The sequence below is a fragment of the Phasianus colchicus genome, chromosome 28, assembly GCF_987193195.1.
Source record: "Phasianus colchicus chromosome 28, bPhaCol1.hap1.1, whole genome shotgun sequence".
Lineage (NCBI taxonomy): Eukaryota > Metazoa > Chordata > Aves > Galliformes > Phasianidae > Phasianus > Phasianus colchicus.
The window spans coordinates 1,247,258-1,664,314 of record NC_143463.1 but is presented as its reverse complement, the minus strand read 5'-3'; the positions used below and the strand labels follow the sequence as shown (position 1 = coordinate 1,664,314).

The following is a 417,057-nucleotide window of genomic DNA, read 5'->3' as shown; positions in this document are numbered from 1 at the left end:
CCAGTGGTACCCTATGGCACCCAGTGGCTCTCAGTGGCACCCTATGGCACTCAATTGCACCCAATGGCACCCAGTGACACCCTATGGCACCCAATTAAACCCAATGGCACCCTGTATCACCCAATGGCACCCAGTGGCACCCTATGGCACCCAAGGGCACCCAATGGCACCCAAGGGCACCCAATGGCACTCAATGGCACCCAATGGCACCCAATGGCTCCATGCCCCCATCCATGGCACAGGGACGTTCCCACCATGGGCTCGGGGTCGTTACTTGTTTTGGGATCCAGCTGGGACACGATCCGGGGGCAGCAGTGGGGTCGTTGCTTTGGGACAGCGGTGCGCAGTGACAGCACGAGGCACGACGCGAGGAAACGCTCCCTGCTTACGTTTGGGTTTATTATTATTATTCTAACAAGTGGAATTTTGGCGTTTGCTGCACGAGGGGGTCCCAAAAATCCTAAAAAAAAAAATCCTAAAAAAAAAAATCTTTAAAAAAAATCCTAAAAAAAGTCCTAAAAAAATCCTAACAAAAAAAATATGTTAAAAAAATTTAAAAATCCTAAACAATTCCTAGAAGAAAAATAATTTTAAAAATCCTTTAAAAAATAAAAAATCCTTTAAAAATCCCATAAGAAAAAAAATCCTTCAAAAAATCCTAAAAAAATCCTTAAAAATTCCTTTGAAAATCCTAAAAAAAAAAAACCCTAAAAAAATCCTAAAACAAAATCCTAAAAAAAATCCTAAAAAATCTCCCCCAGAATCCTACAAAACATGAAGCCCAACATAAACACCAACAGAACCCCAACATAAATCCCCATATGAACCCCATTATAGGTCCCAGCATAAATCCAACTCAACGTAAATCCCAATAGGGATCCCAGTCTGCACACCCATAGAAATCCCAATGTGAACTCCCACGTAAATCCCAATATAACCCCAATATCAATCTCAGCATAAACCCAACATAAACCTCAACACGGATCCCAACTGAAATCCCAATAGGAACTCAAACATAAACCCCAGAATAAATCCCAATATGAACCCCATTGTAAGTCCCAGCATAAACCCAACCCGATGTAAATCCCAGTAGAAATCCCAATATGAACACCCAAATAAATCCCAGGATGAACCCAACATAAATTGAAGCCCAATATGAACGCCCATATAAATCCCAATTCGGATCCCAATAGGAACCCCGTGTATAACTCCATCAGGAATCCCAATATGAGCCCCAACGCAAACCCCAATGGAAACACCCAACACAAATCCCAACACAAATCCCATTATGAACTCCAACATAAATCCCAGTATGAACCCCAATAGAAACCCAACAGAAATCCCAACAGGAACTCCAAGATACATAAAGACCCAACAGAAATCCCAATACGAACCCTAATGCAAATCCAATATGAACCCCAATAGAAACCCCAGTAGGAACACCCATATAAAACCCAAATGAACCCAACGTAAATCCCAGAAGAAACTCCAGTTGAAATCCCAGTAGGAACCCAGCATAAGCACCAACAAAAATCCCAGTATGAACCCCAATATGGACCCAACATAAATCCCAGTATGAAACCCAACGTAAATCCCAGTATAAACCCCAATATGAACCCCAATATAAATCCCAACATAAGCTCAACATAAATCCCATTAGGAACCTCGATATGAACTCCAATAGAATCCCAAAACTCAACAGAAAGATGAACAGAAATCCCAACACAAATCCCAACACAAATCCCAACCTAAATCCCAAAATGAGCCCCAATAGAAGCCCAACACAAATCCCAATAGAAACCCCAATAGAAACTCCCATATAAATCCCAATACAAATCCCAGCATAAATCCCAAATGGAAACCCCAATGGAAATCCCAATACAACCCCATGATGACCGATCCTGAATTTAGGGTCGGGATATTTCACCCCAAATCCCCATTTTTATGCAGGAAAAGGAAAATAAATGTATAAAAATAGGGATTTTTGTAATGGAGTGTCAGAATTTTTTGGGATTGGGGTCGGGGTGGCAGTGGGGTCGGGTGCTGCCTGCCCCTATGGGCTCCCACCACCCCATTGAAAAAGGGGGATTCTCCTATGGGGTACTGGGGTGGATTTGGGGTCCTGGGGGGAAGGGGGGAAGAAGGGGGATTTAGGGAGGTGGGAGGATATGGGGTGATGGGGAGGGATTTGGGATCCTGGGGGAGATTTGGTGTCCTGGAGGGGGGATTTGAGAGTGCTGGGGGGGATTTGGGGTCTTGGGTGGGGATTCTGGGGTGCCAGAGGGGGATTTGGGATGATGGGAAGGATTTGGGGGTGCTGGCTGGGGGTATTTGGTGCCCCGTGGGAATTCTGGGGTGCTGGGGAGGAATTTGGGGTGACGGTGGGGGTTGGACTCCTGGGGGGGTATTTGGGGGTGTTAGGGGGGGATTTGGGGTCCTGGGGTGGCTATGGGGTGATGAGGAGGGATTTGGGGGTGCTGGCTGGGGATTTGAGGTGATGGAGAGGGATTTGGGGGTGCCAGAGGGGGATGTGGGTTTCTGGGGGGCATTTAGGGTCTTGGGGTGAAATGGGGTGGTGAGGAGGGAATGTGGGGTGTTGGAGGAGGGCGGTTGGGGGCCTGGGTGGAGATTTGGGGTGCTGGGGGGAATTTAGGATCTTGGGGGCATTTAGGGGTGCCAGAGGGATGATGGGGAGGATTTGGGGGTGCTGAGGGGTTATTTGGTGTCCTGTGGGAGTTCTGGGGTGCTGGGGAGGAATTTTGGGGTGGGGGAAGGGGGGGTTGGGAACCTGAGGTGGTATCTGGGGGCGTTGTGGGGGAATTTGGGGTGCTGGAGAGGGATTTGGGGTGATGTTGGGGGGGTGGGGTAACAGTGAGGGATTTGGGGGGGATGAAGAGGGAATATGGGGTGCTGGAGGAGGGCAGTTGGGGTCCTGGGGGTGATGGGGAGCAGGGGATGGATTTGGGGAGATGGGGAGGGGGATTTGGTGTCCAGTGGGAGATTTGGGGTGCTGGAAGGGGTTTGGGGCCCTGGGGGGGGGCGCTATTTGGGGTCCTGGGGTGGATATGGGGTGTTGGGGAAGTATTTGGTGATGCTGGGGGGATTTGGGGTGAAGGGGAGGGATTGGGGGGCATGGGGAGGGCACATGGGGTACAGGGTGTGGGGTGTTTGGGGGGGGGGTCCTGGGGGTAGGAATGGGGATTGGGGGGGGCGTATGGGGATGGGGGGCAGGGAGTGGAGGGGTGGGGTGGGGGGATCTGTATGATGTGGTGAGTGGGGATTGGGGATGGGAAGGAATTGGGGTGTCTGTGGGATGGGGTACTGGGGGCACGGGATGGGGGTGGGACTGGGGGTAATTGGGGACTGGGGGGTTCCGTGGAATTGGGGGGGTTGGGAATGGGGGAGGGGTATGGGGTGGAGGTGTGTGTGGGATGGGGGGGCGGTGTGTGGGATTGGGGGGGTCAGGGGATGGGGCTGACTATGGGATGGGGGGGTGGGATTGGGGATGGATGTGGGGTTGGGGGGTGGGAGGGGGAGTGAGCATGGGATGGGGGGTCTGTGGGATGGGGGTGGGATGGGGGCGGGTTTGGGGGGGGAGGCGCAGGGTTCTGTGGGATTTGGGGGTGGGAGTGTGGGGGGGGAGCAGGGGATGGGGTCCATGGGATGGGGGTGGGATTGGGGGGCAAAGGGGTCAGAGGGTGGGGATGACTGTGGGATGGGGGGGTGGGATTGGGGCTGGAGGTGGGATTGGGGGGCAGCAGGGCTCTGTGGGATTGGGGGTGGGGGGGAGCATGGGATGGGGGACGTCTGTGGGATGGGGGGGTTTGTGGGTTGGGGGATCTGTGGGATGGGGGCGGGCTTGCGGGGGGTGGGGCAGCGTTCTGCGGGGTTTGGGGGTGGGAGTGTTGGGGGGGGCATGGGATGGGATGGGGGGTCCGCGGGGTGGGGGTGGGGGGGGGGCAGAGGATGGGGGGCGTCTGTGGGATTGGGGGGTGGGGGTGTAACGGTGGGGAGCGGGGACTGAAGGGGGTCCGAAGGATTGGGGTGGGGGGTTATTATGGGATGGGGGGTTATTATGGGGTGGGGGGTTATTATGGGATGGGGGTCCTCGGGGCGGGGTGGGGGATGGGGGCGGTGCGGGGTTACGCCGCAGCTCCTCCCGCAGCGCCGCAGGGCGGGGCGGACAGCCGCGCTCCTCCCGCTCTGCGGTAACTCCGCACGGGGCCGCGCCCCCCCCCCCCTCAACCCCCCCCCCGCACCGCGGCGGGCAGCAACGGGGGCGGAGGAGGAGGAGGAGGAGGAGGAGGAGGAGGAGGAGGAAGGCCGGGGGCGGCCCCGCAGCGCCGCAGCCCGGGGCGAGGGGAGGAGGAAGAGGCGGCGGTGCCATGGGGCTGCGGGGAGGAGCGGAGCGGGGCGCGGGGCTGCGCGGGGGGCGGGGGGGGGCGGCGGCCGCCAGGGGGGGGGTTTGATAGGAGCCCATCCCTCTGCTCGGGCTTTTTTTTTTTTTTTTTTTTTTTTTTTAAGAGAGAGATTAATTTTTAAATTATTTTTTATTATTATTTTTAATTTTTTTTTTTTTTCCCCCCGGTTTCCCCCCCCTTTTTTTTTTTAATTTTTTCTTGAATTATTTTTCATTTTTCTCTCCTTCCCTTGAATTATTATTTTTTCCTTCCATTATCACCGTTTCCCCCCTTTTTAATCATCGCTTTTCAATTTTTTTTTTCTTTATTCTTCTAATTTTTTCACCTTTTTTTCCCCCCCCTTCCACCTCCTTCATTTTCCCTTCATTTCCCAATTTCATCCCCGTTATTTCATTCTTCCCCCCGCTTTATTATTTTACCTTATTTCACCTTATTATCCCCCGATACCATTTTACCGTATCATTCCCCCCCCTCCTCCAATTTCCACCCGTTTTTCACTTTATTTTTTTTATCATTCCTCACTTTTTCCCTCCCGCTCCGCTTTACCCCCTCCGTTCCATTCCACCCCTTTTATTATTCGATTTCACCCTTTTTCCTTTCCCCGTTTTCCCTCATTTCCATCATTTCTTCATCACCCCATTTATCAACACAGAACCCCTCACCCCATCTCCCCCCTTCCCCCCCCCGCTGACCGCTCACCGAGGACGCCGCCCCCCCTTCCCCCCCCCCTTAAATTGAGGCGGAGCCTTTTACGACCAACGTGATTTTTTAATTTTTTTTTTTTTTTTTTCCTGCCAACATTTTTCTACATTTTTTTTTTTTTTTTCCCGGTGGCCAAAACACGTTTTAGCCCAAAATACCCCCAAAATACGCCAAAAAAAAAAAAAAAAAAAATTACCAACCCCCAAAGCAACAAACCAACAGCCGCCCCCCCCCCCCCCTTCCCCCCCCCGCCCAGCAGCGCTCGGGACCCGTTCATTGCAGTGGCCATGGTAGGTCCCGGTCCCGGGGCACTTTCATTTTCTCTTTACTCCCCCCCCCCCCGCAACGCGTGTGCGTGCGTTACGCGGAACCCCGCGCGCAAAAGTTGGGGGGGCTTCGGGTGGGAGGGGGGGGGGTTGGGGAGGGGGATGCGATTTGGGGGGGGTGGGGGATGGAGGAGGGGGGGGGGTGTTTTGTCCCGCAGCGCGGAGCAGCCCGAGTGGTTTTTAATTTTGGGGGGGGGACGCGGTGCGCGGGGGGGGGCGCGGCTGCGGAGGGTGAAAATGGCCGCGGGGAGGGGGCGGGGAGGGCGGCGGCGCTTTGAACTTGGAGGGGTCGGGAATGGGGAGGGGGGGGGTAGGGAGAGCGCACCCCCCCACACACGTCTGTGCACCCCCCCCCCCCCCCACCCCGCCTCGCCCGGTTAAAGAAAACACGCGTGGATGCGGACGCGCTGGGGGTGGTTGGGGGGGGAGGGGTGGAATGGAAGCGGGGGGGGGAAGTGGGGGAGGAAAAGGGGGAAATAAGGGGGAAATAAAGGGGGGGGGTGAGGGGGGAATAAAGGAGTGAAGGGAAAAATGAAGGAGGAAATAAGGGGAGAAATGAAGGAGGAAATGAGGGGAGAAACGGCGGAGGGAACGGAGGGGAAAGTTGAGGAAGGAGGGGAGAGGAAAAACGCGGAGAAGAAATCGGGAGAAAAGTTGAAGGGCCTTCGGGGGGAACGAGAGCGAAAAGTTAAAAACGAAAGGAGGGAAAGAAAAAAAAAAAAAAAAAAGGCGAAAATAAAAAATAACAAACAGCGAAGCGGGGAGGAGGAGCCGCGCGGAAAGCGAAAGTTGCGGCGGTGCGCGGAGCTGCGCTCAGCCCCGCGATGTCCGGGGGCACCGGGACCCCCCCGACCCCCCCCCACCCAAAGCGTAGGGCTGCGCGCTGCGGAGCGGGGGATTCCCTTCGTGGTGGTGGTGTTGTTGTTGTTGTTGTAACGAAGCTCGCTAATTAGGGTTCATTAGCGCCGTGCGGAATTGGGGTTGGAGTGAGAAGTTCGCGGTTTTGGAGTTCGCCGCTTTTTTTTTTTTTTTTTTTTTATTGGGGGGGGGGGGGCAGAATAAAAGAAATGAATGGGGAGGGGGTAGTGCGGGTGTCCCCCCCCCCCACCCCTCCGTACAGCCATGAATCTGCAGTTTTAATTATTATTGTATTATTATTCCTTCAATCTGCGCTGTTGATATTTTCCGCCATCTGCGAGTTGCGGGGGGGGGGGGGAAATATCTCCAAAAATAAAGGGAAAGTGACCCAAATCCGCGCCCAGCGGGGCACGGGGGGACGCGGTACCCCCCCCTCCCCCCCCCCCAGCCTCCCCATCGCATCCCCGAAGGGGGTTCCTACATCTTTAAATGGGATGTCATATTTTGGGATGGGCTTTTTTTTTTTTTTTTTTTTTTTCATCACGTCACTTCATTCCTCGCTCCTTTTTTTTTTTTTTTTCCTTCTTCTTCTTTTTCTTCCCCCCCCCCCCCTTTTTTTTTTTTTTTTTTTTTTTTTGGCGTTTTCTCATTCTTTCTTTCCTCCCTTCTCTCATCTCGGATGGAGCCGCTTCCCATCTAAGTTCCCCGTGAGCCCCTTTGCATGGATCGTGTGCCCCCCCCTCCCCCCCCCGGTATAAAATGAGCCTTTTGCCTCTTTAAAAAAAAAAAAAAAAAAAAAAGGAAAAGAGAAACAGCAAAAAACCTCCTTAAAAAAAAAAAAAAAAAGAAAAAAAAGAAAAAGCGAGCGCTTTTTTATTTTTCAATTTTTTTTTTTTTTTTTGCTTTTTGTTTTTTTAATCTTTGGCTTTTTTCAACTTTCGGCTTTTCGTTATCCCGCTTTCTGCTTTTTATTGTCACGTTTTTTCACTTTTCCATTCCCCCCCTTTTTTTTTTTTTTACTCTCCCATTTTCCCCTTTTCACTTTCCCATTTCCCCGTTTTACTTTCCCATTTTCCTTCCCTCCTTTCCCATTTTCCCTTTCTCCTTTCCCATTTTTCCCCCTCATTCACTTTTCCGTTTTTCCCTTCCCCCCTTTCCCCCCCCCCCCTCACTTTTCCATTTCTCCCTATTTCCATCTTCAAATCCCTTCTTTTTTGTTGTTGTTGCATCTTTATTATTATTATTTTGCAAGCCGGACCCTTTTTATTTCCTCCTCGCCCCCCCCCTTTTGCTCGGGGCCGCCCCCCCTTGCTCCCTTGCCCCCCCCCGGGCCCCGCAGAGCTTCGCCGGAGAGAAAGAACGCGCGGACTGCTCCAGCCTCCGAAATGACTCAGTAACTTTTACGCCTCGAGTCTCAGCTCTGCAATTAGCCACTTTCCCAGCGCCGCTCGGGATGTATTCGTCTCCTCTCTGCCTGACCCAGGTAACCCCCCCCCCCCACCACTTTATTCCTACCCCCCCCCTACACCCCACAATCCGAAAGCACTTTTATCCCTCGCTTGCCGATGCAAAAAAAAAAAATAATAATAATATATATATACGTATATCGGATAATATTAAAATAATCATTTCTCTCTTCCCCCCACCCTCCCCCCCCCCCCCGTGATAAAAATAATAACAGCCGTAGGGCGGGTTGTGCCGAGCGGTGCACGGAGAACCGCGTTTTGCTGTCGCTTTCTGACACTCTCCCCCACCCCATAACCCCCCCCCACCACCACCGCTTGTTTTTGGGGTTTTTTGGTGTGTTTTGGGGGTTTTGCTGCCTGTGCTCCGGGGGGGGGGGGGGGGTGATGGTTGTGCTGCGGTTTTGTTGTGCCGTGCGTGGAGGTGTTGGGGACGCCGTCGGGGTTTGGGGTTTTTTTTTTGGGGGGGGGACACAATGTGAGGTGGAGCAGGGAGGGTGGGGGGCTGCGGGATCGCCGTGCTGGGAAAGTTTTTTTCCTTCCCCCCCCCCCCCCCCCCCTTTTTGCTGTGTGCAGCGTGGCCGCACATGTTCACGGGGCAGGAGGAAGGGGGGGCGCAGGGAAGAGCAGGGGGTACGGGGAGCTGGGGGGGGGCAGAGGGAAACAGGGGGGGGGACGGGGATGCGTGGGGTGCAGGAGGAAATTGGGGGGGGGACACACGACGACACGCACAAGGCGACGTGGGGCGTCGCAGCGCTTGGCTCCGAGTGCTCCGAGTTTCGGGATGGCTGCGCCGTGCTGTCGGGGTGGATCTGGGGGGGTCCCTGCTGCGTCCCACCCCCCACCCCTGCTTTTGGGGTCACCCCGTGTGCCTGCTGCTGGCTGTGTCCATACGTGGGACTCGGTGGGGGGCAGCCATGGCGGGGCCTGCAAGGCGGGGGGGGGGTGGGTGGGCTCCCCAAAAAAATGAACCCCAAATTCCAACCCTCATATCGGAGCTTGGGGGGGGGGGAGGTGGAGGGGGGGGGTGGAGCGGCCGCCATGCTGCCTTTGCTCCGTCCTTATTTATTTAATGCTATTTATTTAATTGCGGAGCTGCTGTAACCTCTTCCCTGCTGGCGGCCGCCCGCGGGCTCCGGCCTTGTGCCCGGCTCCCAGCCATGGGCCTTCGGGCTTCGCTCAGGCCTTTGGGTTCCTTTTATTTCTGGGGGGAGGGGGGGCTTTGTGTTTGTTTTTGTTTTTTTTTTGGGGGGGGGAGGGGGGGGGTGCCTTTTGGGGTTCTTTGTCAGCCCGGTGTTTTTTAGAGGGGTGTTTTTACAGGGTGGTTTTTATATGGCCGCGCTTTGGGGTCGCGCCCCCACTTCGGGCCTGGCGGGCCCAGCTGGGCGCCGTGGGGTCAAACAGGAGCGGGGCTCAGCGCCAGGCCTCACGGGGGGCAGGGGGGGCCCTATGGGTTGTGAAGGACGGACCCCCCGAGGCCTGCAGTCCTGATAGATTTGGGGTGGGAAGGAGCTGGGCATCACTGCAGGCCGTGCCGTGGTGGGGGGCAGCTGTGGGGCCGGCATGGTGCGGGCATGGCATGGGAACGGCACGGCGTGGGCATGGCACGGTGTGGGCATGGCATGGCACAGCCTGGACGTGGTATGGCACAGTATGGACGTGGCATGGCACAGTATGGACACGGCATGGCACGGCTGGGCTGTGCGGGTGACCCCGCTGCCGGCGCTCCGTGCTTGGCACAGCTCACACCTCAAAGCCTTCTTTTCTCTTTTTCTCCCTTCCTATTCTTATTGTTTTCTTTTCTTCTGGCCTTTCGAAAAATATATATATATATATATATTATTTTTTTTAATACTTTGTTATTTTCTTTTTCCTTTCTTTTCCGTTCTTTCTCCTGTTCTGCATTCTCTTCTCTTCATTTTCCTTTCCCTCTTATTCTTATCCCTCCCTTTTATTTATTTTCTTTTATCTTTTCCTTTTTTCTTTTGCTTCTCTCTTTTTCCTCTATTTTCCTTTATTTTTTTCTCTCTTTTCCCTTTTTTCTTTATTTTCTTTTCTCACTTTTTCCTCTTTATTTTCTTTTCCCTCTTTTCCCTCCTTTTTTTTTTTTTTAATTTTCTCTTTTATCGTCTCCCTTTTTTTAGTTTTCTTTTCCCTTTATTTTCTTTTCCCTTTATTTTCTTTTCCCTTTATTTTCTTTTCCCTTTATTTTCTTTTCCCTTTATTTTCTTTTCCCTTTATTTTCTTTTCTCTCTCTTTTGTCTTTCCTTTTTTCCTCTCCCTTTTTCCCTCCCTTTTCTTAGTTATCTTCTCTCTTTTCTACATCTTCTCTTTTTTCTTCTTCCCCCCCTCTTTTTTTCTTTTCCCCTCTTTTCCTTTTCTCTTTTTTATTTTTTCACATTTTCTTTTCCCTTTTACTTTTTTTCTCCTTTTTTCCCCTCCTTTTCTTTTTTCCTCTCACTTTTTCCTTTTTTCCCCCCGCTTCTCTTTTCTATATCTTCTCTCCTCTCTGTTCTCTCTCTTTTCTACTACCTTCCCTTTTCTCTCTTCTTTTTCCTTTACTCTCTCCTCTCTTTCCATTTCTCACCCTCTCTTTTCTCATTCTCCTTCTCCCCCTGCCCCGTGCCATCCCCACTCCTGGTTAGATCCTGTCCTGCTGTGGCAGCGCTCAGCAATGTGGGCAGCACATGGCCGTTCAGCTCCCCGAACCGTTGCCATTCCCATCGCATGGGAGGAGGGGGCAAATCCCCAACTGCTCGCTTCAGGCAGGCTGCAGCTCCCCTTTTTCCTAACAGATCCTCTGCCTGAACCCGGCCCAGACGGGATCTGCGCCCACCAGACCCCTTTTCTGCAGCCACGCCAACCCCATCCCACTCGCGTGGCGGGAGCTGCGGATGGTGATGTGGATACATTGGAACGTGCGCGGGACCCGCCCTGCCCTTGGCTTCGTGCATCTTCCCCGGACGCTGCCGCCATCCTCCCGTGTCCCCGCGTCCCTCCGGCCCGCGGTGGCCGCTCTCAGCCCTGCTTGGGCAGCTCCGTCCCATGCAGAGCCATCCTGAGCCCCACGGCACCAAAATAACCCTGGCATAGGCGGCGGCCGTGACGCGCTGCTGGCCGTGGCAGGAGGGTGACTTTGTGCCCCGCTCAGCTGTCTGTCCCTGCTTAGGGACTTCCTCCCCTTCCCCCTGCTCACCTCTGTCCCCTCTCGGGGACCGGGCAGGAAATCAAGACGGAGCTGCCCAGATTAGCAGGGAAGTGGCACCGGCATCACAGCCAAGGGCTGTGTGCGAGGGGGGGGTCCGGCTGTTGGCACCCTGAAGTAGCCCCAGTGCTGCACACCCGTCGCCATCCCCACGATCCCCACCACAGGGGGGTGATTTTCCCAAATTCTCAGGAGATTTGCAGGTTGGACACGTGGCTGCAAGGTTTTCTCGTCTCGCCATGCAATCCCAGAGCCCAGTTGCGTCCCCTCATTGGGATCCTGACCCCCAGCACCGTGCAGTGTGGGGCAGGAGCTGGTGGGGAGCAGCAGGGTGTGACATGGAGAGCTCACCCTGCTGCCCTGTCCCCTCAGCCGTGCCCCAGTGGCACGTTTTGCACTGATGTGTCCTTGCAGGGCTGTGATTTTGGGGCTGGGGCCGTGCGCCTGGCTCAGATTTGGGATCATCAGTACTGTGGGGACGTTGGTGGTCCCCACACCAGGTGCCACCCTCAGGACTGGGGGACACATTGCTCCACCACGGTGCAGTGCCACGATAAGCATCGTGGCCACGTGGCCTTTCCTTGTGGCTTTGTGTGCCCATGAGGCCGTCCCCACGGCGCAGTGGGACCACGAACCACTGCCTGCATGGGCATGTGGCCGCCCTGAGCACCTCGAGGTCCCATGGAAACCAATTTGGAGCAGGGGTGACTCCGTTCCTGGGATTTTGGGGATGGGAGCGCGGTGCAGCCGGCGCCTCGCCCCTCCACCAGTAGCTGCGGCAAACTGGTTTACTGGTTTCCAGCCGGGAGCTCAGATCAGCTGCCAAAGCATCAGAGCCGCTCGCCGGGAATGGCGGGGGGGGGCGGGGGGGGAGAGAGAGGGAAGGTTGCAACACACTTTCAATTCTCCCATCTGCTGAGCATTGTTTGGGAAAAACAATGGGGCCGTTCTTTAAGTGCAACCTTCGGGAGCGCCTGGCTTTCCCCGCGCTGTGCCCGCCGTGCCGTGCCCGGGACCTCGCTGCTTTTGCCCGCTCTAATTTTAAATAGATAAAAATAGATCCTTTTTTTTTTTTTTTTTTTTTTTTCCCCCCCCCCCACGTGCGATTTATGGACGGGAGTGCTCGTTAGGGCAGGATGAGGCCCTCAGCTCTGCGGCATCACCTTGAACTTGGGCTGCGCACCATAAATTTGCTGCCGCGCTGCCCGGCCATAATTCTCCCTCCTTTCTCCCCCTCCAGGAGCCCAAAGTGTGCAGAGAGCTGCGAGGAACAAAGCCTGATGTGAGCAGGGAATTGCTCTGTGCCTTGCCTTTTCCCTCCCCATGCTGGGCTGCCCAGAAAGGATGCTCTCATCCTCCACCCCAGGAGTTTTTCTCCCTGCACCATGGCCACATTCCCTTGGTTCCCTTTGGTGCAGCTCTGGTGTGATTGTGCAGTGGCAAAGGAGCACCCCTGGGTGATTTAAATGGGCACCCACCCCTCTGCGCCACAAACATTTAGCATTGATGTGTGGCTTGTGCACATGGGCACAAAGTGGAGCACAATATCCCCTGCCTGGATGGCGATGGTGGCACTGAGCACAGTGTGCCCAGCTTGCTCACTGTGCCCAGTGCCAGGACCCCAGTGCTTGGTGCAGAGCCGTGGGGAGGGTGATGGTGTCGGTGCTGTGGCTCTCCCTGCATGGGAAGAACAGATGTGCTGTTGGGTATCGCCATGAATCTGAATGCTTGGGGGACAGAGGGACACGTGTGCCCCATCCCTGCTGCCAGGCTGAGGACCACGGGCACGACCCCGGGTCTGTGAGCAGCACGTTGGTGCAGTTTAAATACTGGAGAACTATGAGTTTGGGGTTTCTCCCGGGGGGTGCAGCAGGCACGTTGGTGCCTCGGTTTTGCTGGGTAGGGCCAGCACTGCATGGCATCACCAGTGCTGGGTGACATCCCAGAGGAGAACCCGAGACTGAGCGCTTGCACACAGCATTGCAGTTGGGTGGAGGTGCCCCGCTGGGGTCCGGTTTGCACGCTTCGAATTAGCAGCAGGAAAAAGCTGAGCCCCTTTGGGGGAGGGGGGAGGGACAGAATGGAGGATGGAGCCATGGGGGTCCCCGCAGGCATCCCTCTGCTGGGTCCCAGCTTGCAGCAGGCACACGGCCACCTCGCCATCCGTCACGTCGGCCCCGGGCAGGCATCCCCCGCGGCCGCGCCGCGCCGTGCCAGCTTGGCCGGCACCCAGCGCCCTGCACCGCCGCCAAGCCCCTGTGCTTCCCAAGTCCTGGCGAGGAGCTGGGAAAGGATCCCGCTGCCCAGGTGCGGGGAGCACGGGGCGGGCTGTGCCAAGGATTGATTTCTCAGTTAACTCGCCGCTGCTTTCAAAGCGCATTAATCCGCCCGTCACCTGCCAGCAGCCATCCGTAATCGGCGTTTTGGGCAAAATCCCCAGCTCTGAGCTGGGCATTCCCCTCCTGGCTGAGGAGCCGGCACCCAGCCCTGCCGTTGACCCCTCAACTTTGTGGGGTTTTATTATTTTTTTGTAGAAAAAAGGGGCTCGCGTTGTGTTTTTTAAGACGTTTTCTGCTCTCCTTGCGAAGGGCCCCTCTGTGCCGAGAAAACGCTATTCGAGCGGCCGCCGTCCAAAAAAAACCCCCAACATGTTTCTGATCACCAAAACCCAAGAAATATTTTTACTTTCAAAGGAAAAAAAAAAGAGAGAGAGAGAGAGAGAGAAAGAAAGAAAGAAAGGAGAGGGAGAGAAATGTTGATTTTCCACCCAGACGTTTCCTTTCTTCCCCAAACCGAGAGGCGCCGCTCCCTGCGCCGGGGGCTCCAGTTTGGGGTCCCCCAAATCCCCACGGCTCTGTCCCTGGGTTGGCACTGTGTCCCTGCAGTCCCCTGTGCTTTGGGGAAAGTGAGACAGCGAGCAGTGTAAGGCGAGCCGCGAAATCTCCTTTGGTAACCTGTGCGCCAGGACGGGCGGGCGCGCGGTGTGAATACCAATGAGGGGAAAAAGTGCAGAGTAAAGGGTTTTGGATGGAAATGGCATCGCAGGAGGAGGAGAAGCCGGGAGCCAGCGAGGATGCTGGAAGTGTGTGGGTGCGTGTGGGTGTGCACGTGCACCGTGGCATCATTGTGACCATCCCTGCGTCGGTGCTGCGTCCCCGCGGTGCCCCGTGGGGTCACCCCAAAGCGGTGCGGTTGAAGGGGAACCACTCCTCTTCCTCTCCTGATTTTTTGGATCAAAGTCTCCGGGGGCAGAGAGCGGGGCCTGTGTGAGCAGAGCTGCTGGCAGCAAGCCACCCCGCCGCCTTCCCGGAGAGTTTGTTAAACAAATTTCTCTTAATTGCACGAGGCAAGGAGCAAGTCGTCGTCGGATGGAAAAAAAAAAAAGGGGGGGAAAAAAGATGGGGAAATTCCCCTCTGCTCAGCTACCCCGAGCAGCACGTTTTGGCTGCGGGGTGTCTTGGGGTCACCCAGTGCCTTGCATCCCATTCTGCTGCTGGGAAGGGTCCTCTGTGTGTGTGCAGCCTTTGAAATTGAAACCCGACGGTGCAGTGAGCACAGAGAGGGATAAAAGCTCAGCGCTGCGGCGGCGTAATCTCTTTACCAGGTCTGGGCTGTGCCGGACCCATAAGGGAAGGAGCAGGGCTCCCGCTGAGGTCATGGCTATAGATAGATAGCCCTCAGCCCTAGATGTGTGCAGCGCTGCTGCATCGCTTTGGCTCTGCCAGCAGCTCCCCTAAATGGGGAGAGCTGTGGGGTACGCAGTGTTTCCGGGGGTCCTGCACCCATGGGTGTGCACGGACCTGTGTCCCCAGCCCCAGTGCAGAGCACCCTTCTCCATCTGTTTCCCCTCAGGTTTAGCTGTGCAGATGCTCCTGAGCAAAAGGCACGTGAGGGGATGCAGGGCTGCACCCGTGGGTGCTGTGCAAAGCCCCGTGCACCAGAAATGGCAGCAGCCAGGTTGGTTTGCAGGATGGGGCTGTGCTCTACACTCGGCTCTTTTGGGAGCACCCAGGTTGGTTTGTCAGATGGGGCCGTGCTCCCCCTTGCACCCAGCTTCTTTGGGAACACAGAGAAGTGGCTGCATCCCCACAACCCCATACATGGCCCCATACACAGCCCCACTCCCTGCAGTGGGTGCTGGCACTGAGGGCGCCCCGTGGTGCCGGAGCGCCGGGGTGGCTCGGAAAGGCGTTGTCGATGCGGGGCACTAAAAATAGAGAGCCATACTGGGATCTTAATGGGACTTTGTGGGAAACCTGGAAACATTTTCTCATCCCCATAAATGAGTCCAGATGCATTAGCGATGACTGCATCGCATCCTGAGGTGCCGCCGGAGGAAAGCGGGACGCGCTCGCGAGCTCCTCGCCCTGCGGTGGTGGAGTGGGAATGCTGGGGGTGGGGGGCGTGCAGTGCTGCAGTGCCATCACCGTGGGGTTCCCAAAGCCCCGCACTGGGGCAGTGCTGCCTCACCCCATCGCAGGGCTGTGATGCTTGGGGACACCCAGCCCACGTGGGTTTCCTTCCCTTGGGCACCGCAGCGGGTGACGGGGACGTTGGCCCCGCTCGGGGACCTTGGACTCCTGCGGGTGATGGAATGGGGCCAGGCTGGGCAAGTGGCCCAGCGCTGGTGGCCCGTGGATGCCCCGTCACGAGGCAAGCTGGCACTGCGGTGTGGCAGTGTCACTTAGTGGTGACAGCAGAGTGCTGGGAGGTGAGGACCCGTCGGTGCGTTCTGCCCCTTTGGGAACGATTTTACGGGGTGCGGTGCCTCAGTTTCCCCATCTCCACGCACCCTTGTGCCCCTCCCAGCCCTGTCTCCAAGCAAGACCGTGTCCCCAACCCCTGGCGTGACACGCAGGAGCTGGAGCTGAGCGTGGCCAGATGGGACACAGGCACTGGGAGGGGGGGCTGGGGGGGCCGTGAACTCTTCACCACGGCCAATCCTCCTGCGAGGTCGCCGGCCGCGCCGCGAAAGGCCGGGGTTATTTTTAAGCAGTGACATGCTGCCAGCACGAGGCTGGGTTTGCTGGGGGGGGGCACACTGTGGGCACCCCAGGGAGGGGCAGGTGTTGAGCTTGATGTGATGGAGCTGGGGGGGTGCACTCTTTGGGTGTGCGGTGTTGGATCTGTGTGCTGGGGGGCATAGAGCCCTCACAATGTGGGCATCCACAGAAGGGGGCTGGGGACCCCCTTGGCACCTCCATACCTTTATTGGGGTGCGAGAGGGGGAATTAATCCCCCTTGGAAAGGCCAGGAGGGAGCAAGCAGGGCTAAAAATACAGCGGGAGGGAAATAAAACCTCCTGCGTCAGGGGCTAAAGCTGGGCTGAGAGCCCCACGCTGCCCGGGGGGGCACAGGGGATGCTGGGGGGGCACTGCTGCCAGCGCTCCCAGTGCCAGCCTTCAGTCCCTCCTGCCTCAGTTTCTCTGTGTCAGGCAGCAGTGCTGGCCTCTCTGCACACAGCCGCCGTGTGCAGATCCCCGTGTCACATCCTGGGGGGTCTGGGGGGGGTCCAGCGCTGCCCCAGCTGACGCAGGGCCGGGTGGAGGAGCTGGCAGGCTCGTTGGCAATCCTTTTTTTTTTTCTTCTTCTTCTTTTTATTTTTCCAGTTCCATAAAACATTTCCCTTCGTCTCAGCTCCAGGGACGGGGAGGGGGGGGGGGGGGTTGGCTGGGAAGCCACGTGGCTGCAGAGCTGGCGTCCACGGGACACTTCTCAGGATGGGGGGGGTGGGAGGGAATGCATTTCCTTGGTGTGTCCCCACTGCCTGTCCCTTGCGGGTGCCATGCCTCAGTTTCCCCATCCTCATCCTTAGGGACAGGGATGTGGCTGAGCTGTTTGCTCCCTCGCCCCTCGGGGACGGCACCTGGGGGCACCTGGGGGTGCGGGGACACCTGGGGCTGCTCTGCTTGGCGCACATCCGTGCAGCGCTGGCACCTGAGCCTGGGGCTGCGAAGAGAGCTGCTTTTCTTCCTGCTGTTTTCCAAAGCAACTGGCAAGTTTGCTGCTGCCGTGGCCTCCCGTGACCCAGGGAAGCTCCCGGCCCCACAGCACCTGCGCCGGCATCGCCGCCCGCCCCAGCACGTAGGCGCGAGCACCGGCATCGCTTGGGGGCTGCTGCGGCCCTGGGGGGGGTATGGGCTTCAAAGGAGGCAGCGGGGCGTTTGGGGTTAGGGGATGGTGTGCTGGGGTGCCATGGGGTTAGCATGTGTTGGGGTTAGCATATACCAGGTTGGGGTTTGGGGATGCTGGTATCCCATCCGTGGCATCCCTGCCTGCGCTGGTGTCTGCGCGGTGCTGCTGAGTTTTGGGGTGGTTGATGGAACGTTTTGAGCCTTTCATTGTCTGTCTGTTCCATCCTGGCTGACCCTCTGGCTGAATCCATCCTCCCCTTGGGATGCTGGGCTGCATCCCCGACCCCGCAGTGTGCACACTCCCACCTTTGTACCGTGCCTATGTGGTGCCACCAGAGCAGGGATGGGGGCAGTGGGCTCTGCACGGGCACAGGGTGCTGCAGGGAGGTGGCCCTGCGTCCTCCTCCGTGGGGTGTGAGCATTTTGCAAGCATGGGGCCGGGTCGTCCCCACCCCAAAGCAGGGAGAGACGGGGACAGAGCGGCTGTCACAGCGTGTTCTGCCCCCGGGCACCTCCAGCTGCGGTGGCACGGCGCGTTCCGTCCCCTCCGAGCTCTGTGTCCCAGCTTGGGGTGGCAGTGAGGGGCTCGCTTTGTCCTCAAGCTCAGGGTGGCACTGCTTGTGTCCACCGCTGTCCCATGTCCCTGCTTGCACCACACGCCCATCCTTCATCCTCTTTGGGGCTGATTTTGGGGTGCACTCCGTAGGGATCCCTCCCTGTCTGCGCCATCTCAGAGCGTCCAGCTCTTCCCCACCCGCTGGCCCCGCTTGGCGAATGCGTGCAGCCTTTGTCTCTGCTCTGGTTTGGTTCTGAAGGTGCTCTGGGCGTTGGTTTGTGCAGCACACAGCATCCTGTGTGCCTCAATTTCCCTCCCGGCCGCTCACCTGCACCAGGACCTGCAGAGCCGGCCGGGAAGCTCGGCTGCACCATGCCGGAGAGCAGCAAAAATTATGAATAAGCTCTCATTAATAAATACTTGATGATGAATCCAAATAGATTTCCTCCTCTGGAGCAATTATTGTAAAATGGGCTCTAATATGTTGCAGGGACGGCCCCGAGAAAGGTTGGGTGCATTTCAGGGACTAAGTGCCTTCCTTCAATACGCTCTAATGAGCACTTTCAAATCATTTGCATCTGTCTCAGCAACAGGTCTCATTACCAGGTTAACTTATTACCGAGCGCCGTTGCTGCGAACAGTTAATAAGCTGCTACCGGAGGCCTCGCCGTGCGTTCGTGGGGAAACCAACAGCAGGGCGAGCGCAGGGAGCATCTCCCCATCCGCACCGTGGGTTTGCATGGCAGCCACGATTGGGATTTTGGGGAACGGGGGAGCGTGGTGCATCCCCCTGCTCGCAGCGGGTTCCTGCAGGGCACGGCGCAGGGCGCAGCGTGCCAGCCCCTGCCTGGGCTCGTCCGGCCGCGGGGATGGGGAGCTGGCAGCCGCAGAGCCGGCAGCGTTTTTGAGGTGTGTGGTTGGCTGGCGGAGAGGCTGAGCATCCTTTAATAACACCAACCCTGTGTGGTCTGCGCGGGGCCGAGGTGCTGCCAGCGCGTCCCGCACCGCGCTGGGATCTGCGATGCTGGTGGGGAGTGTGACCCGCCGTCACCGTCAGTCCCATCCCCTCCTCCTCCTCCTCCTCCTCCTCTCCTCCCCCCCATGAAAACTGCTCGGGAATTTCCTGAGGAAACGTGGGGTTTTGGTGCTTTTTTTTTTTTTTCTCATTGGAAAATTCAGAGCTCACAGAGCTCAACCTGTTTGGACGAGGTGCTCGTGGTGCAAGGGATCCTCAGATCGCCGTGCTGTGATGCCGTCGTGCCATGGAATCTGTGCCACAGTGCCTGTGCCGTGGCTACCCATGCCGTGATACCCATGCTGTAGTGCACGTGCCATGGTGCCCGTGCCATCAGTGCACATGCCATGGCACACATCCTGTGCCATGGTGCCAGTGCTGTGCTGCTGGTGCCATAGTGCTTGTGCTGGTGCCGCAGTGCCTGTGATCCCCACACTGTGATGCCCGGTGCTTGGCATGCAGCATGGAATTGCCCACCCTTTCCGTGTGCAGGAAGGGCTGCCCCCCCCCGGTGACACATCCCTGGGTGGCACAGTGCTTTCCCCTCTGTCTCCAGGGTGGAAGGCACCTCGCTGTGCTGCTAATCCCAACATGGCGTGCTCAGCACCACACAGGGCATCCATCCATCCATCCATCCATCCATCCATCCATCCATCCATCCATCCATCCATCCCAGATGGGCACTGGGAGCTGAGGTTTGCCTTGCCTCGGTTTCCCCTCCCTGCAAACACTCCCCTGCCTGGAAGGGCAGTGTGGGGGGGGGGCCTGGTGCCGGCAGCACCCCGGTGCCAGCAGCACCCCGACGCAGACGGCTCCTCCTCGGGTTGCGGGGCTTTACAAGCCCGGGCTGGAAGGGCCCCAAGAACAGACTCTGCTGCCAGATTCCCGGCCGGAAATGCCCTGAGAACAGCCTTGTCTGTGGTATTGCAGCATGTCTCTGCTTCCCAGCCCAGCAAATGAAAAACAACAGGGGAAAAAGTTAACCAGCCCCGTGCCGGCGCTGCGTCGTGCCGCTGTGAGGCGGTTGGCTTCGGGGTGACCCTGGGGGTCCCCAACCTCAAGCAGCGGGGACCTGGGAACCACAACCACGGTGTCCCCAAATTGTCCTGGGTGCCACGGGGACGCAGCTCCCTGCTGGGATGGCAGTGAGCCTTGGCTGTCCGCAGGCGCAGCGTCCCCCCGGCTGTCCCTGTGCCCCCGCCTGGCCCCGCTAAAGCAGCTTAGCTCGATGCAGCATCCCCGAGTGGGATAAGCTGGGCGGGAGGGAAAGTTGGCGCGGGGCTGATCGGCTTTGGGTCCGGCTCTTGGCTCGCCCTAATCCTGCTGTGGTGCCTGTGGGGTGAGGGGGACCCGCCGGCGATCGTCACCCTGCAGTGGGACCATCTGGAGGGCACCGAGTGTCCCCTGTCCCCGTTCACAGCGCTCCCTCCCTGCTGTCCCTGCAGTGGGACAACGCCGGTGCCCTCCGGCTGCCCCTGCCCGGGGTGTTGGCAGGGCTGGGGTATGGCAGCAATTTGTAGGGCTTGCCTGGATAACCGGCCACCAAGGAAGATCGGCCGCCCACCGCCCCGGCCAAGTATTGTTTTTGGAACTTGCTGCTTCTTTTTTCGGCTCCTGTCTTACTTTTCTTTGACCTTCTTCCCTGATTTAAGACACATGCCCAGCCCTTGCCCAGCTGCAGTGAATTAGCGGCGGCTGCTGGGGAGGGAACCAGAGCCTGCGGCCATGCGGGGCTGCGGACATCCCGGGAGCAGCCGGCAGGGGCGAGTCCATGGGCAGGATGAGTCCTGTGGGCAGGATGGGGTCCTGTGGGGAGAATGGGATCCTGGGGACTGGATGAGTCCTGTGGGGAGAAATGGGGTCCTGGGGACTGGATGAGTCCTATGGGCAGGATGGGATCCTAGGAACAGTATGAGTACTCTGGGCAGGATGGGGTTCCTATGGGTGGATGAGATTCTGTGAGCAGGATGAATCCTGTAAGCAGGATGGGAATCCTGTGGTCAGGATGTATCCTATAGACAGGATGGATCCTACAAGCAGGAGGATTCCAGTGGGCAGGATGGGATCCTATGAGTGGGATGTGATCCCATGGGCAGGATGGGATCCTAGGGGTGGGATGTGATCCGTGAGTGGATGGGATCTTGTGGGAGGGATGGGATCCCATGGGCAGGATGTGATCCTATGGGTGGGATGTGATCCCATGAGTGAGATCCTATGGACAGGATGTGATCCCATGGGCAGGATTGGATCCTATGGGTGGGATGGGATCCCATGGGCAGGATGTGATCCCAAGGGCAGGATGGATCCTACCCACAGGATGGATCCCTTATGAAGGGCCAGAGCTGTGGTAATGCTGTTGGGGTTGGTAGGGGGAAAAAATGGGTCTGGAGTAGGGGCCATCAGCTTCCAGGGTGGGATTGTGCTGGAAAATAATTGGGTTCATGCATGGGGAGACTTTTGGGGTTGGTGGGGCTGTGCTGGCGGGCTGTGCTGGGTCAGGGGGCAGTGGGGGCAGTGTTGGGGCAGTGGGGCCGGTGTGGGGCTGCTGTGGAGCTGCTGTGGGGCTGCTATGGGGCTGAGGCTCTGTGCTGGAGCAGGGTGCAGTGAGGTCGCTTGGGGACAGGGCTGCGGTGGCCGAGGCGCAGCTCCTCCCGGCTGCACTGAGACCCTGCACTCTGCTTCGCCCTGTCCCCGCTGTGATTGCAGTCAGGAGGGAAGCAAGAAAATAAGGGGAGGAGATGATTTTTGAAGGGTTTGGTGGCCGCGCTTCGCCACCTCCCAGCTGGGATTTGGGGCGCAGGGGCTGTTCCCAGTGCAAACCCAAGCACGGATTTTTCCGAAGTGGGAAAATCGGATGCGGGAAGGAGGGGCCGTGGAGATGGATGCACTTTCCTTGTTTTCTTTCGGGGACGGACTCGTCCAGCAGCCAAATGGAAAAAGACAGTCAGAGCACGCATTGCTCACTGGGCCTCGCGCCAGCAGCTGGGCTGCCCAGAACTGGGGCAAACTGGGGGGAGTTCCCTCATACCGGGGGGAGCCCCGCCGTGCCCGCCCCATGCCCACACCACATGGCAGCCGGTGTGCTGGGAGATGCTTGGCATCTGGGTGAGGTGTGGGGTGGCCCCCACGGCTCCATTGCACCCTGATGGGATTTATGGGGATGGGGAGTGATGTCTGTGCCCCCCTTGGCATCGCAGTGGCATTGGGGTCCCTGTTCCTGTGGTGGGCATGTGCCATGTCCCTGCCCTCTGGGTGCTGGCTGGATGGGGACGTGGCACAGCGTGACCCCACAAGTGGCCGTGGGGGGGTTTGGGGACGCCTGGTCTGTCCCCAGGCATGGCCCCACAAGTGGCTGAGGGTTGGATTGGAGACACCAGGCCTGTCCTTGTCATAGCCCCACAGCTGGCTGAAGATGGGTTTAAGAACACTGGGTCTGTCCTCAAAAATGGCCATGGGAGGGTTTGGAGACATTATGTTTGTCCCCACAAGTGGCTGGGGTTGGGTTTGGGACACCAGATCTGTCCTTGGTGGGGCTCTGCAGGTGGCCAAGAGCGGGTCTGGGGACCCCAGGTCTGCCCCACTGGTGCTCTACAGGTGGCTGGGGTTAAGTGAGGGACACCAGGTCTGCCCCAGGGGGGCCCTACAGTTGAGTTTGGAGACACTACGTCTGACCCCAGTGCGGCCCTACAAGTGGATAAGGTTGGGTTTGGGAACGCTGGGCCTGGCCCCATAAGTGGCCAGGGGTGGGTTTGGGGTCGCGCTGCGGGGCCCTGGGGGTGACGCGCTGTCTCTGTGCCCCGCAGGATGAGTTCCACCCCTTCATCGAGGCGCTGCTCCCCCACGTGCGGGCCTTCGCCTACACCTGGTTCAACCTGCAGGCCCGCAAGCGCAAGTACTTCAAGAAGCACGAGAAGAGGATGACGAAGGACGAGGAGCGGGCGGTGAAGGACGAGCTGCTGAGCGAGAAGCCCGAGGTGAAGCAGAAATGGGCCTCGCGCCTCCTGGCCAAGCTGCGCAAAGACATCCGGCCCGAGTGCCGCGAGGACTTCGTGCTCTCCATCACCGGCAAGAAGCCGTCCTGCTGCGTCCTCTCCAACCCCGACCAGAAGGGCAAAATGCGCCGCATCGACTGCCTGCGGCAGGCTGACAAGGTGTGGAGGCTCGACCTGGTCATGGTCATCCTGTTCAAAGGGATCCCCCTGGAGAGCACCGACGGCGAGCGGCTGGTCAAGGCGGGCCAGTGCACCAACCCCATCCTCTGCATCCAGCCCCACCACATCAGCGTCTCCGTCAAAGAGCTCGACCTCTACTTGGCCTATTTCGTCCGTGAGAGAGGTACGGGGCTCCCTTCCCTCTTTCCTTCCCTTTCGGACCTCGCAGAGAGGATCCCGGTGCTCCAGATCGCTCCCACCCCAAGTGGGTGTCCCCCACTGTCCCTTTTTCTCCACCTGACGCCGATCCCGGTCCCAGGGGTGCTGCTGTTCTGGTGGTTGGGTGGCACGGTGTGTCCCCAGGGCTGTGCTTCGACATGGGTCACAGCCGCTCCCAAAGCCTTTGGGGTCCAAATGGGGTAACTGAGGCACGGTGCAGCATCCAGGCTTGGTAGCCAAGAGTGGTCCCCAAGCCATGGTCCTTGTGTGCCAGGAGAATGGAGCCTGAGCCTCAGGCCAGCTCCTGTGTTATCCAGGCACGTCCCCAGCCAGAGCCCTGCTGGCACATGTGGCCCCAATTGGGCAGATGGGGGACAAACGGGTGGAGTCCTTTTGGCAGGGACCTTAGGCCCTGAGCACATCATCTGTGGGGCTGAGGAGGGGTCGCACCCATACTGCTGGGACACTGTGCTCCCTGATGTCACCCGTGCTTCTCAACATCCCCTATGCGTCCCGATGTCACCCATGTCCCTCTGCACCCCAGGGTGGGCACAGAGCAGCAAGGAAGATCAGGGCTTGCCAATGAATCTCTGCAGAGCATCCTACAGGCAGGGGACCCATAGCACCATGCGTTGCTCCCAGGACCCGTCCCCACCCCAGGACCCGTCCCCACCCCAGGACCCGTCCCCACCCCAAGACCCGTCCCCATCCCTGGACGTGTCCCATTACCCCTCTGCAGCGTATGACCGCTCCTCACCCAGCGCTGGCTGCAGCCCAAGGACAGATAATGACACCGAGGGGGGCACCCGGTGGCTGTAATCCCAACAAAGGGGATTGACGGAGCCATAAATCACGGCGGGCGCGGGCGGATGTGCCGGGTGTCACCTCGGTCCCCCGGGAGCCACGGCGGTCTGACTGGCATCACGTGCACCCCACAGCCCCCACCAAATGGGGGTCACCAAACGGGGCTGGCTTTGGGCAGCTCACAGCCGACCAGGGTGCGGACAAAACCCCGATGGGTGCCCCCATGTAGGGTGCTGGGTGCTCCCGGCGGCCACGCGATCCCGTTGTCCCCAACGGAAGCAGCCGCCCCTCTGCCACCCCCAACCCGTGACCTTGACCCCAACGTCTGGGTCCCCAGCAGCCGCAGTCACCTGATGTCTAATTGGGAACACGGCGGCTGTAAATACTCCCTGATAAGGCCCTGGCAGCAGCTCACTTTCCCTGTTAAGGTCGCTCTGCGCCGTGGTTAAGGGGGACTGGGGACAGTGGGGGGGACCTTTGGGTGCTGCCCCATCGTGCGCCCTCTGCTCTGTGTTGGAGAGGTTAGCAGGGTGCTGCAGGGAAATGGGGCGTGGGGGGGTGTGGGGGGCACACGCTGGGCACAGGCTTGTAGACTTGCTGCTGCACACTCAACCCTGCACACGGCTGCTTTTCCCTGCACGCTGCTGCACCCTCAGTCCTGCACGTGTCTGCACAGTCCTGCACAGCTGTGCGTGTGGGGTTGTGCACCATCCTTTCCTGCGCTTTTACACACTCGGTCCTGCGTGCATCTGCATACGGCTGCACTCTCTTGCACACCCCTGCACGATCCTTTGCAGTCAATCCTGCACGCTCCCGCATTTTGCTGCGTGCTTCCACTCCTTCCCCGCTTTGCACACTCCTCCCCACCTTTGCGCATCCCAATCTGCGACCCCCCCCCACCCCCTTGCTGCAGGCAGGAGGAGGTTGGGGGCCTTCATCCACCCGCTGCCCGCAGCCCCCCGCTATGGGGCCGGAGCACGTGGGCTCAGCCGCCCGCCCGCGCCCGCTCCTTTTGCTGCTGTCAGCAGAATTTCCCAACTGCTGCTCTGGCAACGCGAGGGAGGGGGGCTGCGGAGGAACCCCCACGGTCAGCCCTCCCTGTCTGGGGAGGGGGAGTGAGCTGCCCCTGCAAAACAGTGCCAAGAGGATGGCACCGAGCCCTGCGGGATGCCCAAAGGAACCCTGCGTGTGCACGTGGGGAAACCAAGGCATGGGTGGGGGTCGTGGGGGGGAGACGGGGGTCTGTGCACCACCCCTCGTGGGCTGTGTGCAGCCCCACGGTGTGCTGGGTGCTGGCTGCAGGGCTGGGTGCAGGATGGGTGCAGTGCTGGATGTGGGGTGGGTGCAGGGTGGGTGCAGGGCGGTTAAAGGGTTGTTGCAGTGCTGGGTGCACGCTGGGTGCAGGTTGATTGCAAGCTGGGTGCAGGGTGATTCCAAGCTGGGTGCAGGGTGATTGCAAGCTGGGTGCAGGGTGATTGCAAACTGGGTGCAGGGTGTTTGCAGTGCTGGGTGCACACTGGGTGCACGGTGAGTGCACACTGGGTGCAGAGTGATTCCAGGTTGGGTGCAGGGTGATTGCAATGCTGGGTGCACACTGGGTGCAGGGTGATTGCAAGGTGGGTGTAGGGTGATTGCAGTGCTGGGATCACACTGGATGCAGAGTCATTGCAATGCTGGGTGCAAGCTGGGTGCAGGGTGGTTGCAGCATGGGGGCAGGGTGGTTGCAGGATGGGGGCAGGGTGGTTGCAGGATGGCTGCAATGCTAAGTGCAGGCTGGGTGCTGGATAAGTGCAGAGTGGTTCCGCTGCAGGGCGCAGTGCAGATGCAGTGCTGGGTGCAGGCTGGGTGCAGGGTCATTGCAAGGTTGGGTGCACGTTGGGTGCAGGCGATTGCAGGCTGGGTGCAGGGTTGCTGCTGGCTGGGTGCAGTGTAGCTGCAGTGCCGGGTGCAGGATGGTTGCAGGGTGGTTGCAGGGTGGCTGTGGGGTTGTTGCAAAGTCGGGTGCACGCTGAGTGCTCGTCGGGTGCAGGGTGATTGCATGCTGGGTGCAGGCTGAGTGCAGGGCTGGGTGCAGGGCTGGGTGCAGGGCTGGGCTCTGCACACCGCAGTGGGGGAGGGGTTGGCGCTGCAGCCCAGGGCTGGGTGTGCAGCAGAGGGGGGGGGGGGGGGCTGGTGGGGGGGTGGGAGGGGGGGGGGAAGCTCGGAGGTCGCCGGTGAAAGTCAAAAGCATTGCAGTAAAATGGTAATCAATCTCCCCAGTCGATTGTGCCAGGACCTTCGAAGCATTACAGAGAGATTCCTCCCTACAGCAGCAGCCTGGGCTGGGGGGGAGGGGGGGAGAAGCAGGGGGGTGCTCCCAGCCCCGCATCTCCATCACCCTCATCCCTGCATCTCCGTTATCACTGTCCCTGCATCCCCATCCCAGTGTCCCATTGCTGCATCCCCACCCCTACATCTCCAGTGCCTCCATCTGGGCGCCCACCTGCCGGTGTCCCTGTCCCTGCACCCCCCACCCCTTCACCCCCACCCCTACTCCCCCATTGGCACATCCCAGTGCCCCCCTCCCTACATCCCCACCCCCACATCCCCCCACCCTCACTCCCTGACCGCTGGGGGGTCAGCACAACCCCCCCTCCCTCCACCTCTGGGGTGCTCTGTGTGTGTGTGGGGGGAGACCCCGCATCCACATCCCCATCTCTGCCCCGCTGCGATCTTCCCCCAGCAGTGTCCTTTGGCTGAGCCCAGCGGGGCGAACAGATGGGTACGGGGGGGTGGTGTGCAGGCATCGAGCCCTGCAGTGGCACCGTGCTCCCCTTGGCACATCGCCGTGCCCCCCCTACCCCCCCCCAGGCCTGGCAGCCCCTTATCTCCCATCCCCAGCCCGGTGTGAGGCAGATGGCACCAATCTGCTGGGGACGCCGTGCCAGGGCGCCCGGCCGAGCGCGCCCGCTGCCCGTGCCAGGGGGGGCCGTGCCAGATGGATGGGGCATCACCGCCAGCACGCCTGCAAATATTTATGGGGGGGTGGGAGGGGGGTTGGAGAGATGGATGGGGCACGCAGCATTCAGGCCCTGCGTCTCACTGGGCGCTGGTGGGCAGAGGGGTGGATGAACCCCCACCCCACCCAGCACTGTCCTGGCAGCCACGGATTTGTGGCTTTGGGGGGCCTGGAGATGGGCAGAGCCACGAGGGCAATAGGGCAGGACCCCCCCGCTCCTCCCCACTGCCCCCCAGCACTGCACAGTGATATCAGCCATCAGAGAATCTCTGCGGGGTGGGTTCCCGGTGTGCAGAGCCGCGTGTTGGACACAGGGGTGTGTAGGGTGTGTGGGGGGGTGTGTTTGTAGGGGGGGCTCTGTCCCCTGCGGTGCCACCACCCCGAGGTGTCCCTATGGGGGGGGCCACGCTCTGCCCCCCCTCCCCGGTGCCGTTGGCACACGGAGCTCTGCAGGTCGATGCTGACCTTGGGAGGTCAGGGCTTCCCCCGCGATCCCGCAGCGCCCGCATCTCCTCACATCCCCTCGTCCCCGTGGACTCGGGAGCGTCCCCAGCTCAGCATCACTCCTGCAACGAGCTGCCCCGTGCTCAGCACCCAGCACCCATCGGGACATCCCCGAGGCACGGGGTGGGCGCAGGGCTTCTCCCCGCCGCCCCGATGAATAAAAGATGAGCGCTGCGTCTCGCCGGCACCTGCCACCCCCCCGCCACCCGCCGTCCCCCCACAACGCCAAGTGCTCTGCCCTCCCCAGGGCTGCCGTTGCCATCCTGGCTGCGTTCCCGGCTCCGTGCCGCGTTGGCGGGGACAGCTGGGGTGGCAGATGCCAATGGCTGCAGGCACGGGGAGGGGGCAGGCACCGCTGAGCCCCCCGTGCCCGGCTGGCACCGACAGCTGGGGCCGCGTCCCCGACAGCCCCATAGGGATGTTCCCACTGTGCCCATGGGGAGTAGTGCCTGGGGGGGGAGGTGTGAATGGTGGGGTGTCGTGGGGGCACTGGGGTGGCAAGGGGCTGTGTTGTGCTATGGGGCCGTGCTGTGGGGCTGTGCTATAGGGCTGTTTTGTGCTATGGGGCCATGCTGTAGGGCTGTGCTGTGCTATGGGGCCATGCTGAGGGGTTGTGTCACACTATGGGGCCATGCTGTGGGGTTGTGCCATGCTGTGGAGCCATGCTGTAGGGCTGTGCCGTGCTATGGGGCCGTGCTGTGGGGCTGTGCCGTGCAATAGGGCCATGCTGTAGGGCTGTGCCATGCTATGGGGCCATGCTACAGGGCTGTTCCGTGCTATGGGGCCGTGCTGTGGGGCTGTGCCGTGCTATGGGGCCATGCTATGGGATTGTGCCGTGCTATGGGGCCATGCTGTAGGGCTGTGCCGTGCTATGGGGCCATGCTGTAGGGCTGTGCCGTGCTATGGGGCCGTGCTGTAGGGCTGTGCTGTGCTATGGGGCCGTGCTGTAGGGTTGTGCCCTGCTGTGGGGCTGTGCTATAGGGCTGTGCTGTGCAGTGGGGCCATGTTGTAGGGTTGTGCCATGTTCTGGGGTCCTGCCTTAGGGTTCAGGCATGCTTGGGGCTGTGCTGTAGGGTTGTGCCACCCTGTGGGGCCGTGCTATAGGGTTGTGCTGTTCTGTGGGGCCCTGCCTTAGGGTCCTGCCATGCTGTGGGGCAGTGCTATGGGGCTGTGCCATGCTGTGGGGCCACGCTATAGGGTTGTGCCATAGGGTTGTGTTATAGGGTTGTGCTGTGCCATAGGGCTGTGTGCACCATCACTGCCGTCCTCCTTCCTTCCCTCCTTCCATTTCATTCTTTCTTCTCCTTTTTGCTTTTCTTTCTTCTCTTATTCTTTCCCTGCTTCTCTTTCCTTCGTTCCTTTTCTTTACAATTTTTTCTCTTTTATTCCTTTTTTTTCCTTTCTCTATTTTTCTCTTTTCACTTTTTTCTTTTTTTTCTTTATCTTTTCCTCTTTTTCTTTTTTCTTTTCCTTTTCCTTTTTCTTTTCCATTCCTTTTTCTTTTACTTTTCTTTCTCTTTTTCTTTCTCTTTTTTTCTTTTTCTTTTTTCTCTTTTTCTCTTTCTTTTTCTTTTTCTCCTTTTTCTTTTTCTTTTTATTTTCCTTTTTCTTCTTTTTCTTTTTCTTCTTCTTCTTCTTCTTCTTTTTCTTTTTTTGTTTTCTTTTTTTCTTTTTCTTTTTCTTCCCCTTCTTCTTCTTTTTCTTCTTCTTCTTCTTTTTCTTTTTTTTGTTTTCTTTTTCTTTTTCTTTTTCTTTTTCCTTTCTCTTTTATTTTCATGCTTTTCTTTCTCTTTTTTCCCCCTTTTCTCTTTTCCTTTATGTTCATGTTTTTCTTTCCCTTTCCCCCTTTTATTTCCATACTTCCCTCTCTTTCCTTATCCCCCCCTCACCCCCCTTCCCTCCTTTCTCCTTTCACCCCCCTTTCTCCCTCTCCTTCCCCCATCTTCCCTCCACCTCCCCCCATCCCACCTCCTCCTGCCAGCACCTCGGCGCTCACAGACCCCCTTCCATCCCCTACCAACCCCACGGGGCCCCATCGCTCCCTCAAGATGGGGGGGTGGGGGGGGGTCACCCACCCCATCCCAACAAGCAGCGCCCAACGCCACCAACCTCCCCCCTCCCGTCCCTTTGTCCCCCACCATCTGGCCGCGCTCTGGCACCAGCCCAGCCCTACGTTGTGGGGGGGGGGGGGGGGGGGGCTCCGTTCCCCCCTCGCCGCCGCCGTCTCCGCTCTCTCGGGGTCGGCCGAGGACACAGCAGCAGCTCGGAGCTCACGGCCCGCCCGGGCCAGCTGGCTGCAAGCGGCAGACGTGGCAGCCGAGCGGAGAGCAGCCGCTGCTCTGCTGGGTGCGGGTGGGGGGGGGGGGGGCTGAGGGCTGGCAAACTCAGCGCATGTGAATGGGGCTGGGGGGAGGGGGGGTCGCGCTGAGCCGGGCTTTGGTGGGCTGGGGGTTGGGGGGGGGTACAGAAATGGGGCAGGGCTGGGTCTGCAAAGGGGGGTTGTGCAGGGGGTTGTGTATGGGGTTATGTAGGGGGTAATAAATGGGGTTATATATGGGGTTTGTGTAGGGGGGTATGGAGGGGTTTATGTATGGGGTTTATATATGGGGTTTGTGTATGGGGGGTTATGTAGGGGTTTATATATGGGGTTTATATATGGGGGTTATGTAGGGGTTTATATATGGGGTTTATGTAGGGGTTTATGTAGGGGGTTATGTAGGGGGATCCATGTGTGGGGATCTATGTAGGGGGGTTTACGTATGGGGGTTTATGTAGGGGGTTTATGTAGGGGGTTTACGTATAGGGTTCATTTATGGGGTTTATATAGGGAGGTTTATGTATGAGGTTTTTGTAGGGGGTTTGTGTATGGGGTTTATATAGGGGGGTTTATGTATGGGGGTTTACATACGGGGTTTATGTATGGGGGTTTATGTAGGGAGGTTTATGTATGGGGTTCTATGTAGGGGTTCTATGTAGGGGGGTTTAGATAGGGGGGTTTATGTAGGGGGTTTATATATGGGGGTTTATGTTTGGGGCAGTGGGGAGGGCTGTGCTAATAGGGTGGTGCTGGAGGTCCCAAATGACACTGCACAGCCCCACAGCTCAGCTTCCCATGGCTGGTCACTCTGATGGCCCTATGATGTTGGGGTGGGGGGGTGCGGGGGCTGCACGGCCATAGAGGGAGGGATTGGGGGGAGGAGGGTTGGTTAACCCTGGGGAAACTGAGGCACAGAGACCCCTCTGCCCCCCCCCACGCCGAGCGTCTCCCCCCGCCCCGCTGCCAGGAACGCCGTGCCCTGTTACCGTCAGCATCGGGCACGCAGCCAGGGCTCTCCCTCAGCCCCGGGGGGAACCCAGCCAGCAGGGACCCCCCCACCCCCCCCAGGGACAGCCCCGGTCGGGGTGGTGAGGCCCCAGCGGGGACTGCTGTGGGGGGGGCTGTTCCCAAGCGGCGGTGCCATAGGGTGGGGGGCACCCTGCCAACCCGGCGAGGCCATAATTCAATGGGTGGCACAGTGCCAGGCTGCCAGCGCGCCCAGGCAGCCCCTATCAGCCCCCCCCCCCCCTCCACGGGCAAACACTTTGCTATTTTTAAGAGCTATCGACCTGTTTGGGCACCCAGCACAGTGCTGTTGGGGGGAACGCTGGCACTTCACCCCATGCCCTACGCGTTCCCCCCCCCTTCTCCCCCCAAATTCCTGCTTGCAGACCCCCCCCAGCAAAAGGAAAGACGTGTTTGGGGGGGGGGATTCCCAACAGCAATACTGCTTACGGGGTGCAGCTCTTTGGGGTGCCCACACCTCCCCATTGCACCTGAGCTCAATGGTGGCTGCGGGGACCCCCCTGAGCCCCTCTAGGGTGGTGTGGGGGGGCCGGGGGGGGGGAGGCACGCCATTTTAGTGAGGTTGGCCGGCCGCAGGCAGCCGTCACATGGCGGTGAGCACAGAGCTTGGCCGGCCGCTGCGGCGCGGCGAGGCAGCCAGAAATGTGCTGGCACACACAGCCCCAGGCTGCCGGGGGGGCCCAGCCCCATAACGGGGCTCCTGATGGGGTTTGGAGGACCTGAGAGATGGGGGAAGTGGAGATATGAGGGCCTTTGTGGGGGTTCGGTGGGTTGGGGTTACCCCAATGGGGGATAAAGGGGTGGGTGAGGGAAGGAGCTGTGGGGGTTCGGAGGGTGAGGGGGGTGGTTTGGGTGCCCATGGGGACCTGGGTGGTGCTTTTGGGGGGTGCAGGAGCCACGTGGGGCGTCTTGGGGTGACCTCGGGAAGGTTTTTTGTGAGAGAAGAACCATTGGGGGCGTCTTGGGGTCACCAGTGGGGGTTTTTAGGGGGGCATCGTGGGGGCGACCAAAGGGCTACGGTGTTATTGTGGGAGGTGGAAGAGCCATTTGGGACCTGTTGGGGTGAGCAAAGGGCCATGGATGATATTTGGGGGATGGAAGAGCCATCTGGGGCATCTTGAGGCTACCAAAGAGTTAGAGGAGATATTTGGAGCGATGGAAGGGCTGTGTTGGTCATTTTGGTTTGACCAAAGATGTATTTGGGGGGGCAGAAGAATCATTTGATGCACCTTGGGGTGACTGAAGGGCTGTGAGAGGTGCGTTGGAGGTTGGCACAGACATTTGGGGCACCTTGAGTTGGCCAAAGAGCCACAGAGGTATCTGGAGTGTGGAAGAACCATTCAAATCATGGAGTGGCTTGGGTTGAACAGGACTGTGATGATCGTGTAGGTTCATTTTGGGGTGACCACAGGGCTGTGGGTGGTGTTTTGGGGGTGTAAGAGCCATTTGGGGCCATCTTGAGGTGACCAAAGAGCTGGAGGAGATACGTGGGGCAATGAAAGTGCTGCGTTGTCCATCTTGGGTTGACCAGCGAGGTATTTTGGGAGGGAGAAGAACCGTTTGGGACATCAGTCTGGGATGTGGAAGTGTTATTTGGGACATCATGGGATGACCAAAGGGCCATTGGGTCATCCTTATGTCATGGTGCAACCAAGAGGCTGTGAGGAGCATCCCGGTGTCACGGTGGGATGAAAGGAGACACCTTGGGGTGACCACAGGGCCTTGGGGTCATCGTTTGGGGGGGGAGCAAAGGTCCGTTTGTGGTGTGATGGTGCAACAAAGGGGAGCACGAGGGGCACCTTGCGGTGGTGCGAGCAAAGGGTGACAGAGGTGGGAAGAGCCACGCTGGGACCTTGGGGTGACCCAGGAACCCACGGGCTGTGGGGTGAGGCGCTGGGGGGAGCGGTGCTGCAGCACTGAGCCCAAAGCTGCTCACCAGCATCCCGCACTTGGCCCCGCTCCATCTCCAACCACATCCAGAGCCACAAAGAGGGGCTGCAGCCAGGGTGCACGTGGGGGTGGGGGTCCCACGTTCCGGGTCCTTCCGTGATGATGGGGCACGCTTTGGTTTTCCAAATGAAGGGGAGCTGGGGGGGGGGGGGAAATGGGGAAAAAGCCAACGGTGCCGCGTTGAACGGAAGGGGGAATTTCTGCTCCCTAAAATGGCCGCTGCGGAGGAAGCGGAGTGGGGTGTTGGGTGGGATGGGGCACAAAATGGCTGTTGGGGGAGAAAAGGGGGAGGGGGGGTGGGGGTGGGGGAGAAAAGAAAGGAAAGAATGAAACGTTGAAGGAAAAAAAATAATAATAATAAAAGAAATGGAGAAAAGAAAGCGGCGGGCGGGCGGCGGTGTTGTGGCTGCGCTGTTTGGATTGTCTCAGCCTTTTCCTGGCATCAGGCAGCACTGCTGACGGCCAAAGGGGTGGGAGAAGGAGGAGGGAGGGGGGTGGGGGGGGGGAAATGAAAAAAAGAATAAAAATAATAAAGATGGGTGAATGCTTGGAGGGCTCCGCGGGGATGCGCCGTGTGCCGGGGTCGGGAGGAAGGATGCTCCCGTGGCTGCTGAGCTCAGCGTCTGTGTGTATTTTTAGCTGAGGGCCAAGCGGGGATGGCAGCAGGGTGGTGGCCGTGTCACAGCCCTGTAGGGATGGGGAGCATCTGCACAAGGCCATCTCCAGCCCCGCCACCGTGTGAGGGAACCCCGGGGTCCCCGTGAGCAGGGATGTGCCGCTTTGGTTGTGGGTTGCAGCATCCGGCGGTGGCCGTGCCTCAGTTTCCCCGTGTCTCAATCCCTTTTTCCCTCTTCCAGATTCCGAGCAGAGCAGCAGTCCCCGGACGGGCATCGCCTCGGACCAGGAGGACACCAAGCCCAACACGCTGGGTAAGAGGGGACGCAGTGGGGACACCACGTGGGGTGCCAGCACCCTGACCTGTGGGGCATTTGGGGACACGGTGGGGACGCATCACCCTGCCCTACGGGGCGTGCATCCCACAGGAGCTTAGCAGCTGACAGGGGGTCTTGGGTGCAGCACGGGCACACGTGGAAGGGGTGGGGGATGGGGCTCTGCCTCCTTATGGGTGCACAGGAGGAGATGTGGGTGCAGAGGGCACGGTGGGACCCCCACTCATGCTCTCCCCTCCCAAACGCAGACTCCACAGACTTCCAGGAAAGCTTCGTCACCTCGGGGGTGTTCAGTGTCACCGAGCTCATCCAGGTGTCCCGAAGTGAGTGCCATCCCAGAGCCCCTCCTCCGGCACCCACCCTACCGGTGCCGCCCTGGGGCATCACTGTGCCCTTACCGATGCCATCCTCTCCCCACAGCGCCGGTGGTGACGGGCACGGGCCCAAATTTCTCCCTGGGGGAGCTGCAGGGCCACCTGGCCTACGACCTGAACCCCTCCAGCACAGGCATGAGGAGGACATTGCCCAGCACCTCCTCCAGCGGGTGGGTGCCGCCGGGCGACGCGGGGGCGATGCCGGGACCGGTCCAGGCACGGCTGTGTGGGATGGCATGGGCACGTCGGGTCCTGCCGTGTGCTGCCAGGCTGCCTGCGCTGCGGGGCGGGTGGGGGGAAGCTGGGGGAGTGGGCTGCTGCACTGCTGCTTTGGTGCCGTGCAACCATTTGGGTACCCCGGCACAGTTTGGGTAACCCCAACACGGTTCAGGTACCCCGGCGCATGTTGGGTGCCCCAATATCTTGGTTCTGAAACCCGACACAGCTTTGGCATCCCAGAATACTTTCAGCACTCTGCTGTGGGTTTGGCAGCCCGCTGTTGGGTTTTGCACCCCACGACAATTTCTTGCACCCCATCAGCACCCCGCTGTGGTTTCTTCACCCCGGTGCTGTGTCAGCATCCAGCCGTGGGTTTGCACCCCAACGCAGTTTTGCACCTCAGCGTGGTTTTGCCCCCCCCCCGCTGTTGGGGTTAGCGCCCCACGATGGGTTTTGCTCTGCAGTCTGTGTTCACACCCTCCCAGATTTTAACACCCCAGCTGCAGGGCTCCGGGTGCATCTCCATGGGCACAGCATCCCCAGTGTCACCCCGGCGTTGGGGACAGGATGGGGTCCGTGTGGCTGCCTCCCTTGGGGTCACCCCACTGATAGCACAGCAGCCCCATAGCGTGGCAGGGGATGCTGAGTTTTGGCTGTTCTCAGGAGCAAACGGCACAAGTCTGGCTCCATGGAGGATGACATCGACACGAGCCCCGGCGGCGAGTATTACACCTCGTCCAACTCACCCACGAGTAGCAGCCGCAACTGGACGGAGGACATGGAAGGGGGTGAGTGTGGGGCTGCCCCCTGTGGGGCTGCCGTGTGGCACAGCGGGTCGGGGGTTCCCTGCAGGGGCTGTGGTGTTCCTACAGGGCAGCAAAGGAGCTCTGTGTTGGTGCAGTGCTATGGGGCCCTTGGGTCAGAGGGGCTGCCAGCCCCACGTTGGGACACAAGACCCTCTGTAGGTGCCATGGGGTTGCTATTGGACCCCCCCCAGTTAGGCATAGACCCTCTATAGGTGCCACAGGGCTGCTATAGGATGTCCCAGTTACACACAGACCCTCTATAGGTGCCGTGGGGCTGCTGTAGGACCCCCACAATTAGGCATAGACCCTCTATAGGTGCCATGGGGCTGCTATAAGATCCTCCCAGTTACACACAGACCCTCTATAGGTGCCAGGGGGCTGCTATAGGACCCCCCCAATTAGACAAATGCCCTCTATAGCTGCCATGGGGTTGCTGCAGGACCCCCCTAATTAGGCATAGACCCTCTATAGGTGCCACAGGGCTGCTATAGGATCCTCCCAGTTACACACAGACCCTCTATAGGTGCCACAGGGCTGCTATAGGACCCCCCCAATTAGACAAATACCCTCTATAGCTGCCATGGGGTTGCTGCAGGACCCCCCCATTGAGACATAGGCCCCTAATAGTTGCTATGGAGTTTGTTATAGGACCCCCCATTTCCTATAGGATCCTTCCCATTTAGACACAGACCCCCAGTAGGTGCTATGGGGTTGCATTGGGACCCCCTCATTTAGGCACAGGCTCCCTATAGGGCCAGCCCCACACCAGCCTCTCCCATCCCAGCCCCACAGCTGCCGTTTGCACTGCGGACAGATTTCTTTTTTGCTTTGCTTTTTTTTTTTCCTTTTTTTTTTTTTTTTTCCCTTTCCTGTCTAGACAGCCCCAATTAGCTGTTCATTAAGAAAAAGGGGGGGGGCTGGGGTGGGTTGGGCTAATTAAAGCGATGCTGCGGGGCTGGCACGGCGGCTCCCACGCCCTGGGGCACCTTATGGGCAGCTGAGCCCCCCCTGCTTTCATCTCCCCCCCATCCCATCCCACACCCCAACGGTAGGATGGGATCCACACCCCATGGACCCCATCCCACAGCTGTGGGGTGCCCGGGGAGCAGTGCAGGGGGCACAGAGCCCATCGGAGAGATGAATGGGATTTTGTGTGCCGTGGGAGAAAAACCCTTCCCAATAGGGTTTTCATTCCAGAGAGGTATTGTCCTCTTGGTGATGTTCCCAAGTTCTTGGGGTCTGTTCCCCAATGCCTGCTGTAAGTCACCGTGCTGCCCCACCATGAGCTTGACTGCCCTAAATGTGGGGCCAGACCCCATATGGTCAGGGCACCGTGTGCTCTGTGTCCAGACAACTGTGCCCCGTATGGATTGTGCCCTATGAGGAGCAGGGACTGTGCCCAACATGTGCCAGGCTTTGTGCCCCATATGGGCTGGAGATTGTGCCCTATATAGGCCAGGGCCTGCGACCCAGAGAGGGCTGGCACTGTGCCCCATACAGAAGATGGTCTGTGCCCTATACGGCCCTTTAACTGTTCCCCATATATGCCAGACACTGAGCCCCATATATATACCAGGGAGTGTGCCAAATATTGGTCAGGGATTGTGCCCCAAATAAGCCACCGTCTGTGCCCCATATGGGCTGAGGACTGCGCCCTATATGGACCAGGGACTGTGCCCCATATGGGCTGGAAATTATGCCCTATGTAAACCAGGAACTGTGCTCCATATGAGCCGGGGTCTGTGCCCCATATGGGCCGAGGACTTTGCCCTCTATGGACCAGAGACACTGGTTGGGAATGGTGCCCTATATGAACCAGGAACTGTGCCCCATATGAGCCAGGGTCTGCGCCCTATACAGACCAGACTCTGTGCCCCGCATGGGCCACACCGTGCCCCCAGGCCGAGGCCAAGTCGTGAGGCCACGGAGGGGGCAGGAGGAGGTTGGCAGTGGGCTGATCCCGTTGGGGAAGGGGGGGCAGCGGGACGTGCTCGGCGTGGTGGGCTTTACAGCAATCCTGTACTGGATGTTCCGGGAAATCCTCCTAACGCAGCGACTCAGACAGCACTAAACCCATTAGCAGCACCAGGGCCAAATGGCCACGGCTAAAGCTGGGGGGGATTAACCCACCCACCCCCACAGTTCAGAAAGCCAGCAGCGAGCCCCCACGTCCTGCCCCACATTGGGGCTCTGTGGGTGCCCACGGCGCCATGGGGAGGGTGTGAGCACACGCAGTGCACGGACACACTCGCGCACACTCACACATGCTGGTGCACAGATGTGGTATGCTCAGACACACGCAGGTCTCCAGCACACAGCCGTGCACACGCACACTCGTGCTGCTGCACATCCACGCACAGCTGCCCAAACGCACACCCGCAGTTGCACACACACAAAGGTGCAAAACACAGCTGCGTGCAGCTGCTGCAAACAAACGCGCAGCCCAAGGCTGCACACGCAGCCCCCCCATAGCACCCCGTCGCCGTGGGGCGCCCGCCCCCTAACACCACCACCCCCCCCGGCCCCACAGGCATCTCCCCCAACGTGAAGACAGAGATGGACAAATCGCCCTTCAACAGCCCCTCGCCGCAGGACTCCTCACCCCGCCTGAGCAGCTTCACGCAGCACCACCGTCCCGTCATCGCGGTGCACAGCGGTGAGCCGGGGGTGTGGGGTGACACGGGACCCCTGTGGGGTGACACGGGACCCCCGTGGGCTCTCGGTGACGCCGTCCCCTCCCTTCACCCCTCGTCCCTGTTCCACCCGCAGGTATCGCTCGCAGCCCGCACCCTTCATCCACGCTGCATTTCCCCACCACCTCCATTCTCCCCCAGACGGCCTCCACCTACTTCCCACACACGGCCATCCGGTACCCGCCTCATCTCAACCCGCAGGACCCACTGAAAGATCTCGTCTCGCTGGCCTGCGACCCGTCCAACCAGCAGCCTGGACCGGTAAGGCTCCCACATCCCAGAGCCGGTCCCACCGCAGGGACACGGCCACCCCAGGGGGACACAGCCATCCCATGGAGACACAGCCATCCCAGGGGGACACAGCCACCCCAGAGGGACATGGCCACCCCAGGGGGACACGGCCACCGCAGGGGGACATGGCCATCCCATGGGGACACAGCCATCCCATGGGGACGCAGCCATCCCGTGGGGATGGGGTACCCAAGAACCATCATCATCGCATGGCCGTGGGGATCTGTGGTGTCGCCGCATGGGGTGTGATGCAGTGGGGTGTGAGGCAGCGGGGTGTGATGTGGTGGGGACGTGGGGTGTGACGTGGTGAGGTGCTCTGCTCTGTGGGGTGCCGGCGTCCGGCACCTGGGGTTTCGTGGCCCCAAATGAGCGTTGGCATTGGTTTGGTGCAGAAATGGAGTCGGCACTGTGGTGGTTGATGATGGGGTTGTGGGGCTGAGCCGTCACGTGGAGAGGGGGTGGGTTGTTGGGGGGTGGGCTGTGGGTGTGAGCGTCTGCAGAGAGGCACCGTCCTGGAGCTCACCGTGCCCCGTCGGTCCGTGCGCCCACGCAGCAGTTGGGGACCCGTCGGCCCGCGCCGCATCCTGCTGGGGGGGCCCTGGGGGTGGGGGCGTTCTGGGGGTGGGAGGGTCCTGCTGTGCGCCCGTCCCTGCCCCCTGCACATCCAGCATGCCGTGCACCGAGCACCCTCTGCACAAACCAGCTCCCCGTGCACCCAGCACGCCTCAAACCCAGTGTCCCCTGTGCTCCCAGAGCACCCACCAGCCGGCGCGCCCCACGCATCACCCAGCACACCACTCAGCCCGTGCACTCAGTGACCCTTGAAGTGGTACTCAGGTGTAGCCAAGCACCCTGAGCTGTGGGGCACGTGCATCTGTGTGCCATGCATCCAGCATCCTGTGCACCCCATGCACCGTGCACACAGCATGCCATTCACCCAGCATTGTGAGCATCCCCTGCACCCCTCACCCCGTGCACCCAGTGCTCCGTGCACCCGTGCGCCCAGCACCCCATGCACCCCAGTCTCCCATCACCCTACATACCCAGCACTCTGTGCATCCTATGCACTGTGCACCATGCACCCCATGCACCCCATGCATTCCTCATTCTGTGCACTCTGTGCATGCAGCAGCCCATGCATCCCATTCTCCCATCACCCCATGCACGCTGTGCACCCAGCACTCTGTGCACCAGGCAGCCTGCACCCCATGCACCCCATGCACCCAGCACCCCGTGCACCATGCACCCAGCACTCCATGCACCCTGTGCACCATGCAGACAGCACCCCGTGCATGCCATGCACCACACACCCTGTGCATCCTGTGCACCATGCACCCAGCAGCTCAGGCTGCCCAGCACCAGCCCAGCCCAGCTCAGGCACCATGCACCCAGCACCATGTGCACCATGCACCAGGCACCCCATGCACCCAGTGCTCCATGCACCCAGCACCGTGTGCACCAGGCACCAGGCACCCCATGCACCAGGCACCCCATGCACCCAGCACTCCATGCACCCAGCACCGTGTGCACCATGCACCAGGCACCCCATGCACCCAGCACCATGTGCACCAGGCACCAGGCACCAGGCACCCCATGCACCCAGCACCCCATGCACCCAGCACTCCATGCACCCAGCACTGTGTGCACCATGCACCAGGCACCCCATGCACCCAGCACCCCATGCACCCAGCTCCCTGCACCCCAGGTACTCCTTGCACCCCATGTACCCAGCACCATGTGCACCATGCACGCAGCACCCCGTGCACCCCACGCACCCAGCTCTCTGCATCAGGCTCCCTTTGCACTGGCTCCAGCGGTGACCTCCATCCCTGCATCACCCTGCAAGACCTGCAGCTCCGTCACCAAACACGGAGGGTCCTGGGGACCCCCTGCTCAGCCCCCCCAGGGTCTGACACCACGGTGGGGGACACAGCCGCCCTTCCCATGCAGGGTCGGGCCGGATTGAGGCCGGCACTGTGATCCCCCTACCCTGTGACCCCCGGGTGGGGTCTCATCGGCGCCGTCAGCTCTGAGACCCAGCAAACTCGTGCCACCGAGGGCCGCGCCGCCCTCCCTAATGCCTTTGTGCTGTTTTTTGTGTTCTGTGTCTGTGTTGTGTCCCCAGTTAAATGGAAGTGGTCAAGTGAAAGTGCCCAGCCACTACCTGCCCACGCAGATGCTGGCACCGCCACCTCCCCCCGGCATGCCCCGCTTGGCCGTCTCTCCTGACACCAAATCAGCCACGACAACTTCGGAGGGAGGGACGACCTCACCGACGTCACCCAGTAAGCACCCCCGCGGCGCCCGCCCACCCGCCGGCCCCCCCAACCTCCTCCGGGATGCGTGCCACGAGTTTGCCAGGTCTCGGGCAGGGCGACCAAGGGCGCACGGCGCCCCGTTCTTCCCACCCCCTGGGGGGGTGTGAGGCTCCACGTTGGTCCCTTGGACCAGCAGGAGCCTCGTGGCCCCCCCTGGGAGGCCGGCGGAGCAGGAAAGGCGGCGGAGCCACGAGCCCAGGCTGGGCCTCTCCGTGCCTCGGTTTCCCCAGCGGTGCTGCGGGGACGGTGCGGCGCTGGGCTCGGGGGGGGGCCCATATAGCAGGGTCCCCACCGGCTGCGGGGTGATGCTGGAGCGGGAGGGCTGGCCAAGCCCCCCCCCGGATGTCAACGCTGTGCTTCGTTAGCGGTGGCGGCTAACGAGCTCAGTCCCCTGTGCTCTGTTCCTGGGGATTTCAGTGCGTGGGGCTGCGGGGTTTTGGGAGTGCTGTGGCGGTGGGGAACGTCCCCGTGTCACCGCACCAAGGGGACACAACCAGCAGCCCGTGGGCCGCTGTCCCCAGTTGCCAACAGCCAGAGTGTGGGTGCTGAGTGTTGGTGGCATTCACGTTTCGTGGTGGGATGTGACGAGGGGACAGCTCGTGGCCTGAGATCGATCATGGCCTCAGGGAGGGGGCTGGGCAGTGCCAGTCCCCCCCAGGCACAGGCTGGCTGTCCCAGGGGGGCACAGAGCCCGCTGTCACCACCTCCATGGGGTCCCACTGCCGGACCCCATCCCTCGGTGGGCGCTGCGTGGCACCGCGCCGAACGGCTGTGCCGTGGGGCTGGGCACATCACCAGCTCCGGGTGCCTGGGTGCCCATCCCTGCAGCGGGGGGTTGATGGCAGTGCCACCCACAGCGCCGTTAATCAGCTCTCGTTTGTTCCCCAGCCTACTCTGCACCAGGCACGCCCCCTGCGAACCGTTCCTTCGTGGGATTAGGACCAAGGGATCCTGGGAGTATCTATCAGGCACAGGTGAGATGGGGTGGGTGCTGGGGGGACCCTCCTGCCCTCGCCCTGTGTGGCGTCAGCGTGAGCCTCACCATCGTGGGCACCGTGCTGTGGCAGTGCTGCAGTGGGCATTGCTGCCTGGTGGTGTGACCTGGACACTGCAACAGGGGGCATTGCTGTAGTGGGCATCACTGCCGTGGTGCTGCAGCTGTGGGCATTGCAGCTGTGGGCATTGCAGTAGTTGGACATCACTGCCGTGGTGTTGCGGCTGTGAGCATTACTGCTGTGGTGCTGCAGCCATGGGCAATGCAGCTGTGGGCATTGCAATAGTGAGCATTGCTGCAGTGGTGCTGTTGCTACAGGCGTTGCAGCTGTGGCATCACTGCCATGGTGCTGCAACCGTGGGCATTGCAACCGTGGTACTGCAACAGTGGACAATGCAGCTGTGAGCATTGCAGTCGTGGGCATCACTGCCATGGTGCTGCAACTGTGGGCACTGCAGCTGTGGCTTTTGCAACAGTGGGCATTGCAATCATGGTATTGCAACTGTGGGCGTTGCAGCTGTAGGCATTGCAGTAGTGGACATTACTGCTGTGGTGCTGCAACTGTGGGCATTGCAACCATGGTACTGCAACTGTGGGCAACTGCAGCTGTGGGCACTGCAATAGTGGGCATCGTTGCTGTAGTGCTGCAATTGTAAGCATTGCACCAGTGGGCATTGCTGCTGAGAGCACTGCAACTGTAGCACTGATGCCATGGCATTGCAACCATGGTGTTGCTGCCGTGGGCATCGCCACTGTGCTCTTGCAAGCGTGGCATCACCACCTGGGCATTGGCACCACGGGCATCATGGTGTCACCGTGGCACCACTGCCTTGGGCACCGCAGCTGTGGCACTGCCACCGAGGGCATTGCTGCTGTGGCACTGCCACCACGTTGTTACTGCTTTGGGCATTGCCGTCGTGGGCAGCAGCACTGCAGGCACTGCTGCTGCGGGCACTGCAGCCGTGGGGATTTGTGCTGTGGGCATCGCCGCCGTCCGACCGCCGCCGTGGGCACCGCCAGCACCGTGAGCATCGTCACCATTGTCACTGCAGTGTCCCCAGTGTGGGCACAGCGATAGCAGGGGGTCTGCAGGTGACCCCCCCCGTGGCCACGTCTCCCGTGCCACTGCAGTACAGCCACGGCCCCGTGGCATCACCGGGCACAGGGGCACCCCCACACCATGTCCTGAGCAACGTGCCACCCCCAGCGGGTCCTCTGCAGTGACTCTGGGTGTCCCCATAGCTGGGTGTGAGTTTGAGGGGGGGGGACACGTTGGGGAGCGGGGAGCGGCTGAGACCCGGCGCGTTCGGTTCATGTGTGGAGGGGCCAGGAAGGGTTAAGGGAAACGGAGGCCCCCGAGCTGTCTCGTTGCCAACGGAAACCAGACATGAGGTCATCGGGGATGAACTTGGACTTGGGGAGGCTGGAGACAATGGGAGAGCGGTGGGGGGCCCCCCCGCCCCACCACCCCTGAGCTGGGGACAGCGCTGTCCCCAAGGGGAGAACCCTGGGGGTGTCACTGCAGCGCCTTGGTGGGGTGAAGCCATCCCCAAAATCGCTGTGGAGAGGGGAGGGGGGGGTGGTGTGGGGCACAGTGGCCCCAAAATGGGGATTTGCTCGGTGGGGTGGCACTGGTGGGGACAGTGTGGGTGGTGGGGACCCGTCTTGCTGCTGGCAGAAGGGAAAACTGGGCAGGGGATGTGGGGACATGGAGGGGCACAGGGACATGGGGACATGGGGACATGGATGGGTACAGAGATATGGGGACATGGAGGAGCACAGAAATATGGGGACATGGAGGGGCGCAGTGATGCGGGGACATGGAAGGACACAGTGACATGGGGGCATGGTGACATGGATGGGTACAGAGATATGGGGACATGGAGGGGTTCTTGGGTATGTGGGGGAGTTGGGGGTGTGGGGACATTGAGGAGCACAGTGGCATGGGGACGTGGGGACATGGAGGGGCACAGTGATGTGGGTGCATGGAGGGACTTGGAGGGAGCACAGTGACATGGGGATGTGGTGACATGGAGGGGCACAGAGATATGGGGACGTGGAGGGTCAGAGTGATGTGGGAATTTGGGGACGTGGGGACATTGAGGAGCACAGCGACATAAGGGCATGGAGACATGGAGGGGCACAGTCACACGGGGACACTGACATGGAGGGGCACATGATTATGGGGACTTGGGGACGTGGGGATGTTGAGGAGCGCAGTGACACGGTGACATGAAGGGTCACAGTGATGTGAGGCCTTGGGGACACGGGGGTGTGGATGAGCACAGTGACATGAGGACATGAAGGGGCACAGTGATGCAGGGACATGGAGGGACTTGCAGGGGATGTGGGGACTCGGGGTCATGCGGGTGTGGATGAGCACAATGACGTGGGGACATGGAGACGTGGAGGGCTTCAGTGACTTGAAGACATGGAGGGGTGGAGTGGCGTGGTGACATGGTGGGGGGGCACACAGTGGCAGGGGGACGTGAAGGTGGCACGGTGACACGGAGCTCCTGGATGTGCAGCACCCCCAGCGCAGCTGGATGCAGGCTGCCAGCACAGCGGGGCCAGCAGCACGGGGGACACGAGATGTGGCCCAGTGACACCGGGTGAGGGTGTCCATCCCCCCCCCCTCCACCTCCACACGGGGAAAGCAAGGCTGGGGCTGCAGGCTCAGCACTAACGCCGCCTCTCCTTCTCTCTGCAGTCCTGGTACCTGGGATAGCGCGGCCGTGCCACCCTTCGCTCCCTTCTCCTCTGCTTTAGGCACCCTGAGAGGACCCCCCCCCGGCGCAGAGCCCCCGGCGGACAGCGTGCATTTATCACCACCACCACCATCATGACAACGACGACGACGATGACGACAAAGCCAAAAAAAAAAAAAAAAAAAAAACAAACCCAAAACCAAAACCCATCCCATCCCCGGACGGAAACGAGAAGAGGGAAAGGAAAGAAGGTTGGAATTTTTTTTTTTTTTTTTTTTTTTTTTTTTTTTGGAAAAGGATAAAAACAAAAACAAAAAAACACAACAGCAGCAAAAAAAAAAAAACAAAAAAAAAACAAAAAAAGAAAAAAAAAAAACAAAAAACCGACAGCAGCAACCCAAACCGACAGACAGACAGAGACAGACAGACAGACGAGGAAAAAAACAAACAAACAAAAAAACACACACAAAAAAAAACAAAACCCACACACAAAAAAGTGAAAAATGGACAAAAAAAAAATAACCCTGCAAGGACCTTTAGGCCCCCCCCCCCAACTCCCCTCACCCCCCCACCCCCAGCCCGGCAACGAGGCTGAGACCCGACGCAGCTCGTGACGGCGGTGGCCCCGCAGGGCTGCGTGTGTGCGGTGCTGGGACTCATTCATTCATGCCTCTACGTGAGTAGAAATGAACAAACCCCCCCCCTCAAATCCCCCAACACCCCCCCCCCCCGGTCCCTACCCACCCCTGCACCCCCCAGGTGCCGTGGGGCGGTGATTTGGGGGACGTGGCTGCGCTCTTCCATTGCGCCGTGGGGACGCCGTGGTGTGGGGACGTGGGGACGCGGTGACACCGTGACGTGGGGACGGGGGGGACGTGGGGACACGTTGGCAGTGTGATGTGGGGCCGTGCTGGCACACCAAGGCGGTGCTGTGGTCTTGCAGAGAGGGGACATGAGGGGGGGGGGGGGACGCAGATGGGGACGCGCATGGGGACACGCAGTGGCACCGCGCTGCCCATGGGGACGTGGGGTGGGGACCCTCCTGGTGCTGTCCCCACGGGGGGGGGGGGGGGTGACACGGCTGAGTTGTTGCTCTGTGTTGTCCCCACGTGTCCCCATGTGCCCGAGCTATGCATTCCTGTGGACGGGTACCGTGTGGACTCGCAATGAGAAAGGGAGGGTTCAGATTGTGTTGCACATTTTGTAGGAAATGCACTTTTAAAAGAGGGAAAGCTGAAAAAAGAAAAAAGAAAAAAAAAAAATCACAAAAGAGGAGGAGGAGGAGGAGGAGGAGGAAGAGCAGACAGAGCCCAGCACTGGTTTTGCTGGGGTGGATGGTTTGGGATTTTTTGGGTGTTTTTGTTTTTTGTTTTTTTGTTTTCTAATTGCAAATACGATGGAGGAAAGGAGGAGAGTGAAGGCACTGCAGAGCCCCCCCGGACCCCCCCACCCTCCCCCCACCCCCATTGCTTCAAGTGCCTCAATCCCCCATGGTGGGGCTGGGAGATGACAAAGCCCCTGCACCGGGCACTGCTGCACCCGCACCGAGCATTGCACAGCTGCACCAAGCATTGCACAGCTGCAACCAGCATTGCAGAGTGTCACCAAGCATTGCACAGCTGCACCCAGCATTGCAGAGTGTCACCAAGCATTGCACAGCTGCACCGAGCATTGTGCAGCTGCACCAAGCGTTGCAGAATGTCACTGAGCATTGCACAGCTGCACCAAGCATTGCACAGCTGCACTGAACATTGCGCAGCTGCACCAAGCGTTGCAGTGTCACCAAGCACTGCACAGCAGCACTGAGCATTGCACACTGGTGCTGGTGCAGTCGCACACCAACTTTGGAGCATTGCACATCGCTGCACGTCGGCGCTGAGCATTGCCTACGTGAGCGGAGCATCGGTTTTCCAGCACTGCAGCGTTGCACATCTGTACCAGAGAGCTGCACATCTGCCGCCCGAGCAAACAGAGCATTACACAGCTGAGCACCAGAGCGTTGCACACCAGTGATGTGCGTTGCACACCGGCACCGGAGCGTTGCTGTGCTTGCAGTTGGCTGCAGCAATGCACACCAGCACCGGAGCATCTCTTGCTGGTACTGGAGCATCGCAAACCAAGATGCAGGCATCGTTTGCTGGCACCAAAGCATCACATATTGACCCGAGAGCGTTGCAAACTGACAGCAGAGCATTGCAGGCTGGCAGCAGTGCATTGCACGCTGACACTGGAGCACTGCGCTCCAGCACCAGAGCATTGCACGCTGACATCAGAGCATTGAAACACTGGCACCAGAGCATTGCAAACTGACCCCAGAGCATTGCACCGGCACACGTGAAGACCCAGAGGTGTCCCTGACCCGTGGAGGATATCTCTGTGCCCACGTGGAGGTCGTGGGGGCCGTGCCACCCCATGGGCAGTGCCTTAGAGCAGAGGGACCCGACATGTGGCCCCCATGGACGAGGAGGAGGAGGACAGCAAAGGCCCCAGAGGGCAGCGTTGTGTCCCTAAGCCACCGCCACCTGGGTGTCATTGTCACAATGGGGCGCTGCGCTCCTGGAGCCAACCTGCGGGACCCATGGACTCCAGAGACCCCACAGACCCATATGGACCCCATATGGACCCCATGGACACTATGGACCCCATGAACTCCAGAGATCCTACGGACCCTACAGACCCCATGGACTCCAGAGACCCCCATTGATCCCGGAGACCCCATGGACTCCAAAGACCCCACAGATGCCATGGAACCCATGGACCCCACAGACCACATGGACCCAATATATGACATGGAACCCATGGACTCCAGAGAGCCCATTGATTCCACAGACCCAATGGACCCCACAGACCCCTTGGACCCCATAGACTCCACAGCCTCCAGAAACCCCCATTGATCCTGTGGATCTCAGAGACTCCACAGATCCCACGGACCCCAAAGACCCCATGGACTCCATGGACCTAATGGATCCCATCGATCCCATTGACCCCAAGGAGCCTACAGACCCCAAGGACCTACAGACTCCATGGACTTCACAGACGCCACAGACCCCATGGACCCCAAAGACCCCTTGGACTCTATGGACCCCAAAGACGCCACAGACTCGTTGAACCCCATGGACTCCAGAGATCCCATTGACCTCATGGACCCCACAGACTCTATGGATCACGTAGCCTCCATGGACCCCAAAGACCCCACAGACTCCATGAACCCCACGGATCCCATTGACCCCAAAGACCTCATGGACCCCACAGGCCCCTTTGACCCCATGGAACCCACAGATTCCATGGACCCCACAGATCCCATGGATGCTATGGACTCCAGAGACCCCAGGGACTCTACAGACCCCAACACATCCCATGGACCTAATGGACCCCACAGATCCCATTGACCCCATGGACCTCACAGACTCCACAGCCTCCATGGACCCCAAAGACTCCACGGACTCCATGGACCTCAGATCCCATTGACCCCAAGGACCCTACAGACCCTACGGACCCTACAGACTCCATGGACCCTACAGATCCCACAGATCCCATTGGCCCCCAAGGACCCCACAGACTCCATAGCCTCCATGGACCCCAAAGACTCCACGGACTCCATGGACATCATGGACCCCACGGATCCCATTGACCCCAAGGACCCTACAGATCCCATGGACCCTACAGACCCCACAGATCCCATTGACTCCAAGGACTTCACAGACTCCACAGACTCCATGGACCCCAAAGACCCCATTGACCCCATGGACCCCACAGATCCCATGGATGCTATGGATCCCAAGGACCCCAGGGTCTTTGGACCCCACAGATCCCATTGGTTCCCATGGACCCTACAGACCCTAAGGACCCTACAGACTCCATGGACCCCACAGATCCCATTGACCCCCAAGGACCCCACAGACTCCATAGCCTCCATGGACCCCAAAGACTCCACGGACTCCATGGACCTCAGATCCCATTGGACCCCAAGGACCCCACGGATGCCATTGACCCCAAGGACCCTACAGACTCCATGGACCCTACAGATCCCACAGATCCCATTGACCCCAAGGACCCCACGGATGCCATTGACCCCAAGGACCCTACAGACTCCATGGATGCTATGGACCCCAAGGACCCCAGGGTCTTTGGACCCCACAGATCCCATTGGACCCATGGACCCCACAGATCCCATTGACCCCAAGGACCCCATGGATCCCATTGACCCCAAGGACCCCATGGATCCCATTGACCCCAAGGACCCTACAGACCCTAAGGACCCCGCAGACTGCCCACATCCCACTCCATCCCACTGCAGACGGTGACGCCGTGGGGATCAGAGGGGGGGAAGAAAACAACCAAAAACTCAACACCCCCCCCCCCCAAAAAAAAAAAAAAAAAAAGGAACAACAAACCAAACCAAACCGAGAAGTAAACAAAAAAAAAACGGCAAAAAGAAGAAATTACACAAAAAAAAAAAAAAAAAAAAACGCTTTGGTGCAGAGGGAAACTTTGGGTTTTTTTTTTTTTAGGAGAAAAAAAAAAAAAAGGCAAAAAAAAAAAAGCAGAATACGGCGACATAATAGCGGTAATGAGGCAGAGGAGTGCATGGTGCTTCAGGGGCTGCGCTGTGCATGGCAAAGTCCGCGTAACCGGCTGCCCCCCCCCTTCCCGACGGAGGAAAAAAAACAAAAAAAAAAAACAGAAAAAAAAAAAAAAAAAAAAAGACTGATAATAACAAAAAAAAAAAAAAAAAAATCCGAAAGGAGAGGGAAAAAAAAAAAAAAAAAGAAATCCGCGGTTTTTTTTTTTTTTTAATTTTTTTTTTTTTTTTTTTTTTTTGTTGGTGTGTCCCGATTTGCACGACTTTTTTCTATCACGCGATGTGCCTTTTTCTCGCCTCCGGAGAGCCCCGCCGCGGCCTCAACGCACAGGAGGAGCTGCATGCTGATAGCGATGGGGGGGGCTGGGTGTTTTTTTTGGGGGGGGGCGGTTAAATGGAGTGGGGGGGTGATTTTTATTAAGGGGGGGGGTCCGTCCGCCCGCTCGTCTCTGCATGTTGTGCGCGCTGCGGCCGCTCCGTTCTTCCCGTTCTTTTTGCGCCCCCCCCCCCCACCACAATCCTTTACCCCCCCCCCAAAAAAATGCTCCTCCTCCTCCTCCTCGTTCACGTCTTCCAGACTGAGTGCGTCCTGTCCGAACACACCGAATATGCAATACCCCCTCCCCGCTTTTGTAAATGGGGGAGGGAGGGGAGGGGGGGGGGGAGGCGGGGGGGGGGGGGGGGGTGGTGTGCAGCCCCCCTTTGCTTCGCCTCTTTTTTTCCCTTCCTGATTTTATCGGGGTTGGGGGGGAGGGGGGGGGGGGTTGTTTGTTTCTTTTATAATTTTTTTTTTTTTTAATTATTATTATTATTATTAATTTTTTTTTTTTTTTTCGCTTTTAAGCAACCAAAGGCGGCGGGGGGGGGAACCAAGAAAACCCGCCCCCCCACCCCCCCCCACCCCCACCCTCCTTCCCACCCACCCCCTCCTCAGTATCGCCCAACGTTTGGGTGCAGAGGGGTCGTGGGGAGCCCCCCCCCCCCCCCCCCCCACACACACACACTATGAGCGGGGGGGGCTCTCGGTGCAGGATTTAAACCGTGTGAATGTATTGTGCCCCCCCCGCAGCCCCGCAATGGGACGCAGCCCGGCTCTTCTGACCGGGAATTACCCCCCCCCTCCCTCCCCCCCCCCCAAAAAAAAAAAAAAAAAACATAAAATCCGGATTTTGCCTTAAAACCACGCGGCTGAGGACCGACGCGGGTTGTGACACCGATGGGGCGCTGCGGGGGGGTCATTGAGTTTTGGGGGGGGGGGAACCGGAGAGCGGATCGGGATAAGAGGAGAAAAAAAAAAAAAAAGAATCGGAATTTTTTTTTTTTTGGGGGGGGGGAAATAAATAAATCGCGAAAAAAAAAAAAATTTAAAAAAAAAAGACGGAAAAAAGGCCAAAAATCAGGAATGGTTTTAAAACTGGGGGGGGGGGGGAAGGAAAAAATCTATTAAAAAAGAATTCCTGACACGTGAGCGCCCCCCCCCCCCCCCCCCCAAACCCCCCCCGGCCGGACCCCCCCCCCTCCGCCCCCATTTGGGGTTTTGGGGCTGGGGGGAGCGCAGGCGCCCCTCGGGCCGGGCTGAACCCCCCCCCCCTCCATCCCCGCCACCCCCCCCGCATCGCCCCCCCCCCGCCGCCCCACCGCTGCCTTCGCCTCCTGGGGGGCGGGAATGGGTGGGGGGGGGCACAACGCCCTCCCCCCCCCCCCCCCCAACCCCCATCATCATCAACCAGAACCCGCCCTCGGCAAGAAAAGCACCTTAAAAACGTTTAAAAAAGGCAAAAAAATGTAAAAAGACATAAAATGATGGCACCCCCCCCCCCCTCCTCGTCCCCCCCCCCTCCTCCGTCGTATCCCACGCCCCCCCCCGAAATTTTGGGGCTTCCGGCATTGTGGGGGGGGGGGTGGTGGTTGCGGGAGAACCGTTTGCACTGCTCTGCTCTGTGCCCCCCCCCCAGTAAGGGAATATGCAAAAAAAATCCCTTCCAAAAAGGGTCTGCGGGGGGGGGGGGATGGGGGGGCTGCCCGATGCGGGGGGGGGGCGTTGCTGCAAAAACCCCCCGGAGTCACTGGCAGTGATTTGGTGGAGTGGTTTCTTTGGGGGGGCCTCAATCAGCTCTTTGTGGGGGGGGGGATTTTTTTTTTTTGGGGGGGGGGCACACACATAACGGGCTGCTCCCCCCCCCCAGCATTGCTCTCATGCACTACAGACCCAGGAGGGGTCCGCGATTGGGGGGGGGGGGAACAGAGAATTAAAAAAAAAAAAAAAGACACCCCCCCCCCCCAATGGCATTAAAATAAAGGAGAAAAAAAAAAAAAAAAGGAAAAAAAAAAAAAGGAAAAAAAGAAAAAAAAACCCACAAAACGATTTAAAAAAAAAAAAATTTAAAAAAAAAACCACCACCAACCCTCCAGATGTACAGATCTCCATATGTATCTCTGCTATGTATCTCTATGGGGCTGGGGGGGGGCCGGGGGGGTCCCACGGTCGGTACGTGCTGCAGGTGGGCCCTTCCTCTGCCCTCATCCTTTGGGTTTTTTGGTTTTGTTTTGTTTTTTTCTTGTTTCCATCCCCCCCCCCCCCCTTTTGGGGTAATGGAGGGGGGGGGCAGGATATATTTGGGGGGGGGGTGGATAAGGGGACACGAAGCCCCGAGCGCGGGTGGCTGGCAGCCAATGACAGCGATACCAAAAATGCCACGCAGTGCCTCGCTGCCCCCCGCCGCGCTCGGGGCCGGCCCCCCAAAACCAACACCCCCCCCACGACCCCCATTGCAACTGGAGGGGGGGGGGGGGGCTTTGGGGGGGGGTTGCAGCTCCGCCTTGCAGCTCCCATTGCTGCCCGTGCAGCGGTTCGTCCTGCAGTGCAGCTCCCATTGCAGCTGACATTGCAGCTCCCATTGCAGCTGATATTGCAGCTCCCATTGCAGCTGACATTGCAGCTGATATTGCAGCTCCCATTGCAGCTGACATTGCAGCTCCCATTGCAGCTCGCCTTGCGGCTGCGTTGCAGCTCGTTTTGGAGCTCGTTTTGCAGCCCGCGTTGCAGCTGATATTGCAGCACGCCCAGCAGTTTGTAGTGCAACTCGTTGCAGCTCATCTTGCAGCTCAAGTTGCAGCTTATATTGCAGCGCACATCGGGATTCGGGCTGCAGCCCGTATTGCAGCTCATATTGCAGCTCGCGTTGCAATTTACATTGCAAGCCGTGCTGCAGTTCATATTGCAGCTCACATTGTGATTTATATTGCAGCTCACATTGCAGTTCATATTGCTGCTCATATTGCAATTCATATTGCTGCTCACATTGCAGTTCATATTGCTGCTCATATTGCAACTTCTATTGCAGCTCATATTGCAATTCATATTGCAGCTCACATTGCAACTCAAATTGCAGCCCGTATTGGCATGCACATTGGGATTCATACTGCCATTCATATTGCAACCCCTGTTGCAGTTTCTATTGCACCTCAATTGCCGTTCATATTGCAGCCTATTTGCAATTCAGATTGCAGCTCATCTTGCAGCTCAGACCACAGCTTGTATTGCAGCTCGTACTGCAGCTCACATTGGGATTCATGTTGCCAATCACGTTGCAACCCGTATTGCAATTTATATTGCAGCTCACATTGCAGTTTATATTGCATCTCATATTGGAGCTCGTGTTGCAATTTATACTGCCACTCACATTGCAGCCCACATGGCAATTTATATTGCAGCTCATCTTGCAACTCAAATTGTAGCTTATATTGCAGCTCACGCTGGGGCTCGTGTTGCAGTTTATATTGCATCCCACACTGCAGTTTATATCGCAGCCCATATTGCAATTCATATTGCAGCTCTCATGGGGGCTCACATTGCAGCCTTTATTGCAGTTTATATTGCAGCTCCGCTTGCAACTCAGAACACAGTTTATATTACAGCTCATATTGCAACTCAAATCGCAGCTTATATTGCATCTCATATTGGAGCTCGCATTGGGATTCATATTGCAGCCCATATAGCAATTTATACTGCAGCTTTCACTGCAATTTATACTGCAACTCGTATTGCAATTTATATTGCAAGCCACGCTGCAGTTTATATCGCAGCTCAGATTGCAGCTCAGATTGGAGTGCACTGTGGGATTCACATTGCCACTTGTATTGCAGCCCCTACAGCGATTTGTACTGCAGCTTACACTGCAATTTATCCTGCCTCTCATATTGCAGCTCGTATTGCAATTTGCATTGCAGCTCATATTGCAATCTATACTGCAGCTCACCTTGCAGCCCAGACCACAGTTTATGTTGGAGCTGACATTGGGATTCATATTGCAGCCCACAATGCAATTTATATTGCAGCTCTCATTGGAGCTCACACTGCAGCCCACATTGCACTTTATATTGCAGCCCACCTTGCAACTCAGGCCACAGTTTCTCTTGCAGCTCAGGATGCAATTTATACTGCGACCCCTGGTGCAATCTATGTCACCATCCATCCTGCAGCTCGTACTGCAGTTCCTGTTGCCACTCCTATTGCAACCCACCTCACAATTCCTGTTGCAGCCCAACACTGCAGTTTGCAGCACGGCTTCATGCTGCACTGCTGCTCTTTGTGTTGCAGCTGCAGTTTGCACGGCTGCATCACAGCTCCCCACGCACTTCACACAGCAATGCACACTGCAACACTGCCAGCCACGGCACGACTCGCATTGTGATCCATGCAGCTTACATTGCAATTCATACAGCAATCCCAGCCCCCCCCGTAACAAATTCCCCCCCCCCCCCGCGTTGCAATTTGGGCTGCAATTCACGCTGCAACTCCACGTTAGGATTTATATTGCAGCTGTGCATCGCCCCCATAGTGCCACTGCAGGCTGTGCTGCAACCTGTGCTGCAACCCCCATTGCAATGCATATTGCCCCCCCCCCTGCATGCCCCCCCTCCGGAGCTTCAGCCATGCAAACCCCCACTGTATGCAACCCCCCCCCCCCAACGTGACAATGGGTTTTGATTTATATTTCTTTCTCGCTGATTTGAGGATTGTTATTATGGGGCTTTTTTTTTTTTGCCCCCCCCTCCCTCCTTTCTCTTCCTCCCCCTCCCCCCCCAAGCGATCCTCCCCTATGCAAAAAAAAAAAAAAAAAAAAAGGGAGAAAAAAAAAAAAAAGGAGAGAAAAAATATTAATAATAATAATTAAAAAAAAAAAAAGTTAAAAAAAAAAAAAAAAAGCCGGAAGGAAAAAAAAAAAAAAAAACAGAAAAGAAAAAAAAAAAAAAAGACGAAAAAAAAAAATGTATAAAAATTAAACAAAGCTCTGCTTCAACTCCACGCAGCGTCCGTGTCTGCTTCTGGGGGGGGGCGGGGAGGGGGACACCAGTGGGCGATGTGCGGCCTGGCTGCCCCCCACGCGTGGTGTGGGCAGAGGGATGCGGGGGGGTCAGGGTGCAGAGGGGGTCGGGGTGGGGGTTGGGATTTAGGATTAGGGCTGGGGTCGGGGTGGGCAGTGGGATGCGGGGGGGCTGTCCTGCGTGGGTACCCACACGTGAGGATGGGACACAGGTGGGGGGCACGTGGGGGTGTGGACACGCGTGGGTGCCGTGAGGATACGGGGGGGAGAGGGGGGGTTATGGGATGGATCGGGGGCCGGCGGTGTGGCTGCCCGCATTCGGACATTGATGGGGCACAAACACGGACACGCGTGGCTGCAGCTCTGAGCCCACGTGCGGCGCTGCCGCCCCCCCACCCCCCCACCATCACCCCTCAGCCACGTGACATCCGACCCCCTCCCGGTGCCCCCCCCGTTCTGTCGCCCTCCCCCAGCTCTCTGTTCCCACTCGTGACACCACACCTCACACTGCGGGCCGGCAGCTTTATGGGGTACCCCCACAGCCCCCCCCCCGCCCCGCTCCATCCCGCTGCGATCCGCTCCGGGTTTTGCCGCCGGCCGAACGGAGCTCCGCAAAACGCGGCGCGGAACGGAGCGGCCCGGGAAGCCCACGCGTGTCACAGCGACGTGGCTTTGCTCTTCTCCCGTTCGTCGTCGCTGTCTCTCTCGGCCGCGGCGTTGATGTAGGCTGCACGCTCCATGCTGCGGGGACAGCGGGGTCAGAGCGGCGATCCCACGGGGGACACGCGTGGGTGACCCTTTAGGGCGCTCCGTAGGGGAAAATGGGGCGGCGGTGCGGTTGGGGCTGCGCTACCTGTGGGTCGATCGCTTCTCCGAGTCGTCCTCGTGTTCTCTGCGTGGGGACATCGCGTGTGAGCGGCGCTCGGGGGCGGACCCCAACCCAACCCCCCCCCACGGACCCACCTGCGCGTCCGCAGTCGCCAAAGCCGCCCCGCCAACAGCAGCACGAAAACCACGAATAGGAAAACCACCACCGCCGTGAGACCGATCAGCCACGGCTGCAGCTGCTGGGAGCCCGCGGCTGGGGGCAGCGGGGACACGAGTGGGGATGTGGACGTGGATGGCGAGGGGAGGGAATGGGGACAGACGTGGGGACGGGCAGCGGTGGCGGTGGGGACAGCGATGAGTTGAGGGACGGGGATGGGGACAGCGATGGGGGTGGGGACGGGAGAAGGGGACGGGGACACGGATGGGGTCAGGGAACTGGGATGGGGTCAGGGACGGGGATGGGACAGGAACGGGGTGTGGGCAGCAATAGGGATTGGGACAGGAGAAGGGATGGGGACAGGGATGGGGACAGGTGTAGGAACAGGGAATGGGAACGGGGGTAGGGAAGGAGTCGGGACAGCAATGGGGAAAGGGAGAGCAGTAGGGATGGAGGCAGGTGGTTGGGATAGGGATATCAGTGGGGTCAGCAGTGGGGTCAGGGATGGTGATGGCAATAGGGACAGGGACAGGAGTGAGGTCGGGGGCAGCAGTGGGGACATGGATGGGGATGAGGACAATGGTGACAGCCTCAGGGGACCCCTATCCCACAGGGGACAGCACTCTCCATCCTGGGTGCAGGGAGCTTGGGGTGCTGGGGGCACTGTGGGCAGTGGGGACAGCGAGGTGCCGACCCCCCCAGCACCCCTGACCCATTCCCATGGGAGAACACAACCCCCCCCCAACCCCAAATCCTGTCACCCTGAGCCCAGGATGTGGCACTGGGGTGGGGTGGCAGCAGTGGCACTCACTCTGTCCCTGGGTGGTGGCAGTGAGGGCCGCCAGCAGCAGCAGCACCGGGACGCGCAGCATCGTGGCACCGATCCCTGCACGGCACTGCTCTGCACCAGGCCAAGGGGTGGCTTTTATTGGGCTCAGGAGGGCGAGTGCCACCAAGTGCCACCAACGCCGTGGCAACGCCGATCCCTTAACCCTTGGGTGGTGGAACTGCTGCTCTGCTACGGCACTGACACCAAAGGGAGACCAGGAATGGAGGGAGGGAGGGAGGAGTGGGTGGGTGGGGGTGTGGATGTATGGAAGGGTGGGGAGATGGATGGACAGGTGGACAGGAAGATTGTGGATGTGTGGATTTGTGGGTGGGTGGGTGGATGGATGGATGGGTGGGTGGGTGGAAGGAAGGAAGGAAGGAAGAAAGGAAGGAAGGACAGGTGGATGGGAGGAAGAGAGGAAAGGAAGGGAGGAAGGGAGAGAAGGAAGGAGTGAAGGAGTGAAGGCAGGAAGGAGGGAGGGAGGGAGGGAGGAAGGAAGGAGGGAAGGACAGGTGGAAGGAAGGAAGGAAGGGAGGGAGGGAGGGAGGGAAGGAAGGAAGGAAGGAAGGAAGGAAGGAAGGAAGGAAGGAAGGAAGGAAGGAAGGAAGGAAGGAAGGAAGGAAGGAAGGAAGGAAGGAAGGAAGGAAGGAAGGAAGGAAGGAGACACGGATGGATGGATGGAGAGATGAAGGTGGGGATGGATGGATGAATAGGTGAAAACATGGAAGAGTGGTGGATAGACAGATGGATGGATAGGAAGATGGGTGGATGGATGGACAGATGGATGGATGGATGTAGGGCCCACCCAGCCCAGTGCCACCTCTCTCCCTCAGCCCATCACATGTCCAAGCGGTGCCCATGCCACACCCATGTGCTATCACTGCTCTTATCACCAAGGCCTTATCACTGCTCTTATCACACAGGCAGCTCCGCTTTGCCCCCCTCCTTCCCTTGGAGGCTATTGAGGTACAGGGGGGTCGGTGGCACCCATGGGTGATGCATGGGCTGTGCAGGGGCTCCTCGTTTAAGAAGTGCCCATGGGGTGCAGGTGGAGCCTGGGGATGGGCACCTGTCCTGGTGTAAGGGGGGTCTGTGCCCCCTCCTGCAGCTCAGTGGGGCTCATGGGCGCTTTGTCCCCACCAAACCCATCTTGGGGGCATCCATGGAGCACTGCCCCCATCGGCACCCACACCTGGGGGTACATCAGGGTCCAAGTATCTGAGCCCCCATCCGAGTCCACGTGTCTGTCTCATGTCCTTGTGTCTGTCCCATTCCCATGTGCATTCCCGTGCGAAGGTCGGGGTCCCCAAGGGCACAGTGTGGATTTATTGGGGTGCGGCGCGATAGCAGCCCTGAGATACACACACACACAGATGGTGGGGATGGGGACGGGGTGCCAGCAGTGGGTGCAGCCCCTGTGCCCCTAGAAAAACCACTTCTTGTGGGGATCCACGAAGGAGATGGAGCTGCGTGGGGCGGTGGAGAGCAGCGGCGATGGGGCCTCCATGCCCGGCAGCACCCCAACACCTTCACCCTGAGCCCCATCCTCCGCCTCGGGCGAGCTCCCCTCACCCATCACTGCCTTCTCCTCCTCTGCTTTGGGTCCGAATGCCCAATCTGTGGGGATAGAGCTTTGTCAGCAGTGTGTGTGTCCCCATCATCACCCCATGCCATGCAGGTGGGTCCCCAATACAAAGTGCTGCACCCAAACTGTGCGCAGAGAGCCTCACCCTGCACCCATCTGGGGGCAGAAAGCAGCCCCTTTGGCCACCCTATTCCCACTGCCCCACTTCCCATATGGGCTCGGGGACCCCCACCCGCATCCCCCTCCCATTGCTCACCGGCAAAGTCGTGCACCAGGTCCTTGATGAGGTGCCCCACGATGGCATATGCCACCACCAGCACCAGGGAGATGGCCATCAGCAGGTAGAGCACGTAGCGGGGCAGGCGGATGCTGTCCAGGGCCGGGGGTTTGTACTCCACATACAGAACCCCATCCTCCTCAGGGGGGGACTGCAGCAGGTGTCGTGGCACCGGGACCCCCGGGAGGGCCATTGTTGGCTGTCACTGCGTGGGGGGACGCAGGGGACAAGCGGCATCAGGGTCCTCGTGTCCCCACTGTCCCTGCGCTGGGAGATGGATGGCACTGAGGGCAGAGCGCCCGCGGGAAGGAGCTTAGCGTGGTAATCCGGGCACAGTGAGGGGGTAGGGGGGGGGGCTGAGAATGGATGGGCAGACAGAGATGCCCCAGGATGCCCAAAATCCACACCTGGGGCGGTGCTGCAGGGGATGGGCATCTCTGTGTGAGGGGGAATGGGCTGCAGAGAATCCCCATAAAGGAGGAGCAAGGCAGGGTGGGCTCGCTCCCCCCGCAGCTGCCTAAATCCCCACATTCTGGCCCCGAATGCTTGGAGCAGATGGTGTGAAACACACTGCATGCTCAGAGCCACTCAAAACAGTGCAGGGCTGCGGGTTGGGGGGGGGGGGCAAGAAGCAGCCCCAGAACCTCTGGAACAACCTAAAACCTTCCCCCCCCCGCAGGGCCGGAGGTGCAAGGCTCAGTGCCTCCTCAACATCCCGGCTCTGCTGCGCCCACGCCAGATCCCAGCCACAAAAATGCCAGATTGGTTCCAACTCGGACTTAAAAAGCGTTTGAAGAAGTTGAGGGTTGTTTTTTTGTTTTTTTTTTTTGCAGGAGGAATGAGGAGGAGAGGCAAAAAATTTGGCACCTCTCCTGCTCGCTCAGCACGATGCAAAAATGGGAGGGTTGGTGCATGGAGGCAGAGAGCAAGGGTTGGAGCTGTGCGATAACCAGGGGCAAACACGGCAGTAATCACTGCTCAGCACTCCCATCTGTGTGCTGATAAGGAGCCTCGCAACGGGGAGGCAGCACATCTGTGTCCCACATCCTGTGTCCACGTCCCACATCTCTGCCCCATCCCCTGCATCTGTGGGGTGCAGTGGTACCCAAAGCCCAGCAGTGCCGCGGTCTGCGTGGGGTGAAGGAGGCGAAGTGGGAAGCTCTGTGATGGCACACATTGGGTGACCTGAAGTTATGTCCCCACGAAGACCCTCCCACAGGGTTCTGGGTTGGAGCAGAGTGGGACAACACTGGGCCCCCCCCCCAGGGGGACAACACAGCATGGAACAGCAGCTTTATGGGCTAAGAGGATCGAGCAGAGTGACTCACAGAGACTTTGGTCAAGGGGAAAGCACCGTCAGCAGGATGCACTGCAGCACTGTGGGGACGGCTCACCCACGGGGCTGTGGGGCTGTTCTTTGCCCACGCTGTGTCCCCCTCCCTGTGGATGCAGACCAAGGGAACCCCAGCCACGGCCAGATCCCTCCAGCCATGCAGCTGCTGAACGATGGCTCAGCTCGCACCCAACGCTGCCACTTTATTTCCTCCCAGCCCCACACGTGCCCCATGGATCTGGGTGCCGGGAGCTGGCAGCAGCTGGCAGGGGCAGCCATCCAGCTCTGGTTAAACACAGGGGAAGTCCAGGCAGGCTCTGCCTCACCCTGCGAGCCTTCATCACAGCGCCATTCCCCGCAGAAAGAAAAACCGCAGCCAAATCTCCCGAGCTGTGCCATGAAACAAACCCCATCCCAGGGCAAAGGCTGCTGTGAGCACAGAGCCAGCCTGCCCCGACAGGAGAAGCCAAACCCACAGAGATCCTCCAGCAGCTGCAGAGATGAAGAGGAAGCGGGCTCTGCACCAGCACTGTGGGCGATTTCGGGGCATCGCACAGCTCCAACCCACCAGAGCCGCTGGCTGGAGCCGGCCCCGGCCCCTCCAGCAGAGTTCAGGTGGGAGAAGCTCGCTCGCTCCGAGGTGCCACGATGGGCTCCGACACGCAGCACCAGCCCACCCACTCCAAGCCCTGAGCCAGGCTGCGGGCGGGGAACGGCGCAGATCCAGGAAACAGGGAGCAAGTAGCAGCTCAGCCTGGATTTGGATGCAGGAGGCGGCTGTAATTGTGCCAGAGAGCAAAACCCAGTTCCGCCTCCACCACGGATCCGTGCCGATGGAGGCGAACAGGGAAAGCATGCCTGGGGGAAGGAGGCAGCAGGTCCAGCTGGGCTCAGGCCTGCAGCCTGCAGAGCCCATCAGCATACTGGAACTGGGGGCCGTTCTCATACTCGTACATGTCCAGAGCCACCTCGCAGCTCTCCCGCACCACCCGCTCCTCGTCCTGGGCGAAGGCACGCAGGGTCTCCAGGCAGGAGGGCCGTGCGATGGAACCCAGTGCCTCAGCGCACTCGTGCCTCACCATGGGGTTCTCAGCACGGCTGCACAGTGCAGCAGTCAGCTGTGGGACGCAGGCTTCGTCCTGCATCTGGCCCAGCACGTAGCCGATCTCGTGGCGGAAGAGAGCGCTGCCAGCGCGGAGCCCTGAGGGAGGAGGTGAGAGTGAGTCCCCCAGACGTGAGCTGAGCCCCAGATCCAAACTCTGTGGGGCAGAGGAAGCCACAAGGCTGACTTTCCCCAGACACGTGGGGCTCTAGGGGAAGGGGATGCAGCCTCATGCCACCTCCTGCCCCTACACTGCCCCAGTGCTGACTGCCTCACAGCGTAACAGCCCTGCTGTGCTGCTGGGGATAGGGAAGCCACGGCACAGGATTTCCAAACCCTTGGCTCACACTGATGCTGGAGTGCACCGTCAGCTTCCCTGGGGCTGCAGAAGGTAACTAGCAGGGTCATGGACTGTGCTCTGCCCCTTTTCCTTTCAGGATACATGCACGCCCTTCTCCAGAATAACTTCCAAAGCTCAGAGTGAGGCTGAATTATTCTCCAGAATAACTTCCAAAGCTCAGAGTCAGCCCCTCCAGGATGGGGAAGCAGTTCCCCAGTACCAGGAAACATCAGTACAACCCGGCAAACCCCACAGAGACAGTGAGGGGAGGGGGGCTGTGAGACACCACAGAGCACCAAGCGCTCTGCAAGTAGAGGGACAGGCAGCTCTAGAAGCAGCAGTGCAAGCAGCCATGTAGCTCTGGATTTGGGAAATCCAATCATGGATTAACCTGTGCAGAACCACAGCGAGCAGACAGCCCCAGGCCAGCCCTTACCATCAGCCAGTGCCAGCACAGCATCACGGCCCCCCAGGTTCCGCAGGGCAAACATGGCCCTGTAGCGGTCGAACAGCGGGCGCGACTCATCCAGGAGCACTGCATGCAGTGTGGCCACATCTGTCTCCTCGGCGGGGGGAGCAGGATCCACCGAGCGGTAGGGGCTGCTGCCTGGCTCCTCCCCGTGCTCCTGCAGCCACTCCAGCCTCTTGACGGCCAGCTGACACGTCTCTGCCACCTGTGGGGATGGGGACAGGGTGTGGAGGCACTGCACAGGGCTGGGAGCAGGCACAGAGCTCCTCTGAGCAGCAGAGCTGCGTGGCTGTGACAGCAACTGTGGCTCCAGTCCCTTGTGCCACACTGTAGTCCCCAGTGTCACCCTCCCATGCCAACAGTGCTGACCACATGGCACTGCCACCCTGACAGCCTCACCTCCACCACGGGATCCTCCGAGTAGTGCCTCAGGATGTCCAGCACCTCAGGATCCCCAATGGCACCCAGGGCCTCACCTGAGGAAAGGAGATGTCAGCAGGTAGTCTCAGGGCATCCACCTTCCCCCACACTGACCGGTGTGAGAAACCTCAGGGATGCAGCTGTGCCCCAACACCCCAAAATCACAGAATCACAGAATGGCCTGGCTTGAAAAGGACCACACTGCTCATCCAGTTCCAACCCCCTGCTATGTGCAGGGTCACCAACCACCAGACCAGTGTCCCAGAGCCACATCCAGCCTGGCCTTGAATGCCTCCAGGGATGAGGCATCCACAACCTCCCTGAGCAAAATCACAAGGTTGGAAAAGACCTCTAAGGTCATGAACTCCACCTGACATCCCACCCCCACCATGCCCACTAACCACATCCCCTGGTCAAGCCCTCTTATCACTGGGATAAGATTACCCAAAAGCAGAGGCTGACCCTCCCTCACCACAACCTCCTTTCACAGAGTTGGAGAGAGCCACGAGGCCCCTTGAGCCTCCCCTTCTCCAGACTGACCCATCCCATTCCCTCAGCATTGTACTCCAGACCCCTCACAGCCCCACTGCCCTTCTCTGGACACACTCCAGTGTCTTGTAGTGAGGAACACAACACTGAGCACAACACTGAGCCTCACAGAGCTGAGTACAGCGGGACGATCACCCCCTGCCCCCACTGGCCGCATTACTGCTGACACAACCAGGATGCCATTGGCCTTCTTGGCCTCTCAGGCACACTGCCACGTCCTCCTCCCCAAAAACCACTGCCATGGCAACGGCCAGTGGGGAGACGAGGCCTGGCCAACCGGTTGGGCCAGGGGATGTGGTGACGCGCTCTGTGTGTGTGGCACACCAACAGGGGTGTCCTGCAGGGCCATACCTGCCTCATGCCGGACCATGGGCTCCTGCCGGCTGTCCTGCAGCACGCCGAGCAGCGCGGGGATGGCGGCACGGTCACGCATCTGGCCCAGGCAAAAGGCCAGCTCGTGTTTCAGCAGCGCCGAGCTGTCGGCAAAGCCCCGCACGATACAGTCGATGGCCGCGGGGCCGCCCAGGTTGCGGAGGGTGAAGAGGGCGCGGAAGCGGGCGGGAAGCGGCTGGGCAGCATCCAGCAGCGTGCGGCCGATGGCGGCCACCTCCTCCTCGGTCACCATGCTGGGGGCTCGGGGTCACGGCTCTCTGCTCACGTTCCTGTGTAAAGAAAGGATCCGAGGCGTCCGCGTGAGCCCCGCGCGGTGACGGACCCGAGAGTCGGCCCGGCGTGTGCGGTGCTGGGGCTCGGCCCCACGGGACGGCGGTGGGGGTGGAAGCGGAGCCGGCCGGATGAGATCCCGGAGAGGGACCGGGCCTGGGCCCTTAACCGGGCCGGAACCGCGGCGAAGCGGCCCGCAACGAGCCGGGCCCTAAACCGCGCCGGACCCGGAACCGCCGGACCCGCACTCACCACGCGCCGCCATGATGATTCCCCACGTGACCGCACCGGAAGTTCCTATAACCGCTCTTCCGGTTGAGGGCGATGGGGCCGCCGCCAGCGGAAGTAGGAGCGGACGGGGAACGAGGCCAGCAGCGGGGCATGCGCAGTGGCGGCAGGGGAGGCGCAGGGCGGTGCGAGGCCCGGTGCTCTGCAGCGCTGCTCCGTGGGCTCTGTGCTGCCCCGCTACCCCCCGTAGATGCTATGGATCCCCATGGCTGCCCCATGATGGCACCCCATGGCTGCCCCACGTCCCCTCTTGCAATGATTCCTTATGACCCCCCGCTGCTCCCCTTGGCAGTCCCCTCACCCCAGTTGTGCCCCACAGCCCAAACACAGAATTAGAGGTCACCATTTTCCCTACCCTCCCCGGACTGTGCACTCAGCCAAGGGCATTTCTGAGCCCACTGCAATCCAGGCCCCAGTCCCAGAGGCACCCAGCAGTACGTGCATTCCTGCTCCAAGCTCTGCACACGCGGGTATTTCCCAACCTGCTGCTGCTAATGGATGTAAAAGTACTCTTGGTTGTGCCTTCCCACCCACCCCTCTCCTGGGCAGACCGATCTTCCATCCCTGGTGTGAGATGGCCCGAGGCTGGCGGTGCTGAGCCCCTTGCAGGGAGCTTTGCAGCTCTTCTCCCACGCTCCCAGCTTGAAGGTCCCACCTCCTGGCTAGGCATCATCACATTTTGGCTGCAAAATGCACCAACGTGTGAAAATGGGACAGGCTGCAAACAGACCCCATCCAATGCTGACAGCTGGCAAACAGATCTCAGCATAGCGGGTGCCAGGAGGGAAAAGATTTGGGGCTGCAGCCAACTCAGGGACGTGGCAGCCACCCCACTGCCCCCCGAGCCCGGATCCATCCCCGTGGGAAGGCTGGCGCAGCCAGGCATGCCTGAGCTGCTCCCCCGCCCACCGCCTGGAACAAAGTGCTGAGGAAGGTGTCTGTGCCCAGCCCTGCCTTGGCACAGTGGCTCAGCCACCACTTTGTGATTTCTCAGCTGATAGCAGAGAGCTGCGTGCTTCCCTGCACGGCAGCATAGTGGGATAGGGCTCAGACCCCCAGCACACAATTTTAGTCCTGCAGAGCTGGGTTTGGAGGTGCAGTTCCATTCCCAGCTGGTGCTAGCCCACAGCAAGTCACTGCTCTGCTTCCTCCTCCCCTTCCCTGTCTGCACGCATTTGCGCAATGGGTTTTGTGCTTTGGAGCTCTGCCTCCTCACTTCCAGCCCTGCTGAGTCCTGCCAACACCAGGGCTACAGCCATACCCTTGTAATGGGATGACCTGACAACCCTCTCCCCGGCCAAACCATGACCCTGCTTTATTCACACAGTACAGAGCACATCACTACATCGGTCAGATCCCAGCAGAGAGAGCCCAGGTGTGAGATACATCCCTCTGCCTGCAACCGAGAGGCAAAAACCAACATGAACCGAAGGGCTGGCACCGACCCACAGAGCCCAAGGAGGAGCACAGTGCGTTCCCCCTGCAGCCATCAGCCCTCCCCACAGTTCTCAAAGTACTGGCACATCAGTTCACGCACTTGCTCAGCCCGGCCATCCTCCATGGCAGCGGGTGCAGGCTGGCAAGGCTTGGGCAGCTCGGTGGGCTCGGTGCCCTCCAGCCACTCCTCGTTGAATGGGTTGTCGTGCGCCTCGCAGACGTTGTGCAGAATGCAGCAGGCCAGGACGAGGGTGGGCAGCAGCTCCAGGCTGCAGTCATCACACTTGAGGAGGATCTGCCAGCGGGCCTTCAGGCGCAGGAAGGCGTTCTCGATCACGCTGTGCGCCCGCTTGAGGCGATAATTGAACTGCAGCTGGCGCTGGGTGAGGCTCTCATCCTCCTGGTAGGGCTTGAGGATCCAGTCCTGCAAGGGGTAGGTGGCGTCACCCAGCAGCACGTACTTCTGTGCCTTGCCCATGAAGTCCTTGGGCGGGTTGGGACACAGCCGGCCCTCCTTGGCCAGCATCCAGAGGCTGGAGCTCTCCAGCACCGCGCTGTTCTCCATGCTGCCGGGAAAAGCGGTGGAGACGTCCCAGAACTGGCCCAGCCCATCCACGGTGGCCTGGGTGAGGATGGAGTGCCAGCCCTGCCCGTTGCAGTAATCGGCGCTCAGGCGCAGCGGGGGGTTGATGGGGATGTGCAGACTGTCCAGGGCTCCGATGCAATGCGGGAAGCCCCAGCGGGTGCGGAAGATGCGCACCATGTTCTCCAGCTCCTTCTCATCGGGCAGACGGAGGTAGAGGGGTTTCAGCAGCAGGACCACGGCGTAGCTCACCTCCCGCACGCACGTCTGCACAGTGGAAGGCCCGACGCCGAAGAGCGGGCTGAGAGTCTGGTACTCCACGTTGGTGGCCAAGTGCCACAGGGCCACAGCCACCCGCTTCTCCATGGGCAGCGTGGGGTGGAAGTGGGAGCTGTGCGGGGCCAGCCCCGGCCGCAGGCGGTTGCAGATGTAGAAGAAGGTCTCCCGGGACATGCGGAACTTCTCCAACCAGTCCTGGGGGCCAAATTCCTTCAGGACCACCCGTTCCCACCAGTCTGCACTCTGCAGGCTGGGCCAGGCGCGGGGATAGAAGTAGCAGCTGGTTCTCCTCCGGCGAGCGATCAGGAGCTGCAGGGAGACCACGGGGCTGTGAGACAGCTGCTCCCCAATCCTAATTCCCCTTCAGCTCACATTATTTTGCCCTCTGAGGACAAAGCAAGCTCAAGCAGCACAGGATGAAGGGATGCCCAATGGCCCTGGGCTCCAGGACCTGATGCAGGGGAATCAAACCTTCGCATTCCTGGGAAGCCCCAGGAACCTGTCCTTTGTGTTCTTCCTGTCCTCCTCCTTTGAGTTCCTATAACCTCTCTGTCCCGTATCTTTCCTGTTCTCCACCCTTTTTGTTCCCAGTCTTTCACCCTTTATCCCACTGTGTCCCTGTCCGCCACATTTCTGTGACCTCTGCATCTTTCACGTCCCCTCTCCCTCACATTCCTACATCCTCTGCTTCCTCCGTACTTTGTGCACTGCCTCTTGTATCCAGGCTCTTATTTTCACGTTCTTCAGGTCCCCAGTCCTTTTTCATCCCCCTGGTCCCTACCCTTGGTGTCCCTGTGACCTGTGTCCCCTCTGTGACTTTCCTGTTCCTTGTCCTTTGTGTCCATTATTTGTGTCCCCACACCCCATCTTATATCTCCCTATGTCCTCCATCAGTCACACCCCAATTTTTGTGACCCCTTTGTATCCCCTCTGCAACCCCTGCCCTTCATGTTCAAATCCCCCCTCTTCCCTGTCCTCCCTATCATTTGTGTCCCCATCCCCGCTATTTGTGTCCCTGTGACCCATTTACCTCCTGTCCCTTATCCTTCTGATCCCCCATCCTTTATATCACTGTACCCCCCATTCCCCATTGATTTTATCCCATTCTTTTTTTTGTGTCTTGTGCACCCTTCATGCCCAGTCTCACATTCCCCATTTCACCATCTGTCCTTTGTGTCCCTGTGACCTCTGCATCCTTCCCATCTCCACGCTTCACCTGTGCCCCCCATCCCCCCCGTCTCTCCCCGCCCCCAAAACCACATCCCATTTTCCATCACCTCCGGGTCCCCACACCCCTACATCCCCAGCCCTTCGTGCTCACCCTTACAGCCCCATTCTGCCCCCCGTCCTTTGTGTCCCTGTGACCTCCGCCCCTCCCCACCTCCCCGTCCCCATTTCCGCCCCTCACCGTCATCAGCCGTTTCTGCCTCTGGCTGTAATAATGCCGGATCCACGCCCGCCGCTGCGGCCCGTCCCAACGCCCTGCCATGGCCCTCCTCCTCCCTCCCGCCCGCCTCGCCAAAGCGCACAGCAGCACCAGCAGCCGCTCCCGCATTTTCAAATCGGGAGCCTGGGCCGCCCTGGAAGTGATTCGGCCGCGGGGTCACGGCGGGGCGGCGCCGCCTCGGCCCGGCCTGGAGCAGAGCGGGGACGGCGCAGGTCGGGCTGCGGGCCGGCAGAGGGGGGCACAGCGGGGCTTCCCTCACTCGCTCCGTGTCGTTTGGTTTTATTTTAAGGGAACGATCGAAGCTGTCTTTAGCTTCCGTTTATTAGTGCTTGTTGTTGTAAACGCAGCCCGGCGGAGGAGCAATGAGCACCGGGACGGAGCGGGCCCGCTCCCCGCCGAGGCCCCGCGGGTCGGAGCAGGCCGCGCCGTTGCCATGGCAACGCCCGCTGGTACTTCCTGTATTCATTCGAATAGGCGGACGGGTTCTCCCGTCGTGCACCGCGCGGATGGGCGGGACTTCCGGCCGGCAGCGGCCGCCATATTGCGGGAGAGCTGGGGCCGGCGCTGGTGACAGGCGGAGGCGGAGCGGGACCGGGACCGGGCCCGGCGGGCAGGTAGGCGGGTGGAGCTGCCGGCCGGGCCTGGGGCTGCCCCACGGCTCTGGGGAGCCGGGTCCGAGCGAGGTGGGCCCCCAAGGCTGACCGGCCGCCCGTTTCCCCGGAGATGTGGGCCCTGGAGGGGCGGGCTGTGGGGGGGCCGGGCCTGGTGGGGCGGAGCCGGGCGCTCCTGCCCCGTGTCGTGCCCCGCTCCTGCCCCTTTCCGGCCCCGCTCCTGTCCTGTATCGTGCCCCGCTCCGGCCTCGCTCCTGCTCTGTGTCGCGGCCTCCGTCCCCCCCGTGTTCTGAGGGCCCTCGGGCCTGGCAGCAGCGCTGTGCCCTTCCTCTGTGGCCCAAACGTGGCGGGGTGAGGCTGAGTTTCAGTGGGAGAGCTGAGAAATCATCTTACAGTTCTTCGGGCTGCTGTCACAGAGCTGCGTGGGGCTGCGGACCGTTGGCGGTTTGAGCTTCCGCCTGCAGAACTCTGTGCTCTCCTCGTCGGGCTCATTGGGAACGGGCAGCACGTCTGTCCCCTGGGTGTGCTGTGCAGCATTTGTCTGAGCTGCCCAAAGTGTGTCCCTCATGTAGCTGCCTTCAGCTGCCTTGCTGGGAGGGCTTGGCCAGTCCTGGAAAGCAGCTCTGCTGCTGTGAGGCAGCTCCCTCGATTGTATCATGGTGGTGAATGGCAGCTGAGGTTGTGGTGTGTGCTCTGGTGTGAGAGGTAGGAAGCAGGAACAGAAACTGTGGTCGGGAGCTGCTTGTGTACGTGCAGCAAAAGCTGGGGCTGTGCTGCTGGTCCTCTGACAGCTTTTAGTGGTCTGAAGGAATGGAGTAATGCTTTGTGCCCTTTGTTGTTATTTTTTAATGAGTCGATGCTTTCCAAAAGGGAAATCGTTCATATGTTGGGTGAATTACAGGGTTGAGGTCTTAAAAGCATCTCCTGTGTGTGGGAAGAGGGGGAGGCAGCTGTCAGAGCAGAGTCATCCATCAGAGATGCCATGGGCTTTATTGCTCAGATGGATTTCCTGTGATTTATAGCTCTCCTGAAGGCATAGTGCTCATTTTCTTGTGAAGTGCTCAGTCTTATTGAGTTAGGGTGTTTAATGATGCTAGCCTGGTGTTCTGTGCCCAAGGTTCCTTGCAGAGCTGTTCCCCCGCTGGCAACCACACTTCATAATAAAGACTGATCTTTTTTATTACTGTTATTTTATGCAGAAGCAGAATATTCTGGGGCTGTCGACTGAAGTAGCTGCATTTTCTGAACCTTTGGTCCCATTTTAGTGAATTAACCAGGGGGCACTGCTGCATTTCCAGTAGCTTAGAAGCACTTTGAATTGCCTGTCTTCATTGGGGCTCATGGACAGAGTTGCTGGTAAATTTTTAATCTTGGCTTTTAGAGCACTGACTCACAATAAGGCTTTCGGTAAAGCAGAGCTTTTATCTGGAGCTGGGTGCTCTTAACAGCTGCTTATAACTTTGTTATGAGGCATAAAGGGAGATAAGCAGGTGAATGTGTTTTGCAAGGTTTTGTTTTCATTTAGAAATGAAACTGAATGACCAGAGTCAGGAGCTGTGGTAGAAAACAATCTGCAGGCTGCCTGTGGGTTATAAGTGCTGCACATCAGAGGTTACAGGGCCTTGAGGAGGCAACGTGCTTTCCCTCTGCTGCCCCACACAGCAGGGAAGAGCATGTAAACTGCTTTAAAAGAAGCCCCGAAGGGTCTGTGAAATGCTATGAGATGTACATGGTGAGCTTTCTTGCTTCCTCAAGTTCTGTTTGTCTCGGACACTTGGTGTGGGTGAGCTCTGCCCTCAGTACAACTCCTGATCCCAAAATCCTAAGAGGCACTGCCAGCAGCTGAGCTCGGCTCGGAGGTGAGATGCAGGGTTGTGGTGGCACAGAGGAGGCTGTATGAGTTTTGATCATGGAGAGGAGCAGGTGATGACCTCCAGGCTGTTGGCATTTTGGGAGAGGGGACATCTGAAAGCAGAACCCTGCAGTGTTGATGTGTGTCCCTTGTGCAACATGCAATAGGAAGAGATCACCAGAGCCAGCTCCTGTACAGCACACAGCACCACAGAGGGGATGTTTCCTTCCCATTCTGCCTGTGCACAGAGCAGGAGCCTGCTTCCTTCCATGTGCAGGAGCAGAGGGAGGTGACAGAACTTGATGGGTGCTGGGCCAAACCTGATCCATACTGCAGCTCTCAGCGCCTTCATCGAGCCAGAAAAGGAAGAGCTGCACAAACACTCTCAACATACCTTTGTTAATTATTGCATCTCTAAAACCAGAGAGCGTTTTGTTGCTGTTGTGTGTTTTTTTTTCCCTGTAGCCTCTGTTGTTTGTTTTGCCTTCGTAATAGGTGAACCTGTTAGGAGCCTTCCTGCTAATGAGGTGCAGAGCTTGCCTGTTGACCCACAGGCGAGGGATGACACAGCGCTGACCCCACAGCTCATTGCATCCTGACGCCCTCTGTGTTTCCCAGCCCGTGACTTCCTGTGCTGCTGCAGACTTTGTACTGTTTTTGGCTTCCCTGGGAGCAGGCGTGGCTCTCATCTTTATGAAGCGTTGCGGTGAAAAGGTGAAAGGAAGACAGAACTGCTGCCTGCAGGCGATAAAAAGGGGTTTAATGGTGATGCTGTGGTTTTTTTGAGAGGTTCCCTGCTGTGTGCGTGATTGTCGTGTCTGCTCGGATCAACCCCGCTGCTGTCATCTGCAGTGAGATGTGTGTGGAATGAAAAACGTGATCTGGGAAGGGAGAGGAGCAAACCTGCAATTCTCCTAAGTGAATAAAAGCTGGGAAGGAAACCTGGGAACCCCTTGGCTGGGGATCTGGCTCTGTGTGCAGCAGTGAGGAGGGTTTGCTCTTCTGTCAGGCTGAGCTCTGCAATTCTGCTTTGGTGAGCTGCACAATTCAGGAGGTGAGCAGCTGATAGTGCTCATCTCAGGAGCACAACGTGGCAGTCTGTTGGCTTGCCTCCTTTCCTTCCAGGTGTGGAAGGAAGGTTTAGGAGAACACCTGTCCTACAAGGGGTGGTGATATCTGAGCAATGCTCACGTGAAAGGGGCAGTGAGAACAACACTTCTCAGAGGAAGTCATGCATCTCAGAGAATTTTGTGGGGTGAAAGTCCTCTGGGCTTGTAAAAGCATGCCAAGAAGTTTATTGGTTTGTGGGCTTGTTTATTTTTCACAAAGGCTCCTTCAAAGGTGCCGTTGTCCCCTGGTTTCCTGCAGGCGTTACCTGGCACATGCAAGTGCATGCTGTTGTGTGAGGCTCCTCATGCTTCATCCAGGGCTCTGCCTCAGGTGTTTCAGGTGAGCACAGCAGTGCCCCTCTGCCATCTGTTTAGGGCCAAAGCAGACACAAAGCCTTCAGGTCAGTGCAGGGAGCTGATGTGGGGCTCTGTGAAGTCTCAGAGCTCATCTCAGAGCACTGATGGATGTGCAGTGTGTTGCAGAGCATCAAATATTTGTCACGTCAGCACTGAACTGCAGGCTGGACTCTGGCCTGCGAGGAGGGGATGGTGTTTTGTAGCACCAGAGGTGGAAAAAAGGCACAAATAGCACACAATGCTTTTCTTCTAACTTGGTGTGGATCTGCAGCATCTCCAGCTTTGGTTCTGCTGTGAACCTGAAGGCTGAATGCAGGCAGGTGGCAAAGATATTGCAGCTAGACCTTGCAGCACTTTGCTTTTCAAATCCAGCTTGAATTCAGCCAGCTAGAAGTGGGCATTTCTGGAACGTGGATGCCCTGGAGCTGGTGGCAGTGAGCACACAGCAGACATGGAGCTGTCTGCAGGATGCACTGACTTACACAGGCTCTGGGAAAGCAGAAATTGCATGGATTTCTCATAGGACAGACCTTGTTTTTATTGGTGTGCTGCTGAATTTCTTCGCAGCTTTTGAGGGTGAGGTTTGGGTTTAGAATCTGTGTTTGTACAGTCTGGAACTGCAGTGTGTGAAGCTCCCTGAGCCCATGCCTTGGGTTTCCAGAACTCAAAGCAGCACACTGCTGTGTAATGGGATCCATGTCTGTATCTGCATCACAGTGCTGAGCCATTTGGGGAAGGAACTTCCCATGTGTGGCATCCCCTAACAGATCATGCACCTCGTGTGGGTTCTGCACGCTGCTTTTCTCTTATTCATGGTGTAAAAAAGAGTTTGGTTGGAATCCCCTGGTTTGAGAGGTCTTGCTGGCTTGAAAGATGGATGTGGAAGATCACGGGTAGGTATATGTAGTGAGAAATAAGCTAAAAACGAGGAGTGACGTGGGATGTGGTAAGGGTTTTTAATACTGTATATTTCTAACTCCATCATTGAAAAATGCCAAAGGCTTATGAGGTGTTTTTGGCTGTAATGCCATCCCTGGTGGAAGCTGATCACTGCTCAGTCTGGTGGCTGCGTCTGAAAAGAACATATGGGAGAAATGTGGGAAGTGCCAAAGGAGAGGCTGGGTGCTCAGTCCTCAGTTTCTGAGTGAGGAGACATAATATTTGGGGGGGGATTTTCTTCCCCTGTCTGTTGCAGCAGACTAATTACTGATTGGACTTCATGAGCATAAAGCCCTGAGACTGCTGAACTCCCCAACCCTGATCCTTCCAGCATGGACCAGGATTATGAGAGACGTCTCCTGCGCCAGATCAACATACAGAATGAGAACACGATGCCTTGTGTAAGTACAAATGTCTGTGCCCACTGATCTTAGCCTGGCTGTTAAGCTCTGCTCTGCGTTTCCTTTCTCTTGAGCTTTGGAAGACGTGGGGACCTGTCTGTTGTTGGGCTGTAAGCAGGTGTGAGTTCCTGAGCTGTTCGAGGGGGAACCAAATAACAGTGTTTTGACACAAACAAGCTCCGTTTGGGTTGCAAAAATGAATTAAGATGTATTTCTGTAGCATGATGATGCCTTCTACAAATAATCTTGGTTCCATGCAGACTGTGAATGTTGGGGGCTAACAAACAAAAAACAGCCTTAGGACTGGAGGCCAAAGTAGCCCAAGAGGGCACTAGAGAGCAGGGGAAGGCAGCATCGGTGTTTCTCAGTCCCTGAGCAAATCCTTCTGGAGATGTTTCCAGATGTGAGGGGAACAGCACTAATTTAACAAGAGCAAATGATACCTGACCTTTCAAGGACCCTCCTGTGAGAGCACAGTTTCACTTGCTGGAGGAGAAGAGGGAGTAAATGTCATTTATGCTGAGTTTAGCAAGGCTTTTGGAAGTCTCCCTTAATGCTGCTGTAGCAGAAATGAAGGGTGGGTGGTCTGGGAGGGAGGTGGTGCACCCTCCCCAGGTTTGTGGGGAGGGTGCTGACGTACCTGGGACAGAGCTGCAGTCAGAGGGAGCTTGGCAGGCTGGAGGAGTGAGCTGGGGGACCTCTCCAACATCAGTTATTCTATCAAAACAAGTGTGCCCACAGATGAGGTACCTGCAGCTCACACACCAGGCACCCTGCCCTGCTCTAGCCTCTCTAGCAGCTTTGTTATGGGGATAGGCAAGTGCCTTACCCTTCTAGTTAGGCATATTTAGCTTGGATTACCTCTTTGATGTTTTTCAGACCCCCTACTGAGACCAATGCTTGTGTTCCTTCATATCTCTCATTCTTTAATTCAGGTAGCAGAGATGAGAAGAACCCTGACACCTTCCAATTCTCCAATGTCATCTCCCAGTAAGCATGGAGACAGATTCATTCCCTCGAGAGCTGGGGCCAACTGGAGCATCAACTTCCACAGAATAAATGTAAGCTCTGCTCCCCTCTCAAAACCTTTGAATAAGGAAGAAGTGTGCCTCGTTTTGTCCAGAACTGCTGTGTGTATCATTTGCAGCACGACCTCATACCTTCTTTTGAAGAGTTGTTCTGAATGTGCATTTTCTGCCCCACAGTGGCAGCCTGCTGTCTGCTGGATATTCTACATACAGGGGTTTCTGTATGGTGGTTGCATGTTTTTCCCCTTTCAGGAAAATGAAAAATCACCAAGTCAGAACAGAAAAGCAAAGGATGCTACGTCAGACAATGGCAAAGGTGAGACCTTCTTTCTATTGCCAGCAGCCAGAGCTGCACCTTTTATTTCCATTTGGTGTCAAGTTCAGGAGCCGGGTGAATGCTGGCACTTGGATGCACATGCCAAAAGCCATGCTGGTGTCCTTAAAAATGCATCTTGAAATGCACGTGTTGTGGGAGTGAATGGCAGGTCACCTCAGGAGGCTACTGATGGGCATCTGGGAAGCAAGGGCACGTTTGTGTTCTGTGATTTATTGTCACAAAGCACTTTTGTGATGGAGAGGGAGGAGGAGGAGGAGTTCACCACTAGTTGTAATTCCTTGGAATTAATAACTGGGAATCCCAGGCTTATTAAGGGGCCCCTTGAGTGTACAAGTTGAGCAGTTGTGGTCCTGTCTCTGCAGAGCTGTCTGTGGCTTCAGAACGCTCTGCCTGAGCTCTTGTTTGGGTTCACAGATGGCCTTGCTTATTCTGCCCTGCTGAAGAATGAGCTCCTGGGAGCAGGGATTGAGAAAGTGCAGGACCCACAGACAGAGGACAGGAGGCTGCAACCTTCCACTCCAGAGAAGAAGTCTCTCTTCACTGTAAGTTGGTTGCATTCAGACAAAGGGAGGGTTGTAAGTCTGTGTGAGGGGAGCAAGGCATGCAGTTCTGTGAAGCTGCTGATGAAAGCAAGTCATGTCTTATGTAAGTTGTTGAGAACCAAAATTTGTTGGTTTGTAAAGGCAGTATGAGCACCTGTAGTGAGCATGTACTTCCTATTTCTGTACTGCCAAGGAAACTGAGTGGGACTGAAGCTTTTTTACCCACTCCAAAACTGTAAGTGACCAAATCAAGGTCTCAGACTTCTGTGGAGATTAATTGTTTGTGTGTACATCTGGAACACTGAGAATAGAGAGGAACTGAGAAGACTGAAAAACTGACAGTGGGTGTTGGAGATAGCCAGGCACTCGTGCCTGTTTTGTGAGGGATCCTCTCACTCTTGGATGTGCTGAGATGTGGTTTTTTTTTTCATGCAGTATTCCCTCAGCACAAAACGTTCCAGTCCAGATGATGGCAATGAGGTCTCACCGTATTCCTTGTCTCCTGTCAGCAACAAAAGGTATTACTGATTCTGCACCAAGAAGGGAAGGGTTGGATTCTCTGGGTTTTTTTCCTAAGGCAATTGAAATTGCCACTTGGATTGGTTTTGGAAGTCTGAAAAAGGTAATAAATATGGACAGGCAAGTTCTCTAGGGATCTGTGCAGGTGTCCAGCCTGCTTAGATCTGCAGGATGTGTTGTCTGAGCATCCACAGCCAGCTCACCTTTTGCTACGGAGCTCCTTTGCAGAGGCAGAACCCAATTCCTTCTATTCTTATTTGCTGGAAGGAGTTTTACTGCCTCTTTCTGTTTCTGTAGAAATGTAGATCTGCTTTCAAGAGCAGCTGCATCCATCTGTGCAATCTGCTGTGATGTGCAGTATCCTGTAGTTGTTTTTGTGTCTGTAAATAGTCAGAAGCTGCTAAGGTCGCCTCGAAAACCAACTCGGAAGATCTCCAAGATTCCTTTCAAAGTGCTGGATGCCCCAGAACTGCAGGATGATTTCTACCTGAACCTGGTGGACTGGTCCTCTCTGAACGTGCTCAGCGTTGGCCTCGGGACGTGTGTTTACCTGTGGAGTGCTTGCACCAGCCAGGTAAATGCAGAGCAGGAAACCCATTGCTGCAGGTGTTATTCAGGCACAGAGCCTGTCAGAGCTGTGGAAATGCACTGTGAGGAGCTCAGTGTCTGTAATGCTCTGTCCCAAGCCACTCCCTCATTGGAGCAGCACCTAATGGTATATTTTCAAACTAATGGTGTCTTATTTTTCCAGGTGACCCGGCTGTGTGATCTCTCTGTGGAAGGAGACTCTGTGACATCCGTGGGCTGGTCAGAACGGGTCAGTATAACATTAAATTTCAGTTGATATCACAGATAAATGCTATCACTGTAGCTGGATAGCTCTTCCTCACCAGTTTTAGCTGCTTTGGTTTATTTTTCTGTATTGCCCTGAGTTCCCTGTGTGCTGTCAGTTAAATCTGTCTCTGCTAAATGAGGGGGTAAAGAGAGAAACCTCTTGTTTTTTGTGGCTTTTGAGGTATTCAATAAGAGAGATGGGAGCAAGAAAGAGCCAGGTCACTTTTCTAGCTCTCCACAATAAAGTGCTACAACAAATATGTTCCATCCTGGCTACGTGGCCCTCTCCAGCAGGGAAGAGATGGAAGATGGAAGAACTCTGGATGCTTTCCATCTCATGGGATTTATCTTGAGGCTTTTCCTGAGCATATAGCTTTTTGTTTTACATCTGTCTATGCTTACTAGCATTACTGATGGTGGTTTTCCATTTGTCTAGGGGACCCTGGTAGCTGTTGGCACTCACAAGGGCTTTGTACAGATCTGGGATGCAGCTGCAGGAAAAAAGCTCTCCATGCTGGAGGGACACACAGCCAGAGTTGGTAAGGAGGTGGGAGGTGGAAGATCCTGCATGTTTAGCTTCTGGATTTTTTTTATTTTTTTTTTTTTTTACTTTTCTCCTACCAGGGATCTGCTAGAAATAGCAGAGCTCAAACAGCACCAGAACTGATATTTATATCCCGCTGTGTCCTGAGCTGCCTTGAAAATGTTGCCACCTAGTAATTGTGGTGTTCTGATCTTGGGTGTGGTGGTGTTTGAGTGCTTCTTGCAGCAGGTGTTTCCTCCATGTCTGAGGCATTTTAGTTTGGTTACAACACTGCTTTTCACTGCCACCTGCTTCCGCTTTCAGCCCTGCAGGCAGCAGCTTCACACTGAGATTTCCAGTTCTGTGTATTTCAGGGACTGTTTTGTTGTGTGGTTTTTGTTTTTTTATCAGAGGCGTTGAATCTGAATGCTGAGGTGAGATTTGGGGCGGTGAGATACCTTCTGAGTTCTGCCTCTGTGCTTTACTGCCTCGTGAGATGGGATTGGTCTCTCATAGCTCTGGCAGCTGTGCTCTGCCTGCTCCTGCAGGGCCCACAAAACAAGCTCTTACACCTTTTCTCTCCCTCTCTCACAGGTGCCTTGGCATGGAACGCAGACCAGCTGTCTTCTGGGAGCAGAGACCGAATGATCCTCCAGAGGGACATCCGGACCCCCCCCCTGCAGTCAGAGCGGCGGCTCCAGGGCCACAGGCAGGAGGTCTGTGGGCTCAAGTGGTCCACAGACCACCAGCTCCTGGCGTCTGGGGGGAATGACAACAAGGTACAGTGCTCAGTGCTGCTCACATGAGGCTCAGCATCTCTACATCCTCACCAAGAACTGTCAACCCCCCCCTTTCTTTAAGCTGCAATGTGGAGGGGCTCTTATTTCAGTTGCTGGGCTGTGTCCAACTGTAATTCACGCTAAGCTTCTCCTCAGTCCTCTCTCTCTAATGAAATTAAAGGGGCAAATTTAATTTTGCTCCTGTGTTTGGCTAATTAAATCCATAGCTTGACTCGGTTTTGAGTTCAGTAAGGCTAAGCTGTACTTCCTGACTTGGTTTAGGTAGAGTACAGTGAATAATGTTCATGCATGCAGAAGGAAACGGAGTTTAGGAGCTATGTAAGTTCTAATACCTATAGCACAGAGTTGTATCTCACTGAGTGCCATATGGAGGAAGCATCTGTTCCAAAGAAGCAGCATTGAGAGCCCTTTGGAGCGGGTTGCTAGGTAGTGAATGTACCCAGTGTACGTGTGACAGCATGGTTGTACCGAGTTCCTTGTCAGGGTGTCTGCAGATGAATTTGAGTGTGTTTTTTAGCTGTGTTGGAACAATACAACCCCACAGATAAAAGGTTTTGAGTTGATGTTCAGAGATGCCAGATCTTTGGCTTTATGAGCTTAATCTGAGGACTCTTGTGGTCTGGTGGCTCCTCAGCTGAGCTCAGTGTCTGAGTGAGATGGGGATCAGGACTGAGAGAGCTGAGCTGGCTGTGCTTGGGCAGAGCTGTGGGAAGCCATCACGTTTCCCAACCACCCTCATCAATCCCAGTGCAGCATCGTGCTCCGTGGGCGTTGCGGACGCACGACTGCAGCGCGGGTTTGCTCACATCTCTCCTCTCCTCCAGCTCCTCGTCTGGAACCACTCCAGCCTGAGCCCCGTGCAGCAATACACGGAGCACCTGGCTGCAGTGAAAGCCATCGCCTGGTCTCCACACCAGCACGGCCTCCTCGCCTCCGGCGGCGGCACCGCTGACCGCTGCATCCGCTTCTGGAACACCCTGACAGGGCAGCCCCTGCAGTGCATCGACACCGGCTCCCAGGTCTGCAACCTGGCCTGGTCGAAGCACGCCAACGAGTTGGTGAGTCCCTCTGTGTGGCCCTCACTGCTGAGCTGCCTCGTGGTAGGAGACACAACGTCTGTTTCCCTCCCTCCTTCCAGGTGAGCACCCACGGCTACTCACAGAACCAGATCCTCGTCTGGAAATATCCCTCACTCACTCAAGTAGCGAAGCTCACAGGGCACTCATACAGAGTCCTATACCTGGTAAGCAGTGGCCATGTTTCCACAGCAGCTGCTGAACATGTGCTGAGATGAGAGCACTGTCAGCTGCCTCTGGTCGTGGTAGAGATGTGAGTGTTGCCCTGCAAGCAATGAAAAAAGCTCTGTCTGCTTTCCTTGCCTGCAAGGAATACTTTGATTTACTGGTATGGAAATGTGAGGCTTTATTAATGAACAGCAAAGCTTGCCAAAACTCTTCAAAGGGAAGCACAGGATCTCTTCTCATTCCCATAAGGCTCGGTCACTGTTTGTTGGTAACTGCAAGCAGGGAATGACATGATGCCTTCAGCCTTCCTAATTCCATATCAAAGCACCTGGTGCAGGTAGGAGATCCGGGTGGATTAGCTGCCTGCTTACGTTACGTTGGGCTTTTGGCAGAGTCCTGGCAGGTGATAAATATTGCTGATACTGTGCTGTGAGGTGGATTCCAACTCAGGTGACTAATGAGTGGCATTTGCCAGCTCTATCACGCTTCCTGCCTTAACACACATTTATAATCTGGGGAGGAATAGCCCCAGTTATAATTGGCAGGGGGAAGGCGAGTCGAATCTCTCTCATGCATTCCGATCAAGGTTTGTTTTCAACCTCAAGAATGTGATAGAGGCTCAGGGTTGCTCTCTTGGCTGCAGGCGATGTCCCCTGATGGGGAGGCCATTGTGACAGGAGCTGGAGATGAAACCTTGCGATTCTGGAACGTCTTCAGTAAAACTCGCTCCACAAAGGTAAGGGTGCGTGCAGCTGCAGCAGGAATCCAGGCTGTTTGCTCTCTTCTTCAGCCTCACCTCTGGGTCCATTAACCTTACCCTGCGGATTGAGGGATGGTTGCAATTAAGAGTTAAACTTGGCTGCAATATAAAAGGCTTTGCAGTCATGAGACACAATAAAAGGCTGGCTGTGTGCACGCAGGGTGGCGTGTCAAGGCGTCATTGTCCCAGCTGTCCCGGAACCTCCGTGCTCACCTTGAGCCCACCACCATCCGTCACTGCTGCGTGATGCTGTCAGCTGATGGTGTCCTCATATTTTATTATCCTTCAGCTCCTTGCTTAATTGCTGGAGGTGATGACACTGGGGTACCAGCAGCATGCTGTGCCCGGTGCTCCGGTGTGTGGTGTAGATGGCAGCACTGGGACCCTAAGGAGGGCTCTGTGGGGGCAGCTCTGCTGCTCTGGGCATGGGGCTGTGGTGCAGTGTTGCACACAGACGTGGGAATGGCACGCTTGCCTGCCACGCTCCTCGTTATCAGTTGGAGGGGAGGGGGGAGGAAAAAAAACACATGGGAATATTTATGGTGTTGGACTTTGAATGTTGTGCCCTGAGATACCTCAGCAGCGTGGTGATGGTGGTGGTTAAAGCCCTGCAGTGCTTAGTGCTGCTTTACCTTTTGTTCTAGGAGTCCGTATCCGTTCTGAACCTCTTCACCAGGATACGGTAAACCCCCCCCATACTGCAGCCCAGGAGAGTCCAGCCTCACGTAGCAGGATGGAACCACTGCTTTGGTGTGCATGGGACCCCAGAGAGCAGCCGGGAGGGGAGGGAGCCCCGCTGGGCCTGGAGGATGGACCCACAGGCACTGATTAAACAGTGCTTGTGAACGGCGCTGGGGCAGCATTTCGCTGGGGCTGTGGGGGGTGGGGGGTGGGAGGGAACTGCCAAAGGTTTATGGATTCATCCTTTGTTGAAGGGGTACGTGTAGAAGAGGTCAAACCAGCGCCCTCCAACCCTTGTTTTTTCTTTTGTACTGGAGAAAACATGTTTACATGGACCACTGAGACCGGACCAAGGCCATCCCAACTGCTGTGTTGTATGCTCTTAGGAGAGATGAGAGTATCCTTGCCCCTGTGGGGCAATGCCCCGGCTGAGCGTTGGCCTCTCTGCTATCTAAAGGCACTCTTTAGAGCCTGGATCCCCACTGCACCAGAGAACCACTTATTTCTTCCAAATGAAGCAGGTACCACAGTGCTGGCTCCATAGGGCTGCTGGGTTCTGGCCCGCTGACCAGCCACCTCCAAACATAACATCTTTGGGCTTTGAAGAGGCTCCACCTCGGAGGGAATGCGCTCAAAGCAGCTTAAAATTGCTGTGGTGTGTTTTAGGCCAATCCTTTATTTAACAGAGAGGGGAAAGAAAAAAAAAAAAAAAAAAAAAAAAAACAACAAAACACAACAATGGCTTTAAAAAGCAAAGCAAAGCGGTGTGCATGCGGAGCTCTCCAGCTGTGTGCTGGGTTGGTTCCTGAGGACAGCCTTCCTGAGGACAAAAGCAGTTGTGATGTGCTTGAGAAACAAAACCACTCCTGTAGGATCTGGTTTATTTCAGAGGGAGCCTGGCCTCTTCTGGCTGGAAGGAAGGGGGGCACGCCACGCCGGGGCGAGAGGGGGGGGTTCTCTTTGTGAAGCCAGGCAGAATTTGTTGCCCTTTGTGTTTTCCTTTCTGTTTTTTAAACTCCACGTTGATGCCAGGGGACCTGTTGATTTTCTTTGTTGTTGGAGCTGTATGGGAAGAGAGTTTGTGTTTGTGTGCCTGGGGCGGCGTGCTGAGTGCCGTGAGCTGTGCTGCAAAGCACTCACGTGTGCGTGTGTTGCTTTTAATTTAAGGAGAAGCTGTTCTGCTTGCAGCAGCCTGTTCTGTCTTCCCGTGTCTGTGTGCCAATGCTGTGCCCTCCCTCCCGCACTGGGCTGTGTGCGCCGTTCCCTCTTCTCCTTGGGATTTCCCTGGCTGTGTATATAGACCTTGACCTGTTCTCTGTAGGGTGTAGAGGCAGTACTTCTTTTCCTGAAAGCAGGCTGTAGGGGTAGCAGTGCCACCAGCCCCGTGGGTGCACGGCTGTGAGCTGTCACATCCAGCAGCCCCCACTGCCCCTCCAGTATCACTGGGGTGTAATTCTAAAAACCCAACGTTAGCACAACCACTCTGTTCTTGCAGCAGGAGCACAGCACTCAGTTTGGGGTTGGTCTGAAGGCCTCCTGATGTATTTTTCTTTTATTTTTTTTTTGGCACTGTTAAATGTGGGGGTAGAGCACTGAGTGGATTTGATGGTCATGAATCCCACCCAGCACAGGTTGGGGGCTGCGGGTGGCAGTTTGGGTGTGGGGTGGGGGATCAGCTGTTGTGTGGGAGCTGAGGGTGGTAGCGGGTGAGTGTGGGGCTGCGTGCCCCCCTGCTGCCCTCATTAACCAGGGAAAAGAGGAAAGCCTTCGTCAGCTGCGTTGTCTGTGAGCAGGGGGCAGCCTGGAGTCTCTGTGACAGTCTGTGACCGTGTGGCGTTGTTACATATACAGCATCGTGTGGTGGGGAGGGGGGAAAGGAAAACAAAACAAATAAAAACAAGTACTGAGTTGTAACTTTTCCATGTAAAGCGTTCTAACTGGCATTAAACAAGTTGTGAATTTACACCGCTCGGCTGTTCTCACTTTGGTGTTCTGAGCTCTGTGTGCCCATAGCTGTTTAGTGCTGGCTGCTAATGGGGCGGTGGTCCCTGCTCTGAGTGGCACAGAGGTGCCCCCACCCCCTTACCCCCACCCTGTTGCCACTGTTACTGTTGCTCGGGTGCTGATTCCAGCACCGCTGTGGGCTCCCAGGGCTGGGTATGAAGCCGGGGGTGCACAGAGCCTGGGTGCCACAGAGCACCCTCGAAGCAGACTTCCCTCTGCCCCTGTGCAGGTGAGGCAGTGGTGGGAGCTCGGGGCTGAGCCCTGGGGTGCTGCAGGCCCTGATGTCCCCTCCTGCCTGCAGTGAGCAGTACGTGACGCTGCGGGGGCCGCGCTGCGCACCAGTGCTGAGGCAGGCGGTGCGCTGGAAGATGACCCCCCTGGGCCGGGATGCAGCAGGGCAGAGCTGGTGGACGGAGCCGAGCTGCCATGGGGCAGAGGACACCAGGGACAGCCGCAGCCGTAGCACTGCCTGGCAGCGCTCACACGGCTCTCTTGAACTGGACCTGCTGCCCCCCGGTATGGAGCTGGGTGGGGGGGTATTGGGAGGGGAAAGCACAGCGCTAACTCAGGAGCTGGGGGGGGAAGCTGTGGGGCTCTTCAGTGGGAGGAGGATGGGGGTGTAGGGGGAGCTGGGGGTGTCCTGCTGCCTGCCTCCAGCTCTGCAACCTGTTCCCGCCCCCCCCCCCCAAGTCTATGACCAGCACCTGCGGGAGGTTGCCTGCTGGGACCCCACTGTTCCTGCTGCCTACCCGGGGCCTGGCACACGTTGGGGAGCCTTTCTGTGGCAGGAGTGCCCCATCCTGGGCAAGGAGTACGGTAAGAGCTGAGGGAAGGGTGGCAGTGTGTCCTGCAGTGCCCATCTGAGCCCCCCCTCACCGTTCTCCTTCTGTTCTGCAGTGGCCACCCGCAGCCAGAGCACTGCGGCGCTGGGGGGCAGCTCAGGGTACGTCCCTTTGCTGTCCTTCTGCAGCCCCCAAACCACCACCCGGGATGTCTGCAGCTGGAGCCTCCTGCAGCACCAGCCCTCAGCCCCCCACAAATAACAGTGCTGCAACTCTGCTGCTGCTTTGGGGGAGTAAGGGGGGGGAGGGCAAAACCTCTGGTACAGCCCAAGGAACAGTCAGCCTTGTGGTGGGGGACCCTCTAACACAGACGTCCCGTGCAGCACAGGTAGCACCACATCAGCTCTTTATTAATAAAAATAGTTCAGTCTCCCTGTGCCCACCGGGCCCCGCTGTGCCTGCACCCCCGGGGGTGGCTGCCTCCCAGGGTGGGGGCCTGGCTCTGCCTGCCCCCACAGGTCTGCTTTGCCCTCAGATCAGTGCACACGCAATGGGCTCAGAGGGTGAAGCATAGGTGGGGGGTGGGATGGAGCCCACGGCCCGCGGGGGCTCCATGGGGGGTGCTGGAAGGTGGGTGGGGGGTGGGATGGAGCCCACGGCCCGCGGGGGCTCCATGGGGGGTGCTGGAAGGTACGTGGGGACCCCCCCCAGCCTTCTGGGGAGTCCCAGAGCCGATCCCATGGCCTGGTGGCAGGTCCCTGCTGGGCTTCACGTCTTCTTGTGCCTGGGAGGGAGGGCAGGGTGAGGGGTTCCCCCTGAGCTGGGGATGAAGGGGCCACTGACCCCCCACTCACCGCTGCACCAGGCTGAGCTCTGGCCAAGCCCCCATGGCCGCCAGCTGCTGCTCCAGCTCCAGGATACGCAGCCCGATGTACCCCGAGGTCAGCAGCAAGGCCACCATCCTGGGGACAACACAGTCAGGGACAGGGACACAGGGCTGGTGGGGAGGGGGGAGCCCTGCCCAGGGACTCACAGCAGCAGGTAGAGCACGATGATGGTGTTGAAAGCACGCAGCTGGGCGGCGTTTTGGGCTGGCAGTGCTGTGCGGGGTCCCCCTGCCAGGAGGAGGTGGTGTTGGGGACAGCAGCGTGGCCAAGAGAGGTGTTGTCCCGGCCCTGTGCTGGGCACATGGACACTGCGTGGCTCTGCCAAGGGCACTGCTCACCTCTGCCCAGAACTGGAGTGTCCTCTGCCATCTCCTCCTCTTCTTCCTCATCCTCCTCTGCTCTGTTCAGCGTTGCGTTCGGCTCATCTGCACATAACCGGGATCCATTCATTGAGTGCCTCAGGGACCCAGAGGGGCTCACAGGGTGGCCCCAAGAAGGGAGGCCTATAGGGTGCCTATAGGGGTTCTGGGGTGTTGTGGGGAGCACATAGGGGCTGTGGGGGGCACACTGGGGTGGCCACTCACCCTGCAGCTTCAGGAGACCATCACGCTCCGCTGTGCACTGCTCCAAGTCTGAGTGGCTCAAGTTCTGCAGGAGAACAGGGATTGTTGGAGGATGGGTGGGGGGCTGGCAGGGAGCTGGGGCTTCTCAGCACCACATTTCCCCCAAAAAGCCCTCCCTGGGGTCATGCAGTGCCATTGGTGCCATTCCCTTACCAAGGATTTCTTAGGGCTTTGCTCAGTGCTGTGGTTGAGGGGAGAGGCTGGGGGGCTCCAGGCATCGTCCTGCACAAGGAAAGCTGCAGCGGGGTGCAGGGGGTACAGAGCCCAGCCCCGACCCAGCACACTGCCTACCTGCAGGTGTCTGCAGAGCGACCTCAGCAGCTGGTAGGTGGCATCACGCCGGCGCAGCGACACAAAGAGGAACTGTGGGCAGAGGGAGGGGCAGTCAGTTCCCCCCCAAGGCCCCAACCCTACTGCCCCCTCCCCAAGCTCACCTTCTCCCCCTGCTCCGTGCGGATGCTGAGTGCGTTAGGCACCAGCAGCGCCGTGTTGGTCTTCTTGAGGGCACAGACAGAAGCCACTGGGACAACAGCCTGAGGGGAGCAAGCATGGTCAGACCCTGTGCCTCCACACCACCCCACACCCTCCCCATGTCCCCACCTTGATCTCCTTGAGCAGCAGGCTGGCGTGGAAGCAGAGGTGCCCAGAGGAGACATAGAGGCGGCCGTGGTAGGGCACCTCGCGCTGCCAGGCGCAGGAGAAGCAGGCCAGCAGAGCCTCGTGCTCTGCGATCTCCTCAAAGGCTTTGTGGAAGGCAGCACGGCGCTTGCTGAGCTGTGGGGAAGCCGAGGAGTGGGGTTGAGCCCTGGCATCTTCAGTACTGACCACAAAATGGGGTTGGGGTCCCTCCTCCTCTCCCCCAGGACTCACTAGGTTTGGGGATGCTGGCTGACCCGACGCCTCCGGGGTCTCGGTGCAGGTGGAGGGGTCGTAGGTTCTGGATCTGCCGGGAGCAGCAGCCACTGAGCCGTGGCCATGAGGGCCTGAGGGCTGTGGCTCAGGGATGCAGCACTGCAGGACATGGGGGTTGTGAGTCAGGGACGCAGCACCCACCTGGCGAGTGCAGGGTGCGGGTCTGGCTGTGCGCTGCCTCTCTCCTCCAGGCTCTGCCACGGCTTTTCCAACACCACCTTCCTGCTCCTCCGCAGCCTCCTCGACATGGAGCAGCCTGGTGTGCTGTGGAGGACAGAGGCAGGTGAGGGGGGATGAGAAAAGGGAAGCCTACTCCATCCCCAGGCCCTTCACCCACCCCAGTTGGGTGGGGTTATCCGCAGGCGATGGCACGTGGGGTACTCCTTGCCCACCTGCCCCCTGCTGTCCCACAAGGGGGACACTGCCTGTCCCCTGCCAACATTGGGGTGCTCAGCACCCTCTGATCAGCCACCAGGGCTCACTGGGACACACAAGGAGCAGCATGACCGTTGTGAGCCCTTTCAGAGCATCTCCGGGTGCTGCCTGTCCCATGCCCTGAGGTCCCCAGGGCCCCATAGGGCACTCTCTGCGTGGCAGCCACCGTGGCCCCACTCCAGGAAGGGCAGCGCCCCAGGCTCTCCCCACACATCAGCCACAGCCCTGGGGACACATTGGGGATGACAGCCGTGTCCCCAGGGTGACTGTGGCACCCCCAGCACCCACTCAAAGGCAGCAGGTGGCTGCTCCTGAGTCCCTCTGTGGCTCCCGAGGTGGACACGTGGGGGATCGAAGGACAGAGAGCAAAATTCCTGCGCTGAGGCTGCTGCCCAGCTCAGGTGGTACCTGGTGGTGGGGAGAGTCGAGCCCTCCCGTCCCGTCCTGTCCCACTGAACTGCAGCCCTGTGCTCCCACGCGTTCCTTCAGCCTCAGCCCACAGCCTCCTCCTCCTCGTCTTCCTCCTCCCAGTGAGGAAGGGCGGGCAGGCGGGGCTGGGACCGGCCGCAGCAGGTTTGCAGGGAGGCGTCGGGTGGGGCTGGACAGAGCAAAAAGCACCCGGGGGTGGGGGGGCTGCAAAGGGCATCGCCACCACAATGGCACAACCCAGGCCCTGGTGGGTGCGGGATCCCCAATGGGATGCGGGTGGGATGCAGGACGCCCACCCCCCTGTGTTTACAGCCCTCTACGGGACCTGCCAGGTGTGTGAGTGCCAGCACAGCTGGGTGCCACCACCCCCATCTGCCCACGGGGTGGGAAGGGGCATGGAATGTCCCCCCTCCCACAGAGGGGAAGGCTGAGCACTCCACAATCCCAGGACCCCAAACCAAGCTGCCAGGTAGCCCCGAGGGAATCGGGGCAGTCCCTTGGCCTTGCCTACAGGTGACTGGGGCAGGTGCCAAGGCTGCCAGCCCGGCCCTGCTCACCCTTGCTCCCTTCCCCGTGCTGACACAGCCCTGTGCTCAGCACCGTGCAGCAGGGAGCGGCCAGAACCCGCACTGCTGCAGCTCCCCCTGCTCAGCCTGCAGCCCAGCACCGCGTCGCTGCATCACCAGCTGCCCTGCAGCACCGCGTCTCATCCTGTCCCTGCACACGCACTTCCCTTGCACAAACACGCGTGCACACACCGCGTTGCACGCTCACCCCATCACTCGCCGCAGCCCCCCGTGCTACCCAGGCCCCGCCCCTTCTCTTCAGACCCCGCCCCCTTTCACTTAAACCCCGCCCCTTCTCTTCAGGCCCCGCCCCCCCGCCCTCCCTCCTCCCCGCCCGCCCCGTGTCCACGTGCCGCCCACGTGCCCACCACGTGCAGGGCCCTCGCACCCTGTCGGCTGCGCCCCGTGTTCCTGGCTGCCCCTCTGCCCGCTGCCCGGCGGGGCCCGGGCCTGGGCGCAGCTCGGCCTCCCGCACCGGACCCCACAGCGATCACCACAGCGGTGCGTGGGGGCCGCTCGACCCCCGGAGCCGCCTGAGGCAGCGCAGCCGTCAGCCCCAGGGTACAGTGGAGCGGTCGAGGGCCGTGCGCTCCACTAAGGCCGCGTGCCCGGGCCGCGGCACAGCCGAGCCCGGAAGCCCCCGGCCCGCTGCTGCCTTTCTCCCGGTCCCGGCAGCGCCGCACCTTCGTGGAAGCGGCGCGAGCCCGCTCCGCGGCTGAGGGCTCGGCAGCGCCGGGCGGCTACCAGCCCACGTGAGTTAAAGAGCGCTCCCATTGGCCGCTGTGCCGCACGGGGCGGGACGAGGCGCCTAGGAACCAATCGTCTTCCTCCAGCCCTCCCGCGCGGCCGCCATTTTGTTTGCGGGCGCGGGCCGCAGGCGCCATTTTTGTTGAGGGCGGCCATCTTGCGGCCCGCACGGAGCTCGCTCTGCGGGGCCGGCGGCGCACGGATCCTCCCTGGCGGCGCACCGAGGCGGCTGCCGGGGCCCGAGCTCCTCCTGGAGGCCTCGCACAGCTGCGAGGGCCCGCACAGCTCTGGGCAAGCACAGCTCTGGGCAAGCACAGCCCTGCGCCCGGCCCTCCCAACCAGAGCGGAGGCTCGGGGCTTCGCCAGCACTGGCATTTATTCAAGTTCCGAGGTGAGCCGTGTTCGTTCCTTCTTTAAAAAATAAAAGTGCTACGTGTACACGCTGACCTTACAAAGCGAGTTAGAACCGAGGGCCGGGCGCCCCGTCCAGCAGCACGCCCGCAGCCCGGCCCTCCTAGTGTTACATTGTGCAAACGCGGGGACGGCCTTCATTGCGGCCCCGCAGCGCGGCGGGACGAGGCCTGCGAGGAGGCAGAGCTCACCGAGCCCCAGCCTGCTGCCGTCCCTCCGTCGGTCCCTGCAGGCGAGGCCCAGCAGTGTGGCAGCTGGAGGCACCGCTCAGTTGACCGTGCTGCTCGTGCTCCTGGCCTCTGCGCTCTCTGTTTCGTGGTATTGCATCCCTGCTTCATTCAGTCCTTGCAGGGCGATGTCGTCTGTAGGGACGGGAGGGAGAGGTGAGGAGCTCGTGCAGGGCTGGGTGACCACCGCAGGCTGAGCTGCTTCTTCTGGATTCTGCCCCCAGTGCAACGTTTAACAAGAGCCCCGCGCATGGGGGCCTTTGTGCTCTCCCCCCACTCAGAGCAGAATGAGTCCTGGACACCCCGCAGGTCAGAGACGCAGCTGATACTGAGCCCTGGCTGCTGGCCCCCAGCCTGGTGAGGGGAGCCCACCCCCAGCCCTACATCTGACTAACAGCAAGCACAGCAGATCCCCCTGCTCCCCAACAACCACATGTTCCCAAAACTGTGACCAGGCAAGGGCAGATCCTGCCAGCACAGGCACAACCCCAGCTCTGGGGCCAGCAGCAGCAGAAGCACAAGGAGCTGAGCCCACCACGAGGGTCACCCTGCTGCCTCCCACTGCAACCAGGGTCATCTGGAAAGATGCTTCTGCTTTAGCCCAGGCTGGAACCAGACATGTGTCCCAAGCCCCATGCCTGCCCCTTCCCTGTATCCCCAGCCCCATGCCTGCCCCTTCCCCGTGCACTGAGCCCCACAGCCCCACTCACGGAAGCGGACACGGATGGGCCAGATCATGATGCAGCACAGAAACACGGTGGCAGCCAGGGCAATGCCCCCAGTGACCAACACCATCACCCAGTGATAGAAGCTGACACAGGCAGGGCAGCAGAGCTCAGTCCTGCAGGGAAAGGACAGGGCTGCACTTGGTGGTGGGGCTCAGAGTACCCTAGAGCTGCTGCCACCATCCCACTGCCTGGCAGTGACCCTAAGCCCTTGCCCCCAGGACTGGTTCACACTGGGACATGGGAGAAGAGCCCAGGGCTCTGGACTTTGAGAACCCCTTTAGGTATCTGAGATGCAACCACTTAGAACCAAAAGAGAAATCAAGGAAGGCTTTGAGATAAATCAGAAATGGTTTCTACCAGTGTCTCCTGCCAGGGCTGTAAGACCATGCTCCAAACCGCGGCTATTTGCTGCCAGGAGGTCTGGCTGCAGCTGTCCCTGTGTGCATTCCTACTCCACAGGGACACTTACGGGCACGGGTGCAGGTTCTGGATCAGCATCACAGCCAGGCCATTGGCCATCTTGTCCGTGAAGCTCATGGCCCCGTAGACAAACGCACTGCTGTGCTGCGAGGGGAGAGGAAGCCTCAGCCACGCAGCCAGCATGGCACACAGCCCAGCAGGCCCGCCAGCGAGAGCCTTGTGCCCTCTCATGGGCAGAGCCCAAATTACAACAGAGCCCATAACACACCAGATCCTGGGCACGAGGGATGGGCTGCTGCACAGACGTACCGTGTTGGTCCCAATGAGGTCAGCAGTCATGGAAAGGGACGTGACCAGGATGGTAGCGGAGCCAGCCCCGAGCAGCACGGCCACCCCGTAGATCTCTGCTCCCATCTCCCTGCTCATGGACACCCAGGAGGCGAAGGCCAGGATCACCAGGATGCCCACAAAGTACGTCAGCTGCTCCGGGCCGGTGAGGGGACAGGCATAGGGACAAGGCAGAGCTCAGTGCCTGGCTGTGCTCCAGCGCCGGGTGACACCCCATGAGGAGGACAGCAGGGCCAGCACTTCGCAGGTCTCACAGCAACAGCTCTGGATCGCTCCCAGTTGGCTTAGGAGTCCCCGGACAGCAGGGGCCTTGCAGTGACCCAGCCTGCTTTACAGCCTAAGGGTTGGGGCTATGGTGGGGAGCCAACAGGGAGCTGTGGGCAGGGTGTCTGTGCACCCAGCTGGCAGGAGCAGAGCGGGGTTTGCTCCCGGACATTTGCTTCAGTGCAGAAGGGAATGCTGTAGACTCACACCTCAAGCGTGGCTCAGCCAAATCCACCCTTTGCCCCTCCTCCCACCCCAGGGCTCTCCCAGCCCCACCAGGGCTGCACAGGACCAACATCACTTCCCCAGACCTCTGCACCCTCAGGTGTGCAGGACAGGCCCATGCTATCCCTCACCCTGCCCCATCAGACCCATGCTGCAGCAGCAGGTCCCTGCTTTGCAGCCAGGCTCTGCTCATGTGAGCCACGTGCTCTGCTCATTTGTGGCTTCAGGATTTGGCTTTTCTGCCCAGCCCCTGGGCTCAGGAGCAGGTTGTTACACGCTGCCCTGGGTTTGATTCAAACCACTCCATGCCCCTAGGACTCACATTTCGACCTATCCACTTATTCACAGGCTTCATGAGGAAGGAGGAGAGGAAGCCACTGATGTACATCACCAGGGGGATGGTGGCAATATATTTCTGTGAGAGACAAACACAGGGAGAGGATCAGCTCCGGACCACTGGCACAGGACCCCTGTCCAGGCAACCTCGAGGTGCAGGCAGGAATGTGCCCCACACCCACCTTGGACAGCAGCAGCGAGTTGGTCAGGTACATGGCAATGTAAGTCTGGGACAGGTTGACGATGAGCCGAGTGGCCATGTAGAGCACTGCCACCTGCACAGGGACAGAGGCAGCAGCTCAGCCCATGCAGCTGCAGGTGAGGAAGGCTGGCACTGCCGTGCCCTGGCTGCTTTTACCTGGTAGAAGGAGGGCTCCAGCAGCCAGTCCTTCCAGACCAGCACTGAGCGCGGGGACCCCGTGGGCTCCTTCTGCAGCAGGGGTGTGCTCTCCTGGGGCTGCGGCACGGAGCCCGGCGGGTACAGCTTCTCTTTGGTGCCCAGGTGGAAGATGAGGGAGAACACAGCTCCCAGCCCCACCACAATGAGGGACAGGTTCTGGAGGTGGGAGAGGGGGGTGAGTATAGCACAGGGTACCCTCTGCCTGCCCACCATCCACCCCCAGGTGTCTCGTGGACTAGAGGGGTTCCCAAAAACCCAAGGAGAGTTGACGCAGCTCCTGAGCAGTGCAGCAGAAGAGGCTCTGGGACACTGCCACTTCAATCTTTCCAGTACATTCCAGTTTAGCTACATCCCACCCAGGGAAGAAAGGACCCCAGGGACTGAGCTTTGCCACATACCCGAAACACAGAGACATCCTGGATGCCCAGGTGCTCTGTTTGCTCAGGCTGGTCCACCTGCAGGTTCAGCAGCAGCCAGGCCAGGCCGTACACAGTGATGTTGGCCATGACGGTGAAGGCATACCTGGGGGGAGATGGCACATCGGGGTGACACTGAAGGACGTACACAGATCCAGCCACAGCAGGGACATTTCCATCCAAGGCTGCTCTACAAACCAGGCATGCTACAGCCAGTTTGGCACCACAGCATCATTCCAGCACAGGTGAGCACTGGTCACACAGTAACCTTACCAGTGCCCCTCCCAGCATCCCCAGTGGAAGCCTGGGAGCAGGACCAAGAAGAAAACAAAATCCCTTGGGTTCTTATGCTCAGCCCCAGTCATCCCCAAGCAGGACCACTCGTCCCCAGGGTTACCCACAGCCTTCCAGCATGGCTGTGCTACTGTGCTTGCTTGCCTGACAAAAGGGGAACTTCCTCCTACTGGGCAGATAACCAAACCTTTCTCCATCTGATAAATCTCTTTCCCACAGCCTGATCCTGCCAGTTAAGCACAAGTTGCACACATTGCCCCAGGGCCACTGCCAGCACAGGGCAGTGCCTCAGCCCTGCATCACCTGGGGTCACATCCCTCCTTGGGAGCATCACTCTCCAGTCCCAAAGTGGATCATCACTGTGGCACAGCGACTGCTGTGTCACCAGCATCCCTGGCACCACAGCCTTGCTCCTTAGCACCAAAAGGTTTAGATCAGGAAGATCCAAGTCACCTGAAAGCTGTGAGTTCCACCTTCTCATGGTCACTGGTCACCAGCTCAGGGATGAGAGAGAGGTGGGAGATCTGCGTGGCTGCCCAGCCGAACTGGAAGATGATGATGAAGGGGAGGTAGTAGATGAAGGCCGCCCACTGTGGAGTGCCCTCCTTGCAGCCCAGGCAGGGGTTGAAGATGAAGGGGAAGGAGAGGAGGACACAGGTGGTACCTGGGAAGAGAGGAGGGGAGCAGTGAGCTTCTCTAGGACCAGATGGATGCAGCTGCTCGGCCAGGTCCTGCCCTGCTGCTGGGGAGCCAAGTCAGCTCCTCCTGGATGCAGATAACCACCCAAGGACACGTGCCACCCCACCGCCTGCCCCGGGGCGATAAGGCACCAGGACGGCTCGGCTCTGCAGGCACAAGGCCACTCCATGTCCCCTCATCCCTCCTCCTGCAGGGCTGGAGCCATGAGAGCCATGGCCGGGGGTATCTCCAGCACACGGAACAGGAGAGGATCTGTCCCCACGCCAGCATCAGACGCTGCGTCTGTGCTGGGAAGATCCCAGCTGAGTCAGTGACACCAGAGCCAGGCACTGTCCCCTCTGCAAGCAATAGGGATGCCTGCATGGGGCAGGCAAGGACAGGCTGGCTTCTCCACAAGGCTGCTGATCAAATCCAAAAAGAACTGAGTCCCAGGTGCAGCGCCTTGTCCTGTGCGTCCTTAGCTTCACCCTCCCTGCAGTCCTGCCACTGCAGCCATCCCCACAGAGCCAGGCTCCTCCAGCACAGCTTCAGCCTCATGTGGCACAGCCACAGAGCAGTGCTGGGAGCCCTGCTCCCCCCAGCAGGACAACCACAGTCCCTCAAGCTCCCACTCCAGCCCTGACTGCCAGGAGCTCCCAGGGCAGCTCCCAGCTTCTGCAGAGCATCACCACCACCAGCCCCAGCTGGCACTGCTGAGGGGAGATGCTGCTGATAGGATCTCGTGGTATCTCTCCCCCAAGGCTGTGGTTTCACAACGTTTCCTCTGACCTGAGCGTGATTGCTGCTCACAGAAACACCTCACCGCAGTGTGACGGAGCCTGCTGGGATCCCCCAGGGCTCAGCCCCCAGCCCTTGTGGTCCACACACTGCTACGGCCCAGTACAGGATGTGATTCAGGACTTCCCCTTCACTGCACCCAGACGGAGCAGAGCTGCCCACACTATCAGGACTCACATTGTTGGTCACTTCCCCAAATCTGGGGCACAGACCTCACAGATGCTGCAGCAGGGAGTCAGGCAGCCCCTGCTGCACACTTTCCCTCGTTTCAGTTCTGAGATCCCAACCCCAGCGGGTCGCGGGCAGGCCAGTTGCCCTATCAGCCTGCTGTTGGGTTGCACAAAGTGCTTGTTGAGATAAGCTTGGTATCAAGATAACAGCACCCACAGCAAACCGTCCTCACCCTGCACAGATACGCGGCGAGTTCCAGCATCACTGTGCCATTGCAGGAGGAAGCTCCGGGGTCCCTATCTGTGCAGTGGAGGATTTCTTCACCCTCATCACCAACTCAACCCCATGTGTGTCACAGCCCCGTGCCCACGCTGTCTCCTCCAGGCTGCACATCAGCAGGCAGCCAGGCCCTCGGATGTGTTTTCACCCCATGGACAACAATGCAGGATGAGCTCTGTGAGTACCTCAAGCAGACCCAGCACTGCCTCCTCCCCATCCCCGTGGGGAGCTGGCTGCTGTCCCCCGGGAAAGGGGCGGAAAGGACCCCACGTGTGCCCCGACAGGGTCAGCCCTGGTAAGGGAAGGATGCTGCACCCCAAGGTCCCTGCTGCACCAGGGTTCCCAGCCACAGGCAGGCCTCGGGTACATCCCCACGTGTAGGGGAAAGCCCGGACTGCACACCAGGTTCCCTTTCCACTCCCCTCCTCCAGCTCCAAAGCCACCCCAAGGGGCACATATTTCCCCGCTGCACAGACACAGGAATGCAATGCTGCTCCCCCACGCCCCGTCACCCCCTCCCCATCCCATGCCACCCAGCGGAGCGCCGCTCCTTCCCCACCGCTCACCCCAGTTATTCACCCCGGGACGCCGCAGGGCTGGGGGCGCCCGGAGGCAGCGGAGCAGCACCGCAGTGCCGTGCAGTCACCCACCAACCCGCCAACCTCAGCACCCCGTAAGACCTCCCCGCCGCTCTCACCCGCCAGGTGCCACGACTTCCTCCGCCCGTAGCGCCCGCAGCCACCCGAGCGGTCAGCCTCGTATCCGACCAGCGGCGTGCACAGCCCGTCGGCCACCTGCCCGACCAGCAGCAGCCCGCCGGCCAGCCCGTGGCTGTAGCCCAGCACGGCGTGCAGGTAGAGCAGCAGGTACGTGAACCAGAGCGACGCGCACAGATCGTTCAGGAAATGCCCGGCCGCGAAACTCAACCGCGCCCGCAGCGGCAGCGCTGCCCTCAGCGCGGGCTCCGCCATGGCGCGCCGGCGCTCCGCCGCCCCGCAACCCGCTTATAGCGCCCGCCGGGCCGGACGGTGCGGGGCGGGGCGGGGGCGGGACGCGGCCTGCGTGCGGCTGGGAGCGGGGCTCGGCGCTCTGCTCGTGGCCCCGGGCAGCGGCGGCGCCGGGAGTCCCCCAACCCCAACCGCGCCCGGCCCGTTCCCAGCCTCGGGCTGCTCGGTGCGCTTTTTCGGGTGTCCCGGAGGGAAGGAGCGCTGCCCCCGTGCGTGGCAGTGGGGTGGCAGTGGGGTAGGTGGGGTGTGACGGCCTCGCTCGTGCCCTGCTCCCCCCTTCCCACGCACACCGGGCAGCGTGACCGTGGGTTTGTGTGCCCAGGGGTGAGATGGAGGAGAGCTGCTGCTGGGCGCCGGGCAGTTCAAAGTTCCGTTTCAAGTGGTGGCTCTGATTGCAGAGCACGCAGAGCTCCGGTTCCACTCACGCTGCCGATCACGGGGGATGGCGACAGCTGTAGGCACTGCTGGGTGCAGTGAGGTCCCTGTTTTTTTGTGGGGGGCACCTCAGGGGCTGCTGGGCTGGGGGCTGCGGGTCTGTGTGATTTTGGGGACCCTGGATGTGACCGCCCTTCACCCTGCAGAGGGGGGGGGCAAGGATGCCCTGATATGGCCGCAGGTTCAGCGTGTTGGCAGCAAATGAGTGGTTGAGCCCCAAGGCCAGGATGCTCCGGATAAACAATTTTCATTGGTGTAAGGTCTTGTGATTCCTGTGGCAGCTCTGGCTGCAGGGCTGGGGCCTTGCATCACCCCCAGCTCCGTCCCTGCTGTCATGTGAGGACGGAGTGGTGACTCACAGAGGAAGTGAAAATCTGAATGGGAGGTTGGGGTGGCCCCAGCTGGCTCCCATCCCACAGCTGTGAACCACTCGCCCCCCGCCCTTTCCCCCCAAATGCCAGCACCCCCTGACACTGGGCGTTGGGCACCCTGGATTTCTGTACTTTGGGCATTGGGCATCGTGTGCTGTGGCATTTGGGCACCTTGGTTTTCACGCACTCTGGGCATCGGGCAAACTGGGGATCAGTCAGCTTGGCATTGGGTACCTCGGGCACCACGTGCCCTTGGTCATTGTGCACCCTTGGATTTGTGCACCTCAGTGCTACATGCTCTGGGCACGGTGTGCCCTATGACTCCTGCATGCACCCTGAAGTTTGGGACTCCTGCACCCTGGGCATCGTGTGCCCCAGAATTCGTGCACTCTGGGAATCGAGCACATTGGACAGCAGTGCTCAGGGCGTGTGTGTTCTGGGCATCAAGCACGCTGGGCATTGTGTGCCCTAAGTTTCCTGCACCGTGGGCATTGGGCACCTTGGGGTCAGCTGCTCTGGGCGTTGTACCCACGGTTGTAATGCACGCTGGATATTTTGCACTCAGTCTTCACGCACACTGGGCATTGGGCACTGTGGACATTGTGTGCCATGGGATTTGTGCACACTGTGCATTGGATAACTCGGTCATCGTGTGCCCTGGGCATCAGGCACATCAAACATTCCCTGAGGTTAAGCACCCAAGTCATGGCAAACCTTGGACACCTTCACACTGGGTGTCCTGTGCTCTGTGCCACTCACCATGGGCACTGCACACCCTGGGCATTGGGCATCTCGTGCACCCTCAGCCCTGGCCCTGGTGTTCCCTCAGTGCTGTTCACCCCATGCACTGTGTGGGTGGTTCTGGGACGCGGGGGTCCCCTGAGTGGGGGTGTTGGGTCACTGCCAGTGCTGTGGGTGGGTGCTGGGGGTCAGTGAGATGTACTGGGGTCATGGAACCCCTTCCACTGAGCAGGTGTCGGGGTCAGTGGGAGCAATGTGGAGGTACTGGGGTCACTAGGAGGAGTAGGGATGGGTAACTGCAGTTCCTGTGACACCCCTGGGGTGGATCCTGGGAGCAGGAACCCCCTCGCCCCGCGCTTCTTGCCGGAATGGACGCTGGGGGCACTGGAGGCGAGTGGTTAGCGGTGGGCCCAACGCTTTGCCGTTGCCTTTTTAAGGCTCCGAACTCCCCGCACTTCCGCGTCTGCACACCGCTTTTTGATTGGCTGGGCTGCCGGCCGCGCGCGCCGAGCTCAACGCACGCAACGTAGGCCTCCTTCCTCGCCACGCCCACCCACTGCCGCTTCCTGTTGACGTCATACAGCTGCAGCCAATCGGCGGGAGGCCGCGCGCTCCACGACCGGGCGCAGAAACCAATCGGGAGAGCCGAAGCGGGACCAGTATTTGCATAATAATAGAGGGGCGGGGCCAGGTGAGGAAGGGCGGCCGAGGGGGTCTGGAGGTGCCTGGGAGGTGGCGGAGGGGAACCCCGATATGGGAGGGGGGGCTGGGAATGGAGGGGGGGGATGGGAGGGGTTGGGGGGGGCGGAGGGGACCTTGTCTGGGGGCTGGGGGAGAGCTGGGAGTGCTGGGGGGCCGGGGGGGGCTCAGAGGTGGGGCTCGGGGGGCTGCGAGCAGTGGGGGGGAGCTGGGGGTCCCGGGGAGGGGATTCTGGGGGGGGGAAATGGTTCCTGGAGGGGAGAAATGGGGGTAAGTGGGGGCCCCCGGGGGGGGATTGGTTGGGGTGAATTGGGGTCTGTGGGGAGGGGATCTGCTGGGGTGAACGGGGGCCCTGTGGGGAAGCTGATGGGAGCGAATGGCGGTCCTGGTGGGGGGGGAGCTGATGGCAGTGAGTGATGGCCCCGGGGGGGGGACTGCTGGGGCCGAACGGGGGCCCTGTGGGGAGGCTGATGGAGGTGAATGAGGCCTCTGGTGGGGGGGGAACTAATGGGTGTGAATGGAGGCCCTGGGGGAGACTGATGGAGGTGGGTGGGGGTCCCCAGGGGGAGATTTCTGGGAGTGGGTGGGGGGTCCACGGTGGGAGCTGCTGGGGGTGAATGGGAGTGCTGGGGTTGAACTGCTGGGGGTGAATGGGCGCCCTGGGTTCTGGAGGTTGGGGAGCGATGGCTGCAGGGATCTGGGGTTGCTTGGCCCAGGGAAGGCTTAAGTGGGGACTGTGGCTTCAGTGGCCTCCAGGGACCCCAAGTGACGTCTGCGGGTTCATCTCTCAGGGTCTGACTCCGAGTGACCCTGGCAGCCCATGGCCCACAGCGCGAAGCAGCCGCCTGCAGTGATGCTGTAAGTGCCCCCGCTGAGCCCCACTGCTGGCCTCGGGGCTCTCCCCATAGGGCCTGGTGTAAAATAACACACCTGGTGGGATTCAGATCAGTGGGATTCCCCATTCATTTTGGGTGCACAGCACCACGTTCTGCCTGCCACCTGCCCCAAGGACATCTCAGCTGTGCAGGGTGCGGTGCCCAAAGGGCTGAGGTATGAGCAGGACCCTGCCTGGAACACGACTTTCCAAAGCATCCTCCGGCACGACAGGAATGCGGGGGAGGCTGAGCCTGGCAGCTCTCAGCACATTCCATGGTGTAACTGTAGGTTCGTTAGGGCTGATAACAAAGAGCTGAGGCCTCCCAGAGACCCAGGAGCAGATTTCCCAGGAAACACAATGTTCACACGCCATCCCATAAGCGTTGGTGGGAGCAGTCAGCCCAGCACCAAGCAGAAAGGGCTCCACCAAAGCAGAGGTTAATTGTACCTTATGTAGGATCACTCGATAGGTTGGGGGCTCTGTGCAGAGCTGGATTCACACCAAGTGTGTGGTGTGACTGATGAATGCTACGAACCACAGGGCCAGCCCGGATCCATCCAGCTTTTAACGTGCATCCAAATTTCCTCTTCCTTGTGGGTTTTGTGCTGACCCTGTGCCATCTATCTTGTGACTTTGATGAAAGTGAAAACTAATGATGTTTGCATGCGAAATTGATGCCCTTCATGGCTCCCTCCCTTCCAGCTGTGCTGTGGTTGGTGTGTAATTGTGGGATACAGCCAGCCTGGGGTCGCCGTGTCTGGGCAATGTGTCCTGTCTTGCTGTGGGATCAAAGGGACAGTGGTGCCACAAGAAGGAGCTGGGGGAGATGCTGTGATGTGGGCAGAGCTGCTCACTGCAGTCCTGAGGGCTGCTGGATCGTGTGGTGATGGAGGTGGAGCTGGGGTTTGGGCGCTGGTTGGGTCGGAGATGCTGCAGTGGTCCCACAGCCCTTCCTGATGGTCGTGCTCTGCCTGCAGGCACGCAACAGGCAAGGCTCAGCATGGCAACTTCCTGGTGGCTGTCAAACAGGAGAAGGGAGAGGTGGCTCGTGCCAGCGGCGAGAAGCCGCACGGTGAGGAGGAGGTGAGCAGCAGCACCTGAGATCCCTTCCTGCACAAACCATCCTGCTCCATCCCAGGGCTGGGGCTGTCCCTCAGCTCTCCCAGGCTGAGCTGTGCTGCAGGCTTGGGCAAACCCATGGCCAGAACTGCAGCTTGGAGCACAACTTACCTGCGCTCCCATCAACGCCCACTTGTAATTTTATTGTCCTTTCACATCCTTGGGACATCAGCCAGTGAAGAAGAGGGGTTGGCCTAAGGGCAAGAAAAGGAAGAAGATCCTTCCCAACGGCCCCAAGGCCCCAGTGACAGGCTATGTGAGATTCCTGAATGAGCGGCGTGAGCAGATCCGCACACAGCACCCCGACCTGCCCTTCCCAGAGATCACCAAGATGCTGGGGGCTGAGTGGAGCAAGCTGCAGCTCTCAGAGAAGCAGGTACCAGGAGTTCTCTCAGCTGGGGCACGCACGTCCCTTGTCCCTGCACCTTCCAGCTCCTTCTGGGAGCTTCACCCTTCTGCTGGGAATGGCTGTGCCTCACATCTCAGTGTGTTTGGAAGCTGAGATCTTTGCCTACATGGGGTCTGGGCACCAAAATGTTTGCTGGGAGCCTGTCCCAGTGCTGCTGGGCCTCGAGGTGTGGGATGGCATCACCCTGGGGAGCTGCTGCTGGGCTGGGCTGAGCCAGGCTGGGTGTTGCTGTGTCCGTAGCGCTATCTGGACGAAGCAGAGCGGGAGAAGCAGCAGTACATGAAGGAGCTGCGGGAATACCAGCAGTCGGAAGCCTACAAGATGTGCACAGAGAAAATCCAGGAGAAGAAGATCAAAAAAGGTGTGCTGCCTTGCTGCCTTTCGCTTGGAATGCAGCCCGGTGCTGCTGGGGGGGAAGGGGAGTCCTGGGGGAGTTTCCTGGGGGTAACCTGCTTCCTTCTTACCAGAGGACGCCAGCTCTGCGGCAGCAAACACCCTGCTGAACGGGCACCCACAGAAGGTAAGGCACTGCGGGCCGTGTGGGGAAACTGAGGCCTGTGGTGCTGCTGGGTTTGGCCTGTGGGATGGCTGAGGAGGGGCTGAGAGAGTCCCAGGCTGGGTTCCAGGACTCCAGTTCCCACTGAAACAGAGCCTGAAGCTGCAGGAGGCGGCACACAGCCATCCCTTGTCTGCCACCTCCTTGTGCTCAGGGGGAGGGCAGGGATGGGACACAGGGTCCTCCTGTCTGACTCATCCCCTGCTGCCCTCCAGGCTGGCGAGTGCAGCGATGCCTTCTCCACCTTTGATGTTCCCATCTTCACAGAGGAGTTCTTGGACCAAAACAAAGGTGTGGGGCTGGGGAAGGGGCTGAGTTTGGGGTGGGGATCACTGAGCCCCTCTGATCCCACTCTGTCCCTGCAGCCCGGGAGGCTGAGCTGCGGCGCCTGCGGAAGATGAACACAGAGTTTGAGGAGCAGAACGCCATCCTGCAGAAGCACACGGAGAGCATGAACTGCGCCAAGGAGAAGCTGGAGCAGGAGCTGGCGCAGGAGGAGAGGCAGACGCTGGCCCTGCAGCAGCAGCTGCAGTCGGTACGGCAGGCGCTCACCACCAGCTTTGCCTCCCTCCCCATCCCTGGTGAGTGTGGGGCAGCATTGGTGCCAGTGGGGACCATAAGGGGGCATCAGTGGGGCAGAGATGGGTGCCCATCTGGTGGGAGGAGGACCCTGGAGCACTCTGGGGAGGGATAGCTTCCCTCTAGTGGGCTAAGATGGGCTGTGAGTTTGTCTCTGGATGCACAGCTCTGCGGGGCAGGTGTTACCCAAATCCTTCTGTCCCTGGGTCTGCCTCGCTGCAGCTCTGCTACTGCAGGAGGTGGAAGCCCACAGTTGTGGTCTCACCCCGGTATGGATGGGGACTTACTGAGCTGCTGCCCCACAGGCACTGGGGAAACCCCAACGCTGAGCACCCTGGATTTCTACATGGCCAAGCTGCACAGTGCCATTGAGAGCAACCCGCTGCAGCACGAGAAGCTGGTGGTCCGCATCAAGGAGATCCTGTCCCGCATAGCCAGGTGGGTCCCCGTGTCCTGGCGTGGTTGCAGGGGGGGGGTTGAGCGTCCCCATGTTGCTGTGGGACAGGAAGACACTTGGCATTGCGTTCCTCTCTCTGCAGTGAACATTTGTGAAAGAGGACCAGTCCCTGCCAGAGCCCGGGGCCGGCTGGACCGCAGCGCTGTCCCTTGGAGCTCCTGCAAGGGACAGGCCCTGCTGGGGGTCTGGCTGCATCCCCTGCACCCCGGGGTGGCCCCAGCCCTGCATTGGTGACATCTGAGGACCTCGAGCTTCTGGGGACCAACATGAGCATCCCCCCGCCCTCCTGTGAGCAGGACAGCAGCCTCACCCAGGGTGTCTCAAGGCTGTGGCTGCTTTATTTAATCTTCCCCCTTCCCCTCGCTGCTGCCTGTGGGTGCCTTCAGCCCTGTGCTCCCTGCCTGCCCTCTTCTTCTCTGAGCTATGGGACCAGTGGGGCAGCTCCTTCCCCTTCATGCTGGGGGGTTGTGGGGCTTGAGCCCTTTCCTCCCTGCCCTCGTGGGACCACCGTGACAGCGGCCGCGTCCTCCCCACACTGTGCCAGCCCTGGGGCTGCCTGTCACTAATCTCAGATTGTGTAATTAGAGAGTGTCTTATTTTCTTACTAGCACTACGTGGGTCCTTCCCTGGGTTTAACCCAGGCAGGGGTCTGACCCTTTTCTCTCGCCTGCAAGGTTGGTGCTCTTTCTGTAGAGAAGTCTCCTGGTTGCCATCTCGTGGCTGCTTGGCTTGGGATGGAGATGGGAGTGAATAAATTTGGGAAAAAAACACCAAAACATTTTGGAGTTTGTGCATTCGTGCTCAGGGTGGGCTCCAAAACAGCTCTGGGTGCTTGTAATCCTCATTTCCCAACCCCATCCTTTATCTTGGTGTCCTCTCACCCTTTATCCTGATGTCCCCCCGTCCTTTATCCTCATGCCTTTGGCTCACCGCCCTCTGCTGCCCCATGACTTTGAGTGTGACGGCCTGAGCTCCTCGTTCCCACCCCATCCCCACATCCAGGATGCAGCCACGGCTCTCCGTGGCGCCGCTCACCCGATCTCTGGGACTGACCCGTGTATCAGATCGGGTTCCCAGCCCCGCGATCACCTTACGGGCTGCCCATCCATAATTCAGCAGCAGCAGCACGATGCGGCGGGCGGGCAGGCGCAGCAGGCAGGCCCAGGAGGAATGCCCCATGGAGAACGGCGTGGGGCAGGAGCCGGGGGTCCCCGAGCCGCCCCCCACCGAGGGCACCTCGGCCCCACGGCCGCCCCGCGCCCGCCCTCGCCTGGTGTTCCGCACTCAGCTGGCCCACGGCAGCCCCACGGGGCGCATCGAGGGCTTCACCAACGTCAAGGAGCTCTACGGGAAGATCGCCGAGGTGTTCAGCATCTCTCCCACCGAGGTGAGGGGTCGGGGGCCGAGGGTGGCGCCGATCCTTGGGTTGTCCCCAGCGGTGGTGACGGGGCGTTGGGGGGCAGATCCTCTTTTGCACGCTCAACACGCACAAAGTGGACATGCAGAAGCTGCTGGGGGGGCAGATCGGGCTGGAGGATTTCATCTTTGCCCACGTCCGTGGTGAAACGAAGGAGGTGGAGGTGACCAAGACTGAGGATGCGCTGGGGCTCACCATCACCGACAACGGCGCTGGTTACGCCTTCATCAAGGTGAAAACGTGTGGGGCTGAGCTGGGGGTCTGCCCTGACCTGGGGGTAACTACCATAGTATGGTGCATTTTGGGGTGTCCCTGCATAATCCTAGAAGGAAATCGCTGCGTGGAGGGGTGGGGGTGTCACTGTGTGCCCCCTCCCCTCAGCGAATCAAGGAGGGGAGCATCATCAACCGCATCCAGACGGTGTGTGTGGGCGACAGCATCGAGGCCATCAATGACCACACCATCGTGGGCTGCCGGCACTACGAGGTGGCCCGCATGCTGCGCGAGCTGCCCCGCGCTCAGCCCTTCACCCTGCGCCTGGTGCAGCCCAAAAAGGCTTTCGGTGAGTGGGGTGGGGGCTGCTCTGCTTTGAGACCCCCAGGACGGTGGGGGGGGACACCCCCACATGTGCCTGCACAGCCCAAGCTGCCTTGCAACCATCCTTAGTTGGCTGTGTGCTCTGCCCTGGGGCAGCCACAAGCACCCCGTGTACATGTGCATCCCATCCTTCCCCCATGGGTGTCCCCCATGGATTGCCCCATGGTGCCTTCCTTGTGCGTGCCCCATAGCATTTGGGGGAGCCTTGGGTGTTCTTGGTCATCCTTTGGTCTCCAACTTTGTCCATTCTTGGTCATCCTTGAACATCTGTGGTTGGATATTCTTGCTTATTCCTGGATGTCTGCTGTTGGATGTCCATCGTTATCCATCACAGATTGTCTTTGGACCCATCATTGTTTGTCATGGGTTGTTCTTGGATGTTCATGTTATTCTCATGGCTCATCCTTGGATGTCCACCCGCACCCATTCTTAGTCAACCTTGGGCGCCCATCACTGCGTTGTTTTTGGTCACCCTTGGATGGCCATCATTGGGTGGACATTCATCATTTTTTGACATCCTTGCTCATCCTTGGTGGCCCTGCATGTGGCAGGGGGTTGGAGATTCATGATCCTTGAGGTCCCTTCCAACCCTGGCCATTCTGTGATTCTGTGCTCCTCCATCACTGTTGCCCTTTCTTGGACACCCACCCCTGGGCCCCCTCCCACCCTCCTGTGGGGCTCAGACATGATCGGGCAGAGGACGCGGAGCAGCAGCAAGTGCCCAGCTGAAGGCCGAGTGTCCAGTGGCAAGGAGACACTGCGACTGCGTGCACAGGGCCCGGCCACGCTGCAGGAGGGGGTAAGGCACCCCCACAACCCCCTGCACCAGTCTGGGGGGGATGTGCTCATGGGGTGACCCCATGCTTGGCATCCCCTCCCCACCCACAGCCCAGCGCCGTGGAGGAAGAGGCCGCCCGCCGCGTGGACGACCTGCTGGAGAGCTACATGGGCATCCGCGACTGCGAGCTGGGTGGGTGCTGCTCCGTGCCCCCCCCAACCCTACGCCCACCTCCCCCCCTGACCCCGCTCCTCCTGCAGCTGCGACCATGGTGGAGATGGCCAAGTGCAGCCCCACTGCCGCCGCGCTCGCCTGCGCCCTCGACTCAGTGCTGGGAGAGTTTGCCTTCCCCCAGGAGTTCGTGGCTGAGGTGTGGGCGGCCGTTTGCAGCCCCCCGGGTGGGCAGGAGTAGCTGGGGGGCAGCCAGGGGGCAGCCAGGTCCCCCCCCTCCATGTTTCCCACCTGGGGGTGGCGGTGCTGCTGGAAGTCCCACCTGTCACCCCTTGCACACACAGACTGGAGGTGTGGGGCTGCTGTGGGGGCCCGTGCACCCCACGTCCCATGGGGCACGCAGTGCTGCACAAGCTGTGCTTTATTGGCAGCTCACAGAGCAGGATGGGGAGAGGGGAGAAGGAACACCTCCATGCCTGCCCCATTGGGTGCCCCATCCCCTCCCACTGCGCTCAGCTCCTGCAGCTGCAAGGTGAAAAATAACAACAATAATAATAATAATAATAAAAAAACAAAACAGAACAAAACCTCCATAATTAACGGAGGAGGGGGTCCCCACTACTGCAGCCGCCCCTCCTGGGTGAGTTTGCGGCGCAGGGAGGGGTTGAGGACGGGGTAGAGGGAGAGCAGGGAGGGCCGCGTGCGCAGCCCCGGGTGCAGGCGCTGCAGCACCGCGCGGCGGAACAGGATGTACACCCAGGGGTCCAGGATCTGATTCCAGGTGACCATACGGATGTAGATGAGCAGCAGCTGCTGTGTCTGTCCTGGCAGCATGTGGAGGGGTTCACCCATCCGTAGCTGCTGGAGAGTGATCTGGATGATGAAGATCTGGGGGGAGAAAGGAGGGGGGTCGCTTTTTGGGGCTGCCGAGTTCGGGGGAGCCCCGAAGGATTGAGGGGGGAAAGTGGGGGCGCATCTGGACTGGGAGTCTCAGCCACAGGGACACCAGGATCCAGCACATCTCCATGGGGGACAGTGGGGAACATTGAAACTTGGGGCTTCACCTGGAGAGGCACTGGGGGGGCACCCCAGGAGGGACAAGGGGGGCACAGGAAGATGCACCAAGACCACGAGGGACATTTGGGGACACTGAGACCAAGGACCTCACCCAAAGGGACAGGAGGACACACCAAGACCTGTGCCATCACCATGAGGGACGTGGGGGGACGCCGAGACCAAGACAAGGGACATCTGGAGCCCCATCAGGAGGGGCACCCAAGAAGAGGGACAGGAAGGGTCATGGGCACCAGGAGGGGCATAAGGAGGGGCATAAGGAGGACACCAAAAGGGACACAACACCACAAGGGCAATATGGGGACAATAAGACCAAGGGCCTCACCCAAAGGGAAACAGGGACCCACCAAGAACCAGGGCACCCATGAGGGACACTGGGGACACCAAGAGCCAGGGCCTTACCAGAAGGGTCACAAGGCCATGGGGTCCTAATGAGGAAGGACACAAGGGGACACAGTTTCCCAGGGTCACAACACAAGGGACACACAGGGGGACTCCAAAACCTGTGGCCTCACCAGGAGATGTGGGGCACAAGGAGGGATGTGGGGACATCAAAACCACAGAGCCCCACCAGGAGGGACAGCCAGGGACCCATCAGGATGGATGTGGGGAGGACATCAGGACCAGAGGGATGGGAGGGATAGGAGGACAACCAATGACCCACCAAGAGGGACAGGAGGGACACCCAGGGATCCACCAGGAGGCACACGGGACATCCAGAGCCCCGTCAGGATGGACACACGAGGCCCCAGCAGGGGGGATACAAGGGATACCCAGGGATCTACTAGGATGGATGTGGAGAGGACACCAGGACAAGAGGACCCTACTAGGAGGGACATGAGGGACAACCAATGCTCCACCAAGAGGGACAGGAGGGACACCCAGGAGGGACATGGGGGGGACACCACGACCACAGGACCCTACCAGGAGGGGCAAGAGGGACAACCAACGTCCCATCAAGAGGGACACCCAGGGACCCAGCAGAAAGGATACTGGGGCACCAGGGGGGACATGGGGAGGACATCAAGACCATGGGGACCCACCAGGAGGGATATGAGGGACACCCAGGAACCCACCAGGAGGGACGTGGGGAGGGCACCAGAACCACAGACCCTATGAAGAGGGGCACAAAAGACATCCAGAGCCCCACCCTGAGGGGGACCCAAGAACCCCCCAGGATTGACACCGGGGCACCAGGAGGGACATGGAGAGGACACCAGGAACCACAGGACCCTACCAGGAGGGACGCCCCAAGCCCAAGGCCTCACCAGCAGCGGCATCCAGCAGATGGTGGCGATGACCATGATGCCCACCAGCTGCACCATCATCTCCACTTCGCTGTCACGCCGCCGCTGCACCGACTCGCGGTCGTGGTAAACGCGGCACAAGGTGACCACGCTGACCGTGTTGAAGACGAAGGAGAGCAGCACGGAGCAGACGCCCAGCAGGGCGAAGAGAAGGCAGAAGATGACGTTGCCGGCGTCGGGCAGGAGGGTGAGGAAGCACCAGGAGCCAGGGTACTGCAGCGTGTACCGCCCCAAGCCCAGCACCGGCAGCAGCCCCAGAGCGCAGGAGAAGCCCCACACCGTGGCCACGATGGCCCACGCACGGCGCTTGGAGACGGAGGTGGAGCGTGAGAAGGGCCGGTTGATGCCCACAAACCTCTCGCCAGCCATGGTGGCGCCCAGGAGCAGCGGGCACTGCCCGAAGAACACCATGGAGAAGCCCAGGAAGTTGCAGAGGTGGCAGCCGGGGTCCACCTGCGCCCAGTTGAACTTGGTGAAGTGGTACGGGATGATGACGGCGGCGGTCACCAGCAGCCCCATGAAGTCTGTCACCACCAACCCGCAGAGGAAGACGAGGAAGGAGGAGCGCGAGCGGCTGCTGAGCTGACGGGAGGAGCTGAGCAGCACATAGAGAGCAAAGAGGTTGGAGCAGAGCCCGATGAGGCCGAAGGCGGTGGAGAACCACGGCGAGGTGATGGCTTTGGGCTGCGTCACGTTGAGGCTGAGGTTCACCGCCCCGAAGCAGGTGTGGGGTTGGCTGTCCAGGCTCACGTTGGGGGGCTCCGTGTCCTCCCACCCCATCCTGGCGGCCTCAGGCGCCCTCCAAACCGGGCTCCATGCCGTGTTCCTGGTGCTGCTGCTGATCCCACCAGGCTCTGTGGGGATAAGGGGAGCGTTAGGGACCAGAACTCTCACTCTGATCCTAATCGTGAAACCCTACGCTAACGCTGGCCCTAACTTAACACAGATCCTGACCCGAACGCGGCTCACCCACCCAGACCCCGCAGATGCGGGGTGTCCCATGGGGTGCTGAGGCCTCAGCCCTACAGCTGGCCGGGATTAACCGTCCCCTCTGCGTCACCGGGCCGAGAGCCACCAGGGCAGCAGCCACCAACCCCCACGTGCTCACTGCCTGGAGCAGCGCGTGCTGCCAGCTGGGCTCCATCCCGTGCCGGGGGAAGGGGGGGGCTCATCCAAACCCCCATCCCTATGGCGCAGTGAGGACGCGGTCCCAGCTCCGTGTGCCAAACTGGGAGGAGGGACGCGGCTGGATCCCAGGATTAGCTTAAAAGCATCTCCCCCCATCCCTGTGGCTGTGGCTGCCGCCCACGTGGCGATGACCGCAGGCGGACGTTCGCGCCCGGAGCTGCGCGGCGCACGCGGCACCACGGCATCACTGTGTGCCCCCCAGCTCAGCAATTCCAGCCCCATCTCCATGCGGCCGGGTCTCACGTTTCCCATCCTTAGCTGGAGCTGAGGGTTTGTCACTGGGCCACAAAGGTTTTGGCCCAGTGGGTTTGTGAGGGTTTGTAAGGACAGCTGGTTTTGTCACGAGCCGTTTGTCATTGCTAATTACTGCAGAGGGGGCGGCCTGGGGTGGAACGGAGCTGCTTCCATCCCCATCCCGGGGGTGCTGTGCACCACAAAAAATGGGCACCCCCAGGAGTGGGCACACAGGCAGCAGATGCCTCCCCCATTTCTCCAGGGCAGGGATGAGTGCCACCCACTCCCCCTGTCCCCAGGCTGCTGGATGACACTTCCCCTGCCCCACCACCTCTCAGGACCACAACATTAAGGAGGACCCGCAGCAGCCATCACTGCAACCGTCCCCAAACTGCCTGCGGTGCCCTATGGCTGTGGGGTCCCATCACTGCCTGGATGGAGCTGTGTCCCCATGCCACGCTGCGCCCCAGGGGACCCTCAGCCATGGGATGCCCCCAGCAGCTGAGCAGCCCTATAGGGCACCCATGTGCCCCATTAGAAGGGCCCACTCCCCATTGGGGTGTGCTGGTCACCCAATTCCCTACACCTCATCCTGCAGCCAGGGACAGCCGTGCACTCCTGGTGACACCGAGAGGACATGGGGATGGACAGCCCCACAGGCTGTCAGGGCTGCACTTAGAGGGCATAAAATATTAACGAGAGCTCAATTAGCACCAGCAGGGCTGTAAGTGAGACAGAGAGAGCTGCACAGCAGCATGGAGACACTTACAGGCAGGAATTCATGCGTGGGGGCAGAGGGTCCTCAATCTACGGTGTGGGGGCAGATCCTGTGGGGAACAGACCCTGAGGTTGTGCCTCAGCCCCACTGGGGGGCACAGGAGCTGGTGGGAACCCCTGGGGGGGTGCAGATTCTGCTCCTAAATTGCAGCCCTGAAATGCGCTGGCAGTTCTGGTGTGGGCTGGAATGAGCATTAATGGGGTTTTTGGCATTGGGATGGTGTTTTTCTGGGGATGTGCTGCACAGAGCGCAGAGCTGTGGGTCCCCGCTTTGGGTCCCTCATATCCCAGCTCTCCTCTTTGCTTTGAGATGCACCCTGTGGTGTCCCCCACCCGATGACACAACGAACACAGATGGGTGCACCATCCCCACAGCCCTCGGTGCAGATCTGTTCAAGGCCATCGGCCGGGACGGGAAATGCACCGCCCACGTCACGCAGGGCTGGCAGAGCTCCAGCATCCCTCCCCAGACCCACAGCCATCAAAACCATGGAGCCCAGAGAGGGGACTTCCAGGGGACATCCGGGCAGGAGACATCCATGCTGTGCGGCACCGCCGGCGGTGACACAAAGCACCTGTCCCTGTTGTGACCCATGGCACGAGGCCCCATCCCATCCCATTCCCATCCCATCTCAAACTCATCCTCATCCCCATTCCATCCCCATCCCATCTCCATTTCAGTCCCATCTCAGCCCATCCCTTTCCCCTTCCCAATCCCGTTCCCATTTCCATCCCACTTCCCATTTCCATTCCCGTTCCCACCCCCACCCCCATCCCACCCGCCCCGCTCCACACAACCCCTCTGCCCGTCGTGGACGCTCCATCCATCTCTCCGTCGTTCCCAGCGCCGCGGTGCGTCCATCCCCCCCCCTCCCATCCCGACCCCTCCACCCGACCGTCCCACCCGACCGTCCATCCCACCCCCGCGGGTTCTCTGTCCGTCCCACCCTCTCTGTGCCCCCCCGAACCCCTCCGGACCCCCCAGCCGCTCCCCCCCTCCTCCCCCCCCGCCGTACCTCTCAGCCGTCGCGGTGCGGGGGGGTCCGGCTGAGAGCGGAGCTCCGCTCGGCGCGGATCGGCGCAGCGCTGCCCCGCGGGAGGCGCCGGCGAAGGGCCGGGCTGGGAGCGGCCCCAACTCCCCCCCCTGTCCCGACCCCTTTCCCCGCCCCGCGCGGAGCCCCCCGCGCCCCCCGCCGCCCCGCAGCGCCGCTCCGGGATGGGGCCGAGCCGGGACACGGGGCTGCGCTGCGGCACGGAGACACGCGTGGGGCGGGACTCGAGTGGACGCGGCTCACCTGCGCCCGCTCCAGCCGCGCAGTGGGGCGGCGATGGGGAGCGCGGTGCCCGCCGTACCCGGCTATATTTAGCGGGGCCGCTCTTATCCGGGTTACTCACTTGTTTACCCGAGCCGGATTCCTGCGTCTGGAGGGGGGTTGGCCCTCACCCCTCGGCTGCACCACCCCGAGGGCCCCCACGGCCCCGCACCCCTCCGTGGGCACCGCGGGGCTCCGCACTGGGGCGCGGCAGCAGAGCCGGGCGCAGCACGCGGGGTCACCGCGCCTCCCCAAAGCCGCTGCTGTGTGTGGCACGCGGGGACGCGACCACCCTCACCACCACCCCCACCGCCACCCCTCCGTGCCCCCGTTGGCACCCAGCCGACTCCCAGCGCTGGGACCCCTCCCCGGAGGACACGAGGACGTCCCTTACGCCCACCGCGGTGCCACCACCCCGAGCCCACGCTTTGGGGCGGCAGCGGATGGAACCGAAGCGCGACTCCCCCCGCAGCCCCTCCAGGTGCAGACGATGTGGGTGCGGGGGGGGCTGAGGTGGGGGCTGCAGCGTGATGCTCCAACACCGCCCCGCAGGGACGCGTGGCACCGCGGGGACACGGAATGGGACAGCGGGCAGCATCGGCCCCGCATGGGGTGAGCGCAGGGAGTTCCGTGCGCTGTGAAGCACAGAGGGTTGTGCTGTTTTATTGGTGTTTTTTTTTTTCTTTTTCTTTTTTCTTTTTCCCCTTTTTCTCCCATCTCGTCTCTGCCGCGGCCTCCACTCGCTTCCTGCGCCGGCCTCAGCATCTCCCCCCCCCCCGCATCTCCCCCCCCCCCACGCCGGCGGCAGTTGCTCCACGGCTTTAAATAGCGCGCAGGAAGGAGCGGCCGGGGGACACGGCTGGAGATGTCCGGAGGGATGGGAAATGTGTGGGGCGGGCAGGGTGGCCGCGCCCCCGCCCCGGTGCCCCCACCGGGCACCTGGCCGTGGGAGGCTCCTGAGCTCCGCTTCTCCCCAGGCCGGATGCTGCCAGCGAGCAGCCGAGCAGCAGGACGGGCTGAGCTACAGGGCGGCCCCACGGCTGAGAAGCCCCGGAGGGAGGAGAGCGGTGTGGGGGCAGCGGGGAGACAGGATGCCGAGAGCTCCGGGGGGAGGAAGCTGAAGCAGCGTCTCGGAGCAGCAGTTCACGGCCGAGGTTTCCTGCCGCTGCTCGTTCAGCCGGCATCTCCTCCCCCATCCTTCAGCACAGGACGGTGCAAGGCCAGGCCGTGCCCCCCCGCTCTGCAGCCCTCCCCCCGTACCAGCATCTGGCGGGCGCCGAGGAGCGCGGCCAGCCCAGAGCCGGGCAGCCCAGTGCCGGGGGGAGGGACCGAGGGCCACAGAAAGCGGATTTTGCCCTGTAAGGAGATGTCGCGGTCACATCTCACACCCCTCTCCTTCTCCTCCCCCCCCCGAGGCTGACGCCCCAGCAGACGAAGGGCTGTGACCGAGGAGCAAAGGGTGCAGCAGCCGCTGGGAACGGTGTGGAAGGAGAGATCTGAGCCCGGGAGGAGGCGATGGGCGCCCGCAGGGCTGTCAGCACGGAGGGGTGGGACGAAGCAGCCCCCAGTGCTGCTCGGTGCAACGCCAGCTGGGGGGGGGGGACACACACGCAGGACACCATGGCGTAAAACAGCCCCTATTTATTTGTGCCAAAGTCTCAGAGTCCCTCGGGATAAAACGCAAAGGAGGAAAGGAGAACAGTCAACGTGAGGCTGCAGGGGGCTGAGCAGGGGATGGGATGAGCCCCCCCCTCACCTGCGGTAGCGGTACCGCTTGAAGTGGAACCACAGCTGGAAGATCCCATTGGCAAACTGGCAGCGGAAGCCGTGGCGGTGGGAATATTCCCATTCCCTGTTGACAATCTTAAAGGCAATGTCCTCATAGGGAGGCCCGGCGTGGAAGCGCAGGATGGCGAAGTCCTTGTTGTCCTGGCAGGCCTCCAGGAAATACTCCGGCGTCGAGCGTTTGTCGATGAGGTCGGGGTAGAAGATGTTGAATTTGTAGCCCTGCACGATTTTGGGAGGGGGGTTGTCAAAGTCGTAGTGGGTTTGGTTGTATTTGTTCCACTCGAAGCCCGTGTGCACGCGGTTGAAGAAGCGCGGTTTGCGGGGCCGGTATTTGTCTGCCCAGAGGTAAGCCTTGCCCGTCAGAGGCATCTCCACGCTGAACTGAGCCTCGTCTGCTCCCATGCCTTCCTTGGCTTTGCGGAAGAAAATGTCGTCGGCGCTCTCGGTGGCGTTGCCTGCAAGGAGGAGAGGTGAGGGACGGCCCTGCAGTGTCAGCCTGGCGCGTGGGATGCGGAGGGAAGGGAGCGGGTGGGGGAAGCAGAGCTGGACACCGAGATGTGAGTGCTGGATGCCGGGTTGGGAAACGCATCCAAAATATCCTGCCCACTTGTTTGCAGCTCAAGCTGCTCAATGACGCAGCTGGGAGTGGGAAGGACCTGACCCAGCTGTCCACGGGGACAGCAGCAGTCTGAGCTGTGTCCCATTCACTGCCCCGCACACCTCTCAGCCATCACTGCCTGCTCCAGCCCTGCCTCCTGCTCACAGAGGGCAGCTCTCCCTCCAAGCCCTGCATCCCAGTGCTTGCACGTCCCCCTGAGCCCAGCAGGGTTCTCCTACCTGTGACCTGGAGCTGCTGGCGCAGCAGCAGCAGCCGATGTGTGTCCTCCTCCGCCTCCAGCACGTGGGCATCGAAGGGCAGCTCGTTGGTGCCCAGCAGCCGGGGGCTGTACTTCCCTGCATCGTAGTCATCCAGGCTCTGCTGGATCAGGTCCTCCTCCATCAGCACAGCTTCCCCCTCTGCCTCTTCTTTGACCTCCACGTCCTGCTCAGCCTCTGGCTCTGAGGACGGCCCCGGCTGCACCACGATGCTCTCTTCTGCATCCAGCCTGCAGGGAAGAGAGAAAAGAACTGGGATGGAGGTGACAGCTGTGCTTCCTGAGGTCTGCCTGGGGACAGATGGGAGCGTGCCCACAGGGGACGCCTACACGGTCCTGCTCCCCACAGGCTGCATACCTGTCACTGGGAGACACTGGCTCCCTCTTGATGATGGGGAAGAGCGGTTCGCTCTCCACGCCCTGCTCCTGCTTCAACTTGTACAGCTTCTGGCGCAGCACGTCCTGGTGCCGCTCCCGCAGCCTGTGAGGGGAGAGCAGTCAGCTCACAGCCAGCACAGCCACAGCTGGGATACCCACTGCTGTCCCCTTTCACACCCCCAGCCAGGGGACGGCCCCGCTCTCACCTGGCCCGAGCCATGTAGGCCTTCAGCTGCTGCAGCAGGCTCTCCCAGTACCCGATGTCGAGGTTGGGCCCCCCCGCCCGGATCTTGCTCTCGATGCCCTGGTACAGCACTTGCAGCTGGTTGTAGGTCTTCCCCTTGAACACGGACTGCACGTCCGAGCTGACAGAGGCATTGACGCCGTCCCGCCGCTCCCCTGAACAATTGGGAAAGAGCTACCAGAATCACAGAATCATAGAATTACCAGGGTTGGAAGGGACCTCAAGGATCATGAATCTCCAACCCCCTGCCACATGCAGGGCCACCAACCATCCCACCTAATGCTAGACCAGGCTGCCCAGGGCCCCATCCAATCTGGCCTTGAACACCTCCAGGGATGGGGCATCCACAACCTCTCTGGGCAGCTGTTCCAGTACCTCACCACTCTCTCTGTAAAGAACTTCCCCCTGACATCCAAAACTCCTGGGCTGCACCAAACAGCTGCTGCATCCACAGCCTCCATCCATCCCAGGAGCAACGTGTAAACCCCTGCAAACCTGCAGGCCTGCAACAGGGCCTGTGCCATGTTTTACCTGTTATACACACACTCTTCAACACCCACTCATGCTTACCTGGTCCTCCTTTCCCAGAGGCCTCCAGTTTGCGGAGCTTTGCTATCTCATCCTCGGTGATGATGGTCATGTCCCTCCAGAAATCCACATTCTTGCCTTGCTCCAGCTCCATGTAAACCTGCAGGCAGAGGACAGCCAGGACTTCAGCCACCCGCTGATGCTTAAAGCTCAAGGAGGGAAGCCCTGAGTTGCCACCCTGCAGACAGCCCTGGTACCTGGATGTCTTCTACCAGATCCTCCATGTCGGAGACAGTCAGACCGTTCAGAAACGTGTAGGGCTCGTGCATCTCCACAGCCAGGTCATCATCCTCCGCACTGATGTATTTAGCCAGAAGGTCAATGGGTTTTGCCCTCCCATCCCGAATCCGGATCTTAGACCTGGGTGAGAACAGAGAGGCTGTGAGCAGTACCTGCCACCCCCTGCTCCCCACCAGCCTGTCCCCACAGAACTGCCCACCCACCGCAGCTTGGCCTGCTGCAGGTGGAAGTTGTCCTCCTGCTCCTCCCAGGTTTTGAAGTGTTCTGCCTCTTTCTCCCTCTGCAGCATCTCCAGCTCCTGCTCACGCATCGCCTTCTCCCGCTCTCTCTCGAGGCGCAGCTGCTTCACCTGCTCAGGGGCAGAGAGAGAAGTGAGGCTGCTGGGCCTCCTGCAGGGTTCCCACCCGAGGACACTGCTGTCACCACACTCAATGAACCCCCTCAGCCCCTGAAATCACCCCAAGCCTCCCCAGAGACCCTGCCAGCCCTTTGGAGGACAGGGGATACAGGGTACAACCAAGTGCTTCGGTGACTTGGCACTTGTCAGCTCATCCTAAAGCTGGATTCAGCCCCAAGGAGAAAGTCTCAGCCCAGAGCAGAAGTGAGCACACTGTGGCACTCACATCCTACAGGCTCCCCCCAGAAAGAACAAGGGAACTTTCGGCTTGGGCTGGGAGCAGCTGGGAGAGTTGGGCTGTCCATGTCAGATAGTAGGAGGGAGAGAGGGACACTGATCCCACCTTCTGCAGCTCCAGGCGATTGTCCTCCTGGATTCGCTTGTTCCTCTCCTTCAGGTCCTTCTCATCCAGGTGGCTGATCCCCTTCTTTTCCAGTGCCTGAAGCAGAGCAGCCAAGAGAAGCCATGAAACCAAGCAACCTCCTCCAGCCTCTCAAGGGGCAGCAAACACTGCATCCACCCAATTCTGCTCCAGCAAGCTCTCAGCCTGCTAGAGATCCCCAGCTCCCTCAAACACTACTCCTGCAGCCTCCCAGTAAAACCTGAGCTCACCCACATGTTGAGCAAGCAGCAACGTGAGCACTGACCACCACCTGGGAACCCCTCCTGCACCATGACCTGACTCCTTATCCTAAATCCAACAGTGGATGTTTGTCTTTAAGAGAACAGACAAAAAACCCCACAGAGCTTTACAGAAACACCCAGCTGATGTCCTTCAAGAGCTCTGCTTTCATGTGGCTCCCTTTAGTTTTCAGAGGTTCCCACCTGAAGAAAAGGGCCCTCCTAATGCCCCACTTGGTGTTCCCATCCCGCAGCAGCCCCAGGAGCACGCTGCCCTCTGAGCTGACACACAGAGCTGCCTCTTAGGACAACCAGGCGTGGATGGAGCACTCACCTTGCTCCAGATGAACGTGCCCAGCAGGTTGTTGTCCCCAAAGGGATTGTCCGTGTTGGTGTAACCCATGTACTCCTCTCCCCACCCCATCTTCTCCCGCTTCTTCCTCTCCTTGGCCTCCTTCTTGGCCAGTCGGCGGGCTCGTTTCTCCTCAGGTGTCTCCAACGCCTTCATGAGAGCAGCTTGTTTCTTCTTCTCCTCCTTCATCCTCAAGCGCTCCTGAAGGCTCAGCTGCTGCCCCGACTCCTCCTGGCCCCGGGAGCGTGGTGGGGAGGGCGAGCTGACCGAGGACACAGAGGACTTGGAGCCAGCCCTCCTCCTCCGCCTGTCCCTGCTCCGTGCTCGCCTCCTGTCTCGCTCTGCACTCGAGTCAGAGGAACGACCCCGGGACCGTGAGCGGTGCTTCCTTTGGCTTTTATGGTGCTGGTCCCTGCTTTTGTTTTTCTTCTTCCGTTTCTGTCTTTCATCGTTGGAATCAGAACTGGGGGGGGAAATGCACATTTTGGTTGCTGATTTTGGGCTCTGCATCAAAGAAGCGCTTCAGGAGAGAAGTGCTTCCCCTAGCACAGAATGGCACGACCTGTCCTGAGCTGCAGCAAGAACCAACAGCAGAGCGTTCAGCTCAGCATTCGCTGCCTACAACGCACCCCATCCCACGAGCCGTGTTAGTAGCGCACACAGCACTGCTCCAAGCTCCTGTGTTACTGTGTGCACAGCAGGGCTGAGCCCTCCTGAGGAGCTCTGTGATGGTTGTGGTGTGACAGCATCCCAGCCACCGCAGAGGTGCTGGGTCTCCCTGGGTTCCTTCATCCCACCCCGGTGCTATGGCTGCCGTGACCCAGCTGAGCCCCTCAGCACTGCGTGGTGCCGACCGCTGGGGCTGAGCACAGCTTGCGGCCCAGTTCTGCCTGCAACGAGGCTCAGAGGCAATGGGCTCCAGCTGCTGACCAAAGCTCCACGAGGCCCGTTCCCAAACACAGGGCGCAGCTCCTGCCTGCCCCAGGACGAGGCCCAACTCCCCCCAGCACAGCCCAGCCCAGCACAGCCAAATCGCCCCGTTCCCAACTTAAAGCCCCGCTTCCCACCCAACCACACCAGGCCCGGTTCTGCCCAGCTGCGGCCTACTCCCTCCCACAGCGTCCCGCCCCACCAAGGCCCGCTCCCTGCGACAAGGCCGGGCCGCAGCGAGGCCCAACTCGCCCCCAGGCTCTATAGGGCCCGGTTCCGAGCACGGGGCCCGGCTTCCCGATGCCCAGCAGCCACAGCCCGGTCCAAACACAAGGCCCGGCTTCCCCAGCCGCACCGGGCCCGGTTCTGACAGCCGAGGCCTGCTCCTCCACCGGGCCTGGTCCGCAAGGCCGCACGGGGCCCGGATCTCCGCAAGGCCCACGCCGGGCCCGGCTCCCCACCAGGCCCCGTTCCCCCCCCAGGCCTCACTCCCTCCCCAGGCACCGTTCTCCCCCCGGCCCGGCCCAGGCTCCACCCCCGCCCCCCTCCAGGCCCAGGCCCGGCCATGCCCGGTTCCACCTCCAGGCCCGCTCCCGCCCCGCTCACCCCGCGCTCTCCTCCCTCCGCCTCCCCCTGCTCCGGCTCCGGCTGTCGGACCGCTCCCGGTTCCTCTCTCGGTCCCTCCGCTCCCGGCTCCGCGATCCCGACCCCATACCGCGGCCAGCCGGGCTCTCGGGCCGCGCGGTGCCCGGCTGGGTGGAGGCGGGGCCGGGGGCGGTCCCACGGCGGCCGGTTGTTTTCGGTTTTTTTTTTCCCTCCCGCCCCTTTTTTTTTTTTCTCTCTCCCCCCTTTTTTTTTCTTTTTCTTTTTTTTTTTCCTTTTTTTCTTTTTTCCTCGCCCCATTGCGGCGCGGGGCGGGCAGGAAGGCTCCGACAGCTCGCTGTGTGTACAGCACATAGAGAATGCTTTATCACAGAGCCGAGGACACATCGCACCGACGTACAGTTCTCCGGAAAACAAAACAACAAACAAACAAACAAACAAAAAAAACCAAACGGTTTCCCCCAAAGAGGGGAACAACCACCAAAAAAAAAAAAAAAAAAAAAAAAAAACCCGAACAACAAACGAGGAAATGAAAAAATGAAAAAAAAAAAAAACAAACAAAAAACCAAAAACCACCCATGACGTCTTCACCCCCCCAAGAAAAAGAGGAGCTGTGAGAGCAGCCCCCGCTGCATCCCGTCCATCACAGCTCACACGCTGCTCCCAGGGCTGCGGGGATGGGGAGCTGCCCAGGGCTGGCTCCTCCTGCCCCCCACGTTGGCACAGCTCAGCCCCAGCCGGAGGGGATCTCGCACCAGGATTGTCTCACAAAGCCCCTGAAGGAGGACAACGCTCGGAATGAACGTGCTGAGATCCTCCGGGCTTCCCCACACCCGGGCCCACCTGACTCCAGGCTGCACAGTCCGCTCAGCAGGATGCTCGGGGAAGGAGCAGAGCTTCCACCTCTGGAAGCGGCAGCTTGGAAAGCCCTGCTGGCCCACCCCAAGATGCCAGGGCAGGTGGGGCTCGGCCAAGCTGGAATTGGGGCATTCTGAAGCCTCTCGCTCTCAGCCCAGAGGCACGTTAGTCTGTAGGTATTGCACTACTCCCACCTCCCCTCTGCCCCTGAGCCCCCGGGGCTGGCACCAGGAGACAGGGGGCTCAGGAGCTGTTTGGTCCCCAGCCTGTCACAGAAGGATGCAATGGAAAGGGGAGAGCCTTGAAAGGACTTCTGATAGATTACTTGGTAACTACACGGATACATCTAAGGGCAGCAGCTTGCAGGACCCCCAGCCTGCACTCTGAGAGCAGCACACTGCACAGCCTTCAGCATCCCCAGGGGTGGGGTGGAAGTTTGGGTCCCACACTTGTAGGGGTCCCATAATTCACACAGATCCTTTCCCAGGTCATTGTCTCACAGAGCTTCCCAACAGCCCCTTACCTTCCTGGACCTCAGTGAACCAGTCCTGAGTGCTGCTGTGGGGACAGATGGAAGGGGACTGAGCCCCAGGAGGAGGGATTCCCCCCCACACTCCTCTACAACAAATCCTAAGGACAGCTGAAGATTGTAATGAGAACAAAGAGATTTTGACCTCTCTCAAGTGAGACTTGCAAAGCACACAAGACTTGGCTCCCTCTTGGCTGAAGGGTTTCACTTCTCTGAGAGGAGGATGAAATTGCTGGAGTTCAAGAGGTGTTCAGCCGACAGAAGGACGAGCCTAACCCGAGCACTGCCAAGTGACACCAACTCTTGGCTAAAGCCTGCAGCCCACGAAGAGCAAACTGTCCGTGTCTCACACATCCCAAGCAGCCGAGTCACCCAGCTTCTTGTCCCACAGAGTCTGCACACAGTGCTGCCCACATTCCTGCCTCCAGCACACATCCATGCGTGCACCTCCCCGGCTGCCCTGAGGCACGAAGGAGATGCGTGAACCCAACATTTGGTAACCCCCAAAACTCAGTCAGATATGGAACTCAGTCAGATACACCCGTGAGGTCCCAAGCAGCTCCAGTGGGATGCGGGGTCCGGGCAGAGCAGGGAACGTCCCTCCACGAAGCAGTCCCTGGAGGTGCCCAGTCCTCATCTGTCCATGTCTGCCAGCGGCCACTACGACAAGATGTGGGCTCTGAGCACGGAGAAATGGTGACAGCAGCAGGTGAAGGCAGAAGCCACTGTGACGTCCGGAGAGCCGAGGTGAGCACGTCGGCACTGCCAGGAATCACTTGCTTCCCCCACTCGGTGTCAGGGATCAAGAGGAGTCACTAGCAATTTTTGGATCCAAGTGAATTGGCATGGCTACTACTGTAACATAGGAGCAATTCTACTCAATGGCCTTTAATACATTGCATGTACATAGCACCTTTCATCCCAGGGTGTAAGTGCTTGAATGGAAGTGGGAACTGCACACCCATAGCACGGGGGAACCGAGGCACAGAGTGGTTAGGTGACTTGCCTTAGGTCACTCAGCAAAACTGCAGCAGTCTGCCTGGCCTTAAACCTCCTGACTCCATCAGCAGGTCAGACCACGCTGCTGCCTCCTCCAGCGAAGCCACTCCGCTCCCTGCCCTCCCCAGCACTGTGCTCCTACCAATCCTCCAGTGAGGTCCCACGCTCCTTTCTGATGCACAGATATATGACAACCAAAAAAACCAAACCAAAACAAAAAAACCCAACCAAACCAACAAACAGAACCCAACCAACCAAAAAAAAAAAAAAGTGCAGTAAACTAAATGTTTAAAAAAGCACATTTGTGCTGTGTGCAAAGATAAAAGAAATAAATACATGATTAAAAAATTAAAAAGGTTCACAGTATTACACATGGATAGGTAGCTACGGTAGTGCACGTCTGGAAAACACGGTGTTACTACCCAGGATTCTCTACACCCAGCTGGTTGTCTCCCTTGGGAGCTGTGGGTGAGTGGGTGGTTTCTTTGCTGCCCATGTCTGGGAGAAGTAGAACAGACGGTTATAGTTTTGCTCCGTTCTGAAACGCAGTGCCCGGGATCCCGCAGTGCAGCAGAACTGGTGTCAGCAAGCTCTTCCCCATCCCACTGGAACGGCTGCATCAACGAAAAGGGAACACATCGACCTGCAGAGGGAATCGCTGCTCTCTGGGGCTTCTGTGTCTGCATAGAGATTACTGCAAGAGGCAGAGAACAGAGAGTCAACAGCCGAGCATCCACTCCGCGTTGGGTTTGGTCTGAGCCCACCAAATCCCCAGAACCAAAAGGGGGGTGAGGAGGGCAGTCTGCTTGCTTTGCAACCCCCAGCACCACCGCCACGCCTGGAGAACCTGCAGACCCCAAACTTTCCCTACACTCAACCCCTGTTGAGCTGAATGGTTTCTCTGCGGCACAGCAGAGCTCTCCTGCTGCCAGAGCTGCACCAAGGCTCCGCTGCAGCCATGCAAGAGCCCCAAAGCTGCACGGAGGCCACAGAAGCTCCTTCTGCAAGCTCAGCTTGCAGGGAGCCCACGTTCTGACCGTGACACAGCAGGCACCCGGCACGTGTTTCTCGTACACTTACTGTATCGCTCTCCTCATCGGAGACAGAGTGGAGCTGAGCGCTATAGTGGAGCGGGGAGTAAACCCAACTCCTCTCGTCTGTCGGCTGCCAGAGTGGCCAGAGACGGCGGGGAGAATGCAAGGAGAGCAGCAGCAGAGCAGGGAGCAAAGGAGAGAAGAGGAAAAAATAAAAGGAGAAAATAAAAGAGTAGGAAACAATACAGTAAGAACAGCTGTTCGCCCGGAGGAGAGAACTGGGCTCAGTGCTGGGGCTCCATGCTGGTACCTACCTGTTCCCTGCCACCAGCAGCTGGCACTGCACCCTGCTCCAGGGAGGATGGCACAACCTCCCCCACTGCAGGACAGATGTGAGGGCTTTGCGGGTGCCAGGGAATTCTCAGCTCCCTGCCACAGCATCAGCCCGGAGAAACCAGGAGACATGGGAAGTGACTTACCAAGGGGCAGTGAAGGAGCTCTTCATTCCTGCTACCCACTCCCAGCTCCCAACCCCACTTCCTGAGCCCCTGGTGTGCTACAAGCTGGCATCTTGGAGGGCTTTTACAGTGGAACTCGACCTGGTTTGCCATGCCTTCCCCCTTCCCTGCAGGCCAAGTGAGGCAGCAGGTGGCTGGGTTGGATCGTGGTGGATGGCGGCCACAGAAAGGAACCGGTCAGTTTTCACCGACAGTCTTGGAGACAGTGGTGGTGATGAGAATGGGTACAACACAGAAGGCAAAATACAACTGGATCTTGGAAAAAAAATAAGGGAATGGGGATGTGCATCGAGGGAGCTACTTATCACAGCACTGGGCATCAGTGGGACAAACACACTTCTGCCTCCAACTCAGCAGAGAAGCCCAGACAGGCTCAAGGGCCACAGGTTCCTAAGGGGGAAACTTCTACTGCAAAGTGGCTCAATTGGTTCCAGAGGTGTCCCTGTGCCTGAGGGAGGAAAACTGCCCCCTTTGGCCCAACCCAGGCTTACAGAGGAAGAAAAATGGAATGCAATGCTTGGAAGAAGCCTGGGGGGGGCTCCCAGCCTGGGAATCGTCTACAATGTGCAAGGTACTACAAGAAGCTGGAGGAGCTTTGAAGAGCTTTGAAGAGCTTTGAAGCACTGGGCTCTGCGTGCTGAACCCCACCAATAATTGCAGCTGCATGAGCAGAGACCGCTGGGAGGAAGGAAGGAAGAGAAAACCTTGCCTGGAGCTTTTTGCAGGGCTCTGCTGGAGGCACAGCAACGCTCAGCACAGCACAAAGCCTGCTGCACATCCTGTTTTTCACCCAACCCAACTGAACTGCATGCTCCAGCCAGCCTCTTTGAGAGCCTTTTGGGAGCCCAGACACATGCAGGGAGCTGCAAAACCAGCGGGAAGACAAAACAAAAAAAGGAGCATCCAGTGCTCAGCATTAACCCTGCCAGTGCTGGGGCTGCCTTTCCTCATCCTAGCAGCCAAGCTCAGGAGCATGCTCCTGCCCCTGCTACCCCATGCACCCTGCCTGATGTCTCCTCTGCTCCTCAGCCTGGCTCCAAGGCAGGCACTGCTCAGACCATGCTGAACAAATTGTGCCAAGGCTCTGACAGTGCTGCCATCACCCTCTGAGGGAGACAGCAGCCCTTCCAAAACCCAGAGCTCTGGGTGCAGCCCCTCAACACTGAGCTGCCTCCCTGCATCTTTTGGAAGTGAAACTCTCACTGCTCACCAAAAACCTGTGGAGAGGAGGGAGCCTGCGGATGATAACAGCAAGGGCTGGAGAGCAGAAACCATCCCTAATCCGTCAGTAACTCTCAACTCCTTCAGATTTAGAAGCTGCCACCAGAAAGAACTGGCCACAGGTCTAAAAGGCCAAAACTGGCTTAACAGCAGTTTCAAAACATCTTGGTAGGCTCTACAGAACCCAGTTTGGTTTCCTGGGCCAAGGGGGCTGTGCCTAACATCATCTGTAAATGTTCAAGTGTCTCCATCTTCATGGATCTGCTCCCTGCAAGTTTGTCCAAGTGCTGGGTGATACCAAACCAGAAGCTGTGCCCTCAGCCTGCAGAAAAGTAGGGCTGAGTCTTCACTTCTGTGAGATCCCGTGACAGATTGATTCAGGCAGCTTTGATCTGCATTCCCTGTTTCTACTGGGCTGACTCTCAGTGGTCACAGAGTACAGAACCATGGCATCCCTGGGCAATGGAGCTGCTGACCCCAGTGTTTCAAAGCTGCAGCTCTGCTACGTGCTAGCATGGTCACTTACAGTCCTGGAGGAAAGCGAGGTGGTTCGGAGTCTGCGCTGACGGGGAGAGTAAATCCAGTACCTCCCATCTGTGAACTGCATGGCCCCGGGGTAAGTGAGGTGAGAAAGGAAACAGAGGGGGAAACAAACAAACAAACAAAAAAAAACAACAGAAGGATGATGTGAAAGACAGGATGGAAGAGAAAGCAAAAAAAATCCAAGGGGTTGGACAACTCCAGGTCTGAACGGATCAGCAGGCAGGAAAGCCATGCGTGGGAGTAGCAGTGCCTGTGCCTGACAAATCTCTGCACCTTTATTCCCCTGAGAGCGAGCAGGGGGATAAAGTGCTCTTCTTTTGGAAGCTGAATTCAACAAGCAGACCATGGGCCCCCAGGACTTGACAAATCATCCTCTGCACGTAGCATCCTTCCACCCATCATCGCTCCTGGAGCGTGCTTGCAGGGGCAGCTGGGGTCCAAGCCTTGCTGCATTTGGGTGCAGCCTTGGTTGAGCTCCAGTGGTTTTCCAACAACAAAAAAAAAAAACAAACAGAAAAGCCACCAATGCCAGTGGGAAACCCAGATCAGCTTTTCCCTTCATCCCAGCAGTGACAAACACTCCACAGCACACAACACACATTTAATGCAAAACTCAAGGACTCAGATGAAGTATGAGATGCTGATGAGTCAGTCAGGCTCTCTGTGAGCACACACTGCACACAAATGGTTTCTTCTGGATAGAGAAGAGCCCCGTGGAAGTTGAGGGGAGTCCACGTGCCAATGGACAGGGAGAAAGGGAGCTGCCCCTTGCTAGGAGACATTTGCCAGTGGAACAGGCAGTATCTGCAGGCAGTCTGCACGCAGCTGCCATCCACAGGCAAAGAAAGAGCAGCCAATGTTAGAGGGAGCTGTTTGCATTTGGAACAGCATGCACAAAAACCCAAACAGACAAGCTTGTAAAATTGATTCCTTCTGCAGCTCCCACGAGCCTCCAAATGACTCGGCAACGAGTGAGCAGCTCTGCAGCAGGGCCACATGAGCAGAGGGAGAGCCAAATGCTGCCATTTTCAGGGTAGCCTGAAGGAGCTCACAGGGCACAGCTCAACTCCATCGCCATGCAAGTTGGAGCAGAGCACCTCTTTTAATGGAAAGGTTCCAGTGCCAGGATGTGGGGGAGAGCTGCCATGGGTCAGACCCTCAGCTCCACTCTGGGAATCCACAGAGCAGGCACACGTTCCTAAAAACTCCTCTCCATTCTGCAGAAGCTGCTCAGACGTTGTGGAAGCTGGCTGAGGAACACAGCCCCAGGCTCCACGGCACTCTGCTGCCAACAGCAACCACCTCACTTACTCCCTGTCTCAGTACTAGACTTCCACTGCACCACTTAATGCATCTGCCTGCAGGGAGAGGAAAATCCAGAGTTCACAGCCCCACCACAACCACCTCTGCTCCACTATGGCGTGTCTGTGCTCAGGGCCCTGGCTGGGGGGGCCTCTGCAGCACCAACGTTCACGTTGGTTTGTCCCAGGAGTGAACACACTGCCCTAGATAAGCCCTTCAGCACCAGTCCTTCCAAATAGAGCAGCACACCTACTATATCCACAGCAGTGGCATCACGTGCTTCAGCCACACTAGGTGCTGTTCTCCCATTCTCTGTCTTCAAACTCTGCCCAGCACCAAGGTGCTCAGCACAGCGTAGGACAGACGCTGCTCCACACACCCCTCTGCCTGAAACAGATTACAGCCTCATCCACACAACCCTGTTCCATCCCTGAGGGACCAGCCAGAGGGTATCTTACAAAGTATATGTCTGTGACTGGCACGTCATCTTCATCCGAGGCCTGGCTGGCTGGTTCGGAGGCCTGGCTGGCCGTCTCCACCTCTATTGTAGCTGTGGACATTACAATGGCACAGGCTGAAGAAGCTGCTTCTCTGAAAGGGGAAAGAAACAACAGCATTTGGTCAGTGAGGGCAGAAGGAGGGGGCAAGCAAGACTGGGTGATTAATCACAGAGGAACTGCAGAGGATGCTCTGCATTAACACCCAGAAGGATCAGGTCTGGGAAGGGACCCATCTCCCCAGGGAAGCTGAAGCCCTAGAAAATCAACATGAGCTGCCACAGACAAAAAAAAAGGTGCTGGGCAGAGCTCTGCCAAGTGCTCCCAAACACTTACTCCTTGTCGTCTTCTTCGGGAGCTACGATCTCAACATCACATTTGGGCTCCAGCTCTACACTGATCTGCTGAAGTTCCTCTTCAACTCGCACCTCCTCGTGTGACCTGGGAACAGAAGAACCACGGGAAGGCTTAGCCAGACCTCCCAGGGCTGAGGTTTTGGGTAAGCAAAATTCCCCAGCAGAAGGGTCAGTCACATTAGATTTTGGGTTTTGGCACTGTGGAGTTAAGGAAAAAAAAAAAAAGGACAAGAGGAAAGGGATTCATGAGCCTGTGCTGCAGAAAGGATGGTTGATGTCAACCTGAATGCAGGAGGAAAAAGGACAATTGGCCTCTGGGGAAAACATGTGCCCAGACCTATCCCAGTGTTATCCATCAATATGTCCTCCCAGGAGCCAAAGCCTCCAACCTCTGCTGCAGCTCTGGTGCACTGAGGTTCACTTCAGGGTTAACATCCTATTTATCTGCGAGTCAGGAGCTGTTTGTGACAGTCTTCAATTTAATACCTCTTGCTATTAAAGTAATTGCTTGTGTTAGCAGGGCTGGTTCTATAGTCCTCCTGGGAAGGAGGAGCTGGCATTTGCCCAGCCAAGGGCATGGTCTCCATGTCTCTAAGTGGTTCTGGCCAGCTCTGCTCCGTCCCTGGCTGGCTCTGCTCTGTCCCAGAGCTGGAACCAGCAGGCAGCACAGCTCCCATCCAGCTGCTGGAGGGATGCATTTCCTAAACCCAGAGGGAGTTCTCCAGCAGATCTGGGTAGTCAGAGGTCTGCCACGTTTCAAACTTGAGCAAATTGGTGAAGGGCTTTTTCATTTCAGCTGAGAGGATACAGACACCAGCACCAGAAATACAGAAACTAGGCAAAAAAATAAGCAGAGGGTCACAATAAGATGGGGTGGTTGCAGCTGTGGCAAGTCTGTGACAGACATCCACCTCTGCCCAAGTCACTCAGCTCCCTGCACTGCTACTTCTAGGACACGGTTCACCTGACCTATTTTCAGATGAGCAGTCACATCCTACAGTGAGGGTGCCTGGAGCAATTCAGGTGAAGTCACTGCACTTTGCCAAGTGGGTCTTGACACAGGTGCTTGAGTTTAATTTCCATTAATCCCTAATCTTCAGCAGTTTCAGATAGTGGATTTGGCAGGAGGAGAGGAGCTTCACAGCTCCCCTGCCACTTCTATGGGGGCTGCAAACCAACAGCAAGTTGCCTCTTGCACCTTCATTGACAGGAACGTACCAAGATTCATTAAGAAATACCCTGGAAAAGGACTGTTTCAGTCTGTGTGGTCTGAAGCTCAACAATCAGTAAAAACTAGGAACAGGGGGAGATGCCTGGGAGGTGGTGGAAACTCCCATCTCCCAGCGTCCTTTTCCTTCCCCTGAAGCACCAAACGCTGACAGCAGGGACAGAGGAGGGAGAGTTTCTGAGATGCATTTCAAAGCTTGTAACTACAACGCTTACAAGATGTACCAAAAAACTAGGGCAGAACCAGCAGCAAGCCAGGTCCTCATTCGGGTCCTGCTGACACAGGCAACAGGGTTATTTTTACTGGTGCAAAAGTATGCAAGATAATTACACGATAAGAGCTTCTAAATCTGGACACTCTTATGCAGAAGGGATTTTTGTCCCACCTTGCCCTTGGCTCTGAGCCACCTATTGCCACAGGCAGGAAAAACAACTCCCAAGTTTCTGACAACACTAAGCAGCATCCAAGCTGCTTCTCATGGGGTCTGAGTGTGCTCACAGTGCCAGAGCCTCTCCCATATACATGTCCACTGCACACGGGAGGAACTTTCCAACTTTTAAGGCTTGCTTATCCAGAGGGGGACGTAAGGGACAATTCTGCTTAATTCTAGAGCTACTTGAGTGGCTACATTTGGACAAAACATCCAAATCCAGTTGTCCTTCTTCTCATCAAATAACAGGAGTAATATTAATGATTCCTTGCAAAGGACTGGGAGGTCTGCTTGTAAGGAAAATTGCAATCAAGGGTTTTCATTTGATGCAGGAAGAATCTCATCATCCTGCAGAGAACCACCTCAAAATCTTGGGGCTGCTAAGATGCACATTCAGCCCTCCAAGAAAAGAAGCCTTTGCACAGGTGAGGTGGTATAAACGTGAGGATGAGGCACATTTCTCACCTGCCATCCTGCCCTGAGGAGTGTGTGCGTCTCCTGCAGAAAGAAACCAGGAGAGCAGAGTTAGAGGGTGGATTTAAGACAGAAATCCTACGCTGCACCCAAATCTAACTCCCCACCTCGTGAGGAAGATGTTCTACTTAACAGCTGACACTTCTCCCAGCAATAATTAATCCCATCAAAGCTGTGTCTGCTTGCTCCCAGGAGAGATTTAATTAAAATCGGTCATCAGCATTGCAGAGCACAGGGCAGGCTGCCGAGAGCTGCGGCACGAAGAGGAGCAGCAGCAGGAGCAGGGGATGGGCACTGAGCTCACCTGTACCGAGGCTGCTCTGATGTCTCTGAAGGGGATCTCTCAGGAACAGAGAGAGATGTTGAAGAGAGCGTTGTGGCTATGGAGGCCGTGGTGGCTTCTTCAAAGGAAGGAGGCGTGCAGGGGAGCAGGTCTGGTCTGCCTGCTGGCCCGAAGCGTGGGGCAGGAGAGATGGAGGGAGAACGATAAGCAGGTCAAACATTAGCTCCTTATCTGCTGCAGCCTTGTGAGAGGCTGTTCCCCCATGTGAATGCACAAACAGGCAAGAAGTTGAGCTGAGTTCACGAAAACAACAGCTTATCCCAAAGCATCCTCTAGAGAGAGCCAGTCAGCACCATTTCCAGCACAACAGATAGACACTACTGGAAATGTAATGCCAAGGAAGACATCTCACTGGTAACCAAAGCTGGATTAAAGGCTTGGCTTGACAGAGATAAATATCCAAGTGAATTAAGAGATGAATCGAGTGCTCGCTGCTTTGCACGGGTAGAAATCTAACACTTACACACTCAAGAAGCCTGCCTTTCACCAGCCATCTGTAAATCCAGCCCAGACGGAAGCGATACAAAGGCAAAGAACCAGATCCATTCATCTTTTTTCTCCCAATGGCAAGATCTTCCCCCTTATACCCATTCAAACATCAGAGACGTGCAGTTCTCAGTTCCATTTTTTCTACAGGTGGAAAACCCAACCTTCTGATTGCATTTGGGCTATGACTGCTGGTGCCAGTTGGCAGAGATTGCCTTGCAGCAGTGACGCAAGCAACCATTTTTACTGCAGAACCATACAGTGCTGCAAAGAAGGGATTTGGTTGGGATGCAGAGGCGTTGCTTCCCAATCCACCAACTGCTAGCACTGCGACAAAACAATTTACTCTTACCTTCCCCCCTGTCCTGGTTAAGTTTAGTACCTGCAAAGCACTGCAAGGCAGGGAATGAAGAACTACCCAACAAGAAAGGCACGTGTTTGGTGCAGAACGGGCAGCTCAACAAGAAAAGGGAGCACTGCTAGGAATTAGAGAGTGATCACAGCCATGAGACACCAACCAGGCCATTACCTTCGTCATCAAGGGTGGGATAGCTCCTGGCTGCACGGAGGTCGTACTGCGTTTCATCCTTCTCAGAGGGGAGCTGGCTAGCTGAGAATGCAGCTGTTGGACCAGAAGTCTTGACAGCCAGCAAGGCACTACGCCCTTTCTTTGAGGGAGATGACTTCAAAGCTGGAGGAGAGGAGTGAAAGAGGGAATTACTACCAACAGAAGTCACACCAAAGGAACCTTTCCCTTCATAGACAGAGATGGCCCTGCCAGCTTCACACTGCCTGGAGAGCTCCAGGACAGGAGTTTGGCCACAGAAAGCCATGGCAACCCCAGGGCTCTGCAGCTTTGTGTCACTGCTCAGAATCCTGCCCAGAAATATTCTGTGTGGACACAAGCAGTGAGATGGGGATAAGGCTGCATCCCAGACACAGACTCTGTACTTACAGGAATTCTTTCGGAACACTGTGTTGGTCATGAATTTGAAGAATCTCTCTGCATAGAAGCTGGGTCTGTGTACTGACACCGTGTCCTGTAAAGGCAAGAAACCAGTGTTTCATTTTAAAATTACTCCTCAAGGCAGAATTTCTAAAGCAGCCGATGCAATCTTTTCTATTCCAGCGTTTAGCACTGATAGATCCTTAAAATGGAAAGGCTTAGCTGAAATGATCTGATTAATGCTATAAATAAGCCTGAAGCACTGCCTTTGATTTGATTGCATTTGATTACGCTCCTGCTGTAATTTTATAATGGATTTTGGTGATTTTATTCCTTTATAGACTTTTTGTATTTTTCAAATACAGACTTGATTACATGTGTGAAATTTCTTCTGGTTTTGCTGGCTGACATTTAAAGCACACCTGGCTACAGCTGCATATCACACGGACACCAACAGTCAGCCAAGGGTCTCCACACTCTTCAAACATTTTGCACTTTTTGTTTTAATGGAGCTGGTGTCTCTGCTTCTGATGTCACCGTGCTGCTGTGACTTAGCACCTCCACCTCTCCTCTGCATTACTTTTTTAAGGGAAGCTTGGATATGCAACGCTGACAAATAGTTCCTGTATCTAGAGGATGGTCTTTTGTAAACACACACCTAGCTGCTGCTGGAGATGAGAGTGCAAGGAAACACTGCAAGGGATTTATTAGCAGATAGCTTACTGCAGAGGAACCACAGTCAATCACCAGAGCCAAGGCAATGTTCCTCAACACACAGACGAACACACAAGCCTTGCACATACAGCTCCTGGTAACACAGGGAGGAGGAAAATGACAGATGGGAGCAGAGGAGGAGAGCTGGTAGCATGACAGCTAAGCATGTGAGGAGGTGGAGTGTGCAAGAAAACCTGATTGGGAATAAGTTGTACTACACCGCTGTGGAGGCACAAGAGGCAAGAACTATTCCTTTCATCAGCTTCAACTGTACCACTTTAGGGACTATAAATAGCGAGGTAATTGGCACCAAGTAGCACAAGCCAAGGCAGGTAACCTGCTGAGGGCACCCCCTGCACTCACCCCATCATGGACAAGGGCCTTCCAGGTATGTTCCAGCTTCTTGATGAACCTAATTGCAGGGAAGAAGCAGAGAGAAAAAGAAAGATCCAGTTCCAGGCATGTACTTGGTGTCAGAGCCACCTTCCATAACCCGCACAGGAGTGCTCACTGAGCTGCTGATCCCTGCTCTGTGTGGAGCACAGCTTTGCTCCAGCCAAGAGGTCAGCAGAGTTGGGCCAGGACTGCCTGGGAACCCTCCAGGGAAGGAGGAGCAGGGCTGCAAGATCTGCAGTAAATCACCCTCCCTCCCTGAGTATGTGCTGCCCATCCCAGGCACAGTGATGGGGAATTTCTTTAAGAACAACTCATTATACCTCAGGCAAACAGCTCGTTGTCACCAGCTGTTCTAAGGACAAGATAAAAATCCAGCGCTCCCAACACACATCAGACAGCTTTAGGCAGCCTGCCTACACACCATCAAAGACTTCAGGAGAGGAAAATCTTCTTGCTTTCATTCAGTATTAAAATAGATGGAGCACACTTAGAGGACAGATGACTGCAGAGGCACCTACCTGTATGACTGAAGGATATCTATAATTCCTACGTGTAGCAGGAGACGCTCTCCTTTGCCATTCACTGCTGGGATTCCTCCCATCCTGCAGGTGAAACAAGGCCACAGTGAGTACAGACTGAAAAAGAGCTGTTAGGCTCCAGGACTGAGGAAGGGTGGTGACAGCACTGGAAGGAGGGCTCTGATGTGGTGGTCAGACAGTATGAAACCTAGCAGCAGCCACCTACCCACCCAGCCTATCTCACACAGGGGCTGCCTGCCTGGATCACCAAATGTGAGATATCAGGACAGCACCTCTGTTGTATGACAACAGTTCCACTGGGGGTAAAGAGCACCGTATGATTTTTCTTAGCTAAGGAATATTTTATTCTCAGGACCGGATCAGTTCCAAATTAGCACAAGCTGCCCATTAAGGGCAGCAGATCAGTAAGGACAAAGGTATTCCTTAATATCAGCCAAAGGTGCAGCAGCACCAACACACAACAGAAGCATGCAAGCATAAGGCAGGCCACTACAATTAGGGATGCTTTTTGAAAGAATGGAAACACCAAATTATTTCCTGGCTCCACTGTGACTGATCCTCCACTGAAACCGGAGCGGCTGGTTCCATGGTGTGTGGCTGCCAGCAGCAAGCACAGCAAACTGCAGCATTTGGTAGCAAAGTCCACAGCACCAGCAGGACAGCCAGGAGGAACCCCCAGCCCCCAGATGGGGCAGACCCTGATGCACTGCTCCATCACTTACACAGCTGATCGTGCTGGGATGGCTTCAGGCAGCAGAGCCACAACCCCAGGAGAGCTGTAAGCAGCCCTCAGTTTGAGAATTACTCTGCCCCCCACCCCACAGCAGGAGGAGCCTAGTTTTCCACCTACGTGTCATCTGTGTCTATGGACTCCCCCCGGGCAGCCCCACCCTGGATGGACTCCATGGCTGTGGAGTAAAGTGCCTTTTGCCCCACGGGACGCTTCTCATCCGACGTGCTGTGCGCTCCCTCAGACTGCCGCTCCCGTTCTTGCTGGTCTATGTTATGGACACCAAGCAGCAGGCTGTAGTCCATGATTTTAAAGCTTTCCAACACCTGCAAGTTAGTACAGAATTTAAGAGTAAAGACAAAAAGGCACAGGTCAGCAGTTCAAACAAAGCAAGACCCCAAAACCCGAGACAGCCCATCCGTGTTCGTGCTAACAACCACTTTGCCAGAGCTTGAATGTTTCTGATTAGTAAACATCTCTGGATTCTGCAGAATTTGGCCATCCCACAACCCAAAGGGCTGAAGGCTCACAAGTAGCATGTTACCTTTAAGAAGAACACTGGTGCTGCTGCCCAGAGAGCTGTGGGTGCCTCGTCCCTGAGGTGCCCAAGGCCATGGATGGGGCTCTGTGCAGCCCGAGCTAGTGGGAGCAGCCAGCCCAGACAGGGTTGGAGCTGGATAGGCTTTAAGGTGCCATCCAACCAACCACTCTGTGATTCTATGATAAATACCTTTTGCACATCACATAGGAAAATGTATTTAGTCCCAAGGGCCCGGCTACAACGGGCAAGACTGCCACAGTTTGATGCCCGAGTTGAAAGGATGTCCTAATCCTCCGAGAATGCCACAAGATTCAACTCCACTGCTTTGCTTTCACCATAAAGAGCAGCAGAGGGACCTCTCCTGCTTTGGGGTTAGCAGGTTAGCAGTCGTTCAGTCTTCCCCACACTCCAAGCTCTGTTATCCCACTTCCTGAATCATCCCCTCCTTACCAGACAGTCTCGCTGCAACGTCTTCACCAACGCACTGAAGGTGTCTGCATCCAACATCAGGCCCTCGGGCATGTCCTGAATGAAGTCTAGGTCTTTGTACGTGGGGCTGGACTTCTCTTTCTCCTTCTTGGATGCCCGGCGTTTATAGGTTGAGCCTTTCAGGTCAAACTTCAGGTGCATCTTCACCACGCGAGGCAGAATGTTGTTCATCACCACCACGCGGATATTTTTGCCCCCTGATTGCACACAGTACAGTCCATAAAACTTTGGCAGCAGCGTCCGTGGGTTCTGGTTCAGGTTCTGCAGCAGGGTTGGAAAAAGCACAAGGAAAGGTCATTTGGAACAGGACTTCCAACACAGAGAGCATAAATGAAGCAGCCAGTCTAAGGATTCATCACCTAGAGATTTTCTGAACTTTACATAAGAGCTGACTGTAACACCTCTGACAAACTCTTGCATTTCAGTGACTCTAGGACCTGAAAATACCACTGGGCCTTGATACAGGGAATAGGATGTTCAGAGCTCTCTGGGCAAATAACCAAGTCCGGAAATTCCCTGCTTTCCCCATCAACAGCAGCTAAAAAAGGGAAACCAAACTGGAAGAGAAAAACACAAATAAGTGGGAACTTCAAGTTTAAAAATAACAGCTATCTTCAACTCTTCAGAAGTGTCAGAATTCAAGAGCCATTCTCCAGCCCAGAATAAACCAGGGACACGGGGGTTTTTTTTTTTTGTTGCCTTTTTTTTTTTTTAATTTCAAACAAAACAACATCAATTTCCTCCTCCTCCTTCTGGAGAGCTGCTTTACAAAACACACAGATGGGCAGAGAGCACGGATATCCTGCTCGACTACTGTGTCCTTTTTTTAGACAGCTGCATTATTAGGAATGACATGACAGACGTGATTTGCTTGTTCAGCTTTGGGAAAGTTTGGGAAAAAAACAGAACATCTCTGCACGCTGTGATGAGAGGACAGACCTGACAGCTTCTGACAGACAGCAGAAGCACAGCTGCATTGAATTTCACACTCTCACCTCCTCTCACCTAGCTGGGTGCAGGACTGAGCCCTCCTCATCAGTGTGCTGCAGTGTGAGCTGAAAGCAACAGAGGCAGCCAAGGAGAATGCAAACCCAATTTCCCAGCAATAAAGGAACTCAGGATGAACCTCCTCTGCTTCCTCCTCATTCGCACTGAATGGGTTTCCCAAGAACAGCAGAGATCAGGCTTTAGCCCTACACTAACCCACAGGCATTGGAGTTCTACAGGTAACTCACAGCTCTGCACCAGACAGGTGTAGCAGCAAAATTCTTTGAACTAAGGGAATTTCAGTGCCCTCATCTATAGAGCTGGATCTTTCAATGTAGGTATGCAGACAGGCAGCTCCTGGTTTGTACACCTCCCTCGGCAGCAGATTCTGGTTCTAATTTACTGCTTATTTGCAGATAATTGGTAAGGTTTTTGCCTTGGGATTGGCTGCATGACGCAGCACTGGTGCTGTCACTGGCACAGGGCAGGCATGCCACAAGACATGGGTAGACAATGTGCTCTGTGTAGGGCTGGGGACAGAAAACTGCCACTGCAAACCCAAATCCCAGGTGCTGAGTGATACCCACCATGTAGTAGCCTGGAAGGAGCTTCTGGAGGAATTCAGCTTCTTTGTGCATCACAGTTTTTATGATGAATTCATCGTCGCTGGTGACATAGAAGAGGGAGCCACTGGCACCAGGGTTGGAAAGCTCTATCAGGGGCTCGTTACATAATGAGTACTAGGGAGGAAAAAGATGATGTTTTCAGCCTTAGCTCATTGCACACTGAGCTCTATGACCTTGAGGGCTTTCCCCAGCACGCTGCCTACCCGGGAGATTAAGGGGTAGCAAAGCTCGAAAGAGAATTATTTTCATTATAGGTTAGGTCTAAGCAGCAAAGCTGATGGACAATTTACAATTAGAGAGCAAGATTACAGTTCAGAGCATCCCAACTGCTCAGAATCAAGCTAATCTTCTGCTTTCAGCAACATCCAGGCTTCATAATGACATCTTATCTTCTCTCATTGTGCGTGTCCGTGCATATCACATCGAGCTCCTTTCAGCACAGACAGAAAGATAGGATTTTAAGAGACAAGCCAGTCTGCTCTGGGTATCTGTGCTGGAGGGAACACGATGCTCTGCTGCTCTCAGCACCTCCCTGGCCTCATGCTGCCCTGCTACAGATGTGTTTTACAGCCACATCTCCCCCAACTCCTGCTGGAAACACATGAAAAGCATAAGAGCAGGCATCCAAACAAAAAGAGAGATCAGCACTCAGAACAGCAAGGGGTTATGCATTGGGAGGGCATTTCTAGGCATCAGGCTGCAAACAGCAGGTCCTCAGCTGAGGACATGCCTAACAGCAGGAACAAAAACACAAAGCTCAAGTGCAGACGTGCACTTTGCAGTGAGGCACCAACCCTGGGGTGTCTGTGTGGGTCAATCAGGTCCCCACAGCACGAGGTGAGGTGAGGAGAGGAAGGCAGGGGATGTAAGGGCCATAATCAGAGCAATAAATTAAATGCTCGTCATCACGTACTGAAAACAGCTTTCAGCACTGCGCAGATTAATGATCCGAGACTTTATCAAGTTAATTATCTCATGCATAATTAAAGGCATTTGCTGCTGTGGCAGGCAAGAGAGAATCGGGGGAAGCAGAAGCAACAAATCAGAGCTGTGACCTTTGCAGCTGAGCAGGCTCTGTGCCTCACCCGGGTTCTGAGCCACTCATCAAACCAGGCAGCGTTATCTCGGCTGGCACAGATGGGGAGCGCAGTGACTGTCAAGCCATGCAATGGCACAGACTCGTTTCTGCTTCTATGTTTACAGCTATGGTTACCCCTGCCTACTGCTGAAGTCAGAAAAAAGCGACTGTTAGAAAGTGGGGAGGGTGGGAGCCCATGTGGATGGGCTTTTTATCCCCCGAGCAGGGCACTGCAAACGTGCATGGGACCCAATTCAACCCCAGTGCACTCCGAGCCTCAGCAGCCTGCATCTCTGGGTAGTTAAAAAGCAGCTCTGAGGAGCTTTCCGAGCACAGGAACAAGCTGTGCGTTATTCTGTCTTTATAAGATGATTAACATAACTACATTCACATAGTTCTCAAGTGAGTACACAAGGACAAATTCCCATCTTTGTCCTCGGAGCCCCAGGGGACATTACAGGGTTGCAGCCAACAGAACACAGCCCCTTTTGCTGGTAAACACAGCGAGTTATTGTTAGGGACAGCAACAGAAGGAACCCCAGCTTGTGCAGCACACACTCGAAGCAGGTCATTTCCCTTCCCTCCAATATGAGCTCTCAGCAAACACAAGCTTTGGTTGAGTGGTGCTGGTCTTACTGGAATTATCCCCCAAAACTGAACAGGAGCCCTAAAGCCACGGCCTCTTCCCAATCCTTGCTGGGATTCCCTGACTCTTCTCTGCCCCTTTTAGGCGAGATCAGCTGACAGCCTCAATTTAGGGGTACATTTACTGTATTGCTCCAGACCATCTTGAATAAAGCAGGGTAAACACAAGTCCAAAAATACATCCATACCAAATAATCATCTGGACGAATCCCAAAGAGCTCTCGGAAGTACCGAAAAGCCACTGGTGCATAGGTTTTGAACCTGAAGTCAGCATAATGGTGAGCTGGGGTGAGATTGCTTCCTTCGCTGCACAAAACAGACACGAGATGTGTGAGTCCTGGTGTCACCATTCATAGGAAAGCGGTCTTATCATTACCACACAGTAGCCTCGATAAATTGAGCCTTGCAAAAAGACACAAACAAACGAGCTGCCTTTCTTCTGTGGCTGGACAACAGGAAAGTAGGTTTTAAATTATCTGCCACAACCTATTTCCAAAGAATGCAAGGAATAGCCACTTGCCAAGCAGGACGTATTTACATAGAGAATATAGCTCTTCTGAACTCTGTTTATTTACAGAGGTGAAGAGCTCTAAAATGAGCTTCTCCCATCTCAAACACGGTATAATTTAGAGGCAGATATCCTACAAAGCACACAGCAAGGCTAACCCAAGCACACAGCACTGCACCTTAAGTTGTACTTCCTTGCAAGTCAGTGCACTGCAGAATCTAACACTTCCCACTGCTATGTTTGCACAAAATAGATGCATACTTAAAGCACCCAGAGCATCCATCTCTGTCATCTAAAGACAGATGGAAGCTCTCGAAAAAATCAGAGTGAGGAAAAAAAAAAAAGAACTCATCCATTCGTTTTGTTTCCTTGTCTCCTTTACCTTGGGAAGAAAATGCTCTCCACCACATAGAAGTCCTGCATCAGGACATCTCTCTCCGGCTTGGAGCTCAGGTTGCCAACTGTGTACCCGATCCCCAGCTGGATGGCCCCCTTCAGCGTGGAGGAAGTGGTCTGGCAGAAAGGAAGGAGCCGTGTGTCAGTATGCACAGATCGTGGCTGTGATCCTCCTTGTACTACAGCAGGGCCATGCCTGTGCCTTCCATGGCCACCCTGAGCGCTGCATACTGCTAAACAAGCCCAACCAGCTGCTGAACACATCCATACAGGCCTCCAAAGGTTTGCACTTTGCAAGACTACACAGCACAAGGGTGCTGCATAAAATCTAAATCAGATTGGTTGCTATTGGTTGCTAAGCCAGGAAAGCTCAGCTGTAGCACTCCTGACCCCTGGCCCTGACTTCTCTGCCCACCACCAACGTGCTCCCCAGATCCAAACCTTTTTGTAGGTGGTTTCTCCAGAAGCATCAACACTCCGATGACCGATCTTCTTTCCTTGGCCAGGCTGCCCTGGTAGTGATGGGCCCTGCAACAAAAGGGCACGGTGACATCCCAGAATAGCTGGCCTGGCTGACAGGAACGAACAGAGCAGCACAGGCTGGACCAAGCCATAAGGATGGAGGGATCCTGACTGTAAGAAGGTGCATTTGGCACTGGCAAGCTCAAACAAGGCTGTTTGATTTATCCACCCATCCTTCAAGACAGCAGGGCTGAAAATACCCAGCTCCCCCCCCTCAACACACTCAGCACCAATGGGGCAGAGCCCGTGGCAAAGCTATTGAGCCAAGAGAGAAGCTCGTGCCTGGGATTCCCTGCATGCCTGGCTCTGATTTCCCATCGATTACAAACAGTGATGCATTAAATCAAACTGCGAGAGGTTTGCTCTTAAAAAACCCATGCCCTCAGGTTTCATGGCAATGCCTCACACTTCAATGGAGAAACAAAAGGCTGATAACGTGGATAACACAATCCTGCTCCTGCGTTCACATGGAGATAATCCATTTAAGCAAGATCTCATTTGTTAACAGTTCAAAGGACAAGCCCACACAGGGCGAGCTGCAAAAACAGCTCCTCCTGAAGTTTTGCAAAGGAGGGAGCAGATGGCAGCTGCACTCCAGCACCAATTGGTTGCACCAATGCAACCCACTGGGTGAAGCTGCACGCAGCTCCTCTTGCAGCCCCAGCAGCACTTGGGGTTTTGGGACACTACGGAACGGCCCGGCCCCGGCTGCTCTTAAGGCAGAAAGATCCAAGGTCACTTCCCAAGTAACAGTATTATATCACTGTCACTCAGTGCTGCACAGAGCCATCTCTCAGAGCTGCAGCAAACAGCGGATAATTTTGTTCAGACAGAAGTTCTTTGTGGTTTAGCTGTTAATCAGGAGCTTGCAGCTATTTCTGGTCCCGTACTTCGGGAACAAAGGGGCAGCCTCATTTCTCCTTCAAAACCTTCCTACTCCTCTTTGAGCATCTTCCTGCAAGCCTGCCTCCCCTCATGGCTCACCACCGCCCTCCCACAATAATTAAGCCACAGGTATTGGTTAAGCAATTCCCATCCTATGACAGTCAACAACAAATTTCCTGCACAGAACCTGCATTTTCAGGCCAAGAAGAAGTGGGGCTCATTCTGCACTGAGGGAAGTAACTTTTAAAGGAGTTTTCTGCAATGCGCATTTCTGGGGAGGCAAAAGGAACAACATCCCACGTTCCTGGCAGTGCATGGGAAGGTTCTGCTATTTGTGTGTATCAGTGCTCATCATCCCAGGTGAGTAATATAAAAGGGGAATGTTGGAAACTAGGATCAAAGGAAACCCATTGGAACACAGTGCCCTAAAGCACGAGGGTGGGCTTCCAGACACAGACCCTCACACTGAGCTCCTGCTGCCAGGGCTGTGATCCAGGAGGTGACAGTGATTCTGCAGCCTGGGTTATGGGAAAGAGATCAGCCCCTCGAGCTGCTGCCCTGCTGAAGGGCTCTGTGCTGCACCGCTGCCTCGTCCCACTGCCAGGAGCAGGTGAGGCCCTGCAGGAGCCTGGCATGCAGTCTCCATTCATTGCATTCTCATTTCTCAGCATGGGGTTTTCAAGATCATCTCACCTCGGTGATGGCTGCTTTCTTCAGTGCCAGACCTGAGGAGAGAAAAGCAAAGCATCACTAACGACAGGCATGTGAGATTAAAAGCACCCTGACTACAACAGACTGCTTTGCTCATTCAAGCAAGCTGCAAAGCCCATCGAGCAGTTGTGCTGTTCTCAGTTTCACTTCAGTGCAGGAGCCTGAAGTTCCTGGGTTCACCCAAAGACACACACACACCATTTCTCCCAGCAATTATTTTTTCTGGAGTTCCACCAAAGAGTTCTAAGACCCATGTAAGCAATAGGGCTGTGCAACACCACAGCCAGATGTATCCAGAGGCCCACAGAGCTGCTCGTGAAGCTGCTTCTCACCCACACCACAATGCATACTGATCACCGAATTTATTTATGGAACCCAGCGTCCAAATACAACACAAAAATGAATCCATCACTTATCTCCACTGCTGCCTTTGGGAGAAGCCACCATTTCTCCATTAAAGCCAACAGGGAGACATTAAGATTTCGCCTTCAGATACAGGACCAGAGCTGGGAACAACAGCCAAAACCACCTCATCCCAGTGGTATTTTGAGTAGTCTGCAACTCAGCCTCCCAAACCAAGTGCTAGAACAGCTTTGTTTTGGTGTTTTGCTTTACATCACACTGCCTTCACTTGCATGGGTTGAAATGCAGCTAATCCACAGCACAACCATAAACCAGACAGGGTGACCACCAATGGAGCGCAGCACCGTTTGTCTCGGAGAATCTGGTGCTGAAACTGCAGTTCTTTGGCTCATGTTCCTGGTCACTCACCACAAAGCCCAGCAATGGGCAGGGCAGGGGGATGCACAGCACTGGAAGGGCTGGGATGCTGTCCTGCTAATCTCTTTGCTGCGCTTTGTCACGATTCCAGAGTGGGAGATTATCTTTAATTTTGTGATAATTACCACAAGCTGCTTTCATTGCCAGCCTTTAAGTGTCTGCTGCTGTACACGTACCAAGTGTGGGATCAACACCAACCACTCACAGAAGGTCCCAAGGCGAGGACTGGGGATGTCCAGGAGAAACAATGCTTCAGGTGCACGAGGGAATCAGCAGCAAAACGTCTCCAAAGAGGAAAAAAATCAGCTTTATGAAATCAAGTCTAGGCAGAACACGAGAAAAAAACCAACCTTCCATGGCTCAACACGCTGACAGATGGACCTGCACAAACTGCCTGAACCCAGCGCGGGGGCTGTGCAGCCACGAGAGCTGGCATTCAGGTCCGTGGGGCACCAGAGCTGTGCTGGGGGAAGTCTGGATGCTCAGCAAGCTAATTGAAATGATTCTTATCCGATTTGGTGCAGCTTAGCGCGGGCGGAAGCGTTTGGCGTGGCTCTGGTTGGAGAAGCGTGGGCCGGCCAGCCTCAGCCCTCTGCCTGCTGCAGGGCTCTGCCATGCCTGGCACACGCCTGACCTGCTGCCTTCAGTTCTTCTCACCACACGCCGCTCTTATTCAATGCGATGCTGACACTGCGCTGCTCACCGTTCCCATCTCTGGTTTTGTCTCCGTGCTTCCATTCGCCTCTCAGCACAGCCCGGCCGGCTCCTGCACTGCAGCTGCAGCCAGAGGGATGTGATCAGCCCCAAACCTGCACGTCTCAGCTCCAGCACGTGCCCCAGCTCGGCTTCTGCATTTAGTTCTGCCTCTCCACCAGATTAGATAACCCATTTCTGCTCTTACACAACACGCTGCCTCGACAAATTCACACTCTGAGGTCTCCAGGCCCCTCGTCTCTCATTCATGTCCATGTAGGCAGAGGGTTCACCAAGGAACCCGCATCTTCAGCTTCATCCTCCTCATCTGTGCCTCAAGTCACCACGCAGTGCAGCGCTGGGTTGGGGCACCCCTCTGGGTGCTGCTGCTGGGGACACAGCAGTGGTGGCAGAAGTTAAGCAGTCCAAGAATCATCGATCTTTTGGGCTGAAAAACAAAACTCTCAGGAAAAAAACTTATCCTTGCTGTCCGGAGTTAAAAACATGGGTTTCAAGCTTGATTTACACAAGGAATTTCTTAGGAAAGAAGCCTTCTTTCTGAGACATGTGCACACACTTATAACTCACAAATATTTAATGCTTTATGACGCTCCAGAGAAGCAATGGAAGCAAACTGCAGGAGCTGGTAGATCTATCTGGGCTCCTTTACCCCAACAGAGATGGTGCTGCATTCAAGTGTTTACCAGGAGATAAGCACTGTGACTGCAACTAAAATTCATGGAATACAAACAGACCTCTGGATGGAATTTTGCTGCTGTTCAACGATGATGGAGGCAGCACAAGCAAAGCTTTTGGACTGGAGAAGGTGAAGGCTGTGAGCACAGCACTGCTGTCTGCTCAGGCTGCCCCACGCCGTCTGCTTTAGGGCATGAGCTGGGAAAGGCAAGGGGTGTGCATGGGGAGCAGATGTGTGGTGGGAGAAATATGGAGAGAGAGGCTGGAAGTGCAACGTGTCCACCCAGAGAGACAGCTGCTGCTCTCTGTGAGGGCCTGCTGAGAAAACGAAACGAAGGCAACACAACAGAAACTGAGAGAAGATGCCAGGAAACAAACCTTGGCCAGGAGCAGTGCCCAAATTGGCACACATGGGAAGCAGCCCCCGAACTTCTCACAGCCGAAGTGCAGCATATGGCACTGAGTGGCCTGAAGCAATGGGCTGGGAGGAGCAGGGACAGGAGCAGGGACAGGACGTGCAGCAGCCACCCTGAGAAGGCAGCTCCTTACACCCTGCCCTTCCCTGCTATGATGACCTACTTCTGATCACTATCTGCACTTTCTCTCCTGTGGACAACAACACTGGATTGGGATGAGAGGTATCAAGAAAGTCACAATACTAAATGGAGCATTAACGTTTTTCTCCCACTTTGAAGCAGCATCTCTGGGCAGAGGAATGATTTCCAGGACCACCCACAAGACCCTGTGCTGGTTCCACACCACCTGGCACCCCGATGAAAGCTGGCAGTCAGCAATCCCCGTAACCTCATACAGCCTCCACTTGGGGAAAGCTGATGGCACTGGCATTGTGCCCTCTGCCATGCCAACACCACACCCTGCTCTCCCTTCCCACCCCTTTGCCTTGTTCACTTGAACATAAACTTGTTGGGGACAGAATGGTGTGGTTATATGAGCTAAGGGAAAGTGCTCCATGTACTGCAAGGCAGGATGGGGCCCTGGGGCACTACACACAGGGACAGCATGCTCCATCCCTCTCCAGGCACCAGACCCACAGCCAGCCCTGCACACCATCACCAGCACATGGGACTGCCATGAAGAGGTGTTCCTGCACCAAAGGCATCCATCAGCCTGCTTCTCTGCTCCAAGTCTTAAAGCAGAAATTCACCCTACCTGGCACTCATCTGTTCAGCCAGGCCAGGGCACGAGGTGGGGATGCTTCCTACCCAGCTCTGCTCCCTGGATGCAGGTGCAGGATAGCATCAGTCCTTTGGGATGCAGGTTGCTGAGGCAGGATGTGCCCTGCTAAAACGTTTCCTTGACAACTAACCAGAAAAACGCTTACAGCAGGGAAGGCCAATTACAGCAGGGAACAAGCAGGACAAGCCGGGGGAAATGAAATTTAAAAAGAGCTGATTTGTTTCCTTGTCTCCCATCAGCTGTGTGTAGGAAAAGGACAATTTTAGAGCGCCTATAGCCCGAACCGTGTGACACATCTGACAAAAAAGCCAAACAAAAACCTCATCAAGAGGAGCCCACAATAGCTGACATCCAATAGCAGAGAAGGCTGCAGCCGCTCAGCTCTGCTGTGGTTATGCAATCCAGGGGATGGATGCTCAGCCTCTGTGCTGGATGGGAAAGGTGCAGCCTTATCTGAACGCAGTGTTCTGGCTGCAGGATGAACAAAACACGCTCCCAGCACATCCCAGAGGAGGGTGAGGGTGAGATGGTCCCAAGGTCAGCACTCTGCAGTTTCCTCCCTGCCCCAGCTTCGCTCCTCAGTGTGGCCTTCAAGCCCAAGTCTGCCTAAAATTCAAGCAAAGCTTGATTAGGATCAATTAGAGACAGCGAGCAGCACGGCAGGAAGCACAGCCTCTCCGGGATGGAGGTGGCTCTATGCATCCATGACACCACAGCAAAACCACGACGCTAATTTAGAGCAAGGCCATTTCAGGTTGGAGGACTTTGAAGGTATGGCAAGGGCCAGGCTGCCCCTGGCCTTTGCTGGGGTGTAGGATCAGCTCTGCATCCCTGCACACAAGGCAGGGCAGAAGGAGGCGGTGGCTGGAAAAATGAACCTCACCAGAGCCAGTCCCAAACTCCTGGAGCTAAAAAACAAGCTGGGATGTAGATATGGAGAGGGCCAGGCCACCACAGAGTCATCGAGTTGGAGCAGACACCTCTGTGATGCTCCAGTCCAACCCTGAACCATGCCACTATGCCCACTGACCCCAAGTGCCACATCTCCAAAGTTTTGGAGCCCCTCCAGTGACGGTGACTCCACCTCTCCCTGGGCAGCCGTGCCAGCACCCTTCCAAAGAAACTGCACCTAACATCCAACCTGAACCCTCCCTGGTCTGAAGGCCACAAATCATCCCAAAGACACACCTGGATTTTTAAGGAGTGAGGTATTTCCTGATTTACTCCAGCCAAAGCTGCTCGCCTAAATCCTCTAAGATTTAATTCCCCTCTTGCTAATGTCACCTGACAGAGATTTTCCTGGGGGTGCTCACACACTGAGGACTAAAAGGGGATTTCAGAAATGGGTCGTAGAGCTGCGTCAGGGGAGGGTCAAGCTGGGGGATAGGAAAGATTCAGCAGCAGCGGGCTCCTCGAGCTGCTCACCACCACGTTCCTTCCCTTGTTGAGGCCATTTGTGCTCTGTGCCCGCAGTGCTTTGGTCTGATGCTCCTGCTCCATGCTAACAAAGGCGCCTGAACAGATGGAACAAAACAAGCCACAGCAGAATGAGCTCCAAAGATGATGCGTGCTGCTCACCCCAAATCCCAAAGGTGCTGGGGACACATCCAAGCCCAGAGCTGCACTGCTGGGGATCCAGAACACAGCACACAGCCCCAGAGCTGTGCCAGTGGATGGGGAATCTGAGCATCCCCTATGGGGAGTAGGTACAGAACGAAGCAATAGGAGACAGCAGCGTCACATGAACTGAATTCCAGCACTTCTGAACTACAGGGTGCTTAGCTCCATAAGAAAAATCCTGCAGGAGCTTTAATCCAGCTTGCTAAGGCTTCCTGCTCCCAGCACAGCCCTGCAGGCTCTGCACTTTGTGGGGTGGGAAGAAGAAAGAGAACATGCAACCACGCTGGCCAACCATTCCCAATGGGGAATGCAACACACATGAGAAGTCATGCTTTCATGCTAAGGGCAGACAGCTCAGCACACAGGTCAGGGCTCCTTCGTCAGTGAGGCCAGGGGGGTTTTCATGTGTTGTTTTCAACACAGCACGTCAAAGTGGAAGTCACAAGGCTTGGAGCAGTTGAGCAGCGATGGCTTCCTGTGCAAACAGCCCAAGGCAGTTGTGATGAAGCAGAGCCAGATGCTGCAGGGCCATGAAGGACGGATGCCACCCAACACTGGAGCTCTGCACAGGGAGCCTCTCCAGTCCCGCTTTGCTGAAATGGGTGCATCAGTTTTGCCAGCACTTAAAGGCCAGCCATAAGGCAAAGGACATATGGAGAGTGTTCTCTTGGCAAGTTGAAGCGACCCAAAAGCAGAAGCTCTAATAGAAAACATGAAATAACAGGCAGCACTTGCCACTTCTGTCCATGATCTGTTCATTCCCCCTTGGGATGAGCAGCTGCCATTCAGGCACTTCCCATCCCTGCCTCCCACAGCCCTCGGAGAGCACCATGTTGTCACAGAATTATGTAGTTCTTCCACCCCAAATTCCTGAAAACCCTTTGTCCTCTTACACCAGCTCCCCGAAAACAGTTACAAACAATCTTAGAATGCTCATTCCTTTGCTTTCACATCTTTAATATCCATTTTTGGGCATTCCCAGCCTGGCTGAGCATCCCAGATCCTTCATCCCTCTACACAACTCCTGCTTAATGCTGCACTGAGCACAACATCCACCCCTTGGAGAGCAAGGTGCAAAAAGATCATGTCATCATCTCTCTTCCATCAAAACTGATTGAAGCCCAAAGGGATTCTGCTCTGCGAGGAAGCACTCTGGATTTAAAACCAGTGCACGTACCAACACCGTGCCCTGAGCACTGGCAGAATTAATGTGCAGCTTCCACTGAGCAGAGGTTGAAAAGAGAAAAATCAAACACTACCAAACTGTTGGTCTTCCAGATGTTGGGCTGAGCAGAAAGAAGCCTTATTTCTGGCTTTGCTGGAGCACATCACCTGGCACTGCCAAGCACAGCTCCGAGATGCTCCCATCTCCCAGCACTTACACTGAGGACGGAGCAGTGCTCCGCAGGCGATGGCTTCAGCCAGCTGCCTCCCTTTGGAAAACACCAACATGGATGACTTTGCCTGGAAAAATCTACAAAGTTTGATCCATTAAATGTGCAGAGAGGTTATAGGAGGAGAAGTGCTGCAGCAGCTGCTGTCTCCAACCTGTGCTAGAGGAGCTGGTAATATTTTACTTGTGCAACTGAACACAACAGCAGGGATTGAGTGGGCATGAAGGCACACACAGGTCTTCCCTGGGCTTTCAAAGCAAAGCAAATTGCTTTGTCCTCCAAATTGAACCACCACATAGAGCATCATCAGCGTTGTGAAGAAACCTCAGCTCCTCTATGCACTTCACAAAAAGAAACCAGGCCACCCAACCAGAGCAAATCACCTTCATTTTACTTTGCAAAAGTAGAAACCTGCATTTCTGGGCCTTATGCCAAGCCTGAAGGTTTTTCTTAAATCCCTTTGATCTTTGGGACCTTGAGTAAAATCCCATTCCCATGGACACAGCTTTGGGAAAGCTCTGCTTGCTGCAGCCAGGAGCTGCCCAGCCTGATGGAGCCGCGCAGAAGTGGAAACAGAAGGGAGCAGGGTCTGAGAGCAGCAAAAACTGAGCCTCAATCGCCAGCAGGCTGCAAGCACCAGAGTTGGGAATAGGGTGTGCTCACACTGTGACTGCAGCACTGCCATCGCTGCTGCCCAATTGCAACTGGAGGAAGAAAAACAACAAGTAAAGATCCAGGAGCTCGGGAGGATGCAGCTAGCTTGCCCTTCAAACCAAATCTGTTCCACTCACAAATGAGGAATTTCACCCTAAGAATTCTCTCCTGCTGTTGGAATGGGATGGCAGACTCGGACAACCTCTCTGATTTAATACACGGCAGAATAAGAGCAGTGCTGCCCACCTCCTCCCTGCCCACCCCTCCAGACTGGCTGTTTCCCCACCCTCCCCATCAGCTTCAGAGCAAGCAGCAATTTCCGCTGAGAACAGATTCTGCTAATTACAGCCCTGTGTCCTGCAATGAGCTGCAGGTGTCCCAGTGCTGATGGGGCACTGTGAGGGTCGTGCTCAGTGGCTCTGGGTGCAGCTGCAATTGGTGCAGCTGTCCAGAGGGCAGCTCCACTTACATCACCCACCTTGGCAATCCTCACGCTACAAAATAATTCAATTCTTCAAAAATCACTTTGTTCCTCCTTTTAATATTTAAGAGAACCACTCATGTAATGCACAGAATCACACACACAGTCACAGAATGGCGAGGGTTGGAAGGGACCTCAAGGATCATGAACCTCCAATCTCCCTGCCACATGCAGGGCCACCAACCTCCACATTTCACAGCAGCCCAGGCTGCCCAGGGCCCCATCCAACCTGGCCTTGAACACCTCCAGGGATGGACGGGGCATCCACAGCCTCTCTGGGCAGCTGTTCCAGCACCTCACCACTCTCATAGGAAAGAACTTCCCCCCTGACATCCAACCTCAATCTTCCCTCCCTCAAATCCAAACCATTTCCCCTTGTCCAGCTGTTATCTCCCTTTTCCAAGAGCTGATTCCCCTCCTGTTTGTAGGCTCCATTTAGGTACTGAAGGCTGCAATGATTCACCCCACAGCCTTCTTTTCTCCATGCTGAACAAGCCCAGCTCCCTCAGCCTGTCTTCATAGGGGAGGTGCTGCAGCCCCTGCTCATCTTTGTGGCTCCTCTGGACCCTCTCCAACAGCTCCCTGTCTTTCTTGTACTGGGGGCTCCAGCCCTGCACACAGTGCTGCAGATGGGGCCTCACAAGAGCAGAGCAGAGGGGGACAATCACCTCCCTGTCCCTGCTGGCCACCCCTCTGCTGATGGAGCCCAGGTTTTACGATCGCAGATTCAGGTTTTGTGTGTTTCAACAGAACCGAAGAAGAGGGCAGTGAGACACAGGTTGCCCAGAGAGGCTGTGGATGCTCCCACCCTGGAGGCACTCAATGCTAGGCTGGATGGGGCTGTGAGCAGCCTGGTTGAGCAGGAGGCATCCCTGCCTATAGCAGGGGGTTGGAATTAGGTGATCTACCAACCCAAACCATTCAGTGATTCCATAAGAGGGATGGGTTTGCTTTGGTGAAGGAAGCAAAGGGATGAACCCTTACAGTGAGCAGCCTGCAGCCATGGGATGACCGCTGTGACTCAGCCCACGTTTCTCACCACAACCCAGTGCCAAACCCACACACACGTCGGGAAAGCCACGAGAACACCCGATGGAAGACAACAGCTTAATTAGGGGCTGACAGAGCTTTTTGCTGCAACACGTGTGGGTGAGAAGAGACGAAATGACAGCAATGCTGCTTCGATTGCTTTTAGCTTTTCCATTTCCCAGAAAAGTTCTGAGGTGAACTCGGCTGCTGGCAACACTGCAGCACACAAGTGAGTGCCAGGCTGCTGGGGAAGGCAGTATTGATGAGAGCTACCTAAAGAAGGCACAACCACAACATCACAGTATTGTTGTCTCTCCCTGGGCTGCTCAGAGGCTCCGAGCACAGGGCTCACCTCACACAGTCTGATTTACTAAGAGAGCAGCTGGAGAGCCTGGGAAAGCCCTACAATGCTTCGCCTTCCAGCACAACACGACTTGGGAGAGCAGCACTGGGCAGTGTGCTGAGAAATCCAGCACTGAAGAGTTCAGGAAAAAACTCACCCATGGGATTTTCACATGACCCTCCTCTTCCCTGCACTTCTGCAGTTTAATCTCATCATCAAACTGGCCTTTTGCTTCACAGTGCCTTGGTGTACCTCCTCGCTGGGCTTCTGTGGCCTCTCCACCACAAACACGACAGAGTGCTGTCACAAACCAACCCTTCCTACTGAGGGAACACATGCAGAGGAACTGCCCCACCAGCACTGGGAACATGCTTGGCAGCTCAAAGAGACAGCTGGGCATAGCAAAGCACAACAAGGGCAGAAGCAGTGTGTAACAAGAGCAGCTCCCTTGGTCAGGGCACTGCCCAGCCCTATTTCAGCACTCAGCTGCCTGCATCTGAACGATGGATGTACTGGGGAAGAAAGCAAGTGTTAAAATTCCTGCTTCTGCTTTTCAGGCTTCAATCACCTTATATGGGAAAATCATATTTATTTACTAAGGCTATGCATCCCGTGCAGCCCTCAATGGCTATGTCAGCGACTTGCTTCCACCACTGCTCCCAGCCACACGCTGTGCACACCAACCCCTCATGGGCTGCTCCCCATGGGGCTGTTCAATCCCCCAGAGCCCCAGCCCTGCTGGCTATGTGGCCAAGAGGCAGCAAACTGCTGCCATTGTTGCATGCCCTGCTGTCCCAGCTGCCCTCCCTGGTCCGGACCCACCCATGTCTTAAAGGAGGAGAATTCGGGAGCAGCCTGAATTCCATTCACACTGCCTCGCTCCTTCCCTGCAGCTGAGCTGTGACTTACTGACTGTGAAGGAACTGCAGGGTCTTTCTGAGTTCAGGGCATTTGTGAGTGTTTTTGCCTAGCTGGCTCCCTGTGCCATCATCCTATAGCACCATTTCATGGGAAAGAGGCATGTGACATCCAACTGAGCTGTGAACCATAATCATGCTGAGGACGATGTTTACATTTGATTTTTCCTCAAGCTGATAAGCTCTCTCCAATTTCCCTCTCCATCACGTTGGTACAGATTGAGCGGCTCATGCCCCACGGGTTGGAATTCTTCTCTTATCTCTCATCTGCTCACTGGAAAAAAAAAAAAAAAAGGCTTTCAGCAACCCTTCAGTTATCACTGCAGAGGGAAGGGCTGCAGAGCTCTGTCTGTGGCATCCAACACTGCCCCAATGCCTCTGGGGCTTCGGCTGTGCCCAGCACACGCAGAGACCTCCACGCATCACTGCAGCTCCTAAAGCAGAGGGATTCAGCCCCAAAGAACATACTGTCCCTGCTGCAAGCTGTAACTAATGGACAGGCTGCGACCCATGCAACAGGAGCCACGAGAAATTGAAACAGATTGAAACCAACTCTCAGCCCAATGGGGAATTAGGATTTCTAGACTCCACCTTTGCAAGGAGAGGGAGGAGAGCACTCTGTCTGTTCTGCTCTCACAGTTCCTACTGTGAGCTGCCAGCAATGCAACCCCAGGTCAGATGCAACCCCCAAGAGCAATCCTCTCCTCCCCCAGCTCCTGGGGACACCCTAGACCGAAAGCTTTCAGTGCCCACTGCACTCAGAGTTCCTCAGAACCCTCCCAGCAGCTCTGAGCCCTGCACCAACACTGGTGAACAACCCCCCATGCTGCCTGCAGCTCCTTCTGAGAGGCAGAGGAGCCAGGAAGGAGCCATTCACACACATCAGCTTTTTCAAACTCCCTTTTCAGCCACAGCGATTACAAAACTTTCAAAACCTCAAGGCCTTGTTTTCACAAAGAGACGGATTAGCCCTCGTGTTTGCACATGAGCATGCCCAGCTGCCAACACTACGCTGCTTTCCTCCTTCAAAGCACACCCTGAGGGTTCCCAGAGCTCCAGAAGGGGCCCCAAGCTCAGTCCTGTGGGGTCTCACTGAGCAGCAGCCTTGCTCTCTTCAACCTTCCACGTCCTGTGGGGGGTCTCTGCCTCCAACGTGGGTCCAAACGGCGACAGTGCAGGGCACGTAACGTAGAGATGCTGTGATTGGGAGTCACTGAAGCAGGATGAGGTGAGCACAAGAGCTCCATGCACAGTCCCATCTGCTGCAGCCAGCAGAGCTGATCACAATGCTGCTGCCATGCCACCAGGCCTGCAGGTTTGGCTCCTTCCAGAAAACACTTGGGGCTGCCTTACTGCTGTCTGCAGTGCAGCCCTGGGAGCTCCGAGCAACACAGCTTGGGATCTGCTTAAGTGAGCAGCGTGCAGCTTGATTCAAAGAAATGACATAAATACGGAAACATCGGTGTCGTTACCAGCTCCACTTCATCTTTGCTATCAGTGTAAGGTAAGAGCCCGTTAGCTTGGGAAATGCAGGTTCACTTGTGATGGGCAGAAAAGCACACAGTGCTGAGCTCCAGTCTCCACAGACACCTGGTTTTGGACGGAGCACCAAACAACCGCACAGAAATGCAGAGAGGGGGGGATGCACATCACAACAACGTGCCACGGCCGAGCACAGGGACACGGGTGCCTTCCCTCCCGTGCTCCCCAGCAGCACAGCCGAGGGCTGTCAGCCCCACAAATCCTGCAGCAGAGCCCGAGGGCTGTGCAGGCAGCTGGGAGCTGCCCCACATCCACACGACGACGTCCCTGAAATAACCACGGACCCGCTGCCAGGTTTTGCTGTGAGCGCTGAAAGGCACGGGGCGGCTGTCAGACCGCAGCCCGCACCTCTCGGTGCTGCGGAGGAGCTCCGGGAGCGGACAGCCCCACGGCCCCGCACATCCAAAGCCGGTTCTGAGGCCGCGAACGAACCACAGAGCGGCAGAACGGCGCAACCCCGGCCGGTGCGGGAGGTGCGGGCCGCCCCGTGCCCCCCAGCATGGAGCCCCAGAGCCACGGCGTCCGTCCGTGTGTGTGGGTACGGAGCCCCCACCCGCATCCCCCATAGGGCGGAACCATTCGGGGGGGGGATGAGGGGGGGCAGCTGGAGCGGCCCACGCTGAACCCCGGGGTGGCGCTGGGAGGAACCACAACGAGACGGAACGAGGGGGAGGAGGGGGGGGGCGCAGCCCGGAGGGGCTCCGCGGGGGGACGTTACCTCCTGCCGCGTCCGGGTCCCCCGCGCCGGCCTCCGGGGTGATGGCGCCGGCCCCCGCCACGGCCGAGCCCTCCGCCTCCTCGGGCACCTCCAGCTCCATGGCCGCCGCCAAGGGCGCGGGCAGGGCACGGCAGGCCGCCGCCGCCGCCGAGCTCCTCCCGGCTCCGGCCGCCGCCGCCGCTGAGCAGCCTGGGAACGGTGGGGACCATAGAGCGCGGGAGGCGCCGCGGCCAGACACGCCCCGGCGGCTCAGGGCGGAAGTGGGCCGCGGCCACAGCCGGAAGTGGGGTCCTCCTCTTCCGCCAGAACTAATCGCGACGCAGAGTCTGGGTGTCGCGATAGTCCTCGGAACCGGGACTGAGATCGGGACTGGGATTGGGACCGGGGTGGGATGGGAGGAGCGGGGATGGAAAGGGGCCCGGCGTACCATAGAGCGGCGGAGATAGAGCGGCGCCAGCTGTGCCGGGGCGCAGAGGGCGGGACCCGAGCGTCGCTATGGCAGCGGGGCCGGGCCGTTGCCATGGCAGCGGGGCCTACTGCTGCCCCGTGGTTGGGATCTCCCTTGCCGGGCCCGGTGCATCGGAGCCGCGCTGAGACCTCCGGGGTCGCCCCCCCTCTCGGTCCCAAAGCCCCGCTCGGCCCCGCCGTGTCCTGTGGCCCCAGGCCGAGCCCCGCGCCCTCCGGCCCCCGGCACCACCTAGCGGCAGCCGGGCCCTGCGAGAGGCTGCGGCGGGCAGCCCCCGTCCCGTGACGCCTCGCCCCGAACACGGCGTGGCCCGGCGGACGGCCGTGTCCCCGGCTCCGACCGTGGCTGCCCCGGGCTGTGAAACCCGCCCGGCAATGGGTCGCGTTCCCCGCCAGCCCTAATGATGCTGCTCGGCCGCCCCACCGTGCCCCCGAGGGGCCTGGGCCGCGTCCCTGCGAGGGAGGGGACCGGGAGGGGACCGTCCGAGCTGCCCCGTCTTCCTGCGAGACGAGCGGCGAGCGGCGGCACTCGGACGAGGACGTCGCCATGTCCCCAGCCCCGGGGTGGCCGCTGGTGGCGGGGGGATTCCGGAGGAATTGGTCCCCCCGCGACGCCCTGGCTCGGGGCCTCGGCCCTCCGCAGCCCCACGGGAACCAAACGCAGACTGCTGGAGCCGGGAGCCGTTGCGTGGAGCTGATCTCTGTGGCTGGAGTCCCACCCGGCGGCAGGAGGAAGGGCCCCGGGCCCGTAGCGAGGTGGGGGCCCGGCAGAAGGGATGGGGAGGAAGGCAGGTGGCAGCCGCCGCTGGGTGGCAGGGGGTCACATTTTCTCCTGTGCCCCCCAGCATTGGTGCCATTGGTGAGCTGGCAGCTGGCAGCGTCCCTCTGCCCTTTGGGGCCTGAGGAGAGTGTGGGTGCTCCGGGCAGCACAGGTGGCACAGAACCCCGTGCAGTACCCCATCTTCAGGCACTGCCACCCTGTGTCCCCAGGTGCCCTGTCTCTACCTGGGGCTGAGAATGGGAGCAGATGTGGCTGAGCCACTAGCCTGGGGGAGCAGCAGAGACAGCCCCCCCCCCCAGGATTCCCGCTGTGCTGCTGGAGCTGCCCAGGGATCCTCAGCTCCTGTTGTCTCCCTCCCGCAGGCAGCGTCTGGCCCACAAAGGGTTACGCAAGGCAGCACCCAGGAGTGTCACCGCTGCCACCAGCCCTGGCGCTCAGCTCCTTCCTGGTCAGATTCAGCCGCGGGGGACGAGCCACAACACGGTGAGTGCTGGGGAACTGGGACACAGCTATGGGCTGCCTGTGCCCAGCAGCCCCAGGAAGGAGGGGGTCTGAGGACCCTCCTGGAGCTCTGCCCCAACCACAGAGACAGAATGGGAAGGGAAACCCCAGGGCACTCTGCATGCTGGCGAGGAGACCTGAGCAGGGTGTGGGTCAGAGCCTCCTTGGGGTGCTGTGGCTGCAAGCTGTGTGGGCTTGAGGATGCAGGGCTGGAACCCTGTCATTATGGCTCCGCACCCCAGCCTGGAGGCCATGCCTCCATTCCACCTTTGTACATCCAGCTGGGGCAGCTCCCAGCACCAGGGCAGGTTCAGGGTCAGCTCGGGGATGCAGCTGGAGCTGGGTCAAGTGCTGGGGGGCTGCTGTCGGGGTTGGGACCTCAGCAATGCCTTCCTGCATGGCTGATGCTAGACAAGGGATGGGTGGCTTGGCAGAACTGAGTAGGCTGCGGGGGTCATCCCAATATGAGTGGGGCACGTGGGGCTCCTGGTGCATTGGGCTGGACCGTGGTCTGCTCAGCCCAGATACTGCCTTCCCTGGTGGGGCCACTTTGGGTGCGGGTTGGTTTCTGTCAGGAACCGGCTGAGCCGGCTCCTCTGGCTGCCAACCTCAGCCTTTAGCTCGAGGCAGGGCCCCCGGGGAGGCTGAGGGCAGAATGGGGGCTTGGTGTCCCCATGAGCAATTCCCAGAGAGAGGGAGCTGCCTGTAGTCCCACTGTCCCTTCAGCCCCACAAGGGCAGAGAGCTGCGGGATGCAAATGTGAGATCAGTTCACCATGTCCTAGTGATGGGTAGGCGATACAGTCTGGGGTCCACTGAAACTGTGGCTCCCTTTGGGCGGGTTCTTGGGCTGGTTTCAGTGACCGGTGACATTGGGTGTTGCGGACCAGCCTCCTGGACTCTGCCCTGTGCTCTTAGCCTGGGTTATTCCCAGGCTCAGGTGAATGATTGCACCACACTGCTGGCTACTCTGCTGGCATTTTGGGGCTCTTTTTTTGTGTCTGGGGCTGCGTGCTTGCCCTGAGCTCTGCCCCCTGTGGAGTTGTGTCCCTACTCACTGTGACCCCAGGGACAGGCATTTCCCATGGGCATCAGCATTCATTTTGGATGCCTGTGGACCCACTGGTGCTGCGCTGAGGTTTTCACGTGGGACCGTGGGGTTTTCAGCCCCAGTTGTCAATGTGAGTGGGCTCACTGGGGCCCAGAGGTGGTGAGCTGCACTGGGGCCCAGAACAACACTTTTGCTCCTGGCAGCACCATGCTGCAGCCCCCAGGCAGGAAAGGGACCTGTGGGTGGCACAGGACAGGCGCACAGGTAGCAGGGCCAGAGCTGGGCGCTGCTGCCATGACAGATGGGACAATGGACAATGGGAGCCCTGAGAAGTCTGCTATGGCAGAACCATTGACCAACGGGAGCCCTGGCAGATCTGTTGTGGCAGAACCACTGACCAATGGAAGCCCTGGGAGATCTGCTATGGCAGAACCAGTGGCCAATGGGAGTCTTGTAGATCTGTTATGGCAGAACCAGTGGGTAATGGGACCCCTGGGAGATCTGCTATGGCAGAACCAGTGGCCAATGGGAGTCTTTGTAGATCTGTTATGGCAGAACCAGTGGGTAATGGGACCCCTGGGAGATCTGCTATGGCAGAACCAGTGGCCAATGGGAGTCTTTGTAGATCTGTTATGGCAGAACCAGTGGGTAATGGAACCCTAGGAGATCTGTTACGGGAGAGGCAGTGGCCGTTCGGAGCCCTGTGCGCTTTGCTGTGGCAGACCCATTGACCTTGTGCCGCGCAGTGCTGGAGCTCGGCCATGCAGTGCTGCGCCATGCGGGGCTGTACCACGCTGCGCCGCGCTGTGCCGTGCCAACAGGGAGCGCAGATCCCCTGGCACCTGCGGTGCCGGCCCGCCCAGCCCCACGTGGGCACGCCCCGAGGCCGGCGGGGTGCGGCGGGAGGCGGGCTGTGCCAAGCCGTGGCATTCCGTGCGTGCCGTGCCGAGTCGTGCTGCAGGTGCTGAGCCGAGCCGTGGGTGCAGCGGCCACCTGCCGAGGGCCCCGTGCCGCAGCATGGCCGTGCGGTTCCAGGTGCGCTGCTCGCCCGGGTGGGAAGGGGAAATCCTGGGAAGGCTGCAGGGAGGTCACCGACGTGGGTTCAGGGCCGGGAGGCAGAGGCAGCCCTACCCTGCGCGGTTGGTGGCTGTGGGGAGCAGGTGGGAGCCGGGCAGCAGTGGCACCGCAAGGAGCTGCCGGCTGTCCCTTCCCTGCTGCACTGCACGACAGCGTTACAATCTCGCCACGATTTCCTTGGCTGTGGTTAATCCATCACGGCGTCGCCCGGCCCTCCCGGTTTGTTTTTCCATGCCCAGATGACCCTTGAGATAGAGGCTGTAAAACAGCTGCAGGAGCCACCGCCCCACGGCAGCTTCCGCGGTCTCTCCAGCTTTGTTTGTGGGATTTTCCCCGCCGGGTGCACAGATTCTGCATCTCTCCAGGGTGCTGGGAGCTGTTAGAGGGGATTCTGATCCCACACCGTGTGCCGGGCTGTGCTTCAGCCTGCACGTGCATCCCAGTCTGTCCTAAGTGGAAACTGTTGGATTTGAGGAAAACCAAAGGGCAAAGCCAGGTGCAGTGGTCAGCAGAGCCACCAGCTCTGTGGTCGCACCAGGGCCTGGGGTGGGCAGCTGGGAGGGCAAGGGAGCACTGTCAGAGACAGCACTGGGGGTGTGCTGGCTGCTGAGGCAGGGAGGGCAGTGGGGACACAGCGATGGCAGCTGGTGGGGTGCCCCATCCACAGTGCCCTTGTATCCCCAGCGCGGCTCAGCTGATGCTGAAAGCTCTTGCTTCAACTCTGCCTTGCAGCCCAAAGCAGGACAAAGGAAAGGGCTGGTGGCTGCGAAAAAGAGCCGGAGCCAATCTGTGCCCCCAGCCCTTGGGCTGCAGCTGAGGCACCGCTCAGCCTCAGCGCTCGCCCTCCCTCACTTGCGTTGGCAGGTGGCTGCCATGGAGGAGATGCTGATCTGGGAGCAGCACACGGTGACGCTGAGCAAGGTGAGCGTGGCTGAGGTGGCCGTGGGATGGCGGTGCTGGGGACAGGCTGTGAGCTCCTCTCTGCCCCTCCCTGCTAGGACCCTCATCGGGGCTTCGGTTTTGCTGTTTCGGGTGGCCGGGACCGTCCCAACAAGGTGACTGGGGACACAGCGGTCATTGTCTCAGATGTGGTGTCCAGGGGACCGGCGTTTGGCCAGCTTCAGTGAGTGCACGGGGATGTGGGGATGCAGTGGGGGTCATCGCTGCCAGCAGGGACCGGAAGGGCAGCAAATTGCTGTTGCAATCTGAGGCAGAGCCACAGCTGCCTTTCCCTCACAGGAGGAGGGATCAAATCGTGATGGTGAACGGCCTTTCCATGGAGAATGTCTCATCCTCCTTCGCCATCCAGACACTTAAGACCTGCGGCAAGATTGCCAACATAGTGAGTGTGCCCTGCAGTGGGACAGCTCCGTGCTTGTCCCCATCCTGTCCCTGTCACTGTGCCTGTTTGCAGGGTGCACGGTGGCTCTGGGCCAAGCCCTGTTCCTGTTGTGCTTTGCTACCTCAGAGTACCCATGGTTCGTATTCTGGGCTGGGAAATCGCCTCATCCTTATCTCTTCTTTCTTTCTTTCCACCTGCAGACACTGAAAAGACAAAAGAAAATCCACCTCCCCATGAGCAAGAGCAGCCCTGCATCCCCTGCTGCAACCCGGCGCTACGACTCAGATGAGGACTACGACCCTCGTGGTGTGGATCCGGCCCTGCGCAGCGCCAGCCAGCACCGCTCCCGAGATGATCTGGACCACAACCAGGGCTACGATGGGGACTCATCCAGTGAGAGGAGCTCTGGTCACCACCAGGATGACCGCCGCCACCACAGGTCGTCCCGCAGCCGGAGGCGAAGCCAGGACAGCAGCCACTGGAGGCAGAGCCCCGACAGCGGCTCGGAGCACAGGGGTTACAGCCGGCACTGCTCTGCCAACGGCTTCGGCCACGAAGGGGACACCAACGGGCTGGCACTGGTGTCGGGGTTCAAAAGGCTGCCGCACCGGGATGTGCCGATGAAACCCATCACATCAGTGCTGGTGAAGAAGAAGGAGGATGAAGGTAGGGCCTGGCCGCTCCCTGCATCCCTGGGTTTTGTCCGGTCGGTGGCTGTGTGTCCCTGAAGTGAGGCTCTCGCGTGCAGCACTGGGGCAGTGTGTGCTGTGCTGCAGGCACTGAGCCTGCTGGCCTCAACCCAGGGTGTCACAGCTCAGCTCTGGGGCTTGCTGATGGCCTGATGGGAGTTGGAGTGTGCTTGTGGGGGGCGGTGAGGGGGAACTTTGAGGGGTTCCTGGTTCTGCTCAGCCACAGCACTGCCACGGGCTCTCTGATGCAGAGTACGGCCTGAAGCTGGGCAGCCAGCTCTTCATCAAGCACATAGTGGAGAGCGGGCTGGCGGCGAGGCGCAGCTCCTTGCAGGAGGGAGACCTCATCCTGAAGGTATGGAGTAACAAGGGTTGCACAGCACTTGGGGGGACTCAGTATCCCTCTTTTGGGTGGCTTGTCGCTGGCTGCTATCACTGCAGGGGACAAGCTGAGGGTGTGTTAGGTTGGCTGTGAGGGACTGCAGTTGGACTGGAGGCAGCTCCTGCCTTGCTCCCTGGCCACCCCCTGAGACTGCACAGGGGTTCTTGGGGACCAGCTCCACTTGGTGCCAGGGGCAGCAGCTTGTCACCTCCACCATTCTGTCCCCATGGCACCAGTCCTGTGCTGTGTGTGGGTGTCCCTGGTGGGGGAGCAGCCAACAAGCAGCTCAGGTGTTTGGGGCATGACAGGTGAAAACGATGCCTGAGGTGTCTGAGGAGGATAAAACAGAAGAACGGAGGCGCTTTGTTTGCACGTGCAGGGAAGGGACTGGGAATGCTGTGGTGGGAGCAGCTCTGTGTGATCAGGGTTTTCCTGGGGTGCCTTTCCCAGGAGTGAGCACCCTGAGGCCTTCCTGCTCTGCCCTTCCAGATCAACGGGGTGGCCAGCAAGGACATGTCCCTGGCTGACACCCAGCGGCTCATTGAGCAGACAGAAGGGATCCTGACCCTGCTCGTCCTCCGGGACCACCGGCAGTTCCTGATCAACATCCCCAACATGGAAGACTACCAGAGTGACAGCTCCCGGATGGACGGTGAGGGGACAGAGTGGCAGTACTGGGGTCCCACTGCACAGTGCGGGGACTGGACAGACACTGATGCCTCTCCCTTTCTGTCGCTGCAGATATCTCCGACATCGACTCTGACCTGTCCCACCCACCATCCCCTAAGACCTCCCCACGACTTCCAGCTGCTGCCAGGAATTCACCAGGGTAAGTCCTGCTGTGTCCCCATCCCTGTGTCCCCACAAGCCCTCCTTTTCTCCCCCATGCTCTCTGCCTGTCTGGAGGGCCTGGTTCTCCTCTATGCTGGAGCCAGCTCACTGAAGGTGGCACTGCATTTTGGCCCCCATCTTGCCCATGCTGATCAAACCCCCACCTCCATGCCCTCCTTAAATCCTGCCCTGACTCTGTTCCAGAGAGAGGAGACGATCAAGCAGGAATGCTGCAACCAACACAAACGTGGACGATGCCCTGAGCCGTGGTGGGTGAGCTCAGATCGGCCTGGGGGGAGCTGAGGGCTCTGAGCAGGTTCCAGGCTCCTCCGTATCCCCATTCCCATCCCACCAGCTCTCCCTGTGTCTCTGTGGTCTGGGGAAGCACACAGCCACCAGCACTTCCTGAACCAGCTCTCCTTCCCTGCAGACATGCTGGAAGCTGTGGAACAGGATGGCCACCACAGTCCCCGCAGCAGACCCAGTGCCCGAGCTGCCCCCAAGGATGAGTGAGTCTCTGCAAGAGGTGGTGGGAAGGGCTGAGCAGACAGGGATCTGCCCCAAGGCAGCTCCAGGGCTGGTGGCTCAGCACTGGTGACCACCAGTGTGTCACCACCAAGCTGACTGCAGCCTCCCCTGGGCAGGTACAGTCCTGACTCCAGAGTTGTGCAGTTTGTGAAGGCCAGGAGCGTGGGGCTGCAGCTGGCTGGTGGGAATGACGTGGGCATCTTCGTGTCGGGTGTGCAGGAGGGGAGCCCAGCTGACAGCCAGGGCATCGAGGAAGGGGACCAGATCCTGCAGGTACCTGGGAGTAGGAGTGGCACCGAATGCTTTAGTGCCTGGTTTGTCCCTGTCCCTTCTGTGCCCAATAGCCCTCATGCTATTTGGATTTCTCCCACTGAGCATCGTTTTGAGGCAGTGTTGGTAGGGGATGGTCCTGTCCCCAGCACTGTGCTAACACCCAGCAGGGTCCAGGTGCCAGAGGAGCCATCCCCAGGATCACCCAGAGGTTGTTGCAGGCACTTGGGTAGCAGGGGCCAGTTCCTCCTCCTACTCCCAGGGCCCCCTGCTCTGAGCTCACCTTGGAACCCACACCCTCCATCCCTCTGGTGGGACATGTCTGAATGCTTTCCCACGCAGGTGAATGGCACCAGTTTCCAGAACCTGACCCGTGAGGAGGCAGTGCAGTACCTCATGAAGCTCCCGCCGGGTGAGGACGTCACTTTGTGGATCCAGAGCAAGAAGGACAGTGAGTGATGGCTGGTGACTTCCTGGGCTCATGTCTCTCCATCTTTTCTGAGTGAGCATCAGACTGCTCAGCTCCCCACAACTCTGCCCCACAATGCAGTCCTTCTTCCCCACGCCATCCTCCTCTCCCCCTGAGAGGTGATAGGAGAGCACTGAATGATCGTGGAGTGCCATTTGTGCAGTGGCATCCTGGAGCAGGGGGGTTTCTGGCCCTGTGGATCAGCTTGAAATGGCCACTGTGTGCTGTGGGCCAAGTCCTACTGTCCCCAGTGTGCCCAAGAGCACCACATGTAGATAAGGTGTCCCCAGGGCCCTCGTTGGCTCTGAGGGCTGCTGTGGAAGATTGCACCCAGCCCAGCACATTCCTCCACTCCTAATTCCTCCTTTACCTGCTCTTCCCTGATGGTCACTGTCACCCCGGGCTCCAGTTTACAGAAAGATGATCTCATCCAACGTGCGTGATTCCTTCTACATCCGGACGCATTTTGACTATGAGAAGGACACGCCGTCGGGGCTCAGCTTTGTCCGTGGGGACGTCTTCCATGTGCTGGACACCATGTACCGTGGCAAGCTGGGGAGCTGGCTGGCTGTGCGCATGGGCAGAGACCTGCAGGAGCAGGAGAAGGGCATCATCCCCAACCAGAGCAGGTAGGGAAAGAGCCAGGAATGGCCCCGCTGGGGGGCAGAAGCAGGGAATGGCTCTCTAGTGATACAGGGATGTGGGTGGTGGGCCCAGTAGGAGCTGGGCTAGGGTTGATGGGTGGTGGTGGGAAGCGTGAGCTGGTGAAACGCCTTCCTGATGCCTGGGGTGGGGTTGTTGATGCTGTGATTGACGGAGGTCCTGGATGGGCTTCCCATCTTGAATCAGCCCTGTCAGGAAGTGAGGACCTTGACTCCTGCCCGACTCCTTGGATAAAAGGAGCAAATCCAGAGGCTGCAGATACTGAGCCCTTTCCCTTCCCAGGGCCGAGCAGTTTGCCAGCCTGGAGTCTGTGCTGAAAGCCACGCCTGGCACCAACCCCTCAGGGGCACGGGCTGAGTTTTGGAAGCTGCGGGGCCTGCGGGGAGCCAAGAAGACGCTGCGGAAGAGCCGTGAGGACCTGTCTGCCCTCACAAAGCAGGGCCACTACCCCCCATATGAGAGGGTGGTCCTGAAGGAAGGTGGGTACCGGGCTGTCTGGACCCACCCAGGGTCCTCAGCCCTGGTGCTGCCCCAGCCCAGCCCCCCTGAGCTGCTCTGTCTTCTCCCCACAGCCAGTTTCAAGCGGCCAGTGGTGATCCTGGGCCCCATCACAGACATTGCCATGCAGAAACTGAGCATGGAACAGCCCGAGCTCTTCGAGATTGCACGTAAGTGCCTTCCACGGAGGCAGTGAATTATGCTTAGCAGCTGGACATTTGGTGTAGGTGGCTTTGGGAGCTTTTTACTCTGTCCTGATCCTTCCTTTTGACCTCTTCATGACACCCCAGCATCCTCTTGGACTCAGGCACCCCTTCCCTATGCACTGTGAGGCAAGTCAGGTCCCAGACAGGCCCCATAGAGGCACACAGCCCTGGGGCCTGGCATGGCCAGACCCACAGGGATGGCACAACTGCCCCAGCCCCTCTCAAACCCTGTCTCCTTGTCCTGCAGCGAGTGTGCCACGAGATGGGGCATCATCTAAGGTCATCAAGCTGGATTCAGTGCGGCAGATTGCTGAAAAGGTGAGAGCTTGCAAGACCTTCCCCGTGTGTTGGCAGCCAGGTGGGTGACCCTGTCCCCAGCAGGACTGAGTGCTGGTGCCCTGCCCCAGGACAAGCACGCACTGCTGGACATCACACCCTCGGCGGTGGAGCGCCTGAACTACGTGCAGTACTACCCCATGGTGGTGTTCTGTGAGCCCGAGAGCCGGCAGGGCATCAAGGCCATGCGCCAGTGGCTGGCACCTGACTCCAGGAAGAGCTCCCGGCGCCTCTACGCCCAGGCCAGCAAGATGAAGAAGTACTGCAGCCACCTCTTCACTGCTACCATCACCCTCAGCGGCAGTGGCAATGCCTGGTATGAGGAGATCAAGAACATCATCAGGACGCAGCAGAGCCAGCCCATCTGGACAGCAGCAGAGCATGTATGAGGCAGAAAGGCTGAGCCCTGCAGGGGCCGCACAGGGCTGCATCTGCCTTCTTGGTGCCCAGAGACCCAGGTTTTCATTGTCCCCACCCACAGGTGGACGCGGCGCTGGAGGACAGCCTGGAGCTGCTGAACCCTCCCAGCAGGGCAGCCTCAGGCTACCTGACCTGTGACAGTCACGCCAACAGCGACTACGATGACACGGATGGTGAAGGAGGTGCCTACACTGACGGCGAGGCGGAGGATGCCTACAGCCATCCTGCACTCTCCCGCTCCTCTGAGCCGGCGCAGACGTATCCCAGTCATGGTGTGAGCGAGCAGGTGGGCCCCCACAACAATATGAGGGGCACAGAACCTGGCCACAGGGGTCAATTCCTATCCCCTGTGGCCCTGGCAGGAGGGCTGTCATCTCTAATGTCTGCAGGTCCAGTGTTGGTGCCTTGCCCACGTTGCCCTAGGGGATCACAGCCCAGTCCCCAGCTGAGGCACAATTCTTGCCTGCCCCCCTCTCAAATCTATGTTTGTTCACAGGTGACAGAGCAGCAGCCGCAGGGACAGTGGGCACAGGAACACCTCAGGTACCCTGCTCTGTGCAGCCTGACCCTGCATGGCAGTGACTGCCTCCATAGATCAGTCACAGAGGCATCACTGCAGCATTTCCTCCTGCAGGGATTACGAGCACGAGGCCGTGAGGAAGAGATTCACACGAGCCAGGGATGACTCAGATGAGGATGAAGGCTACGAGTGGGGCCCGGCTACAGACGTGTAGTGAGATCAGTGTCTGTGCATGACCCCTGAGCATCACTGTGTGTCTGCCCCACAGGGCCCCTCAGGCCAGTCCTACCACAGCTCCGTGCCACCAGGGCTGGGTGACAGCCCTGGCAGTGCCACACAACACCCCACAGCTGTGCGGGCTGCGCCTGCACCACCAAGTGCCTCCTACCCCTGTTTCATCCAGTGCTTCAGGATGAAATAAAGGGGACGTTTTGAGTAGGATGGGCTGCTGCTGCGTGCGTTGTGTGACAGCAAGCAGGGCAGAGATGCAGCATGGCAGCCTTGCTGGGATCCACACCCCTCCATGGCCAGGGCCTTCAGCCTGCTGCTTGTAAGCATCAGTGCAGGACCCTCCTGAGGGCAGCAGCCTTGGGCTGATGTCCAGCACTGCAGTGGGCTCAGGGCTGCATCCCTTGAGCTGAGCTTCCTCAGCTGCAGCCCAGCCAGGGTGAGATGTGGCCTTCAGTATTCCCCCAAACTTTTATTTTTTACATCAACCAACCACACAGGCAAAATTGTGACAGGCCACCTTGGGCAAAGGGTCCCAGCTGTCCCTTTGTGAACAACACATCCCCACAGAGCCCTCAGCTGCAGACAGGTCTGTGGGGTTCACATCCCCAAGCTCTGTGGGATGTGGCAATGCCGTGTTCCCTTTGGTTGCACTAAGGAACAGCCCTGAGGGGTACCACTGCGCATGCAGAACGATTCAAGGCAGTGCTGAGGAAGCAGAGGTAGTTTCCCAGCTCAGTGCAACAGGGCTAACAAGGTGGTTCTTTGTAGCCCAGCAGGCCCCTGGCAAAGCTGGGGAGGAGGAGCGGGTGCTGAGGGTGCTGCTGCCCTTAAGGCTGAGTCTGGGGGCTGCTGGCTCTCCCTTGGGGCGCCAGTGTGCACCCAACACCTCAGTGTGCAGAGGCAGAGCTGCTCAGGACTGCCTGGGATGAGCCCCTGCAGTACAGTTCCAGCCCCATCTGGGAAAAGGCACCTTTGGTGAGTGTAAAAGCACAATCTGCAGTGATGAAAAGGGGGCTGGCCTTTCATGCAGGGTCCCCTCTCCCCTGCCAGCACCAGGCCAAGGCGAGGGACCTTAAGGAGCAGGGGGACAGCACTGCACAGGCACTGAGGCAGAGAGGGGTGGATGGATATGGAGAAGGATCACAGGCACTGTAGGCCCTAATGCTGAAGCTGAGCATCGGCCCACAGCCTCCTATTGCATCCTGAGTCCAACTGAAAGGGAGCAGGATTAGGCCCTCCGGGGGCCAGAGGGCTCTGGTGGCAGTGCTGGGGCAGCAGGCAGAGCGGTGGCCCCAGGGGTGTGCAGTGACAGCTGGGCCCAGGCAGCGCTCAGAGGAAGACGGGCTGCTCCTGCCCCGTCAGCAGGCGGTACGTGGAGGCTGGCATGGTCTTGATGTGGACCTGGACAGAGATGCTCAGATCAGCTGGGAGACGGCAGTCCCAGGCTGGAGGCTGCTGGGGTGAGGTCCCCGAGCCCAGCCTGTGCCATCTGCAGCCATGGGAGTGTGGGGGCAGACGCCCACCCTGCCTGCTCTGCTCACCTCGCTGACCGCCTGTGTGAGGATCTGGATGATCTTCTCGTGAGGTGTGGCCACCACGCTCTGCCCGTTGATCTCGATGATGCGGTGCCCCACACGGATGCCGCCTTTCTCAGCGATGCCCCCACGCATCAGGCTGCAGATCTGGGGAGCAAGGAATGCTGGTGAGCTGTGCTCACACCCCACGGCCGTGCACAACCACCGCCCTGAACCCTGCTCCTCCAGCAAGGACTGCAACAAATGCCACCAAGGACACGCCAGGGGAGCCAGGAGGAAAGCACCACCCCCAAAGCAAACAGTTGAGGAGCACCAAGGAGACAAACCCAAACAACAGCACTGTGGGAGAGAAACAAGGAACCTTCCACCATGGCACAGAGCCCTGTGAAACCCCAGAAACTGCCAGTGCTGAAGGCTCGTCTGCGCAGGCACAGCCAGGGCTGCAAGTCCCTCTGCCAGGCAGGTGGAAGAAACCCCAGGCAGCCCTGGCCTGGCTCTGCTCCCACCCCACAGCACTCACCACACCGTTCTCCACGCAGAAGCCCAGCTGGTACTTGGAGTCAGGGCGCCGGATGACAGCTGTGGTGACAGGGGAGCAGTGCACTATGTTCAGCATCACCTCTGTCTGGTGCTTCAGTTCCTGGAAAGTGAGGGGGGGGATGTGTCAGACTTCAGAGAATCACTTGGAGGGGTTGAGAGAGGACAGAGCTGTGTTGCTCAAGGGAAGGCTGAGGATTAGCACAGGACAGGTACAGGCCCTTCTGCCCCTCTGCCCCATTGTTACTGACACCTCAGACACCACCAGGCTGTTTCCCATCTCTACCAGAGCAGTGGGAGCCCCCAGGTCCAGCCCCAGCTCACCCGGATGATGCTCTGGCAGGTGGTGAGGGGCAGCCCCACCAGGCTCGTCCCATTGATGGACATGAGGCGGTCCCCGATGCTCAGCTCACCCGACCTCTCTGCAGGGCCCCCGTGCATCAGGTTGGCGATGACAACAGTAGGCAGGATGGAGCCCCAGCCCGACTCCACGATGGCGATGCCCAGAATCTCCCCCTTCTGCTTCCGGATGCAGACCTGAGGAGGGGGGACCAGGACAGGGAGCTGGGCTGTGTGCCACACCTCCTCCATGGGGGTGCTGGGCTCAGAGTGAGCTGGGATAGGGCCTAGGTTGGTAGGAAGCCCCCACTGGAGCCCCCAGTACAAATAAGACAGGGAGCAGTTGGAGAGGGTCCAGAGAAGGGCCACAAAGATGACCAGGGGGCTGGAGCACCTTGCCTATGAAGACAGGCTGAGGGAGCTGGGCCTGGAGAAAAGAAGGCTGCGGGGTGAATCATTGCAGCCTTCAGTACCTAAAGGGAGCCTAGAAACAGGAGGGGAATCAACTCTTGGAAAGGGTAGATAACAGCAGGACAAGGGGAAATGGTTTGGAGTTGAGGGAGGGAAGATTTAGTTTGGATGTCAGGGGGAAAATTATTTACAGAGAGTGGTGAGGTGCTGGAACAGCTGCTCAGAGAGGCTGTGGATGCCCCGTCCCTGGAAGTGTTCAAGGCCAGGTTGGATGGGGCCCTGGGCAGCCTGGTCTAGCATTAAATGAGGAGGTTGGTGACCCTGCCTGTGGTGGGGGGTTGGAGATTCATGATCTTTGAGGTCCCTTCCAACCCTGGCCATTCTGTGATTCTGTGAAGCAGCTCAGCCTCTCAGGGATCCTTGCTGTGACACATAGAGGGCACTGTGCCAGTACCCCACACTGTCCCCACCCCTCCAAAGCAGCTCTTACATCCTTGCAGTTCTCCTGCCGGGAGAAGTGGGTCAGCTCTGCATTGTACTGCTCCTGGTCTTCAAGGGTACGGCTGTACTGACGAGGGCTCAGCTCACTTGGGTCGATGCTGTTGGCCTCTAGGAAGCGCTGATAGGCCACACCAAACGCCTGCCCGATGGCCTGAGCGATGATCTGGGCCTGGGGACAGACAGGGGACATTTGTGCTCAGGGCCTGATAGCCAAACTGGTCCCAGCAGCTGCCCAGCACACACCTGGGAGCTGCAGGGCACCCTGCCCCCTGCCCTGCTCCTTCACAGTACCACACCCCTCCTTTTCTCACTGGGCCACTCCACACAGCAGAGGTGCCCGGGCTCCCTCTCTTCGTGCCCCAGCACAGTGATGCCAAGCACCTGCTCACTGCAGCAGGATGGGTCCAGGAGCCCCCCAGCACCCCACCCTCCCTCAGGGCTCACTCCCACTCACATCAGCCGAGTGGAAGACATGGCAGATCATCTTGTAGAGCCGCTTCTCCTCCGCTGCCTCTGCCCTCCGAGGCAGCTTGCGGCGTGCCATGAGCACCACGAGGGAGCCGATGTCAGCGATGTAGGAGATGGTCTGCAGGGAGTGATCCATCATGGCCTCCTGGTGAGGGAACACAGCACAGACCTTCAGCCCACCCCTCCATTCAGCACACGAGCCAGCCAGGTGCTGCTGCATGCTGGGAGGATGCAGGCTCACTCTGGTTTAGATCCCACTCTGCCAGAGTGGCACTGCTCTGAGTGACAGCTCCTCCCAGCTGCACGCTGCCGCTGCCCCTGGCCATCCCTGGGCACGACCCCCCATCATGGCAGGCAGAGAAGATCCCACAGCCGACTGGAAGGTCTCAGAAGCACCAGGGCCACGCAGGCACATCCCTGCTCACCTGCGTGTCAGCTGTCAGCACCTTGATCCTCTGTGTGGAGACAAACAGATCCACCTCTGTCATGGGTTGGGACTCTCCCTCTGGTGCCTGCAGAGCAAAGCAGCTCAATGAAGTCATTGCTGGGTCCCTGCCCTGCAACAAAGTGCTGCCCAGCACCCACAAGAGGTCAGGACATGCCCCTCCCTGCACCTTGATTCTGTCCACAGCCTCCTGTGCCTGTGCCATGCGGACGCTGGTAGGGGGGTTCCTCTCTGAAACCAGCTGTGTGGAGCCCAGGTACTTTGCCCCAAAAATCACACCGTCCAGAAGATCCTCTGGGTCACAGGGGCCTGGAACTGAGAGACTGGGAGGGCTAAAGCAGGGGCTGGTTTCCTCCTGCCACCTGTTAGCTGTGCTCCTGTATGTGAGGAAGTGGCTCAGTGCTTGAGAGATGTGCTCCTGGCATAACAGGGGAACCAGTGCTGGCCCTTGGGCTGCCCCCCCTTCCCCTGGAGAGCCCCCTTGGGCTGTCTCCCCTTCCTCTGGAAAGCCCTCCTTTTTCTCTTCCCAAACCTGGGCACCCCACAGGATTCCTGAAGCATCCTCATGCCCAGCTGTGCGCAAATTGTGAGCAAACCAGCCACCCCAAGTCTGCAGCCACGTTTCCCAATAAGTGGCAGCAATGCCTCTACCATGGCAGACTCTTCTGGGTGCAGAGCTAGACCCCCCAGGCACTCCAATGTTCATGTCAGAGCAGGCAGTGGTGGGTTAGGACTCCTGGTTCAAGCAGAGAAACAACTCACCTTCTTTGAAGGCCAGGCAGGAGGAGGGGGATTCCTTGTTCTGCAAAGCAACAGAAGAGTGAAGTGCTGGCTGAGAGCCTGAGGAGCACCAGATGAGCAAGGGCACAGGGTGCTAGGGCTGTGGGACTGTTTAGACCCACTGGCTTCCCCCCATGATCAGACAGGCACAACCCTCCCCTCACATTCAGGACAGCATGGCCCAGAGCAAGTAAGGGTGCTCTCCCCTAGCAGCACAATGTCCCACAAGACGCAGGGAAATGCTGCCCCTCACTTCCCTCTGCCCAAAAAATCCCCTAAGGAAGGAGAGCTAAGGGCACATCGCAGCCTGCTGCCACAGCACCACGGCCATGCGCCTGCACTCACAGTCACACTGCTTTGTGGCGGACGCTCCTTCTCTGGGGTCACAGCAGGAGACAATTCTGCCCAGGTCGGCTCTGGCGAGCTGTCTCGACTGCCCTCACAGGTGGGTTTGTCCTCACTGAGCCCATCTCCATAAATCCAGCTGCCAGAAGGTCCTTCCTCCGAACCATCCGGCCCTCCCGGCCCATGGGCAGCAGTGTGTTCCTCAGGCGTCTGCAGCATCTCCAGCTTGGTCCCAGCCAAGACTTCAGAGCGGGTCAGGGGTGTCTCAGTGTCAGCCTCAGGCAACCCCCCCTCATAGCACAGGAGGTTCAGCAGGTCCTCCCGGTCGGCCTCAGCAAAGAGCAAGCCGTGGCAAGGCCGTGAGTGGGCCGAGTGCTGCGCACAGCAGGGATGCACAGCCAGGCCCCTGCCTGTGGCCACGTGCAGCGGGCAGGGCTGGCACTCACCCCTGCACTCTGCATAGCCCCGCTTGCCTGCCACAGGGGCTGTGTTGGGGGCATCGCACAGACTGGGGCTGAGGGTCTCCAGCTGGGCCAGCAGCCCCTGCATCTCTGAGGGCTCCTCCTCAGGCTCCTCATCCAGCTCCATGGTGCCACTGCTGGGGGTGCGGGGGGGTCCCGTGTCCCGAGAGATGCTCTCAACACTCGGTCTCCAGTCTGTGGGGCTCTGTGGACCAGTGGTCACCACCTCCTCTTCCATCTCTCTTCCTGAGTTCCTGCAAAGCCCGCTTTGTTCATCCCCGCTGTTAAGGTTCATGGCTGAAGCAGGCCCTGATCCAGGCTCCGGACTCCTCTGCTGATCCACAGTGGTGCTGCTGAAGGCGGGCCCCACCAGCTGCCCCTCGGCTGCAGTGGCTCGGGGGGCACCGCGCTGCCCTTCTTCTGTGTCCATGGCTGGCAGATCGGGGGCCGGCTGGAAATCCATGGCGCTCTCCATAGGGAACAGGCAGGTCGGGGGGAGACGGGGAGAGGGCACGGGGGGGGGCGGGCATAGGGGAGGGAAAAGGAGGGGGACGAGGGGCCAGAAAGCGGCCGTGGGGGTCAAGGCGGGAGCAGGGAGGGGGCAGGGAGGGGGGCGCAGCGCCGTGCTCGCGGGGCGGGCCGCAGAGGGTCACGGAGGGGCTGAGGGGCCGCAGGGCAGATTGGGGGGCCTGAGGAAGGGCCGCGGAGGAACACACGGGGTTCCAGGGCCGGGGATCCCCCTCGTCCCTCCGGGCTCCAGCCGCCACTCACTGCCTGGAGGCGCCGCGGCCCGGCCGGGCCCGAGCGGAACGGAACGGAACGGGTCAGGACGGGACTTACGGAGCGGTCGACTTCCGGGCGCCACCCCCCCCACTTCCGGGCGCTGCCGCGTCCACTTCCGGGCCCGCCCAGAAGCCACTTCCGGGAGCGGCCGCCGCGCATGCGCGCTCCGCAGTTGTCCCGGCGTGTCCCGCGGCGCGCCATGGCCGCCCGGCTGCTGCTGCGGGCGGTGAGCGCTGTGCGGCCCGGCCCGGCCCGCGGCTACGCCAAGAAACCGGGTGAGGCCGGGATGGGCCGGGAGCCCGGGCCCCGATCCCAGTCCCGTTCCTGTGTCCCGACTGGGGCGCTGCCCCGTGTCCCGTTCCCATACCGCAGCCGGGCCCCGTCACAGAGCCCTGACCCCGCGTCGCTCCTGGGTCCTGTTCCCGGATCCTGACCCCGTGTTGTAGCTGGGTCCTTTTCCCGTGTCCTGTGCCCACATCCCATTCCCGCGTCCCGTTCTCATGTCCCCATACCCCACTCTCGCGTCCTGTTCTTGTGTCCTGTTCCCATGTCACGTACCCGTGTTCTACTCCCATACCCCATTCTGTGCCCCAGTTGGGTCCTTTTCCCACATCCCATTCCAGTGTCCTATTCCCACCTCCTATTTCTGTCCCAAAGTTCCCACCTCCCAGCCCCATGCCCCAAGGTCTCCTCCATTTCCCCCCAGCTCCCCACACCCCCTAATATTACTGTGTCTCCTCCCCCAGGTGTGAAGGTGAAGGGGAAAAGCACTCCAAAGGAGCAGCTGAAGGGGCCGGAGGTGTGCACAGACCCCGTCACGTTGGCCAACTACGCCGTGGGGGTCAATTACCTGAAGGACAGCCCCGAGGTCGCCCTGAAGCCCGACTCTGAGTACCCTGAGTGGTATGTGGGGCTCAGCCAGAGCACTGCGTCCCGGTTGGGGGTCCCGAGGGTGGGGAAGATGCAACCTTCAGAGCTCCCCTCCAACTGTGATCCTGGGAGCTGCTCTCTGCCTCCTCCTCCACAGCCTCACCTGCTCTGTGTTTGCCCCCAGGCTGTTCCAAATCCACCTGGGTCCCCCCAAGAAGCTGGAGGAGATGGACCCCGACTCCCTCGAGTACTGGAGGCGCCTGCGGAAGTACAACTCGTGGCAGCGCAACAAGCTGAAGAAGAGCAGGAAGCTGTGAGGGGCTGTAATGAGGCAGCCAGCAGGTGTTGGTGTTGGTGTTGGCATGGCTGGCTCCGGGGCAGCTCCCACTGCCAGTCCCATCTTCTCACTACAGACTGACAATAAATCTCAGCTGAGGCTGATGCCTTTCACAGAAACTGTGGCATAAGCAGGTGCTCTGCGTGCTCAGTGTGCTCATCCCCTCCTGCACAGCTTTGGGGAAGGATTGAGGCTGTCATTTCTCGGGTTTTTTTTTCCACAATGGGAGTTCTGTTTATTGCTGGCAGCAGGACCTGTGGCAGCCGAATAGGTCCCAGTCCTTCTGCCAGTGTGCTGTGTGGTGGGGATGGGTGGGAGGGCAGCGGCTTTGGGGTGAGAACGACTCGACTGAGGTCACCATGTCCACGAGGGTGGTGGGCAGGAGGGGGTCAGAATCCCCTCCCCGTGTGCCCTCAGCCTGGCAGAGCCCAGTGGTGGCCCTACTGCACTGTGTGGGTGGATGGGGGGAAGCTGCTGCTGCCCCAGGGCGGGGCTGTGCTGGTTCCCTGAGGGCCACATTGCTCTGCAGGGCAGGAAGTGGCAGAGGAAAGCAGAAGTGCTGCAGCGTGGGGCTGCTTTTGTTCCTAACCCCCATTTCCTCTGTGTGGGGCTCAGTGTGTGCTGAGCTGGGTGCTGGCGGCTCCGACACACTCAGCACCTGGAGGTGAGTTCTCTGCACCTTTTAGACTTCATCCCCTCCTCTCCTGCTTGTGCTGCCATCTTCTGCTGCCATCCTGTCCCCTCGCAGCCCGAGGCAGCAGCTGTGGGGCAGGATGGGGGACTGGAGCTTGCCCATCAGCTCACTGGGAGAGGAGGTGGTGGCCCAGCTCTGTGAGCTCCTGGACACAGCCAGCCGGGGCTGGCGCAAGCTGGCCGAGGTGGCTGGGGCAGAGAAACGCTTCAAGTGCAGGTAGGGATGGGGGGACCGTGGGATGGACCCTGTGCCCCGCAGCCCTCCCCCCCCACAACCCTTTTGTGGCCACATCCGCCCCATTGTGTCCCCGCTATCCCTCACAGTGAGGAGGAGCTGGAGATGTGCTCGCTGAAGGTGCTGGAGCCCCTCGGCAGCCCCACGCAGAGCCTCCTGCAGCTCCTGGCTGAGCGGGAGTGCAGCCTCCAGTACCTGCGGGGCTGCCTGCACAGGATGGGGCACACACAGGCCTGCCAGCTCCTCAGCAGTGCTGGTAGGGATGGCCTGGTGTCACCTGGGGGTTGAGGGGGTCAGCTGGGGGAAAGCGGGGAGGTGAGGGGCTGATCCTGCTGGTGGAGTGGCAGTGGGGAGGTGAGATGGGCTGGGATGGGTGCAGCAGGCTGGGTGGGGTGGGATTGGATTGGATGAATGCAGCATGGTGGATGGGGTGGAATGGGATGAGAAGGGTGCAGTTGGGTGGGTGGGATGGGATAGATTGGGAATAGGTTGGAATTGGAGGGATGGGAGGGGATGGAATTGGAGGGATGCAGAAGAATGGGATGGATGCAGTAGGGTGAGTGGGATAGATTTGAAAGGGAAAGGATGGGATGGATGCAGTAGGGTAGATGAGATGAGATGGGGTGGAATAGGATGGGATTGAATGGATGGGATGGGAAGGGATGGGGGATGGGTGCAGTAGGATAGGTTAGAAGGGAAGTGAGTGTTGGAGTGGGACGGGGAGAGCATCGATGAGGTGTGGACACGGTGGGCTGGGACAGGGCAGAGTGTGGTGGGATAAAGTGTGATGGACTGGGATGCAATGGGATGGGCTGAAGTGGAGCAGCACAGGATGGGATGGGGCCAGCTGGGACAGAATGCAGTGGCACAGGCTGGGATGCCATAGGGTGGCACTGAATGGGACAAGGTAGGTTGGAATGGGGCAGGTTGGGGTGTAGTGGGGCAGTGTGGGACAGAGCTCTCAACCAGCCCGGGCTCCTCTACAGTCCACGACGTGATCCGCATCACGGTGCAGCCAGAGTCACAGGCGGTGGCAGAGGGGACACAGGTGTCCCTGACCTGCTGGGCCACCGGCCCACCAGGGCTCACCTACCAGTGGTTTTGTGGAAAGCAGGAGGTGAGACCCACATCCTTTCCCTGGCACCTGCACTGGTGGGAGTGAGCATCCTGAGTCGAGCTCCTTTATGCTGCAGGTGCCTGGAGCCACAGCCCCGGAGCTGATGGTCGACACGGCCGCAGCACCAGGACTGCCCCAGTGGTACATCTGCCGTGTGAGCTGCGGGGCTGCCTTTGCCTTCTCCAGGTGGGCTCACATCCAAGTGGAGAGGAGTCACAGCCCCAAATCAGGTGGGCTCTGGGGTCTGCGTTTGTGGAGCGCTGCTCACCCGTGGGGCCAGAAATGGCTCCTGTAGGGCATCACTGATTCCTGGGGCTGGGAATGGCTCCTGTAGGGCATTCTTCACCTATGGGGCTGGGAATGGCTCCTGTAGGGCATTCTTCACCTATGGGGCTGGGAATGGCTCCTGCAGGGCATTGAGGAGCCGAGGCCAGCTGGGTGCACCCCCGCCATGGCCGGGTGCCAATCTGCTGCCCTTCCCACCCACAGCCAGTGGTTACTGCCCCAGCATGGCGGGGCTGCAGATCCTGCAGCAGCCGCAGCCGTGCCGCCTGGCTGAGGGGGACCCTCTGGTGCTGGAGTGCAGAGCCCTGGGCAACCCGCCGCCACAGTACCAGTGGTACAGGAACCGGCGCCCCGTGGAAGGTGCACGGGCACCACGGCTCCAGGTGCTGTAGACCCCTTGTCTGGCACTGCATGGCACAGCACAGCACGGCGTGGGGCAGCGCAGCGCAGCATGGGGCAGCACGGTGGCCCCAGCTCTCCAAACCCCTGCAGGTGCAGCTGGTGACGACAGCTGAGCGGGGCACGTACTCCTGTCGTGTGTTCAACCTCTTCCACGAGCTGTGGAGCCAGGAGGTGGATGTGGAGATCGGTGAGGGTGACCTCTGCATTCCCTGCTCCCTCCCTACAGCACCCTGGGTGCTGCGAAGCCCTGCAGCCTCATAACCCCTCCCTCCTGACCCCACTTTGTGCTGTCCAGGCCCGCGGCTTTTTGCCTCCGGAGCCCCCTGGCAGGAAGGGGATGGAGGTAGGTGCAGGTGGTGGCACTGTCCCATCGCCGTGCTTGGGGCCGTTGCCACAATCTCTCTCTTTGCAGACTCCCCAGAGCCTGGCAGCCCCGACCAGCTGTATGGTGAGATCCCATCCAGGAGGGGCAGGGGACCCTGCGGGGGCTGCAGCACAATATGGGGTGCTGGGGACAGCGTGAGAGCCCCTCTGTGTCCCTCTCTGTCCCTGCAGCCACCGACAAAGTGGCACTGCTGGTGGGCAACATGCACTACATGCACCACAAAGACCTGCGGGCGCCCATGGTGGATGTGCACGCACTGAGCGCGCTGCTGCGGCAGCTCGACTTCAAGGTGGTGTCACTGCTGGACCTGCGCCGGGATGAGATGCAGATGGCAGTCAATGAGTTCCTGCTGCTCCTCGACAAAGGGGTCTACGGTGGGGGCAGCTCCTGGGTGGTTGTGGGGCTCCCACGGGTGGGCTTTGGGGCAGCAGGGCAGAGCCATGGGGTTTGGGGACACACGAGGAGGGGTGGGATGTGCCACCATCCCCTCTCCCACCAGGATTGCTGTATTATGCTGGACACGGCTACGAGAACTTCGGCACCAGCTTCATGGTGCCCATCGATGCGCCCGGCTCCTACACCTCCGCCCACTGCCTGTGTGTGCAGCACGTGCTGCAGCGCATGCAGCAGCGCCGCACCGGCCTCAACATCTTCCTGCTCGACATGTGCCGCAAGAGGTGATCCCACGTCCCTCCTATGAGGGCATGGAGTGAGGGGTCCCCACGTGTCCCGCCTGTGGCTTTTTTGGGTGTCACCACCACAGCTCTCAGCAGCTCTTTTCTCACAGGAACCTCAATGATGACGTCCTCCCGCAGGTCGGGGCGCTGGAAGTGACGGCCAACATCGTCTTCGGCTACGCCACGTGGGTCCCCTCTCATGCACCCTCCTTGCTGTGGGGCCAGCAGGACACAACCCCCTGGGCTGGGGCAGGAATAGGGTCGGGTTCTGATATCTCAGCCCTATTAGCACTGCATTTTTCCCTGATGTATGGATATGCTGTGACTCCGTGGCACCACTCCGGGCTCCCAGGGATGCTGTTCTCTATGGGGTTGGAGATGCTCGTGGCTGCGCCAACCTCCAGGCAACACCCAGGGCTCAGAGCACCGATGCTCACCTGGATTGCAGGGATTTGGGTCGAGGATGTCCCATCCCAGTGGGATTCCTGCAGCACGGGTGAGGCTTCCAGCACCTTAACCCACCCTTCCCATCCCCACAGATGCGCGGATGCCGAAGCCTATGAGCTGAGCCAGGGCGAACTCTCCAATGGTGTCTTTGTCACCTTCCTCAAGCGCTGGCTGCTGGAGGACGAGAAGATCACAGTGCTGCTGGACAAGGTGGCCGAGGGTGAGTGCTGCGCAGTGGGGCTTGGAGGGGCCAAAATCTCCCCCTGAGCCCACGCTGTGCCTGGCCCTGCAGACATGGGCACGCTGGAGCTGACACGGGGCCGCCAGGCGCTGGAGCTGCGCAGTAACCTGTCGGAGAGGCGGGCGCTGACCGACCCCATCCGCTCCTTGGGACGGGCTGAAACCTCTGCCAGGAACCTGCAGTGGGCCAAGGCTCACGGTGTGTACCACTGCTGCATCCCCCAGTGGTGGGGTCATGGAGGGGACAGCCCTGAGGCACGGGACGGGTGGCACCTGGCGTCTCCAATGCGCCACCGGCCCCAAGGCTTCGTGCTGGGGCCGCCTCAGGTGTCACCCCAAGTGTCACCCCAAGTGCTGGCAGGGACCAAAGTGGTGGCACCACGTTGCTCGCTGTCCCTGCAGTCCTCCCAGAGAGCCGCCACCTCCACTTCGACTGCGGTGTCACTGTGCAGCTGGGCTTTGCTGCTGAGTTCTCCAACATCATGATCATCTACACCCGCATCCTGGCCGCCCCTGGGGACATCACTGAGTGCGTGGCCAAGCTCACCGACCTCCCCGAGGTGGGGTGGCACCCCGGAAGGGCAGCACTTGGGGTGCGGGGTTCCCACATTGCCATCCCCTAACTTGATATCCCCCATGGCAGGAGCTGGACGTGGACCTGAAGTACACCAACAGGGAGAGCCCCGAGGAGCTGGGCAGCCCCTTGGTGCCCACCTGGAGCCTCGCCTGTCCATCCTGCTGCCTCTACAGCCGCCTTTGTGGGCTGCAGAGATTGCGGGTAAGAGCTGTGCCGCACCGGTTGTGTGTGGGGGGTCACATGAAACCCCCTGTGCCCACATTGCCTTGCCCTGCAGCAGGAGCTGACCTTCACCGTGTGCCTGCAGTTCCGTTACCGCGGCGTGGCCGACTTTGTGGAGGAGCTGCGGGCGGTGAGTGTGGGGCGGCCGCTCATTGCCAAACTCAATCTGAGCCCCCGGGACCCCGGCACGCCGCCCGCCTCGGGGGGGTCCGGCAGCCCCCTGTCCGTATCGCCCCCCAGCAGCTGGGGGAACAGCCCTGAGGAGAACCTGAGCCCCGAGGTGCACGGATCGCATGGGGTGTAAGGGGGCACGTCTGTGTACAGGGCACTGCCACCCCATATAGGGAGCAGTGTCACCCTATGTATAGGGCACTGCCACCCCACTATATGCAGGGCTGTGCCACCCCATACGCAGAGCAGCGTCACCCCATATACAGGGCGGTGCTACCTCATGTACAGGGCCATGCCACCCCATACGCAGAGCAGTGCCTCCCCATGCACAAAGCTGTGTCACCCCATATACAGGGCAGGGCCACCCCATACACAAAGCAGTGTCACCCCATTCACAGCACAGCCACCTCATATACAGGAAAGTGCCATCCCATATTCAGGACAGTGCCAGCTCCATGTCCCTTAGCAGGTCAATGAACCCCATATATAGGGTGGTACCACCCTGTATACAGAGCAATGCCAGTCTCATGTATCCTCACAGGGCAGTGCCACCCCATATGGACACCATGGCCCCCCCATGTGCCCCGGCAGCTGTGGGGTGGGCAGGGGGCAGGGCCGGGTGCTGCAGCTCAGCAAGGCGTCGCACCGGGGCGGGATTGGGCTCATTCAGGCCTAGGAGAAATAGAGAGAAATAAGCAGATTAGGGGGCAAATCCCACTGGGGGGGATGGGATGGGAGGAGTAGAGGGCTCCTGCAAGGCTGTGGGGTAAAGATTTTGGGGAACGATTGAAATCTGGGGTGGGGGGGAGGAAGAATGCCCTTCTGCTCTGATGACGTGAGCGGGGGGCACTCGCTGCTGTGTGCCAACGCCATGGGGCGGCGGTGGGGGCCCCTCGACCCAATTAGGGTGGGCTATGGGGCAGCCCCCTCCCCGCCGCCCGCCCTTTGTTGGCCGAGGGGTGCCCGGGCGTCACGGCGGGGTCGGCGCCAACCTCTGCCATTATGTCATGCGAAAGGCGCAGCCCCCATTCAGCGCGTCCCGTCCCCCGGATCAAACCCCATTACTTCCACAGCCGTTGCTTCATTATCTCCAGCGCCGAGCACGCCTCTGCCCGTGGCCCATTAGCTGGGCTGGGGGGCCGGGGGAGCATCGATTATGCGTTTAATGGGTTGTTAAAGGTTTAATTATCGCTAACGAAGCAGATGAGCAGCAGCAGCCGGGGGACGGGGACGAGGAGCCGGGTCCCCACGGGGTCAGCGCGCGGCCCGGACGGTGTCAGCGGGAGACCCCAATGCCACCGTGGCCACGGGTGCAGCTCTGCCCCATGTTTGGCCCCGACCAACTCCATCTGCCCCAACACGTTCCGTCTTTGGAACCCTGAAGCCCCCACGTGTGCCATCGTCCCCTTGCTGCCCCAACAGTGCCGACCACACGCCATCCCCAGCGCCATCGTGGGGCATCTCACCACCGCCGCCCTTCCGTCCCCGCTCCTATCAGGACCCCGCTGGCCCCATTGGGACTGAGCCCCCCCCCTTCTGCCCAGCAATTACGGCAGCTTTGTGCCACTGGCACCGCTGGAGAGCAATTAGGGCCGGAGTGACGGCGGAGCAGATTCCCCCTGACAAGCAGGCGGGACGCGGGCTGGGATTCGGTCACCCATGTGCGGGGACGGCAACGTTTCCCTGCAGATGCAGAGTGTGGGTGATGTTAGTTAGTGGATTTCCCCATCGCCGAGCGGAACACCGCATCCCACTCTTCTCCTTACCAACCACACGCCCATCTCCCACACCGCACCCAACGCAGCTGAAAAAACAACACCCCCTGGTTGTTCCCTACGAAACTAGAGCGTTTCTGTTTGTGCATAAAAAAAGAAAAAAAAAGAAAGAAATTCTTGATGATGGTAATAATAATAAAGGGGTGCAGGGACTCCCCCAGGTCCTGCGCGGCCGCACCGGGGCGGCTGCTGGGTGCCCCCCATGCCGCTGTCCGTGATGCTGCGTCCGGGGGGGGTCACCTCCCACCTCCCTGCTCTGGTCCTGCCGAGCACCCCGTCAGGGTAGGGAGCAGTGGGGAGTGTTCATCAAATGGGCTGCCAGGTCTTGTCGATGGTCTGAATGTGCTCCTTGGCTTTCATGCGGAGCGAGGCGATGCTGGAGCTCCTCTGGTCGACGTCCTCCAGCGGGTACTTGTCCACAAAGGGGGTGCCGCACTGGTAGGGCACGGGGGCCATGGGCTGCATGCCCTGAGCCATGCCCGGGGGGGTGTTGAGGAAGGAGTGCCCTCCGTAGGGGGGCTGCAGGGCCTGGGGGGCTCCCATGAAGCTGGGGATGCTGTGCACCGGGGTGGCACTGGAGATGGGCGACGTCAGCCACGGGTCGAGCGGGAGGGAGTTGCTCATGGGCCCCACGTTGGCCGTCATGGGCGGCCGGTTGAAGGACAGCATGGGGGTGTCGTGGAGCTTCATGGAGCTGGCCTCCATCTTCTCCTGCCGCCTCCACTTGGCTCGGCGGTTCTGGAACCAGACCTGTTGGGGTACAGGGAGAGTGACCTGGGGGTGTGTGCCCCATGGCTGGATGGTCCCTCACAGCATGCTCCTCAGGGGTGCCCCGTGTGTTGTGTCTCCTGTTGGGTGGTCCCTGTGCCATGTCCTATGCAACATGTCCTACGCAAGGTGCCCCACGTGCTTTGTCCCACGTAGAGTGCCACTGTAGGGTGTCCCATGTGTTCTATCCCCCGTTGGGTGACCTTTGTGCCATGCCCTATGCAAGACGCCCCATGTGCTTTGTCCCATGTGTTGTGTCCTTTGTAGGGTGACCCCTGTGCCATGTCTCATGTAGGGTAGCATGTCCTATGTAAGGTGTCCCATGTGGTGTGTCCCATATAGGGCGCTCCATCTGTTGTGCCCCATATGTGGTGGTGACTCAGTGACAGTGAGTATGGGGTGCTGGCTGCGCTGGGTGATCTTAGTGGTCTGTCCAACCTTAACAATTCTGAGATTCAGCGACCCACATAGGGTCACCTGTGTGCCATGTCCTGTGTAAGATGCTCCATCTGCTGTGTCCCATGAAGAGCGTTCTATGTGACATGCCCCACGCAGAGTGCCCCATGTGGCACGTCCCCCCCGTGCTGCATTCTAAGCAGGATGCCCCACACGCTGTGCCCCGTGCAGGGTGCCCCATGCAGGGCGCCCCGTTGTGCCGTATCCCACGCGGGGTGCCCCATGCAGGGTGCCCCACACGGGGTGCTCCAGGCGGCGTGTCCCCTGTTCTGTGTCCCCTTGGGGTGTCCTGGGTATGGTGCCCCATGCGCTGTGTCCCCCACGGCTCCAGTGATCCCTGTTCTTTTGTCAGTCCTGCTCTATTTGGCTTTCTCTCCTTTTGTTGTGCTTTCAGACCCGGTGACTGGAAGGGCTGTCACTGCCTGTGCTGGCAGCAGGGTCTGCTCCAGGCTGACCCTCCACGCAGACCAGGGCTTTGTGCCAAACCGCCCCATGCCCTGGCTCCAGGAAACCTAAAATCCTGAATCCATGAGAATCTCAGGGCTTTCCTGGCCCTGAGGAGCTGACAGTGGTGAGGAGCTGCTGTGGGTTGTCACCCTTCCTATGGAACCAGGGCAAGATGCAGCACCTACGCTGAGTTTGTGAATTGGGCAATGGGGAAATGAAGGCGTAGAGCCATCCCTACCTGCACGCGGACTTCGGGCAGGTTGACCTTCATGGCCAGCTCCTCTCGGCTGTACACGTCAGGGTAGTGGGACTTCTCAAAGGCTCGCTCCAGCTCGTGCAGCTGGTAGGTGGTGAAGGTGGTGCGGTTCCGCCGGTGCTTCTTCTTGGGCTGCTCCTCCTCGGCAGCAGCTGGAGGGGTTCCCTCACCGTCCCCCGGCTTCCGCAGCTCGCCCAGGTCCCCCTCACACTTATTGAGGAACATCTCGGCACCTGCGAGGGGATGGTGGGGTTAGGAGGGGTGTGGGGACAGCATGAATTCCATCTGGATGAGCAGATGGACAGGAGATGGGCCATCCCTGTGGCACTTCTGTGGGGACTCTATAGGGCCAGCAGCTCCAAAAACCACTCAGAGCTGACCAGAGCTGGCCAGGTCCATCCCCCCTCCCCACTCCCACACTCCGTCCCTTCAAACTGCCCCACATTGGTGCAGGACCCCACTCCAACCCCCATGGCACGGCCAGAGCGTGTGGAATGAGCACTGTGTGTGCAGAGCCTGGTGTGCAGTGTCCACACCAAGGGTGCAGCGTGCACCATGCAATGTCTGAATGCAGCACATGCAGTGCGTAGGGTGCAGTGTGTGCAGTGCACGTGCAGTGTGCATGGATCAAGGAGTGCAATGCAGTTCATGCACAACCTGCAGGCACAGCAGTGTCTGCAGTGTTTCTGTGCTCAGTGCACACAGTGCCTGCAGTGTGCACCGTGCAGTGCACCCAGTATCTGCTGCGTGTGCACTGCCAGGGCACCTGCATCCCACAGGTGTGCAATCTGTTTGCAGCACGCTAATGAATGCAGTAAGTGCACTCACTTCATTAGTGTGCTGCAAACAGAGTGCACGCCCATGCGTGGGTCCTCATGCAGTGTGTGCAGAGCATGCAGCTCTGGGTGACACCTCCCAGCCCCATGGGCTCCAGTGGGGTATGGGTGCTGCAGCCTCGGGGTGCAGTGCCCTGTTGTCACCGTGCTGGGGTTGGGGTTGGGTTGGGGAGGGTTGGGGACCCCCTCTGCCATCCCACTCTCACTTACCCTCTTCTCATTTGCGCAGCTCCACACCTGCAAGGAGAGGGGAGAGGAGTGAGTGGTGCAGGACCCCACAGGGTGAGGGGGATGGGGACAAGCAGGGACAGGGAAGGTCGGGGCAGTGGGGTGAGGGTCAGGGCTGTGTACAGGATGGCCCCCACAGCCCCAAACCCATCCAGAAGGAAAAGAGGCCCCAAGAAAACAGGAAGAAGAAAGAAACCACCCTGCGGGATGGGTGCGCGGTGCCGTGCTGTCGCCCGCCTCGTCCCCAGCGCCGTCACATCGCGTCCCCATGCCATCACAACCCCACAGCACCACGTCCCCCTGCAGCCCTACCGCCCCAGTGGGCACAGCAGGCAGCCCCTCCGACTGCTGAGGCCATCGGTGTCCCACACCCCGCATGCTGCAGGTGGGCTCTGCGCTCCGTGTCCTCCGGGAGCTTTTGGGACAGCGGCTGTCGCTCCCTTTGGGGATCGGAGGGCACCCGGGATGCACAGTGGGGCGGTTTGGGGACACCCACCGTCCTCCCCCACGTCCTCACAGCACAGCACAGCACTGTGCCCACCCCAGCTCTGCTCTGAGCCTCCTCCCGTGGCACTTTCTCCCACATTCCCGTAAAACGGCGTTACCTGCTGGGCCCGACGCGGCTTTTCCAGGAGTATTTAACTTTGCCAGTCCCTCCTGGGAACCAAACAAGCGGCTCAACCTCACCAATCTTGCAGCTTGGCAGCCAAAGTTGCCTCTAGTCTTCTTATTTGTCACAGAACCGCCGCGCTAAGGCTCGGGAGAATCTTTATTTAGTGTTGCAGATGTCACCAAGGCCCCGCAGATTGGAAATGAGTCCAAAGGATTAAGACGAGGTTATTAATTGGAGGCCTTCCCCTTTAAGAATGATTGACAGTTACTTTCTGGACAAGTAATTGCTCTAAATGTCCCCCCAGCGCCGGGCGGGCCGGGGGGGCTGCGGGCGCACAAAGCCCCGCGCTGCCTTCCCCGCTCGGATTGTCTCCCCACAAAGGCGTCCTGCTGGAGTTTTCCTTGTAATCCCCTCATTATGGGAGAGGAAAAAGAATTAGAAACACGGGGCAAGGAGAAGAAAGGCAGGGGGGGTAGGGGGGGAGGAGGGAGAGAAACAATTTCCTTCGGCTTTGCCAGCGCCGCGCCGCCGGGAATGGGGCTGTGCTGGGGATGCCGTGGGGCTGCGTCCCCCAGTGGAGGTGATGGGGTGGCCCCGTGGCAGCGTGTGGGGTCCTTTGGGATGTGTGGGGATGGGTGTGACGTCCATGGGTGTCATAGCAGGCAGCGGGACCATCGATGGGATCATCTGTGGATGTCACATTGGGCATGGGGACCAGCTGTAAAAGTCACACCAGGAATGGGGAGTGAGCATGGGGAAAAGTGATGGGATCAGCTGTGGAAGTCAAACCAGGCATGAGGAGTGGGCATGGGGACCAGCTATGGGATCAGCTGTGGATGTCACATGGGGCGTGGGGAGTAGGCATGGGGACCAATGATGGGCCCAGTTGTGGATGTCACACCAAGCATGGGGAGTGGGTACGGGGCTGAACAATGGGACAGTCTTTGGATGTCACATCAAGCATGGGAACCAGCAATGGAGTCAGCTGTGGATGTCACACCAGGCATTGGAACCAGCCTGCGGACCATCTATGGGATCAGCTGTGGATGCCACGTCAGGCATGGGGACCAGTGATGGGACCATCTTTGGAAGTGACACCAAGAATGGAAAATGAGCATGGGGCCAGCTATAGGACCAGCTAGGGATGTCACATCAAGCATGGCTGTCACACCAGGAATGGGAACAAGCAATGGGATCAGCTGTAGGCATCACACCATGTGTGGGGAGTGGGCATGGGGTGCAGCAATGTGACCACCTGTGGATGTCACACAGCAGTAGGGACTGGCCATAGGTGTCACACCATATGTGGGGAATGGGCATAGAGAGCAGCCTTGAGTGTTGGGACCAGCTTGGGGACCATCTGTGGGATCAGCTGTGGATGTCACAACAGGCACGGGGATCAGCTCAGGACCAACCACGGGTACCAGCTTTGGGAACCAGCTCTGGGACCATCTGTGTGTGTCACATCAGCCATGGGGTACAGACAGTGAGGAGCAGGTGTGGGGACTAAGAGCAGGGACAAGTGTTGGGCATGGGACAGAGCGTGAGGACACTCTGCGGGACTGTCCATGGGGTCTGGCCATGGGTTGTGGGATGTGGATCCACAATGCAGGCAGCCCTATGCCTGTAGGGCTGTGGGACAGAAACGTTGCCCCGTTGGGGGCCAGGAGCATTGTGATGGGGTCTCCTCCTTTCTGGGTGCCCGTGCCACCCACCTGCTGCCAGGATTCCCCTTTTTGCCTCCATTTCCTTTTACTTTCCCCGAAAACCCTCTTCCTGTCACCTGCCAATGCCACAGCCCTTAGCCACTGTTTTGGCTTCCTCCCACCCCCATCCTCTCCATAGCACGGTTCCCCTTTCAGATGCTGAACGTCACCGCGGGGCTTTTGATCACCCCCAGGCGCTGTACCATCCCATGGAAGTGCCACTGCCATGAACACTGGGCACAGACCCCAGAGCCACTATGTGTCACTGCTGGTGGTACTGCACTGTGACCCCTCACCCCCTGCGCTGCCGTAGGGTGGTGGGGACATTCCCAGGCTGGGATCCTGGATCCCAATGAGATGGATCCCAATTAAATGGATCCCAATGAGCACCTTGTGCCAGCGCCGCCACGATGGCAGCAAGAAGACCCCGATCCCCTGCTCCGCTGATTTCCCAACAGCACCACGGGGACACAGCGTGCAGAGCTGCCCCAGGAAGACCCCACCCCACCCCCGGAGCCTCTTGCAGACACCAAGAGCTCCAAAGTGGTCCAGAGCACACAGATCCCCCCAAAACTGCCATGTCCCCACCAGGACCACCCGTGGGTTGGTTTTCGGCGCGGGCGCAGCCGCCCCAGCTGCCCGGATTTGGATTTACCCACCAGGGCCGTGTGTGCGGAGCCGGCCCCGCTAAACCGCCTTAAGGTGTTGGCTCACACGGGCGGGGGAGGCCAGCAGGCTGATTTGACAAATGATTATAATTGCCTTTTAGGAGCAGATAGCAAATTGATTTGCTTCCTCGTCCAAGGCCCGTAATCGCTTCATCACTTTAAAATATTAATGCTATACTTCTTTGCTAGTTTCCCAATTACCCTAATTGAAGGCAAATTGGTTAAGAAGGTGCAATGCAGAGTATCAGGGGGTTTAGTTCACTCAAATGACAGTTTTAAACCTCCCTAATCCTATTAGCGGGCAAAGCTGCTAACGCTTAGAGACGCTGCGTCAGCTTACCGGGGCGGTGGGGCCGGGGCGGGGGTCGGGGCCGGGGGCCGCTGGCCGCACGTGACCAGCTCTGCCGGGGATTTGTCACTTTTTTAGTTCATTAAGAGGCCTGGGGCGGGCGGGCGGGTGGCAGGGGTGACCCCAAAAGGGTGAGGAGGCACAGGTGGCAATGTGGGGGCGGCGGGGGGGCAGGGCGATTAGCTGGGGAGACCTGGTAGAGGGTCCTGACCCGGATCCCAGCTGGTGCCGAGTGCCCCATGGGGAGCATGGGGAGATGGGGACCTGAGTGCCTCCATCCCAGCACCCGGCCATGGGGGATGGCAGGGGTGTGGGGTGGGACTGGGCTGCCCCAGAAAGGGGCCAGGGGGCGTGCAGCCGTGTCCTGTTCAGCTCAGGTTGATTTTGTGTCCAAACGGGAAGAAGGAGGGCTGCACGGCGGGGACAGCGGGGTGATGGTGGGGCCACAGCGCCAGGCTGGGGGGCTCCAGCAGGCACTGCCACAGCAGCACGTGGGGGTCAGGGACCCCCACCCCACCACCCTGTTTGCTGCTGCTGGGGCAGCTGAGAGCTGCACTGTGACTCCCAGCCCAGCAGTGCTGGGTTCTGCCCCACTGCCATAGGCACACACCCCACAGCCCCATACACTCCTCAGGCCCCACACATCCCACAGCCCTACAGAACCCACAGGCCCTAAAAGCCCCACAGAACCCACAGGCCTCACAAAACTCACATGCCCTGCAGGCCCCGCAGACCCCACAAAACCCACAAGCCCCACAGAACCTTCAGGCCCCATAAGCCCCAGAGAACCCACAGGCCCCACAGGATCCACAGAACCCACAAGTCCCAAATGCCCTGCAGGCCTCACAGAACTCACAGAAGCCATAGGTCCCAAATGCCCTGCAGGCCCCACAGAACTCACAGAAGCCATAGGTCCCACAGGCCCTGCAGGCCCCACAGGTCCCAGACAACCTACAGGCACCGTAGGCCCCACAAGCCCTGTAGGCCCCAAAGGTGCTGCAGGCCCCACAGACCCCACAGGCCCCACAGGCCCCACAGACCCCATAGGCCCCACAGGCCTCACAGACCCCACAGGCCCTGTAGGCCCCACAGGCCCCACAGATCCCCCAGACCCCACAGGCCCCACAAACCCCGCAGGCCCCACAGACCCCACAGGCCCCGCAGGCCTCGCAGGCCCTACAGACCCCACAGAACCCACAGCCCCGCAGGCCTTTCTGGAGCAGATGGCCCTGGTGTGGGGAGCCCGGGGGCGGCTGAGCATGGCCATCCCTTCATGTGAGCACAGCGTGAGTCCGGCCCGGCTCTGTCGGGCGGTGGCGTTCGGGGCCAGCCCTGGTGGTGCATTTTACACGGGTTCAGTGAGCTTAGTCCCTGGGGACAGGCGATTCAGGCAGATTAGACCTCCCTAAAATAGGCAGGTATTAGTGATCTCAGCAGCCTGCAGCCTTCCGGCGGTCGCCCGCGCGGCGGCGTTTAAGCCCACGGTGCTGCTGAGCCTGCAGCGGGGGGAGGGGGGACAGAGGGGACCCCCAGGTGGGGACGCTCCCCCCCTGTGGAGCCTGTGGGGGTGCAGGCATGGGTTGGGGTGGTGAGACTGTGGGCGTGGGGCTGTGTGTGGGGTGGGGAAAGCCTACAGTGCGAACCAGCTCTGGGGTGTTGGCACTGCGTGGGATGGGGATGGTGCAGGCAGTGCTGTGTGGTATGGCGGCATCGTGCAGCAGCACGAACATGAGACTGATCCCACGAAATGACACTTTTATTGATCCGAACAACTCAGGAGATTCCAGGGGTGGGGGTGGCAGTGCTGGCACTGCTGCCTGGCTGGATTTGGGGTGGCACCAGGGGACGCCGTGGGATGGGATCAGGTGGAAAGGACCCCAGTGTCTCTGCCCAGAGCCCCCAGAAACCCCAGGGAATGGTTTAGGCGAGGACAACTGACCTCTAGCACAGGCATAGGACCTCCCAGCCTGGCATATTGCACTCACAACACCCACAACCCACCTGCTCCTGCTGATGCTGCCCAGCACTACATCAGGGAGCACTTCTCCTTCACTTCATCCACAGTGCCCAGTGCACGGCCCCGCAGCGCCGCCAGATCCACGTCCTGCAGCCTGGTCAGGAAGGCGAAGGTGCCCTCCTCTTCCTCCTCCTCCTCCTCCTCACCACGCACCATGGCAGCCAGCTCCGGCGGCAGCTCCACCGCGCCGCCTGCCACGTGCAGCTGGGCATCGTCCCGCTCATCCTGTGTGGGTGGGAGGTGGCACTGGGGCTGCGATGGACCCCCAGCAGCCTGGAGAGGGAGCGGGAGAAGCGGGCTCCTTTGGGACACCCGCAATGGGGCAGTCTGGGGGCCCAGCAGCTGCCCAGCCCCACACTCGGGCTGCTGGACAGACGTGTGCGTGGGTGGACAGGATGGACAGAGACAGCAGCCGTTTGCTGCCCTCTTCAGGAATCGCTTCCCATCCTATGGGACTGGGGAAGGGGAGGATGGCTGCCACCCAGCTCGGGGGTACTGGGGGCTCGGGGTACCTCTGTGTGTCCGTACCTGGGCCAGGTGATACTTGTCCCGCAGGTGCATGCGCACAGTTGCCCGTTCTGCCTTCTTGTGTGCAAAGGTTTTGTCCCGCTCGATCCTGTGTGATGGGTGACGTGTTGTCACCTCTGCCCCAGCTGAGTCCCCACATTGCCCCCCAGCCTGGCGTGGCTGCACTCATCCAAAGATCCAAATGTGCAGTGGTCCATGTGAGGCTGCAACTGGGGGCCCCAGAGCAGGGTCTGTGCCCTGCCCCCTACCCAGCGGTGACAGCTGTAGTGGGAGGACTCACTCCTCCCACAGCCTTTCACCTCCCTGACACCATCCCCAAATCACCCAGATCTGTGGTGGTGGCACCTGAGTGCAGCCCAGTCCTGTCCTCATCTTCCCTCACATATGTGGGCCCTGGGGTGAGGGTGGCACTGGGCACCTCCCTCTCCCTTGTCATCTGCAGAATGCTGAGTCCCTGCACCAGCACCCATGGGGACCTCCTGTGCCATGGGGACATTTCACGTCATGGGGACCTCCTGGACTATAAGGATATCTTGCACCATGGGGACATCCCACACCATGGGGACCTCATGCACCACTGGGACATCTCACTGTTGGGACATTTCATACCATGAGGACATCCTGCACCATAGAGACCTCCCTCACCATGGGACCTCCTGCACCATGGGGACATTCCACACCATGGAGACCTCCTGCACTTTATGGACCTACTCTGCTCCCACCCGCTGCCTCCCTGTCCCTGTCCCACCCATGCAAGGGGCAAGTGACACCCCAGTCCTGCTTCATGGTGACCCTGCAGCCCCAACCAAGCCTTACTTCTCCTCCAGCAGCTGCCGCTGGTACTCCTCGAACTCCTCGCGGGACATGCCGTGGGGCAGGGCAGCCGCCTTGCCGTCCTTGGGGGGTGCCTTGGGCTCCTCCTCACCCCCCCGCAGGTTCCTCAGGGCGGCCGTGAAGAAGGCAGCCATGGGTGGGTGGATATTGTGCCCGCGCCCCGCCGTGCCCAGCACTGGGTCCAGCGCCTGCAAGGTCAGCGGGACCTGGGATAAGGGCTGGATTATGGCATTAGGAAGGGAAGGCACCACCACTGGGGTGGGAAGACCCAAGGGTGCTGTGGACCTGGAGCCGGTGGAAATAACCCATTGCGTGGGCCTTGATGGAGGAGCACAGTGGGCACCCAAAGCCACTTTCTGTGGTGGGGCAGAAAGTGGGCATGGGGAAGATGTGAGAGGATGAGCCAAAAAAATCAACCCAGGGTCAAAGGACCGGAAGGGAAACAAGGAATGGGGCGGGTGCACACGCTCACACCCCACACTCCTGTTAATCCCTGCTCCGCTGAGATATTGAGATTGCTTGTGAGCCGGTGCCTGGGGCTGCCCCTGCCCTGCTCCCATAATCTATATGCGAGCAATTTCCATACAGGCTCTGATTAAAAGAATAATCCCTGGCTCTGCGCACAGCCCTGAGCAGAGTGGGGCTGGGCTGTGCATGGGGGGTTGAGGGGGCTGGGGCTCCTGCCCCGCCACTGTGCTCACCCCAAACAAGGGATAGCCCTAACGTGAGTCTGGAGACTTAAAGACACTGTCCAACTAATTTCTGTGGTTTAATAAAGAGGCCCAAACCCATGTGGCTGAGCTGAATGTGGTTGGTGTGTCCATGCAGGGCCAGCATCGGGCTGTGCCAGCCATGGGGTGTTGTCTTCCATAAGGATGGGACATCCTGTGTTGTCCCCATCACTGGGAAAGGAGAGGAAATTAAGAGGGACCTCATGCTCCCGGTGTCCCCAGGCGTGGCTGGGCAAAGGGCCCCACGGGGACAGAGGGATTTGTCTGTCCGCTGCATCCTCTTGGGAGATGGAGGGAGGACATTGCATCCTCTGGGTGCATGCAGGGGAGGAGGGCATCCTGCAGAGTCACTGCCCCATCTTCACCAGGAGGGAGCAGCCTCCAGGCTGCCCGTTTTCACACTGCTCCCCAACTTGGGGGCTACTCCTGTAGGTCCTGGGGGCTCCTTGAGTGTGGAACATAGGTTAAACATCCTTCAGGTGCTTCAGCTCTTTCTGCAGCTTCTCTGTGAGCTTCTTGAAGGACGGCCGCTTGCCTGGCTCCATCTCCCAGCAGCTCCTCATCAGTGCATACACGGTGGGCCGGCAGCCCTCAGGGGGCTCCATGCGGTACCCCTGCTCCAGCTGCTCCGTCACCTCCTTCAGGCTCTGTGGGTGGAGCAGGGAGCTGGGATCCCCCTACCAGGGGCAGCAGGGACATCCCCATTCCCTGCATCTCATCAGGATGTGAACCCCTGCACTCACCAGCTTGGGGTAGGGCGCTCGGCCAAAGGAGAACACCTCCCACAGCAGGATCCCATAGCTCCACACGTCCGATTTGGAGGAGAATTTCTGCCGTGGCATGGGGCAGGAGCTGCAGCCAGCTGGGGAACCATCGCTCCCTGCTCCACCCTCACCTCCCCATGGCAGAGGGACCCCACACCCATCCCATCCCCCCACATCCTGCAGGAGATGCCCTCACCCTCGGGATGAGGATCAGGACAAAGCCCAGAGATGGGGAGATGGGGAGTCAGCACGGAGCAGAGATGGGTTGGTGGGATGGGGTGGGTTGGTGGGATGGGTTGGGAGAGCTGCCCTGGGGATCCTTTGCTCCATCACTCACATTGTGCTTCAGGGCCTCGGGAGCCGTCCACTTCACGGGCAGCAGCGTGGTGTCTGCACCACGGGGGTTGACCCTGGCCAGGCCAAAATCACTCACTTTGGCCACGCTGTCCTCAGAGATGAGGATGTTGCGAGCGGCCAGGTCCCTGTGCACCAGCTTCTTGGACTCCAGGTAGTCCATGCCCTGGGCCACGTCCCTGCGGTGGTGGGGCAGCGTCACTGTGTGTCCCCCTGCCCTGGTGTCACCCATCCCCCTGTCCAGGTGTCACCTATCCCCCGTCCCGGTGTCACCGTGTCTCTGGGAGGTCCCCAGCAATGAGGGCAATGGGGGGAGGACTCACAGAGAGAACTGCAGGAGTTGTGGCAGTGGGACGAGCGCGCGGCCCCGCGTGCGCAGGAAGTTGACCAGGTTGCCCTGAGGGATGAGAGCCGTGTAAGGACCATTGGGATGTGGCTCCCAGAATCCAACTCAGCCCCAAACTGTGGGTTTTATCTGAAAATGGAGCCTCAATCAGCCCCATCGTCTGAGCCCCGGCCACCCTCACCTTGCTCATGAACTCCATGACGATGTAGAGGCCGTTGTGCAGGATGACACCGAGCAGACGCACCAGGTTCTTGTGTCGGACCTTCCTGAAGTGAGGGACCACGGTCAGGGGGTACCGCCAACACCATGGGATGGGGTCTGTCTGTACCCCTGTGCCCCCCACTCACGTCATAGCGGCGGTCTCAGCGAGGAAGGCCTGGGCGGTCACATCACACTTGACGTTCTTCACAGCCACCTTCTGCCCCATGTACTCACCCTGCAGGACATCTGGTGGGGGATGCAAGGCATTAGGCATGGGGACACCCCGCAGAGCCCTAGGACAGCAGGGATGGCATCCAGGAAAGTCATCTGGCGATGTCCTCTAGGGACTTCTGGCTGAAGACCTCTGGTCCCATCTCACCTCCAAACTCGCCTTGCCCGATGCGTTCTCCCAGCGTGAGGTGCTGCAGGTTGAGCAGCCAGCCAGCTGCATGGCACAGGGATGGGTCAGAAGGCACCAGAGCCACCTCCTCCCCCAGAGCTGGCCTCACCCCTTCCCACCTTTGGCCAACTCCTCCTCGGCTGACTTCATCCCACTCTTGGCTTTGGGCTTCACCAGCTTGGTGCAGAGGGCTCCTTGCTGCTCCGTGTAGTGCTGCAGGATGGGGCAGGGGGTGAGGAGTGGGGGAACGGCCATAAGGTGCTCCGTGGGACCCCAACACCAAAGCTACCCCTCCAGGTGCACAGAGCCCATCCTACACAGTGGGAAATCCCAAAGCAATATCTCCCTGTGGGGCACAGTCATGGCACACTGCAATGGAGCAGCCTGTCCCCAGGGTGGGGGACAGGGAAGGGGTGGTTTGCAGATCTGCAGCAGAGGCAGCAGTAGAGCTGCAGCAGTGGAAGATGAAAGGGGAAAAGGCCCATCTGAAAGCAGAAGTTTTGTCTAAACATGGAAACAATCAGGAAGCATGAACTCCCACAGCAGAGACATGGAGTGGTTGTGGGTCAGGGTAGAGGAAGAGCTAGAGGAAGAGCTTTCTGGAAGCAGGAGAGCCAGTGTTATATTTGGCAGCAGGCAGGGCACAGTGGGCGCATCCACTGCTCCCCAAACCAAGCAGGGTCTAGAGAACATCGTGGGATGGAGAATGGCAGCAGGTAACAAAACCCACCCACAGCTGTGGTGAAGCCCTCAGGGGCCACAGGATGAGGTGGCCATGATGTCACTCCGCACACTGCTGGCACACGGGGTCAGCAGCACCCCGCAGGTTCTCCATCACTGTGTTCCAAACCGGAGTGACCCCAAAGTCCTGCACAAAGGGGGGCTCTCACCTCAATCATGTCGATGAGGTTGCAGAAGTACTGCTCGCTGTCGATGCTCAGCGTGTTCTCCTGGTGCAGCACTCGGTAGTGGATCACCTCCTTGCCAAAGCTCACGCACAGCACGTAATCACCAGGGTGCCGGACCGACTCACGCACCAGGAACAGCCCGTCCTCGGGGGGCTGCAGCTCCTGCACTGCCTCCACCCCCGAGATCTTCCCATGGAACCAGCTGGGAAGAGGGGTATGGGAATGGGGGGTGTATGGGGTGAAGGATGGAGGAATGTGGGGTACGGGGATAGGGGTGAGGGGTGAGAATATGGGGAGATGGGGGCCATGGGGTGAGGGAATGTGGGGATAGGGGTGAGGGGATGTGGGGCTGGGATCTCTCCCAGCACCAGCAGCAAGGCAGTAGGAGCAGAGACCACACAGAGGCCATGCAGACCCCACAGCAGCCCCTTCCCCACTGGGGCTGTCCCAGATGTTTGGGCACAACGGGGGTTTTTGAAGCCAACAAATCCCTCGGTGACCCAGGCTCTTGGCTGCTCTGCCCTCAGCAACACCTCCAGACTTGGGGGAGGGGGGGAAATGTGTGGGACACCCCTGCAGCTGCTGGGACCCCGCAGTACTCACGGCATGAGGCTGAGCTTGTGGTCAGCACGGATGGCCCCGCGCTCCCGCAGCGCTCCGGCTGCCAGCAGCCCCTCCTGCCTGCTCTCGTTGTGCCGCGCACGGTACCAATTCCTGCCCTGCAGATGGGATGGTCTCAGAAAGGGGACTCCCCACCAGGAAGGGGGTCCTGGCCCCGGTGGCACTGCCAACCCCGCAGCCCCAGGGGTCACCTCTACGGCCTCGATGATGGTGACCACATCTCCCTTATGGAAGGCCAGCTCGCCGGCCTTGGGCTTGGTGTGGTCATGCTTGGTGACGCACTGTGTCCCCGCAGGCCAATGTTTCTGCAGGAAGAAGGCAGCGTCACCGGGATGCTCAGCCCTGAGGTCAGCCCCAGCTGGAAGGACTGAGTGGTGACATGGGACGGGGACAACATCCTGGTGGGATGGGATGCCCCAGTGTCACATCCCTGTCCTGGTGCAGTGCAGGAGAGGACAGTGAGCCCCGCTCACCCTGGACATGATCGGCCGTCAGCGCATCAGGGACTGCTGTCTGCTCCCGATGTCACCTGCAGAGAAGAAACTGAATGGGACCACAAAGAAATGAGGCTGAGCCAAAGCCCTGGCCTTGTCCCCACCCCCACTGAGCACAGCAGTGCCCCAGTGCCGCATGAGGCCCTCGCAGCGCCGTGTGGTTTTGGCAGGAACTCGCTTTCTCATCTCCTGTCTGCAGCTCACAGCTGTTGGGGCCACGAGATGTGAGGCTGGGAGAGGCACGGGGTGATGGGCTGCAATGCCAGCAGTGAAGGGCTGACTGCCCCCGCGGGGTCACTGCCAGGCATCTCACATCTGCGAGGTCCCCATTCTTCCCTGCTGTCCCATCACAGCCCGCAGTGCCGACCCAGGCGCTGTGCCTGGTCCATGGAGCAGCGACACACAGCACCTTCACCCTGCAGGGAAAGCCGGTCCTGGACGGAGCCCCACTCCTTGGAACGCCGCTGACACTCCTTGTTCCGTTCCTCTTTCTGCAGGTGAGTCACCATCACTCCTCTGCGTCACCGCGCTGAGCCCCGTGACAACGAGCAGATGAGGAGCGGTGCACTGGGCATGGGACAGCACTCAGCTGTGAATCACACTGCCGTGGGTGCAGCTCAGACCTCGTCCTGATTGTTCCTGGGAATGCTCAGTGCATCGAGCTCCCACCACCCTAAAGATTGTTCCTGGGGAAGTTTAGCCCATGGAGATCCCACTGTCCTAAAATTTGTTCTTGGGGACACTCAGCCCATGGAAGTCCACGCACCATGAGCATGATGAGTGGGAAGAAAGGTGAGGAGAACACGCCAGCTGGATTGATGGCACAGAGCCCCAATATTTCACTTTCCCACCACCCCCTGCAGTATGGTGGGCAGGGGTTGCTGATCAGACTGGTGACCGCAGTGCTCTTCCCAACCTGTCATTCTATGGTGCTATGAGGGTTCAGTGGGGACAAGTGGATGTTTGTCACAAACAGGCGACACCAGGCTGGTCTCCCCACTGAACACAGTGCCTTCACCCCACATCCATCTCACTCACATCCATCTCACTCACATCCATCTCACCCCACATCCATCCCAGCCCTCTCACTTACCCCCAGCTGCGTCCATACGGGGCTGTGATGCTTTGGGCTGTGAAGATATGGGGCCGCTCAACCACGCTCCAACCTCTGAACTCCTGGACAGCCAACTCCTCCCGCACGGAGCAGCGCTGTGTTACTTCCAAAGGGCACAGACAGAGCCACGGTGTTATTTCCTCATTTCTCTTCTGGTTACGGAGATGCGACGTCCCAGAGGTCCTAGTGCCCGCCTGCCATCAATCATTAATCAGAGCTGGCTTCTTAGTTAATGACACTCGAAGCGACTTTTGCCCTTTAACAGCACAGGGATACACCCGTCCAGGAGCCATCGCGGAGCGCTGTTATCGCTGTCCTCCAGACACACTGGGGAGGAAGTTCCTCCACGGTCGGTCGGTGCTGAAAGGAAAAGTGAAAGTGGAGACCACAGGGCCACACTTTGATGCTTCAAATTTCATAGCAAAATGGGAAAGAAAGGAGGAGAGAGGAAGAGAGAGGAGGAGAGGAGAGGAGAGAGGAGGAGAAGAGAGAGGAGGAGAAGAGAGAGGAGGAGAGGAGAGAGGAGGAGAGGAGGAGAGGAGGAGGGGAGGAGAGGAGGAGGGGAGGAGAGGAGAGAGGAGAGGAGAGGAGAGGAGAGGAGAGGAGAGGAGAGGAGAGGAGAGGAGAGGAGAGGAGAGGAGAGGAGAGGAGAGGAGAGGAGAGGAGAGGAGAGGAGAGGAGAGGAGAGGAGAGGAGAGGAGAGGAGAGGAGAGGAGAGGAGAGGAGAGGAGAGGAGAGGAGAGGAGAGGAGAGGAGAGGAGAGGAGAGGGGAAGGGAAGGGAAGGGAAGGGAAGGGAAGGGAAGGGAAGGGAAGGGAAGGGAAGGGAAGGGAAGGGAAGGGAAGGGAAGGGAAGGGAAGGGAAGGGAAGGGAAGGGAAGGGAAGGGAAGGGAAGGGAAGGGAAGGGAAGGGAAGGGAAGGGAAGGGAAGGGAAGGGAAGGGAAGGGAAGGGAAGGGAAGGGAAGGGAAGGGAAGGGAAGGGAAGGGAAAAAAACATGCAGTTTGGTGCAAAAATGTTTCTTTTAAGGAATTCTGTGGTGTTATTTGGTTTTCAATTTTTAGGAACTCTAAAAGCATCAGCATCTCAAGGAAAAGGTCATGTAGAAAAGAGAAATACGGAGGTGTAAGGGATGGGGTTGGGTTGGTTTGGGGTTTGGAGTTGGGTTGGAGTGAGGGTTGGGATTTGGAGTTGGGGTTGGGTTGGAGTGAGAGTTGGAGTTGGGTTAAGGGTTGGGTTGGGGTTGGGTTAGTGTTGGGGTTGGGTAGGATTGGGATTGGATTGGGGTTGGGTTGGAGTTGGGAGTGGGGTTGTTTTGGGTTTGGGGTTAGAGATGGTTTGAGGGTGGGTTGGGTTGGATTGGTATTAGGGTTGGGTTTGGGGTTGGGATTGGGGTTAAAGTTGTGCTTGAGTTTAGGTTGGGGTGAGGGATGCAATGAAACATCATGACCAGGCAAATTCTAAGAAATTTTAATGCAGAAGTAATTCTGTGCAATCCTCACTGTGCACCAAACAGCAGTGAAGCGAACAGAGCCGCACGCTGCACCGTTAGGCTTCAGACATGAAACCCCGTGGTTTTCTTCACATGGAATAAAAGCTGGGAAGGGACGAAGTGGGGACACGTGTGGGGTTGGGGTTAGAAATGTACGGAAAGGGAACAGCTCGGAAATCTGAGTGCACTCTGAGAACCGCGTGTTCTAATGCCAGCCCTAACCCCAACCCCAACACAACCCCAAAACAACTCCAACTCCATCCCCATCACAACCCCAACCCAATTCTTAACCCCAACCACAAACCTGTTCCCAACCCAGCCTCCATCCCAAACCCCAATGTCAACACTGTCCCCAACCCCATCCCAACCTCATCCCCAACTCTAACCCAACTCCAACCCAAAACCTCACCCCAAAACTAATTCTAACTCCAAACCCAACCCCATCCCTATCCCCAGTCCTAACTCTAACCCCAACCCCAACCTCAAATCCAAAGCAGACTCCAATGTCAACCCCATTCCCAACCCCAACCCCATCCCCAACTCTAACTCAACTCCAAACTCCACCCCAATCCTCACTCCAATACTCTAACCCCAAACTCAAACCCATCCTCAACTCTGATCTCAACCAAAATCCCAATCCAACCCTCACCTCAACCCTAACTCTAATCCCAAGCCCAACCCCAAACCCAAACACATTTCCAACCCTAAACACAACCACAGCCCCAACCCAACTCCAACCCCAACCACATCCTCAAACCTAACCTAACCCCAAGCAAAACCACAATCCCAATCTCAACCCAGACTCCAACCCAAACCCCAATGTCAACCCCATCCCCAAACCCAACCCAACTCCAACCCAACCCCAACCCCAACCCAACCTAACTCCAGCTCCAACCCCATCCCAACCCAATTCCAAGCCCAACCTCAACCCCATCCTCAACTCTAAGCTAACTCCAAACCCAATCCCAACCCCAACACCAACTCTACCCCTCATCTCAATCCCAACCCTAACCCAACCCCAACTGGGAACTGGGGGAACGGGAGGGAATGGGAGGATTGGAGGGAACTGGGAAATTATGGGGAACTGGGGGGAATAGGTGGGAATTAGGGGAAACTGGGGGGAGTTGGGGGATTGAGGGAATTATGGGGATTGGAATTGGGGGAATAGGGAGGAATTAGTGGGAATTTGGGGTAATTTATAGTAATTATGGGGGTAATTGGGGAGAATAAGGAATGATTAGTAGGAATTGGGGGTAATTACTGGGAATTGGTGGTAATTAATTGGATTTCGCGGGGTAGTTAGTGTAAATAGGGGGTAATTGGGTGTAATTGTTGGGAACTGGGGATCAATTAGTGGGATTTTGTGGGAACTGGGGATAATTAGCAGGAATCGGGTGATTAGGGTGAATTAGGGGTAAGTAGTTGGAATTGGGTAATTAGTGGTAATTGAGGGTATTTAAGGATAATTATGGGGAATTAGTGGGAATTGAGGGTGTAATTAGTGGGAATCAGTGATAATTGGAGATAATTGGTGAGAATAAGTGGGAATGGTGGTGGTAATTAGTGCGGAGTATAGGTAATTTTGGGATAATTAGTAAGAATTGAGAGATAATTAGTGGGAATTACTGCTAATTAGGGGGGTAAAAATGGGGGAATTAGTGGGATTTAGTGGGAATTGGGGGTAATTAGTGGGGATCAATGACAACTAGGGGCGATTGGGGGTATTTAGAGGCAATTAATTGGTAACTATGTGTAACTAATGGTAATTGATGTGTAATTAGTAGTAATGGGGTAGTAGTGGGTAATTTTAGCATAATTATGGGGTAATTAGGGTTAAATGGTGGGAAGTAATGAGTAATTAGTAGTAATTGTGGGTAATTGGTCAGGGGAGTATTGGGGAATTAGTGAAACTTCGGGTAACCATCGGTAATTAGTGTCATTTTGTCGTAAATAATAGCTAATCAGTGATAATTAATGAGCAATTAGTTGATGAGGTTGGGATGAAGGAGAGGATTTGGGGATTTCAGGAATGTGAAATTCGGTGCTCGTTGTGGAGTTGGGATTCCACCATTCCGGGAGTCCAAAATTTGAGGATTTGGGGATTTCTGGGTTTTTGGGATTCTCCAAATTTGGGATTTGGGGACTCTGAAGTTCTGGGACTCTGAGATTCCACAGCTGTTTGGTTTTAAGATTCTGTAATTTAGAGATTCCGGGATTTGGGGATTCTGGAAATCTGGAATTCAGTGACTGTGGGATTCTGTGATTCCAGGACCCCATAATCCCACCATGAGTCCACGATTTCAGGATTCTGCTGTAGGATTCTGAGGATTCCGGGATTTGGGGAATTCTGGGATTATTTTTTTTGGATCTCAGAATTCTGCATCATTGCATGACTTTGATAGTTACTGATTTTCCCATTTCTGACCCCATTTCCAGGTGCTGATGGCCACTGAGCGCCCCAAGGGCACTATGGGGCTGAATGTGGGGTGCAGTGGGGCTGAGACTGGGGAGTAATGAGCTTCTGCCCCACACTTATAGGTCTCAACACCCATTTATCTGTTCACTCCACACTTATGGGTCCCAACTGCCACCTATGGGTCCCATCCCACACATAAGGATCAGCCCTGCTCTTATGGGTTCCACTCCACTCATGAGTCATCCCCACGCTGACTTTTGGATCTCAGCCCTATATCTCTTAATTGCCCCTCACCCCACCCCCAACCCAGCCCCACACTGTGCCACCACCACTGCTCTTGTGCCACCTGTGTGGGCTCCTATGGGGCCGAGAGCAGCTGCTTCTGGGGCCTGCAACAGGCATGGGGCAGACATGGGTGCATTATGGGGTCCATTGGGTGGTTATAGGGTCTATAGTGCAGTTATGGCACGGCTAGGGGATTTATGGGGTGGTTATGGGGTCTATGAGGTAGTCATAGGGACTATGTATTATGGGGCCAATGGGGTCTATAGGGAAGTTATGGGGTGGCTAGAGGGTTTATGGGGTGGTTATGTGGACTATGGGATAGTCATAGGGACTATGTATTATGGAGTTCATGGGGTCTATAGGGAAGTTATGGGGTGGCTAGGGGGTCTATGGGGTGGTTATGTGGACTATGGGGTAGTCATAAGGACTACATATTATGGGGTCCATGGGGTCTATAGGGCAGTTATGGGGTGGTTGGGAGGCCAATGGGGTGGTTATGGGGTCTATGGGGTAGTCATAGGGACTATAGGGTCTATAGGGCAGTTATGGGGTGGCTATGGGGTATTCATAGGGGCTATAGGGTAGATGGGTGGTCTATGGGACAGTTATGGGGTCCATTTGACTGCACTGACCCCAGCCCCACCCCCTGACCCCTTTCTGACCCCATCACCATTCTGGACACGCCCCCTTTGTAGCCCCGCCCCTTTGAAGACACGCCAAATTGTAGCCACGCCCCTTTGAGGCCACGCCCCGCCGCAGGCCCCGCCCTCGCCCCATTGCGCCTGCGGGCGGTGGAGGAAAGAGGCGTGGCCTGAAGCGCACTGGGGGCGGAGCTCTGTGGAGGGCGCCAAGGGGCGGGGCCACGCGCCTGCTGCCTCCGCCTCCAGGACTGCGATTGGTGCGCTGCACCTGAGGGGGCGGGGCCTGAAGGGGGCGGGACCCGAAGGGGGCAGGGCCTCGAGGACAGTGGGCGTGGTTTAAAAGGGGCGGGGCTTACCAGGGGCTAAATGGGGGTGGGGCTGGAATATGGGGGCTATGGGGCACATGGGGAGGGTTGGCAGGGGACCTATGGGTTACTATGGGGCAAGGTATGTGAGAGAATACACGGTGGGTTATGGGGTGTCTATGGGGCGGGCTGTACGGGTACATGGGACAAAGTGTGGGGGCTATGAGGTGGGGTAGAGGTGTTTAATGGGGCAGGATATGAAGTAGGTATGGGGAGTCTGTGGGGAGGGAGATGGGGCATGGTGTGGGGAGCTATGGGGGTATATAAAGGGTCTGTGGGGCAGGATATGCAGTGGGCTATGGGTAGGGTTATGGAGAACCTATAGGAGTCTATGGGGCAGGGTGGGGGGGTATGTGGGGGGTATGGGAGTTATGTGGAGATGGCTGTGGGGCAGGGTGTGGGTCACGTGCAGTGGGCATATGGGGTGGCTATATAGGGCAGGCTATGGGAGCGGATGGGGGGGCATATATGGGACAGGGTATGGGGACTATGGGGCAGAATACATGGTGGGCTATGAGGGGGTCCTATGGGGTAGGGTATGGGAGCATATAGAGCAGGGTGTGTGTTGCCATACAGGGGGTCTATGGGGCAGCTGTGGGGCAGGGTTTGGGTCTGGTGCACGTAGCTCTGATCTCACAGCTCTTCTGCTCATCACAGCGGTGCACCAACGTGGTTTTTAGTTACATTTCTGAGCTAAGGAAAAATCAGATTGTGTGTTGTTTGTGAATGGAAAATAACGTCACGTAACGTAGTGATGTTCTGATGTTACTTTGGGGGATTTTGGGCCCAAACTTGGCTCAGCTCTTCCCATTGGGTCCCTGCAGGAGGACCTGGAGCACAGCACGGCTCCCACGGCAGCTCACTGCTGAGCCGGGGTTCAGCTCTTTGCTGTGCACACACGGCGTTGCTGCACTGCTGTGCTGCCCACGCGGAGGGGCGGGAGGTGCCGGCACCGCTGTCCCGTGGGATCTTCTGCTGCACGCTGCTGTCTGCATCTCTGCTCCGACAGGATCAGTTTGGGAGGGCAGCGATGGGCACAGCCCCTCCTCACCCACAAGCAGCGACAGGTTCCGGGCTCCAGGTCTCCCTGCTCCTCAGCCACAGGCAGCGATAGGAACAGCCGCTCTCCTGCTTGCCTATGAGCAGCACTGGGCTCCAGCCCTCTTCCTCTTTGCCAGCAAGCAGCGATGGGCTCCAGGCCCCCTTCCTCCCCATCCAAGGGCAGTGATGCGCTCTGGGCTCGAGGTCCTTCTTCTCCTTGCTGTGATGGGCTCCAGGCTCCAGGCCCCTTCCTTTTTGTCTTAAGGCAGCGCTGGGCTCCGGCCTCGGGTCTTTTTCCTCCTCACCACGGGCAGCAATGGGCTCCAGCCCCCTTCCTGCTCACCTGCTGGGCTCTGGGCTTGGGGTCCTTCTCCTCCTCGCACACTGCAGTAACGGCCTCTTGGTTCCAGGTCCTTTCCTCTACAACAGAGGGCAGTGATGGGCTCCGGGTTCCAGGCCCCTTTCCCCCCCCCGCAGCGCAGGGCTCGAGGTCCGTCTCCTCTTTGCCCACGCGGCTCCGGGCTCCAGCCCCCCCCGCTCCTCACAGTGCAGGCCGGGCTCCAGCCCGTTCCTCCCCGCCCGGAGGCTGCGCTGAGTTCCGCGCTGGAGCCCCGTCCCGCAGCCCCCGGCCGCGCTCCTGCCGTCCTCCCCGCAGCGCCGCAGCCCGGCCGTTTCCGGCGCCGCCCCGCGCTCCGTCCGCCCCGCTCCCGGCGCCGTTCCCCGCGCCGCGCGGAGCCCCGCGCTTCGTCCCGCTCTTCCCGGGGGCGCCCACCCCGGCGCGGCGCCCCTCCCCCCGCGGTTCGCGGCCGCCGCGAGACGGACGGCCCGGCGGACCAATGAGACGCGGGACACGTGCGCGCGGCGTCCAATGGCGTTCGGCGGGCGGGGGCGGGGGGGCGTGTCCGGCGGCGCTGCGAGCGGCTTGTTGTGCGCTGCGGAGCCGTTCGCCTCCCGCTGCACGGCCGCGCCGAACCGCAGCGAGGTGAGAACCGGCCGGGCCGGGCCGGGGAGGGGCGGCGCCCGCGGAGCTCCCGGCGCTCCAGGGCGGGGCGGAACGCGGCGGAACGGGGGCGGCGGGGATCGGGGCGGCGAGGCCTAGGCTCGGGCCTGCGGGGGAGAGCCGGGCCTGAGGGGGGAGGGGCCCGGGGCGGGCGGGGCGGCGGATGGGGCGGGGGGGCGGGGAGGGGAGGGGCGGGAATGAGCGGCAATGGCGGCAATGGGCGGCAATGGCGGCAATGGGCGGCCGTGCGGGGCGGCGGGGCGCAGCGGATGGCGCCGCCCGGCCCGGCTCGGCGCTGCCCGGCTCGGCGCTGCCCGGCTCGGCTCGGCTCGGCTCGGCGCTGGGCTCCGTCCCGTTGGCCTTACCGATGTGAGCGCGGAGCCGGCGGAGCTGCGCGATTTGCCGTCCTGCGGAGCAGCGCTGACGGGCGATGTGTGCGATGACGGGCAGCTCCGTGCCGGCTGTTTCGGGCTGCTGCCCGCTGTGAGCCGCCGGGCTGCCCAGCACCGCCCTGTGGAGGCGATGCGCGCTGTGCTGCTGAGCATCGTGGATTGAAAAGGACCATCGCGGTCACCTGGTTCCAACCCTGCTGTGTGCAGGATTTACGCTGCCCCTGGTGTGTTTTTGCAGCAGAGGAGGGTGGAGATGAGCAGCTGCTCGTGGTTCTGTGCCCCTTTGCTGTTCTGGTTTCCTTCCCATTGCTGTCAGTGGTTTCTCTTTTGGCCTCCAGCCCTTCTTGCTCTGAGTGCCACCAAAAGCACTGGGAGCAGCACTCGCCGCATGGAGGTGGGTGAGGATCACTGAGAGGAGCTTGGAAGCGTTCTGAGGCAAATGTGATCATGGTGGAAATGCCCCTTGGAGGCACGGAGGAGTAAAGAATGTGGAGACGTGTGATGGGCTTTGGCAGTAGGTGGTGGCGGTGGTGGAGGGAGGCCTTTTTGCCATTAGAACTGAGAGGAAATGCTGGCACCTTCAGTACAACCACACCGAAGCAGCGGGGAAAGGAGATGTGTTCATTCCAGGATTGCACAGGGGGGAAAGAAATCAATAAAAGTCCATTAAAGCTGAAAACTCGGCAGGACCGGCAAGCAGGCGCGATGGGTTCCATGGATGGATGAGCAGAAGGAGCTTCAACACGTGTGGGTTCAGCAGCTTGTGCGGCCTGACAGTGGGCAAGGATCCTCCTGGTGGTTAAAGGCAGTTTTAATGGAGTCCCCCACGTGGGCATGTTTAAGCAGTTGCCTTGCTGGGGTTTATTTCTCCATCCAGAAGAAGCAGATCCCAGATGCCATATGGGTGCCCTGTGCCACCAAGCCGGGCTGTGTGCAGGGTGCCAAGAGGGTCCTGGGGGGAGATTTGTGGTGTCTGCAGAGGGATCTGGATCAGAGGTGGGACAGCAGCGTTCTGGCTGCAGAGCATTGGAGGCACGTGGGCCTGGTGGTGTTGATCTGCATCCTCACTGTGATCTCCGTGGGGATTTGTTGTTCCACCCTGTGCCTGGATTGAACTCTTGCTTCTCAGAGCCATCTCTTGGCTGCAAAAGAAGCTCTGTTTCATCAAGGCTGTGTTGGAATGTTGTTGGAAATGACTTTCCTGGTGGGTGGGGACTGATGGGAGCTCACTGTGCTCTGCTTTGCCTTTTGGTGTGTGTGGCACTGCCATGTGCTCAGTGCTGGGCTTCTCAGCTCCTCTGCACCCATCCCTTGTGACTGTGGGGCTCTGCTTGGCACTGCCCTTGGCGTAGCAGTGTCTTCTTGCTCTGTTTCAGGTGTTGTCTCCAAGGAAGCCTACCCAGCAGCTTCACCACTGAGCAGTAGAGCAGTGCCCAGACCAGATAGCAGTTTGTTGTTTGCCTCTGAGCCTTGTGGGAGAGGAGGCATGTCAATAAGCATCGTCCCTCTGCTGCAAAACGAGGAGGAGGGCTGTTTGTATGGCCCTGGAGTTCTCCTTGAGATCAACCAGTGCATTTAGGGACCAACCCTTGAGTCCGAAGCAGAGCCCCACCAGCACTGCTTGGCTCAGTGCAGCCCCTGCTCACTCACCAGTGCTCTCTTGGGCCAAGTGTCAGCTGTTGGTGCAGTCTGTGATAGCAGAAACCATGGAGCTGTTCACATAGCTCTGATCTTCTTGTGCTCAGCACCGCTGGCAGCCTGGGTGGATGAGAAGTGCTTCAGGGCTGGAAAGCAAAGTGCTGGTGTGACAGCACAGAGCTCACTGCTCGTGGAAAAGCAGTTTCCCTCTTAGGTTCTGCAGTAGCTAACGTGCTCATGTTATCATCTATCATCTGTTTTGGTGTCTGCATTCAAATCTGTGAGCCCAACATTGGCCTTTGTGGGCCTGTGGGTGAAGGGAGGACGTAGCAAACCTCTGAGCTGTTTGTGTCAGGAGCAGGAATCCTCCCTGAGAGCGTTCCTATGTCAGCCTGGTTTGTACGTTTGCCTTCTTAGCAAACTTGTGAATCAGCAGTGCCCTGGGCACTGTGTGTTTATCACAGGGAATGGAGGTGAGCGTTGCAGGCAGTGCAGTGAGGGGCTGTGGTACAGTGATTTCAAGCTGATAGCCACTTGCCAAAGTGCTGTCACTTCTGCTTAGTGCCACGTGCAGGTCTGGGAGCTCCGTGCTTGGGAAGATTGCCTTTCAACAACTTGGAAACTGTCTCAGCCACCTGGCCCAGTGGCTGCAGTGAGGTGAGCAAGGAAGGTTCAGGTGTTTTGGTGCCCTGGAGCAGAGCAGGAGCCCAGATTGTGAGCCTGTGCCTGCACAGCTCTGGCACAGCTGGAAGGGGACCTGTGCTTGCTGGTACAGCTTTGCAGTACAGCTGAGACAGTCTGACAGCTTGGGATGCAGAAGTGAGGAATATCTTGCTTGGCTCCTAGCTTTGCAGCTTCTCCCCTTGTTCTCCTATCCTGTTGTTGGTTCCTGTGCTTATCTTGCTGCAAAGAAAGCAAGAGCTGACACAGCATAACTGCTTCCCTCCTGCCACGATTTCCCACTGCTTCCATGGAGCAGATGCCTGTCCTGGGGGTGGGTGGGGGGTTTGGTGCTGTTGGCACTTGAGATGTAGAAATGTGGGGCTCAGAGGCTTCTCAGTGCACAGTGACAAGACCCCTTCTATGATTTGCTTCATTCCATCCTCACAAAACAAAGGATTTGATCTCAGTGTGTACTGGGCTGTGGGTCTGGTGGTGGTTTGTTCTCATACGGTGTGCTCGATTATTTGTTTGTTTTTTTCCCACTAAGAACATTGACTTCCCCAAGAAGTGTAAAGCAAACACTCAGTGTTACTCAGCAGATGCTGGAGAATGGACTGAAAGTCTCTCTTCCATGACAGTATTCCCTCTGTGGATATGGGCTTTCTGGCTTTAACCCTGCTGTTGTGATGGTTGGGTTTATAGCGACGTGCATTAAGAGCTGCTGCCATTCCTTCCCTTTGCACTGAGGGAAAGGAGCTGTGGGAGCTGTGCAGTGTGCCACGTGGTTCCCCGAAATGCTGTTTGAAGGAATGAATTCTTCTGGGAATGGCAACAAAAATAGTTTTGTTTTACAAGTAGGGAAAAATATGCATAGTTGGAACAATTGCTTTTTGTCTGAAATAAACACTCCGACTTATGGCAGGTGGAGGAGGCTTGGCTCACACAGAGCTCTGCAACTTATTTATTTGGGGTTTTTGTCTTTGCAGACACGTTATAAGATGTCTAATGGTTATGAAGATCACATGGCTGAAGATTGCAGAGATGACATCGGCAGAACAAATCTCATTGTGAACTACCTCCCCCAGAACATGACGCAGGATGAGCTACGGAGCCTATTTAGCAGTATTGGCGAAGTTGAATCTGCAAAGCTGATTCGGGACAAAGTTGCAGGTATGATATAAGAACAATGAATTTTAACTCGATGGAGCCCTCCACCAACTGCCTGGGAGCAGTTTAGTGTGGAATGTCTTCATGTTGCTGTGTGTCTGTGTTATCCAAGTACTGCTGTGCATCCGTAACGCCCAGTGCACAGTGCTTAGTCCTGCAGGATGCTTGAGGCCGAATCTAGAATCTTTCTGTGCAGCTGTGATTCCTAACCTTGAGCACCAGGATGCATACATACTTCAAGCAGTCTGAATTGGATCCCTAGCAAACCTGTTTTTCCTGCAGTCAGAGATTTTTTGGCACTGATTTCCTTACCTATCAGGAAACGAAGCTTGGAAAGCAAATGGTATCCTGGGCTCCATCAGCAGAGGGGTGGCCAGCAGGGACAGGGAGGTGATTGTCCCCCTCTGCTCTGCTCTTGTGAGGCCCCATCTGCAGCACTGCGTGCAGGGCTGGAGCCCCCAGTACAAGAAAGACAGGGAGCTGTTGGAGAGGGTCCAGAGGAGCCATAAAGATGAGCAGGGGCTGCAGCACCTCCCCTATGAAGACAGGCTGAGGGAGCTGGGCTTGTTCAGCATGGAGAAGAGAAGGCTGTGGGGTGAATCATTGCAGCCTTCAGTACCTAAAGGGAGCCTACAGACAGGAGGGGAGTCAGCTCTTGGAAAGGGGAGATAACAGCAGGACGAGGGGAAATGGTTTGAAGTTGAGGGAGGGAAGATTGAGGTTGGATGTCAGGGGGAAGTTCTTTCCTATGAGAGTGGTGAGGTAGTGGAACAGCTGCCCAGAGAGGTTGTGGATGCCCCGTCCATCCCTGGAGGTGTTCAAGGCCAGGTTGGATGGGGCCCTGGGCAGCCTGGGGTGGTATGAAATGCGGAGGTCGGTGGCCCTGCATGTGGCAGGGAGATTGGAGGTTCATGATCCTTGAGGTCCCTTCCAACCCTCGCCATTCTGTGATTCTATGATGAACTCAGGATATAGATGATCAGTGTGTGTGTATCAGTAAAAAGACATGTGCTGTGTGTCTGAAACAGTGCTGTGGGCTTGCTGTTCCTCAGGCATTTCACTTGTAAGCCCTTGAAGTGGGATTGTTGGTCACTGCTTTAAAAACAACAGGAGGAATGGAGTATTTCATTAGTGAAACATAACGTGTACATGGGAGCAGACAGAGCTGGGTCTGTGAGCTCTGTGTGGTTGCAGAGCTTTTTGCATGTGCTGTCAGTGTGCTTTAACCCTTGCACTGTTTGGCTGTGTGTACAAATTGTGGTGATTCCTGTTTAGAACCTTTGGTGCAGTGGGAGATAGAGGCAGTTATTGCAGTGAGTGATGAAGTGTTGGTGCTGCTCGTGGTGTGCAGGCAGCTGTGCTGTGGGGTTTTCTGTTCCATGCACTCAGTACTGCAGAATGTGATACTGATTTAAATCATCATCTGATCCGTATCAAACAGACCTTAACTATTTCACCATGAAAACCACAGGAAAGTGAGTGAAATGCACGAGAGTTCTTGCGTTGCCCTCACTGATTTTGTTACGCTCTTGAGAGTAGAAATGAGAACTGGATAACAAGAAATGTGAAATGTATTTTCTCAGTGGCTTTGTATGTGTGCTCATCTGAAAGCAGTGCCAGGCTCTGGCTTTGCCTGGTGATGCTTTATCAAAATACACACTTAGGGACAGTATGAGTAAATTCCTCATGAAAATAATGGCATGAAATGCACTTTTCTTAGAACATGTGGGTAGCTGAGCTTTCAGCCTAGCTGTTGTTGTGCAGTTTGAGATGCTGAGAAGTGGAGGCTTGCTTTGGAGGCTGTTTTGCAAGGAAACAAGGCTGCTCAGGGGAACATTATGAAGCCTTTTGTTGTATGTCAGCTGCCCTACATCTCATGGTGCTGAGCAAGGCCAGGTCTCTGTGCTGCGGGTGAGGAGGAGGGGCTGGGGGGGTCTTGCAGTAGATTCCTGCTTTCCTGCGTTTGGCTGACCCTGCAGGGCTCTGTGATGGAGGAGCAGAAGCACAGAACAAAGCCTGTGGCCCTGTGGCTGAGCAGTGGGCAGATTGTGATGCTGGCACAGGAGGCAGTGGGGGAGGTAACCTCGTGTTCTGTGGGAATCAGACTTCTCAGTTTAGCTGCCTCCGTTGACTATATTTGTTCAGTTAACAGCAGTGTTTGGGCTCGATGCTTATTTTTCACAAGACAGTGGCTGATCTCTGTTTTTTCCTCAATCTATTAACGGACCACACGGGGCAGAAAGTCCCTTCTGCCTGATTGATTGCAGTTGTTAATGATTTAGTGAACTCACCTCAGCCTTCTGCAGAGCCGTTGCAGATCGATGACTGGCTGCTGGAAGCGTGGCCATACGTTTGCTTTTTGGTCAGTCTGGGATAACTTCATTTTATTTCTGCAATAACCATAAAGAGAAGCACCCTTCCAGATCTCACTGATGGCAGCAGTGAGCAGAGCTGTCAGTGTCTGCACTCTCCAGTTCGTCCCCACATTCCAGAGTGATTCCAGACATGAGTTTTCTTCGTCTGTGAGGAGTGCATCAGTGCTCAGCATCTGTGCTCTTGCAGCCAAACCTGGCACTGCAGCTCCCTGTGCTTACATTTGTGGTGAGCATCACATCCAGGATTTTCACACGCACAGCACTCACAGGGCATTGCTCTTTCTGTCAGACTTGAAGGCCAGCACCGACTCAGAGCCCCAGGGAAACGTTAGAAGGTCACTGCCCAATATAGTGTGGCACAGTGTCAAGTCTGAGATGGTACTTTTTGCTGTTGTGTCTCCTGGCCTTTTTTAGTTACTGCTGAGGCCTGCAAGTCGCCATTGACCCAGTTCAGCTGGAGGGCTCTCTGTGAGGCTGCAAGCAATGACAAACCATGGTTTGTCTGGTCTTTCTGTGCTAACGAGGCTGTGACTTTCCGAGGCTGACTTCAGACATTCTGGTCCCAAAGCTGTGCTCTGTGCTGATCCCTGCCCAGCAGTGTGTGTGCTGTTACCTGCTGCCATGGGTGGCTCTACAGAGGAAATGCACCCTGTCCTGTCTTTTGCATCAAGGACGCTTGGATGATGTGCCAGGGCATCCAGATTCTGTGTTTCCAGTCTGCTGTGCTCTTACAGGTGAACACTGAGCCGTTTCTCCTTGTTCTGCAGCTGGACCAAATGCTGGAGCTAAAAATTAACGTCCTGTGAACGTATGTTTTTGTCTCAGTCTTCCCTCCCCTTGCAGGATTGCTGACACTTGCATACCTGACAACCCTAGAGCTTTGGAACAGTTGGGTTAAACTTTTCCCACAGCCTCAGCTGCCCGTGGGATCCGTGCTGTGCTCTATAGGAGTACATGGTGTGTGCTGCTCCATAGCAGTGCTCTGATAGATGCTGGTGTGGCTGCAGGAGGGAGACATCACGTTCCTCACTCCATTCTTGGAGTCTTACACTGCTTGAGGAGAGAATAATGCATCTACATTTGGAATCAAGGATATGATCCATCAGAGTGCACCAGAGCCTCTGCCTAAACCCGTCAGCTACTAAAATCTGGCCATGCCTATGCGTGCAATGGGAGGTGATGGCAGAATTCCTTGCAGGTTCTGCATATTGGAGTATTGGAGCTCACAGTCACACACCTGGATCAGCAGCTCCAGGACAAAGCTCTCCCTCTGTCCTTGCTGGAAAAGCATGGAGCAGAGTGGGCATTCCCAGGTGATTTGTTGATCGCAGCTCAGCTGCACCACCGACGTGTGTGTTAACCCACTGCTTACAGGATCAGTTCTAGGTGGCTGGAATTACAGGAGCCAGCATGCATGCTTCTTTTCATTACATCTTCTCTGGAAGACCCTCTCATAGAAGTGGTGCAGCCCAAACCAGAAGCAGGCACCTCTTAACACACGAGGGAAGGAAGGCGTTACACGCTGACAGGCAGCACGTCGCTGTAGCTCCTGTGATGGGATGACTGCTCATGCTGCTGTCACTTGCTGTTCCTTTCCAGTCTACTAACAGAGTTCTGAAATATTCTTGTCTCCTGGAAAGCATTCAAGTATTCTGTTTGCCTGAAATTGTTCCCTTCTGCATGGGAAACAACCACAGTGTTGTGCAGTTCTTGTCACTGTGATGGGAATGCTCTGTTACCCCGGGTTTTTTAAGACAGTCTTTGATTATCTTAGCATTCTGTGCTTGGAGACACTGATTGCTCCTCATCATACAGAGGCACATGAAGCCAGAAAGGCCCGTGCTGATGAGCTGCTCATTGTGTGAAGTGCTCTGCTTTACTAAAGTGGGATTCTTCCTTTGCCCTTCTTTTCCCCCACCAACCTGACAGAATGAGCCACATTGTGAAACTTTTAATTGTGCTCTCGTGTTTCTTAGCATGTTTATATTTGGAGTTACTGCCCCGCATCATTTTGGAGCACTTTAATTCTCTTCCAGTGAAAAAGTACTTTCCGTTCCAACAACTGATGAACAAAATCTGTCCTAAAGCTTAAGGAACTCAGATTTTACGGTAGGTTTTCAGGGCTTGGAGCTGTTGTTCTTTCTGCAAATGGTCTAAACTTCCAATATTTTCCAATATGGTGTAAACTTCCAATATTGTGGTGATGGTGGTGTCCTTGGAGCTGTCCCTTGCATCCAGGGTGAAGTCCCAGCTTGTGCTGAGTTGGCTTTGTGGTGCTTGTATGTGGAGTGTATGTTTGAGCTGCTGAAGTCAAGATGAGCCACGGCTGCTGCTCTGCCCGTGTTCACAAACCCAGTCCTTCTATCAGAAGCTTGGCTGGGTGTGAGTATCCCATGTGATGCTCCCACTGGTGTCTCTTGGCTGCCCTCCTGTCCCCAGAAGACTTGCTCCATGACTTTGCTGGAACCATGATGCCAGCCAGCCTGAGTGGCCTCTTGGTTTCTATTGAAGATGGCTTGCTGACTTGTTCTTCTTGGAATTCTCAACCTCCGTTCAGCTTTGGCTCTCCTGACACCAAGTGGTCTGTTTCTGATCTTCATTCTCTTACAGACCTCTGCTTTTTCCATCTCCTGTATGCTGTTTGTTTGCATGGCAGCTCTGCCTTGAGTTCCCTGCTCAGCCACGCAGCCCTTCTGACACTCCCACTCCTTTTCCCATGTTAGGCCCTGTTCTTGTAGGCTTCAGCAGGCAGTCTTCCCAGGCCTTAGCATCCAACGCTGCCTCCCAGACCCGATGAGATAATGGGATTTGGGTATGTGTTTGAAAACACTTATTTCTGACTAAACCTCTGGTGCCTGGGCTTTGGGATCTGCTTGCCAGCCACGTGCTGGGAAGTGTGAGATGCTGCAGGCCGTTTCTGTGCCATCCATTGCCCAGCTCACCCTGCAGATTCCTTGATCCATAGGAGCTGGGTCTGCACGGAGCTGTGCAGCCTCTGCTGTCCCAGGACACAGCTCCATGGAGTTGGGCCAACAGCAGCCGGTCAGCGTGCATCATCACTGCTTGTTTAGGTCTCCATTCCTCTTTGAATTGCTAGCTTTGATTTTCTTTAATTAACCAATTTAGTAAGCAGTGGCCAGGAGCACTTGAGGAAATGAGCTCAGCAGTTGCAGAGGTAACTTCTCCATGTGAAGATGTGTGTGGTGGGGCAGAGGCTGAGGATGAGCCACATGCTTGGCTGCCATGCAGACCTCCCCGTGCCTTCAGATTCATTGCACCACACGCCTTGATTTCCTCTCCATCGGTGTCATTACCAGAGCTCTTCCAAATGGGAGTGGATTTCTTCCAAGGGGGTCAGCAGTTCCCAAGTCCTCTTTATTTTCTCATCAGCTCGGGGTGCCCACAGGAGTCCAGTGTGGCAGCACTGTGAGCCGAGTGGGAGGCAAACGGTGCCGAATGGAGCAGTTTGCTCTGAGCAGCTGCTCAGCACTTTGTTGTGCTGTGCCAATGTCTGCTGAGCAGTGGGGCTGTGTTGACATCACCTTCTGCATGCAGAGGAGATAAAACACGGGGATGAAGGAGAAGGATCTGCGTTGTGTGATTCCATTTGGGTGCAGCAGTCCCACCCCCTTCTCATTTCTGTGCTGCTCAGAGAGAAGCCATCAATTTCATTTAGCGACAGCTTCTTTTTAGTTTGGGAACTGGATTTCTGGAGCTGAAGGCTGCCCAAGCAAGGCCAAGGGATGCACTGCCCTGAAAGCCCGGCTGGGTGCTGCCATCTGAACTGCTGTTCTACCCACCTTGGCTTCTGTCCCTGCCCTCTCTTCTCGCAGGCTGTTCTGATCAGGAGTTGTGGTTGAGGAGTGGGAAAGGTGCAGAGTTGTGCTCAGGTGAAGATAGTAAAGAAAAGACATGGGGGATGTGGTTACTGTCTGGGTAATGGGGGGGCAGGCAGTAGGAGGGGTGAGCACATGTAAGCTGGAGGACAGCATTCTCACAAGAACAAGTGGGTATGAAGTAAATAGGGATAAACTTGGAGCCGCTTTTAGAAAGGGAGAGCTTTGGAGGGGGATTTCTAGGATGTGCTCTCAGATTGGAGGTGCTGGGGTGAAAACCCAGTGCATTTCCCTGTAAAGTTCCTTCTTTAGGGGAGGGCAGTAGGTACAGTGTAACTGCAGGGCTTTGGCCTGGGTCGTGACTTTTGGTCCCCTGTATCCACGAGCATGGTTACGTGTGTATGGGATAAAAACAAAAGTAAGTAGCTTAGCCTTCCTTGTCACTGATCTCGGACTGTGCATCAACACTTAAGCCACCCAAGGCTCTGCAGGACAGCTGCTGGCCAAGAACAGCAAATTCCTCTTGTATTCTGGGGACTGAATGCAGGAAAGCAGAGAAGGACCTGCTCTGTTCACCTGCTCTGCACTGAGGCCCAGAACAGCGAGGGCAGCTTGGCAGGGCGATGCTGCTCAGCCCTGGCATGGCAGGCAGTGCTTTGGATGCAGCTCTCCTCACCCAGGGATGTGGTCTGGATCTTTAGGGGCTGTTTCCAGAATCAGGACCCAGTTCTGCTGATGTGTTTGTCACAAGCTGGGGTGTGGTACCCTGCCTATGGAGCGATCCCTGCCTAGCATCTCTGCATGGTGTGGGCTCCCTCTTGGCTCATCTTTGTTTTCTTAGGTTAGTATGCTTGGCTCCATGTGATAAACATGTTTCTAATTGATAAATAATGCATTTTCTTAATTAGGAGGAAAAAACTCAGATAAGCGATTGCAGACTAACCATCTGTGACTGGGATTTCAGAGCTGTACCTCATCACAGCGTGCATTTTCTGTTCCATTTGCTGAAGTCATCTGTAGGTGTTTAAAAGAGAAGGGCATAGAGGATAGATCTGAGATCCTGCCTTGTGTTTGTTTCTGTGGCAGTTAAATGTCAGAGTAAATGTGTGTCAGGGAGGTTTGCTCTGTGCTGGTGGAGGTGTTGTAATGATGGTAGGAGGGCAGGGTGCTGCTCCTGCACGAGGGGTTGACTTGGAGTGGGTCTGGCATCTTTCAAAAGTAAGTGTAGAAATTAACGGGGGCTGTTTATACAACGAAATGGGTGGCGTGACGTTAATTGAGTTTGGATGGGCTGGTGATGTATTGCATCTCATAACAAAGCAGATGAAGGCAGAAATGTGCCAGGCAGCTCTTCGTGCCAGCAGAGACTGCTGCAGAGCCAAGCAGGGTTGTCAGGAGAGCCCCTAACTGGGGAGCCTGCAACCCTGTGCTGCTGTGGCACACAGAGCAGATAAATATCCAGTGAGATGTCCTTTGCCTGAAATGTTCCAAAGAGTTTTGCATCGTTACTCTCAGATTCTTTTTGTAAGAGTTAAGTGTTATCTTCAAGGCTACTTTTGCTGTCACACTTCAGCTCTGTCTGGTTTGGAGCCCTGGCTGCTCATTAGCAGTATGGACATGTGAAGGAATGAGACCTTTTTCTCTCTTGTCTCCAGGAGTGAAGGTTGAACCAAAGCACACAAACGTGTTGTTTGGTGGCTGCTTACCCAGGAGTTCATCTGCTGACACCTTTCACTTTCTGCTCTAACTGCAGGAGTGTGTACCTGTGCACTTTGTCACTCTGTGCCTTTGTTACACCCCATGTAGTTTGCAGCCCTGCTCAGTATTCAGTCCTGAATTTACAGCTGATGGATCATTGTCTGAGATGGACTGTTCTCCAAGGTGTCTGAAGCAGCAAATAAGAGCTTCAGAGGGGTTCTTTCGTGAAGTGCATGCTTGGAAAGTTCTTCAGTGTATTTAAGTATTTGCATGATGGATTATGTTGGAGTTCATTTTCCTCCTTTGCATTTCCTTTAGTTTTGGTGGTGATAACTCTCTTTAGCAAGGACTGATTTAAAACAATGTGTTCTTCCCTGCAGGACACAGCTTAGGCTATGGCTTTGTGAACTACGTCACTGCAAAAGATGCAGAAAGAGCAATAAACACACTGAATGGCCTCAGACTGCAGTCAAAAACCATCAAGGTAGGACGTACAGATGAGTCTGTGATAACAGCATTGTATTAAGCTTGTAATCAGAATGCTGATTGGTTCTGGTGGTGTGGGCATGATTCTTCCTTCTGCCCTGGCAGTTTTCTTTTGCCCATCTGCCTTTCCTGAACTCCAGGAAGTTAAACAAAAGAAGCTTGCATCGTTCAGTGGGGTCTAAACACAAGAACTGATGACAATAAGCTGCTCTCTCTATTTAAATAGACCCTCTTTTTTATTTAATTTCAATGATTGATTTGTTTCAAGGTCTCCTATGCTCGTCCAAGTTCTGAAGTTATCAAGGACGCTAATTTATACATCAGTGGGCTCCCGAGGTCGATGACACAGAAGGATGTAGAAGATATGTTCTCACGTTTTGGGCGCATCATCAATTCCCGTGTACTCGTGGATCAAACCACAGGTGGGTCCAATTGCATCAGCTGGGACTGTGATGCATGGCACCTCCAGTCCCTCCTCAGAGTCTGGATGTTCTTGGGCTGACTTAAGACAATTTGGTTTGTTTAGGGCAAACTGTGGCACCTGGGATCAGCCATTGACACGAGTGGGATGCGCTGTCCTTTTTTGATGTGGTCTTGGTTTTGGTTTCTGTTTTTAAGCACAAGGAATGGCTTAAGGCTGCTAAGCACCGTGCTGGGCTGCAGTCTGAGCTCCTCACTCTGTGTTTTCACCACCAGTTGTACCAGGCTGAGCTGCTGCTTTGCCACATCTCTCCTGCTCTGACGTTGCAGTGTGCTCCTGCCACGCTGCTGGCCAGCATTTAATTCTTACAAACACAACTGCTATTCACGGGTGAATACCAAGCTGCAGATGGAAACACCAACGTGTTTCCTCCTTTATGCTAACTTGGAATTCACTCACGCAATTTCTTGATACTTTAAAACCACCCGAGGTGTTGAACGATGCTCTGTGGTTACTGGACCAGAAGAATGAACCTCAGATGTGAATTGCTGCCCTGGAATTTTCTGAATATTATGGCTTAAAAACAAAACCAAAACAACTACCACCAAAATGCCCCAAAGAACAAAGAAATTCCTTTGTTAATTGCTGAGCTCAGGAGGGACTAAAGCTGACTTGATGTTATGGATGTGTTTTCAGTTGTAATTTCTTACCTCATGATTTCCAACTGTCTGACTGAATAGTTTGGCTTGTCCTGTGACCTGAGCACTCTGGTTTTTTCCAGCAGCCCATCTGTCACTTAGGAGTTTGGAAAGTACTTCTGCAAATACACTCTGCTGTTAGAGTGCATTGGATTAGAATAGAAGACAAGTGGGGAATGAGGTGTAGTGTGAGGAGGTGGATTTATGCACGGCAGCAGGCTTGCTTATACACATTAGTTAAGGAGCAGCTCTGATCTCTATGAGGAATGGACTGCAATTAAGAGTGGGCAGTCAGCAGCTCCTGGTGAGATTCACCTGACTGAGTGTGGAAGTCTTACCATGTACATAGGTTGCTCCAAAAGTAATGCCTCCTATTTATCTTCATGGAAACTACAACTGTCACAAAGAGCATCATAATGCCATCTGATGGACCACGTTCTCAGCCACAAAATGCTGGTTTTCAGTGTGATCACCACCATGAGCTATGCATTTTCCCCAGCACAAACGAGCTGCATGCAGCAGAAGTGATGCACTGTTTCACAGCTCCCATGATGGCATTCCATGCTTGGAAGATGTTGCCCACAGAGTCCACCTTTCATTGATCCAAACAGATGGAACTGAGAAGCCCCAGATCTGGGCTATGCAGTGGGTGCATATCATGTTCCCCTCTGCAGACTTTTTCTTCACTGGGGAAACCAACCCTCCATGGACTGCTGGTTTGACTCTGGCTGATAGAGGTGACGCCACCTCTCGTCAGCAGTAGTGATGCAATCCAGGAAACCATCACCTTTAGCCTCGTGTTGGTTCATCAGGCCCTGGCAAACAGGCAGACAATATGCTTTCTGTTCCTGTGTGAGCAGTTGTGGGACCCACCTGGCTCAGCCTTTGTGATATCCCAGCACTGCCACCATTGCTTCCAACACATTGAAGCCAGTGTTCAATTCTATATGCAGTTCCCAGTTTGTGCATCCTAATCAGTTCATCTGCACTTCATTTCATGGTGTAACAACTGTGTGCCATCTACAGTGTGGCTTCTCTTTCACATCACTGCTGGAATTCACCACCCACCACTCGCTGCGTTCCCAACTGCTGTTTGGTCTCCAGTAAACATGCAGTTAGGATCAATGGATGTCCATGGGACATGCATAGCAACAAAATGTAATGGCATATTGATGGAAAGGTTCATCCCCTACTGCCATCCCAACAACATCCACCTCTGAGACTGTGGACCAACAGCGTGAAATAGGAGGCATTACTTTCAGAGCAGCCTTTGTGCCTCCCTCAGAGCTGATTTCCTGTGCAGGGAATTGCTGTTGAGAGCTCTGGTTTGATCAGGCACTGTAAATGTGGATGCAGGTGAAATCTGGACACCCACCTGCAGGCACTTCCAAGCTGAGGAAGAGAATCCCATCCTTCCTGTCCCGGGGAGAGAAGGATTCATTTTTGTAAGTGATGTCTGTATGGGTCTGAGCTGGTGACCTAGATCACAGCTGTAGGTAGAAGCAAGAAAGAAGGCACAGAAAGCTTACTGCTGGAAGTGTCCCAAGATAGCTGCCCTTCTCTGCCAGCAGAATCTCTATAGTTCTGTCCCACTCAGATGCCCCTGTAGAGCAAGGTGGCAGATGCTGTCAATGAGCCTCCCCAGGAGTAATGCTGTTCCTGCTGGTCTTGTTGGGGATGGCATTGTCTGGTTGTGTCAGCCCAGAACTTGCAGCTCATGACACAGGTGGTCAGCACAGAATGTATTTCAGGTTTCATTATGCACAACATCACCCAGGCATCTGTTCTTGGACTGCACACCTCCATCGGTGCTCAGCTTTGGGCCTGGCTGGGGCTGTGCTTCAAGGCTCACCTCCAGCAGAGGCCATCCTCCAGCTTTCAAGGTCTGATCTGTTCCAAGACTCACCTCTGCTGTATCTCAGGTGAATCGAGGGAGAAGCACAGTTTGATGGTCTGCCTGATGGCATGGAGTAAATAGGATGAGACGTCATTTCCAGATGTTCTCCCGATGCCCTGAACACAAACATGCCTCCCCTCACACCATTCTGGAGCAGTTTGAGGGCACGGATTCCCTTCTGCTTGCCACGTCCCCACATCATACTGCATTCCTTCCCTAGCACAGAGGTAACCACATTCAGTTGGGTATGATGTGGTCATTCATGGTGCAGGTGTGTAGAAGTAGAAGTCATTGCTTCACCCCCATTACTGAAATAGGGGACCTGGCATGGGTGAAACCGTGCATCCTTATTACAGAGGGTTAAACACCTCCTGCTGTGGTCTGCAAGTGTGCCTCAGGGCTGGAAAACTGAAAATGTTTGGAAAATCAGTGCCAATTTTGTATTTGCAAGTGATTTCTGGTGATACAGTAATCAAAGCCATCACAAGCTTTCTGGTTTCATTTTTCTCCCCTTCGTGGGGCTCTTTTTGAGGGGGGGTTAATTTCAAATGCCTTTTGTTGTTGTTAATGGGAAATGTCATTTGATGCTTGATGTCTCGGAGTTTGACCATGTTGGATTTTCTTTACTTTTAGCACGTGGCAGGTGTGAGCTCACTCTGGTTGGTAGCACTGGCACGAGCACGTTGGTTTGCCTTTTGTTTCTTGGTTTTGTGTGTGATTCTCTAGCTGCTGATGAACCAGTAGTAAATGTAGACAACTTGAAAGCTACGACCGCAGAGATTTTTAACCTTTTAATTTTTACTTTCAAGATTATTTTGAGTTTATCCTGAATTTCATTTATTTGTTTTGTTGTTTTTTTTTTGTTTTGTTTGTTTGTTTGTTATTTTTTTCTTTTCTTTATCGATTTGGTTAAAAGGTTTATCCAGAGGGGTCGCATTTATCCGGTTTGACAAAAGGTCAGAAGCAGAAGAGGCAATTACAAATTTCAATGGTCACAAACCCCCAGGTTCCTCCGAACCCATCACGGTGAAGTTTGCAGCCAATCCCAACCAGAACAAAAACGTGGCACTGTTGTCCCAGCTGTGTCATTCACCAGCGAGGCGGTTCGGAGGGCCGGTCCACCACCAGGCGCAGAGATTCAGGTAGGTTAGGAGGGATGCTGGTTGCAGCTGCATGCTGAGTCTCCTCATTGCAGCGCTGTGCAGCGTGATGTAAACGGATTGCTGAATTAAAAGACGATGAAAAGTGAAACCTTACTTGTAAAATGTGTGTTAAAGCCAGCGGTGTGAAGGCGCAGACAACTGTGTGTCGCCACGGCTCAGCGCGCTGCAGGTGCCCGTCTCAACAGATCCCCATTCTGTAGTCCCTATATCTGAATGCAGAGATATTTTGGCAACTTTAATTAAAGCTCTGAACCATTGGTTCCAGCAGAGGGGGAGAATTAGTAAATCACAGTAAGTTGGGAAAACCATGTGTCTGATGAAGAGATCGGGTGGGGTTTCTGCCTCTGTCTCCTCTCGTGAGGTCAGGGAGGTTGTTGGGTTGTGGCAGTGATCCACAGCTTCCTGAGCTGTGCAGATCATTCTGCATTTTGCCTCTGAGATTTGCTGTATCTGCTTTGAATTTGAATAGACTGAATTTGGAGATGAGTCGCCTTAGTTGCTTAAAGAAGAATGCTGATGGTTAGCTGTGCTCAGGAACACGTGTTGTGCTTGCTGTCCTGCAGATGAGATGCTGGCTTTGTTTTGAGGTGTTCCTGACAGTTTGAGAGTATTCTTGCCCTGTTGAGAATTGACATCTGTTTTTTTCCTCCTCTGAGCTATGGATTAGCTCAGCAACACCTGGACTGCAAAACGCAGGGCAGTCGATGCAGTACCAGCATTGTGGTGACCATGGCAGAGCTGTTACGTAGAGCCAGGCACAGCATGTCTCCAGTAGGAACAGGGCTTCTGTCATCTGATACCTTATAGGAAACATAAGAAAAAAATCCTTACCGTGTGATTGGACCCTTAGAGAGACTGTGTGCTCCAAATCTGCCATCCCTTCTGCTGTAGCACGGGATTCCGTGCAGGCACTCCCCAGCTCTCCTGATGCTGTAGCCTTTCTGTTGCATTCCCTCTCCTGGGCAGCTCCTGCTCCCAGCTGTGAGCTGCTGGAGGAGGAACAGAGGGTGTTCTGTTGGGTTGGCTGAGGTACTGGAGGAGCAGGTCTGGGTTAGGGCTTGCTGCTCTGGGCAGGTAGTGGAGTTGAGGTGAAGCTTCTCCAGTTGACTTGAAGAAGAGCTGTCCATTTCTCTTCATGTCTTGAGTGTGTCCAGAGAGGGTCAGTGGAGCACACATATTAATGGGGAACAGCTGGAGGAATGGGATGGGTCAGTCAGGAGGAGGCTCAGGAGGACCTCATTGCTCCCTGCGACTGCCTGAAAGGAGGTTGTGGTGGGGGAAGGTTGGCCCCTGCTTAGGTAACAGCAGGGAATGGCCTCAGGTTGTGCCAGGGTAGGGTCAGCTTGGATAATAGGGATGATTTCTTCTCCAGAAGAGTGGTCAGGGACTGGAATGGGCTGCCCAGGGAGTAGTGGATCACCATCCCTGGAGGTGTTCAAGCGTAGATGTGGTTCTGAGGGACGTGGTGCAGAGGGCAGTGTTGGTGTAGGTGGATGGTTGCACTGCATGATCGTGGAGGTCTTTTCCAGCCTTGGTGATTCTACGATTCTGTGATTCTTTAGAAGTTTGGCCAGCACATCCACTATCCCACAGCCCTTATTTTTTCCCACCCTTCAGGCTAACTGCAGGGGGTTGGAACTTGATCCTTGAGGTCCTTTCCAACCCAAGCCATTCTATGGTTCTATGATGCTGACAGTTAGAGCAGTTGATGCTGTGTTAAAGCTGAGGGACCATGGCTTGGGCTGGGCCTTGTCTGCTTTCTGCAGTGTACAAAGCCTGATGAGATGATAAGCTGCCCCCAGAGAGCTCACAGCCTGCAGAAATGATGCCTGTGTCTGCTACTCCAGAGGCTGAATACTTCAACTAGCATTTTGATTACACTCCATCTCGTTCCATCATACGATGGAAGGTAAATCCAGGATTAAGCCTTTCGTATCTCTAATTTGTAATTATTAATTTCCTACAGATATTGCTCAGATCCTTTCTTGAACATTCCACTAATCTCTTCTAGTTCCTGCAGTGTTTGTGGCTTACAGCTCACATCATGGGCTGGCCTTCATGGGCAGCGGATCTCTGTGTGTTGAACTCTTCAGGAGTCAAGCCTCCAAAGGCTAAAAATCCAAACCAAAATCCCCAGCTGCCCTGCTTCTATAGTTCACCATTTTTATGCTAGAAGAATGTTTTTTGGGTTGGTTTGGTTGTTTTTCATTTCTTGCAAATCTTGAAAATAGTGCTAGGTAAGCTGAAGTACTTCCAGGCTTGAGAGTTAGAGCTTAAGAATGTAACTTTGGTGTTCTAGCATGTTTAGAGCAAACCCTGAAATGCATTGAAGATGTGGAGATTGGTGGCCCTGCCTGTGGCAGGGGGGTTGGTACCTGATCCTCGGTGTCCCTTCCAACCCAAGCCATTCTGTGATTCAGTCCATTTCATAAGAGTTAGCAAAGGGGTGTTTGTATAAACCTGCAAAGTAAAAGTTTACAGATAAAGATTAGGCTTACACTGAGGCTGTGCCTCAGCCTGGCAGGCAGATTCCCTGACAGGGGGAAAAATCAGGGAGGACAAACAGCAGCACTTAACAGCTGAGATAAAAACTATTTGCTAAAACAGGAAAGAAAGAGAAATACATGTATCATCACCATTACTGCAATATACTGCTTACAAGTGATGCACGATGCAGTTGCTCACCTCCCAGCCTGCCCCCAGCAGTGCAGGTGGGACACCCCTCTGGCCAGTGCAGGTCAGCTGTGATGGGGCTGTTTGGGTTTTGCTTGTTTTGATAAGCCTGAAGCATTTCTGTGAGTGAAAAAACTGGAAGAGGAGAACTGGTTTGAAAATAATTGTGCTCAAAGCGTGGCAGTGCCATAACGTGCCATGGTTTTGCATGTTATAGTTCTAGATTTGTTGTCCTCTGGCTTTCAAGCCCCATCTCCTTTGCAGCACGTGTTGTGGTGGGGTGTTGCTGGCCTGGGGCTTTGTAGCAGGCAGGTGCTGCTGGAACCAACTCTGCATGGCTCTGAGCTCAGGGATTCCTGCACACAGCGACCCAAGACTGGTGATCTGTTGAGATGAACCTTTTCCTGTTAGGAATTAAGATAAGGAGATCATTACTCACATGGAAAAGTTAGAAAGCTGAAAAGTGTCTTTTGGGGGAAAAAAACGAACAAACAAAAGTCAACAAGGATATGAAGCATGCCAACAGAGGAACGTTTTCATATGGAAGCAAAATAAATGCTCAGTAGATGTCACAGAACTGCGTGGGTTAGCGCGTTTCATTCTGCTCCACTTAACCACTTTCTCAGTTTTACTGTAGTGCAAGGATTCCCAAACTCGGATGTGCTCGGGGTTGGCCAGCAGTGGCAGCAGCAGTGAGTACCTGCAGCGTGAGCTCAGGGGCACCACGCCAGCAGCAGGCTGGGCTGCAGGCAGCAGCGGTGCCGAGAGGGGAGGGCTGTGCCCCCGCAGGCTCCCCCTGGGCCAGGAGGGTCTCCCAGCTCAGCTGCCCTGGGAGGTGAGCTCTCCTGGAGAGCCGGGGCTGCGGGAGGGGACTGAGCTGTTCTCTAAGTGTGAGTGCACCCACCTGCACACGATGCTGATCTGGCTGCCCTGCCTCTGTGCATGCCGTGCGGCTCTGCTCCCTGTCCTCCTCGTTCACGCTGCTGCAGGCCCTCTCTTCTATACGAAGGCAGCTCCTGTCTTTACACAGGGTGAGGAAAAAGTCAGCGGGGAAGTGTTGGGCACTGCGTGCCGTGCTCGCTGCCCAGACATGCGTTCCCTGTTTCCTCCAGGTCAGCAGAGAATCAGGATCTGCCACCGCCATGTCCTTGGCAGAGAGCAGCACGTGTACCGCATTTAAGTGGTTTGCATATCACCAGTGGTACACCACAGTTTGGGAACCCCTGGTATAGTATAATTATATTTCTACAATCACGTGGCCTCACATTTTTATGTAATACATAAGCAAAAGGGATCAAACGGAGGTTTTCTGCTTTAACTTTCACATTTCCTGACCTTTGAGTGCTTAGCTGTGCAACCGTAATATTGCATTAAAATGTCCTAAAGCTCTGAATTTCCAGGACAAAGAGCAGAAATAGAAGATTAGAGGGGACTGATATGTGGGTTATGGGAGAAAAGAAAATAACACAAAGCAAGATATAGCAGAAAATAATTGTTTCTTCCTGCTCAGATGCCAGAGGGTAGGTTTAAGGAGAGCGGGCAGGTGGTTGTAAGATACCCAGTTCAGTCAAGTCAGATGAGTTCAGAGTATGGAGTTGGCATAAAGTGGATGAGAAGAGAACCGTAAATACGTGGTACAGAAAACCACGGCCTTAAAAACTTGTGTACTATTTTTACATTTGAAAACCACTGCAGTTAAGAGATGTTCATACCTGGAATTAAGGAATGATAAACCCAAATGTCAGTTCTGGAGCTAGAAGTTGCTGAGGGTGGCCTGGGGGAGCACCAGCACGTCCTTGGCTCTGTTTTTGTTCTGGTCCACAGAAAGAGGTTGAAATTAGCACGCGCACAAACGCTACTCCTGAAAGAAACCCTTGGACTTACGGGTTCCCAATGCGCTACTGCAGAGCCAGAGAAAAATAGAAGGATATTGGCACAGCTGAGGATATTGGATATTGGAGCTGAGGGTGGCTGGGGGGCAAGCTGGGCTCCGGGGAGGGGCTGCACATTGCCCCGTGCTCCAGCAGTGCTGCACTGGGTGCCAAGGGTTGATCTGAGCCCCTTGTGAAGGTGATGGCGTAAACTTGCCTTGGGACGGTACCACGGCCTGCCTGTCTCTAAGTATAGCTCCCTGTAGGTATAAGTAAAGCACGTGGAGTACGTGACACCGTTTCTCCTGGCAGCTGTCCATTTGGTTGATTGTCAATTTGAATGCGTAAACGTTTCTTTCTGGCGGTTTTGATATCCATGTAGAAAATATTCATTCTCAGTCGCTTCCCGTTCAAGTTGATTTGCTGAATTGAATTGAACTTTTACATGCAATATTGTGCTTTTTATTTGCTAGGTTCTCTCCTATGGGTGTAGATCACATGAGTGGGCTTTCTGGTGTAAATGTTCCAGGAAACGCATCTTCTGGCTGGTGTATCTTCATCTACAACCTTGGTCAAGATGCTGATGAGGGAATCCTCTGGCAGATGTTTGGCCCCTTTGGTGCGGTTACCAATGTGAAAGTTATTCGGGATTTCAACACCAACAAGTGCAAAGGTTTTGGTTTTGTGACCATGACAAACTATGAAGAAGCTGCAATGGCCATAGCAAGTCTTAATGGCTACCGCCTGGGGGACAAAATCTTACAGGTTTCCTTCAAAACCAACAAGTCCCACAAATAACTTGCTCGTGCTTTTTGTATGGAATAGATAATGGAGTGACAGAAGTTGAAACATTTTTGTTAGTGTAAAACTCATTTTGCGCCAATTTTCACAAGTGTTTGTCTTAGTCTAAATGAGAAGTGGAAAAGGTTTTATATTCTGGGATGCAACTGACATGTTCAAATGTTTGAAATCCCACAATGTTAGACCAATTTTAAGTTGCTTTAAGTTATTTCATTTAAAAACATGTTAAAAAAAAAATAATAATAACAATCCCCTGAAATCTGAAGTAGATTGCATTTAACTAGACCCTCTGGATGGTGGTAAAATTGAAGCATGCTTTCACTTATGAGACTAACATTTGTTCCATTGAATGTTGTCTGCAAAAACTGGAATCTCTTCTAAAAACTATCAGGCTGAATTAATGGATTTGCTTGTTTCTCATGTTGTTGTTTTTCTCACCCATTCTCCTGACCCCTCTGCCCCCCCCTCCCCCTCCCCAACTCGCTAGTATGGAAGAAAAGTTGAGAAATACTAATGTTTTAGTTGACAGTAAATTTGTTTTGCCGATTAATACTCATTGCTACGTGTCGTTGAGGATTACGCTTTATAAAGTCGAGGTCTTGTAAGTAGTAGCATGCCAGCATAACTTTTAACACCATTGATGAGGTAAGTTGCACACCGAGCAGTGGCCAAGCTGTCAAATTGAAAGGTTTTAGCAACATTTCCTTTTAAAGCCCAACATTTTTAATAGGAATGGACCAAAGAGTTTCAAAGAAACTCCGGGAAGATTTCAGAGTCAAAATGAAACTCCACAAAAGTGTGAATATGTGTCGCTACGTTATCAAACTGAATCTCTTCTGTCCAGATATTTAATGCATGGTGCACTACTTACTGGTACATTATAACGCAGCAAGATACTCGTTTTCAAAGATCATTATAGTCTGAATTCCTTTGGTAGTTCTATTTTGTAAAGAAAAAAAAAAAATTGTAAACATTTGAGCATTGTATTTCTCGCATCCCTTCTAATGAGTGCTAGATTTTTCTATTTTAATAGGATTTTGTTTTGACAACTAGCTTTACTTATTGAACACTCAGCAGAAAAGTACTTACGACTTGCAAGTTAGATATTAACAAAGAAAACCCTTTGATTTGTAGATTTAAAGATTAATCCCCCAAGTTTTCTGCAGACTGCCTTGAAACTTTGAGTTGTTCTGTTTCTGTTAATTTTCTTTTGCTTTTTTGTGTTTTTTGTTTGTTTTTACTTTTGCATTTAAGAACATTAAATTTGATTTTGTTTTGCTCAAATTTTGTTTTGTTTTTTATTTTCTGTTATTTTTTTGCTTAAGTATTGCACAAAACGTCCAGCTTTCAAGAAAGTGTTGTTTTATAAAGAGCGTAGTTCCTCTTAAAGAGTCTTAATTTCGTCCTTTGACAGATGAGTAGAAGAAAAAGGGATGTGAAATGAGAGCACTACAGTACCTCTGTCACTTAGGGCCTATGTTCCACGGGCTGATGTAACCCTGCGGTGCTCTTTGGCAGGCCTGGGAAGGACTGTTGGGTACAGGCTGTGTAAGGATGCTGTGCGTGGTAGAGACATGCTCTGTGCAACCTGCAGGTAGGTTCAGTTGCCAAAAAATTAGGGCAAATGGGAAAACCGGGTCAGTTCTATTGCAGTGTCTCCTTTTTGTGTGAACCTCTGCCAGTCCCACGCTGTGCCAGAGGCTGATCCTGGCTGCCTGCAGCGCTCCCATCCCCTGCTGACCTTGCCTTGCCTTGGGAGAACCTCACTTTCCTTCTTGCAGCAGGACTAGCAGTCACCCCGGGAAACCAGCACCTTCATTTCTGCACACCACAGCCTGAGAGCAGCTGAACGCACTGCCCAGCCCTGGTACTTGCTCTCAGCACTGCCTGGGAACTGCTGCTGCTGCTAGCTGTGGGTATGGATAGGGCGCAGTGAGTGTGCTCCCACTGCCTTTTGAGCGGTGAACTCGGGCAGTGCTGTGCCCTTCTGCACCTTCTGCCTCGCCAGTCCTGCCCATCCTGCTTGCTCTCTTCTGAGAAGCCCAATAAAGGTACAGAATTCCAGTACAGGGAATGGAAGCCCAGTTTGGCACAGTGGTGCTTTGCAAGGCAGTGGCTGTGCTGGAGCAGTCCCCATAACCAAGTGTGCTGTCTGCCATCCACTTCTGGCTGTCTGTTCCAGATGTTTCTGTGTTTATCATCCATTTATCACTTCAACAAAACCTTTTCTGGTGTGCAAGAAAAGGTTTAGAGGCACTGCTGGGATCTCTCCCGGATTACAGCTGCGTAGTGCAGAGCAGTCTTTTTTCTGTGTCCCATCACCTCTTGGCCTCACTACTTCATTGTTCCACTGGAGTGAACCTGAATTGTTTCCAGTTTCCTCTGATTCTCTCTTGCCTTGTTTCATGTAAGATTTTTGTAACCAAGTGGCAGCTGCTGCTTCATCAGTGGATCTCATGCTGAGATCCACACTTCCCAAATCTGACTTTGCATCCATTACCATCACAGGCATGCTGCTCTTCACATCGCTGCTTCCTCACCAACAACCTCATTCTCTTTTAACTTTTCTTGGAGGCTTTTTGGCACAACTGTCATCCAACTGCTTCCTTATTTTCCCCTCTCCTATTCTTTACTTAATAAGAAGAAAATTCAGGATATTGTTTTAGTAGCACTATGGAAGTTTCCCCTAAGAGATGTCTGATCCTGGACTTCTTTGGTAGTTGCTCTGAGAACAGTTACTGGGCAGTTTAGCTAAGCAAAGCGTTGCCTCTTGAGTCAGGAAAGGAGGAAAAAAGTGTCCACTGAAACACCAAGAGCTGATGGTGGGAGAAGCACCTGTTGTGTTGGCTGTGCCATTCTCACAGCCAGTGTTTGTCTTTAGCAGCTGAGCTCAAGAAATTAAGCGTATGTATTCATGATGCTTTTGGTCCTACACAGTAAGCTACACATCATACTGGTAAAGGGTGAAAGGGAGCTGCTGGAAGTGGAAACTGGCTAATAAGACCAGGAAGGTGCAAAGAGCTGTGTGTCCTTCCCGCATCATCACACACTTCTCTTTCAAGCTGACCCCTAATTTCACCTCTTTCCAAAGCAGTCTTGGTCTCATAGCTCTCAGGGACTTGAAGGTAAAAAAAGGGTATCAGCAGTTCTCATCCTTCCATTTGAGGTGTTGTGGTTCCTTTCAGGTGACCCTTCTGTCTCTAAGATCACAAGGTCTTACAAGAATATGACTGGAGCTTGGTCATGTTGCTCAGCAGTCCCATCCTATTGCTGGGTTAGGGTGTTACAATGGGATTTTAAGGAACTGGGTTCAATAGACCATCCAGGAGATGTTTTATGTGGTGTCAGGACCCCGAATGTGGGACGCTCTCCTTCTCTTATTCAACATCCATCCATTTCTCTGCTGTTCTTCCAACACCTGCTGTGCTTGGCAGCCCCAAGGGATGGCTGCGCTGTTTGGGACTGCCCCAGCCCTGCAGGGTGGGCTGTGTTCTTCAGGGACTGCAGGGTTTCACTCTAAAATGAGACAGTGCTGAGCAGAGAGCTGTCCTGAGGGTGGCTCAGAGCTGCCCCTAAACTTCTCTGAAGATGTTCTGGATTTGAGCTGCAGAACTTAACAAACAAACAAACCCACCAAAATACAGGGTTTTTTTAGGTTGAAAAATTAAAAAAAAGAAAAAAAAAAGGTTTTAACAGAGTTTCCTTGCAGGCTTTGTTCAGGCTGGTCTTTTCTGATCTGCTGGTATATTAATGAGCTTTTATTCCCACCCAGCACCTGACACTTGCTTCCCAGATCCCTGGTAGGAATGGGGTGCAGCCCCTGCACAGACATCCTGTTCACCATCTGCAGAGAGGGTTTTGCACAGTAAATGCAGAGCAGGGAGCTCCGGTGTTGCTGTGTGCCGTATGCAAGCTGGCAGAGGCGAGCACAGCCCCTTCAGGTGAAGAAATCAGAACCATCAGAAGGGCTCTGGCCAGGGGCAGAATCAAAGCAGCGTAGCGTTCTGTTTTGTTTTCTCATGGTTTCATTTTGGACTGTCTGTACGCTCAAGCGTTGAGTTTCTGTCCTTTGAGCCACGCTGCTTTTCTGCAGTGTCTGTGCTGCACTGTGCTACGTAGAGGGAGGGGAGCTGAGCCCCCGACTGCCCCCAGCCCCTTCCTATGCTGGGGGGGAGGTCTGTCCCGTAGGGTGGAAGGAGGAGGAGCTGTCACAGCACAGCTCTGATGCTACCCTCTGGTGCTGGTGTCCTTTGAACCTCTGTGTCGCGATAGCATGGACCCCAGTGAACATGGAGAGGTACACGAATCACTGAGATAGGGTGAGCCGTGCAGCTGTCCTGCAGGGTGGCAGAGGCACAGTGTGTTGTGGGCACGTTTGTACAAAGCAATTAAAAGTGGGCACAGCTACACTGAGAGCAGGAGGGGTCTGCAGCTGCCGAGTAACAGGCGAGGTGATGCAGATTTCGGATGCTAAGTTTCGGAAGCAAGTGGTCCCTAGGGTCCTTAAATAGTTGTTCTCATGTTATTTTATTTTAATGTTTGGGTAAGATCAATAAAACAAAGATTTTTCACATATTTCAGGAAAGTTTTTTTTTCCCAGTGTATTCTAAATTGGAATAACTGAAGCTGTTTTTCCTTTTGGCTTAGTTTATCATTATGTATGTGCTTAAGAAACAACAAAAAAAAAAACCCCAGCCATTGAGAGCATCCCCTTGTGAGCTTTTCTACCCAAAGCAGCAGCTGAATGGTAGAACAAACTGCTTATTGAAGCGAGGTCCTCCAGGAAACAAAACCCTCTGAGAAGCGGTAGGATTTGGGGGTGGGTTTATTTTTCTGTGTAAGACACGGCTTTTTGTGAACCGCTGACGGTGTCCCTGTGGCTCAGCTGCTGGAGCTCATATTTTTATGTATATATTTGTACATATGGATGCGTTTGTCCCAGCACTGCCCGGAGGGGTGCTGTGCTGTGCTGTGCTGTGCAGGACGAGGCGCCTTGCACTGAAGCTCAGGGCAGAAGTGCTGTGGGGAAGGGACCAAATTCACACCTGGCACAGGAAAACACCGCTCCCTTTTTTGCTCACCTCGTGGTTTTGTCACCCCAAGTGCTTTAATACCGATATTTGGCAGCAAATCTCGTCTTACTCTGTGCCCTTTGCCGTAGCTCCGCACTTCCCAGTGCTGGTGCTGAGCACCACGCGGGTCGTTACAGCAACCAAAAGCTTAGCACTCGTCTTACACGGTTATCGCACCCCATTTGTTTTCTACTCTAAAAAGAAAGTGGTGAAAGAAAATAGCAAAACTGAGCACAGCCTTCCTGCTCCCAGCGCGGCCGCAGACCTGGCGCAGCGTTCGGCTCCAACCATTTCTCTGTTTGGGTGGAATTTCCGCCACGGAACGGTTGGTGTTGGCCATGGGAGGTGGGTAGGAGTAGGAGCTGCCACTCGGAACCTTGAGATGCGCTGCGTTCGGAGCCCTTCTTCTCCCTGTTCTCATTTCCAAAGGGTTGGGCGACCTGTCGGCGGTTCGGCCGAGCGTTCTCAGTTGGTCGTTGAAGACCAGTTGGTCTCAGTTGGTCGTTGGGAAGAACTTGAAACCAGTCAGGACAAACCTTGATCTGCCAGTATGAATCACACTGTACTCCTTTTCTTGATTTAATTTCCCTTATCTTCTGTAATCTTTTGTTTATGAATTAATCTGTTTGTGGGACAGAAGGTTTTACCGATTGTTTTCCGTTCTGTACAGTATACACGGTTAAACATTTTGTATATTTAGTGTGTTTTTAAGTTATTGGTTTGTTTTATATCAAATAATTTATTTTTCAGGTACCATTTTCATTTACGCTTTGTTTTTACATGGGTTTATTTTAAATAAAGTATGACACTGCTTTCCAAATGTCTGAAACGAAGTGGAATCCCATTGTGTTATTTTGAGAGTATTTATGTAAAAAAACGTATTTTAGAAAGAGTTGCAAAAATGTACCAATTCCTTTTGCCCTTCAGCTCAAGTGCTTGGGAATTCTCCGCTATTGATTTCTTTTCTTTTCAAGTGGCTTGAAAAGCTGGGATTCTCAGATTGAAACAGTTGAAAGATGGGTTGAACGCAGCAGCACTTTTGTAGAATCCTGTGGATGGAGTGTTGTTTTCTTATGGTATTTTCAAAATTAAAGGAAACAAAGCCTCGATCCCTCACCCTCGTTTTAATATAAAATTTAATTTAATATGAAAAAGGTTTGGTTTTTTTTTTTTTTGTTAATTGTTGGCCAACACGTTCCTTGCTGGTTTTGTTAGCTCCTTATTTATACCATGTTTGTCCTGTTCCTCGATGAGCTGTGGTGGAAGCTGATGTATTGCGCAGCGGTGTCGAGCTTTTACGTAATGGTTCCTCCTTGGTTCTTCTCCTGCAGGAATTGGGGTTTCTTTGTGCAATTTGGAATTCTGATGTTTTTTTCAGAGTAATATGAACTGTGTTTGCAGTTGGGTGGATTGAGTTTGCTCTGCTAAAGCTTTTGTTACGCGATGAGAATGATGGAATTAAAAGAAGGCACAGGGCTGACTTTTTACCTTTCAGGAAAAGTTGTTCTCTCCATCTTAGGACGCTTATCCCGCTTGATAAAAAAACTAAATAAAATAATAATTACAAAAGAGCACCGACACCAAACCAGGCCCCAGCTATAGGCCATTTGGGGTTGGTTGGTTGGTTTTTTTTTTTTGCACCTTTTGGACAAAGCCCTTGGGATGCAGTGCTCCTCCATCCCCAGGGTCGGGCAGCACCTGGTTGCTCTGGTCTGGGAAGGGTTGGCCCAGTGGGGTGTGCAAAGCGCTCATGAAGCTGTGCTGGAGGGCCCTGCTGCTGTGCTGCCAGAGCTGCGTGTGCCCCATGCCTGGAGATGCCCGAGGCCACGGAGAGCTGATAGTGTGTCCCTGCCTGGGGTTGGGACTGATCAGCCCCTCTCCTCCTTCCACCCCAACCATCCTACGGAAGGCGTAGTGCTGCCAGATCAGCTCGGAGCTTTGCAGAGCTGCGTTTTCAGTTCTTGCTGCTACAGAAATGGCCCGGTCTCCCAGTGCTTACCAGATTGAAATTGTTCTTCCTGCTGGAGTTTAAAGAGCAGAAATAGGCATTTTTGGTTGCTGCCTATCGAACAGGTTATGGGATGTGCAATATCTATTGCAAACAGGAGCTCGTAATCCCCAGCACAGAATTTTAGATGTTTCCTGGCTTCTTTGCAGCAGAACTGCAGCACCTTCAGTGTGATTCCTCCCAAAGGACATTACCCCGATGGGGTTGCTTTGCCCTGGTTCATACCAGCAACCTTTGTATCTTTCAATTCCATGAGAAGCAATAAGAGAAAACATACACTGACAACCAGGAGGTTTTGCTACGAGACATGCCCATCAGGTTTGTCCCCCCTGTCAGAAATGGCCATTTTTACAAAGAGAAAAAAAAATCCCAATCTAGTCTGGCCACATTAACCCTCGGGTGCAGATAACTTGGGATGGAGGTTCCCTCCTGCAGCTCTCCCCTTGGCTGCGGGCTGTGCCAGAGGCTGTTGGTGGCTCATAGTGCTGTGCTTCTCTGCTGTCACCACCAGATCTCCCAGAACAGTGATAGATGACACTGATTGCTGTCTCATTGGTACTCTGCTCTTTAAAATATATATATATTTTTTCCATTTGAATAGTACCTCTATTACATAATGCAGTTAATGTTATTTTTTGCGGATTGATTGACTTCTCTCTGCAGAGCTGCAGCTGGACTGCTCCTCATGTCCACCCAGGAGCTGACGCAGAGCTTCACCAACTCACGTAAAGATAGCTGTGACTCTTCGTGCATTCCCTGAGTAACCAGCAGACTTCTGACACATCCTTTAACTCAACTTCTATTTGAATGTGTTGGAACAGATCCTGCTCCCAAGCTCAGCCCAGTGCATGCTGCAGAGAGCAGAGGAGAGCAGAGCAGAAATGGTTTGGCTTGGGAGCAGTGTGGGGTCGGTGTGAGCGGTGCTGGGCTGCAGCTCATGTGCCACAGGAGGAGTGTGTGCTCACACTCTCCAGACCTCAGCATGGTACTGCAGTTCACGTTGGCTCTGGTAAGTAAGTCCCCGTGCTTTTCTGAAAGCAAACAGGTTTGGTCTTGGCCCAAGCAGAAGTGTAAAATTGGGGTGAAGTGTTTTTGTGAGCACATATCCTACCTGACATCTCTTTGTCTCAGTTTGTCCCCTCTGTTTTGCATCTGACACGAGTCTTCATGTGTGTGTGTATGCATGTGTTAAAGTGTAGGTTGTCGTTATAGATGGTTTACTTACAACATGCATTTATCTCAGTTGCATATATTGATGCGTTCTGTGCTCTATGTGCACACGTACACTGTTCCACATTCATACACAGTGTGAAGGTAACTTGCAGAATCACGTACATCATCTTTTTTTAACAGAAAACTTGAAGTAAAAATATTTGCTTTTTATACAATAAACTCGTACAAAGATATATCCTTAAAAATCTGAGCTTTTGTCAAACTTCAGAGTCACGAAGATGTTCGGTAACAGCAGCGCAGTAATGTGACAAGCAGGAGACAGAGCTTTAAGAGAACATGGTATCCACATTTCTCTAAAACTTCTCAAAATAACTTCAGACACCTCCATCTCGTGCATCATCTGGTGACACACAGCATCGCTGCTCTTCAGGAATTGCTTCCCATTTGCTTCTCCCCAGGATCAGAATGCTGTCACCTCTTTGAGAACTGGCAGTTAGGAAATGATGCTTGCTTCTTTTTGGGCCAGCTTTTCTATTTTATTCCCTATTATTACAATATTTTCTGGGCCTTAATACTCTCATTCTTTCTTACTGCAGGAATGGAAGAAGGAAGGCGGCTCAGCTTCAAGAACATCTGTGAGTGGCAGAGATTTGGCCTCGCACAACAGCGTGGTTTGGAGTGCCTGGCTGGCCCTGCTCCCCATCCCTGGATTCTGGGATGGACACCTAGATGCTGCTGGTGGCCATGGGGAAGGGACATTGGGCCCGAGTTCAGCTCTTGGTGTCCATGTAATGAGTACTGAGCTTGCCAGAACAGCTCTGCTGTCCCCCTCCGATCTCCCAGTTCCTCTGTGAGCATGCATTCTGGTCTGTGGGGAAGGAACAGCGTGAAGCTGATTCATTTAAGGCCATGTCCAAGGAAGGAAGAGAAAGAGAAAAGGACAGGCTGGGTTGAATTGGTGAAATTTAGGCAGCCTGACATCATCTGAAGTTCGTGAAACCTGCCTTCTGCAGAGCACAGCTGAGTGATGGTCTTGCAGCTGCTGGGGTTCGGTGCAGCAAAAGAAAGGTGCTGGGTTGAGGAGGCTGTGCAGGACGGTGCTGAGTGAGTGGGAGAGCTCCTCCATTTTGCCTTTGCTTAGCACTGGGGGTGTCACCCCTTCCTAAGCATTGTCTTGCAGAAACCAAGGCAGGAAGATGGGGTGATGCCCAAGGAGAAGCTCCTTGCAGCAGCTGTGGCTTCCTGCCGTTGGTGCTCGTAGCTGTGTGGAAGCTCAGTGGCTCATTAAAACACCACGTTGTCATACTGCTTTAATGTTTTCATTATTTTTTTAAGAATAACGAGAGGATTTTTAGCAGTTCCTATCCTGATAAAAACCCCAAAGTGTTCAAGTGTCGTAGGCTCAAATAAGAGGACATGGGTAGCCAGTGGGTGGCTGGGAGATTGGCTTGGGAGCAGGCCAGCCATGAAAGATGCAGAAGATGGGGAAGGATGACACGCTGGGAGAACACTGTATTTTGCAAAAGCAGAGGTGATAAGAATAAGGGTAAGTGCACGGAGCTGGCTACAATTGCAGATGCAAAGCAGGAAAGAGAATGTGCTCTGAGGTGTGTGTGTGTAATTAGAACAAGGAAGAAATGTTTTAATTAGTATGGGTGGTAAGTTTTGAGTAGAAAGTAGCAGTGATAGGTGTATGGGTAATAGAGGATGTGGCACACGTAACTTTAACCCCATCCATCTTGTCTCTGCTCTGCAACATGTTTCTATAGGCTGAAGCCAGGAAACAAAGGCTCCATGCTGTGCTGAGCTCTGATGGCTCCATCCTTGGTCTCAGCGAGGGACAGCAGGGAAAAATGTTACCCAAGTGTTGGATAGCACGTTTAACAATGTGGAGGTAAAGAAAAAGGTCACAGGTTGTCACAGGGGTTTAACACAAATAGTATCATTAATTTGATGGATTTCTTTGATCATTAGAAGTACTGGAAGTGGAAAGTGCTGTAAGAAAAATGGCAGTGGGGGAAGCTAAGCAGGAGATTCTCACCTGGGAGGACACAGCAGTTTGCTTACCTTCCTGGAACACACCTTCAGTTTTTCTTTGCGTTGAAATATCACATGTGCTATGAAACCCTGAGATGGAAGTTGCTTGGAGATCCCATAGCTCTGAACTTCCAGCCAGGAGAGGTGCTCAGGAGGCATGAGAAGTGTTGGTGTTCTTGCACAGTCATCCAGAGGAGCTCACAGACAGGTGTGCATGTTCAGGAATTGGATGCACGGCTCTGACCGGCGATTACATGCATGGAGAACCCCTCTCTTAAGAGGTGACCCAGCTGGAAATTGACGAGGGAACCTTAGCAGTGGAAAAATCCACGTGGTGGATCAAAGAAGTGTGCTTCACAGTGCCACAAGCATGCAGGAGTGAAGATAAGATAATAAATGATGCAGTCCATGTATATGTGCTGTGTCTGTGTGCTTTGGTTGGGGGATGCAGGAAGCTGGGAATCAGGGAGTTCTTCGTGTGAGGGGTGGATCTGGCAGTCCGCAGCCTTGCCATGTGCTCCGTTGTGGGAGCATAGGGGGAGGATGTTGGTGGGGACTTGGCAACCTGGATGCATTAGCTTGTGTCTGTGTCACCCTCAGGGCTTTGTTGTGCTGGCTGCGTGGAAGGGAGGCCAGAAACCGTGAACCACTGGAGCAGTTCAGTGGTTTTGTAGCTGAAGATGAAACTGTAGTGGGAGTGAGGATGCTGCAGAAGGAGGCATTCTGTAGAACTGCCAAAATGTTCAACCTCAGCTTAAAAGAGCTGCAGTGGGAATTCCACATCACACTGCAGTGATGGTGGCAGTCAGCTGAGGACCTGTGATGTTCATCACTGGACTGAAGTTCTCAGAATTTCCTTTGTAACGATGGCTTCAATTCATCTGTTCCTGCAAGGCGGTTCTGGTTGGGCTTGGTGTGCTTTGTCCCAGCTGTCAGCTCTGGGATGTGTGTCCTCTTTTTGAAACAAAAACATTTTCTACAGCGGCATCAATGCTGTGCACTTGAAATCCACTCTGAGCTGCTGTTAGACTGGGAAAAAAAAAAAAAAAAAAAAAGAAGAAAAAAAGAGCATGGAAACTGAAAAAAAAAAAAACAGCTTCAACCAGAGCCAGGGGCTACGTTTTGTTGGATTGTGTCAGGCATATACATAAGTCGCTCTGAAAGTAATGCCTCCTATTTATTTCCTTGGAGTACAACTGCCACAGAGAGCACTGTAATACCATTTGATGCCACAAACTCTCAGCTACAAAACATTCTGTGGTTTGAGTTCAAAGGGGTCTTAAAGCCCGACATTGTCTATAGGTGGACAAACAATCCACGCTCCATGCGTGGATTGCTTGTACCTGGCTGGAAAAGCAAAGGTCTGAAGGAATACAGGCAGATAAGACCTGCTTTTGTGACTGGTTATGAGCACGTGAATTGCTGTGCACAAAGTGTCTGTGTCAGTGTTTTATTTCCCACTGAAGCCTTTGTGTGTAGGAACCACACATTGGTGCCCACATTCTTGAAGAACAGCTGTTAGTGCTGAAGAGCAGATGATGAGATGTGGGAAGAGGAGGGATCACCACCACGTGAGCAGGAGAAACTCACAGTCAAAGATGAGGACTGGCATTGGATTGCCAGTGGGAGCAGAGGGAGAGGAATTGTGCCTGGCTCTGAACAGAGGGATCACTGGACATCTCAAGGATGGAAGTGTCAGCAGTGTTTGATCTGTCACAGCAAATAACTGCAGCTGGGAAATGGCATTGGAAAAAGAGATGGAAATTGACTTAAAACACCCAAAGACAAGGCAGTGTTCTTGAAACACAGGAGCATCATGTTGCTGTTAACATTCTAGCACCAGGACATGGTTTGAGGTAATGCTTTGCAGACATGCAACCATGCTCTGCAGACTTCTGGAGACCAAGTGGAGGAGCGGGAATGGCCAAATAACCACGTGGTTGTGGTTCTGCACGTGGAAGGACAGTGAGCAGCAGGTTCTGAGGTGAGCTGGCCAAAGGTGAGTGGAGCAGCAATGTTGGGCTGGGAGCACTGTTCCAGCCCTATGTTTTCTTTCCCATCTGCCCTAACATCAGGGTGACCCACGTTCTTCAGTTAGCAACACATTCATCTCTCTGAACTGCTCCTTTCAGGAGTGAACATCTGTGTAGTGAGAGTGGGGCGGGACCTGTCTGCCTTTGCCTCTTCCCGTCTTTTCATTTACTTCCTTATTTCATTTCCCTGTAGAGCTTCTCATTTTCTCTGATGCAACCACAGACTGAGAGCTGCGAACACCGACCAGTCTTCACTGCGTATGGCAGAACATGGCTATTATCTACCACCTGCATCCAAGCTCCAAAGAAACATATTTTCTGCTCCTCTCAGCATACAAGATAATTAAGGGATTAGCTAAGCTCACTGAGAACATCTTCTGATGGATGTCTACAAATGTCCCAACGAGTGCCCGCGATCTCCATGCACAAAAGGAGCAATGCTTCTTGGCATACAACCAGTACAAAACGCTGTTTGATGGAGCAGATTCTCAGCTCCAAAATACTGCTTTTCAACATAGCCACTGCCATCAGCTGTGCATTTACATCAGTGATGAACAAGAGGTGCATGAGCTGATTGCCTGGTGCAGGTCATAGAATCATAGAATCCTCGGAGGGTAGTCCTTAGGGTCACCTGCTCCCCTTCACCAAACCCGTTGGTGGCATTCCATTTCCCAAATAAGGGCTCATTTGGCCAAGTGGTTGGGTTTTCTACCCGAATTCTGGGAGATACCATAAAGCCCTTGGCTTCTGCTACCTTGGATTAATAGTTACAGAAGCCATAAGTAGCTTCTAGTGATTTTTCTCAGCGAGAATAATGCTCAGACAACAGCCCTGTGCCTTTGCCCAGTTGCTCTCCCAGCTTTATTAAGATACGGTACACACAATCTTTGAGGCTGAAGTAGTTTTCAGTGTGCTGAGCAGAATCCTTCAGTTCACCCCATTCCCACGTGTTGCACCCACAGTCCCAGAGGGGGACAGCGCTGCTCCTGGTGCTGCTCAGTGACTTTGGGCCCATTCTCAGTGGCTTTCATGACTTCTGGAAACCTCCTGTCCCTCATCTTCTGGTGCACTCGTGTTACTCTGAATGCAGAACACCATGCTGACGTTTTGGGATTGGATGCATTACTCTGCTGGTGCTGCTGGATTTACCCCAGTCCTTATCAGCTTGTAAGCTGATCTTGTCTGCCTGCATCTGAGTAATAGGAATAGCTCAATTCATTTCCCTGTGGATTGTATCATCTTTTAGAGAAATTCAGTGATGTTGGTGTGAATTTAAGCTGCTCTGTCAGCCTTGTGCTGTGGCAGTAATGACAGCCCGGGGCAGGAGGGGGATGTGGTGGCGTTGGAAGAGGTAAATGCATCCAGCAACACACACAACGTGTATGAAAGACTTTTGTGGAGAAGGCAGCCCTTGGGAGCTGTGTTTTAAGGCTTTCATTGGAATGGGAATTTGAACTTAGGAGCACAGCTGCAATGGGGTAATGCTGATAAACTGCTGCAGCATGCTGATCACTGCTGCAGCATCCTGTTCTGCTCAGCTTTGGCTTTGGGCTCTGGGCAAAAGGTACACTTTGTTTTTCAGATGAGAACCTAAAAGATATGCATGTATATATATATATATTAATATGCAATATATATTGGTATGTATTAGTGTGTATAAAAAGGTTTAAAAAGAACTATTAACACCTTATGGCATGCAGCCTGGGCAGCAGATAGAGGCTGCTGCCATAAGATGACAGCTTCAGTTCCACCTCTGCTGCTCTCTGCCATCACCTCGTAGCTGTTCCCCAATCCCCTGAGCAGCCTCATGGAAGAGGACAAGGCTGTGCCATAATCCCAACTGCTGTAGGCAGGGCAGCCAGTCCGGTCATGTCCTCAGCTCCAGGCAGCAGGATAGAAAGGATAGAGAGGGGTTTGCTGCCCCAGATAAGGCCTTTCTCTTGTGGAGCAGCCGTGTGTGGCATTGGGAATGCTTAGCACCAAGGTCCTGTCCTGGGGTGGGAGAGCTGCAACCTACACCTGGCAGATGTTGTAGTGCACCCCCATCTGCTCGAACAGAGTGTCCTCAAGCAGTTGGATCACGTTGTCTTTGGGATGCAGAAGTGGGGGCTCTGCAGAAGGAAATTTGTCTGTGTCGCTCACTGTATCTTGCTGTGAGAAAAGATAAAAATGCTGTTTCAGTTTCTGAACCAACCACGTTTTTTGTGTCTGTGTGGCTCAGAATGCTCCCAGAGTAACCAACCAGACGTGCCTTTGGGGGCTTTGGGGCAAAGTCTTTCTCACAGACATGTTGTATGATGCCAGCAGCCAGCGCATCCCCGAGGACATTGGTCATGGTCCGAAATCGGTCCCTGGAAGAGAGAAGCACTGAGGCTGCAGCCATGGCCCTGTATGGCATTGCAGCACATGGGATGCAGCCCTGCCATCCCTGCTGCTGCTGGCATAGCAGTGAGTGAACACAGAGGGGCACGGAGCTCCCATACTTCTTGTCTCCAGATCATCCTGCTCCTCACCGCCAGCACAAGGGCTGCCCCGCGGGTTGGAGATGGTCCTTGGAAAGCACCATCTCTCTGTGTAGGAAGGCCAGTATCATTTCCCTTCCAATGGCATGCAGCTTGTAAGATGTATGCTGCCTATTGGATGTGCCCATTTCCTGCTGCATGGTTTTATTCAGCAGGTCGTGCTTTTATCCTAAGCGGTGGCATTTTTCCACCACTTTGGTGGCATCCCCATATCCTTCCTATCTGTCTCTTGCAAGTACACGTGCATGCTTTCTTTTTCTTAACTTATTTGAGATCTCTGGCAAAGGTGTGGTGTGCAGCAGTGATAGTGATGAGCACTCCAATCAGGAACAATCAGGTAATAAGTTTTTGCTGATTGTTATCATAGGGCATTTTGGGAAAAGAATAGGAAAAGGAACGAGCTTACGCTTGGCTTCTGAGGTCAGTCCCCGTTTCCTCCACTAGAGAGAAGTCCCAGTGTGTCCCCACTACCGTGTGCTGTGTCACACACACTGTGTGCCCAGAAAGGACTTACAGGGCCCAGTCCACTGCAATGATGAGCGTGATGTCAGCAGTGGGCAGCCCCACTGAGGTCAGCACGATGACCATCGTGACGAGTCCCGACTGTGGGATCCCGGCTGCCCCAATGCTCGCCGCAGTTGCTGTTATGCTGTGGAGAGAAGGCTGTGGGATTAGTGTCCCCAAAAAGTGGTGTGGAAGTTCTCTATGGACCAGGGTGAGCTCTGGAAGGTTCTGGCACTGCAGACAGCTCATCCATGGGCACATCTGCCGGTGGAGAGTGGGATGGGATGCAGTGCCCACACCTCCCTGCCTGCTGCTGCACATGTGTACCTTATGGTCACGATCTGCCCCAAATCCAAGTCGTACTCGTTGACCTGGGCAATGAAGATGGCAGCGACTGCCTCATACAGTGCCGTGCCGTCCATGTTGATGGTGGCACCGACAGGAAGGACAAAGCGTGCCACACGCCGGTCTATGCCATTGTTTTCCAGAAGACACTTCAGGGTGATGGGCAAGGTCGCTGAGCTGCAGAGCAAGGAGCATTAAGTCATGGTTTGCCACAGCGTCACCAGTGCTGCTTTTGGAATTACTGAGCGAGCACTGTAGAAATAGAAGTCCAGTAGAAAATTAAGCAGTCATGTTATACGTATTGCTGTACCAACAGAAGCCATATCTCTTCGGCTTACAGCACCTGGAGGATGCACAAGGCACACACTGTTGGCCAAGCAGTAAGGCTGCAGCGCTGCCTATGGGATAACCCAAATCCCCCACAGCCCTGCTGGGTCCAGGAGGGAATGGCCACTCTTCCTTCTGCCCATTGCAAGACCAGGAGCTGTAATACAGGGGCTGCTGGAACTGGGTGTGAAGCTGCCGTGACAGTGGGCAGTGCTGAACATCCCACTTCCCACTGCTGCTGGGAGGGATCTCCTTTAATGTTTTATCTTTCTTGATGTCTGTGGCGCATCTCTTCTGCCACACAGCCAGCCCTACATGCCTCTGCATCCCCCACAAGCTACCCGCATCCTGTCCTAGCTGTACCCACATTTTTCAGCCACGTTTTCATACCTGGAAGATGTAGCTAAGGCAATCAGCAAAGCTTGCAGTATCCCCTTAATGAAAGCATAGGGGTTTTTCTTGGTGATGAGTATAAAAAGCAGCGGTAGGAGCACAAGTCCATGGATGGCCAGCCCCGACACCACGGTGATGGCATACAGCCCCAGCTTCTGGCCTGTAACCGATGGGTCTTCCATCTCCAGGATCTTCCCAGCAATGAGAAACACGATGCCGAAAGGGAAGTACCTACCAAGAATGAGGGCAAGCGTTCACGAGGACGAAGCAGTGCAGCAGTGATGACAGCATTTGGGACAGCTGTGCTGCACTGAGTCCATTGCTCACAACAGATACGTGGGGCTGCAGGACTGGCATCAGCGAGCGGGTGAGGAAGGAGTGGAACCGATGACCACCCAACTCACCAAACAGCCATGGAGACGATTTTCATCACGGCTTCGTTCAGACACTGGCACACGTTGACCAGCGGTGCTCCTCGCTCACCCATCTTTCCCAGGAGGAGCCCTACAGCCCAACACATGGACCTGTGCTACTGAGCGGTACCCAGTGCGCAGTGCCGGTGCCCTTGGGCTGTGGATGGAGGAATCTAGAGAGGGATGGACTGGCTTTTTGCTGACAGCTCTGCCGGTGCCCCAGTGCTGCCCTCAACACGCCGCCCCCACCCCAAATCCTCGGATTGGCTCTCGGGTTCCTGATATGCTGAGCTCAAGCTCCTTGCCCTCACCTCTCCCCATAATCCACCCCACGCTGATCCCATCGCCTCCTACTCTTTCTCCCCCCACTCCCCCCTCTCCTCATGCAGGTACCTATGGTCGCGGAGAAGATGACGATCCCAAGGACGTTCATCTCGTTGCTGGTCCCTGGCAGGGTCCTGTACGTCATTTCGGGAGATGGTGTCAGCTCAAGAAACACGGGCCGGTGGATTTCAGGGTTTTCTTCATCCGGTGCGAAGTAAATAAAACTGAGGGATTTCCCTGGGATTGTTGGGAATCGTGGAGACTTCACTACTGGGACGATAACAGTTCGATACTGGACAGAAACAAAGCAGAAGTTACTGTCCTGTGGGCAGCAAGCTCCAGCCCTGCAAGTGGCCCTGCATATTCCCTGGTGAAGTGAGAAAGTGGGCAGAGAAACAGCAGCTGGCATTTGAGGCGGATCCCTGCTGGATCCCGATGTGGGATGAGAAAACATTGTGGTCCCTACAGAGGGGCCCCTCCAGCCCCATCCTGGCACCCTACAGACTCCCAGTGCCATGAGCTTGCTGTTCTCCCTGCACCCTGCCCATTTCTGCCCCATCTCCTTCAGCCCAAACCTCATCACTCTCGTCCTCCTGCCCAAACCCCTCTGCCCTGCTCCCCGACCTCACTGGGACTGGGATGGGTATGGGAGGGAAATAGGGGTGGGACTGGGGACAGGATATGAAGCAGATGGGAATGAGTTAGGGACAGGGATGGAATCGGGATGGGATGGGGACAGGGATGGGATGGGGATGGTGGTGAGATCAGGAATGGGCTGGGACTGGGGTTGGAGGTGAAACTGGGACTGAGGCTGGCAATGGGGCTGGGGCTGGGCTGGGATAGGGACTGGGGCTAGGACTGGGATTGGAAGTTGGGCTGGGAAGCCGCCGCACAACAGCAGGGCCCAACTGTTGTGTTGCAGAGCAGGGAGGCCAGGTTGCTCACCTGCTGGAAGGATGCTTCCACCAAGTTGGAAGGGAACATGTTCCTGGAAGAGAGCAGAGGTTAAAACTGGAGGGAAACTGGACACAGCTCTGTGGGGCACGAGGCTGAGAGGAGGACTGATGTGCTGCAGTATTGCTAGAAGTCGTGGCCCACAGCCCCCACGCTGCTCCCAGACCCCACAGCGCACCTGATCAAATCCAGCAGCGCGTCGGCAGAGCTGAGCACCACCTTCCCTGCAGAGTAATCCTCCTTCTGCGCCGCCGCCCCGGGGTGGATGCTGACTACCAGGATGATCCCGATGGTCACCGCCATGAAAGTGGTCCAAAGGTAATAGGTGATGGTGATCACCCCCATCTTCCCACAGGCCCTGGGCTCCATGGTAGCCAGCCCAGACATCAGGCTGTGCCAGAAAACACCATACTCAGCACCTGCTCCCAAACTGCATGGAGTTGGCGTTGGGGATCCTGATTGGAGCCCCCATGTGCCGCAGTTTTAAGAGGGAAAGAACCACAAGTGACCCCCAGCTCTGCTCCCCTGCCCTGATCTCAGGGCCTGGCACCGCACTCAGGCAGCTGCGTGTCCTGTCTCATGGTCCGTTAGATGCAGACAATGATGTCTCACCTGGAGGTGATCAGTGGCAGGATCAGCATCTTCAGCATCCTCATGAGCAGCTCTCCAGGAAAGGAGAAGTACTGCTTCTCCTGCAGGGAGCAGAGCGTTGGGAAGGGTGGAAGTGGGGAGGTGTGCACTGATTGTGGGCAAAGGGCTCGAACAGGGCAGATTTGCTCTTTTTCCCAATGGGATCCAGACATGAGCTTGGTTCCCAGGTGTGACAGTGTGGTTTCCCTGCCCAGCCTGGGGGATCCCCCAGAGCCGCTGGGGGGAAGAAGTCCCACCCCATAGGGAAATCCATCCAGGAGCTGAGGAGGGGTGTTGAGTCAGTTCCCATTCCGAAGGCCCATCTCCCTATGGGAACAGCCCCATGGCCACACTTTGGTTGCTCCAGATGTTGCTGCACATTTCCCTGGGAGCAGAGTGCAGAAATGTCCCCACCCCTGTGTGCCCACCTGCCTCCCACCAACTGCCCGTCCTTCCATCCCTCTACCCATGCACCCATCCTCCATCTGTCCTTCCATCCATACAAGTCCTTCTGGAGGCTCCTTCCATCCCTCCATCCATCCATCCATCCATCCATCCATCCCTTCATCCCTCCCTACATCCCTACATCCCTCCATCCATTCCTCCATCCATCCTCTGCCCAACCTTCCCCAGTGCCATGTGGATTTGTCAGGCACTGTGGGGTAGGGGCAGGACCAGGGGCAGCGGGATGCTGCCTCTCTCATGGCCACGTGCATTGGGGTGCAGTGGGATTACACCCCGCTTCGGTTAAGTCAGATCATCCTCGCTGCAGGCAGTAATGCTACAGGGTGTAATTGAAGTGACAAATGCCAAATCCCTGCAGGTTACACGGGGATGTGCCGGCAGCAGCTGAGCATCCCGCAGATCAGGGCTGAGATAAAACTGCTGTGATTTTAGCACGGTGACATTTAATGGCCCTTTAGGAACAGTAGGGGACCCCTGGGAATCTGGAGAGGTTTGTGCTGGGACTTGCCTGGATGCTGAGCACCTGCACCAGCAGTAGAGGAGTTTTGGCTGTGGGATACCAGCACTGCTGTGCCATGGATGGCCTGAAGCAGTGAGCACCCAGCCCAGGGCACAGGGCAGCAGCTGCCTTCCCCTCCCACCCCCTGCAGCACACCGGGGTCCCCAACAGAAGGATGCAGGATTTGTCCTGCCACTCTGGGGCCAAAATAAGAAGAAAACCCATCTGTGAGAGGTTGTTCCCTCAGGCAGGAGCCCGCGCATTCAGTGCTGAGCCCTTCCGTGCTCCCTTTGCTCCCACCCCATCCTTACCAGCTCCGTCAGCTCCAGCGCCCGCAGCAGGAAGCCCAGCAGGCAGCCGGTGGCCACCGACAGCATGGACAGGGTCAGCAGGCCGTTCTTGTGCCAGAAAGCCCGAATCTGCACCCAGAGGTGTGCGGAGCCCATGGACAGTGAGCCCAGCAGCGCCGTGCGGGCGCGCTCCCACATGGCCCCGCTCAGCAGCAGCTCCTCGCCCCGCACATCGCAGCGCTCGCTGTGCCAGCCCCTAATCCCAGCCCCAGAGCTGCCCTGGGAGCCCTTCCCATAATGGAAAGTGACGTCCTGCAGCGGTTAATCTGGGCTTGGCTTTCTGTGGGTGAGTGCGGTGGGGTTTAACCCTTCCCTGCTGCTCGCACCCCGTGGGGCCGCATGCACCAGGAGCAGATGGAGCTCCGTTCCCAGCGCAGTTCCTGATCCGGAAGAATTCAGATCTGTTCCCAGATCTGGAGGCGGCATTTGGGCACTGAGCACATCCCCATCCCACCCCACATCTGATCCGTTGGGGAAAACCACTCCCCCACCTCCCTCCCCCCCCAAAAAAAAAAAACAACAACCAAAAAACACAGATACAGGACCACACAAATCAGTGCCACGTTTCACACAAATCAAACAAAGCGCCGCGGGGCTCCATCTGAAGGACCTTCCCAAACCTCTGCTCTGCAGGGCTGACCCTCGCAGCCCCTCCAGCATCAGAGCTTCGGCCTTTGGGGTCTTGTGGTCCTCCTGGTCATTCTGTCGGTGGGAACAGATGTTCACTCAGCACTGCAGTGATACAGCCGTCCCCATTTGGGGGCGGGGGCACTGTGGGGGCTCAGGTGTCTCAAAAGACATGGAGGGCTCTGCTTGGGGACCAGCAGTACTTTACTCACACCTACCATACAGATCAACATCGTCGTAGATGTCTCTGTCCCTGTGGGGGAAAAGCTGTGAGTGGTCCAGGCCCCCACGGCTCCCACTATGATGGGGCAGCTCTGCTGCTGCTCTGCTCCATCTCTGCCCCTTGTGCCCCCCCTGCAGGGGTGGGACAACAGGTTGTCCCCAGAAGGGGCACATCTCCCTGCAGCCACCAGTCGCTGCCACAGCTGGGGGGGTTTGGGCCGGGGGGGAGTCGGTGCTGGGAGGAAGGGCTGGGGAAGGGATACTCACAGGTGCAGCATCACAGCGCGGGGCACATAACCGTCTGCAACAGAGGGGGGAGAAGCGTGTGTGGGCTGCGCACCCCCAGGGGAGGCTGGAAGGGAGCAGAGCAGCTCCAGGAGTGGAGCTGGGATCCCTCAGGAGCAATGCTGAGTGTGGGGCAGCGGCCAACTTACACCTCCGCTGGCTGTTCCTGCAGAGGATCTGCTCCTTGTTGGTGAACTGAATGACATCCAGGATCTCTCCCCGTCTGAGTGGGAGGTTCTTCCCCCCGCCCCTCTTCTCCGTCGTTGCAGGGTCAACCATCATCTGGGTCAGGACGGTGATGTTCCCTTCAAACTGAAACACAAGCAGAGAAAGGCTGGCTGAGCTCCAACCGCTTCCTCTGTGGCAGCAGCACTTCTCCAAAGCACAGCGCCGTGGGGTCGGTCTGTCCTGGGGGAGCTTCAATGGGGCAATGCTGGGCTGCTGGGCACCGCCCGCTCCTGGAGCACGCAGCCCCTCTGCACGGCATCCTCCCTGCACAGCGAGGGGGAGTTCAGAGGGAAAAGCGACCGTTCCTTTCTGCTCACCTTGAATTTCTTTTGAAACTCCCTGTCCGCTTTCTCTTCCTTCTTGCATTCCTTGAGTGTCATCGGCTTCATCTTCCGGGAGCTCTGAGCTCCTCTGCGGAGATGTCGTGAGTGGTGGGAAGGTTTGGCTCACCCCCCTCCCGCTGCCCCCCCCCGGTGCCTTTGCTTGGGTTTCTCCCAGCACCCAGAGGTTCCCCTTCATCCCCATCCCCCTCCCCCAGGGCTGCTGGGGCTCTGTGGACAGGTTCTCATTGCAACTCCAGCAGAGACCACCAAACAACAAAGCCCTGGGGGGTCTCAGCAGACCCACGGGAAACACTCACCCCCCTCATTACCTTTGTGCAGCAACCAGCAGTGCAACCGTGCTCTGGGCCCGAGCAGCACCTCCCCCTGTAAAACCAAGCATGGAAAAGGGCTACACGGGGTGATGGAGGCTGAGAGCATCACTTCCCATGGCCCCCAGGGTGTCCACACCCCTCAGGTACCACCTGTGTCCCTCAGACCAAGCTGATGTCACCAGCCCCACTGGCTGCCCTCCATCCTTCAGGCACCCCGACCCCCTTTGCCCCACACCCACCCCCTCTGCCCCCACCTCCTCTGGGGTGGAGATGTGCTGGCGGCCGGAACGTGGGGGGCGGCGGAAAGCTTCGGTCTCTCCTGATCAGCTCAACGTCGTCATATATCTCCTCTTCACCACTGGGATGGAGCAGAGCACCGTCAGGGAGCCATTCAGCCACCCAGGATGATGTCTGCACCTCCAGGGGTGCATCACGGGGGGCCCCGACCCGCCCTCCCACCATTCCTCCTCATGTTCTCTGACCCCCACTCGGTCAGAGACCCCAAAAATAAAAGTGCTTCCTCAGTACTGACCCTGCTGTGCTCAGAGCATCCCGTGGTGGGAACGGCGTTGGGTAACCTGGGGGACAGAGGGAGCAACAACGGGTTCTTTGGAGTCTGCAGCTCAGCTCGGGGCTCAGGGACACCCAGGTCAGTGCTGGAGCAGAGCGGGGTTGGGGACAAAGCCAGCAGCACACCCGAAGAGCGATACCAGAAAGCAGCTGGGTGTGCAGTTCTCCTGAGGAAAGGAGGAGGTTGGACAGCACCCCAGTCCTGGTGTGAGGGGGGCAATAGGGAAACATCGCAGGATGGTGGAGAAGGACTTTGAGAAGTTGAGGGAGAAGCAGGATTTGAAAGAAGCTTAAAGCTGTCAGAAAGCAGCAAATGTGCTCAGCTCTGGAAGGCCATCACAGAGCTCAGTGGGGTCTGAGCCAAACGGACACCAGCACACCCACATGGCACCGAGCCCTGAATTGTGGTGGAGGAAGACACCAGGCTGGCAGTGTGGTCCCATCAGCCAGAGCTCTGCCTGCACCCCACGCCATGCCCATTCCCATCCTGTACCCATTCCTATCCCATACCCAGCCCAACCTGTATCCATCTCCAACTCATTTACATCCCCACACCGTATTCAGCCCCGTGCCATCCCCATCCCGTGCTGCTCCCAACAGCCCACCCCTCCCCATCCCATCCCCACACCATACTATCCTCACCTCTTCCCCACCTCGTTCTCATCCCATCCCCATCCCCAGCCCATCCCCACCCCACACCCATCCTCATCCTGTACCCATCCCCACCCCGAACTCATTCCCATCCTGTACCCATTCCCGCCCCGTCCCCGTCCTCACCCCATACCCACCCCATGCACATCCCCACCCCGCACCCATCCCCAACATCCCCATCCCCACGCCGTACCCAGCACAGCACTCCGCGACCCCACGGCAGTGCGGCCGGGCTCCCCGGGGGGTGCAGCCCTATGGAACTTCTCCAGATCCACCCCCGGAGGCCGCCGGGGTTTTGCCGGCCTCGCTCCCAGCAACGCGGCGTGCGGCAGCGGCTTCCTGCGCGGAGTTTGCCCCCGGATCCCACCGGCAGCGGCTGCGCCTGCAGCGGGGAGCGCCGGAGCGGCCGCGTCGTTGAGCAGCGGCCATTTGTGCGAGGCTGGGTTCCTCGCGGGGGGATGGGAGGTGGCTCCGACCCCCCTGTCGTCCGCCGCGTCCCGTCCTCCCGGCGTGGCTGCGGGGGGTTGGGAGGCGGCCCTCGGAGCGACGCCCTTCTTCAGCCGCGCCATCCACTCCGGGCTCTGCGGAACGGGCATCGGACGGGGGCCGGGACCCTCACTCTGGGCTTTGCTGCGCGTCGGAGGGGTTCTGCTGCCGCCCACCCTCCCGGCGAGGGGAGACCCGGGGGGCGGTTCGCCCTTAGAGCCCGGCGTGAGCGCCCGACCCGGCTCCGTCGCGAGGAAAGCTGCGGGGGGACCCCGCGCCCGTCCGTCCGCTGCGGGGGGGGGTTTCCTGCCGTCCTTCAGCTTTGCTCTCAGGTGTCGCCCCGCCGCCTCTTTCCCCTCCGGGTGTTCCTGCGGGGATGAAGGAAAGCTCCGATTCTGCCATTACTGAAAAAACCGAGTCCGTGCCCCGCGGCGGTGCCTCCCCGAGCCTGAAAGGTGAGGAGCGCCCTGTGCTCGGATCGCCCTGTGCAGCTGCTCTGCCCGCCACGTCCCACCGCCGCCCGGCACCCCAACGCCGCGGGGACGCGCACTGCTCTGCCCCGCTCCGCCCCGAAGGAGCGCGGCTCTGCTGCGCGGGGCCGGGAACTTCTGAGCAGCGGCAGCGCTGCCTCACAGCAAAGCCCCGACGGCGCTGCCGGAACCCGTTTCGCTGAGGGCGAAGAAAAAAAAAACAACAAACCAACAACAACAAAAAAAAAAGAGGCCGAGAAGCGGCGGATCTGCCCCACTTTTCTGACCGGCGCGTTTCCTGCGCTGCTCACCCCGCGATGGGCGCACAGAACTGGGGCGCACGGCCGCGGCGCGGGGCTGTCCCACGAGCATCGCGGGTACCGACCCGGATGGACCCTGCCCAGGGGGAGAGGTGAACTTCTCCCCTCCTCCTCATCTCCCTTTTCCTTTCTCCCCCCCACCCCGGGTCGCAGCACTGCGCACAGCGGGGCTCTGCTCCACCCGCTTGGGTTCTGCAGTTCTTCTCCTCTCGGGATTTCGGTTCGGGTTGCGCTTGCATCACTTCGTTGTCTTTCACAACAGAAGGGCCGGAGCGCAGAGAAGCCAGCGCGACATTTTCAGATGTGAAAATGAGAGCTCAGTGTGAGAGCTCAAATGTGGGGCATTAAATAGGTGTTAAATGGGGACAGGTGCCCCCTCGTCCCCGGGCACTGCCCGCGAAGGGCGCAGTAGCGCACATTGTCCGCGTCCTACAACGCAAGGCAACGAAAAAGGGTGAAAAAAGGAGATTTCTGCAGTGCTTCGAGCACGCCGTGGGGTTTGGGATGTGAACCTTTCCGGTGTTTGTGACCATCAGAGCCGTTCTGTGAACGGGGACACGGAGCTGCCCGCGGTGACACCGTCGGGGAACGGCACCGCTGTCACAGCGACCGGCGCAGCGTTTTCGGCACTGCGATGCCTTCTCCTCTCTGATATATTTGAGCCCCGCCCGGTGCTGCCCGCTCGTTCACCCACCCCGGGAGCTGCTCAGGGAGCTCCGGAGCTCTGATTGACCCCATCCCGGTGTGGCTGTGAGGATGTGCGGGTGCGGCTCGGACCCGGTTCTCCCGCACGCATCCCGGCGCAGCTCGCACTCACCATTTCCCATCCACGGACGCTGCCTATGAGTTCTCCTCCCTCCTGAGCGCCATCGCGGCCGGCCGAGCAGAGGGAGGTGAGCACCTCCGGCGGCAGCGGAGCTCCCCGGCACTGAAAGCAGAAGCTCTTTCCTAACGCTGGGTTGGCAAGGAGCTGTGCGCAACGGCCAGGAAGCGGCTGCGGCCTGACTGCACAGAGGTGGGGAGGGCTGGGGGGGGGAGTTGGGGGGGAGCGGCTCCGTGCCGTCGGTGGGGACATCGGGTGCTGCTGCTGCCCCGCCCAGAGACGAACGTGGGCTTTGGGAGCGACCCGAGGCCGTAGGATCGGCACAGGACTACGGAAGGGCTCAGATTTGAGGGGATCTTTACGCCCACCCCGGCAGACCCGGCTGAGCAGAGCCCCATCCGTGGCCGTGGGGACTTCCAGGGGTGGTGAGCAGCACCAAACCCAATGGGAGCCGACGGGCCACATCCTGGGGCCGGGAGTCCCCACCGCCTCCTGCCTGCAGAGCTTTGGGGACGGCGGTGAGGAAGGAGAGCTCAGGGGACGCTGTGGGGTTGGAGCTGGAGGGACTGAAAGGAAGGCTGAAAGGCTGAGTTTGGGGGTGGGGGTAGGGGGGGATTCAGTGGTGATCACTTCTCATCACAGGGGTGAGGACAGGAACCTCAGTGCCGTTTGGAGAGGATGGGAGGGCAGGGGTGTCTGGGGGGCACCAAGGAGGTGTCTGGGTAATGGGGGGCTGGGAGGGCTGCAGGGCTGTGTTTGGGGCACTGAGAGTATTGAGGGCCATGTCTGGGGCACTGGAAGAGTGAAGGGCTGAGTTTGGGTCATAGAGTGGAAGAAGGGGATGTGTGTGGGGATCATGGAGGTCTGGGTTTTGGGGCAGAGAATGGATGGAGGACCGTATTTGGGGCACAGGGAGGATGGAGGTCTGAATTTGGGGACACAGAGTGAAAGGAGGGCCATGTTTGGGACACAGGGAGGATGGAGAGCTGTGTTTGAGGCTTCAACAGAGAGGTTGGAGGACTGTGTATGGGGCACAATGGATGAAGATCCAAGGTTGGACACAAGGAGGATAGAGAGCTGTGTGGGGGCATGGAGCAGATGGAGGGACAAATGTGGGGTGCAGGAAGAGTGAAGGGCCATGTTTGGGGCAATAGGATGGATGGAGGGCCGTGTTTGGGGCATTGAGTGCATGGAGGGATGAGTTTAGGGGCACAGGGACAATGGAAGGCTGTGTTTGGGGGTGTAGAGTGAATGGAGGGCCATGCTTTGGACACGGGGAGGGTGGGGAGGTGTGTTTGGGGCACAGGGAGGATGGAGGGAGAGACCTCAGTGTGGCCTTCCAGTACCTGGAGGGAGCGTATAAACAGGAGGGAGAACGGCTGTGAGGGTGGGTGGTGACAGGACAAGGGGGAATGGTCTTAAACTGAGACAGAGGAGGTTTAGGTTGGATATTAGGAGGAAGTTTTTCAGCCAGAGGGTGGTGAGGCACTGAACAGGTTGCCCAAGGAGGCTGTGGATGCCCCATCCCTGCAGGCATTCAAGGCCAGGCTGGATGTGGCTCTGGGCAGCCTGGGCTGGAGCCGCCAGTACAAGAAAGACGGGGAGCTGTTGGAGAGGGTCCAGAGGAGCCACAAAGATGAGCAGGGCTGCAGCACCTCTCCTATGAAGACAGGCTGAGGGAGCTGGGCTTGTTCAGCATGGAGAAGAGAAGCTGTGGGGTGAATCATTGCAGCCTTCAGTACCTAAAGGGAGCCTACAAACAGGAGGGGAGTCAGCTCTTGGAAAGGGTGGATAACAGCAGGATGAGGGGAAATGGTTTGGAGTTGAGGGAGGGCGGATTTCAGTTGGATGTCAGGGGGAAGTTGTTTGCTGTCAGTGTGGTGAGGTGCTGAACAGCTGCCCAGAGAGGCTGTGGATGCCCCGTCCATCCCTGGAGGTGTTCAAGGCCAGGTTGGATGGGGCCCTGGGTGGTGTGAAATGTGGAGGTTGGTGGCCCTGTGTGTGGCAGGGGGTTGGAGCTTCGTGATCCTTGAGCTCCCTTCCAACCCTGGCCGTTCTGTGATTCTGTGGTTGGCGACCCGCACACAGGTCCGAACTGTTGATCACTGCGGTCCTTTTCAACCCAGCCCATCCTACGGTTGCGCGGTTTGGGGCACAGACTGGATGCAGGGACGCATTTGGGGACAGCGATGGGAGCGGAGCCGCGTTCGGGACACGAGGAGCTCGGAGCACCGCGTTCGGGTCTCGCGATCAGCGCCCCCCAGCGGCGGATCCAGGCGGTGCGGAAACGAGCGCTGGGAGCGGCTCCGCCCGGCGGCGCGGCGCTGCACTGCGCATGCGCGGCGCGGGATGGCGGCGGCGGCGGCGGCGGGGGGAACGGAGGCGGCGGCGGAAGATGCGGGCGGTGCGGCGCCGTGTGCGGGATCGGGCCGCGCCGCTCGGCTGCCGCTGTCCCGCGTGAAGGCGCTGGTGAAGGCGGACCCGGACGTCGGTCTGGCCAGCCAGGAAGCCGTGTTCGTGCTGGCGCGGGCCGCGGTGAGGAGCGCGGGGCGGTGCGGGGCGGGGCGGCGTTCCGTTCCGTTCCGTTCCGTTCCGTCCCTCCGTGCGACGCTGCGCGTTTTGTGCCCGCAGGAGCTGTTCGTGGAAACCATCGCTAAGGACGCCTTTGTGTACGCCCAGCAGGGCAAGAGGAAAACCCTGCAGAGGAAGGATCTGGGTACGGCGCGGGGCGCGGGGGTCCCGGCGGCTCCGAAGGGGAGAGCAGCGATGATGGGGAGAGCAGCGATGATGGGGAGAGCAGCGATGATGGGGAGAGCAGCGATGATGGGGAGAGCAGCGATTGATGGGGAGAGCAGCGATTGATGGGGAGAGCAGCGATTGATGGGGAGAGCAGCGATGATGGGGAGAGCAGCGATGATGGGGAGAGCAGCGATGCCGATTTCGGCTGCTGCGCCCAGCCGTTGCTGTCGTTAGGCGCTGGGCGCGCACAAAGCAGCGCCGGCTTTGTCAGCCTCTGTCCTTTCCCTCCGCAGATAACGCCATCGAAGCTGTTGACGAGTTTGCCTTTTTGGAAGGTGAGTTTCGGTTCCTTCCCGTATTTTTTCCGTAATCCCGTTCCTGAGAGGGGCTCTCAGGATGGCTGCCCTGCGGGCTGTGTGTCGCACAGGAGCAGTTCCCCCATAGCCTCCTGTGTCCCTCCTGCAGCCCCCGGAGCTCCATAGCCTCTGTATCTGTGCTTATATCTGGGCCTTCCAGCCCCACCTCCCCCTGTGGTCCCCCCTATAAACCCATAGCCCCCTATATCCCCCTAAACCCCCCCTTGGCCCCCTATCTCCCTGTATCCCCCATATGGCCCCCCATCTCTCTAAACCCCCCTATGGCCCCCCATTGCTACCAATAACCCCATATCTCCCTATTTCCCTCCCTATAGCCCTCCCTATAGCCCCCCCACAGCCTGCTATCTCCCTATAGCCTCCCCTTCCTCCCCCCCCCATAGCCCCATATCCTCCTATATCAATCCTACAGCCCCCCATAGTCCCTTTGTCTGGGCCTTTTAGCCCTACATCCCCCTATAACCATCCCCATAATCCCATAACCCTCTATTGCCCCCCCCACAGTCCACTATCTTCCTATATCCTCCCTATATCCCCCCTACTGCTTCCCATATTCCCCTATTCCCCCCCTATAGTCCCTATATCTGGGCCTTCTAGCCCCACACTTCCCCCATAGCCCTTCCTATAAACCATGGTCTCCTATACCTCCCCTATAGCCCTCCACTGCTCCCTGTAGCCACATATCCCCCATATCCCTTGTACAGCCCCTATGGCCCCATATTCTCCTATTTCCCCCCCACAGTCCCTTTATCTGGGCCTTCTAGCTCCACATCTCCCTATAGCCTCCCCCTATAAACTCATAGCCCCTATATCCCCCTGTACCCTCACTCCACAGCATCCCTATCTCCCTATATCCCCCTTGTGGCCCCTCCCCACTGCTTCCTATAGCCCCTTATCCCCCTATATCCCCCCTACACACCCTTATAGCCCCATATCCCCCTATTTCCCCCCATAGCCTTATGTCTGGGCCTTTGCCCCACATCCCCATATAGCCCCCCCTATGGACCCATATCTCCCTGTGACCCCAAGTTTCAGTTGTTCATGTAGCTGCATTTCTGTTCCCTTTCTGATCTCTGAGGCCGTGTTGGTTTATCTTTGTTTTCATTTTTAGGTACTTTGGACTGAGTTGGTCAGAAATGGAGTTCTCTGCAAAAAGGGACTGCAGGCACCAGTGTGGGGTGGCAGGCAGGATGCCAAGGGTTGGATGCATTCCTGGCACTGAGACACTGAAATGGGCAACTATAATACTTTGTATAAAGTCTAAGTCATTGTAAGTTCTTTATTTAAAGCACGTGGTTTGTTCCTCTGTAAGTATTTTGTATGACTTTGAACCCCAGCCCTGCCCCTCTGAGAGAGCTCAGATCCCGAGGCACAAACCTGATGATTTATACATATCTGGTGGTTTATAGATATATTTTTTAAATGGAAATGTATTTTTCTTTGTATGTGTTTTGTTGGGCTTTTGTTGGTTTTTTTTACCAATGCGATTAAAGGCGGTGCTGTTGCTGAGTTGCTGTCCTGAGTGCTCCTCTCTGCTGCTGTGCTGCTCCCATGGCACCAATGTGGTTTGGCAGGGATGCTCTCCCATGGCATTTTGCTTTACTGAGCATTTCCCCAAGGTTTCTGTCTGAGGAATCCCAGCTCTCCTCCAGGCACCACATATGAGCTCCAGAGAGGCCTAGGTTGTTTTTGGGGCTGTACAGCTTCCATGCAGTTGTGTGATGGCTGCACCTGCAAGGGATCACAGTTGGATAATAATAAATCCCCCGTTTTGAAGGCGATGCCTGATGTGTTACACTGCTCTTCTCCTCTGCTCTCACTGCTGAATCTGGCAAAACGCTTCCCTGGAGGTGGATCTGGTGGGCTGGGCAGGTAGGGCTGAACCCAACCTCTGAGCACATCGCTGTCTGCTGCCAAAGAACCTCTCTGGGTTTCAGTTTTGGTGCTGCTGAGGAACAAATGTGAGTTATGTGTGGGTGAAACACCCGCTGAATGCAGGCAGTGGGGGTGGAGGGTTTGTGTCCCTTTGGAATGAGACTTGAAAGTGGCCGAGTTCCCATGGCTTCATTAGTTGGAAAGCAGTGGGAAGGACAGAGCAGCATGGGGAGGGCTGTGAGCAAACCTGATGGCACTCCAGCATCCCTTGGAGGTGTGTGCAGAGCCCGAGATGTGGCTGCTGTGCTGGAGATGCCATCACTGTGCAGGCAGCAGGTGGGAGCTGTGTGCCAGTGACTGAGATGTTCAGATGTTCACCTTCTCACCTCCCGGATCAGGCAGGGCTGATGTAAGTACCTGGGATGCTGCAGCCCTCCTTGCCCTTCCCGAAGCACAGCAAGTGGCCCCATGAGCCATGGTGCTTTGGGGAGAGCTGCATGGTGCCTTCTTTGCCACTGAGTTCCTTTTGTGGTCTTCAGTGCTGATTTGGGCTCATAGGGGTGCGTGGTTTTGTGTCTGGTGTTTCCCTGCTGTGCTTTGCAAAGGGTTTGCCTTTGGGCTGAGCCCGTGGCAGAGGCTCAGGAAGGCTGGGGTGATGTCCTGAAAGGAGGAAATGGATCCATTTGTTCACCAAGGCCTTTAGGAGCAGCTCTGGTTTCAGTTCCATGTGCAGCTGTAAAGTGTTGGCACGGATGGTGCCAAAATCACTTAGAAATGAGAATTGCAAACTCAATTGTCCAAACCAGAGCAAAACCTGCTGGGGTAAAGCAGAGCTTTGGGGTCCGTTTGGTGCTGCCTTGTGAGCCTGCACATGAGAGGGAATGGCATCCATCCCGTGGGGGTCTGCAGGGACGCATTGCTGCTCCATAAGGGAGTTAGGCAGTGTGAAGTGCTCCTTTCCAGGGCTGGGAGAATCCGCGTGCCCCACAGCTGTGCCAGGAAGGTGCAGTTGTCCCCAGGCTGGTTGATGGATGGTGCCTCATTCGGTGATAACAGCCCAGCTGGGAAATGCCCACCGACCCCCAGGTTGGATTCCCCACTGCCCTGAAGGCATTTTCCTTCTGCATTTCTGCTGTCAAAGCTGAATGTTCAGTGCTTGCACTGGAGAATGGGGGTCCTGGGAAAGGTTGTTACCATTCTCTTCCTGCACACTGCTTGGAAACCCACACGAGGTGATCACAGCATGGTGGGATGAAGGAGCAATACCTGAGGTTGGTCCCTGCCTGCAGCAGCCCGGGCTGTGCTGCTCGGGGGGGGGCAGCCCTTTATTGCCCCTCAGCCATGAGGTATCGTGGTAAAAACATCCCACATTGCAGCAGTCTGGGGCTCTGATTTATCCATCAGTGCCTGAAAGCAGCCAGCAGCCTTCCCTGGGAGCTGAGGGTTTCTTTCCGAATCGAGGGAGCAGAGAGATTTATTTGAGAAGCAGTTTAATGGTTGGACACTGCATCCCCAAACCTCCTCCCTCTGGGTCTGCCTGCCCTGGGCTGTGTATTGGGGCCGTCCCCCGGGGTGTCCCAGCGAGGTGCTGAGGGGGATCTTCGTGCCTTTGTGTTGCAAATCTCTGCAGGAAATTGATGTGGGAAGGAGCTGAGGCCGCTGCTCCTCGGGGGATCCCCGCCTGCTTAGGTAAGCACAGCTGCCTGCTGCCCCATCCCACTGCCCTGCAGTGATGCCCTGCAGCTCCTGGGCTGATTTTGGGGATAACAGCTGTGCAGATTGAGGGCAGCACGCTCTGCTTTGGCTGCATCCAGCCGTGCAGTGAAGTGGGCTGAAGAATAACTCGATGGAGACGACAGTGCCCCACAGCAGCAGATGCAGTCGGGGAGGAGATGCTGAGAGATGCTGCCCTGACATCAGAGCTGCTCTGTGCCTGTGGGGTGGGATGGGGACAAGAGAGGGATGCTCCACTGGTTGGAGGCTGAGGGAGGGAAAAGGGGAGTGCAGGTCAACCCCCCAAAGACAGAAATCCCAGCTCTGTATGGGCACTGAGCTCCATTGAGAGGAAGGGACAGACAGCCCTTGGGTGATGAAAGCAGAGCTGGGGCACAGGGGATGTACAGAAATGGCTGCTCCAGGCAGGGGTGGCCATCTGGCAGTGCAGGGGTGGGGGGTCTGCAGGTGGGGCCACCGTGAGACCCCCGCCAGACTGTCTGTGCTGTATGTAAATGGCAGAAGGTGACTTTTATCAATGGGAGCCGCTGGTTTAAGCAGGGCTCGTTAGAAATGAACCCTCTGCAAAATGTTTGGCAGTTTGTAAGGTAAACATTGCAGGCAATTGGCAGCTCTGCCAAAACGTCCCGGGATGCTGCCCTGCACGTGTGGCGTCTGGCACTGCAAGGCCAGCTGCTCTGTGCACAGCATGGGCAGAATTGGGGTAGGAGGGGGAGTAGGGGGAGGTGGGCACCTTGGGGTGGGGTGGGGAGCAGCCCCAGTCCTACGGGATGTGCTGCTGCTGGCGGGCAGGGAAGGGGAAGGAAAGGATGTGGAGGATGTGAAGAGTTTCCTCTGCCAATTAACTCAAGCCTGTCGTTGCCTCTTTGTGTATTCTGGATAATTAATGGCCCTTTCACCATCAGAATGTGGGGTTGGGGTAAATGACAGATGCCAGCTGGCCATGCAGCTCTGGGTGCACTGCATTAACATGAACATGACTGCCTTCACCGGCCGGTTTCGCTCTGCCGGGGAGGAGGGGGGGGAGCACATGCAAGGGATGGGCTCTCATCCCATCACACCGACCCACAGCCACGAGAGCGTGGGGACAGGAGGGGATGCGGCCCGGTCCAGCCTGGCTGTGGTGCTCTGGTCCCATGACTGCTGTCATTAAAATCCGGTCAGTTTCCTTGGGAGAGCAAAGGCAGTCGGGGCAGCCGCGCCGAGGGTCGCAGCCGGACCCGCGTCCCCCCAAAGCGCTGCTGCCAGCCCTCCCCTCCCCTCCCGTTGTGTACTGGGGCTAATTGGTGCAGGGTGCCCATCTTTGCACCTTGTTAGCACGGCAATTAGCTCTCTTTACCCTCCTGATCGCCCATGTGCATATTTGACTCCAATCCATCTTTCCAGCGAGTTATAAATGCGGCGCTGGGTTTTGCAGAGGGGAGTGAAGCCGGGGCCGGGACAGCGGAGCCATGCTGGGCGCCGTGCTGCTGCTGCTGGCCTTGGCACGGCCGGCATCCACGGAAAGCCGCAGGGCTGAGGCTCTCAAAAAGCTGCTGGAAGTTTTTGGCATGGAGGACCCCCCGCCCCCCCCGGCCCACGTCAAACAGCCGCCGCAGTTCATGGTGGATCTGTTCAACGCGGTTGCCAACGCCGACGGCGTCACCAAAAACCCCGACGTCCTGGAGGGCAACACGGTGCGCAGCTTCCTGGATAGAAGTAAGGGGTGGGGGTCCCTGCCGTGCTGGGGTTGCGGGTGAGGGGTTGTGGGACGGGGCTGTTTGGTTTCACTTCCCGGTCTGTCCCTCCCCGCAGCTCAAGGTGAGAAGATGAGGTTCCTCTTTGTCCTCTCCAGCGTGGCCAAGAATGAGAAGATCCTGACGGCGGAGCTGCACCTCTTCCGTCTGTGGCCGAGAGCCGCCGAGGGGCCCAGGAGGCATCACTTCTGCCAGGTGAGGGGGGGGAGCCCAAAAGGACCATTTCTGCCAGGTGAGGGGGGATGGGGTGCGGATGGGGGCAGGGATGTGCCCAGCTGTGCCCAGCAGCGATGCCGCCGCTGCTTTCTCCTGTCTCCATCCTTTCCCCCCCGAATACCCACTCCTCCCCCCCCCCCCGGCAATGGCTGCTCACCTCCCTTTGCCTCCATCCCCAGGTCAGCGTGTACCAAATTCTGGATAAGACTGAGCCAGACTCCCCCAAAGGACAGAAGCTGCTGGCAAGCAGGCTGCTCTCACTGCAGGGCTCGGGCTGGGAGGTCTTTGCCATCACGCAGGCTGTGAGTGCTCTTACACGGGGTCTATGGGTGGCACAGAGGGAAAAAGTGGTCATTTTGTATCCAAGAGCCTTTTAAACCCATTTCACCCCATTCTGGGCCAGCAGTGCCCGCCCAAGGTGGGGTGTGCAGCCTGTGGGGAGGGGTGGGAGTGTGGGTGGGCGCTCCATTGTGGTGCCACTACTGCTGCTGTCCCACCGCCCACCCTGCCACATTCTGGGGACATGGGGACACTGCCACAGCCCTGTCCCGTGGTGATGACGCTGTTTGCTTCCCCAGGTTCGGGATTGGACCCAAGACGAGAGTAGCAACCGAGGTTTGCTGGTGACAGTCCACGGCCTGGGTGGGAGCACACTCGAAGCCCCCGCTGTACAGTTTGCATCCAGCGGGGACCACCATGAGAGCAAGAAGCCCATGCTGGTCCTGTTCACAGATGATGGGCGCCGAGGAGCATCCCTGCCCATGGCCGGAGTCCCAGGTGGGTGCCACACAGCACGGGGCCGTGCCCAGGTCTGTGCATGCAGGCTGCAGCGCTGGCTCGGCCTGAACGCAGCCGTGCTCAGAGCTGTGGCCATGCTGATGTCCCCCGTGGGGCTGCAGAGCTGTCACCTCCTGGTGGCTCTGCACTGACTGCACAGAGGGGTGGCCAGCACCGCCGCTCCGCTTTCTCCCTCCTTTCAGGCTCGTGCAATCACTGATGGAATCATTTCCTTATTTCTGACAGCCTCACAGCCTCGGGATTTCCCTGCCAAGCTGACCGGCCCGCGCAGCACACGCTCTCTGGACCGCCTGCAGCCGTGCCAGAGGCACCCCCTGTCTGTGGACTTTGAGGAGATCGGCTGGTCTGGGTGGATCATCTCCCCCCGGGGTTACAACGCCTACCACTGCAGAGGCTCCTGCCCCTTCCCCCTGGGTGAGAACATGAGGCCGACCAACCATGCCACCGTGCAGTCCATCATCAACGCCCTGAAGCTGAGCGAGGGCGTCAGCAGCCCCTGCTGCGTGCCTGACAAGCTCTACTCCATCAACCTCCTTTACTTTGATGACGATGAGAACGTGGTCCTCAAGCAGTACGATGACATGGTGGCCGGGAGCTGCGGCTGTCACTGATGCAGAGATTCCCCCCCACTATTGCAGAGCAGCTCTGCAGGGTCTCTCTTCGGCACCGCTGTGGGTTTCTGCAGGAGAGCAAAGCAAAGGGGTGCACGGCTGTGCTCAGGGTGACCCCGTTGGTGCTGGGAAGGCTCAGGGTTGGACTCGGGGCTGATTCTGTGCGGGGCGTGCGGGTTTTCCCACCTGTAGTGGCTGTACCATATGTATATAGTGAGAGCACTAATATATGACTGAAATCAGTGTCCTGTAAATGTCTGTACATTGCTGCGTTTTGTAAAGTGAACTCAGAGGAACTATTAAACGTGCTGTTCTCAGCGGGGCTCCCTTTGTGACAAAGCTGCCCATGGGGTGGGTGATGGATGCAGTGTTTGCTGCTGCTCTGGCCGTGCTCTCCAAGCAGCACAAAGGGGGGTGAGTGCATGATCCCATACCTGTGCCATGCTTTGGGAGAACAGCAAAGCTCCTGCTTGGACACAGCAGGAGCTGCTGAACAGTGGGAATATTGAACTCCCTGCTGTCACCATGCTTGCTGCACTGTGCCAATAACCCGAGACAAAGCACGGTTTGGGGCTGATTTATTAAACCCTGCTGCTGGGGCTGCTGCCCTGCTCAGCACCCCACGTGCCTGGGGTCGGGGCAGCAGCACTGCGACAGCTTCTGCAGGACGCGCTGCTTCAGACGGAGCCGCCTGGAGAGCTTCAGGGAGAGGCTGCTCTCGTTCTCGTGCGCCTTCAGCTTGGCGTAGTAGTCCGAAAACTTGTTGTAGAGGATGGAGATGGGCATGCCATTGAGGATGATGCCAAAGGAGATGCAGCCAAACGCCACAATCCGGCCGAGCACCGTGTCGGGCACTGTGTCCCCATAGCCCACGGTGGAGAGGCTGACCTGGGGGGGAATCACAGAATCACAGAATGGCCTGGGTTGCAAAGGAGCACAATGCTCATCCAGTCCCAACCCCCTGCTGTGTGCAGGTCGCCAACCAGCAGCCCAGGCTGCCCAGAGCCACATCCAGCCTGGCCTCGAATGCCTGCAGGGATGGGGCATCCACAGCCTCCTTGGGCAACCAGTTCCAGTGCCTCACCACCCTCTGGCTGAAAAACTTCCTCCTAATATCCAACCTAAACCTCCCCTGTCTCAGTTTGAAGCCATTCCCCCTTGTCCTATCACTGTCCACCCTCATAAACAGCCGTTCTCCCTCCTGTTTATATGCTCCCTTCAGGAATTGCAAGGCCACAATGAGATTTCCCTGGAGCCTTCTCCTCTCCAAGCTAACCAAGCCCACTTCCCTCAACCCTTCTCCACAGGAGAGGTACTCCAGCCCTCTCACCATCTTAGTGGTCCTCCTTGAAGAAGGAATGGAGAAGATGAAGCGCTGTGTGTGTGACATTGCTGCTGCCCCACGAGCTGCTCTGCAGGCTGAGCTGCTGCCCCTGCACATCCATCACTACGCACACTGCAGCCCCAGTATGGGGCGATGCACCGGCACAGCAAAGCCAAGCAGGCTGGAGGTGCTGCAGCCCAGGGCTTGGGCAGGAGATGAGGTTTGAGCGTGGGCTTGCTTGGGAAAAAGAGCACATGGAGGTGGGACGAGGGAAGGGTTGGCATCCTCAGCTCTGCTCCTCGCTGCCTCCACCCCATCCCACAGCCACACTGCAGCCCTCTGCCCGCTCCTTACCGCTGCCCACCACCACGCATAGGGGATGCTGGTGAAGTTGGTGCCCGGCACGTCGTGCTCCACCGAGTGCATGAGAGCAGAGAAAGTGAAGACCCCCATGGCGATGAAGAGGAAGAGGCAGCAGACCTGCTGGTAGCACTGCCTCATGGTGAAGCCGAAGGCGCGGAGCCCCGTGGAGTGCCGTGCCAGCTTGAGGATGCGGAAGATCCGCATCAGCTTGATGAGTTTGAGCACTTTGCCCAGCTTGCTCACGTTCTCCACTTTGTGCAGCTCCTCGTGGTACAGCGTCTCTCCTTCGTCCAGGTTTTCAAAGAGGATCTGGATGTAGAAGGGCAGGATGGCCACCAGGTCGATGGCGTTGAGCGCTGCCCGCAGGAAGTTCTTGAAGCTGGAGGAGGAGATGAGCCGCATGAGGTACTCGGAGGTGAAGAAGATGGCGCAGATCATCTCCATCTGCTCCATCCACTTCTTCCCCGTCTTGTGCTTCATCTCCTCCACCGTGCTCAGCGTCATGCCCACGATGGAGATGAGCACAAAGAAGCTGGACATGACAGCGATGATCTTGGCCGGGACGGATGAGTACGGGTTCTCAATGAGGTTCCAGATGGCCCTGCGGAACTTCCCCAAGCATTTGCCCTCAAACTGCTCTGCTGAGTCCGTGGGCTCCAGCTCTGCCTCCAGCTCCTTCTGGATCTTCAGGTACTCGCTGAGCTCGTCCTGCTTCTCCTCAAACAGGATCCGGCAGCAGCGCTGGGAGTGCTTCAGGTGGATCCCCCAGTACTCGATTTCCTCCACGAAGTTGCTGGGGCACATCTCATCCATTATCCACAGCACCCCGCTGCAGTAGAAGTGGAAGATGTAGTGGAAGATGGAAGGGTCTCTGTCAAAGAAGTACTCGTTCTTCTGCACGGAGTAGTCATCACACAGCTTCAGCTTCTTCGTAGGGTCGGTGCAGGTGGCCAGCTTCCCCAGCCTGGTGACGGGATACCGGGCCACCACCCTGCAGGCGATGTGGAACAGCTTGCCACCCACATTAATGTTGAGGAAGTACTTGTTCCTCCTAACGGGGACCTTGCTCTCCTCCTGGCTCCGGTCTGCCACGTTCTGCATGGAGCTCCATTGCTTCACCAGGCTGTCCTGTGCAAACGGGATGTGCAGCTCCTCCTCCTCGGGCGTTCGGCCGCCCCGCCGTGCCCCAGGCTTCAGGCTGGCACACAGACTCGCACGTCTCCTCCCCAGCTGCCCCATTGCTATCCCAGCTATGGGATGTGGGATGGCAGCTTCATGGCCGTGCTGCCCCACACACCGACTGCTGGGACGCTGCCCCGAGCTGCTGCCCACGGGCCCTGGCTGTGTGGAGGCACCTGCTGGGTTCCCAAAGCTGATTGCTGAGCAGATTGCGCTGCAGGAGCTGCAGGCAGCTGAGCGCCCGCTCCTTAAGACACTAATGAGATTGGAGCACTAACCCTTTATATAAGGAACTAATTCCAGCCCTGCACTTTTCCCTTATTCTGGTTTTATTAGCTGTGTGTGCTTGGTGCACGTTACAGCATTTCCCAGCAGGGCACCCCTGGTGCTGGAGGCGTGAGGTCGGCACCAGCTTTGTAAATCCACAGCAGATGCAGCTCTTGGCCCCAGCTGTAGGTTAAGCAGGTGAGCACTAATGCAGCTGCCCCTGTCCCATCTCTGCCACCACCCAGAGGAGGGAAGCGCTCAGCACCTCCCAGCTCAGCCCTCAGAACCCCATGGCAGCACAGCACAAAGCTGCCACGAGGCTGAAAAGCAGCTCCTCAACAATCGAAGCCGCTGAGCCCAGAGATCAGAACAACAGAAACGTTTCTGGCACGGAACAGAGGAAGGGAAATCACTGTCACAGATGCATTCCAAGCCTTTGTCCGAAACCCGTAAACACGGGCTTGCTTTCAAGCCTGAAGCACTCAGGGGTCGGAAAGCAAAGCCTATGTAAGCCTGCAGTGGGAAGAAGCTGCTCCCCCCACGTTCACACTCCAGCCTCACTGCTGACCACAGAGCCCAGCAGAGCAGGGCAGCACAGCTCAGCTCAGCAGCTCAAGCTAAGAGGATGATCCAGGACAGGCTCCTGACAGCTGACCTCTGCCATATGGCCCTGACACCACCAGCAGCCCTCACTCAGTCCTGCTGGGACACCTGAAGCACCCCCTGCTCTGCCAGGCACCCCACGCCTTTCATTTGCTCTAAAGAAGAAGATGCTCAGGCAGTTTTTTCCTCCACCTTATTCTCAGGCTGAGCTCCATTTGTTGTCTAATCAGCTGCAGCAGCCCAGTGTAAGTGCCAGCTGCACACCTCACACCCAGTGCTCCATTCACCTTGCTCCCATATTTCACTTTCCCCAGCACAGCCACTGTGCACTGCAGTTACAGAATCATAGAATGGCCTGGGCTGCAAAGGCCCACAATGCTCATCCAGTTCCAACCCCCTGCTGTGTGCAGGTCACCAACCAGCAGCCCAGGCTGCCCAGAGCCACATCCAGCCTGGCCTTGAATGCCTGCAGGGATGGGGCATCCACAGCCTCCTTGGGCAACCTGTTCCAGTGCCTCACCACCCTCTGGCTGAAAAACTTCCTCCTAATCTCCAACCTAAACCTCCCCTTTGGTCCAGCTCAGACCCAGCTCCTGCTGTCCCCATCTGCCCACAGAGACAAAAGAAATGCAAAAACCAGGCAAATTCAGAAGTCATTCCAGCTTCCCATTCTTTATTCTCCCATATCATTCCCCAACAGCTACCTCTATGTGTCCCTGTGGGAACAGAGGCAAGGTCATGCATACAACCTCCTGGTGCAACAGTGATGCTGCAATGTGCCCAGCTGCTCCCATGGGTTACAGCTGCACACTTACAAGCTACACAAGAGCAGAACGCTCTGCTCTGAGACTGATGGGCAGCTTCTGCTCTGCCCAGCAGCACAGAGCAGCTCTGCATCTTCTGAGCCCTTGGCAAGGAGCACACGGAACAGAGGTCAGCACTGAATTAGAGGCACAGGTCAATAATCTCCTGCCCTGCTTTCAGCTGGGACAGGGTGGGTGTTCTCAGTGTCTGGTATGATGCTGTGTTTTGGCTTTGGGGAATAAAGAACACTGCTAACATGCCGTGCTTCAGCTGAGCATCGGCCAGCAGGTGCTGAGCAACTCATTCTGCATCATTTGTTTTGTAAATATATATATATATATTATTATAATTACTTTTTTTTTTCTTTCCCTGCTGGGAAGGAAGGGCTGCGTGGTGCTGAGCTGCTGTTGGGTCACACAACACAACTCCAACACTGTCAGTTACACAAAGAGCACAGCACAGAGCCATGCAGAAACAAGCACAAAGCAGAGCTCACAAAGCAGAGCTCACAGCATCTGACCCAAGGAACTCGTTATTTCAAGCTGAAAGCAAGACAGCAAACACTCAAAACCTCCAGCAAAAGGAGGCTCATGGAGTGCACATCTGATGGGTGTGGGTTCAGTGAGCTCTGCTGAGAGGGGTGGTAGAACAGCACCTGGCACTGCACCTTCATGGAGAATTAAACCTACAGGTTGAAGGCCACAGTGATGAGAAGCAGCATTAATAGTCCTGGCAGGCAAAAAGAGTGAGGGAATTTCTGTCATCTTTAGGAGGGGTGATTTCACAGTATTGGGGAAGGTCCTGTCCTATTTCGAGTCCCATAGTGCTACCATCTAAGACTAATTTCCAATGGCAGATCTGAGTGTAACAGCAAATCAGGGTCATGTCCAAACTCAGCCAGCTTCCATGGTGAGCAGCAGGGAGAGCAGGTCAGTCCCATCTCACCACCTCACAGTGAAAGATCCCTGTTACAGGAAACAAAAACACGTGGTTGTTGGCAGTCCTTTTGCCACGAAATCCAGTTTTGTTCAGTTTGTAAGTTTGGGAAATCAACCCACACCAGAAATCTGTCCTAGCAGATGTCCTAGCAGAGTGCTCAGAGCCCTCAGCAGCAAAGGAGGGACAAAAGAGTACTGAAAGAAGGCAGCACCTTCTCACAGCAGGTCATGCAGGGATCCCTGCAGCCAAAGAAGAGCTCTCATGTCTGGTAGTGAGGAAGGAAGGGGAGAGCTCTGCTGCTTCAGGGCAAACTGAAACGACAGGTGTGTGGCTGAGCAGCAGCAGGAGAGTGGGAAAAGCTACCCAGGGGGAAAGCTCTAGTGCTAGAAACAGGGCAGGAAGCTCTGCTCTGCTCCCTCACGTGGGGGGCAAAGAACTTACCTGTCAGGAGAACAAGTCTGCCTGGCTCTTGTCAGGCACCAACTGCTCCCTGGATGCATTTTCGAGACTGAAGATGTCAGACCTGCTTTTTGCTTTGGATTTCCCCCATGCAGCGATACCACCCACAGCTACCAGGCAGCTCAGGAGCACTAAAGAGAAGAGTGCATAAGCAGAGTACTACTCACTGTGCCTGGCCTGGATATCTGCACCAGGCACTGCTGCTCGACAGTATTAATGAGAGATCAGCCTGAAGAATGGACAAAGAGCATGGAAGTGTTAGTGCCAGACTGCATGGAGCGGGATGCCTTAGGGGAGGATCTCTGAGGTTCTGACATTCCCTCAGGCTAATCAAGGTGAAAAACTGCCAAACAATGGGATAAATTTTGATTACACTATAACACCAAGCACAAAATGCAGATATAATTTCATAGAATCATGGAATGGCCTGGGTTGCAAAGGCCCACAGTGCTCATCCAGTTCCAACCCCTATGTGCAGGGTCACCAGCCACCAGACCAGGTTGCCCAGAACCACATCCAGCCTGGCCCTGAATGCCTCCAGGGATGAAAATATTTATGTATCTATACATTATTGGTGATTAGGTGTGATGATATGCACTGCGTTACAACCTAATTTAGCTTGAAAAGTGAGAGGAGAGAAAAGAGATTGGATTGGAGCAGGGAAAGAAAATCCAGATCATCACCCTCAGCTCCAGTATAGTTTCCAACCCAGTAATATTTGTGTGGTGGGTGCACACCGGTCCATTGAGTCACAGTCCTTACATTTAATGCCAAAAGGTGCATTTCACATACATAGGAGTGGTTTACAAGTGAGGGGGGAATAGGTGGGACTTGCATTTGTGCATATGCAGAAGGGTAGCATCGCTCCTTCCTCCAGCTGAGACAGGGGACACAGAGACCCAGCCTCACACTGGTCACGGAGGCACCTCTTGCAGTGGGGAATCCTGCCCATATTTGTGCTCTGAGTCTCACATACCTGCAACGATCAGCATCCACATGCGGCCGTGATTCCTGGATGGCAGAGCATGCCCAGGTGCAGGGACAGCTGAAGCCTCTGAGATGGAAAAAAGCAAAAAGTCCAGCAGGCTCCCAGCACCGCGCACAGCAGCCTCCAGCCCAAACCCAAACAGGTGCCCAGCTCACTCAGGAGTGCAGCAGGACTGCATCAACCGAAGCAAAGCCTTATCTGCTGTTACTATTATTAGCCCACACCAGCAGTTGGGAGCTGGGAAACTTTCCTCACCTCTCATAGATTGGGAGGACTGTTAGGGTAGGAGGAGACAAAGTCAATAAGTAAACCAAGCAAGCAGGAAAGCTTGATTAAAAGTTGATCCTGAAGCAAGGATGCTGCACCCATTCTGCCCATAGAGCCAGGGAGCACAGAGCCCGAGGACAAGTTCTTTCCTATAAGAGTGGTGAGGTGCTGGAACAGCTGCCCAGAGAGGCTGTGGATGCCCCGTCCATCCCTGGAGGTGTTCAAGGCCAGGTTGGATGGGGCCCTGGGCAGCCTGGGCTGCTCTGAAATGTGGAGGTTGGTGGCCCTGCGTGTGGCAGGGGGTTGGAGCTTCGTGATCCTTGATGTCCCTTCCAACCCAAACCATTCTGTGATCTGTGCCAAGGGCAGCCAGCGCAGCAGGCAGGGAAGCAGACACTTGAAAGCTCTTCCTGAGGAAGCCCTGCGGTGCCTGAATGCTGCACAGGAGGTGGGGCTGCTCAGCATTTCCTCTGCTCAGATGGGCGAGCGCAGCCCAGGGCGAGGTGTGATGCATGAGGCTGTTTCGGAGGGGCCGAAAACCACACGGAGGGAGGGCTCTGCCAGTCAGCCGCAGCTCTTATCTTTATAACAACACTGCAAAGCTGTTCCACTGCACCCTGGGCTTTATGGCAGCTGGGTGGCATTGCTGGGAGGAGATACTGAACCGCAGGAAGGGACTGCTGGAGGTGCCCCAGCCACGGCAGCCCCTCGCAGCAGGTGCACAGCAAAGCATCCTGGAGGGATCCCCGTAGAAGCAGACCGCCCCGCCGCTCCGGGCAGCTCGTGCCGGGTCTCCGCATCTCTCAGCACGACGTTCTGCTCCCCGTTCATATGGAAATGCCCAGGCTGCACCGTGAGCCCGGTGTCCCGCCCCACCGCCCCGTCCTGCTGACCCCGCACCGCAGGTATTGAGCAAAGGAGCTCCCAGCCCACTCCCCCCTTTCCCCAGAGAACAAGGCCAGCCCCCCCAGAATGGCCCGGCCGTACCCGTACCGCCGGCGGTGGGCAGCGCGGTGCTCCCGTTCGTTCCGCAGCCCCATTCGTCCCGTCCATCATCGCAGTCGGGATGACCGTCGCAGAGCCATTCCAGGGGGTAGCAGTCGGTTTGGGGATCGTGCAGCTCCGAACAGTGGAACTGCTCGGGTGGGCAGCGAGCCAGGGAACCTGCGGGGCGGGGCGGGGCGAGCGGAGAGGAACGCCGTAAATTGGGGAACCCCGCAATTTGGGGAACCCCGCAATTTGGGGAACCCCGCCAGCCGTTCCCGGGGCGCGCGTGAGCCGCGCACAGCGCCGGCCAATGAGAGCGAGCGAGCCGCGGGCGGCGTCGGCCAATGAGAGCGAAGGGCGTGCGCGGGGATCCAATGAGGAGAGAGGACGGAGGGAGACGCGGCCGCCTGCACTCACCGTTGCCGGACGCAGAGCCGGGCAGCAGGCGGACCGCGCGCAGCAGCACGACCAGCACCGCCTGCAGCCGCGCCATGCCGGCCCCCAGCCCGCCGCCGCGTGGCTATAAAGCGGGCCGCGGGAGGGCAGGGCGCATGCGCAATGCTCCGCCCCTCGGCCAATAGACGACCTCGAGCTGGCGCGCGACCTTCAGGAAGCCCCGCCCCCACGGCGAGGCCCCGCCCCCCCGCGGACATCGCGGCCCCGTGTCGCGTGCGTGGGCTCGGCGGCTCCCGGGATGGGCGGTGAGGATCTGCCGAACCTCACGGGGTTCTGCCGGACGCACTGCTGGGATGGGCGGCGTCCCGGCCGTCGGGCACGTCTCACTGTCAGCGCCATCGATGGAGATACTAAACAGCATTGGCCCCGCTACTCATAGAACGGCCTGGGTTGGAAAGGACCACAGCGATCGTCTGGTTTCACCCCCTGCCACATGTAGGGTCACCAAATACATCAAAGCCCAGCCCAAGGAACCCACAAAAAATCAATGCCCCCAAATAATTGTGAACAAGTTTTCAAAGGGAGCATGTGGCAGTTGTATCAGTGAGGCTGAGGTAGCTCATCAGTCCCACTCTGATGAGATGCTGGCACAAGGTTTGAGTTAACGCCTTTACCCCTGAGAACGTGGCATCTTGAGGCTGCTATCCTGAGTTAAAGCTAGCATTAGGAGGCATTAATTGGTATCGTCAATGTTCCCCAGTACAGGAAGGACACAGAGCACTTGGAACGGGTCCAGAGGGCCAGTAAGACAATCAGAGGGCTAGAACAACTCTCCTATGAAGAAAGGTTGAGGGAAGTGAGCTTGTTTAGCTTGGAGAAGAGAAGGCTCCAGGGAGATCTCATTGTGGCCTTGCAATACCTGAAGGGAGCGTATAAACAGGAGGGAGAATGGCTGTTTATGAGGGTGGACAGTGATAGGACAAGGGGGGATGGTGTTAAACTGAGACAGGCGAGGTTTAGGTTGGAGATGAGGAGGAAGTTTTTCACCCAGAGGGTGGTGAGGCACTGGAACAGGTTGCCCAAGGAGGCTGTGGATGCCCCATCCCTGCAGGCATTCAAGGCCAGGCTGGATGTGGCTCTGGGCAGCCTGGGCTGCTGGCTGGTGACCTGCACACAGCAGGGGGTTGGGATTGGATGAGCACTGTGGGCCTTTGCAACCCAGGCCATTCTAGGATTCTGTGCTTCTATGTTATGGGGCGGGGTTGGATAGCTGCCCAGATGGATGAACAGATTTGGCAAATTGGAGAATCAGAGTTGGCAAACGAGCTCATACCCTTACAAAGATATGCTAGCAAAACAATAATACTCACCACTGGTGGACACCACTCATCACTGAAACTCGCAGGTCCTCACAGGGCTGGGTGCTGGGCGGTGGAGACCTGCTGCTGGCAGGGTGAGCCTGGAGGGGCCCCTATCACAACTGACTGTTCTGCTCTTAACAGTTGTCTTGGGAAGCATTGGTCAGCAGCTGGATTCCTCCCAGCCATGCCAAATGTCTCAAGGTGCTTGGTGTGCTACAAGCCAGGCTCCAGAGCAAAATCTGTCCCAACCATTCAAGTCACAGCCTTATGGGTGTAAAAGCAGAATGAACTGATGGATGCTAAGCCCATCAGACAGCCCATCTGAGGCTGCTGAGAGCTAAGCAGTGCCACAGTTAATGGATATCTCTTACCAGAACATAAAGAGTGCCAGTTGTGTTGTTCAACTCTGTCCATTAGGGATATCCCAGCTGTGTTTCTGGGTCTTCTCTTGCTAAGCCCAAGCTCAAGTTTGTACATCATCCTATTATCCTCTTGAAATAATTTCACAACCAAAACAGCACTAAAGAACAATTTCAGTAACTCCAACAGAACAGACAAAAGGGGAGAATAATCACAACTTTAAATACATTTATTAGTTGTGCGTGCAAATATGTTCTGTATAACATTTCCATAGCTAAATCCACTGCAGGCTTACCATAAAAGTGCTGCTTTTTAATGAACCAGGATCCATACATCCAGGCTCATCACACTCATTTCTCACAAGTAGGGCTGGTCTTTTGAGATTTCCCACTTCTTAAGCACTGGCCCCGGTGTCACTGGCTTTTTGTCAACTGCTGTCACTGCAGAGCTTGAGCTGGGGTACAAAAAGGAAAAAAGAAGATGCTGTACTAGAGAAAAGCACAAAGAATCAGCTCAGTGTTCTTTTAACCTGTGAAAGCTGCCAGCACTGCCCATTATCATAGAATGGCCTGGGTTGAAACAGACCTCAAAGATTCAGTTTCAACCCCCCTACTATATGCAGGGTCGCCAACCAGCAGCCCAGGCTGCCCAGAGCTGCATCCAGCCTGGCTTTGAATGCCTCCAGGGATGGGGCATCCCCTGCTGTACAAAGAGCAGTATTTTGGTGCAAACCACGAGGCTCACGCCCACTCTGGGCAGAGGGGCTCCCACCTACCTGCTGCCTTCAGCCCCCGCTGCGAGGGTTTTCAGCCCCGAGGCGACCACGATGGGCGGACCCGCCTCCCGGCGCCCGTCCCGGGTGCAGTAATAGTTGTCAGCGAGTTTGTGGCTAGGACCCACCGGGAGCCGGGGCGGCGGCTGCGTCCTGCAAAGGTGCGAGAGCTGCAGCACAAGGGCTGCTGCCAGAAGGCCTCAGCACCGCCGGGTTACAAGGGCGCAGCGCTGCCCCCCCACAGCGGTACCTCTTGGAGATCTCCGTGTAGCGCAGCGCCAGCTTGGCCTGGAGGTCCCGCTGCAAGGCAAGGCGAGAGAATCTCAAACGGAGGCCGCCACAACGCGGCCGCCAGAGCTCGGCAGCAGCAAGCAGGACGCGCGGTGCCGCGGGCCGGAGCCGCCCTTACCCCCGCCAGGAAGTTACGGAGCCGCTGGATGAGGCGGGTGGCCGTCGCCATCTTGGCTGTTGTGAAGGGCAGCGAGGGGCGGGGCGGGAGGGCGCGGTGCATGTTGGGCCTCGCGAGACTTGGGGAGAAAAAAGCGAGAAAGAGCTGGGGGGGCGGGGGTTATATTGAATATCGCGAGATTTGGATGTGCACATGGTGAGGCCGTGCGGCGGGAGCGCATGATGTTTGCTAGGTCTCGTGAGATTAACTGAGTCGCGCGCGATTTATTGGATCTCGCGAGCTTTGTCGCTATATAAAGTGGTGCAGAGAGGCCCCTCCCCCTTCCTGCCCTCGGAGCCGCCATGGACACGAGCCGCGTGCAGCCCATCAAGTTGGCCAGGGTGGGGAAGCGAGGGGCCGCGAGGGGCTCCGTGCGGGCGGGGCGATGTCCGGGTACTGACGCGCTGCTCTGTGCCCGCAGGTCACCAAGGTGCTGGGCCGGACCGGCTCCCAGGGGCAGTGCACGCAGGTGAGCGGGCCGCTGGGCCGGGCCGTGGGGCTGCCGGGCCGCGTTGACGCTTTGCTTCGCCCCAGGTGCGCGTGGAGTTCATGGACGACACGAGCCGCTCCATCATCCGCAACGTGAAGGGACCGGTGCGAGAGGGAGACGTCCTCACCCTGCTCGAGTCCGAACGCGAGGCGCGGCGGCTGCGCTGAGCTCTGCGGGCCGCCCCAGCTGCCCGGCCGGGTTTCGCACCGCGCTGCTGGTGGGCGCCGCGTGCGTTTGGGGCGGCCTGCAGCGAGATGGAGAGCAGCGGGGTGCCGGTGGTTGCCCAATAAAGGTTTTTTTTCCAGTAGCTTTTTGCCCGGGACTCGCTTATTGAGTGTTTTAGATTTATAGCCTGCCTTTGTGTGCGTGTCAGCCTTTGGTTTGGGGCTCCATAGAGGGAACGAAGCCTGCTCTTAGAACTGTGCCTATACGTGATGCCTTCATCCTGATGATGTTCTGTTCTTGTATTTTTGTTAACTTGTTACTTGTAACAAGGCTAACTTTATTTTGGTTACAGCAACCTCGTTTCTGACTTCTGCTAGCTCTGTGTGTAACCAGCAGGGAGGTGCTACTGTGCTTGCTTCTATAAAGTTCTGTTATAATTTGGAGGCTAACTTACCAGCCTGCAAAGTAACTGCCTGCTGCCTCAGCCTTTCTGTCCTCAGTAAGCAATTCCATCAGTGCTGCTATAAATACAACTCCTTGCTGTCTTTCCTGGCAGTCACCCACAGAGAGCAAGTGTTAACCTTTCTTCTTCAAGGTGTCAGTAAATCAACATCAGTGCCTTCAGCTTTCACTTCTGCCACAAGACCAGCCAGAAGTTTATTTTAGGCCGCTAAATAAAGGTAGAGGTAGGACAAAATATTAAGAGCCAGTCTGAAAACTGTCACGGTTCAGGTGAGAATCTTTGTCTTCCTTCAATGTCCTGAACCTCATTAAGGCACTTCAGTGACCAGGAAGAAAGTTTGAGCTTCCAAAAGTTGAGGAGAGGATTTGTGGAACTGAATGTTCCAATTACTGAGCTTAGGATTGTCAGGTATGTGTGTGTGCTGTTGCTTTATCTGATTCTTGATTCCTCTTTGGTGTCCCTTTAATTTCAGATCATAGAGTGAGCCTGCCTTCCCTTGGTTCTTGTGACACAGCAGAGTTCTCCAGGGCTGGCTCAGTGCAAGGAGAGGCCTGCTGTGGAGTTCTCTTATCTGACTGCTTTTCATTCCCAGCATAGCACTGGCAGTGACCAAAGAATGTGGTGTGCTGAGGACAGGCAACAGAGCAGGGCTGCCAGCTGTGCTGCTGGTTGACACAAAGCATCAGCTGTGAGTGAGTGGCCAGGTAGGCATGCATTTGTAGTGAGTGGGGTGGCTCAGAGCAGCTGTAGCCCTCCCCACTTGTCTGTGTGGTCACTGTACCCTCCTGCCCTGCAAGGACCTCGCAGCCTCATTCTGTTCATAGCAGTACAGCTGTACAGCATTAGCAGCAGGGAGCAAAGGGCTGCACCTGGTCTCAGTGCTACATTTGGTTCTGTGAAGTGGGACAGACCAGAAGCCATCACCTCACAGGACCTGAATCCAGGCTTCAGGTTTTCTGCTCTGAAACACTTCAGCTGGAAATAAAAAGCACCACAGATGGATTTAAGCAGTTCAATAAACCTGCAGGGTTGGAGTGCAGAGGGCCAGGGCTGTAACCAGACAAAGAGACAGGAGAGTGTTGATGGTGGCTGTAATATTTCAAAATAAGTTTAAATTTTATTTGTCTTAAAAATAAACATCAGTATAAAAATGTCAGTAAACAGATGTGTGAAACAAAAGCAGTGAGTATGGAGTAATACAGAGCAGTGTACTGGAGAGTGGCTGTAAGCATCATGTAGTAACTTCAGTGCAAAGCTGAAACAAGGTGAGAACAGCAGAGTGCTGCCCAGAGCAGCTCTCCTGGGAGCATTTCCCAGCTGGTGAGGTGGCTCAGACCAGGCCTTGTGTGCCTCAGTGGAAGAAGAGGAGCCAAGGGGTGGCAGTGGGGGCTGCAGCATTGCTTACCTTAGAGCAGGGCCTGCTTCACATGCAAAAGCCTTCTTGTTTTGTTTGCTGTCAGTCCTCATCCTTACCTTGTCCTCATCCTGCCTGGTGCACACTTGCACAGACACACGTTCCTACATACTTGTCCATCTCTGTAGGCCCTAGGCTGTCTGAGCTCTTCTTGCTGCTCTATTTCTGGAGCTAGCAGCCACGCTCCTCCCCTTGGGGAGGGCAAGCAGACTTGTGAAGGCAGCGACAGCCCCTGGATGGTTGGTGGCTGTGGGATTTTTAAAATGGGAAATGCTTGTGGGCTGACTTTCATCTCTGTGGCTCCTGGCACAGGCTGGGCAGTCTCAGTCCCTAAACGCAGCTGTGGCTCTCATCTCTTCTGTCAGCTCGGCTGCAGCCCTGAGCACCCAGAACTTTTGGCTCCCATTGAGCAAATCAAATCATTGAGTGATTTGATGTTCAACTTTTTATATATATATATTGCTTAGTGTATATATATATAAAATATATATAATTTTTTCTTTTGTGTGCATGTGTTAGAGAAGAGCTGGGTTTCTGTTGGGGAAGGAAATGCCAGGAAAGACGAGCGCATATTTCAGTCTGGAATTGCTCCTGTGGCTGCGAGGCAGCTGCTCCACATCCCCTCTCCTGCTGCTGCTGCTGCTTGCCCTCCCACAGCCCCGCTCCCCCTCGCAGCCCTGCAGTGCTCCTGCAGCTGCAGTGGGACACTTCCTGCACTGAGGCCCAGGGACAGTGCCTGCTCTGTGGAGCGGAGATGGAAAACATCCGCAGCCTCAGGGAGCGATTCAGCACGCGAAGGAGCAGCAGGAAGGGGGACAAGTGACAGCCTGGCTCTGGTGGTGGCCAGCTGGCACGCAGCCGGATCCAAAGGTCATTCTAATTTGGTTTCTTTGGGCTCCCAGGGCTCTTGGTGCCTGCTGTTGATGTCCCCTGCTGCAGAGAAGGAGCAGAGTCAATGAATGTCACCAGAGACCCCTCTTGTGGCTCCTGGTCAGGGCTGGCCAAGCTGTTTCCCTCCCACCAAGGATGCACAGAGCATCTGCCACCCGTGGGACACTGCTGTTGCCTCCACAGCACCTTCCTTGGGCACCATCAGCTGCTCTCACTTGAGTCGCAGCCCCATTGCCCTCCCCGTGTCACCTGTCCACTGAGCAGCCCTACTGGCAGCGTGGTGCTACCTCTGTGTCCCTTACAAAGCTGAGGGGGCTGCAGCACTCACCTGTGGCTGTGCCTTTGTCCCATTGAGGTGGGCATACAGGAGCACTGCAATGTTGCTGTGTCCTGCCTCCAGCGCGATGGTGACAGCGTTGTTACCATCCTAAGGAGGATAGGAGAGCAGTTGGGAGAGGTTTGGGTTTGGGTCTGGGGGCGGGTGAGTGTGCTCAGGCCCTGGCAGAGAAGCCTTACACTGTCCACAATGGAGACGTCGCAGGTGGGCTGAGCCAGCAGCAGCTTCACAGTCTCCACACGGCCGTGCTCGCAGGCACACATGAGTGCAGTTGAGCCTTCCTCGTCCTGCAGGTTCACGTCAGCCCCGCAGGCCAGCAGGGCTTCCACCATCTCCTGCCGTCCGTGGCTGACGGCCAACATCAGTGCTGTCTGGCCAGCCTGTGACACGAGGAACACTGCCAGGATGGTTCCACCCCAGCTGGGCCACCTGCTCGTCCCACTGCTGTCCCCAGTGCCCACGTGGGCTCTGAGCACCTCCTGGGTGGAAGGAGCTCCTGATATGATGCCCTCCCCAAATACCGGCCCCTCCAGGTGAGCTCAGGATGTGAGCATGGAGCCAGGAGCTGCTTGCAAGGGGTCAGGACATGGTGGCCCCCAGCCTACACCAACCTGGCTGGCCTTGGCGTTGACGTTGCCCATGCTGAAGAGCCTCCTGACCACATTCATGTCGTCTTCCTGCTCCACGGCCGCCAGAGCTGCCAGCATGAGGGCTGTGTAACCAGCTTTGTTCTGGTGGTCCACATTGCAGACCCCTGTGGGGAACGGTAGAGGAGGGGTTTGGGGGTGCTGCTCCCAGGGCATCCCAGCAGTGGGATGTTTATGGGGCTGTGCAGACCCGGGGGGCACCCACCTGTGTCCAGCAGCAGCCTCACAATGTGGAAGTTGGAGTGGGAGACGCTGTAGTGCAGGGCTGTGTTGCCATTCCCATCGGCCAGGTTGACCACGTGGGCCAGGAGGGCTGGTGAGAGCTCAGCAAAGGCCAGGAGGTGGTTGGCAACCGTGTCGGGGATGGATGACTTCTGGCTGGACAGACGGAACCATTCCTGCAGGACCAGGCTGCTGCTGGCGAGCTGCAGGCAGTGAGTGGGGCTGAGCCTCGGCACGGGACACAGGCAGGACCCCCCAACTCAGCCCCATGCAGGGACAGCCCTGAGTCTACGTGGGATTTTGGGATATCTGGGCCAGGCTTTGGGAAGAAAAGTGCTGCTGTGAGCATTGCTGGCCCATCTTAGGGGAGGGCTGGCCTGGTGGTACCCATCCCACCCGCAGCACCCAACTCACCGCCTCCTTGCTCTTGGTGGCTATGGGGTGGCCCAGGTGGGTCTTAACAATGAGGCAGGCCTCCCGCATCCTGGGACTCAGCTCAAACCTGGGGGGCACAAGGGTGGTTATGGCCCCAAGGGCACGGAGCCCCCGCCCCCCCAGCCCTGAGGTTTCACCCCCCCCCCCAGGGAACGTCCCCATCGCTGGTGCCCTCCCCCCAGTTCTGTGGCCATGCCCCTGGGGGGGGTCCAGCCTGCCAAACACAGCCTTATATGGACATGCTCAGACACTGATCTGCCCATTTTTAGGCTGAATTTTTTCCTTTGTTAAAAAATGCCTTTTTTTTTTTTTTTTCCCATCACTCCTGTAGAACAGACACAGCTGCAGCCTTGTTCTCAGGGTTTCCTTAGCAGACCAGTGACGCTGGAGCAACTTTTCCTGCCCGATGCTTTCTGCAGGAGATGAGTGTGTTTTTCCCATCAGCAGGAGCGCAGCACGGTGCAGGCTCAGCACTTACTTCTCCTTCACCTCGGGGGGCTCTGGGGGGGCTGTGCTGGCCCCCTCACCCTCCTGCTGCCTGCTCAGCTCGCTTTGTCCGTCCCCATCCTCAGCATCCTCTTCTTCCTCCTCTGAGGTGTCAGTGCCCCCCGGCTCCTCGCTGTCAGAGCTGTCAGCTGAAGCCTTCTCGGAGGAGCTGTCTCCTTCCTCTTCTTCCTCCTCCTCCTCCTCCTCACTGGATGTGCTCTCGTACCTGCGCAGAGAGAGGGGCTCAATGGCTGCACCCACCTGGTCCCCCCGTTGCCCCGTGGCTGGGGGAAGGGGCAGCCCCCCGGGACCCCGAGCACGTACTCCCCGTTCAGCACGCCCACAAACTGCAGGCTCTTCTTGCTGCCCTCAGCCTCGCTCCGAGGAGGTCCGTCCCGCTTCTTCATGATAGATTTCAGGGCTCCTGCAGCACAGAGATGGGATCAGAGCCCGGTAAGTCGGGGCGCAGCCCGAGCCCCCACCCAACTCACTGGCTGCAGGGCTGGGTGCCGCTCTGCCGTCCTGTGCCGGCGCCTGGCTGCCATCCTCCACCTCCGCCGAGAGCACCGCGGGATGTGCAGCAGCCCCTATTGCTTCCAGCACTGCCGCACTCTGCGGGCTGGGGGCACTGGGACTGCCGGGGGGGGGCTGCTGGCATCCAGCATCACGCACAGCGGGCTCCATCTGCTCGCAGGCTGGGACGGCGGGGCCTGGATCAGCGGGGCCCACGCTGGTGGGACGCGGGTCGGCAGCGCCTGCGTCAGCAGAGCCCGCACCGGCGGGGCCCGCGTTGTCAGGGCTGGGGTCAGCAGGGCCGGTACCGATGGGCTCCGCATCGGGGGGGCTCACGTCGGACTGGCTGCCTTTATCTTCACGGCCCACGGCCGCATCGGGCCCCACAGCCACGTCCAGCCCACGGGGCCGGCAGCCGACCCCGATGCAGGCGGTCTGCGGCGCGCAGCCCACGGCCACGTCCGCCATCTCCACGCTCTCTCCGGCCGCTCGGCTCTGCGTGGCCACCGCCGCCTCCACCACGGCCTCGGCCACCTGCGGCCTGGCCGTCACCTCCTTGTCCACACGGCTGCGCGGCTGCCGGGCGCACACCTCCCTGCGCAGCTCCTCCAGCTCGCGCGTGGCCTCCCGCAGGTGCCCCTCCATCATGGCGATCACGTCCTTCTGGTGCCCCACCGTCTGCTGCAGCAGCTCCAGCTCCCTCTCTGTCTCCGGGGCCAGGCCCAGCGAGGATTCCAGCACCCACACGGCCGCGTCCCGGCGCTCCCCCCCATCCACGTCGCTGCCCTGCTGCTGCGATCGGTAGTAGAAGACGGCGTCGCTCATGGCTCGCTCCTCGCCCACCGCCACGGAGCGGCACTGCCTCTCTGCAGCCCTGGGCCTGGCTGCCACGCTCTTGCCCTGCACGCTGCGGCCGCCCCGCTCCGGCACAGCCAGCTTCTCCGTCAGCTTCCTCAGCTCTGCTATCTTGCTCGCTCGTCCCTTCGCCGGCTCCACTTCTCCCTCCAGCTCTGCGTGGGGCTGCTCCTCGCTCCCATCGGGATGATCCGACAACACCTTGCTGGGCTCCGCTGACAGCTTCTCCATCAGCTTCGCCTTCTCCCGCTGCAGCTCGCAGATCTGCATCTCCAGCAGCGGGATGGTTTTCACCTGCTCCTCCAGCTCCCTCAGCTGCCGCAGGGCCGCGGCCATCTGCTCCCTCACGTGCTGCAGTGGGGCCGTCCCGAGCCCTGCAGCCGGAGTGCTGCGCCCTGAGCTGCCGGGGCTCATCCGCACGGAGCCCGGCTGGCCCTCGGACCCTGCCGGCACCCACGGGTGCACCTGGCTCGGGGCGCCCGGCTGCGAGCGGCTCTGCTCCTGCTCCAGCCTCCTGCTGGTCTCCAGCAAGGTCTTCTCCACCTGCGGGTTCCGCGCCAGGCACTTGCGGGCAGGAGGTGGGAGCAGCCGCACCGCAGGCGGGGGGGACGTGGGGAGCGAGGTTTGCTTGCCGGGGGGCTCAGGGACGGCCCGGCCGTGCGGGGAAAGCAGCACTGCACTCCTCCCATCTTCGCTGAGCGTGGAGGCCAGGGACTCGGTGGAGGTCCAGGCGCTGGGGTGGCTGCTGGGGCTGCGCAGCGTGCCGGGCTGCGGCCGCGTCCCTTTCGCCCTGCGCGGCAGCGGCACCTTCTTGAGCGTTTGGCCGCTTTCGATGTCGTCGACGTATTTCAGGAAATCCAGGTCCAAGAGGAAGCCATAGGGGGTTTCCACTGAGTACGAGCTCTTCTCGCCATCATCCTGGTCCCTGTACAAAAACGGGCCGCCGAGATCTGCAAGGCAAGCAGAGATGCTCAGGCAGTGGCCTGGTGGAGGCAGGAGGGCATTTCTGCTGTGCTGTACAGGGATGCTGCTGGAGGTGATATGGTGGACGGCACCTGCGTGCCTTCGGGTGCTGCAGGACTCTGCTCTGCTTTGAACTCAGCTGGGATGAGGAAAACCATCAATTCAACCCTGCATCCAGTGGTGCCCCCACCCCCAATCCCCACATGCAGCTCTGGTCCCTTTACCTGGCAGGTTCTGGTTCAGGTGTGCAGGCTGAGCCATCTTCTCCCTGCAGTGCTGCTGAGGAGGGGACCATCAACCTGAAATGACAGTGGGGCCCCATGCTGCAAAACACTGTAATCCAGCCCGACCCCACCACCTCACACCGCTTCCCCAGCTGGGGTCCCCCAACCCCAAAGCTGGGCCATATCCCTGCAGCCATGCCCCGACTCTGCCCGGCTCCCTCCTGGTGCCTGATGGCTGGAGCTGCTCCCAGGGATTGTTTGTACATTTAAGGAATGCTCTGCAGCCTGGGCTGACTGCACTGCCAGCTCTGAGGGTGCAAAAAGCCATGAGTCAGAGTGGGGAGAAGGAGCAGGGCATTGAGCCTTCAGGCAGTGAGGAATCTTCCCAGGATCACACAAATTGATGCTTCACAAAGCTACACGACCACCAGCAGCTTCCAGCACCCATCACTGCTTTGCACCACATCTCCCACCCTGCTGGGGGCTGCTCAGTGTGCGCAGGAGGAACCTGGCTGCTTTTCCTGATGAAAGCACAGGAGAAGGAGTGGCGGGGGGGGAAGGAGGGGGGTGGAGGGATGAAATGGGAGCCTGGCTTTCCCAGGAGCCAGGCACGCGCAGGCTGGGTGGGAGCCAGCGGGATGCCCGCCCAACCACGAGCCTGGCACTCAGCATAAGGAGCAATGAGAATTAGTGCTTCCCTTCCCTGCAGGAGAAAGGCACAAAAAGGGGCTGGGCTGTTCCTGTGAACCCAACGAGAGGCGAAGGAAGGGAAATGGCAGCGTGGGCCGCGCTCCAGGGGTGAGCTCACAGCCCAAGGAGCTGCCACTGCTCAGCCCCAATGTGCCACAGCATCTGTGCATGGGGCAGTGGGAACAGTGCTGCCAGGTGGGAAACAGCTGCATCACAGCGATCCCTGTGCTGGAACGGCCCATCTCAGCTTCCCCAGCACACGGCAGGCAGCTCTCATCCCTCAGCGATGGCCCCGGGGCTCAGGAGCTGCCTGCATCCATCCCACAGCTCTGGGGCTGCACTCCGGGCACTTTGCTCCCCACAGCCCCGTGGAAGCCATGCAGAGAGGAGCCCCAAGCCCGTAAATTGAAGCGCGTCCCCTCCTCGCTGAGCCGGGGAAGTGCTTGGTTTCCTCCCTGCAGGTCATTAAGCAGCGCTGAGGCCAGGATAAACTTCCCCTGAGCACCGCTGTGAATCGAGCGGGAGGAAAAGGGAGAGCAACAGGAACGGCTGCACGGCCCCGGCGCTCCCTTCCGCCGCGCGACCGGGAATTGTCCTGCCTGGGGCCGCGCCAGGAACAGCTCTGGCCCCGCTCCAGCCCCGCTCCGGCCCCATAAGAGCCGGGCATCACGATGCTTCCTGCACGGCTCGGGGCACGGTGCCCTTTCTCAGCGCTGCTCCACGCTGCTGGCCATGCGTGTGCACCCACCTGTGCCAGGGGACGGGAGAGCATCAGCTCAGCTCTGAGGATGAGAAGCGGAGGCGGACAGAGGTGGCACACCGTAGTGAGAGGGTTAAATCTCCTCCGTCACCTGCTGGGTTTGGTTGCACAAGGCCAGCCTTGTCCCCTCGTCCCAGCAGCCTCCAGCACCGTGGCACCGCTTCAAAGAGCGGCCGCTCTCTGTGTCCCGGCAGGAGGAGCACGGCGGCTTTGTTGCTGCAGGTGGGGCACAGGGCTGGGCAATGCCGGCTGTGCCCACACCCCACCTTGCACCTCCTGCCCCCCGATGCTCTGCTCGAGGCACCGCTCCAACGGGCAGGAGAACCCCGTGCCAACCCCGCTGATGCTGAAGCTTCTGGCACTGGTGTTTCCCCAGGCAGGGGCACAGTGGTGCCAGGCCCGGCCCAGCTGTGCCATCTGTGGGGCTGCAGCGGGGCGATGGCAGTTGTGGGTGGACACACTGACAGCACTCAGCAACCTTCCTCTGAGCCAAACACTGAGGTCATGAGGAATGTGAGAAGAACAGAGTCCAGAGCAGCCCTGGCCACTGCAGCTTGATTTATCTCTGCAGGCACGTTTCCCTCGAAGCTGCGTGCAGCGATAAGCCCCAAAACCCAAAGTTAAAGGGAAAGCACTGAGCACAGACAGCTTCCTCCACAGTGGGAGGGCCGGAGCTGCCAGCACCCCGCTGTGATTCGGGATCCTTGCATGGAGCCATTGTGGTGACACGTCTGCACATCCCCTGCGATGCCACCAGCAGTGCAGCAGGATGGGTATGGCTGGGTGATGCTCAGCACCCCTCCCCCTGCCCCAAAGAAAGGGGACAACCAGCTCTGCTCACCGTGCCTCCATGCTGTCCCCACTGCCTGCCTGGCCGCACTGCCAGTCCTGCACCCATAGTGCAGCCCACCAGCACATCCCACCAGCTCCCAGTTCCTTTGGAGCTAGTGACAACAGCTGTGGGTCCCCTGAGGGCTGAGCCCTCTCCATCTGAGAGCACTATGACTCCACTGCACACCGTGTGCCTACAGTAGCCCAGGGGTCCCATGGCACCCCCAGGTCCCCTTCACCATGGGGTTCCCCAAAGAACCCCCAGTACCCAGGGAGATCCACAGCTCCCCCAGTTCTCCAAGTCCCCATCACCATGGGGTGCCCCACAGCACCCCCAGGTCCCCATCACCATAGAGAGCCCCACAGCACCCCCAGCACTTTGGGTCTCCAGCACCACGGTATGTCACATTTCTGGGGGTCCCCATCACTATGAGGTTCCCCGTAGCACCCCCATGTCCCCATTACCATGGCGTGCCACGTAGCACCCTACTTCTGTGGGTTTCCAACACCACGAGGTTTCCCACAGCACCCCCAGGTCCCCAGCGCCCCAGGGAATGCCACAGCACCCTTGGCTCTCCGTGTCTCCAGCACCATAAGGTGCCCCACAGCAATTCCAGGTCCCCATCACCATGAGGTGCCCCACAACACCCCACTTCTCCGTGTCCCCATCACCATGAGGTGTCCCATAGCACCCCACTTCTCTGGGTCCCCAGCACCATGGGGTGCCCCACAAAATCCCCAGGTCCCCATCACCGTGAGGTGCCCCACAACACCCCACTTCTCTGGGTCCCCATCACCATGGGGAGCCCCCACAGCACCCCCAGATTCCCATCACCACGGGGTGCCCCGCAGCACCCCACATCCGTGGTCCCCACCGCCCCGGGGAGCCGCGCAGCACCCCATCCTAAGACCCCCCAGGATTCCCCTTTTCCCGTGCAGAGCAGCAGAGCCCGGCCCGACCCGACGGAACGCAGCCCCCTCTCCGGCCCCGCTCCGCGTCCCGCCCGCCCGCGATGCCCGGGGCCGCCCCACCCCTCCGCGGTCCCGGCAGCTCCGACGCGGCCCCTCCGCGGGCCCCGAGCGGCGGCCCCGTCCCGCAGCGCTCACGGCGCTCCCCCCGCCCGCCGCTCCCGCAGCCCCCTCACCTCGGGTCCGGGCCGGGCGCGGGGCTGCAGCCCTACGCGGGGCCGCTCGGGGCCCGGCGGCTGTAGGACGGAGCCCGGCGGGGCGGGCCGGCAGCGGGGCCGGGGCGGGGCGGGGGGGCGGGAGCCCTTTCCCTTTCCCTCCCAGCGCGATCCATCCGAACCCTCGGGTGTTTTTCCAGCTCTCTTCCGTAACGCGGCTCGCGGGAAGAGCGGCACTGTTGGAAAGGGCGTTTGTGCCAAAAATGGTGGATTTCGGAGCCGGGAGCGCTGCGGCTGAGCCGTGCGGGGCTCTGCGGTCCGCAGTCCCGGATTCGCGTTCCCGGGAGCGGCCGTCGGGGCGAGAAGTTCTGCAACCCGACGGGTTTTCGGTTCATAGAAAACATCGAACCACTTTTATTTAAGTCAGAAGAGCGTCTCGTAGGGCTCCTTTCCCTGCAAGCCCACTTCTCTGCTCCCTGCCAGCCCCGCCTGCGCCCATAGACGCGGCCGTGCCTCAGTTTCCCCATCGCGACGGCAGCAGTGCCCCCAAATCCGCGGTGTCCCCACCGAGCGCTGCGTGCCGCTTCTCCATCTCCGTGTCCCCCGCCGTGTCACCCCGTGTGCCCTCCCGTCCCCGGGCAGCCCCGCCAACCCCCCCGCAGATGCCCGCTCTGATCTCGCCGGCCGCAGGTGCCACCCGTCGGGTTCCGGCTCTTATCTCAGGCGATGCCTTTGGGAAGGCCGGGCGGCTTTTTTTGTGCCCGGCCCTACTTGGAGAACGCCGCGCAGTTCTGCCGTGCCGCGGTTTGCTTTGGCCTCAGTCCAGCGGTACCGGGGGGATCGGCCCCTTCCTGCCGTTACACGGCCATAAACGCGTCCCAGAAGTGCTGCAGGCAGAACTTCCCGGCCCCTCCGGCCATCCCTGCCCCCGTCCCTGCCCTGCAGTTGTCGGCCGGCCCTGGGCACGGTGATGGGGTGGGAGCAGAAGGCTGGAGCCCCAGCACAGCTCGGGGAACGCCTTCCCATCACCGAGCAGCACCAGAAGGGAGAGGGCGTTGTGCTCAGCGGTGGGACGGCAGCCCCATGGCAGCCCCAGTGAGTGATGTCAGCTCAGCTTTACCCACCATTTCCCGTCACCCCGCAGAGTGGGACTGGGGTGTGTTGATGCGCTCCAGGGCCACAGCGCGGCCTCAGAACGCCTCCGCGCCCTCAGCAGCCTAAATGATCCCAGCCGGGTGCTCGGGATGAGGGAGCCAGCAAACATCTCTCCGTCCCTCCATCGGGAACCATTCCCGGCGGCCTCCCCCACCTCCGCCCTCGGGCTCTCAGCATCCGCCCCCCGTTTGACATTTCCAGCAGCGCTCTCCCAGACCCTCCCTGCCCTCCGCGGGGCCGCACAGCCCCTCCATTGACGGCGGCAGAAAAGCCGCGTCTGTTCCCGGCGCACAATCGGACCATTGACGGCAGCGCTGCCGCGGGGCCGACGATCCTTTCCGCACCGCTTCCCCTCCGTGGGCTGTTCCGCATCCCGCCTTACGGGACCGCATCCCTCCTTCCGCGTGGGGCGGATGCGGGAACGGAGCCGATCGATTCCGGGCCGCCCTCCCCGGCCCCGCGGCCCCCGGGGGCGGCACCGAGCTGAGCTCCGGGCACGGCCGGGAGGGGGCGGCGGAGGGCCGGGGAGAGCGGAGATGGCGGGGGGAGCGGGGGGAGGAGCGGAGGGGAGAGGAGGGTGCGTGAGGGGTGCAGGGATGGGTGCTGCGGGGTGGTGGTGATAAAGGGGGGGTGCATTGGGCGAGAGCGTGGGGTGGGTGCGTGGGGTGAGTGCTGCAGGGGGGTGCATGGGGTGCTGAGGGTGCTTGCACGGCGTGCGTGCATGGGGTGGGTCCTGCAGAGGGGTGCAGGGGGTGCTGAGGATACATGCATAGGGTAGTGCATAGGGTGGGTGCTGCAGGGGGGGTGCACGGGGCGCCTGCATGGAGTGCTGAGAGTGCTTGCATGGGGTGCATGCGTAGGGTGGGTGCTGCAGAGGAGTGCATGGGGTGCTGAGGGTACATGCATGGGGTGCGTGCATGGGGTAAGTGCTGCAGGGGGATGCATGGCATGCTGAGGATGCTTGCATGGGGTGCATGAATGGGGTGGGTTATGCAGAGGGGTGATATACCGGAGTGTGTGGGGTGCATTCAAGGGCACATGCATGGGGTGGGTGCTGCAGAGGGGTGCATGGGGTGCTGAGGTTACATGCATAGGGTGGGTGCATGGGTGGGTGCTGCAGGGGAGTGATGCAGGGGGGTACACTGGGTGGGTGCATGGGGATGAGTGCTGCAGAGGGGTGCATGGGGTGCATGCATGGTGTGCTGAGGGTGCTTGCATGGGGTGCATGCATGAGGTGAGTGCTGCAGGGGGGTGCACGGGGTGCGTTCATGGGGTGCTGAGGGTGCTTGCATGGGGTGTGTGCATAGGATGAGTGCTGCAAGGGTATGTGGGGTGGGTGCATGGGGGATGCACATGGGGTGGGTGCTGCAGCTGGGTGCATGGAGATGGGTGCATAGAGGGAGTGCGAGAGGTGAGTGCCTGGAGTCAGTGCTGCAGGGGGTGCGTGGGGTGCGTGCATGGATGGGTGCTGCTGGGGGGTGATGCAGAAGGGTGTGTGGGGTGCTAAGGGTGTGTGCATGGGGGGGGTGCATGGAGTGGTGGCTGCAGGTGGTTGCACAGAGTGGGTGCTACAGGTGGGTACATGGAGTAGGTGCATAGGGAATATGCATGCGGTGGGTGCTGCAGCTGGGTGCACAACATGGGTGCATGAGGTGGGTGAATGGGCTGGGTGCTGCAGAGACCTACGTGGTCATGAGAGGGTTAACCTAACCCTACCCTAACCCTAATCCTAATCCTAAAGATAGGTGCTGGGAGTGGGTGCTGGGTTGGTAGAGGTAAGAAGGGTGTATTGCATGGCAGTCTGGGATGGGTGCTGTGGATGTGCAAGAGGAATGTTTGCTGGGAGTGGGCAATGGAGGTGGCAAAGGAGAAAGCGTATTGTGCAGGAGTCTGGAACGGGTCCTGGAAGGGGTGAGCTGAAAATGGACACCCGTGGTGGATGCTGGGGGTGGATGCATGGGGAAGGTGCTGGGAATGGGTACTGAGGGTGCACAGGATGGGAGCCCAGGACAGGTGCAGGGGGTGGGTGAGGGCTGGGTGCTGGATGGGGCGCTGGATGCCTGTGTTGGGTGCCTGGGGTGGATGCTGGGGGGACTGTGGGTAGCAGTTGGGTCCTGCTGGGGGGTGGGGGCAGCCCCTCTGTGCAGGTTTTGGGACGATGGCAGCAGGGATGAGCCAGAGAAGCTCTCTGTCCCCTACCCTGATCTGTGCATCCCCTCAGTGCTCCCAAATGCCAGTGCACAGCATGGAGCAATGTGGAGAGATGCAGATAACGGGGAGAGAAAGGCAGAAGGACCCAGATTGCATCTGCCAGCCCTGCAGCACTGCCACACACCACATATTTTGCCCTGCACACGTGGGGCCAGCAAACAACCAGCAACAGTGCAGGGGCAGAGCATCCCTTCTGCACCCCTGTTGAACCCTGAAAGTTCCACCACCCAAAGCCCTTCAGCCTCTCCAGCAGATGGGTGGCACTTCATACAGCTAAGGCTCATTCTGGGGGGCTGCTGCCATGCCAGTTTGCTCCCCCCCATCCCCCTTCATGTGCCTGGAGCTCTGCAGGGGACGTCTGGGGACAGGGATGCGTGACAGCCATTTAGGAAAGCAATCCTGAAGCAGGCTGAGCTCTGCCCAGCCATCAATCATTTAGAGCTGTTAATTTTTAATGTGCAAAAATCTCTCCTGGTGAGCAGCACAGCACGGAGTGAAGCTGATGATTAATTCAGGTGGTGACGCACCGATGTGAGCGCAGGGAGTGCTGCTGGGGAGCGGGCATGGGGCTCCAAGTGGCACTCAGAGGTGCAGTTAAGCAGAGAATGACCCATATGGAGCAATAGGATGGAGAGGAAAGCACCGAGTGAGGGCATTCTGCTCCAGCAAATGGCCCGGCTGTGCTGCCTCAGAGGTGAATGGAGAAGATGCTGTTGAAAATTGGGTTTTTGAGGCTCCAGGTGGATTTGCAAGTCCCCAAATTCCACGTGAGCCACAGAGGAAGGAGCGATAATGGAAGGGCTCCACTTTCGGGAAGGAGAGCTTAAATAATTAAGTGGCGTAGCGAGGTGGAAATGAATGTACAGAAGGTTTGGGGCTCCCTGGAAGGGAGCAGAGATGAAAGGAATGGCTTTGCTACAATATTCATAAAGCTGCAAAGGCAGCGGCACGAGAGCCTGCAAGGATGGTGGTGGTGGAAGCATCAGTGCAGTGGCACTGGGGGTCAGAACTAGGAATGGGGCTGGGAGGCACTGGGAATGGGACTGGGAGGCACTGGGCATTGATGCCATAGTGATCCTGGTTACTGGGTAAGGGGTATTTGTGCTGGTAGTGGGTCTGGGGTGTTGGGAGTGGACATTGGTAGTGGTGTGTGGATCTGATACTGGAGATTGGTCCTGAGTATGGGCACTGGTACCAGGGATCAGCTTTGAATGTAGGTCCTGGTGTGGGCTGTGGGATATTGGTGCCTCCCAGGGGCTTTGCTGTGGGTTTGGGCTGCTTGTCCCAGCCCAGCTGGAAAGAGGGCTCCTTGGCTGTGCCCCTGTGTGCGCCACAATTCCTGACGCCTTCCAAGGAAGGTTTCTCCCAAACCTAAGGGAACCTGTCTGTAAGCAGTGCAGGATGGAGGGAGCACAGTGCTGCAGTGATGGAAGGAGCACAGTGCTGCAGCAGAGGCCGGGTTGCTCCCCACAGGGTCCCAGCATGGCACATCCATGCTGTGCTGGGCCCTTCATGCTCCAGGAGCACCTCTGGGAGGTGCAAGCTTTCCAAACGCTCGCTTGTCTGGATTGTGGTTTATTTTCAGAAGAAACCCATCCCAGCCGCTGCCTTTTCCTCCCCATGGGCAGAGGAGGGTTCTGCCTGGTTTCAGCTACCCACAGGCATTTCATGCTGTGTGAATGTGAGCTCTGGCACGGTGAGCATTGCATTAATGCTGCAGGGTTCAGACTGAAGGGACCTGGGCTGGCAAGGAGAGAGGGAGTGCCCCTGCTGCAACCTCAGGACCCCAGATGTGCCCTGTCCCAAGCACTTTCCATGCGCCATGGGCACATCCCATATGAGGATCTGTGAGCAATACCAAACCACAGTGCTCCTATGGGATCTTCCAGCAGCACACCCCAGGACAGGGGTCACACTGCTCAGCATTCAGCCCAACCTAGGGCTGCTGAGTGCCACAGACGCCCCACACGCAGTGGGGTGGCTCGTAACCCATTGGTTTGCTGATCTCCATCACCATGGAGATGGTGACTAATGAGGAGGGGCTGTTAACGAGGTTCCTGGGCGCTTTCTCCCACTATTATGCATGCTAACCAGCAGCAGGCTTGGGGCTGCCTTTGGCCCTCCACACAATCCCAAGCCCTTGGGGACATGAGCCCACTGTGTCTCCAGTGTGGTGAGGACAGAAAAGGAATGTGGCATTGAAGAGCAGCACCCAGAGCCCAGAAACGTTCCAGAAAACAGCCTAAAAGCAAGGAAATGGATGTATTGGATGGTGAAAGCCCATTGCTCTGTCCCCAGCCCCAAATGCTTTGTGCACAGAGTTCCTGAGGCTGGGATGCTTTCATCACCTCCATCACTACAGGGAGGGCAGAGCTGTGTGTGACACTGGGGGGATGTCACAGCCATCAGAGCGGGGCTGCCTGGGGGTCTGCAGTGAGGGGAGCTGGGGATGGGGCTGCCAAAGCTGCTTAAGGGATTGGGATTCTTAATCCCCCTTAGAAATTGATGTCCAAATCCCTAAAGTGGCGGCAAATCCCACCCCAGAAGTTGATTTTTCTTCAAGCCAGAAAGGAACACGGGCTGTAGGAGAGCAACACAGCCCGGTGCGTCCACTGCATCTCCTCTCCACGTTGAGATGTTTCTCTCCCAAGCATTAAACCTCGGGGGCACAGCACTGCCCCCCACTCTGAGCCACCCATCCCTGCAGGAATCACCTCCATCTGCAGAGCCGGAGCAGCCGCGCCTTGGGAATCCATGCCTGCTGCATGGCTCTGGAAGCGATCCCCATCTGACTTAGCAAAGGGCTGAGCTGATTTTACACATGGCCTCCTTTCACACCTTGAAGAAGAGGCAGTTCCTTTCTCGATGAGCAGCACATGTGGCAGCCACGTTGATGGTGTGCCAAACGAGTGAGAGCACGCAGCACCGAAACCGCGCTGGGTAATCCAGCCGTGGGAAAAGGGCGGCAGAAGTCGATCGAAAAGTGATTTATTTTTCCCCCACGTGTGAAAATGATCGGCTGTCTCCATTTACACGTGTGTGAGCTGCAAACGCTGCAATGGGGGGTTGCTTTACACCATCAACAAAGGTCACAGGGAAGGAAAATGCCAGGGCACAAACATGCGGTGCCCGGCGCATCCCTTGGCTGCTGATCATCCCAAACAGCCTCGCCACGAGGCAGCCAGGAACTGTCGGTTTGAATGATGCTTTAATTCAGGTTAATGAAGGGGTTGAGGCAAGAACAAACAGGCAGACAGCCTGGAAGCGAGCGAGGGCAGAGCTGAACCTGAGCTGACAGTTTTTCTCTCTTTTTATTTTTTCCCCTTAAAACTGTGCTTCTGAGGGATGTGCTCATGAAATATAAATGCAAGAGCCTGGGGATGAGCACAGGGCCTGAGCATGCGGCCGTTCCACCACGGCTGTTGTTAATTATGTATGGCTTCCATACTGCAGGCTGTGGGCTGCAAGCATGGAGTGCATCAGGGGCTGGAAGGGCTGCCCCAGCACTGCACACACGTGCACTGTCCCCTCCTTTACCAAACAGGATCCAGCTGTGGCTCAGTGTCACCAGGAGCTGGGCATGGTCCACATTGAGTATGGGTGGTGATGGGTTAGCAGCGGGTTGGGGATGGGGTAGGGATGGGTGATGGGTTGGCCATGGGTACACAATGAGTGGTGATGGGTTTGTGATGGGTGGTGGAGAGTTGAGACTGGTAGCAATGAGTTGGAGATGGGTTGGGGATGGGTGATGGGCTGGCCATGGGTTGGCCATGGGTAATAATGAATAGTGATGGCTTAGCAGTGGGTTGGTGATGGGTTGGGGATGGGTGGCAATGAGTGGTGATGAGTTTCTGATGTATGGTGGAGAGCTGAGATTGGTAGCAACTAGGGATAGATAGGGGGTGGGTGATGGGTTGGTCACGGGTAACAATGAGTGGTGATGGGATTGTGATGGGTGGTGGAGAGTTGTGGTTGGTAGCGATGGGTTGGTGATGTGCTGGGGATGAGTGATGGGTTGACCATGGGTTGGTCATGGGTGACAATGAATAGTGATGGGTTATCAATGGGTTGGGAATGGGTTGGCCATGGGTAGCATGGCCACTGAGTGGTGGTGGGATTGTGATGGGTGGTGGAGAGTGGAGATTGGCAGCAATGGGTTGGTGATGGGTTTGTGATTGAAGGGATTGGATCAGGGATGGGTGGCATTGAGTGCTGATGGATTAACAGTGGGTTTGTGATGGGTGATGATGGGTGGTGGAGAGTTGTGATTGGCAGCAATGGGTTTGTGATGAGTTTGTGATTGGTGATGGGCTGGCCATTGGTGGCAATGAGTTGTGATGGGTTGGGATGGTGATGGCTGCCCATAGTACCATGAATTTTCCCAGATGTGGAGCAGAAGGGGAGAAAAGAAAGGTGATAACTTGTTTGGGAACAGCTTCCTCTGGATGAAAACTTCATAACCACCCCTGGGTGAAAGACTCCACATCTGCAACACCCACAACTTCTTGCAGGGAAGGTGATCCAAAACAGTTCATTTCAAGTTCACTGACATTGAGACCGTGCCAGGGAGCTGCTGGGTTGAGGTTCAGAGGGGAAGGAACCTGTTTGTGCCCATGTGAGGAGCAGCACTGAGCTGAGCTAGGGCCAGACCTGTGGCTTCTGACCAGGCTGTGATACGAGCATGACTCCTGAGCAACAGCGTGTCGGCACCACGGGCCTGGCCAGCACATGATGCTTTCTGTTCAAAACAGTGGTGTTGCAAGGCACAGCTTTAAAGTCCTGTTGGGAAATAGTCCTGTGGGTGGCGGGGAAGGGAATAGCCTTCATCCAGTGATGCTTGAAAGCAAAAAAGTCCCCCTCCCGGCTCCTGCTCTGGTTTCGGCTCAGTGTGAAAACAAACCCTGTTTTTTTTAGTTCATTTCCAAACTTAGCCAGCCCCAAGGCCCTGCGGGCAGATAAAGGCAGGTTTATTCCTTCCCCCTGTTTATGGCTCTGCTGGAACATGCTGCTTCTGTGAACATGACACCAAGGGAGCAAGGGGAAGGCTCAGTTTCATTCTCACCCACATCTGCCCATCTCAGCTCAGTGTCCCAGTGCAGGACCCACTCCTGGTGCTGGTCCCTGTGCCACCAGTGTGGGGATGTCATCAACTGGGACACATCCCTTGCACTTCCTTGGCCACGTAGGCAGTGTTTGGTCCCATCCCAGCCCCAGGGCTCGTGTTCCAGCAGAGCCATGGGCTCAGGCTCTCACCAGCGCCATGCAGGCAGCACATTGCTCCTGGGGCTGTTGCAATGACACGAGGCTGAGAGCTGTGTTTGCTTTGCTGGAACAGCATATCTCTGCTGACCGAGCTCTGGTTGCATCATCTTGATGGGGACAGGAGGGTGGTGCCCGGCCCCCACCCACAGAGCCAGGGGGCAGCAGTGGGGAGAGGAGAGGATGAGGAGGGATGAAGGCTGCTGGCCCCAGGGTTGTGTTGGTCCAAGCAGGGATGGCGTGGAGGCTTTTGTGGCTCTTTGTGAAGGCAGCCAGACTCACCCATACAGTGCTGGTGAGGGGAGGGATGCTGGAGAGCTTTGGGGCTTCCATCAGCACCACTGGGGCTCTCCATCTCTACTATTATGCTCTCCATCCATATGGAGCCCTCCATCAGCACCACTTGGGTTCTCCATTAGCACCAGTGGGGCCCTCCACCCATACCAGTGGGGTGCTGCTGTGTGGGAGGACTTGGACTAGATGATCTTGCAGGTCATTTCCAACCTTGTGATTCTATGATTCTATGATTCTATGACTATATGAGTCATTCTATGACTTCATGGTCCCCGAATTCAGCCCTGAGGTTGGGGAGCAGTGGGTCAGGGACACCTCGAGAAGAGCTGGACCCTGAGGGAGGGCATGAGGACAGAGAAGGAAATCAGAGATATGGGCAGGAAATAACAAACATGAGTCAGCCCAGAAGCACGCAGGCAAGGGCAGTTTGGGGAAACTAATCTGCAAGGAGATAACTGGGGAAATCAGGGAGCAGCTCATCGGAACGGAGAACCACAACATGTGGAGTTCCAGCACCCACCGTGGTTCCTGTGCATCACACCCCAGAGCTGCGTGGGCTGGAGCACAGCAGCACCAGCCTTGGGGCTACAGGACACAGAGGATCCCGTAGCCCCCCAGATCCTGCCCTGGGCACTGATCCCCTCACAGACAGGGTGAGCCAGCCTGCTTTTAGTCCAGTGGAGATTAAGCTCTCCGGGGCCTAATGGCAATTCTTTTGGCAAGCGTTCAGCGAGCCTTAATCCATCTGATCTCTGCTCTGAAAGGATGAATTAGGCGCCTCTTGGAGCGCACCGTGGGGAGCCCCGGCGAGGCGCAAGCTGCTGAGGGCTCCCTGGGGATGCCCTACATACAGCAACAAAGTGGCGGGGCACCTTTCTGCCTGGTGCTGCATCACTGGGAGTCCTGGCTGGAGTGATGAGAGCAGTGATTTCAGGGCTCCACACCAGCACCGGTGCCTGCCCACTTCTCTGGCTCACTTTGATCCCCAGCGATGTCCCCAGTCCCCGTCTCAGGACACCTGAGCACAACCCTGTGCAGTGCCACATCCCCAGCGCTGCTCCCACACCAGGCACAGATTCCTCCACCCTGCCCAACTGCAAACCCGTCCTGACAGCACTAATAATAACTGCACTAATTGCTCAGCTCTCCCAGCTCTGCCTGATCCGTTCGGTCAGGTTTGGGGCTCGCTGTCGCAGTAACATCAATGAGGGTTGGCATTTTCCTCCCCGCCGCCGTCTGACACCCGGAGCAGTGTCTGGGACACGGGGCACCGCAGTGCCACAACCAAGGGCACCATGGATTGACCCAGGACAGGTGCCCACTGAGCACACTGAGCCTTCCCCAGGAGCTCCCAGGCTGTGTCCTGGCTGGGCTGCCTCCCAGAGCCACTCGTCATGCGGCACCTGGGCTTCTCAGCTCCCACCCATGTGAAAGCAGGGAGCAGGAGCTGGAAATTCCCCATTTCTCTGGATCAAAGCCATGTTGGCTGCAGGCATTCGGGGACTTTGCTTGTTTCCAGCCCTGGTGCTCCTCAGGGACAGATGGCCCAGGGCTCGCCGGGCTTCTGCATCAGCACCAGAGTGGTGCTCAACTGGTTCTGTAATGGAGCCCTGAATTGTGGGAACAGATCAGTGGGGACAGCGGGGACACATTGGTACAAAGTGAGAGGACGCTGGGAAAGGTCCCACGGCTGTGGCAGCCCCAGGGATGCATTGTGGCACGGGTGGCAGTGGTCACACCATGAGCACCCATGGGTGCTGCCATGGCTGCCTGGGGTCCCTGCAGGAGAAATGCTATGGGGCCGTGGCTCAGCCCCTTTGCTGTCCCCACTCCCAGCCCCAGCTCTGTTTGCTTTGCCCCAAACATGCCTCATCCTATCAGTCCTCTTCATTTGGAAGAGGAAACGAATGAACTGAATGAAGGCACTGAGCAAGAATTAAGTGAGAAGCAGAGAACGGAGCAGTCCGTTTGCGAGGCAGGCACGAAGCCCTGCAGGAGCAGCCCAGCACTGCTGCAGCCGTGCACTGCGGTTGTTCACCCCGGCTCTCCCCACCTCAGCTCTGACCACTGGGTGCCCTCGGGTCTGTTCACGCCCTGCAGACCCCCCGGACACATTGCATCACTGGCTGAACACAGTTGCATGCCACCGCCAGAGCGACGTGCAGCTAAAAATGGGTAGAAAGTTTGATCTGAGCCCGCGCCAAGATTAATTTTTAATTGCTTCTAATTTCAGTCCAGCCTGGCAGGAAGGTTGGGCAGCAGCTGTGGGGATGGGTTACCTGCAGGCAGCGCTCTGGCTGTGTACTTTTGGGATCTGAGACTGGGCCAGCAGCATTCAGAATCAGCCCCATAGCACTGCAGGGTCACACATGCAGTGCAGCTGAGGCCATGCAGTGCTGGGTCCCCGAGCTGCCCCTCCACTGGATGCTTTGCTTTAGAACATTCAAACCATGTGCACAGCATTAGGATTTGCCGTTCAATCCCAAACAACTTCTGGCATTCCTGGGTCCATTCCCAGTGTCAGTGCCCCCCCCTTCCCACCCCATGCTGTGCATTCAAGCAGAGGAGCGCTGTTGACTCTGGGGAAGCCCAGCAGCTCTGTCGCATTCCCAGGGAGGATCATTCCTCCCAGTGGGGATCCACAGCCCGCATTCCCTGCTCGGTTCCTGGCTGCCGTTGGGGTGAGCACAGAGCTCCTGGCCTGGCACCTTTCACAAAATCCCCCGAATGCGCAGCGCTCGTGCTGACAGAGCAAACATTTCTTCAAATAGCAAAGGTCGGCTCTTCCCTTTTGACAGCTATTTTTGGCCCTTTTGCTAAAGTCCAAGGTTAAAGGACGACGTGCCAGGAGTGAGGATCCATCTCTCCCATGGGCTCAAGGCATTTCCAGCACTGATGTCCCCCAGTGCTCTGAGCTCTGAAGGTGCTCATGCAGGAGTTGTACAGGCACCCAGCATGGTGCTGGTTGCTCACCCTGATGATCACAGTGCTGTGTCCCCATGCACACAGAGCATTGCACTGAGGCTCAGCATCACCTGGAGAGCAGTGTGTCGGTGCCACTGTGGTCACTCAACAGCCTGGGATCTGCTCTGGGACCAGCTCAGGGCTGTGACGTTGGCCCTGTTTGGAGCTGGGAGGCACCAACACAGAGATCTGTGTGTCCCAAGCACTTCACACTGCCTGTGCTGCTGAGCTGCAGCATGGAAATTTGGAAAAACCTCAGATAAAGATTAAAACATATTCACAGACCCTCCAGGAACGTGCCCGTGATAAGGGGAGCTGCAGTCTGTCACTTCCCATCACCTGCTGATGTGACCATCTGCAGCAGCAGGAAATATTCCCAGTTCCTGGATGCGTCACGGTGCAGCTTTCCTGTACGTGTGCATCTGAGTGTGCATTTGGGATGTGTGTCACTGTTACCATGACTGTCCCTGTGTGTGGATGTGGATCCGGATGGAGAGTGAACCACGAACCGAGCCGGAAGGTGCTGGGCAGAGGTTTGGTTCTCAGCTGGGACTTTCAGGACTGTGCCAAAAATCCCATGTGTTTTTCCTTTTCGTTGGATGGATAAGGAGAAGGATAAGGATAAAGATAAAGGGTATCTGCTCTGCTTGGCATTCCCATGGCCATCACCCGTGTTGTCCTGAGCCAACATCTCCCTTCCCGTGGGAAAAGCAGACGTGGTCTCATGGGGGCAGAGGGGGAGGCAGCATTCCAGGGTCGCTGCTGTGGTCCATGGGTTCAGCACCAGACCCCATTCACTGGCCATTGGCACCCAGTGCTGGGCAGAGCCTTCCTGGGCACAGAGGTGACCCAGAGGGCAGCATTTGATGTGGCCAAAAAGTGGTTTGTGCTGTGCCAGCAGGCTGGGGGTTGTTGCCACCTGCAGGCACTGAGTGCTCCTGGAGGTCAGAGGGAGCTTCTAGGTGCCAGGCTGTTCTCAGTGTCTCCAGTTCTGAGCACTGCTCCTGCAGGGATGGCCAAGGGGAGCTCACACAGCCCATGGTGCCCAGCAGGGCTGAGCCCAAACCCTGCCAGGCTGCAGTCACTTCCAGGAGCAGTGCTGTCCAAGCAGAGCAGCCTCTTGGCAGCAGAGAGATGCCCCAAATTATTACCATTACCATCACCATCACCATTACCATCACCATCACCAAGGCTGTCACCCCAAATTACAGAATCAAAGAATCATAGAATTCTTCTATGTCTGCCAAAATTATGACCACTGAAATTATAACCATCACCATTATCATCACCATCACCACCACCATTACATCACCACCACCATCACCACCACTACCATTATGACCACCAGCACCATCCCCATTGTTATTTAATACCCCACCATACCGATGAATGCAGAGTCTTTCACGGCACCAGCCAGGCCAGCAACAAAAGCACAGAGGTGCCCATGTGCCCCATTGCCCCCTCAAAGAGCAGTGAAGCTGTGGCTGGGCACAGTGCAGCACTCAGCCCCTGGGCTGGGATCCGTGGGGCTGGCAGCACACGGAGCGCTCCGATGCGCATCGCCCTCCTGGGGCGGATGAGCTTTGAGCCCAGCCAGAGAGAGCCGCTAATTGGAAACACATGTTGTTCCAATTGAGCGATGACTGTGAAAATAAGAGTCTGATTTCTCTGCCTGCTGAGCCTCCCATGTTCACCAAAGCCCTCCGGTTTCCTGGCAAGGGCGACCTTCTGCCCGCTGACCCAGCGCCGTCTGGGTGAGAAGCGCCGGTGGGAAATCCCTCTGACCTCCAACACAGCGATTGTTCCACTGGAAAACCTAAATTTATCCCCAAAGCGGTGACGGCACAACTCACACATGGCCCATTCCCCTCTCATTGGAGTCTCCCTTACGTCGGCTGTTTGTAACCATAATGGCACGCCGGGAGCTGCCTTCCCGTCAGACGGCAGCGCGGGGCTGAGCAGCCGGAGGAGGAATTGCCTTTGAGTTCAGGCAGGGCTGAACTTTCACACAATGACCTGGGGGTCAGCGTGGGAAGGAGCGGGATGGAGAAAGGCAGAGAACAAAGGCGCCCATAGCTGGAGCTGCCCGCTGCTGGTGAGCAGCCAGATGTGCTGGGGGAGCTCACGGTGCACAGCCTGGAAGAGGGAGCGTGAGGAGGGCAATGGGAATTGGTCACAGAAAGGAGAAATCTGCGGGAGAAAGGGCCACAGAGCAAAGTGGTGTGGGAAATGGAAGCACTGCAGGGATGGGCGCAATCCTGGCACTGCCTGTGGGATTTCCTGGTGCAGAAGTGGGGGTTGGTGCCCTCACACCCTACATGGGGGGAGGTGGGGTGGGGAGAGGGATTGGAAAGAGGATGGAGTTGAGAATGGGGTTTGAAAATAGGATGGGGATAGGGATGGATGTGGTAATGAGGATGGAAACGGCAGTGGAAATGGGGAGGTGATAGAGATGAGGGTGAGGATGGGGATGGGATGGAAATAGGGGTTTGAAAGAGGATGGGAGTAGGTATGGGGATTGGAAAGAGGTTGAGGGGTTGGGGATGAAGATGGTAATGAGGATGGAATAAGGATGGCATTGGGGATGGGGGGGAGTGATAGGGATGAGGATGGGGACGGGGATGGGAAGAGGATGAGGGGTGGGGATGGAGATGGTAGTGAGGATGGGGTGGAGATGGAGATGGGGCTGGTAATGGGGTTGGAGAGGTGGTGATGGGGATGGAATGCAAGTGGGGGTTGGAAAGAGAATGGGAGAGATGGTAATGAGGATGGGATGTGGAGGTGATGGGGATGGGGATGGGGATGGAGTGGGTTGGGGACGGTGATTGGAAAGAAAATGGGGGAGTGGGAATGGAGATGGTAATGAGGATGGGACGAAGATAGGGATGGAGATGGGGAGATGATAGGAATGGGGATGAGGATGAGGATGGGATGGGAATGGGGTTGGAAAGAGGACAGGGGTGGGGATGGAGATGGGGATAGGAAGGTGATGGGGGTGGGGATGGAATGGGGATGGGATGGAGATGGGGATGGGGTTTAGAAAGAGGATGAGGGATGGGGATGGAGATGGTAGTGAGGATAGGGTGGAAACGGAGAGGTGATGGAGATAGGAATGAGAATGGGGAAATAATGTGGATGTGATGGAAGTGGGGATGGGGATGGGAATGGGGAGGTGATGGGACTGAATCTGGGGATGGGGCTGATAATGGAGATGGTGATTGCAATAATGATGGAATGGGGGTGATGATATAGAGGGTCCCCTGTGCCTGCAGAGATAGATACCCCAACAAAAAATTAGCTTCTTTCGACCCTGTTGGGGCCAGAGGATGAACCCAATGAAGCGTGCAGAGACCTGGGAGACACTCCAAGGGCCACCACAGTGCCCTGCTGCTCCCTGGGCTGCTGCGAGGTCCCAGAGGCTTCAGGATCTGCTGGGCTGGGCTGGTCCTTGCAGGGTCTGTCCTGGGCGTGGGCTGTGTGGTCCTCTATCCCCACAGCCAAAGGAAAGAGACAGCATCACCCCCGTTATGTCAGTGTCATCATTATGTCCTGTGTGCCAGCAAACTCCAGCCCTGCCCAGCACAGCCCAGGGAGCAGCCAGCCATGCTGGAGCCTCTTTTTCATGCAGGGCAGAATGGGGTGCTGGCAATACACTGAGAGCCACCAGACTCCATTTTAAGCTCTATTTAAAGTTGAATGCAGCTTCCCATTACTCCATTCCCATTCACAGGTAGCTCGGGGCCTCAGAGGGGAGCTTTTCATTTTCGAGTGTTAAAAATTCATATTTCTCAGGGCAAACTGGCATCATCCCAATAGGAAAACACATCCAAAGTAAAATGCATAAATCATGCAGCTTCTGGAAGAGTTCGGGCTCCTCGCATTGCCTCTCAGCACCACCATTACAAATAAGCAGTGCAGTTATGTTTGCCCCAGGACCCCACGTAACCCCGCTGCTCCCCAGGCTGCGATGTGGGACAAACTCTGATGTTGGGTAACGGCGGGGCAGGGAGCTGAGTTACTCACAGGATTCATTTACCGTGACATCATTAACCCACAGGAATTGCCAACACGCGGAGCTGTGCTGCCCCGTTCGGCCCAATGACTCCGCGCCCTGCGCGTCCCCGCTGGGAGGGCTCTGGGGATGCTCCGACCTCCGGCCCTGCGGGCGCAGCGCTGCCTTCTTTCTGGATGCCCAAAGGTGGCAGGACGGAGATAAAGAGATTTTCCATAGCTTTTATTTTTGAGGGGGAGGGGAACCTTGTGTTGGTGCCGTGCAGGGCTGCGGTTGCCCCCCCAGCGCTGTCACCCATCGTGTTTCCGGCTCCCACCGTGGTGACACACGAGGCCGAACGCGACCGCAACGGGCGTTTTTTGTTGTTGCAGAGCCGGGAGCGGTGCGGGCAAGGAGCGTGAATTCCTTCGTGGGGAGGAAAAAAAAGACAAAAAAAAAAAAAAAAAAAAGACAAAAAAACAGACAGAAAATCCCTCTAAGCCAGGGGAAGAGGCAGCGCCCGAGGGAAGAGCTGCTGACGGAGTCAAAGACGTTTGCAAATGAATGGAGGGGGATGAATGAGCTCTCAGAGGGGCATTCCTGGGGATGGGCTGCACTCCGAGGAGCGGATGTCCTCCTCCCCCCAGAGCAGCTCTGCTCGTAAGCCCCGAACCTACAGCACCCATGGGTGGGGGCTCCATGGGGAGCAAGTGGCAAAGCTCACCGGGAATGAGGGCAACCAAGGTGTGGGTGGGACTGCCAGCAGGGGGATGGGGTGGGAATAGGAATGGGAATGGGAATGGGATGGGAATGGGAATGGGAATGGGAATGGGAATGGGAATAGGAATGGGATGGGGATGGGGATGGGGATGGGGATGGGGATGGGGATGGGATGGGATTGGGTATGGGAATAGGAATGGGGATGGGGATGGAAATGGGGATGGGAATGGGGATAGGATGGGGATGGGAATAGGAATGGGAATGGGGATGGAGTGGGGATGGGATGGGATGGGGATGTGTGTGTGGGAAGGTGGGAATGGAGATGGAAATGGGATAGGGATGGAGATGGGGAGAGGAGTGGGGATGAAGATCGGGATGCAAATGTGAATGGGAATAGGGATGGGAATGTGGATGGAGATAGGGATGGGAATGGGATGATTAACAAATGGAAATGGGGATTGGGAATGGGGATGGGAATGGGGCCGGAGTGAGGAAGAGATGGGATGGGACAGGGAAGGAATAGGAATGGGAGTGGGAATGGGGATAGAATAGGAATGGGGATGGGGTGAGTAAGAGATGAGGATGGAGATAGAGATGGAAATGTAATGGGTAAGGAATGAAAATGGAGATGGGAATGGGATGGAATGGAATGGGGATGAGGATGGGGAAGAGATGGGTATGGGGTTTGGATGCAGAAGTGGTGGGGGTGGGGATAGGGAAAGAATAGGAATGGTGATGGAATGGGGAAGGGATGAGGATGGAGACAGGGATGAGAATGGGATGTGGAAGAAATGGAAATGGCGATTGGGTATGGCTGGAAATGGAAATAAGGGTGAGGATGGGGAAGAGACGGGTGTGGAAGGGATGGGGATGAGGTTTGGATGGCAAAGTAGTGGCGATGGGGATGAGATGGAGAGGGGAGAGACAGCAATGCCAGGCACGGCGGGGCAGGGCTCGCAGGGGAAGGGCCGGGGCTGCCCCGGGTGGATTTTCGAAACCGGGTCCGGAAGGGTTTGGCGAGTGAGCCGGGGCTGCTCGGCTGGGGCTGCGGGAAGGGCCGGGGTTGGGCTCGGCGCAGGGAAGGCGAACAAAGCGGCGGGGAAGGGCGGCGCGGGGCGGGCGCGGGGCGGGCATTCCCCGCAGCGATGCGCGGCTCTCCGCCCGGACGCCGATAAAAGAGGCGGCGCGGCGGCGGGGCGCGCATCGGGACCGGCGGTCATGCAGCTCTCCGGGGCAGCGCTGCTGCTGTGCGCCGCGGCGGCGGGGATGGCGGCGGGACCCGCACCGGGGATGGGCCGAACCGGCACCGAACGGCGGACGGCGGCGGCGGGCGGCAAAGAGCGGAGGGCGCAGTTCGCCTCCTGGGACGAGGTGAACGTGATCGCCCACGGGCTGCTGCAGCTCGGCCACGGCTTGAAGGAGCATGTGGACAGGACCAAGGGGCAGATGCGGGAGCTCGGCAGCCGCCTGAGCGCCCACAACAGCTCCATGGGGCGGCTGCTGCGCCAGGCTCGGGAGACGCAGGAGCAGGGAGAGCTGCTGCGGGCCAGCGTGCGGGAGCTGGAGGGCCGGGGGCGGCAGCTCTTCAACCTCTCCGAGACGCTGCGGCAGCGGTTGGAGGAGGTGGCGGCCGACAAAGCCGAGATCCAGGGCCGGCTGGAGCAGCTGGAGGGCCGCGTGCGGCAGGCGCTGCAGGCGCGGCCGGCGGAGAACCAAAGCTCCAAGGACCTGGGAGCGCTGCAGGTGGGCGCGGAGCGGAGACGCGGAGGGCTACGGAGGGACCCGACCCGATGGGCGTAACGGGGGCGACCCGAGGGAGCGGCCCCTGGGGATGGAGGGGGACCCGAATCGAGCGGGGCCGGTGGGAGCGATGCAGGGGAACGGGAACAGCGGAGCTGATGGGACTCGACCCGATGGGGGCACCGGGAGCGACCCGGAGAAGTGGCCCCTGCGGATGGGAGGGGACCTCACCCGAGTGGGAGCGCCGGACCCCATCGGAGCGCAGCCATCCGGGTGGAGCGGGGCACCGGGGACCCGACGATCCTCCCGACACACAGGGGCTGACCTATGGGACCCTGCTGGGACACGGGGAGCAGCACAGAGGGAGCCGACCTGCCCGGGGCACTGGGAGCACCCGACATGGGGACACTGGGAGCTGCCCGTGGGGACCTTGCCCTGGTGCTCCGTGCCCTGGTGCTCCGTGCCATGTGTGCATGGGCTGTGCCCGTGGCTACGGGCTCACCGGGCTCTTCCTCCCCTACAGACCCTGATGGATGCCCAGAACTCGCGAATCGAGGAGCTCCTGCAGAAGATCAAGCAGCAGCAGTACAAGCTGGACAAGCAGAATCTGCAGATTAAAAGCCTGCAGAGCAAGGTGAGCTCCTGCCCAGCTCCTAGGAGCACAACGAGCTCCCGTCCCTTGCAGCCAGCTGGCACAAAGCATCAGTGGCAGAAGGAGAAGCACTGCTGCTGTGCCCTGGCTCCAAGTGTCCTCCAAAGGACATGGCCCTGGTCCCTGTGCCGCAGTGCTGGTTCATAGCTAGTAAAAAAAAACCAAAAAACAAATCAAACAGAATTGGGAGCTTCCAGAGAATCGGCACTGGGAAATGTGAAGCATTAGTACGTAGGGACCAAACCTCTCTGTGTTGGTCCATTTAGTTTATCTGCAGAATAAACTCATTAGCATGGGCGTGAAAAACCACAACTTGCCCCAGATTCCTTCTGTTCCTCAAGCTTTCTGGGCAAGCCCAGCCCCAGCTCTGGTCTGGAATTCTTGGGCAGCAGCACTGAGAATGAGCTGAGATAAAACCGTTCCAACTTGCAGCTTCTGGATTATTTTTTTTTCAGGTCAACCTGCTGATCCCTTTACATCTGAAGGACAACAAAACACAGTCTCCAAAGTGGAAGATAAGCCCAAAGAAAAGCTTCAGCCATACCAACCAGAGCCATAATGTGAGCGTGGAGCCCGCGCTGCCACACAGTGAGTATCAGTGTGTGCTGCCCTGCTCGCCTTGCAGGAGCACAGCAGCAGCAGTTGCAGCCCTGCAGAAACAAAAGGTTCAGTTGTCCTGGTTCAGGGTGTGAGATTTGTGTGCAAAACCGGGGTTTGGGGGCTGGGCCAGGCTGGGGGAGAGTTGGAATTGGGGTAGGACCCGACCATTGGGATCAATGTTAGTCCAGATGGAATTCAAGGGTTTAAGGGGAATTTTTCTGCCTGATGTTAAGAATGCAGTGGGAAGCAAAGGAGCTCTGAGAGCAGCTATTTGTTTCTGCTCTTGGAGTCGGCTTCTGTTCCCCTGCTGTCAACTGTCCCCGGGGTGCAGGGGAGCAGCAGGAGGCTGCCCAGAACCACGGTGGGGCAGCGAGGTCTGTGCGCATCCCTCTCCCTCTGCTCACATTTGGGTTTCGTAGACAAAAAAGACAAGTGCCTCAGCTTGCACTGCTCAGAGTGCAATGCAAACACCTGGGAGCAGAGGAGTTGGAAGCTCACAGCCCTGGGAAACGTGCAAGGCAGTGTCATATCTGAATCCTCCCCGTTGTGCCGGGTGCGTCCTCCTGCTGGTGTGGGGTCGGAGGAGCAGCATTTCTGTGCTGTCCCCGTTGTGCTGCAGCCGGGAAGCAGCGGTCCTGCAGAGGTCACTGCAGGGAGCAGCTGCTCTGCTGTTGTGTCAGCTCAATCGCGGCGCTGGGGAAGCGTCTGTGCAGCTGTCTGGGGATGTCCAGCCTGAGCCAAACAGGGCGAGAATCCACAGGGAATCCTAGGGTTTAGCACAGGGGAAAGCACATGCGGGTTTGTGTGTGCAGAGCTGTCACTGGCGTGCTTCAGCACATGAGCAAAACAAAGCCTGGGCAGTAAGCAGAGGAGCGATGCGATGCTCCCAGAGCCTGGCACCCGGCTCTGCAGGGCTGTCCAGCCTGCAGCAGGGCTGTGTGCCGCTTCCCTCGCTCCAAGCGGGGCTGTTGAGCTGGAGGATTGTTCTCCCAGCTCTCTGCTTTGTGACTCACCCTTGGCAATGTCTCCTGCCCTGCTCTCAGGTCTGGTTGTGCTGAAGGTGCGGTGTGAGGCAGTGGTTTTGCTAGTTACTGGTGTCAGACTCAGGCCTCTGTGCTGGCTGCTGGTGCAGCTGTGGGGCACAGAGAGGACCCACAGCCTGTGGGGACGGCGTGAGGGAGGCTGTGAGCTCAGCACCACGCGCCCTCCAGCTCCCATCAGCATCCCCAGTGCGCCGGGCATCCCTGCATCCATCAGTGCTTCCTCCCCGCCCCGCAGAGCCCTCCGCTCCCTTGTGCTCTCCTAATCCCCGTTGTTGATATCGCTGTCAGAAAACAAATTGGCTTCCTTTCATTACCAAGCCGAGTCGAGTTTTCTGGCAAACCTTAAAGCAGGCGATACCCTGGCAGACCGGCCCCCTGCCCCCTGCCTGGGGGGCTTGCAGTAGTGCTTCTCCTTGTGCCTGCGGCTGCTCCCTGCCCGATGTCAGGGATCAGCAATGAACTCCACCAGCAGAGTTTTCAAAAAGACCCTTTCATTCGCATCCAGCGAACACGAGTTTTTTTGGGGCCAGGGATGGCAGCGCGCCAAGCATGTGAAAGTTGAAGGTTTGAAGCAGCCTGGAGAGTGAAAGGTTTAATCACTCACAGAAAGAGGATCACATCTTTAGGCAGAGGCTGTGCGCTCTGGCAGCCGGCCCAGTAGGGGAAGGGTAAAGCCCCACTCTCCCCGTGGCGCCGGGACTCCAAAATAATGGGGTTGGGGCTGGCGGGGGGCAGGAGATGCAGACAGCTGGGGGGGGACTGGGGGGGCACGCCCTGCCTGCAGACAGCTCTGTGTTTATCCCAGGTTGGTGACCTCTGTGTGCCTGGAGATGTGCTGGGTGAACAGGGTGCCGTGCCTGGGGCTGCTCCAGCAGGCTGTGCTGGTTGGGAGTCTTGTTTGGCTGAATAAAGAGGGAGGGAAAGGAAAACACGCTGAGCAGCCAGGAGGTCTTCTTGTTTTGCCAGTGCCATACGGGTGTGCAACGCAAACTGGAGCAAATGAGTGTGTTCCTCAAACAAAGATTGAGCTGAGGCTGTTCAAGCAGCTGCATTTCATTCAGCTGCTCGAAAAAGTCCCCGTTGCACTGGGAGGACAGAAGAGAGAAAGAGTGCAATGTGTTTGGCCAGAAATCAGCGGGGTGGGGGGAGAACAACCAGGGGGCAGGGCTGGTTAATGCATGGGGGAAACACGTGGCCACGTACCTGAGCACTGCTGGGCTCCATCACTGCTGGGAGGAGGTGAGGAGCTGCTGCATCTGCGTGAGCCGCTGTTGCTGGGTGTCACCCGGGGGGCTCCTTCCCCTGAGCCCCCTCTGGCTTCTCGGGCTGCTTTTATTACCTAGAAAGCGGGCAGAGTGATGCTGGGTGCTTTGTGTGCTGTGATGCTCTGTGCACAATGCTTGCTGTGGCCTTGGTGGCACCCAGCGCTCTGTTGATGTCTGTGGGGGGGGGGGTCACAAAGGATGCTGCAGGCGGTGATGGAGCCCATCAGTGGGCCTGCAGGAATGCGGGGGTCCTCACACAGAGCAGTGCTGGGGGCTGGGAGATGCTTCCCAGAGCCGGGCTGCAAGTGGTGGGCATGGAGGGGGGGGGACATCTGAGGAGAGGAAAGCTCACAGCAGGGGGCTGGTGGGGGATGGGGAGGAGAGAAGTGGGTGAGAGGTGGCAGCGGGTGTCACATTGCCATCCCCCACCCCCCCACACTCTGACCTTTCCTCCACTGCTGACTCCAGCCTCCCAAAGAGGAGGGGGCCGGGGTGATGCCCTGCGGGCGATGCCCTCCCCCCCCCGCAGCCCAAAGGCCCCATTCCCCTTTCCAGCTCCGGATGCAGCCCTGTGGCCGTGCAGAGAAGCCTCCCTCCCTTCCCAGACTCCGTGTGCTGCTACTGTGGGGGACCCCGATGCCGTGGGGGCACACAGTGAGGGCTGGCCCGCTGTTGGGGTCCCATCACCCCCCTGTGTGGGGTCACCCCAGTGGCAGCTGTGAGCCGCATGCAGTCACCCCACACCCAGAGCTGCCCGGGGAACAGAGCAGCTTTGTATGGGGTGATGGGGCCGGGGGCACCTGTCCCTGCACACAAAGAGCCCCTTGACGTGCCGTCACCCCACAGCCCAGAGGCTGAAGTCCCCGCACATCCTCCTTCGGCCTTTCGACTCAGGGTTTTGTAACAGGGCTGCTTTTTTTTTTTTTTCTTCCTTTTTTTTCTTCTTTTCCCCACCCCATGTGCTGCGGGCGGTGGTTCCTGGGTGGACTTTTATCGGTGCTGTTTTAACGGTGCTTTGCTGGCAGCTGGGGACAAAGTCCCCGACAGGCAGAAGGGGAGAAGTGGAAGCCCAGAGCTGTGAGGGGGGGTTGGGGGGGGGAGGTGAAGTTTCCCTCTTGCAGGTGGTTGCCTTGTGGCCCATCCCTGCAGGGCACTGTGGCTGTCTGTCCCGCTGGGGAGCATTCTGTCCAGCCCTGGGTCAGTGCAGCCTGGCCCCGTGCCTGGCTCCTCTCTTGGATGGGAGCCCGAGGAGCAGCCTTTGGAGCAGTGGGAAGATATTGGGTCACTGGCGTTCAAAGCTCTGCAGAGCCAGGGATTCATCTCAGCACGCAGCCAATGCTGATGTGTGCAGCTCCCGTCGAGCTGCGCGTGCAGGGCTGTGGCAGGAGCAGCAGCTGGGCTGTGGATGTGGGGCCGAGCTCTCAGACGCTTTCCCTTCTTCCAGCAGAGCTCCCAGAGGACTGCCAGCAGCTCTTCCTGGCTGGTCAGCAAAGCAGTGGAGTCTTCCAGGTGCAGCCCTCGGGGTCCCAGCCCTTCAAAGTCTACTGTGACATGACTGCAGGTACGGCGGAGGAGATGCCGTGCATCTCGCAGTGCTTTGCAGGGTGCTCTTGCCAACAGCAGCCCTGAAATGTGTCTTTTCCCCCCTGCAGAAGGTGGCTGGACAGTGATCCAGAGGCGCACAGATGGCTCTGTGGACTTTGACCAGCTTTGGGATGCCTACAAGAATGGCTTTGGAGACCTTCATGGTAGGTGGATGGTGGCATCTGTCTTAGCACAGGACACGTGATAATTAAACTTAGGACAATTAATTCCCCCTCACCTCCTCCTGTAGGCCTCCATGTGCTAGAGCAGTAGTGGGATGAGGAGGGGGGACACTGCTGGCATCCCCAGAGCCCTTTGTCTCTCTGACTGGTCCTGCATATGCAGACAGTGACTCAAATGCTGCAGGGTCTGGGTTTGGGGTCCTGCTTGCCCCTGCGTCCTGTTTGTGTGTCTGTTCTGCACCACGTCTTTGTGTCCCTGGGACCAAGGCTGTGTTCTGTGTTTCAGGTGACTTCTGGCTGGGCTTGGAGAAGATCCATCACCTGGTCCAGGAGGGAAGGTACAACCTCCTGATTGAGCTGGAAGACTGGGAGGGAAACTCCCAGGAGATACAGTTTGAATTCAGCCTTGGTGGGGAGAGCACAGCCTACACACTCAACCTGCTGGGACCTCTGTCTGGAGAACTGGAAAATGCCATTGGGGACTTCAGGCAGCTGCCCTTCTCCACTCGGGATCGTGACCACGATCTCAAAGCGGACACAAACTGTGCCAAGCACCTCTCAGGTCAGTGTGGGCTCTTCCCCTTCCAAGGGATCATAGAATCCTGTAATGGCCTGGGTTGAAAAGACCACAATGATCATCAGTTCCAACCCTCCTGCTATGTGCAGGATCACAACCACCGGACCAGGCTGCCCAGAGCCTCATCCAGCCTGGTGTGTGATGTGCCCTTTCCCTCCTGCCCTTGGAGGTAACAGTGGTTGGGCTGCCATGGATGGATTCAGCCCTGTGATGCCGAGCCTGTGTTGCTCCCAGCATCCTGGGACTGGTGCAGGAGGGGTCCAGGGAGGAGCCATGCAGGATACAGGGAGGGATGCTGAAACCCTGTAGGGATCGTGGTTCAGATCTTGGCCCACGCATCTGTCTTTGTGACAGCTTTGCTGGCTGCCAGCTTGCCTGGGTCCATACTGAGATCACCAGTACGTGGGGTTCCTCAAGGGTGCACGAGGCACTGTGAGCTCCCAAAGCCCTGAAGCGTGGGGGAAATGGGGACGGCAGCTGCCTTGAGGGTGGGTTTGATTCTGGAGAAGTGCTGTGTGTTAAACCCTGCTCTGCATTGCAGGCGGGTGGTGGTTCAGCACCTGCGGCCACGCCAACCTCAATGGGAAGTACTTCCGCTCCATCCCTCGCCAGAGGCACGAACGCAAGCAGGGCATCTTTTGGAAGACTTGGAAGGGCAGATATTACCCTCTGAAATCAACCACCATGAAAATCCAACCCGCAGCACTGGAAGCAGAGCCCTAAAGGTTCCTAAAGCTGCCGTTTCAGACTTGACCTTCTCTGCGGAGCGCGAACGTGAGCTCCACCAGTTGGTGTTTACAGAAAACAAACCCACCCTCCCTGCGGAGACCCCCGAGGTGTGTTTCTCTTTGCTGGCACAGTGCAGCTCTTCACTCAAGTAAAGCAGCTCCATGTCACTGAAGCCTCCGGATGGGGGTTTCCAAAGCAGGAGATTGACCTGCAGAGCATGCCGGGGGTCCGCCCGCCCGCCTCCAGCCCCGCAGTGGTTACTGCAGCCTTCTGGTGCTTTCTGCCCTGTTCTGAACACTTCCGTGCTGGTTTTGCTGGGCTGGGGTGAAAGGAAGCGTGGGAGGTTCTTTCACTGCCCTGCACCCAGTTGGGTGCTGAGCCTTGCCATATCCCACCTCTCACTGTTGTCCCCACGTGCACCCCCTGTGAGTGTCCCCAGCCCTCTTCCCCCACTCCTCAGCCACGTGGGGTGGGAGCCATGGCAGCTCCATCTCATTTCTGCCTCTCAGCCCTGCTCTGGTGACTCCAACCCAAGGGGAATATAGAATCCTTAGAGGTGGAAGGGACCTCGAAATGCCATCAAATCCCCTGCAATAAACAGGGACATATGGGTGTCACTGGGAGGATGTGGGACTCCTCCGGGAGAAGAGCACCTTGAGCTCCCTCAGTTTCCCTGCCCCCAAAGCTTGAAAGCTGGCTGGAATTTGTTGGGAGCTGGGAAAAATGCTCACAGCTCCGGGAAGCGATGAGCAAGATGATGCAGGCAGCTGTGGGGGGGGCTGGGGACTGAGTCATGGCCTGTAGCTCAGCAGTGGGACGTGTGCTGGGACAACACACGCATGGAGCAGCGCCCGTCCTTGGAAACCAGCGTCCTGCTGCCAGCTGTGTGCTCTTACAGCCTGGAGCAACGCCTTCTCCAAAAAGAGTCCCCATCCTTTGCACAGCCCCTCCTGCACACCCTAAAGGCCGGGGGACATCAGGGCTGCCCTGCAAGAGCTGCACAGCCTGGCTGGGTGCAGTTCTGCCCTGGGATGGGAGCTGGGGGAGGTGGGTGAAACAAATCCCCAAAAACTGTTACGGGCCAAGCTGCCGTCTTGGGGCTTCCCAAGCATCCTGCCCTATTGAAGTCATATTGACTGCCGTGCTAGAGCTCCTAGCTGCTAAATACTGTAAATAGCCATTTGTAGGACGTTGGATCTTTTTGATGAATTTCTCGTTTTAATTTGTTTCCGTATTTAAATGCAGTGTTAATGTGGTGTAATTTATAAGCGTCGGCGCTGGAAAACAACCGCTGTAGTTCGTGTATTTTAAACGTTTTTTGTTGTTGTTGTTGTTGTTGTTGTTGTTTTGTACTAAAATATCTTTTCTGAAAATGTCTTTTAATAAAAAGAAGCCTGTAAGTGTCCTGCCTGCATTGTTTGCATGATAGGTGGTTCTGTGGGAGATGTGCAAGGATGTGCGTTCAGATACTTTGCTCAGTGGGTGCTTGGATTCTTCTTGCCCTGCCCATGTCCTGTGTGGAGCTACCAGTCCCTCTTCCAGCTCCACCAGTAGGTTCCAGTCTGCTTGGAGTTTACAGGCTCCATGTTTTTCTGCTGGAAATGAAGCCCTGGAGCAGCAGATTTTCCTTATTCCCTGATGGCAAAGCTTTGCACCAAAGCTTCTCCTTGCAGCTAGCTCAATGCAAGCACTCAGCAATGCCTGGAATGAGATGGCTGAGGTCTGAATTGCATGGACAGATAAAGGCAGACCTGACCAGGAGCTGCCCCGGCCAATAACAGCCTTCTAGCTGTTTGTACCATATATGCCAAGCAATATCCATCAGCTTCTAGGCAGCCATTACATGTGAAGGGATCTGGGGATCCAGCAGGAGCTTCAGTCTTCCCAGACACAGATCCAGGCTGGTACTGGGGTCAGACAAAACAGCAACGTCTCCATCTGACTACAGATATCTACTACAGAGCAGAAAGCAACACCAAAACAACAACAAAAACCCATCAAACCCACAGAACGACTCATTCTAGGAATGAGAGACAAGAGCCAGCACGGCTCGGGAAGTCCCTGGGAGCAGCTGTACAAACACCTGCACACCTGGCCTGCCTGCTCCTGCTCCATCCTTCCCTGGAGAAAACCACAGGGTTAATGGCAGCCCGGAGCACAATTGCACAAGGAGCCCATTAGGCTGCCCTGTGCTATCCATCCGCTCCCCCTTGTGTTCAGAAATACATTTTTAATGCTCTATTTGCTTAAGGCAGCAGCAGCGTGCGGCGCTGTGCTCAGGATGCTGAAGTGGTCAGACTAAGGAGGGGTGTCCATAGAATCACAGAATGGCCTGGGCTGCAAAGGCCCACAATGCTCATCCAGTTCCAACCCCCTGCTGTGTGCAGGTCACCAACCAGCAGCCCAGGCTGCCCAGAGCCACATCCAGCCTGGCCTTGAATGCCTGCAGGGATGGGGCATCCACAGCCTCCTTGGGCAACCAGTTCCAGGTTTGGCAGGACACAGTGCTGTTTCTCCCTGTGAGGAGCTGCAGCTGTCATTGGGGTCCCTCTGCTTCAGGCCCCACAAACCCAGGGCCTTCAGACCCTCCCCTATCTTTGCAGCCCTTCTGGGGATGCTCTCGGATGGTTTAATGCCCTTCTGACTTCATGAGGCCCAAATCTGCACCCAGGGCTCCAGGTGCTTCTCTACAAAGACAGGCTGAGGGAGCTGGGTTTGTTCAGCCTGGAGAAAAGAAGGCTGCAGGGTGACCTCAATGCAGCCTTCAGTACCTAAAGGGAGCCTAGAAACAGGAGAGGAATCAACTCTTGGAAAGGGGAGATAATGGCAGGACAAGGGGAAATGGTTTGAAGTTGAGGGAGGGAAGATTGAGGTTGGATGTCAGGGGGAAGTTGTTTGCTGTGAGAGTGGTGAGGTGCTGGAACAGCTGCCCAGAGAGGCTGTGGATGCCCCGTCCATCCCTGGAGGTGTTCAAGGCCAGGTTGGATGGGGCCCTGGGCAGCCTGGGCTGCTGTGAAATGTGGAGGTTGGTGGCCCTGCCTGTGGCACGGGGGCTGCTCTAAGAAACCCAGTAGAACTTCAGAAAGGTATTGAAGTCCAATTTGGAAGGAGGGTTAAAGGAGCCCCCCCAGCCCCCTCAGCCCCCGGCCCGACAAAGCCGGGCCCTCAGCCCCCTCCTCACACACCCTCAGCACATCCCCTCGTGCCACCTCGTGCACGCTGCGACCGCATCCATCACCGCTCGCACTGCGCCTCTCCGCAGCTCCGGATGGAGGACAGGCAGCTCCCTCCAGTGACAGCGGGAGAAACGGCGGCGGCGGACGGGCTGGAGCCGAGCTGGGAGCTGGGGAGCTCCGGGGTTCCGGGGGTCACGGTGATGCAGTCAGCATTAGCAATGCACACACGGGGTGCTCCCATCACTCCTCCAAACTTACAGCGACCCTTCTTGGGTGGTGGAAGAAGAAAAGAAAGTGATTTTGATCCCAACCGAGAAGAAATAGCTTGCTTTATTATTTTTTCCTGCTCAATCCATGCACGCCTCAGATTCAGCTCTGAACCCATTAAGCTGCTGCAGAGGGCAAAAGTAAGGTGCTTTCCTTCTGCTGCTCCCATACGAGTGACAGCAAAGCGATGGAAGTGAAGGGTCTTACTCAGCAGAGCAGTGAGGAGCTGCTCTCTTCTCCCTCACCTGCCTGGGGTGGGAGACACTTTGCCATAGGGAACTCAGCACAGACCATTCCCCTCCCCAGGAGGTTCTGTACCATCCACCCCAGGGCAGCTCTGCTGCTGCCGTTCTCTGCTCAGCATTGGTTGCCCCGTGGCCTGGCAGTGCTGTGGGCATCACCCAGTGGAGCCACTCACTGCAGTCCTGTGGGGATAAGTGAATATCAATGGGAGAAAGCAACAACACATCCCAGCAGATCCTGGTTGTTAAAGATCCCTTCTGTGCAGGTTAAAAGGCCAACGCCTCGTGGCTGTATGTGAGCACTGAGGCTGCAAAGGAAGGGTGAGAAGAAAGATTTACTCTCTGTTTCAACAGAAACCTCCATCTGTCTGAGAGGAACTTCTTGTGTGACCTCGGTGAGGTTGGGAGGCAGCATCTTTCCTAGAGCCCGCATCTGTGAATCCATTTCTTTCCTCCCCAGCTGCTTCCATTGCTTCTTATGCAACAGAGATGCCTACACACAGCGCTGGGGCTGCAGTGTGTTTGCATCCATTTCTCACCCCATTTTCAGATCAGTTTTCATGAAGAGAATAATTTTCAGCCAGCAGGAGCCGGGTCCCACGTCTGATGGGAGCTGTTAGCCTGACGCTGCCTGTTCCCATGCTGCCATACATTTATTAGTGCTTACACCAGGGAAGAGCAGCTTGTGAGAAGCCTCCCCTTGCCTGCCCGTGTTGTTCATGGGGTTGGGGGGATCAGGAGCTGCACAGCCTGGGGGGGTTTGAGCTGACGCCTCCAGCATCTCCGCAGGGGGATGGCAGTGAGCACAAAGCTTTTTCCCTCCCTGCTCTCCTTATCCTTGCTGCCACGCGGTGCCGGAGAGCCGCTAATCCTTCATCCAGCTGAAGGCTCCTCCAGGGAAAGTAGGGCAGAACGTTCAATGAGCAGAGCGAATGTTCTGGCACATCACAGAGCGAGGAAGGGACGGAGCTGCCGCCTTCCCTGGGTGAATTTGTCTCAGGCACAGATCAGCAGCATGGCAGCAGTGGGCGCAGTGCTGGTGCATGGGTGGGTGCTGGGGGACACCCTGTGTGCCTGCACACCTGCAGTGAGGTGGTGGGTGGATCTCCAAGCAGCAGTTTGAGCCTGGCTGTGCTCACAGCACCGCTGGCTGCAGCTCTGTCATTGGGAAACCCCCAGAACAGCACAGCTGCAGGGCTTCCTGAGGGTGGAACATCCATCAGGACACGGGCTGGAGCCAAGAGAAAAGGGAAAATGCTTTCGTAGAACGCACTGTGTTGCAGGTGGGGCTTTGCTTTTGGGACAGGAAGGTGACAGAGCAGGAGGGCACACCGTGCTGTGAGTGTGGGATGAGGCTGGAAGGGAAGAGCGAAGCGGAGTGCAGCGCTGAGCTGCATGGGGAGGCTGTAGGAGAACGGAGGGCCCCTGAGAGTGGTCGGGTGCTGGAACGGGCTGCGCGGGGAGTGGTGGGTCACCGCCCTTGGAGGTGTTCGAGGAACGCGTGGATGTCCTGGGGGACGTGGTGCAGCGGGAAATGGCGGTGGTGAGCGGATGGTCGGATGACCGTGGAGGTCTTTTTCAAACCCGGTGTCTCTGTGATTGTAAAGTGAGGCAGGAGGGCTGCCCGAGCAGCGGGACAGCCGGGGGCAGGACGACACGGCGGCGGGCCAGACTGCGGCTGCAGCTGAGCAGCCCGCAGAGCCGCCGCCCCGCCGCCCCGCCGCCCCGGGCTGAACGCACCGCGCCCGCAGCTCGGAGCGCGGGGCTCAGCGCCGCACCGCCCCCAGGCCCCGCCCACGGCCCGGCCCACACGGCAAACCCCGCCCACACAATAAACCCCGCCCACATAACAACGCCCCGCCCCCCGCCCCGCCCCGCCCCTCCCACAGAGTCCAGGCACCCGCACCCCTGCGCCCCAGCCGCCCCCTCTCCATTGGACAGCGTTACCCGCCACTCAGAAGCGAACCCGCCGCCTATTGGGCAGCGCTGACGGGGCCGGTTCGACGCCCGCCTCCTGCAGGCTCTGGCGCACGCTGATTGGCTGCGGCGGAAGCGGCCCCTCCCCTTCCCCCCCCGGTTGGGCCGCGCTCGGTGCTTGGCAGCCAGAGGGTCGGCGCCGCCATCGCCATGGGCACCCGCGACGACGAGTACGATTACCTCTTCAAAGGTACCGCCCGGCGGCCGCCCCGCGCCTCTCTGCGGCTCCGCTGCTCCCGTGGGCCTGGTTCGGTTCGCTCCGGCCCTTCCCGTGCGCAGCCCCGCGGCTCGGGCCCTCCGCTGTGAGGGGGCGGCACTCCCAGCACGGCCGCGCCCTGCGGGGTCTGCGGGCCCTGATGGGGTGGGACGGGGGTGGGACGGGGCTGCCGGACACGGGGCTGCCGTGGGGATGGAGGGCTGCTGCGGCTGCCAGGGCTGCTGTGGCTTCTATGGCTGCTGCGGCCGTTCTGGCCGTCGTTGCTGTCGTTGCTGTGTGCTTTGTGGATGTGTTCGCCTGCTGGTCGCTGAGCTTGAAGGCAGAAGCGGGGCAGCGCCCTGCGTTCCGTGCCTGCGCCTTCCAGCAGGCTGTAAGCTCGGATATATCGGCTGTGTGGAGCCGGGCTGGCTGCATGCTGAGGCCGTCGCGCCGCCTGGTCCCAGGGTTGGGCTCTTTGAAAGCCTCCCTGCTGCTTTTCTCCCTGTTGATTAGGTAGGCAAAGCGCTGCTCTGCTTTAAAAACGCTCACCTTGCTTTGAAGGCAGGATTTTAATTTCATCTGGAGTGAAACAACCCGGAGCTGTTGGGGCAGAGCGGTGACACACACACACACACACACACACACGCAGTGGTCTGTAGCACTTCATGTCATGCAGAAATGGGGGACGGGCTTGTCCTCTTCTGTGCATGGTGGGCAGCTCTGTTAGCATTTATTGGTTTGGTTTTGTTTTTCATTTAAAACAACAACAACAACAACAAAAGAACTACAAAGGAGCAAAATCAGCCCCATGCCAGGAGGAAAAAAAACTCACAACCCAACAGGCAAAGCCCTCCTTCCCTATCTGGTTGGCTTTCCGTCCTTCCTTCCTTCTGGGCTGTTTGGGACTGGATAAGAAAGGATGGGTATAAACAAGATCGAGTGGGATGAAACCTCCACTCTCATAAGAAAACAAAGAGGATCAGCTCCCTGTTCTCCCCCTCCTTACCTCTCCAATGATGGAATTCAATATCGAGGGGAAATTGATGTAATGAAAACATCAGTGCACTCGGAGCGTTCTGACTGAGCCTCTGCTCTGCTGCTGGGAGTCGATGCTCAGATTTGAACTCTTTTCAGTTGAGCACAGAGGTGGGAACAGCCATGGATGACAGCAGGAAAGATTGATTTCATTTTCTTATGCCCGAGGTTACCCAGAAATGAAAGTCATTTCTCCAGCCCCCCCATTTCCAAAGGAAACCTATTTCCACACGCAGCTGGCTCCGGCTTTTTTAGTGTTCCCTCATGCAAGAGAACACCACTGAACACCAATCCGTGTTGTCAGTCGTGCTCCAGGAGCAGCCGTTCCAGCAGGGCTGTGGGAAGGCTGTGTGTTATTGGCTCGTTGGCTTGCAGAAGGTCCCAACTAATTCCAGCTTTGGGGATGTGAGCGTGGCTGCAGGCAGAGCTGCTCTGCTGAACCGGTCCCTCTCTGTGTGCTGTTTCCCTTTTTCCTGCACTGATCCCTGCGGTCTGAGCTGCTCGTTTTATTGATCGGAACAAAATGTTGTTTGTTAACACAGCCCTGGGAGAACAAGCTGGGTGCTGTGTGTGGCTGTGAGGGTCTCATTGTGGAGGCACTGCAGTGATGTAACCCAGCAGAGGCGGGGGTTCACAGCTCTGCTCCCAGTTAGCTCTGCAGCTGGGACCTCTTGTGATGGGTTTTGGGTGGTTTGGATGGAATTGAACGTATCTGGTAGGATTGGAGGTGGAATTGAATTGGTGGAATTGAATGTACGGCCTTTTAATATTGGTTAAAATATCAGAAGCTCTGTACCTATTGAGGTGTGATCTCCGTGTTGATTTTCCTCCTGAGAAGATCAGCTGTGACCGGTGTTTGTTTTACAAATGACATCTGAGATTGTGCAGACGTACTCCTGCCTTATGGGGGTGAAAAGGAAGGAAAGAAGCGTCCATAGGGGGCAAAAATAAAAGCTTTCGTTTATGTTTGTGGAAAATTAGAGCACGCCGATCAGAGCTGAAGCCCAACAGGGCCTTTGGTTATTGGAAACAAATGTTGGTCATGTTATTCATCAATATCTGGCAACCTTATGTACTGAATATTTATGATGAGCTGTGCTGGGAAGAGGCTTAATCCTCTTCATTGTGTGAAGGAATAGACTCCTTTTGACAGATAATTAACCGGTCTGTTTAAAATTCCATGATAAACCTGATCTTGTGTTAACAGATCTGCAGTGCTTTGCAGTTGGTGATGGTGAGTGCTGAGCAGCAAAGGGGCCTGGAGCAGAGCTGGAAGGAGGGGAGGCTGAAGGAGCAGCCTGCAGTTCTGGTGCCCAGCGGCACGAGGGATGGATGCCTTGTTCTGCACTGCTCCACCTGATACTGACTTGTTGGTTCAGATCATTTCCAAGTCCAAACCAGCGTTTCTTGCCTTTATCAGAGGGGCCAAAGGCTGTTAAAGGGGTGTGATTTCATGTGTTCTGATGGATGTAGTAAGGATTTGGGCTCTTGCATTTGTTTAGGACTTTCTTTTTAAGTCTGTGTTTGAACAGGCAGTATTGTTTAGTAACCCATTCCCAAACTGAGGAAATTCCACAAGATCTGATTGCTTTGGTCCAGAAGCTTAAAGGCATCTTCTTGCTCTGTTCCCATAGAAAACAGGGGTATGTGGTCTCCAGTCTTTGGGTCTCTCTGCTAAAGGAGGAAATCCTTGGTTGATGGTTGATTGAGAACAGCAGATTGTAAGGTAGAGAGAGCACAAGCTTGTTGCTGAGTTTGGGTCGGGTTGCCTGCCTTTATTATTTCTGCATTCAGTAACATCTCAGAAATGCGTGTGGCAGGGGGGTTGGAGATTCATGATCCTTGAGGTCCCTTCCAACCCTGGCAATTCTGTGATTCTGTGAAATGCTCTTCCCAGCTCTGCCAGAGCATGGAGCAGCTGCTGAAGGTATCATAAGGTACCCAGATTGCAGTGAGTAATTAGCAAAGTGGGGCAGGGCCGCCTCAATTTTCTTCCTGCAGCCAATGGAGTTAATGACCCAAGGTCTTTTTGCAGAGTTCATGCATCCAACTGGTCATCTTCATGTGGCAGAGGACAGAAATGAGTCCAACCTGGAGAGGCAGCTGTGCTTTCTCTCTGTATGTTCCTTAGAAGGTTTGGGATGAATGCTTGTGAGTGCAGGCAGAGCACTGCGTGCAGTTGGCTTCAGCTGTCCCGGGTGGGGAGAAGTGGGGTGGGAGCTGCCAAAGCTGGAGCCTGAAACAATGGCCTGAACACAAAATAAAGCAAAGCTGAAATAACAGAGGGACCAGCCCAGTTCGTGGCCATGGGAGAATGCTGGTGAGCTAATCCAGAAAGCGTGCAGGGAGGGGTGTTCTCTAATCTGCTGTGGATGGATTGGGAGGGTCTAGAAATCTCTCAGCACCGATGTTTTCCTGTTAGCATGGCAACACCTTGTGCGGAGGCAGAGAGTTTCTGGCTTTTACTTCTCATCTCATCCACTGGAACTCGTTCTGTTGGGTGAAGTCCTGCTTTGTTTTCTGGTTTGTTTGTAGTATCAGCTGTCTTCCTGTGGGGAGCGTGTTGGTGGATGACATAACTGAAATAAATCACACAAAAGGTTGGGCATGCAGGGGACCTCTCATCTCCCTCGTGGCTGTGGGTCCTGCCTGAAGCAGCCCAGCAGCCAGGGAGCACAGTGCTGGTGTGAGGAGTTAATTTGGAAAACGATGTCCTGTCTTTCAGTTGTGTTGATTGGCGACTCTGGCGTTGGGAAGAGCAACCTGCTGTCACGCTTCACACGCAATGAGTTCAACCTGGAGAGCAAGAGCACCATTGGGGTGGAGTTTGCTACCAGGAGCATCCAAGTGGATGGGAAGACGATAAAAGCACAGATCTGGGATACTGCAGGACAGGAGAGATACCGTGCCATTACTTCAGCGTGAGTACCCTGTCTTTCTTTGGGACAGCAGCAGCTACATTTACAGGTAGAGACTGAATGAAACGCGTTTGGGTGGGACAAAATCCTTACAGCACGTCTTGCTGTAGATCCACGTAACCAGATAACAAATATCGTGTTGCTAGATTAGTACAATGAAAATAACATTTAGATTGAGTGAGTGTGAATGTCACAGCTGTCAAAATGAGGCCCAAGAATGCATGCTGAACATCCAGTAAATAGGAAGGCAGTGATGGGAGTGCTGACTGCAAGCACTGAGCGCGGCTGTATTTTGAACAGTGGTGTTGAAAAGCTTTTAGATCACCTTCCTAATGCAGGCAGCATCTTAAGATGTAGCATCTTGGTGTAAGTAGCAGACAAAAATGTCTTTTAGAGGGGAAAAATCCAAACAGCCAATGGCAGGCCTGATTATTGCAGGGTTGACATTTCAGTGTTAGGAATATATCGCTTTCTGAAGGTCCAAGCTTGTTGAATAATGCACAGATGAAGCCATGTATGTGAGCCTTAAAGTGAAGGAATTGTTCTTCCAAGGTTTTATAGGTTAGTTCAAAATGGGAGAGAAATAGAAAAGCACAGCCCAAAGGGAATGATATGTAGCAAGAGAATGGGAAAGCAGAGTAATGCAGAAGTAGATGCCAGTAGTTTGGTGGCACAGCAAACAGGTGCTGGTGGAGCAGGAGAGGCACAGCTGGGTTGTGTGGGATTGTGGATGTCACAAGAGTGGTGATTGGTGTTTGCTGCGTTGTGCTGAGCCCTCGGCTTGTGTTGAAATGTGCTGAAGGGCAGATTGTGTTAGCATAGCCTGGGCTCCCCAGTTCTGTTTGGACAGACAGGAAGGTCAGCAACAAATACTGCCATTTCACCAAGGGTTGCTTTTCCTCACTGAAGGGTAAGTTATAACGTCACAAAAACCCAATGAAACATTTGGAGCTCGTTTTCAGGGGATGGTTATTAAAAGAGAAAGAAAAAAGCATACAGAACTGCAGCACTTTGCATCAGCACAGCTTTCTGAACGGGAGAAGCAGCCGTGGGTTGTTGGAGCTTTCTGAAGGTATCTGTGTGCTCCCAGGTATTACCGTGGCGCCGTCGGGGCCCTTCTGGTCTATGACATTGCCAAGCATCTCACCTATGAGAACGTGGAGCGCTGGCTGAAGGAGCTGAGGGACCACGCAGACAACAACATTGTCATCATGCTGGTGGGCAATAAGAGTGACCTCCGCCACCTCAGGGCTGTGCCCACCGACGAGGCCCGTGCTTTTGCAGGTTGGTGTGCAGCGTCTGCGGGTGCTTTCTCAAGTTCAGTGTGCTGGTGAGGACTGGAATCACTCTATTGTCCAATATTTAACTTTTGCCTTCTGCTTATTTTGGTGTAAGAAAAGGGTATTGAAGATTTTGCAGCTGGCTTGTTAAATAGTGGATGTGGTTTCTTGCCAAATCTCATGTTTGTAAAACACCATCCTTGAGCTGCCTGATATCCAAAGCATAAACACTTCCTCTAGGAAGGCTAAAAAACAGCAAGCAATGTTTAGAGGAGAAAATACAACATATAGATCATAGAATCAAAGAATGGCCTGGGTTGAAAAGGAGCACAATGATCATCTAGTTTCAACCCCCCTGCTATGTGCAGGGTCGCCAACCACCAGACCAAATATCTGTCAATAGATGTCAAATATCACAACACAAAATGTCTTTCCTTCATTCCTCGAGGCCTGGTTCTATGGAGAGCTGCAAATGAATTCTGAACCTTCTCTTAGATGGTGCAGTTTCTGCTCTGGAGCACTAACCTGGATAGTAGTGTCATCTAGAGTCATTTAAGTGCAGTGCTCATCAGACTTGGAGGTTATCAGTTGTTTTGGGAAAAGTCTAGTTGGTTATGTGAGCTGCTGTCACTGTGCAACTTCTCTCTCTTCCTTATCTTGCAGAGGACTGATCAAATATTCTTGTGCCTGAATAGGCCAACAGATGTTCAATTTAAGTTGTGCATGTCAAGCTTGGGGCTGGAATTTAAGTATATAGCCTTTAGAATCCTTCTAGGAATATTACTAGGCTTGCTTAAATGCATTTCCTGAAATTTGCTATTAAGCAAGTACCCTGGGTATAGTGAAGCTGCTTTTACATTTTTGGCTGAATGAGAGGCAAAATCTGTATAAAAGAATCAAACAAATTAGTAGGTGCCCTGGTATTACTTTGATCATTTGGCTCAACACCTTACTTTTTGCCCCTAACTTCCTACTGGTAAATACCTGGGGATGGTACAGGTGTCACAGTTCAAGCTCTGTGACTGCAGTGTGTCTGTATGGGCAGGCTGTACTGTACAACTCCAGCTTGGATGTCTGGTTGTTAATTATTATTATTAACAGTGTGTAGAAGCATCTTTTGTGCTCTAAGAGTCAAGAAAAATTACTCTGCTACCAAAAGGTTTATTGTAATTTGGAGGTGAGGCCTGTTTAGGAAATTGTTAGATCTGTTCGTGTGTTATGAAATGCAGAGGAGTATTTAAGTCCTCTTGCAGTCAACACATGCTGTCCTCTGCTCTTGCTGAAGTTGCTTCTAGGAGCAATCTGTGTCCAGATGAGGATAACACTGTGCCAGACTGGGGAGAACGTGTGGCTTGACTAAATAAGAACTGCAATGAGGAGAATATCCTAAAGCTACAGAGCAGCAGTGGTCAGAGGTGCTGCAGCTGTAGCTGTGTTAGTGGTGCCCCAAGTTGTTCCAGTAATGGGGGGGTGGGGGAGGGGGAAGAAATAGCCAACAACCTGGACCTGGCTGATTCCCCTTTGAAATAAATAAATAAATAAATAAAAATTGCTGTTAAAGTTCCTAACTGAACCACTTGTTATTTATTACAGAAAAAAATAACCTGTCTTTTATTGAAACTTCTGCTCTGGATTCAACAAATGTAGAAGAAGCCTTCAAGAACATCCTTACAGGTATGGTCTGTTATGGGTTCTGCAAACCTACCATGGTAGTGAAGCATCTACATGGGCACAGTTTGCAGTTATTGAGGCTGTTTTGGAAGTGAGTTTTGTGAATGATTATTTGTTTACAACCTGCCTCACCTTACCTCTGTGTTTTACCCCAACCCCACATGCCTTTCTCCCCAGGGACGTGGATTTGTTCTAGGCTGCTAGTATTCCAAAAAGTGAAGCCATTGCAGTTAAGCTGTTGTAAGAACACCAGTAGTTCTGTGTCAGCACAAAACCTAGGTGCTGAAACCACAGCCTTGGTAGAAAGTGAAATGTTCCAGAGTGCTCTTAGCTGTGAAGCTGGCTGGTAGGTAATACTGTCCAGAATACTGAACTCTTATACTCAGCTGATGGCACAGGTTGAATGCAACAATGCACCAACAGTTTGTAGCTGCTTTTTTTGCCTTCTGGGGATGTCTCTTAAGATCCCCAGGAACTGTCTGGGAATGTGATAGTGGGCAGACACCACAAAATGAAGCTACTGAGTTTGTGGTGTCTCATTGCAGCTTCAGGACTTGCTGTGTATGTGTGGGAATGCTGTGTGGCTTATGCAGTAGCTTCACTGGATGTCATATCAGAAGGGCTCCAGATAGTAGTTCTTGGGTTTGGTCTCTTTCAGACTGGGGCTTGGGATTTCCCATCTGAAGGGATGGAGCCCTTGCTCCTGGAATAAGGGAGCGCGTGAGGTTTAGGAGTCACCAGTAAAGCTTTTATTATTTCAGGATATAGCAGCAAGTCCTCCTTATTGTGCTAAGCCAAAAAAGCAAAAGCAAAGGGAAAGCATGGTGAAAGCAGTTTTGCTGATTGGCTCACAGTAGTTTCCAGCTGGTATTTGGCAAACTTGAGCCAAGTGCTTATTGGACCACTTGGAGACTGCAGTTCAGTTGTGTGCTAAATACAGCACATGGGGGACTTTCTCTTTCCTTGAGAGTGATGTGGGCCCATAAGCCTGAATTTTATGGTTAAAGGTTAAGAAAAGAGGAAGGATTGAGGATGTCTACTGAGAGATATATAGGCTGCAGGTGGTGAAAGTGGGAAGCCCACAAAGCAGGAGATGCATCAGATAAACATTGCTTATCTGGGATTTACATCAGTTGAGGTGTGTAACTTCTGCAAAGGTTTTGGCCTAATCTTGCTCTAACTTTAGTTAGGTGTTAGTATGAGGCATATTTACATGCTTGAGCACTCTGTGTTTCAGAGGATGTGTTATTCTGGCCCCAGTCTGAACTGACTCTCTGCATTTGGGTAGCTCTGTGTTTGAGCTAATTCTTGGAAGCAGAGTGCTGGGAGCCACTTGCATCACAAGGGAGCCAGCATGGGTCTGCAAGATCTGACTGGAACTAAACCCTGATAAACTTGAGCATCTCTGCCTTCAGAGGCTTTGCTCTAAATTCTGTCATATGATTTCTGAGCTGATAGATAGCCCAACACCTTTCTGGAGCAGATAAGGAGTTTACCATGTAGCCATACTTTCTGTTGGTCCAGTCTCACAATGCTGTTTGACACGGTGGGGAGGTTACCTGCTGATGTTTCAAAGCAGAGTCTTCCACTCCTACAAGCAGAAATGGAAGTAATTGGTAATTAGCGAGGAACCCTTAAATTTCATTGTGACATAAGTAGGAAGAGATCTATTGAACACATCCTGAGTTACTGTTCTGCCTCTGGCTGCCCATGCAGTCTGAATCTTATCCTGAAGAGTGGAAAACTTCATGCAATTTGTCCCTTCAGAAGCTCTTTGAGACCATGATGTGGATGCTTGGCAGGATCCAGTTCCTGACTTCTGCTTACCATAGCTGATTTCTGGGAGGATAAACTATTTCTGTATTCTCACCCTTATGCACTGTTCTGTGGAGTTGTGCCTGACGTGCACATCCCACCATGTCTCAAGAAGAGCATTTCCTGAGCATTTTTTATTTTTATTTTTTGGTGACAAGATGCTGATTTCACTTAAATGAGAATGAGCCTTTGTTCTGGTACTGCTTAGTTGTCAGGAAGTGTCTGATGTATGCTGCTTGTTGGATGCTGACCAGAGAATTGGCTTTGTGTTGCTGTTCCTTGATTATACGTGGATGAGAGCCTATTACTAATGGCTGAGTTTTAACCTGGTGAATTCTTGAAGGCTCTTTCAGGTTTGTTCTGCAGAGGTGTGGAAGCAAGCAGGCAGAAGCTGTGATGTTGTGATTGTTGGGTCTGGCCAGCTCTGATCCCAGGAGTGTGCTACAGTTAAAGATGACCAAGAAAACGTAGGCAGGATGGAAAAAAAGGGTAGTCAAGCTGCTTTTATGAGTAAAAAAAGCCTGATGTATGAAGAGTGGGTTACATTCTGCTCCCCATTCTGCAGATTTAGGTTGGGCTGCTGGTGAAGTAACTGGAGAATGCTGCTGCTGAGACAAAGCTATAGAGAAGAGCAGCTGCAGCCTGAGCTCTTGTGCAGGGTGGCCTTGAGAGCAGATGCTGCTTATATGTGACACTTGGCTGGATCTGAGGTGACTCGTGTGGTGCTCTGAGATGGAATCTGTGAATTTAGTGCCCTGAGCGTGGCTCAGTCATCACCATCCATCCTATCTTCCCTTGTACTGTTGTCCTGAGCCTGACTGTGCGTATAGAAAATGGCCAGAGGTTTTTGTAGGAGAGTTCAGTACTGCCTGGTGTGACAGATGGAGCCAGAACTTTAGTGAGGTCAGGCCTGGGCAAACCAAACTCAAGACACTGCTCAGGACAGCATCCTGGGCTCCCAGGAGGGCTAAGATTGACCAGTGCAGGAATGGCAGGGATGGGGCCAGTGAGAATGAGCAGTGCTGAAAGGGCTCTTCCCACCTCTTCCCACAGCTACATGCCATCCTTTTAGGAGAGTGAAATAAACCTGTGCAGAGCAGAGGGCTGGGAGAAACCACGGAGAAACTGGAAGAGGGAAAGGAGCAGGTGCTTCTTGCTGGCCATCAGTTTGGGGGATCATTAAAGACTGGGAGAAAACCCAGGTGGATGCTGCCTTGAAAAAAAGAGGGTTTGATGATAACTCTGAACAGCTTGTGTTAAAATACACTGCTGAGCAGAAGAGAGGGAGGATGTGTCTGCACAGCCTCTCTTTTTCCCTGTAAGCAAAAAAGGACTGAAGACAGGCAGAGGCAGTGAGCTCAGCCTTGGGTTCAAGCTTCTATTTTAAATGGGGTAAATAGGTGCAGCTTCCTTTAGAAGAAATCGACCTCAACAGATCTCAAAACAAAAAAACCCAAAGAGCCCAAATCCTACAATTCTCCATCGTTTAAAATCCTTGTTAAAGGCTTTGGCTGTTCCTGTCCTGAGGCATAATATTTACTGCAGGCTTCCAGGGAGGTGCTTGCCCTTTTCCTGTCTCACAATGGAGGGAAGTTGGAATGAGGTCTTACAGTCAGTGAAATAGAAATATTTCCACTTATTTCTACTGATGGTGCAGGTGAAATGGTTTCCTTCTGAAAGCTTCTGACCTGGAAGTCTGTCTTCAGCAGTTGGGGTTCTGTGAGTCTGTGTGCTTTCAGGCATGAATTCCCTCAAGAATAGCATTTGCAGATTAATGTGGGGCTGCATGGAACCTTTTTTCCACTGTCATGGATGGGGAAATTGATTTGTAACAGAGAGGAGCAAGTGTTTCTGTGATTTGGTAGGGACAGCTTGTCAAAAGCTGAAGGGTGAAATGGATGCTGCCATTGCTGCAGTGTGATGATATTTTGCAAGCATCCTTTTTCAGTAATGCTTTAGATAATGTTGCCCCTCTGTTTTAGAAACGAACATTCCTGCTTCTTTCACAGAATCACGGAATGGCCAGGGTTGGAAGGGACCTCAAGGATCATGAACCTCCAATCTCCCTGCCACATGCAGGGCCACCAACCTCCACATTTCACACCACCCCAGGCTGCCCAGGGCCCCATCCAGCCTGGCCTTCAACACCTCCAGGGATGGACGGGGCATCCACAGCCTCTCTGGGCAGCTGTTCAGCACCTCACCACTCTCTCTGTAAAGAACTTCCCCCTGACATCCAACCTCAATCTTCCCTCCCTCAACTTAAAACCATTTCCCCTTGTCCTGCTGTTATCCACCCTTTCCAAGAGCTGACTCCCCTCCTGTCTGTAGGCGCCCTTTAGGTACTGAAGGCTGCAATGATTCACCCCGCAGCCTTCTCTTCTCCAGGCTGAACAAGCCCAGCTCCCTCAGCCTGCCTTCATTCTGTCTTTCTCGTTTGAAAAAGATTTTAACACCACCTTTGTTCATGGAGTCGCTGAAGAGAATGTGACAGGAATTAGGGAGACAGTAAGGAATCTCATCTTTAAGTCTTCCAGACAGAGCCGAGTGTCTGCACAGAGCTGGAAAGCCAACCAGGTGTTACACTGCACAGCTGCTCAGCCTGGGTTCCCTTTCACAGCTAAAACCTTCCCACTCCTGGGTGCAGCCATCCTCTCTGGCAGCTCGCTGCGAGATGAGTGCATGCTCTGTTGGAAGGAATGCCTTCCAGTGTTCTAACAGGTCTGTTCTCATTTCAGAAATCTACCGCATTGTTTCTCAGAAGCAGATTGCAGACCGGTCTGCACATGATGAGTCTCCTGGCAACAACGTCGTCGACATCAGCGTCCCACCAACCACCGACGGACAGAAATCCAACAAACTGCAGTGCTGTCAGAACCTGTGACCTCCTGTAGACGACTCTGATGCCCCTCACTTCGTCTGTGCTTCATTTAGAAACTTGTGTGCACTTCTTTATCTCCTGTGATTCAGTGACTCCCCTCCCCTCCTTCCTTCACCCCATCCCAATCTTCTCCTTTCATCTTAGAGCTTAAATTGTAGGGCTAACATTCCCCTGCCTCTAAGATCCCCTTGAATGTGATGAGTTTGGGGCTTGAAATGTTGGCACTGATCTGATAGACGTGTTTGTGTTGGAACATCTGCTGCTGGATATCATCCCATGAAACACTCTCCTCAGATGGTTTTGAGTTTTGTTCTGGGAGAGAAACCATGGGGACTCGACTGTAACAGCTGAGGAAATAACTGCATTTAGGTTACAAGGCTTTTTCCTGCCATAGTCAGATTTTCTCTCCTGTTTCTGTAAATGCAGGGGAGAGAGTAAAAGGAAATAGCTGTCCTACCCAACGCTCTGTTTTCTGTCCCTATGAAGTTTCACAGTGAGGTTTTTAGTGGTTGCACACACCTAAGAAAGCTGTTGAAAATAACCTGACTTCTGATGTAATTACCACTAGTACAGTTAGTCTGGCTGTGTAGTTTACTGTTTCCTGCCTGGGAAATCTTTCTCTCTTCTTTTTTTATTTGGGAACAATGAAGTATGTCTGCATTGCTTTTTCTGCCACCACCAATGCCTGTGCTGCTGGTGCAGGCTTTGTGAAGTGGCTTAATATTTATTCATGGCTTATGTTAATCAGTTAACATTATTGTACAGTAAGTGCCAGCATCTTCCTTTCAAAAAACCACCAACTTTTGCGACCTGTACCAGTAGGCTGATTTTGTACTGTAGATCAGTGTCTGAAAGCAGGACCTCCCCTAGTTCCAGGATTTATTTTGCATGCTGCTTTTTCTCTAGAATTCCCCTCCCCTGTTTTGAGTGAGTGAAGCAATATTTTCATGTCATGTATATACCTGCACTTGTAAGGGTTTTGGTTGTTGTTAGAGAAACACAATACTTTATACATTTTGTAAAACTCCTGCAGAACCATTGCATCTCAAACTTTTCTTTCACTGTTGACCTTGTGCATAATCTTGACCTTTACTAAAAGGCATAATACTAAGTTTCACATAACTACTAACCTGCTGCTTCCCTCTTCTTCTGTTTGACCGAATTGCAGACTGTAATTCTCAAATGATTGTACTTCACTGGGTGTAACAGATCTGCCATCAGCAGGGCTAACTACCATAATATTTTGTTCTTGCTGAATGGGAAGAATGTTATCACAGCTCTGTGTAGTCGCTCTTTTGCTAGCTTGTGAAACTCCTCCCTGATGATGACTGTCCATCACTCACTGGCTCTCTTACACTTGCATCCTCCAGTAAGCACTGAATGTTACGGTGAGGCAGCTCTGGGTGAAGCTGTGTGAAGGAGGAGGTGCTGATCTGCTGCTCTCTGAAGACGAGTGAAGCAATTTGCAGTGAATTTTTGCTCTGTATACTTCCAAATTCCGAGACTGTGCCTCACTTGATGAACCTACCTGCATGTTAGTGAGTTGAAATATACCCTGATACAAAGCAAATATGAAACTGTAAATTGTACTTGAAGGGGAAATCTGACATTCCAGTCTCAACTGTTCTGTCTGGTTATGTAATAAAATCAAGGGCGGTTAACTGATGGCTTTCACTTTGTTCAGACTTCCAGAGGGATGCCTTTAATTCTGGTATGTGTGCACCTGGAGAGCTGTAGTTCCAACTGAAGGCAGCACATGGCATTTCTACTTCTCAGCTTTGTTCGGGGACACATTGGAGGTGAAGGGGTGCATGCTTGCAGCCCAATCCCATTGAATGCTGATAGGATTCCCTCTTTGGGCACTGCAGAATGCTGCAGCGTTCCCAGGTATGCAGCAGGCCGGCTCTGCAGCCAGGCTTCAAACAGCTTTGTGTGGGCAGCCAGGAGGGAATGGCTCCAGCTCTGTTCTGCTGGATGAGAGCAGAACTCAGCTGATCTGAACTGCTGATGGACGGCAGCCTGGGAAAGGGAAACATATTCCAGAGATGAGGATGGCAGCAGCACAGCAGAGCTCAGCCACAGGCACTGCTGCTCCTGAGTTCTGCACTGAAGAATCCTTTCCTTCCCCTTTCCTTCCCCTTTCCTTCCCCTTTCCTTCCCCTTTCCTTCCCCTTTCCTTCCCCTTTCCTTCCCCTTTCCTTCCCCTTTCCTTCCCCTTTCCTTCCCCTTTCCTTCCCCTTTCCTTCCCCTTTCCTTCCCCTTTCCTTCCCCGGAATCACAGAATGGCCAGGGTTGGAAGACCTCAAGGATCATGAATCTCCAACCCCCTGCCACATGCAGGGCCACCAACCTCCTCATTTCACACCACCCAGGCTGCCCAGGGCCCCATCCAACCTGGCCTTGAACACCTCCAGGGATGGACGGGGCATCCACAGCCTCTCTGGGCAGCTGTTCCAGCACCTCACCACTCTCACAGCAAACAACTTCCCCCTGATATCCAACCTCAGTCTTCCCTCCCCCAACTTCAGACCATCTCCCCTGGCCCTGCAGTTATCCACCCTTTCCAAGAGCTGAGTTTCCTTCCCCTTTCCTCCCTTCTTTCCCCTCTTTTTCTCCTTTCCTTCCCTTTCCCCTTCCCGCAGTGTCGCTCCGCCCAGGGCTGATCTCCAGGAGCAGCGGCCGCACTCCGCGTTGTGCCGCCCATCACCGCCCGGTTCCGCTCCCCCCATTTTCCCACCCTGCCGGTTCCGCCCCGCGGCGTGGCCGGGCGGAGGGGGCGGGGCTTCCGTGCCCTTGGCTCGAGTGGGCGGGGCTCTGCCCCTCAGCCGAGCCGCTATTGGTCAACGCCTGTTGCCAGCGTGGTCGCGTTGCGACGCCGGCAGCGCTTCCGCTCAGCCGATTGGGCAAAAGGGTTTTGACGTCATCGAGACGCCGCTCGGGGATTGGCTGGCGGCCTGCGGTGCCCCCGGGTGGGCGGGCCGGCTGGGGGGGGCGGTGCCCGACGGGCGCAGGACCGGCGATGGGGCGGCGCGCCGCGCGCTGAGGGGCCGCGGGGCCGGGACTGCAGGTATGGGGGGCACGGGGGTGTGGGGAGGGCGGGCGGCGTCTGCGGGGCCGGGACGCGGGGAAGGTTTCCCCATTGGTCAGCCCCGGGGGCTCCCGGCCCTGCAGCCGGCCCTGCGCGGCGTCCCGGGGCCTTCGGACTCGTTTTGCGGACGCTTCCCGTCCCGGGTCGTCGCTGCGGGCCCGGCTGAAGCAAAGGCAGAACGCAGGCGTTGCCCCGGGACGGAGCTGCGGGGATTCATTGCGACGGCACGGCCAAAATCGAGCGCTGTGCGCCCAGCGGTGCGAACTGGGTGGGCAGAGGCTGGGCGCGGGTCCGAGGTGCTGGCGGGGCTGCTGTGCGTGAATCCTGGTGCCGAGATGCAGCGGGAGTGAATGGAGCGGCTGTTTTCCTCTCTATTGTTTAAACTGGCTTGGCTTCTGACTCTAAAAAACGCAGAACTTTTTATTGGGAGGCGAGGGGAGGAGCCAGGCACCCTGAACCATAAACTGCGGGATGAGTTTATTTTCCCCCTCCTTCGCTTTGACTCAGTTTGGGATGTTTGCGTTTCCGTTTTATGAGCAGCGGTTCCATCGGCGGCGATGGACTGAAGGGAACCGTTCTCCTCCTGCTGCCAAAGACAGGGACGAGGTGCAGCAGCGCTCAGAGCACTGAGCAGATGAGAGCTGCTGTCTGCGAGGAGGGCGATGCAGGAAGCCCTTGGCTTTGGTGCTTCTTGCTCTCAGAAGTTTTGATGGCTTCAGTTCTGGTGGAAAGAAAAGCTGCTTGGGTTTGCTGTCAGCAGTTTGCAAGGTACGCCGCGTTCTGGGTGGTTTTCCAGTTTATTTCCTCACCATTTTTTGTTGTGCATCCCTGCAGGCAGACCAGTCGAAGCCTGTGTCTGTCTAACGTTCAAGCTAAGCACAACAGTGCAGACTTAAGTGGGGGAGAAGGACGCTGAGATCTTGGATCAGCTGTGCAGTTTGGGTTTTCTTCTTTTTCTTCCTTTCTCTTTTCTGATGGACTGTCCAGAGCTGGAAAACCCATTTGTTTGGAGTTGCATTGAAGCTGCCTGAAAGGTAAATGCACAGCAGCAGGGAGCTGCTGAGCACTGGTGTTAATGCAGGTGCTGCCTCTCATGAAAGGAGGGCTCTTGGGATAGGAGCAGTGCATTCCTGCATTGCTGCTGTTGTTTGATGGAGGCCCCAGGAGTGCAAGGAAATGGGAAGCCAGGGAGCTGCAGCACGGTTGGGTGCAGTGCTGAGCAGAGCAGTGCTGGCTTCCCTTCCAAAAAGTGCAAGCACTGCTTTGGGATGTGAAAGCTGTGCATTCTTCGCTGTGCTTCATGATTTAAATATGGCTTTCAAGCTTTGCTGGAGCTTCTTTCTTTCTCTGCAGAAGGAGAATAGCATTAGGATGCACGGGGTGTGTATGGTGGTGGTATGGAGTGAATCACACTGCTGTGCACCTCTCAAAAGCCGATGTCTGTGGAGTGCTCCGAGGAGGAGGAGGAGTTTCTCATGTCCCAGCTGCTCGTCAGCTGTTTCCTCATGACATCTGTTATGAAAATGGCTGATGTGGGGTGGGGGAGACCCTCTGCAGCACCTGTGTTGTTGCCAGTGCTGACCACGCACTGCAGGGAAGGTCCTGCAGGGTGACTCCTTGGAGCTGTGACAGGATAACACAGAAACATGTACTTTCTCAAACAGCAAAACAGTGCTCCTGCCTTCAGCCCTCAGCAGAGAGTACGTTTGGACAAACAGAACTGAAAAAAACAAAGCCTTGCAGCAGCTTGGCTTGTTGTTGAGTTCTGTCTGCTTCCATAGATCAAACCAGCTCTGCAGCCTTTGAAAAGCAGGAGTGCTTTGGGCCGCTCCTCTCATCCCATGCTTGGTGGCAGCTGGGAAAGCCTCTCGCTTTGCTGGTGATCACACGATTAGAAAATGTAGTGTCTGCAATCCAAGAGGGATAGAACTGGTTTGGGAAGGTGAGAGGTGGGAAGATGATTGTTTCTGGGGTTTGGTGCAAGCTCATATGAGCAGCAGTTGGGTGTAGCAGTCCCTCTGACCACGGTCCTCTTCCTGCTTCGTTGTTCTGAGCTCCATGCTGGGTGTTTGCCTGGCCTCTGTTCTTCCCCCAGCTGGGAGAAATAACTCTCTTACAGCCTGCAGAGTGCAAATATGCAGAACTCAGGTGGGGACCCTCCATCTGCTCAGCATTTCCTCATTCCTGCTGCATGCATCTTCTGGATGGAGAGCAGCATGGCCTTGGTCTCTGTGCTCTTGAGCTGTGCAGTCATTCCAGGGAGTTTGGAATCTCCTGCTGCCCTCTGGGTGATAGCAGTGGGGCTCTGCTTCTTCTGCAGTGCTGGCAGGCTTCAGGGAGGACGTTATGCTGGAGCAGGGTGCTTGCTGTCTTACTGCACGTGTTGGAGCTGTGCAGCCCTGCTGTGTAGCTCGCTTTCCCAAGCCAACTTTCCACCACCGCCGTTTGTTTTCTCTTCAGTTTGAGCAATCTCTGCGAGCTCAGCTGTTTGCATCCTGGGTCAGCTCGATGCGAGGAGGTGGATCCATCTCTGACCTGCTCCCGTGGTGAGGTGGGCTTTGGATCCACCAAGCTGCCAACAGTTGTGAGCCAGGAAGGGCCTGGCCTGGCTGCACAGCCCGCTCGTGTCCGCTGGGTATGGAGCTGGAAGCAGAGAGCACTGCAGATGTTATCTTTGGATTTTGGTTCCTTCTCCATGAGCTGCGTTGCTGCTTTGCCTTCGTGCTCCCCGAGTGATGTGAGTCAGTTACATATTAAAGTGGTGACTTCAGGCTCCACCCTGGGATAGACTCCGGTGTGGAAATGCCAAATAACTTGTAACTGAAAGCCATGCATTTCCTGCTGGGCTGAGGGTGGCGGATCTCATCCAGCCCCACACGTGGCTGCTGGGATCTGATGGATGTGCAGCACCACGAGCCCACGAGGGACAGGAGAGTGGCTTTATTCCAGAACACAAAATGGACCTTTTTATCCTCTGGACTTAAAAAATAAACAAGGTTTTGGCTGAACAAATGGATCCGACCTCTTTATTAAAAGCATACATCTCCCCATGTTGCCTCCGAGAGAGGCCTTTAAAATTGAGAGAGCTCCTTAACGCACAGAGCAGCTGACTGAAGTCATTCCGATAGCGTTTATCATCTTTCTTTTTGCTCCATAGATCTGGACAGCTTGTAGTTTGCTTTATTCTCAGTGGAGAGCAGTGAGAGAAGCAGCAGAGCCCTGGGTGCTCTGCACAGATGGATGGAGCAGTTGGGTCGGGGCGGTGCTCGCTCCGGTATTTCGCTCATTTTGCAGTTGATGGGAAGATTCCTGTTGGTTTGGTTGGTTGATTCCTGAACCCACCATGAGCTGAAGCCTATTCCAAACGCAGAGGAAAGGTCTGCAGGTTGATGGAGGTGGAACAGGGCTGTGCTTACCTGGATTGTGGTTTGCAGGGCTCCAGCAGCCGTTGGTTTTGGATACCTTCCATGTGACCCTATGAAGGAGCAACGCAGCCATTCCTGTGCATCAGGAAGCCCTCCTGGTTGTGTGGGGCTCTGCTCATTGGAGCCAGCTTTGCTCCTGTCAGCTCTGCTCTGCCCCTGCACCTCCTGCCTGGTTCCTGCACTCCCTGCGCTCGCTTTCAGTGTAAATCCCAGAGGTGCCAGCACTGTCTGCTCCTGGCTGTGTGCGGGCTGCTGGAAGGGCTGCTGCACAAAACACACATGGCTTGGAGCACTGGAAGGGGAAGGAGTGCAGCCACCCTGCTGCCCTCCTGGTGCTGTGAAGAAATACAGAACAAAAGTCAGAGATGGCAGAGGGGCAGCTTTTGGGGTTGGAAAGCACCTGGGTGCAGTGGGGAGAGCTGAGCGGCAGCAAGCGCTGTGTGCAGTGAAACGTTGTGTCTTGCACAAAGGGTTTGGATGCGTGTTTTTGGTCAGCCCCTGTGCTCACAGCATCCCCACGTCGGGTGCTTTGGTTTGGAAGTCTCCATTGAAGGCTGAGCGCTGGCAGTTCTCGACAAAGCAGGTGTGCAACGCGAGGCTGGTGGAGATGGAAGTCACTGGGGGGTGAAGGAGCAAAGCACACTGCTGGCACCCAGGGGTGCACGGTGAGGGTCCGGGTTCTGTGCTGGGTGCTCACAGCCCTTCCCATCCTGCAGGTCCCCGCGGCAGAGAGGTGCAGAGCTGCGATGACGACGGGCGACTGCTGCCACCTGCCCGGCTCCCTGTGCGACTGCCCGGGCAGCGCTGCGCTCTCCAAGTCGGTGGAGGATTCGGACATGGGGCGGCCGCAGCTCATCACCCAGGTCACCGCCAAGGACGGCCGCCTGCTCTCCACCGTCATCAAGGCGCTGGGTGCGCAGAGGTCAGGCTGGTGCTGCTCGTCTGGTTTATCCCCGTTTTTGGGGCTCTAAAGGGGGGGGTGGCAATAAAGCGTTGTTTGTGGCAGGGGTCAGCTGGAGGTGGTACTGGGGTGAATTTCCCAGCCCCTTCGTGGGGTCCTGCACGGCCAGCTGTGTCAGACAGGGCGCCGTGTGCTGGCCCAAAGCCCTGTGTGTGCTCAGGTCTCCGTGCTGCACACAGGTGCTTTGAGGGCTGTGTGTGGCAAAGCTCCTCTCCCAGGGTGGGCTGAGAATGAAGCAGTGGTTCTGCAGCCTGAGGACAGGAGCTGTGTGCTGCAGGATGCACTGCCCGGCTGCTGCTGGAGGGAACACGTGCTGCCTTACTTGGACTCCTGTTGCCACACTTTTCATCATGTATTTTGAGCAGCTTCTGCAACAGAGGATGCTTTGCAGCATCACTCAGCCCAGGCAGTGCCTGCAGACCCAGCTTGTGTCCCACTCCTACCCCAACCACAGTGTGAGTGCACAAGCAACCCGGGGTCACTGCACTGCTGAGACTGTTTGGGGTGAACTCCTCCTCCAGATAGGAAGGAAGGAAAACGGAGGCTGATAAGAAGGTTGTTTTTTTTTTTTCTCTTGCACTGTCAGCAAATTTTTTCCTTCTGGATTGTTTATGGATAGCCAAGGTTATATTAACGCTCTGGAAATATGAAACTCCTCAAACAGGAAGAGAAGGGATGAAATGTCTTACAGATGCTTTTATTAGGAAATAACAGATGCGTGAGAGCACTTAGGGCCTGGTTTTTTTTTGGTCTGCACTGAGGCCCTGAGAGTGGACTCTGGTTTTCATGCTCTCATGCTGCACTGATGGTTAATGAGATTTTGCTGAGCTTCACAGCAGTGCCAGGGGGTCGTCAGGCGGATCTCATGAATCTGATTGCGATGAAACCTGCTCAGTGCGGAGCTGAGAGGGGCACACCTCCAGCAAAAGTCTTCCTTCTGCTTTCCTGAGCCCAAGTCTGCTTTCTTGCTGGCTCTCCTCAGCCCTTTGTGTCCCACCAGTGCCTTTTTGTAGCCCTTTTTCTCTGCATTGTGAATTGCTGTGTCTGTTCCAGAGGTTTGTATTCTTCGTGCAAACGAATGCAAGTAGTGCTGCTGCTTTTGAAGGCTGCAGATTGCTTGTCCTGCCTCTGCTCTGTTGGAATCCCATACAGGTCAGAATGGGGGTCAAGTATGAGCGATGAGATGAGGTGAGGTGGCTGCTGTCCTGTCAGCAGTGTGGGCACAAAAGCTGGTAGAGCTCATCCTGATTTTCAGAGGGCATGGAATGAGCTTTCCAACAAGAGGTGTTCTTTTCTCACCCTGCTTCCCACTCCCAAACCTGTGCAGCTATGAATCTGAGAGAAAGGTGTTGCATCACAGAGATGGCTGCTTGGGAGCTAGGGGAGAGGAGGCACCAGTGAGTGACTTGCTTTTGTGGTTCAGGAAGGGAAGGGCTGGATTGGGCATCTCTGTTTTTGTCCCTAGGTGGTCTTGATGAGGGTCGGGTGCTGAGGAGCAGCACAGGGCTGCTCAGACTGGCAGAATTCTGTGGCTGCAGCCCTTGGAGGTTTCTCAGGGAGCCATTATGGGGCTGGCAGATGTGTGGGGCTTCCAGTGCACCTGTGCTTTGCAGGCCAGCTGGGATGCCCTTGGACCTAGACTGGCATCAGGTGCCTGTTGTTAGGAGCTGAACCTTGCTGGAAAAGCCTGCAGTGGTTGATTCAGTGTGGAATGGTGCGAGTGAAGAGCGCTCACCCTGGCTTGATATCATCGTGGGTTCAGAGGAAGGAGATCATGGCTGTGTGACAGCGATGTGTGAGCGATGTGTCACCAAAAAGTAAATGCAGTGCTGGGATTTAGGAAGCAACAAAGGACAGAACAGAGCATAGGCACTGCAAAAATCCTGGAAAAGTTGCACAGCTCTAATTGCTGCAGCTCTGATGGGATGGTCAGAAATGGAAAAGATGCAGGGAGGGGCAGTGAAGGTGACTGGAGAGGTGCTGTGCTTCTCTCTGAGGTGTGGCTGAATAGAGCAGAGCTCTGCTGCTTGTGGAGAGGTGGCTGAGCAGGGTTTGGCAGGTCTGTAAGCACATGGAAGGCATTGTGTTGTTCAGGACGAGAGCTGGGGATGGCACACCACTGGCCTTGTACAGCATCTGCAGTGCCCTGAGGTTCCAGCAGAGCAGATCTTGGGCTCAATTAAGAGATGTGAGTCTATAATTGAACCTTGTAGCTGGGGGTGGAGGGTGAGAAGTTCCCCAGCCTGCCTGTCTGACTGTGATTTCCTTCTGTTTGTCTGTCTGCCTCTGTAGTGACGGTCCCATCTGTCGAATCTGTCATGAAGGTGGAAATGGGGAAGGACTGCTTTCCCCGTGTGACTGCACAGGAACACTGGGCACCGTGCACAAGAGCTGCCTGGAGAAATGGTTGTCCTCCTCCAACACAAGTTACTGTGAGCTCTGCCACACAGAATTTGTTGTAGAGAGAAGACCGAGGCCTTTGACAGAGGTACCACTTTCTTCCTGCTTTGCTTTTCTGACTGATGTGCCTGTGTTCACGTACTTTGTGCTGTGTCCCCCTCCTCATGGCACCCAGACGCTCATACAGGGCAGTTTGTGTAGGAAACCAAAGCTCTCATTGGGCCCAGTGATGTTCTGATGGTGCAGGAGCAGCGTTTGGGGCAGCCCCTATGTGCAAACCCCCCCCACAACCTTGGGAGCCATTGCACTTACAGACAAACCTCAGCCCTCAGCAACCAAACACGGAGGTCACCACGGGACAGCCTGAGATACAGAGCCTTCAGAAATGCAATTATTATTTTTTCCTGTTGGCTTTCATCTTTTCTCACAGTGTTACATCAGTTGCCTGTGAGTTCCTTGTGTTCTGCTCTGGAAAGTGAGAGATGGTGGCTGCTGGTGCTGCTGGTAAAGGACCTGTCCTCCATTGAGGAGCTCTGATGTGTGTTTGGAGGCATTGGTGTCAGGCTCCTTGCTGCTGACCGGGGGGCTCTGAATCCCATGGCTGCTCCACAGGGGGTGGGATCCCCCTCTGGGCATTGCCATAGGGGTGTTGGGCTCCTATGCTTCCCCTGCCCAGGTGCTCTGCTGTGCTCACCCTTCAGGCTTCCTTTTGCCCCAGGGTTTATAGCAGCTGCCTGCAGTGAAGCCCTCTATGTGTGAGGGATGAGGGTAGCGTAGCCAGGCTGTCTTCTGTGGGTGCCCCATTCCTGGAGGTGCCCTTGGGCCACACACGGGCACTGAGCAGCCTGAGCTGGGGGCACCCAGCCCACAGCATGGCCTGGGGCTCAGTGATCCCTCCCAACCCAAATTGGAATGAATAAATCAGTGAATTCCAGCACCTAAGGCTGCAAAAGGGTTCTGTTTAGAAGAGAGCTGGATCTGACTGAACAGGCTGGAGCTGGGCAGGTGGCACTGATAGTGGTTGGCATTTCTGGCAGCACTGCAGGACTGTGTGCAAAGGTGGCACAGCATGCCTGGGGTGCCACAATGGAAGCTCTCGTTTGCAACTGTGCTGCTCTGAGCCCACTCTGTGCTTCCCCCAGCTCAGTTGGGGGATTTAAACTGAGGCACAGCTGCACGTTGCTTTGGCTGTCTGTATTCCCATTCCTGTCAGTTCCTGGGGGGCAGTGCCAATGCCCTCCTCCCTGCAGCCCTTCTCTCCTTCTTCTACCTCTGCTGCAGCCCAAGGAGGAACCCAGGGGGGAAGAGTCCCGTGGCTGGAGCAGCACTCAGTCTGTGTTTTGCTAAGCTGAGGTTCTATTTTAATGATGACTGCTTAATTTACAGTCCACTGTTGCTGCCTGGACAGCCGCAGCCAGAGGTGACTTCAGAGCACTGTCTTTAGAAAAGCAATTTGCCAGAGGGCATTACGTCAGCATTTGGTGCTCTCTGAATCTTATCTCTTCTCTCCCAGCTGCTGAAACGTATAAAATCCTCTCTGACCAAAAAACTTTCAGCTGGCTGTTTCAGAGGTTGCAAACATTCCAGCCCAGACACAGCCGTGCCCTCAGCACAGAACCCTTCTGAGAGAGCCGATAGCACCCAGCAGCTCCCCAGCACTTCCCTCTCACACCCTCTATCTGCCCTCTGCTATAATCTCGTCCCCATACCAGATTGGGCTCTTCACCAACTCTTCACCAGCTGCTTTTGGGAACTTTCAGACCCGAGCTGTTGGTGCATTTCTCAGAATTGGGCCGGGGATGGGGCTGCTTTGTCATGGAGGGATGACGCAGTTCTGCATCTCCTTATCTGAGACGTTCTCTGCTCCTGTCCTTCCTTGGGGGTGGAGGTGTTTTGGAACTTGTGAGGAAGTGATGCTCACTTGTGACTGTGCCAGGTCACAGCTGTGGTCAAAATCCACTGTTTGCCCCATCAAACTGGAGACAAGTTAGGGAGCAGCAGCTCTGCCATCCTGCACTCACTGTGTGAGTGACTCGAACCTGCAGCCACAGCACAGTCCTTCCCCACAACCTGCTGCATCATCCCTGCATGGAGTAAACTTTCCTGTTGGGCCTGCTGCATCCCTGCACGGAGCACTTTCCCCACAGTCTGCTGCATCATCCCTGCACAGATGAAGAGCAAACCTTCCCCGCAGCCTGCTGCATCCCTGTAGGGAGCAATCCTTCCTTCAGAGTCTGCTTCATTCCTGCATAGAGCAAACCTTCCCCAGAGTCTGCTGCATCCCAACCAGTTCCCTGCTGTGGCACACATTATTTTCCATTCTGGCTGATGCTGTGTCTGTGTGCTGGGGCAAGGAGCTGAAAATGCAGTGAAGGGGATGCTCCCAGATTGCCAAGCAAGTGCAACCTCCTTCACCTGCCAAAGAGCTGAGAAGTCAGAACAGGGGTTGTAAGGAATTGCAACAAGTAATTGAGGCAGGAGGAGGGGTCTTGCTTATTTCAAACAATGTCAGACACAGAAAACATGTCGTTATTGTTCAGGAATCATCTCCAGATGTCTGCATCTCTGCTGTCCTGAGCAGTGCAGCAGGAGTGCAGCCTCGCAGTTTTCCCCAGGCTGGGGCTGCCCATGGGGCTCTTGGGCAGGGCTGGCTGGGTTTGCTTTGTCCTCCTTAAATCTGCCTCACCCACATCTTGTTGGTTGGAGTCCTCGTGTCCCTGTGCTTCTGCAGAATGCTTCCTGCTGAGTGTGTGATGCAGCCCAGGAGCTGTGATTTTGCACCTGCTGCTTTCTGTGTGTTCTGTTATCCAGTAATTGTTTTGCCTATGGAAAAGAACTTCTGCTTTGGGGCAGCTGTGGCTGCACCCCATCCAGTTCGGAGAAGTGGGCTGTGCTGTTTGCTCACCCCACCCTTCCTCGGGTCTTATCTCCCTGGCAGATGGGCTGTTTGCTTTGCTTTCCTCGAACTCTTCTCCCTGCACCATTCTCCATCCCCCTGTGTGCTCCTCTCAGCCTTGCCCCGGCTCCTCACTCTGATCTCTCCTTTCTCAGTGGGAGCTCCTATCCGAGCCCTGCACCCAGCAAAACCAAATCCCTCCTGGCTCCCACTGAGCTCAGTTCTGCTCTTGTGTTTCCCTTTAGCTCTGTCTGGGGACAAAGCTCAGCGTGTTCAGAACTCACAGTGCTGGGCGCTGCTGGGACAGCTGCTCACGGGGCAGTGCTGGGGTGCAATGTGCTGCTCCCCGTGCAGGGCTGGGCTGTCTGGGACACCTCTCCATGGCACTGAGCTCTGCTCACTGCTCCCAGAGCAGCTACTGGTATCCCAGAGCCTCCCTCTGCTCGCTGCTCCTGTTGCTTCCATCCCCTGAGGCTGAAAAGCACCCCACAGTCAGCCCTCTCATCCCGCAGCCCTGCTGGTCCTGGTGGGAGGAACATCTGGAAGGCCCCAGAGTTGTGATGGAAGACAAAAATACATCTTGTCTCCTGCAGAGAGGTCGTCCCCAGTCTGGGAGCTGGGTTGCAGCTTCTCCTCTCCTTTTAGGCGCTCTTATTTGCAGCATGGAAGCAATTGTTTTTGGACTCAGCCTGGAAGAAGATCACGTTGCCCTTTTGTTGCTTTCCCATGTTTACTTGATGGTTTTCCCTACAAAAATTGTTTAATCTGACCACTTTTTGGATAGTTTACAGGGTTTGTTTTAAGTCCCATGTGCATTAGTCTGCTGCTGGTGCCAGAAACCCCTCGCCCTCGGGGTGGCTCATTGTATTCCCTTTTTACTGTGTTGATTTACATTTTGGCAATGTAAATCAACTACTTCAAAAGGAAATTAATTTGCTTCCTGCCTTTACATGTTTGGCTCCCATCTTGAGGAGGATGGGGGACTTTCAAAGGTTACAAGGAGTATAAATAGAACAAAATGCAACAGAAAACCAGTTTGCCTTCAGGTTCTTATTGTACTGGGGTCAAAAGTGACCCATGATGTCCTCATATCCAAAGACAGGATGCTGTAGGATTGCTGCTGGGCCAGGTCAGATAGTTCACCTGAATGCTGCGTGCCCCAGGCTGTGCAGGGCTGAAGCTGGGAGTGCCAAGTAGGTGGCTGAGGTTTGGGATGGCTGGGGTTTGGGATTAGGGCAGCTTTGCTTTGGGATTGGGATGGCTGTGATTTGGGATGGCTAGAGTTTGGGGTTAGGATAGCTGGGATTTGGGGTTGAGATGACTGGGATTTGGGATGGCTGGGGTTTAGGGTTGGGACAGCCTTGGTTTGGGGTTGAGACAGCTAGGATTTGAGGTTGGGGTAGTTATGGTTCAGGATGGCTGTGGTTTGGGGTTGAGATGGCTGGGATTTGGGGTTCAGATGTCGGGGTTTGGGATGGCTAGGGTTTGGGGCTAGGATAGCTGGGGTTTGGGATGGCTAGGGTTTGGGGTTGGGATGGCTATGATTTGGGGTTGGGATAGCTGGGGATTGGAGTGGCTAAGGTTTGGGATTGAGATGGCTAGAGTTGGGGTGGCTGGGGTTTGGAGTTCAGATGGCAGAGTTTAGGATGGCGAAGGTTTAGGGTGGGGATGGCTGGGGCTTGGAGTTGAGATGGCTGGATCTGGGGGCTTGGATGGCTGAGGTTGGGTTTCATGAGGGCTGGGGTTGGAATGGTTAAGATTGGGATGGCTGGGGTTGGGATGGCTGTGGAGTTGAGTTACTTGGCATTCAGACAGCAGGACTGCCAGCACAGTGATGTAGGAGCAGCTTTGCTGTGCAGCTGGGCTGCTGCCTGCCCTCGCTTCCTCTTAGGGCTGCTCAGGGCTGTGTGTGGTCCTTATCTTCCCCACGCAGCTCATCACCACTCATCTCTGCGGGGTGACATGCAGCTCCCTGCCTTCTCCTGGCCAAGCCACAATTGTGGCCACTCAAACTTCCTGCTGGTTGTCAGGCCATCCAACCGTGCTCAGAAGGGCTTTAAGAATGCCTTTAACTTACTCTTTACATTGCAGCGTTGCTTGGTCCCCAGCTGTGCTCCTCAGCTTGCAGCCTGCATAGCTGGCCAATTTTGACCAGTGCTGTTCTATTAACTCCTTGCATACCTTCTACACCCCATCTGTGTCAGGGGAAGGGGCTTCGTGTGCATTGTCCCTTTAAATCCTCCCTTTCTGAAAATGAGTGCCCCAAAATTACCTGTCAGACCTGGAGCAGGGCAGTCAGGTGGGGGGGACTTCACTGCTGGGTGTGGAGGTAACTTGGGAGCAGGAACTCCATGCAGCAAATACTTGGGCTGAAATCAGAGCTGCACCCCACAGGTGACACCAGTTTTGGTTTTTAAGCAGAAAAACCCCCAAACCCTAAATAAGGGCAGTGGTGCAGGAAATGGAGAAGGATCCAGCAGCTGTACAAAGCTCGTGGTACAATGCACTGTAGCACTGCTGGGTGTTGGTAGGAACCACAATGGCTTGCTGTTCTAAAAAAGGAAAGGAAAGGCTGAAAATAGCATCATCCCAGGAAAACGGGAACAATTGCTGTTGTCGAGGTCTAGTGTCTCAAATGAACCCAAATTTGGAAGCAGGTCAAGGCTCTGGGAAGTAGTGCCTCTTGAAAGGTCTGCTGGGGGAAACCTGCCTGAATCAGAGCTGTTCTTTCTGCTGCCTGCTGATTTTTGGGCACTGCCAGAGGGAAGTGCTTGCAGAGCCTCTCGCTCACACAGAGCAGTGCAGTCACCCCCCCGGGGGGTGGTTCTGGATCACTGGATGCATGGGGAGCAGCTGGGCGAGCTGAGATGGGCAGCACTCGGGTCTCTGTCCCGGGTGCACGGTGTCTGCGCTCCCTGCCGATGGCACTGGGCGGCCGCTGGGCTCCTGCTGCTTGCGGAGCCCCAGGAACGGCACCGTGCCCCGAGAGCCCGCGGAACAGCCGGGCTCAGCTGGACGTGAGGCTGCAGCTTTGCCTGAAGCCAGGAGTGCGGCTCTGAGGTGCCACTGCTGTCCAGGAACGTTTCCCAGAGCCCTGCACCAGCCGTAGGGCGCTGGCTGTGCCGCCCCTGGAGCTCAGCCTGGGTTTACTTCCATCTTCCCCCCAGTTATTCCTCAGTTGCCTCTCCCCTTTCCCTCAGCAGTTGCTAAAAGCAGCCTTGACGTGCTCAGCCCGCTTTCTGTGCCGGTTGATGCGAGCTGGGTGCTGGCAGCGGATACACACAGGGTGCAGGAGATGCGTGGCAGCTCCCTGCTGCAGCAGCCCCGCTTTGCTGGCACACTGCGCGCTGCCAACCCTTCCTCTCCATCCCGCAGTGGCTGAAGGATCCCGGTCCCCGCAATGAGAAGAGGACGCTGTTCTGCGACATGGTGTGTTTCCTGTTCATCACTCCCCTGGCGGCGATCTCGGGCTGGCTGTGTCTCCGCGGAGCTCAGGACCATTTGCAGTTCAACAGCCGCCTGGAGGCCATCGGACTCATAGCACTGACTATAGCACTTTTTACAATCTACGTCCTTTGGACGCTGGTAAGTGCACAGCAGGGCTCTGCTCGCCACTCCTGCGCTCGGTGGTGTTCAGAAGGGGTGCTGCGTTGTGCCCCTCGGGACAAAACCTCCTGAACGTCCGTTTAATTATCTTTAAACGGGAGCTGCCAAAGCTGGGCAGGAGAGCAGGCAGCAGTTCAGCGTGCAGCAAGTCTGGCTGAGAGCCCCGGGCTGCAGCTGGCTGGGGAACAGAGGGCTCCACATTTCCCATTCTGTTCTTTCACGTTCTGTCTGTCTCTGGGTTTGGATCTTCATTTCACCTTTCCCCCTGAAGTGCTCCTGCCCTTGGCACCCTCCTCCAGCCACTTGCTAGGAGGGACCCTCCAAGCTGTCAGTTCTGTGGGCACTTCCCCATCACCCATTGCTCCCATCTCACAGAATGGAGCTTCCCCTGGAGTTTGGGCATTCCTTGGAAGTCCCTGTGCAGATCCCAGTGCTGGGGGGATGTTAAAGGTGCAGGGAACTGCTGCTGGGGGCTGCATGTGAGCTGCGAGTGTGGCTGCAGCTTCACTTATATAGAAAGCCAAACTAACCTCGGGAAGCTGAAAAAGAACAGCTTCTCTCTTCTGGGGGGTCTGGGAGGTCCAGAGGAAGAAGAGAAGTGTGTGTTGTGATGCAGTGAGCTGTGGCTCCAGCTGCTGTGGTTCTGCTGTGCTTCCTTGCAGAGAGGGACACGAGGTGGAGCCCTTTGCTCAGTTTATTGTGAGAGTCTGCAAATCGTGTTTGCTTCTTGTCTGTAAGCAAACAGCCTTATTCCCAGTTGGCCTTGCAGCAGGAGGTGATGCAGCCCATCACCTCAGCACTGCAGAGTCTCTCACAGCAGATGGCTCAACCCTACACAAACTAGAGAACTGACTTTCTGTGTCAGAGCCACAGCGCAGGCAGCTGAAGGGAGGCAGGAAGCCTGAGTGATGGCAGGGTGCAGAGCAAGGGGGGAGTTCACAAAGGGCAGAGGGGATCTACGAGATGGGGCTGGCTGGATTCAGCCTCCTCTTACCTGGCCCTGGTGGGAATTCCTCCCTTTGCATGGGTCGGAAGAGGCCCCAAAGCTCTCTCACCCCACCCCACCATGGACTGGGTGCCCCCCAAACTCAGGCTGCCCAGGAACCCATCCGTGGGCTGCGGCACCCGCGGGGACGGGGCACCCACCCTCCTCAAAGGTTGGAGAGCTGCAATGCCCCATCCCCATTGAGCCCAGTGCCGCATCCCTAGGCTGAGGGACGATGGGATGAGCAGAGCAGGTTGTCTGCATCCCTGCAGGTGTGACCCATGGCTGTGCTGTTGCCCGCAGGTCTCGTTCCGCTACCATTGCCAGCTGTACTCGGAGTGGCGCAGGACCAACCAGAAGGTGCGCCTGATGCTGCCGGCCTCCCGCAGCCCCCATCCTGCACCCCACTCCCTGCTGTCTGCCAAGCTGATGAAAAAGGCGGCGGATGAGACCAGTGTCTGAGCAGCCCCTCCTTCAGGGTGAGCAAACGGGGCTGGATCTGAGCCCGCGGGGCTGTGGGAGCGCTCAGCCCACCTGGAGGGACTCCATCCTGTGGCCAACACAGATTAGGAGCGTCTGCGACATGGAGCGGCCCGAAGGAGCCGGCTGGCAGAGCAGGGGACACTTACCTATAGCACCATACGTGGAAAATCTCATATATATATATATATATATCTATATATATTATTATTTTTTAATGGCCATGCATATTGTGTTTCAGTCCTTTATGTGTCGATGTTCTAAGCTTCAGTATAGAAGCTGGCAGCCTGATCTCATTCAGAGGTTAAATCTATGCCTTTTCTCCAAACGAGTACGGAGCACTTCTCGTCGGCCATCCTTGGGAGCCCCTTCTCCTTTGCACTAAATTGGTTTTGATAATATTGCAGCCACCTTTCCCGTTACTCTCTGGTCTTTTTTTGTGAAGTTTCTGTCCTTTCTAGAGAAAGTTGTGTGTTTTTAATAATTATTATAACCCCAGAAGGAGTTAAAATGACGTAAATGCTGAATGGAGACGTTTTGTATTGTAAAGTACTGTAATTTTGAGAATTTCAAAATGAGTTTCAAAACGAGCAAACCTTTTCCTGTGCAGACATGGCCTCACAGGATGCTTTCCTTACAAGTCCTGGCTCATCCCCAGGACTCGGATGCTCTCAGCTCTTGGCACATCCCACAAAGGTCGATGGAGGGGCCGAGGGTGGGTAGCAATGACTGAACCCCCCCCCCCACCTTTCTCTATCAAAAGCTCATAATGGAGTTTTTCCACCCCAAAAAGGGGAGAGCTGGAGTCTTTTTGCTGGTGTCCCCACTCAGCCTTGAGGCCGGGCCTCTCGCTGGCAGTCCCTCAGTGGGACATCTCAGCACATTCCATATCAGCAGCCAGAGGAGCTGCTGCTGTTTGGTTCAGCCCTGAAATTGCTGCCAGCCTGCTGTGTGTCCTCCAGCAAAATGATCCCCATGTCCCATCTCCAGGGCTGGCATCCCCCCTCCACCCCATTCACTTGTGTTTCCAGCACATCTGGCTACCAGATCCTCTGTCTCAGTGGCCGTGTCACTATGGCATTCCCTGCTCCTGCAGCTCCGCACCGCTGTGCCATCAATGCGTGTGGGCAGTGCTGTGCTCACAGACTGTGTCCCTCCTTTGCTGAGCCCATGTGGGTCAGACAGTGCCCTCCGAGATGGAGCCCTGTTGTTTCTTGGACACAAAGCTCCCTGTGCCATTCCTGCTGTTTTTCCTTTCATGTTCCCTGCCCTTTGGTTCTTTCCCTCTGCTTGACCTAGGTTTAAAGTCCCTGGTGGATACAAGGCAGCACCCTGCCTCTCCCAGCTCTGGGCTGTGTCTGCTTCATTTCTCTCCCATCCCAGGATGATCCATGCAGCACCTTGCAGCACCCCCTGCCCGCAGTGTTCAGGTCCTGGCAGTTTGCTGGCAGCATGAGGCTCTCATTCCTGCTCTCCCCATTCCTTCCTGCTGCCTCCCCTTCCATGCAGGTTTGCAGTGGGGCCATACAGCAGTGGTTGTGCTCCCTCAGAAAGGCTCAGCCCACCCCTGGGTGCCACAGATCCCCCCTCCCCCAGGTGTTGCCTCCCTCCCAGCCCCTTCCCTCGGCTGTGGGTGCTGCACCACCACGCTGTGCCTTGTCCTGGGTACCTCCATTCAGCCCCTCCTGACAAACCACAGCCTGGGCACTTGGTGCAGCCTGGCTGCTTCCCAGGAGCTTCCAATGCGTCCTGTTCTGGCAGTGCATAGGGATGAGCACTGTGTAAGGACTCGAGGGAGGAAACCCACTGATGGTCCAAATACTCAGCTGGGAAAGCCAGAAGTCCTCAGTTGGGGCGGATGGGGCCCTGTGCTGCTGCACAGCCACGGCCCCACCTCTTCTATATTGTCTTTATCGTGGTTGCCAATCATTGGAGCTGTTGCATGTGCCCCTGCGAAACCCAACGGTGACTCTGAGTTCTTCTCCTTCCCAGAGGAGATGCTCAGCTCATGGATGTGGGAAAGCAGTGTCTGACCTGGTGTCGTGGGGGAAACGGGCTGTGCAATTCTGTAAATAAAAGTGAGACAAACTTGGGGCTGTTGTGTTGTTACTGGTGGGGATGGGGAGGCACGGCTGGAGCTTCCATCACTGCTCCCCCAGGAAAAGCAAAGCAGAGTGGCTCACAGCAGGCTGTGGTTGTGGTTGGCACAGCGGGTGCAGGAAGAAAGAGGGTGGATGGGGAAAAGTGGAAAGAAGGAATGCAGTTAAAGCTGGGGAGGGCGGGAGATGACGTCCATTTGGGAGAGGGTTGAGGTTCTGTAGTCAAGCTTCTGCTTCTCTGGCTGAGATTGAAGAGCAAAGAGAAGAGTGGAGGAAGGCAGATCTTGTCCATTCTTACAGATATCTAAAGGATTGGGGCCGAGTGGATGGCTCTTTTTGGTGGTGCCCCGTGACAGGACGAGGGGCAGTGGGCACAGACTGGAACATAGGAAGTTCCATCTGAGCGTTAGAAGGAATTATTTTACTTTGAAGCTGACAGACATTGGCACGGGCTGCCCAGAGAGGTGGTGGAGTCTCCTCTGGAGATATTCAGAACCCATCTGGATGTTTTCCTGTGCAACCCTTCTTTAGCAGGGGTTTGGATGAGGTGGTCTCCAGTTGTTGCTTCTGTACCCTGTAGTCATGTGATTCTGTGATCTTGGAAAGAAATACTGACTTACTGAAGCAAGAAGAAAATTCTTACTGTAGAAAGATGTAAATAGTTACGGCTGGAATGAAAATGTGCTTTTTCACAGGGTCGCTCATGGTTCTCATGTGTTGGCTACTTCATTTGTCAGGATCCCAAAGCTGTTGGGAGGTCCAGAAGCTGTCAGGGGGTCTGGGGCTGTTGTGGGGGTGGGGAAGTTCAGAAGCTGTCAGGGTTTCAAAGCTGTCAGGGTCCAGAAACTGTCAGAGGGTCTCAGAGATATCATGGGGGGCATCCAGATACTGTCAGGGTTTCAGAGATGTTGGAGCCTTGGCTATGTCAGAGGGGTCCAGAAGCCGTTGTATGGTGGGGATGTGGTCCAGAAGCTGTTGGGGTTCTCAAAGCTGTTGGCAGACTCCAAAAGCTGTCAGGGTTTCAGAGCTGTTGGAGTCCAAAAGCTGTCAGAGTGGAGTCCAGAAGCTGTCAGGGGGTCTTGGTGGGGGGCATCCAGAAGCTGATGGAGGGTTTCAGAACTGTTGGGGTCTCAGAGCTGTAGGTGGGGCCGGAAGCATTTGGGGTTCTGTCAGGGGCCAGAAGCTGTTGTGGGTCTTGGATACATTGGGAAGGTCCAGAAGCTGTCGGGGTTTCAGAGCTGTTGGGATCCAGAAGCTGTCAGGGGGTCCCAGAGCTGTTGGGGTCCAGGAGCTGTTGCGGTGTCCCCACCACCCCGATTCCCTCCCAGCCCCCACAGTCACTGCAGTACTGAAAACAAAAGGCCCCAGATGTGCAGCCCCCACCCCTCCAGGCCCCACAGCCATGAGTTCAATCAAGAAACATGTCGAGAATTGGGGGAAGGCCTCTTTCAAACACTCGGTTTATTATTCTGTATTATTCTAAACAACAGACATAAACGAGAAACTTCCCCCCTCGTTTTACAGTGCCAAAATTGCTGGTGTGCGTGAGAGCTTTGTTGCCTAGGATCTCACAAAAACAGACTTCTGTTTATCTCCGCTCTGGGATGCTGGTGACGTGGTGATGTGCTTCTTTCTCCCTTTTATCGTGATGTTGATTTGGGATTGCAAAGATCTCTGCCCAGCAAAAAAGGCAGACTGCTCACATATCAGGGATGCTCACATATCAGGGATGCTCACATATCAGGGATGCACTGCTCACGCCCTTTATTTCCTGACAGCAAAGAAGGGAGAGAAACAAACCAGCTGCTGCAGCGGGGCAGGGTGTGCGTGCATCTTCAGCAATCCTCTCCTGATATTAACTGGTTTTCTTGGATCCCAACAGCAAATTCCTGGCAAACCATGAAGAAAGTTCAACTTCCTGATGCATCTCTGCCTTGACTGCTTCTGGTAAAGGAACTATAACAGACCAGCTTCTAGTGGTAGAATTTCCCTGAGCAAATTGCTCCAGGTGTATTCCTGGGAGAGGCTGAATTGGGTTGTTTCAGTGTGTTTTTGAACAGCTAAAAGACTGTGCTGAAGGAGGAAAAGGAAACCAAGACGGAGGGAGGATGGAGATCTAAGTCCACGGGAGTGATCTGACCTATGGACTTTGGACACCTCAGTTTCTGCCTCACCTTCCCTGCCCATCCCTATAGCTTTTCCCAGTGCTGTGCTGCAAGAAGTGTGGAGGAAGACACACACACCCAATGCACATGTCAGTGAGAGCTGGAAATAAGGCAGAGAGAGTTCAGATGTATGGAGAAGATAAGTGTTATCATGAGCTCCAGCACCCAGCTTTGTTTTTATATTTTTTATTTCATCATTGAGCTTTTCTGGAAAAAGCCAGACATGGCGCTCAGCAGCTTTCAAGGCCTTTGGATCTGCTGTATTTCTCATGGCCACGCACAGAGCCAATGCGCAGTCCCACCTCTCAGTCCCGGGGTCTCCTTGCAATGATCTCCTCGGTGCCCCCCTGCTGTGGGGCAGAGGGGGATGGAGAAGCTCCTGTGTTGCATCCATCCCCAAGACCTTCCAGTTCCCCATCCATCACCAACCTTCTGCTTGGTGGCCAGAGGGACCACGTGAGGAATGACCAACCAGCAAGGATGTGCAGCTCTCCCAGTGCTCCGCGCTGAGAGCCAGGCTGATGGTTTCCTTCTTTCCAGTTTTGCCCCTGCCCTCTGTGCTCCCTTCACATCAGAGGCACAGCTTCAGCCACGAGTCCTTTCCCACCCAAAGCCACGGGTATAGCATCTCCTCGGGACGTGAAGCCAGGCAGAAGGCAAAGATCTGGTCTTTGCTTTCAGCATCAGCAAATACCACCCGCCCACCCCCAAAGTCCAAGGAGACCCGGATGGCCCTGGGCAGCTGGGCAAGGCGCAGGGCTGTCCAGTCAGGGCAGGTGAAAGCGTAGTACTGCCCGAACCACTGCCCCACGGCCCAGATCCCCTCCTGGGGGGTAAAACTGAGGACCCCCTTCCTCCTGACAGAGTGCTGGGCCACCCCCACCGCCCACCAGTCTCCACCATCGGCCACCTCCACCTCCCAGCAGTGCTGCCCCGAGGAGAAGCCGCGGTCACCCAGCACGCACGGCTCCGTGCCGAAGCGCTCGGGGCCATCGGGCAGCGATGCCCACACATCCCCACGTCTCACATCTCGCCCATCGTCAGCCAGGAGGAGGAAGGGGTTGGCGGTGTTCGGGTCCAGAGCGAAATCAGCTGGGGACAGAGGAGAAGCCGCTCAGGACAGGCAACCACATGTTATGTCAGGGCTGAACCCACCCAGCAAGGGAAGGGATGGGGTGAATTCCTTCCTCCTGTCCAGACATCTCCATCATGGGGTGAGGACCTCTCTGCGCCGGGCTGCCCCAGGCTCGTGCTGCCCTAGTCCTGCCCTCTCTGGGGCTTCCCATGCAGTGCCTGGCCAAGGGGATCCCCCTTTCCTGGAGGATGCAGCTGCACCTGCTGTGCAGACACCTGGACCTGAGTGTGGGTTTTCCTCGTGCTGCGAGAGAGAAGCAGGCACAGCTGGGCACAGACCGTGACTCTGAGCCCAGGACTGATCACCCATGACCTCACATTCTTCTTTCTCTCTGTGTGCAATGGTGGGAGCCAGGATGGCAGCTCGGGTGCCTGGTGCTGCTGGTGGGTCTACAAATAAGCCAGAGGAATCCAGCTGGGGGTGGGGGGTCACCAAGTCTCAACCCTATGACAATCCCCAGGAGCTTTGCCCCTTTCTATCTCTTCCACAGCAGAAGCAGGACGCACTTTTCTCCCAGACAGCACAATCACCTTGAAAAACTCACCTCTTTTGCTCCTCTCCTCCTCTTCATTGGCCAGAGTCTCCATCTCTTCTCCCTCCATCTTGGAAATGAGCATTTCTGCAGAACATCAGGAGGAGCAGAGGCATGTTCCCTGCAGAAAGTGGAAACTGTGGGACACAGAGACCATGTGAAGATGATAAAGGGCACCCTGCTTTCCAGAAGCTTGGGGAATGCTGGAGAAGTCACAACATCCCAGCACAGTCAGCACTCGCTGCAGGCTGACAGTGGGAAAGAAGGGTTCAGATGGGTCCAGACACCTTCAGTTTGCTCTCCGCTCACCGGACCACATCAGATCGTGGCTAGAAAGGACTGTTCCCACAGTGTCCCCATGCTGTTTGCAGAGATGCATCGTGGGAATCCCTGCATCTCCCCTCCCCTTGGCCAGCTGCAGGTTGGTGATAAGAGCCCTCTGAGCCTTACAGAGCTCTGAGCCCTGCTGGGTCCCCTCCCTGTGCTCGGGTGGGATGCCAGCTGGGGACACCAGCCTTATCAGGTGCCCAGGTTGTGCAGTGTCATGATGGAGGAGCTCTGGCTCCTTACAGGCTTGCCCAGCTGTGTTGTGCTGCCAATGGGTTGCAGGGGGAGATGTTGGCAGGGCATGTGTTGCTTCAGTTGCTCATCTGGTAATAGGGGATGGTGCACACTGGTCTTTGTGCCCTCCCTCTTTTCCTCCCCCCTCTACAGACACCTTTTCATGTGCCCAGGAGTGATGGCTTCACCCCAACTCAGCCCATCCCACGGAATTTCTCCCCCCAGGGTTTGTCCTTCCCACTCTCTTCCCCTGCATGTTCCTCCCTGCCCACATGCTTCACATCATCAGCATCCCTATGAGCTGCAGAAGCCACGCTCCTCAAAGTGATGCACACCCTACCAGCACAAACACTTTTATTTTGAGCTGTCAGCTCCATTCCCCAGTGTGGGCCAGGTCTGTGCCTTTATGTGCTCCGTGCCCTGTGTGAGCCCCCAGCAGCCCCCAAGCAGCACAACAGCATTTCCAGAGCAAAACCTCCAATCAGCAATGCTCAAATCTCTCTCTTACTTTCATTTTTGAGTGGAGGAGGTGCACAAGGAAATGGGCTGTAACATTGCATTCAGTGGTTGCATTTCCTGCTCCCTGCCCTCCACCCGTTGCTGGCAGAGCCAGGACTGCACAGTTGGTAAGCTTGGGGCTGGGGGGCGGTTTTGGCTGCGGTTGTTGTGCTCCTTCCATCCCCATGCCAACGTGGGGATCATTCCTGTGAGCATCCCCATTGGGACTGGGCTAGGAGATTGGATTCACTGCTGTGGGCACTCAGTCAGGTTTCTCATTGCCATCCTAATGTTTCCAACTCCTAATTCAGGGCTGGATCAGAGAAGCAAGAATTCCAGATTCAAACAACTGCTTGGTGTGTGCTGCTTTGGGCACAAAGCACCCATCTGCTATAAAAGGTTTTAGATTTGTTCTCAGTAAAGGACAAGTTATAGCATTTCCTTTAAGGCAATGGGAAAATGGCAAAGTTGGGCTGCTGATGTAAAATCGAGTTCAACCCTGGGGATTTCAACCTTAGACTGGTTATTATAAAAACTGTGCTGAAATCAGCAAAAGAATCCCTTTAAAAGTACATCACTCCCCATAATGTTCTGCCATCCTGCTTTTCTTCTCACCTCTCTGCTCTCCCTTCACTTCCCCTTTTCCATTCTCAGGGTGGGTTTCATGAAGACGATGTTTTTTGGCTGCTGCCTCCACTGCCCTATACTGGCTGCTGTCATTTACAGTTCCGTTTTCCACGTTTGTGAGCTGCAGTCAGGTATGAGCCCCCGTGGCTGTGTTTGCTCTGCCCATGTGATGGCACAGCACAGGCTTTCAGCCATCTCACAGCGATTTCTTGCTTTCCTTCCAGCCCCATTCAGCGTGCAGGGCCCCCCTGACCCTGTGGCCGTGGCTGTGGGGCAGGACGTGGTGCTGCCATGCCACCTGTCCCCGGAGCAGAGCGCACAGGACATGGAGGTGACGTGGTTTAGGGACCAATTCACACCCTTCGTGCATCGCTACAGGGATGGCCAGGACCAGTACGGGGACCAGGAGCTTCGATACCAAGGGCGCACGGAGATGCGCCTCACCAACGGCAGCGTGAACTTGAGAATTCTCCGTGTCCAGCTGTCTGACAAGGGGTGTTATACCTGCTTTGTTCGTACTGATTTGGGATATGACGAGGCTGTGGTGGAGCTGAAGGTGACAGGTCTGTAGTCTGTGATGTGCCAAACCAAACTACAACCCACGAAAGGTTATAAAGCAGATGTTTACTATGGTGCTGGGTGCGAGGCAGATATCTCCTCCGAACACACACTGAGAAAAGCAACGGTTGCATATTTAAAGACATAACATTTAGATATTCATTTGGTTCTGAGAAAATGGAGCGGAATTCTGAGAAATTATAAACATACCTTTCCATCCTCTTAAGCATGCATCCTAAAACGTGGCGGGGCTCTCTGGTGGTCATCGGATAAAGTCTAATAGTCTTTCTTGATGTGAACTTTCAATCTTTAAAGGGGTTGGGGGGTGTTGTGTTGAGCTGAGGCATCTGTTTCACTTTCCTGTCTTCAATAACATCTTCAGGATATCTATTCTTCTTTCTTATTGTTGTTTGGCGAGTTCTGAGTTTCCATAGACTCTGCATCCTGTTCTTGAGCTTACTTGTATGCAAGCATCTTGTCCTTCAGCTTGTATCCACTCAAGTTATGTGAAAAGGCTCTTCTCACAACATGGAAAAGCTGTTCTCATGATCATCTCTGTCCCTGTCTTCACTGGGGGGCTCCTCCCAGTACCTCTGATTTGCTTGCTCACAGCCAGCACTCTTTTCTCCAACCCTTCATCCTACTCTCCTTGTACATTCGTCATCCCATTCTTCTATCCCACACTTCATCCCACCTGCCTTACTCATCCTTCACCCCACTCTCCTCACCATCCTTTATCCCACTCTTCATTCCATTCTTCTTCTTCTCACCCATCTTCATCCCATTCTTCTCTCCCAACCTTCATCCTAATCTTCTCACCCATCCTTCATCCACCCTCCTTCCCCATCTTTCATCCCACCTTTCATCCTGCTCTTCTCACCCACCTTTTATCCAAGCAGTGACTCCAGGTGCTTTTTTGGGGAAATCCTGGTGATCCCTTCCAACACAAACCATTCTGTGATTCTATGATGCTAAGACTGTGCTCACCAAGTTGTCTCAGAGAGGTGGAACGTCCACTGCACAGCCACATGTGGCCAATGAGATGTGCTGCCTACAAGAAATGCTGTTGAAATTATTTTCTTAATATAAAAATGGATATAGGAAAAAAAAAAGGCAGTGGGCAATAAAGTAAAATATGCTTTTATATTTTAATATCCAGACCTGGGGATTACTTTATAGCAGCCTCCAGGGCAGATGTTTATGGAGAGGACTGGATAAGAACTTGGAAGGCTCGCTGTGCGCAGAAACACAGAAACATCACAGAATGGCTTGTGCTGGGAGGCCCTTAAAGCCCATTCAGTTCCACCCCCTGCCACGGCTGGTTATCCCCCAACCTCATACCCAGCATCACCCCCACCCCATAATAACCCACAACCACCGTTTCCTGCAGCCAGTGGCTCAGCGCCGCTCATCGCACTGCAGCGCTACCAGGACGGCGGCATCCTCGTGGCGTGCCGCTCGGCAGGCTGGTTCCCGCAGCCCCAGCTGCTGTGGCGGGACCCCCAGGGGCAGTGGCTGCCCTCCCTATCTGAAAACGTCGCCCAGGACGAGGGGGGCCTCTACACAGCAGAGAGTGTCCTCGTCCTCGCCAGTGGTGTGAGCCAGGAGCTGGCCTGCGTGGTGAGGGCTGCGCTGCACAACCAGGAGATGGAGTCCGCGTTCTCCATCGCAGGTAAGTCGAGCACGATGCTGTGGATACAGGCTGTCTTTTCCCTGGAACAGACATAAATCTGTGTTCTGTTACTGCTTGCAGGGTAACCGAAGCCCTGCGGGGATCTTTTATTTTTCAGATCCCTTTTTCCAAAACGCCAGACCATGGAAGATCGCCCTGAGCGTGGTACTGGTTGCAATAGTTGCTCTCTCCATCGTTGCTGTTTATCTGCTGAAAATGAAAGGTACAGTCCTGGTCTGCGGCCCCTATCTGACTCACTGCTCGGGCTCTGGGGAGGTCTGGGGGGCAGGGACCCCTCTGGGCTCATTTGGACGCCGCTGCCTTGTGCGGGGTTGGAGCTGCAGATGTAGATTACAAGCATGGTTTTTTAAACCACTGATGTTTCTTTCTTCTGTTTTTATTCACAGGAAAGTATGAGAAAAAAATAGGTAAGCTCCACTTTGCCATGAATTGGAAAACTGGAGAATTCCCACTGACTGATTAGACAAGGCATTATCTTAAGGGTGGGCTGGTGGAGGCAAAGGGGTACAGAGCAGCCACAGAAAATTAAGGAACTGATTTCTGAAATGACAAAAGGATGAAATTGTGAAATGATGCTGCAATTTTAAGTAAGCTCATGGCACAAGCAAAGAGAGAGCAAGGGTGCTGTATATTGGCAGAGCTTTGCTCTGCAAAAGGCCCTTTTAAAAGGCTTCTATTAAGAGGCGGCAGGTTGGGGTCTCAGATTTTGTGTTGCTGTGATAGTAATGAGTTCTCTGGTTCTCTCTGCAGCAGCACAAGCCGCAGAGCTGGGTAAGTCCCATCCTTCCTGCTAGAATCCCCCTGCACTGCTCCATGCAGCCCTCCAGCTGCCCCCAGTGCAGTGATCCATCACTAACTGGGTGGTCTTTCTCTTTGCTGATTAGGGGACCGTGCCACCAAAATTGGTAAGGCTCATTCTGTGCAGGTGGCTGTGGTGATGTCCCAGCCACACTGGGGTGGTGCCCACAGCTGGTGCCCACACCCATTTGTGCTCGTTCACTGTTTTGCAGAGAAACAAGCTGAGGAACTTGGTGAGTACGGTTCTTCTTCCTATGCGGGAGATGTTTCAGTTGGTCTGTTTTCCCACGTAAATGCAATGAGTATTGCATTTACACCCTGGTTTGGGTCTGCTGCTGGGAAATGAAGAGGTGACAGATGCTGACCTCACTTCAGAAGCATTGCCATCCATTATGTTTTTAAGTTACTTCCTATTCCTCTTCTATACTAAGAAAAAAAAAAAAGCTTTCTATTTGCAAAGAAGGCACAAACAGACAGTAAGCATACTGTGAGTCAGGCCCAGCAATGGGACTGTGTGTATCAGAACTGGATGGGGCACTTCTCATAACCAGACACCGAAGGTTGGAAGCCACACACCATGCAATAACTTTCACAAATGCACCAACTATCAGGGAAACATGCAGCTACGTGTCATTATCCCAGACAAACTAGTGCCATGGGTGCGTTCGGGTTCTCTCTCATCCGTGTTTGTTTTCTAATGTTTCTACTAGAGTGGAGAAGATATGCAGTGCCGATTGAAGATGGTAATCAAAGTTCTGTCTTCTGGGGGCTGAGCCCTCTTTGCTTTACTCTCATTTCCTGCTGCCCCCCCTGCAGCAATGCTGGGATGCTCACGCTTTGCAGTGCTGTGCTCAGGGCCCTGCTTGATACATGCCCTTCTCTAAGGCACATCTGAGAGCCCTGGGCCCCAGCGAGCAGAGCTGGCCTTGCTCTGGGGATGCGGGGATTTGCTCAGCATGGAGTTGGGCTGATGTTCCTCCTCCTGCCTGCGGTTGAAACTAGATGATCTTTGAGGTCCTTTTCAACCCAGGCCATTCAATGATTCTATGATCCATGATTCTCCACTCTGGGCTCTCCGCGGTTCACTTTCTGCTCCTCACACCAATGCTTTGCACGTCTTCCCACTTCTTTGCGCCCTGCCCCTTCTTCCTCAGCAGGAGAGCTCTGTCTGACGTGTGCCTCCCTCTGCCCCACAGTGAAGGTGGTTCTGGACCCGGACACTGCCCACTGCGACCTGATCCTGGCTGCTGATGGCAGGAGTGTGACGCGCACGGACCGACGCCAGGATGTCCCCAGCCGCCCCGAGCGCTTCGATCCCTGGCGCTGCGTGCTGGGCTGCAAGGGCTTCGCGGTGGGGAGGCACTGCTGGGAGGTGGAGGTGGTGCTGGACGGAGGAGGGTGGACCGTGGGCGTCTCTCGAGAAGATGTGAGGAGGAAAGGGGAGATTGAGTTTGGCCCAGAGGAAGGCATCTGGGCTGTGGGGCAGTGGGCAGGGAAGTTCCAGGCGCTCACATCTCCGCAGCGCACGCTCCTTCCCGATGTTCACACTCCCACACGGGTCCGGGTCGCTCTGGATTATGAATTGGGCCAAGTGGCATTCTTCAGCGTGGATGAGAAGATCCCCATCTTCACATTTCCACCGGTGTCATTCCATGGGATAAAAGTCCACCCCTGGCTCTGGCTGGGTCCTGGTACACAGCTCAAAATGTGGCCCTGATGAAGAGGAGGAGGAAAGTGAAGGTGCTGCTTGGGATTGATTCCTATCATTAAACAAACCAGCCTATATCAGTTGGGATGAATTTGCCGTCTCCATCTCCAAGGGTAAATGATGTTACTTCCCTGGACCTCTGTCCCAGGACTGTTTAGGTAGATGCTTCATCTGAGGCCAGATGTGCTGCCACACCAGCTCCTTCACTCATCTGATGTCCAGCAGGCATGGACCTTCCCAAACGAAGGCTTTACCTCTATTGCCAAGTGCATTTTTTAATTCCAAAAATGAATGAGGATACACTTCTGTGCAACACAAATAAACTCTGTTCACGCTCAGCCCGGGAGCACTGAGCCTCACTGTGCAGAAGTCCAAAAGGAACAGCTCAGAGATGCAGCATGAGTTTGCAGCAAGGTTCTCCAGGTGTTTGCTGGAACATACAGGAAGAAGCTTCCTCTATAGCAGGACCCCTCATGTGAGCACTGCAGGAGGAGCCGGAGCCAAAGTGGGGACCCTGAAATCTTCTCCATTCTCCTCGTTTACCTGTGCAGCAGCTTGAGATCCTGCAGAACACAGACATGAGTTTCTGCTTCAGGTATGGCAGCAGAGCTGGCAACAACACTTCAGGCAGATGCTCCTCAGTGTGTTTAGAGAGGAAAGTGGAAAAGCCACCTGAGGAACACGTCATGATTGCGAGCTGAAAGTAAGACTTCCAGCTAAGAGTAATTTCAGACAGGAATAACATAGGGCAGGTATGGTGGTGGGAGGGTAAGCACTAATGAAGAATGCAGTATTGCAAAATAGCATGCAGGGGAATGCTTCACTGCTACTATCAGTCATTATTTCTTAATTAGTAAAAACTAATTCAAAGAGAGAGCAGTGATGGTGCAACGCATTCCCTTTTATAAAAAGTGGTCTGTTGCAATTAGGCAAACATCACGTTAATAAGTAAGGTTCATTTTCAGATGGGTTTTCAGCAGTCTCACAGTGACAAAACAAAACAAAAAGCAAACCCTGTTGGAGCTACTGGGTGCTACTGAGAAACGCAGTGCCTCCCAGTTCCAACTTAACAGTGTATTTGTGTATATACATATACATACATCCGCACACCCATGTGCATAGGTAAATCTCACCTTTGAGATGCTCTAGGCAAATCAGGAAGGAAGAATGAGGCACATTTGAAGAGGGTGCACAGACCACAGCAGCCAGCAGAGGGGAATCGTGGCACTGAGGCCAGCATCAGACTTCCCAGACTGAGGGGAGCAGGAGCACTGCAGTGCAGGAGAGGAAATCATGTACAGTCTTAATCCTGGGGACTGTAAGAGAAGACAGGGGGAACATCTGACCTCTCCCTTCCTACTCCATTCTATTGGAAACCACTGGTGCAAAGTCAAAAAGCAGCCCCCAAGTCCTGCCTCTGCTGCTGCCTCCAGCTCATTCACTGCAAGCTGAACAGTAATGCTGCAATTTGGCTCCTTGGATGATCAATATTGCTAAATATGGAGCCTGGGAGACTCACAGATGGGCATCAGTCAGACAAAAATCAAGACACCATTTCAGATATATAAGAATATTTGGGGTAGGATGGTTCTGAGAATCAAAACACTTGGACTGTAAGTTATAAATAGATTTGAGGAAGAAGTCTTGCTTATAAACACTTTAGGTTGAAGATGTTTACTTGTTTTCAGATGGAGTAAATGTAGGACTACCTATGCTGGGGTGAGAGTTTGAGAAAAGAATTACAGTTAGCAAATTGAGGGAGGTCATTCTCCCCCTCTGCTCCATTGTTATGAGATTTCAACTGTGCTCCACTCAAAGGTCCCAGCACAGAAAAGCTGTGGACCTGATGGGGAGAACTGAGAGGAGGCCATGAAGTTGCTCAGAGGGCTGGAACACCACTCCTATGGAGGGCAGCAGGGAGAGCTAAGCTTGTGCAGCCTGGAGGAGAGAAGGCTCTGGGGAGAGCTCATCGCTGCAAACATTCTGTGATTATATTCTGTGATGCTCAGGTCAGGGTCTGCCTGAGCATTGGTTTGCTGGTGGGAGGTGGTAAGACATTGCCTTTGTATCACTTGGGGGTTTTGTTGATGTTTTTTTTCTAACGGCCTTTATTAAACTTTCACTATCTCAATCCATGAGTCCTGTTCCATGAGACTCTTCCTGTTCTCTAATATCTCCTGTCTGGGGGTCAGTGGGCAAGCAGTAGATGGGTCCTTAGCTGCTGCCTGGGATTAACCTCTGAGTCCACAGAATGGAGAACCTGTGCAAAAGCCATCCTGGTCAACATCTGCCCTTGGAGCCTCTGTGTGACCCCATGTCCTGAGCCCTGAAGTGCTCTGTGGTGACCTGGGAGGCAGAGACAGCTTGGCTGTAGGAACTGTAAGCAGGAAGAGCTGCAAAGCCCAGCTCCTTCCTCTGCCTCTAATCTCCTTCCCTGCTCTGTGCCGTGGCTTCTCTGTAGCGACGGGTTGTAAGAGTTAGGGTAGTATGGTTGTGTTTGGACTTAATGATCTTGAAGGTCTTTTAGTCTTTTCCAACCTGAGCAATTCTATGATTCTCCCAGCAGTGTTCAAGCTGCCTTGCAGCCCAGCAGAGCCATCCCCTTCTTTCCTGGGAAGTCAGAAAGAAAGGAGCCCTTTTTGACACCACCAACCAGCTGAGGCCATGCGCAGAACCCAGCTCTCCCCGGTGCCCCAACCAGGCTGCCGTCCCCAGGTGCAGGGCTGGAACCCGGGGAGAGCTGCCAAGGAGCTGCTTTGAGGCAGGGGAAGGGGCGCATCTCAGAGCAAGGGACACTTGTCCCAGGGTTGGAAGTGACCCAGCCTTTGCGGTGTGAAGCACGGGCTGCTCCTGTGTGCAACCCTCACCCCTGTGTGGTGCAGAAGCAAGAAGTTACGGAGCTGCACTTGGGTGGAGACTTTTGCAAGGAGCTGTGATGTGGCAGCGCAATAAAAGCGGGAGGTGGTGCTGAAGCACAGCAGATGAGCTGGGCTTCTCCACAAACCGCAGTTTCCCTCCCAGCAGCTGCGGGTGCCGATACAGGGCCTGTCCAGCCTCTGCTGCCAGAAGGGAGGCAAAGCAGCAGGAGAGCAGGCACTGAGGGGTCATGGTGAGCGCGGGGGAGCGGTGGCCCTCGGGGTCTGGGTGCTCGGGGTCTGGGTGCTTGGGGTCCATGTTCTCTGAGTCCGAGTGCCTGGGGTCTGGGTGCCTGGGACGTGTACACCTGCGCAGAGGAAGCTCTCGTCCTGCGGTTCATCTCCTGGCCCACGAACACAAGTGTGGCAGAGGGCAGAAGCGTGTTCAGGGAGCTTCTTCCAGCCCAGTTACAGCTTTCCAGCACCAGGAGCGTGAGGCTGCAGAGATGCCTCCGAGCCCTTGCTTCTGCAGCAGCGAGGGTGGCAATGGCGGCCTGGGGGGACGCAGCAGCGCAGGGCATGTTCTCCGGGTTTTGTCTCTCCGTGAAGTTCTGGAAGAGGCACAAGGGCAGAGACGGTGCTGTCTGAGCCTGCTGTCCACAGGGGTGGGTGGGGATGGAGGAGGTGGGCTTGGGGACCCCAGAATGGCTGGTGTAGGAGTGCAGCAGGGCCAGGGCTGCACCCACAGGCGCACACAGCTCGGCTCTCCCCGCAGGCCATGCGGTTCCCCGCTCTGCTGCCGCTGATCCTCGCAGCCCTGCAGCCCGCGGCCGTTTCCACAGCCCCGCCGCCGCCCTGCCCGTGGGAGATGAACAAGGTGAAGGACATCGTGGAGGTGAACTGCACCGGGCGGGATCTCGGCGCGGTGCCCGCCGGCCTGCCCGAGGACACGGGCATCCTGCTGCTCAACGCCAACCGCCTGCCGTCCGTCTCCACCGCCGCCTTCCAGCCGCTGCCCGCCCTGCAGGACCTCGACCTGTCCGACAACGGCCTGCGGGCCGTGCACGCCGAGGCCCCGCTGCCCAGCCTGAAGGAGCTGCTGCTGTCCCGCAACGCGCTGGAGGCTCTGCCCGCCCTGCGAGGCCTGCCCGCGCTCAGCCGCCTGGCCCTGGCTCACAACAAGCTGCACGCTCTGGCCCCCGCGGCCTTCCGCGCCGTGCCGCAGCTGCAGGACCTGGACCTGCGGGGCAACGCGCTGCGGACGCTCCCCGAGGACGCCTTCGCGGGTCTGCGGGCGCTGAAGGACTTGGATCTGTCGGACAACGCCTTGGAGGAGCTCCCCGCCGGGCTGCTGCGGGACCTGGAGAAGCTGGAGACGCTGTGGCTGTCGGGGAACCGGCTCCGCGCCCTGCCCTCCGGCTTCTTCCCCGAGGGGCACCTCTTCGCCTACGTCTTCCTCACCGACAACCCCTGGCACTGCGACTGCAGCCTGGTCTACCTGCGCTCGTGGATCCTGAGCAACGAGGGCAGTGTCTACGAGCCCGAGCGCGGCCTGGGGAAGACGAAGGTGGAGCTGGCCCCGCAGAAGGTGCTGTGCCACAGCCCCAGCGAGCACCAGCACAAGCCCATCATCCGCTTCAAGCCCAACTGCGGCCACGTGGGGGATGAAGAAAGTGATGATTATGATTACGCTGATGTGGAAGGGACCACCAAAAAGCCTCTCGTGACCTCCTTGACCCCCACGTATCCACCCAGCTCCGAAGAGCCCACCGCTGCCCCACACACTCAGCCTGCTCTCACATCCGCCAGTCCACCACTCAGCATCCCTGCCGGCCCCAGTCTCACCCTGGCTGCTTTCCTTACCACCCCTGCACACACCACGGCTTCCAGCACTGCCCCTCCTGCATCCACCAGCCCCGCCATCACCCTCCCCAGCGCTGTGCATCCCTCGCAGCCCCCCAGCACTGCCCCTTTTTACACGGCTCCCCCCAGCACCCAGCACAGCCCCACCATCTCTCTGACAGCTGCTCCCAGCACCAGCAGCCATGCACAGAGCACCCTCACCACCCGTGCTGCCAGCAGCCCTCTCACAACGTCCACCGGAGCGTTTTCCACCAGTCCTTCAGCTCTGCCTTCCCCCACCAAGCCAGAGAGCACTTCAATCACCACATCTCCACCTTCCGCTCTGACGTCACCCACTCTGGTGGTCCCCAACACCACGCTTTCTGCTCACACCCCTACACTGTCTGCTCCCCTGGACACCACACGCTCCCCCCGCCCATCTCCTCCGCTCCCACCTCCCCTGCTCTGCCCGTGCTCCACTCCAGCACAGACTCCATCCGTGCTGCACTCACAGGCAGCTGTGAAGGATCTGCACTGGGAGCACTGGGTGCTGAGCCATTGCTGTCTCCTGCGCTGGGTGCTCTACCTGGCCTGCTTGGCTCTGCTGCTCCTGTCTGTGCTGCTTTTAGCTTGCTGCCTGGTGTGGACGTGTCTGACAAAACACAACTCACTGCAGACCCAAGAGGTGCAGCATCCACTGCTGAGGTGGGGGAATTCAACTCAAAGTCATACCACAGATCTTTGCATCTTCCGAAGCTCCCAACAACGCTCCACGTTCTGCACCACCAAGGAAATAGAGCTGTGCCCTGAAGTTGCCACATCCCACACTTACTGCACAATTAAAGACCTGGGGGTGCAGCGCGGCCCTCCTGCAAAGTCCTTCTGCACCACGAAGGAGCTGTGGATCCACCACGGCCCTCTGAATGCTCCATCCAACCCTTTCCCCACAGAGCTGACAGCCACAAAGCTCAGCTCACAGAGCCCTTCTGCTCACAGCCTGGACAGGGGAGTCAGGGCCATCGGTGCTGTCAGGGTGAAACACGCTGCCAACACCTTGTAAATGCTCCTGTACCTTCAGAGGGAGGACGGGGGGCACGGCTTGGCTCATGTCTCCTGCTGCACGACAGGAAGATCTGCTCACCGCAGAAAGGGAAGACATCCAGCTCCTTGCCCCAGCACTACTCACACTCATTGTGCTAGCTAGATCTGAAATGGCTTCTGGGCTGCTTGGCAGGGGTGGGAGTTGTCCTAAACCAAAGCTTGGGGCTGAAATGCCAGGTTTTGGGGTCAGTGTGGGAAAACAGAGCTGGCTTTGTCTGCTACGTGCTAACTGCTTCTGCTCAAATGACACACACACAGACACATCATGCTTTCAACCCAGAGTTGGGTTGTTAATCACAGAATAAATATTCTCTTTGCCTGAATTCCATATGGGGGCTAATTTCATTTCATTAGACCTCTGGTAGTGCTGTCAGAGTACAGCAAATGGCTGTACTCAATACTTGGAACTGCAGAGAACAGAGGAAATGTCCACTCATGTGCAACTTCCTGACACAGAGAAGAAGAAGAGCTGGAGGATTTTAGATAGGAAGCACAACATTGGCTTTTGCCCCAAATATTTGATCCTTCGGGAGACCGCATTGCAGCCACACAGAACCCAGTGAAGAGCTACACATTTTCTCCACATCTCCTGGGATTTTTTGGAACCATTGGGATTTGGAATGTAGGACCACTGGATTTTGGAACCATTTGGGATTTTCCTGGAACCAATTTGAGGTCTCCAAAAATGCAGCAGGGAGCGACTTCTTTGCAGGTCCCTCATCCTGCCTCAGCGCCTTGGTGGCATTCCTCACCGTTCCCAGGCATTTTAGGGTCATTTCAAAGTGTCAGGAGCTCTTTTTTTTTTTTTTTTTTTTTTTTCTTTCTGGGCAATACTCAGGAGTGCCTTAGTCAGATCCCTTCTTCTGGGATGCACACAGCGAAGGTTGTGATTCGATGGTGTTGGAGCCCAGCTGCAAAACGCTCTTCTTGGCTCCAGGAAAAGAGCCTGGCTGGCAGGGGAGATCCTGCTGCTGCAGGAGGAGCTGCACCTGTCTGGGAGCAGGGAAAGCCAAAGGGAATTCTGAGAAGGGGCTGTTTTGGGGTTGTGGACTTGGCCATCACTGCAGACTGCTGTAGTTGGAGGTATTTCACTGCCCTCTGAAGGGCCCACATGAAGCAGTGCTTATTTTTTCCCCAGTGAAAGCCATGTCACACCAGCAATGTCTCTGGCTCTGGTGGAAAAGTCCCATTCATTTCCATCCATGCCATGCATCCGCAGGAGTGTTAACTTCATTCAAGAGATGCTCCAGTGTAATCCACTGCTTTTGATGTCCTCAAAGTAAGGGGCCAAGAACAATATCTGTACAACAAGAGATCGAACAGATGCAGAGGAGATGCAATGGGTCCCTATGGCCACAGCCCTCATCCTCAGCATCACCAAATGTGCTCCAAATGTGCTCCAAATGGCCCCGAATGCTGCACTGGAGCAGCTAAGTCACCTTTCCTTCCATGCACCAGGACACCATGTGCAAAACCTCAAAATCCTTTCATGTGTAACATATGAGCACAAAGAGAGTCCCTGGGGACTGCAGTGCTGTAGTTTGAGCGGGTGGAAATGCACGCTCAGTGCACAGTCCTGCATGCTGCCCCCCCACAGCACAATAACCCCCAGGGCTGCTTTCGTGGGGACAGCTGGGCAGCTGCCCTCCTTCTGTCCTCACTGCCCACCCAAGGGCTCAAGGAAAGGTCAGAGAGGAGGGAACTGCTCCCATCCTCACGAGCACCGTGGTCCCTCGTCAGCTGCTGAATGCTGGTGCTAATAGGCACCGAGGGATGGGGCCTCGTGATACAGACAGCTGCAGTGCCTATGTTTAGGGGAGAATTGCTGAGGAGGTCACCAAGAAAGGCAGGGGAGCAGTTATGGACCCACGCTAGGAGGAGGGAGAGGAGGGGGCTGGGTGGGGAGTGGGGAGAGGGGGAAGAGGTGTGCCTGCTTCTCCCCACCCAACTCTATTTCAATCGACAATAGATGAAATCACTTTTCCCCACCTTGAGTCTGTTTGCTCTGTGGTGGTTTGTACCTGACCTCCAGGGAGACCAACAGGGAATGAGCAACGTGGGCAACAAATGAGAAAGGTGAACATCTACAGACAGGTTGAGAGATCATAAGGTTAAGAAGAGGCTAAATCCATCCACCTGGGAACCTTGTGTATATTAAAAAAAAGTATCAGAAAACATTTGTTAGCCAGCACCTGCACTGGAAATTGGAGACTTTTCTGGGGAGTGGGACATCATAGGCTAATGCTTGAGCAACGGCCACTTGGAACAGTCCACCAAATGTTAAGATTAAGATGTAAAACCATTAAATCTAGATCCAGGTACTGTGCAGTACATTTCAGCAGGTAAATGAAGAAATAGATCAGTCTACAAGAACAATATTACATGCAGAACAGGTGAAAACACCCATGATAGTAATAGCTCTCTTGTCTTGGCTGCCACAAGTAACCTCTCCTGGGCATTGTCTCCAGGATGCTCAGTTTTGTTGCTGTGCTAAGAATAAGGACTAAGAATATCAGGATGCGTAACTGAAAAGATCCTTCAGGGCCATTTCAGATTTGATTGCAACAGGCAACTGATGGATCTGGGTGGTGAAGAAGGGCACAGGAGAACACAGAGCTGTGAGCTTCCCTTCCCTTCCCTTCCCTTCCCTTCCCTTCCCTTCCCTTCCCTTCCCTTCCCTTCCCTTCCCTTCCCTTCCCTTCCCTTCCCTTCCCTTCCCTTCCCTTCCCTTCCCTTCCTTTCCCTCTTTTTCCTTCTCCTTTTCCTTCTCCTTTTCCTTCTCCTTTTCCTTTTTTATTCTTCCTTTTTCTTTCTCCCTCTCTCCCTTCCTTCCTCCCTTCCTCCCTTTTTTTGCTCCTGCTACAAATATCTTGTGATCATTGGTGGTAAGGGTAGTAGATATGTTTCTTTTCCCCCACATCCTTCCATAACGTTTTGTCCCCCATTTCCCACAACCCACACTTAACCCACTGCTCTGCCTGCAAGGGCTGCACAGGACATAGAAGGATCCCTCTGTCAGCTGAAGGCCTGGAGACAGATTTCTCACATTGCTTGCTATCCCAGCCAGGCAGTGAGCCAAAGGGCAGCATGCAGCACAGTGCAGAGCGCTTCCTCCAGGCAGGAGCTTTGTTTCCAGCCTGCCATTCGCAGCCACGAATCGCGTACGTGGAAATGTCGGGTTGCTGTGCTGCAGATAGGTGAGGCTACACCGACTGTGGTTACCTTTGTTCTTAGCGCTGTAGCTCAGACCTTGCAGTGCTCTTACAGAACTGTTTTGTAGCCATGATGTTTCTAGTTTCTCACGTTCTTTCACCTGCAAGTTTCAGCAAGGGGCTGCAGTTTTCCCTCGCACTTAAAGCAGATGATTTTGAACCCAGACGTATCCCTATAACAAAATACATACGCCGATTGCTGCGGCCAACGCAGCCACATTCCATCACCTCTCCCACAAGCCCTCTCTCTTCTCAAACAGCAGACACAGGCGGGCAGCTCTCCTGCTCAGAGACCTCTCTTCAATCTGCTTTTGGAGTTTCCCAGACTTGCTTTGATGCCCATGGGACCCACCAGCTCTTTCCCCGCCTGCTGAGGGCAGCGACGTCCTTGCATGTTGCTCTCTGCCATCCTTGAAAGGTCCTACAGATAGAAGGAGGTTCTTGGTGACTTGACAAACACAAATGTGGCAACGGTTTTAAAAAAGGCCAACAGGTCAACCAGGGAACTACAGCTTGGTCTTCAGTACCTGGAAAAATCCCAGAGCAAGACCTCTCGGAGCACATTTCTGGGTGCTAAATGGACAAGTTGATTTGGAACAGACTGTGGATTTGTCAAGGCTAAGAAATACCGCATCAACTCGATTGGCTCACTCCCAAAACATGATTGGATCTATAGGGAAAGAAAAAGCAGTGGATGCTGTTAACCCCAAAACCCCCAGGTACTATAAGAACACGCAGCCCTCCCCTGCCACCCGAGAACCCTTTTCCCATCCCCAGAATATCACTGATATCCCTGCTTCTTCCCACAAGACTTCCCCAGGGTTCCCCCACATCTCCATGTATCCTGTACCCTCTGGGAAACTCCAGGAAGCCAAGACCTCTGAGGACCCTCCCCAGCCTAACCTCCAATCTACCCCAAAACCTTGGCACTCCAGGAACACTCCCATATTCCTTCATGATCCCCCACAACCTCCAAGATGGCTGGATCATCTCGATCCCAAGACCCAGTGAACATAGGCACCCAGAGCCCTCATACCCTCCCCTGACCGCTCCCCAATGGACCCCAGAATGCAGGCAGCCTTGGTCCCCACCATCATCCACCCAGGACACTCAGCTCTCCAGACCCTGCTCTCCTGTTATTTGTGAGAGAACCATCCGAATGTCTGGGTTCCTCAGCAGAACAAAAGAGACCCAGACAGGCAGTTCAGGAGCCACTTTTATTCAGTACAAGGGTGTGGGGGAACTGGGAGATCCTCAGCTCCCACTGAAGGGTTTGGGGTGGCAGGGCAACATCGTGAGCATTCTTGGAGGTACAGTGTGGTGGTGTGCAGTGTGGTCTTTGTGCCCCACAGTGCAGGGGACTCCCTGGGGTTCTGGGGAGGAGCCTGGGGACATTTTGCCCCATAGAAGTGCCCACTGGGAGCCCAGTATGGAGTACAGAGCTTTGAATGACTCCTAAGTGTTATGGAGGGCATCAGGTGATCTCGAGGAGTCCTCAAGGCAACTGGGGCCACGTAGTGCTGGGGGGACAGTGAGGACACACACCTGGAGGTCGGTATAGGCATGGGGCAAAGTGCCCCGGGTGATCCAGCGCCGGGCGCCCGGCTGGTAGGCATGGATCAAGTGGGTGTCCCGGTACGTTTCATGGCTGTACCCTCCAAGCACAAGAAGCTCCCCTCCCAGCACAGCTGCACCCCCCACTACATGGGCGTGGGGCAAAGGGCTGAGAAGGACCCAGATATCTAGCTTGGGGCTGTAGACTTCAAAGGCCAGCTGGTCCCTGTAGCCAGCCTGCCCGTCCCGCTGGCACAGCCCCCCGGCCACATAGAGCTGCCCACCCGCCTCCTCCATGATGTGGCCAGCTCGCTGGCCATTCATAGGGGCCAGGAGCGTGGCTGGTGCACCTGGGATGTAGCGCAGAAGGGCTGTCTGGCACTGGTACGCCTCATCACACCCCCCTGACACATAGAGGGCACCATCCAGGGCACACGCTGCGTGTCCACACAGAGCCATTGGCAAGGACTGGCACCTCCTGGGGGAGAAGAGAGGGAGGGGTGAAGGGCAGGTAAAGCAGGGCTACCCCATGGTGACTGCCTGCCCAGCAGATCCCTGCTGGCACTGCTAGCCATGGATCCACTGAGCACTCAGCAGGCTACACCCATCGAGCCCCAGTAGAACCCCCCAGTGGGAAGCATTGGCCAACACCCAATGGATCACCCAAGAAACATAGCTGGAAGACATTTAAATGATTCCTCTCATTAGCAAAGCCAGCAGACCCTCACAAATACAACCAGCCAACTCATTCACTACCCAACAGGCATCACAGCCCAACTGTGACTCCTCTTCTGGAGTGTCAGCAACACAAAGAGCACTCAGTGGGCACCACTGACCAATGCCAGGGGCTGCTACGGCAGGGGAAAGCGGGCATCTAAGTAGAGAGGTCTCACCTCCAGGTGTCAGTGGCCACATTATAACACTCCACAGTGTCCGTGCAGTACAGATCACCTGAGCTGCCCCCCAGGGCATAGATGGAGCCATCAAGAGCCACAGCAGCAAAGTAACTTCTCCCACAGGTCATGCTGGCCAGGCGCTCCCAGGAATTGTCCATGGGCTGATACCTGGGATTGAGAGGGAAAGGGAGCAAGAGGCTAGCTGCTATCCACAATGGCACAAGGTGATGTCAGCACTGCTGAGAGCAACAACCCACCCACAGGCAGCCAACCTTACAATGCTCTGGGGCTCCACGGTCCCCTTGCACAGGAACATCATCTTGGCAACACCAATGCCATAATGCTCCCTGCCCAATCCCCTACAAACCCCACAGCATCGCAGTGCAGGAGGGCTCCACAGGGGCAGACACACCCCAGGCCAGCAGACAACCGGAGCATCTCGGGGCCACACGCAGAGGCCCAGGTCCATGCAGCAGCTCTCCCTCCCCCAGTACTTCCTCCAACCCCACACGGCCCTCACCTGTAGACACTGGCCAGGGTGTCACGGATCCCGTAGTAGCGCTTTCCACCCAGGACGTAGAGGGTGTTGCCTACCACAGCCACAGCATGGCGAAAGCGTGGACCGTCAGGAAAGTTCCCCAATGCCCTCCACTCCACGTGCTTCACCAGCCCCACGGCGTTGAGGTAGCGGTGAGCAAACCAAAGGTTCCTGCTGGGCTTCCGGGCAGCCATGTTCGGCGTCAGTTTGTCTCCTCCACAGACCACCAGCACCTCTTGCAAGGAGCGCACCCGGCATGGCAGCTGGACCATGGGGGACAAACTCTCTACCACCAGCTGGCGGAGGAGCCCTGGGTCCACCACCCCTGCGGTGACCGATGGGATCTTCTTCAGCTCCTGGCCGGACATGAGGGCAAAGCGAACAGATGACAGAACTTCCTTGGTTACGTTCTCTTGGCCATCTCCATTGGCCTTCAGCCACCGGGATGCCGCTTCCAAAGCCTCCAGTTCATGGAGGACATTAAGACCATCAGAGCGGAGGAGGCGGATCAGAAGGTGGGCAGGAAGATCCAGGAAGGTTGGAGTGGCCACTACGGTAGGGAAGGTGGCCAAGACGTAGTCCTCCGCTGCGCGGCTCACCTGGGCCAGCCCGTAAGCCACGGCAAAGGCCAGCACGTCCAGGCCAGTTTCTGGGGTCAGGTTGTGGGTGAAAACATCCAGGCAGAGGGTGAGGAGCCCCCAGGCCTGGTAGCGCAGGGAGGTCTCAGCTGCCTCCAGGACCGCGGACCACGGCCCGACCACAGCCCCCGTGTAGGCAAAGGAGAGGAGGAGGCGCAGCTCCATGGGGGTCAGTCCTGTGCTCAGCGGGGCTGTGGGGTCGTGGGTCGACTCCCTCATGGGGCAAGTAAAGAGAGCCCGGAAGAAGTCACAGGAGCAGCTCAGGGCCAGCCGCTGAACTAGGAGAAAGGAGGAAAAAGGATGGGGGCTGGAGGAGGACCCAGTGCCTAAGTGATCTCAAGACACTCAGGCGTCCCCCACTGATCCCCCCCTATCCCCACAGGACCAGCCACAGGACACCTGCTGCTCCATCCCCGCTTGGAGGCAAGCACTGCCCTTCGTCCCCACTTTCCGCCCCAGGGGACCCAACATACCCCATTCCCACTCCCCCCCAAGGATCACCACACCCAGCTCACCTGGGATGACTTCATCCCCTGCCTGCAGCTGGAGGTCACAGCCCAGGCCGCTGGCGTGGAGCTGCTCCATGGCTCTTAGTGTTTCCCACTGCTCCTCCAGGGCCTCAGGACCCCCTTCCTGGTGGTCGCTCTCCAGCCGGGGTGTGCAGGCAGCCACCACTCGTGGAGCCCCCAGAACACGAGCGGACTCTTCCACCTCCCTCTCCCTGCCGTGGGGCACAGTTCCCTCATAGGCAAAGGCCAGGAGGGCCCGCCAGCCCCAGAGTGTGACCCCTGGTGGCAGGGGGACATGAGATGGGGGTCCCCGGCACATCTCTCGGGTCCTGTCCTCCAGGAAACATAGGAAGAAGGAGCTGACGGAGGCTAAGACCACAGCATGGGCCACGTCACCCTCGGGGCCCACAGCCACATCCACCAGCTGTCCCGCGGTGCGGAGGTCATTGGCCATGGCCAGGAAGTGTCTGGCGTGGGCCCCATCCCGCAGGTGCCACTGGGCTGGGGCTGGCCCCTCCGTGACCCACATCTTGCCTGTGGGAACACGTGGAATGAGGTCAGGGTGCCATCCCCACAGTCAGGTTGTCCTGGATGGGCACACGGAGCTGCTGTTGGCTCTGCCCCATGGCAAAAAACACCGGATCCATTGCCAAGGGCTTGAGACCACCACGCTCTGCTACTGCCCCACAGTTGAACTTGATGCCTCTTGCCAAGACAGATGAGACCTGCAGGCTTTTCCCGTTCCTTAGCTGAGTTGGATGCCCCCCACATGCCTCAGTGCTCAACCCTCTACTGCACAGCACAGGATGAAATTATAGGCACACAGCCAATCTGTCTGAAAGCCAGAGCCCACAGCCCAGCGTCCCCCATCATCCCTTCCCCCCAGCTGCTGCCCCACGCTCACAACCACCTCTGCTCCATCACCACCACCACCTACACCACCACCACTGCCAGCCCAGCTCCCCTCAGAGCCATCACTCCATCCCACTGGTGCCACACACCACAAACCACGCGTGGTGGCTGCTCTGCACTGTGCTGACCCTGCCGTCCCCGTCCCCATGCAGTGCATGGAGTTCCCCACACATCACACAGTGCTGTGTGTCCTTTGTGTGCCGCGTGCCACGTCCTGCACTGCTGTGCTGCGCACTGCGCTGCGACCGCGCGCTCATCCCACCTTACCGCCCGCTGCAGCTCTGGGACGCTCCTGTGACCCCCCAGGAATGTGTGTGGGTAATTATAGCCCAGCCTGGACACGTGGCTGCAGCACTGGAGCTGGGACAGGCCTGGAGGGAGGGCTGTGGCCCCGGTGCCCCGGACGGGGCGGTCGGACAGCAGGGTTCCCTGAGGACGGTGGTGGGAGGACAGCGCTGGAATTTTTTCCCTCTCAGGCAGGAGGGTGCAGGCAGTGCCAGAACTCCACGCTGTCCCATCCCCGCTGCCTCCCAGCCCCACAACACTATTTCCCCATCTCCGAGAACTCATATCCCCATCCCTAAACTTCCTGTCCCTATACCCTCATATTTGCACATATGGCTGAATTTTGTATCCCCAAAAGCTACAGTATCCTAGCTTCTCTGGGTCCATTTTTCAGTGATCTATCCCAACTATAAGATCTTCTTTCTACCTAGACACAATTTCCTTTTGTAACCCATGCTTATCACCTTCCATGCTTTCACCCTGCACCTGAACATCTCTTCTTAACCACGAACTTGTGAAAACATCCAATGCCATCGCCTCTTCAGGATCCCCGTCTCCAGGATGAACGACACCGCACTCTCAATCTCTCCTCACGCCTCCTTTCTGCATCTCAGCTCAATCCTATCAACACTGGGATGATGTGCACACCTGGTGACAGCCCATTTGACAGTATTTTTTATTACACAGCGTCTCATTACATACAGCACTCAAGATCCAGCTTGCAGGGTGGAATGGCACATTTACAGCTTGGGAGGCCCTGTTAGCCTCCAGCCTTCCTTATTTCCTATCTTCATTAATGCAGCAGTAGTTCCAAAGCCCAAACAAGCAACAGTTCCGGTCATGTAACTGTGAGCTGGAAAAAAACAAGCAGTAAGAAAGATCTCTTAGGCACAAAGCAGATCAGGACAGATTCTACATGTTCCTTGACCATAAGTACCATTGGTCATCTACAGAAACCAGAGAAATGAATTTATTTCCAAGTTCTTTCTCATGCTTTCTGCCCACAGTCTGGAATATAACCATCCATAACCCATTGCCCTGTTTCATTATATAGAGAAACCCTAATTGCTTACCTCAATGACTACAACAATCATCACTTCAAACTCTCAGCTCAGCAATCAGGGAAAGAGAAACCTAATTTTACCACAATTGGAACTTAAAAATAAAATCTCTCAGTCCTTTACCACTGAGTCTGCAAATGCCTACAGAAGGCAGAGCTGTATCAATGTCTGCAGGACTTAATCTAGCCTGGAAATGTCATGGGAGTGACAGCTGAAAGACATGGCCTGACCCTCAGATTGCAAGAAGATTCACAAAACAGACAACAGATCGTATTTTCCATGTATAATAAATCACGTTTGCTGCCAAGATGACACAGATTTCCAAAACAACATTTTTAATATCCCGCAATTTCAAATTATCAGTAGTTATAACGGGCAGTGCTGGGTCAGCTCTGTCCTCGTGCTGTAAATCTCCTCCATGTCAGCTCCGGTCTCCCCCTGCAGCACTATTTATTGAGCAGAGCTCTACAACAGAGCGTCAGCAAAACCAGCACGAAATGGAATTCACACACAGAGATGAAGAGATTAAGCCACCAAATCAGCCCGACACTGAGGTGCTTTTACTATTTTCCCTAAGAAAGCTTCAGGAGAACAGAGCAGACTCATTTCATCGCCCGCTCCAGGCACCACCCACATTTACCTCTGGCTCCTAGGACAGCTCCTGTGGTACAACCCCCAATGAAATAGTCCAAGGGGCTCTCGGGCTCCTCCCGCACCTGGGCGCTGAGGCAGGTGGTCAGCCCAAACACGGCGCCCAGCGTAGCTGTGAACAGAAGGCAGAGAAACTCAGCAAAAGCTCTGGGCAGCCTGGTCTGGTGGTTGGTGACCCTGCACATAGCAGCAGGGTTGAAACTAGATGGTCATTATGGTCTTTTTCAACCCAGGCCATTCCATGATCCTGATTCTCTTCAGGCAAAGCGTGCTGCTGGGAGGCACGGAGCCACAAGCATTTCCTCTGGAAAGAAAGAAGAAATTGAAGCCGCTCTGGTTTACCATATGGATTTCTGATGAGAGATGTGACACAGGCACCATCTCCAGAGCCCAATTCATCCTTCTTGGGAACAACACCAACCCAAAAACATCCACAATGAAGTCTACACGATAACGGATAAACTACAAGCCCATGTTACAAAACAATGCAATTTTCCAGCACAAAATGTGATTTTGCTGAGCTAAAAAGAGCACTCAGGAAACAGAGCCCAGAGACCACAGCCCCTCAGCTCCCTGCTTTCTCTGCTCTGGAGCAAGGAAAAAACCCACAGGGCTTCAGCTGCTCAGGCTTGGCCTCCCCAGCATGCAGTTATCCTCAGATGTGATGCAGTAGGAGGACTCAGCATACTGGTTTGGGATTACAAAGATTATCCAAGCAATAATTGGTGATGTGATCTGGGCCGTTATAATGAGCTTTTATGGCTCAAATCACTACTGAAGAGCTGAACAGGCAGCTGCAGACCTGGGTGATGTGCAGATGGGCTTCTGGTTCAGAGCAGAGCTGCTGTGGGAGAGACAGAGGTGGCACAGGCGTGAAATGAGGCTGAAAACTGAGGTGAGTTTGATGAAAACTGTGTGTGCCATGGGCTGAGGGCTTCACTGTGCAGCTGGAACAGCCCTTGGGTTGCTGCTTCACCCTCCAGCATCCTCGCCCTTGCAGGCTACAATTAGATAACTATATTGCTTCTTCTTGGCAAGAAGCAGCCGATGAATGATGAGGACAAACGCTGATTTTCCTTCTGCTGTCACAAGCAGTCTTTGCTCTTCAGAACATCATTTATAGAGTGTGATGCCTAACTGATGTGAAGTAGAGAAACAAGGTACGTTTGCTTCCATTATGCTTCTGTCCAGCAACTGGACATATATACGTGTACGTACGTACAGAAGCACATGTAAGCACTGAACACACGCACCTTCTCCTCTAGGCTGCACATAAAGCATCCTCCAAGCTGTAAACACAGCACAGAGCCCACGTTCTCATCCCGGTTCTGCAGCACTCAGCACAGGACGCTCCTTCCGCCGGGTCGGGGCCTCAGGCACTCAAAGCAGCAGCTTCTAACGCTGCCACGCCGCTACGCAGCGCTCGGAAAGGCGGCCAAAGGGGGACGGGGCTGCGGCAGGGCAGGGGAGCGGGGAAGGGCTCTGAATTACAGGAGGGGACGCCGGGCCGGGCGCCGGGGGAGCGGCAACGGGAACGCAGAGGGCGGCGGGGCGCGGAGCCGCAGGGGGGCAGGCGGCCCGGGGGCCCGCTTACCCATGGTCACGGTGTCCGACGCCGCCATCTGCAGCGCGGCGAGCGCGGAGCCGGGCCGGAGCAGGATGATGCGGTACGCCGAGCCGAGCAGGCCTGCAAGCAGAGCGGGACCGTCAGCGGGAGCGGGGCCGTGCGGGACCCCCCCCGCCGCCCCCCGGCCCTCAGCGGCCCTCACCGGCGGCGGCGCCCACCCGCGTGGTCAGCCAGGTGCGCTGCGGGCACCGCTCGCCCTCGGGGCCGTCCCAGTACCCCGCCATGGCGCCGCAAGGGCACGACCGCGCTCTCGCGAGAGCAAAGCGCGCTTCTCGCGAGATGACCGCGGCGAGCCTCTCGCGAGATCAGCGCCCGCCGGGCCGGTGCTCCCCCCACGTGCTGTGGCAGCGCCGCGCCGGTCCTGCGCGGCTCGGTTCCGCATCGCCGCAACAACCGCAGGGCGTGGAGGCAGCTGGAAGAAGTAGTAAGGAAGCCGCTGAGTGGTTGTGTGGTGTTGGTCCGGGCTGGTTTGTTTAGCAGCAGGGTCAGTGCGTTGGTGCAAGGACCGATGTGTGCATTCAGCAGAAGGAATCGATGAGTGCCAGCTCTGAGACTTTCCGTTTCCACTTTGGTGCACAAACAGCCTTGTCTTCTCTTAATTCTGCTTCACACGAAGCACTGGGCTCGCAGTAACTATCCTTATCTCTGCATCCACCAGGTGCTTCGTGCTCGGATTTCACATCCGTTGCTTTGGAAGTTGCTCAGTGTGGCCTTACGAGCAATGGAAATTTGCCAAATTGGGGAACAACAGCTCAAAGTCAGCCAGAAGTCACCGTGATGGAGCAGGTAATAGAAGAGTGGGGATAAAGTAAGTGGGTGTACGACCACCCTAAAATCAACCACATGTGCCTGAGGGGACATCAGAATGTATTGAATTCTTGGAAAGGAATGAATGTATATGCCATGTAGTGCACGTGTGTGTCTTAAATGCAGAACCTGAACGCCATGAGCGTGCACTTGAGCGTCACCCATTGCATATTGTGAGGAATAAAGGAATGCCTCTTTCTGATGCCGCATTGCAGTGAAAGAGTTTTCTTCCCGGATTTCGGATGATACAACAATGCCCAAAGCCACCAAGGTAGCTGTGCGCTCAGCCCGGCTGCGGGCAGGAGATTGCAGTGGAAACCTCCCCACATTCCTTCCAACCTCGCCCCACTGAGAGCCCGCAGGCTGTGGCACACAAACAGCGCCTTCACTTTCTTCCTCCCCTTCATCAGGGCCACATTTTGAGCCATGTTTCAGGACCCAGCCAGAGCCAGGGGTGGACTCTGATCCCATGGAATGTCACTGGTGGAAATGAGAAGATGGAGATGTCCTCATCCATGCTGAAGAACGTCACTGGCCCAATTCCTAGTACAGAGACCCACCTGGGAGTACAAGGCAAGGAGTGTGCACTGTGGAGATGTGAGTGCCTCGATCTGCCCTGCCCACTGCCCCACAGCACACATGCCCACCTCTGGCCAAACCCAATCTCCTCTTTTCTCCTCACATCTTCTGAAAAGAACCCCATGGTTCTTGGCCCCTTACTTTGAGGACATCAAAAGCAGTGGATTACACTGGAGCATCTCTTGAATGAAGTTAACACTCCTGCGGATGCATGGCATGGATGGAAATGAATGGGACTTTTCCACCAGAGCCAGAGACATTGCTGGTGTGACATGGCTTTCACTGGGGAAAAAATAAGCACTGCTTCATGTGGGCCCTTCAGAGGGCAGTGAAATACCTCCAACTACAGCGGTCTGCAGTGATGGCCAAGTCCACAACCCCAAAACAGCCCCTTCTCAGAATTCCCTTTGGCTTTCCCTGCTCCCAGACAGGTGCAGCTCCTCCTGCAGCAGCAGGATCTCCCCTGCCAGCCAGGCTCTTTTCCTGGAGCCAAGAAGAGTGTTTTGCAGCTGGGCTCCAACACCATCAAGTCACAACCATTGCAGAGCTCTTGGCACCTGGAAATGGACCTAAAATGCCTGGAAACAGTGAGGAATGCCAGTGAGGTGCTGAGGCAGGATGAAGGATCTGCAAAGAAGTCGCTCCCTGCTGCATTTTAGGAAACCTCAAAATGGTTCTGAGATGCTCCAAAAAATCTATTGTGCTTCCTAACTAAAATCCTCCATTTCTTCTCTGCAAAAGGAAGGTGGGTATGAGTGGCCATTTACTGTACTGAACTGTAGTTCCAAGTTCTGAAAACGAATTTGCCATTCACTGTAGTCTGCCAGCACTACTGAAGATCGAATGAAGTGAATTAACCCACATGTGGACTTTGGGCAAAGAGAACATTTATTCAGTGAAAGCGTGATGCATCTGTGTGTGTCATTTGAGCAGAAGCAGTTAGCATGTAGCAGACAAAGCCAGTTCAGCTTTCCTACACTGACCCAAAACCTGGCATTTCAGCCCCAAGCTCTGGTTTAGGACAACTCCCAGCCCTGCCAAGCAGCCCAGAAATCATTTCAGATCTAGCTAGCACAGTGAGTATGAGAGTAGTGCTAGGGCAAGGAGGTCATAAGAGGATTTTCGGTGGACCACTCCACATCAGGGTACTCATACTCTTCTGCATCTGCCACATGGCTGCAGTTGGGCTTGAAGCGGATGATGGGCTTGTGCTGGTGCTCGCTGGGGCTGTGGCACAGCACCTTCTGCGGGGCCAGCTCCACCTTCGTCTTCCCCAGGCCGCGCTCGGGCTCGTAGACACTGCCCTCGTTGCTCAGGATCCACGAGCGCAGGTAGACCAGGCTGCAGTCGCAGTGCCAGGGGTTGTCGGTGAGGAAGACGTAGGCGAAGAGGTGCCCCTCGGGGAAGAAGCCGGAGGGCAGGGCGCGGAGCCGGTTCCCCGACAGCCACAGCGTCTCCAGCTTCTCCAGGTCCCGCAGCAGCCCGGCGGGGAGCTCCTCCAAGGCGTTGTCCGACAGATCCAAGTCCTTCAGCGCCCGCAGACCCGCGAAGGCGTCCTCGGGGAGCGTCCGCAGCGCGTTGCCCCGCAGGTCCAGGTCCTGCAGCTGCGGCACGGCGCGGAAGGCCGCGGGGGCCAGAGCGTGCAGCTTGTTGTGAGCCAGGGCCAGGCGGCTGAGCGCGGGCAGGCCTCGCAGGGCGGGCAGAGCCTCCAGCGCGTTGCGGGACAGCAGCAGCTCCTTCAGGCTGGGCAGCGGGGCCTCGGCGTGCACGGCCCGCAGGCCGTTGTCGGACAGGTCGAGGTCCTGCAGGGCGGGCAGCGGCTGGAAGGCGGCGGTGGAGACGGACGGCAGGCGGTTGGCGTTGAGCAGCAGGATGCCCGTGTCCTCGGGCAGGCCGGCGGGCACCGCGCCGAGATCCCGCCCGGTGCAGTTCACCTCCACGATGTCCTTCACCTTGTTCATCTCCCACGGGCAGGGCGGCGGCGGGGCTGTGGAAACGGCCGCGGGCTGCAGGGCTGCGAGGATCAGCGGCAGCAGAGCGGGGAACCGCATGGCCTGCGGGGAGAGCCGAGCTGTGTGCGCCTGTGGGTGCAGCCCTGGCCCTGCTGCACTCCTACACCAGCCATTCTGGGGTCCCCAAGCCCACCTCCTCCATCCCCACCCACCCCTGTGGACAGCAGGCTCAGACAGCACCGTCTCTGCCCTTGTGCCTCTTCCAGAACTTCACGGAGAGACAAAACCCGGAGAACATGCCCTGCGCTGCTGCGTCCCCCCAGGCCGCCATTGCCACCCTCGCTGCTGCAGAAGCAAGGGCTCGGAGGCATCTCTGCAGCCTCACGCTCCTGGTGCTGGAAAGCTGTAACTGGGCTGGAAGAAGCTCCCTGAACACGCTTCTGCCCTCTGCCACACTTGTGTTCGTGGGCCAGGAGATGAACCGCAGGACGAGAGCTTCCTCTGCGCAGGTGTACACGTCCCAGGCACCCAGACCCCAGGCACTCGGACTCAGAGAACATGGACCCCAAGCACCCAGACCCCGAGCACCCAGACCCCGAGGGCCACCGCTCCCCCGCGCTCACCATGACCCCTCAGTGCCTGCTCTCCTGCTGCTTTGCCTCCCTTCTGGCAGCAGAGGCTGGACAGGCCCTGTATCGGCACCCGCAGCTGCTGGGAGGGAAACTGCGGTTTGTGGAGAAGCCCAGCTCATCTGCTGTGCTTCAGCACCACCTCCCGCTTTTATTGCGCTGCCACATCACAGCTCCTTGCAAAAGTCTCCACCCAAGTGCAGCTCCGTAACTTCTTGCTTCTGCACCACACAGGGGTGAGGGTTGCACACAGGAGCAGCCCGTGCTTCACACCGCAAAGGCTGGGTCACTTCCAACCCTGGGACAAGTGTCCCTTGCTCTGAGATGCGCCCCTTCCCCTGCCTCAAAGCAGCTCCTTGGCAGCTCTCCCCGGGTTCCAGCCCTGCACCTGGGGACGGCAGCCTGGTTGGGGCACCGGGGAGAGCTGGGTTCTGCGCATGGCCTCAGCTGGTTGGTGGTGTCAAAAAGGGCTCCTTTCTTTCTGACTTCCCAGGAAAGAAGGGGATGGCTCTGCTGGGCTGCAAGGCAGCTTGAACACTGCTGGGAGAATCATAGAATTGCTCAGGTTGGAAAAGACTAAAAGACCTTCAAGATCATTAAGTCCAAACACAACCATACTACCCTAACTCTTACAACCCGTCGCTACAGAGAAGCCACGGCACAGAGCAGGGAAGGAGATTAGAGGCAGAGGAAGGAGCTGGGCTTTGCAGCTCTTCCTGCTTACAGTTCCTACAGCCAAGCTGTCTCTGCCTCCCAGGTCACCACAGAGCACTTCAGGGCTCAGGACATGGGGTCACACAGAAGCTCCAAGGGCAGATGTTGACCAGGATGGTTTTTGCATGGGTTCTCCATTCTGTGAGCTCAGGGAGTCTCCTCAGCATCTGTTCTGTGCTGGGGCTTTGGAGCAGAGCACAGATAGAATTTCACAGAGTGGAGCAGAGGCGGAGAACCACCTCCCTCAATTTGCTCACTGCAATTTCTTTATCAAACCCTCACTCACCCCCAGCTTAGGCAGTCCAACACGTATTTGGATGCTTTCTTCCCAGACAATAACAAATGAACATTTCCCCCCCAGGACCCCCGTAGCTCCCCTGCAGCCCCCACAGCCCCTCAGACCAAAAGGACCCAGAGCTCCACAGCTCCAACAGCACATTGTACCCACAGACACCCCTCCCATATTTTTTCCCTAGGACCGCCATAATCCCCTCTGGGACACCCCAGTAGCTCACAGACCCCCCCCAGTCTCTGACAGGACTCCCATAGTCCTTACAGGACCCCCAGAGCCCACCCGATCTCCATCTCCCCCTCATGTACAATTGAGAGGTGCTGGAGAGCAGCACAGAACAGGAGAAGGTGTAGGGCAAGATGTGGGGCAAAGGGACACGGGGAGGTACTGGGGACAGGAGGGAATGTTGGGAGGGATGTGGGGACACAGCCTGTGGGACTGGAACACTGCACAGGAGAAGGCAATATGTGAGGTGATGGTGGGACTTGAGAGACATGGGGCCATGGGAGGACCTAGGGCCTGGATTGGGGTGAAAATAGGGGATGTGGGGCAGTGTCAGAGCACATTTATTGATTTCTTCCTGCAAGGGGATGGGGGCCCCTGTGGGGGCCCCTCTTATGCGTAACCCTACAACCCAAGATAACCCCATATAACTATGTGACCCACAACCCCATCTGACACAGGAACTCTGTGAGCCCTGCTCCCATGTCTCCATGGCCACGTGACCCAGAACTCCATGACACCATGAACTTATATGACCATGCAACCCCACAACTCTGTGACCCTGCATGACCCACAACCCTACATCCTGACCTCATGTGGCCCATAACCAGCTGTGTAGGGGTAAAGCAATCTCGCCTAGGTGTGGGTCCCCCCAGAAAAGCCACAGAGTGGGCACCATAGGGTCAGATATGGAGGAAGGTCTAGAGGGGCAGTTAGAGGAGACTTCTGGGGCAGCCATGGGGCATGTGTACCCAATAATGGCAGCTGTCACCTCACAAGCACTTCGTGGGAATTGCTGAGTTATAAGAAGTCATAAGAAGTTATGGGGCAGCTAAAGGACACTGAGAGGATTACAGGGGCACCATGGGGCAGAGACATGGCTGACCCACATCTACAGCTGGTGGTGGAACTGCTGCTGATTATGGCTGCTATAGGGGGTCTCTGGACCTGTTATAGGGCACATGAAGGAGGAGCTAATGTACCTCTCCCAGAGCTGATGGTGAAACTGCCACTGATCATGGGAACCCCAAAGTCTCCTTACCCCTATTGCCCCCACAGATCCTGTACAACCACACCACAGCGCAGCTGGAGATCTACACCTTCCTCCCCAAGTTCCACCCACACCTTCTCCAGCTCAGCCCTCCACTGAGGCTGTGTTCTGCAAGCCCTGAGGGGTGCTAGGTGTTCTGTCATGGGGCCATAGGGCTCAGGAGGGTGACTACAGGGTAATGGCTCTCACTGTAGGGCTGGAAGGTACAGATCCCTAACTGCACCATGATGAGGCAGTACAGGATCTGTGGGGCAATATGGGTACCAAGGACTATGGGGCAAGCTCCATGTGGGGGAGCATCAACCCAAACAAGTGCAGGTGTGCCCCCTAGCACCATTAACCCTTCCATAGGTGTCCTTTAACTGCTCCATAACCCCTGATGAGACCAAAGAACAAGGGGGAAAGCAGCACACAGTGAGAAGTCAGTTTAATGACATCTTGCATGACCAACACAGGTGATGGTAATGAGCACTGCTGAGACAGGGACTGCAGAGACATACGGCCCATCCTCAAATCTGTAATGTGTTTGTAGAAAGGAAAGCAACCATTTCCTACACTCCAGGGAGAAGAACTGCCACCCAACTCTCACCCCATGGTGAAGAAGCACTATGACCACATGTGAGTTCCACCTACAGCAGGAGCACCTCGGAATTACACACAGGGAAACACGTTCTGGCTTTTATTGGGGTGGAAGAGAACACAACATCCTTCAGCCCAAACTGCTCAAAGCCGGCAATGTCACCTTATTCTTCATGCTGCAAGACTTCAGGAAACAGGAGAGGGGCAGGAAGGGTTAAAAGTTAATTTTCTATTAAGGCTGTTAATTCAGCAAGATCATTAAAAACGTACTCGGCTCAAAGCAGGAATAGTTGCGTTGACCTCAGTCAGATGGTTCACATGTAGTTCAGTCAGGCAAGTGCTTACATGGCTTGCTGAATCAAGCCATTCAATGAGAGCTGCTTTGCAATGGGTTCATTTTAATGGCTGAGCAAGCTCATCACATGAGCCTTGCTAGTTCTCCAGAGGGCTAATAGCTGTTTGCTCATCCACCTTTCTGCAGGTGCCACCTGGATGCCTCCCTACACTTTGTTGCAGCCAAAGAAAACAGAATTTGCTAAGAAAAACCTGTATGCAACATCTATGATATAGAGTGGCTTAGCTCTCCCTTAAATAGTAACAGAAAAGAACAGTACAAAACAATGGTTTCACGTTCAACACACAAGAGCATCTTATTGAAAAAACTAAAATAAAATATAAACGTTATCACCACAATATAAACCCCCCAAATAATGATGAAATGGGAAGAAAGAAGAGTTAGCAAAACGTCCTGTGAACTTCAGAGTCTCTTATTAACAATGTTAAACAAAAAAAAAGAAAAGCTTCTCTGGTGAATCCCAATGCGATGTCTCTGTTTACAGGGCAGGGAATGGTGCTGCCCACCACCTACCTCAGGATTCAGCATAACATCAGCTGCCCCATCTGCTGTCCCAAAGGAGCACGAAGCCAGGAGGGCAGTTCATGTGTGCAGGGATGTGGTCTCCCTGTGTGTGGCAGAGACTCTGATGGAAGAAACTGGGGTTAAAAAAAGCCAAATTCCTGTTGGAACCATGTCAGAAAGTTCCATCTCGGAGGCCTGCAAAACATGAACTACTGAAGAAACAGTCACAAGGTCCCACTGAAAAGCCGTGACAAGCTGTAATGTGCCATCTCAATTACAAGGAAGAGGGGAAGTGTTTGGTTTTGTTTGTGTTTTTTTTTTTTTGCTCATCAATATGATGAGCTTTCTCACGTCCCAAACCACATTCAGGTAGTTTCCAAGTCTGCTGTTTTGTGTGTGTGTGGAATCTACTGATCCAGACCAAGAAACCAAACCAACAGAACGGGGATGCACAGTTCTTAAGTCCTGGAGCCTTCAACACTGCCTGAAACAAGAGCTGGCCTGGGGGGGTCCAGAGAGATGCCTGCAAGATGGTGTTCGTAGCAGCCTTGCAAGCAGGGGGCTCACGTCTGCTATGTGCTGCTGGCATTCTGCCCGTCACGCTCATCGCTGGGACCTGAAACAGACAGGAGCTGAGTCACACACTGTTTCTTGATTCAAACTAAGACCCCACTAGAGATGCATATGATGTCTCAGAGTTCGCATTTCACTGACAGATGAAAACATTAGTTTCCCTCCCCTCAGTTTACATTTCTTCTGCTGATTAAGTTCTGCAGAACTTTATCCTCTTGACCCATCTGGCTTTGGGATCTCAGCAGCATCAGAGCCCACAAGCTTCATTTCCAGCCTCTCCAAGTCCACATGCTGCTTTCTCTTTTTCCCTTCATACCCAAACCTGCTTTATAATTGTTTCTCTTGCAGTGAACCAGGATGAAGTTCTGATCTTGGAAAAAATTGAGATGTACTGAGCCATAGGAAGACAAAGTATAGATGGCCCAAAGTCAGGAGAAAGAAGCCTTCCTTAAACTGCTAAGCAACGCCTCTTTAAATTATGGCCTCTTTGCATACAACGGAAAGAGTTATACTCTTCCCACTTCTTTTTGGGAACCTCCTGCTTTGCACACAGCACTGTACTCAGAAATCAGCAGTCAGAACTGATGTTTGCTTTTGGTTGTTAATGGTGTGCCTCCCTTGCTTACCACTTCCCACTGATCCTGAAGGTGCAAGGACATCATCATCACTGTCCTCCTCATTTGATTGTGTTACTTCTGGCTCTGGTGCCACATTCTTGACCTCTTGCTCTTGTTCCACTCTGCTCCGTAACGCCAAGATCCGGTGGTGCAGTGCAGCATACAGCTGCCCTGTGTCCTTAGAGCTCGCCTGGGGTTTTCAGTATTCAGCAACAAGAAAAGAGGTGCAAGGAATTACAACAGATAAAACATTTAATATACCACAGCAAGGCCTACTTCAGTTTTGTCACGTGGCTTGCTCATATTTTTAATTCTTGCACTCTCCAAAGCTTATGGTCACTGTATATCTCCAAATAGCTATTCTAGAGCTGTCAGACAAGGTATTCTGTGAACATTATCTATTTGAAAGAACTTCCTTCTGCATATAATGAAGCTCAGTTTCCACCACATCAGTGAATCTGTCACCGTAACTGCTATCGCCATCACCCCCAGTTAGCTTTAATTCAGTGAGATGGTTAGCTTATTTCATAACATTGCTCCCACACAGCCCAACTTGTGATATTTATCACCTCTGCATCTGCTAAAATGTTACTTCAACTGCAATATAGGCAGTGCCTATTTGAGTAGGGATACCATGGTGTAAATGACAACTGTACTCACTGATATAAGAAAGACTTTAACCCCCTGGTCCTCTGTATCCATGGCAGTGATCCGGATGCTCTTTTCACTGGCTTTGTCAATCTGCATCTGAGCCCAGAGCTTGGTGTTTAGGATTAACCTGAGGCTCCCCTGAGTCCTCATCACTAAAGCAAACACATGAGATGGGTTAGGTGGCAAGAGACAACTAGGAGCTCAGCACAGCCAAGATAGCTTTTTCATGGAGCAGGGCTGTGACAAAACACTGAAGCCTCACACAAAAAATATCAAGGGAATCTCATCATGACTGCTGAGATGAATGTAGGATACTGAAGATTACTGGGCTAAATACCTATAAACATGCCCTAAATCTCATACATGAATACATCAAAGTTCAGTGACCAGATCTGAGCTGATGATCTCAGGCTAGTGCACATTCCTACCAGCCCGAACCATCAAGCACCATACAGAAAGACCCACTGGCACCTGGTCCTGAAGAGCAGAAAGCTCACATCTGAAAATTGCCATGAATTTCTAGTCAATATTCAGGTTGGTAAGTAGAGCTCACTTTTAGGAGAAAAAAAGTCAGCAAGCAGAATGCATTTGTTACAATAGGAAGATATTTTCATATATTCTCTTTGGACATAAGGCAAGAGAAAAGGTCCAAACTGCACTTTGAGTTGCTGTAGCTAAAACAAAGTGGATGCTACTGTGTGTCATGGAAGTATCCTATGAAACAATACAGCTCTCACCCAGTAACTCATTTCCCTGGTTTCTCTTACCCAGTCGCGACTGTAACGTCCCATCATCTGTTGAAGCCATGTCATTGAGTCGCAGAAGCCCTCGACCTCTTTCCACCCATGACTGAGAATTTTTATCAAATACAAACAGCTTGCATTGAATCTGTAACAGAAAACACCTCTGTGGCACAGTGGTTGACTGAAGCAGTTTTATAATTCATTGTATTCAGACATCTAGTTGGTCAAAAACAAACCATTTCATACTGGGTTTTTTAACTGCTTGTAGACATGTCATCATGTCTTTTGCAATAGATCCCTCAAATTATGCTGATATGGTAAGATCTTTATGAAGTTAGATATTCTTAATGAATGCTCAAAACCAAAAAGCAAGAATGACATTCAGATAGGGTGCAAGCTTCCACAGCTCCCTTCTTCTTGCCCAGCTCCCATCTTGCTATTATTATATATGATGTCTTGCTTGGTCTGAGAAAACAGATGTATCCTTGTACAAAGCAATCATAACAAGTTGAATTGACATGCAGAAGGTGTGCTTAAGATTTGCCAGGATTGTCCAAATGCTGACATTCATTTGGAAGAGGAAGTGAAGAAAGAACTGAATAAGGATCCAATAGTAAATATCCCAAACCTGCACTGTAATATCTGAAAGCACATTAGGGATGGAGAAGGTGGCTGAGAAGTTGGGAATAGGCTGGTGTGCATTCCCTGGATGCTCACAAGCTCAGAGATCCTCCGCATTAGTTTCTTACCTGTAAAACATTACTTTCTGCTTCCTCCCCAGTAATCACTTCCACCTTTGCTAACAAACACTTCCTCGCTGTTGCTTTTGTATAGGCTGCAGCAGACTCGGCCAGGGATTCTGAAATATTATTAGCTGAACAACATTTTGAAAGTTTATTTTGAGAACAATACATTATACAGTGCTTCTAAGGGTCTCCAGGTATACCCAAATTCAGAGAAAAATCACAGAAGATGGCAATAGAACTGCAAGGAGCCCCAGAAGTCTGGAATCCAGGAAACAGTTCTCAGTTCCAGCACCATGTGTGCACCTACACAACATGCATCTGACTCAAGAGTCCAATTACCAGAACTACAATAGGGTTTTGTTAAAAATAGTTTGCCACACTTCTGCTACACTGTGTAGGGCCAAAGTATCTGCTCTACTCATGCTTGCTGCTTTCACTGCTGAATACAGTCACAGTGCTGCAGAAAACCCATGAAAGACAGCACAGCCTGCATAGGTTATATATTAAAGACAAGACAATCTATAGCATCCAGTATGTCAATCCCCACCCCAAAAGGCTCCATCTTTGGTTAGATTCAACAATAAAAGCAACATTCACTTTTTTTAAACAAAGTAATAGGATATTGAGATTTAACTACCATTCCTAGAACACTGCTTTGGTTTTTACCTTTCTCTGGTGTGGCTTCCTGAGAAGATGATTCAGACCCAGACTCCGTAGCAGCATTCTCCTTATTACTCTCTGTGCTGCCTTCGTTTGATTTTGGTGGACTCTATCACAAAAAGAAAATGAGATAAAGAGAAGAGGAAAGCATACACTGATTTCAGCTTTGCAGAACACGACTACTGATGACTTACCAGCAGATAACACTACTGTTTATAAACCACATACAAGGAGAATCCCAATGACACTGCTTTCACATTAAGAGCTGCATTACTACCCCAGACTAAGGAATTGGACAGAGCCTGACCTAGCAAACAACACAAATCGTTTTCTCCTGAACTGAAACCAAATTTCAACCCTTAATTTGAGGTTCTGTTCAAAGCAAATCAATTTCAGCTACAGCTCTACTCAAGACAGTGAGCTCACCTCACTGGTAGTTACGAATGCACAGTGCAAAGTGCTTCCCTCTCACAACAGCATAACAATAAAACAAATTGAAAACAGTAAGGCACTACAAATTACACCTGGGGTCAGTAAACAGTTGATTTGGAATCCCATCCTTTGGAGGGTCATGTAACTGAATTTGTCTATTTGGAGGAGAGCAACATCTTCAGGTATTTATACTGAAGCAGTCATTGCAAAGAAACAAGCTGTCCCATACTTAAACTGCTTGGATTTGAGAACCATATGCACCACAGCGAAGATGGGACATCTCCTTACACCGGTGCTGGCGGCAAGGAAATCATGGACAGCACTACAGCTGTAGATAGCAGCTCATGACAACAGCCCCAGATTTCACTGAGTTACTACACAGCACTCCAATGAGAGGTGCAATTAAAAGTTCTCAATTTTCCTGAGTGAGAACCCATAGCAGAACCTGCACAGAAGATGGTAATGTTTCTCAAGCAGTGGATACTCACTAGGACTCGCTCACTCATGTTCTGTCCAAAAACAAACTTGTTGCTCGATGCATCTGCGCTGTTTGTAGAGTTCTCTATACTGGAAGGGAGAAAAGTTTCTGCAAGTCAGTAAAATGCATTTATCCCCCACTGATGAAATTCCTCAGAAAGTGAGCAGAGCAAACTCCAACTACTACATGTTCTCAGGTCAATTTTCAGAGACAGCCAGGGGAGGAGCTGAAACAAAGACCTGCAGAGTCACAACCGAAGCAGAGGTAGCAGGGATGAGCAATGCCTTTCATCACATGAGCTGCAATATTACAGCTTTCCTGAGAAGCCTCACCATCAAGTCTCAGCTGTTACATATCCCTGGAGTAAGCAACCTCCTCCATATAACATTTTTACCAGCAGACTTTAATTGTTTGAAAAGGGCAAAGGTTTCTTTTTCCCAAAAAAATCACTAGCTGCTTCATGTGTTGTCTGACTGTCCTCACATCTTGCCATCTGAAGTAGGTTTAACTGGAATAGGCTTTGGTTTCAAAACTTTACTGGTATAAACAAAAAAAGACAAACTCAGAAGCATGTTTCCGGCAACTGACCATGAGTAAATCTTCCCCAGTGAAGACTCAATCCAGATATGGCAGTAGATGTTATGTAGGTTGAAATATATAGATAGTTGAAGCCCACATATTATGTGTCTCCAATTTAAAAATAAGAAATGTTTCTGGACAAACATTGGTATGGCATACAGTCACTCTGATGTTCTCTACTTGCCCAGAGCATCCTGTGAAACCTCAAGCAGGACTAAGACTGCAAAATGAGTTACTCACACCTGCTTTGCACTGCAGCTCACGTAAGAGAACAACAGGATCTTAAAAACTCAAAGTAGAGGCAAGGCAAGCACACACACCAATGCTTTCATAGTTATTCCATGGCATCAAACAATCTGCATCTTAAATGCTCCACTTCTCTGCTGCTGGGAGAACCATCACATACTGGGTCCTTCCTTGACTTTCCAAGTAATTACTTGAACTGACAATGCTGTAAAAAAAGAAATTCTGTCCTCTGTAACACTACTTGATTCTTTTACCACTACTAAGCCAACACAGTCACAAAGCAACACCAACATCAAGGTGTTTTTTATCCTAAGTGCAGACTGTCAGTTCACAGCTTATTGGTGCACATGTAAAATCTGCATCACTTTCTCGTGGCTGCCTCAGTTCATGCACATCTCCACCAAATCTCTTTTGACACAAAGACCTTCTGCTTAGTTGTAAGGACCTTCTGTATTACTCTGTATAACTCAGCATCACGAACAAACCACTTCTTTGAACTCTTCTCTCCCTTATCACTCTCAGAAATGCAAACATTCTAAGTTGCTCTTTGGCAACCAGCGTACCTGCAGAGATCTCAGAGCATCAGCAACCACCACACTCCAATAAAAAAACACTTCTCCATTTCTTTGATTTGCCATCTATACCTATATAGACAGAGCAACTGACAGCAGTATTATCTATAACATTCCACACATAGCAAGAAGGCTCTCTCAAGTTATTACTTAAGCAATGCAGGTACACATCACAGTGTCATGCCTGTCATGCCTAAGCACTTTAGCAATGGCTTGAAGTTTGTTGCACACTCTTAAGAAACACCATGCCACTGATTAGTACATTTTGAAGTACTTCAAGGGAATAAACAAGGCTCTACATTTAGCATTATACTGTAAGGTCCTGGGAAAAGACAGCTCAATAAACTAAAACTGTTCTGAAAATTTCTTAGATCTTCCAATGGTAGATTTAATTGTAGAAATGAGTTGGAAAAAAACATCCTGGAGGCACCCATAAGCAGAGGCACCCAAAGTGCACAGCTGAGATCATGTTATGAACACATCTATTTTACAGGAGCTGTTCTGTGTAATCACAATCAACAAGAGACATTATACACAAAAATAACTCAAATTTGAGGTTTGCTACCCCCTTTATTCAGAAGCCTGGGTTTCCATTGGCACAGTTATAAGCCCCACAAAGTGTAGTCTCACCTGGAACTGATGTATTGTAGGAAATAGTTTGTTGCAGAAGGGGTGTCTGATGATGGAAGGCCAGCATTTTGCACATCAGCAGTTTCATCGCTTTCATCTCCCAGCTACAAAAATAACATCTGTTAGGACAGCTTTAACTACAAATCACAGAATTTTCAGCTCTTCATTGCCCCCCAGGAAAAAGCTCTTCCACAAAGACTTCCTACCATAAAGTAAGCCTGTGTCCCACTAGTATTTTCCTTCTGTTACGCTAGGAAACCTGTATAAACTTGTATTACACAGAGGTACACACAATCCAACCCAAGTACTCCGTGCTTAGGTTTGAACTCACACTGCTCCAATTTTCTTTCCTTACTTTTTCTGTGAAATCTTGGTTGCACTGGAGTATCTTAGCAACACACTGCAACTTCATTATGACCCAAAAGGTATGAGAAAATACTATATTGCACTGATCTTCAGATTTATGCACTAAATTTTTTATTTACAGCAGTAATATAAGTTTATTAAATAACTGGAAGACCAGTTTTACTGAACAGCCAAGCTGCACACACAGCTGCCTGCTTCACACACATGAAGTGTTAAAACCACTGTCCATTAATTGTTTTGAACAACTTCAGTGTGCCTACAAATGATTGGCTCCACTGTGTTTTATCCTCACTTAAATACATCAACTCAATCAAGATGAGTTGTGCTTACCTTAACTCTATCTCTTAAATTCTGTCCAAATACAAAGGCTTGCTGTGCATTTAGTTCTGCCTTGTCACCACTGTCATCATCTGAAGTACTGTTAGACTCTTTCTTCTGACATTCTCCAGCCTAAAGAAAGAAACTGAAAGCCTTAGCCTGATTAATGATTAAAACCATTCTCTTTAAGCAAAACAAAAAAAAACGAAGAATGTTGTACTATGGCAAGTCACAGTCATTTGCCATAACAAATGACAGATGCCAGTCACACCTTCAGAGCTACAAGGCAAGTTTTACATTTGAAAAGAATCTGGTTTTATTCAGAGAATCTTTTTCAAGGAATCACACAGTTAAGACATTCACAGTTAAGGGATTTCTAAACACCATTTGGTCCAAAACTGTGCTCGAAGGAGTATCAACTTCAAAGTCATCCTCTGCTGACTGCCCAGGATGTTGTACAGTCAAGTTTAAATACAAATCTAAGGATGGCAGAAGGCAGCTTCAATGTCTGAATGCACTTGCTCGACTATGCAACTGGAATCCCCCCTCCCCTGTTCCTGTTATCCCTCAATTTTTAATTTTTTTTTTTTAAGGGCACTTCCAAGTCTCATTCTGTTTTGCTAAAACCTCACACTAGATAGCTGAGAAAATTTCCCTCTTAGTCTTCTTTTACCCAGGCAAAACACAGCCAGCTTTTTCACTGTCAGATAGGTCTCAGCCACTAATCACCTGGGTGGTTTGTAAGCATCTTGCTCATAGCAGCATCCTTAGCCACACACAGTATTCCTGATACAGCCCACTGAGCAGCAAAGAGAAGGGAACGATCACTTTCCTTCACCTAATGACTATAGCCTCAGTGAAGCAGCCCAACACATTCTTTGTCAGAAAGAATGCACCACTCACTCACATTTCATTTCTCATTGTTTCATAGGATGTTATGGTTCTTGAACCTTTTGTAGTGTTGAGGGCCTTTTATTTGCACCATAAAACTGCATGGGAATCACCTCCTCCCTCTCCTCCCACTTTCCAACCCTGTAGCTCTAAAGCTTTTGGTTTACATTAGAAGACCCAACAATATTCATGCATAAAGTTCAACAAATGCTCCAGCTGGCACTGCCAAAAGTAGGAAGTTTGAGCATGTCTTGATAAAAGCAAATATAGCTATATGGAAACTAAAGGGATTAAAGCTGATCTACTGGAGAAAATGCCCAGGGGAAAAGTCTTGCTGGTGAACTTGTTTTCATGGATGGGAAATCTTCCCTCTTCTTTTCCCCTTCTCCGAAATAAATGCCACTAACCTTAAAGTTCGTTACCAACACAATTCACTAATAAGCTCTGCACATATTAACTTGTCTCAGCATCACTGTGTAACAACCAGACCTCTAAGCCTTTTTCTGTACAGCTGCTTTGTATCCAGTCCTTTGTCCTTATGATACGTGAGTCCAACTCACCCAGATGAAGAACTTTGTATTTGTTCACTTTTGATTGATTTTCCCTAATCTAGTTTTCCTACCTGCTGAGATTTCTCTGAACAGCCCTATATTCCAACACACTGACCATTTCTCCCCATCCTACAGTTGACTGGCATCCAAAAACTTGGTAAGATTCACTCCACCTTGCCAAGTTCTTCGCACAAACATGAGATAGTGCCAGTCTCTGTATAAACCCCAAAGGAACCCCTCTGGCATAAGCTATTCCTTAGATTTTGAACCAGACTGATACTCTTGAAGCTCAATGGTTCAGCCACCTTCCATCCACTTTTAATTCCGAGTAAGTACATGACCCTGGTCTGGTTTTAAAGATAACTTTGGCAAAGATCTATCAAGGACCTCGCTAAAGTCAGGAAAACAAAACAGAAAAGCAAACAAATATTATTCTCTGCAGAGCCAGGACAACTATTAAAATCATTCTGGTTTGTCTACAGTATTTGAATTCATCTAGTTTTTGCTACAGCTCTTGATTTAGCAAATAAGAAAAGCCACAGTGTACTGTGCAAAACCTACTACTACTCCTGAAGTACATAATACAGATAAGTAGGGAATCATCACTGATGGACCTGCACTCACATTAACAGATTTTATTCACAGAATATTTAAGTTCTGACAAATTGAGTGTCCTTTAAATCCTTCTCCAACTCACCTTGTCTTCTGAGTCAGAGCTTTTCAGTGTTGCATTACTTAGTGATTCTGATGTTGCTGCACAATCTGGTGGGATATTTACACCATTGGTCCCACTGCTCAGAACTGCAACGAGAAACAAGAAGCTGAGATTCATTTTCTAGACATTTAGAGAATCTTAAAAGGAAGTTTAAAGGAAGTAACAGTTTTCTTCGCAAATGGCATACTATTTTCTTTTTTTAAAATACAGGAAACACAGCAATGGCAACTACACAGTTCTCACGATTTTTTGCACAACGGGTTTGTGATGCAGAAGCATGAGGACAGCAATTCAGCAACTCTTTGCAGCAACAAAATTCCAAACGCGAACAGGTCAGCAGAACATTAATGTTTGTAGAAATACTGCACAGGCTTCAACGCATACAACTGCAAGCAAGCTCCTTCAAATTTAGTACTTTAGGGTTCCTCTTTGGGAGATCTAACTACATACACACTGAACTCCTAGTACTGTACTCCAGTATTTGAGTCCGCTGTAGAATCCAGCCCATGCCAACAGACAAGCTAGAAAAGTTTGGTTCAACATCACATTCAGCAGTAGCTGAGGTTACTACTGTTTCAGGTTAGGTAAATTTCTAAACAACAGAAAGCAGAAGAGCCACACAAGCATAAGAGTTTAAGAGACACAAATCTTAAACAACTTTGTTTTAACTTTCAGTTTCCAATCATGCCTAGTTCTATTAGCTATATTGCCTTCCATAATACATCAAACAATCAACATGAGCAAGCTAACAATGCAAAGTGTAACTCAGAGCCACTGCTTCCGAAAGTTTCTCAGTCTGGTGGCATCTGCTAGTGATGCAGTTGTTTCACATCACTTTGCAGCCAGTGCAGATCTCCAACGGAAGCAGTAGACTATATGATAGTTTATGCTGTCACTTGAGACATATTTAGTATTTCTGCTCCTCCTCTGTTGCACTCCAGAAAGCAAAAGCATTATTTACCCATCTGTGAGAAAGCTTTTGGCTGTGGTGCCTGTAGGACTGCAGGACGGAGCACACTTCGCTGCTGTTCCTTCGGTTTCTGGCTTGGGAGACCTGCAAGTGGAAAAGCTTTTTTCAAGAGCTATGAAGAGTAAGAGTAAAGAAGATGACATTGTTTTCAACTTCAAGTGCTTCCAACAAAACATGTAATGGAACACTTAATTTAAGAAAGATTTCACCTCCTTCTTTCCCACGCCTTGTCCCATCCTGAAGAAAGAATTAGTCCTACCCAGAGAAGGTAACCCTTTTCCTTCTGGCCACTGGACATAGTCTCTAGCTTACCCAGGAAAGTATACAAGGAGAGTCTGTGACACTGACTCAGAAATAGAAGTTGAAAATGTAAGAGAAACAAACCAATCTTATCTATTCACCAAGTATTAATCAGCTCCGTTTTCCAAGACTCCCACCCTCCCTCTAATTAAGCCATTCCCAGATTCATTTCTTCATTCTTCATATAAGGTGTATGGACAGCACAATAAACATGCATGTTATTTTTCTTAACCTTTCCAGGCTGCGTTAACTTGGCCTCCCCAGTTTCCTGTAGGAAGACAAAGGGCTCTATGACTCTTTAATTCAGCTCAGATTAAAAAAGCACCTGACATAAAACAGCCTAAAAAAAATCCTAACATCAACTCCAGAAGGCTATAGCAAATCCAAAAGATTCAAATTTCTTTAAGAAAAAAGACAAAAACTAAGAAAATCAAAACGAAGCCTTAATCCATTAGGATACTGTCACAAAAAGCTCACTTTAAAATTTGTAACTAGTTTTGTTTCAGGCCTCCCATCCCAAAGCTTGTGACAATGGATACTATCTTATGACCAAGCATTCATATCAGCTTTTTATAAGAATACAAATCAAATCTGATCTATATATTTTAATTTACTACATTTCCTGAGAACATATACATTCCAAATACATTACAAATATTTACTTCCATTACCAAAATCAGTTTTCTTTGAATTCCCATAAGCAGTAGCATTTGTCCTTCCTATACTAGCAAGACCTGTTAGCAAAGGTGAAGCTCAGAGTAAAACAGCACAGCAGAACAGCTGTCATAAGAAAGCCACAACTGTGCTATATTCAAAGAGCAGAGAGAGGAAAGGAGGGGGTAGACACACTAACAGCTAGGAATCATTTCAGCACACTCCTAAGTAAACCTTTTGTTCCAGTTTGAATCTAAAGGAACTAAGCTCACACAGACAAGGACTACCATGAGCCAAAGCACAGTAAGCAGAGGCATTTCAGAAGCGCACGACTGATCCAAGTCAAAGCTCTGATGTGCCTATGCACACTTCTTGCCACGTTCCAGTTACAACGTGTGTCTGAAAACTCCAAAATACATTAAAAATGCTGGAACTACTACTGTTTCACTTTACTTCTGAAGGAAACATTGAACTTACCTGCACTAGGAGCTTGACCATGAATAAGGATTGGCGGTTTTAGCCGGAATCCACTGCTCTTTTCCTCTAGAAGCAAAACACAGAATTATAAAGACAGCTGTAAAATACAGAAGGTATAACCTGCTCTAAGACAGTGGTAACAGCATGAGCACTTTGTGACTGTAACAAGCCACAAGCTTTATAAATACCCAAAGCAAAGTCATAATGAGATTTCCAAACAAGATCCCTTCCTCCAGGCAAAGCTGACATTCTCAGTGATCATCACAGCAGACATGCATTAAGAAAGGAGATGTTCAACTGTTCAAAATTAGTTTTCAGGAGAAACACAGAACAGCATTTTCACAAGGGAAACAGAGTTCCTTCTAATATAGATTTTAAGTGAGAATCATAATACAAAAAGAATGACAATCATCAAAAGCATGACAGAGCATGACAGATGCTAACAAGCACAAACTGTTAAATATCACTAGCTAAGTAAAAATTTTCATTAATTCTATGTAATTGCATTAGCTGCCACCTTATGCTTCCCTAATGTGAAGGCAAAAACTTCCTACGGTTGTACTTACTGAAGCTAAGGCATTTAAATAAAATAACCATGGAAATACCTGCATTTAAAAAAAAAAACATAAATCCCCAACTACTACAAAATCAATTTCCCCAAAGACCTGAAAAATATAATCATTAAATTAAATGCTACCTTGAAGGGGGAGTAGCAGCTGCACTCAGAATAAGATGACCATCTCAACACCCTAATGCACTTCATTATCCTCACCCATTAAGTACTAGATGAAAACAGTGGTTTCCAATACAACAAGCTGATGAAACAAGTGTGATCAACAAAACAAGCAGCAGTGTGAACACTGGTTCAGAAATCATGGTTCAACATAATCACAGCCATTGGCTATGGATGATTTGACTTTGCCAACAAAGAAAAAGAACCTTGGGTCAAGAAATGACACATCCCTGAAGTTTTATCTTGAGGTTAACAGATGGGAATAGAATCACACTGCACTCCATCACTCCCAAAGCATTTATGAGTTTTGATATTTGTTATTAACTCTGGCAAGCATGAGAAAAAGCAATAAAGTAAGAAAAGGCTGAAGACCAAAAGCACCACTTCCACACTCCTTGCTAGGGCCTGGGTTCAGAAGTGTCAGAATATTTTGAACTGTGATACTCAGCATTCTGCTGAGGAAAAATGAGGGAAAAACAAACTCACCCGGCTCTGAGTCAGAATTGCCTGCAGAAGGTTCACAGAAGCTTGATGGCATAAAGACATTGTTCTTTGTTACTGTTGTCAAGTAAAAAGAAAAATAAAGAGAAGCTGGGTATGTCATTCTTGATTATAAGCTCCTTTTCCAAATACTGAGATTGCAAGTCAAACAGTTTTTCTGATCATTTGCTTTACTTATGTTTTTTGTTTTGTTTCGTTCTACACTAGAATAGTATTACAGCTACAAAAATAAGCAGTTCCTCACAGCTCAGTTTCTCCTGAAAAAGTAATTGCAAACTTCACTGCCGGGAGGGAAGACAAACTGTTCCTAGTTTGAATTCTATCCTGAATAACAAATTAGAACAGATAGAATGTGAAATACAACTACACACATGATACTTCAGAAAGACTTTTCTTTCAGCTACATTTGCAATATCTGATAAATAGTGGAAACCACCACCTAGACTCTTTAAAAGGCTTAAGACTAACAGTATAGTGCTCACAAACAAGTACACAACTAACACTAACATATTAACAACCCTCATCATTAACCCAATCTACTTGAGCCCTTAGTTCACAGGCAGATCCCTTAAGAATAACTGCACATCAAGTAGGAAATGCACTCATACCAGCTGTAAATAACTGATCAGATGCATACAAAGTTATGTACTTCAAAGTTTCCTTTCTGAGATAATTTGAAATGTGAAAGAAATAACAGCCCACTGCCCAAGTGGATCTCAACGATCTGCTTGGTAACACAACCTACAGGACCTAGAAACAGAATCCAAGCTGGTAATCCATGAGTGAAGAGATCGAGATTTCCAAGTCATGACTACTCTGTCTCCCTGTATCTCATATAGGCCTTCTCCAGAAGGAAATGGGAAGACCACCTGATTAGCTGGGACATGAAAGATGAGGTACTCAGACTTAATTGACTCAGTCTTCACCAGTATGTGTTCAAACTACACTGCCCAGGTCACAGAAGGCAAAGGCATAGACTGGAAGAACAAATAACTGCTGGACAAAATCAAATTTGAGACCATCCAAGTAATCTGAGGATACATAGATCTGTGGGACCTGATGAGATGCACCCAAGGGTGCTGAGATAACTGGCAGATGAAGTTGGTGAGCCAATCTCTATTCTATCTGAGAAGTTGTGGCAGTCCAGGGAAGTTCCCAATGACTGGGAAAGGGGAAACATAACCCTTGCTTTTAGAAAGGTAAAAAAGGAAGTCCTGGGAAACTACTTGCCTGTGTCCGACAAGATCACAGAATCATAGAATGGCCTGCGTTGAAAAAGACCTCAAAGATCACCTATTTCCAACCCCCTGCTATGTGCAGGGTCACCATCCACCAGACCAAGCTGCCCAGAACCACATCCAGCCGGCTTTGAATGCCTCCAGGGATGGGGCATCCACAACCTCCTTGGACAATGTGTTCTTGTATCACCACCCTCTGTGTAAAAAACTTCCTGATATCCAACCTAAACCTCCCCATCTTCATTTAAAACTATTTCCCCTCGTCATATCACTATCCACCCTCATAAATAGTCGTACTCCCTCCTGTTTATATGCTCCCTTGAATGAGGTCTCTCCAGAGCCTTCCCTTCTCCAAGCTAAACAATCCCAGTACCCTCTACTTTTCCTCACAGGACAGCTGCTCCAGCCCTCTGATCATCTTAGTGGCCCTCCTCTGGACCTGCTCTAAGAGTTCCAAGTGGTGAAGCAGATTCTCCTTCCACATTAAGGCACGCAAAATAACATGACTGATGACAGCCAACTTGACCACCACAACTGTCAAGCAAGATTTGCCCTCAGTGAAGCTAACAACAATTGGACCACAGTACTGATGGATAAGGGAAGAGCAAGAGACATCACCTACCTGGACTTGTGCAAAACATGTTACACACAACACCTTGGTCTCTAAAGCAGAAAGACATGGCCTTGAGAGATGGGCCACTTGGCAGATAAGGAACTGGCTGGATGGTTGCTCCAGGGAGACCTTACAGTGGCCTTCCAGGACCTCAAGAGGCCTGCAGGAAAGCTGGGTGGGAGTTTGTGTCAGCTATTGTCATGACAGAACAAGAGGCAATGGTTTTAAACTAAAAGAGAAGAAATTTAGATTAGGCATTAGGAAGAAATTATTTACTTAGAGCTTGGTGAGGCACTGGGTCAGGCTACCCAGAGAAGGTGAGGATGCTCCATCCTTGGAGATGCTCATGGCCAGGTTAGATGAGGCTTTGGGCAACCCAATCTAGGGGCAGTTATCCCTATCATGGCAGCAAGGTGGGAACTTTACAGGTCCCTTCCACTCAGATCTTGTTTGATTATGTGATCCTCCACATCAAGGCAGCAGAAACTTTGATATACTGCATGAAGTATGCCTTAGACAAGAGAAAAGTATGCAAGTCTTAGAGAACCTCTACACACTAGATGTAAGATTGCCACCTACAGAAAATAATGCTTTCCTGAAAAGGAGTAATGCCATCTCACCAGGACTGCACAACTACAGTTTCAAAGGCTGGAAAGATTGTTTATATCAAGTCCTCCCTGGCTATTTGGGGGCATGCCTTTACAAGGCAGCATACACAGATTTCCATGCACATGTTTACAGTGGCATATTTTTAAACTTGGACACTTCCCACCATTTCTTAAACTCCCTGAATCACAGGCATTAGTAGCACAAAACAGCAAGAGTCAAAGCACTTGGGTAAAATCTTTCTTCATTCTGTTTTGTCTGGGCTAACAAGGAAAAAAAAAATCAACAGTCCATGAAAGAAATATTCTACAGCTGTGGAACAGGGTATTGCCCAGACACAGCCTGGACTTGCAGGTTAAGTTTCAAGTTAGAGTCAGTCATCACTTTACTTACAGCTGTCCAGCCTTCTGCCTTGCCTGGGCCATGCTGAGCAAAGAGAAACTACCTTTAGCAGTATTTGTAGGAGGCATTACTTTTGGAGCACTATATTATTTCCATGGACACTACAACACTTTGCAGACACTCAGATACGTTCTGCCAAGCACATGCTTTAATAACTTCCTAATACTTCTTATTGGCTACATCTTCCAGTGTCAGGATCTTTTTACTTAAGCTGGTCAATCAGTGCTCCTAGGTGACTCAGTACAAAAATAAAACATATTTGCAATGCAGAGTGGCATCTCTTCAAAAGAGAGGCACAAGAGGCAAACTGTCACCTCACAAGACAAGAAAGACTCTTCAGTTGACAGAGGACAAACTGATTTTTACCTCCTTACAAATAAGGGAATGGAAATGATAATTCTAAAATTCACTAAGATCTCAAGCGCTAATCAGCTACACAGACACTCATCTGAGTAGCAAGTCTCATCAGGGTACTCCACCTGGTTAAACAAAGCATCCACACAAGCAACACCTAAACTTACTGCAGAGGCAAGTTGCAGCATTCCTGATTCTGCAATACATAAAATAACCACTACAGAGTAAACAGGTGCTTTTGAGACAGATACTGAAGATCTGCTGTGAGTCTAAGGACCATAGCCTCCCACTGATGGGTAGCAACTGAAGTGATAAGTCATTTCAAGTGTTTTCATAACAGGATGCCAACTCACCTTCACAGCTATTTTCCTGTGAAGGAGAGCTAGGTGGCTACTGGGGTCAAAATGAAAATTAAAATTAAGCCTTACCTTCTAAGCAGCACGAGACAGTTCAGAGAAAATAAAGAATTGCACAGCTATGAGGCAACTGCTATGCAATGGTCAGGCATGAGACTGAGCTTCATACAATAAAGCAAAGTAATAAAATCACCCTCAAAAAAAAAATCAATGAATCTCATATTACACCAACAGTATGTCAGCATCATAGCAGCAGCTACTTTTAACCTACACTAAAAATGCATAGAACAGTAACTATGTAAAAGGCATTAAAGAGTTTCACTATCAAAGCATGAAAAAGTAGGCTGTGTTTGTAGTGAGCAGTACACTTACAAAAGCTTCTGAGTATTTATCACCACAAAAAAAAGAGACTTGGGAGGGATGAGAAGAATCACAACAAGCTCCAAGCAACAAACAAGGGAGATGAACTTTCAGGTTGAATTCTGAGCAACACAATGAAATGAGGTTGCCTTCATAGCCAAGGATTGAGGCAGAACACACACACAGAGCAGATTCTGGAAGCCAGACAGAAGGAAAAAGCACCTCTGAAGCTTTCTACAGATAGAACATGACCTGAGCTGTGTTATACAAATCAAGTCATGAAAGAATAAAAAACCACATACATTAGAAGAGAACAAGAGAATCAAACAGGAAGAGAGGAACACAGGTTGAGATCTTCAGGCAAGCAAATGCTGAGAAGAAATGCAAAACTCTTGGAATATCCAGGATTCAACTACACAAAGAAATTGTCTTCCTCCACTTCTTAAAAAAATGCTGTCATTACACAAAGTGAGATTTAGAGATTAGAGTCTCAACAGATAAGAAAAAGGCATTGTAGACTAAAAGAACTGGTAATGATGATATGGAAGCTAGGATTATAAGGCCCAATAAGTAACGAAGATCTCAAGAGCTATAACACAATCAGTTCTAACAGAAGATCCATAGACAATGAAAACTATGTTTCTGTGCATAGTGTTCTTTTATTAAGAATGATGAGAAAACACCCACACTGGGCCCTTTAATTGAGTACTCAATTAAAGTACTCAATTAAAGAGAGTGCACCTTAAAAACAGCTCAACTGCACACCAGAAAAACCTACACCTCAAGAAGGAATTCTTCCTGTGATAGCACTGGTGTTACAACATGAGAATACTCTAGTGCAGAACCTAACAGCAACTATATTTAAAACTCTGTAGCCACCCATATCTTCACAATTAGAAGACAGAAGCAATTACTTCCATTCCTTTTAATCACACGGAATATGCTGTAGGTTAGAGGGATTATTTTTAATATTCTCTCTTCCACTGTTTTCCCAATCTACTTTGCCAGCCAAGATGAATGATGAAGGACTGAAGTCCCCAGGTCTGCCGTAAGTACCACAGTATCTCAGTTTGAATAATCCTCAATTGGACATTTTTTTGTGAAGATAGAAGGAATAAATCTGAGAGACAGTTTTTCATGGGTGAACACAGGTGTCATACAAGAACACTCTGGTGTATATGAACTAGAAGAATTTATCTGTGCCCTTCACAGTGATCTGCATCTCTTGCATGTGCTAGGTGAGAACACTGCTGAAATGCACTGAATTCTCTCCACTTGAGGAGGAACAGATGAAAAGGAACTGATGAAGGGAACTCAAGCACAAGCTGAGATTAAATTTTTCCTTAGTTACTGTGCTGCCAGGCAAATACAGCATTTATGTCAATTCTCTAAGAGATGATTTTATCACAACAAGGCAAAAAGATTGCTGTTAAATTCTTCCATTGAACAGCATAACATTAGAAGCTCAAACAGGTGCATATGTATTAACAAATTTGTGCTTCAAAATCCTTTGGGCTTAAATTTTGTATCGCAGATCATAAGGAAGTCAGCATGTGGCTGCTGTGGTCATTCAAGGTAAAGCAAAGCAGACAGCAGTAAGACTGCTGGAGCAACCTGGAGAAACAGAAATAGGAAACCCACCTCATACAGCAGTACAGTAATAATTAACATTTACCTGACTGAGAAGGAGGGAACTGCGTTAAGGATGAAGTTCTCTCACGCTTCACAGGCGGACAGTAGTTCCCATCCTCTCGATCAGACTCTGTAGAAAAAATAGAATTATTTTGGGGATTCTATACACCTACCAGCATTTCTTAAATTTACAATCAAATTTCTTACCATCTCCATCTTCTGGACTCGACCCATCTGCTGATCTCTGAAATCAGAGGACAGGGACAATAAATCAGATAGTGAGCATTTCAGTCTTTTGGGGGTACACAAATGCTTTAACCAATGACTTTTACTGTCAATCACATACAATCAAGGAAAAACATTGATCTGTATATACACATGCTGAATTCCACCTAAGCACTATAAATAACAGAATATCCCATTTACAAGAGATACCTAAAAGTTTCTAACCAAGCACTAATACTCTCAGCAGAGACTGCAGTGATTATCACACTTCTCTGAATTGAAAATGATAAAGTCTGCTTTGACCAAACCCAAATCCCTCACCCTGAAGATGTTAGTTAGGAGTTTGTTCCAAAGCACTTTTTCTAATTAACATAACAGTTAATTTTCTAATTAACATAACAGTTCCTCCAACAAAACCAGTGTTGGAGAGACCTTCTTCAAAACACCCTATGATGTTCTGATAGGAATTAGCAATGGACATTACCACAGCACCTTCCAGAGCACCAGAAGGAAAAGCAGGCAGCACCACGATATTGTGCTCTTTACCACAATATTAGGTATTTGAAGAAAGTTTTCATATCTTCGAGAATTCCTACATCACTTCTATTCGCCCAGCTCACATCACTTCCCTGTTCCCACAGAACTGCCCACAGGGAATTTCATGTGCTGCAGGAGGCGACTGGAGCAGCACCATCACCTTCTCATCACATCCATCCACATCCATTCGCCTTTACCTATGCAATACAGTTTTCAGTTTCAAGATAACAGAAGAGCATGGTGACTTTACCAGCATCCTAGTAACACATCTTTGATATCTCAGTAAAGAATTAAGAGCTATTTACAGTTTTAGGAATACAGTTTCCTCATATCAACACTCATCTGTCAATCTAACACAGTAATACTATGCTTGGTGATCCACGGCACCCCCACATAACTCACCAAGCAGTCCACATTACTGAAACAAGGCTTTATTAGGCATACCTGTTGTCAATAAACACTACTTTCCTGAAAGATAAAGCTAATTGGAAAATCAATGACATTTTCTATTTCAGCAATCAGTACTCAAAGTCAGAAAAAAGCTATTTTGTAAAGAAAGCAAACTGCACATCTGTATGTGCAAAACTCCTTTAAAATCAAAAAAGTCTCTTCCTCTGAATTCCAAAACCACCTAAAACTGTTTAATGATACCCAAGCATCGGGAATATAGTATGCAGCATTGTCTCAAAAGAAGTCAAACCCACACAGCACAAGCTCCAAATGATCACATTCATTTATCATTTTATTAACTGATGCATGCACAACTGGACACATCACTACATTTAGTGTAAAAGGAGAATCAATATCCCAAACCAATCCTGTAACCCCTGGCAGAGCAGCTGCTGCACAGATAACAGACCTTCCGCTGTCTTATTATTCTTCCCCAGGGATCTCAGCAATAGATCACTTGGTATGCTACCTCCCATCTTCTCAATTAACACCCTTAAAGCTGTTGATTACTGCTGAAAATTAAGGGTTTGCTAATAACTCCAACCAGAAAAAAGAAACTAACAGATTTATATCTTTCACAGACTTCAGAATTTAAATATCAGGGAAGAAAAAAATCTCAATCCTTTAGGCTGACCCCTGTGCACAGACAGACCGAAGACCATCATGCTGTTCTGTCCCAATCTGGAACTTCTGCCTGCACATTTCAGATATTCAGGCTGGATTTTCTATTTTTAAATGAAAGAGAATAGGCAGAATTTAAAAAGCATTTCTCAACAACACTGTAATTATTATTTTTTAATACTTGCTTCCAGCAAAAGACACATCACATAACATACCTTAGGTGTTACAAAAACACTTGCAGGCAACACTCACTCCATCAGGTGGGCACTCACCAGTCAGGAACAGCTCTGCCCCAGGGAAATGTTTCAGGCCTCCCTTTGCAGGCTATCACTTGAACTTCACAGCACTGTTTTTACACACAAACTACACAACAGAATGGAAAGCCAGGACCACCTCACCTCATACAGAACCATTACAGTGACCCAAACGACTCCCCTCTATTCAGCTGTTGGAAATCAGGAGCTGTGAGACAAACCAGTAATGCCCGATCTACCCCCCAGCTTGCTCCCCCAGTGTAAGAGCTTCCTTACTCCTTTTCCCTACCTAGAAATCCAGCTAGAGAAAAGTTAGAATTATTTCTCAATAGCAGCTCCTGCAGTTTTTATACATCTCTAATTAACCAAATTACCTTCTCTAAAGGCACCCCAGTGTCTTTTAAGAGTGGAAGTGAGAACAGATTAACCAATGAGTACTCAAGTGCCATCGCTGCACCCTTACACCCACTGCTTCCTCACGCTGTTTCTGGGCCATTACATGCACTGCAGATGCTACAGACATGAGCCTATGCCAACTTCACAGCATCACAGGGGTTGGAAGGGACCTTCAGAGATTGAGTCCAACCCCCCTGCCAAAGCAACTTCAGCAAGTTTGGCAGCTGTTGTCTCTCCCAGTTGTTTGGTACCTTGTGAAGATTATTCATTCCAAATTGGGCCAAAAAGGCTCACTTCTGGGCAAGGAAAAGCAGCACATGTCACAGGTGGAGTGGCCTTCACAGGCAGAACTCAATGAAACATACCCAGCATATGCAGTCACAATGAGGATTGACAATTCACCTGCACCAGGAAACCACAGCTCACCAAGCAGAAAGGATAAGCCCAACTTGAAAATTGCTCTGAAAGGCTGCAGGTAGCAGTCATTGTCATCTCATCTTTCCAAAAGTGTTTACTTGCACCATTAGTAGAAATAGCTTATGCTGGAATTACTGAGAGCTTTCTCTATTAAGTACTTAACTTCAGAATTCTCCTTTAACATTTTTCTTGGTGCTGTTAACGTACTAAGAACATCACTGGTCAGCATGACAAGCTGCAGCTCACAACCAAACAGCATCAGCCGCTCACTTGGTCAAGTCACAGCTCTCTGGCTGGGAAGGAATAAAAGATCCCCCTCCATCTGCTATGAGGCACCACCTCACAGCCGCTTCTCACTCATCCACACAAGCCCTCAGCAAATGCTCAGTTGACACAGTAAACTTTGGAATTCATCCTTGATACACCTTCTGCCATTCTGCCCAATAAGACAACCCAAGCAAACTTCATTTCTACCAACTGAAACAACGCTTAGAGGGGACTAAGGAGATCACAGAAACCAAGCAAGCTACGCTGCCTACATTTAACATAACAGACTCCTAGCAGAAGGGATGTGTCCTCCATCCCCTCAGCAGGTTTGCACTTACCCCTGCCAGTTCCTGTTGAATAGGAGCAAGCTGGGCTGCAGCAGTAGGACTCGGGGTATCACTGGCTGAGGCCACAGCAGGAGCAGGAAGATCAGGGTTACACTCCTCAGCTGGTTCTTTGTGACCCAGAGCATGGCGGGGGGACTCAACCTCTCCCTGAGGGTCCTCACCTGAATCCGATAAAGCTTTTTGCTCTGCAGGGGACTGGGAGTAAAAAAAGACAATGTCCCTTCAATGCAAAGGTGCCACCCAATGGAGCAGCCATCCCAGTGAGAGGACATACTGATCTCTTCCTAAATTACCATGTTTTAATGGCCTGGCAGAAGGAATTACTTGCTGCTGAGGTACCAGTTAAGATATGCTACGCTCTGCTGACTGAATTAGTTTTCCTCCCCGTAGGGAACACCAACGGGGGCAAATGCACTGCTTGGAAGTTGGCTAGAACTGCTGCAGCACCCAAAGGAGCCCTGCTATACCCACAGGGCTCAGCAGCACTTCAGGCAGCTAGCTGCTTCAGCACCTGGTCCACAAACAGCAATTAGTACTTGTAACTAATTGCACTTTGCTGGTTATTCTGACCATATTTGAGAGGAGGTGGGGTTGATTATAAAGTAATCCACACAATCTGTTGTTATAACATTCACACAGGACAATATCCTCACCCATTCATGTGGGGATGAATACCCTGAAAAGCAACAGAAATGTTTTATTTTGTAAATTAAGAAGTCAGTACGCCTATCTCAATGCAGAGCATGATGGAATACCCAGTGCACAGTACTGGGATTTGTCATTTGCTGTGTTCCCACTTCTGCCACAAACCTTTCAACTTCCAAATGAGCAGCAGCTCATAAACTGGAGGGGTCTGAAGTTCCTCAGCTGTGACATGGCCTGGTCTTAAACAGGAACAGTTATCAGTAAATGCCATTTTAACAGTGGGGTTATTTCAGTTCCATCAAGTTTTTAATGATAGTAATTTCTTGTAAGATTTAAGCATCAAAAAGGTCAAAAGGGAGGGCAACACATTTCAGATGAAGCTGGGGATGCTGGATTTTCAAAATGCTTGTTTTTAAATAGGAAGCTGTTACTAATAAGCCCAAACACTACCTTAAAACCCCACAGAATGAGAGATGTTGTCTATTACTCTGAGACCCTTTTATTAAGATAAGGCCAACTTCCAAAATTAGGAGTACTTCTACTTCACCTGCAGATCATTTGACCTCTCTTTAAAGGGAGAGAGCCAAACAAATAAAATGCAAGAATAAAGTTTTCCACATCACAAACTACTGAAGCAATTATGTAAGCAGCACCAGAGATGTCATTTTCCCTCACAGCCTGTGTTGCACGTCCCCTCCAGTCCTCTCGCTCTGAAGCCCCAACCCCAGCCCACATTTCTCCCAACCCTCTCCCCAAATCAGGCAGCTCAGCACTCAGCAGCTCCAGCCTTCCTTCCCATGCACAGGCTGCACATGCAACAGCCCCTGCACTCATCACACACCTCAGAATCACAGTTAGGTTGGAAGGGACTCTAAGGCCCCCCAGCCCTGTTCTAGTTTAAAGCCATTCCCCTTTGTCCTATCACTATCTACCCACACAAAAACCACTCTCCCTCCTGCTTATAAAGTTTCTCCAGGTACTGGAAAGATGCAAAGAAGTCTCCCCAGAGTCTTCCCTTCTCCGGGCTGAACGCCCCCAGCTTCCTTGGCCAGTTCTCATAGCAAAGGTTCTCCAGCCCTCTGAGCATCTTAATGGCCTCCTCTGGACCAACAGCTCCACATCCTCCTTGTGCTGGGCACCCCAGGGCCAGATGCAATACTACCAACGGTGCCTCATAAGGGCAGAGCAGAGGGGTTCAGTCCCCTTCCTGCCCACTGCCACCCCTGTTGATGGAGCTCAGGATACCATTAGCCTTCTGGGCTGCAAGCACACACTGCTGGCTCATGTCAGGCTTTTCATCCACTAGGACCCTCAGGTCCTTCTCTGCAGTGCTGTCCTCAAAGAATTCTTCTCCCAGTCTGTACATACAGACAGGATTGCCCTGACCTAAGTATAGCACCTTGCATTTGGCCCCACTGAATGTCATTGAGTTCACCTGGGCCCACTTTCTGAGCCTGTCCAGGTCCCTCCAGATGGCACCCTTTCTTTCTTTGCATCTCCCACACCACTCAGCTTGCTGCCATCAGCAGACTTGCTGAGGATGCTCTTAATCCCACTTCTATGCCATTATGAAGATGCTGAAGAGCAGTGGTCCCAAGGTGGACCCTGGTCACCACTTGTCACCAGTCCCCATGCGTACACAGATCCACTGACCACAGCCCTCTGGCAGCAATCGCAGAATCACCAGGGTTCGAAAAGACCCACAAGATCATCCAATCCAACAATCCACCTATCATCAGTAGTTCTCATTAAACCATGTCCTTCAACACAAAGTCCAAACGTTCCTTGAACACCTCCAGAGTCAGTGACTCCACCATCTCCCTGGGCAGCCCATTCCATGCCTGACCACTCTTTAAGAAAAGCAATATTTCCCAATGTCCAGCCTTGAGTTAACTGGATTCAGTCTGATTCCCAATTCTCAATCACAAACTGTTTGGGTATTTAAGCCTCCACCCCTTTTGCCAATAGTGAGCAGAATGAGCAAGCTTCCAAAGACACTGGGAGTTCAAAGACCACCATCCTTGTACATGGACCAAACCAACCTTGGGGTGAGCTGTCACCATGGGTCAATGGAATGACTGGGAAACTGGACAGACACTGAGGTGAAGATGATTGGGAAAGATTTAGTGCCTTTAAGATGACAAATAGTGCATAGGAAAGGTTACAGAAGCATTTACACATGAAAAATAGCTAAATGGCTTTGGAATCTTCAGAAATACACAATTTCTGGGGAACAGAAGCAGGAATACAAATCTGGAGCAAACGCAGAGACTTTCACAGCACAAGAGCTGGAAGGGATCAAAAAGAACTAAAAATAGCCATTAATGCAATTACCCCTTTTGCAGAAAAATCTGATTCCAAGATGAGTGTTTCTTGACCAAATTCATAAAAATGTATTTTTTAAAATATGTATCAAATGGAACAAAACCACTGCAAGTGGCCAGACTGTGCTAATAGGACATGACTTACATCCCAGAAGGCAAATCTGACAAAGGCCTCAAGGATTTCTCCTATCAGAACTCCAAGACATTTATGCAACTGTTCTCAAAAAAGCACATTCAAAAGAAATCACAGACTCCCTCAAAACTCATGTTAGTCTTCAGCCATGCTCACTGTCAGACATATTTGCTAATCTCCTCGCTTCAGAAATAATGTTAGCAAGTCAATTATAGCACATCACCTTGCTCAGCCAGATCAAACTAAAATTATTTCACTAAAATAAATGAAAATAAAACATTCAGACTAAATACACAGAAGACTGCTTGGAGACTCTGCTTCTGCTGTGTCTCAGGACATAGTGAAAGACACATGGAAAAATACATAGATTAATGTGATGCAAAATATCATACAGGGAAGGAAGTAACATTCCTTTTAAGCAAAGACTGGATAAGCATTCTTGTATCAGTCTGGTTTATCCCCAGTCCTTAACTTCATATGTCATGCAGGACTCCTTTCCTCATTTTCCCTATCCACATCCAGCTGCCCACAGAGACAGCTCCCAGTTTCCCAATCTTTTCCTGTTTCAGGAGTTGAACAACTCTCACTGGCATCCTCAAAAGCTTTCAGTATCACCCTCTTCATATTCCTTTAAAGCTCTGCCTTCTACAACAGTCACAAGCACATTTATGATTGTTCTTTCCATTGCAGCAGTATGTACACAGCTTAAGCATCACTTTTAAGCACACTGTTGACTTAGAGCACAGTTCAGTTAGCTCTACCTGACAGAACTTGAAGCAGCCGTACTATGGCTGCTAAGACAACCTGCAAAATATTGGTGCCTCTCCCTCAAGTTACTTCCTCCATAATTTTTCTCTAACACCAGCCAAACCCAACAAGTCAAATCACAACAAGAGTAATGGTTCATAACCCCTCCTCTGAACACCAAAAACCAAGCATTTCCAAATCACACAAAATCCAATTTAGACTTCACCACTTGTGCCCTGACCAACATCCACATTTTTATGCTCTTGCTTTCCAGACTACACAGGAGTGCCACCATTCTCAGAACATCTGGAGCTGAAACATCTATTATTAACCCTCCTCAGTTGAGTCAGATAACAGATTCAACATCTGAAGGATGTAAATCCTTGCTCGCTCTACAACTAACCCTTAACCTTTATGACCAGCTGCCACTCACCCCTTTAACACTGCATTATTTTGTAGGGCTACTGAGGATGGGATGTGACCCAAGTACACAAACTGCCCTTCCTCAGAGTCATCCTTAAAATCTTTCCTTCCAAAAGTGCTCAGAAATGCACGCTGTAGCTCATGTGTAAGTTATCACTATAGATAATGGAGTAATAGTGATGTGTCATGCTTAACATAATGAGGTTGGGACTTAATGCTGCTTTTTGATCTTAACAGCTATGAGTCCTCAAAAGCTGATGCAATTTTCCAACCAGCGTCAGCAACAGAAGCTCCGTTTTTCAGATAAAGGTCTGTCAATTCTGTCAATGTATTAAGAAGCAAGCAAGATAATTGGTTGCCATCATTCAGATACAAAGCTGAGGGAAAACTGTACACAGTTCTTGTAAGAAATTAAGGAGGTAAGAAATAATGGGAGACTCATTCAAGAGATGTGGAAACAGAGGGGACTGCAACGAATGCAAGAAAAGTTCTAAACAAAGCCTGAAAGGACTGAATAAGTGACAATTAAAATGCAAGGCCAATTATAAAGGAGCGCATGAACCACCCCTACGCTGTCTAATTTATTTCCCAACAGACCTACCTGGTCTGCTGCTTGCACCAACTCCTCAGAGCATCCAGAGTCACTGTGCAGAGCCACTCCTGCTCCTCCTGGAGACAGCAACTGTCTCAGGGAACAAAAAGACTCCTAAGTAAGCATGGACTAGCCATGGGCATCCAGCTTCACACTGCTACTGTGTGCTACCATGAAACTCAGTTAAAAGACCCACAATTTGCTCACTGAAAGCTAAATTAAGACATCATTCTGAGCCACCACTGTGTGTACTCTGCCACATAAACTGCACAACTGTAGTAACTGATCAGTTACTAAACTACATACAAACCTTGTATGTCAACTATCTTAAAGTTTTCTAAGCATTACTCCAGGAAAAACTCCTCTGTTAACAGATGTCCATCAGCATCAACACAACACAGTACCTCCATCAGCTCCTAACGCATTTCTGCCCTCTGTGCCTGCATGTTGTTTGTTTCAGCCATGGGCTTCCATACATCCCATCAGGATGGCACACAGCATCCACAGCAGCAGCTATGGAGATGAAATCAGATCTTCCACCCCAGAATCCTGGATCACAGCGTGGGTGGAAAGGACCCTATGATGGGCTGGTTGCTCCCCACCATATCAGGCTGCCCAACAGGGAACCCACAGCTTCTCTGGGCAGCAGTGCTAGGGCCTCACCACCCTCTGAGCAAAGCATCTCCCCTCTTCTAGTTTAGAGCCATTCCCCTTTCTCCTATCACTATCTGCCCATGTAAAGTTGGTCCCCAATCCAGCTTCTAAGTTCCCTTCTTCAAGGGCCACAACAGGGTCTCCCTGGAGCCTTTTCTTGTCCAGACTGAACCACCCCAACTCTCAGCTTGCTCTCATAGCAGAGGTGCTCCAGCCTTCAAGGCTCCAGCCTTGAGCATCTTCATGGCACCCCTCTGGACCCATTCCCACAGCCCCACATCCCTTCCGTGCTGGGGGCCCAGTACTGCACATGGGGCCTTACGAGGGCAGAACAGAGGAAACAGTTGTTGTCCTCCCCCGCTCACTGCCATCCCTCTGTTGGTGCAGCCCAGGGTACTGCTTGGCCTTCAGGCTGCAAACATGCACTGCTGGCTCATGCTGAGGCAGCATGTCTGAAGCAACATTAAATCTGCACTTCTTAAAGATTCTTGAAGCCAACGGAATGCAATGAGCCCTTCCTGCAGCCCAACAATGGAGGTCTGCACTCTGCATAGATGCTACACAAAGAAACATAAGCTCCCAAGACCTGCTAATTTTGTCCTGAAGAAGCAGGCCAGCAAAGGAATGACACAGTAGCACAGTGCTCTGCATAGCTCTGCACATTAGGATCACCACTTCCAATCCATGGAAGCACTGCCAAGCTGAAGGACACACAAGAAGAAAACATGCTTGTGCAATTCAGAAGGAACTTCAGGAGCAGCCAAGCTGTGATCAGGAGCTCCTAGAAGGAAATGTGAACCAAACTAATGCCCCCTCCACTCTTAAGTACACGTAAAGTTGTCACTATAAAAACTAATAAGAATGAATGTTTCAAAAGTACCATTTACTATAGGATATATTTAGCTGTGTTAGCCAATATTAGAAAAAAAACCACAGCAGATCTAATCCTTTCTAATCTGATGAAAGATTTCAAGCACCTGCTGATGAACGTGCTTACTAAACCCACGAGAAAGCTCAAGCCTGGCACATGTTCCAAACCAAAGAGAAACTACCGATTACAGACAGTGCAGTATTCCTCCTCAAACATTTGAGAGGATATTTTGGTTGCACAGATGACAACCCAACCATTCAAAAAGACTTCTCTCAAAACGTTTGCACTTTTGAGGAAGTTTACTGTGAAAGATTGGCTATGATGGGGGAACTGCCACATGTAAGTGCTGCTGAAGCCATGAGGCAATGACACCTGATACCCTTTGGAGCAAGAGAACACGGCTACACACCTGCTGATCCCCACCAGCTCCTGCTTAAGAAAGGGTAACCTTGATTATTATTATTTTCCAAATGTTAACATCTTATACTCATTATTCACCAGGCATAACTTTAATACAGCCATTTCTTTCTATTTTCCTACCTTTTTTCCACAAAAAATTAGTTCTCAAGATCAGAAATTAGCAGACTTACCATTTGAACACAACAATGCAAGAACAGCTACCTCTTAGCACTCATCCACACCATTTTGCATCTCAGTTTCAAAGTGACAAGGCATGCCACCTACGCTGCACCCTGCACACATAGCTTTCCATTACATCTATTTCCATTTAGCAAAAATTTCCACTCAAGGGAAGGCCTCACTTCCTTCAACACTGCCATTCCCCTCCTGAGCTCTGCTCCTCCTGCAGGCACACACAAGCTCTACAGGGACACCCTGAGTAGTGGGTTGTCCAGGTGGCTTCCAAGTATTTCCAAGGAGACTCCATAACCTTCCTGGTGTGCACAGCTCACAGTGCTCCTGCAGGTCAGAGGGAACCTCTGGGCTCTGCTCAGTGCCTCTCATCCTGCCCACCCCAGCACTTCCATTGCCCAGCAGACTGTGGCACAGCTCTTACCTCAACACTGCTGCTTCAGATCCAAAGGCAGGGGACAGGCACACACGGGTAGAGGGATTACCAAAGAAACTGGACACCTCATAGCTTACTACACAAGGATATATGATATACAAATACACTGATGTCAAAAGCAATGATCTAGACCATGGATTTTCTCTCTTTGCTCAATTATCAGAAAACTGCAAGCACTCCTTGGCCACCTGTTCTTTCAAGGTACAGCTTTGAAGATAGTTTCTCTCCTCAATTTGGTGTGCTTTCTGTCTGAAGAGCTACCCAACTCGTGGCAGCATCACCACCTCTCTCCCCCCACTTGCATCCCTTTGCTTCACCCTGTGCCTCCTTATGGTGTTAATGCTCTATTGTCCATCATCACCTTCAGAACAACACACAAGTGACTGCTCACCAAGAAACATGAATTAGGGCTACAGGATGAAACGCAATAATATATATTATCAGCATCTCCTTACCTTCTGTGCTTTATCCTTCTGAAATACAAAGACGGGTGGAGCAATGGCAGGTTTTTCTGCAAAAAGAGAAATTGTTGGGTTTTTTTTCCAACCATATTAATTATTAACTAATATGACAGCATTACGGTCTATAAAACTTTTACAGAAAAAACTTCAAGGATACAGTTACATTTCAGTTACACAAGTTGCTTCCACTGGTTCTTAGCAAGACGTAATTATTATAATGACTTCATCTTCAAAAGGCAGAAGTGTATTAAGAACAGAAATACAACTGGTATCCAAAAGCTGCACAGATCCTCTGCTCTCCCCAGATCTATTTCAGAGCAGCCCTTCCATCCTATGTGAGGGCATCAGCAGCAAGAGGCTCTTTGCTGAGAGCGTAACTCTTGAACACAAGTTGTCAGCAAAAGCTCTTCCTTTCCCACAGTATTGCACCAATGCAGTAGATAAGACACAGGATAAGGGGAAATGGCTTTACACTAGAAGAGGATAGAACTAGGTTAGATGTTGGAAAGAAATCTTTTACTCAGGGAGTAGGAAGGATATTTACAGATAAGCAATTGCACCCAACTATTTACAAATAAACAATTTAAACCAAACATCCTATGTACATTATTAGAGGTACCAGCCTTACCTGTGCAACTGGAAAAGCCTACCTGAAGTTCAGATTGAAACATTAGCAGGATATGCTTCTAAATACACATAACATTCAGTTCAAGAGCAAAGTGAATTTCTGGAATTAATGCTTGTTTTCCATTGCCCTTAATGGTGCCAAAATGAGGGGGTAGGATGTGAAACAGAGGAGAAATGGACTTTCCTCAACCTTATCCAAGTGATCTCATGTGACGGTATTTAAAGAAACTGGATGCATACTGGTGCAGTCAGCAACCCTGCTCCGTGCTCGTAGGGCTGAGCACGAGGACAGCGTTTCAGTCTGCCTTCAGAGTGAGACACTGCTCCTGGGGAGGAGTGCAGGGAGAGCTGTACCTGGGCTGACTTCTGTGCTAAAGCTCCATCGTGCCAATTATTTGGTTCCATGAACGAGATTAGGCACTTCATAAGACTAAAGGTTTAAGAAGAGCTATTGGGTCAGTTGTGGTGAAAAAGTGAAACGATAGCTGGCAAAATAATTACTCTAACAACTCTACATTACTTGAGGGTGGATTTTCCACCCTTCTAAGAGCCATAACCAGAAATAACAAAAACACTGTAACTGAATCTACTGAATCTAATACCTAACTGCTACACCTGCCCCAAAAGCAGAGTCTATGGCAGTATAACAGGTCCTTCTGGAGGGAGCAGCCACATCCCCACAAGGCAGGGACAATTCTGGATTCCCCTCCTGGCCAGGTTTGGCTCATGCAGGGAGGAAGATCTTACAACTTATGATCCTTCTCTTCAAGGCGATGAAAAAAAGCATTTAGAGCGTTTTAATATTAACTAATGATGCAATTACAGCAATGACAGCTCTGCTCACCACCATCCCACTGCAGCAGGCACATTCTTCACCACGGATCCAAAATGCTGCTGAGGATGTGTGAGTGCCCTGTTATGTTACACAACTGCTTAGCAGTTTTGCTTGCACTAAATCAGCATTATTTTTTTAGAGGTTAACCAATATTGTGCACTTAATTCCATTTCTGTTACACGTATATAAAAGCCTTTAAAGACATGACTGCATTTCTCATACAGACTCACCTCTCTAAGCACAAGAGGTCTGCTCTTTATATTGAAAAATACAAGCAGCGTTGGTAATTATATAAAGAACATCCTTCACTTCTTGTCCTTTCTGAGTTCTGCACCAAGACCACATGGAAGAGCTCACTTCATTCCAGCCCAAGGCAAGAGAGGAGCACTGTGTTTCTTTCCTGACGTGACCTTCAGAACACACTGCACATTTTCTGAGCTTTTCTGAGGAAGCACTTTCAGTAAAGTCTTTAAGACAAAGACATTATTACCATGGATCACTCACTACCTCACTTGTTAAAAAATTAAAAACAAGAACACAAGTGCTGTTCTCCCTAAATGCATTTATGTACACACCGTATTAATGAGAGGTATTTGATGTTTCCCTTGTGAAAACACTTGGACTCTGCACAAGTCCTTTTCCATTCTGCTTTTCAGTAAACAGAACAAAACCAATCCCTTGTAGGACATTCTCTATTATTCCAATATCTGCCTCAAACCAAACCCCCTCTGCAGAATCACCTCACTGACATTCTAGATTCAAAAACAGTTTTATTTCTCCTCCTCCCCTTCCCTCCCTCCCCAGTGCTTTTCCCAGTCACTACCACCATAGAGGTGACAAATTCTGCATCAATTCTATTCTTCTCCAAAGACTGATCTCACCCTTTGCTGTGCTGAAAAAGATTTACTGGATGTGTGACCAGTGCAAGCACAAGCCATATTTTCACATCAACTTACTGTGCTTCCATTCCACCAAGCGTGGTAAGGTTTATGTACAGCAAAAGAGCTATCATCCATTTCACTGGCAAGTAATTAACAATCAATATGCCTTATGTATTACCAGAACTACACAAATACACTATTAAACCTACTCATCAGCTTGCTTCACAGGCCTTGAAAACCAAATCAGAGGCTACTCCCTCAACTGCTCAGAGGTATCACATCTTCATATCACGCATACCATTAAGTGAGGTTTCTATTTCTTTCACTCTGATGCATGACTACATACAGCTGTATCTGAGGCTACAAGGTCAGCCACGTTCCCTCCAACTAGACAAAACGTGACCTCATTTTACCCCTCCAACAGCTGACATCCACACAACACAGGGGTTGAGTGTTATTTTTGAAATACAAAGTTCTAAGCCTTCACTGCAGCATGAAACGACCCATAACTGAAAAACTCAGTGGATATTCTGAGTGCACAAATATAAAAAACACGTGCCTTTATGAATCCACTTTTGATGGCACCTACAACACTGCAAATATTTTCTTTTGGAACTTCATTCCAAATTACATTTAGAAGTGCAGCAGTGTCTGACTGCATGGAAACCAGGCAAGCAAGCCCTTGCTTGGATCTACAAAGCGCAACGCATACAAGCTGAAAACACGTGCCTTGACTTGAGCTCATTATAATATATGAATGGAGAGAAAAAAAATTGATCATACCCACGAACAACAAGGATAAGGGCAGTCAGATTGTTAGCTCATGAAAGAGATTCAGAATGATAATTTATTGCATATCTGTGGGTCAGCACATGAACTGCAATGCACTACAGAAATTGTTTTAAGGAAATGTTACATGTGCAATTCTTATTACATAATGGATTTTCTGAATCTCAACTTCCAGAGGACATTCTGATACCCAGAGGATATTTGCTGGGGATGACATTGAGGAAGAGATGCTGAGAGAACAGAAAATAAGCTGAGAGGAGCCCCTCCCCAGGAGGGCAGGGTCCTTGCTTTGCCAGCTGCCCTGTAAGAGCACTTTTCTATGAGCAGGAATTCTTCACTTTCATTCCCAGCTCTCCCAAGTCTTCTTCAGTACATTCCAGTCTATTGAAATCTAGAAATTCGGGATATTTCTGCTGAAGTGAGGATTTCCTGCATTGTTTGAGACCACTGAGTTACGTGCTTGTTCTGCTCCTTGGGGAGGATCTTCACACATCTTTTCTCCATGCATGTTCTACTTGTTTACTATGCTAACGTAGCTGCAGACCCCAGGAATACACGGCAGATCAACAGATACACACAAATCAGCAGATAAGCAGAAAGGAGAAAAAAATGAGATGATGTGGAAATATAAAGGTACTGTGGAGACAGGTTTAAAGCATCAAACATACATTGGGCAGTGAAAGAGCACTCCTCAGAAAACATTCACATCACCTCCAGTGCTCCAGGCCCTGGTCCTTAAGGGAGAGGCAGGGCACATTAAGAAAGCCTGGCAGTAACATCCTGAAAGACCAGGGGGCAGACGCTGATTTTCATGGACGTGTTATAATTTGCTTCCATTCCTCCACTTTCCACCTCAAAGCACTCCAAGTTCTAAAGAAGACTTGAATTAACCCTTCCAAGGAGCAGCACAGGGCCTTCCCAACTCCTCCCATACTTACACTTTTCTGCTCAGTCATAGAAAGACCAGCTCTATCTTTTCTCCAGGATGGTTTAGCTCATTAACAGACCCACTTAATTATCAAATAACTTATTTCAGAGTTGAAATAAGACACAATCCTGCTACAGCTGCCAGAGCCCAGCCTAAACCCAGCCCAGAGCAGCACATCCTTTCCAGCTCAGCTGGTGGGGGCAGGATGGGCACCAAGATGGTGTGAAGCCAATGCACAAATGAACAGCATAACCAGCTATCACGTAATAAAGAACACAAGGGGGAAAAAAAAAGGCTGAGGGGGATCCCTACAGACCGGGCTATGGAGAAGCACCGACACGCATCCTTGTTAAGGGTGGATGTGAGATCAGCACGCAACATCAAATCAGCTGCAGAAGAACTACAGTGCTTCTAAGGATAAAAGGAAAAAAGACTATTCACATGTTTCAGAAGGCTTTCTTTACCCTTCCATTAGATTTGGGCAAAAAATGTGTATTCAAAAATATCTGGAAAAATAAAAACAATGGGCAAGAAAAGAAAAGCACATTAGTTGCAAACAGAATTAAGTGCTGGTTATAGGGACTGCAGGCATTCTCTCAGCATACCTTACCTCCTTAACACACAATCTGCTTTTCCTGCCTGCTTTGGTACCACTCAGAATCACCATGAAATAGAAGCCCATACAGTATCAAACTTGGAAAATAACTGCAGGTATTCTCTTCATACCACAGTATGGAAGAGAAAAGTGGTGGAACCTAAATCAGTGTCAGCTGAAGATGGCAACAACTTACAAAGGAAAAAAAATGTTCTAAAGAATGCACGTAAGCAGAAGATATTTGATTTGAGAACACAACCACACAAAGACTTTCAATTCCTTTAAGGAATAAACTTGTGTGCACAATCAGATATAATGCAGCTATACAACTCCCCACAGACAAATGTCTTTCCAACATTCTCCAGTGAAATGCCACCTGGTAAAATAAAGATACATTTGAAATAACAGTACTCACTAAAATAACTTCTTCCTTGCTTTAAAAGCTTCTGCTGAATGAGATCTAATGTAGGATCATTACTGCTATTACATTTGATAGTTTAGGGACCATCTAAAGAAAAAATAAGTTGTGTAGCAAGCAGAAAGAAATGCGTGTCCATAGGCATTGACTTACAGAGCCTTTGCACAGGAAGCTTTGGCCACTGCCACCTCAGAAGTAACTTCTGATCACGATGGGTGCCAGCTCAGAACAGAAGACAAGTTCCTTTGACTAAAGGCTGAATCTAAATCTAAAATAATTCAAGGTTAAATTTAAATTATGCTTATTTCAGCAAAAATATTCTCCCACCTCAATACCATGCAACTTACTCAATGCAGAACAATCAGGCCAGAAGGATGAGCTAAAAAAGAGACCTGGGCATTTGTTGTTTTATAGAACTCCAAAGAGGCAGATAACAAAACAAGACTCTTCTTTTCCAATAGCTATGAATAGACTGAAAGCAAGAAGAAAGCTACGAAGCCAACAGCTGATCACTGAAAAAGACCCCATAAGCAAAGTCCAATCATACTTAATGACACTGGATCATTCGCATCCAAAGTTTACCAATGAAGTCATGGTGAATATAAATTACAACAGGATGGTAGGGGAAAAGTGGAAAAAAATATATACTTCTAGATACTTCTGCCTCACTTTGAGAGCCCTGCTTTCAAGATGTAAAGCACGTGACAGTCTGGTTCATCTTCAAACCCTTTTTGTCTCTGATCATATGAACAAGCAGGCAACTTCTACAAAGCAGTGCCACAGCTGGTATGGGAATGCAGAGTGCTTTTTACATATCTAAGATTAATTAGAAAATTTAATACCATTTTTAAAGCACAAACCTGTTGTGTTTACAGAGAAGGTGCTATTGCATCTCCCAAGCCCTGATGGCATCAGCAGATTTCCCTCTGCTTTAGGTAGTTTCACTTCAGCTACTTGACAAAGCAAACGTTACATATCAGGAATGGGGGAAAAAAAAAGTAGCTTGTTCTCAGCAGATGGGAAGAAGGAAACCAGTGAAGAAATCCAACTATTCTGCAGCAGAAGTACTTACAGAGCACTCCAAAAGGTGACAACAACAAATTGCTGCAGTTCATAGACAGTTACCTCGTAAACTAAAATTGCTTGGTTCCTACAGAAGTGCCAGAGTCTGCCAACACAGGGTGTGCAGCACAGGCACCCACTGCTCAGGAAATGGGAAAGAAGCAATCACACCCTGGCCCTGAGAAAAGCTTATACCTCTTCAATGACTGCAAAGAAATAATTCATGCTCAACACGAAGAGATCCTATCACCCAAAGCACAGACACAGGAGAAAGAAAGTCATACACAAATGCTGAGTTGTACATTAACTGCAAGTTAATGAGAAGAGCATTCAGGTTGAAGTCAGCGCGTGCCCAAGAGAAAGTTTTCCAGTTCTCCATCAAATGTCTCTGACAGATCTGTGGATAACAAGTGCCAGTTTTAAATCATAATCCGGCTAAAAAAAAAATAAATCACTGAGTGTCACATCAAAGGCTTTCGCGACAATTCCTAATATCATTCAATACCTATTTTATATGATAACAATTGTGTATACTATTCCAAAATATTCCAGAACCGCTTTTCAGAGCTTCATAATGCCAATCCCCCAAGCCTTCACTCCAATTATTAATGGAACTTCCAACAGCTGAAGAGAAGCTCATCTCCACCCCTTCATTAGAACCACACTCAGCAGCTCACCTCCTCTCATGGCAGGGATCGATTCCAAGACCAGGATCTTTTCTTTGGAAACTGTGTAACAAAAGTAACTTGGGAAGGTGCAATTTGGGCCACCTCATTCTTCATCCCCCTTCTCAGAAGAGGACCCCTCCCTTAATCCAACAATCTTGTGCCAGGATGCATCAAGCCACTACCAAGGGATACAGGTGCAGCTTCACCAGTGCAACAGAGAAGAAAAGATAAGTTAAAGGAAAATGTTAATGGAACTAATGGATTGAGGACAATGTGGTAGTTCTGAATCCATAGAGCTATGAAGAAATGGATTACAGGTTGTCCATTAAAATAGTTTAAAGGACATTGGTAGAACACTTAAAAGCTAAGTCACCACTGAGGTGTTAAAACTAAAAAGCTGGGAAGTAAAACTAGCCAGCATACTGTCAGAAAAGGAAAAAACTATGAATAAATAGAAACAAAGGAGTGCCACAGTAAAAGCATCATATTGAATGAGTTCTGTATGTGTGACCAGAAAGGATATGAGCAGAACAGACCAAAAGACAGGAAGGTTCACTGCAGAACTCAGATGGATAAGATCCCAAGAAAGGCTCACTTGCAGGAACCAACAAGAAAAGCTATTGCTTAAGCATGTTAAGGAAAAACAATCTGCAAAAATGACCGAAACCACTTTCTACATATTTGTGCCTCCTATGTGTCAAGAACTAATTAACGTCACACTTCATTATGAGGTATGGCTGAGAAAATGCTGCTGTATTGCTTGATTTGTTTTAACCACACGTAACATTTAGCCACCAAACACTTGAAACAAAAAGACCAATGTAAAGTAGAAGGTTGAAGAAATATTAGTAAGGAAACAGCTGTTTCGTATATTCAAATGAAAACACCCAAGTAAGGGGAATAGGACATTCACACACAGGCCAGAAAAATCTAACAGGAATATGCTTAAGAATGAGGAGAAAGTGATGAAAGTCACCATGGAGCATCACTGCAATGTCAGAGACCACAAATGGTGCAAACAGAAAGATTACTGACTCCCTGCAGAAGGATGCCACTACCATAAGCACACGTGGTTGCAGTGCTGTGCAAAGAAATCAGGTATTTCAGAAATGGAACCAGTGGAAAGAAAGCTAAGACCAGAAAATGCATCCAACCACATCAGAACTGAGCTGGTCCTGCTCAACCTCAAGGAAGTTATTCTGGAGAGAAGAAATGTAATGGGGAAGGTCCTGGAAGCAGACGTAAGCTAAAGAGATCTGCAGGTGAGGGGAACTCACTGGAGTCAGGGACAGGCCTGAAGGGAGAAAGAGGAAAGAAAGATGAGATGAAAACTTACAGATGATACCACATTGTGATTCTTGTTTTCCTTCACAGAAAGGCTACAAGATTCTGCAGATATACAGGGCTAGAAGTATAAACACAAGACAAGGCAGTACCAGATGATGAATGCTGATAACTTAGAACATGACTTCCAGTTTAATGTTTCCCTCTCAAACTCAGAAGTAAAGTGAAGGGCTTGCATGAACCACAGCAGCCATTTCCAAACTTCTGGTGCTAAAAGAACACCATGAGACATCAAAACTCATTATGAAGGTCTAACATACCATCATCAAATTTCTCACCAATAATCATGATGTATTTTACTGGTGTTCTCACAACTACTTATTGTGCCTTCTTGAGTACTGACAGCATCTCTTCAGTTTGGGAGCCAACAGCCCCACACATGCTGCATCAGAGGATTCACCCAATACTTTCAGTGTAACACTGTGGTCAGCTGCAGGTAGGATCCTGTCCAGAAGTTATGCCTACTATAGGAACTTCCTGCTGTAGGATGTTAACATCAGAGCTGCAAACAACCACTGGTAGAAAGCCTGAGCATCAGGAAAATCACTGAAAGAAAGCACTGTGTGTTTTGTCTCCTTCAGCACATTCAACTCCCTCTGTTAGGAGGAGAAGGGAGCTGTACCCAGCACCCCCAGGCGTCCCTCCTGAGGGACTCTGGGAGAAACGCTGGCTGAGCTGTGCCCGCCGGGGGCTGCCCAGCCTGCTGATACCCGATGTCATTTCGGCAGCAGCCTGCGCCCCTTGGAGCTGACCCCTCACACACTACACCTGCACACCCCACGGCACTCCAGCTCCTCGGAGTTCTTTACTCCCGAGCTTTTGAAGCCAACAAACGTCGGTTACACCTCACCCGGCCGCACACAGCAGCCCCAAGGGCTCCCCGCGCCAGAGGCAGCAGCAGCAGTACGGGCAGGGCCGGGCCGGCCAACAGTCCCGTTCGGGGCAGCGCTCCGCCCGCAGGGCCCGCGCAGGGCGGGCGGTCGGGGATCCGGCAGGCCGTGCCGGCAGGAGGCCCCGGGGGGCACAGCGCGGCCCGGCGGCGCCGCCTTTGTCCGGCCGCTCAGCCGAAGGCCGGGGCGCGCAGAGGCCGCGCGGAGGCGGCGCGCTGAGGGCGGCCGGGAGCGGATGGCGGGGACCGAGTCGGACGGGCGCGCGGCGGGCTGCGTGTGGCCGGGCCCGACCCGGCAGCGCCGCGCACGGCAGCGCCCGCCTACCTTCGTTCGCGAGGTCCGCCATTTTACTTCCTCAATCACGCCCGAAATGCATCGCGCAGCCGGACGGCTTCCACCACCGGCGGGCCGCGCCGCGCATGCGCCAATTTACGGCCACGCGGCGCATGCGCGGCCGGCCGGCCAGGCGAGGGGCGGGAGCGGAGTGGCGGGTGGCTCCGCGCATGCGCGGGGCAGGCCCGGGTGTGGCGTGTGGCACCGCCTCAGGGCGGGCGGGCGCGCTGGGCTGAGCGCGCAGCCCTTTTGTCAGCTGCCCTTCCGTTGGCAGCGCAGCGACTCGGCGTTCGCTGCGCTGTTACATGGTTCGTTAATTGCCATTTACTACTTGAGGCATTGTGCCACAACTCTGCTCTTCTGGGATTTACTGGACTTTAGTCCTGCGTTCAGCCGTGACGACGTGAACTTTGAATTTCCCACACGCCGTTCAGAACTCGGACCATTTCAGACTGCTGCTGCATTCCAATGGCCGCTTTCTTACTGTTCTCTGGGAGCTCACATAGAATCTCTTGAGAACCCAGCCCACTCACGTTCCTCTGACCCCACAGAAGGGGCTGTAAGCTCACCTGTGTCAGTCATAGAATTGTAAGGTTGGAAAGGACCTACGAGATCATCCAGTCCAACTGTCCTCCCATCACCACTGCTACCACAAGCACTAAACCACATCTCGCAGCTCCTCGTCCAGGTGCCTCTTGAACACTGCAGGGATGGCGACTCCACCACGTCCCTGTGCAGCCATTCCAGCG

General features: G+C 55.2%; 42 protein-coding genes and 1 long non-coding RNA gene across 100 annotated transcripts; 18 read left to right on the top strand and 25 right to left on the bottom strand.

The window, feature by feature from the left end:
- The first annotated feature begins 5,365 nt into the window (after nt 1–5,365).
- NFIC (nuclear factor I C) lies at nt 5,366–45,217 on the top strand. 4 transcript variants are annotated; one of them, XM_090126222.1, is made up of 11 exons: nt 5,366–5,413; nt 22,484–23,015; nt 33,507–33,578; nt 33,848–33,922; nt 34,020–34,143; nt 34,856–34,980; nt 37,529–37,654; nt 37,768–37,952; nt 40,108–40,267; nt 41,189–41,274; nt 44,005–45,217. In XM_090126222.1, the coding sequence occupies exons 1-11, from the start codon at nt 5,411–5,413 to the stop codon at nt 44,020–44,022; spliced, it is 1,506 nt and encodes a 501-aa protein (XP_089982348.1). In that variant the 5' UTR covers nt 5,366–5,410; the 3' UTR covers nt 44,023–45,217. The 4 variants fall into 4 exon arrangements, with proteins under 4 accessions (XP_089982348.1, XP_089982347.1, XP_089982349.1 ...); XM_090126221.1 differs by lacking the exon at nt 5,366–5,413 and adding an exon at nt 7,300–7,790; XM_090126223.1 differs by lacking the exons at nt 5,366–5,413; nt 40,108–40,267 and adding an exon at nt 7,301–7,790.
- An 8,626-nt stretch (nt 45,218–53,843) lies between these two features.
- Nucleotides 53,844–56,412, bottom strand: SMIM24 (small integral membrane protein 24). The gene is made up of 4 exons (XM_031604605.2): nt 55,708–56,412; nt 54,875–54,992; nt 54,765–54,803; nt 53,844–54,652 (listed from the first exon to the last, which is right to left on the bottom strand). Exons 1-4 carry the CDS (start codon nt 55,766–55,768, stop codon nt 54,568–54,570), a joined length of 303 nt encoding a protein of 100 aa, XP_031460465.1. The 5' UTR covers nt 55,769–56,412; the 3' UTR covers nt 53,844–54,567.
- Nucleotides 56,413–56,553: 141 nt separating this feature from the next.
- On the bottom strand, nt 56,554–59,540 carry SMIM44 (small integral membrane protein 44). The gene is made up of 2 exons (XM_090126308.1): nt 57,567–59,540; nt 56,554–57,342 (listed from the first exon to the last, which is right to left on the bottom strand). The coding sequence occupies exons 1-2, from the start codon at nt 57,778–57,780 to the stop codon at nt 57,149–57,151; spliced, it is 408 nt and encodes a 135-aa protein (XP_089982434.1). The 5' UTR covers nt 57,781–59,540; the 3' UTR covers nt 56,554–57,148.
- Nucleotides 59,541–59,679: 139 nt separating this feature from the next.
- Nucleotides 59,680–62,873, bottom strand: DOHH (deoxyhypusine hydroxylase). The gene is made up of 5 exons (XM_031604723.2): nt 62,716–62,873; nt 62,152–62,462; nt 61,231–61,307; nt 60,799–61,036; nt 59,680–60,121 (listed from the first exon to the last, which is right to left on the bottom strand). Exons 2-5 carry the CDS (start codon nt 62,423–62,425, stop codon nt 59,811–59,813), a joined length of 900 nt encoding a protein of 299 aa, XP_031460583.1. The 5' UTR covers nt 62,426–62,462; nt 62,716–62,873; the 3' UTR covers nt 59,680–59,810.
- A 1,168-nt stretch (nt 62,874–64,041) lies between these two features.
- Nucleotides 64,042–66,929, bottom strand: LOC116236165 (uncharacterized). Its single transcript, XM_031604713.2, has 2 exons — nt 66,459–66,929; nt 64,042–65,359 (listed from the first exon to the last, which is right to left on the bottom strand). The coding sequence occupies exons 1-2, from the start codon at nt 66,603–66,605 to the stop codon at nt 64,241–64,243; spliced, it is 1,266 nt and encodes a 421-aa protein (XP_031460573.1). The 5' UTR covers nt 66,606–66,929; the 3' UTR covers nt 64,042–64,240.
- Nucleotides 66,930–66,989: 60 nt separating this feature from the next.
- Nucleotides 66,990–80,999, top strand: FZR1 (fizzy and cell division cycle 20 related 1). The gene is made up of 14 exons (XM_031604709.2): nt 66,990–67,111; nt 71,625–71,766; nt 72,702–72,827; nt 73,047–73,110; nt 73,546–73,673; nt 74,109–74,191; nt 74,583–74,766; nt 74,944–75,009; nt 75,463–75,565; nt 76,144–76,328; nt 77,174–77,407; nt 77,488–77,592; nt 78,237–78,329; nt 78,998–80,999. Exons 2-14 carry the CDS (start codon nt 71,698–71,700, stop codon nt 79,037–79,039), a joined length of 1,482 nt encoding a protein of 493 aa, XP_031460569.1. The 5' UTR covers nt 66,990–67,111; nt 71,625–71,697; the 3' UTR covers nt 79,040–80,999.
- Nucleotides 81,000–81,158: 159 nt separating this feature from the next.
- On the top strand, nt 81,159–82,258 carry TEKTIP1 (tektin bundle interacting protein 1). Its single transcript, XM_031604726.2, has 4 exons — nt 81,159–81,267; nt 81,340–81,554; nt 81,729–81,854; nt 81,936–82,258. The coding sequence occupies exons 1-4, from the start codon at nt 81,194–81,196 to the stop codon at nt 82,079–82,081; spliced, it is 561 nt and encodes a 186-aa protein (XP_031460586.2). The 5' UTR covers nt 81,159–81,193; the 3' UTR covers nt 82,082–82,258.
- Nucleotides 82,210–86,673, bottom strand: LOC116236168 (uncharacterized). Of its 7 annotated transcripts, none has more exons than XM_090126305.1 (12): nt 86,356–86,673; nt 84,384–84,506; nt 84,201–84,273; nt 83,931–84,104; nt 83,765–83,863; nt 83,622–83,693; nt 83,484–83,552; nt 83,292–83,355; nt 83,046–83,132; nt 82,854–82,935; nt 82,675–82,782; nt 82,210–82,604 (listed from the first exon to the last, which is right to left on the bottom strand). In XM_090126305.1, exons 2-12 carry the CDS (start codon nt 84,488–84,490, stop codon nt 82,589–82,591), a joined length of 951 nt encoding a protein of 316 aa, XP_089982431.1. In that variant the 5' UTR covers nt 84,491–84,506; nt 86,356–86,673; the 3' UTR covers nt 82,210–82,588. The 7 variants fall into 7 exon arrangements, with proteins under 7 accessions (XP_089982431.1, XP_089982432.1, XP_031460581.1 ...); XM_090126306.1 differs by lacking the exon at nt 86,356–86,673 and adding an exon at nt 86,041–86,348; XM_031604721.2 differs by lacking the exon at nt 86,356–86,673 and adding an exon at nt 86,061–86,348.
- Nucleotides 86,674–86,776: 103 nt separating this feature from the next.
- Nucleotides 86,777–93,419, bottom strand: MFSD12 (major facilitator superfamily domain containing 12). Of its 2 annotated transcripts, XM_031604707.2 has the most exons (10): nt 93,112–93,416; nt 90,942–91,152; nt 90,177–90,300; nt 89,737–89,934; nt 89,561–89,653; nt 89,365–89,457; nt 88,515–88,685; nt 88,255–88,349; nt 87,768–87,898; nt 86,777–87,192 (listed from the first exon to the last, which is right to left on the bottom strand). In XM_031604707.2, the coding sequence occupies exons 1-10, from the start codon at nt 93,383–93,385 to the stop codon at nt 87,098–87,100; spliced, it is 1,485 nt and encodes a 494-aa protein (XP_031460567.2). In that variant the 5' UTR covers nt 93,386–93,416; the 3' UTR covers nt 86,777–87,097. The 2 variants fall into 2 exon arrangements, with proteins under 2 accessions (XP_031460567.2, XP_031460568.2); XM_031604708.2 differs by lacking the exon at nt 86,777–87,192 and having other exon boundaries at nt 88,255–88,344; nt 93,112–93,419.
- On the top strand, nt 93,144–100,421 carry HMG20B (high mobility group 20B). 4 transcript variants are annotated; one of them, XM_031604718.2, is made up of 11 exons: nt 93,144–93,280; nt 95,406–95,659; nt 96,459–96,525; nt 97,522–97,627; nt 97,836–98,039; nt 98,313–98,433; nt 98,540–98,592; nt 98,844–98,919; nt 98,994–99,209; nt 99,513–99,645; nt 99,747–100,421. In XM_031604718.2, the coding sequence occupies exons 3-11, from the start codon at nt 96,488–96,490 to the stop codon at nt 99,757–99,759; spliced, it is 960 nt and encodes a 319-aa protein (XP_031460578.1). In that variant the 5' UTR covers nt 93,144–93,280; nt 95,406–95,659; nt 96,459–96,487; the 3' UTR covers nt 99,760–100,421. The 4 variants fall into 4 exon arrangements, with proteins under 4 accessions (XP_031460578.1, XP_031460576.1, XP_031460577.1 ...); XM_031604716.2 differs by lacking the exon at nt 93,144–93,280 and having other exon boundaries at nt 95,652–95,689; XM_031604717.2 differs by lacking the exon at nt 93,144–93,280 and having other exon boundaries at nt 95,652–95,700.
- Nucleotides 100,422–100,560: 139 nt separating this feature from the next.
- On the top strand, nt 100,561–103,168 carry GIPC3 (GIPC PDZ domain containing family member 3). Of its 4 annotated transcripts, none has more exons than XM_090126299.1 (6): nt 100,561–101,051; nt 101,159–101,313; nt 101,463–101,643; nt 102,362–102,477; nt 102,567–102,648; nt 102,717–102,950. In XM_090126299.1, exons 1-6 carry the CDS (start codon nt 100,580–100,582, stop codon nt 102,866–102,868), a joined length of 1,158 nt encoding a protein of 385 aa, XP_089982425.1. In that variant the 5' UTR covers nt 100,561–100,579; the 3' UTR covers nt 102,869–102,950. The 4 variants fall into 4 exon arrangements, with proteins under 4 accessions (XP_089982425.1, XP_089982423.1, XP_089982426.1 ...); XM_090126300.1 differs by having other exon boundaries at nt 100,677–101,051; nt 101,128–101,313; XM_090126297.1 differs by having other exon boundaries at nt 102,567–103,168.
- Nucleotides 102,961–108,688, bottom strand: TBXA2R (thromboxane A2 receptor). Of its 5 annotated transcripts, XM_090126301.1 has the most exons (4): nt 108,224–108,311; nt 107,200–107,257; nt 104,970–105,862; nt 102,962–103,515 (listed from the first exon to the last, which is right to left on the bottom strand). In XM_090126301.1, the coding sequence occupies exons 3-4, from the start codon at nt 105,786–105,788 to the stop codon at nt 103,246–103,248; spliced, it is 1,089 nt and encodes a 362-aa protein (XP_089982427.1). In that variant the 5' UTR covers nt 105,789–105,862; nt 107,200–107,257; nt 108,224–108,311; the 3' UTR covers nt 102,962–103,245. The 5 variants fall into 5 exon arrangements, with proteins under 5 accessions (XP_089982428.1, XP_089982429.1, XP_089982427.1 ...); XM_090126302.1 differs by lacking the exons at nt 107,200–107,257; nt 108,224–108,311 and adding an exon at nt 108,603–108,688 and having other exon boundaries at nt 102,961–103,515; XM_090126303.1 differs by lacking the exons at nt 107,200–107,257; nt 108,224–108,311 and adding an exon at nt 108,503–108,594 and having other exon boundaries at nt 102,961–103,515.
- A 1,458-nt stretch (nt 108,689–110,146) lies between these two features.
- Nucleotides 110,147–115,717, bottom strand: CACTIN (cactin, spliceosome C complex subunit). Its single transcript, XM_031604706.2, has 10 exons — nt 115,540–115,717; nt 113,986–114,466; nt 113,374–113,469; nt 112,837–112,982; nt 112,591–112,753; nt 112,376–112,493; nt 111,768–111,960; nt 111,542–111,664; nt 111,146–111,414; nt 110,147–110,763 (listed from the first exon to the last, which is right to left on the bottom strand). The coding sequence occupies exons 1-10, from the start codon at nt 115,644–115,646 to the stop codon at nt 110,273–110,275; spliced, it is 2,187 nt and encodes a 728-aa protein (XP_031460566.1). The 5' UTR covers nt 115,647–115,717; the 3' UTR covers nt 110,147–110,272.
- A 134-nt stretch (nt 115,718–115,851) lies between these two features.
- PIP5K1C (phosphatidylinositol-4-phosphate 5-kinase type 1 gamma) lies at nt 115,852–150,145 on the bottom strand. Its single transcript, XM_090125827.1, is given in 20 exon segments — nt 115,852–118,616; nt 119,003–119,086; nt 122,999–123,131; nt 123,374–123,478; nt 125,517–125,549; nt 125,830–125,971; nt 126,884–127,045; nt 127,310–127,394; nt 128,378–128,426; nt 128,929–129,012; nt 129,800–130,005; nt 130,671–130,970; nt 132,284–132,436; nt 134,234–134,351; nt 134,936–135,066; nt 135,391–135,477; nt 137,050–137,081; nt 149,132–149,393; nt 149,395–149,439; nt 149,669–150,145. Coding segments are annotated over 20 exon segments (2,691 nt in total). The 3' UTR covers nt 115,852–118,613.
- TJP3 (tight junction protein 3) lies at nt 149,319–160,600 on the top strand. Of its 4 annotated transcripts, none has more exons than XM_031604728.2 (21): nt 149,319–150,352; nt 150,740–150,860; nt 153,870–153,926; nt 154,004–154,128; nt 154,245–154,347; nt 154,548–155,013; nt 155,288–155,391; nt 155,908–156,070; nt 156,160–156,247; nt 156,454–156,518; nt 156,680–156,758; nt 156,894–157,050; nt 157,390–157,498; nt 157,926–158,145; nt 158,462–158,658; nt 158,752–158,847; nt 159,131–159,201; nt 159,291–159,602; nt 159,701–159,925; nt 160,136–160,182; nt 160,274–160,600. In XM_031604728.2, exons 1-21 carry the CDS (start codon nt 150,144–150,146, stop codon nt 160,371–160,373), a joined length of 3,114 nt encoding a protein of 1,037 aa, XP_031460588.2. In that variant the 5' UTR covers nt 149,319–150,143; the 3' UTR covers nt 160,374–160,600. The 4 variants fall into 4 exon arrangements, with proteins under 4 accessions (XP_031460588.2, XP_089982416.1, XP_031460587.2 ...); XM_090126290.1 differs by having other exon boundaries at nt 153,738–153,926; nt 159,701–159,913; XM_031604727.2 differs by having other exon boundaries at nt 153,738–153,926.
- A 254-nt stretch (nt 160,601–160,854) lies between these two features.
- Nucleotides 160,855–166,681, bottom strand: APBA3 (amyloid beta precursor protein binding family A member 3). Of its 2 annotated transcripts, none has more exons than XM_090126296.1 (10): nt 165,721–166,681; nt 165,389–165,466; nt 164,796–164,941; nt 164,607–164,693; nt 164,168–164,326; nt 163,703–163,882; nt 162,787–162,999; nt 162,446–162,565; nt 161,932–162,072; nt 160,855–161,791 (listed from the first exon to the last, which is right to left on the bottom strand). In XM_090126296.1, the coding sequence occupies exons 1-10, from the start codon at nt 166,673–166,675 to the stop codon at nt 161,720–161,722; spliced, it is 2,151 nt and encodes a 716-aa protein (XP_089982422.1). In that variant the 5' UTR covers nt 166,676–166,681; the 3' UTR covers nt 160,855–161,719. The 2 variants fall into 2 exon arrangements, with proteins under 2 accessions (XP_089982422.1, XP_031460597.2); XM_031604737.2 differs by having other exon boundaries at nt 165,389–165,428; nt 165,752–166,681.
- A 494-nt stretch (nt 166,682–167,175) lies between these two features.
- MRPL54 (mitochondrial ribosomal protein L54) lies at nt 167,176–168,321 on the top strand. Its single transcript, XM_031604601.2, has 3 exons — nt 167,176–167,270; nt 167,742–167,898; nt 168,050–168,321. Exons 1-3 carry the CDS (start codon nt 167,195–167,197, stop codon nt 168,180–168,182), a joined length of 366 nt encoding a protein of 121 aa, XP_031460461.2. The 5' UTR covers nt 167,176–167,194; the 3' UTR covers nt 168,183–168,321.
- Nucleotides 168,202–175,542, top strand: LOC116236173 (mucosa-associated lymphoid tissue lymphoma translocation protein 1-like). 4 transcript variants are annotated; one of them, XM_090126295.1, is made up of 17 exons: nt 168,202–168,336; nt 168,732–168,866; nt 168,951–169,112; nt 169,220–169,386; nt 170,117–170,247; nt 170,324–170,477; nt 170,737–170,915; nt 171,025–171,121; nt 171,230–171,382; nt 171,490–171,693; nt 171,819–171,996; nt 172,107–172,181; nt 172,536–172,663; nt 172,736–172,882; nt 173,086–173,243; nt 173,327–173,461; nt 173,538–175,542. In XM_090126295.1, the coding sequence occupies exons 3-17, from the start codon at nt 168,976–168,978 to the stop codon at nt 173,784–173,786; spliced, it is 2,292 nt and encodes a 763-aa protein (XP_089982421.1). In that variant the 5' UTR covers nt 168,202–168,336; nt 168,732–168,866; nt 168,951–168,975; the 3' UTR covers nt 173,787–175,542. The 4 variants fall into 4 exon arrangements, with proteins under 4 accessions (XP_089982421.1, XP_089982419.1, XP_031460592.2 ...); XM_090126294.1 differs by lacking the exon at nt 168,202–168,336 and having other exon boundaries at nt 168,525–168,866; nt 171,230–171,277; nt 171,347–171,382; XM_090126293.1 differs by lacking the exon at nt 168,202–168,336 and having other exon boundaries at nt 168,522–168,866; nt 173,541–175,542.
- Nucleotides 175,543–175,669: 127 nt separating this feature from the next.
- On the bottom strand, nt 175,670–179,698 carry RAX2 (retina and anterior neural fold homeobox 2). Its single transcript, XM_031604739.2, has 4 exons — nt 179,025–179,698; nt 178,402–178,428; nt 177,338–177,588; nt 175,670–176,178 (listed from the first exon to the last, which is right to left on the bottom strand). The coding sequence occupies exons 3-4, from the start codon at nt 177,578–177,580 to the stop codon at nt 175,735–175,737; spliced, it is 687 nt and encodes a 228-aa protein (XP_031460599.2). The 5' UTR covers nt 177,581–177,588; nt 178,402–178,428; nt 179,025–179,698; the 3' UTR covers nt 175,670–175,734.
- A 3,806-nt stretch (nt 179,699–183,504) lies between these two features.
- LOC116236179 (complexin-4-like) lies at nt 183,505–185,737 on the bottom strand. The gene is made up of 3 exons (XM_031604742.2): nt 185,117–185,737; nt 184,301–184,388; nt 183,505–183,997 (listed from the first exon to the last, which is right to left on the bottom strand). Exons 1-3 carry the CDS (start codon nt 185,692–185,694, stop codon nt 183,782–183,784), a joined length of 882 nt encoding a protein of 293 aa, XP_031460602.2. The 5' UTR covers nt 185,695–185,737; the 3' UTR covers nt 183,505–183,781.
- Nucleotides 185,738–185,879: 142 nt separating this feature from the next.
- MATK (megakaryocyte-associated tyrosine kinase) lies at nt 185,880–191,628 on the bottom strand. Of its 3 annotated transcripts, XM_090125923.1 has the most exons (14): nt 191,047–191,627; nt 190,363–190,520; nt 189,933–189,988; nt 189,651–189,764; nt 189,442–189,557; nt 188,821–189,040; nt 188,050–188,143; nt 187,910–187,975; nt 187,677–187,776; nt 187,511–187,595; nt 187,307–187,380; nt 186,967–187,162; nt 186,609–186,695; nt 185,880–186,512 (listed from the first exon to the last, which is right to left on the bottom strand). In XM_090125923.1, the coding sequence occupies exons 3-14, from the start codon at nt 189,939–189,941 to the stop codon at nt 186,330–186,332; spliced, it is 1,344 nt and encodes a 447-aa protein (XP_089982049.1). In that variant the 5' UTR covers nt 189,942–189,988; nt 190,363–190,520; nt 191,047–191,627; the 3' UTR covers nt 185,880–186,329. The 3 variants fall into 3 exon arrangements, with proteins under 3 accessions (XP_089982049.1, XP_089982050.1, XP_031460601.2); XM_090125924.1 differs by lacking the exon at nt 190,363–190,520 and having other exon boundaries at nt 189,933–190,002; nt 191,047–191,628; XM_031604741.2 differs by lacking the exon at nt 190,363–190,520 and having other exon boundaries at nt 191,047–191,626.
- Nucleotides 191,629–196,914: 5,286 nt separating this feature from the next.
- On the bottom strand, nt 196,915–198,008 carry LOC116236180 (uncharacterized). Its single transcript, XR_004168503.2, has 2 exons — nt 197,850–198,008; nt 196,915–197,724 (listed from the first exon to the last, which is right to left on the bottom strand). It is a non-coding gene; the product is annotated as an uncharacterized LOC116236180 (long non-coding RNA).
- Nucleotides 198,009–198,167: 159 nt separating this feature from the next.
- ELAVL1 (ELAV like RNA binding protein 1) lies at nt 198,168–227,809 on the top strand. 3 transcript variants are annotated; one of them, XM_031604745.2, is made up of 7 exons: nt 198,168–198,286; nt 201,984–202,167; nt 210,454–210,557; nt 210,828–210,981; nt 214,492–214,717; nt 218,524–218,637; nt 219,756–227,809. In XM_031604745.2, exons 1-7 carry the CDS (start codon nt 198,173–198,175, stop codon nt 220,078–220,080), a joined length of 1,221 nt encoding a protein of 406 aa, XP_031460605.2. In that variant the 5' UTR covers nt 198,168–198,172; the 3' UTR covers nt 220,081–227,809. The 3 variants fall into 3 exon arrangements, with proteins under 3 accessions (XP_031460605.2, XP_031460604.2, XP_089982284.1); XM_031604744.2 differs by lacking the exon at nt 218,524–218,637 and having other exon boundaries at nt 214,582–214,717; XM_090126158.1 differs by lacking the exon at nt 218,524–218,637 and having other exon boundaries at nt 219,756–227,807.
- A 5,445-nt stretch (nt 227,810–233,254) lies between these two features.
- On the bottom strand, nt 233,255–240,610 carry LOC116236184 (excitatory amino acid transporter 5-like). 2 transcript variants are annotated; one of them, XM_090126155.1, is made up of 11 exons: nt 240,094–240,610; nt 238,801–238,880; nt 238,367–238,579; nt 238,180–238,222; nt 237,304–237,526; nt 236,902–237,001; nt 236,495–236,728; nt 235,760–235,954; nt 235,443–235,577; nt 234,658–234,757; nt 233,255–234,557 (listed from the first exon to the last, which is right to left on the bottom strand). In XM_090126155.1, exons 1-11 carry the CDS (start codon nt 240,268–240,270, stop codon nt 234,420–234,422), a joined length of 1,638 nt encoding a protein of 545 aa, XP_089982281.1. In that variant the 5' UTR covers nt 240,271–240,610; the 3' UTR covers nt 233,255–234,419. The 2 variants fall into 2 exon arrangements, with proteins under 2 accessions (XP_089982281.1, XP_089982280.1); XM_090126154.1 differs by having other exon boundaries at nt 233,255–234,757.
- A 59-nt stretch (nt 240,611–240,669) lies between these two features.
- Nucleotides 240,670–245,656, bottom strand: PRAM1 (PML-RARA regulated adaptor molecule 1). Its single transcript, XM_031604743.2, has 10 exons — nt 245,464–245,656; nt 243,564–244,224; nt 242,682–242,727; nt 242,404–242,507; nt 242,147–242,201; nt 241,812–241,905; nt 241,416–241,578; nt 241,249–241,282; nt 240,978–241,012; nt 240,670–240,834 (listed from the first exon to the last, which is right to left on the bottom strand). The coding sequence occupies exons 1-10, from the start codon at nt 245,464–245,466 to the stop codon at nt 240,830–240,832; spliced, it is 1,200 nt and encodes a 399-aa protein (XP_031460603.2). The 5' UTR covers nt 245,467–245,656; the 3' UTR covers nt 240,670–240,829.
- Nucleotides 245,657–247,789: 2,133 nt separating this feature from the next.
- POLE4 (DNA polymerase epsilon 4, accessory subunit) lies at nt 247,790–249,856 on the top strand. Its single transcript, XM_031604747.2, has 4 exons — nt 247,790–248,004; nt 248,101–248,185; nt 248,502–248,543; nt 249,694–249,856. The coding sequence occupies exons 1-4, from the start codon at nt 247,819–247,821 to the stop codon at nt 249,705–249,707; spliced, it is 327 nt and encodes a 108-aa protein (XP_031460607.1). The 5' UTR covers nt 247,790–247,818; the 3' UTR covers nt 249,708–249,856.
- Nucleotides 249,857–250,488: 632 nt separating this feature from the next.
- On the top strand, nt 250,489–255,809 carry LOC116236101 (bone morphogenetic protein 2-like). Its single transcript, XM_031604607.2, has 6 exons — nt 250,489–252,146; nt 253,263–253,889; nt 253,986–254,122; nt 254,323–254,445; nt 254,722–254,920; nt 255,167–255,809. Exons 2-6 carry the CDS (start codon nt 253,643–253,645, stop codon nt 255,550–255,552), a joined length of 1,092 nt encoding a protein of 363 aa, XP_031460467.1. The 5' UTR covers nt 250,489–252,146; nt 253,263–253,642; the 3' UTR covers nt 255,553–255,809.
- Nucleotides 255,810–255,816: 7 nt separating this feature from the next.
- On the bottom strand, nt 255,817–259,814 carry LOC116236102 (potassium voltage-gated channel subfamily V member 2-like). The gene is made up of 2 exons (XM_031604608.2): nt 257,231–259,814; nt 255,817–256,440 (listed from the first exon to the last, which is right to left on the bottom strand). The coding sequence occupies exons 1-2, from the start codon at nt 258,476–258,478 to the stop codon at nt 256,165–256,167; spliced, it is 1,524 nt and encodes a 507-aa protein (XP_031460468.1). The 5' UTR covers nt 258,479–259,814; the 3' UTR covers nt 255,817–256,164.
- Nucleotides 259,815–259,933: 119 nt separating this feature from the next.
- On the bottom strand, nt 259,934–264,343 carry CD320 (CD320 molecule). Of its 3 annotated transcripts, none has more exons than XM_090126163.1 (5): nt 264,150–264,343; nt 263,739–263,909; nt 262,467–262,544; nt 261,473–261,621; nt 259,934–261,057 (listed from the first exon to the last, which is right to left on the bottom strand). In XM_090126163.1, exons 1-4 carry the CDS (start codon nt 264,223–264,225, stop codon nt 261,476–261,478), a joined length of 471 nt encoding a protein of 156 aa, XP_089982289.1. In that variant the 5' UTR covers nt 264,226–264,343; the 3' UTR covers nt 259,934–261,057; nt 261,473–261,475. The 3 variants fall into 3 exon arrangements, with proteins under 3 accessions (XP_089982289.1, XP_031460608.2, XP_031460610.1); XM_031604748.2 differs by having other exon boundaries at nt 263,733–263,909; nt 264,150–264,307; XM_031604750.2 differs by lacking the exon at nt 261,473–261,621 and having other exon boundaries at nt 263,733–263,909; nt 264,150–264,307.
- Nucleotides 264,344–266,055: 1,712 nt separating this feature from the next.
- On the bottom strand, nt 266,056–267,161 carry NDUFA7 (NADH:ubiquinone oxidoreductase subunit A7). The gene is made up of 4 exons (XM_031604753.2): nt 267,031–267,161; nt 266,872–266,921; nt 266,625–266,774; nt 266,056–266,303 (listed from the first exon to the last, which is right to left on the bottom strand). The coding sequence occupies exons 1-4, from the start codon at nt 267,130–267,132 to the stop codon at nt 266,207–266,209; spliced, it is 399 nt and encodes a 132-aa protein (XP_031460613.1). The 5' UTR covers nt 267,133–267,161; the 3' UTR covers nt 266,056–266,206.
- Nucleotides 267,162–267,293: 132 nt separating this feature from the next.
- On the top strand, nt 267,294–267,866 carry RPS28 (ribosomal protein S28). The gene is made up of 3 exons (XM_031604754.2): nt 267,294–267,410; nt 267,491–267,538; nt 267,604–267,866. The coding sequence occupies exons 1-3, from the start codon at nt 267,372–267,374 to the stop codon at nt 267,724–267,726; spliced, it is 210 nt and encodes a 69-aa protein (XP_031460614.1). The 5' UTR covers nt 267,294–267,371; the 3' UTR covers nt 267,727–267,866.
- Nucleotides 267,621–278,704, bottom strand: KANK3 (KN motif and ankyrin repeat domains 3). Of its 2 annotated transcripts, none has more exons than XM_031604751.2 (11): nt 278,601–278,704; nt 275,175–275,249; nt 273,111–274,937; nt 272,944–273,043; nt 272,612–272,845; nt 272,113–272,200; nt 271,682–271,901; nt 271,441–271,583; nt 271,009–271,209; nt 270,821–270,919; nt 267,621–270,534 (listed from the first exon to the last, which is right to left on the bottom strand). In XM_031604751.2, the coding sequence occupies exons 2-11, from the start codon at nt 275,209–275,211 to the stop codon at nt 270,478–270,480; spliced, it is 3,006 nt and encodes a 1,001-aa protein (XP_031460611.1). In that variant the 5' UTR covers nt 275,212–275,249; nt 278,601–278,704; the 3' UTR covers nt 267,621–270,477. The 2 variants fall into 2 exon arrangements, with proteins under 2 accessions (XP_031460611.1, XP_031460612.1); XM_031604752.2 differs by having other exon boundaries at nt 267,621–270,531.
- Nucleotides 278,705–296,351: 17,647 nt separating this feature from the next.
- Nucleotides 296,352–304,940, top strand: ANGPTL4 (angiopoietin like 4). Of its 2 annotated transcripts, none has more exons than XM_031604755.2 (7): nt 296,352–296,916; nt 297,437–297,547; nt 298,021–298,153; nt 301,921–302,034; nt 302,126–302,221; nt 302,526–302,801; nt 303,358–304,940. In XM_031604755.2, the coding sequence occupies exons 1-7, from the start codon at nt 296,392–296,394 to the stop codon at nt 303,537–303,539; spliced, it is 1,437 nt and encodes a 478-aa protein (XP_031460615.1). In that variant the 5' UTR covers nt 296,352–296,391; the 3' UTR covers nt 303,540–304,940. The 2 variants fall into 2 exon arrangements, with proteins under 2 accessions (XP_031460615.1, XP_089982283.1); XM_090126157.1 differs by having other exon boundaries at nt 301,918–302,034.
- Nucleotides 304,941–309,240: 4,300 nt separating this feature from the next.
- Nucleotides 309,241–322,668, top strand: RAB11B (RAB11B, member RAS oncogene family). The gene is made up of 5 exons (XM_031604756.2): nt 309,241–309,397; nt 313,164–313,359; nt 314,447–314,640; nt 316,230–316,310; nt 320,861–322,668. The coding sequence occupies exons 1-5, from the start codon at nt 309,358–309,360 to the stop codon at nt 321,004–321,006; spliced, it is 657 nt and encodes a 218-aa protein (XP_031460616.1). The 5' UTR covers nt 309,241–309,357; the 3' UTR covers nt 321,007–322,668.
- Nucleotides 322,669–323,977: 1,309 nt separating this feature from the next.
- Nucleotides 323,978–340,938, top strand: MARCHF2 (membrane associated ring-CH-type finger 2). Of its 3 annotated transcripts, XM_090126161.1 has the most exons (6): nt 324,015–324,070; nt 324,632–324,859; nt 328,233–328,438; nt 330,770–330,965; nt 337,149–337,358; nt 338,668–340,938. In XM_090126161.1, the coding sequence occupies exons 3-6, from the start codon at nt 328,263–328,265 to the stop codon at nt 338,824–338,826; spliced, it is 741 nt and encodes a 246-aa protein (XP_089982287.1). In that variant the 5' UTR covers nt 324,015–324,070; nt 324,632–324,859; nt 328,233–328,262; the 3' UTR covers nt 338,827–340,938. The 3 variants fall into 3 exon arrangements, with proteins under 3 accessions (XP_031460617.1, XP_089982287.1, XP_089982286.1); XM_031604757.2 differs by lacking the exon at nt 324,632–324,859 and having other exon boundaries at nt 323,978–324,070; XM_090126160.1 differs by lacking the exon at nt 324,015–324,070 and having other exon boundaries at nt 324,101–324,859.
- Nucleotides 340,939–342,383: 1,445 nt separating this feature from the next.
- LOC116236197 (E3 ubiquitin-protein ligase TRIM7-like) lies at nt 342,384–345,225 on the bottom strand. 3 transcript variants are annotated; one of them, XM_031604763.2, is made up of 3 exons: nt 345,063–345,225; nt 344,788–344,896; nt 342,384–344,200 (listed from the first exon to the last, which is right to left on the bottom strand). In XM_031604763.2, the coding sequence occupies exons 2-3, from the start codon at nt 344,858–344,860 to the stop codon at nt 343,680–343,682; spliced, it is 594 nt and encodes a 197-aa protein (XP_031460623.2). In that variant the 5' UTR covers nt 344,861–344,896; nt 345,063–345,225; the 3' UTR covers nt 342,384–343,679. The 3 variants fall into 3 exon arrangements, with proteins under 3 accessions (XP_031460623.2, XP_031460621.2, XP_031460620.2); XM_031604761.2 differs by having other exon boundaries at nt 344,788–344,912; nt 345,063–345,223; XM_031604760.2 differs by having other exon boundaries at nt 344,788–345,224.
- Nucleotides 345,226–345,855: 630 nt separating this feature from the next.
- LOC116236196 (butyrophilin subfamily 1 member A1-like) lies at nt 345,856–353,349 on the top strand. Of its 2 annotated transcripts, XM_031604759.2 has the most exons (11): nt 345,856–345,962; nt 346,489–346,592; nt 346,686–347,024; nt 348,410–348,691; nt 348,810–348,914; nt 349,099–349,119; nt 349,463–349,483; nt 349,597–349,617; nt 349,723–349,743; nt 350,221–350,253; nt 350,707–353,349. In XM_031604759.2, exons 2-11 carry the CDS (start codon nt 346,499–346,501, stop codon nt 351,225–351,227), a joined length of 1,458 nt encoding a protein of 485 aa, XP_031460619.2. In that variant the 5' UTR covers nt 345,856–345,962; nt 346,489–346,498; the 3' UTR covers nt 351,228–353,349. The 2 variants fall into 2 exon arrangements, with proteins under 2 accessions (XP_031460619.2, XP_089982282.1); XM_090126156.1 differs by lacking the exon at nt 350,221–350,253.
- Nucleotides 353,350–353,628: 279 nt separating this feature from the next.
- On the top strand, nt 353,629–357,339 carry LOC116236094 (uncharacterized). The gene is made up of 2 exons (XM_090126138.1): nt 353,629–354,327; nt 354,849–357,339. The coding sequence occupies exons 1-2, from the start codon at nt 354,325–354,327 to the stop codon at nt 356,973–356,975; spliced, it is 2,130 nt and encodes a 709-aa protein (XP_089982264.1). The 5' UTR covers nt 353,629–354,324; the 3' UTR covers nt 356,976–357,339.
- A 4,069-nt stretch (nt 357,340–361,408) lies between these two features.
- KLHL33 (kelch like family member 33) lies at nt 361,409–366,060 on the bottom strand. Of its 3 annotated transcripts, none has more exons than XM_090126136.1 (5): nt 365,543–366,060; nt 364,370–364,897; nt 363,199–364,132; nt 362,676–362,846; nt 361,409–362,260 (listed from the first exon to the last, which is right to left on the bottom strand). In XM_090126136.1, the coding sequence occupies exons 2-5, from the start codon at nt 364,890–364,892 to the stop codon at nt 361,684–361,686; spliced, it is 2,205 nt and encodes a 734-aa protein (XP_089982262.1). In that variant the 5' UTR covers nt 364,893–364,897; nt 365,543–366,060; the 3' UTR covers nt 361,409–361,683. The 3 variants fall into 3 exon arrangements, with proteins under 3 accessions (XP_089982262.1, XP_089982261.1, XP_089982263.1); XM_090126135.1 differs by having other exon boundaries at nt 364,370–364,692; XM_090126137.1 differs by having other exon boundaries at nt 364,370–364,950; nt 365,543–365,561.
- Nucleotides 366,061–366,212: 152 nt separating this feature from the next.
- NDUFA11 (NADH:ubiquinone oxidoreductase subunit A11) lies at nt 366,213–369,199 on the bottom strand. The gene is made up of 4 exons (XM_031604765.2): nt 369,042–369,199; nt 368,867–368,959; nt 367,262–367,384; nt 366,213–366,413 (listed from the first exon to the last, which is right to left on the bottom strand). The coding sequence occupies exons 1-4, from the start codon at nt 369,121–369,123 to the stop codon at nt 366,301–366,303; spliced, it is 411 nt and encodes a 136-aa protein (XP_031460625.1). The 5' UTR covers nt 369,124–369,199; the 3' UTR covers nt 366,213–366,300.
- Nucleotides 369,162–371,047, top strand: LOC116236202 (uncharacterized). Its single transcript, XM_090126165.1, has 3 exons — nt 369,162–369,323; nt 369,558–369,685; nt 369,833–371,047. Exons 1-3 carry the CDS (start codon nt 369,179–369,181, stop codon nt 369,881–369,883), a joined length of 324 nt encoding a protein of 107 aa, XP_089982291.1. The 5' UTR covers nt 369,162–369,178; the 3' UTR covers nt 369,884–371,047.
- Nucleotides 371,048–371,150: 103 nt separating this feature from the next.
- On the bottom strand, nt 371,151–373,219 carry LOC116236198 (uncharacterized). Its single transcript, XM_031604764.2, has 2 exons — nt 372,861–373,219; nt 371,151–372,339 (listed from the first exon to the last, which is right to left on the bottom strand). Exons 1-2 carry the CDS (start codon nt 372,861–372,863, stop codon nt 371,380–371,382), a joined length of 963 nt encoding a protein of 320 aa, XP_031460624.1. The 5' UTR covers nt 372,864–373,219; the 3' UTR covers nt 371,151–371,379.
- A 2,592-nt stretch (nt 373,220–375,811) lies between these two features.
- RANBP3 (RAN binding protein 3) lies at nt 375,812–416,428 on the bottom strand. 15 transcript variants are annotated; one of them, XM_090126145.1, is made up of 20 exons: nt 416,300–416,428; nt 406,933–406,988; nt 403,935–404,015; nt 399,223–399,256; nt 399,053–399,117; nt 395,755–395,791; nt 395,591–395,677; nt 389,972–390,043; nt 388,753–388,818; nt 387,313–387,405; nt 386,334–386,437; nt 384,207–384,326; nt 383,511–383,614; nt 381,494–381,572; nt 380,580–380,682; nt 379,917–380,041; nt 379,192–379,312; nt 378,434–378,576; nt 377,783–377,963; nt 375,812–377,199 (listed from the first exon to the last, which is right to left on the bottom strand). In XM_090126145.1, the coding sequence occupies exons 1-20, from the start codon at nt 416,319–416,321 to the stop codon at nt 377,156–377,158; spliced, it is 1,737 nt and encodes a 578-aa protein (XP_089982271.1). In that variant the 5' UTR covers nt 416,322–416,428; the 3' UTR covers nt 375,812–377,155. The 15 variants fall into 15 exon arrangements, with proteins under 15 accessions (XP_089982271.1, XP_089982265.1, XP_089982266.1 ...); XM_090126139.1 differs by having other exon boundaries at nt 399,053–399,256; XM_090126140.1 differs by having other exon boundaries at nt 379,917–380,026; nt 399,053–399,256.
- Nucleotides 416,429–417,057: the final 629 nt, after the last annotated feature.

Coding starts and splice junctions, on each gene's coding strand:
- NFIC (XM_090126221.1), top strand. CDS start 7,761: ATGTATTCGTCTCCTCTCTGCCTGACCCAG. Junction 37,655..37,767: donor CGTCATCGCGGTGCACAGCG/GTGAGCCGGGGG, acceptor TTCCACCCGCAG/GTATCGCTCGCAGCCCGCAC. Junction 40,268..41,188: donor GACCTCACCGACGTCACCCA/GTAAGCACCCCC, acceptor TTTGTTCCCCAG/CCTACTCTGCACCAGGCACG.
- SMIM24 (XM_031604605.2), bottom strand. CDS start 55,768: ATGCTGCGCGTCCCGGTGCTGCTGCTGCTGGCGGCCCTCACTGCCACC. Junction 54,804..54,874: donor TGGCGACTGCGGACGCGCAG/GTGGGTCCGTGG, acceptor GTCCCCACGCAG/AGAACACGAGGACGACTCGG. Junction 54,653..54,764: donor GAGAAGCGATCGACCCACAG/GTAGCGCAGCCC, acceptor CTGTCCCCGCAG/CATGGAGCGTGCAGCCTACA.
- SMIM44 (XM_090126308.1), bottom strand. CDS start 57,780: ATGGCCCTCCCGGGGGTCCCGGTGCCACGACACCTGCTGCAGTCCCCC. Junction 57,343..57,566: donor CCTGGTGCACGACTTTGCCG/GTGAGCAATGGG, acceptor CTATCCCCACAG/ATTGGGCATTCGGACCCAAA.
- DOHH (XM_031604723.2), bottom strand. CDS start 62,425: ATGGTGACCGAGGAGGAGGTGGCCGCCATCGGCCGCACGCTGCTGGAT. Junction 61,308..62,151: donor CATGGTCCGGCATGAGGCAG/GTATGGCCCTGC, acceptor TCCTTTCCTCAG/GTGAGGCCCTGGGTGCCATT. Junction 61,037..61,230: donor CGGAGGATCCCGTGGTGGAG/GTGAGGCTGTCA, acceptor CCATCCCCACAG/GTGGCAGAGACGTGTCAGCT.
- LOC116236165 (XM_031604713.2), bottom strand. CDS start 66,605: ATGCGGGAGCGGCTGCTGGTGCTGCTGTGCGCTTTGGCGAGGCGGGCG. Junction 65,360..66,458: donor GGCAGAAACGGCTGATGACG/GTGAGGGGCGGA, acceptor GTCTCCCTGCAG/CTCCTGATCGCTCGCCGGAG.
- FZR1 (XM_031604709.2), top strand. CDS start 71,698: ATGGACCAGGATTATGAGAGACGTCTCCTGCGCCAGATCAACATACAG. Junction 71,767..72,701: donor ATGAGAACACGATGCCTTGT/GTAAGTACAAAT, acceptor TCTTTAATTCAG/GTAGCAGAGATGAGAAGAAC. Junction 75,010..75,462: donor CCGTGGGCTGGTCAGAACGG/GTCAGTATAACA, acceptor CCATTTGTCTAG/GGGACCCTGGTAGCTGTTGG.
- TEKTIP1 (XM_031604726.2), top strand. CDS start 81,194: ATGAAGCCGGGGGTGCACAGAGCCTGGGTGCCACAGAGCACCCTCGAA. Junction 81,268..81,339: donor TTCCCTCTGCCCCTGTGCAG/GTGAGGCAGTGG, acceptor TCCTGCCTGCAG/TGAGCAGTACGTGACGCTGC. Junction 81,555..81,728: donor ACTGGACCTGCTGCCCCCCG/GTATGGAGCTGG, acceptor CCCCCCCCCAAG/TCTATGACCAGCACCTGCGG.
- LOC116236168 (XM_090126305.1), bottom strand. CDS start 84,490: ATGTCGAGGAGGCTGCGGAGGAGCAGGAAGGTGGTGTTGGAAAAGCCG. Junction 83,553..83,621: donor CGCTCTGCAGACACCTGCAG/GTAGGCAGTGTG, acceptor TTCCTTGTGCAG/GACGATGCCTGGAGCCCCCC. Junction 83,356..83,483: donor AAAGCCCTAAGAAATCCTTG/GTAAGGGAATGG, acceptor GTTCTCCTGCAG/AACTTGAGCCACTCAGACTT.
- MFSD12 (XM_031604707.2), bottom strand. CDS start 93,385: ATGGCGGAGCCCGCGCTGAGGGCAGCGCTGCCGCTGCGGGCGCGGTTG. Junction 91,153..93,111: donor GAAGTCGTGGCACCTGGCGG/GTGAGAGCGGCG, acceptor CTCTCTTCCCAG/GTACCACCTGTGTCCTCCTC. Junction 89,458..89,560: donor ACTCGCTGCTGCTGTCCAAG/GTGGGTGTGGGG, acceptor TGTCTCTCACAG/AAATATATTGCCACCATCCC.
- HMG20B (XM_031604718.2), top strand. CDS start 96,488: ATGGCCCACAGCGCGAAGCAGCCGCCTGCAGTGATGCT. Junction 98,593..98,843: donor TGAACGGGCACCCACAGAAG/GTAAGGCACTGC, acceptor GCTGCCCTCCAG/GCTGGCGAGTGCAGCGATGC. Junction 99,210..99,512: donor TGCCTCCCTCCCCATCCCTG/GTGAGTGTGGGG, acceptor GCTGCCCCACAG/GCACTGGGGAAACCCCAACG.
- GIPC3 (XM_090126297.1), top strand. CDS start 100,580: ATGCCTTTGGCTCACCGCCCTCTGCTGCCCCATGACTTTGAGTGTGAC. Junction 101,314..101,462: donor CTGGTTACGCCTTCATCAAG/GTGAAAACGTGT, acceptor CCCTCCCCTCAG/CGAATCAAGGAGGGGAGCAT. Junction 102,478..102,566: donor CGGCCACGCTGCAGGAGGGG/GTAAGGCACCCC, acceptor CCCCACCCACAG/CCCAGCGCCGTGGAGGAAGA.
- TBXA2R (XM_090126302.1), bottom strand. CDS start 105,788: ATGGGGTGGGAGGACACGGAGCCCCCCAACGTGAGCCTGGACAGCCAA. Junction 103,516..104,969: donor TCTGCTGGATGCCGCTGCTG/GTGAGGCCTTGG, acceptor TTCTCCCCCCAG/ATCTTCATCATCCAGATCAC.
- CACTIN (XM_031604706.2), bottom strand. CDS start 115,646: ATGGGGTCGGGATCGCGGAGCCGGGAGCGGAGGGACCGAGAGAGGAAC. Junction 113,470..113,985: donor GCACGTTCATCTGGAGCAAG/GTGAGTGCTCCA, acceptor GCTCTGCTTCAG/GCACTGGAAAAGAAGGGGAT. Junction 111,961..112,375: donor CTCTGGGAAAGGAGGACCAG/GTAAGCATGAGT, acceptor CCAATTGTTCAG/GGGAGCGGCGGGACGGCGTC.
- TJP3 (XM_031604727.2), top strand. CDS start 150,144: ATGTCCCCAGCCCCGGGGTGGCCGCTGGTGGCGGGGGGATTCCGGAGG. Junction 158,659..158,751: donor GAGGGTGGTCCTGAAGGAAG/GTGGGTACCGGG, acceptor TTCTCCCCACAG/CCAGTTTCAAGCGGCCAGTG. Junction 159,202..159,290: donor TGCGGCAGATTGCTGAAAAG/GTGAGAGCTTGC, acceptor GCCCTGCCCCAG/GACAAGCACGCACTGCTGGA.
- APBA3 (XM_090126296.1), bottom strand. CDS start 166,675: ATGGATTTCCAGCCGGCCCCCGATCTGCCAGCCATGGACACAGAAGAA. Junction 162,566..162,786: donor CCTGCCAGAGCATCATCCGG/GTGAGCTGGGGC, acceptor CTCACTTTCCAG/GAACTGAAGCACCAGACAGA. Junction 162,073..162,445: donor TCTGCGTGGAGAACGGTGTG/GTGAGTGCTGTG, acceptor CTTGCTCCCCAG/ATCTGCAGCCTGATGCGTGG.
- MRPL54 (XM_031604601.2), top strand. CDS start 167,195: ATGGCCGCCCGGCTGCTGCTGCGGGCGGTGAGCGCTGTGCGGCCCGGC. Junction 167,271..167,741: donor CGGCTACGCCAAGAAACCGG/GTGAGGCCGGGA, acceptor CTCCTCCCCCAG/GTGTGAAGGTGAAGGGGAAA. Junction 167,899..168,049: donor GACTCTGAGTACCCTGAGTG/GTATGTGGGGCT, acceptor GTTTGCCCCCAG/GCTGTTCCAAATCCACCTGG.
- LOC116236173 (XM_031604732.2), top strand. CDS start 168,562: ATGTCCACGAGGGTGGTGGGCAGGAGGGGGTCAGAATCCCCTCCCCGT. Junction 169,387..170,116: donor CCAGCTCCTCAGCAGTGCTG/GTAGGGATGGCC, acceptor GCTCCTCTACAG/TCCACGACGTGATCCGCATC. Junction 171,694..171,818: donor CCTCGACAAAGGGGTCTACG/GTGGGGGCAGCT, acceptor CTCTCCCACCAG/GATTGCTGTATTATGCTGGA.
- RAX2 (XM_031604739.2), bottom strand. CDS start 177,580: ATGTTCCTCAATAAGTGTGAGGGGGACCTGGGCGAGCTGCGGAAGCCG. Junction 176,179..177,337: donor TGCCCGAAGTCCGCGTGCAG/GTAGGGATGGCT, acceptor GTACCCCAACAG/GTCTGGTTCCAGAACCGCCG.
- LOC116236179 (XM_031604742.2), bottom strand. CDS start 185,694: ATGGGAGCAGGGCAGGGGCAGCCCCAGGCACCGGCTCACAAGCAATCT. Junction 184,389..185,116: donor CGGCAGCTGCTGGAGGAGAA/GTAAGGCTTGGT, acceptor CCCATCACACAG/GATCGAGCGGGACAAAACCT. Junction 183,998..184,300: donor ACAAGTATCACCTGGCCCAG/GTACGGACACAC, acceptor CCACCCACACAG/GATGAGCGGGACGATGCCCA.
- MATK (XM_090125924.1), bottom strand. Junction 189,558..189,650: donor CCATCATCGAGGCCGTAGAG/GTGACCCCTGGG, acceptor TCCCATCTGCAG/GGCAGGAATTGGTACCGTGC. Junction 186,513..186,608: donor GAGCGCCCTACCCCAAGCTG/GTGAGTGCAGGG, acceptor CTCCACCCACAG/AGCCTGAAGGAGGTGACGGA.
- ELAVL1 (XM_031604745.2), top strand. CDS start 198,173: ATGGCGTTCGGCGGGCGGGGGCGGGGGGGCGTGTCCGGCGGCGCTGCG. Junction 198,287..201,983: donor CCGCGCCGAACCGCAGCGAG/GTGAGAACCGGC, acceptor TTGTCTTTGCAG/ACACGTTATAAGATGTCTAA. Junction 202,168..210,453: donor GATTCGGGACAAAGTTGCAG/GTATGATATAAG, acceptor TCTTCCCTGCAG/GACACAGCTTAGGCTATGGC.
- LOC116236184 (XM_090126154.1), bottom strand. CDS start 240,270: ATGTGGGAGCGCGCCCGCACGGCGCTGCTGGGCTCACTGTCCATGGGC. Junction 237,527..238,179: donor TGGAAGCATCCTTCCAGCAG/GTGAGCAACCTG, acceptor GTTTCTGTCCAG/TATCGAACTGTTATCGTCCC. Junction 237,002..237,303: donor CATCTTCTCCGCGACCATAG/GTACCTGCATGA, acceptor GTTGGGCTGTAG/GGCTCCTCCTGGGAAAGATG.
- PRAM1 (XM_031604743.2), bottom strand. Junction 242,508..242,681: donor GATGCTCTGAGCACAGCAGG/GTCAGTACTGAG, acceptor GCTCCATCCCAG/TGGTGAAGAGGAGATATATG. Junction 242,202..242,403: donor ACATCTCCACCCCAGAGGAG/GTGGGGGCAGAG, acceptor TTGGTTTTACAG/GGGGAGGTGCTGCTCGGGCC.
- POLE4 (XM_031604747.2), top strand. CDS start 247,819: ATGGCGGCGGCGGCGGCGGCGGGGGGAACGGAGGCGGCGGCGGAAGAT. Junction 248,005..248,100: donor TCGTGCTGGCGCGGGCCGCG/GTGAGGAGCGCG, acceptor TTGTGCCCGCAG/GAGCTGTTCGTGGAAACCAT. Junction 248,186..248,501: donor CCTGCAGAGGAAGGATCTGG/GTACGGCGCGGG, acceptor TTCCCTCCGCAG/ATAACGCCATCGAAGCTGTT.
- LOC116236101 (XM_031604607.2), top strand. CDS start 253,643: ATGCTGGGCGCCGTGCTGCTGCTGCTGGCCTTGGCACGGCCGGCATCC. Junction 254,446..254,721: donor TCTTTGCCATCACGCAGGCT/GTGAGTGCTCTT, acceptor TTGCTTCCCCAG/GTTCGGGATTGGACCCAAGA. Junction 254,921..255,166: donor GCCCATGGCCGGAGTCCCAG/GTGGGTGCCACA, acceptor TATTTCTGACAG/CCTCACAGCCTCGGGATTTC.
- LOC116236102 (XM_031604608.2), bottom strand. CDS start 258,478: ATGGGGCAGCTGGGGAGGAGACGTGCGAGTCTGTGTGCCAGCCTGAAG. Junction 256,441..257,230: donor ATGCGTGGTGGTGGGCAGCG/GTAAGGAGCGGG, acceptor ATTCCCCCCCAG/GTCAGCCTCTCCACCGTGGG.
- CD320 (XM_031604748.2), bottom strand. CDS start 264,225: ATGGCGCGGCTGCAGGCGGTGCTGGTCGTGCTGCTGCGCGCGGTCCGC. Junction 263,910..264,149: donor CGGCTCTGCGTCCGGCAACG/GTGAGTGCAGGC, acceptor CCCGCCCCGCAG/GTTCCCTGGCTCGCTGCCCA. Junction 261,622..262,466: donor GTGGATGCTGATCGTTGCAG/GTATGTGAGACT, acceptor TCTTCTCTTTAG/TGCTCCTGAGCTGCCTGGTA.
- NDUFA7 (XM_031604753.2), bottom strand. CDS start 267,132: ATGCACCGCGCCCTCCCGCCCCGCCCCTCGCTGCCCTTCACAACAGCC. Junction 266,775..266,871: donor TACACGGAGATCTCCAAGAG/GTACCGCTGTGG, acceptor GCACCTTTGCAG/GACGCAGCCGCCGCCCCGGC. Junction 266,304..266,624: donor GCGGGGGCTGAAGGCAGCAG/GTAGGTGGGAGC, acceptor TTTGTACCCCAG/CTCAAGCTCTGCAGTGACAG.
- RPS28 (XM_031604754.2), top strand. CDS start 267,372: ATGGACACGAGCCGCGTGCAGCCCATCAAGTTGGCCAGG. Junction 267,411..267,490: donor AGCCCATCAAGTTGGCCAGG/GTGGGGAAGCGA, acceptor CTGTGCCCGCAG/GTCACCAAGGTGCTGGGCCG. Junction 267,539..267,603: donor CCCAGGGGCAGTGCACGCAG/GTGAGCGGGCCG, acceptor GCTTCGCCCCAG/GTGCGCGTGGAGTTCATGGA.
- KANK3 (XM_031604751.2), bottom strand. CDS start 275,211: ATGGCTCAGCCTGCACACCTGAACCAGAACCTGCCAG. Junction 271,210..271,440: donor TCAACGCCAAGGCCAGCCAG/GTTGGTGTAGGC, acceptor CTCGTGTCACAG/GCTGGCCAGACAGCACTGAT. Junction 270,920..271,008: donor ACGTCTCCATTGTGGACAGT/GTAAGGCTTCTC, acceptor TATCCTCCTTAG/GATGGTAACAACGCTGTCAC.
- ANGPTL4 (XM_090126157.1), top strand. CDS start 296,392: ATGCAGCTCTCCGGGGCAGCGCTGCTGCTGTGCGCCGCGGCGGCGGGG. Junction 296,917..297,436: donor AGGACCTGGGAGCGCTGCAG/GTGGGCGCGGAG, acceptor CCTCCCCTACAG/ACCCTGATGGATGCCCAGAA. Junction 302,802..303,357: donor CTGTGCCAAGCACCTCTCAG/GTCAGTGTGGGC, acceptor TCTGCATTGCAG/GCGGGTGGTGGTTCAGCACC.
- RAB11B (XM_031604756.2), top strand. CDS start 309,358: ATGGGCACCCGCGACGACGAGTACGATTACCTCTTCAAAG. Junction 313,360..314,446: donor TACCGTGCCATTACTTCAGC/GTGAGTACCCTG, acceptor GTGTGCTCCCAG/GTATTACCGTGGCGCCGTCG. Junction 316,311..320,860: donor CTTCAAGAACATCCTTACAG/GTATGGTCTGTT, acceptor TTCTCATTTCAG/AAATCTACCGCATTGTTTCT.
- MARCHF2 (XM_031604757.2), top strand. CDS start 328,263: ATGACGACGGGCGACTGCTGCCACCTGCCCGGCTCCCTGTGCGACTGC. Junction 330,966..337,148: donor GACCGAGGCCTTTGACAGAG/GTACCACTTTCT, acceptor TCCATCCCGCAG/TGGCTGAAGGATCCCGGTCC. Junction 337,359..338,667: donor TCTACGTCCTTTGGACGCTG/GTAAGTGCACAG, acceptor TGTTGCCCGCAG/GTCTCGTTCCGCTACCATTG.
- LOC116236197 (XM_031604763.2), bottom strand. CDS start 344,860: ATGCTCATTTCCAAGATGGAGGGAGAAGAGATGGAGACTCTGGCCAAT. Junction 344,201..344,787: donor GGAGGAGAGGAGCAAAAGAG/GTGAGTTTTTCA, acceptor CTCTGTCCCCAG/CTGATTTCGCTCTGGACCCG.
- LOC116236196 (XM_031604759.2), top strand. CDS start 346,499: ATGAAGACGATGTTTTTTGGCTGCTGCCTCCACTGCCCTATACTGGCT. Junction 348,915..349,098: donor TTATCTGCTGAAAATGAAAG/GTACAGTCCTGG, acceptor TTTTATTCACAG/GAAAGTATGAGAAAAAAATA. Junction 349,484..349,596: donor AGCACAAGCCGCAGAGCTGG/GTAAGTCCCATC, acceptor TTTGCTGATTAG/GGGACCGTGCCACCAAAATT.
- KLHL33 (XM_090126135.1), bottom strand. CDS start 365,793: ATGGGACAGCGTGGAGTTCTGGCACTGCCTGCACCCTCCTGCCTGAGA. Junction 364,693..365,542: donor TCCCAGAGCTGCAGCGGGCG/GTAAGGTGGGAT, acceptor CCTGGAGGACAG/GACCCGAGAGATGTGCCGGG. Junction 362,847..363,198: donor ACCCTGGCCAGTGTCTACAG/GTGAGGGCCGTG, acceptor TCTCAATCCCAG/GTATCAGCCCATGGACAATT.
- NDUFA11 (XM_031604765.2), bottom strand. CDS start 369,123: ATGGCGGGGTACTGGGACGGCCCCGAGGGCGAGCGGTGCCCGCAGCGC. Junction 368,960..369,041: donor GCGGGTGGGCGCCGCCGCCG/GTGAGGGCCGCT, acceptor CTCTGCTTGCAG/GCCTGCTCGGCTCGGCGTAC. Junction 367,385..368,866: donor GTCGGACACCGTGACCATGG/GTAAGCGGGCCC, acceptor TTCTGTTCACAG/CTACGCTGGGCGCCGTGTTT.
- LOC116236202 (XM_090126165.1), top strand. CDS start 369,179: ATGACCGCGGCGAGCCTCTCGCGAGATCAGCGCCCGCCGGGCCGGTGC. Junction 369,324..369,557: donor GGAGGCAGCTGGAAGAAGTA/GTAAGGAAGCCG, acceptor TGCATCCACCAG/GTGCTTCGTGCTCGGATTTC. Junction 369,686..369,832: donor AAGTCACCGTGATGGAGCAG/GTAATAGAAGAG, acceptor TCTTAAATGCAG/AACCTGAACGCCATGAGCGT.
- RANBP3 (XM_090126139.1), bottom strand. CDS start 416,321: ATGGCGGACCTCGCGAACGAAG. Junction 386,438..387,312: donor AAAAGCTTTCTCACAGATGG/GTAAATAATGCT, acceptor TTCTCGTTGCAG/TTCTGAGCAGTGGGACCAAT. Junction 378,577..379,191: donor GACGTTACAGTCGCGACTGG/GTAAGAGAAACC, acceptor TGTTTGCTTTAG/TGATGAGGACTCAGGGGAGC.